Source organism: Pseudophryne corroboree, chromosome 7 (genome assembly GCF_028390025.1).
Source record: "Pseudophryne corroboree isolate aPseCor3 chromosome 7, aPseCor3.hap2, whole genome shotgun sequence".
NCBI lineage: Eukaryota > Metazoa > Chordata > Amphibia > Anura > Myobatrachidae > Pseudophryne > Pseudophryne corroboree.
The window spans coordinates 36,056,183-36,503,612 of NC_086450.1; the positions used below are offsets into that span (position 1 = coordinate 36,056,183).

At 47.3% G+C, this 447,430-nt stretch overlaps 1 protein-coding gene, 1 long non-coding RNA gene and 1 other non-coding gene across 4 annotated transcripts; 1 reads left to right on the forward strand and 2 right to left on the reverse strand.

The window, feature by feature from the left end:
* Positions 1-122,051: 122,051 nt before the first annotated feature.
* Positions 122,052-124,897, reverse strand: LOC134943328 (uncharacterized). Its single transcript, XR_010181472.1, has 3 exons — positions 124,827-124,897; positions 124,538-124,750; positions 122,052-122,814 (listed from the first exon to the last, which is right to left on the reverse strand). It is a non-coding gene; the product is annotated as an uncharacterized LOC134943328 (long non-coding RNA).
* A 75,170-nt stretch (positions 124,898-200,067) lies between these two features.
* EHHADH (enoyl-CoA hydratase and 3-hydroxyacyl CoA dehydrogenase) lies at positions 200,068-444,586 on the reverse strand. Of its 2 annotated transcripts, none has more exons than XM_063933010.1 (7): positions 444,431-444,586; positions 426,495-426,598; positions 426,225-426,397; positions 395,169-395,280; positions 358,195-358,299; positions 298,771-299,112; positions 200,068-201,500 (listed from the first exon to the last, which is right to left on the reverse strand). In XM_063933010.1, the coding sequence occupies exons 1-7, from the start codon at positions 444,538-444,540 to the stop codon at positions 200,233-200,235; spliced, it is 2,214 nt and encodes a 737-aa protein (XP_063789080.1). In that variant the 5' UTR covers positions 444,541-444,586; the 3' UTR covers positions 200,068-200,232. The 2 variants fall into 2 exon arrangements, with proteins under 2 accessions (XP_063789080.1, XP_063789079.1); XM_063933009.1 differs by lacking the exon at positions 200,068-201,500 and adding an exon at positions 216,592-218,056 and having other exon boundaries at positions 444,431-444,577.
* On the forward strand, positions 367,296-367,414 carry LOC134946616 (5S ribosomal RNA). The gene has a single exon (XR_010182291.1). It is a non-coding gene; the product is annotated as a 5S ribosomal RNA (ribosomal RNA).
* Positions 444,587-447,430: the final 2,844 nt, after the last annotated feature.

The following is a 447,430-nucleotide window of genomic DNA, read 5'->3' on the forward strand; positions in this document are numbered from 1 at the left end:
TACGACTTCCCCTCTGGGATGACCATCGACTCCCAGCAGCAACAACAGCAGCGCCAGCAGCAGTAGGCGTTATACGCAAGGATGCATCGGAGGAATCCCAGGCAGGAGAGGACTCGTCAGAATTGCCAGTGACATGGCCTGCAGGACTATTGGCATTCCTGGGGAAGGAGGAAATTGACACTGAGGGAGTTGGTGGGGTGGTTTGCGTGAGCTTGGTTACAAGAGGAAGGGATTTACTGGTCAGTGGACTGCTTCCGCTGTCGCCCAAAGTTTTTGAACTTGTCACTGACTTATTATGAATGCGCTGCAGGTGACGTATAAGGGAGGATGTTCCGAGGTGGTTAACGTCCTTACCCCTACTTATTACAGCTTGACAAAGGCAACACACGGCTTGACACCTGTTGTCCGCTTTTCTGTTGAAATACCTCCACACTGAAGAGCTGATTTTTTTGGTATTTTCACCAGGCATGTCAACGGCCATATTCCTCCCACGGACAACAGGTGTCTCCCCGGGTGCCTGACTTAAACAAACCACCTCACCATCAGAATCCTCCTGGTCAATTTCCTCCCCAGCGCCAGCAACACCCATATCCTCCTCATCCTGGTGTACTTCAACACTGACATCTTCAATCTGACTATCAGGAACTGGACTGCGGGTGCTCCTTCCAGCACTTGCAGGGGGCGTGCAAATGGTGGAAGGCGCATGCTCTTCACGTCCAGTGTTGGGAAGGTCAGGCATCGCAACCGACACAATTGGACTCTCCTTGTGGATTTGGGATTTCGAAGAACGCACAGTTCTTTGCGGTGCTTTTGCCAGCTTGAGTCTTTTCAGTTTTCTAGCAAGAGGCTGAGTGCTTCCATCCTCATGTGAAGCTGAACCACTAGCCATGAACATAGGCCAGGGCCTCAGCCGTTCCTTGCCACTCCGTGTGGTAAATGGCATATTGGCAAGTTTACGCTTCTCCTCCGACAATTTTATTTTAGGTTTTGGAGTCCTTTTTTTACTGATATTTGGTGTTTTGGATTTGACATGCTCTGTACTATGACATTGGGCATCGGCCTTGGCAGACGACGTTGCTGGCATTTCATCGTCTCGGCCATGACTAGTGGCAGCAGCTTCAGCACGAGGTGGAAGTGGATCTTGATCTTTCCCTAATTTTGGAACCTCAACATTTTTGTTCTCCATATTTTAATAGGCACAACTAAAAGACACCTCAGGTAAACAATGGAGATGGATGGATACTAGTATACTTATGGATGGACTGCCGAGTGCCGACACAGAGGTAGCTACAGCCGTGGACTACCGTACTGTGTCTGCTGCTAATATAGACTGGATGATAATGAGATGAAATCAATATATATATATGTATGTATATATAATATCACTAGTACTGCAGCCGGACAGGTAGATAATATATTTATTAGGTAATGATGACTGATGACGGACCTGCTGGACACTGTCAGCTCAGCAGCACCGCAGACTGCTACAGTAAGCTACTATACTATAGTAGTATGTACAAAGAAGAAAGAAAAAAAAAACCACGGGTAGGTGGTATACAAGTATGGATGGACTGCCGAGTGCCGACACAGAGGTAGCTACAGCCGTGGACTACCGTACTGTGTCTGCTGCTAATATAGACTGGATGATAATGAGATGAAATCAATATATATATATGTATGTATATATAATATCACTAGTACTGCAGCCGGACAGGTAGATAATATATTTATTAGGTAATGATGACTGATGACGGACCTGCTGGACACTGTCAGCTCAGCAGCACCGCAGACTGCTACAGTAAGCTACTATACTATAGTAGTATGTACAAAGAAGAAAAAAAAAAAACCACGGGTAGGTGGTATACAATTATGGATGGACTGCTGAGTGCCGACACAGAGGTAGCTACAGCCGTGGACTAACGTACTGTGTCTGCTGCTAATATAGACTGGATGATTGATAATGAGATGAAATCAATATATATATGTATGTATATATAATATCACTAGTACTGCAGCCGGACAGGTAGATAATATATTTATTAGGTAATGATGACTGATGACGGACCTGCTGGACACTGTCAGCTCAGCAGCACCGCAGACTGCTACAGTAAGCTACTATACTATAGTAGTATGTACAAAGAAGAAAAAAAAAAAAAAACCACGGGTAGGTGGTATACAATTATGGATGGACTGCTGAGTGCCGACACAGAGGTAGCTACAGCCGTGGACTAACGTACTGTGTCTGCTGCTAATATAGACTGGATGATTGATAATGAGATGAAATCAATATATATATGTATGTATATATAATATCACTAGTACTGCAGCCGGACAGGTAGATAATATATTTATTAGGTAATGATGACTGATGACGGACCTGCTGGACACTGTCAGCTCAGCAGCACCGCAGACTGCTACAGTAAGCTACTATACTATAGTAGTATGTACAAAGAAGAAAAAAAAAAAACCACGGGTAGGTGGTATACAATTATGGATGGACTGCCGAGTGCCGACACAGAGGTAGCTACAGCCGTGGACTACCGTACTGTGTCTGCTGCTAATATAGACTGGATGATATTGAGATGAAATCAATATATATATATGTATGTATATATAATATCACTAGTACTGCAGCCGGACAGGTAGATAATATATTTATTAGGTAATGATGACTGATGACGGACCTGCTGGACACTGTCAGCTCAGCAGCACCGCAGACTGCTACAGTAAGCTACTATACTATAGTAGTATGTACAAAGAAGAAAGAAAAAGAAAAAACCACAGGTAGGTGGTATACAATTATGGATGGACTGCCGAGTGCCGACACAGAGGTAGCTACAGCCGTGGACTACCGTACTGTGTCTGCTGCTAATATAGACTGGATGATAATGAGATGAAATCAATATATATATATGTATGTATATATAATATCACTAGTACTGCAGCCGGACAGGTAGATAATATATTTATTAGGTAATGATGACTGATGACGGACCTGCTGGACACTGTCAGCTCAGCAGCACCGCAGACTGCTACAGTAAGCTACTATACTATAGTAGTATGTACAAAGAAGAAAGAAAAAAAAAAACACGGGTAGGTGGTATACAATTATGGATGGACTGCTGAGTGCCGACACAGAGGTAGCTACAGCCGTGGACTAACGTACTGTGTCTGCTGCTAATATAGACTGGATGATTGATAATGAGATGAAATCAATATATATATGTATGTATATATAATATCACTAGTACTGCAGCCGGACAGGTAGATAATATATTTATTAGGTAATGATGACTGATGACGGACCTGCTGGACACTGTCAGCTCAGCAGCACCGCAGACTGCTACAGTAAGCTACTATACTATAGTAGTATGTACAAAGAAGAAAGAAAAAAAAAAAACCACGGGTAGGTGGTATACAATTATGGATGGACTGCCGAGTGCCGACACAGAGGTAGCTACAGCCGTGGACTACCGTACTGTGTCTGCTGCTAATATAGACTGGATGATAATGAGATGAAATCAATATATATATATGTATGTATATATAATATCACTAGTACTGCAGCCGGACAGGTAGATAATATATTTATTAGGTAATGATGACTGATGACGGACCTGCTGGACACTGTCAGCTCAGCAGCACCGCAGACTGCTACAGTAAGCTACTATACTATAGTAGTATGTACAAAGAAGAAAAAAAAAAAAAAACTACGGGTAGGTGGTATACAATTATGGATGGACTGCCGAGTGCCGACACAGAGGTAGCTACAGCCGTGGACTACCGTACTGTGTCTGCTGCTAATATAGACTGGATGATAATGAGATGAAATCAATATATATATATATGTATGTATATATAATATCACTAGTACTGCAGCCGGACAGGTAGATAATATATTTATTAGGTAATGATGACTGATGACGGACCTGCTGGACACTGTCAGCTCAGCAGCACCGCAGACTGCTACAGTAAGCTACTATACTATAGTAGTATGTACAAAGAAGAAAGAAAAAAAAAAACCACGGGTAGGTGGTATACAATTATGGATGGACTGCCGAGTGCCGACACAGAGGTAGCTACAGCCGTGGACTAACGTACTGTGTCTGCTGCTAATATAGACTGGATGATTGATAATTAGATGAAATCAATATATATATGTATGTATATATAATATCACTAGTACTGCAGCCGGACAGGTAGATAATATATTTATTAGGTAATGATGACTGATGACGGACCTGCTGGACACTGTCAGCTCAGCAGCACCGCAGACTGCTACAGTAAGCTACTATACTATAGTAGTATGTACAAAGAAGAAAGAAAAGAAAAAAACCACGGGTAGGTGGTATACAATTATGGATGGACTGATGAGTGCCGACACAGAGGTAGCTACAGCCGTGGACTAACGTACTGTGTCTGCTGCTAATATAGACTGGATGATTGATAATGAGATGAAATCAATATATATATATATGTATGTATATATAATATCACTAGTACTGCAGCCGGACAGGTAGATAATATATTTATTAGGTAATGATGACTGATGACGGACCTGCTGGACACTGTCAGCTCAGCAGCACCGCAGACTGCTATAGTAAGCTACTATACTCTATAGTAGTATGTACAAAGAAGAAAGAAAAAAAAAAAACCACGGGTAGGTGGTATACAATTATGGATGGACTGCCGAGTGCCGACACAGAGGTAGCTACAGCCGTGGACTAACGTACTGTGTCTGCTGCTAATATAGACTGGATGATTGATAATGAGATGAAATCAATATATATATGTATGTATATATAATATCACTAGTACTGCAGCCGGACAGGTAGATAATATATTTATTAGGTAATGATGACTGATGACGGACCTGCTGGACACTGTCAGCTCAGCAGCACCGCAGACTGCTACAGTAAGCTACTATACTATAGTAGTATGTACAAAGAAGAAAGAAAAAAAAAACCCACGGGTAGGTGGTATACAATTATGGATGGACTGCTGAGTGCCGACACAGAGGTAGCTACAGCCGTGGACTAACGTACTGTGTCTGCTGCTAATATAGACTGGATGATTGATAATGAGATGAAATCAATATATATATGTATGTATATATAATATCACTAGTACTGCAGCCGGACAGGTAGATAATATATTTATTAGGTAATGATGACTGATGACGGACCTGCTGGACACTGTCAGCTCAGCAGCACCGCAGACTGCTACAGTAAGCTACTATACTCTATAGTAGTATGTACAAAGAAGAAAGAAAAGAAAAAAACCACGGGTAGGTGGTATACAATTATGGATGGACTGCCGAGTGCCGACACAGAGGTAGCTACAGCCGTGGACTAACGTACTGTGTCTGCTGCTAATAAAGAGTCTAGACTGGATGATAAATTATTGATAATGAGATGAAATCAATATAATATCACTAGTACTGCAGCCGGACAGGTACTATATATATTTATTATGTAATGACTGATGACGGACCTGCTGGACACTGTCAGGTCAGCACAGCACCAAGACTGCTACAGTAAGCTACTATAGTAGTATGTATAAAGAAGAATGAAAAAAAAAAAAAAAACCACGGGTAGGTGGTATACAATATTATATATATATATATATATATATTATATACAATTATATATATATATATATATATTAAACTGGTGGTGATTGATTATTAAACTGGTGGTCACTTCAGGACAGGTCACGTTGCAACTTGCAACTAGTACTCCGAGGCCTAAGCAGACAATCACAAAATATATTATTATACTGGTGGTCAGTGTGGTCACAACAATGGCAGTGTGGCACTGACTCTGGCAGCAAAAGTGTGCACTGTACGTTATATGTACTCCTGAGTCCTGCTCTCAGACTCTAACTGCTCCCCACTGTCAGTGTCTCCCCCACAAGTCAGATAATACACTTACAGTCACACTATCTAATCTATAAATATCACTTCAGCAAGTAGTATAGTAGTATACAGTAGTACTCCTCCTAATAATGCTCCCCGAAAATACTGTGTCTCTATCTTCTCTAAACGGAGAGGACGCCAGCCACGTCCTCTCCCTATGACTCTCAATGCACGTGTGAAAATGGCGGCGACGCGCGGCTCCTTATATAGAATCCGAGTCTCGCGATAGAATCCGAGCCTCGCGAGAATCCGACAGCGTGATGATGACGTTCGGGCGCGCTCGGGTTAGCCGAGCAAGGCGGGAAGATCCGAGCCTGCTCGGACCCGTGTAAAAAACCTGAAGTTCGGGCGGGTTCGGATTCAGAGGAACCGAACCCGCTCATCTCTAATATATACTATCATTATTTTAATAAATACTACATGTAAAATAGGTCACCGACTTATTAAATATTGTCTGTAATATAGAACAATCTGAGTGATGATATATATAATACACATACTGTATTATAATGACACCAACCTTTGTAGCGTTTAGCAGAATTATTAAAGAAAGAAGATAATTTAAGACTCTATTAAACTGTGGGAATAAAATGACAACAGCAATTTCAGGATAACCATATTATCACCCGCTCAGCAAACGGAGGCTGTTCTCTGATATGAAATAATCAGTTTTATTTTTTTACTAATTAACTGCAGTGAGAATCTGTGTCTGGGAGACAATACGTGAGATGAGATGCACAATACATTGTCTGTTACATGCGGTGTCTGCTCTATGCTGGGTGCCGTATTAACAGCTTATTCGCAACATAAAGAATAATATGAATCAAATGCAGATCATGATGAACTATATACACATTAGGAATTGATAAATGGAATTATTAAACAATGTTTTGATAAGCAGAAATACAGTGACACCAATATTTATGATATCATTTACATCATTACAGATAATGGGGCAAATGTATTAACCTGTAGAAGGCATAAGAAAGTGATAAACCAGTGATATGTGCAAGGTGATAAAGGCACCAGCCAATCAGCTCCAATATGTAAATTAACAGTTAGGATCTGATTGGCTGCTGCATTATCACCTTGCACACATCACTGGTTTATCACTTCCTTATGCCTTCTCCAGGTTAATACATCTGCCCCAAAGGCGTCTATTACTAAGCCTTGGATGGAGATAAAGTGGACGGATATAAAGTTCCAGCCAATCAGCTCCTAACTGCCATGTCACAGGCTGTGTTTGGAAAATGACAGTTAGGAGCTGATTGGGTGGTACTTGGCAAACAGACCCCATAATCTCTATTGTTGGACTAATAAACTTCTTTTTTCTTTTGCACTTTTCATTTTAATTGCTTACTAGCTGTTCTACCCGTTCTTCCACAGTAGTTTCTGATTTTCACGGTTGTAAATATAAATAAGTGTTAAAAATTTGGTAATTCAATAAAGATGTAAATTTGAGACTTCTTAATGTAAGTAAATATTAATCCATGGTTCTTGGCGTTACCCGAGGAGTACCCGTAGCAGATACGGTAAAAAGTGACAGGACCATTTTTGTCGTTTATTAAATTCTATACACTGGAGGTGCAATCCCAATTTTGATTCGATTGTCCGTTTGGGCGTTCACGCAACGCAAGCCACGCATCGGTAATGATGTCATTATGTCAACCCCCTTTTCATCTCCTTAGGGGAGTTTTTTAAAGAATCTAATTATGTAGTTTTCCTATTTCCCACCTGATGAACACCTATGTTACATTTCATCTTCCTAACATATAGGGAAGTAAGAGAATTAGTGATAACTCAGTGAGTGAGCGAGGGCTTTCGTATTTTTAGATAGATAGATAGATAGATAGATAGATAGATAGATAGATAGATAGATAGATAGATAGATAGATAGATAGATAAACTCATTTTAGTATTCCCTTAATTTGTGTGATTTAGGGTTACAAAATTACCATTGGTAATTATGAATAATTGGAATGATTGGAACTGGACTCTGGATGACCCTATGTAAAATACTTTTCTTTGTTCTACTCTATACTCTACACCTACTGTATGCTTGGGAGACTTTTCAGTCTTGCTGATGTCACGTGTCATTTCAGGATTGTAGTTTGCCTGCGACTGCTCACTCATTGGCTGGAATCAATTGTTTCGGCCCCCTATCATGCCTGCCGCCAGTTTTTCAGTTGTTTCTGCCGATGGGCACAATATCAACATTGCAAAATGTGAAATAATACTCTGGGGAGTACTGCGATGTCAACGCCATCTTGAGATGACGTTGTCCAGGGTTCCTTCCAATTCCCCAGCTCCTTCTCTGCTCTGACAAGCAGAACAGAGTCGAGGCAGTTCACCATAAAAAACTGGCTTACAGGCCCCTGCTGCAGTAATTGGAGATCTGGTGAGCTCCTCCGTGACTCCGGTCAGCTGATCACTGTCTCCCTGCTCTTTGACTCTGGTCATCTGATGTCTGCTGTAAACTGGCATCTCCGCTTACAGCAAACATCAGATGACGGGGTTAAAGAGCTGGACTCTGGCGATCAGCTGACCGGAGTTCACTGTGGGTCACCGATCACCAGTAAAAAGCGGCGGTGACAGAGGCGCATGTGCAGCACATGTTCAGTGTATTTTCTGTGAAAAATACCTCAAGAAGTATGAGGAGAGGAGTTGCAGGGATAGAGCTATCAAACTGCAGCCGCAGTGTTGTGTGTGTGTGTGTGTGTGTGTGTGTGTGTGTGTGTGGGGTCGTAAAATCGACAGTGTCTAGGTCGACAATGTTTAGGTCGACCACTGTAGGTCGAAAGTCACTAGGTCGACATGGATGGAAGGCCGACAGGGTTTCTAGGTCGACGTGCTAGGTCGACAGGTCTGAAGGTCGACATGAGGATTTTTTGTTGGGTGTCGTTTTCTTCGTAGAGCAAAAAAAGAAAAAAAATGTGAAAAACTCATGTCGACCTTTAGACCTGTCGACCTAGCACATGTCGACCTAGAAACCCTGTCAACCTTCCATCCATGTCGACCTATTGACTGTCGACCTATAGTGGTCGACCTAAACATTGTCGACCTAGACACTGTCGATCTTCAGACCGGATCCCGTGTGAGGTGTGGGGGGGCAGTTGGGACGCTCCTGTCACTCGCTGCTTAGCAGAGCATTGGTGAATAGACACTGCACTGCATTTATTCACGGAGACAAGAGGGACGGGGGCATGCCAGCAACTCACAGAGCGCTGGCCATTCCCTCATAGTGACGGAGAATGGGGGCATTGCTCGTGATTGTGGCATTACCGTGAAGACACACCCCCTTTACTGAGGACATGCCCCCTTTTCCCAGGGGGAGTTGTCCCGCTTTCTACCTCCAGAAAGTTGGGAGGTATATTTTAATTACCCCTTAATCCAACCTTGGTCATGACCAGGGTTGAACCCGTCTTTGACCCAGGTAGTCTGTGGTGTGAAAGGTGCAACCTGTGTCATGCTAAACGTATACAGAGCCGCGCCTATTATTGGTATAAGTGCTGCAGCTTGCAAGACTACTCTGCATCCTCTCTCACCTTCACTTTCACATTTCAGAGCTAAACTACATTACTTGTATAGAATGAATTGGGTCGAGGCTATTTTGGACAAAGAACATAAAACAGAAAAAAAAAATCTTATTTGAGAAAGCTACATAATGTAGCTACACTTTTGCCCAGATTTATCAAGCCTTGGAGAGTGATAAATAGTCCCGGATAAGGTACCAGCCAATCAGCTCCTAACTGCCATGTTACAGGCTGTGTTTGAAACATGAGTTAGGAGCTGATTGGTTGGTATATTATCACTGTGCAATTTATCACTCTCCAAGTCTTCATAAATATGGGCCTTTGTACCGCAGTGAGGACCCAAATCTACCAAAATTTACAGAATTCGTCTTGGTATCTTTTACAGATTTGCAGCCAGCGATCCCCCGATACAATTGTGAAGTGATACTTACTTTTGACTATTGTACATTCTTGGCCGACTTTTGATATATTTTTTTATTTATTTCTGGGCCGGGGGTTGGAGTAGGAGAGGCTGCGAGGCCCCTATTCTCTGCGGTTCTTACAACTTTGATATATCATCTTAATCTTTATTGTAACAGATGTCTATATGAGCCTATTGGTTCATTACTTTAGTGTCTCGATGACTTTATGTATTCTACGTATTATACCATTTTCTGTGATTATCGCTGTGAATTAATTAATCGCACCTTTATTTCCTACAATGTCTGTGTATGTTACACTTGATGCTTCATTAAGAAATTGTTAAAAAAAAGTATACAGAGCTGATGAGTCCCTATTACAGGCCGGACTTAATTACTTAGCAACTAATTGCAGGAAATTGGTAGAAAATATATTTATTATTTATGTCAAGTTATTTATATAGCAGATACGTATTCCACAGGGCCATTGACATCAGTCCCTGCCCCAGTGGAGCTTACAATGGCCCTCATTCCAAGCTGATCACACGTAGCAACTTTATGCCTCTTGTGCGGTCAACTAGACGCCGCCTATGGGGGAGTGTATTTTAGCATAGCAGGGCTGCGATCGCTTGTGCAGCCCTGCTATGCTAAATGCTAAAAAGTTTCCTGCAAAACAAGACCATGGTATGAGTTACTTACCCTGTGCGATCGATCCAGCGATGAAGGTCCCGGAATTGACGTCAGATATCTGTCCTCCAAATGCCTGGACATGCCTGCATTCACCTCACCACGCCTGGAAAACGGTCAGTTGACATCCCGGAACGCCTCCAGCCTGTCAGTCTTCTTGCAGTCGCCGCTGCGATCACTTTTTACGCTGGCGGCGGCGCTACCTGGTGATGGCTGTTGCCGGGCAACGACGCGCTTGCACAATGCGTCCGCCACGCATGCACATTTCCGACCCGTTCGCACCGCTGCGACAAACTGCAGCGTTTGAACGGGTCGGAATAACCCCCAATGTATATTTCCTACCACGTGTACAGTACATGCACACACATGCTTACTAGGGTTGATTTTTGTTGGGAGCCAATTAACCTACCAAAAGATTTTTGACCTGGGTCCAGGCCCCCTAAGCCTCTGGGCCCCATAGCAATGCACCCACTATAGTTACACCCATGTTCAGGGGCGGATTGGGAACAAAAAGCGGCCCTGGAAAAATTTGTACTAGAGGCCCCACATGGGCAGCACCAGAGGTGTAAGGTCTAGCCATGGGCCATGGCAGCAGCACCCTCCCCCAAGACTTTCCAGATAGTGGGCATGTCCAGCGTCAAGGGGGAAGTTAAAAGGAAATAAAATTAAATATTATGAGCACATTATATGATACACCTTCAGAATTTAGGAAACTATATAATTCTTTAGAAATATATATTTTCTTGCTTATTACACCAATCGTATCCCAATCACTATTCACTCAATCTTATATGTCAGCCAAGCAGGCAGACAGAGCATACACTAGATCAGTGGTTCTCAAACTCGGTCCTCAGGACCCCACACAGTGCATGTTTTGCAGGTTACCCAGCAGGTGCACAGATGTATTCATTATTCACTGACACATTTTAAAAGGTCCACAGGTGGAGCTAATGATTTCACTTGCGATTCTGTGAGGAGACCTGCAAAACATGCACCGTGTGGGGTCCTGAGGACCGAGTTTGAGAACCTGTGCACTAGATCATCTGCAATCACAGGCTAAGTGGCAAAGTCATTTTCATATATGCAAATTATTTAGCATCTTATTCATTATGTCTATAAAAAGGACCACATGTGCTTAAACAAAACAGGCCCCACGGGTGCGTCGGCCCACCGGGAATCTTCCCTGTAGACCCTATGCCCAATCCGCCTCTGCCCATGTTCAACATAACCACATGTGTACACTCTATCTTAGCTTTTTTAATGGGGTGTAGTATTGTATGCAGGCGGCCGGGCTCCCGGCGACCAGCATACCGGCGCCGGAATCCCGACCGCTGGCATACCGACAGTGTGGCGAGCGCAAATGAGCCCCTTCCGGGCACGGTGGTGCGCTACGCACGCCACGCTATTTATTCTCCCTCCAGGGGGGTCGGCAAACTGAAGACCACCCTTTTTCATGACGTAACATTGCTGAGAAGAGGAGGCCTGGGCGGAAAATTGCACACGTCCTCCTCTTCCTCTCTTAATAAGCCCCTGTTATTATTAACAGTGTGTTATTACCAATCTGTCACATATTCCACCTATACTTCTTAAATAAGAGTATAAATATCCCTTCATTTGAAATATTTTCCTTTTTTAGACATTGATGAATAAAAGATCATTGCTCCAAGGTACATGGACACTGCTTAATGTTCCCTTGGGTTCCTGGCAGGAAGTGCACTATATAGTCATTAATAGAATAAGACAAGCAGTGTGTGTGTGTGTGCGTCTTGTGTTGTGTTGTGTAAATAAAACTCTGCTCTAATTCACAGACTGGGGTGAAACGCTTCCCTCTAATTATTCTGCAGCTGGGAACGTGGACAGATTTTCAAAGGGCTGCAATTAATGGTGTGCTTGAATGGAGGCTGATTAAAGGCTCCTGAGACTCAGATCCTACGGGGAAATCTGCAATAATAATGTTTCTCTGAAGTCCAGAGGGAAAAAAAGCATATTTTGGAAAGCAGCGTTCTGTCTGCAAATGCACAGTGCACAGTGAAGACGCAGGATGATAAATACACAGTAATTATGATTTATCCTTTCCCAGAGCATCATCCTGTGACACAGTCCTCGCTGTCAGCTTACGTGCTGCGAGCTGGTGCACAATTAGTATCTTATCACAAGGTCATTATACACCACATGCAGTTTTATGTATTAATCAAGATGGTAACTAATGATAATGAAGGATGATTTGTCTGCATTTGGCTGGATATGAACAGTTGCTTTTTACCTTTCAGGTTGAGGTGGTTGATGTAAAAATACCCGTCATGTCGTTAATATAGGTAGGCTTACCATACCGTCCCTTTCGCTTATGGATTACACAGGTTCTGTGGCTGATTAAAACCAGGTGAAATGTAGGTTTCAAGTCAGCCAGCCACAGAACCTGTGTAATTCATTAGAGTCCCAGTTTAAAGGGATAGTATGGTAAACCTAAATATAGGTCACTTACAATGCTAGCCTCCCCACTTTAAAAGATAATAGTTTGACCAAGGCATACTGCAATAATAGGGATGAACTCTAATTTATCCTATACTCCAGAGCACAGGTTCTCAAACTCGGTCCTCAGGACCCCACACGCTGCATGTTTTGCAGGTCTACTCACAGAATTGCAAGTGACATAATTAACTCCACCTGTGGACCTTTTAAAATGTGTCAGTGATTAATTAATACACCTGTGCACCTGCTGGGTTACCTGCAAAACATGCACTGTGTGGGCTCCCGAGGACCGAGTTTGAGAACCTCTGCTCTAGAGCAGAGGTTCTCAAACTCGATCCTCGGGGGCCCACACAGTGCATGTTTTGCAGGTCTCCTCACAGAATTACAAGTGAAATAATTAGCTCCACCTGTGGACCTTTTAAAATGTGTCAGTGAGTAATTAATACACCTGTGCATCTGCTGGGTTACCTGCAAAACATGCACTGTGTGGGCTCCCGAGGACCGAGTTTGAGAACCTCTGCTCTAGAGCATAGGTTCTCAAAGGCAGTCCTCTAGCATACCTCCCAACATCACCCTCTCCAGGAGGGACACAATGCTCTGCTTCTGGACTTCCCTCTTAATTTAGGATTGCCATCACCTGTGCTGAAACACCTTTCTTACCTTCTTGCTCTAGTCAAGTGGTTCTCAACCGCGGTCCTCAAGTACCCCCAACAGTTCATGTTTTCCAGGTCTCCTCGCAGGATTGCAAGTGAAATGATTTGCTCCACCTGTGGGTCTTTTAAAATGTGTCAGTGAGTAACGAATACACCTGTTCAACTGCTAGGTAATCTGGAAAACATGAACTGTTGGGGGTACTTGAGGACCGATGTTGAGAACCACTGCTCTAGTCACCCCAGCAGTTCAGGTTTTAGGTATACATACCTCCCAACAAGACCCTCTCCAGGAGGGACAGAATGCTCTGCTCCTGGACTTCCCTCTTAATTTATGATTGCCATCACCTGTGCTGAAACACCTTTCTTATCCATTAACCTGTTCAAAACGGGTGCCGGCAATCATACATTAAGAGAAAGTCCAGAAGCAGAGCATTGTGTCCCTCCTGGAGAGGGTCATGTTGGGAGGTATGTATTGACTAAGGTGCTAATTAAGGGCCTAATTCAAACCTGGTCGCTGGTGTGCGTTTTTGCAGAGGTCTGCGATCAAATAGCCGACCCCCATAGAGAGTGAAAACCCGCCCCGTGCAAGTGTGCGAATGCATGCGTACGCCGTGCGAAAAACTTTGTCAGACAGCGGACATCTGCAAATCCATTCACAACTCACTCACTCACCTAATGATTTTTCCAGTCTGTGCGTAGACAAGGACTTACTCCTACAGCGCGATACAAACAGGATGATTGGGGTTGGAGCGGACGTCACACACCCGCCCTGAAAACGCTTGGGAACGCCTGCATTTTTCCTAACACGCCCCAAAAATGGCCAGTTACCACCCACAAACATCTGCTTCCTGTCCATCAGCCTGCGTTCGCCTAGCAATAACAAAAAACTTAGGATTTTTTCGCAGTTTTGCCTGCGCCTGCGCATTACGAGCCATACACAAGCACGGTCATTTGATAATCGGCTTCTGTGCGATTTCGCAAAACAGTGATCAGGTCTGAATTAGGCCCAAAGCCACCTGTGGCCAAGCATGGTTAAACTTAAAACCTGGACCGTTGGGGGGGGGGTGGTGGTGGTGTTCTATTTATTAAAGAACTTTAGCTGCATATACCATATATTCTGGGGGGGTACCTGCAAAAATTAAGTACAGTATTACCGTGATGTAATAAGCAGGGACTGCACGTTCTGCCATTTCCATTTTCTACTGGATTTACCAAGCTCAGGAATGGCAAGCATTCAGGATCTTGGCAGTGGCCGCTGAAGCCTCTTCAGATGGTACTAGCCTATAGTAGCCTATGGGATAGCTTTCACAGATATTTTCGGATCCCTCCCCGGTTGCTCCAGCTGACGCAATGTGATCACATTATTTCCCAGTGATCGCCAGGACAATTTACTAACGGTACATTCTGGTGAATAAAGCTTCCTTATAACCACTTATTGCAGCGATAGGGAAACTTTAAGTTCGAGTAAAGACCACAAATAATAATAAATACGCCCCAGTGCTGCCATATTTTTACCACTTACAGCATGATGAAACCATTTTGGGGAAGATTTACTAGTGTGCGCTTTATAAAATCTGCTATTGATCGATTAGGACCAATGTTTTTCAAACAGCATTAGAAATTAATGCTAAGATAGCCTGATTTATCAGTAACTAGCTGAATACCCGTGCTTTGCTATGGAATTAAAGAATAATGCCAAACTTTGTCAGGCCGCACCTCTGGGCTTCCCCGTATTGATGCTGTCAAAAAGCTGGTGCTGAGGAGAATAATCCACCTCCTTCTCTGCCCCGTCTCACCTCTGATGCTGCCCTGCTCAGTGCTGTAACTGCTGGTGCTGAGGAGAATAATCCGCCTCCTTCTCTGCCCCGTCCCGCCTCTGATGCTGCCCTGCTCAGTGCTGTAACTGCTGGTGCTGAGGAGAATAATCCACCTCCTTCTCTGCCCCGTCTCACCTCTGATGCTGCCCTGCTCAGTGCTGTAACTGCTGGTGCTAAGGAGAATAATCCGCCTCCTTCTCTGCCCCATCCTGCCTCTGATGCTGCCCTGCTCAGTGCTGTAACTGCTGGTGCTGAGGAGAATAATCCGCCTCCTTCTCTGCCCCGTCCTGCCTCTGATGCTGCCCTGCTCAGTGCTGTAACTGCTGGTGCTGAGGAGAATAATCCGCTTCCCTCTCGCCCCGTCCTGCCTCTGATGCTGCCCTGCTCAGTGCTGTAACTGCTGGTGCTGAGGAGAATAATCCACCTCCTTCTCTGCCCCGTCCCACCTCTGATGCTGCCCTGCTCAGTGCTGTAACTGCTGGTGCTGAGGAGAATAATCCACCTCCTTCTCTGAACGGTCTCACCTCTGATGCTGCCCTGCTCAGTGCTGTAACTGCTGGTGCTGAGGAGAATAATCCGCCTCCTTCCATGCCCCGTCCCGCCTCTGATGCTGCCCTGCTCAGTGCTGTAACTGCTGGTGCTGAGGAGAATAATCCGCCTCCTTCTCTGCCCCATCCCTCCTCTTATGCTGCCCTGCTCAGTGCTGTAACTGCTGGTGCTAAGGAGAATAATCCGCCTCCTTCTCTGCCCCATCCTGCCTCTGATGCTGCCCTGCTCAGTGCTGTAACTGCTGGTGCTGAGGAGAATAATCCGCCTCCTTCTCTGCCCCGTCCTGCCTCTGATGCTGCCCTGCTCAGTGCTGTAACTGCTGGTGCTGAGGAGAATAATCCGCCTCCTTCTCTGCCCCATCCCGCCTCTGATGATGCCCTGCTCAGTGCTGTAACTGCTGGTGCTGAGGAGAATAATCCGCTTCCTTCTCTGCCCCGTCCTGCCTCTGCTGCTGCCCTGCTCAGTGCTGTAACTGCTGGTGCTGAGGAGAATAATCTGCTTCCTTCTCTGCCCCGTCCTGCCTCTGATGCTGCCCTGCTCAGTGCTGTAACTGCTGGTGCTGAGGAGAATAATCCGCCTCCTTCTCTGTCCCGTCCCGCCTCTGATGCTGTCCTGCTCAGTGCTGTAACTGCTGATGCTGAGGAGAATAATCTGACTCCTTCTCTGCCCCGTCACGCCTCTGATGCTGCCCTGCTCAGTGCTGTAACTGCTGGTGCTGAGGAGAATAATCCGCCTCCTTCTCTGCCCCGTCTCACCTCTGATGCTGCCCTGCTCAGTGCTGTAACTGCTGGTGCTGAGAATAATCCGCCTCCTTCTCTGCCCCGTCCCCCCTCTGATGCTGCCCTGCTCAGTGCTGTATATGCTGGTGCTGAGGAGAATAATCCGCCTCCTTCTGTGCCCCGTCCTGCCTCTGATGCTGCCCTGCTCAGTGCTGTAACTGCTGGTGCTGAGGAGAATAATCCGCCTCCTTCTCTGCCCCGTCCTGCCTCTGATGCTGCCCTGCTCAGTGCTGTAACTGCTGGTGCCGAGGAGAATAATCCGCCTCCTTCTCTGCCCCGTCCCACCTCTGATGCTGCCCTGCTCAGTGCTGTATATGCTGGTGCTGAGGAGAATAATCCGCCTCCTTCTCTGCCCCGTCCCGCCTCTGATGCTGCCCTGCTCAGTGCTGTAACTGCTGGTGCTGAGTAGAATAATCCGCCTCCTTCTCTGCCCCGTCCCGCCTCTGATGATGCCCTGCTCAGTGCTGTAACTGCTGGTGCTGAGGAGAATAATCCGCCTCCTTCTCTGCCCTGTCCCGCCTCTATGCTGCCCTGCTCAGTGCTGTAACTGCTGGTGCTGAGGAGAATAATCCACCTCCTTCTCTGCCCCGTCCTGCCTCTGATGCTGCCCTGCTCAGTGCTGTAACTGCTGGTGCTGAGGAGAATAATCCGCCTCCTTCTCTGCCCCGTCTCACCTCTGATGCTGCCCTGCTCAGTGCTGTAACTGCTGGTGCTGAGGAGAATAATCCGCCTCCTTCTCTGCCCCATCCTGCCTCTGATGCTGCCCTGCTCAGTGCTGTAACTGCTGGTGCTGAGGAGAATAATCCGTCTCCTTCTCTGCCCCGTCTCACCTCTGATGCTGCCCTGCTCAGTGCTGTAACTGCTGGTGCTGAGGAGAATAATCCGCCTCCTTCTCTGCCCCGTCACGCCTCTGATGCTGCCCTGCTCAGTGCTGTAACTGCTAGTGCTGAGGAGAATAATCCGCCTCCTTCTCTGCCCCGTCCCGCCTCTGATGCTGCCCTGCTCAGTGCTGTAACTGCTGGTGCTGAGGAGAATAATCCGCCTCCTTCTCTGCCACGTCCTGCCTCTGATGCTGCCCTGCTCAGTGCTGTAAATTCTGGGATGACAGGCCTCTGCCCCTACCCATGTGTGCCTCTGCCCTTACTTGTGGGTGCCACTGCCCCTACCCGTGGGTGCCTCTGCCCTTACACGTGGGTGCCTCTGCCCCTATCCATGTGTGCCTCTGTGTAAATTGCTCCAGGCATTCCAGAGTTATGCAGAAACTATGGATTTTTACATGTTACCCCATTCCCACCCCCACCCCTAGGGGTGCAAGGGGTGTCTAACCCCCACAGGAGTTTGCCAAAATGCATCGGAAGGACTCTCAGAGCATGAGAAACAAAATTCTCTGGTCTGATGAGACAAAGATTGAACTCTTTGGCGTGAATGCCAGGCGTCATGTTTGGAGGAAACCAGGCTCCGCTCATCACCAGGCCAATACCATCCCTACAGTGAAGCATGGTGGTGGCAGCATCATGCTGTGGGGATGTTTTTCAGCGGCAGGAACTGGGAGACTAGTCAGGATAGAGGAAAAGAAGATGAATGCAGCAATGTACAGAGACATTCTGGATGAAAACCTGCTCCAGAGCGCTCCTGACCTCAGACTGGGGCGACGGTTCATCTTTCAGCAGGACAACTACCCTAAGCGTACAGCCAAGATATCAAAGGAGTGGCTTCAGGACAACTCTCTGAATGTCCTTAAGTGGCCCAGCCAGAGCCCAGACTTGAATCCGATTGAACATCTCTGGAGAGATCTGAAAATGGCTGCGCACCGACGCTTCCCATCCAACCTGATGGAGCTTGAGAGGTGCTGCAAAGAGGAATGGGAGAAACTGGCCAAAGATAGGTGTGCCAAGCTTGTGGCATCATATTCACAAAGACTTGAGGCTATAATTGCTGTCAAATGTGCATCAACAAAGTATTGAGCAAAGGCTTTGAATACTTACTGTATGTTCATGTGATTTCTTAGTTTTTTACTTTTAATAAATTTGCAAAAATCTCAAAAATAATTTTTCACGTTGTCATTATGGGGTATTGTTTGTAGAAGGGGAAAAATGTATTTATACCATTTTGGAATAAGGCTGTAACATAACAAAATGTGGAAAAAGTGAAGCGCTGTTAATACTTTCCGGATGCACTGTACATACATCCGTTTTTTTATATATATCTAGATTACTATTGTTGTTTGAAAATCATTGGTCAAAGCCGGCGGTTTCGACAAATCACGCAATAGTAAATCTCCCCTATTGTCCCATAATTGTAGGCTTGCTTCATAATAATACTAGTAATAATAATAAATTAGGAAACATTTTCTAATACTCCATAATTTTCTAAGGTTTCATTTAAGGAAAGAAAATGATCCAACTTTACAGAATATTCATTCTAATTGTAAAACCGTCTAAATTTTCCCAGAAACTCCGAGAGCAGAGTGTACTCAAGCAGAAAGAGACATCTATTGCTTATCTAGACCTTTTCATGTTCTCCGGTCCTCTGGGGATTGATTATTAAACTCAAAAAAACATTTAGAATGTACAGAAACCTTAATTACGGCTGACTGTGCACCTGGCCGTCTTCCAGACCTTGACTAATAATTCTAAGTTACATGAAGGAGAGACAAAGAAGAGGATAAGGGAAGTGGTCGTGCAGGGGCACATCATCCGGGCTTCGTGATGTTCCGTGGATACTGCCAATTAGTCACGAAAGTGAACCCAAAATATCTCCCTATTCTAAGCAATGTATCCAACAGCAGAACTACATTTGGTGCAGGGGCTGCAAATTCTACAGTGCCCAAAGGTGATAGGGGGCAGCACTACGCCCTGTGCTATCTACTCCACTGACCATGTTCCTCACAAAAGACGTCATGGAGAGGACTGGGCCACCAATGCTGGTAACTGCAGTACTGCCCAGCTGTAACTAAGCGGTGTGCAACCAGTGGTGCTGCACAATGTGCAAGGGCTCTGTGGGCGACACCGTTGCCAACCCACAGCCCTTGCTTCTGGTTAGCAGGGTCCCAGGAACAGCACCCTACAGCCAGGATAGCTGTGGATGCTTCAGATGGTCACCCTGAAGACTGGTTGCCCTCAGGATGCCCTGTCAGCTCTGCAATTACCTGTGCTGCCACCCTTTGTGTGACATAACTTTTTCAAGCTTGAAAAAGAATCACACTGATTAAAAAAGTTGCTGTTTACACAATAAACACATTGGTTTATTGCAACTAACCCTTAGTGCTGTCTTTAGCTTGGTAGAGGGGTGTATAATGGTGTAGTGTCTAAGGGCTAAATTAGGGTCCACAGACAGTTATTCCAGTGAATTAATAAATGAAAAGTGCTTTACTGTCAGCATAAATAATCAGAAACAAAACAACAAACAGTCTAGTTCCCATTCAGGGCAACTATTTCACTTCTTGAGCCTCACTATAAAGTGAGCAGCTAATCGGCAAACAAAGTCTTTTACAAAAGTTTCACACTCTGCTTCCTGCAGAATAACACAGGCTCCGGCCTGGTCTTTGGCTGGCTGGGCTGCCTGCCACGGGTTCAGTATGGTATGCCGGCAGTCGGGCTCCCAGCGACCAGCATACCGGTGCTGTGAGCCTGACCGCCGGCTTACCGACAGTGTGGTGAGCGCAAATGAGCCCCTTGCGGGCTCGCTGCGCTCGCCACGCTACGGGCACGGTGGCGCGCTACGCTCGCCACGCTATTTTATTCTCCCTCCAGGGGAGTCGTGGACCCCCACGAGGGAGAATAAGTGTCGGTATGCCGGCTGTCGGGATTCTGGCGCTGGTATACTGTGCGCCGGGATCCCGTCAGTCGGCATACTGAAGACCACCCGCCTGCCACAGCTTCACAGTTGCAGTATAGTGTCCGCTCTGTCTCCTACAGGCTGAACTCTGGCCATCTAGCTTGTATCACTGCTTCAGCCCTATCTGGACTCTGTGCAAAAGCCAGCCTCTAGGTGTGTTCCCATACTCCTTTTCTTCTCTGTGTGGGTGGATCCCACCTGCCCCACACAGAATATGCTGCTCACCAGCACCCTCTCTGGTGATGCTGCCTCAGTAAATATATATAGAACAAGCACATGTATTAAGGGCTATGGGGTCTATTCAATTCAAGTCGGAATTCCCGATCTGTTGGAAAAACGGCAGTTTCCTACATTTTAAGGTCAAATCCAATTCAATCGAACTGCCGTTTATCCGACAAGTCAGAAATTCCCACTTGTCGGAAAACACGTGGATCGGAGGATTAGCACTGCAGGATTGGTTTCAGATGATAAAGTTTACTACAATGATTCGGGAAGGGTTACTGTACCTTCCTGAAGACGGGGACAAGAGTCCTCGAAACGGTGAAGTAAACTTTATCATCCGACACCAATCTTACAGCGCCGTGTTTGTGATTCTGCTGTTGCAGAACTACACTTGGACTTTATATTATTTAGACAAGAGCATGCAGGTAACTGTAGTAATTAAGTGGAGTGCCAGACCTACTTGCCGAATATATATATGAACAAGGCACAGATCGCGCAATAGTGCGCACACTAGATGATGTGGTTGATTTCAGAGCCGTAACTATATGTGTGCCAAGTGTGCCTGGCACACAGCGGAGTCGCCCTGAGGGCGCACAGCCAGCAACTATGTCAGCGGCTGTGTGCACTGCTGGAGGAGGAGGAGAGGAGCAGCGTCAGGGGAGGACCCGGAGGAGGAAGAGGGAGGGGGACCGGAGCCGCAGCAGCGCTATGTAATTGGTAGTGGCGCCGCTGCAGCTGTCCCTCTGCTTCTTCATTGGCTAGCCGGCGCTGCTGTGAATGCTGGGATGCGCTTCCCTCATCCCAGCATTCACAGTGGCGGCGGGCAGCCAATGCGGAAGCAGGGGGACAGCTGTAGTGGCGCCTCTACCAATTACATAGCGCTGCTGCGGCTCCAGTCCCCCTCCCTCCTCCTCCTTCTCCCCTGCCAGGGATCTGCCAGCACCGAGGAGCCTGACTGCCTGAACCAGCGGGAAAAGATGGTAAGTATCTATCTCTCTCTGTCTATCTATCTCTCTATCTATCCTGTCTGCCGTAATGTGTAAAAAGGGGACGCTGTCTGCCGTAATGTGTAAAAAAGGGGGGGCGCTGTCTGCCGTAATGTGTAAAAAAGGGGGACACTGTCTACCGTAATGTGTAAAAAGGGGGACTGTCTGCCGTAATGTGTAAAAAAGGGGGATGCTGTCTGCCATAATGTGTAAAAAGGGGGACGCTGTCTGCCGTAATGTGTAAAAAGGGGATACTGTCTGCAGTAATGTGTAAAAAAGGGGACGCTGTCTGCCGTAATGTGTAAAAGGGGCTCTACCTGGTGTAGTGGCGCTACTGCGCGGCGTAATTGAATAATGGAGACTACTGTGCACCGTAGTATGAATTGGTATTATTTTGTGGCCACACCCCTTCCCCATGAAGCCGTGCCCCTAATTTTTTTGCGCACTGCCCGGATTTTACATAGTGGGGGGGAGCGGCAATGCCGTTTCTTGCACATAGCGCTAAAATGCCTAGTTGCATCACTGGTTGATTTGTAGTTCCAGTTCGCCTCCAGGCGACAAATCCAAAATATCATCTAGTGTGTACCAAACTTAAGTAGCAAGAAGCAGCAGTAGCAGATTGGTCACTGAAGGCATTGCTCACTGAGTGATTGTTGAAGATTACAAACCTGGTTACGCACCACTTGCATGCTTGGGTAATACACCAATGATCTGACATAGGAGGCACGCAGTAATAGATTGGGCAATGACATGAGAAGCAGTCAGCTGTCCGGCAGCTAGTGGGACAATCCCTGGTCTGGAAAAGGAAAATCAAACATTGTCAGAGTCACTTCATGCATCACAGAGTGCTCAAACAGGCAGGGACCCCATGTACCACAGATCAATCAGAACAACGGAGGAACAAAAGTGCCATTGACAGACCTTAGTCTGGCATAGCAAATGATTGCAGCTAGCCAGTCACTCGTCCATTGGTTATAGTGTTAGATTGACTCCAGTTGTATGCCTTATTAAGGTTTGTTAGCAAACCCCAAAAAGTTAGCAATTAGGCAAAACCATGTGCACAGGGTGGTATTCATGTGACCGCCGGTCAGCTGACCGACAGTCACATGACCTCCTCCACGAGCCCGACGGCTCACTATCCCGATGGTCGGCATGCCACAACACCCATAGAGTGGGAATACAACCCGTGGCGACCGCAGGTCGCCACTGAGCCCGCAAGGGGCTTGCTGCACTCGCCCCTCCCCGCCGGGATCCCGGCGTCGGTATGCTACCGGGAACCCGGCGTCGGTAAGGTGACCGGCGGTCAGGAGACCGCCGGTCACCAGTACTACACCCTGTGCACAGCAGGGGGGCAGATGTAACATGTGCAGAGAGTTAGATTTGGGTGGGGGTGGTCTCCAGGTTGCCGGCTGTCCGGATCCCGCGCACAGTATACCGGCGCCAGAATCCCAGCAGCCGACATACCAACACTTTTTCTCCCTCTTGGGGGTCCACGACCCCCCTGGAGGTAGAATAAATAGCACCGTGCCCGCTTAGCGCGCCACCGTGCCCGCAGCGTGGCAAGCACAGTGAGCCCGCAAGGGGCTCATTTGCGCTCACCACGCTGTCGGTATGCCAGAGGTCGGCCTTCTGGCGCCGGTATGCTGGTCGCCGTCATACCCTACTACACCTAAACTGAAATTTAAACTACTACTAAACTGAAATCTAAATTAAGCAGTCAGTATTTACACGCTCTCTCTGCACATGTTACATCTGCCCCACCTTGCACTGCAGCATGGTTTTGCCCAATTGCTAACTTGTTTGGTTTGCTAACAAACCTGAATAACCTCCTATATCCAGGGCCGGTTCTTGCCCTTGTGGCGCCTCGGGCAGAAAATAGGAGCATGGCTTCATACGGGGGCTCCTGATTCCCGACTGCTGCAGACCTCCGCCGGCGTCGCTCCTCTCCTCTCCTCGGATCTATGGGAGAGACGTAATTTGACGTCTCTCCCATAGCACAGCATAGACAGACACTAGAGGTCAATTAAGACCCCTGGCGTCTGTGTAAGTCCCACAATGCTGTGTAGCGTCTAGTTCCCTTCACAGCGGGGGAACAGCGCGGGACACAGCGGGGGGCACAGCGAACACAGCGGGGGGCACAGTAGCGGATCTTGCCATGGTGCGGCGCCCTCCGTAAGGTGGCGCCCTGGGCAAAAGTCCTGTTTGCCCGTGGCAAGATCCGCTACTGCCTGTATCCTATGACTGAGGTGAAAGCTGAAGCCTGTAACCTAATTTCTTCACACAACTCATTCAACACATCAACAATGACCCGTTCGCATGCAGCGGTTAATCGCTGCGATGTGAAAGGGTCAGAACTGCGCACGTGCATCAGCTGCATTGCGCACATGCGGCCAGAATAAATAAGAAAGTGATCGCTAGCGCGATCGCAAGATTGACAGTGGGGAGGCGTTCCGGGGCGGATACTCACCGTTTTCCAGGTGTGGAGATCCGAACGCAGGCGTGTCCAGGCGTTTGGAGGGCGATTGTCTGACGTCAATTCCGGGACCTTTATCGCTGGATCCATCGCACAGGGTAAGTAACTGCAGGACTGGTCTTGTTCTGCACGAAACTTTTTTAGCATAGCAGGGCTGCACAATCGATCGCACCTCTGCTAAGCAAAATTACACTCCCCCATAGGCGGCGTCTAGTTGATCGCACGAGCAGCAAAAAGTTGCTACGTGCGATCAACTTGGAATGACCCCCAATTAGTGATTCCCCATATTGAACATATATTGTAAAAGCAAAATCTGACACATAGCAAATACCACTTTTACTTGTAGCAATTCTCCCATCCGCGCTTCTAAATCTTCGCATACATGACTTTGGGAATATTTATGCTGTAAATTGCAGGCAGAAAATTGTGTGGGAACTGAGTGTAATTATTATCATTTGTTTATCATGTTGTAGCGTACAAAGCCTTCAGAAACTGACAGTGTGTTTGTATTGTGTGTCGCTAAGAACTCTGACACTCTCAAGGTAACAAGGCGGAGGAGTCTACCGTGTAAGAACAACACGGGGTAGAAGGCAAGCGGCACGAAGTAACAAAGACCGGGGTCTTAAATACATTCCTTGTGTATTTAGACAGTGTTACTTTTACATTTATGAGACGTGTTACATGACGCAATGATGTCATAAACTTGATATAGAAGATTACGTTGTGGCCTTCTACAGAGAAAGATTCACCCTGACCTCTATTCTAGAGGTTAAATGGAATCTGCGCTGGACCTCTAAACCATCTGCACCGTGGCCTGTCTAGAAATGAAACTCAATAAGCTGGACCGGTGTAGGACGTACAGTATAGTATTTCTTCATGGGGAACCAGCCCTGGCACTGCTGACAAGGTGTGACATGGCCGTCTATCCCTCCTGCGGCTGCCCCAACGGCTCATAAATCTTTTTCAATTTAATGTTAAGAACTTGTTCAAGGCATAAATGGATTTGCGTTATGTTAGATGATGACTAGGGCTTGATTAATGACTAGATCAATGGTCTTAGCCTGAGGGATCAATGCAGCAGAGCCGCATGGCGGAAGAACAGTTCCATCACGTCCTGATATAATCTATAACAATGTGAGAGTACCTGATGTATGCACCTCTTATTGTCACGCCAACTCTACATACCCGTTTGCGATACAGAACTTTAAATCGGCCTGGAGTAGCCACCAGTGGGTCAGGAAACCTCCACGGACGTAGATGCTTAGTGCACCCACTAAAAGTGGGAAGATATTGAGTGAAGAGAGGCTGTCCCGCATCAAGGTTCTATTCCAACTTCCCAATCAGGAAGGCTTTGTCTAGTTCTGGTCATCAACTGAGTAGGTCTGTTCCGTACACTGCTGCTGAATTAGTAAGTGCTATCCAGGTATTTATTTCAGGTCCCTCTGGAGCCACCCACACCTGGCAATCACCACCATGGCCAATGAACATAACATGATAGCATATTTTTTTTATCATGCGCGTCTAGGACATTGGGGGTCATTCTGACCCTTTCGATCGCTGCGTTTTAACGCAGCAGAGCGAACGGGTCCCTACTGCGCATGTGCCGGCGCCGTAGTGTGCCGGCGCATGCCAGACGGCCGAAGGCCGTAGCAGGGATGCGATCGCCTCTGCCTGATTGACAGGCAGAGACGATCGCTGGGCGGGAGGCGGCGGAACGGCTGCGTTTGGCCGCCGTTTCGTGGGTTTGGTCCGGCCAATGCAGGCGTGGCCGGACTGAACGGTGGGCGGGCCGCAGCGGCTGAGTGACATCACACCCAGCCGCTGCGGTCCGGCGAGCGATGAGTAGCTCCCGGCCAGCACGCTATAGCCGCTGTGCGATGCCTTTGCACTTTTGCGAGCGGGGGCCGGACTGACATGCGGGGCGGACTAGCCCTGTGCTGGGCGTCCTCCCGCATGTCAGGGAAGAAGATCGTAGCTGGGCTAAATTTAGCATTGCTACGGATAACTCGGAATGACCTCCATTATGTTATACAACTCACGTATTTAGGCGGTGGTTCAGACCTGATCGCTGCTGTGCGTTTTTTCGCAGAGCGGGCGATCAGGTCTCCACTGCGCATTTGTATGCACCGCAATGCGCATACGTGTCGAACAAAAACAACAGGTATTGGTGGTCAGCGACAGGATGGTGCGAAAAATCCGATTGCACAGGCGTTCGCAGGGTGATTGACAGGAAGAGGCCATTTGTGGGTGGCACCTGAGTGTTTACAGGGAGTGTCTGGAAAAACGCAGGCGTGCTCAAGCGTTTTCAAGGAGGGTGTCTGACGTCAGCTCCGGCCCCGATCAGCCTGATTCTATCACACTGGAGGAGTAAATCCTGGGCTGCGCAGAGACTGCACACACTGGATTTTCGCAGCTCGGCATACACATGCGATCGCACAATTGCACAGCGAATTTACACTTCCTCTGGAGGCCGCGAATATCTGATCGCAGGACAGCAAAATTAGCGCCCAGCAATCAGATCTTAATCACCCCCATAGTAAGAATCGTGTTTCAACACATGGAGCAAACTTGGACCAAAATAGAAAATCAAACAGAAGCCTGCAAATCGGTGTGATCTGTGCAGTGCTTCTGTGTATTACATTGATATTAAATGGTTAAAGAAGAGCTAAAAACAAAATGACATGAGGTCCACCCCAAGACTAACCAGTACTGGCCCTATGAGATGATTCTCATCCTGGAAAAAGAGGGTGAAAAATACATGGGGGTCCCTCATATTCGCAGTAACTCGCACCGGGCTCAACCAGCGGAGGGGCAGAGGTTTGGCCAAAAAAATTAACCTCCCCTAACTAGTCAGACCAGGATGGCGAATCCTCGGAAAGTGGGGACCACCCCAATATAGTATATGCATTTATACCCCAGGCCTGGCCTGAAGCCCGGGGCTGTCCTCCACACCTGTGGGCAGTGGGTGCATGGTCCAGTGCAATAATAAAACAAATAGTCAGTTACAGGGCAGGATAAACTAAGTATTGCATCCACAATGCGGTACATCCCCATTGTATTACAAGTATATATACATTGCCCCCTCCACCCCGATTTATCTCCCACGATATATTTATGAAGTTGAAACACCTCTAGAACATTATGTGCATCACGCATGTTTCTGTATGTGGGCTGGATCCAGAGGCATTTTCTGCTTCAGGGATCCCCTCCTCTCTGACTGATGCACAGGATTTAATACTTACCTCTCCTGAGTCCCCCGGCGGTGCCATCCTTCTCCGCAGCGGCAGAGTCTGAGAATACACACTATTGCGCATGCGCAAACCTCCGGGAATACGGCACGGTGGCCATTTTCCTGAAGATTTTGCTAATGCGCATGTGCAAAACTCCAGAAAAATGGTCGCTGTGCCCGCTTTCCGGAGTTTTCAGCAGGTGCAATAGAGTGTGTTCCCCCTAGTGTTCAAACTCTATTACGCTGACGAGAAGGGATGGCTCAGACGGGGGACTCCAGAGAGGTAAGTAATAAACAAATGGGTGCAGTGTGTGTGGGGTGGGCCGCCCTGGACCCTGGGGGTCGTGTGCCTTGCACACACTTCACCCATTATAGATACGCCAATGGCTGGATCCCTTGTGGAATTGGATACATGAATTACCTCTCTCAGAGGCAGATGTATTAAGCCTGGAGAAGTGATAAAGCAGTAATAAGTGGCAGGTGATAACGCACCAGCCAATCACCTCCTAACTGTCAATTTACATATTGGAGCTGATTGGCTTGTGTGTTATCACCTTGCACTTTTCACCACTTTATCACTTCTCCAGGCTTAATACATCTGCCCCTCAATGCTGTATAGCCACACATTCTATTATCTCCAACCTCAGACCTCGGACAGACTACTCATCCTGCCTGAGCCTCTCACTGACAGATCTCTGAGTACATCTGGGTAAAATATGAAAGGCAGATGATCACCATACTCTAATATTCTGCCACTTTCTATTTGTCATTTCTGATGAACCATTTGCCACATTCAGGAATGATAAGAAGTGTGACATTAATCTGGAGGGAATGACATGCATGCTATCACTCCTATATATAGCCACACAGAGACTATTTCCTTCTATTCACATTGTGCTTCATATTTATAATCTAACACAAAATAACAACCTGTCCTTAGAACATCACTTCAAGCGATGAAATGTTTCCGTTTGCCAGTGGTCTATAATGTTTCACGTCGCAGTACGCATCGCAGCTTTACACCCATCAGTACCGGAGACGGGTGTGATATTGTGCTCTATTGGCTTTGCGGCAAGTAACGTTTTTCAGTTCTAAATCAAACTGGGAAAAAAAGTCAGATTGGGAAAAAAACACCATTTAAATATTTTGTTCAGACCAAACAAAACTCTCGTTCATCCTGGGCCTCGTCCTATTTATCAAATCGCACCTTCAGTGTCCACTTCTCTGATTCCACCTTCTTTGATACCTCTTCTTAAATTTACCTATCCTCCCCAGATTTATCACCATCTGTACTGTTGGATGACATCTCAACATTTCCAAAATAGAATTATTAATATTTCCACCGGCCAATAGTAGTTACCAACCTGATCTCTCGATCACTGTTGAGACGTTGACAATCAACCCTACCCCACAAGCTCGCTGCCTGGGTGTCATCCTTGACTCTGAACTGTCCTTTGTTCCTCACATTTAATCTTGCTCCAAATCATGTTACATGCATCTAAAGACCATGGGGCTAATCTAGAGATGAATGCAGCGGCCGCGTCCATCTGGTCTTCGCACGCACACTGGCCGCAACCTTACACATTGCGGCCGCATCCAGGAAGGATGTGTGATTGACAGCATTCGCAGGGCGTAGACGCAGGCATTGTGTTGGTGGGCCGAATGGGGGCGTGCCGTGACCATTTTTGCGGTGGCTGCTCTGATTTAAAAAATGGCGGCCGACCGCCTGACAGCGCAGCTAGGCTGCACTGCCAGTGGTCAACCCTAGTTTGATGCATCCGCAATCTAATTGCGGACGCATCGGGAGGCGGCCTGCCACGCCCGTTACTGGGCGGCACCCAGCTTGTGAGGATAAGGACGTAGATCTGGCTGCCTATCCATCTCTGAATCAGGTGCCATATCCAGAATATGTCCATCTCTTACACAAGATGCTAAAAAACGCTAGTCCATGTTCTCATTATCTCCCACATTGATTATTGCACTAGTCTCCTTACTGGTCTTCCCGAAAGCAGACTTTAACCACTAAAACCCATTTTAAATACAGCTGCAAGGCTGGTTATCTGTATTCTACTGACTTCAATATAAAATACTATTCCTTACACATAACCAAATGACACCAGCATACACAATTATTACCTGCTACCATTCATGATTACAGGATTTATTAGGACAACACCTTCTCTGTGGAATGCCCTCCCTCGCTCAAGACTTTCCTCTAGTCTTCAAACCTTCAAGTGTTCCCTGAACACTCACCTCTACAGGCAGATGATAAGATTTCAGAACCACCCACATGATCTCCATATGATATGCCATCCTGTCCAATTACATCCCTCTATTCAGTCCACGCATAACTTCACAATTTCTTTCTCATCACTTTCACATCCTGCTGACCCCTGGCCAACATTCCTGTGTGACTGGATCATACAGTCTGCCAAGATCCTCTGCAATATGGCAGGGACAATAGGTATGCAATAGGTAGCACCTATCCTTGGGTATCAGATGCCTATTTCCCTATAGACAGTAAGCATGCGAGCAGGTCCCTCAAACCTCTCTGTCTGTCTGTTATTACTGTTATGAGCTACCGCTGTGACTCATTCCTGTTTGTGTTCTGACTGTCTCCTAGCAACCTGGAAGCCGACAGCTGCGTATGTAGCACACCTGTTTGAAATGCTTTTGTTACCTGACTCCTCCTGTGATTGGTCTCTTTCCCTTTCATTAGGGATTCTGCCCTGTTCCTGGAGCCGGTGATATTACTACGTTTCTGCACCTAGTGAGCCTGCCAGGCGGTCGCTGCATACTGTGCAGTTACCAGTTCTTGTAACCCTGGTTTGTCTGTCTGAACCCCACATCTGTTCCTAAGTCCTGGTTCCTTGCCAGTCCTGGGACCCGTGCCTTATTGGATCCTGCCCAGTACCTGCCATCCTGTGTCTGTTTCTGCTCCATGTCAACATCCAGCCATTGCCCTCCAGTTATTCTCATGCATGGTCCTGATACTTGCCTAACTCCTGCCAAGTCTTCGTGACTTTATCCTGCCACGGTCTCGTTAACCCCAGACTGTGTGTCCTTGGTTGTCGGTAGCAAACTTTATTCACTCCAGCCGTGCCTGTATTCACAGGCCTGCAGCAATTTCTGGATATCTGTATCAGTACTCAAAGCTACAACTCTGCCTCTGTGTGTGTTATTACAGCCTAGTCACTACAGTGCATCCGGAAAGTATTCACAGTGCTTCACTTTTTCCACATTTTGTTATGTTACAGCCTTATTCCAAAATGGAATAAATTATTTTTTCCCCTCAAAATTCTACACACAACACCCCATAATGACAAAATGAAAAAAAGATTTTTTTGTGATTTTTGCAAATTTATTAAAAATAAAAAACTAAGAAATCACATGTACGTAAGTATTCACAGCCATTGCCATGAAACTCTAAATTGAGCTCAGGTGCATCCTGTTTTTACTGATCATCCTTGAGATGTTCCTTAATTGGAGTCCACCTGTGGTAAATTCAGTTGATTGGACATGATTTGGAAAGGCACACACCTGTCTATATAAGGTCCCACACTTGACAGTGCATGTCTGAGCACAAACCAGGCATGAAGTAAAAGGAATTGTCTGTAGACCTCCGAGACAGGACTGTCTCAAGGCACAAATCTGGGGAAGGGTACAGAAAAATATCTGCTGCTTTGAAGGTCCCAATGAGCACAGTGGCCTCCATCATTGGTAAATGGAAGAAGTTCGGAACCACCAGTACTCTTCCTAGAGCTGGACGGCTGTCTAAACTGACCAATCAGGGGAGAAGGGCCCTAGTCAGGGAGGTGACCAAGAACCCGTTGGTCACTCTGTCAATGCTACAGCATTCCTCTGTGGAGAGAGGAAAACCTTCCAGAAGGACAACCATCTCTGCAGCAATCCACCAATCAGGCATGTATGGTAGAGTGGCCAGACAGAAGCCACTCCTTAGTAAAAAGCACATGGCAGCCCGCCTGGGGTTTGCTAAAATGCAACTGAAGGAATCTCAGACCATGAAAAACAAAATTCTCTGGTCTGATGAGACAAAGATAGAACTCTTTGGCGTGAATGCTAGGCATCATGTTCGGAGGAAACTAGGCACCGCTCATCACCAGGCCAATACCATCCCTACAGTGAAGCATGGTGGTAGCAGCATCATGCTGTGGGGATGATTTATGGTTTTCAGTGGAAGGAACTGGGAGACTAGTTAGGATAGAGGGAAAGCTGAATTCAGCAACGTACAGAGATATCCTGGATGAAAACCTGCTCCAGAACGCTCTTGACCTCAGACTGGGGCGACAGTTCATCTTTCAGCAGAACAACGACCCTATGCACACAGCCAAGATATCAAAGGAGTGGCTTAAGGACAACTCTGTGAATGTCCTTGAGTGGCCAAGCCAGAGCCCAGACTTGAATCCGATTGAACATCTCTGGAGAGATCTGAAAATGGCTGTGCACCGACGCTTCTCATCCAACCTGATGGAGCTTGAGAGGTGCTGCAAAAAGGAATGAGCAAAACTGGCCAAAGATAGGTGTGTTAAGCTTGTGGCATCATATTCAAAAAGACTTGAGGCTGTAATTGCCGCCAAAGGTGCATCAACAAAGTATTGAGCAAAGGCTGTGAATACTTATGTTCATGTGATTTCTTAGTTTTTTACGTTTAATAATTTTGCAAAAATAAGAATTTACTCACCGGTAATTCTATTTCTCGTAGTCCGTAGTGGATGCTGGGGACTCTGTAAGGACCATGGGGATTAGCGGCTCCGCAGGAGACTGGGCACAACTATAAAGAAAGCTTTAGACTACTGGTGTGCACTGGCTCCTCCCACTAAGACCCTCCTCCAGACTTCAGTTAGGATACTGTGCCCGGAAGAGCTGACACAATAAGGAAGGATTTTGAATCCCGGGTAAGACTCATACCAGCCACACCAATCACACCGTATAACTCGTGATACAATACCCAGTTAACAGTATGATAACAACTGAGCCTCTCAACAGATGGCTCAACAATAACCCTTTAGTTAAGCAATAACTATATACAAGTATTGCAGACAATCCGCACTTGGGATGGGCGCCCAGCATCCACTACGGACTACGAGAAATAGAATTACCGGTGAGTAAATTCTTATTTTCTCTAACGTCCTAAGTGGATGCTGGGGACTCCGTAAGGACCATAAGGATTATACCAAAGCTCCCAAACGGGCGGGAGAGTGCGGATGACTCTGCAGCACCGAATGGGCAAACTCTAGGTCCTCCTCAGCCAGGGTGTCAAACTTGTAGAATTTAGCAAACGTGTTTGACCCCGACCAAGTAGCTGCTCGGCAAAGTTGAAGAGCCGAGACCCCTCGGGCAGCCGCCCAAGAAGAGCCCACCTTCCTAGTGGAATGGGCTTTTACTGATTTAGGATGCGGCAGTCCAGCCGCAGAATGTGCAAGCTGAATCGTACTACAGATCCAGCGAGCAATAGTCTGCTTTGAAGCAGGTGCACCCAACCCGTTGGGCGCATACAGGATAAAGAGCGAGTCAGTCTTTCTGACTCCAGCTGTCCTGGAAACATAGATTTTCTGGGCCCTGACTACGTCCAACAACTTGGAAGCCTCCAAGTCATTTGTAGCCGCAGGCACCACGATAGGTTGGTTCAGATGAAAAGCTGATACCACTTTGGGGAGAAACTGGGGACGAGTCCTCAATTCTGCCCTATCCATATGGAAAATCAGATAAGGGCTTTTACATGACAAAGCCGCCAATTCTGATACACGCCTGGCCGAAGCCAAGGCCAACAACATGACCACTTTCCACGTGAGATATTTCAAATCCACGGTTTTCAGTGGCTCAAACCAATGTGACTTTAGGAAATCCAACACCACGTTGAGATCCCAAGGTGCCACTGGAGGCACAAAAGGGGGCTGAATATGCAGCACTCCCTTAACAAAAGTCTGAACTTCAGGTAGTGAAGCCAGTTCTCTCTGGAAGAAATCGATAGAGCCGAAATCTGGACCTTAATGGAACCCAATTTAAGGCCCATAGTCACCCCTGACTGTAGGAAGTGCAGGAAACGGCCCAGCTGAAATTCCTCCGTTGGGGCCTTCCTGGCCTCACACCACGCCACATATTTTCGCCATATGCGGTGATAATGGTTTGCGGTTACTTCTTTCCTAGCTTTAATCAGCGTAGGAATGACTTCCTCCGGAATGCCCTTTTCCTTCAGGATCCGGTGTTCAACCGCCATGCCGTCAAACGCAGCCGCGGTAAGTCTTGGAACAGACAGGGCCCCTGCTGCAGCAGGTCCTGTCTGAGCGGCAGAGGCCATGGGTCCTCTGACATCATTTCTTGAAGTTCCGGGTACCAAGCTCTTCTTGGCCAATCCGGAACAATGAGTATAGTCTTACTCCTCTGATCCTTATTATCCACAGTACCTTTGGTATGAGAGGAAGAGGAGGGAACACATAAACCGATCGGTACACCCACGGTGTCACTAGAGCGTCCACAGCTATCGCCTGCGGGTCTCTCGACCTGGCGCAATATTTTTCTAGCTTTTTGTCTAGGCGGGACGCCATCATGTCCACCTGTGGCCTTTTCCAATGGTTTACAATCATTTGAAAGACTTCTGGATGAAGTCCCCACTCTCCCGGGTGGGGGTCGTGCCTGCTGAGGAAGTCTGCTTCCCAGTTGTCCACTCCCGGAATGAACACTGCTGACAGTGCTAACACGTGATTTTCCGCCCATCGGAGAATCCTTGTGGCTTCTGCCATTGCCGTCCTGCTTCTCGTGCCGCCCTGTCGATTTACATGGGCGACCGCCGTGATGTTGTCTGACTGGATCAGTACCGGCTGGTTTTGAAGCAGGGGTTTTGCCTGACTTAGGGCATTGTAAATGGCCCTCAGTTCCAGAATATTTATGTGCAGGGAAGTCTCCTGACTTGACCATAGTCCTTGGAAGTTTCTTCCCTGTGTGACTGCCCCCCAGCCTCGAATACTGGCATCCGGGGTCACCAGGACCCAGTCCTGTATGCCGAATCTGCGGCCCTCTTGAAGATGAGCACTCTGCAGCCACCACAGCAGAGACACCCTTGTCCTTGGAGACAGGGTTATCAGCCGATGCATCTGAAGATGCGATCCGGACCACTTGTCCAGCAGGTCCCACTGAAAGGTTCTTGCATGAAACCTGCCGAATGAAATCGCTTCGTAGGAAGCTACCATCTTTCCCAGGACCCGCGTGCAGTGATGCACCGACACCTGTTTTGGTTTTAGGAGGCCTCTGACTAGAGATGACAGCTCCTTGGCCTTCTCCTCCGGGAGAAACACTTTTTTCTGTTCTGTGTCCAGAACCATCCCCAGGAACAGTAGACGTGTCGTAGGGACCAGCTGTGACTTTGGAATGTTTAGAATCCAGCCGTGCTGTATTAGCACCTCCCGAGATAGTGCTACCCCGACCAACAACTGCTCTCTGGACCTCGCCTTTATCAGGAGATCGTCCAAGTACGGGATAATTAAAACACCCTTCTTTCGAAGGAGTATCATCATTTCGGCCATTACCTTGGTAAAGACCCTCGGAGCCGTGGATAGACCGAACGGCAACGTCTGGAATTGGTTATGACAATCCTGTACCACAAATCTGAGGTACTCCTGGTGAGGATGGTAAATGGGGACATGCAGGTAAGCATCCTTGATGTCCAGTGATACCATGTAATCCCTCTCGTCCAGGCTTGCAATAACCGCCCTGAGCGATTCAATCTTGAACTTGAATTTTTTTATATATGTGTTCAAGGATTTCAAATTTAAAATGGGTCTCACCGAACCGTCCGGTTTCGGTACCACAAACATTGTGGAATAGTAACCCCGTCCTTGTTGAAGTAGGGGTACCTTTACTATCACCTGTTGTGAATACAGCTTGTGAATTGCCTGTAACACTGCCTCCCTGCCTGAGGGAGTGGTTGGCAAGGCAGATTTGAGGAAACGGCGGGGGGGAGACGTCTCGAATTCCAGCTTGTACCCCTGAGATACTATCTGAAAAATCCAGGGATCCACCCGTGAGCGAGCCCACTGATTGCTGAAAAATTTGAGACGGGCCCCCACCGTACCTGGCTCCGCCTGTGAAGCCCCAGCGTCATGCTGTGGACTTAGAGGAAGCGGGGGAGGACTTTTGCTCCTGGGAACTGGCTGTATGCTGCAGCTTCTTTCCCCTACCTCTGCCTCTGGGCAGAAAGGACGCGCCTTTAACCCGCTTGCCCCTATTGGGCCGAAAGGACTGTACCTGATAATACGGTGCTTTCTTTGGTTGTGAGGGAACATGGGGTAAAAATGTAGACTTCCCAGCTGTTGCTGTGGAAACGAGGTCCGAGAGACCATCCCCGAACAACTCCTCACCCTTATAAGGCAGAACTTCCATGTGTCGTTTGGAATCTGCATCTCCTGTCCACTGCCGAGTCCATAACCCTCTCCTGGCAGAAATGGACATTGCACTAATTTTGGATGCCAGCCGGCAAATATCCCTCTGTGCATCCCTCATGTATAAAAGTGCGTCTTTTATATGCTCTACGTTTAGCAAAATAGTGTCCCTGTCTAGGGTATCTATATTTTCTGACAGGGAATCTGACCACGCAGCAGCAGCACTGCACATCCAGGCTGAAGCTATAGCCGGTCTCAGTATAACACCTGTGTGTGTGTATATAGATTTCAGGATAGCCTCCTGCTTTCTATCAGCAGATTCCTTCAGGGCGGCCGTATCCGGAGACGGTAGTGCCACCTTCTTTGACAAGCGTGTGAGCGCTTTATCCACCCTAGGGGATGTTTCCCAGCGTGACCTATCCTCTGGCGGGAAAGTGTACGCCATTAGTAACCTCTTAGAAATTACCAGCTTTTTATCAGGGGAAGCCCACGCTTCTTCACACACTTCATTTAACTCTTTAGATGGAGGAAAAGCTACTGGTAGTTTTTTTCTCTCCAAACATAATACCCTTTTTTGTGTACCAGGGGTAACATCAGAAATGTGCAACACATTTTTCATTGCCTCAATCATGTAACGTGTGGCCCTACTGGAAGTTACATTAGTCTCATCGTCGTCGACACTGGAGTCAGTATCCGTGTCGACATCTGTGTCTGCCATCTGAGGTAGCGGGCGTTTTAGAGCCCCTGATGACTTTTGAGACGCCTGGGCAGGCACAGGCTGAGAAGCCGGCTGTCCCACATTAGGTATGTCATCAAACCTTTTATGCAAGGAGTCGACACTGTCGCGTAATTCCTTCCACAGCACCATCCACTCAGGTGTCGACCCCGCAGGGGGTGACATCACGTTTACAGGCATTTGCTCCGCCTCCACATAAGCCTCCTCATCAAACATGTCGACACAGCCGTACCGACACACCGCAAACACACAGGGAATGCTCTGACAGAGGACAGGACCCCACAAAGCCCTTTGGGGAGACAGAGAGAGAGTATGCCAGCACACACCAGAGCGCTATATAACACAGGGATCCCACTATAAATGAGTGTTTTCCCTTATAGCTGCTTTTTTATATATCATATATATATATCTATACTGCGCCTAAATTTAGTGCCCCCCTCTCTTTTTTACCCTTCTGTAGTGTTCAGACTGCAGGGGAGAGCCAGGGAGCTTCCTTCCAGCGGAACTGTGAGGGAAAAATGGCGCCAGTGTGCTGAGGGAGATGGCCCCGCCCCTTTTTCGGCGGACTTTCTCCCGCTTTTTCTGGAATACTGGCAGGGGTAATTTTACATCTATATAGCCTCTAGGACTATATATGATGTAGATTTGCCAGCCAAGGTGTCATATATTGCCGGGCACAAGAATCTAACTGAAGTCTGGAGGAGGGTCTTAGTGGGAGGAGCCAGTGCACACCAGTAGTCTAAAGCTTTCTTTATATTTGTGCCCAGTCTCCTGCGGAGCCGCTAATCCCCATGGTCCTTACGGAGTCCCCAGCATCCACTTAGGACGTTAGAGAAAATCTTTTTTCACATTGTCATTATGGGATATTGGGGGTCATTCCGAGTTGATCGCTAGCTGCCGTTGTTCACAGCGCAGCGATCAGGCTAAAAATCGTCATTTCTGCGCATGCGTATGGACCGCAATGCGCACGCGCGACGTACGGGTACAAAGGCATTTGTTGTATTGCACAGGTTCTAGCGAAATTTCAGTCGCACTGACGGCTGCAAGAAGATTGACAGGAAGGGGGCGTTTCTGAATGTCAACTGACCATTTTCAAGGAGTGTTTGCAAAAACGCAGGCGTGTCTAAAAAATGGAGGCGTGGCTGGGTGGGTGTATGACGTCAAATCCGGACACTAATAGGCTGAAGTGATCGCAAGCGCTGAGTAGGTTCAGAGCTACCGAGAAACTGCACAAACTGTTTTTGTAGAGCTCGGCTGCACATGCGTTCGCACTTCTGCTAAGCTAAAATACACTCCCCAGTAGGCGGCGGCGGCATAGCATTTGCACGGCTGCTAAAACTAGCTAGCGAGCGATCAACTCGGAATGACCCCCATTGTGTGTAGAATTTTGAGGGGAAAAAATTAATTTATTCCATTTTGGAATAAGGCTGTAACATAACAAAATGTGAAAAAAGTGAAGCACTGTGAATACTTTCCGAATGCACTGTATTCATCAAGCAAGTCTCTCTGCTCAAGCTGACAGAACTTTGCTTTTAATCAACTCACACACATACTCACCTGGTTACTCCCAGCAGTTAACACCTCACTCATTCAGTTCCTATTGTTCAGTTACCAGTGCATATTCAATCCTGTGGCTTCCAGTTATCATACCTTGTCAAGCCTGCCTGCAGTAACCATTTCAGTATCATGCTATTCTGACCTGCGTCTAACCCATGCTTTGCTATCTGGTTTAATCAAGTCTTGCTGTCTTCACTTGCATCAGCCTTGCCAGTATCACCTAGCCAAAGTGTACAATTTACCCCAGCCTTTCCAAGTCATCTTGCATCCAGTCTGTCTGCCATAAACCCTTGCCTTGCCAGTTGCTATAATCCAGGTTAATTAACCTTGTGGATCTCTCTGCCAATCCCGAACTTGGCTCAAGCATATTCTCTTTTTTTTTTTTTAAACATATTTTATTAAACATAATGAATAACATTCTGTGCATATAAATTGTCACAGGACAGTCGAGATAACAGACAATTCAGGTAACGGTAACTGACAGACGTATACAGGCAGGTCAGCAAATACATATCAGAGAGGTCAACCTTGAAAGGACATTAGTATATCAGAATCGTCTTTATTAAACATAAGTTTAGGGTTCGCGTGTGTATAGGGTTAAAGATATGGCATTGGTGAAGGGGAATGCCGGCATGAGCAGTTTCCAGAGGTTAATAATAAGGCATTAGAAATTAGAAAGGGTGACTGCCAGTAATAGCGGTTTCCAGTTCGTACCATAATGTCGTTCGGAAACAGTGTCTCAGTGCGAGTACCACAGATTGGTGTATGGTGTGTATGTATGTATGGTGTCCATGTGTATGCAAAAGTAGCAACCAACTTATCTTTATTTGTTCCAGCTTCCGTCCAGTCCAAATGAAACAGGCATTGGATTCTAGGTGTCAACAGTGAGAAAGGGATAGGTGATGTGTCTACCCATCTAGAAAAGATGGTCTTCTTAGCTGCCGCAGCCAATTTGTTAAGCAGCAAGCGAGCCCCTTTAGGAAGAGCAAATCTATCGTCCCCCAAATAAATGTTCCAAAAAGCCCACATTTTAGTAATCTGAAATTTAAGGTGGAGTGTTGTGTTAATGTATCTCTGTACATCAGTCCAGAACTGTGTGACTATTGGGCAGTCCCATAGACAGTAGTGATGTGCACCGGAAATTTTTCGGGTTTTGTGTTTTGGTTTTGGATTCGGTTCCGCGGCCGTGTTTTGGATTCAGATGCGTTTTGGCAAAACCTCCCTGAAATTTTTTTGTCGGATTCTGGTGTGTTTTGGATTCGGGTGGGTTTTTTTTCAAAAACCCCTCAAAAACAGCTTAAATCATAGAATTTGGGGGTCATTTTGATCCCATAGTATTATTAACCTCAATAACCATAATTTCCACTCATTTCCAGTCTATTCTGAACACCTCACAATATTATTTTTAGTCCTAAAATTTGCACCGAGGTCGCTGGATGACTAAGCTAAGCGACCCATGTGGCCGGCACAAACACCTGGACCATCTAGGAGTGGCACTGCAGTGTCAGACAGGATGGCACTTAAAAAAATAGTCCTCAAACAGCACATGATGCAAAGAAAAAAAGAGGTGCACCGAGGTCGCTGGATGGCTAAGCTAAGCGACCCAAGTGGTCGACACAAACACCTGGCCCATCTAGGAGTGGCACTGCAGTGTCAGACAGGATGGCAGATTTAAAAAATAGTCCCCAAACAGCACATGATGCAAAGAAAAAAAGAGGTGCACCGAGGTTGCTGGATGGCTAAGCTAAGCGACCCAAGTGGCCGACAAAAACACCTGGCCCATCTAGGAGTGGCACTGCAGTGTCAGACAGGATGGCACTTAAAAAAAATTGGCACCAAACATCACATGATGCAAAGATAAATAAAAAAAAAGAGGTGCAAGATGGAATTGTCCTTGGGCCCTCCCACCCACCCTTATGTTGTATAAACAGGACATGCACACTTTAACAAACCCATCATTTCAGCGACAGGGTCTGCCACACGACTGTGACTGAAATGACTGGTTGGTTTGGGCCCCCACCAAAAAAGAAGCAATTACTTTCTCCTTGCACAAACTGGCTCTACAGAGGCAAGCTGTCCACCTCCTCCTCATCGTCCGATTCCTCACCCCTTTCACTGTGTACATCACCCTCCTCACAGATTATTAATTTGTCCCCACTGGAATCCACCATCTCAGGTCCCTGTGTACTTTCTGGAGGCAATTGCTGGTGAATGTCTCCACGGAGGAATTGAGTATAATTCATTTTGATGAACATCATCTTTTCTACATTTTCTGGAAGTACGCCGATTGCTGACAAGGTGAGCGGCTGCACTAAACACTCTTTCGGAGTACACACTGGAGGGGGGGCAACTTAGGTAAAATAAAGCCAGTTTGTGCAAGGGCCTCCAAATTGCCTCTTTTTCCTGCCAGTATATGTACGGACTGTCTGACGTGCCTATATGGATGCGGTCACTCATATAATCCTCCACCATTCTTTCAATGGTGACAGAATCATATGCAGTGACAGTAGACGACATGTCAGTAATCGTTGGCAGGTCCTTCAGACCGGACCAGATGTCAGCACTCGCTCCAGACTGCCCTGCATCACCGCCAGCGGGTGGGCTCGGAGTTCTTAGCCTTTTCCTCGCAGTCCCAGTTGCGGGAGAATGTGAAGGAGGAGCTGTTGATGGGTCACATTCCGCTTGACTTGACAAGTGTCTCACCAGCAGGTCTTTGCACCTCTGCAGACTTGTGTCTGCCGGAAAGAGAGATACAACGTAGGCTTTAAACCTAGGATCAAGCACGGTGGCCAAAATGTAGTGCTCTGATTTCAACAGATTGACCACCCGTGAATCCTGGTTAAGCGAATTAAGGGCTCCATCCACAAGTCCCACATGCCTAGCGGAATCGCTCCGTTTTAGCTACTCCTTCAATCTCTCCAGCTGCTTCTGCAAAAGCCTGATGAGGGGAATGAATTTTCATTAACGACCTAACAGAAGGTCTAGAGAGCATGGTGTCAATTTTTGCAGATGATACCAAATTGAGTAAGGCTATAAATACAGAGGAGGATGCCGAGTCTCTTCAGAACGACTTAGTTAAATTAGAAGCATGGGCAGCCAAATGGAGAATGCGCTTCAACACAGACAAGTGTAAGGTAATGCACTGTGGTAACAAGAACATAAATTACACCTACCTACTGCAGTAGGACTGCAGCAAAGAAGGCTAATAAGATATTAGCATGCATAAAACGAGGTATTGATGCTAGGGACGAGAGTATTATACTCCCGTTATATAAATCACTAGTGAGGCCACACCTTGAATACTGTGTACAATTCTGGGCACCGTACTACAAAAAGGATTTCCTGGAGCTTGAAAAGGTACAGAGGATGGCGACCAAACTAATTAAGGGCATGGAGACGATGGAATACAAGGAAAGGCTTGAAAGACTAGGCATGTTTACATTGGAAAAGCGGAGACTAAGAGGGGATATGATCAACATCTACAAATACAGTATATAAAGGGACAATACACAGAGCTTGCGCGGGACCTGTTTTTGGTTAGATCAACACAGAGGACTCGTGGACACTCGCTCAGGTTAGAGGAGAGGAGATTCCGCACAATACGGCGTAAAGGCTTTTTCACGGTAAGGACAATACATGTTTGGAATTCCCTGCCCGAGGGAGTTGTAATGGCGGAATCTGTCAACACCTTTAAGAATGGGTTAGATAAATTCCTAATGGATAAGGATATCCAGGGGTAAGGTGCATAGTCATGCATTATAGTTACTATAAATAGGGATAAAATGTAACGGCTGACAGCAGCATCAGTCAGAAATTTTAGTCAAATCATCATGCATAGGAGACCACAAATAGGTTGAACTCGATGGACAATTGTCTTTTTTCAACCTCAGATACTATGTTACTATGTTACTATGTTACTATGACCCAGGCTGGCAGTGTCTGAACTGACTTCACGTGTGGCAAGTTCAAAGGGTTGCAGAACCTTGCACAACGTTGAAATCATTCTCCACTGCGCTTGAGTCAGGTGCATTCCCCCTCCTTTGCCTATATCGTAGGCAGATGTATAAGCTTGAATGGCCTTTTGCTGCTCCTCCATCCTCTGAAGCTTATAGATGGTTGAATTCCACCTCGTTACCACCTCTTGCTTCAGATGATGGCGGGGCAGGTTCAGGAGTGTTTGCTGGTGCTCCAGTCTTCGGCACGCGGTGGCTGAATGCCGAAAGTGGCCCGCAATTCTTCGGGACACCGACAACATCTCTTGCACGCCCCTGTTGTTTTTTAAAAAATTCTGCACCACCAAATTCAATGTATGTTCAAAACATGGGATGTGCTGGAATTTGCCCACATGTAATGCACGCACAATATTGGTGGCGTTGTCCGATGTCACAAATCCCCAGGAGAGTCCAATTGGGGTAAGCCATTCTGCGATGATCTTCCTCAGTTCCCGTAAGAGGTTGTCAACTGTGTGCCTCTTATGGAAAGCGGTGATACAAAGTGTAGCCTGTATAGGAACGAGTTGGCGTTTGCAAGATGCTGCTACTGGTGCCGCCGCTGCTGTTCTTGCTGCGGGAGGCAATACATCCACCCAGTAGGCTGTCACAGTCATATAGTCCTGAGTCTGCCCTGCTCCACTTGTCCACATGTCCGTGGTTTAGTGGACATTGGGTACAACTGCATTTTTTAAGACACTGGTGACTCTTTTTCTGACGTCTGTGTACATTCTCGGTATCGCCTGCCTAGAGAAATGGAACCTAGATGGTATTTGGTACCGGGGACACAGTACCTCAATCAATTCTCTAAGTCCCTGTGAATTAACGGTGGATACCGGACACACGTTTAACACCACCGCAGCTGCCAAGACCTGAGTTATCCGCTTTGCAGCAGGATGACTGCTGTGATTGTCACGATCCGGGTATCTGGACGCCATTACTTACCCTTCAGATGCCTCCTAAGGCTGGCTCAGCGTTCCAGGACCGGATCCCGCTGTTCCTGAGTTTCCACATGCAGAATGTCAGAGTGGTGATTTCATCAGCCGCGGCCTCCGCTGTGCCCGCGTGGTTAAATGTGCGCTTGTCAGTCTGGCGTCTCCTGTCTCCTGTGGCCGGCGTCGCCATTACTGTTTCAATTCTCACATGGATTACAAACCAAACTTCCCTCCAAGTGTCTGCATGGGCGCAGCCATCTTGGATTTTGTCATCTGATCATTTCCACCAATCTGCTGTCTGTATTGTTGATTTGCATAATTGCCTAGCCAACCCCTTCCTTGCTGCAGGTATAAGTAAGCTGTGCCTGAGCAAGGAAGGTGTCAGTGCTTTGGTTGTCTAACCTAGTTCCAGTTTGTCTCTCTCCTGTGGTTGTCTTCCAGGTTCCAGCTCCTGTCTCCAGACTTCTGCTATAGAGACCCGCACCAGCATTCCATCTGCGGTGTAGCCTGACTCTCCGATCCATTCTGGACTCACCTGTTTCCAGCTACAACAATCACCTGCTTCCAGCCCAGCTTCCAGCAGTGTACAGCTTCTCTTAAAGGGCCGGTGTCCTTTTCTGCAGTTTACCACTCTCCACCGGTATTATTATTTCACCGCTCTCAAACTCCAAACTTCACTATTATTTCATCGCTCTCAAGTTCGTTTATTATTTAACTGGTTCCAGCCAGTATCCACTCCGTACCAACAACAGTCTGGTTCCAGCCAGTATCCACAGCAGCCGTTTTACCTTCAGCAGCCCAGCCTTCCTGGAACATCAGCTGGTACGATCCTGGGTTCTCTCCATTGCTACAGTCAGGCCTGGTAAGGACTTTCCAACTAGAAGATTATAAGAACTGTCTCACACTACCAGTGCCTGTGGCCCTTGCCACCCTGTAGTACCCAGGAATTGTATTTATCCTCTGTTGACTTTTATGTTTCCTTTTACTGCTGCTGTGTTACGGAGTTTGTCATAATAAACATCATTGACTTTTATCCTGGTTGTCGTGGTCACGCCTTCGGGCAGTTATTCTACATGTTACTTACATGTCTAGGGGTCTGATACAACCTCCCAGGTTCCGTTACATCTCAGCCCCTACAACTGAGGCTGCCTCCCGTCAGCTCAGACCCTCAGTTGTGACAGTAAGCACTGACCTAATGAATCCAGCCGGAGACCAGGATCAAGCGGCCAGGCCGATGCAAGAACTGGCAGCCCGACTTGAACATCAGGAGGCTGCACAGGGCCACATCATCCGCTGTCTCCAGGATCTCTCTACACGGCTGGATGGGATTCAAACGACCCTCCGTGGACCTGGCACGTCCGGTGCGTCCACTACAGTGACACCAGCTGTAACCCCACCCACCTTACCCATTTCCAGTCCACATCTTCATCTTCCAACGCCAGCAAAATTTGATGGATCTCCAAGGTTCTGCAGGGGATTTCTCAATCAATGTGAAATCCACTTTGAGCTTCTACCTGGCAATTTCTTCAGTGACCGTACCAAAATTGCCTATATCATCTCCCTTCTCAGTGGCTCAGCCCTTGACTGGGCATCACCTTTATGGGAGAAGTCTGATCCCCTGCTATCCTCCTATACTGACTTTGTAGCTACATTCAGGCGCATCTTCGACGAGCCAGGCCGGATAACATCTGCTTCATCTGAGATTCTCCGTTTACGCCAGGGAACACGTACTGTGGGACAGTATCTTATACAGTTTAAAATCCTGGCATCCGAACTGGCATGGAACGACGAGGCCCTGTATGCTGCATTCTGGCATGGCTTATCAGAACGCATCAAGGATGAGTTAGCTACCAGAGACTTGCCCTCTAAGTTGGATGAGCTAATTTCTCTTTGCACGAAGGTTGATCTACGTTTCAGAGAGAGAGCAACCGAGCGAGGAAGATCATCTACTCCTAAATCTTCTGCTCCTCCTCCTCGTCAACCATCTCCATCCAAGGATGAGCCTATGCAAATTAGTCGTTCCCGTCTATCTCCCGCTGAGCGCCGAAGACGTCTCTCTGAGTCTCTCTGTCTCTACTGTGCAGCTCCGTCGCACACTATCAATGCCTGTCCCAAACGTCCGGGAAACTCCAGATCCTAGCTCGCCAAGGAGAGGGCCGGCTAGGAGTAATGATCTCCTCTCCATCTCCTCATGACTGTAACCTCCCAGTGTCGCTCCAAATTGCTCAACGTTACAGGAACGTCATTGCCCTCCTTGATTCCGGAGCAGCTGGGAATTTCATAACCGAAGCTTATGTTAAACGGTGGTCCCTACCCACCGAGAGACTGTCCTCGTCCATCTCTTTGACTGCCGTGGATGGCAGCAAGATTTTTGACGCAGTCATTTCCTTAAGGACTCTTCCAGTTCGTCTGAGAGTGGGAGTTCTTCATTCTGAGTATATTTCTTTTTTAGTGATTCCAAGAGCCACACATCCAGTGGTTTTAGGCCTTCCATGGCTCCGTCTCCACAACCCATCAATTGACTGGTCGACTACGCAAATACTGGCATGGGGTCCCTCCTGTGCTGAGACTTGTTTAGCCAAAGTTCTTCCTGTTTGTTCTTCCTTCCCCAGGTCATCTGATGTTCCGCCTCCTCCATATCAAGACTTCACGGACGTGTTCAGTAAAGCCTCTGCTGATATCCTTCCTCCTCATAGAGAATGGGACTGCCCAATCAACCTCATTCCAGGGAAGGTTCCACCGCGAGGCCGAACTTATCCGTTGTCTCTGCCTGAGACACACTCCATGGAAGAGTACATCAAAGAGAACCTGGCGAAGGGTTTCATCCGACCATCTTCTTCTCCAGCCGGCGCAGGTTTCTTCTTCGTTAAGAAGAAAGACGGTGGTCTGCATCCGTGCATCGACTACAGAGGTCTGAACGATATTACCGTCAAGAACCGATACCCTTTACCCCTGATTACCGAGCTCTTTGATAGAGTTAGTGGTGCAACTATTTTCACAAAGCTGGACTTGAGGGGTGCCTACAATCTCATCCGAATCCGTGAGGGTGACGAGTGGAAGACCGCCTTTAACACCCGTGACGGACATTATGAGTACCTCGTCATGCCCTTCGGATTGAGCAACGCTCCAGCAGTCTTCCAGCACTTCGTGAATGAGATTTTCAGGGACATCTTGTACCGCCATGTCGTGGTTTATCTAGACGACATCCTCATCTTTGCTAATAATCTCGAAGATCATCGTTTCTGGGTAAAAGAGGTTCTTTCCCGTCTCCGTGTCAATCACCTCTATTGTAAATTGGAGAAGTGTGTGTTTGAAGTTAAAACCATTCCGTTTCTAGGTTACATTGTGTCCGGTTCCGGACTAGAGAGGGATCCTGAGAAACTCCAAGCAATCCAGAATTGGCCTATACCCTTAAGCCTCAAAGGGGTCCAGAGGTTCTTAGGGTTCGCCAATTATTATAGAAAATTTATACGAGACTTTTCCACCATTGTGGCGCCTATCACTGCATTAACCAAGAAAGGTGCTAATCCGTCCAAGTGGTCCGAGGAAGCTACACAGGCCTTTCACCTTCTGAAGCAACGGTTCATCTCTGCACCAGTTCTGAAACAGCCCGACACCGACTCTCCTTTTATCTTAGAGGTAGATGCCTCCTCCGTTGGAGTAGGAGCAGTGTTATCCCAGAGGGCCAAAGATGGACATCTACATCCTTGCAGTTTCTTCTCCCGGAAGTTCTCCCCAGCTGAGCGCAACTATGCCATTGGCGATCAGGAGTTGCTAGCCATCAAGCTCGCTCTGGAGGAGTGGAGATACCTGTTGGAGGGAGCTTCCCACTCAATCACCATACTTACCGACCACAAAAATCTTTTATATCTCAAAGGCGCACAATGTCTGAATCCTCGTCAGGCCAGATGGGCACTTTTCTTCTCTAGGTTTGACTTTAAACTCCAGTTCTGTCCGGGTTCTCAGAATCGTAAGGCCGATGCCCTTTCCCGCTCATGGGAGCAAGAAAATGAGTCCGAGTCTGCAGACAAGCATCCTATTATTAATCCGTTGGCATTCTCCACGGTAGGGATGGACTCTATGCCTCCACCAGGGAAAACTTTTGTTAAGCCAGTTCTAAGGAAGAAGCTCATGCATTGGGCCCATGCTTCCCGTTTTGCTGGACATACAGGCATTCAGAAAACCCTTGAATTTATTTCTAGGTCCTACTGGTGGCCAACTCTGAAGAAGGACGTTATGGAATTTATTGCCTCCTGCCCAAAGTGTGCCCAACACAAAGTCTCCCGCCAGTCGCCTGCGGGGCAACTGGTTCCATTATCTGTTCCCCGTCGACCTTGGACCCATTTGTCGATGGACTTTGTTTCCGATCTACCTATCTGCAACAAGTTTAATACCATCTGTGTGGTAGTTGACCGGTTCACCAAGATGGCACATTTCATCCCTCTCACCGGTCTTCCGTCAGCTTCCAAGTTGGCTCAAGTGTTTATACAAGAGATCTTCCGACTTCACGGTCTTCCTGAAGAGATCATCTCGGATCGTGGAGTACAATTTGTAGCCAAATTTTGGCGAAGTTTGTGTCAAGCCCTCCAAGTCAAGTTAAAGTTTTCCACGGCTTACCATCCTCAGACCAATGGTCAAACCGAGAGGGTGAATCAGGACTTGGAGGCCTTCCTCCGTATATATGTGTCTTCCTCTCAAGATGACTGGGTTCAACTCCTTCCTTGGGCCGAGTTCAGCCACAACAATCAATACCATTCCTCATCTTCTTCTACACCATTCTTCATTAATTATGGATTCCACCCTAAAGTCCCAGAATTCCAACCGCTTCCCGCAACTTCTGTTCCAGCAGTGGATGTCACCTTGCGTCAGTTTTCAAATAACTGGAGGAACGTCCGCGCAGCCCTGCTTAAAGCCTCGTTCAGGTATAAGAAGTTTGCCGATAGGAAGCGTAGAGCGGTTCCTGCTCTCAAGGTGGGTGATCGTGTGTGGCTGTCCACAAAGAATTTGAGGTTGAGCGTTCCCAGCATGAAATTTGCACCTCGCTACATCGGACCCTTCAAGATTGAACAAGTCATCAATCCTGTTGCCTACAGGTTACAGTTACCATCCTTCTTGAAAATACCCAGGACATTTCATGTTTCTTTGTTGAAACCGCTGATCCTGAATCGGTTTCATTCCGCACTTCCTCCAGCTCCCAAAGTTCAGACTCAACGGGGAGTCGAGTACGAGGTGGCCAAGATTTTGGACTCACGTTTCCGTTACGGTCAGTTACAATACCTCATTGACTGGAAGGGCTATGGTCCTGAAGAACGCTCTTGGACCAATGCCTCAGACGTCCATGCTCCTGCCTTGGTCCGAAATTTCCACGCAAAGTTTCCTTTAAAGCCTAAGAAGTGTCCTGGGGCCACTCCTAAAGGGGGGGGTGCTGTCACGATCCGGGTATCTGGACGCCATTACTTACCCTTCAGATGCCTCCTAAGGCTGGCTCAGCGTTCCAGGACCGGATCCCGCTGTTCCTGAGTTTCCACATGCAGAATGTCAGAGTGGTGATTTCATCAGCCGCGGCCTCCGCTGTGCCCGCATGGTTAAATGTGCGCTTGTCAGTCTGGCGTCTCCTGTCTCCTGTGGCCGGCGTCGCCATTACTGTTTCAATTCTCACATGGATTACAAACCAAACTTCCCTCCAAGTGTCTGCATGGGCGCAGCCATCTTGGATTTTGTCATCTGATCATTTCCACCAATCTGCTGTCTGTATTGTTGATTTGCATAATTGCCTAGCCAACCCCTTCCTTGCTGCAGGTATAAGTAAGCTGTGCCTGAGCAAGGAAGGTGTCAGTGCTTTGGTTGTCTAACCTAGTTCCAGTTTGTCTCTCTCCTGTGGTTGTCTTCCAGGTTCCAGCTCCTGTCTCCAGACTTCTGCTATAGAGACCCGCACCAGCATTCCATCTGCGGTGCAGCCTGACTCTCCGATCCATTCTGGACTCACCTGTTTCCAGCTACAACAATCACCTGCTTCCAGCCCAGCTTCCAGCAGTGTACAGCTTCTCTTAAAGGGCCGGTGTCCTTTTCTGCAGTTTACCACTCTCCACCGGTATTATTATTTCACCGCTCTCAAACTCCAAACTTCACTATTATTTCATCGCTCTCAAGTTCGTTTATTATTTAACTGGTTCCAGCCAGTATCCACTCCGTACCAACAACAGTCTGGTTCCAGCCAGTATCCACAGCAGCCGTTTTACCTTCAGCAGCCCAGCCTTCCTGGAACATCAGCTGGTACGATCCTGGGTTCTCTCCATTGCTACAGTCAGGCCTGGTAAGGACTTTCCAACTAGAAGATTATAAGAACTGTCTCACACTACCAGTGCCTGTGGCCCTTGCCACCCTGTAGTACCCAGGAATTGTATTTATCCTCTGTTGACTTTTATGTTTCCTTTTACTGCTGCTGTGTTACGGAGTTTGTCATAATAAACATCATTGACTTTTATCCTGGTTGTCGTGGTCACGCCTTCGGGCAGTTATTCTACATGTTACTTACATGTCTAGGGGTCTGATACAACCTCCCAGGTTCCGTTACATCTCAGCCCCTACAACTGAGGCTGCCTCCCGTCAGCTCAGACCCTCAGTTGTGACAGTGATATTTCATCTTCCTCGCAAAGGACTGTTGGACAGTCAATTGCTTACTGGAAGTAGTACAAGTGGTCTTCCGACTTCCCCTCTGGGATGACGATCGACTCCCAGCAGCAACAACAGCAGCGCCAGCAGCAGTAGGCGTTACACTCAAGGATGCATCGGAGGAATCCCAGGCAGGAGAGGACTCGTCAGACTTGCCAGTGACATGGCCTGCAGGACTATTGGCGTTCCTGTCTAAGGAGGAAATTGACACTGAGGGAGTTGGTGGTGTGGTTTGCAGGAGCTTGGTTATAAGAGGAAGGGATTTAGTGGTCAATGGACTTCTTCCGCTGTCACCCAAAGTTTTTGAACTTGTCAATAACTTCTGATGAATGCGCTCCAGGTGACGTATAAGGGAGGATGTTCCTAGTTGGTTAACGTCCTTACCCCTACTTATTACAGCTTGACACCTGTTGTCCGCATTTCTGTTGAAACAATTCCACACCGAAGAGGTGATTTTTTTTGTAATTTGACCAGGCATGTCAATGGCCATATTCGTCCCACGGACAACAGGTGTCTCCCTGGGTGCCTGACTTAAACAAACCACCTCACCATCAGAATCCTCCTTGTCAATTTCCTACTCAGCGCCAGCAACACCCATATCCTCATCCTGGTGTACTTCAACAGTGACATCTTCAACTTGACTATCAGGAACTGGACTGCGAGTGCTCCTTCTAGCACTTGCAGGGGGCGTGCAAATAGTGGAAGGCGCCACCTCTTCCCGTCCAGTGTTGGGAAGGTCAGGCATCGCAACCGACACAATTGGACTCTCCTTGGGGATCCGTGTCGTAAATGGCATATTGGCAAGTTTACGCTTCTCATCAGACGCTTTTAATTTTGATTTTTGGGTCATTTTACTGAACTTTTGTTTTTTGGATTTTACATGCTCTCTACTATGACATTGGGCATCGGCCTTGGCAGACGACGTTGATGGCATTTCATCGTCTCGGCCATGACTAGTGGCAGCAGCTTCAGCACAAGGTGGAAGTGGATCTTGATCTTTCCCTATTTTACCCTCCACATTTTTGTTCTCCATTTTTTAATGTGCGGAATTATATGCCAGTAATATATCAATAGCAATGGCCTACTGTACCGTACTGCTATATATATATATACTGGTGGTCAGCAAAATTCTGCACTGTCCTCCTACTATATACTGCGCACAACTACAATGCAGCACAGGTATGGATGGATAGTATACTTGACGACACAGAGGTAGAGCAATGGACTACTGTACCGTACTGCTATATATATACTGGTGGTCAACAAAATTCTGCACTGTCCTCCTACTATATACTGCGCACAACTACAATGCAGCACAGGTATGGATGGATAGTATACTTGATGACACAGAGGTAGAGCAATGGACTACTGTACCGTACTGCTATATATATACTGGTGGTCAGCAAAATTCTGCACAGTCCTCCTACTATATACTGCGCACAACTACAATGCAGCACAGGTATGGATGGATAGTATACTTGACGACACAGAGGTAGAGCAATGGACTACTGTACCGTACTGCTATATATATACTGGTGGTCAGCAAAATTCTGCACTGTCCTCCTACTATATACTGCACACAACTACAATGCAGCACAGGTATGGATGGATAGTATACTTGACGACACAGAGGTAGAGCAATAGACTACTGTACCGTACTGCTATATATATACTGGTGGTCAGCAAAATTCTGCACTGTCCTCCTACTATATACTACAATGCAGCACAGATATGGAGCGTTTTTCAGGCAGAGAACGTAGATATTTGCAGCACACTGAACACAGATATTTGAAGCACACTGAACACAGAAACTGAGAGAACGCAGCCACGTCCTCTCGCTATCATCTCCAATGCACGAGTGAAAATGGCGGCGACGCGCGGCTCCTTATATAGAATACGAATCTTGCGAGAATCCGACAGCGGGATGATGACGTTCGGGCGCGCTCGGGTTAACCGAGCAAGGCGGAAAGATCCGAGGCTGCCTCGGAACCGTGTAAAATGGGTGAAGTTCGGGGGGGGTTCGGATGCCGAGGAACCGAACCCGCTCATCTCTAATAGACAGTGTACGATGTCTGCATTCGGAGAACCACATTTAAAGCAATTGGAATCGGTGGAACATCCCGTCAGAAACGCAACTTAGGCGTATAGTGTGCCCCGTGGAGGATCTTTTGGTGCATTTCCGAATACGTGATTGCTACTAGTTGTTTGTTCATTTGTACATAGGACGAGAGAATCTTCTTCATGGAGAGATTAGGGAACTCAAACTGCCATTTTAATAGCCCAACTGTGTTGGATTCTATGTTCAGTGTTTTCCTAAAGTGAGAATAAATATGTGAAGTGGTATCCATAATATTATGTGTGTCTCTTACTGTTAAGCCAGATAACAATTTAGTAACACAGCTAGATACCTGGAGAGATTGAAACAACGGGAACGATAGTTCCGGGAATTTAAACTGTAATTGAGAACGGGTGAGAGGTTGAAGGTGATCCGAGTCTAAAAACTGATATGCATAACATAATCCCCCTTGATACCAAGCGTGGAAGAAACATGGGTGCGTGGTATACGTACGGTAAAATGTTTGGGTTGCCCCATAGCAGCACAAATAGAGAGGAGAACTTTTGTAATTTTTTGGCTAGATTGTAAGAGCCTCCAAGCTTCACACGTGTCTCAGGCATATCCTAACAATAACCCAGTCCTTTAATTACTGTTTGTTCCAAATTGTAATATGCTGGTGCTATATAAGCAACTATTACAATACACTTTCCCATTGTTACCATTACACAATGCTCTCCATTCTACAGCATATGACTACTCATTCCACCACCAGATCCTACTGGCCCCTGGATATCAATGACACTGTGATCTGCCCTTGAGAAAGTACAGATATGATGAAACGCGTAGGTTTGTTGTATTAGAGTTTGAAGATGACCTTTTGCTTGGGTTTCTTTCTTCTATTGTTTTCATGGTACTCAGATATCTAGGAAGAAACTATAGGACATCGTAGGCTTAATAATATCATCAAGGGCTATGCAAGATGCCCCAGATAAGGTGCTTATAATGTTGCTTTAAGTACATGTATTTTTTCGTGTTATATCAAAGTTTTTAATGATACTACCTGGATCACAATCTAGTTTCATTTGTCTTTTCTCACATTTGATAAAGAGATTAAAGGAAATTATGCAGGAAAAGAAGATTCCAATTTCAATTTTTACAGTATTCTATAATTATATACAAATAGGGTAATGCCATTTTAGTACTTACTACTAGCAATATCAAGCCACCCGAATCCTCACTGCGATCATTGATTACATCGCATGGATGTATCAATGATCGCATGCAGGGACAGTGCTTGCGATGACAATCCGCAGCATCATCAGGGTATTTTCCGGGAAAAAATACTTTGATGTACTGCTGAGCATGCGTCGCCGTCGCTGATGATCAGTGCTCCTGCAAGGCTGCTGGGCATCGGATCCTGTGTGCTGCTTTGACCCCCCAAGTGAGCTGCCATTTTGCAGCATCACTTTACTGCTCCGGGGGTCACAGCGCAGCACATGGAAGACCCGGCGCCCGGCAGCCTGCTCCGAAGCACCGATCACCAGCTCCCTGGACTGGTAAGTATGTTTTTGTTTTTTTTACATTTTTTGTTTTGTTTTAACCAGTGATCAGCCTGTGTGTGAATCGTACACACATAGCTGATCACACTGGCCGGTCCCTGCACCGCTTTCTCTGCCGGGGGGTAGAGAAAGCTGGGCAGAAGTAGGTATATTGCAGTGCTGCACTGTGATCTTACCATTCTTAGCTCACGTTAATATCACAGGGCACACTGAGGTGTTTTTTACATTATTTTTTTTAGTATATTCGGCCATATCGCATTTCCCATTATAAGTATGAGGAATGCGATATGAGTTACTAAAAAAAAAAAGACAATTAAAGGGTTTGGACTGGAGCAGTTTTTCACGAAAACTGCTCCAAAAGCCCTTTCATACATTTCTGTGATACTAAAATAATGTGAAAATGGTATCACATTGTTTTTAAAAAAAATAATGTTAATAAATAGCCCTCTAAATGTATTGAGCCTTAAACAGTGATAAAGCAGAGAGTGATTAAGGGGAGCATGTACTAAGCAGTGAAAAGAGTGAAGTGAGCCAGTTGAGAATTTGCCCATGGCAACCAATAGCTGCTCAGTATAATTTTATAGTATGCAAATTATAAATGTTACTTCAATGCTGATTGGTTGCCATGGGCAACTTCTCCACTTGCTGGCTTTTCCGCTCTTTTCACTGCTTAGTACATCTCCCCCAAAGAGTGATAATGTACCAACCAATCAGCTCCTAACTGCCATGTTACTGGATGTGTTTGAAAAATGACAATTAGGAGCTAATTTTACTTTATGTGCACAATAACAATGAAACTTTTGCGTTTGATTTTCGTTTTTCTACTATTTGCACTTTATTTCTGCTGGTACTTCTACCTGTACAGACAGACCCCCACTGGGCCTCCGCTGCTTTTCCTGACTTACTTACCCACTTTCTGTCAGATAAAATAATGACTGCAGGTTCAATTTTCTCATGTGGCAGCATTAATCTGTCTCATATTTTAACGGGCCGCATCCAGCTGCAGACATAAATGGCTAGGAGACCAGGCGATAAGTGTACGGCTGACGGAAAAAGATGGAAGACCATGGCAGCAACCACAGGAAAGGTCTGATGTGACAAATCCTGAGGGCCTCTGGTCTGTTCCTATGTTTGTCTGTGACAGGAACAGTCTTCATTGCCCTTGTTTCCTCGCGCGCCTGAAGCGGTCTTTCCAACTTTAACCTAAAAAAATTAGAACCTCAGACATATACGTTATCCCTGTCTTGGCGGATAACACAGCAGGACGTGCCTTTCGGGGGTTCCTCCTTGATGTGCATGTCTGGTCAATGTGAGCACATGAATAGTTCATGAGAGATTTTACAGCAGTAATATTTCTACAGTGCATACATTAACTAACAATAGGGAACTGAAATAAAACTTATCTTTGCAGCGTAAGTGGAGATTTTGATACAAACTTAAATACTTACCTGCATCGCAGCGTAACAGAAGAAGTCGCCCTCGAGTTACGTTACCACATTTGGGAAGACAAATAACGTGGACCAGTTACAAATCATTTATAAATCCCAAACAGAAATTAACATAGGACAAACGGTGCTTGACACGCACCTAATTTTGCACAGTTGCACCCTGGGAAGTGACCGGATTTGTGAGACATGGAGGCAGTTGTGGAGTGTACTGTCTGATGGAAGAGCCTGCACGCCAACAGGCAAAAACTAGATCATTCATTTTGCAAAACATCCTTATTCAATTGAGGTAAAGTGGAGAAGAGAAACAGGATCGGACTGGTACACAGGTACCCCGGTGGGCCCCACTGCTTGAGATCCCCATCCCCTCCTCTAAGGGGTTCCATACCATTGTTACTCTACTAGAGGGTCACTACAGCTGGCCATACACTAGACCAGCTTTCCTCCAACTATCCAACTGGTTGGTTGGTTGGTTGGTTGGTTGGTTGGTTGGAATGAAAATCTGGTAATGTATGGGAGCTTCAGCAATTTACTCCTCAACACCGGAAAATGGACAAAAACTATAATTGAGACAAGTTGTTTAAATCAAACAGCTTTAACCAACTTGCCTGAATGACCACTTTCATCAATTTTCTGGCATTTGCAAGTAAATTACTGATTGTCATTTGCTCCCATACTGCACCAGATTTTCATTGCAACCATCCAACTAGTTGGATGGTTGGAGGAAAGTTAGTTTAATGTATGGAGCAGGACATGGATGAACTTGGGCGCTTGGTTTGTTTCTATGGAACCTGCACCAAATTTAGCCCTTCTGTGAAACAGAGTGGGTGGTCCTGACACACCGCTCTAATAAAGGGGCCCTGTTCTGTGCATGCTATGTCCTCTCTAGTGGTTAGCCAAGTCCCTCCCTCTGTGGTGGCTGGCCACACCCCCCTGGTGGCTGGATATGCTCCTTAAGCTTGGGCGCTTGCCACTGCTTTCTGTTTTGCCCTTCATGCGCCAGTATGATACTGAAGAGGAACAATACAATCCACTGGGGATTCTAGTGCGACCAGGATATGGTGGCTCGTATAGAGGTATGGAGTGCAGTGATGCCCATCAAACCCACACCATGGCTATACTTGGCTACATTTATAATAAATATAATTTACATATACATATTGGCAAGAGGGCTTTCAAGACGTGCTGAACCTTTAGTTTGGACAGCGGTCATAGGGGCTAATTCAGGTTGGATAGCAAATTCTGCTAATCAGCAGAATTTGCAATCCTTTTGTTTGCATGCTGGGGGCCGTCCATCCCAGAGCAAGGCCGCCTAGCATGCTGCCAGCCCCCCCCCCCCTTGATGAACCAGAAATTGCGATTGCCTCGCAATTTCTGCTTCCTCGTAAAAACTATTGATGCCACCTGCCGGCACAGTTTAGCTGCGCCCACAGGAGACCCGGCGCCATCTTACCCATTGCGGCAGCTGCGCGTGACGACATGCAGCCGCCGCGATCATGCCCACGACACGCCCCCATTCATGCCACACCGCCCACTGTTCGACCGTGCCCGCCCTCGCAACGCTCCATCTCCTCCCTGGAAATGGAGCGTTGCCCGTCCCCGCCCCGCGACCGCCTCTGCCTTATTGACAGGCAGAAACGATTGCATTTTCTGCACCCCCACCACAGAAAATGCGGGTGCATGCGCCAGACCGGGGCTGCGCATGCGCCCCGCTTCTTTTCAGCAAAAATTCCGGTTAGATCACACACTGCAATCCAGCCTGAATTAGCCCCATAATTAAGATTTCTCCTCATGTTATTGTGAAGTTTTCATAGTAAGGTAACCAGTTACATATGAATAAGAAATTATAATCAACAATTGATTATTTATTTATTTATTTTAACCCAAATATCGGGGTCACAGACTCGAAACAATATGGTTAAATAGGATCCAAAGCAAATAGCATTTCCCAGGGAACAATATTTGCCTAGCGAAAAGTCTGTTAATTAAAAAAAGTCTGTTAATTAAAAATATATACTATTCAAAGAGGACAGAAAACAGTCCCAAAAACAATAGACTAATGGCAAATATACTCAGGGGTGTATAATCTCATTAACAATTGAGCCCCTCTGGCAGAACAGTTCAGTCTGTAAATCCAGCAATCCTCCCTTTGTCATAACTTTCCGTATTGATCTTCACCAAAATCAATAATTTTAATAAGTTCCAGTCCACTAATCCTCACCTCATCCAGATTATGCTCATATACACTGTGATCTCGTCGTTTTCTATGAATATGTAAAAGAAAACTGGCTTTTAATAACCTGGTTGTTTTGGCAACATATTGCACAAGGCACCCACATTATATAAGCAATATACAATATATGGAGGTGGCGGTGGTTTCACTGTTTATATATTCTTTAATATGATAGTTCAGCTTAGTGACAATGGGGTCTATTTACTAAGCCATGGATGACGATAAAGTCGCTGGAGATAAAGTACCAGCCAATAGGCTCCACACTGTCATTTCTCTTACATCCTAGAGGATGCTGGGGTCCACATTAGTACCATGGGGTATAGATGGATCCACCAGGAGCCATTGGCACTTTAAGAGTTTAATAGTGTGGGCTGGCTCCTCCCTCTATGCCCCTCCTACCAGACTCAGTTTTGAAAATGTGCCCGGAGGAGCCGGTCACAGCTAGGGGAGCTCTCCTGAGCTTTCCTAATGAAGTTTAGTTTTTATTTTACAGGGAGGCTGCTGGCAACAGCCTCCCTGCAGTGGGACTAAGGGGGGGAGTCCTGCGGGGTATGAGCCACTGACTATGCTGACTGGACACTGAGCTCCAGAGGGACTGATCGATCTCCGCTGCAAGGGAACCGGTCACCCCAGCAGCATGCCGCCAACCCCTTACAGAGCTGAAGCGAGTGGTGAGTTAGTCACCGACCCCCCTAGCAAGCGGGGGGCCGGTGTGAAGATGGCGGCAACAGGGGATGGAGCGCGGTATTAACCGCGCTCCTGGGCGGTACCAGAGGCACATAGTGCGGCGCTGTGAGGGGCGCCCTGGGCCAGCACTTACCCCTCACACTGGTCAGCAAGCCTGTCGGGCTCCCGGGATCCCAGCCAGCACAACTCCTCAGGCAAGTTTCAAATTCAGAAGAGCAGAAAGACAGCGTCATGAAGGGGGCGGAGCTTCTCCTCAGAGAGGACCCTGCAGCGTTCCAGCACCATTTTTCTGCATGCTGTAGCTGAAGGAAGATCCTGGTCCCTCCACAGCAGCTCCAGATTACTGTAATACGGTACCAGGGGGTTGTAGAAGGGAGGGGAGGCTGATTGTTTGACTGTATGTCCTATTAAGGAGCGCAAGTCAGCGCTGTTAAGGGGTTTTCTCCTTTTGTTAAGCGCTGGTGTGGGTTGGCTCCAATCTCTGTCTCTTTCTTGCCATTCTTGGGGGGGAAACTCTGTCTTACCCCATCCTGTGTGTGTGTGGTGTGTTTGGTGGTCACCAGCAGCAATGTCCAGGGATACAGTGTCATATTCTGCAGAGGATTTATCCTCACAGGATGATCCCATTCCATGTAATCAGGTTAGCACTGGTTTGGCACATATTCCAGCAAGGGAACCAGAGTGGTTGGATTTCTCAGATATCTGATAGGATTGCCAGTAATGAGTCTGCAACCCAGGTATTGCAGTCCTCTATGGCTGTATGGCCCTTGTCTGGTACCTCGGGTCACCCCACTATATTCCCCCACAAACGTGCGCTTGTGCAGGTAACACAAGACGACACGGATATCGATTCTGACACTACAGATGGTGATGGGGATGTATTGTGGGGGTCCGCATCTCTTGCAAGGGGGCTACAGTTGTTGATAGAGGCTATCAGGGATGTGTTAAATGTTAATGATACCACACCTGAGCAGGTTGAGGAGGCTTTCTTCACTGAAAACAAGAAAGCCTCACTAGCCTTCCCTGCGTCAAAAGAGCTGAATGCTATATTTTAAAAGGCCTGGGTGAATCCTGAAAAGAAGTTTCAGATTCCTAAGAGGATTCTGGTAGCTTTTCCTTTCCCTGAGGAGGATAGGAAAAAATGGGAAAACCCGCCAATTGTTGACACATCTGTATCCAGACTCTCCAAGAAGGTAGTTTTGCCTGTTCCAGGATCTACCGCCTTAAAGAAGCCGGCAGATAGGAAAATTGATAATACTCTGAAATCAGTGTACACTGCTTCGGGGGCCATATTACGTCCCACTATTGCTAGTGCATTGATTGCGAAGGCAATAGTGAAGTGGTCGGCTACCTTAATTGAGAATTTGGATACAATGGATAGGGATGACGTTGCATTGTGCTTACACAACATTCATGATTCTGCAGGTTTTATGGTTGAATCCATGAAAGACCTGGGTTCCGTGGCTGCAGGAATTTTTTCCATGTCTGTTTCAGCTCGTTGGGGACTGTGGCTCTGCCAGTAGTCGGCTGACGCGGAATCCAGAAGGAGCATGGAGTCTCTGCCCTATACAGGCCAGGCTCTCTTTGTGGAAGCCCTAGACGCGTGGATATTTACCGCTACAGCGGGTAAGTCTCCATATCTTCCCTCAGCAGCACCTGGTCCGAAGAGATCCTTCTCCTCAGCTACGCAGCAGTCCTTTCAGCCCAAAAAGTCCAGAAAGGCCAAGTCATCCAATACCTTCTTCAGGGGTGGTAAGGTTAAATACCAAAAGCTTGCCGCTGCAGGTTCCCAAGAACAAAGTCCTCCGCATGACGGTGGACGGGAAGGCCCAGAGGTGAGGCCTGTGGGAGCGAGACTCAGACAGTTCAGTCATTTCTGGGTATCGTCCGGCCTGGATCCCTGGGTAGTAGATATTGTGTCTCAGGGATACAGGCTGGAATTTCAAAGTCTCCCTCCTCACCGTTATTTCAGGTCGAGCTTACCAACTCTGTTGGAGGACGGCACTGTGCTTCAAGACGCTGTCCAAAGGCTGGTGGAGGCACAGGTCATTGTGCCGGTACCACCGCACATGCTGACAAAAGGTTACTATTCAAACCTTTTTGTGGTACCGAAACCGGATGTTTCGGTCAGGCCCATTCTGAACCTAAAATCATTGAACCCCTTTTTAAAAGAGTTCAAGTTCAAGATGGAGTCTCTCAGGGTGGTGATATCAGGTCTGGAAGAGGGGAAATTCCTGGTGTCATTGGATATCAAGGATGTGTACCATCACATTCCGATCTGGTTGCCGCATCAGGCTTATCTCCGCTTCGCATTGCTGGACTGTCATTTTCTGTTCCAGGCCCTGCCATTCGGCCTCTCAACAGCACCGAGGGTGTTTACAAAGGTGATGGCGGAAATGATAATGCTACTCCGCAAGCAGGGTGTGAACATCATTCCTTATCTGGATGATCTCCTGATAAAGGCATCATCCAGGAAAAACTGTTGCAGTCCATTGTTCTCACAACACGACTGCTCCAGAGTCACGGCTGGATTCTGAATTTTCCGAAGTCACATTTGGAATCAACCCAGAGATTGTCGTTTCTGGGAATGATCCTGGATACGGAAGTGCAGCGGTGTTTCTTCCGTGGGACAAGGCGTTGGTGATCCAATCCATGGTCCGGGCTGTCTTGAAGCCACCCCGGGTGTCGGTGCATCAATGCATTCGCCCATTGGGAAAGATGGTGGCCTCCTACGAGGCTCTCCAGTACAGGAGGTTTCATGCTTGGACCTTCTAACTGGACCTCCTGGACAAGTGGTCGGGATCTCACCTCCACATGCATCGGAGAATTCGTCTATTGCCAAAGGCAAGGATTTAACTCCTCTGATGGCTCCAATTGCCTCACCTCCTGGAAGGCCGCCGGTTCGGGATTCAGGACTGGGTCCTGCTAACTACGGATGCGAGCCTCCGGGAATGGGGAGCAGTCACTCAGGGGGTGACCTTCCAAGGACGGTGGTCAAGCCTGGAAGCCGGCCTGCCCATCAACATTCTGGAACTAAAAGCTGTCTACAACGGTCTTCTTCAGGCGGCCTCTGTTCTAAGAAGCCGGGCCATTCAAGTGCAGTCAGACAACAGTGGCTTACATAAACCGACAGGGCGGAACGAAGAGCAGAGAGGCAATGTCAGAGGTCACAAGAATACTCCTCTGGACGGAAAGGCACGCGCTGGCGCTGTCCGCCATCTTCATTCCGGGAGTAGACAACTGGGAAGCAGACTTCCTCAGCAGTCACGGTCTCCATTCAGGAGAGTGGGGACTCCATCCGGAGGTTTTCAAGGAAATAACAGATCTTTGGGGATTGCTCCAAATAGACATGATGGCCTCTCGTCTCAACAAGAAGCTTCAGCGTTATTCTTCCAGGTCGAGGGACCCACAGGCAGTGGCAGTGGACGCCCTGGTGTCTCCGTGGGTGTTCCAGTCAGTGTACATGTTTCTACCACTTCCGCTCATCCCAAGAATCCTAAAGCTCATAAGGAGAACAAGGGTTCAGGCGATCCTCATTGCCCCAGATTGGCCAAGGAGGGCTTGGTACGTGGACCTTCTGAATCTACTGCAAGAAGAGCCGTGGCCTCTTCCTCTTCGGGAGGACCTGCTGCAGCAGGGGCCGTTTGCCTATCAAGACTTACCGCGGCTACGTTTGATGGCATGGAAATTACTATCGTATTTGGAAGAAATACGTTTCATGGTGTGAGTCCAAGAAATTTCCTGCGGTGGAATTTCAACAGGAACGTTTCCTCCTCTTCCTGCAGGCAGGAGTGGATATGGGTCTGAGGTTGGGATCTGTGAAGGTCCAGATTTTAGCCCTATCCATTTTCTTTCAGAAGCAATTGGCTGCTCTCCCTGAGGTTCAGACCTTTTTGAAGGGAGTTCTGCATATCCAACCTCCCTTTGTACCGCCTACGGCGCCTTGGGACCTTAACGTGGTGTTGCAGTTCCTCCAGTTGGATTGGTTTAAGCCTCTTCAGGAGGTGGAGCTCAAATTTCTTACATGGAAGGTGGTCAATTTGTTGGCCTTAGCTTCTGCTAGACGTGTCTCCGAGCTGGGGGCTTTATCGTGCAAAAGCCCTTACTTGATCTTCCATGAAGATAGAACCGAGCTCCGGATTCGTCAGCAGTTTCTTCCGAAGGTTGTGTCGGCATTTTATATCAACCAACCTATTGTGGTGCCAGTGGCTACTGACTCCTCAATTACTTCAAAGTCCTTGGATATCGTGAGGGCTCTGAAGATTTTTGTGACGAGAACTTCTCGTCACAGGAAATCGGACTCTCTGTTTGTCCTATATGATCCCAAGAAAATTGGGTGTCCTGCTACTAAGCAGACTATTTCTCGCTGGATTAGGTTCAATATCCAGCACGCTTATTCTACGGCAGGACTGCCATGTCCAAAATCTGTTAAGGCCCACTCTACTCGTAAGGTGGGGTCTTCCTGGGCGGCTGCCCAGGGTGTCTCGGCACTGCACCTTTGCCGAGCTGCAACTTGGTCGGGATCGAACACGTTTGCTAAGTTCTACAAAGTTCGATACTTTGGCCTCTGATGATCTGAAGTTCAGTCATTCAGTTCTGCAGGAGCCTCCGCGCTCTCCCTCCCGTACTGGGAGCTTTGGTACATCCCATGGTACTAATGTGGACCCCAGCATCCTCTAGGACGTAAGAGAAAATAGGATTTTGGTACTTACTGGTAAATCCTTTTCTCGTAGTCCATAGAAGATGCTGGGCGCTCGCCCAGCGCTTCGTTTTCCTGCTATTGTTATTTGGTTCAGTACAACTTCGTTTTATTTGTGTACTGCATTGTTACTTGGTAAATACTGTTTCAGCTGTTGCTGATTAGTTCAAGCGAGTTGTCTTGACGTGCCTTGTATGTGTGAGCTGGTATGAATCTCACCACTATCTGTGTTAAATCCTTCTCTCGAAGTATGTCGTCTCCTCGGGCACAGTTTCTAGACTGGGTCTGGTAGGAGGGGCATAGAGGGAGGAGCCAGCCCACACTCTTAGACTCTTAAAGTGCCAATGGCTCCTGGTGGACCCGTCTATACCCCATGGTACTAATGTGGACCCCAGCATTCTCTACGGACTACGAGAAAAGGATTTACCGGTAGGTACCAAAATTTTATTTTTTCAAACACAGCTTGTGATATGGCAGTTAGGAGCCGATTGGCTGCCACAGTGCTTTCGCAGAGTCCCGCCTATCGCAGCGTCTGGGACATGCGCGAGTGTGAGACGCGCACGGACCCCATTTACTGCAACGGGAGCGTCTCTGTGCACTCCCGTAGCGTAGGTAGGCGCCGGATCGCCTAACCGCGCCGGGAATGCACGTTTGCGATGGAGCCACATTAGATAAGAGCGGCTCCATCCGTACTAACAGCTGCTTTTTTATATTCATTTTTAGTTGTTAGCAAATGGGTGTTTTAGCCGGGTGTGGTTCGTTTTATCGACAGTATCTAGGTCGACAATGTTTAGGTCGACCACTATAGGTCGACAGTCACTAGGTCGACATGGATGGAAGGTCGACAGGGTTTCTAGGTCGACATGTGCTAGGTCGACAGGTCTAAAGGTCGACATGAGGAATTTTTTTTTTTTTTGTCGTTTTCTTCGTAGAGTGACCGGGATCCCAAATTAGTGCACCGCGTCCCCTCGCATGTCTCGCTTCGCTCGCCATGCTTCGGGCATGGTGCCTTCGCTCCGCTACCGCTTTGCTCGGCACACTTTACCGTTCCAATCGTAGTCCACGTGGATCGTTAAGTATGAAAAAAAAAAAAAATTGTGAAAAACTCATGTCGACCTTTAGACCTGTCGACCTAGCACATGTCGACCTAGAAACCCTGTCGACCTTCCATCCATGTCGACCTAGTGACTGTCGACCTATAGTGGTCGACCTAAACATTGTCGACCTAGACACTGTCGATCTTCAGACCGGATCCCGTTTTAGCCCTGGAAGCCAAACAACGATAAATATCACTCTGAAATCGCTAAAAAAATAAATCGACCTTTTGTAAATATACTGTACCCCCTTGTTTCCAGCTTTCCATTCTTTTCTTTTTTTATATTTTGCTTTCATTTTTATCTTCATCTATCGATGAGGATTTTCGTTGTAACAGTGTTTCTCTATGCCGTGGAATTGTCTTTTAATAAACCCTTTGTGTCAAGGTTTTAGGAAAATGATTTTATGCTATTTGCTTGTGCTTGAAATGATTTTCTCTATGGATATACTGCTTATAGAGACCACCATTATAATGTAAATACTGTGGTTACATGAATCCCCAGGATTTGGTGTGGAGAGAGCGCAATTCTAGTATCTCATACAGAAAGGCTTTGTACTGATTTTCTGTCTACGTCTGGCAGCTCAGAATGAAGATGGAATTTATGTGTTATAGCGAGAGACACAAAAGGACATAATGCTACGTAGCTTATCAGGGGGATTTTGGGTAGAAATGTCACAAGGAACTAATAATGAAATTAATAATAATTTGAATAAATCAGGGGCTGAAGTGCAGCCAATGGGATGCTAGAACTTTATGGTGGAATATCTAGAGGGGGTTAAGTATTTAAAAAAAAGAAAGAAAAAAATCTGACTTATTTCAGATGGTGTGAAGTCAGTAGAAGATTGGAATCAGACTTTGGATCATTGCTCTATTTTAGTTACGAAACGTATTATTAAACAGAGCACAGAGAAATGGATAGCAGAGGAAATTGGAAAACTTAAATTCTCTTTAGAGCCCTATAAAGATTTTGCAGTTAAAAATGTAACTATGAACCAGAGAAGAAAAGAGTAAGAAAAGAATGAAAGAACGTGGAAAGATAAAGCAGGTTAATGACTGATGCAACAAATTACGGTGAAAAAAGGGATACATGCAATAATATATATATATATATATATATATATATATATATATATATTTATACATATATACACATATACATATACACACACTGCTCAAAAAAATAAAGGGAACACTAAAATAACACATCCTAGATCTGAATGAATGAAATATTCTTATTAAATACTTTGTTCTTTACATAGTTGAATGTGCTGACAACATAATCATACAAAAATTATCAATGGAAATCAAATTTATTAACCCATGGAGGTCTGGATTTGGAGTCACTTAAAGTGGAAAAACACACTGCAGGCTGATCCAACTTTGATGTAATGTCCTAAAAACAAGTCAAAATGAGGCTCAGTAGTGTGTGTGGCCTCCACACCTCATGGAGTTTGTTGCCCTCCTACGGCCTCCTCTACGTCTCCTGATGTACTGGCCTGTCTCCTGGTAGCGCCTCCATGCTCTGGACACTACGCTGACAGACACAGCAAACCTTCTTGCCACAGCTCGCATTGATGTGCCATCCTGGATGAGCTGCACTACCTGAGCCACTTGTGTGGGTTGTAGACTCCGTCTCATGCTACCACTAGAGTGAACGCACCACCAGCTTTCAAAAGTGACCAAAACATCAGCCAGAAAGCATAGGAGCTGAGAAGTGGTCTGTGGTGACCACCTGCAGAACAACTCCTTTATTGGGGGTGTCTTGCTAATTGCCTATAATTTCCACCTGTTGTCTATTCCATTTGCACAACAGCATGTGAAATTGATTGTCAATCAGTGTCGCTTCCTAAGTGGACAGTTTGATTTCACAGCAGTGTGATTGACTTGGAGTTACATTGTGTTAAGTGTTCCCTTTATATTTTTGAGCAGTGTATATAGTAACAGGTTCACAGAAAGAAGGACTCACATTAGGCATATTCCCGCTGAACCAGTGTCTTTGAATATGAACGCAGATGGCTGCATACCGATCTGCGTTCATCTCTGCACATGCTGGGGGCCACCCAGCATGTGTAAGGCCGCCTCCCCATGCGTTCGCAATCTACTTGCGAACTTATCGGATCTAAAGGCGGTCAGCAGGCATTCTTTTATTGTGTGTGACGTCACGCAGCCGCCCCGAAAATGGTCCCGGCCAGTCCCGCCCGGAAAACACCCGCCACTGTCAATCAAGTTGCAGTCGCATCCATCGTGGATGCGAACGCAATGTGTGAGCCCATGCAGCCGCTGTGTGGCCGCTGCGCATGCGCAGTTTGCCGCCACTGGCAAATTGCGCTGCGTACCTCAACAGCGGCTGGGTCTGAATGACCCCCAAATTCATGTATACGGAAAATCAGGCCAACTTGCTGGCCACTATTTGGCGTCAGTGCCCAGGGCAAATGAGAGTTTTAAACTCTTACTTTTCTCTAGTGATGATTCCCAGCTGACTCTGGGCAATCTGGAAAACCCGGAGTTCTAAATCCATCATTGCTGTTGCAGGATACACAGAGGTCACATGCATAGAAAGACAAATTTTTGCTTCAGTCCGTACCTGATTGGAAGACACTCTATCCTTTCCGATATTATCTTGAGTGGGAACAATGAGTAAACTACTTAAAGTATATGAGATAAATTTAGACTAAGACACACATTTTATCTAATATATAACAGGTAGCTCATCAATTGATAGCTTTATAATACACAATGGAGCCAATTACGGCTACTTGCTGTCAGAGAAAAACATAATACGCCAAGATCAATACGTTTTATTATGCATACAGCAGCCAGTAGATAGTGGTGTGCTGAGTCTGGAATTCACAAATCATTTAGAGCACTCATTGGGCTTCCCATCATTTAGGATAAAGGATCCTTCTCCACCTATTTATCAGATCATAGATCATTTTATTCAGGTTCATTCTTCCTCTCTGAGATCTAGCACCAAGGGCACTGTCATGAATTAAACCTGCGACATATAGGTAGTAGAATGGTACATGACATTTTTGCAGTGCTTAAAGTGGTCCTAAAAAGGTGGTGGAACCCCCCCCCCTCCCCCCCGGCGCCCATGCAATAAAAGGGGCATGGTCTCAAACCGAAAGGGGCATGGTCACACAATAGTAATAATGCCCACAGTAGTAGCACCCCTAATACACATATTGCCTACAGTAGTAGCACCCCGTAATACATAATGCCCACAGTAGCGCCCCTTTTACAATGAACACAGTAGTAGTGCTCCTTATGCAATGTCCACTGTAGTGATACCTCTTGTGAAGTGCCCCCTTTACAATGAGCTCATTAGTAGTGCCCCCAGTAGTAATGCCCTTAATGGTAATGCCCCTGTGCAGTATTGCCCCCAGTAGTAATGTCGCCTGTAGTATTGCCCCCAGTAGTAATGTTGCCTGTAGTAATGCCCCCAGTCGTTTAGCCCCCTGTAGTTTAGCCCCAGTAGTTTAGCCCCCAGTAGTAATGCCCCTGCAGTTATGACCCCAGTAGTTTACCCCCACTTTAGTTTAGCCTCCCAGTGGTAATGCCCCCAGTAGTTTAGTCCTCAGGTAGTTTGCCCCATGTAGTTTAGCCCCCCAGTAGTAATGTCCCCAGTAGTTTAGCCCCATGTAGTTTGCCCCAAGTAGGAATGCCCCCTGTAGTTTTGCCCCAAGTAGTAATGCGCCCCTGTAGTTTGCCCCCAGTAGTTTGCCCCCTTGTAGTTTGCCCCCAGTAATTTGCCCCCTTGTAGTTTGCCCCCAGTAGTTAGCCCCATGTAGTTAGTCCCCTGTAGCTTGCCCCAAGTAGTAATGCCCCCTTGTAGTTTAGCCCTGCTGTAGTAATGCCCCTGTAGTTTACCCCCAGTAGTAATGCCCCTGTAGTTATGCCCCCAGTAGTAATGCACCCCTGTAGTTTAGTCCCCAAATAGTAATGCCCCCAGTAGTTTAGCCCCTGTAGTTATGCCCCCAGTAGTGTGCCCCAAGTAGTAATGCCCCCAGTAGTAATGCCCCCCTGTAGTTTACTCCTTGTAGTTTGCCCTCTGTAGCCTGCCCCCAGCAGAAGTGCCTTAAAAACCCCAAAAAGCACCCCCCCGCGTCCGACCGCTGTGATCCTCCCGGCGTCCGGCTCCCTACACTATGAGAGAGACGTCATGACGTCACTCTCATAGCGCACACTAGAGCCGGGCTTCCACTGTGCGGGGAGAGCCGGGCACCGCTGTTAACAGTGGGCGCCCGGCATCTCCCTGCGGCGCCGGCACACATCGGGTTAGGTGAGCCCGGAGAAGGCGGTTAAAGGCTCACTTTTACCCCTGCATTTTTGTGACCTGTGACATGCAAGTACTTCACCCCGCATAAGGAAGCCGGGATCCTGACAACTGAAACTATTTTCTATGGGAATGTGAGAATCTGGCAAACGGTTCATTAGCCTATTACAGCGAACCCTTTCATGGGTGTTCATGGACTGTCATACTGTAGACCAGTGGTTTCCAAGCTCGGTCCTCAAGAATCTCCAACAGTTCATGTTTTCCAGGTCTCCTCACAGAATCGCAAGTGAAATAGCTCCACCTGTGGATCTTTTAAAATGTGTCAGTGAGTAATGAATACTAGAGATATGGGTCCTGCGTTTTACAGTCATAGACTCATGTCCAGGATAAAGTCTGTGATCATGAGTAACATTGGCCACTATTATACTTTCTGTATTGATCATTAGCCATCTGAATGTTCTTTGGTTTGTGCACTAGTCACCAGAAAGCTATAAGTATATTCTACATAGCTTGCTAGAACAGCTTCTGCATAAATTACAATATACAGTAGAACCACTGAAAAATAAAACAGTTGAAAAATCCCTATATTTACATTCTACGCAAGGTGTAATTATAAATATTAGCAATCCGGCTAGTTTTCTAATCACATGTATAGACTGAATACAATTACTGATGTTATGGGTGATTTATCCGTATTTAGCAAGCTTTGCCCATTAGGGTAACTCATAGAGATGAGCGGGTTCGGTTTCTCTGAATCCGAACCCGCCAGAACTTCATGTTTTTTTTCACGGGTCCGAGCGACTCGGATCTTCCCGCCTTGCTCGGTTAACCCGAGCGCGCCCGAACGTCATCATGACGCTGTCGGATTCTCGCGAGGCTCGGATTCTATCGCGAGACTCGGATTCTATATAAGGAGCCCGCGTCGCCGCCATTTTCACACGTGCATTGAGATTGATAGGGAGAGGACGTGGCTGGCGTCCTCTCCGTTTAGAATTAGAATAGATTAGAGAGACACTTGATTTACTAATTTTGGGGAGCATTAGGAGTACTCAGTAGTGTACAGTGCAGAGTTTTGCTGATAGTGACCAGTGACCACCACTTTTATTTATAATCCGTTCTCTGCCTGAAAAAAGCGATACACAGCACACAGTGACTCAGTCACATACCATATCTGTGTGCACTGCTCAGGCTCAGGCCAGTGTGCTGCATCATCTATTATCTATATATAATATTATATATATCTGTCTGACTGCTCAGCTCACACAGCTTATAATTGTGGGGGAGACTGGGGAGCACTACTGCAGTGCCAGTTATAGGTTATAGCAGGAGCCAGGAGTACATAATATATTATATAGTGAGTGACCACCAGACACACAGTGCAGTTTATTTAATATATCCGTTCTCTGCCTGAAAAAAGCGATACACACAGTGACTCAGTCAGTCACATACCATATCTGTGTGCACTGCTCAGGCTCAGGCCAGTGTGCTGCATCATCTATATATATATTATATATCTGTCTGACTGCTCAGCTCACACAGCTTATAATTGTGGGGGAGACTGGGGAGCACTACTGCAGTGCCAGTTATAGGTTATAGCAGGAGCCAGGAGTACATAATATTATATTAAAATTAAACAGTGCACACTTTTGCTGCAGGAGTGCCACTGCCAGTGTGACTAGTGACCAGTGACCTGACCACCAGTATATAATATTAGTAGTATACTATCTCTTTATCAACCAGTCTATATTAGCAGCAGACACAGTACAGTGCGGTAGTTCACGGCTGTGGCTACCTCTGTGTCGGCACTCGGCAGCCCGTCCATAATTGTATATACCACCTAACCGTGGTTTTTTTTTCTTTCTTTATACATACATACTAGTTACGAGTATACTATCTCTTTATCAACCAGTCTATATATTAGCAGCAGACACAGTACAGTGCGGTAGTTCACGGCTGTGGCTACCTCTGTGTCGGCACTCGGCAGCCCGTCCATAATTGTATATACCACCTAACCGTGGTTTTTTTTTCTTTCTTTATACATACATACTAGTTACGAGTATACTATCTCTTTATCAACCAGTCTATATATTAGCAGCAGACACAGTACAGTGCGGTAGTTCACGGCTGTGGCTACCTCTGTGTCGGCACTCGGCAGCCCGTCCATAATTGTATATACCACCTAACCGTGGTTTTTTTTTCTTTCTTTATACATACATACTAGTTACGAGTATACTATCTCTTTATCAACCAGTCTATATATTAGCAGCAGACACAGTACAGTGCGGTAGTTCACGGCTGTGGCTACCTCTGTGTCGGCACTCGGCAGCCCGTCCATAATTGTATATACCACCTAACCGTGGTTTTTTTTTCTTTCTTTATACATACATACTAGTTACGAGTATACTATCTCTTTATCAACCAGTCTATATATTAGCAGCAGACACAGTACAGTGCGGTAGTTCACGGCTGTGGCTACCTCTGTGTCGGCACTCGGCAGCCCGTCCATAATTGTATATACCACCTAACCGTGTTTTTTTTTTCTTTCTTTATACATACATACTAGTTACGAGTATACTATCTCTTTATCAACCAGTCTATATATTAGCAGCAGACACAGTACAGTGCGGTAGTTCACGGCTGTGGCTACCTCTGTGTCGGCACTCGGCAGCCCGTCCATAATTGTATATACCACCTAACCGTGGTTTTTTTTTCTTTCTTTATACATACATACTAGTTACGAGTATACTATCTCTTTATCAACCAGTCTATATATTAGCAGCAGACACAGTACAGTGCGGTAGTTCACGGCTGTGGCTACCTCTGTGTCGGCACTCGGCAGCCCGTCCATAATTGTATATACCACCTAACCGTGGTTTTTTTTTCTTTCTTTATACATACATACTAGTTACGAGTATACTATCTCTTTATCAACCAGTCTATATATTAGCAGCAGACACAGTACAGTGCGGTAGTTCACGGCTGTGGCTACCTCTGTGTCGGCACTCGGCAGCCCGTCCATAATTGTATATACCACCTAACCGTGGTTTTTTTTTCTTTCTTTATACATACATACTAGTTACGAGTATACTATCTCTTTATCAACCAGTCTATATATTAGCAGCAGACACAGTACAGTGCGGTAGTTCACGGCTGTGGCTACCTCTGTGTCGGCACTCGGCAGCCCGTCCATAATTGTATACTAGTATCCAATCCATCCATCTCCATTGTTTACCTGAGGTGCCTTTTAGTTGTGCCTATTAAAATATGGAGAACAAAAATGTTGAGGTTCCAAAATTAGGGAAAGATCAAGATCCACTTCCACCTCGTGCTGAAGCTGCTGCCACTAGTCATGGCCGAGACGATGAAATGCCAGCAACGTCGTCTGCCAAGGCCGATGCCCAATGGCATAGTACAGAGCATGTCAAAACCAAAACACCAAATATCAGTAAAAAAAGGACTCCAAAACCTAAAATAAAATTGTCGGAGGAGAAGCGTAAACTTGCCAATATGCCATTTACCACACGGAGTGGCAAGGAACGGCTGAGGCCCTGGCCTATGTTCATGGCTAGTGGTTCAGCTTCACATGAGGATGGAAGCACTCAGCCTCTCGCTAGAAAACTGAAAAGACTCAAGCTGGCAAAAGGCAAAGCACCGCAAAGAACTGTGCGTTCTTTGAAATCCCAAATCCACAAGGAGAGTCCAATTGTGTCGGTTGCGATGCCTGACCTTCCCAACACTGGACGTGAAGAGCATGCGCCTTCCACCATTTGCACGCCCCCTGCAAGTGCTGGAAGGAGCACCCGCAGTCCAGTTCCTGATAGTCAGATTGAAGATGTCAGTGTTGAAGTACACCAGGATGAGGAGGATATGGGTGTTGCTGGCGCTGGGGAGGAAATTGACCAGGAGGATTCTGATGGTGAGGTGGTTTGTTTAAGTCAGGCACCCGGGGAGACACCTGTTGTCCGTGGGAGGAATATGGCCGTTGACATGCCAGGTGAAAATACCAAAAAAATCAGCTCTTCGGTGTGGAGGTATTTCACCAGAAATGCGGACAACAGGTGTCAAGCCGTGTGTTCCCTTTGTCAAGCTGTAATAAGTAGGGGTAAGGACGTTAACCACCTCGGAACATCCTCCCTTATACGTCACCTGCAGCGCATTCATAATAAGTCAGTGACAAGTTCAAAAACTTTGGGTGACAGCGGAAGCAGTCCACTGACCAGTAAATCCCTTCCTCTTGTAACCAAGCTCACGCAAACCACCCCACCAACTCCCTCAGTGTCAATTTCCTCCTTCCCCAGGAATGCCAATAGTCCTGCAGGCCATGTCACTGGCAATTCTGACGAGTCCTCTCCTGCCTGGGATTCCTCCGATGCATCCTTGCGTGTAACGCCTACTGCTGCTGGCGCTGCTGTTGTTGCCGCTGGGAGTCGATGGTCATCCCAGAGGGGAAGTCGTAAGCCCACTTGTACTACTTCCAGTAAGCAATTGACTGTTCAACAGTCCTTTGCGAGGAAGATGAAATATCACAGCAGTCATCCTACTGCAAAGCGGATAACTGAGGCCTTGGCATCCTGGGTGGTGAGAAACGATGTTCCGGTATCCATCATTACTGCAGAGCCAACTAGAGACTTGTTGGAGGTACTGTGTCCCCGGTACCAAATACCATCTAGGTTCCATTTCTCTAGGCAGGCGATACCGAAAATGTACACAGACCTCAGAAAAAGAGTCACCAGTGTCCTAAAAAATGCAGCTGTACCCAATGTCCACTTAACCACGGACATGTGGACAAGTGGAGCAGGGCAGGGTCAGGACTATATGACTGTGACAGCCCACTGGGTAGATGTATGGACTCCCGCCGCAAGAACAGCAGCGGCGGCACCAGAAGCAGCATCTCGCAAACGCCAACTCTTTCCTAGGCAGGCTACGCTTTGTATCACCGCTTTCCAGAATACGCACACAGCTGAAAACCTCTTACGGCAACTGAGGAAGATCATCGCGGAATGGCTTACCCCAATTGGACTCTCCTGTGGATTTGTGGCATCGGACAACGCCAGCAATATTGTGTGTGCATTAAATCTGGGCCAATTCCAGCACGTCCCATGTTTTGCACATACCTTGAATTTGGTGGTGCAGAATTTTTTAAAAAACGACAGGGGCGTGCAAGAGATGCTGTCGGTGGCCAGAAGAATTGCGGGACACTTTCGGCGTACAGGCACCACGTACAGAAAACTGGAGCACCACCAAAAACTACTGAACCTGCCCTGCCATCATCTGAAGCAAGAAGTGGTAACGAGGTGGAATTCAACCCTCTATATGCTTCAGAGGTTGGAGGAGCAGCAAAAGGCCATTCAAGCCTATACAATTGAGCACGATATAGTAGGTGGAATGCACCTGTCTCAAGTGCAGTGGAGAATGATTTCAACGTTGTGCAAGGTTCTGATGCCCTTTGAACTTGCCACACGTGAAGTCAGTTCAGACACTGCCAGCCTGAGTCAGGTCATTCCCTTCATCAGGCTTTTGCAGAAGAAGCTGGAGGCATTGAAGAAGGAGCTAAAAGGGAGCGATTCCGCTAGGCATGTGGGACTTGTGGATGCAGCCCTTAATTCGCTTAACAAGGATTCACGGGTGGTCAATCTGTTGAAGTCAGAGCACTACATTTTGGCCACCGTGCTCGATCCTAGATTTAAAGCCTACCTTGGATCTCTCTTTCCGGCAGACACAGGTCTGCTGGGGTTGAAAGACCTGCTGGTGACAAAATTGTCAAGTCAAGCGGAACGCGACCTGTCAACATCTCCTCCTTCACATTCTCCCGCAACTGGGGGTGCGAGGAAAAGGCTCAGAATTCCGAGCCCACCCGCTGGCGGTGATGCAGGGCAGTCTGGAGCGACTGCTGATGCTGACATCTGGTCCGGACTGAAGGACCTGACAACAATTACGGACATGTCGTCTACTGTCACTGCATATGATTCTCTCAACATTGATAGAATGGTGGAGGATTATATGAGTGACCGCATCCAAGTAGGCACGTCACACAGTCCGTACTTATACTGGCAGGAAAAAGAGGCAATTTGGAGGCCCTTGCACAAACTGGCTTTATTCTACCTAAGTTGCCCTCCCACAAGTGTGTACTCCGAAAGAGTGTTTAGTGCCGCCGCTCACCTTGTCAGCAATCGGCGTACGAGGTTACATCCAGAAAATGTGGAGAAGATGATGTTCATTAAAATGAATTATAATCAATTCCTCCGCGGAGACATTGACCAGCAGCAATTGCCTCCACAAAGTACACAGGGAGCTGAGATGGTGGATTCCAGTGGGGACGAATTGATAATCTGTGAGGAGGGGGATGTACACGGTGATATATCGGAGGGTGAAGATGAGGTGGACATCTTGCCTCTGTAGAGCCAGTTTGTGCAAGGAGAGATTAATTGCTTCTTTTTTTGGGGGGGTCCAAACCAACCCGTCATATCAGTCACAGTCGTGTGGCAGACCCTGTCACTGAAATGATGGGTTGGTTAAAGTGTGCATGTCCTGTTTTGTTTATACAACATAAGGGTGGGTGGGAGGGCCCAAGGACAATTCCATCTTGCACCTCTTTTTTCTTTTCTTTTTCTTTGCATCATGTGCTGATTGGGGAGGGTTTTTTTGGAAGGGACATCCTGCGTGACACTGCAGTGCCACTCCTAGATGGGCCCGGTGTTTGTGTCGGCCACTAGGGTCGCTAATCTTACTCACACAGTCAGCTACCTCATTGCGCCTCTTTTTTTCTTTGCGTCATGTGCTGTTTGGGGAGGGTTTTTTGGAAGGGACATCCTGCGTGACACTGCAGTGCCACTCCTAGATGGGCCCGGTGTTTGTGTCGGCCACTAGGGTCGCTAATCTTACTCACACAGCTACCTCATTGCGCCTCTTTTTTTCTTTGCGTCATGTGCTGTTTGGGGAGGGTTTTTTGGAAGGGACATCCTGCGTGACACTGCAGTGCCACTCCTAGATGGGCCCGGTGTTTGTGTCGGCCACTAGGGTCGCTAATCTTACTCACACAGCTACCTCATTGCGCCTCTTTTTTTCTTTGCGTCATGTGCTGTTTGGGGAGGGTTTTTTGGAAGGGACATCCTGCGTGACACTGCAGTGCCACTCCTAGATGGGCCCGGTGTTTGTGTCGGCCACTAGGGTCGCTAATCTTACTCACACAGCTACCTCATTGCGCCTCTTTTTTTCTTTGCGTCATGTGCTGTTTGGGGAGGGTTTTTTGGAAGGGCCATCCTGCGTGACACTGCAGTGACACTCCTAGATGGGCCCGGTGTTTGTGTCGGCCACTAGGGTCGCTAATCTTACTCACACAGCTACCTCATTGCGCCTCTTTTTTTCTTTGCGTCATGTGCTGTTTGGGGAGGGTTTTTTGGAAGGGACATCCTGCGTGACACTGCAGTGCCACTCCTAGATGGGCCCGGTGTTTGTGTCGGCCACTAGGGTCGCTAATCTTACTCACACAGCTACCTCATTGCGCCTCTTTTTTTCTTTGCGTCATGTGCTGTTTGGGGAGGGTTTTTTGGAAGGGACATCCTGCGTGACACTGCAGTGCCACTCCTAGATGGGCCCGGTGTTTGTGTCGGCCACTAGGGTCGCTTATCTTACTCACACAGCGACCTCGGTGCAAATTTTAGGACTAAAAATAATATTGTGAGGTGTGAGGTATTCAGAATAGACTGAAAATGAGTGTAAATTATGGTTTTTGAGGTTAATAATACTTTGGGATCAAAATGACCCCCAAATTCTATGATTTAAGCTGTTTTTTAGTGTTTTTTGAAAAAAACACCCGAATCCAAAACACAACCGAATCCGACAAAAAAAATTCGGTGAGGTTTTGCCAAAACGCGGTCGAACCCAAAACACGGCCGCGGAACCGAACCCAAAACCAAAACACAAAACCCGAAAAATTTCAGGCGCTCATCTCTAGTAACTCACCCGTTGCATTAGCTGCATAAATTTCCATTACATTTCAGCAAAGTGCTGTGACTCCTCTATTTCCTCCAAAACAACTATTAATACTGTATTAATAATTTATCAGAAAGCACAAACAAAGGTCTTGTTTTTCCCTCAGTATAAGCGGGTTTATTACTGACAGTAACTCAAATCAAGCTCATTCTGGCGTTAGGTCGCTGAAGCAGTGATAAATTATCTCTGCAGCTATATGGATCATTATAATAAAGTTCTGTCAGGTCTTGTACAAGTGCAGACAAGGGCAATACTCCATCATGTCAGACACCTGGCCATGATAAACTGCAAACAAATGGCTTAACGCCTATTGGGGTTTATGGTTCTGATACCTCAGCAGTTTCTACCATACTCTGAGAAATTTGGGCCAACTCACAAGGATCACACCACCATCCTAAAGTGTAGTCAGAAAATAATGGCCATATGACTATATCAATGAGGTACAGGAAATGGTTCAGCAAGGGCTAACTGCTGATAACTCATATAATTCACATAATTAAGTCCATATAATTGTTCTTGTTTGAGGCAATATTTGCTCATTAAAAAGAATGTCCAACTTCTTCCCGAGGAGGTATCTCAAACCATTGGCTGTATCAAGCCTTCTAAAGAGTAGGGAAGAGGACAAGTGGAAAAGTTGCCATAGCAACCAATCCACTTCTAGCTTGCATTTATCCAGTACAATCTATGACATGAATGGTATATGGTGAGTGGTTGCTATGGTCCTCCACCAGACTTGTAGTTATGGAGTAATGATAAGCCATGGTTCTGGATTCCTGAGGCTTTAATAGTAAAGGAGCATGGGTGATATGTCTCCATGCAACACTTACCTGTGTGGGATGTCTTGCTTGACTCCTTGGTGTGCTGCAGGTGGGTCTTCCAGGTAACGTCCGCCTGCCATTTACAATGCATCACCATTGTGCTCTGGAAATGTGAAAGTTGGTGAACACTCCCTGTGCATCTGCTGGGTGACATGGAATATGTGACTTGCTGGGTGATCTGTAAGAATGCCAAATTGATTTCTCACAAATATTTAAAATGCTTGCTCTAATATATATTGTAAATGCCTGCACCTCTTATTACCATATCCCATGAATGTGCGCTATACGTCGCAAAACACTGCATCCCATAAGAGAAAACAATACACCCACACATTATCTGAGTTCCAAAGCTCATTGATGTATATAATTGTTATTAGGGTTTACTCTCCTTTCTCTCTGCGTGTTGCAGCTATCTACCGCCCACCTGGGCATCCAAACAATTTTTGGAAGATTTTTCTGCCTGGCTCCCTCACTTTCTATCCTCTGACATCTCCACCATTATCATGGGTGATTTCAATATTGCTATTGATTGTCCAAAATCTGCTGCGCATGCCTCCAAACTACTCTCTCTAACCTCCTCTCTTGGCCTCTCCCAATGGACTGACTCCTCTACTCATCAGGCGGGCCACTGCCTTGATCTAGTATTCACCAGACTATGCTCCATCTCTGAACTCACTAACACTCCTTTCCCCCTATCAGATCACAACCTTATCACCTGCATGCTTTCCTCTGTTAATTCAAACCCTATGTTGCGGAAGTTCTCCAATCTTCCTCAAACTCGCAGAAATATTAACACAATTAATCTTCAAGAACTTTCCACTTCACTCCAACAACTGCTTTCACCTATTTCTGCATTCACCTCTCCTGAGATGGCTGTATCACACCTTAATAAGACTCTAGAACTAGCCCTTGATGAAGTGGCTCCAGCTACCCATCACACTCCACGTAGGCCTAGATGTCAACCATGGCACTCCAAATTAACAAGACAACTACAAAAACTCACACGAAAACTTGAACGTCAGTGGCGTAAATCTCGTATTTCAAGTGACTTCCTCACATATAAGACAGTCTACCATTCTTATAAAAATGCCCTGGACATTGCCAAACAAACATATTTCCAAACTCTTATCTCTGCTCAAGCCTCTAACCCCAAACGACTCTTTAATACATTTAAATCACTTCTGAATCCTCCCGCACCTACCCCACCAGCCACTATCAAGGCACAGGATCTTGCTTCCTACTTCAAGGAGAAGATTGATAAGATCCGAGATGAAATGGTATGCTCTTCGGCAGCCAGTGACCTGCTCCGTTCTTTACCTGAACCCTCTGGCACTCTTTCTTCATTTGATCCCACAAATGAAGATGAAGTATCATCACTCTTCTCATCCTGCTTCTCTACTACCTCTCCTCTTGATCCTTTACCCTCACAAATAAGTAAAGCTCTGTCTCTGGTGCTCATCCCTACCTTAACTAACATCTGTAATCTCTCTCTCTCTACTGGTATTTTTCCTTCACTCTTCAAGCATGCAGTTATTACTCCCATTTTAAAAAAACAAAATTCTGACCCTAATGCTCTCTCAAACTACCGCCCTATCTCTCAGCTCCCTTGTCTCTCTAAGCTACTTGAGAGACTCGCCTACACTCGACTCACACACTTTCTTAACTCATACACTCTGTTGGACCCACTTCAGTCAGGCTTCCGTTCCCAACATTCCACAGAGACGGCACTGACTAAAGTGGTTAATGATTTGGTCACTACGAAGTCTAAAGGCCACTACTCACTACTTATTCTTCTAGATCTATCTGCTGCATTTGACACTGTAGACCACTCTCTTCTCATACAGACACTACAATCCCTAGGTCTTAAAGACACAGCCCTTTCTTGGTTCCTCTCGTACCTATCTAATCGCTCCTTCAGTGTTCGCTTCTCTGAATCTACCTCCTCTTCGCTACCTCTTTCAGTTGGAGTACCGCAAGGTTCAGTCTTGGGTCCTCTGCTTTTCTCTATCTATACCTCATCTCTTGGTAAACTAATCAGCTCTTTTGGTTTTCAGTATCATCTGTACGCAGATGATACTCAAATCTACCTATCCTCCCCTGACTTGTCCCTATCTGTACTGGACCGTGTCACTGAATGCTTTTCTGCTATCTCATCCTGGATGACATCTCGCCACCTCAAACTTAATATTTCAAAGACAGAGTTAATTATATTTCCACCGGCCAATAGTAGGTACCAACCTGATATCTCTATCACTGTTGAAAACTCGACTATCTACCCTACCCCACAAGCTCGCTGCCTAGGTGTCATCCTTGACTCTGATCTGTCCTTTGTTCCCCACATTCAATCTGTCTCAAGATCATGTTACATGCATCTAAAAAACATATCCAAAATACGACCATACCTTACACAAGACACTGCTAAAACTCTAATCCACGCTCTCATTATCTCCCGCATCAATTATTGCAATAGTCTCCTAACTGGTCTTCCCAAAACGAGACTCTCACCACTACAATCCATTCTGAATGCAGCGGCGAGGCTTATCTTCCTCGCTAGACGTTCATCGTCTGCAGATCCACTCTGTCAGTCCCTCCATTGGTTACCTGTATTCTACCGCATTCAATATAAAATACTTTTACTCACACACAAGGCCATTAACCAAACTACACCAACGTACATCACTTCGCTTATCACAAAATATCTCCCAACCCGACCTCTGCGCTCTTCACAAGACCTGCGTCTCTCATCCACACTCATTACTCGCTCCCACTCACGACTGCAGGACTTTCATCGGGCTGCACCCACTCTGTGGAATGCCCTACCACACACAATAAGACTCTCCTCTAGTCTCCAAACCTTCAAGCGTTCCCTCAAAACTCACCTCTTTAGGCAAGCGTATCAAATTCCTGAACCGCCCACATAACTTTCATAAACCTTGCTATCAAATTACATCCACTCTGTACAGTCCACACATATCCTCACATGTCTTCTCATTCTATGCAATAGATAGCACCTTTCCTTATGTACATATGCCTAGAGATTGTAAGCTTGCGAGCAGGGCCTTCCTACCTCTATGACTGTTATCACCCAGTTTGTAATTGTTATTTCAAATTGTAAAGCGCAACGGAATTTGCTGCGCTATATAAGAAACTGTTAATAAATAAATAAATAAATAAATATAGATTCAATATATATTACAAAGTACAGTATACTTATAGTTACAACTCATACAGTAAGCAGTTAATACATACAGTTACATATAGTTACATATAGTTTCAGTTACAGGCCAGCGATACAATACCATTCCCTCAATGCTTATGTCTCTCTCTTTCTCTAAAATCATGCCGGGACTCCATCTTACGCTGAGACCAAAACAGGAACTGAGCTGGCAATAACTCCATCATCGTCTCAGACCTTACAGCAACTGAGCGCCTGTGTGATCAATGTGTTATCTAGTTTCTGGAAGAGGGATTCACGATGAGTCACCAGTCCCTTTGTATATGCTAATCAGGTTCAGCCTTGAAGACATCCAAAGGGCTGGCCTGAGTTTCCTGTCCACTGTCCTAATAAGAGTGATTTTAGCTTTTATACATTTAATCATAATTATCCGCTGCAATGTCCCACAACTTCACAACAAGCATCAAATGAATCTACACATCAATCTGGTTGCTTCAATAGTAAACATGACCGGTCTATCTTGTTTCGTTCAAATAATACACATACATGACACCACTCCATCATATACAATTCTAAATCATCATGATGTCTGGCGCTTGATACCACCACAATTATGTACTGCATGAAATAAGTGTCGAATCCATCTCTGTGGCATGTCCGTGTAAATGCGTGTGTTACCATATATTGCTGTGCTATTTGCAAGTATAGCGACTTATATGTGTGTAGAGTTTGTATGTTCTCTTTATGTAATATTTTTGACTTCGACATCTGGAAACTGTAACAGTTATTTGCAGCCACCCACTAAGCAGGGATTTTCTAAATTTGACTCCTAAGGGGGTGAAAAGGGATAAAATAAATGTTCCGCCCAGCAAACCTTTGCCAAGTTGAAACCAGGCACATCAGCTAGTAACCATTAATACAGTGCCTACTTCTCTGCCCAAACAGGTAACTTTTGAGTTCTGGGACCAAAATCTGAACAAACCATTGTGAGAACTAGAAGCCTCTCTTCCAGACAGCGTCTGCACAGACCTCATATACAGAAGCTGAACATGATAAGGAGCGAGGTTCGCAGCCAACCCCTTTGTCAAAGTCAGAAAAATATCATGATGCACACTACCATATTTGCACCTCATGCGTGTCCCCGCTGCGCGTGCCCACGCTCTCCCGTGCGTACGCATACCCGCTGGTGCGTGCACCCGCAGGCGCACGGTATGCGCATTTACGGTAGATTTTGTGTGCGTCTAGCGGGCGACTCGATCGTTACATATTTTCACCATATAATGTATTTTGTAGATTATGGTCCCTTTGATAGAATCTGAAAGTTTAGTTAATGTAGCATGTTCATGGACAAAGAGATCCCTCTTTGTTTGATACGAAGGGTCAGACAGGAGTAATACAGTGGTGTTTAGTACCCATCGGAAGAGTATTTAATTAGCAATATTCCGGTGTTGGTTTGAAGCGGATTAATCGCTCGTGCGAATAGTTATGGACATAAGAAGTTTATGGACTTTTACTATTATTTGCACTTTATTATCCATGCGGCGGGAAACCTAGTTTCCCACCCACCTGAGCAGTTGGAAATAGTCACAGCCCACCTGTATGAATCAACCTATGACCTTTTGTTATAATGCGGAGACGAATTCCTGTGTCCAATGAACAATAAGAATATAGGGACCATTGTACTGTATTGTGTGTAGGGTATAAAAAGACAAGCCGATCTGATCCAGCTCCCATTCTACTATTCTCTTCAACGGTTCTCATCACTGATAATCGGGAGCTGGATATCCAGAGGTGCATGCGATTGTTTCCTTTGTGCGTAAGTTTTCTCCGCAATCATATTGCCTTTATTGTTATTGTGAGCCATATCTCTCTCTCTCTCTCTCCTCTCCTCTTTCTCTCTCGTTTCTCTTAAGTGTTATTGTACTGTTATTGTATTTTAAGTGTAGTTATCTGGTTAGGTAGTCTATGTTATATTGGTAGTGTATGACTTGTATTGTATTATTCTTTTGCAAATAGAACGTTCACATAAGGTGTTAGAACCTCAGCAGGTTGTCTGTGTCTCTCTAGCTGGTACAAAGGGTTTCTGAATTCTAAATCGCTCTAACAGCATTTACATTAACAAGGTTAAGCAGCGTTATATCACTGCAGTATTTCAGTAGTAAAGTTTTACAATACAAACTCAATCATAGTGTGTTGCATACAAGGGTTACAGTGTGAGCATAATCTGTGTTTAAAGTTTATAAAGGTTACTGTCTGTGTGTATGCTCACTGTGGGTATTCCGTACACCCAGCACAGCGTGTGTACTTTATTTGCGTACCACGTGCGAGGTCTTCATACGCAAATAGCGTACGGAGTGCGTAGCATGTGCACTTGGTTTAGCAGCCATTACGGCTACACGGTATTAATATATAGCTAATGTTAAAAGGTAGTTATTTGACTCTATCAAGTGGGGGCAAGTCCGGTCCATCTCATATCCGCAGTCAGGCGAAAAAGGCGCAGACTTTTATCGATCAGCAAAGGGAGGAAAAGGTAGTATCTTGGAGTGCTGATCAGATGAGAGTCTGCGTCTGATTCTTTTGGTCTGTAGGGATGCTGGTGGAATCCGAAGAAGGTAGGAACATTAAGCTATTGTCTTTGTAAATCTGGTTTTTATTTCTATTTGGTGCCAACTGCACACGCAGATTGGATGGTTTGTCTGTTTAAAATAGGTTTAAAATTATTTTTAATCGCTCTGCATAGCGTGATAACTAAAAGGGGCTGGCATGATGATTTTTCTTTGTGACAAAAGGTCTGTCCCCCATTTTGTGTAAACCTCATGGATGGGGGAGGAGCAGCAGCCATTTTGGGAAGGTCAATTTTTTTTTGAACGGCTGATTTTCAGTTGACTCAGGAAATAATCAGCCATCCACTGTCAAAAAAGAAATCATCATTTAATGAGTTTTTTTTATGCATTTGTTTAGTCCATATCATAGTCAATCATAAGTAGTTCAGATAGAGTTTAATAACAGTTAATAATAAATTAAATATTTGATTTAAGAAATACACAAGTAGTTTTTTTTTTTTTGTGGTAACTGTCTCTCTTCAAGAACCTGTTTTAACGCTGCTACTTGTAGGATGGCCATTGAAATGCAAATGACCTGTGGGACTGGTTTGTTGTTTTTTTTTCTCTCTCCCAGCAGTGAAAGAAATTGCACATTCATATGCAAATTAGAAGCACTGAATAGGGTCTCATATATGTAATATCTATATGCGTGTGCTTACATCAATATATGTTATTAGATTAATTTAGAATTGCATGTTCATTTGTGTAATCTTCACATCTCACTTTCCTGGTTGCCATTTTATAATTGATAAACGTGCTAAGAAAGATTTGTCGCTATTAACAGTTAAAGAGTAAAAGTAATACATTAAGGGGTAAATTGTAAAGCACGCACACAGCTCTGCCTAAGGATACAAGGAGAGACCGGTGTGGTGCTCGGTAGATGATCGAGGATCACCTACATTGATAAACGTGTTAATTGTGTTACGGTGGATATCTGCCTTGCGTACACGTGTCTCTAACAAAAGGCTGAGACCCGCGTGCGCAACCCAAAGGCCGACGCACGCAGCGTATATTACGCAACGGAGCGTCTGGGTACGCCCACGTAACAAATCACACGATAGTGTTATTTTAAACAGGCGAAAAGGTGGCAACGCGATAAATAGCGCAAGTCAATTTTAGTGTCTGAAATTTAAATTAATAGATCCTTCTCTAAATTTACGAATCATCTGGTCTAAAGGAAAGAAATTTCTGCGCAGAAATAGAAATAGAAACAAAAGTAAAGTGTACATGTGGTGAGTGAGTGTTTATATATATATATAAGTTTCTACAATTTTTTTGGGATTGAACCACAGAAATCATCGAGTTCTCGTGAATTACATACGTGTAAGTGACATGCACGGTGGCTAGGGAGGCATCCCTTGTTAAACATATAAAGAGCATTAGAGTGTAGCAGACCAGGAGGTCATACTGTAGCAGACCAGGAGGTCCGGAACAGACCAGGAGGTCTAGGTACAGCAGACAAAGAAGTCCGCTATAGAGACAAGTAGCACAACACCAGGAAGGGTTGGTGCGGAACCCATATAGGCCATAAAGCTCAGGCTGAAGGAATTCGCAGCTGCTAAATTTCGATTCCACTGGTCGCTCCGCACATAAGATTAGTTGCTTATGTGCTGAACGATTGTACCGCACGTGATTGTGTGCATTAGTTAGTAATTTGACCCAGTACCATTTGCGTACGAAAGGGGTCATAAACGCTATTTGTACATTCTAACGTGATTTGTGTAATTTTTTATTTTTGTAAGGGAAGTTCGCTGGTCACTCAGGAATTATCCAACAACCAACAGTTACTGGAAAGGGTTAATGCTCTGCGGATCACACTCGCATGTTCCAGTAAAGGTTCATAGGGGCCCTAGGTCGAGTACGCCAGCGCTAAAGCAGTGTGTGGGCGTATTGGTCGGCGTGGGCGAGTGAGTGGGGTACTCGGTAAACTACCACCGTCAACCTATCTTGAACATCTTGGTTTTTGTAAGGGTTCGCTGAAGACCCTGATATAAAGGTCAGAGGTAGTGCAAGCAACACCTGCAAGTTATGGGGGCCAGTTGTTCAGGTAGGGGGCGATCAACCTCGGTTCGGGTTGATTTAGTAAACCGACCAATCGGGTCGGCAAGGTATGTAATGTGTGAAAAATACGGTTCACACACAGAGGTTTTATGTGATGAATGGGAAAGAATGACTGTACATGACGGGGAGAAGTTCCCAAGAGTAGGCAGCTTTAGCCCAGATGTGTTACTAAATCTAAGGAGAAGGATAGGTCTTATTAAATCAGCAAAGAGACGGATCAAACATTATGATTGTTTAAAATTGTGGCAACAGGAAAGTGAAATGCAAAGAAACTTAACTTACATATCTGACTCTCATCTTGGGAGGAGAGACATGGCAATGGAGAGGATTATGGTTGCGGAGAAAGGCACAATGTTGTACAATAAAAATGCACTTAGCAATTGTATTATAGATGATAAGAATAATTGTAATAAACATAACAATGATAATTGTAATACTGTTAAATGTACAACTATTAACCTATGCAAGTTGCACCCCATGTTAAACTTCCCTCAGGACTACAAGCAAGAGAGTGAGCCCAGCATGATGTCGGCACCTTTACCAGCAGCCATCACACAAGACATCCAGGTGGACGCGACCAAATCGGTAAAGGCAATAATCAAACCCCCTAACGGAGGGTCAGGTGAGGTCGTGTCCACAGGTACGTACAATGTTTTATATCACGCACAAACAAATGTACCCCATATTGTAAGACCAAAACAAGGTGATGTAATTGAGTTTAGTCCTGTCAGGGTGATCACAGTCCCCAATGGGAAGACTGACGATCAGGGAACCATTCCCGTCAAGGACAGTGCAATGCGCTGTCCCTGGTCCCGGACCGAATTGAGATCAATTATGTCTGAATTCCCTGATCCTAGGGAAGATCTAGTTACATGTCAAAGATTTATTAAAGAACTAGGAAACTCCACAGAACCCACCAACAAAGAGTGGCGGACAGTGCTGAGGGCATGTTTGCCCTCCAGTGTTGACCCTGCGAAATTTATTGCTGATTGTAAATTAGACACGGAGGTACCTTGTACGGAGGAACACAATCAGGAATGTATTAAGCAGATCAACCGACAGTTAGAAATATATTTCCCAGCCATTGTCGAGTGGAACAAAATCTTCTCCATAAGACAAAACGAAGGGGAAAGTACTTCTAATTATTTCCACCGGGCATTGCAGGACATGACTAGGTATACGGGTATAGAAAACATCGAAACAAGTGCACCGCACAGAGAAGTAGCAGTATCTGTGCTAATGGATGGTTTAAAGGAAGTGTTGAGAGCAAGGATACAGATCACAAATCCATACTGGAGAGATAAATCAGTAGCTGCATTAAGGGACTCTGCTGTTGGGCATGAGCAAAACAGCATCAAGCACAGGGAAACAAAGAAGCCTCAGATCCCTGTGGGTAAGTTAAAGGTGAAAAGCTGTTACAACTGCTTAAGGGAAGGTCATGTTGCACGAGATTGTAGGTCTAAAAACACACACAAGGTATATACACCCCCTAGACAACAACATGACCATAATAGTCAAAGAACCAGAGAAACACAGAAAGAGCGGTTGATGGCGATGGGCATCCAAGCATTAGAGGAGACATCAAATCAACCAAAACCCCAGGCCATTGGCACATGGAGGAACTCAAGGATTTGTTATCGTTGTAAAAGGGAAGGGCATTATGCCAGCAACTGCAACAGCCCACATAAAGTCAGACCCCCTAGACATGAAAATTAGCAAAAGTTAGGACACACCAAATTGTAACCAGGGATCAGATAGGAAGAATTTTGGCCCACACTCATGATATGTAGTCAGGAAAGGTGATCATTAGGACTGATGGTAAGCCTGAGGTAACGGTTAATAAATTGGGAGGTCATTCCCTGAAGACACAGGAATGACCGGGTGAAACGTTGTAAATGTATCTGTGAAATGTTTCTTTTTCTCTCCCCATCTCTGACGATTATTGGTAGGACTCAAACATTGCATATCTGCTTGGTCTTTGCAGAAGTCTACCAAACCCCAGCATGACCTATCCGCATCAATGTATCCTGGCCAGATACAGAGGGTGGAGTATGGAGGTGCTGGTGGGAGGGACTGCGCAAGGAAACCATGGGACATGTAGATATGACAGCCTGATGATCTGACAATATTTTAAAAATGTTTGAAAAATGTTTTTTTTCCTGTTGTTTATTGTTGATTTATGTGATATATACATATATGAACGGTTCTCTCTCTCTCTTGTTGTTTTTTTTTCTCCTCTCCCTCTTCTTTCTCATGTTTTCATGTTTTAAAGATGGTATGTCACACATCAGTTAGACAAATGGTAATGCAAGATTTTTGCTCCTTACAGAAAGATCGCTGGTTTGGAAGGAATATTGCATCACCGGAATGTTCGGTTGGAAGACTGAGAGACAGCACCTTTGAGATGACAGCAGAACAAGAAGAACAACAAGACTAGAGAACTAATTATCGTAACAAGTTTCTCTCCCCCTCAAACTGTTTTCCTGTACCCCCAATACAAATTTCTCCTTTTCTCCTCCTGTAAGATGGACTTGCCCCAAGAGACTGTGATACGGATTTTCCTGTTGACCATGATGTTGACCAGAGCAGTCTGTTCCGGCGAGAGTACCAGTGAGGTCGAGAAAGGATCCAGAAAGGTTCTGATGACTGAGACGGAGGTGTAAATTTCCAATAGCAACACAACCACCAAGCAAAGGCGAGTACCGGAAACGATCTAGCAGCCATGGTATTTGTAAACATTGTGAAGGATTGTTAGCTGAAAAGAGAACTGTATCTGTAGACTCTGTGACAATGTAGTTGAGGATGGGTGCATCAAGAAATGTCAGTCCAGTTTTAATATCCACATGGACCGGCATCCATTGAGTGACTATCACTCCTTAGTGGGTAATGTGTTAAATCAGACAGATTGTTGGGTATGCTCTCAAGTACCTCAAGGCCATAGCAAATCAGGATTAGTACCATTCCCTTTAACGGTAGGGGAGGTACTTGAGCTAAAGGGTGGGAGACCGGTGGACAGGAGGTTTAATATCTCCAGTCCTCCTAGTTTGAAGCTCCACCAATATCATGTGGATAGGTCCCTAATATGTTTTAACATTTCCAATCCCCGAAAGCCGGGAAATTGGGAAGTGTCATGGAATAACCAAACCATGACCTTTTCATACAGAGCCGATAGAATGCCAACAGATACAGAACTTATACGCCACATAGCTGGTAGTGGAAAATATTTCCGATATAGGTATACCCTAGGAAATAGGATCATGAGAGTTGGAGAGGTATCACCAGGATACTGTGCACATATCATACAAACTGATACGTGTAGTAAACAGATGGGAGAACTAGGGTTAGGAGATTTCACATGGAAGATGTGTAATATGGTTATGTCCTACTCCGTCCCATATGTTCTCCCCGATGATGCATATTTCATATGCGGGAGGAAGGCGTATAAGTGGCTTGCCCCAAACTCTGAAGGATTGTGTTATATTGGAAAGGTACTGCCTGAGGTAATGACTGTATCACATACTAAAATGAAAGATATTCACCGCAGTGCCCAAGCTCCTTGTACTCACACTCATTACGAGCACATCGTTAAACGGCACCTGATAGAGAGAACAGAGCATCCGGCCTCTGACCTGATCAGTGAATCCACCGGGATTCAATTCCTAATCGCGTTAGATATCACTCGCACCACCAGAGGAGTGATAAATTATAAATATATATCAGCGCTTGCAAATTTATTAGACAATATCACAGAAATGTATGACGACACTTTTAGATATACCGGAAGAGAGCTCCAAGCTTATAAAACAGAACTGGTTCAGCATAGGATGGTTCTTAATTATCTCACGGCAGTGACAGGTGGATATTGTGTCACACTGGCAACGCAGTACGGCGTGAAATGCTGCACTTATATTACGAATAGCACCGAGGACCCGGTCGAGGTCATAGACCAAAAGATGGACGACATTCTCCAATAAAAGTGGGAATTCCGCAGGAGACACAATCTCACCCTTGCTGCTGTGGGTAATGAGCTGACCAGTTGGGTGTCATGGTTGAACCCGCGAAATTGGTTCTCTGGTTTAGGAGAATGGGCTCAAGGAGTCATAATGGATGTAGGGAAGTTTCTTCTATGTATCTTGGGTGTTGTCATATCGATTGGCTTGATATTTAGATGCGGTCAGGCTTTAACGAAGTGCAAACGGAGTACCAGGGTAATGAGTCTAAGGAGTGAGGAAATTGTAATTCCAATGGATTTGATTTATGACCCAACGATAGAGACAATGTTGTGATGAAAATGTGATTCCACGGTCCGTTTCTTTCACCTGTTTCTCATTTTTCTCCAAGGTAAAAAGACCCGCATGGAAGAGAAATTTGACGATCCTGTATACAGACAACAGATGGATTAAAGAAGAAGTTTTGACAACCTTGTACACAGATAATTGATGAACTATGCCATAGACCCCCAGTTTCCCTAGAAATTTTAAATTTACGCTAGCCCAACACTTTTGTAAGTCTATGGACATTGACAAAGCTTTTTGCCCGCACTTTTTGGCAAAAGCCCAAAGAAGACTGCATTCAACAGACACCAGACAAGACTTCAACCGACAAATGTTCATTAACCTGACATAGAATACCACTGCATTTACCATAATTGTTTCTTATCTTCATCTCTACAACCTTCAGGTAATGACACACATAGTCGATAGGGAATACAGACACAGATATCAGCACTCACATATTCCCCTATTCATGTATCATCAACTAAAATGTGCTCCCCCATTTTGTTGCAACCAAAAGCCGAAAAGAGCTCGGTAAATTTTGACAGCCCATCCACAGACCCTTAATACGGGATAAGAAGGAATTCAAATGTATACTTCGCAATACCTCGAAGCTTGATTTAAGACACGTACGGCACGATGATACATGACCCCCCAAACATGGATTCATACACACATGCTTCTGCTATCTCACTAGGTCATACCCTTTTCTCACCTTCTCCTCTCCTCCCCTACCCAACCATAGAAATATTTACACATGACATATATTTTTCTCTTTTTGAAATGTTTTAGGAAGTGGCAGTTATTGGTGACTGCCAAAGGGTGGACTGTCAAAGTCAGAAAAATATCATGAAGCACACTACCATATTTGCACCTCATGCGTGTCCCCGCTGCGCGTGCCCACGCTCTCCCGTGCGTACGCATACCCGCTGGTGCGTGCACCCGCAAGCGCACGGTATGCGCATTTACGGTAGATTTTGTGTGCGTCTAGCGGGCGACTCGATCGTTACATATTTTAACCATATAATGTATTTTGTAGATTATGGTCCCTTTGATAGAATCTGAAAGTTTAGTTAATGTAGCATGTTCATGAACAAAGAGATCCCTCTTTGTTTGATACGAAGGGTCAGACAAGGGTTATACAGTGGTGTTTAGTATCCATCGGAAGAGTATTTAATTAGCAATATTCCGGTGTTGGTTTGAAGCGGATTAATCGCTCGTGCGAATAGTTATGGACATAAGAAGTTTATGGACTTTTACTATTATTTGCACTTTATTATCCATGCGGCGGGTAAACCTAGTTTCCCACCCACCTGAGCAGTTTGAAATAGTCACAGCCCACCTGTATGAATCAACCTATGACCTTTTGTTATAATGCGGAGACGAATTCCTGTGTCCAATGAACAATAAGAATATAGGGACCATTGTACTGTATTGTGTGTAGGGTATAAAAAGACAAGCCGATCTGATCCAGCTCCCATTCTACTATTCTCTTCAACGGTTCTCATCACTGATAATCGGGAGCTGGATATCCAGAGGCGCATGCGATTGTTTCCTTTGTGCGTAAGTTTTCTCCGCAATCATATTGCCTTTATTGTTATTGTGAGCCATATCTCTCTCTCTCTCTCCTCTCCTCTTTCTCTCTCGTTTCTCTTAAGTGTTATTGTACTGTTATTGTATTTTAAGTGTAGTTATCTGGTTAGGTAGTCTATGTTATAGTGGTAGTGTATGACTTGTATTGTATTATTCTTTTGCAAATAGAACGTTCACATAAGGTGTTAGAACCTCAGCAGGGTGTCTGTGTCTCTCTAGCTGGTACAAAGGGTTTCTGAATTCTAAATCGCTCTAACAGCATTTACATTAACAAGGTTAAGCAGCGTTATATCACTGCAGTATTTCAGTAGTAAAGTTTTACAATACAAACTCAATCATAGTGTGTTGCATACAAGGGTTACAGTGTAAGCATAATCTGTGTTTAAAGTTTATAAAGGTTACTGTCTGTGTGTATGCTCACTGTGGGTATTCCGTACACCTAGCACAGCGTGTGTACTTTATTTGCGTACCACGTGCGAGGTCTTCATACGCAAATAGCGTACGGAGTGCGTAGCATGTGCACTTGGTTTAGCAGCCATTACGGCTACACGGTATTAATATATAGCTAATGTTAAAAGGTAGTTATTTGACTCTATCACCTTGCATCCGGATGCATAATTCGGCTGACTCTTAGCTGGAAATCTGCATTTATTTCTGAATGTGCAAAGCAGCTGCTTTTGTCTTTATATATATATATATATATATCTATCTATCTGTGACTCTGTGCCTGGGCCTCTAACGCTGGGCGTGGCTAGGAGCTCTCATTGGGTTAGTGGCAGGTCTATCACACCCAGTCCACAGCTGATTGCTGAGAAACGCCCTCCCACACAGGTTACTTCCAATGGGAGGCTCTGCCCTTTGCCTGCTGTGTTTTCACAGAGCAGGATTAGCAATGGGACTGATGGAGCTACAGTTCCAGACCCACATCCCAAAATAGGCCCCCTGCATCTGCAGCAACATACCCTCCAACACTTTACACATAAAAAATGATACAAATTCTAAAAGGGGGCATGGCCACGGGTACAGCGGCATGGCCACGCCCCTTTCCCTATACTTTCAATGGAAGCTTGGAGAGTCAAAAATTGGTACAGACCATAAAAAAAGGGACTGTACCTGCCAAAAAGGTACAGTTGGAGGGTATGCCACTGCATCTGCAGCAAGTCTCTGTGCTGTAGATAGGGTAAAAACATCCTTTTACTGCAGCATCCTATGTCCTGCTGCCAGTCCACCTGCCCCCTCCGGCATCAACAATCCCCACTGCCTAGCCGCAGCGCAGGTGGAACAAAGCTGCTGCGGCCACCTGCATAGATGTGTATGAAAGCGGCGCAGCGGAAGGCTTTCATAACCCTCCCTGCGCCGCATACTCTCTGAGCCCCGGAGCCGCCTCCTGAGTGTGATGTCACAGAAGTGCCTCCCCGCCACAGCCGCGTCCAGATCCCCAGAGGCCCTGACTCCGCAACACAGCACCTGGGCGGGCGGCCTAGAAGCCCCGAGATGGCTAATGTAACGGATAGAGTGGGTGATATCACGGAGGGTAATGTCTGGAGTCGACGCTGAATCAATGTAAAAGGTGACAGTGCTGTGCAGTGCAGTGGGTGTGCAGTCAGGGCCGGTGCTATGGTGTTCGGCGCCCCCTTGCAAACTATAAATTTGCACCCTTGCACACTTTACAAAGACACAGCGCAAATAATACCCCCTGTAGTAGAGACACTTACACATGTAACGCCCCCTGTACCAGAGACGCGTACACATGTAACGCCCCCCTGAACCAGTGACGCTTACACAAGTAACACCCCCTGTACCAGAGACGCGTACACATGTAACGCCCCCCTGTACCAGTGACGCTTACACAAGTAACACCCCCTGTAGCAGTGACGCTTACACACATAACGCCCCCTGTACCAGTGACGCCTACACATGTAATGCCCCCTGTACTACTGACGCTTACACACGTAACGCCCCCCTGTACCAGTGATGCTTACACACGTAACGCCCCCCTGTACCAGTGATGCTTACACACGTAACGCCCCCTGTACCAGTGACGCTTACACACGTAATGCCCCCTGTAGCAGTGACGCTTACACACGTAATGCCCCCTGTAGCAGTGACGCTTACACACGTAACACCCTCTGTAGCTGTGCCACTTAGACACGTAACGCCCTCTGTACCAGTGCCACTTAGACACGTAATGCCCCCTGTACCAGTGCCGCCTACACACGTAACACCCCCTGTAGCAGTGCTGCTTACACACGTAACGCCCCCTGTACCAGTGCTGCTTACACACATTATGCCGCAGTCACACATACACACACAACAGACACATATGTATATACAAACACATACATACTGTACATAAATTACACACATACACAGTCACACATATATACAGTGTACACAGACTGTATATACACACACACACTCACTCTCTTTCCAGACACTACCTAATGAAGTCTGGCTGGCCGAAGCTGTAGCAGCTCATCCTCTTGCTGCAGCATGGTCCCATCTAGCCCCGCCCCTTATTCTCATCTAGCTCCGCCTCCTTTGGCTCCCGCCCGGCCACTGAATGTCACACAGGGGAGGGGAGGGGGAGAGGAGGCTTTTTGCTACCGGCGCCGAGGGGAAGAGGAGGTTTTGTGCTGCCGGTGCCGCTGCATGTGTGACAGCAGCCGGCAGCAGCAGGGATAGCAGCAACAGCTCAGCACAGAGATGCAGAGCAGGGAGAACGCCTCTCCTTCCTGGTGCCTCCCTGCACTGCATCCCTTTGCTGAGCAGCTAGCGGCAGGCTTGTGTGCAGTGTCACTGACACTGCACAGCACTCTCACCTTTTACATTGATTCAGCCAGTCACTCAGTTCTGCCAGCCAGTCACTATTGTTAGCACCAGTGTCCCAACGCACCGCATTATAGGGAAGTAGACGCACTAAATAAACTACAACTCCCAGCAGCCCTTAGCGACGAAGCATTCCGGCCCTTAGGGCTGCTGGGAGCTGTAGTTTATTGAATGCATCTTCTTCCGTGTAATGCGGCGCAATGGGACACCGGCGCTAACAATAGTGACCTTGTGCTGTGCGAGTCTCTGAGAGAGCCACTGCCAAAGGGAGGACAGCAGCTTAGCTGCTGACAGGAGGAGAATCAGGATAAGCATTACCCGCCCTTCCCCCACTCACAGTACCTCCGGGCCCCATCCGCGGCACCCCCACACACCTCCTCCAGCACCCATGGTAGCTCCAGACCCCCTCCTCTCCCACCCGCAGCAACCCCACACCCGCCCCTCCCGCCGCATCTGCCCTTCCCCAGCCGGGGCACCCCCGCAACTGCACCACCCCCACCCGTGGTGGCTCCGGACCCTACCCGTGGTACTCACGCACCGTCCCCCACCGCACCAGCCCCTCCCCCACCTGTGGCACCACCGCAACCGCCCCTCCTCCCCCAGATCCCATCCGCGTCTTCCCCGCACCCGCCACTCCCCCAACCAAAGCACCTACTAGGTGATTCATCAGGCGCTGCGTGCGCAGTTCACGCCGTTGCAAGGGGCTTCGACCCCTTAACCATTGCACGCCCTTTGTCTATGCAATATTTAACCACTCACACAATTATGATTGGAGGTAATACTCCATATAATAACAATATTGCACGCCACAAGGATGTGCAAGAGTTAAGGGGGCGAAGTCCCTTACGACGGTGTGAAGAGCACCCGTAGGGCACGATGAATCACCTAGTGTGTATATATATATATATATATATATATATATATAAATGTCCAAAGGCGGAAATAAACGGCACTCACAGGGCATATCATATCAAAAGACAGGTATATTAATGTGACGTTTCGGAGCACCAGCCCCTTCTTCCAGACAACACCAGAATAAACAAATAAGTGTAACTTACCCCATTAAATACCTCCGCTGCCCGTCCACGCCGTCCTCACCTCCCAGACGCGCCCAGAGCCGCAGGTACGCTTCTGGTGACACACTTCTGGGTGCGGGCTTCCGGGCATTGTCATAGTAACGACGCTGCTTGCGCTCCACAGCCCGGAGATCACCATGGCAACCCGGCCACAGGACGGCCTGCAGGGATAGGGGAGAATAGGGTGACTTAGCAACACACCTACAAATATACAATAATGAAAAAACATATACATAAACCAAAGTATATATATACATAACTACATAACTAGAGACACAATATGGATAACTACAAAATAACAAAATAGCAGCAGTATCTAGTGCACAATCATAGAGATTTATATTTAAACATCACATGATACTTTTCCAGCTAATTTTCTCGTTAAGCCCATAGGGCACCATAGTATTAAGCCTGAAGATCCATCGTGACTCAGCCAGAAGTAATGCCTTACCACGGTCACCCCACCGGAGGGATTCTGGTATATGATCTATGATAAAATATCTAAGATCAGATAGTCGGTGACCTTTAATTTTAAAGTGGCGCGCCACTGGCTGGTCTATGGATCTCCCCGCTATAGATAGATCAATACTAGAGCGGAGGAGGGCCATCCGGTCCCTGAATTTGCGTATTGTTTGTCCCACGTAGTACAAACCACAGGGACAGTAAATGACATACACTACATGAGTAGTTTTACATGTAAGTACATGGCGGATATTGATGAGTGAAGTTAATGAGACGGATACGCCCATTAAATATACCTACTCGTACAGTAGTGACATCATGCAGTTTTTAGATGTTAAAGTGATTATCAACCATGGACGGAACGAAACAGACATCTTTTTCAAAGATGTAGACCGTAACACATTTTTACAGGCAAGCAGCCATCATCCCGCATCTCTGAATCGGGGTCTCCCGCTATCACAGATGATGAGGGTGGCTAGAATTATAAGCGAGCAGTCCAAGGTCTCTGAACGGTTAGATGACCTAATTGATAAATTTATTATGAGGGGGTATGACCGTAATACATTACTAGCACAGAAGGAGCAGGTCCTTAAGATCTCGAGACCCCAACTATTAGAATCATCTAGGCCTGATAACAAACATGTTATACCATGGGTAAGTACATACATGGTGGCTAGCCCCATTATTAATCAGGCCACTAATACCCCTTTTACACTCGCAGAAAAATCCCGGGATATTGCACGTGAACGCGCATCATCCCGGGATTCTTCTCAGTGTAAATGGGTACAGGGACAATTTCCCGGGACGAGCATCCCGGGATTTCATCCCAGGTCAAAAGCAGGGTTGAACCCGGGACCGTCCCGGGAAGCTGCCAGTGTAAACGGGTATACCGGGTCAAGGCGACCCGGCACCCGTTCTCTTCATAGGAGGAGGCGGTGCTTGGAGAAGATTATCTCCAAGCACCGCCTCTGGGAGACTCGGCGGTGACGTCACTGACCCGGCAATATGCCGGGTCAGCCCGCTAATGTGAAAGGGTCATTCCCGGGAATGTGTCCCGGCAAATATACCGGGACACATTCCCGGGAATGAACTTTCCTGCGAGTGTAAAAGTGGTATAAGGCACTTTGGCATATAATAAAATCTGATAAAGAGCTGATTTGCTTTAAAGAAGATAGACCCATGGCTGCCTTTAAAAGCGGCCGTAATTTACGTGACAGACTTGTGATAACGGATATCTCTGGTCGGGGAGTCCCAAGACCCCCCAATGTATATACCAAGCCGCCTGGTTGCTACAGTTGCCACGATTGTGTTACGTGTCAATACATAACGCCTTGCAAAAGTTTTAAGCACCCTAGCTCTAATAAAACATTTGCTATCCGCCATGTACTTACATGTAAAACTGCTCATGTAGTGTATGTCATTTACTGTCCCTGTGGTTTGTACTACGTGGGACAAACAATACGCAAATTCAGGGACCAGATGGCCCTCCTCCGCTCTAGTATTGATCTATCTATAGCGGGGAGATCCATAGACCAGCCAGTGGCGCGCCACTTTAAAATTAAAGGTTACTGACTATCTGATCTTAGATATTTTATCATAGATCATATACCAGAATCCCTCCGGGGGGGTGACCGTGGTAAGGCATTACTTCTGGCTGAGTCACGATGGATCTTCAGGCTTAATACTATGGTGCCCTATGGGCTTAACGAGAAAATTAGCTGGAATAGTATCATGTGATGTTTAAATATAAATCTCTATGATTGTGCACTAGATACTGCTGCTATTTTGTTATTTTGTAGTTATCCATATTGTGTCTCTAGTTATGTAGTTATGTATATATATACTTTGGTTTATGTATATGTTTTTTCATTATTGTATATTTGTAGGTGTGTTGCTAAGTCACCCTATTCTCCCCTATCCCTGCAGGCCGTCCTGTGGCCGGGTTGCCATGGTGATCTCCGGGCTGTGGAGCGCAAGCAGCCTCGTTACTATGACAACGCCCGGAAGCCCGCACCCGGAAGTGTGTCACCAGAAGCGGACCTGCGGCTCTGGGCGCGTCTGGGAGGTGAGGACGGCGTGGACGGGCAGCGGAGGTATTTAATGGGGTAAGTTACACTTATTTGTTTATTCTGGTGTTGTCTGGAAGAAGGGGCTGGTGCTCCGAAACGGCACATTAATATACCAGTCTTTTGATATGATATACCCTGTGAGTGCCGTTTATTTCCGCCTTTGGACATTTGTGTGATCAAGGATTCAGGCACCGGGGGAAGCTGGACAGTGAGTTGATTGAGTGCCGACTGAATTGGATATATATATATATATATATATATAAAACGACATTCAGGGCTCATATGCTCCTTCACAAAGGGACATGTGAGCCCTGAAAGGCCGGTTCATATATGTGATACTTCAATACACTTTTTTCATGTCTCTGAGTGCTGCTATTATATATCTGCGTTGCCGACCTGTCACTCAGAGGGTACCGGAGCACATTGAATGTCCAGTGGAGTACCAGGCTTTTGGAAATGCATATACATGTATGTGCATATGTATACAGTATATAAAGTGCTATGTTCTGCACTGACACTGACATACACAGTGGGGGCAGAGGATTACTCTGTCTACACCATGCATATCAAACTCATAATCCAAACTGGGCCGAATTATCACGGTCTAATTATTGTGTGGGCAGCAAGTAAAAAATAAATGAAATTATATATATATATATATATATATATATATACACCAATTTTCCAAGTGCGGCACTCCTGGACTTATCAAATAAATCACGGCTCAGACGGGCAAGTACAGTAACGTTTCAGTGCCACTTTATTAAGGCACTTTCATCAGACCTGGTCTGATGAAAGTGCCTTAATAAAGTGGCACTGAAACGTTACTGTACTTGCCCGTCTGAGCCGTGATTTATTTGATAAGTCCAGGAGTGCCGCACTTGGAAAATTGGTGTGTATGCATATACGTGAGGGCACCCGGATGAGGATTGCTATCAGAAGGAGAGCCGGACCATACGGACACATATATATATATATATATATATATATATATATATATATCCACCAGTATTCCTTGTCCAAAGGCATTGGGACAAGAATAATTTTGGATAATGGATTATTCCGTATTTCGGAATATTTTTATTTTTATGCCCCCACTATACTGCCCGTTACACATAATCCCACCAGTATTGTGCCAGTTACACATAATGTCTCCTACAACAGTGCCAGTTACACATAGTGTCTTCCAGTATAGTGCTAGTTACACATAATGTCCCACAGTAAAGTGCCAGTTAGCCATGTCTCCCAGTATAGTGCCAGTTACACATAATTTCCCCAGTATAGTGCCAGTTACACATAATGTCCCCCAGTATAGTGCCAGTTACACATAATGTCCCCCAGTATAGTGCGTGTTACCATTATCACAGTATAGTGCCAGTTACACATAATGTCCCCAGTATAGGGCCAGTTACATACTGTATGTCTCTCAGTATAGTGCCAGTAACACACAATGTCCCTAGTATAGTGCCAGTTACAAATAATGTCCCTCCGTATAGTGCCAGTTACACATAATGTCACCCCCATATAGTGCCAGTTACACATAATTTCTCCCAGTATAGTTCCAGTTACACATAATGTCCCCCAGTGTAGTGCCAGTTACACATAATGTCCGCCAGTATAATGCCAGTTACACATAATGTCTCCAGTATAATGCCAGTTACACATAATGTCCCCCCGTATAGTGCCAGTTACACATAATGACCCCCAGTATAGTGCCAGTTACACATAATGTCCCCCAGTATAGTGCCAGTTACACATAATGACCCACCAGTATAGTACCAGTTACACATAATGTCTTCCAGTATAGTGCCAGTTACACATAATGTCCCCCAGTATAGTGCCTGTTAAACATAATGTCCCCCAGTATAGTGCCAGTTACACATAATGTCCCCCAGTATAGTGCCAGTTACACATATCACAGTATAGTGCCAGTTACACATAATGTCCCCATTATAGGGCCAGTTACACATAATGTCCCCCAGTATAGTGCGTGTTACCATTATCACAGTATAGTGCCAGTTACACATAATGTCCCCAGTATAGGGCCAGTTACACATAATGTCTTCCACTATACTGCGTTACACATACTGTCCCAAGTATAGTGCCAGTTACACATAATATCTCCCAGTATAGTGCCAGTTACATACTGTATGTCTCTCAGTATAGTGCCAGTTACACACAATGTCCCTAGTATAGTGCCAGTTACAAATAATGTCCCTCCGTATAGTGCCAGTTACACATAATGTCACCCCCCATATAGTGCCAGTTACACATAATTTCTCCCAGTATAGTTCCAGTTACACATAATGTCCCCCAGTGTAGTGCCAGTTACACATAATGTCCGCCAGTATAATGCCAGTTACACATAATGTCTCCAGTATAATGCCAGTTACACATAATGTCCCCCTGTATAGTGCCAGTTACACATAATGACCCCCAGTATAGTGCCAGTTACACATAATGTCCCCAAGTATAGTGCCAGTTACACATAATGACCCACCAGTATAGTACCAGTTACACATAATGTCTTCCAGTATAGTGCCAGTTACACATAATGTCCCCCAGTATAGTGCCAGTTAAACATAATGTCCCCCAGTATAGTGCCAGTTACACATAATGTCCCCCAGTATAGTGCCAGTTACACATATCACAGTATAGTGCCAGTTACACATAATGTCCCCATTATAGGGCCAGTTACACATAATGTCTTCCACTATACTGCGTTACACATACTGCTCCAAGTATAGTGCCAATTACACATAATATCTCCCAGTATAATGACAGTTACACATAATGTCCCCCAGTATAGTGCCAGTTACACATAATGTCCCCCAGTATAGGGCCAGTTAAACATAATGTCTTCCACTATATTGCCAGTTAGACATACTGTCCCAAGTATAGTGCCAGTCACACATAATGTCTCCCAGTATAGTGCCAGTTACATACTGTATGTCTCTCAGTATAGTGCCAGTAACACACAATGTCCCAAGTATAGTGCCAGTTACACATAATGTCCCCCCATATAGTGCCAGTTACACATAATTTCTGCCAGTATAGTTCCAGTTACACATAATGTCCCCTAGTGCAGTGCCAGTTACACATAATGTCCGCCAGTATAATGCCAGTTACACATAATGTCTCCAGTATAGTGCCAGTTACACATAATGTCCCCCCCGTATAGTGCCAGTTACACATAATGTCCCACAGTATAGTGCCAGTTACACATAACGGCCCACCAGTATAGTACCAGTTACACATAATGTCTTCCAGTATTGTGCCAGTTACACATAATGTCCCCCAGTATAGTGCCAGTTACACATAATGTCCCCCAGTATAGTGCCAGTTACACATAATGTCCCCCAGTATAGTGCCAGTTACACATATCACAGTATAGTGCCAGTTACACATAATGTCCCCAGTATAGGGCCAGTTACACATAATGGCCTTCATTCCGAGTTGTTCGCTCGTTATTTTTGTTCGCTATGGAGCGATTAGTTGCAAACTGCGTATGCGCAATGTTCGCAGTGCGCCTGCGCCAAGTAAATTTGCACAAAAGTTTGGTATTTTACTCACGGCATAACAAGGTTTTTTCATCGTTCTCCTGATCGTAGTGTGATTGACAGGAAGTGGGTGTTTCTGGGCGGAAACTGACCATTTTCTGGGAGTGTGCGGAAAAACGCAGGCGTGTCAGGGAAAAACGCGGGAGTGTCTGGAGAAACGGGAGAGTGGCTGGGCGAACGCTGGGTGTGTTTGTGATGTCAAACCAGGAACGAAAGGGACTGAACTGATCGCAGTGTAGGAGTAAGTCTCGAGCTACTCAGAAACTGCTAATAAATTTCTATTCGCAATTCTGCTAATCTTTCGTTCGCAATTCTGCTATGCAAAGATACACTCCCAGTAGGCGGCAGCTTAGCGTGTGCAATGCTGCTAAAAGCAGCTAGTGAGCGAACAAATCGGAATGAGGGCCAATGTCTTCCACTATACTGCGTTACACATACTGTCCCAAGTATAGTGCCAATTACACATAATATCTCCCAGTATAGTGACAGTTACACATAATGTCCCCCAGTATAGTGCCAGTTACACATAATGTCCCCCAGTATAGTGCCAGTTACACATAATGTCCCCAGTATAGTGCCAGTTACACATAATGGCCCACCAGTATAGTACCAGTTACACATAATGTCTTCTAGTATTGTGCCAGTTACACATAATGTCCCCCCAGTATAGTGCCAGTTACACATAATGTCCCCCAGTATAGTGCCAGTTACACATAATGTCTCCCAGTATAGTGCCAGTTACACATATCAAAGTATAGTGCCAGTTACACATAATGTCCCCAGTATAGGGCCAGTTACACATAATGTCTTCCACTATACTGCGTTACACATACTGTCCCAAGTATAGTGCCAGTTACACATAATATCTCCCAGTATAGTGACAGTTACACATAATGTCCCCCAGTATAGTGCCAGTTACACATAATGTCCCACAGTATAGTGCCAGTTACACATAATGTCCCCCAGTATAGTGCCAGTTACACATATCCCAGTATAGTGCGTTACACATAATGTCTTCCACTATACTGCGTTACACATACTGTCCCAAGTATAGTGCCAGTTACACATAATGTCCCACAGTATAGTGCCAGTTACACATAATGTCCCCCAGTATAGTGCTAGTTACACATATCCCAGTATAGTGCCAGTTACACATAATGTCTTCCCCTATACTGCTTTACACATATTGTCCCAAGTATAGTGTCAATTACACATAATATCTCCCAGTATAGTGCCAGTTACACATAATGTCCCCTGGTATAGTGCCAGTTACACATAATGTCCCCCAGTATAGTGCCAGTTACACATAATGTCTTCCACTATATTGCCAGTTACACATACTGTCTTAAGTATAGTGCCAGTTACACATAATGTCTCCCAGTATAGTGCCAGTTACATACTGTATGTCTCTCAGTATAGTGCCAGTAACACACAATGTCACAAGTATAGTGCCAGTTACACATAATGTCCCCCCGTATAGTGCCAGTTACACATAATGTTCCCCCCATATAGTGCCAGTTACACATAATTTCTCCCAGTATAGTTCCAGTTACACATAATGTCCCCTAGTGCAGTGCCAGTTACACATAATGTCCGCCAGCATAGTGCCAGTTACACATAATATCTCCAGTATAGTGCCAGTTACACATAATGTCCCCCTGTATAGTGCCAGTTACACATAATGTCACCCCATATAGTGCCAGTTACACATAATGTCCCCCAGTATAGTAACAGTTACACATAATGTCCCCCCGCATAGTGCCAGTTACACATAATGTCCCCCAGTATAGTGCCAGTTACACATGTCCCCTAATATATTGCCAGTTACACATAATGTCCCCAAGTAAAGTGCCAGTTACACATAATGTCCCCAAGTAAAGTGCCAGTTACACATAATGTCCCCCAGTATAGTGCCAGTTACACATGTCTCCCAGTATAGTGCCATTTACACATGTCTCCCAGTATAGTGCCGGTTACACATAATGTCTTTCACGGTACTGCCAGTTACACATACTGTCCCAAGTATAGTGCTAGTTACACATAATGTCTCACAGTATAGTGCCAGTTACGCATAATGTCTCCAGTATAGTGCCAGTTACAAATGTCTCCCAGTATAGTGCCAGTTACACATAATGCCCCCCATATAGTGCCATTTACACATAATGTCCCCCAGTATAGTGACAGTTACACATGTCCCCCAGTATAGTACCAGTTACACATGTCTCCCAATATAGTGCCAGTTACATGCTCACAGTACAGTGCCAGTTACACGCTCACAGTACAGTGCCAGTTACACATAATGTCCCCCAGTGTAGTGACAGTTACACATAATGTCCCCCAGTATAGTGCCAGTTACACGTCTCACAGTTAAGTGCCAGTTACACATAATGCCCCCCATATAGTGCCAGTTACACATAATGTCCCCCAGTATAGTGACAGTTACACATGTCCCCCAGTATAGTACCAGTTACACATGTCTCCCAATATAGTGCCAGTTACACGCTCACAGTACAGGGCCAGTTACACGCTCACAGTACGGTGCCAGTTACACATAATGTCCCCCAGTGTAGTGACAGTTACACATAATGTCTCCCAGTATAGTGCCAGTTACACATAATGTCCCCCAGTATAGTACCAGTTACACATAATGTCCCCCCGCATAGTGCCAGTTACACATAATGTCCCCCAGTATAGTGCCAGTTACACATGTCCCCTAATATATTGCCAGTTACACATAATGTCCCCAAGTAAAGTGCCAGTTACACATAATGTCCCCAAGTAAAGTGCCAGTTACACATAATGTCCCCCAGTATAGTGCCAGTTACACATGTCTCCCAGTATAGTGCCATTTACACATGTCTCCCAGTATAGTGCCGGTTACACATAATGTCTTTCACTGTACTGCCAGTTACACATACTGTTCCAAGTATAGTGCTAGTTACACATAATGTCTCACAGTATAGTGCCAGTTACGCATAATGTCTCCAGTAAAGTGCCAGTTACAAATGTCTCCCAGTATAGTGCCAGTTACACATAATGCCCCCCATATAGTGCCAGTTACACATAATGTCCCCCAGTATAGTGACAGTTACACATGTCCCCCAGTATAGTACCAGTTACACATGTCTCCCAATATAGTGCCAGTTACACGCTCACAGTACAGTGCCAGTTACACGCTCTCAATACAGTGCCAGTTACACATAATGTCCCCCAGTGTAGTGACAGTTACACATAATGTCCCCCAGTATAGTGCCAGTTACACGTCTCACAGTTAAGTGCCAGTTACACATAATGTCTCCCAGTATAGTCCCAGTTAAACATAATGTCTCCCGTATAGTGCCATTTACACATCTCACAGTATTGTGCCAGTTACAAAGAATGTTCCCCAGTATAGTGTCAGTTACACATAATGTCTCCAGTATAGTGCCATAGTGTTCACTCTAGGAATTTTTTAGGGCAGGGTGCTGATCACGGGGAGGGCACATTTTTCATTCGGGAGGGCACATTTTTTATTCGGGAGGGCACATTTATTTTTTAGTTAGAAGGGCAAAATTAGGTATATACTATAATGCTTGGCCCTCCCATTCCCACATGCTAAAGAATGGACAGTGCGCGCCGAAGGTGCGCAGCAAAAATTTAGGGGCGTTGTTTTTCACACAGTAGTGCAGCTAATACACACTGCAACAGGTAGAACCTCCTATACACATTGCACCAGGTAGAGAGCACTGAGACACACTGCACAAGGTAGAGAGCACTGAGACACATTGCACCAGGTAGAGAGCACTGAGAAACATTGCATCAGGTAGAGAGCACTGAGACACACTGCACCAGGTAGAGAGCACTGAGACACATTGCACCAGGGAGAGAGCACTGAGACACACTGCACAAGGTAGAGAGCACTGAGACACATTGCACCAGGTAGAGAGCACTGAGAAACATTGCATCAGGTAGAGAGCACTGAGAAACATTGCACCAGGTAGAGAGCACCGAGAAACATTGCACCAGGTAGAGAGCACTGAGACACATTGCACCAGGTAGAGAGCACTGAGACACATTGCACCAGGTAGAGAGCACTGAGAAACATTGCACCAGGTAGAGAGCACTGAGAAACTTTGCACCAGGTAGAGAGCACCGAGAAACATTGCACCAGGTAGAGAGCACCGAGAAACATTGCACCAGGTAGAGAGCAAAACTCCAATTTTTAGAAACTTTTGCGCTATATTATAAATTTATATGATATGGCTGACAAAAAAAAAAAACAAAAAAAAAAAAACAGACTCCTAATAAATTAAAAATATTTAATAATATATGAGTAATCACAAATCATAAAACAAGACCGGTCTTAGTAATTTAAACATCTAAGATGACAAATATATATACTTTCCAATAAAAGGAGGTGGACTTAAGCATATTCTGTGCACAGAAGTGTAAAAGCTAGCTCTATAGCTAAATGACTTAATTTAAAAAGTCACATAAATGGATCAAGTGTAACTGCTGGTAGAACCCGTATAATAAATGTTTCCAATAAACAGTCACTTTGTATCAAAGTTCCTTTGGATATAATAATCCAACACAGATCAGTGAACTGAATGAGAGCCATTTTCAACCGGAATCTTACGTGAGGTATGAGCAAGTGGTATCAGCAGGAGTACATCCCGACATCCGCCACGGTGGCTTCTGGCTGCGGGGAAAAACGGCACCTGCACTGGCGCCTGCTGTAGCCTGTCCTGCTCGGTCTGAATGCTCCACAGGTCTCCACCCCTACGTGCCGTTTGCGGGCACCGGTGAATGGCTCCTCTCCACTCAAGAATATACAAACCGGCAGATGAATGCTGCGGCCGGTAAATACTACGGGTCTAACTCCAGCAGGGGTCCAACAGTTAAGCTTCTGACACGTTTCGCTCCTCCCACAGGGGCTTCCTCCCCTGTGGGAGGAGCGAAACGCGTCAGAAGCTTAAGCTTAAATATTTTTAATTTATTAGGAGTCTGGTTTTTTTTTTTTTTGTCAGCCATATCATATAAATTTATAATATAGCGCAAAAGTTTCTAAAAATTGGAGTTTTGCGGTTAATTGCACTTGGGTGGTCCAGTGCAATTTGATTGACCTGCTAACCCCAGGTCATTAACTTCTTGCAGCTGATTGTTACAATATCCAAAAGGGATTTTTGATGGCATTTGACATTAGCGCCTGATATAACCAGGTAGAGAGCACTGAGAAACTTTGCACCAGGTAGAGAGCACCGAGAAACATTGCACCAGGTAGAGAGCACCGAGAAACATTGCACCAGGTAGAGAGCACCGAGAAACATCGCACCAGGTAGAGAGCACTGAGAAACATTTCACCAGGTAGAGAGCACTGAGAAACATTGCACCAGGTAGAGAGCACTGAGAAACATTGCACCAGGTAGAGAGCACCGAGAAACATTGCACCAGGTAGAGAGCACTGAGAAACATTGCACCAGGTAGAGAGCACCGAGAAACATTGCACCAGGTAGAGAGCACTGAGAAACATTGCACCAGGTAGAGAGCACCGAGAAACATTGCACCAGGTAGAGAGCACCGAGAAACATTGCACCAGGTAGAGAGCACCGAGAAACATTGCACCAGGTAGAGAGCACCGAGAAACATTGCACCAGGTAGAGAGCACCGAGAAACATTGCACCAGGTAGAGAGCACTGAGAAACATTGCACCAGGTAGAGAGCACCGAGAAACATTGCACCAGGTAGAGAGCACCGAGAAACATTGCACCAGGTAGAGAGCACTGAGAAACATTGCACCAGGTAGAGAGCACCGAGAAACATTGCACCAGGTAGAGAGCACCGAGAAACATTGCACCAGGTAGAGAGCACCGAGAAACATTGCACCAGGTAGAGAGCACTGAGAAACATTGCACCAGGTAGAAAGCACTGAGAAACATTGCACCAGGTAGAGAGCACTGAGGCACACTGCACCAGGTAGAGAGCACTGAGGCACACTGCACCAGGTAGAGAGCACTGAGACACATTGCCCCAGGTAGAGAGCACTGAGACACATTGCACCAGGTAGAGAGCACTGAGACACATTGCACCAGGTAGCGAGCACTGAGACACACTGCACCAGGTAGAGAGCACTGAGACACACTGCACCAGGTAGAGAGCACTGAGACACACTGCACCAGGTAGAGAGCACTGAGACACAGTGCACCAGGTAGAGAGCACTGAGACACACTGCACCAGGTAGAGAGCACTGAGACACACTGCACCAGGTAGAGAGCACTGAGACACACTGCACCAGGTAGAGAGCACTGAGACACACTGCACCAGGTAGGGCACATTTTTGATCTCCGCTTTTTTTTCTGCCAATTTTACTTACTGGGGGCTGATGCTGCGGAGGTTGATCGCGCTGGTTTCCCCCTCACAGACCGCAGAGCTAGTTGAAAATGGCCACCACACTGATCCATGCAGAGCTGGATTAAGGCTCTGGGAGGCCAGGAGCACTAAAGAGCAGGGGGCCTCCATGGACTAAAATTTAAAGTTGTTATAGAGAGAGAGAGAGAGAGAGAGAGAGAGACGGATGAAATTAGGCGGCACTCACAGGACTGAATATGAAGAAATTAATATCGAGGCAACTAGTGCCTAATTATCATCAACGTTTCAGTTTTATTTAAAAAAAAACCTTTCGTCAGGATACTATTTTTTTTTAAATAAAACTGAAACGTTGATGATAATTAGGCACTAGTTGCCTCGATATTAATTTCTTCATATTCAGTCCTGTGAGTGCCGCCTAATCTCTTCCGTCTCTATATTCCACTTCTTCGAGTGGTAAGGAGGGCACCAAGGCGCTTACTACATCCAGGACAGAGTGCCGGCCGTTACTGATAGATTTTATATATATATATATATATATATATAGTACCAGTCAAAAGCAAAAGTCTGGACACACTTTCTCATTCACTCCAGTGAGAAAGTGTGACAAAACGTGTGACTGGTACTCTACTGTATGTGTGTGTGTGTATATATATATATATATATATATATATATATATATAAAGGCAAGCAGTATAAGGCGGCACTCACGAGACTTGAGACAAGAGTAATTAGACGGACAGCGTCACCGTCTATATATATATATATATATATATATATATATATATTATAATATATACACCCTGTAGATGCAGGATACTGGAACCAGGCAGAGGCACTCAGATATTTTCAAAGTGCAGCAGGCACAGGGGGCCACACAACATGGGAGGAGGGGGGGGGGGTAGATGGTTCCGCACACACATAAGACAAGGGGTAGTGGGGCAACACACAGGGGGTTGGGGGGGGGGGGGGTAGATGGTTCCGCACACACATAAGACAAGGGGTAGTGGGGCCACACACAGGGGGTTGGTGGGGGGGGGCAGGAGGGCACAAGGTGTCACACAGACGGGGGGGGGGGGCACAAACCAGGGTGAGGGGGGGTAAAGTGTGCCACACACAAAGGCTGGGGGTAAATGGGGCCTCATGCAGGGGGTGGGGGGCAGGATATGGCAATGCATTAAAATACATGTACATTACTTTGTGTATATCTACTCACACTCTGGCAGCTGAGGGTCACACTCCGGTAGGTAGGTACGCTGGCCAGTGGCACTGGCTGGTGGGAGATGGGGGCTGCTCGCGGGTGTCTGGCCATGCACACAGAGGAGGGAGCGCTGGGTTTGCCTCGGCGGGAGAGGCAAACCCAGCCCTCCTGTCTCTCGCAGAGGAGGGGAGAAGCGGCGGCTGACAACTAAGGACAGGTGGGACGAGGCGGGCGGGACGGACAAGGCGGGCGGGACGGGGCGGGCCGCGGAGGTCTCTGTCTCTCATGCAGGGAGACAGTGTGATTAAGCACACTGCAGTAATCACACTGCAGTAATGTGTCCGGCGGCGTGGCGGGGTCCGGCGGGCAGCAAAGTGCGGGGCGGGAGGGCGCACACAAACGGGCAGGGCGGCATTCAGGTGTCTAAAAAAGGGGCAGGGCGCAGCGCCCTGTGAAAGACACCTAGAGTGAACACTAGTGCCAGTTACACATGTTTCCCAGTATAGTGCCAGCTACACATGTCTTCCACTATACTGCCAGTTACACATACTGTCCCAAATATAGTGCCAGCTACACATGTCCCCCCGTATAGTGCCAGTTACACGTCTCACAGTATAGTGCCAGTTACACATAATGTCCCCCTGTATAGTACCAGTTACACATAATGTCCCCCAGTATAGTGCCAGTTACACATAATGTCCCCCAGTATAGTGCCAGTTACACGTCTCACAGTATAGTGCCAGTTACATATAATGTTTTCCAGTATAGTGCCAGCTGTATGTCTCACAGTATAGTGCCAGTTACACATAATGTCCCCCTGTATAGTACCAGTTACACATAATGTCCCCCAGTATAGTGCCAGTTACACATAATGTCCCCCAGTATAGTGCCAGTTACACGTCTCACAGTATAGTGCCAGTTACATATAATGTTTTCCAGTATAGTGCCAGCTGTATGTCTCACAGTATAGTGCCAGTTACACATAATGTCCCCCTGTATAGTACCAGTTACACATAATGTCCCCCAGTATAGTGCCAGTTACACATAATGTTCTCCAGTATAGTGCCAGTTACAAGTAATGTCTGCCACTATACTGCCAGTTACACATACTGTCCCCAGTATAGTGCCTGATACACATAATTCCCCCATTGCACCCCCATCGCCTGTGCAGCATGCCCCAGAGATTTACATTGGCAGGATGCTCCTTCGTGGGCATGCTGCTTCAGTGGTTTATGCTCTGGCTGTAGGGGCTGCAGCTATAAGGGCTGCAGCTGGCTGTGAGGACTCAGCGGCTCCTTAATGTCTGCTTCACACCGCTGCTGACCATGATTTATGGGAGCCGGTGGGCGGTGCAGACGGTGAGGCAACGTCATTGTGGGTGGACAGAGGCGGAACGCCGGGGATGCAGTTCCGAATCCGCACCAAATTATCCCCTGCCAACGTGGCCGCAAAAGGTACCCTGCCCGCGAGCTGCAAAAGAATGTGGTAGGGGCCACATGCGGCCCGCGTGACTCGAGTTTGACACCCCTTTATGGTACCATAGGCTGACCTGCAATGTCCTGTGCATTACACAGTGCTGGGGTGTTACTGGGCATCTGTACAACATCCTTTACGTTAAAACGAGAAACACCTCTGAAGTGTTTTCCAGAATGACCCCCAGGTAAAGAACATTGGGATGTCTGAGATCTAGAAAAGGCTACGACGGAGGTGGAATCGTTTTCTGTGGAATCTCAGAGATTTGCAGGGAAGTGTGACGGCTTTCTCTCTGCACAGTCATAGTGTCTAATACACAGCGAATCGCTACAGAAGATCACAGCAGGCAGCGCTGCAAGGTGTGAATGTGCCTGTGCGCGATTGAAGCACGTACCTATTATAGAATTAACTCCTCACAGCCCTAAGCCGGCGGCTTTCTGCAGCTGAATGATGTCGGCCTTAAATCTTCAACATGATCAACTAGATCAATACTTGTTTTTCCCGATGAAGTGGACTGCACTTGGGTAACCACAAGCTCTGTCTGTGACACGTATTCATAAATGCTTATTTGTGCCGCACAATTCACAGCAGAGTATGTAATAGGTTAACAAATGGCTGAGCAACACAATGTCCAGTAATCAGACGTGACGTGAGCTCTATCTGCCTAATTTGTCTGCATTCATCACTGTAGCTTACATCTTCCTTTATTTGTAGTTCAACTGGTCCCTATTACAACAACCCCTATGAAATAATTTGCACATTACGTATGCAAGTGTAAGCTCACCTGCGGCCTGATTGAGATGTGGATGGAGAGGCCGTCACTGCTGCTTACATAGAAGCAGTAGTGATAACACTTAGGCCCAGATTTATCAAGCCTTGGAGAGTGATAAATTGCAGGGTGATAAAGTACCAGCCAATCAGCTCCTAACTGCCATGTTACAGGCTGTGTTTAAAAAATGACAGGAGCTGATTGGTTGGTACTTTATCACCGTGCAATTTATCTCTCGGCAAAGCTTGATAAATCTGGGCCAAAATATGGTAATACAGCAGAGGGCATCGCATTGCTTTAGTGATCTGAGCTGCGCACTAGGATGTAGTATCGAATCATCTGCCACACCATCGGCCGGCTGAGTGACGCATGGGGTCGTGCAAACCAGCTAATGCAGATTCAAAAAGAGGTCAGGAAATCTTCAATGGAGGTCCAGGACTCGTCCCTCATTGGGAAACGAGGACATCGCAGCTCCTTCCTGCCCACAAATGACATCAGATTATCAATCACTGCGCAGTACCTGTCCAGCGTATACACAAGGTATCGCCAATTGGTACTTTGTGACATGATGCACTTCCAACTACATCTGAATGAGGCCCCTGATGACGCCATAATAAAGTGATAGCAACAGATACAGACACAGTTGCAGAAACCAGTATTGACGAGTTTAATGCACTGGCACACGTTGACTTCAGGTTAGGGCCGTAACTAGGGGTGTGCGGGCGATGTCATCACACAAGGCCCTTGGGGATTCATCGTCATTGTCCCACAACACCTAGATTTGGCTTGCTGGCTGGAATGGCACCCTGCAGCCACCAGAGCCCCCTCGGCGTGATGTCACATGTATAGGGACAGGGATCGGAACTGAGCAGAGTCGTAACTAAGGGGGGTTAAGCAGGGCACATGCCCTCGGCACCTTGGCAGGCCCAGCAGAGGGGGGCACCGGCGTCGGCCAGGGCATCCTGCCCACTCACCCCCACTACGGTAGCTCTGCCCCGTGCCGTCCCCCTGCTATGTGAGGGGAGGAGAGCGCAGTGCCTCTCCTGCCCCCCAATGTGCTATGTCTGGTCTCCGACAGCGGCGGGGCGAATCTCCTTGGTTTAGTTTGTTAGCCAATCAGAGCTTGCGGACCGGCTCCTGATTGGCTGCCAGTCCGCGAGCTCTGATTAGCTAATGAACCGGCGCCAAGGTACCCGCAGCCGGAGACTGGACTTAATCATGGTGCATTGAGGGACAGGAGAGGCGCTGTGCTGCGCTGCGCTCTCCTCCCCTCCCTCACATTGCAGATAGCAGTGGCACCAGCATTGAGAGCGGTGAGTGGTGGGAGAGCGGGGGGGATGTCTATCTGGAAAGTGTATCTGGCACTGTGGGGAAGTGTGTATCTGGCACTGTGGGGAAGTGTGTATCTGGCACTGTGGGACAATGTGTATCTGGCACTGTGGGGCAATGTGTATCTTTCACTGTGGGGTAATGTGTATCTGGCACTGTGTGTACTGTGTAAAAAGGGGACTCTACTGCCGTAATGTGCAAAAACTGAATGATAGTTTACTGAGAGACGACACAAGGGGGAGGTGATAGTGTGCTGAGAGATGAAACAAGGGGGAGGTGATAGTGTGCTGAGAGATGACACAAGGGGGAGGTGATAGTGTGCTGAGAGATGAAACAAGGGGGAGGTGATAGTGTGCTGAGAGATGAAACAAGGGGGAGGTGACAGTGTGCTGAGAGATGAAACAAGGGGGAGGTGATAGTGTGCTGAGAGATGAAACAAGGGGGAGGTGATAGTGTGCTGAGAGATGAAACAAGGGGGAGGTGATAGTGTGCTGAGAGATGAAACAAGGGGGAGGTGATAGTGTGCTGAGAGATGAAACAAGGGGGAGGTGATAGTGTGCTGAGAGATGATGCAGGTGATAGTCATGTTGACACGCCCCATTTTCAGTGACCACGCCCCTTCTGGCATATGACCACGCCCCTATTGCAGCACGGTCACGCCCATTTTTCGGCGCACACACATGCTTTTTCTTTGTAGGGAAGGGGGGGCACCACTCTTAATCTTGCCCTGGGCTCCGAAAACACTAGTTACGCCTCTGCCAGAGGCGTAAATTTGGGAGGCAACGGAGTCATCTGCCGCCGGGCTCCTGCTCTGAAGGGGGGAACCTCTCCTCCCATTCTGTGACACCATTGAATTAAGTTAATTGATATCTGCTGCTATCTCTTCAGTGACTGACTTCCTCACTGGTCCCTGCATCTTACAAATCACACCCTCTTTATTATACGGTAGATACACGTTTTACAAGTGTCATACCCAGGATTAGAAACCACACCCTATTACACTGGAAGCAGACACCTTACTGATGAAGCTGTTTGCTCCTGTATAGGAAATATGAGAATTCTAACTATATGAAATTTCTTCTCTGACAATTACAACTAGCTTCATATAATTAGAATTCTCATGCTTCCTATATAGGAACAAATAGCTCCATCAGTAGAGTGTCTGTTGTCAGTGTAAGAGGTCACTGGCCTCTGGTACTGGGTAGAACAGGGGTGGCCGGACTTTTCGGACCTGGGATCTACTTTTTGTTCACTTACCGATGATCTACAGGTGTCAAATAACACCAATAATAATGCTCACATTTAAAAATAGTATTAAGAATGACAACATCAAATAACCCCCCTCTGTGCAAATCCCCCCTCCCTTGTGCAGATACCCCCTTTCCACTCCCCTAAATAATAGCCCCCTATACAATACCCTCCTCGGTGCAAATCCCCCACTTTGCAGATACCCCTCTTCCAATCCCCTGCATAGTATCCCCCTGTACTATAATCCCCTCTGTGCAGAACCTCCACCATTTGCAGATCCCCCCTTGTGTAAAAATAAAACCCCTTTACCACGTGAAGATACCACGCTCTGTGCAGATCCCCCCCCCCCATGCAGATCGTCCCTCCCAGGGATGTGCCTGCCTTACCCCATCGCACGTCACTGGTCCCTCCCCTTGTGAAGAAACCCCACATTGCATAACTTACCTGACAAGTTGTCACGCTGCCTAGCTTCAGTCCTTCCTCTCCCTGCAATCACGGCTCCCACCTTCACGCTGCATGGCCTCCCGCTGGCTGCTTCTCCTGTCGTCACCACCGCCAGCTGGATCAAACTGGACCCAACTAGCGCCCAGGCTCCTCACATTGCGGGTGATGTCATTACGTCACCCGCGCACCGCATCCCTGGGAACTGTGAAGAGCAGCAGCGGCGGCAGGCTCCTTAGTTATTTTCTGTTAAGTCTGTTGCGATCTACCGGCGGATGGTCTGCGAGATACCGGTAGCTATCACGATCTACCTTTTGGCCACCTCTGGGGTAGAACAAATGAAAACAGTATCTTTCAACTACTAACCTCAAGTACGCCCGGCAGGTCATGTTGTCAGGATATACTGCGTGTCTAGACAACCTTGCTCAGATAATCCACTGGCTATACTTGCTGACTTTTCAATGGTGCCCACTACAATATCCAAAAAGGTCAGGGGCAATTGTGAGGTGCATTGGCTGTAATGGCATCATTAAGCTTCCATACAGCCCGCTTCTTACCTATGGATTTCCACCATCGATACATACTTGCCTACTCTCCCGGAATGGCCGGGAGGCTCCCGAAAATCGGGTGACCCTCCCGGCCCCCCGGAAGAGCAGGCAAGTCTCCCGATTTGCGGGGTCCCCCTGCCCGTCCGCCCACTTAGTGTGTAAAGTGGGCGGTCCGGGCAGTTGATGACGCGATTCTTGCTGAATCGCGTCATCATAGCCACGCCCTCTGCAGTGTAATGCCGGTGATCGCCGCATTACAGAGCGGGGGTGTGGCTTACAGGCAGTGTCATCGTGACTCCACCCCTGCTCCGCCCCCTGTCCCACCTCCGGCCCACCCCTTCATCCACGTCACAGCCTCCCCTGCCCGCCCTCTGAGACGACCTGGCTGCTCTCTCCCGCAGAATGTAGGTAAGTATGCATCGATATATCTCTGTCTGCATTTAGTTTGTATTTTCCCCTGACATAGAGAGACTTAGGTTAGCTCCACCCCCATGTCAAAAAGCCCTGCCCCCACATTGCACAGCTAAGCTCTGCCCCCGAACCTGATCGGCCCATGGCCTGCCATGTTGCCCAGCAGGGACGGCCTTTCATGGATGTAAACTATCGATGGTACACAATTGATGGCTTCATGCCATCAATGTTAATCACAGAGGGCCCTACCGATAGTTAACTCACCGAAGGCCATCCCTATTATTTTCTACAACCAGAACTTGCCAAGTTCTCCATTCCACTGTTCCTCTCTAGACTGGACATCAGTGCTGAATCAGTCCCAAACCGCGCATTAAGCTTCAGTATTTTTGCCTTTTTGAACACAATGTCCTTTCCGAAGAAAAGAACCCCAATGAATGGAGAAGAGGTTTCTAAAATGCAATTGAGTGGAGAGAGAAGAAGAAGAAGAGAAATGGATTAAATGACTCCTTTTAAACAAATGCAATTAATTTCATTTCCCAGAGCCAGCGGGTCCTGGAATATAGCAGTAACATGATCAGTAGCTTCACACAATCCTGCCAGTTATCTAATTATCCTGGGGGATTCGGGCTCCTCTGCCAGAAATATAAAAGTCCTTTCAGGCTGGTGATAAAGGATAAGAGGTCTTGTTTTTCTGACTTTTTGGAATGTGGACTCATTAACCTTTTATCCACTGTAAGACCCCGCATCACAAGGAAACTGCAACCTCCAATTCCTTTACAATCAACATTTATATATATATATATATATATATATATATATATATATATATATATATATAGTCTTCTTGTTATGGTATAACATGTATTGTATAAAAATAATGACGTTTCTCTGTAACAGATAACTTCCGTGCTGAGAAAATATCTTGAAGTCAGGCTTGTGAGGGGGAAGTCTTTATTCTGTAGGTCAGGAGGTTCTATCTTCCAAGCCTTTGTAAATACAAAGCTATCACGCATAATACAAATCATTAATGTTTTTTCAATAACGGAAAGAAAATAGGCATACGTGTGTTGGCCGGTCTATGGGGCTTATTCTCCGCCAGTCGCAAGCCGCAGTGAGCATGGCTCGCGCACAGAGGCGTAGCGTGGAGACATGACACCCGGAGCAGGGTCATGTCACGGTGTTCCCACCCACCACCACACATACATACATACATACACACATGCATAGATTCACACACATTTAGGCAAAGACATACATAAACACACAAATACAGTATACACACATATATATACACACACACACACACACACACACACACACACACACACACACATAAACACACAGATATACACAGACATACACATATACACATACATAAACACATACACATATACTCACACATACTATATACAAAGATATATATACACAAACACACATACATATATACACATTAGCACACAGACATAAACACACATTTACACACAAACACAGACATATACACATAAACACACAGTATACACACAGTCAGGGCCGGTTCAAGGGCGCAGAGCGCCCCGGGCAGGAAAGGGGCGTGGCCTAATACAGGGGGCGTGGTGAGTCACGCCCCCTGTACATTGAAAGCGCCGCTTGAATGCTGAGCGGTGCGCGATGACGTCATCGCGCACCGCACAGCAAAAGGTCCTCTCCACGAAGAGAAACTAGACGCTATGCGTCTAGTTCCCTTCGTGGAGAGGACCTTTGCTGTGCGGTGCGCGATGACGTCATCGCGCACCGCTCAGCAGTTACTCTCCACGAAGGGAAACTAGACGCATAGCGTCTAGTTCCCTTCACAGGAGGCGCCGAGGACGGGGACGGCAGCGGGCAGCGGAGGCGGACGGGGGACACAGCGGGCAGCAGTGGCGGATCTTGCCACGGTGCGGCGCCCTCCGGATGGCGCCAGCGCCCTCCGGAAGGCGGCGCCCCGGGCAAAAGTCCTGCTTGCCCGTGGCAAGAACCGCCACTGCACACAGTAATTCTCACCAAGAGGGCAGCAGCAGAGCATAGCTCCTCGTTCCAGCCTGGAGGGGTGGAGCTTCTATGTGATTGACAGGCTGGATCTCCGTGGGTAGATGGAAAGGGCTGAGGAAAGGGAACGGGTGGCCACCACACTGCCTGCATGTTCCAGATCACTGAATGCAGATCCCTGACAGCCAGGAAAGTTCTTCTGACAAGCCTCCAAACCTCGTCACTTCCCTAACAACACACTGCACTTCACTGCACTGCACTGGACTCTCTGCACTGTGCAATCAGTGATCTGCAACATGCAGGCAGTGTGGTGGCCACCCCTTCCCTCTCTTCTAGTCATTTCCTCCTACCCCTGCCCGAGATCCCGGCTCTCAGCTGTGCAGTGAGCCGGTGCCTTCTGTCCCCAGCGCCAGCGGCACCTGGAGCTCGAGCTCCACATGTTCCACCCTCCCTACGCCCCTGCTCTCGCAGATTGCAGCATACTGCGCATGCGCCAAAGAAAGAAGCCACATGCCACGGGTAAGGTATACGTACGCTGGTGGTGTTCGCCAGTGCGTACGGAATGACCCCACTAGCTGTGAAATGGGCGTTTCTGGCCATGTAATCATATAAATCACTTCTGTCTCATGCAGGGGCGTTTCTACAGAGGAGTGCGGGCTCCGGCTGGGCCTCCTCCTCTCTAGCCGGCAAATCTACAAAGACTCTGGGCGCAGCGGCCATTTTCCCAGTGATTTACCTACTGCGCATGTGTGAAACACCAGGAAAATGGCGCCGAACCATTTTCCCAGTGATTTCGGCAGCAGCGCTGCTGCACCGCGGAACTCCGGAGGGTAAGTATTTTTATTGATAGGTGCAGGGTGTACGGTGTGGGCCCCCCTGGTCCCACGGGGGCCTGTGTGCACCGCACACACTGCACCCATTATAAATACGCCAGTGGTCTCATGGGAGTGTAAGCCGACTTCTGTGTTGGATCATAGGGACGGACATGGGACGTCTGTTTCAGAAGGCTCTTTTGCACCCAGCATGGGATCGGTGGAAGCCCCCATACTAATGATGACGATTGCTGCTGCAGGCATAAGAACAGTGGGCGGGAGAGACTTCCCCATAAAGGCGCACGTATTTTACCTCTACATAAGTGTTTTTCACATTATTTATTTATTTATTTATTTACAGTTTCTTATATAGAGCAGCATATTCCGTTACGCTTTACAATTGGCATCCACAGTGATAAGACAAACTGGGTAATAACAGACAGACATAGAGGTAGGAAGGCCCTGCTCGCAAGCTTACAATCTATAGGGAAATAGGAGGGATACACAAAGATAGGCTCTATCTATAGCATATCAGGCACCAGATTGCAAAGACTGTCCTAATGGAATGTAATTACTGTAGATATGAATGCTTCTGAAGGTCATGTGAGCATTTCAGGAATTTGATAGGCCCACCTGAATAGGTGAGTTTTCAGGGAACACTTGAAAATTTGGAGACTAGAGGAGAGTCTTATTGTGCGTGGGAGGGTATTCCACAGAGTGGGCGGTGCCTGAAGAAAGTCCTGCAATTCTGAATGGGAGTGAGTAATCTGCACAGATGAGAGACACAGATCTTGTGCAGAGCAGAGAGGTCGAGAGGGGGAGATATTTTGAGATAAGCGAAGAGATATATGTTGGTGTCGTTTGGTTAATAGCTTTATATGTGAGTAGACGTATTTTATATTGAATACGGTAGAATACTGGTAACCAATAGAGGGACTGACAGAGAGGATCTGCAGATGATGAACGTCTTGCTAGGAAGATTAGCCTCGCAGCTGCAATCATAATGGGGGTCATCACTCATTTTTAAATGGAGCCCTATGAGTCTAGTTTGGAAGTTTTGTTTATATTGTTCTTTTGGCAAAGTAAGGGACTTGACCCATGGGGTGTAGTATGTTATGCCGGCGGTCGGGCTCCCGGCGCCCAGCATACTAGCGTCGGAATCCCGACCGCCGGCATACCGACAGCTGGGCGAGCTCAAATGAGCCCCTTATTTTCATGAAAACTGCTCCAAATGCCATTTAATACGTTCAGGTGATACTAAAATAATGTGAAAAGGGTGTGAAAACAGAATATAGGTGGTAATTCCAAGTTGATCGCAGCAGGAATTTTGTTAGCAGTTGGGCAAAACCATGGCCCTCATTCCGAGTTGTTCGCTCGCAAGCTGCTTTCAGCAGCTTTACACACGCTAAGCCGCCGCCTACTGGGAGTGAATCTTAGCTTCTTAAAATTGCGAACGAAAGATTCGCAATATTGCGAAAAGACATCTCTGTGCAGTTTCTGAGTAGCTTCAGACTTACTCGGCATCTGCGATCAGTTCATTGCTTGTCGTTCCTGGTTTGACGTCACAAACACACCCAGAGTTCGCCCAGACACTCCCCCGTTTCTCCAGCCACTCCCGCGTTTTTCCCAGAAACGGTAGCGTTTTTTCCCACACGCCCATAAAACGGCCTGTTTCCGCCCAGAAACACCCACTTCCTGTCAATCACATTACGATCACCAGAACGAAGAAAAAAACGTGAGTAAAATTCCTAACTGCATAGCAAATTTACTTGCAGTGCGGACATTGCGCATGCGCACTAAGCGGAAAATCGCTGCGATGCGAAAAAATTTACCAAGCGAACAACTCGGAATGACCACCCATGTGCACTGCAGGGAAGGCAGATTTAACATGTGCAGAGAGAGTTAGATTTGGGTGTGGTGTGTTCAATCTGCAATCTAACTTGCAGTGTAAAAATAAAGCAGCCAGTATTTACCCTGCACAGAAACAAAATAACCCACCCAAATCTAACTCTTTCTGCACATGTTATATCTGCCCCCCCCCCCCCCTGCAGTGCACATGGTTTTGCCCAACTGCTAACAAAATTCCTGCTGCGATCAACTTGTAATTACCACCATATATAGGCCGTGACTACAGTCAGGGCCGGTGCAAGGTTTCCCGGGACCCTAGGCAAAACTTCTGCTTACCGCCCCTTCCCCGTACCCACCCTTCAGGTGAAAGGCATGCTGCTGCTCCCCCCTATCCCCAGTCTGTTGCATGGCTGCTCTCTTTTCCCCATCTCCCCAGTCTGTGTGGGTGCCTATTGCTCTCAGCACTGTGCAGCCACCTAACCTGCAGGCTGCGATGCAGAGTTGGGACTGAGTAGACTGTGAAAGAACCTGGAATGAAGAGCAGCGCCGCATGTCACCCCTGGCCAAGACTCCAGGAGCTATCAAAGTTACTGCCTGTGCCGGAGCTGGAGGCTGCAATACGCGAGCTTGGCAGTTGCTGCTACTGTAAGATATGAGTAAGATATGAGTGCCAGGGGTATTGCGACGCCTGTGGGAGGTAGGACCATGCTACCTTTTTCAGGCATCTGCAGCAGGCCGCCCCCTCAGGTCCCGGCGCCCCTAGGCAGCTGCCTAAAGCTGCCTAGTGGAAGCTCCGGCCCTGACTACAGTACGTCAACACCACATAGTCAACTGTCAATAGGTTCAAGGGGGTATATTTACTAAGCTCCCGATTTTGACCGATTTGGTGTTTTTTGTTCAAAGTGTCATCTCAGGAATTTACTAAACTCAATTCTCTGCAGTGATGAGGGCATTCGTATTTTTTTTACGGCTGTGTTGTAAAAATACGAATGAATACACCATCGGTCAAACGCAGCTGTTTAGGTATAGAACTCGGTCATTTACTATGCATTCGTATTTGAAATCTCTACCGAGAAAGAGCATTTGCGGTCGTAAAAAAAATAAAATTCGTAAAAAAAACATGGGAAAAAAGTAGACCTGCTTTTGAGAAGCGTACATGTGTTCCGACTTCATCATTAATCACACCTTCATTTTTGGCCCTTTAAAAGGTGGGCCAGCACATTTGCCAAATCAATCACTCTGAAATGGCTGCTGCCGTGCGTAGCAGTGAATTTGGTTTTGCTGTGGGATTCCTGAGACTGCTCCATGAGACTACAAGAAACCAGGGCCAGGAAACTGAACATGGTCAGCAGGATGTACAGGTGCCGCGGAGGCTGCGCAGGCCTCGTTTTTTTAGGGGGCGTTTGAACTTAAACGCATTGGCCGATGACCAGGTCATACAGATGTTCAGGCTAAATAGGACCAACATTTTCCGTCTGTATGACCTAGTCAAACTGGACCTAGACCCTGAGACAGCACGCTTTCGCTGTCTCAGGCCTGCACAAACTCCTGGCTGTGTTGCACTTTATGGCTACTGGCAGCTTTCAGGCTGTGACAGGCGATGTAATAGGAATCTCACAGCCCACCTTTTCAAAATATTTAAATCAGGTGAGACAAACCATACATACTCCTCTATGCCCCATTTCTGTATTGTGTAATGTGAATTTATAACAGTATATTTGAACAAAGTGCTTAAGACACTCACCTTATATTTTTGACTGTACACTCAGGTTTTGGATGCATTTGAACCACACATAGATGCCACTATCTGCTTCCCTACCCAGGAGTCTCAGTGGCATGCAGTCAAGGTAGCTTTCTATGAGCTTGCTGGCATGCCAAATGTGCTGGGTGCCATAGATTGCACACACGTTGAGCTGAGACCACCTAGGGGCAGGCAATATATTTATATTAATAGACATTTTGGGCAATCAACTAATGTCCAGGTGGTTTGTGATGCAAATCTCAAAATTATGAGTGTTGCTGCGGGTTACCCTGGCGGCTGCCATGACTCCTTCATCCTCAGTCAGTCATCCCTCTTTGATAAATTTGAGGCTGGAGAAATGCCGGATGGCTGGCTGCTGGGTATGTACCAAATATTTGTGTTTAATTTTGTGCTTACCTCAACCTGCATATTATGTTAGCACTGTGTTTGTGCACCAATATTTTACAATGCTGCTAATCTCTGTTTCTCAGGTGATGGGGGTTATGGCTGCTACTCTTGGCTTCTGACTCCATTGTCCGCCCCTGATTCCCCTGCTGAACACAATTACAATCATGCACATAAGTCTACGCGGAATGTGATAGAACGATGTTTTGGTGTACTGAAATCAAGGTTTCGGTGTCTGGATAAGTCTGCCGGGCTTTTGTTGTATAGTCCCTTAAAGGTGACTAGGATTGTGTTCTGCTGCTGTTTTCTTCATAACAGGTGTTTGCAGCAACATCTGCCACATGATGATGATGATGATGATGATGATGAAGAAAACAGTCAGCAAGCAGAGGAGTTAGAAACATCTGGCTACACTGTGAGTACAGATATAGGGAGGCAGGTAAGGCAAGACCTGATTTTGGCACATTTTAGTGGTAAGTAAATTTGCCTGTGTGCTTTGTATATGAACAATTAAGGCACACCAATGTATTTTCTGTAGTAATGTGGCTCTTGCTCCCTCTTGAGCTAGTCAGCTGAGTGTTGTTTATTTGCTTGATATGTGTTTATGTCTAACTGTTGGGTATCAGTTACTTAGCTATTTGTATAGCGTTTTTGGTTTGTAATTATGTGTTTAGAATGTTAAAAGTTTCTTTTTCACATTCAAAGGTAATGTTTGCCACAATACTACATAATAATTTAGTATGCACTAACAACCATTATTGTTTAGCCTATTGTTTGTGTTTGTTGTGTGTCGACTTTCTTCTAAAGCTGTGTTTGAAATATGTTACCTCATTAGCACAACATAATGGACATTGAGTAATGTGTGCCAATTAGCCAAACATACATTGACTAACACCAACCTTACAAAATTGTTTACACATAATTATGGCTGTGATGTGGTAAACATTCATGTTAGTAATGATGCTAGAATATTCCCAACACATGTGAGTGTTAACTCTAAGAATTTTCCTCTTACACTGACAGTTTTTTGCACATAACACATTGCACATCAATCACTTTTCATATTTATTACTGTACAACATGTGTTTTCATTACAAATAACTGCTATTGTGTAGACCTAGTTTTGTCAACAATGTGTCTCCAGCTGCAGGGTGGCCTATTTCTTAGGCTGTTCTTTGGTGGCTGACGTGGGTTTGGTTTGGGCAGTGGAGCGGGTTCGGCTTGATCTTCGAACTGGTGATGAAATTGGGGTCTGTGTAGGTGTGTTGGTCCCTGAGCTGGAACCTTGTTGGTGTTGTGCCAACAAATTAATATTTTGACTGAGGTTAGCCAGGGTTGCCGTAAGTTGTGTTGTGGCTGTTGTGTTGTTGTCTATGATGCGAGACATGGTTTCTGATATAATTTGATTACTTTGAATGAACTGAATGAGGGCCTGTTGATGGCGGTGTTGCTCATCCATTATGCGCTGAAAGGTAACAATAAGTTGGCTTTTATCTGCTCTCATCTGCTCCATACTGTTTGCGACTCTGCATAGCTGGACATTGAGCCTGCTTGTGTTTCTACACAGTCTCGGGAGATGATGGGGCAGACAGGCTATGTATTGGGTGTGTGTGCGTAGGCAATCAATATTCTGTGCCTGTTGTTGGTTCCATGTTACCCAAAATGATGGTTCAGGTTGTTGCGGGGGGGTTGTTTGGCTCAATTGTGGGTGTTGTGACATTTGAGGTGGCGGGGTACTTTCCTGAGGCGTGCTTGGTTGGTTAACATCTATTGCTTGCAGATGGAGGGTGTATGTTTCCTGTTCAGATTCCTGCTGGGCTTCCGGGGGCATGATGTCTGGTTCTGTATGGGGTTTAAGGGGACGACATTTGAGTGTATTCGAAAATTATGCTGGTTTTGATATTTAGTTTAACTTTCTAGACTTGTTTGTCAAACATTTTTCTAATATATACAAGTGCTGCGCTTGAAGTGAGCTTAGTGAATAGATACTAAAAAATTTAAATATAAATAAAGGTGTCTGCTCCAATCAACCAACAACTCACACGGAACTTGCTAGTAAACAAATTTAATAAGCACATAAAAATGAAAATAAAAAGACAATAATAAAAACAGATGAGCTCAAGCACACTGAAACATTTGCTGAGTGGATCACTTAGATAAAAGTTAGTAGATAGTGTCACTTTAGTGTTGCCACAATAGACCAAATTGTGGTCTCTTTGTATCAATTGGAGATAAAAAGTAGCAATAAATACAGCCTGTTGGAGAATGAATAGAACAATAGTCTTGTGCCTCTGAACTACTGGCGTCCCAGTGCAGAGGAGAAGCCGCCGGTTATAATTACCCGTCCTGCGGGAAATGCAATGGCGCGGCACAAGAGATAACAATCTGCTTGATCAGCTGTGGAGAACATTCATCCGGAACGCCAGCCCAGCGTGTCACTGCAGCATCACGACCGGCTCGCCAAGATTCTCTGCACTTTGCTAGTGCCATCGGCGGACGCACGGCAGCTGCTCCGGTATCTCTTGTGCCGCGCCATTGCATTTCCCGCAGGACGGGTAATTATAACCGGCGGCTTCTCCTCTGCACTGGGACGCCAGTAGTTCAGAGGCACAAGACTATTGTTCTATTCATTCTCCAACAGGCTGTATTTATTGCTACTTTTTATCTCCAATTGATACAAAGAGACCACAATTTGGTCTATTGTGGCAACACTAAAGTGACACTATCTACTAACTTTTATCTAAGTGATCCACTCAGCAAATGTTTCAGTGTGCTTGAGCTCATCTGTTTTTATTATTGTTTTTTTATTATTGTCTTTTTATTTTCATTTTTATGTGCTTATTAAATTTGTTTACTAGCAAGTTCCGTGTGAGTTGTTGGTTGATTGGAGCAGACACCTTTATTTATATTTAAATTTTTTAGTATCTATTCACTAAGCTCACTTCAAGCGCAGCACTTGTATATATTTTCTATCTCTGTTTTTTGGGGGAATCAGCAGTCCCCCAGTGCGTGCAGCCGTTGTGTAGCCTTTCAATTTGTTCAATCAAGGTGCGCCAGGAGTGGGAGTGTTTCTACACCCCCAAACATTTTTCTAAAGCAAATTAGGATGTTCACCAAGACTCGTATACACAATCAAAAAGGCCAATTATGTTGGTTTTTATGTTGAAAAAATTGACTTCAAAACAAAAGTGGACACATGTTTGACAAATACCACACTTACGAAACAAACTCACAGAGGTACAAAGTTTCCACTATGAAAAAAAAGTGATTTGTCACCCGCCATATCGTACTTGCATTAAAATTTCAAACAGTAAATGACAATATGAATTCTATCACCATTGTGAAAGGGTGTGAATCTACCTGAAGCTCAATATTTTACTATTCAAATAAATAATGACAGCACAATACTACTGTAAGGCGCAAGAGAACACTCTAAATGTGCAAAAAAATTTTAGTGGTTTTTGGATTTTAACAATTTGCAAGCCATGTGCTTGCTGCTGTGGATAAGTACTAGGATTATTAAATTTTTGGGCTGATGTGTAATTTGTGTTTTGTGTTTACTCACCAGACAGCTGAGGGGAATGTGGTCCCGGTGATTGAGTACTCTCCAAAATGTGTTCTGGTGGCTGAGGCAACACAGTTGAAATACGACGTGGGGGTGTGCTTAATGCTGGTGTTGGTGCGACATCAGGATGACGTCTCTTGCTAGGCCTGCTCGTGTGGCTGCCAGACCCCTGTGAATGACGTCATTGTGGACTGTGATGCGATGTTGAAGTTCCTATGGATTAATGCAAACATTAGATCTTTTTGTTTTTTTGTGGTGGCCACATTAACAGGTGTCATTTTTGCGTTACCTGTATCGCCAGCATCCACAGCTCTTGACAGTGATGCTTGTGTTCTGGATGTGGTGGATTGCATTCGTACTGTATAAATGATACATTGGTGTTTATGACCTTTAATTACAGTGTGTACTTTTGTAAGCAGCAACATTTAGTGATGTGGACATATGATTACCATTATGGGTACAGTTTCTAACAATAAATGTTGAAACAATGGGTTGCTTCATTTTTTGTAAACAGGCTAATGAGGTTCCATTTCCAAAGACAAAAACATGGCCAAGTAGTCTAATTTTCCATGGCCAACAGCTGACTATACACACATGTATTACCATATATTTTACATTATTACATTAATGAGTAAATTTGAAAAAAAATATAAAAAAAACCGAAAAATTTGAAAATTTAAAAAAAATAAAACATACAATACTTAGCCATCTACACTAACATATTGGTCACAAAGACAAGTAAAATACAGCAGACATTAAACAAAAAACAAAAAAAAAAACATTACTACCTAACACCTCACTATACAAACACAAAATATTTAAAAAAAAACCACAAATAGATAATCAATTTAGAACATAAAAATATATTAACAATACGATATCATTTTAAAAATACTAATTAGACATAAACACATATGCAGATATAACAGATTTGTAAAAATAAACTCACCATTAGGCCTAGGACGATCCGAATCCCGCACATTAGTCGCACCAACAACTTCATGCGGAATAAGGGTCCGCACAGGTTGCTCCCACTCCCGATAAGACGCTATAAAGGGATGGCCACCCCCTGTTTTCCTGGCTGACTTAGCCTCCTTTGCCATCTAGGCCTTGACACGGCGCTTGATGTCGTAGAATCTCTTCCGACACGTGTCCTCGGTCCACTTCACCACACCCTCACTGTTTACTGCCGCTACTACCTTCCCCCACAGAACAGTTTTCCTGCGCGAAGGCACCTTGGCCGCATCACGCCCAAACAGCTGGCGATGATGGTGCGTCAACTCATGCACCAAAGCCATATTTTCCGCAAAGCTAAATTTAACATTTCTGCCCGTCTTGGTAGTGGTGCGTGGCTGTGGAGCAACACCACCACCACTGTCACTATCACTCAAGGCCACAGCAGCAACCTCACCCTCCTCCACCTCACTAACCTCCTCCCCCTCACTCACCTCCTCCACCTCACTCACCTCCTCCACCTCACTCACCTCATCCCTCTCACTCACCTCCTCCCTCTCACTCACCTCCTCCCTCTCACTCACCTCTGACTGGGACATAAAAATTACAAACAACAAATAACACTAATAAAAACCCCCCACAAAACACACTCCTCCACTACCACTGCACACCAACCACACACACACACACACACACACACACACACACACACACACACTCACAAACAAACGACAATAGACTGAAAGTAAGATGCACAAACACTAAAAATGACACAAACTTTAAAGAGACTACACAACAATTACCACAAGACTACTTACACACACAATACAGCACTCAACAATCGCAAGAAACCTCCAAAACCGACCAACAAATCACCAACTCCAAAACACCAACTTCCTCTCACCTCTCCACTAGCTAAACCCACGAGGTGCGGCTGGTTGGGGGTGTTTTTATACTAATGAGCACAGACACTCCCCCATGACAAACACAACCAATCACGGACGAGTGAAGAAAACAAAAGTAAGAAAATAACGCGGCCGGGAAGAGTCAAAAACACTGCCATGGAAATTAAAGATACGAATTCGTAAAAAACAAAACAAAATACGGGCCGCGATCACATAAAATATATTCTGAATGACATCGACATCGGAAAATACGAAAACACAAATTACGAACGCTTAGTAAATGAGTCGTAAAAAAGACAAAAAGTTGCAAATTCACACTACCGATGTCAGTCGTGTTTCAACTTCAAACAAATTCTGAACATTACGAATCTTAGTAAATAATAAATATACCCCAAGGTGTTAGTTTTTTCACCGGGTGTTCTAGAATGCTAAATAGTGCAAAATAAGAACAAACAGTCTGAAATCCAATAGTGTATTAAATGACATGATGGCATTCTTAGGTAGCAGTAAAAATAACAAATAATTATAATAATAATAATAAAAAAAAAAAATATATATATATATATATATATATCCCTGAGGAAGACCTGTATCGGTTGAAACAGCTGTTGGGTTGTGCCTGTATGTATACATGTCGCCTTGATATGGAATAAATCTTCTTAGTTTTTTCATATAAATCGTGAGTGCTGGCTTGTTTTGCTTTTTCCAATGAGATGGAAAAGCGAGTGCCTTTATGTTATTTTACTGCCTTGCACCATTTATTCATTTATAACTATGGTTTTGAGTGCTGTTTTTTTATAAATGAGATAATCTAGAACCTAATACAGCTAGCTAGCCTAACAGTTTTTTGCCCTCTGCTGCTGGTAGGCTCTACTGTACAATAGGGATGCTGGTTGGGCACAGGCTGGCTCCACAGTCCACACACCGTCCTCCTTGATCCCGGCAGCCTGCGCACCCAGCCAATGACTGAGCCGCAGGCTGCTGCTTCACAGATTATTGGACAGCTGAGCCGTTCCTCAGCTGTCCTTCCTGTTCATACTCCCTGTGTGCGGCACCAGAATTTTAATGCTTTTGTGAGCCGCAAGCCGCCGGGGGACAAAGCTCAGCTGCTGCCCTGCGTGTGGAGCGGCTGCGCCGGGAGTGCTGCACCGCAGATTGGACCAGAGATCTGATCTGCAGCAGCGGCCCTTTTGGAAAGAGGGTCCGGGGTACTTACCCCTGGGGCCCCCCCTCTTAATCTGTCTCTGAGCGGAGGCACTTGGATAAAGAAGACAAGACAGCAGTCCTTATAGCGCCCTGACGAAAAAGTTATAAAGGCATTGAAACGTTGGCAACAAGGACTGCTGTCTTGTCTTCTTTAACCGAGTGCCGCCGCTAGATCCCTGTTTTTTTTTAAATATATATATATATATATATCTCCTATATAATAGCCCAGATCTGTGACTTTGTGACTCATTTGCTAATGCTGGGCGGAGTCACAACACTGGGCGGAGTTAGTCAAATGAGTCAAAGAACTGGGCAAATCTATAGGAGACTAGGAGTAGAAGCAGATGGTATGGGCATGGCACAGGCAGGGGTGCATACCTCCCAGCTTTCTTCAGGCAGGAGGGACACATAGGCAGCGAAAAGGGGCGTCACCAACGAAAATAGGCGTGGCTTCACAGGAGGGCCCCCGTTTTCGTCAGTGAGGGGGCATGCCCAGCGCTCTGTGAGCTGCTGGCATGCCCTCAGGGGCGGATTATGAGTCCGAGGGGCCCAGTGCACTTGAGATGGGGGGCCCTATCTAATTTCTGCAACTGCTGTGGGTTTGGGGCGTGGCCTAATCGCGGGGCGCATGGTCACGCCCCCTTATGCAAATTCCGGATATATATATATTTTTTATGGGATTTTGGCCCCACAGCTAGGGGTAAATCCAGAGGGTGTGGTCGCTCCCCCCTACACACCCGCACAGGCAGAAGAAAGCAGGGAGACTGCTGCCTCCCTGCTACACCACAGACCTGCCAACACGCAGCAGCGTGTGCTGACTGTAGCACAATGCTGCTGCTGGCAGGACGGGAAGCTTATGAGCTGGGACAGAGCTACTCCAGCCGAGGGCCCCCCTAAAACTGTGGGGTCCACGGTACATACCCCCTGCCCCCCCTTAATCCGGCTCTGCTGCCGGAACCCCCCCTTAATCCGTACCCCTGATGCCCCCTCTCCCACTGTCTCCACTAAATAGACGCTGTGCGCATGCGCACAGCGTCTATTCACCGCAGCTCTGCTAAGCAGAACAGCGAGTTCAGGAGCTTCCCAACTGCCACCCCCACCGGGGGACACTGCGGCCCACTGTGGGACTGTCCCGCGAAAATCAGGACAGTTGGGAGGTATGGGGGTGTGTGAGGGGGTATGCCATACAGACAGATGGGCACCGGCTCACTGTGTGCTTGACCCCCCACATCAGCATACTCAGCAGGGTCTCTGGCGCGGAGGAGCGTCACTTTCTGGCACACTCCACGTTTCTTAGCAGCAGTTTTGTGGGGCACCTGCCGCTGTGCAGGTTCCGTACTGCCTCTGTTATCTCCAGCCCCGGCAAACCCCACCGCTAGCTGCAGCGCTGCCACCCGCAGTGAGGTGCGCCCAGCTCATTCACACACTTTAGCCAGCGGGTAGCGCTGCAGAAGTCCGAGCTGCTTGCAGGCTCCGACCCCCTCCTCCCTCAAGCCGCAGCGTCTCCTGGGGGCTAACCAGTCACTCCCAGTCTCCCCTTACCACAGTGTCCAGCTGCCGCGAGGTCCGCGCCGCGTGCATGCTATGACCCCCTCCTCCCTCCAGCAGCAGCGTCTCCTGGGGGCTAACCAGTTACTCCCAGTCTCCCCTTACCACATTGCCCGGCAGCTGCGCGAGGTCTGCGGTGTGTGACTGAGGAGGGGGGGAGGGATGCGGATAGGCAGAGGAAGCAGGACTCCAGCCTGAGAGAGTCAGCCATGCCAAGTCTCCACCAGCAGCAGATCCCAACAGGTTGGAGTGGAACAGCAGCAGCCAGCAGCAGTGACTCCGGTAAGACACATCTGTCTGTCACCATTGTTTTGTCCCCAATACCAATCTCTCCCGTGCCCTGTGTTCTGTCATGTACCTGTCACCCCTGGCCTTGCCCTGTCACCCTTATCCTGGCCCTTTCACCCTTATCCTGGCCCTGTCACCCTTATGCTGGCCCTGTTACCCCTATCCTGGCCCTGTCACCCCTGTGCTTGCCCTGTCAACCCTATACTGACCCTGTCACCCCTGTCCTGGTCCTGCCGCCCCTACCCGGGCCATGTCACCCCTATCATGTCCCTGTCATTTCTGTCCTGGCCCCGTCGCCCCTGTCCTGGCCCCGTCACCCATGTCTGTGCCCCGTCACCCCTGTCCTGGCCCCATCACCCCTGTTCTGACCCTGTCACCCCTCACCTGGCCCTGTCACCCCTCACCTGGCCCTGTCACCCCTCACCTGGCCCTGTCACCCCTGTCCTGGTCCTGTCACCCCTGTTCTGACCCTGTCACCCCTGTCTTGGCCCTGTTACTGCATACCCTCCAACTAACTTTTTGGCAGGTACAGTACCCGCAGCGCCTCCAGACCCCTCCCCAATGCACCACATCTCCGTACTTTCCCCTCCACCACATGCGGCACTCCACCCCTCCCCCACACGCTGTGCCTCCAGACCGCTGACATCACCCGTGGCTCCCACTCCCCCGCCCCTCCACCAGACACAGCACCTCCAGGCCACCTCCACCATCCACCCCCCATATGTCTACCCCCACACCTGCCCCCCTCCACCCGCAGCATCTGCAGACACCCTCCTCAATCCGTGGTCCCCCCCTCACCCACCCCTCCCCCACCCACGGCACCCCCACACCTGCCCCTCCACCACCTGCAGCGCCTCGAGACCCCCTTCCCCATCCGCCGCACCACCTGTACCTGCTCCTCCCCCACCCATGGTGCCTCTGGACCCCCTACCCCACCCCCGGCACCCCCGCCCCTTCCCATCCCACAGCACCTCTGGAACCCTTCACCCATCCGCAAGATCCCCGCACCTGCCCCTCTCCCACCCATGGCACCCCTGCCCCTCCCCCACCTGCAGTGCCTCCGGACCCTTCCCCCATCTGCAGCCCCCACTCCTCTGCCCCTCCCCCATCCGCAGCACCTCCCGACCCTTCCCCATCAGGGCCCCTCCCGCTTCTGCCCCCCTCCACCCGCAGCATCTACAGACACCCTCCCCCATCACCAGTCCCCCCCGCACCCGCTACATTCTGTACATCATGCCCTGCAGGTGCTGATCACGCTGTCGCAAGGGGCTGCGCCTCCTTCACCATCGCACGCCCTTTCATTGTGCAATATTTAACCACTAACAAAGGAATGCAGGTAATACTCAATATAATACAAATATTGAACCCCAGAAAGGCATGCAAGGGTTAAGGGGGCGTAGCCCCTTGCGATGATGTGAAGAGCGCCCGTAGGGCGCGATGAAGCACCTAGTATATATATATATATATATATATATATATATATATACATATACACATCTTGCACAAATAAGGCTCTCATCGGAGTGCCTTATTTGTACAAGACGTGTGATTTTGTTATAAAGAGGACCCCGGCAGCTATTGAAGAGGGGGAGTGCCGGCTATTTGTGGATATATATATATATTTTAGAGATGAGCGGGTTCGGTTTGTTGAGATCCGAACCCCCCCAAACTTCACCTATTTTACACGGTTCCGAGGCAGCCTCGGATCTTCCCGCCTTGCTCGGTTAACCCGAACGAGGATGAACGTCATCATCCCGCTGTCGGATTCTCGCGAGATTCGTATTCCACTCGTGCATTGGAGATTGAACGGAGAGGATGTGGCTACGTTCTCTGCCTGAAAAGCTCCATATCTGTGTTTAGTGTGCTGCAAATATCCGTGCTCAGTGTGCTGCAAATATCTGTGCTCAATGTGCTGCAAATATCTACGTTCTCTGCCTGAAAACGCTATATATCTGTGCTCAGTGTGCTGCAAATATCTACGTTCTCTGTCTGAAAAGCTCCATATCTGTGCTCAGTGTGCTGCAAATATCTGTGCTCAGTGTGCTGCATTGTGGGGACCACCACTATATAATTATAGTAGTACAGTACAGTAAGCCATTACTGTATCTTGCAGCTCCGTGTCAGACTCAGTTGTAGACAGTATCCTGATCATCAGGGCTCAATATCTGCTGCATTGTTGTGTGACTAGTATATACTATTATATATATTATATAAAGTAGGACAGTGCAGCATTTTGGTGACCACCAGTAGTAGTACAGTACAGTAGTCCATCGCTGTATCTTGCAGCTCTGTGTCACTTCAAGTATCCATATCTGTGCTGCATTTTTGTGAGCAGTATATAGTAGGACAGTGCAGCATTTTGGTGACCACCAGTAGTAGTACAGTACAGTAGGCCATTGCTGTATCTTGCAGCTCCGTGTCACTTCAAGTATCCATTCCATATCTGTGCTGCATTGTTGTGAGCAGTATATAGTAGGACAGTGCAGCATTTTGGTGACCAACAGTATATAGTTGTACAGTACAGTAGTCCATTGCTGTATCTTGCAGCTCTGTGTCACTTCAAGTATCCATATCTGTGCTGCATTGTTGTGAGCAGTATATAGTAGGACAGTGCAGCATTTTGGTGACCAACAGTATATAGTTGTACAGTACAGTAGGCCATTGCTGTATCTTGCAGCTCCGTGTCACTTCAAGTATCCATATCTGTGCTGCATTGTTGTGAGCAGTATACAGTAAGACAGTGCAGAATTTTGGTGACCAACAGTATATAGTTGTACAGTACAGTAGTCCATTGCTGTATCTTGCAGCTCCGTGTCACTTCAAGTATCCATATCTGTGCTGCATTGTTGTGAGCAGTATATAGTAGTACAGTACAGTAGGCCATTGCTATTGATATAATAATATTACTGGCATATAATTCCACACATTAATAAATGGAGAACAAAAATGTGGAGGGTAAAATAGGGAAAGATCAAGATCCACTTCCACCTAGTGCTGAAGCTGCTGCCACTAGTCATGGCAGAGATGATGAAATGCCATAAACGTCGTCTGCCAAGGCCGATGCCCAATGTCATAGTAGAGAGCGTGTTAAATCCAAAAAGCAAAAGTTCAGTAAAATGATGACCCAAAAATCTAAATTAAAAGCGTCTGAGGAGAAGCGTAAACTTGCCAATGTGCCATTTACGATACGGAGTGGCAAGGAATGGCTGAGGCCCTGGCCTGCGTTCATGGCTAGTGGTTCAGCTTCACATGAGGATGGAAGCACTCATTCTCCCGCTAGAAAAATGCAAAGAACTGTGTGTTCTTCTAAATCATAAATCCCCAAGGAGAGTTCAATTGTGTCGGTTGTGATGCCTGACCTTCCCAACACTGGACGGGAAGAGCTTGCGCCTTCCACCATTTGCACGCCCCCTGCAAGTGCTGGAAGGAGCACCCGCAGTCCAGTTCCTGATAGTCAAATTGAAGATGTCAGTGTTGAAGTACACCAGGATGAGGATATGGGTGTTGCTGGTGCTGAGGAGGAAATTGACAAGGAGGATTCTGATGGTGAGGTGGAAGTCAGGCACCCGGGGAGACACCTGTTGTCCATGGGATGAATAAGGCCATTGACATGCCTGGTCAAAATACAAAAAAAAAAAATCACCTCTTCGGTGTGGAATTATTTCAACAGAAATGCGGACAACAGGTGTCAAGCCGTGTGTTGCCTTTGTCAAGCTGTAATAAGTAGGGGTAAGGACGTTAACCTTCTCGGAACAGCCTCCCTTATATGTCACCTGCAGCGCATTCATCATAAGTCAGTGACAAGTTCAAAAACTTTGGGTGACAGCGGAAGCAGTCCACTGACCACTAAATCCCTTCTTCCTCTTGTACCCAAGCTCTTGCAAACCACACCACCAACTCCCTCAGTGTCAATTTCCTCCTTACCCAGGAAAGCCAATAGTCCTGCAGGCCATGTCACTGGCAAGTCTGACGAGTCCTCTCCTGCCTGAGATTCCTCCGATGCATCCTTGAGTGTAACGCCTACTGCTGCTGGCGCTGCTGTTGTTGCTGCTGTGAGTCGATCGGCATCCCACAGGGGAAGTCGGAAGACCACTTGTACTACTTCCAGTAAGCAATTGACTGTCTAACAGTCCTTTGCGAGGAAGATGAAATATCACAGCAGTCATCCTGTTGCAAAGCGGATAACTCAGGCCTTGGCAGCTGTGTTGGTGTTAGACGTGCATCCGGTATCCACCGTTAGTTCACAGGGGCTTAAAGAATTTCTTGAGGTAGTGTGTCCCCGGTACCAAATACCATCTAGGTTCCATTTCTCTAGGCAGGCGATACCGAGAATCTACACAGACGTCAGAAAAAGAGTCACCAGTGTCCTAAAAAATGCAGTTGTAGCCAATGTCCACTTAACCACGGACATGTGGACAAGTGGAGCAGGGCAGACTCAGGACTATATGACTGTGACAGCCCACTGGGTAGATGTATTGCCTCCCGCAGCAAGAACAGCAGCAGCGGCACCAGTAGCAGCATCTGGCAAACGCCAACTCGTTCCTAGGCAGGCAAAGCTTTGTATCAGCGCTTTCCAGAAGAGGCACACAGCTGACAACCTCTTACGGAAACTGAGGAACATCATCGCAGAATGGCTCACCCCAATTGGACTCTCCTGGGGATTTGTGACATCGGACAACGCCACCAATATTGTGCGTGCATTACATCTGGGCAAATTCCAGCACGTCACATGTTTTGCACATACATTGAATTTGGTGGTGCAGAATTATTTAAAAAATGACAGGGGCATGCGAGAGATGCTGTCGGTGACCCGAAGAATTTCCGGCCACTTTCGGCATTCAGCCACGGCGTGCCGAAGACTGGAGCACCAGCAAACACTCCTGAACCTGCCCCGCCATCATCTGAAGCAAGAGGTGGTAACGAGGTGGAATTCAACCCTCTATATGCTTCAGAGGATGGAGGAGCAGCAAAAGGCCATTCAATCCTATACATCTGCCTACGATATAGGCAAAGGAAGGGGAATGCACCTGACTCAAGCGCTGTGGAGAATGATTTCAGCGTTGTGCAAGGTTCTGCAACCCTTTGAACTTGCCACACGTGAAGTCAGTTCAGACACTGCCAGCCTGAGTCAGGTCATTCCCCTCATCAGGCTTTTGCAGAAGCAGCTGGAGAGGAGCTAAAATGGAGCGATTCCACTAGGCATGTGGGACTTGTGGATGGAGCCCTTCATTCGCTTAACCAGGATTCACGGGTGGTCAAGCTGTTGAAATCAGAGCACTACATTTTGGCAACTGTGCTCGATCCTAAGTTTAAAGCCTACGTTGTATCTCTCTTTCCGGCAGTCACAAGTCTGCACATGTTCAAAGACCTGCTGAAGAGGCACTTGTCAAGTCAAGCGGAAAGTGACCCACCAACAGCTTATCCTTCATTTTCTCCCGCCATTGGAGCTGCCAGGAAAAGGATCAGATTTCCAAAACCACCCGCTGGCGGTCATGCAGGGGGTGTGGTTCGTTTTATCGACAGTGTCTAGGTCGACAATGTTTAGGTCGACCACTATAGGTCGACAGTCACTAGGTCGACATGGATGGAAGGTCGACAGGGTTTCTAGGTCGACATGTGCTAGGTCGACAGGTCTAAAGGTCGACATGAGGATTTTTTTATTTTTTTTTGGTGTCGTTTTCTTCGTAAAGTGACCGGGATCCCAAATTAGCGCACCGCGTCCCCTCGCATGGCTCGCTTCTCTCGCCATGTGACTAATGTGACTAACGAACACTACTGTGCGGTGCAATGTGAGTAACGGATACTACTATGCGCTGTAATGTGACTAACGAACACTACTGTGCGGTGCAATGTGAGTAACGGATACTACTGTGCAGTGCAATGTGAGTAATGAACACTACTGTGCAGTGCAATGTGAGTAACGAACACTACTGTGCGGTGCAATGTGAGTAACGGATACTACTGTGCAGTGCAATGTGAGTAACGAACACTACTGTGCAGTGCAATGTGAGTAACGAACACTACTGTGCGGTGCAATGTGAGTAACGGATTCTACTGTGCAGTGCAATGTGAGTAACGGTACTACTGTGAGGTGTAATGTGACTAACGGACACTACTGTGCGGTGTAATGTGAATAGTGGATGCTACTGTACAGCGTAATGCGAATAATGGATGCTACTGTGCGGTATAATGTGAGTAACGGATGCTACCGTGCGGTGTAATGTGAGTAACGGATGCCACTGCGCGGTGTAATGTGAGTAACGGATGCTACTGTGCGGTGTAATGTGAGTAACGGATGCTATCGTGCGGTGTAATGTGAGTAATGGATGCCACTGTGCTGTGTAATGTGAGTAACGGATGCCACTGTGCGGTGTAATGTGAGTAACGGATGCTACCGTGCTGTGTAATTAAAATAATGGACACTGATTTAGTCAGTGATTTAGTGTAGGGTATAGAGGTGTCAGTGATTTAGTGTAGGGTATAGAGCAGAGGTTCTCAAACTCTTTCCTCAGGACCCCACACAGTACATGTTTTGCAGGTCTCCTCACAGAATCACAAGTGAAATAATTAGCTCCACCTGTGGACCTTTTAAAATGTGTCAGTGAGTAATTAATACACCTGTGCACCTGCTGGGTTACCTGCAAAACATGCACTGTGTGCGCCCCTGAGGACCGAGTTTGAGAACCCCTGGTATAGAGAGACGGGGTCAGTAATGTAGTGGCGGGTATAGAAGGGTCAGTTAAAATACTAATAATTTTTTGTGGGGAGGGGGGCACACAACATTTATCTTGCCTCCGGGTGTTATGATTCCAGCACTCCTGGTCAGAGGAGATCTTATGACAAGGACCGGAGCACTGGAATGGAATGCTGGGGACGGGAGCAGAAAAGAATAATAGCCCCTGGCGCCCTAACTCTGTTGTCTCACCCGTGCTGTCAGAAATCCCTTGCGAGACTATGGTTTCTTGAGCCCTTGGCAGCCGCGTTTGAAGGGCGGATTATGTCTGCCCAACTCCGATGCCCCCCGGTCTTAATGAGAGACAAAGGGAAATCCGAGGCAGGATGATAACAAGAGGCCCTCTAACTAACAAACAGGCCAGGGGCTACGAGCTAACTAAAAAAACCTATAGTATGTGCGGAAAAACCGCCAGGGAAAAGGACAACCAAAATCCACTTGTCCAATACTCCTACCCGGCACCGCCGAATACCAGAGTGGACCTGTGGAAGCGGAACCCTCCGCAAAATGCTCCAAACACAAATTATAAAGGGTAAAGCGGCCGAGCCGCTACACACGGCAGAGCCGCGACTCACGTACACCACTGGATGTTAAACGGTGATCAGTCAGGACTCCAGGGACGAGATGATAACTCCCGAGTACAGAACTTCAGAGGACTGGAATGACCGGATACAGCAGGACTGGAAACAGACTCTCAGCAAACAAAGGCAGCATGCAGGAAGCTATTACCGGCGTCTGTGAGAAGCCCTGGGAGTGTATTTAACCAGGAGTCCTCCAATCAGCTGCAACAAGGACTGATTATAATAAATGCCGTGCAGCTGCCTTGCTGCACGGCCAGAGAGCAGGTGAACCTATTACTACAAAAAACCCAGCAACGGGGAACGCGGTCCGCCAGTGGCGTCCCCATTGCTAGGATCCGTGCGGCTCAGCGCGCCCGGCGTCTAGCGTTGCTAGGGAGCCGGCGGCTGTATGCGCACGGCGTCTCTAGTTGCTAGGCGCCGGTCCGCGCAGACAAGCGGACCCCGGCGCCTAACAGTACCCCCCCCCTTGAGGAGGGGTCAAGGAACCCCTAAAACCAGGTTTCTGAGGAAATTCCCGAAAAATGCCCTCTTGAGCCTCGGGGCATGAAGATCCTTATCCAGGACCCAAGACCTTTCCTCCAGACCATAGCCTCTCCAGTGAACTAGAAAATACAGCCGACCCCGGGACAATTTGGAATCGAGAACCTTCTCTACCAAGAACTCCTGTTGTCCCTGTACATCCACTGGAGATCTACCCTGAGAGATCTTCCGAGGAAATCTACTGGAAGAAACGTATTGTTTCAACAGGGAACAATGAAACGTATTTCCAATCCTGAGAGATCTTGGTAAACGTAACCGAAAGGCAACTGGATTGACTCTTTTAATAATAAGAAATGGCCCAATAAATTTGGGTCCCAATCTCGCCGAGGATTGTCGAAGCCTGATGTTACGAGTCGACAACCATACCCTATCTCCCACCTTAAAAGTGCAAGGACGTCGGAGCCTGTCAGAAAATTTCTTCTCTCGAAAGGCCGCTTTTCTGAGAGCAAGGTGCACTTTTTTCCAAATGGCTCTGAGATGGGAGGTTAAGGGTAGCGAGGAGACTGAGGAATGATAAAAAAAAGAATTAGCTCTGGGGTGAAAACCAAAAACTGAAAAGAATGGAGACTCTTTAGTGGAGGAATGACAAGAATTATTGTAAGCAAACTCCGCCAACGGAAGAAACTCGGACCAATCATTCTGGAGTTTGGCAGAATACAAGCGCAAATACTGTTTCAATGATTGGTTAACTCGCTCGGTTTGCCCGTTGGATTGTGGGTGGTAACCGGATGTTAACGACAATTTCATCTTTAATGAGGCACAAAAACATTTCCAGAATTGTGCGATGAATTGTGGACCCCGATCAGAAACAATATCAGTAGGCAACCCATGAAGTCTGAAAACATGGCGGAGAAACAAAACTGCCAACCCTTGGGCAGAAGGCAATCGGGGAAGAGCAATAAAATGAGCCATCTTGCTAAAACGGTCCACTACCACCCATATGACTCGGAATCCGGCTGAAAGGGGAAGGTCAACCACAAAATCCATGGAAATATGAGACCATGGCCTGAGAGGAACATTTAAGGGCATAAGTTGCCCGATAGGCAAGGAACGGGGAACCTTATGCTGTGCACAGACCTGACATGAATAAACAAATTCCTTAACGTCTTTAGAAAGACCAGGCCACCATACTGAGCGAGAGACTAACTCCAAAGTCTTAGAGATTCCCGGATGCCCGGAAACTTTGTTATCATGGAATTCCGTTAAAACCGTAGCTCTCAAAAACTCAGGGACGTAAAGACGACCAGCAGGAGTATTTCCAGGAGCTTGGTGTTGAAGCTGTTTTAACTGGGTAAATAAATCTTGTGTGAGGCCTGCCCAGATGACCGAGGATGGAAGTATGGGAGTAACAGGACTGTTATTGTGAACCGGGAGAAAGCTGCGTGACAGGGCATCAGCCTTGGTATTCTTGGAACCAGGCCTGAAAGTGATTATAAATTTGAAACAAGTAAAAAACAAAGCCCAACGTGCCTGCCGGGCATTAAGCCGTTTAGCCGATTCGATGTATTGCAGGTTTTTATGGTCAGTCAATACTGAAATAGTATGTTTTGCTCCCTCCAGCCAATGCCTCTACTCCTCGAAAGCCCACTTTACCGCCAGTAACTCCCGATTACCAACGTCATAGTTGGATTCAGCGGAAGAGAATTTCCTGGACATAAAGGCACAAGGATGTAACTCCAGAGACTCCGGATCCTTGTGAGAAAGGACAGCCCCCACTCCAACCTCCGAGGCATCAACCTCCACAACAAAGGGCAATTCTGGATTGGGATGTCTGAGGACTGGAGCCGAGACAAAGGCTTGTTTCAAGGCCCGGAAGGACAACTCAGCTTCACGCGACCAGTTGGTAGGATCCGCTCCTTTCTTTGTCAGAGCTACAATGGGAGCAACCAGGTCAGAAAAAGAATGAATGAACCTCCTATAATAATTCGCAAACCCTAAAAAGCGCTGAATTGCTTTTAAATTGGTGGGTTGCGCCCAACTAAGGATGGCCTGGAGCTTCTTTGGTTCCATGGAAAATCCCCGAGGGGAAATAATGTACCCTAAAAAAGATACTTCCGTGACATGAAACTCACATTTCTCCAGCTTGGCATATAAATGATTCTCACGTAACTTTTGAAGAACCAGACGCACCTGGGTAACATGTTGTTCCATTGATTCAGAATAAATCAGGATGTCGTCTAAGTAAACGACCACGAATTTCCCTAGGAAGTCACGGAGCACATCGTTAATGAGGTCTTGAAAAACTGCTGGAGCATTAGACAAGCCGAACGGCATCACCAGGTACTCGTAGTGACCCGACTGAGTACTGAAAGCCGTCTTCCACTCATCTCCAGATTTAATTCGGATGAGGTTGTACGCTCCTCTAAGGTCAATTTTAGAAAAAATCACAGCCGAACGTAACTGATCAAAGAGTACAGAAATCAGCGGCAAAGGATAAGTGTTTTTAACTGAGATCTTATTCAGGGCTCTAAAGTCAATGCAAGGTCTAAGCGAGCCATCCTTTTTCTCCACAAAGAAGAAGCCTGCACTTAAAGGAGATTTTGATGGTCTAATACACAGGTTCTCAAACTCGGTCCTCAGGACCCCACACGGTTCATGTTTTGCAGGTTACCTGTAGATTTGTAAAATATGACAGTTGGTGATACACAGTGCAGCTGCTGGGTGACATGGAAAACGTGAACCGTGTGGGGTCCTGAGGACAGAGTTTGAGAACCACTGGTCTAATAAATCCTTTCTCTAGGCTCTCCTTAACATAATCATTCATAGCCGCAGTTTCTGGCCCGGATAATGCATATAGTCTTCCCTTCGGCAAAGCGGCACCAGGAATTAGCTCAATAGCACAATCATAAGGCCGATGGGGAGGCAGAATGTCCGCATTGCCTTTGGAAAAGACATCAGCAAACTCCTGGTATTCCACAGGAATGAGTTCTGGAATGACAGCTGCTACTCTGACTGGAAACGTAATACATTCCTCAGCACAAAAAGTACCCCACTGTGAAATCTCCCCTGACCGCCAATCAATGGTGGGATTATGAAAGGCCAGCCAAGGGTGACCCAGAACAACTGGAACTGCTGGGCAATGAGTAAGAAAGAACTCGATTTTTTCAGAATGTAGAGCTCCTACTGTAAGTAATACAGGGGGTGTACGGAGAGAAATAACCCCATTGGACAGTGGACTCCCATCTAAGCCATGCATGGTGACACACCTACCCAAAGGTAACTGAGGAATGCCTAAGGCCTTAGCCCAAGTTAAATCCATAAAGTTTCCTGCAGCTCCACTGTCAACAAAAGCCGACACCGAAGAACTGAGGCTGCCAAAGGAAACTTTAACTGGGACTAAAAGGGAGTTATTCGAGGAGATAAGCTGCAGACCTAGGTGAACCCCCTCACAATTCACCTGGTCAAAGCGTTTCCCGACTTGTTCGGACAATTACGAGCAAAATGTCCCTTACCCCCACAGTACAGACAAAGACCAGAATTTTGCCTTCTGGCTCTTTCTTCAGGAGACAGCCGGGAGAGACCCATCTGCATGGGCTCCTCTACGTCTTCAGGAATGGAATATACACACGGACTTGACCTTACAGGTGCTCCTTTTTCAGCCCTCCGCTCTCTGAGACGACGATCAATCTTAATAGAAAGCTCCATGAGCTTATCGAGAGTCTCAGGAGCGGGGTACTGAAGGAGACTATCTTTTATAGACTCTGATAAGCCGAGGCGAAACTGACTGCGCAGGGCTGGGTCATTCCAGCCACAGTCGTTCGACCAACGGCGAAACTCCGTACAATAAACCTCCGCAGGATTCCTACCCTGTCTGAGAGCGCGCAACTGACTTTCAGCGGACGCCTCTCTATCAGGGTCATCATACAAGAGCCCTAAAGACCCAAAAAAAGCGTCAACTGACAACAATGCCGGATCCTCTGCTTTTAAACCAAATGCCCAGGTCTGAGGATCCCCCTGGAGCAAAGAAATAATAATCCCGACCCGCTGAGATTCAGTACCCGAGGAAGTCGGTCTTAAACGAAAATAAAGTTTACAGGATTCTTTAAAATTAAAAAACTCTTTCCTATCACCAGAAAAACGGTCAGGCAAATGCATCTTTGGTTCAGGGACTACCTTCGGGGAAGCTCGCAAAAGATCTTCCTGCGACTTCACCCGAAGAGAAAGATCCTGAACCATCTGAGTAAGTTCTTGAATCTGGCTGACTAAGAGCTGACCAGGATTTGGCCCTAAACCTGTTGGATTCATGAGGCCGATAAACTCTCACAAAACTGAATGAGAAAAAATTAAACCCCGTTTAATTTTAAGTTTTGGTATGGCCGGTAATAATGTTATGATTCCAGCACTCCTGGTCAGAGGAGATCTTATGACAAGGACCGGAGCACTGGAATGGAATGCTGGGGACGGGAGCAGAAAAGAATAATAGCCCCTGGCGCCCTAACTCTGTTGTCTCACCCGTGCTGTCAGAAATCCCTTGCGAGACTATGGTTTCTTGAGCCCTTGGCAGCCGCGTTTGAAGGGCGGATTATGTCTGCCCAACTCCGATGCCCCCCGGTCTTAATGAGAGACAAAGGGAAATCCGAGGCAGGATGATAACAAGAGGCCCTCTAACTAACAAACAGGCCAGGGGCTACGAGCTAACTAAAAAAACCTAAAGTATGTGCGGAAAAACCGCCAGGGAAAAGGACAACCAAAATCCACTTGTCCAATACTCCTACCCGGCACCGCCGAATACCAGAGTGGACCGGTGGAAGCGGAACCCTCCGCAAAATGCTCCAAACACAAATTATAAAGGGTAAAGCGGCCGAGCCGCTACACACGGCAGAGCCGCGACTCACGAACACCACTGGATGTTAAACGGTGATCAGTCAGGACTCCAGGGACGAGATGATAACTCCCGAGTACAGGACTTCAGAGGACTGGAATGACCGGATACAGCAGGACTGGAAACAGACTCTCAGCAAACAAAGGCAGCATGCAGGAAGCTATTATCGGCGTCTGTGAGAAGCCCTGGGAGTGTATTTAACCAGGAGTCCTCCAATCAGCTGCAACAAGGACTGATTATAATAAATGCCGTGCAGCTGCCTTGCTGCACGGCCAGAGAGCAGGTGAACCTATTACTACAAAAAACCCAGCAACGGGGAACGCGGTCCGCCAGTGGTGTCCCCGTTGCTAGGGTCCGTGCGGCTCAGCGCGCCCGGCGTCTAGCATTGCTAGGGAGCCGGCGGCTGTACGCGCACGGCGTCTCTAGTTGCTAGGCGCCGGTCCGCGCAGACAAGCGGACCCCGGCGCCTAACACCGGGCAACTGAGATGAAGTTACGCCACTGTTCCCACGGGCACCTTGATCTGCACTATTGACATCTGCAGTTTATATACTAGCATCCCACAGATGGCGGGTCTTAAATCCATGAGGGAATTTTTAATTCGTGTGGGCATGGAATCAGTGGATGTGAACCTGTTTCTGAAACTGTTGGAGCTAACCCTCACAAGAAATAATTTTTTATTTGACGGTAAATTTTACCGCCAAACGAGTGGTTGTGCGATGGGTAGCAATGTGTCGCCGTCCTTCGCCAATACCTTCATGCTGCAGGAAGAGCAAATCATGTTTTTTGATGATTTTAATACATCACAGCATATTTTTTACTATTCAAGGTATATAGACGATATATTTATTTTATGGACTGGCGGCCAGGAGAAATTTGAAGCACTCATCACCCACATCAACAGCAGGGCCTCCCCTATCAAGGTGACTGCGGCTTGTGACTTGGTTTCCCTGCATTATTTAGATGTAATGATGTCTATTAACAACAATAAAATATCAACGGAGATATTTTATAAACCGACGGATAAGAACACATTGTTAAAACATAATAGTCACCATCCTGGGGCATTGAAGAAAGGCTTGCCCAAATCACAATTCATCAGGGCAGCAAGGATCACCAGTGATCCCACAAAGTTAGATGAAGCCCTGACAACAGTAAAAGAACGGTTTATAGAAAGGGGCTACGACCATAAAGCACTACACGACAGTCAATGTGAAGTAAGACGTATGCACAGGAGGGATTTATTATGCCAAAAGACCAAAAAAGATGCACAAGTCCTACCATTTGTCACAAAGTACAACACTGCCAGTCCAGTAGTGCCTAGGGCCTTACGGGCACTGTGGCCTATCATTACAACTGATAAAACACTACCGGCATTGCATAAAAACAAACCCATGGTATGTCACACCAGGGGCAAAAGCATCAAAGACCGGGTTGTCCATTCGGATATTACAGGCTTTGACAATCCATCACCGACCACGTTTCTTTCCAGGCCCCCAGGATGCTATAGATGCTTGGGATGCGAAACATGCAGATCCTTGGTCCCAGGGGCCACGTTTAAATCATGTTACACAGGCAGAGCATATAATATTAGGCACATACTTACCTGCACCAGCACTTTTATAGTGTACCTAATCACCTGTCTCTGTGGACTACAATATGTGGGCAAGACCATCCGTAATGCACGTGATCGTCTTGCACTACACAGATCTGCAGTCAAGATTGCATTGTCAGGCAAACCCTCGGAGCAACCGGTAGCTCGACATTATGCCGACCTCGGACACTCTTTAAGTGATTTAAAATTCCAAATCATCGATCAATGTCCAAAGAGACTGAGGGGCGGAGACAGGGCCGGGGATCTGTTGAAACTGGAGGCGAGATGGATTTACAACCTGGCAACCATCAAGCCCAATGGACTTAATGACAAAATGCCGTGGAATGTATGTTGATATGTCAGTTTTAAGAACCAGTGATATAGTACTCTATTGTAATAATATTATGTTACACACTGCCCACATCGGGATCCAGGACCAAGGAACCCCATGATGCATAGTCTGATTGATGCAGACACTTCTGGGAAGCACTTTGGTCCTGTATCAGTCACATGAAATTTAGTTAATGCATATGTGTTTAGTTGCACATCTATATCAGTGCATCATTACTGGTTAGTGGGACTTATAATGCCAGTATTAGTACAATATAATGATGTCCAGATATAAATACTTAGTTGCTTATGTTTTGATGACACAGTAGCACACTTTGTTATGTGCACTTATTTACACGCAACCAGTCCATATCCACCGCAGCTTGACGTGCCTGTAAGTTCCTGTGCCCCCGTGACAGCCGCTGGGCCGAGCGGCATGTACACGGAAGGTTGCCATGGAAACTAGGACGTCCAATGACGCGATGCCGGAACATGTGACCGGAGCTCACACACTACGTCACCGCACTCACACACAGGGCAGGAAGTTCAGAACTGTCCCTGATAACGCTGCTGCACCTCCCGTTCGCAGGATTTCCTCACCCCCTTCAGCTATAAAGGTAAGCACACTGTTTTATCACTCACTTCTGTTCTGTTCACCTTGACAAAGGGGTGTCAGCACCCCGAAACGTTGGATCTGTTTTTTATCACTATGGAATAAATACCACTTGTTTGGAATACCCATGAGTGTTTATCCCTGAGTGCCGCTGCATGCTAGGAGTCACTGTATATATATATATATATATATATATATATATATTAATGCTTGGGACCAGAAGTATTTTGGATATGGGATTTTTCCGTATTGTCGAATAGTTGCATACCATAATGAGATATCATGGTGATTGGACCCAAGTCTAAGCACAGAATGCATTTCATATATACCTTATACACACAGGCTGAAGGTCACTTTAGCCAATATTTTTAATAACTTTGTGTATTAAACAAAGTTTGTGTACATTGAGCCATCAGAGAACAAAGGTTTCACTTTCTCAGTCTCACTTGAAAAATTCCGTATTTCGTAATATTCCGTATTCCGGTATATATGGATATGGGATACTCAACGTGTGTGTGTGTGTGTGTGTGTGTGTGTGTGTGTGTGTGTGTGTGTGTGTATGTGTGTGTGTAAATCAGCGCTTGCCCATTAAAAGTATATTTCTCCCACAAAATTTATATTTAGATACGTATAGTGCCTAATCAGAGTTGATCGCATCAGCAAATGTGTTAGCAGTTACTGTATAACATGTGCAGAGAAGGGGGGCATATGTAACATGTGCAGAGAGAGTTAGATTTGGGTGGGGTGTGTTCAAACTGAAATCTTAATAGCAGTGTAAAAATAAAGCAGCCAGTATTTACCCTGCACAAAAACAAAATAACCCACCCAAATCTAACTTTCTCTGCACATGTTATATCTGCCCTCCCCGTGCGTTCGGGTCAGTTCTGCGCATGCGCCGGTGCCGCAGTGAGCCGGCGCATGGCAGTCGTCGGTGCCCAGTGATCGCCTCTGAGACAGAGGTGGTCACTGGGCGGGAGGGGGCTGAACGGCGGCGTTAGGCCACCGTTTAGGGGGAGTAGCCAGACCATTGATGGGGGCAGGCCGCGGCGGCTTCGTGATGTGTCACGCAGCCGCTGTGGCAAGCGGGAGCGACAAGTAACTCCCGGCCAGCCGTAGGAGCTGCGCTGGCCGAGAGTTACTCCTCAAATACAAAGGCATCGCCGCTATGCGATGCTTTTGTATTTGTGCGGGGGGCGGCACCAAATACAAAGGCATTGCTGCTGTGCGATGCTTTTGTATTTGTGCGGGGGGCGGCACTGACATTCGGCGCGGACTAGCCCTGTGCTGAGGCGTCTCCCCGCATGTCTGAGTTTACGATCATAGCTGTGCTAAATTTAGCATAGCTATGATCAACTCGGAATGACCCCCATGGTTTTGCCCAACTGCTATCAAATTTGCTGCTGCGATCAACTCTGAATGACCCCCATAGGGGGTCATTCCGAGTGGATCGCAAGCTGCAACTTTTTGCAGCCCGTGCGATCAACTTGACGCCGCCTATGGTGGAGTGTATATTTGCATAGTAAGGCTGCAATCGCTTGTGCAGCCCTGCTATGCAAAAAAAGTTTTGTGTAGAACAAGACCAGGAAAGGAAATGACTTACCCTGTGCGATGAATGCAGCGTTGCAGGTCCGGAATTACATCAGACATCTGCCCTCCAAACGCCTGGGTACGCCAGCTTTCGCCGCACCACTCCCAGAAAATGGTCAGTTGACACCCATAAACGCCCTCTTCCTGTCAATCTCCTTGCAATTGGCTGTGCGAATGGATTCTTCATTAAATCCATCGCCCAGCAACGATCCGCTTTCTAGCCATACGACGCGCCTGCGCATTGCGGTGCATATGCATGCGCAGTAGTAACCTGTTCGCTGCGCTGCGAAAAAACGGCAGCAAGCGATCAACTCGGAGTGATCCCCACAGTCATTTTGGATATGAGGAGCCTACACATGCCAAGTCCAGCATGTGGTTTTCCTTTTATTGCTCCTCTCTCTGATGTCACATTGAGATCACACATACCTCAGTTTCTTTCTAGGTCACTAAACTATACAATAGTGAAAACGCCATCCAAATTTATCCAGTCGTTTTTGAGTGATGCCGGTTGAGTCACATTATTTATTATGACCACCATACATCACGTGTTGTGCGCTGGCTTGGTGGGTATATAAGGCGTGTGATAGGCCGTCTGCACACATATCACTCGTTCTTGTCACGGGTAAAAGGGGCGATTTATCTGAGTTGCAGAAAGGAATGATTATCAGCTTTCGTGCCACGGGCGGCAGTATTTCTGACACAGCGCAGTGTGTGACCTGTCCGCGTGCTGCTGCGGTGAAGGTGTATCGTGAGTGGACAAATGGCACCATTGCGAATAACTGACGTGGAAACTGCGGAACACCACGTGCCAGTGATGAGAAGTGAACGTCGGCTATGACGGTGCGTGAGGGCCGACCGACACGCTAGAGTGGAGCAGCTCACCGTCAAAATGAACCTGGGGGCTACCAGACGTGTATCTAAAACACCAGTTCAGCCCGTCTAGCTGCTGTCCGTGCTGCACACGGTGGTTACTCTGGCTATTAGCTGGCGGTGGTAATAATGTGACTCGACCATGCGTGTGTGTGTATATATATATATATATATATATATATATAAATAAATAGGTATACCAAGGAACGGCACTCACTGGTCTCACACAGAAGTGATAAAACAAAGTCCTCTTGTCAACGTTTCGAGTTTATTTCAACCCGTCATCAGGATACACATAACACCTGATGACGGGTTGAAATAAACTCGAAACGTTGACAAGAGGACTTTGTTTTATCACTTCTGTGTGAGACCAGTGAGTGCCGTTCCTTGGTATACCTGCATGCTTTCAGCCGACGCAGCACCTTGGCAAGTTACAGACTTGGGGACAGAAGTGAGTGCCGACCATTTGGAAATTATATAAATAAATATATATATATATATATATATATATATATACACGGAAAGGAAGTGGAATACGGTGCCACTTGTGAGGCAAAATTACCAAAAACTTTCAAATAAGGTGACGAAACTATAAAACCACACCCTGTGTATGGGTGTCAGCCAGCACCCTAAGTAAATACCAGCACTGGTATAGTGCTGTGAGGACAAATATAGATAAAAAGAACTAAAAGTGAGTAATCTAAATGACCATTAAAAATGGAATCTAAAAGACAGTCACAATAAAAAAAAATGCATATATTTAATCATAAAAAGGCTGAGCAAAATTACAAATGCAATTATAAAAAGTGAACATAAAAACAATGAGTGTTGAGTCTGAGGGATGAACCAACTTATCTCAGAGTATGGTGGAGGTCAAAATTAGGGGATGCCAACGCGTTTCGTCCTATCCGGACTTTCAAACATGTGCATAATAAACAGTCAAGGACTCAAATGAAATCATCAGAGAGAAGCATCAGTGGCATTCTGTATATTCTCCGTTACTGGCATTATGATAATATGCTTAGCTACAGTAATATCACAGTTCTGGTTTCAGCACCCTGGACGATAAAAGAAGGAATTTATTCTTGTCAATTTGACTTTTGGTCACATAGAAATAGGTAACTGATTACAAGATCTTACAAATAAATGTGAAGAGGGATTTTAGTTTCTATAGAAAAAAGAATGTGAAGAATAATGTCTTTCTTGAGTAACGCCTAAAGAGAGAAGAATAAAGATTAGGATTTGTCCTTTCTAAGCAGATGTTAAAGACTATCTATGGTCAAGGAAAGAAAGCAGATTCCATTCCCTATCGCAGCGGCTTGTCTCACCAACCTGGAACTAATCCGCTACCTCATTCACAAGCGATTGCGGAGCATGAAACTATAGTACGCAGGCTTGGTAGCCTTAGATACTTTAATCTGTGTTTAATACTGGAAGTAATTATGTATATCTATATTAAACATAATTACTTATTGCTACCCTGCATCCACGAAGGCTACTCTGGGACTATGGGGGTCATTCCGACACGGTCGCTCGCTGCAGTTTACCGCAGCACAGCGATCGGGTCGGAATTGTGCATGCGCCATCGTTGCAGTGCGCCGGCGCATGCTGGATGGCCAATCAGGCAGCGGCGGTCGCAGGGCAGGAGGGGGCTCGACGACAGTGTTAAGCTGCCGTTCAGGGGGCGTACCGCGGCAGCTGCGTGACGTCTCATGCAGCCGCTGCGGCCAGTGGCAGCGACAATCAACTCCCGGCCAGCCGCAGGAGCTGTGCTGGCCGGGAGTTACTCCACAAATACAAAAGCATGGCCGCTGTGCGATGCTTTTGTATTTGTGCGGGGCGGACTAGCCCTGTGCTGGACGTCCCCCCGCATGTCAGGGAAGATGATCGTAGCTGTGCTACGATCAACTCGGAATGATCCCCTATGTCTGTATATATATAACTGGGCAAGTCACATTATCGATCCGCCGTGTGCAGCACAGACAGCAGCTAAACGGGCTGGGGGTGACCCAATAAGGTGCTGGTATGTTGGCACAGGTTCTTTTTGACAGTGAGCTGCTCCACTCTAGTGTGTCGGTCGGCCCTCACGCACCTTCGTAGCCGACGTTCACCTCTCACATCAATGGCACGTGGTGTTCCGCAGTTTCCACGTCGGGTATTCGAAATGGTGCCATTTGTCCAGTCAAGATACACCTTCACCGCAGCAGCATGCAAACAGTTCACAAACTCCGTTGTGTCAGAAATACCGCCGCCCTTGGCCTGAAAGCCGATAATCATCCCTTTTTGCAACTCTGATAAATTGCCCCTTTTACCCACGACAGCAAAGAGTGATATGTGAGCAGATGGCCTAACGCACACCTTATATACCCACCGAGCCAGCGCACAACACGTGACGTACTTCATGGGCTACCCACTGCCGACGTCAAATGTAGGAGGTGATCATAATAATGTGACTTGACCGTGTATATACATAAGCACACATAGTGATTGCATTTTTGCATCTAAAAGGCGCATTAACAGCTGAAACAGATCACCAGCTTGTCGGTCATATTGCCCGTGTTTTGGGACCACAAGGACATGCTTCTTGCTGATTTATTCACCAAAGGAGAAAATGTGAACGTTATTGCGACATATTGAGCCAGTCGTGGAAGGCAATTCATTGTAAGCGACCTGGGATGCTGGGACGAGGCATTGTATTGCTGCACGATAACACCAGGCTAACATCAGCCAATGGCACGCTTGAGGTGTTACAGTGCTACCATTGGGAGGTACTGGACCAACCTCCCTACAGCTCTGACCTGGCCCCAATGATTTCCAGCTCTTTGGACCATTGGAGAAGCACTTGGAGGAAGGCGATTCGCAACCGACGGTGAAGATCAGCGAGCTGTTATGTCCTGGCTTCAGGCGCTTGTCGGTAATTTCTTGTGCCGGGATACGTGCCTTGGTGTACCATTGGAACAAATGCTTAGACAAGTATGGGGGGGGGGGGGGGGGAATCTGTGCCAAGGCCATTCAGTCTGTTATATGTATATGTACGAATTGAATAACTGTACACAATGAGAGGTCTTTTACTGTACCTTATTTATTGACCTACCCTCGTAAACATGCGCGATCAGATTGACATCTGGGGAATCCGGAGACCAAGTCAACACAATGAACTCTTAGTCATATTCCTCAAACCATTTCCTGAACAGTTTTTGCAGTGTGTCAGGATGCATTATACTGCTGAGAGTGGCCACTGCCATCACGGGATACCACTGCTATGAAGGGGTGTACTTGGGGGGTAATTCTGAGTTGATCGCAGCAGGAACTTTGTTAGCAGTTGGGCAAAACCATTTGCACTGCAGGGGGGGGGGGGCAGATATAACATGTGCAGAGAGAGTAAGATTTGGGAGGGTTATTTTGTTTCTGTGCAGGGTATATACTGCCTGCTTTATTTTTACACTGCAATTTAGATTTCAGTTTAAACACACCCCACCCAACTCTAACGCTCTCTGCACATGTTTCATCTGCCCCACCTGCAGTGCACATGGTTTTGCCCAACTGCTGCGATCAACTCTGAATTAGGCCCTTGGTCTGCAACAATGATTTGGTAATTGGTATGTATCGTAGTAACAGCCACACAAATGCCAGGACTTAAGGTTTCCCACCAGGACATTGGCCGGAACATCACACTGCCTCCGCCGGCTTGCCTTCTTCCCATAGTGCATCCTGGCGTCATCTCTTGCCCAGGTAAATGACACACACACACCCACCCACATAATATGAAAGAAAATATGAATCTTCAGACCAGGCCCTTCTTCCATTGCCCAGTTATGACGGTCATGTGCTCTTTGTAGGCACTTTTGGTGATGGGCAGGGTTCAACATGGTCGCTCTGACTGGTCTGTGGCTACGCAGCCCCATACATGCTGCGATGCTCTGTGTGTTCTGACCCCTCTCTATCATAACCAGCACTGATTTTTCAACAATTTGTGCTACAGTACAGTAACTCTTCTGTGGGATGAGCTCAGACGGCCTAGCGATCACTCCCCACGCCTATCAATGAGCCACGGGCGTCAATGACCAGGGACGTCTTTTCGTATGGGCTCAATGGGTTCTTGCCCAAGGGCCCCAGGAGTATAAGGGCACTAGCCTGATAGCTGAGGGTCCCCTCTTTCCAGGGGTACCAGATTATTGAAAATCGGCCATGGGGAACCCGGAAATATCCGACTTGAAAGCAGTGGTCCCCATCCGAGCCTGTTAATTGCTCTTTCCAGCCAGATATCTCGAGTTCTGTCTGACTTAGAGTTTTTCTGAGGGTTTAATCCTAAACCTGAGACTCTCCTACCTCCCTGGAAGTCATCTACTAGGGCTTCTTCATTCAGCCCAATGCCCCCTTCTACAGTTTAGCCCCATCTCCAGGTCCTACATGCTGAGTGGAAGATAGAACACCCCCTACCACCCGCGGGACATCAAAGCTGCTGCTGATAGCACCCCCCACCCCTACCACTGGAGGATGGGTAGGGGGCCCAGTGCATTGCTGTGCCCAGGGGCCTACACTGCTGTTAAGACGGCCCTGTCCATGACCCTGTCACCAATTCACCAGTAGTCTTTCCCTGGACCACTTTTTATAGGTGCTCACTTCTGCACACCGGTAATACTCCACAAGACCTGCCGTTCTGGAGAGGCAATCATCTAGCCATCACAATTGGTCTCTTCATAAAGTCGCTCAGATCCTTACACCTGCACATTTCTCCTGCTTCCAACACTTCAGCTTTAAGAACTGAGGCCCAGATTTATCATGCCTTGGAGAGTGATAAATTGCACGGTGATAAAGTGGCATCCAATCAGCTCCTGTCATTTTTCAAACACAACACAACCTGTAACATGACAGTTAGGAGCTGATTGGCTGGTACTTTATCAGCGCACAATTTATCACTCTCCAAGGCTTGATAAATCTGGGCCTGAGTGTTCCCTTGCTGACAAATGTATCCCACCCCATGACAGGTGCCATTGTAATATTCTAATCAATGTTATTCACTTTACCTGTCAGTGGTTTTAATGTAATGGCTGTGCGATGTATATATACATATGTATGCTATCAGCAGCTGAAAGTTTCAGGGGGTCATTCTGAGCCTTCAGGGAACGTTTAAAGATTTGGAGACTAGAGGTGAGTCTTATTGTGCGTGGGAGGGCATTCCACAGAGTGGGTGAAGCCCGGATAAAGACCTGTAATTTTGAGTGGGAACAAGTAATACGTGTGGATGAGAGACGCAGATCTTGTGCAGAGCGGAGAGGTCTGGTAGAGAGATATTTTGAGATGAGTGAGGAGATATATGATGGTGCAGTTTGGTTAATAGCCTTGTATGTAAGTAAAAGTATTTTATATTTAACACGGTAGAATACCGGTAACCAATGGAGGGACTGACAGAGCGGACAAGCAGACGAAGAACGTCTAGCGAGGATGATTAGCCTTGCAGCTGCATTTAAAATGGATTGTAGTGGTGAGAGCCTATGTTTGGGAAGACCAGTAAGGAGACTATTACAATAATCAATACTGGAGATGATGAGAACATGGATTAGAGTTTTTGCAGTATCTTGTGTACGATAAGAACGTATTTTGGATATGTTTTTTTAGGTGCATGTAACATGATTTAGAGACATTGAATGTGTGGAACAAAGGACAGTTCAGAGTCAAGGGTGACACCTAGGCAGCGAGCTTATGGGGTAGGGTGGATAGTCACATTGTCAACAGTTATGGAGATATCAGGTTGGTACCTACTCTTGGCTGATGGGAAAATAATTCTGTTTTGGAAATGTTGAGTTTGAGGTGGTGAGATGACATCCAAGATGAAATGGCAGACAGGCATCAGTGACACGAGCCAATACAGATGGTGATAAATCTGGGGAGGATACGTATATTTGAGTATCATCAGCATACAAATTATACTGAAATCCAAAGGAGCTGATTAGTTTACCAAGAGGTGAGGTATAGATTGAGAACAGCAGAGAACCCAATCCTGAGCCTTGCGGTACTCCAACTGATAGTGTCAGGTCTATGGTTTGATCTGTCCCCAGCGGGGGCACTAGTGGGTCAGTGTTGGTGCGATGTACAAAGCGTGGAGGCAATATAAAAGTCTTGCGCATATGCGCTGGTGTTTATTAGCACAGAGGTCACAGAGCAGATGGTATAACAATGAATAATAACTGAAGACCGGCAATGTGGAAGTCTCTTGCAACAAAATATGAAATAACTTGATTTACTGAATGCAGATGAATAAACAAAATTCCGGTAATACTTGAAAGCACAGTCTCTGTATAACACAATATGAAATGAACTGATAACTGAATGCAAATGAATTTGAAAGCAGAACTCCGGTATTATTTGGAAACACACAGTCTCTATATAGCACAAGTCCTTATGGCCTCACTAGGCCCAAGCAGGAGACAGTCCCAATGCAATTAGTTGGTAAAACTGCTGAGATGCATAGGTTGATATACTGATAATGAAGTGCACAGGTAGTAAATGAAATGAACACCTGAGGAGAGTCTCTTACTGCTGATGAGCTTGTAGGTGGCTGTGGCTGAAGTCCGGAGTAAAGAGGGGAGCTGTAGATAGATGAATGAAACAGTGAAAGTAACCACGGAGGATCGCTGGAAACAGGAACACAGGAACCAGGAGGACTAGACACACCATATGTGACTCGTTGTCCGAGGCGATGTGAGTGAGCCACGGACTGGAACTTATACCCTTTACTCTGCGGTGATTGGTCACTGAACTCTGGCTGGAAGCACAGCGCTGGATTCGATGCCTGGATCAGTTGAGTGCAGCGTCCATACAGGTCGGATGCCGGCACACAGCAGTATACACACACAGGACCAAACTCAGGGGTACTCAGTGACATGGGAGATGACGCTCGCGGTCAGCGCATCCATGCAGCCGCAACTGGGGCCATAACCTCCGGAGGTCTGCACACCAGTGCGCTGGTAAGTGAGACACAGCTGAACACCGATTCCTGACAGTACCCCCTCCTTTATGGGTGGGCACCGAACACCCACGAGGCTTGGCAGGGAAGAGTCTATGGAAGGATTGTACCAACCGTGAAGCGTGCACATCCGTGGCATTGACCCAAATCCTCTCTTCAGGACCATATCCAGACCAGTCAATCAGATATTGCAAATGACCATAGCGATGTCGAGAGTCCAAGATCTTTTCCACCTCGTATTCCACACCCCGATGAGTTTGTACCTTTGGAGCTGCTGGAAGAGTTCTCTGGAAACGATTGAGAATTAATGGTCTGAGGAGAGAAATATGGAATGAGTTGGGAACTTTCAAATAAGAAGACAGTTTTAATTTATAAGCCACCGGATTAATAACACTTTCTACTGGAAATGGCCCAATAAACCGTGGAGCAAATTTCATTAAAGGAACTCTAAGACGGAGATTTCGAGTAGATAACCAGACTTTGTTGCCCGGCTTTAAACTAGGGACTGCTCGTCTTTTTCGATCAGCAAAAACTTTATACCGTTAAGAAACTTTTTTAAGAGATAAATGAATCTTCTTCCAAATCTGAGAAAACCGTTGAAGAGCAGAAGCAGCCGCAGGCACATCTATGATTTGTAAATCTTGGAAATCCGGCACTCTAGGATGCTGACCATAAACTGCGAAAAAAGGAGTAGTATCTGTAGAAGTATGATAATGGAAATTATGAGCAAACTCCGCCCAAGGCAATAAATCTACCCAGTCATCCTGTGAAGAAGAAATATACAGTCTCAAATAGGTATCAAGCTCTTGATTTACCCTCTCTGTCTGACCATTTGTTTGAGGGTGATAGGCCGTGGAAAATTTAAGATTAACTTGCAGCGCAGAACACAGAGCCCTCCAAAACTTTGCCACAAACTGTACACCTCGATCAGATATTATTTCTGTTGGAAGTCCATGTAACCTAAAGATTTCCTGATGAAATATCTGTGCCAGCTTTGGAGCAGAGGGCAACCCCATGAGTGGAACGAAATGTGCCATTTTTGAAAATCTATCGACCACTACCCAGATGGTATCATACCCTTTGGAGGGAGGGAGATCTGAAATAAAATCTATCGATAAATGAGACCAGGGATGCCTGGGAATGGAATTTGGTAGTAATTGGCACGCGGGAGCCTGACGAGGAACTTTATGTTGGCCACATTTAGGACATGAAGCTATAAATTCTTGGATATCTACTTTTATGTGAGGCCACCAATAAGTTTGAGATAGGAACTTGAAAGTTTTTAAGACTCCAGGGTGACCGGTAAATTTGGACGTATGAGCCCAGGACAGAAGGTTTGGATGAACCTCAGGAGAAACAAACATCTTGCCTGGAGGTGGAACTTGGGACATACCTATAGCTGCAAACACCACAGGATTTAGTACTGGTCGAGCAGTTTGTTCTGACGGTTCCTCACTTGAGCTCATAGAGCGAGACAATGCATCTGCCTTAACATTTTGTGAGCCAGGTCTAAACATTAACTTAAAGTCAAAACGAGAGAAGAATAGGGCCCACCTTGCTTGCCAAGGATTCAGACACTGCACTGCTTTTAAGTAGAGGAGGTTCTTGTGAACCGTGTAGATGAGATGGTAATAGGGAATCTTGCACCCTCCAGTAAATACCTCCATTCTTCAAGGGCCAATTTGATTGCTAACAGCTCTTGGTCACCGATGGTATAGTTAATCTCAGCGGGCAAGAATCTACAAGAGAAAAACCCACAAAGTTGAGTCTTTCCATCAACGCCCACCTGGGACAGGACTGCGCCAACACCAACCGTTGAGGCATCAACTTCCAGAATGAAAGCCTTGTTGACTTCTGGCTGTTGTAACACGAGAGCTGAAATAAAAGCCTGTTTCATTTTATGAAAAGCAGACAGTGCTTCGGCAGACCATTGGGAAGGGTTTCCCCCTTTCCGAGTAAGGCAGGTAATTGGAGCTATTAATGTGGAAAAGCCTTTAATAAGCTTTCTGTAGTAATTAGCAAAGCCAATAAAACATTGAACTGACTTGAGTGTTGTTGGAAGAGACCAGTTCTCTATACCTTCTAATTTAGCTGGATCCATTTGAAGGTCTGTCCAGGAAATTATATATCCCAGAAAAGATATTGAAGGAGCTTCAAACGTGCATTTAGATAATTTGCCATACAGATGATTCTGTCGAAGAACCTCTTTTACTTGTTGGAGATGAGAAACTAAATCACGCAAAAATATCAAGATGTCATCAAGGTAAACTACCACACACTTATACAGAAGATCTCTGAACACTTCATTGACAAAGTTTTGGAAAACAGCTGGGGCATTACTCAAACCGAAGGGCATCACTAGATATTCATAGTGGCCATCTCGAGTATTGAAGGCGGTTTTCCATTCATCACCACTTCGGATCCTGATGAGATTATAAGCCCCGCGAATATCTAATTTTGTGAAGATGCAGGCACCTTTGACTCTGTCAAACAACTCTGTAATAAGGGGTAACGGGTAGCTATTTTTGATTGTGATGTCAATTAAACCCGCATAATCGATACAGGGGTGTAATCCTCCATCTTTCTTCTTAAGGAAGAAGAATCCTGCACCGGCCGGGGAAGAGGATGGACGGATAAACCCCTTCTGTAGATTCTCTTTTATATATTCACTCATTGCTTGGGTCTCAGGAACTGAAAGAGGGTATGTGCGCCCCCAAGGTGGCTTGCTCCCTGGAACCAAATCGATGGGGCAATCCCATTCTCGATGAGGAGGCAAGATATCAGCAGCTTTCTCACTGAAGACATCAGTGAATTCCTGATAGGCCTCTGGAAGGCCAGACTGGGGTTTTACACTTGCAGATTTTATTGGAAACACTTGAGCTAGACAAGAATGAAGACAGGAAGAACTCCATGCCGTTAACTGTAATGTGGACCAGTCAAATTGTGGATTGTGCAATTGGAGCCAGGGCATACCCAGTACAATCTCATAGGTAGCTTTTGGTATGACCAGGAATTCGATGAGCTCGGAATGCAGGAAGCCCACTCCCAGAACTACCGGCTTGGTTTGCTGAATGATGGAACCTCCAGCAATACGGCTTCCATCCACGACAGTAAGATAAACTGGACGAGACAGCTTTAACACTGGGAGATGGAGTCTATCCACTGCAGCTTGTGTGATAAAATTCCCAGCAGCACTACAATCCACTAAAGCAGACAAAGACTGAAGACCATTTTGAATTTCCAAAGTAACAGGCAATATCAGATCTTGAGATGAAGGAGCTTTATTTAAGGTCCCTAACTTGACTCCTCCTTTACAAGTTAGGACCTGGCGTTTCCCGACCGGGCAGGGCAGCACAATAGAGACACAGTCTTTCCCTTAACCTTCTAGACCGCTCCTCAGGTGTTAAACGAAACTTGTTTACTTGCATGGGTTCATCAGCAGTAATAGGTAGAGACTGTACAGGAGGCATAACTCGGTGCTTGCGAAGATCACCTTGAGAGCATTCACAGGCTCGCTCGCGTAAACGTAAATCCCACTTGACACATAGGGAAATTAGGGCTTCAAGTTGCTCTGGTAGATCTTGGGTAGTCAACTCATCCTTTATGTATTCGGACAGACCATGCAACCAATGCCTGATTGTTCCACTTCACCTCTGATGCCAATGTCTGGAACTGGATAATGTACTGATCCACAGTACGTGTTCCCTGGTGGATCTGAAGGAGGTCTGAAGAAGCAGAGGTCATTCGCCCAGGTTCGTCAAAGATGCGTCGGAATGCGGCAACAAACTCCATACAATTATTCAGCAATACATCTGCTCACTCCCACAGCAGAGAGACCCAGTTCAGAGCAGAGCCCGACAAAAGGAAAACAATATATGCAACCTTTGCTCTGGGTGTTGGAAAGTTCTGTGGCAGTAATTCAAAGTGGACTTCGCATTTATTCAGAAATCCACGACACATTTTAGGATTACAATCAAATTTACTTGATGTAGGAAGATGAATGTGAGACATAGGAACAGAAGCAACTGGAGAGCTGGAAACTGAGGAACTAGGAGCTGGAGCAGAAACTGAAGATGACACTGGAGGAGCTGAAGTTGGAAAGGATTGTTGCAGAGTATCTAAACGAGAAGACATTTCTTGCAAGAATTGTATAATCTGCTGCTGCGCAGTCTCTTGACCATCCAGTCGTGACACTAAACTTTGGAGTGCCCCTGACCCCACACTGACCACCGTCTGGGTCCATGGGCCTCGGACAAACTGTCAGGTCTCTGGTTTGATCTGTCCCCGGCAGGGGCACTAGTGGGTCAGTGTTGGTGCGATGTACAAAGCGTGGAGGCAATATAAAAGTTCTGAGCATATGCGCTGGTGTTTATTAGCACAGAGGTCACAGAGCAGATGGTATAACAATGAATAATAACTGAAGACCGGCAATGCGGCAAACAATGGTTGATAACTGAATCCAAAAGTAACTGAAAGTCTCTTGCAACAAAATATGAAATAACTTGATTTACTGAATGCAGATGAATAAACAAAACTCCGGTAATACTTGAAAGCACAGTCTCTGTATAACACAATATGAAATGAACTGATAACTGAATGCAAATGAATTTGAAAGCAGAACTCCGGTATTATTTGGAAACACACAGTCTCTATATAGCACAAGTCCTTATGGCCTCACTAGGCCCAAGCAGGAGACAGTCCCAATGCAATTAGTTGGTAAAATTGCTGAGATGCATAGGTTGATATACTGATAATGAAGTGCACAGGTAGGAAATTAAATGAACACCTGAATGATGAATGAAACAGTGAAAGTAACCACGGAGGATCGCTGGAAACAGGAACACAGGAACCAGGAGGACTAGACACACCATATGTGACTCGTTGTCCGAGGCGATGTGAGTGAGCCACGGACTGGAACTTATACCCCTTGCTCTGCGGTGATTGGTCACTGAACTCTGGCTGGAAGCACAGCGCTGGATTGGATGCCTGGATCAGCTGAGTGCAGTTGTCATGGCAGCGTCCATACAGGCCGAATGCCGGCACACAGCAGAATACACACACAGGACCAAACTCAGGGGTATTCAATGACATGGGAGATGACGCTCGCGGTCAGCACATCCATGCAGCCGCAACTGGGGCCATGACCTCCGGAGGCCTGCACACCAGCTCGCTGGTGAGACGCAGCTGAACGCCTATTCCTGACAGATAGAGGCAGAGAAGAAGAGGTAGAATCAGAGAAGTGAACACTGAAAGAGCGATTAGGTAGGATGAGAACCAAGTAAGGGCTGTGTCCTGAAGACCTTGGGATTGTAGTGTTTGTATGAGAAGAGTGTCAAACTTGTCAAAAGCAGCAGAGAGATCTAGAAGAATAAGAAGTGTGTAATGGCCTTTCAATCTAGCAGTGAGTAGATCATTTACTACTTTGGTCAGTGCCGTCTCTGTGGAGTGTTGGGCACGAAAGCCTGACTGAAGTGGGTCCAATAAATTGTGGGAGTTAAGAAAGTGTGCAAGGCGAGTGTAGGCAAGTCTCTCAGGTAGCTTGGAGGGACATGGTAGCTGAGAAATGGGATGGAAGTTAGTGTGTTTGGGTCAGAGTTGTGTTTTTTTTTATAATGGGAGTAATCACTGCATGCTTAAACAGAGAAGGAAAGATACCAGTAGATAGAGATTACAAATTTTAGTTAAGGTTGGGATACGCACAGGAGACAACGTTTTACTGACTTGTGAGGGCATAGGATCAAGAGGAGAGGTAGTGGAGTAGGAGGATGAAAATAGTGTTGACACTTCATCTTCACTTGTGGGATCCAATAAAGAGAAAGTGCCAGAGGGTTCAGGTAGGAAATTGAGCCGATCTCTGGCTTAGTGAAGGTGGGTACACACTGGCCGACATATCAGTCCCCACTGTGCCAGGTATACAAATGCCCCCACAGTGCCAAGTATACAAATGCCCCTCACAGTGCCAGGTGTACAAATGCCCCTCACAGTGCCAGGTGTACAGATGCCCCTCACAGTGCCAGGTATACAGATGCCCCTCACAGTGCCAGGTATACAGATGCCCCTCACAGTGCCAGGTATACAAATGCCCCTCACAGTGCCAGGTATACAGATGTCCCCACAGTGCCAGGTATACAAATGCCCCCACAGTGCCAGGTATACAGATGCCCCTCACAGTGCCAGGTATACAAATGCCCCTCACAGTGCCAGGAATACAGATGTCCCTACAGTGCCAGGTATACAGATGCCCCCACAGTGCCAGGTATACAAATGCCCCCACAGTGCCAGGTATACAGATGACCCCACAGTGCCAGGTATACAGATGCCCCCACAGTGCCAGGTATACAAATGCCCCTCACAGTGCCAGGTATACAGATGTCCCCACAGTGCCAGTTATACAGATGCCCCCACAGTGCCAGGTATACAGATGCCCCCACAGTGCCAGGTATACAAATGCCCCCCACAGTGCCAGGAATACAGATGCCCCCACAGTGCCAGGTAATCAAATGCCCCCACAGTGCCAGGTATACAGATGCCCCCCACAGTGCCAGGTATACAAATGCCCCCCAAAGTGCCCCTTCCGTGCTACTTACCGCTCCTTTCGGCGGGACACGGAGGAGAGCGCGGCTATGTTGGGCGGCGGCTTGTAGGACTTGAAACCAGCCGCCGGTTCGAGAGCCAATCAGAGCTCGCGGACCGCCAGCCGCGGCTCTTGATTGGCTGCCGGTCCGCGAGCTCTGATTGGCTCACGAACCGGCGGCTGGTTTCAAGTTCTACACGCCGCCGCGCTCTCCTCCCTGTCCTGACACTGACAGCTGAGACACGCTGCCGCCAGTCAGAGCGGCGGCGTGTCTCACTGGGAGTAGCGGGTGGGCCGGAGCAAACGGCTTCGCGGGCCTTATACGGCCCGTGGGCCGGAGGTTCCCCACCCCTGCTCTAAGGGGCAGACCCACTAAGGGGCAGGGTCATTTTTTAGGTTGAGAATTTTTGTATGGCCCCCGAAGGATTTTATAAATATCCAAATGGCCCTCGGTAGAAAAAAGGTTCCCCACCCCTGCTTTAGGGTCTGGTGCAGGTGGAATACAGCAGTGTCAGGTGTGGTAAATGTAGAGATTGGTGAGAGCAGTTGTTGCAGAGAAGTGGAAAGTTGTTGAAAATTTATATTGTTAGTATTTCTCTTACGTCCTAGAGGATGCTGGGGTCCACATTAGTACCATGGGGTATAGACGGGTCCACTAGGAGCCATGGGCACTTTAATAAATTGATAGTGTGGACTGGCTCTTCCCTCTATGCCCCTCCTACCAGACTCAGTTTAGAAAATGTGCCCAGAGGAGCTGGTCATGCTTGGGAAGCTCCTGAAGAGTTTTCTGCGTTTATTTTCTTTTTTATTGTTTTCAGGCAGGTGTGGCTGGCACCAGACTGCCTGCTTCGTGGGACTTAGGGGGGGGGGGACGGCCCAACCTCCCTAGGGTTAACGGTCCCGTTCCCCGCTGACAGGACACTGAACTCCTGAGGGTCCTATTCGCAAGCCCCACCACGGCGAGCGTACAGACCCGCAGCACGCCACCACCCGTAACAGAGCCAGAAGTCAGAAGAGTGGTGAATAGGTGGCCGGCGTCCCGGTTAGTGGGTCGCCGGCTGTAATGGCGGCACAAGGCTAGGAGCACAGCGCTGACATGCAGGCTGCACTCCAGGCTTCAGAGACACTGTAGTGACCGCTGTAAGGGACGAGCAGCAGCCACTACTGATACCCACACTGGCAAGGCACTACAGGGGTTTTAACCCACTGTAGAACAGAATAATTACCTCAGCAAGTATAAAAAACCCGGGAAGGCCGCGTGCCATTAAGTGGGCAGGACTCCAGAGCACCTCAGCAGTACCAGGGGTTCATAGCAGGGGGGGAGCAATATTGGTGTACTAAGCCCTATTAAGGGTACTTAGTTTATGACCCAGCTAAACTGGTTATTTAGCTATAGAGACGCTGTGTAGCTGGCTCCATTATACTCTGTGTCTCCCTAGGAGGGCTCTGTGTGGGTTAACTGTGTTTTTAACCTATTTCCAGTGTGTGTGTGTGTGTGTGTGTGTGTGTGTGTGTGTGTGTGTGTGTGTGTGTGTGTGTGTGTGTGTGTGTGTGTGTGTGTGCGTGTGTGTGTGTGTGCGTGCGTATGTGTGTGTGTTTTCTTTCACATTTACTATGTCTAAAGAGTGTGTATCATGCACAGCAGAGTGTTTTTCTCAGTCTGGGGGATCACTGCCGTGTACTCAGGATAGTACACATTCTCAGGCTAGTGGATCTGAACCACTATGGCTAGATTCATTAAAAGGGAGGATTTCAAATATTTTGAATAAATTATCCCAAAATGAGAAGGAGACGCAATACTTAAGGCAATCTGTTGATGACCTGATGAATAGAGATTCAGTGGTCATTCCAGCATCTCAGACCCATGCCATTTGTCCACAGAAGCCTACTCAGGCCCAAATAATGCCGGCTGATACCAATGATGACGATGATGATGATATGTATTAGACCCAGAGGAGGGTGAGGTGGACTCGGGAGGGGATGGGGGGGATGCAGCTTTGTCACAGGGAATACAGGCCTTGATAGAAGCTATTAGAGATGTCCTGTACATTCCTGATAAGGTGTCAGAGGACGAGGAGGAATCTTATTTTAATGTGAAAAAGAAATCCTTAGCTACTTTCCCTGCATCTAAGGAATTAAACTCCCTTTTTGAAGCAACTTGGGTAAATCCTGGCAAGAAGATTCAGATCCCAAAATGGTTACTCACATCCTTTCCGTTTCAACAGGATGATAGGAAAAAATGGGAAAACCCTCCGATAGTTGACGCATCGGTTTCTAGGCTGTCTCGTAAGATAGTTTTACCTGTTCCTGGGGCAGCTTCCTTTGAAGGATGCTTCAGGCCGCAAGATTGAGACTACTCTCAAATCTCTGTGCACAGCTGCGGGGGTGGTCCAGAGACCCACTATAGCTAGTGCATAGATCTCTAGGGCCATTGCAAAGTGGTCAGGTAATCTAATTGATGGGTTAGATTGCAAAGTGGTCAGGTAATCCAATTGACGGGTTAGATTCCTTATCCAGGGGTGAGATAATTTTACTCCTACAACATATACAGGATTCTGCTAATTTTATGGAGGAGGTCATAAAGGAAATTGGTTTACTCAATGCACGTACCACTGCCATGGCAGTGTCAGCACGCAGGGGCTTGTGGCTACGCTAGTGGAGTGCGGACGTGGACTCCAGGAAAGGCATGGAAAGCCTACCTTTCACAGGTGAAGCCCTTTTTGAAGATGAACTGGATATGTGGATATCCAAGGCTACGGCGGGTAAGTCGACATACCTTCCTTCCGCAGCTCCCCCTGGCTAGAAAATCCTACACTGCTCCAACTCTGCAGTCCTTTCGGACAGCGAAGTTTAAAAACAAATCCAAAGGTTCTTCTACGGCCTTCAAAGTCAATAGAGGTAAACCCAGAAAACCAGCAGCTCTAGGTTCACAAGAACAGAACCCCGGTTCTGCTTCCTCTAAGCCTTCAGCATGATGGTGGTCCGCACTGCCTGCAAGACAGGTAGGTGGGAGCCCGTTTGAGATTCTTCAGTCACATATGGGCAACGTCATGCTAGGATCCCTGGGTCAAAGATCTTATAGCCCAGGGCTACAGACTGGAGTTTCAGCAACTCCCACCTCACAGAATCTTCAAATCAGGCTTACCAGCTTCTCAAGAAGCAAGTATGACTTTACAGGAAGCAATTCAAAAACTGGTACAGACTCAGGTCATTGTTACAGTTCCACTTCAACTGCAAAACCAGGGTTATTATTCCAACCTGTTTGTAGTTCCCAAACCGGACGGTTCTGTGAGGCCCATTTTAGATCTCAAGTCTCTGAGAGCAGTGATCTCAGATCTGGAAGAGGGGGGAATTCTTGGTGTCTCTGGATATCAAGGATGCGTACCTTCATATTCCAATTTCGCCGCCTCATCAAGCTTATCTAAGGTTTGCCTTACAGGGCTGTCACTACCAGTTCCAGGCCCTGCCATTTGGCCTCTCTACTGCACCGAGGGTGCTCACCAAGGTAATGGCAGAAATTATATTTCTCGTCCGCAAACAGGGATTGAACATAATACTGTACCTGGACGATCTGTTGATAAAAGCTCCATCCATAAAAGCTCCATTGTTAGTCAACATTGCCCTTTCAACCCGACTACTCCAGGATCACGGGTGGATTCTGAACCTACCAAAATTTAATCTGGAACCAACATGATACTGGATACAGAGGCACAAGGGGTATTCCTTCCATTGGAAAAGGCATTGGTGATCCAGTCAATGGTGCGGGATGTTCTGAGACAAACCCAGATATCGGTGCATCTATGCATTCACCTTCTGGGAAAGATGGTAGCCACTTACGAGGCGCTGCAGTTTGGAAGGCTTCACGCAAGACCCTTCCAGCTGGATCTGTTGGACAAATGGTCCGGATCGCATCTTCACATGCACCACAGGATCCATCTGTCGCCAAAGGCCAGGATTTCTCTTCTGTGGTGGCTTCAGACTTCTCAACTGACCGAGGGCCGATGGTTCGGGATTCAAAATTGGATTCTGCTAACCACGGACGCAAGTCTCAGAGGTTGTAGAGCGGTCACCCAGGGGGAACAGTTCCAAGGAAAATGGTCAAGTCAGGAAGCCATTCTTCTGAACACTCTGGAACTAATGGCAACGCCCTTCTACAGGCATCACATCTTCTTCAAGTTCAAGCCATTCAGGTTCAGTTGGACAATGTAACGGCAGTAATGTACATAAACCGACAAGGTGGAACGAAGAGCAGGGCAGCAATGTCAGAGGGGACAAGATTCTCCACTGAGCAGAAAGACACTCTGTGGCATTGTCCGCGATCTTCATTCCGGGAGTAGACAACTGGGAAGCAGACTTCCTCAGGAGACACGACTTCCACCCAGGAGAGTGGGGCCTTCACCCAGAGGTGTTCGGGTGCTTGATACATCGGTGCTGAATGCCACAAATGGCCATGATGGCCTCTCGTCTCAACAAGAAGCTCAAGCAGTATTGTTCCAGGTCAAGGGACCTGCAAGCAGTGGTGGTAGACGCTCTGGTGACTCCACAGGTCTACCGGATGGTGTACCTGTTTCCACCACTCCCATTGCTCCCAAAGATTCTCAAAAGAATAAAAAGGGAAAGGGTTCAAGCAATTCTCATTGCTCCAGACTGGCCAAGAAGGGCCTGGTATGCGGATCTACTGGAGACGCTCCTAGAGGTCCTGTGGCCTCTACCTCTTTGTGAGGACCTTCTCCAACAGGGGCCGTTCGTCTATCAATACTTACCACGGCTACGTTTGATGGCATGGAGGTTGAGCGTCAAATTCTAGCCCGGAAAGGGATCCCGGACACGGTTGTTCCAACCCTGATCCAAGCCAGAAAGGGTGTAACGTCTAAACATTACCACCGTATTTGGAAAAAATACGTCTCTTGGTGTGAGTACAGGAAATTTCCTGCGGTGGAATTTCAACTGGGATGTTTTCTCCTTTTTCTGCAGTCAGGTGTGGATGTGGGCCTACGATTGGGCTCCATAAAAGTCCAGATTTTGGCCTTATCCATTTTCTTCCAGAAACAATTGGCTTCTCTCCCTGAAGTTCAGACATTTTTGAAGGGGGTTCTACACATCCAACTGCCTTTTGTGCCACCTATGGTACCTTGGGAACTCAATGTGGTGTTGCAGTTCCTGCAATCGGAATGGTTTGAGCCTTTACAGGACGTTGACATCAAGTTTCTTACGTGGAAAGCTATCACGCTGTTGGCCTTGGATTCTGCGAGGTGTGTGTCGGAGCTGAGGGCGTTGTCTCACAAAAGCCCCTATTTGATTTTTAAAGAAGATAGGGCTGAACTCAGAACTCGTCGTCAATTTCTTCCAAAGGTGGTGTCTGCGTTTCATGTCAACCAACCTATTGCGGTGGTTACCGATACCTCTGCTACTTCAAAGTCCTTGGATGTTGTGAGGGCTTTGAAGATCTATGTGAAGCGGACAGCTCATCACAGAAAATCTGACTCGTTGTTTGTTCTCTATGATCCCAATAAAATTGGATGTCCTGCTTCAAAGCAAACAATTGCACGCTAGATCAGGCTCACTATCAAGCATGCTTATTCAACGGCATGTTTGCCGTGTCCAAAATCTGTACAGGCCCACTCTACTAGGTCAGTGCGTTCTTCCTGGGCGGCTGCCGAGCAGCTACTTGGTCGGGTTCAAACACGTTTGCTAAGTTCTACAGGTTCAATACTTTGGCCTCTGAGGAACTTCAGTTTGGTAAATCAGTTCTGCAGGAACCTCAGCACTCTCCCACCCGGTTTGGGAGCTTTAGTACATCCCCATGGTACTAATGTGGACCCAGTATCCTCTAGGACATAAGAGAAAATAGGATTTGAATTACCTACCGGTAAATCCTTTTCTCGTAGTCCGTAGAGGATACTGGGCGCCCGCCCAGTGCTTCGTTTCTTCCTGCTCTGTTACTTGGTTAAGTATTGTTGGTTCAGCGGTTGCTGTTCCTCATTTAAAGTTTATTTAGCTTGGCTTTCCTCTAGTTTGTGTGTGCTGGTTCAGAATCTCACCACTATCCTTTTATATACTTCTCTCAAAGTATGTCCAGTCTGGTAGGAGGGGCATAGAGGGAGGAGCCAGCCCACACTATGATTTTCTTAAAGTGCCCATGGCTCCTAGTGCACCCGTCTATACACCATGGTACTAATGTTGACCCCAGTATACTCTACGAACTACGAGAAAAGGATTTACCGGTAGGTAATTAAAATCCTATTTTCTGCGGGTTAGAGGAGGCTTGTTTAGTTTTAGTGTCATAGAATTTAGAGTAATAGAAGAGATTGAGAAGGTGATCAGGTTGTGATCAGAGAGAGGGAAAGGAGTGTTAATGAATTCAGAAACTGAGCAGAGCCTGGGGAAAACAATATCAAGGCATTGGCCCTCCTGGTGAGTAAAAGCGTCAGAAGATTGGGTGAGGCCAAGAGAGGAGGTTAGAGAGAGGAGGTTGGAGGCATGAACAGATTGTGGACTGTCAAGAGCTATATTGAAATCACCCATACTGATGGTGGAGATGTCAGAGGATAAGAAGCGTGGGAGCCAGGCAGAAAAATCTTCTAGAAATTGTTTGGGTTGCCCAGGAGGGCGATAGATAGCTGCAACACTCAGAGAGAAGGGGGTGAAAATCCTGATAGAGTGAACTTCAAATGATGTGAATGCGAGTGATGGAACCTGAGGTAGACCTGTTTATGTGGAAAATTGGGACAGTAGTATTCCAACCCCACCACCTTTATTATTACCAGGCCTGGATGTGTGTGTAAAGTGGAAACCACCATGTGACAGTGCTGCAGGGGAGGCCGTGTCTGATTGTGTGAGCCATATTTCTATTATAGCCAGCAGATTAAAGTTATGAGAGATAAATAGGTCATGGATGGATGTTAATTTGATACAAACAGAGCGTGCATTCAATGAGGCCCATTTTAGTGACTTGGAGGGGGATGGGAGACGCGTGATATTTATGAGGTTAGATGGATTTCTATGTTGTTTTGAGACATCTGAGTGTGAGTGGGACAGGTGGTTGGGGCCTGGATTTGGTGATATGTCTCCAGCTAATAAAAGCAGAAGAGAAAGATAAATATTGGTGGATATTTGGGGGTGTTTGTTATGATGGACAGTATGAACTTTATATGCACTATTTCTTTTGTATGAATATTGTGACTTTTTTTATGTGGGTGCTGAACCAAGGTTACCTATTTTTTTGTGTAGTATACTGCAGGTATTTAGTGTGGTTGTGGTGACACACATCAGGTTTGTGGCAGCCCACTGTGCGCACGAGGAAGTTTTCATTTCTTTTGTTACAAGATCATATAACACATGTAACTGTGACAGGGAAGGTGGCCCCACTCACCTCTGGGCCCCATAGCAGCTGCACTCCCTGCACCTACGGTAGCTACACCCTTTATATAAACATGTAACTGTGACAGGTAAGGTGGCCCCTCTCAGCTTTGGGCCCCATAGCAGCTGCTCTACTGCCACCTATGGTAGCTACGCCCTTGTATATAACACATGTAATTGTGACAGGGAAGTTGGCCCCTCTCAGCTCTGGGCCCCATAGCAGCTGAACTCTCTGCACCTATGGCAGCTAGGCCCTTGTATATAACACATGTAACTGTCACAGGGAAAGTGGCCCCTCTCAGCTCTGGGCCCCATAGCACCTGCACTCCCTGCACCTATGGTAGCTACACCCTGTATATAACACATGTAACTGTGACAGGGAAGGTGGCCCCTCTCAGCTCTGGGCCCCATAGCAGCTGCACTCCCTGCACCTATGGTAGCTACACCCTGTATATAACACATGTAACTGTGACAGGGAAGGTGGCCCCTCTCAGCTCTGCCCCATAGCAGCTGCACTCCCTGCACCTATGGTAGCTACTCCCTTGTATATAACACATGTAACTCTGACAGGGAAGGTGGCCCCTCTCAGCTCTGGGCCCCATAGCAGCTGCACTACCTGCACATATGGTAGCTACGCCCTTATATATAACACATGTAATTGTGACAGGGAAGTTGGCCCCTTTCAGTTCTGGGCCCCATAGCAGCTGAACTCCCTGCACCTATGGTAGCTACGCCCTTGTATATAACACATGTAACTGTGACAGGGAAGGTGGCCCCTCTCAGCTCTTGGCCCCATAGCACCTGCACTCCCTGCACCTATGGTAGCTACACCCTGTATATAACACATGTAACTGTGACAGGGAAGGTGGCCCCTCTCAGCTCTGGGCCCCATAGCACCTGCACTCCCTGCACCTATGGTAGCTACACCCTTGTATATAACACATGTAACTGTGACAGGGAAGGTGGCCCCTCTCAGCTTTGGGCCCCATAGCAGCTGCACTCCCTGCACCTATGGTAGCTACTCCCTTGTATATAACACATGTAACTCTGACAGGGAAGGTGGTCCCTCTCAGCTCTGGGCCCCATAGCAGCTGCACTACCTGCACATATGGTAGCTACGCCCTTATATATAACACATGTAATTGTGACAGGGAAGTTGGCCCCTTTCAGTTCTGGGCCCCATAGCAGCTGAACTCCCTGCACCTATGGTAGCTACGCCCTTGTATATAACACATGTAACTGTGACAGGGAAGGTGGCCCCTCTCAGCTCTTGGCCCCATAGCACCTGCACTCCCTGCACCTATGGTAGCTACACCCTGTATATAACACATGTAACTGTGACAGGGAAGGTGGCCCCTCTCAGCTTTGGGCCCCATAGCAGCTGCACTCCCTGCACCTATGGTAGCTACTCCCTTGTATATAACACATGTAACTGTGACAGGGAAGGTGGCCCCTCTCAGCTCTTGGCCCCATAGCACCTGCACTCCCTGCACCTATGGTAGCTACACCCTGTATATAACACATGTAACTGTGACAGGGAAGGTGGCCCCTCTCAGCTCTGGGCCCCATAGCACCTGCACTCCCTGCACCTATGGTAGCTACACCCTTGTATATAACACATGTAACTGTGACAGGGAAGGTGGCCCCTCTCAGCTTTGGGCCCCATAGCAGCTGCACTCCCTGCACCTATGGTAGCTACTCCCTTGTATATAACACATGTAACTGTGACAGGGAAGGTGGCCCCTCTCAGCTTTGGGCCCCATAGCAGCTGCACTCCCTGCACCTATGGTAGCTACTCCCTTGTATATAACAAATGTAACTGTGACGGGGAAGGTGGTCCCTCTCAGCTTTGGGCCCCATAGCAGCTGCACTCCCTGCACCTATGGTAGCTACTCCCTTGTATATAACAAATGTAACTGTGACGGGGAAGGTGGCACCTCTCAGCTTTGGGCCCCATAGCAGCTGCACTCCCTGCACCTATGGTAGCTACTCCCTTGTATATAACAAATGTAACTGTGACGGGGAAGGTGGCCCCTCTCAGCTCTGGCCCCATAGAAGCTGCACTCCCTGCACCTATGGTAGCTACTCCCTGTATATAACACATGTAACTGTGACAGGGAAGGTGGCCCCTCTCAACTCTGGCCCCATAGAAGCTGCACTTCCTGCACCTATGGTAGCTACGCCCTTGCATGGGAGGCTTTTATGTGTCCATAGGAGACAATTTTTTTAAATGATTGTGGCTGCTCACGGTACCCTCCCCCTACGGTATGTCTCCCAGCTGTACTGATTTTGGCAGGATGGTCCATATTTGACGAGACTGTCTGACCATCCTGAAATCAGGACATACATCCCTTTTTGCTGTAGGTGTAAAACCACCATCCCATGCCACCCCCACCTCCTCGTCTCATCCCAAATTACCATCAGCCATATTTGAAAGAATGCACAGATATGGTTGCTGGCAGCATAATATCGATGGTGTTGCACAGGTCTGCCATTGGAAACTGTGGGGCCCGGGACTGCCAGAATAAGCAACCCCCCTCCCTCATCTTTTGTTCCCCCTGCAACCACTACTACTTACCGTTATGGGCGCCAGTTGCTGGTCCTAGGAGGAGGCCACAGGACATCAGATGGTACCCCTAGGCATGGCTGCAGCAGGGCCAGTGCCATAGCAGCAACACAGGGAAGGAGTCCGGTGCAAGCAGCCACAGAGGGACAACGCCAGCGGTCTTACAAATTTGGAGCCGGCCGCGAGCCAATCTCTCCTGATTGGCTGCTGGTCTGGAGCTCTGATTGGCACGGAATTCTAAATGCCGCTGTTGCTGTCCCTCTATGCAGCATGCGGTGCGTTCCACTCCACACTGTTGCCACGCGGGTCCCCTCGCGGTATGGGCCCGGAACTGGAGCCCGGCCGTCCCTCCCCCCTCCCACAGCAGAGTTGGCATCTATGTTTGGTACTTATTTTTGCATTTTAAAATATTGTGATGTATATACTGTATTTGCCAACCTTCCTTTAGTTTTTTTTTCCAGCCAGTTCATTTGCATGAAGGCCGAGTAAAACAAGGCAGGGACCAGTTCCTGCCATTAGATTCAGTATCAACAGAGACAGAGTTCGAACATTATCGTGAAAAAGGCTTAAGTCGCGAAAATATGAACTACAGTACATTAATGCGAATATAACTAATGAAATGCTTGTAACTAAATACAGCAAAAGGTAAGTGTCACTGAGCCTCTGGATAACAAGGTATACTACTCCTATAATGGTTATGTAAGTCTCCAGAAAATAAAATAGTGTCCCAAGAAGTGTCTACGGTTATTACCAATCCTTATGCGTTTCGTTACTCCTATGGTAACTTCATCAGAGGATGACCGCAGCATAGCACCTAGCAATTCCATAGAAATGAAAAGCCATGCTGTAATTGGTCAGAGCATGAGAGCAGCCATTCTGATTGGTTATTATTACCCTACATGGGCAGATTAGTGCTGATCAATAAGAATGGTTGTTCTGACACTGTGACTAACTCCCCCCATTAGGGTCAATAACTAGCTGTACAAGTACCATCCTTACCTGCCAGCAACCTCTTCCCTGTATGCAGGACCCAGAATAGCACATAGCGTTTCATGCTTTGACATGAGACGGTCGCCAACCAGTTCCTGCCCCAAAATGCCGTATTACATGGAAAGACATCTTTGTTTTAATGTTCTGGTAAGCTTGGTAGCGGAGAACGTAGCACAAGGAGGCTCCTGGCATGGAGAATGAGCCGGAGTGATTTACAGTCTCGTACTGTGCCCATGTAGCGGGCTCAACAAATGTCTCTCAGCTCCAACCTACATCTGCTTATACGCTGCTGTTGCTGCCAAACCCTCCTGTGCAGGTGCTAACGAGGATTGATTGGGGCTTCAGCAATTAAACCAAGCTACTCCAGTGCCACTGTAACTGGATAATGGGGGTAATTCAGAGTTGATCGCAGCAGCAAATTTGTTAGCAGGTGGGCAAAACCATGTGCACTGCAGGGGGGGCAGATATAACATGTGCAGAGAGAGTTAGATTTGGGTGGGGTGTGTTCAATCTGAAATCTGAATAGCAGTGTAAAAATAAAGCAGCCAGTATTTACCCTGCACAGAAACACAATAACCCACCCAAATCTAACTCTCTCTGCACATGTTACATCTGCCCCCCTACAGTGCACATGGTTTTACCCAACTGCTAAAAAAAATTCTGCTGCGATCAACTCTGAGTTCCCCCCCCCCCCCCCCCCATGTCTTCAGACAAAGGACCTCAGAAAGTGAATGGACTTGCTTTCCCAATGTCAGATATAAAAGACTTTGGGGGTCATTCCGAGTTGATCGCTCACCAGCTATTTTTTGCAGCGCTGCGATCAGATAGTCGCCGCCTATGGGGGAGTGTATTTATTTTCGCTTTGCAAGTGTGCGAATGCAGCCGAGCGGTACAAAAACAGTTTGTGCAGTTTCTGAGTAGGTCTGGACTTACTCAGCCGCTGCGATCAATTCAGCCTGTCAGGTCCTGGAATTGAAGTCAGACACCCGCCATGCAAACGCTTGGACACGCCTGCGATTTTCCAACCACTCCCTGAAAACGGTCGTGCAGCACCGATCCGCTTTGTACCCATACGATACGCCTGCGCATTGCAGTGCATATGCATGCACAGTTTTGCTGAGTTTTGACCTGATTGCAGCGCTGCAAAACATAGCTAGCGTGCGATCAGGTCGAAATGACCCCCTTGGATAGTAGAAGATGTTTACCAAACATGAATTCTCCTGAAAAGCCCCATTCACTACGGTTTGATAAGAAGCATCTTTTGCAGAGTAATTAGTATCAGTATATGGGGGTAATTCCAAGTTGATCGCAGCAGGACATTTTTAGCAGTTGGGCAAAACCATGTGCACTGCAGGGGAGGCAGATGTAACATGTGCAGAGAGAGTTAGATTTGGGTGGGTTATATTGTTTCTGTGCAGGGTAAATACTAGCTGCTTTATTTTTACACTGCTATTCAGATTTCAGAGTGAACACACCACACCCAAATCTAACTCTCTCTGCACATGTTATATCTGCCCCCCCTGCAGTGCACATGGTTTTGCCCAACTGCTAACAAACTTGCTGCGATCAACTTGGAATTACCCCCTATAAGTATATATGAAGACAGCTAAAAGACAATGGGGGTAATTCCAAGTTGATCGCAGCAGGAAATCTTTTTAGCAGTTGGGCAAAACCATGGGGGTCATTCCAAGTTGTTCGCTCGTTGCCGATTTTCTGGAAGTGCTGCAACTTGGGGAGCAGGTCGACTCTATCATGGGTTCAGGAGCACTCTCCAAAATTCTGGAGGCTACCGGTCATCCTTGGAGAGTATGCAAGTGTGGGTATAACCCAGAGGCACCACATGAGGGGTGTAGGGGTGCTGACCGGACCCGGGTGTCACCTTTCCAGGGGGTGACACCAAAATGCTGGCTCCTCTGCAGTGACCAGGAGCTGGGTGCTGCACTGTGACATCATCCTGCAGCACCCGCCTCCTGTCACTGAGAAGGAACCGGCAGTGCAGCCAGAGTCTCCGGGGGCAACCCAGCATCTCCAGGGAGTGATGTAACCGGGGGTGCTTCCCATGAGGCCACACCCACATAGTGACATATATACGGGGGGACTTCAGCAAGGCTATGATCCCTGTTCGGCCTTACACCCAGAAGGCACGCCAGGGGTGTCACCAACCGCAGTGCCGCCACTCATATATAATCACCATGAGTTTCATTGCTGCAATGTAATCCATGGATACATTTAGGGGTATATTTATTCATTTTTGGGTTCTAGACTGGATAATTATAACTTCTTGTTGCAGCAGTAACAAATGAAGTCCCGCCTGGGGTTATTAATAATCAAACGCAGGAACAGGGGCTTCAGTGGTGAATACACCACTTACCATCCATATCAGACCATCGATGGTTGCATTGATGGCCGACCTTAGGTCCTTTTTACTGTTGTGCTGCAATTTATAACAGCTGCTGGACTGCGACACATCTCGCTATGATGAGTAAAGAACGGTTACTTCTGAAGACGAGACTGGGAGGAAGTGATCTGATTGCAGCACTGTGGCCCCACTGACACTCACGTCCTCTCCTAGCCGCATCGTATGATGGATCTGCCCTTTTAGTGATGGAACGTCTCTGTGGCTGAGATATGAGCAATCACCACTGTCAGGAAGTGACATACTCTTCAATCTTACCTGTTCTCAGAGGGAAACTAATACAAGTGAATATTTCACCATCGCAAGCTACAGGAAGCTTTTATGGTTTGCTGCAAGACTCGTGTCTGATGTAGCAGCCGCCATACACTGGGACTGGTGTTCTGTTGCTGGCTACCTGTCCAAAGTCGGGGTTAGTTATGATTTATCGGCTATTGGGATCCCGGTGGTCATAATACCGACGCTGGGATCCCGAAGAATTAAATCCCTAACCCACCCTTTCCGTAACCTAACCCTTAGGTCCTAACTGTGACCTCCCTGCGGTGGTGCCTAAACTTACCCCACCGTCCCCACAGCCTAAATCTAACCCTCCCTCCCCCGCAGTCTAACCCTGATCCTCCCTAGTCCCCCCCTCCCCCCTCCCCATAGCCTAACCCTAACTTCTCCTGAGCCGCAACCTAATCCTAACTCCCCGGGTGGTGGCTAAACTAATGCCCCACCCTGCTTAAACCTTACCTGCGGTATACTTACTACGGTCAGTATGCCGGCAGACAGTATTCTGGCGTCGGTCTCCTGACAATTTCTAGAGTCCGGTGTCAGGATTCCGGAATCGTTATTCCAACTGTCGGGATCCCAAAAGCCTATTAACTGCATCCCCATAGTTGGGTGAGTGCAACTTAGACACAGCTTAAAATATAGATGCTGCTACAAGCCCTAAAGCCATACAAAGTGACGCTGGAAGAACACATGAACCATGATGAAGCAATAGTATGTGTGTTTAGTCCCAGGAGCTCAGTACTCACTATCTTTGTGCACTATTCCCCTGTATAGGGTGGTCTTCAGGTTGCCGGCGGCCGGGCTCCTGACGACTACCATACCGGCGCCGGAATCCCGACTGCCGGCATACCGACAACTTTTCTCCCTCTTGGGGGTCCACGACCCCCCTGGAGGGAGAATAGATAGCGTGGCGCGCATAGCGCGCCACCGTGCCCGCAGCGCAGCGAGCCTGCAAGGGGCTCATTTGCGCTCGCCCAGCTGTCGGTATGCCAGCGGTCGGGATTCCGGCGCCGGTATGCTGGTCGCCGGGAGCCCGACCGCCGGCAACACATACTACACCCCCCTGTATACTGTAGGCAGTGCTAGTGGAGTTGGTGCAGTATGTTTGCTGGTTGCACTATGGCGTTTACGGTTGGAAGAGTAAATCAATAAACCTGCCCGAAGCATGCGGGGTCACGTGCCACACAAATTGAGGTTCCATGTGCTGTGACGGAGAAAACAACACAACCCTTCCCCCCATAAACTTGTGTGTCGACCATTTTCAATGCTGGCCGTTCTATGGGGGTAATTCCAAGTTGATCGCAGCAGGAATTCTGTTAGCAATTGGGCAAAACCATGTGCACTGCAGGGGAGGCAGATATAACATGTGCAGAGAGAGTGAGATTTGGGTGTGGTGTGTTCAATCTGCAATCTAATTTGCAGTGTAAAAATAAAGCAGCCAGTATTTACCCTGCACAGAAATAAAATAACCCACCCAAATCTAACTCTCTCTGCAAATGTTATATCTGCCACTCCTGCAGTGCACATGGTTTTGCCCAACTGCTAAAAAATTTCCTGCTGCGATCAACTTGGAATTACCCCCTATGTGTCAACCGTTTGTACCTTTTACCTGTCCATATTTTCCACGTCGCCAATATAGGTCGACGTGGAAATGACCCTGTTGGCCAAAGTAGGTCGATATAATGAACCATACCCGCTCCCAGTTATAATAATCTGAATAATCACATAAAAAGCTGGAATACTGTAAACAGACCCTGGAAATAATCATTTGCAGGCTGATTACATTTCTCATTATGTGTATAACCAAAACACAACAACATGTTTTTCTGCTACTTTCCTGTTGATGCCACCTAGGAAGCGAAACCTATTGCTCGTTATTTTGCAGTATAGCAATTTGCATAATTACTATGCTAACACTATTCATTTATTGACAACGCAAGAAACGTACAAGCAAGCTCACTTTTCTTGTTATTGTTATTAATAGGGACGTTTACTTATATAGCTCCAGTATATTGCGCTTTACATTGTTATATGGTCTTCTTCCCTCATTATGGGGTATATATTCCACAGTGGAGGATTCAGGGGCAGATGTTTTAAGTCAGGGGAAGTGATAAAGCAGTGATAAGTGTAAAGTGATAACGCACCAACCAATCATTACGGGTTTGAAAATTGACAGGAGCTGATTGGCTAGTGCGTTATCACCTTCCACTTATCACTGCTTTATCCCTTCTCCAGACTTAATACATCCGCCCCTCAGTCTGGTGTTGGGGGACTTTGATCGCCCCCTATAACACACCCCTTTTACCGGAGGAGAAGACCTGCCTGTGTCACAGACCTCATGAGTGACAGAGTGCTCGATCACATGGGCACAGGCAGAGGCGTATCTAGAGAGGAGGGGACCGGTGTGCAGACTCCGTATGTGGGCCCCCTCCTCTTCCCTAGCTGGCACCGCCACTGTTAGCGCTCTGAGCACTGAGACTCTGGCACAGTGCCAGCGTCTACAGCGCATGCGCAGGACTCCGAAAAATGGCGCAGTGGCCATTTTTTCGGAGACCTGCACATGCGCTGTAGACGCTGGCACTGTGCCAGTGTCTCTAGTGGTCAGGGCGCTTGCAGCGGTGTGACGGCTACGGGAGAGGAGGGGGCCACACACGGTCAGCGATGGACGCCGGAAAGGTAAGTATAGGAGAAATGGGTGCAGTATGTGTAGTGTGGGTCCCCTATGGACCCAGGGGCCCGTGTGCACCGGGGGGAAGGGGGGGGGGGGGTTATAGGGGGTATGGAGACACCACTGATTTATCATGTGGCGACAATAGCTATAGATTATTTTATCGTTGTGATAGAACCTCTTGTTTCATCAGCTGTGTTAGAAAAATGACAGCTAGGAGCTGATTGGCTTTTACTTTATCTCTCTCCACATTATCACTCTCCAAGGCTTAGTACATTTGCCCCTGTTGTCACCTGTGGAATACTAAGAAAAAACTGTAAAGTGTAAATAAAAGGATCCACCTGTCATTGTCGAAAATTCTGTTTTTGTGTTTTTGCAGAGGGGTCAAATGTAGGGTGCATCACAGAGAGTTATACATTCCATTTCTTTTTTTTTTTTTTATAAATTTTATTGACAGATGGTTACAGAATATAGTAACAAATAACAAATAACAAATGTATTCAGTGCAAAACAGCTTGGCGATACATATAGATTTTGGTGTTCCGCCATATTTTAACATCACTAGTCATGTATTTAGAACAATCAATTATGTAAGAATAAACATGGTATTATAAAGCCATATCAGATCATGTAGAAATTATGTAAAGACAGTTATGTAGATGAAGACCAAAGTCAGAAAGGAGCAGTAGAGTTAAGCATCTCCAGTAAATACCATCTGGTATCTTGAAAACATTGTCGCAGAGCGGCCTTTACCAGTGGAGGTAGAGTTATAACATACGGCAACCAAGTTTGGAAGTGTTTTTCAGTTAGCTTGTCTTTCTGTAGTGTAGTGTTGGTCCAATCCAAGTGGAAGAGATGGGAGATTCTAGGATGTAGCAGTGAGATAGGGATTGGGTCGGTGGAGACCCATTGAGAGAGAATCGTTTTCTTTGTTGCAGCGGCCAGTTTGATTAATAGGATGCGATTACCTTTGGTTAGCGTGTTGGGTGGGGAAGATGGGTAAATGCCCCAGAACGCCCAGGTCTCAGTTATGGTGAATTGTATTTTCAGCTCTGCAGTTATATATGATTGGAGTGCCTGCCATAAGACCTGTACTTTAGGGCATGACCAGAGGCAATGAACTATACCTGCTTCTAAAGCAGTGCACTTGTAACAGCGGGATGAAGGGGCAGCTCCTATAAGAAACCTCAATCTAGGGGTGACGTATGCTCTGTGTAATATTTTCTGGTGCATCTCTGTGTATGTGACTGAGCCCAGTGTCTTATCTAGATAGCTGTTGGCGTCCAGAATAGCTCTTAGTGTAAGGTCCGGGAAGTCTCTTGTCCATTTCAGTAAGCCCACCGTGCCAGAATCTATATTTAGTAATGGGCGAGAGTGTGTGTGTATAAATGCTATTGAGAAATGACCTTTCGGGTTAAGTCGAGCAGATCTGTCTAAAGCGTTAGAAATATCTTGGGAGGATAAAAGGGATAATAATTTTCTTACAAAGCTGCTCGCTTGGAGGAAGGGGAATAGTGGTATGGATAGATTCGGGAAACGCTCTATGATCTGCGAGTGTGTGAGTAGTGTTAAATTTTGGGTATCTAGGAAGTGATATATATATTTCAGTCCTCCCTCGTGCCAATTGCGGAATATCGGAGAGATGACATGTGGCTTAAAATCAGGGTTGCCCCAGAGAGGTGTAAAGAGTGACGCCTGATTTGAGAGTTTTAATTGAGAGCGGATCTGTCTCCAAGCAGCACAGGCAGAGGAGATAAGCACATTGGGGTACATTTACTAAGCAGTGATAAGAGTGGAGAAGTGAGCCAGTGGAGAAGTTGCCCATGGCAACCAATCAGCACTGAAGTAACATCTATAATTTGCATACTATAAAATGATACAGAGCTGCTGATTGGTTGATGGGGAAATTTCTCCATTGGCTCACTTCTCCGTTCTTATCACTGCTTAGTAAATGTACTCCATTGTCTCTTATATGGTTAGGCATGTTATTCGGGGAGGTGTGCAGCAGGGACGTCAGGTTCCAGGTGGGTATGAAAGATTGTTCTAATTGTGCGTTGGTGTATTTATTTTGTCCACTAACCCAGTCCAGGGCAATCCTGTAATTTGCTGCTAATGCGTATGCCCGAAGGCATGGCAAGTTTAGACCACCGAGTGATCTCGGTTGTCGCAATTTGAATAGGGAAAATCGTGGGCGTTTACCCGCCCAAATAAATTTAGTCAGTGCTTTGTCTAGTTGAACAAATGTACTTTTATTTGGGATTATCGGGAGCATTTGTAACACATATAAGAGGCGTGGGAAGCTGATCATCTTATACAAGTGACCTCTGCCTGTGTATGTTAGCGGGAGGTGAGCCCATCTGGTGAAATCTGCGTGGGTTCTGGCAAGGAGTGGGAGAAAATTAAGGGAATATAATTTGGAAGGGTGATCCGGGATTATGATGCCCAGGTATGTGAGACGGTTATTCTTTGCCCATTGGAATGGAAAGGTGTCACCCCACCCCAATTTAGCTGCAGGGAAGAAGGCTAATGCTTCTGTCTTTGAGTAATTAATTTTGAATCCTGATACTGCTTCAAAAGAGTTAAGTATGTTGAGCAAATGCGGCATGGCCTCATGAGGATTGCTAACATAGAGTAATATGTCATCCGCAAATGCTGAAAATTTAAGTTCCTGGTTGGCTAGTTTAATACCTCTCCATTTTTTTTCCTTTAAGAAGTGTCTGAGGAGGGGGTCCATTGCTAGGTTAAACAAGAGAGGGGATAGAGGACAACCTTGTCTGGTCCCGCGTTGTAGCGTGAAGCGTTTGGAGTTATGGGCGTTGATTGTCAAGAAGGCTTGGGGGTTTTGGTATAGTGTTTGAAAAACATGTGAAAAGGCGGGGTCAAAGTTCTGGTGCCTAAGTATCCTATTGATATGGGCCCAAGATACTCTGTCAAAGGCCTTGTCTGCGTCACAGCTGAGGATTATGTTTCCCATCTCCCGTGATTCGTGGGATTTGATCATGGCCGCTAGTAAAGATCGGACATTGATCACAGAGTGTTTATTACGTAGAAATCCTGTCTGTGCAGGGTGGAGTAGTGTGGGCAGTATCAATTGGAGGCGGGAGGCGAGGATCTTTGTAAAAATTTTGAAGTCTTGGTTTAGTAGCGAGATGGGTCTGTAAGACGAGACTAAAGTATGATCTTTGTTTGGTTTGGGTAGAACAATGATTCTGGCTGTGTTGAAGTCGGGCGGAGCCGGACCTCCAGTCAGAATTGAGTTATAGAGGACCCCTAGATGTTTTTTGATGTGTGGAAGGAGTGTTTTGTAATAGGCTGCTGACAGGCCGTCTGGGCCTGGAGATTTCCCATTGGGGAGGGATTTTATGGTTAATTCCAGCTCCTCATCTGTAATGGGGGCGGTGAGACATATTTTATCGGTGTCACTAAGAGTAGGGAGGTTAGCTTGTAATAAGAAGTCCTCTCCTATCTCAGGCTGGTCAGGGGGTGCTGTGTAAAGGTTTTCAAAGAATTTCAGGAAAGTATTACTAATTGCTTCTTGGGTCAGTGAAGGCTTAGTGTGACTGTCTCGAATTGAGGGGATGTGTTTGGGATTGTTTTGGGTCCTTACCATGTTAGCTAGTAATTTTCCTGGCCTGTTGCCCCAGCGGAAGTATTTATTAGTTTGGAAAGAAAGGAATAGTTTGGCCTGTTCTGTGCATAGAGTGTCATGAACTAATTTGGCGTCCTTGTATTGTAGCCTATTGGTTTCAGTGGGGTCGGCCAATAATCTTGAGTATGTGGTGGTCACCTGTAGGGAAGCTGCGGACATCCTTTCCTTAAGGCGTTTTTTCTTTGTGGCAACATAAGATAGTATTTGGCCTCTGAGAACAGGTTTGGAAGCTTGCCAGAAAAGGTTCATGTCATTTGTATGTGTTGCATTGTCTTGTGCATAGTTTAAAAAGGACTGAGACAGATAGAGTTTAAAGTCTTCTGAGGTGGCTAAGTATTCTGGGAAGCGCCAATTGTAAGAGATTGTGCGAGGCGTGGTCAACGTGATTGTTAATGAGATAGGGGCGTGATCAGATAGTAGGATATTTGCTATGGTTGAATCTTCTACCCTATGTATTAGGGAGGCCGATACCAGCCAATAGTCTAATCTAGAGAATGTTTTGTGCGGGTGAGAGAAGAAGGAGTATTCCCTGGCGTCGGGGTGTGCGAACCTCCAGGGATCAAGAAGTTGTAGGGAGTCTAGCATCAATGAAAGTGTGGGTGGTATTGCCCTACTGGAACCTGACTGTTTAGGACTTCCTGATACATCTAACTGAGGGTCCAGGACTACATTAAGGTCCCCTCCCAAAATCAATGAGCCCTCAATCCAGCCCTGTAGGTTAACAAATATGTTTGAGAAGAAGGATGTGTTTGACCCCGTAGGGGCATAGATACATGCTAAGGTGAATCGTTCACCTTCAATATCCATCTTCAATAATAAGAATCGACCTTCCGGGTCCATCCATTCCTCCCTTATTTCATAGTGTAATGATTTACGAAAGAGTATTAAGACCCCTCGTGTCTTGGTGCTATATGAGGCGCTTCTAAACTCACCCACCCAAGTATCTCTCAATTTGTTTGGATCTGAAATACGCCAGTGTGTCTCCTGTAGAAACACCACATCTGGGTGAAATTTTTTAAGATGATTTAGGATTTTCTTCCTCTTAATCGGTGTGTTCAGGCCCTCCACGTTCCAGGAGACTAATTTGAGTGATGTCTTTGAGCCATCTACAGATGTCTCAGCTGCTCGTGAGTCTATCATTATCCAACACCCAGTCTAATGGAACTTGGAGAGAGAAGCCACAAGCAAAGGCCCGGCCCCCCGTCCCAGCGAGCGGAGGTAGGACGAAAGGAGTGTAATATGGCATCATGTGGGGGAGCATTTGGATAACAATGATGCACTGTAATACATATAAACTGTGATAACAAAAACAATATAAGCCATCGGTCAAAACATTTTTGGAATATCTGAACCCAAGAGGATGGTTCTAGGAACCATCTGTATTTAACTGAAATTGTGAAAAGATTAGGCAAAGGGAAAAAGGTAGGCACAGACAGAGAGGGTGGGTAAGCAATCTCCCCCCTCCCCTGTCCCAACATCATACATGAAAACAACATATTTATCTGTAACCAGACTAATCGACTGTGTAAATTTAGTAGTGTGTTAGCCATTAGAAAAATATAGAAGATTATTTATAACAAAAGCATACTTGTTATTCCAGGACACTCAGTCCGCGTCATCCATACAGGAGTTTGATCCATGGGTGTCAAGCGATTTGAGAAAGTTCCGTGCAGGTTCTGGGGAATCAAAATAATTTGGTTTTCCTGCGTGGAAGATTCTCAATTTTGCGGGGTATATAAGTTAGCAAATCTAATGTTCCGAGAGAATAGTTCTTTGCATATTGGGGAGAATTCCCTTCGTTGCGAGGAGACCTGAAAGGAGAAGTCCTGGAAGAGGAGGATCTTGGAGCCCTCATAGCAGAGACCGTAACTCTTGCGGTACAGTTCCATAATTTTCACCTTGTCCAGGTAATTTAGCAGTTTGAAAATTACCGGTCTGGGGCGTGATTGAGCAGATTGGGAGGGCTGTCTTTCGGGGCCGATGCGGTGAACTCGTTCCACTAGGTATGAGGTCGGTGAGGAAGGGAGATCTAGGGTTGAGGGGAGCCAGCGGGTGACTAAGTCCATCAAATCCCTTTGCCTGACCGTCTCCGGAAGCCCAACAAGACGCAAATTGTTTCGACGGTTGCGATTTTCCAAATCTTCAATTTTATCGTTCATGGCTGTTAGCGTGTTATCGTGAGCTTGTAATTGTGATTGGATCGCATGTTGGTCGTCTTCCAATGTAGAGATACGATCCTCAGCCTCTGTTAATCGTTGAGTGTGTTGTGTTATTTGGGCCGCAGCTGAGTTGATGGCCTCTAATAAGGGTGCCAGTTTCGCGTCAAACAAGGGTGATATGATTTCCGTAATCTCCCTGGCCCTCTGTACGGCGGATGGGCTGGCTCTGAGGTCAGTCGCCGATAAGTCGTCTGCATCTCTTTCGCCCGGCGAGGAGGGTGACCGCTGCTGGAGTGGGCTCTGCTCTTTGGGTGCCGGTTTGTTTTTATTTTGAGAGTTTTTATTTGCCCGGAGCGTTTTAGCCACGTATTTTTCCATGATAATAAATTTGTCTTCAGGCTAGGTGTAGCGAGAGCTATAGGCTGTAATGCCGTGTGAACGCGACTCAGACGTTGCAGAAGGTATAGGACGGTCAGGGGAACCTCAGGATATGAGGCGGCGGGGGGGTGAGAGGGGGCAATGGGGTCAGCAGGGCCCTGTGCGTAGCAGACTTGTTTGGGCTCAAAATATAAGGCTCACCTGTCGTTGCCGTGGGTTACAGGCAGCGACCAGCGCGGTACCTGTGTGACCCACAGCGTGGGTTGGCGGTTCACTTCCTCGTGGTTCCTGGTCGGGGGAGGTGTGATTGCGCCGCACACCTGTTGTTTGCCAGAAGCTGCCGGGAGTGGGGTGTTACAGGCCTCAGTCAGTCAGGGTGCTGCAGATTCCTCAGGGATATGGAGGAAAATGCCGTCAGTTAGGCCCTCCAGTGACTCTGGCTGATTGCGTAGTCCCCTTCAGCTGCACCAGGAGTGACGTAGGTGGAGTGTGGAATAGATCCGGGGTGGGGAAGGGGATCGCGGGCCTCGGCCGAGGTCCGCGATGTGGAGAGGGAGACCGGAGCTCGAGCGGCGGCTGCCGCGAGGGGTGTTGAGGGGAAATGTCTCCAGACCGTCTCTCCGGAGTATTTGCTGGCTGCTCTGGGAGTCAGGCGGGCTGGACTCGGATGGTCGCGAGTCCCAAAATGGCCGCCGCTCTGCCGGGCACTAAGCGTGTGCCGCTTTCGGTGGGCTCAAAGGAGGAGGGGAGCTAGCCGGGGAGAGCACCTCTTTGCTCCCTATTATCTCCGCACCCCGTAGATGTGGAAATGGGGCCCCTGGACCAAATATAGCCGGTATGGATAGCTATATTGGTAAGGTGCACGGAGAGCTCTTTGCTAAAAGCAGCCGATCCGTTCGGCCCGCCCACCGGAAGTCCATACATTCCATTTCTACCTTATGTATTAAGGGCCTAATTCAGACCTGATCGCAGCAGCAAATTTGTTAGCGGTTGGGCAAAACCATGTGCACTGCAGGTGGGGCAGACGTAACATGTGCAGAGAGAATTAGATTTGGGTGGGTTATATTGTTTCTATGCAGGGTAAATACTGGCTGCTTTATTTTTACACTGCAGTTTAGATTTCAGATTAAATTTACCCCACCCAAATCTAACTCTCTCTGCACATGTTATATCTGCCCCACCTGCAGTGCACATGGTTTTGCCCAACTGCTAACAAATTTGCTGCTGCGATCAACTCTGAATTAGGTCATAAAACTGGAGTTTTATAATCCTACTACAAAATAATTTTACAAACTCTGCTGATTGTTTGTTTGGCACAGCAATATTGTGAGTTATTACTAAAATTGTAATTGGATATATCTGCTGCTATGCACTATGGAACTACATTGGCAACACACTGTATATGATTTGTATTCATGGTTTTTCAATAAAAATCCCTTTAAAAAAAAAAATTTGTTCACTTTCAACCAATGAGAACCACCCAAAAATGTATAGTCCGGCCTCTCTTTAGTGCTGGAAACACTCTAGGTTTAATGCTGTCTGTACTTACGTAACAAGAATTCTATGTAATCTATACAGAATGTTTGCTCTGGGTGTCTAATGGTGTGTACACACTGCGCAATGCGCCGCATGGCCGGCATTGACTGTTCCGATGATATAGTCAATGTTAGGCTGTATGCACAGTATTTTTCCTTGCAATGCCGATCCCGTGGGACCGCGCATCGGCATCACAAGCTGTGAACACACGGTGCAATATGCACTAACTTTCCTATATAGTCAAAATCGTAAGAAAATTTAAGAAAATTAAGTGCATATCGCACCATGGGGGTCATTCCGAGTAGTTCGCTCGCAAGCTGCTTTTAGCAGCTTTGCACACGCTAAGCCGCCGCCTACTGGGAGTGAATCTTAGCTTATCAAAATTGCGAACAAAAGATTTGCAATATTGCGAAAAGACTTCTCTGTGCAGTTTCTGAGTAGCTCGATACTTACTCTTCCAGTGCGATCAGTTCAGTGCTTGTCGTTCCTGGTTTGACGTCACAAACACACCCAGTGTTCGCCCAGACACTCCTCCGTTTCTCCAGCCACTCCCGCGTTTTTCCCAGAAACGGTAGCGTTTTTTCACACACTCCCATAAAACGGCCAGTTTCCGCCCAGAAACACCCACTTCCTGTCAATCACACTCCGATCTCCAGAACGAAGAAAAAGCCTCGTAATGCCGTGAGTAAAATACCTAACTGCATAGCAAATTTACTTGGCGCAGTCGCACTGCGGGCATTGCGCATGCGCATTAGCGACTAATCGCTCCGTTGCGAGAAAAAAATAACGAGCGAACAACTCGGAATGACCCCCCATGTGTAAACACCTTTACACTGACATTTTACACCAAAAACAAAGGAGGGCTTTTATGTACTGTCACATGTCCCAGTTTTTTGATTCCCAAAAATAGGCATCGGTAAGAATAGTACACGGAACTGAGGGGCTTATTCAGACCTGATATCTAGGCTGCGTTTTCGCACAGCGGGCGATCAGGTCTAAACCGCAATGTGTAAGCGCGTTGCGCGGGTACAAAGCGGATTGCCGGTCAGTGATGGGTTTGTGCAAAGGATCTGTTGGCATGTTGCTCGCAAGGAGATTGACATAAAGAAGGCGTTTGTGGGTGTCAACTGACCGTTTTCTGGGAGTGTTTGGAAAAACGCAGGCGTGTCCAAGCATTTGCAGGGTCGGTTCCTGATATCAATTCCGTCCCGAACAGGATGATGTGATCGCAGCTGCTGAGCAGGGGTGTATCTACCCATTGGCCAGGATGGCACTCGCCAGGGGCGCCAGGCAAGGAGGGGGCGCCGCCTGGTGGTGCCACCCTCGGCCAAAGGGTAGAAAAGTAGTACTATCAGACTGTACCTGGTGAGAGTCTGTTACTGCTGGAGCGGCACCGGTGTCTGGCATCACAGCACTTGTAATAAGACTCAAAATAAACTACAGCTCCTAGCAACCCTTGTTGCTGGGAGCTCCCGGCAGCAAGGGCTGCTGGGAACTGTAGTTTATTTTGAGTCTGATTACAAGTGCGGTGCTGCTGGACACTAGTCTTATCACTAGTGCAGTGCGGTATGCGGTGCTGACGGACACCGGTGCCGCGCCGGCAGTAACAGACTCTCACCAGGTACACAGCAATTATTATACAGCACAGTGCTAAAGATCTATTTGTTGTTGAAGATAATAAAAAAGTGTCAGTGTTTTGGAGAAGGGACTGTAGTACCTGGAAAATGACACGATTCTCATGCATGTTAGATGTAAGTAAGTAGTTAGTAAGCGAAAACTTTAACTTGTTACGTGTAATAAAGAAAATACATATCTTACCTATTTCAAGGCCATGTTCAAGGAAATGTATAGCAGTTAGCACTTCTACCATCCAACTAATGGTGTTTGGTTAATGGCTGGGTCCATTTGAGGCTCATCTCACAGCAGCTCATTAGCAGTTCATTCGGGATGAAGTCAAGATGCCGGCGTTTTGCATCCCGGCGGTCTGAAAGCTGACGCCAGCATCCCGAAACTGCTTGGAATGCTGATGCTGGCATCTCAACATAGATAGGGATGCAGAATGTCAAATCTGGATAGAGTTGGTGCCAAAGTCTCCACTGGCAAGCCACGTGGGAGGGTTAGGGTTAGGCTGCGAGGGTGGGAGGGTTAGTCTGCAGGGAGGGAGATTAGGAAGGGTGGGTTAGAGTTATTAGGCACCACTGAAGAGGCTGTGGGGGGGGGGAGGGCAGATTAAGGTCAGGCTTTGGGAAGGGAGTGTTAGGGGAGAGGGATGGTGTAACGTGAATATGAGACACTACTGTGCGGTGTAATGTGAAAAGGGACACTACTACTATGTGGCATAATGTGATTTGGAAGTACTATTGTGTCCATGCACTTCCCCCACAAGACCATGCCCCTTTTCCAATACTCACACCTTATTTCAAATGTGTGTGTGTGGGGGGGGGGCACCAGCCCCTTACTTTGCCAGGGGCGTTGGACCCCTAGATACACCCCTGCGGCTGAGTAAGTCCTGGGCTGCGCAGAGACTGCACACGATCTGTTTGTACAGCTCTGCTACACATGCATTCGCACACTTGCACAGCGAAAATACACTCCTCCTGTAGGCGGCGACTATGCAAAGGCAGCAGTGCAAAAATCGCCTGCTAGCAATCAGGTCTGAATTACCCCCTTATTCTCTTCAGGGATACTGGCCCACATGTGTATGTTTATTTAACTTATTGAAGTATGAATATATATTTATAATGAAATCAGTCAATATATAAAATTATTGTTTGTCTTAATTTGAAATTTATTATCTTCTCAATAATTTTTATATATATATATATATATATATATATATATACATACATACATATATAAAAGTAAATATATATCTATTAAAATGAAAACTTTGTCCCTGAAGAGGTTATTGTATATTGCAGCTGAAATCATTATGGCATGTATAAGAGGAAGAACCCTGTTTGGAGAACTGATATATGGGTCACAAAGATGAATTTGCCCTGGAGCTAGGAGCTGCCAGCACGCATACGCTTTTTATTGAAGGCCCTTTTCCTCCTGTTTGCCCTGCAGCTGATTTCAGTTTTCCTCCCTTTGAAAATACTGTAATATTTCTGTTGTCATCACTTCTAGGAAACACCTTTCTTCTCTAAACTTTTATGATGCATTTGACTGTCCTGGTGGCACACTGCAAACTAGCATTAAAGTATTTGTCTTATGCTTTTATAACAATGGATACAGGAGTGTTAATGCAGAGCTGCATGTTTTTGCTCTGTTCATTCACTGGAACCAAGGGGGTCATTCCGACCCGTTCGCACGCAGCGGTTCTTCGCATGCTACAGGCGCCCTACAGGCGCTCTTCACACCGTCATAAGGGGCTACGCCCCCTTCACCCTTGTGGCGTGCAATATTTGTATTATATGGAGTATTACCTCCAATCATATTTGTGTGAGTGGTTAAATATTTCACGGACAAAGGGCATGCAATGGTTAAGGGGTCGTAGCCCCCTGCAATGGCGTGAACAGTGCACGCAAGGCCTGATGAATCAGGTAGGTGCTGTGGTTGGGGGATTGGCGGGTGTGGGGAAGACACGGATGGGGGAGGGGATCCGGGGGTGCTGCAGGTGGGGGAGGGGGTCCGGAGCCACCGCAGGAGGTGGAGGAGTGTGTGTGGGGATGCCACGGATGGTGCCCGGATATACTGCGAGTGGGGGAGGGGCGAGTAATGCTTCTCCTCCTGGAAGCAGCTAAGCTGCTGTCCTCCCTTTGGCAGTGGCTAACCTGGAGACTCGCACAGCAGCCAAGCAGCCAGTCACTATTGTTAGCACCAGTGTCCCAATGCACCGCATTACATGGAAGAAGATGCACTCAATAAACTACAGCTCCCAGCAGGCCTTAGCGCCGGAATGATTCGGCGCTAAGGGCTGCTGAGAGCTGTAGTTTATTTAGTGCGTCTACTTCCCTGTAATGTGATGCGTTGGGACACCGGCACTAACAATAGTGACTGGCTGTCAGAACTGACTGACTCGCTGAATCAATGTTAAAGGTGAGGGAGCTGTGCAGTGTCAGTGACACTGCACACCCACTGCACTGCACAGCACTGTCGCCTTTTACATTGATTCAGCGTCCAGACATTACCCTCCGTGATATCACCCACTCTATCCGTTACATTAGCCATCTCCGGTCTTCCAGGCCGGCAGCCCAGGTGCTGCGTTGCGGAGTCAGGGCCTCTGGGGATCTGTGCGCGGCTGTGGCGGGGAGGCACTTCTGTGACATCACGCGCAGAGGAGGCTCCGGGGCTCAGAGAGTATGTGGCACAGGGAGGCCTATGAAAGCCTTCCGCTGCGCCGCTTTCATACACATCTATGCCAGTGGCCGCAGCAGCTTTTGTTCCACCTGCGCCGCGGCTAGGCAGTGGGGATTGTTGATGCTGGAGGGAGCAGGCGTACTGGCAGCAGGACATAGGACGCTGCAGTAAAAGGATTTTTTCTCCCCCATATCTACAGTGCAGAGACTTGCTGCAGATGCAGTGGCACAGCCTCCAGCTGGACCTTTTTGGCAGGTACAGTACCTTTTTTTATGGTCTGTACCGATTTTTGGCTCTCAAAACTTACATTGAAAGTATAGGGAAAGGGGCATGACCATGCCACTTTACCCGTGGCCACATCCCCTTTTCGAATTTGTCCCGATTTTTATGTGTAAATTGTTGGAGGGTATGATGCAGTGGGCCTATTTTGGGATGTGGACCTGGAGCTGCAGCTCCATCAGCCCCATTGTTAATCCTGCTCTGGGAACACACAGCAGCCAAAGGGAAGAGCCTCCCATTGGAGGTAACCTGTGTGGGAGGGCGTTTCTCGCCCAATCAGCTGTGGACTGGGTGTGATAGACCTGCTGCTAACCCAATGAGAGCTCCTAGCCATGCCCAGCATTATACACAGTCACTCTGGGCTATTATATAGGATATATATATATATATATATATATATATATATAAAAATAACTTTTGGAGGTTACCATACTTTCCTATTTTGCACCACCCCTGATGAAGTCGACAATGATGGAATGCGTTGGATGTTTGAAATCTGTGTCCACATTTGGTACACGCTTGCATTCTGCCTAGGGTGGCACAAAGAGTGGTAACATTCCATCAAGCAGAAAAACCGGTATCAGATCCCCAGCTATTTGGTGGATATATACTAATTGCGATTTGTATTGGAAATATTGTTTTAATACATTTTGTAACATTTTTATTACATGCCAAAATGTGTTACTTACTATTGGGTACATTTGAATTAATGGTGTATCAACATTCCTGAGATGAAAACATCACTTGTAAGTTAGACCACATACTGTATGTGACAAACTAAGAGGTAGCATCACACTGTCTCTACCAATGAGCCCTTTTGATTCAAATTAAGTTATACAGAACATCCTTATCCTGCACTAATATCACTTATATGCAGCACCTCAAGATTTACCCCATGTTAGTGGGATTACAGCAAATAACAAATACAGTGGGGTATCTGGGGGACTTTAGTACATTGTATCCCATAGAATAAGTTTTGACCACCTCAGAAGGTTTTTTGCCCATTATTGGGCTACCAAAGAACACTTCCAATTTCTTACACAATGTAGAAGAGATGGAATTTTAAATACATTTCTCTAACGTCCTAGTGGATGCTGGGGACTCCGTAAGGACCATGGGGAATAGACGGGCTCCGCAGGAGACTGGGCACTCTAAGAAAGATTTAGTACTACTGGTGTGCACTGGCTCCTTCCTCTATGCCCCTCCTCCAGACCTCAGTTAGAATCTGTGCCCGGAAGGAGCTGGGTGCATTTTAGTGAGCTCTCCTGCTATTAAGAAAGTATTTTAGTTAGGTTTTTTATTTTCAGAGAACTTCTGCTGGCAACAGACTCTCTGCTACGTGGGACTGAGGGGAGAGAAGCAAACCTACTAACTGCGGCTAGGTTGCGCTTCTTAGGCTACTGGACACCATTAGCTCCAGAGGGATCGAACACAGGAACTTAACCTTGGTCGTCCGTTCCCGGAGCCGCGCCGCCGTCCCCCTCGCAAAGCCAGAAGACAGAAGCCGGCGGGTTGAAGCAACAAGACGTCAAAATCGGCGGCAGAAGACTCTTGTCTTCATATGAGGTAGCGCACAGCACTGCAGCTGTGCGCCATTGCTCCCACACTAACCCACACACTCCGGTCACTGTAGGGTGCAGGGGGGCGCCCTGGGCAGCAATTGAGTACCTCCTGGCAAAAAGCAGCATATATACAGCTGGGCACTGTAATATGCATGAGCCCCCGCCATTATTTTTACACAAAATCGCGGGACAGAAGCCCGTCGCTGAGGGGGCGGGGCTTCTTCCTCAGCACTCACCAGCGCCATTTTCTCTCCACAGCTCCGCTGAGAGGAAGCTCCCCAGGCTCTCCCCTGCAGAAGCACGATAGAGAGGGTGAAAAAGAGAGGGGGGGGCACATAAATTTGGCGTAAAAACAATATATACAGCAGCTACTGGGTTAACACTAAGTTACTGTGTGATTCCTGGGTCATATAGCGCTGGGGTGTGTGCTGGCATACTCTCTCTCTGTCTCTCCAAAGGGCCTAGTGGGGGACCTGTCTTCAAATAGAGCATCCCCTGTGTGTGTGGTGTGTCGGTACGTGTGTGTCGACATGTCTGAGGTAAAAGGCTCCCCTAAGGAGGAGATAGAGCAAATATGTGTGTGAGAGGGTGTCTCCGTCGACAACGCCGACACCTGTTTGGATATGTGTAAGTGCTAAGGTGAATTTATTGCACAAAAGATTAGAGAACAGACAGGGAATCTACCCATGTCTGTCCCTATGGCGCAGAGACCTTCAGAGTCTCACAATGCTCACTATCCAAAATAATAAACACTTATATCGACACGGAGTTTGACTCCAGTGTCGACTACGATAATGCAAAGTTACAGCCAAAATGGCAGAAAGGTATTCAATATATGATTATTATAATAAAAGATGATTTGCATATCACTGATGACTCATTTGTCCCTGACACAAGGGTACACATGTTTAAGGGGAAGAAAGCTGAGGTACATTTCCCTCCTCTCATGATGAAAAAGAGCGGGAATCTCCAGACAAGAGACTGCAGTTTCCCACAAAGAATTCTCAGGCAGTATCCTTTCCCCACTAGGGCCAGGATGTGATGGGAATCTTCCCCTAGGGTGTCACGTTTGCCCAGAAGGTAGCCCTAGCTATTCTCAGGGATCCTGCAGATAGCGTGCACATTCTGGTACACTACTCAGACCGGCGATTGTGTCGGCATGGGTTTATAGCGCTGGGGCGGCATGGACAGGTACCTTATAAGCAGAAATTGAGACCCTAGTATGTATATATATATATATATAGAGAGAGAGAGAGAGAGAGAGAGAGAGAGAGAGAGAGAGAGAGAGAGATATGTATATATATTAAAGATGCTGTCTTAAGAGATATATATAATCAAACATGCCCAAAGAGACATGAGTATACTGGGTCCTAGAGTCAAAGCTATGTCGATTTCTGCTTGACGTGTCCTGTAGAATATGCAATGGACAGATGATGCCAACTTAAGTGGCATATGGAAGGCTGAGGATTGTGTGGAGAAGGGTTCTCGGACCTGGTCTCCACGGCTATAGCTGGTAATTCGGATATTTTGCCTTATATTCCTGCACAGCCTAGGAAAGCACGTCATTATCAAATGCAGCTTTTCGAACAAAGAAACAAGAAAGGCCGAGATGCGTCCTTTCTTGCCAGAGGCGGAGCCAGAGGAAAGAAGCTGCACAACACAGCTAGTTCCCAGGAGCAGAAGTCCTCCCCGGCCTCTATGAAAATCCACCGCATGTCGCTGGGGCTCCACAGACGGAGCTAGGCCCGGTGGGGGCACGCTTTCGTAAGTTCTGCAACAAGTGGGTTCACTCCCTGTTAGATCCCTGGGCAATAGATATTGTGTCTCAGGGATACAAGCTGGACTTTGAGAAGATGCCTCCTCACTGACGGCCCTGCCGGCTTCCCCCCACGAGAGGGAAACAGGGTTAACTGCAATTCACAAATTGTATCTTCAACAGGTGGTGGTCAAGTTTCCCCTCCTTCGACAAGGAGGGGGTTATTATTCGACCATGTGGTAGTCCCGAAACCAGACGGTTCGGTCAGACCCATATCGAATTTAAAATCCCTGAACATATACCTGAAAAGGATCAAGTTCAAGATGGAATCGCTAAGAGCGGTCGTTACAAGCCTGAAAGGGGGAGATTTTATCGTGACTCGGGACATAAAGGAGGCATACCTTCAGGTCCCCATTTATCCACCTCATCAGGCGTACCTCAGAATTGCGGTACGGGATTGTCATTACCAATTTCAGACGTTGCCGTTTGGTCTCTCCACGGCCCCGAGAATATTCACCAAGGTAATGGCGGAAATGATGGTGCTCCTGCGGAAGCAAGGTGTCACTATTATCACGTACTTGGACGATCTCCTCATAAAAGCGAGATCAAGAGAGCAGTGGCTGAACAGCGTATCACTTTCTCTGAAAGTGTAACGGCAACACGGCTGGATTCTATATATTCCAAAGTCGCAGTTGGTTCCTACAGCTCATCTGCCTCTCCTAGGCATGATCCTTGACACAGACCAGAAAAGGGTTTATCTCCCGATAGAGAGAGCTCAGGAGCTCGTGACACTGGTCAGGAATCTATTAAAACCAAAACAGGTGTCAGTGCATCACTGCACTCGAGTCCTGGGAAGGATGGTGGCATCATATGAGGCCATTCCCTTCGGCAGGTTCCATGAGAGGACCTTCTAATGGGACTTACTGGACAAAGTGGTCCGGATCACATCTTTAGATGCATTGGTTAATCACCCTATCCCCCGGGGCCAGGGTGTCTCTCCGGTGGTGGCTGCAGAGTACTCACCTTCTCGAGGGCCGCAGGTTCGGCATTCAGGACTGGGTCCTGGTGACCACGGATGCAAGCCTCCGAGGGTGGGGGGCAGTCACTCAGGGAAGAAGTTTCCAAGGGCTGTGGTCAAGTCAGGAGACTTGCCTTCACATCAATATCCTGGAACTAAGGGCCATATACAACGCCCTAAGTCAAGCGGAGACCCTGCTTCGCAACCAATCGGTGCTGATCCAATCAGACAACATCACCGCAGTGGCTCATGTAAACCGCCAAGGCGGCACAAGGAGCAGGGTGGCGATGGCGGAAGCCACCAGAATTCTTCGATGGGCAGAGAATCACGTATGAGCACTGTCAGCAGTGTTCATTCCGGGAGGGGACAACTGAGAAGCAGACTTCCTCAGCAGGCACGACCTCCACCCGGGAGAGGGGGGACTTCATCAAGAAGTCTTCGCGCAGATTGTAGGTCGGTGGGAACTGCCACAGGTGGACATGATGGCATCCTCACGCCTCAACAAAAAGCTACAGAGGTATTGCTCCAGGTCAAGAGACTCTCAGGCGATAGCTGTAGACGCACTGGTGACACCGTGGATGTTCCAGTCGGTTTATGTGTTTCCTCCTCTTCCTCTCTTACCCAAGGTGCTGAGAATCATAAGGAAAAGAGGAGTGAGAACAATACTCATTGTTCCAGATTGGCCAAGAAGGACTTGGTATCCAGAGCTGCAAGAAATGCTCACAGAGGACCCATGGCCTCTGCCTCTAGGGCAGGATCTGTTGCAGCAGGGACCTTGTATGTTCCAAGACTTACCGCAGCTGCGTTTGACGGCATGGCGGTTGAACGCCGGATCCTAGTAGAAAAAAGGGATTCCGGATGAGGTTATTCCTACGCTGATAAAGGCTAGGAAGGACGTGACGGCTAAACATTATCACCGTATACGGCGAAAATATGTTGCTGGGTGTGAGGCCAGGAATGCCTCTACAGAGGAATTCCAGCTGGGCCGTTTCCTTCACTTCCTACAGTCGGGAGTGACTTTGGGCCTAGAATTGGGGTCCATTAAGGTCCAGATTTCGGCCCTATCCATTTTCTTTCATAAAAAACTAGCTTCTCTACCTGAAGTTCAGACGTTTGTAAACGGAGTGCTGCATATTCAGCCCCCTTTTGTGCCACCAGTGGCACCTTGGGATCTTAACGTGGTGTTGAGTTACCTGAAATCTCACTGGTTTGAGCCGCTTAAGACCGTGGAGTTAAAATATCTCACGTGGAAAGTGGTCATGCTATTGGCCTTAGCTTCGGCTAGGCGTGTGTCAGAATTGGCGGCTTTGTCATGTAAAAGCCCCTATCTGGTTTTCCATATGGACAGGGCAGAATTACGGACTCGTCCGCAATTTCTGCCAAAGGTGGTGTCATCTTTTCATTTGAACCAACCTATTGTGGTGCCTGCGGCTACTCGTGACTTGGAGGATTCCAAGTTACTAGATGTAGTCAGGGCTTTGAAGATTTATGTAGCCAGAACGGCTGGAGTCAGGAACACTGACTCGCTGTTTATCCTGTATGCATCCAACAAGCTGGGTGCTCCTGCTTCAAAGCAAACTATTGCTCGCTGGATCTGTAACACGATTCAGCAGGCTCATTCTGCGGCTGGCTTGCCGCCTCCAAAATCAGTAAAAGCCCATTCCACAAGGAAGGTGGGCTCTTCTTGGGCGGCTGCCCGAGGGGTCTCGGCATTACAGCTTTGCCGAGCAGCTACTTGGTCGGGTTCAAACACTTTTGCAAAGTTCTACAAGTTTGATACCCTGGCTGAGGAGGACCTTGTGTTTGCTCATTCGGTGCTGCAGAGTCATCCGCACTCTCCCGCCCGTTTGGGAGCTTTGGTATAATCCCCATGGTCCTTACGGAGTCCCCAGCATCCACTAGGACGTTAGAGAAAATAAGATTTTACTCACCGGTAAATCTATTTCTCGTAGTCCGTAGTGGATGCTGGGCGCCCGTCCCAAGTGCGGACTTCTTCTGCAATACTTGTATATAGTTATTGCTTAAATAAAGGTTATGTTATGGTTTCATCAGGTTTGTCTGATGCTCTGTTGTTGTTCATACTGTTGACTGGGTATGTTATCACAAGTTATACGGTGTGATAGGTGTGGCTGGTATGAGTCTTACCCTGGATTCCAAAATCCTTTCCTTGTAATGTCAGCTCTTCCGGGCACAGTTTCCTTAACTGAGGTCTGGAGGAGGGGCATAGAGGGAGGAGCCAGTGCACACCAGTAGTACGAAATCTTTCTTAGCGTGCCCAGTCTCCTGCGGAGCCCGTCTATTCCCCATGGTCCTTACGGAGTCCCCAGCATCCACTACGGACTACGAGAAATAGATTTACCGGTGAGTAAAATCTTATTTTTTTGTATATCTGTATGTGGAATGATTTTTATGAATGCTTTATTTTTATTGTGAATATCTGTTAAATTTCCAAAAAAAGCGTTCTTTGGTAGCCCAACAAAGGGCAAAAAACCTTCTAAAGTAGTCAAACCTAATTCTATAGGATACATGTACTAAAGTGCCCTCAGATACCCCATTGTGTGTGTGTGTGTGTGTATGTATGTATATATACATATATATATATACATACACACATATATATATATATATACATACATACAGCATCTCTGTCTCTTTCTCTCCTTTCTCTCTCTATATATATATATATGTACTAGGTGCTTCATCGCGCCCTACGGGCGCTCTTCACACCGTCGCAAGGGGCTACGCCCCCTTAACCCATGCATGCCTTTCTGGGGTTCAATATTTGTGTTATATGGAGTATCACCTGCATTCCTTTGTTAGTGGTTAAATATTGCACAATGAAAGGGTGTGCGATGGTGATGGTGAAGGAGGCGCAGCCCCTTGCGACGGCGTGAACAGCACCTGCAGGCCACAATGTACAGAATGTAGCGGGTGCGGGGGGTACTGCGGATGGTGTCTGTAGATGCTGCGGATGGCGGGGGGGGCGGAAGTGGGGGTGGGGCCCGGATGGGGAAGGGTTGGGAGGTGCTGCGGGTGGGGGAGGGGCAGAGGAGTGGGGGATGCAGATGGGGGAGGGGTCCGGAGGCACTGCAGGTGGGGGAGGGGCAGGGGTGCCATGGGTGGGGGAGGGGCAGGTGTGGGGATGTTGCAGATGGGTGAAGGGTTCCGGAGGTGCTGTGGGATGGGAAGGGGCGGGAGTGCCACTGGTGGGGTAGGGGTCCGTAGGCGCCATGGGTAGGGGAGGGGCAGGTACGGGTGTTGCGGCAGATGGGGAAAAAGGTCCGGAGGTGCTGCAGGTGGTGGTGGGGCAGGTGCGGGGGTGCCATTGGTGGGGGAGGGGTGGGGGAGGGGGGGACCGCGGATGGAGGAGGGTGTCTGCAGATGCTGCGGGTGGAGGGGGGCAGGTGTGGGGGAGACATATAAGGGGGGTGAATGGTGGAGGGGGCCTGGAGATTGCTGGGGGTGGTGAAGGGGCGGAGGAGTGGGAGCCGCGGGTGGTGTAGGAGTCTGGAGGCACAGCATGTGGGGGAGGGGTGGAGTGCCGCATGTGCTGGAGGGAAAGGTGCGGAGGTGTGGTGCATTGGGGAGAGGTCTGGAGGTGCTGCGGGTACTGTACCTGCCAAAAAGGTAGTTGGAGGCTATGCAGTAACAGGGCCAGGACAGGGGTGACAGGGTCAGAACAGGGTTGACTGGGCCAGGACAGGGGTGACAGGGTCAGAACAGGGGTGACGGGGTCAGAACAGGGGTGACGGGGCCAGGACAGGGGTGACGGGGCCAGGACAGGGGTGACGGGGCCAGGACATGGGCGACGGGGCCAGGACAGAAATGACAGGGACAGGATAGGGGTGACAGGGTCAGTGTAGGGGCGGCAGGACCAGGACAGGGGTGACAGGGCCAGTATAGGGTTGACAGGGCAAGCACAGGGGTGACAAGGCCAGGATAGGGGTAGCAGGGCCAGCATAAGGGTGACAGGGCCAGGATAAGGGTGAAAGGGCCAGGATAAGGGTGAAAGGGCCAGGATAAGGGTGGCAGGTCAAGGCCAGGGGTGACAGGGACATGACAGAACACAGGGCACAGGAGAGATTGGTATTAGGGACAGAACAGTGGTGACAGACAGATGTGTCTTACCGGAGTCACTGCTGCTGGCTGCTGCTGTTCCACTCCAACCTGTTGGCATCTGCTGCTGGTGGAGACTTGGCATGGCTGACTCTCTTAGGCTGTATTCCTGCTTCCTCTGCCCGTCCACATCACTCCCCCCCCTCCTCAGTCACACACCGCAGACCTCGCGCAGCTGCCGGGCACTGTGGTAAGGTGAGACTGGGAGTGACTGGTTAGCCCCCAGGAGATGCTGCGGCTGGAGGGAGGAGGGGGTCATAGCATGCACGTGGCGCGGACCTCACGGCTGCTGGGCACTATGGTAAGGGGAGACTGGGAGTGACTGGTTAGCTCCCAGGAGACGCTGATGCTGGAGGGAGGAGGGGGTCAGAGCCTGCAAGCAGCGCGGACTTCTGCAGCGCTACCCGCCGGCTAAAGTGTGTGAAGGAGCTGGGCGCAACTCACTGCGGGTGGCAGCGCTGCAGCTAGCGGTGGGGTCGCAGGGGCTGGAGATAACAGAGGCAGTACGGAAAGTGCACAGCGGCTGGTGACCCACAAAACTACAGCTAAGAAGCGTGGAGTGTGCCAGAATGTGACGCTCCTCCCCGCCAGAGAGACCCTGCTGAGTATGCTGATGTGGGGGTCAAGTATGGCATACCCTCTCACACACCCCCATACCTCCCAAATGTCCCAATTTTCGCGGGACAGTCCCATTTTTTGGGGTCTGTCCCGCTGTCCCACCCGCGGGTCGCAGTGTCCGGCGGTGGGGGGGGGGGCAGTTGGAAAGCTCCTGTACTCGCTGTTCTGCTTAGCAGAGCAGCGGTGAATAGTGGAGACAGATGGAGAGGGGGCATCAGGGGGTACGGATTAAGGGGGGTTCCAGCAGCAGAGCCGGATTAAGGGGGGGGGGGGCAGGCGGTACGTACCGTTGGCCCCACAGTTTTAGGGGCCCCCCCGGGCTCGAGTAGCTCTGTCCCAGCTCAGAAGCTCCCCCGTCCTGCCAGCAACAGCGGCAGCATTGTGCTACAGTCAGCACACGCTGCTGCGTATTGGCAGGTCTGTGGTGTTACAGGGAAGCAGCAGTCTCCATGCTTTCTTCTGCCTGTGCGGGTGTGTAGGGGGAGCGACCACCTCCTCTGGATTTACCTCTAGCTGAGGGGACAAAATTCCATAAAAAAAAAAAAAAAAAAAAAAAATCCCGGAATTTGCATAATGGGGCGTGGCCTCGCGTCCCGCGATTAGGCCACGCCCCCAACCCACAGCAGGCACAGCAATGAGATAGGGCTCCCCTGTCTCAAGTACCCTGTGCCCCCCGGACTCATAATCAGCCCCTGGGGGCATGCCAGCAGCTCACAGAGCGCTGGGCATGCCCCCTCACTGACGAAAACGGGTGCCCTCCCGTGAAGCCACGCCCCCTTTTCGCCGTGTGTGTGTGTGTGTGTGTGTGTGTGTGTGTGTGTGTGTGTGTGTGAAAGCTGGGAGGTATGCACCCTGCCTGTGCCATGTCCATACTATCTGCTTCTGCAGCTGCTCCTAGTGTCCTATAGATTTGGCCAGATCTGTGACTCATTTGACTAACTCCGCCCACTGTTGTGACTCCGCCCAGCGTTAGCAAATGAATCACAAGATCACAGATCTGGGCTATTATATAGGAGATGTGTGTGTATATATATATATATATATATATATATATACTTATATATATTGTATATATGGTGGCAAAAAAAAAACAGTTTGCCACAGCCTGCTAAAGGAGAGGCTAATACTTTATCTAGGAGTGGGCAGGCTCATGCTCACACTTCTCTGCACACCGAACACAGGTTCACAGGTGGGGCACATGGGTGTAATTGATTTTGGTTTAGGTAGTTAGTGCTTGGGAGGAAGCACACATAGCTGATATCGGGATGGGGGCATGGCGACCAACGCAGAACTAGCTGACCTGTCATTAGAAAGGTGACTACAGTGTTTATCCAGAAGTAGGGTCATGCGAGATTGTGAATTATTTTGTTGGTGTGATTGCTGGAACCATGCCTTATACTGATTGTACCAAGCTGAAATTCCTGAATAAACTGCAGCAAAGTGGCTCAGCAAAATCCATGTGAGCATCATCTGTTACCGTCCTTGCCACTAGATATATAGATAGATAGATAGATAGATAGATAGATAGATAGATAGATAGATAGATAGGTAGATAGATTTTAATTTATTGAATAAATGAAGGGACACTAATTTAAAAAATCACCAGTAATATATAAACTGTTTATAATTAAGATCCCCTTTTATCCAGATTTAAAGTGAAAAGCGTCAGTTTAGGAAATAATAATAATAATAATAATATTTGTACGTTGCCATACAAGCTTAAAAAATACACAGAGTTGTTTTTTAAACAAATCTTAATCAATTTATTAGTGAGAAAAAAATAATTTATTGCACATATTCAGTCATTCTGAGTGATTCATTTATATGTCAGTAGGATTACTTCTCATGATTTCCAATATATTGATGAAAATATTCCACTAACATTAATTGTCTGGCAGTAATCTGGAATGTTCAGAGTGGAAATCTCCCATGGCTACAATCAGAGCCTGTGACTGAGCTTTCCAACATGGGTTCTCCATGCTTTGATCGGAGGACTTCCCACGGATACAAGCTTTTTAAGTAGAAAGGCCGGCTTCATACTTGGAACATCTGGGTTGGTCTTGTGATAATTCTCCAGCATGTCCAGCACTTTAGGTAAGCCAACGTTGGAGGCATAATACATTGGCCCTCCTCTGTACTTATGCCAGCCATAACCATTGTTGTAGATGACATCTATATCCTCTGGACCAGAGGCTATTCCATCTTCCAAGACCCGGAAGCCTTCATTGATGAGCGCATACAGGCATCGTTCCAATATCTGCTCGGGACTTGATCGGTGTTGCTTTATTTGATGCGTGCTTCTATATTTCTCCAGGACATCTTTCACCCAAGGATCAGGCTGGGCATTTCTGCCCCAAGGCTTCTCATACTGGTACCATCCTTTGCCAGACTTCTCTCCAAATCTTCCTATTTCACAAAGCATGTCGGCAAGAGGGCTGTACCTACTACCATAGCGTTCCCTTGCTGGAGTACCATGGGGAACCTTGACACCGGTGAGCCCCTTCTCCATTCTTATCCTCCAGAAAACATCTAGGCCGGCCAGGTCCATCATGCGAAAAGGACCCATGGTAATGCCAAAATCTTCAAGAACTCTGTCCACTTCTTCTGGATACCATCCTTCCTCTAAAAGATAAACCGCTTGCTCAAGGAATGGGTCCGCCATGCGATTCCCAACAAATAAGGGGCAGTTGCCTACCAATACTGCCACTTTTCCCAGTGTCTTTCCCAGGTTCATAGTTGTGGCAATGGTAGGGAGTGAAGTGTAATGGCCTCTCACCACCTCAAGGAGCCTCATGATGTTGGCAGGGGAGAAGAAGTGAGTGCCAATGACTTGCTCAGGCCGATCCGTGACGGATGCAATTTCATCGATATTAAGTCCGGATGTGTTAGTGCAGAGGAAGGCATCGGGTTTACAGATCGCTGACAACTTACTGAATATTTGCTTCTTTAGTTCCATGTTCTCATACACCGCCTCAATGACCAGGTCTACATTTCCAAGTTCTCCAAAGTCCAGGGTGAAGTGAACAGAGCCCAGTCCGCTCCCTGGATCAGACCCTTGCTTCTTTAACTTCTCAGCTTCACGTTCCAGTAATGCGTTCACTGCTTTCTTCCCCAGATCCAGCTGCTGGGCGTCCTGCTCCAGGGCGATCACAGGAATGTTTACCTTGGCTAGTGAGATGACTATCCCTCTTCCCATTGTCCCCAGTCCTGAGAAATAGAAAGTTGAATTAGAATTCTCGTAAACATTAATATTATAAATAAGCTTTGTATCAATTTGTAGAAAGTGCTGTTCCCGTTATTTCTAATAGCATTTAGACCAGTGGTTCCCAAACTGGGTGTCTTGGCACTCTGGGGTGCAAGGGGGCACTTGCAGGGGTGTCATGTAATATGCAAAACCAGTGCTGGTGGCTGCCAATCATAAAATATGTGGACAAACAGAAATGAATCCTGTCCCTCACCACATAACTTACCCTTAGGATGACATACAGTATAAACACTTTTTACCTAATTTAATATATATTTTTCCCCCAATACTTTTGGCCTAGGGTTGCAGTGAAAAAATTCTGATACTCTAAGGCACCGTGATTGAAAAAAGTTTGGGCCTAGTGATTTAGACTAAATTTTAAAAAAGCAACTCAATGTCATTAAGTGGTAGGAAGGAATATATACTTTTTACCGGTGGCCGGGATCCCAGCTGTTATGATCCCGACATCGGGATCCTGGACACCATTATGCCGGCAGCGGGGCGAGTGCTAGAAAGCACATTGCGGGCACAGGAAAGTATTCACAGCGCTTCACTTTTTCCACATTTTGTTATGTTACAGCCTTATTCCAAAATGGAATAAATTCATTTTTTCCCCTCAAAATTTTACACACAACACCCCATAATGACGTGAAAAAAGTTTTTTTTGAGATTTTTGTAAATGTATTAGTAATAAAAAAAAACTAACAATCACATGTACATAAGTATTCCCAGCCTTTGCTAACTAAGTACTTTGTTGATGCACCTTTGGCAGCAATTACAGCCTCAAGTTTTTTTTTATATGATGCCACAAGCTTGGCACACCTATCTTTTCGCAGTTTCGCTCATACCTCTTTGCAGCACCTCTCAAGCTCCATCAGGTTGGATGGGAAGCGTCAGTGCATGGGATGGTATTGGCTTGGTGATGAGCGGTGTCTGGTTTCCTCCAAACATGACACCTGGCATTCATGCCAAAGAGTTCATTCTTTGTCTCATCAGACCAGAGAATTTTGTTTCTCATGGTCTGAGAGTCCTTCAGGTGAATTATGGCAAACTCCAGGCGGGCTGCCATGTGCTTTTTTACTAAGGAGTGGCTTCCGTCTGGCCACTCTACCATGCAGGCCTGATTGGTGGATTGCTGCAGAGATGGTTGTCCTTCTGGAAGGTTCGCCTTTCTATACAGAGGAATGCTGTAGCTCTGACAGAGTGACCATCAGATTCTTGGTCACCTCCCTGACTAGGGCCCTTCTTCCCCGATTGCTCAGTTTAGACGGCCGGCCAGCTCTAGGAAGAGTCCTAGTGGTTCCGAACTTCTTCCATTTACGGATGATGGAGGCCACTGTGCTCATTGGGATCTTCAAAGCAGCAGATCTTTTTCTGTACCCTTCCCCAGATTTGTGCCTCGAGACAATCCTGTCTCGGAGGTCTACAGACAATTCCTTTGACTTCATGCTTGGTTTGTGCTCAGCCATGCACTGTCAAGTGTGGGACCTTATATATAGACAGGCGTGTGCCTTTCCAAATCATGTCCAATCAACTGAATTTACTACATGTGCACTCCAATTAAGCTGTAGGAACATGCAAGGATGATCAGTGGAAACAGGATGCACCTGAGCTCAATTTTGAGCTTCATGGCAAAGGCTGTGAATATTTATATAAATGTGAGTTCTTAGTTTTTTATTTTTAATAAATTTGCAAAAATCACAAAAAACTTTTTTCACGTTGTCATTATGGGGTATTGTGTGTAGAATTTTGAGGGAAAAAATGAATTTATTCCATATTGGAATAAGGCTGTAACATAACAAAATGTGGAAAAAGTGAAGCGCTGTGAATACTTTCCGGATGCACTGTACATGATACATGTGATGCCTATGCAATAAATTCCAAATGCAATTTGACCTTGTGTGAATTCATCCCTAAACATGTAAGTATGACTTTGGTGTGTTAGATGTTATTTTATTGTAGACACTGGACTGTCTGCACCTTGTAGGTTCTACCTATATTTATTGGACGCGCTGTTTTCGATACAATTACAATATTAACCAAATCATTACAGACACCAGATACTTTAATTAAACAAATGTGTTCAACTAAAGATTACTAACTACTTACCCTAGCAACTCACTAGCAGCAGCAGCAGTAGCAGCAGCATACTATGAACGAGTGCACACCAGCACAGATAATCGTGTGTCATGATCGTGCGCTGCTGTCTCTTTCCCCTGTCAGTGGTTCCCACAAGGGGGGTGTCACAACTGAGGGCCTGAGCTGACGGGAGGCAGCCTCAGTTGTAGGGGCTGAGATGTAACGGAACCTGGGAGGTTGTATCAGACCCCTAGACATGTAAGTAACATGTAGAATAACTGCCCGAAGGCGTGACCACGACAACCAGGATAAAAGTCAATGATGTTTATTATGACAAACTCCGTAACACAGCAGCAGTAAAGGAAACATAAAAGTCAACAGAGGATAAATACAATTCCTGGGTACTACAGGGTGGCAAGGGCCACAGGCACTGGTAGTGTGAGACAGTTCTTATAATCTTCTAGTTGGAAAGTCCTTACCAGGCCTGACTGTAGCAATGGAGAGAACCCAGGATCGTACCAGCTGGTGTTCCAGGAAAGGCTGGGCTGCTGAAGATAAAACGGCTGCTGTGGATACTGGCTGGAACCAGACTGTTGTTGGTACGGAGTGGGTACTGGCTGGAACCAGTTAAATAATAAACGAACTTGAGAGCGATGAAATAATAATGAAGTTTGGAGTTTGAGAGCGGTGAAATAATAATACCGGTGGAGAGTGGTAAACTGCAGAAAGGACACCGGCCCTTTAAGAGAAGCTGTACACTGCTGGAAGCTGGGCTGGAAGCAGGTGATTGATAATGAAGTTTGGAGTTTGAGAGCGGTGAAATAATAATACCGGTGGAGAGTGGTAAACTGCAGAAAGGACACCGGCCCTTTAAGAGAAGCTGTACACTGCTGGAAGCTGGGCTGGAAGCAGGTGATTGTTGTAACTGGAAACAGGTGAGTCCAGAATGGATCGGAGAGTCAGGCTACACCGCAGATGGAATGCTGGTGCGGGTCTCTATAGCAGAAGTCTGGAGACAGGAGCTGGAACCTGGAAGACAACCACAGGAGAGAGACAAACTGGAACTAGGTTAGACAACCAAAGCACTGACGCCTTCCTTGCTCAGGCACAGCTTACTTATACCTGCAGCAAGGAAGGGGTTGGCTAGGCAATTATGCAAATCAACAATACAGACAGCAGATTGGTGGAAATGATCAGATGACAAAATCCAAGATGGCTGCGCCCATGCAGACACTTGGAGGGAAGTTTGGTTTGTAACCCATGTGAGAATTGAAACAGTAATGGCGACGCCGGCCACAGGAGACAGGGGACGCCAGACTGACAAGCGCACATTTAACCACGCGGGCACAGCGGAGGCCGCGGCTGATGAAATCACCACTCTGACATTCTGCATGTGGAAACTCAGGAACAGCGGGATCCGGTCCTGGAACGCTGAGCCAGCCTTAGGAGGCATCTGAAGGGTAAGTAATGGCGTCCAGATACCCGGATCGTGACAGGGGGATAATGGGAGTCGTCAGCAGTGACCCCTGAGCAGCAACAGCAAATCAATTGCAAAGAAACACCTTAGTGTCGCCCCTGGCAGAATCTGAGATTTGACCTAACAAGTAGGGCAGCAGTAGATTTATGACTGAAGCGGGAGCCTCCCGAAGAACGCAGGACGGTAAGGCTACTATGGTGTTAATGCCTGGCGTGGTATTTACGTACATAATTGTGAATTAAGATGCAATCTGCGCAGAGATCACATAACTGATTACCCAGCATGAAATGGGCTCAGTATTTAGGGCACTGCCCAGTGAATGTTCCTGCCTTGCAGAAATCCCACTTGCCCGCAGGGTATCCCGCCTTGCTTGTGAGATCATCTACCCATACTGTATGCAGGGCAGTTCTAGGAAGAGGGACGGGGGAGGTGAATCTGGTGATTAATTGCATTAATATACATAAAGTCTTTCAGAGACCAGCTGTATTACAGTGAGATCTCATTTATGGTAGTGCATGAAAAATTAATAACTGTATTATAGCTGGAAGGAGGTTGCCTTGAAGCTTTTCTGTGTGGTCCTATTTATAGCGGAGGAAGATAACATTTATTACACGGTTGTTGTAGCTCTGTCATTCTTCTTAAGAGTAAAAGCGGAGAGGTGTGTATGAGATTAACCAGCTACATGCTGCAATCTGTAACGGGCTGCTCACTGCAATCAGGTATCTTGACTATCAGACCATACAAAGTGCTGGAATATAACCCTCAAATGTACCCGCTGGTGATATTTCTTAACCCCTAGGAGCCCAGTACCCTATATGCTGCCAACAAACACTAATGTAGAATATTGAGATTACATTGTGTTTGGGGGGGCGGGTCTGGACTGTACACCCCGATTTTACTCCGACCATGCTGAGACTTGTAGTGGCATGCAGAAAAAAGAAAATGCAGGTGCACACTCTAAGCACTAATAGTACGGATAGTAAAAACATTTATAATAACCTCTACAATTATCCTCATTAGATGGGTCCCTAACTTCCCTAATATGGACATGTTTTATAATGTGTCCGTATTAGTAATGTTAGGGACCCACCTGATGAGGTTCACCTTAACGTGGTAGGCGGGCATGCAATTGTTTGTACAAACGTGCTAAGGGCAAAATTCGGATCGGATTGCTGGGCTGCGTTTTTTGCTGCCCTGCGATCAGATAGTCGCCGCCTACAGGTGGAGAGTATTCTTGCTGTGCAAGTGTGCGATCACATGTGTAGCAGAACTGCACAAAATGATTTTGTGCAGTCTCTGCGCAGCCCAGGACTTACTCTTCCAGTTCGATTGAATCCTGTTGATCGGGTTCGGAGCTGACGTCAGACATTCTCCCTGAAAATGTTTGAGCCCGCCTGCGTTTTTCCGGACACTCCCTGAAAACGGTCAGTTGCCACCCACAAACGGCCTCTTCCTGTCAATCACCTTGCGAACGCCCGTGCGAATGGATCCTTCGCACCATCTCATCGCTGATCGGTGAAGCCCGTTGTAGCCGACGCGCCGACGTATTGCGGTGCATACGCATGCGCAGTTCGGATGTGATTGCCCGCTCGTTGAAAACGCACAGCAGCGATCAATTCTGAATTTCCCCCTAAGAACCTTACTTATTCTCCTTGTTAATTGTAGGGGTTATTATGAATATTTTGATTAACAGATTTTTTAGTGCTTAGTGTGCACCTGCATTTTCTTTTTCTTGCATTATGTTTATAAAAGAGCATCTGTAAGACAGTGGTATCCTCTTTATTTATTCTGCAAGGAGAGCCCTAGGATAAGTATCATATACCTAGGATTTTAGATTATTAAAAAATATATTTGACTAGAAGCTCCATATAATTATAAATATATGTGCACATTTACAGAGCAAAATATGCATTTTTCTCTGACGTCCTAGTGGATGCTGGGGACTCCGTAAGGACCATGGGGAATAGCGGCTCCGCAGGAGACTGGGCACAAAAGTAAAGCTTTAGAACTACCTGGTGTGCACTGGCTTCTCCCCCTATGACCCTCCTCCAAGCCTCAGTTAGATTTTTGTGCCCGAACGAGAAGGGTGCACACTAGGTGGCTCTCCTGAGCTGCTTAGTGAAAAGTTTAGTTTTAGGTTTTTTAGGTTCAGTGAGACCTGCTGGCAACAGGCTCACTGCATCGAGGGACTAAGGGGAGAAGAAGCGAACTCACCTGCGTGCAGAGTGGATTGGGCTTCTTAGGCTACTGGACATTAGCTCCAGAGGGACCGATCACAGGCCCAGCCATGGATAGGTCCCAGAGCCGCGCCGCCGGCCCCCTTACAGAGCCAGAAGACAGAAGAGGTCCGGAAAATCGTCGTCAGAAGACGTCCTGTCTTCAACAAGGTAGCGCACAGCACTGCAGCTGTGCGCCATTGCTCTCAGCACACTTCACACTCCGGTCACTGAGGGTGCAGGGCGCTGGGGGGGGGGGGCGCCCTGAGACGCAATAAAAACACCTTGGATGGCAAAAAATGCATCACATATAGCTCCTGGGCTATATGGATGAATTTAACCCCTGCCAGAATACACAGAAAAACGGGAGAGGCGGAGCCTATCTCCTCAGCACACTGGCGCCATTTTCCCTCACAGCTCCGTTTCGGGAAGCTCCCTGGCTCTCCCCTGCAGTCACTACACTACAGAAAGGGTTAAAAAAGAGAGGGGGGCACTAATTACGCGCAGTATTAAAAATACAGCAGCTATAAGGGGAAAAACACTTATATAAGGTTATCCCTGTATATATATATATATATATATAGCGCTCTGGTGTGTGCTGGCAAACTCTCACTCTGTCTCCCCAAAGGGCTAGTGGGGTCCTGTCCTCTATCAGAGCATTCCCTGTGTGTGTGCTGTGTGTCGGTACGTTTGTGTCGACATGTATGAGGAGAAAAATGATGTGGAGACGGAGCAGATTGCCTGTAATAGTGATGTCAGCCCCTAGGGGGTCGACACCTGAGTGGATGAACTGTTGGAAGGAATTACGTGACAGTGTCAGCTCTGTATAAAAGACAGTGGTTGACATGAGACAGCCGGCTACTCAGCTTGTGCCTGTCCAGACGTCTCATAGGCCGTCAGGGGCTCTAAAGCGCCCGTTACCTCAGATGGCAGATATAGACGCCGACACGGATACTGACTCCAGTGTCGACGGTGAAGAGACAAATGTGACTTCCAGTAGGGCCACACGTTACATGATTGAGGCAATGAAAAATGTTTTACACATTTCTGATAATACGAGTACCACCAAAAAGGGGTATTATGTTCGGTGAGGAAAAACTACCTGTAGTTTTCCTGAATCTGAGAAATTAAATGAGGTGTGTGATGATGCGTGGGTTTCCCCCGATAACAACGGATAATTTCTAAAATGTTATTGGCATTATATCCTTTCCCGCCAGAGGTTAGGGTGCGTTGGGAAACACCCCCTAGGGTGGATAAAGCGCTCACACGCTTGTAAGAACAAGGGCTCTACCCTCTCCTGAGATGGCCGCCCTTAAGGATCCTGCTGATAGAAAGCAGGAGGGTATCCTAAAATGTATTTACACACATACTGGTGTTATACTGCGACCAGCAATCGCCTCAGCCTGGATGTGCAGTGCTGGGTTGGCGTGGTCGGATTCCCTGACTGAAAATATTGATACCCTAGATAGGGACAGTATATTATTGCCTATAGAGCATTTCAAAATGCATTTCTATATATGCGTGATGCACAGCGGAATATTTGCCGACTGGCATCAAGTCTAAGTGCGTTGTCCATTTCTGCCAGTAGAGGGTTATGGACACGACAGTGGTCAGGTGATGCGGATTCCAAACGGCATTTGGAAGTATTGCCTTATTAAGGGGAGGAGTTATTTGGGGTCGGTCTTTCAGACCTGGTGGCCACGGCAACAGCTGGGAAATCCACGTTTGTACCCCAGGTCGCCTCTCAACATAAGAAGACGCCGTATTATCAGGCGCAGTCTTTTCGTGGGCAAGCGGGCAAAAGGTTCCTCATTTCTGCCCCGTGACAGAGGGAGAGGAAAAAGGCTGCAGAAATCAGCCAGTTCCCAGGAACAGAAGCCCTCTCCCGCCTCTGCCAAGCCCTCAGTATGACGCTGGGGCTTTACAAGCAGAATCAGGCACGGTGGGGGCCCGTCTCAATGAATTTCAGCGCGCAGTGGGCTCACTCGCAAGTAGACCCCTGGATCCTTCCGGTGATATCTCAGGGGTACAAATTGGAATTCGAGACGTCTCCCCCTCGCCGTTTCCTAAAGTCGGCTTTACCGATGTCTCCTTCTGACAGGGAGGCAGTTTTGGAAGCCATTCACAAGCTGTATTCCCAGCAGGTGATAATCAAGGTACCCCTCCTGCAACAGGGAACGGGGTATTATTCCACACTGTTGTGGTACCGAAGCCGGACGGCTCGGTGAGACCGATTCTAAATCTAAAATCTTGAACACTTACATACGGAGGTTCAAATTCAAGATTGAGTCACTCAGAGCAGTGATTGCGAACCTGGAAGAACGGGACTACATGATGTCTCGGGACATCAAGGATGCTTACCTTCATGTCCCAATTTACCCTTCTCACCAAGGGTACCTCAGGTTTATGGTACAGAACTGTCACTATCAGTTTCAGACGCTGCCGTATGGATGGTCCACGGCACCCCGGGTCTTTACCAAGGTAATGGCCGAAATGATGATACTCCTTCGAAGGAAGGGAATTTCAGTTATCCCTTACTTGGACGATTCCCTGATAAGGGTAAGATCCAGGGAACAGTTGGAGGTCGGTGTAGCACTATCTCAGGTAGTGTTGCGGCAGCACGATTGGATTCTCAATATTCCAAAATCGCAGCTGATTCCGACGACTCGTCGTCTGTTCCTAGGGATGATCCTGGACACAGTCCAGAAAAAGGTGTTTCTCCCGGAGGAAAAAGTCAGGGAGTTATCCGAGCTAGTCGGGAACCTCCTATAACCGAGCCAAGTCTCAGTACATCAATGAAAAAGTTCTGGGAAAAATGGTGGCTTCCTACGAAGCAATCCCATTCGGCAGATTCCACGCAAGAACTTTCCAGTGGGACCTGCTGGACAAATGGTCCGGGTCGCATCTTCAGATGCATCAGCGGATAACCCTGTCACCAAGCACAAGGGTGTCTCTCCTGTGGTGGTTGCAGAGTGCTCATCTTCTAGAGGGCCGCAGATTCGACATTCAGGACTGGGTCCTGGTGACCACGGATGCCAGCCTGCGAGGCTGGGGAGCAGTCACACAGGGAAGGAATTTCCAGAGCTTATGGTCAAGCCTGGAGACATCACTTCACATAAATATCCTGAAGCTAAGGGCCATTTACAATGCTCTAAGCTCAGCAAGACCTCTGCTTCAAGGTCACCCGGAGTTGATCCATTCGGACAACATCACGGCAGTCACCCACGTAAACAGACAGGGTGACACAAGAAGCAGGAGGGCAATGGCAGAAGCTGCAAGGATTCTTCGCTGGGCGGAAAATCATGTGATAGCACTGTCAGCAAGTGGGGACTTCACCCAGAAGTCTTCCACATGTTTATAAAACTCGACAAGTATTGCGCCGGGTCAAGGGACCCTCCGGCAATAGCTGTAGACGCTCTGGTAACACAGTGGGTGTACCAGTCAGTGTATGTGTTCCCTCCTCTGCCTCTCATACCCAAGGTACTGAGAATTATAAGATGGAGAGGAGTAAGCACTATATTCGGGCTCCGGATTGGCCAAGAAGGACTTGGTAACCGGAACTTCAAGAGATGCTCACGGAGGATCCGTGGCCTCTACCTCTAAGAAGGGACCTGCTCCAGCAAGGACCCTGTCTGTTCCAAGACTTACCGCGACTGCGTTTGACGGCATGGCGGTTGAACGCCGGATCCTGAAGGAGAAAGGCATTCCGGATGAAGTCATTCCTATCCTGATCAAAGCCAGGAAAGATATAACCGCAAAACATTATCACCGCATTTGGCGAAAATATGTTGCGTGGTGCGAGGCCAGTAAGGCCCCGACGGAGGAATTTTCAACTAGGTCGATTCCTACATTTCCTGCAAACAGGAGTGTCTATGGGCCTGAAATGGGGGTCCATTAAGGTTCAAATTTCGGCCCTGTCAATTTTCTTCCAAAAAGAACTAGCTTCAGTCCCTGAAGTTCAGACGTTTGTGAAAAGGGTACTGTATATACAGCCTCCTTTTGTGCCTCCAGTGGCACCTTGGGATCTAAATGTAGTTTTTGGGTTCCAAAAGTCACATTGGTTTGAACCACTTAAATATGTGGAGTTAAAATATCTCACATGGAAAGTGGTCATGCTGTTGGCCCTGGCCTGGGCCAGGTGCGTGTCAGAATTGGCGGCTTTATCCTGTAAAAGCCCTCATCTGATTTTCCATTCGGACAGGGCGGAATTGAGGACTTGTCCTCAGTTTCTCCCTAAGGTGGTTTTCAGCGTTTCACCTGAATCAACCTATTGTGGTGCCTGCGGCTACTAGGGACTTGGAGGACTCCAAGTTGCTAGACGTTGTCAGGGCCCTGGAAATATAGGTTTCCAGGACGGCTGGAGTCAGAAAATCTGACTCGTTGTTTATTCTGTATGCACCCAACAAGCTGGGTGCTCCTGCTTCTAAGCAGACTATTGCTCGTTGGATTTGTAGTACAATTCAGCTTGCACATTCTGTGGCAGGCCTGCCACAGACAAAATCTGTAAAAGCCCATTCCACAAGGAAGGTGGGCTCATCTTGGGCGGCTGCCCGAGGGGTTTCTACTTTACAACTTTGCCGAGCAGCTACTTGGTCAGGAGCAAATACGTTTGTAAAATTCTACAAATTTGATACCCTGGCTGAGGAGGACCTGGAGTTCTCTCATTTGGTGCTGCAGAGTCATCCGCACTCTCCCGCCCGTTTGGGAGCTTTGGTATAATCCCCATGGTCCTTACGGAGTCCCCAGCATCCACTAGGACGTCAGAGAAAATAAGAATTTACTTACCGATAATTCTATTTCTCGTAGTCCGTAGTGGATGCTGGGCGCCCATCCCAAGTGCGGATTGTCTGCAATACTGGTACATAGTTATTGTTACCAAAAAAATCGGGTTATTGCTGTACTGAGCCATCTTTTCTAGAGGCTCCTCTGTTATCATGCTGTTAACTGGGTTTAGATCACAAGTTATATGGTGTGATTGGTGTGGCTGGTATGAGTCTTACCCGGGATTCAAAATCCTTCCTTATTGTGTACGCTCGTCCGGGCACAGTATCCTAACTGAGGCTTGGAGGAGGGTCATAGGGGGAGGAGCCAGTGCACACCAGGTAGTTCTAAAGCTTTACTTTTGTGCCCAGTCTCCTGCGGAGCCGCTATTCCCCATGGTCCTTACGGAGTCCCCAGCATCCACTACGGACTACGAGAAATAGAATTATCGGTAAGTAAATTCTTATTTTTTTTAAGTTTTGCAAATAAGCTTGTATCCAGCAAATGAGGCCCAATATATGTAAATGGTATGATAATATGGAAGGTTAGAAGATGGAGCCACATAGCAAAATCTAGGTGCCTTCAGGGTCCCCATACCTCTCTGTTGACGCTCAAAAATGGTGTCCACTCTCAGGGACTGATATGGGTGGCTACATCCACAGTAGGTCTAAGAGGATGGGTTATGAAGCGCAAAAGGACAAAGTTGAAGTTGATGGGTTGGCGAAGATGAAGCCCATGTCGATAAACCAAAATAAGATTCTTGAAGCGCCAACAGAGAAATGAAATTCCAATTTTGCTTATGCAAAAAATGGTAGCGGGGTATTATGACAGAGGTATGTAGGGGAGGACTATTAGTCCCAACTGTCATGACCTTTAGCAAGGGCTTATTGCAGTAAGTGACTGTGCTGCTGTCAGTCTTGTTGGTGCACTAGCACCTGTTGCTTGTAGCTGGTATTGCGACGGATCTACAGATTATTTCCATGCAGAGTGCGGCCTAACGGAGACAAACAGTTTCAGTTATGACAGCCGCAGCCCCCTTTCCGGAGTCGGGGACGCCAGCTAACGCATTTTGGAACCCTAAATGCCAATGGGGCTAATTCAGACCTGACCGCTGCTGTGCGTTCTCGCGTTTAGCGTGCAGTGCTATGGAGCCGGATGACGGGGGGAGTGAAGAAACTTCACTCTCCCCGTCACCCTAACCCAAGGGTAGCCCTTATACCGTATCGGCCGTCAGGCAGCTCGGCAGCGGGTCACCTAATGTGTTGGAGGCATAAGCTTTAGTAGCAAGAAACTTTAACTTTCAATCTGATTGTTATAGACAAGAACACTTCTCTACAATAAGATGACAAATATAAACCAGCTACTGAGAACAGTCACAGATATATACAGGTATGAGATCTGTTATTCAGTCATTTCCAGAACACAAAAAGGAAAACAATAAATAAATAATTGCTGACTTTTGATTAATTTGTTATTATGTATAAACTGATGTCCTCATATAATTACTGTGAGGAGCACAGCTAAACAATGCACGGAGGAGAAGGCCTGGAGACATCGGGCTTGGTCGGACATAGGGGGCATAATTCAGATCTGATCACAGCAGCCAATTTGTTAGCAGTTGGGCAAAACCATGTGCACTGCGGAAGGGGGGGGGCAGATGTAACATGTGCAGAGAGAGTTAGATTTGGGTGGGGTGTGTTCAAACTGAAATCTAAATTGCAGCGTAAAAATAAAGCAGCCAGTATTTACCCTGCACAGAAACACTATAACCCACCCAAATCTAACTCTCTCTGCACATGTTACATCTGCCCCCCCCCCCTGCTGCAGTGCACATGGTTTTGCCCAACTGCTAACAAATGTGCTGCTGCGATCATGTCTGAAGTACCCCCAAAATGCAGTCACATTCCAGGCCGCTCACTGCGATTGAAAATCCCAAGCAAATACTGGGGTCTATTTACTAAGCCTTGGATGAAGAGAAAGTGGATGCAGATAAAGTACCAGCCAGTAAGTTCCTAACTGTCATTTTTTTCAAACGCAGCCTGTAACATGGCAGTTAGGAGCTGATTGGCTGGTGCTTTATCACCTTCCACTTTATCTCTCTCCAAGGCTTGGTAAATAGACCCCAGTGAATGTACCTGCATCTGACTGAAGTCGGATGAAAAAAAGTCAGTGCTGGCTATGATAGGAAGCAGTTAGCGGATTTACCACTAGGCAACCAAAGCAGCTGCAGGTCCCAGGGGGCATGCCGACAGATCATGGAGTTGGGAGGGCATTTCTGACTGCTGGGCAGGCTGAATACTTCCAGCAGGCTGTCGGTGACTAGATAGCCGCCACGTGCCAGTTGCCTGCCCCTGACTGTGCGCAGTGCCTACAGTGTGATTTTAAGTACACTAGTACAACTACCACCCACTTGCTATAATAGGATGGGGGGCCGATTGGGGCGCAATCACTGACTGGGGGGCAGCACAATGAGTGGGGTCCTGTCTGCCACAATTGGTGGGGGCGCACACTGAGTATTGTTCAAAGAAAGGGGGGCCCCAAATCAGTGTCTTGCTTAGGGCCCCTTGAGGTCTGAATCCGGCTCTGATAGGAAGGCGTCAGAACACACACAGAGCATCACGGCTTGCTGTGTATGGGGCTTTGTAGCTGCCGGACCGGTCAGAGTCCCCATGCTGACCTCTGACCTCTGTCCACCACCAAAAGTGCCTACAATAGGCATGTAAGCGTCACAACTGGACCATGGAGCAATAGAAGTAGTGGCCTGGTCTTAAAAAATAATCACATTCTCTTTTACATTTGTGGGTGACTGTTGGCGTGTTCGTCCTTTACCTGTAGAAGAGATGGCTCCACAATGCACTATGGGAAGAATGTAAGCCGGTGATGGACTGGGCAATATTCTGCTGGGAAACCTTGGGTGCTGGCATTCATGTGGCTGTTACTATGACATGTACCACCTACCTAAACCTTGCTGCAGATCAAGTACATCCCTTCATGGTAATGGTATTCCCTGATGACAGTGACCTATCCCAGCAGGATAATGCGCCCTGCAACAATGTTCAGGAATGGTTTGAGTAACATGACAAAGAGTGTTGACTTGGCCTCCAAATTAGCCAGAACTTTATCTGATTGAACATCCGTGGGATATCCTGGAAAAACAAGTCCGAGCCATGGAGGACCCACCACTCAACTTACAGAACTTACAGGGTCTGCTGCTAACGTCTTGGTACCAGATACCACAGGGCACCTTCAGAGGTCTTGTGGAGTCCATGACTTGACAGGTCAGAGCTGTTTATTCAGCATGGGGGGCCCTACACAATATTAGGCAGATTTTATATATGTATATATATATATATATATATATATATAGAGAGAGAGATATGGGGAGAGAGAGAGAGATACACAGTTGTAAATTATATATATATATATATATATATATATATATATATATATATATAGTCACAGAAAGGGCACTCTGGGATAAGCAGATGTATGTGCCGGGGTGCCTTCCAAAACAACAAATAGACAGATGCAGGTGTCCCTATATGAAAGGAACAGGCGGCACTCATCCGGACTTAATACAAAAGAAAAGCTGGTGCTTTATTCAGACGACGTTTCAAGGCCCACTGGCCTTTTCATCAGGTGCACCTGATGAAAAGGCCGGTGGGCCTTGAAACGTCGTCTGAATAAAGCACCAGCTTTTCTTTTGTATTAAGTCCGGAGGAGTGCCGCCTGTTCCTTTCATATAGGGACACCTGCATATATATATATATATATATATATATATATATATATATATATACATATACATATATACATACACACACATACATTAGTGGCAGGAGAGGTACTTTGCCACCTGTAAGCTACACACAGGGTCCTGGGGGTGGATGGGAAGTGTGGATGGACCGGGTTCCCATCCATTTGGCCCAGACCAGGTCTTATAGACTTCTTAGCCCAAGAAGCTGCTTCATCAGCCAGCACCAGGCAGCTGGGTTTAAAGCAGAGTCTCTCCCATGAGTCAGGGCTCCTGAAGGCAGTTAGTGTCCAGGTGATAGGCATGCTAGGGACAGTGGGATCTAGAGGGCTGGGCCACTAGTGTCAGGATGCCGTGACCTGAATTGTTCCTTATTAAGTAAGAGGGAGTGATGCAGGGCCTAACCTCCCTGGTAGTTTATACTAAAGACAGTGATCTTTGTTTTATGTATATCTTTGTTTTTGAGCTACCTGAATAAAAAGGTATTTGTTGATTTTGCACAAGCCTGGAGTCGGTAGTTTGGTGGATTTTTGTAGCAGAGCACATTCCTGTTACTATTATATATATATATTTTTTTTTTTTAATGAAGTGAATGGACACTACTTCGAGAATCACCTGTAATATAAAAACTGCTTAGAAACTGCTTATACTGTAACTGAGATCCATTTTTATCCAGCTTCAAACTCAAAAGTATCAGTTTAGGAAACCTTAATCATAATAATAAGTATGTAAGCTACCATACCTGCGTAAATAAAAACGTAACATAATTTTCTTTAAACAACTCTTATTCAATTTATTATGGGGGAAAAAATATTGCACATATTCAGTCATTCTGAGTGATTCATTTATATGTCAGTAGGATTATTTATCATGATTTCCAATATATTGATGAAAATATTCCACTAACATTAATTGTCTGGCAGTAATCTGGAATGTTCAGAGTGGAAATCTCCCATGGCTACAATCAGAGCCTGTGACTGAGCTTTCCAACCTGGGTTCTCCACGCTTTGATCGGAGGACTTCCCACGGATACAAGCTTTTTAAGTAGAAAGGCCGGCTTCATACTTGGGACATCTGGGTTGGTCTTGTGATAATTCTCCAGCATGTCCAGCACTTTAGGCAAGCCAACGTTGGAGGCATAATACATCGGCCCTCCTCTGTACTTACGCCAGCCATAACCATTGTTGTAGATGACATCTATATCCTCTGGACCAGAGGCTATTCCATCTTCCAAGACCCGGAAGCCTTCATTGATGAGTGCATACAGGCATCGTTCCAATATCTGCTCGGGACTTGAGCGGTGTTGCTTTATTTGGTGCGTGCGTCTATATTTCTCCAGGAAATCTTTCACCCAAGGATCGGGCTGGGCATTTCTGCCCCATGGTTTCTCATACTGGTACCAGCCTTTGCCAGACTTCTGACCAAATCTTCCCATTTCACAAAGCATGTCGGCAAGAGGACTGTACCTACTACCGTAGCGTTCCCTTGCGGGAGTACCATGGGGAACCTTGGCACCAGTGAGTCCCTTCTCCATTCTTGACCTCCAGCCAACATCCAGTCCGGCCAGGTCCATCATGCGGAAAGGACCCATGGCAAGGCCAAAATCTTCAAGAGCTCTGTCCACTTCTTCTGGATACCATCCTTCCTCTAAAAGGTAAGCCGCTTGCTCGGTGTATGGGCCCAGCATACGATTCCCAACAAATAAGGGACAGTTGCCTACCAGTACTGCCACTTTCCCCAGTGTCTTTCCCAGGTTCATAGCTGTAGCAATGGTAGGGAGTGAGGTGTGATGGCCTCTCACCACCTCAAGGAGCCTCATGATGTTGGCAGGGGAGAAGAAGTGAGTGCCAATGACTTGCTGAGGACGGTCCGTGATGGATGCAATTTCATCGATATTAAGTCCGGATGTGTTAGTGCAGAGGAAGGCATCGGGTCTACAGATTGCTGACAACTTACTGAATATTTGCTTCTTCAGTTCCATGTTCTCATACACTGCCTCAATGACCAGTTCTACATCTTGAAGTTCTCCAAAGTCCAGGGTGAACTGAACAGAACCCAGTCCACTCTTTGAATCAAATCCTTGCTTCTTTAACTTCTCAGCTTCACGTTCCAATAATGCGTTCACCGCTTTCTTCCCCAGATCCAGCTGCTGGGCGTCCTGTTCCAGGGCGATCACAGGAATGTTTGCCTTGGCTAGTGAGGTGACTATCCCTCTTCCCATTGTCCCCAGTCCTAATAAATGGAAAGTATGAATTAGAATTCTCGTAAACATTATAAATACTAATTTGTAGAAATTGCTGCTCCCTTTTAATTCTAAAAGCATTTAGACTAAACACAAAAAAGCAACACAATGTCATTAAGTGGTAGCAGGAAGGAAACTGAAGTGGCGTTTTTCACCATGCGCATTTCTAGATGAAAAGCAAAAAGTTTTAAAAGCCTAATAAAACATTCCAATAAAGTACAAACAGCGGGTGTTATTCGGATGTGGTTGGAGTTGCTGTTCCTGCCACAAAGTACCGATTCCGGGTACTTTGTGCATGCATAGTGTATGAACGGGTCCTGCAATGACGGAGCTACTACGACATCAGACTGTCAGTGATTGACAGTCTAATGCCATTTGGGGACGAGGAGAGGGCGGCACAGCAGTGATAACAACTCTGACCACATGAGAACGACCCTCCGTGTCGTAAGTGTGGCCTGGAGATCACACAAACACTGGATCGAACAACTATTAACAATAACTAAAGCAATGCGACACATTGTCAGAAGAATCCTTAAGCATATTTAGGAGACATCTAAAAGAAATAAAAAAAAGTTCTAAAATTTATTATTCTAGTTAAAACATTTTTTATGTAAGGGATTTACTTATCCTTAAATATATATTAAGCAGCGATATTTTTGTGGGGGTACTCAGGGGAACGCTGTACCCCAACCTTCTTTTTTGACCTATTCTTTATTCTTATAACTAGAGTGCGGAAGCTGCTATACACCTTGTATCGCCTTGTAGCTTTAGGTGAGTACCGGCAGGTTTTCCATAGACGCAAATCAGTGATAATAACTACGCAAAATGGTTCTTCTGCCATTGTGTCTTTTTATTTTTGTGATGGTTTTAAACAGTGGACTTTTAGTGAACCTGTGTCTTATTTCCAGGCCACATCCACATTATTGTTGGTCGACAGTCAACAGGTCGATACCATATGGGTCGGCAGGTACAAATTTGGTGTTGACCTATAGACTGTTGACCTAAATACTGAAGATCTTCTATTATACACCCCTCAGGCAGTGCCCAGTGCAGGGAAAGTTCCATGCCCTACAGAAATCCTATTTGCCCACAGGGTATCCTGCCGGGATCAGTATGAGATCCCGGAGTATGGTATCCTGGTGTTCAAAATACTGACGCTGGGATACCAAATTTGAAAGTATCAACAGGGGTGAGTAAAGGGTGTTCTACCCTCTCCCGAGCCCCCTAACCCTCCTTACCTGCAACCTAACCTCCCCCTTTGTGCCTAACCGTAACCACCCCCACCCGGAGGTGCCTAAACTTAACCCTCCCACCACGCTGCCTAAACCTAACCCTCCCACCCAGTAGCCCAACCCTAACCCTCTGAGGGGGGTGCCTAACCCTAACCCCCCCGGTACGCAGCCTAAACCTAACCTCCCTCCCCCCATGGGTTATCTCTACAGTGCCGCAGTGTTACCTCATTCGGGATCCCAGGACTGGGATCTTGCTCCCTTTCTGGATGCCTGTGTTGGCATTCAGACCAGTGTCGGGATCCCGGCATCGGTATTCTGACTACCGAGCTCCCAACAGCTGAGATCCTGACTGCTTCCCAATCTTCCTTGTTAGTTATATCATCTATCCACACTGTATGATTGCTTGGTGGAAGGGGGGGGGGGGGGTGCTGTGCAATCAGGTATCTTGACTATCAGACCAAACAACACAAGGTGAAGAATATAACCCTCAAACGTGTTGGCAGAGTGTTCTGGGCTATCTGGTGCAGTGGCGTCCGTCCACACACTTTGTGACTTAAACAGTAATGCAGGTTTATTTAGTGTACACAGGTAACTCAGATGTAACACTGATAGCGGTAATCAGGAGTCCATATATCACACAAGGTAACAGCATTAGGTAGTGGTACTTATCAGGAGATTTCTGTGGTGGTAAAGCATGGAGGACTGCACAGCCGTGCAGTCTGACTCCCACTGTAGAGAAGATGATGCATGCACTGGAACACTGAGTATCTGTAGCTGAAATCTGCTCCCAGTCTCAGCTCTGCACACAGGACTCTGTCTCTCAGTATCTCTGTGTGTCACATTCTCCTCACCCTCTCTGAAATGGGGGAAAAGGAACTTACATCATATAACTCCGTCTCTGTGTGACTCCTGGCACTAGAGGTCTGACACTAGGGGATGCACCCATAGACTGGTACACAGAAGGAGACTGGTACAGAGCACACCATATCCTAACACTCCCCCTTGCTCAAGACTGTCTCCAGTCACAAGTTTAAAGAACATGACATTTTATCACACAAATCAATAAAAAGTCACTTCTGTAAGCGAAAACATAATGTAAAGCAAAAACTGTAAGAATAAATCAACATTAACCATATTCTAGTCCACATTCCATCAGGAATGCAAGCAGCAAGTGTGATGACAGTCCTTTTGTCAACTTGTCGGCAATATTTTCTTCACTTGCAACATATTCCACATTGACGGACTTGTTTTCCAACAACTCGCAGACGAAATAATGTCTTATAGCAATGTGCTTAAACCGTCCATGATGCTTTGTGCTACCGGAAAGATCAATTGCTCCCTTATTATCACACTTTATGTTGATGATCTCACTGTAGTAAAGAAGACGTAATTCGTATAAAGTCTCTCTTATCCAAAGCGCTTCTTTTGAAGTTTCTGTGAGCGCCATGTACTCTGTCTCTGTTGTAGAAAAAGTAACTGTGGGATGTTTCCTTCTTGACCAGTTTACGGCTGCGCCTGCCAGTGCAAACAGGTATCCAGTTTAAGAACGTCTATCATCCTCATCTGATCCCCAGTCGACGTCACAGAATACTTTTAAACTAGTAACTAATGATCTTGTATATTTCAGCTTTAGTGAACTTGTACCTTTGAGGTACCTTAGTATTCTCTTTACTGGATTATTTACTGGATTATTTGCAAACTGGCTTGGTGACATGGTCTTGACCATCTTTGTACTTTTATCAATGGGAGTACTTACTGGTTTTGCATCTGTCATTCCTTATTTGAAAATTGTTGCCTCAATGATGTTTGTTGGGCAATTGTGACAGTTCCCTCTTGCAGGTTTTGGTCAATTTTCATATCTAATAGATGATTTGTAGGGCCTAGATCTTTCAACTTGAATCTTTGTTTAAGCTGGTGCTTGACATCAGTGATGTGATCTTCTTGACCTGCCAAAAGTAAATCATCCACACAGACCGCTATGATGAACAACTTTTCTTTGACGGTTTTGTGGTATAGGCAGTGATCAGTCTCTGACCTAACAGCTCACTTCTAGTAATGATGCACCCAACTTTACATACCAGCAACGACCACTATGCTTGAGGCCGTATAGCGACTTCTTTAAGAGACAAACTTTCCCAGTTTGGAATATGTTCATATAATAATGTTCAGGTGGTTCCATATAAATTTCCTCAACCAATTCTCCATTAAGGAATGCGGAATCAAGGTCTAGTTATTATAAACAGTAGATCATGTAGTGTAGAAACAGCAATCACTAAACTTAAGGTGCTACACCTTGCGACTGGCGAGTAGTTCTCTCCGTAATTGATTCCATACTTCTAGGTATATCCCTTGGCAATAAGGCGGGCTTTATAACGAGCTATTGTCCTGTTTGCATTCAACTTCTTGCAGAACACCCACTTGTTCTTAATAGTTTTACGGTCATTTGGTCTATCAACCATAGTCCATGTACTTTTATTATTTAGTGCTGACAGTTCTGTATCAATTGCTGACTTCCACTCTGTCCAATCACTGCTTGACTTTGCTTCCTGTATGTTTGAGGTTCACAGTAAACTATGTTTGCATACTTCTCACTGTATTTCTTGGCTGGAATACCTTTGTTGCTCCTCGTACTCCAGTTAGTGGTGTTAGCTCGTAGAATACCACATCTCAGGATTTAAGAAGACGTTTACTTGTAACATCCCAAAGTCTGTAACCTTTGCTTTCGTCACAGTATCCCAGCAGTATACATTCTATGGATTTTAGATCTAGCTTTCTCCTTTACTCCTTTAGTATATGTGCAAAAGCTTTGCTCCCGAAGACACAAAGATGACGGATACTTGGCTTTTTACTGGATCACGCCTCCAGTGGCGTTTTACCTTTGACGGCCACTGTAGGTACACGATTCTTTAGGTATACTGTAGATACTGCTTCTGCCCAAAACTTATTTTCCAGGCCAGCATCACTTAACATAGGGCCTAATTCAGACCTGATCGCTAGCAAGCGATTTTTGCATTGCTGCGATCATATAGTCGCAACCTACAGGGGGAGTGTATTTTAGCTGTGCAAGTTTGCAAACACATGTGCAGCAGAGCTGTACAAACAGATTTTGTGCAGTCTCTGCGCAGCCCAGGACTTACTCAGCCGCTGCGATCACTTCAGTCTGTCCGGGACCGGAATAGACTTCAGGAACCGTCCCTGCAAACGCATTGGCATGCCTGCTTTTTTCTAGATACTCCCTGAAAAGTCAGTTAACACCCACAAACGCCTTCTTTCTGTCAGTCTCCTTGCGATCGCCCGCGTGAAGGAATCCATCACGCAAACCCATCGCTGAGTGGCGATCCGCTTTGTACCCATGCGACGCGCCAGCACATTGCGGTGCAGTGATCAGGTCTGAATTACCCCCATAGTCCGTATTCTCTCAACAATTGTGCGGTTTGCCCGCTCACTCGTGCCATTCTGTTCCGGTGTGTAGGCAATTGTTAGCTGATGCTTTATGCCATATCTCCTAAGGAATGCGGATAAGACTTTGGGGGTCATTTCGAGTTGTTTGCTCGTTGCCGATTTTCGCAACAGAGCGATTAAAGCGAAAATGCGCATGCGCATGGTACGCAGTGCGCTAAGTATTTTAGCACAAAACTTAGTAGATTTACTCACGTCCGAACGAAGAATTTCCATCATTGAAGTGATCGGAGTGTGATTGACAGGAAGTGGGTGTTTCTGGGCGGAAACTGACCGTTTTCTGGGAGTGTGCGGAAAAACGCAGGCAAGCCAGGATAAAACGCGGGAGTGTCTGGAGAAACGGGGGAGTGGCTGGCCAAACGCAGGGCGTTTTAGTGACGTCAAACCAGGAACGAAACGGGCTGAGCTGATCGCAGTGTAGGAGTAAGTCTCGAGCTACTCAGATACTGCTAAGAATTTTCTATTCGCAATTCTGCTAATCTTTCATTCGCAATTCTGCTATGCTAAGATACACTCCCAGAGGGCGGCGGCCTAGCGTGTGCAATGCTGCTAAAAGCAGCTAGCGAGCGAACAACTCGGAATGACCCCCCTTGTTATCATACTCTGCACCGTTGTCTGATCTCAGGATCTTTAGTTTCAGACCTGTCTGATTCTCCACCAGGTTTTTATATTCCACAATTCTGTTGACAACTTCACTCTTCTCCTTAAGAAAGTACACGTGTGTCATTCTTGTGGCGTCAGTGAGAGTCACAAAATACCTGTAGCCACTGATTGATTCTTCCTCCATTGGACCACACACGTCTGTGTGCACTATAGCTAACAATATCTCTGCTCTATCAACTGACTTTGGTAATGCGTCGCGAGTTTGCTTGCCTTTTATGCAACTCTCACACATGTGTCTTTCAGCGTTGCTCACGGTGATCTCTGTTACCATTCCATCTAGCAGTTTCTGGAAGTTGTCATAACCCAGATGACCCAAGCGTTTGTGCCACAGCTCCGTTGTCAGTTTAGTGTCGTTTGCCTCTAACGCAACCACCAAACAATCAAATTGTGGCATCAGATTCTGTAACATAGCCATTGCGACTTCATCATCGTCCACCTGTGCCCCCACAGATGCCAACTGCTGAGCTATCGACAATAACCTATCAATGTAATCGTTCATGTCTTTGCAGGCACTCATACACCATGCGTCTTAAACTTATCCTTCTCATTAGACCTTCATCTTCATATGCATTTTTCAGGGCTGTCCACATGTCCTTAGCTGACACTTTCCCACTGACTATTGAATAGACATGCTGCTCCACAGCTAAACCTATCGTCCTGATGGTTCTGTCTACGTCATCTGGGTTTGGACCTGCTCCCGGGTCTATAGTAACCTTCCACAACATTTCCCACTTAAGCAGCATCTCCATGGCAAACGTCCATGTAGCATAGTTCTCTGAACCTTTCAGCTTAGCAAAGCTCATGCTGTGTCCTGTATTATACATCCTTTCTGCACTTGTATAAAATTTCACTTTAAACTGTGTCACTGTGCTTATTCACCAGCAGTCAAGGGGTTAATCTTCAAGTACACGCGGGTCTGTGTGCAGGACTGGGCCCATAACCTGTTGGCAGAGTGTTCTGGGCTATCTGGTGCAGTGACGTCAGTCCACACACTTAGTGACTTAAACAGTAATGCAGGTTTGTTTAGTGTACATAGTTGACTCAGATGTAACACTGACAGTGGTAATCAGGAGCCCATATATCACACAAAGTAACAGCATTAGGTAGTGGTACTTATCAGTAGATGTCTGTGGTGGTGGTGGTGAAGCATGGAGGACTGCACGGCCGTGCAGTCTGACTCCCACTGTAGAGAAGATGATGCATGCACTGGAACACTGAGTCTCTGTCTGCGGAGATCTGCTCCTGGTCTCAGCTCTGCACACTTGTACACCAGGACTCTGTCAGTGTGTCACATTCTCCTCACTGAGATGAAGGAACAGGAACTACATCATTTAACTCCGCCTCCGAGTGACTCCTGGCACTAGAGGTCTGACACTAGGGGATGCACCCATAGACTGACACACAGAAGGAGACAGGTACAGAGCACACCATATCTTAACAAAATGTACCTGCTGGTGATATTCTAGGAGTCCAATTCCCTATATGCTGACAACAAACACTAATATAGAATGTTGAGATTTTATCATGTTTAAGGCTGGGGGTGGGGTGGGGGTTGGGCTGCACGCCTCAATTTTAAACATAATAGAAGGTGCTACCATGCTGAGTCTTGTAGTGCCATGCAGACAAAATGAAAATGCAGGTGCACACTACTAAGAACGGTGATAATAAAAACATTTATAATAACCTCAACAATTAACCTCATCAGGTGGACCCCACACATTCCTAATAATGATACATTTTATAATGTGTCAGTATTAGGGATGTTAGGGACCCACCTGGTGAGGTTCACCTTCACGTGGCAGGTGGGCATGCATTTGTGGACAAACATGCTAAGAACCTTACTTATTCTCCTTCTTAACTGTAGAGGTTATTATAAATGTTGTTATCAGATTTCTTAGTGCTTAGTGTGCACCTGCATTTTCTTATTTCTGCATTGTGTGTATAAAAGAGCATCTGTAAGGCAGTGGTATAACCTTTATTCTAGCTCTAGGATAAATATCATCATATACCGAGGATTTATTTATTAAAAAATATAAATCAGATTTGAATAAAATGTCTACTAAACAACAAACAGAGCCTTCATCTGTGCATAGAAACGGGATAGTAAAATGTAAAGGGGAATAATACAGTACAGCTTAGTGTCCCATGCCATCGCTCAATATGGCAAATGGGGGCAAAATCTGGCACGTGTGTCCTCCAGGTAGGCTTATTGCACTGTGCAAGATGGCTAGCGGGAGTGAGCTGACAGGTCTTATGGGACTCTGCCAGTGCTGAGTGTCATTTTCAGCCAAAAATGCATCTTAGTCACCACGCTATAGGACCCACCAGGAGACCGTGCTGATTAATGTTATATATGACACTTGTATATTGGGGGTCATTCCGAGTTGTTCGCTCGTTGACGATTTTCGCTATACTGCGATTAGTCGCTTACTGCGCATGCTCAAGGTACGCAGAGCGCATGCGCTTAGTTATTTTACTAAAAACTTAGCTGTTTTGCTGTAGCTTCTGCGGCGCTTTTCAGTTGAACTGGTGTTCGGTAAATGATTGACAGGAAAGGGGCGTTTCTGAGTGGTAACTCAGCGTTTTCCCGGCGTTGGCTAAAAAACACAGGCGTGTCAGGAAAAAACGCGGGAGTGTCTGGAGAAATGGGGGAGTGTCTGGCCGAACGCAGGGCATGTTTGTGATGTCAAACCAGGAACGAAACGGAACAATTATAGAAAATTACCAGGTGGGCGCTCAATACCAATTGATGGACACAACAATAAAAATAAAACAATTTATTACATAAATTAACAACATATAACACATAAAAATAAACAAGACCACGATGCAGTAATCATATAAAAAATGGAACGAAACAGCCTGAGCTGATCGCAGTGTAGGAGTAAGTCTCGAGCTACTCAGAAACTGCTAAGAATTTTCTATTCGCTATTCTGCTAATCTTTCGTTCGCAATTCTGCTATGCTAAGATACACTCCCAGAGGGCGGCAGCCTAGCGTGTGCAATGCTGCTAAAAGCAGCTAGCGAGCGAACAACTTGGAATGAGGGCCCATGTGCACTGCAGGGGGGGCAGATATAATATTTGCAGAGAGTTAGATTTGGGTGGGTTATTTTGTTTCTGTTCAGGGTAAACACTGGCTGCTTTATTTTACACTGCAATTTAAATTTCAGTGTGAACACACCTCATCCAAATCTAACTCTATCTGCAAATGTTATATCTGTCCCCCCCTGCACTGCTCATGGCTTTGCCCAATTGCTAACAAACTTGCTGCTGCGATCAACTCAGAATTACCCCCAATGACCCATAGTTCCAGAGAGAGATTAACAGGATTCATTAGCACAACCTTGCATGCTGTAAATATTTAAAGGGAAACACACCACTAAATAACAAATTATTATCTATCCCCCTTAACCGGGGTGATTTTCGTTTAGCCCCCCAGGAATTAGAGTATCAAGTGAAAGAATCCAAAAGGTCTCACGTTTTCTTCCCTATTGCCTCCAAATTTACATGTTCGATCCCCATAAATCTCAACACATTTGGGTCCGCATCATGGCATTCTGCAAGATGACGTGGGATGCACACACTGTAATATATATATATATATATATATATATATATATATATATATGTGTGCGGACATAGGTCGGCACTCCAATTACTGACCCCTTAGATAATTGCCCGGGTGCCTTCCTAGAATCTGCGAGGACTCCATAGCATACAAACAACTGGTAGGCGGCAGTCACGAGTCTTCAAACCAAGAATAATCAGACGGACAGCGTCACCTCGTTCAACGTTTCAGTCTATTTACTTTTTTCAAGAACATAAACAACATGTGCAAAACATACCTTAAATAGTGTACTGTGTCCAGGTATGTTTTGCACATGTTGTTTATGTTCTTGAAAAAAGTCAATAGACTGAAACGTTGAACGAGGTGACGCTGTCCGTCGGATTATTCTTGGTTTAAAGACTCGTGACTGCCGCCTACCAGTGGTTTATGTGTGTGTATATATATATATATATATATATATATATATACACACACACACACACACACACACACACACACACACACACACACACATACATATACATTGCTCAAAAAAATAAAGGGAACACTTAAACAACACAATGTAACTCCAAGTCAATCACACTTCTGTGAAATCAAACTGTCCACTTAGGAAGCAACACTGATTGACAATCAATTTCACATGCAGTTGTGCAAATGGAATAGACAACAGGTGGAAATTATAGGCAATTAGCAAGACACCCCCAATAAAGGAGTTGTTCTGCAGGTGGTGACCACAGACCACTTCTCAGCTCCTATGCTTTCTGGCTGATGTTTTGGTCACTTTTGAAAGCTGGCGGTGCTTTCACTATAGTGGTAGCATGAGACGGAGTCTACAACCCACACAAGTGGCTCAGGTAGTGCAGCTCATCCAGGATGGCACATCAATGCGAGCTGTGGCAAGAAGGTTTGCTGTGTCTGTCAGCGTAGTGTCCAGAGCATGGAGGCGCTACCAGGAGACAGGCCAGTACATCAGGAGACATGGAGGAGGCCGTAGGAGGGCAACAACCCAGCAGCAGGACCGCTACCTCTGCCTTTGTGCAAGGAGGAACAGGAGGAGCACTGCCAGAGCCCTGCAAAATGACCTCCAGCAAGCCACAAATGTGCATGTGTCTACTCAACCGATCAGAAACAGACTCCATGAGGGTGGCATGAGGGCCCGACGTCCACAGGTGGGGGTTGTGCTTACAGCCAAACACCGTGCAGGACGTTTGGCATTTGCCAGAGAACAACAAGATTGGCAAATTCGCCACTGGCGCCCTGTGCTCTTCACAGATGAAAGCAGGTTCTCACTGAGCACATGTGACAGACAGACAGAGTCTGGAGACGCCAAGGAGAACGGTCTGCTGCCTGCAACATCCTCCAGCATGACCGGTTTGGCAGTGGGTCAGTAATGGTGTGGGGTGGCATTTCTTTGGGGGCCCGCACAGTCCTCCATGTGCTCGCCAGAGGTAGCCTGACTGCCATTAGGTACCGAGATGAGATCCTCAGACCCCTTGTGAGACCATATGCTGGTGCGGTTGGCCCTGGGTTCCTCCTAATGCAAGACAATGCTAGACCTCATGTGGCTGGAGTGCGTCAGCAGTTCCTGCAAGACGAAGGCTTTGATGCTATGGACTGGCCCGCCCGTTCCCCAGACCTGAATCCAATTGAGCACATCTGGGACATCATGTCTCGCTCCATCCACCAACGCCACGTTGCACCACAGACTGTCCAGGAGTTGGTGGATGCTTTAGTCCAGGTGGAGATCCCTCAGGAGACCATCCGCCACCTCATCAGGAGCATGCCCAGGCGTTGTAGGGAGGTCATACAGGCACGTGGAGGCCACACACACTAGTGAGCCTCATTTTGACTTGTTTTAAGGACATTACATCAAAGTTGGATCAGCCTGTAGTGTGTTTTTCCACTTTAATTTTCAGTGCGACTCCAAATCCAGACCTCCATGGGTTAATAAATTTGATTTCCATTGCTAATTTGTGTGTGATTTTGTTGTCAGTACATTCAACTGTGTAAAGAACAAAGTATTTAATAAGAATATTTCATTCATTCAGATCTATTATGTGTTATTTTAGTGTTCCCTTTATTTTTTTGAGCAGTGTATGCATATATATATATATATATATATATATATATTGTCGAAGTCAAAAATATTACATAAAAAGAACATACAAACTACACACTTATGAGTCGCTATACTTGCAAATACGCGCAGCGAGCACAGCAAAATATGGTAACACACGCATTTACACGGACATGCCACAGAGATGGATTCGACACCTATTTCATACAGTACATGATTATAGTGATATCAAGCGCCAGACATCATGATGATTTAAAATTATGTAATGAAATAATGTCATGTATGTGTATTATTTGATCGAAACAAGATAGACCGGTCATGTTTACTATTGAAGCAACCAGATTGATATGTAGATTCATTTGATGCTTGTTGCGAAGTTGTGGGACATTGCAGCGGGTAATTATGATTAAATGTATAAAAGCTAAAATCACTTTTATTAGAACAATAGATATTCCAAACAGGAAGCTCAGGCCAGCCCCTTTGTACGTCCCCAAGGCTGAACCTGTTCAGCATATACAAAGAGACTAGTGACTCATCATGAATGAGTGAGCCCCCTCCCCCAGAAACTAGATAACACACTGCTGACCACACAGGAGGTTAGTTCCTGTTTTGTCTCACAGTAAGATGGAGTCCCAGCATGATTCACAGAGAGAAAGGGAGACATAAGCATAAAGGGAATGGTATTGTATCGCTGGCATGTAACTGTAACTATATGTAACTGTATGTGTTAACTGCTTACTGTGTGAGTGTAACCATGTAACTATAGGTATACTGTACTTTGTAATATATTGAATCCATATCCTTTTAATAACAAATATATACATCAATGAGCTTTGGAACTCAGATAATGTGTGGGTGTATTGCTTTATCATATGGGATGCAGTGTTTTGCTATGTATAGTGCACATTCATGGCACATGGTAATAAGAAGTGCAGGTGTTTACAATATATATTAGAGCGGGCATTTTAAATATTTGTGAGAAAACAATTTGGCATTCACAGATGGGAGCTCGTCCGGGATACCAGAGTCTTAATGATGCACTGCACATTACAAACGCGGCTGTAATTGACCGGCTCCGATGGACACATCGCGAAGCTGAAGAAAATAACATCCACGTGTATTGTTTCGGTATTAGTAAGCCAATGATATGAAATTTCAAGGGACAATGCGTTTCTCATAATATTTAAGATGCTAAAATGTATTTTTATTGTTGCAAAACAAAGTTCAAATAAGTCATATTGTGTTTGATTCAGATTGGATTGTTTATCTGTTAAGTAGGGTTAAAATAAGATTTTACTCACCGGTAAATCTATTTCTCGTAGTCCGTAGTGGATGCTGGGACTCCGTAAGGACCATGGGGATTAGCGGCTCCGCAGGAGACTGGGCACAACTAAAGAAAGCTTTAGGACTACCTGGTGTGCACTGGCTCCTCCCACTAAGACCCTCCTCCAGACCACAGTTAGGATACTGTGCCCTGAAGAGCTGACACAATAAGGAAGGATTTTGAATCCCGGGTAAGACTCATACCAGCCACACCAATCACACCGTATAACTCGTGATACTATACCCAGTTGACAGTATGAAATATAACTGAGCCTCTCAACAGATGGCTCAACAATAACCCTTTAGTTAGGCAATAACTATAAACAAGTATTGCAGACAATCCGCACTTGGGATGGGCGCCCAGCATCCACTACGAACTACGAGAAATAGATTTACCGGTGAGTAAAATCTTATTTTCTCTGACGTCCTAAGTGGATGCTGGGACTCCGTAAGGACCATGGGGATTATACCAAAGCTCCCAAACGGGCGGGAGAGTGCGGATGACTCTGCAGCACCGAATGAGCATACTCTAGGTCAGGCCTGGCCAACCTGTTGCTCTCCAGCTGTTGTTAAACTACAAGTCCCATCATGCCTTGCCACAGTTTTGCTATTAGGGAATGTTAAAACTGTGGCAGGGCATGCTGGGATGTGTAGTTTCACTACATCTGGAGAGCCACATGTTGGCCAGGCCTGCTCTAGGTCCTCCTCAGCCAGGGTATCAAACTTGTAGACTCTTACAAAAATGTTTTCACCCGACCAAGTAACAGCTCGGCAAAGTTGTAAAGCCGAGACCCCTCGGGCAGCCGCCCAAGAAGAGCCCACTTTCCTCGTGGAATGGGCTTTTACAGATTTAGGGTGCGACATTCCAGCCGCAGAATTTGCAAGTTGAATCGTGCTACAGATCCAGCGAGCAATCGTCTGCTTAGAAGCAGGAGCACCCAGCCTGTTGGGTGCATACAGGAGAAATAGCGAGTCAGTTTTTCTGACTCCAGCTGTCCTGGAAACATATACTTTTCAGGGCCCTGACTACGTCCAGTAACTTGGAATCCTCCAAGTCCCAAGTAGCCGCAGGCACCACAATAGGTTGGTTCACATGAAAAACTGATACCACCTTAGGAAGGAATTGGGAAAGAGTCCTCAATTCCGCCTTATCCATATAAAATACAGATAAGGGCTTTTGTATGACAAAGCCGCCAATTCTGATACACGCCTGGTCGACGCCAAGGCCCACAGAATGACCACTTTCCACGTGAGGTATTATAGCTCCACGGATTTAAGTGGCTCAACCCAATGCGACTTCAGGAAATCCAACACCACGTTGAGATCCCACGGTGCCACTGGAGGCACAAACAGGGGCTGACTATGCAGCACTCCCTTAACAAAAGTCTGAACTTCAGGCAGTGAAGCCAGTTCAATTTTGGAAGAAAATCGATAGAGCCGAAATCTGGACCTTAATGGAACCCAATTTTAGGCCCATAGACACCTCTGACTGTAGGAAGTGCAGAAATCGACCTAGCTGAAATTTCTCCTTTGGGGCCTTCCTGGCCTCACAGTATGCAACATATTTCCGCCATATGCGGTGATAATGGTTTGCGTTCACTTCTTTCCTAGCTTTAAATAGCGTAGGGATAACTTCCTCCGGAATTCCCTTTTCCTTCAGGATCCGGCGTTCAACCGCCATGCCGTCAAACGCAGCCGCGGTACGTTTTGGAACAGACAGGCCCCCTGCTGCAGCAGGTCCTGTCTGAGTGGCAGAGGCCATGGGTCCTCTGAGATCATTTCTTGGAGTTCTGGTTACCAAGCTCTTCTTGGCCAACCCGGAACAATGAGTATAGTTCTTACTCCTCTCCTTCTTATTATTCTCATTACCCTGGGTAAGAGAGGCAGAGAAGGGAACACATACACCGACTGGTACACCCACGGTGTTACCAGAGCGTCCACAGCTATCGCCTGAGGGTCCTTGACCTAGCGCAATATCTTTGTAACTTTTAGCTGAGGCGGGACGCCATCATGTCCACCTGTGGCCTTTCCCAACGGTGTACAATCATTTGGAAGACTTCTGGATGAAGTCCCCACTCTCCCGGGTGGAGGTCGTGTCTTCTGAGAAAGTCTGCTTCTCAGTTGTCCACTCCGGGAATGAACACTGCTGACAGTGCTAACACATGATTTTCCGCCCATCGGAGAATCCTTGTGGCTTCTGCCATCGCCATCCTGCTTCTTGTACCGCCCTGTCGGTTTACATGAGCGACCGCCGTGATGTTGTCTGACTGGATCAGCACCGGCCGGTGTTGAAGCAGGGGTCTAGCCTGACTTAGGGCATTGTAAATGGCCCTTAGTTCCAGAATATTTATGTGTAGGGAAGTCTCCTGACTTTTCCATAGCCTTGGAAGTTTCTTCCCTGTGTGACTGCCCCCCAGCCTCGAAGGCTGGCATCCGTGGTCACCAGGACCCAGTCCTGTATGCCGAATCTGCGGCCCCCTAGAAGATGAGCACTCTGCAGCCACCACAACAGCGACACCCTGGCCCTTGGAGACAGGGTTATCCGCCGATGCATCTGAAGATGTGACCCGGACCACTTGTCCAACAGATCCCACTGGAAAATCCTTGCATGGGACCTGGCAAATGGAATTTCTTCGTAAGAAGCTACCATCTTTCCCAGGGCTCGCGTGCATTGATGCACCGACACCTGTATACGTATTAGGAGGTCTCTGTCTAGAGACAACAACTCCTTGGACTTCTCCTCCGGGAGAAACCCTTTTTATCCTGTTCTGTGTCCAGAACCATACCCAGGAACAGTAGACGCGTCGTAGGAACCAGCTGCGACTTTGGAATATTCAGAATCCAGCCGTGCTGTTGTAGCACTTCCCGAGATAGTGCTACTCCGACGAACAACTGCTCCCTGGACCTCGCCTTTATAAGGAGATCGTCCAAGTACGGGATAATTATTTCGGCCATTACCTTGGTAAATACCTCGGTGCCGGGGACAGACCAACGGCAACGTCTGGAATTGGTAATGACAATCCTGTACCACAATTTTGAGGTACTCCTGGTGAAGAGGGTAAATAAGGACATGCAGGTAAGCATCCTTGATGTCCAGTGATACCATGAAATTCTCCAGGCTTGCAATAATCGCCCTGAGCGATTCCATTTTGAACTTGAACCTTCGTATATAAGTGTTCAAGGCTTTCAATTTTAGAATGGGTCTCACCGAACCGTCTGGTTTCGGTACCACAACATTTTGGAATAGTAACCCCGGCCTTGTTGAAGGAGGGGTACCTTGATTTCACCTGCTGGAAGTACAGCTTGTGAATTGCCGCCAGTACTACCTTTCTCCGAGGGCAGCAGGCAAGGCTGATGTGAGGTAACGGCGAGGGGGAGTCGCCTCGAACTCCAGCCTGTATCCCTGTGATACTATTTGCAGAACCCAGGGATCCACCTGCGGCCAAGCCCACTGGTCCCTGAAGTTCCCGAGACGCGCCCCTACCGCACCTGTCTCCACCTGTGGAGCCCCAGCGTCATGCGGTGGACTCAGAGGAAGCGGGGGAAGATTTTTGATCCTGGGAACTGGCTGCTGGTGCAGCTTTTTCCTTCTTCCCTTGTCTCTGTGCAGAAAGGAAGCGCCTTTGACCCGCTTGCTTTTCTGAAGCCGAAAGGACTGTACCTGAAAATACGGTGCTTTCTTAGGCTGTGAGGAAACCTGAGGTAAAAATTTTTTCTTCCCAGCTGTTGCTGTGGATACGAGGTCCCAGAGACCATCCCCAAACAATTCCTCACCCTTATAAGGCAGAATCTCCATGTGCCTTTTACAGGCAGCATCACCTGTCCACTGCCGGGTTTCTAATACCCTCCTGGCAGAATGGACATTGCATTAATTCTGGATGCCAGCCGGCAAATATCCCTCTGTGCATCCTTTATATATAAGACGACGTCTTTAATATGCTCTATGTTAGCAAAATATTATCCCTGTCTTAGAGTATTAATATTATCTGACAGGGTATCAGACCACGCTGCAGCAGCACTATTTATGCTGAGGCAATTGCAGGTCTCAGTATATAACCTGAGTGTGTATATACAGACTTCAGGATAGCCTCCTGCTTTTTATCAGCAGGCTCCTTCAAGGTGGCCGTATCCTAAGACGGCAGTGCCACCTTTTTTGACAAACGTGTGAGCGCCTTATTCACCCTAAGGGATATCTCCCAACGTGACCTATCCTCTGGCGGGAAAGGGTACGCCATCAGTAACTTTTTAGAAATTACCAGTTTCTTATCGGGGGAACCCACGCTTCTTTACACACTTCATTCATTCATCTGATGGGGGAACAAAACACTGGCTGCTTTTTCTCCCCAAAAATAAAACCCCTTTTATGTGGTACTTGGGTTCATGTCAGAAATGCGTAACACATTTTTCATTGCCGAGATCATGTAACGGATGTTCCTAGTGGATTGTGTATATGTCTCAACCTCGTCGACACTGGAGTCAGACTCCGTGTCGACATCTGTGTCTGCCATCTGAGGTAACGGGCGTTTTTCTGAGCCCCTGATGGCCTTTGAGACGCCTGGGCAGGCACGGGCTGAGAAGCCGTCTGTCCCACAGCTGTTACGTCATCCAGCCTTTTATGTAAGGAGTTGACATTGTCGGTTAATACCTTCCACCTATCCATCCACTCTGGTGTCGGCCCCACAGGGGGCGACCTCCCATTTATCGGCCTCTGCTCCGCCTCCACTTAACCTTCCTCATCCAACATGTTGACACAGCCGTACCGACACACCGCACACACACAGGGAATGCTCTGACTGAGGACAGAGAGAGAGTATGCCAGCACACACCAGAGCGCTATATAATGCAGGGATTAACACTATAACTGAGTGATTTTTCCCCCAATAGCTGCTTGTATATTTATATTGCGCCTAAATTTAGTGCCCCCCTCTCTTTTTAACCCTTTGAGCCTGAAAACTACAGGGGAGAGCATGGGGAGCTGTCTTCCAGCTGCACTGTGAAGAAAAAATGGCGCCAGTGTGCTGAGGGAGAAGCCCCGCCCCTTTTTTGGCGGACTTTTCTCCCGCTTTTTTATGGATTCTGGCAGGGGTAATTTATCACATATATAGCCCTGGGACTATATATTGTGATGATTTGCCAGCCAAGGTGTCTTATATTGCCCTCAGGGCGCCCCCCCCCCAGCGCCCTGCACCCATCAGTGACCGGAGTGTGAGGTGTACATGAGGAGCAATGGCGCACAGCTGCAGTGCTGTGCGCTACCTTGGTGAAGACCGAAGTCTTCTGCCGCCGATTTTCCGGACTCTTCATGCTTCTGGCTCTGTAAGGGGGACGGCGGCGCGGCTCCGGGAACGAACACCAAGGTCGGGTCCTGCAGTCGATCCCTCTGGAGCTAATGGTGTCCAGTAGCCTAAGAAGCCCAAACTACCACCTGTTAGGTAGGTTCGCTTCTTCTCCCCTTAGTCCCTCGCTGCAGTGAGTCTGTTGCCAGCAGATCTCACTGTAAAAGAAAAAACCTAAATATACTTTCTTTCTAGGAGCTCAGGAGAGCCCCTAGTGTGCATCCAGCTCAGCCGGGCACAAGAATCTAACTGAGGTCTGGAGGAGGGTCTTAGTGGGAGGAGCCAGTGCACACCAGGTAGTCCTAAAGCTTTCTTTAGTTGTGCCCAGTCTCCTGCGGAGCCGCTAATCCCCATGGTCCTTACGGAGTCCCAGCATCCACTTAGGACGTCAGAGAAAAGTACATTTAAAAGTTGCTGCATAGCCTTGATATAGTTTTTTTTTTTTTTTTACTCAGGCCTAAAATAACTTCTGGTGCTTGTATGGTGTGTGATTTCTTTGGGACAAAGGAAGCCGCATGGTCTATCCTCAATTTTGGACTAACCACATGGCCTGTCCACCATTTTGTGTAATCCTCATGGATGTGGAAAGGGGAGGAGCAGTGGCCATCTTAGGAAGGTCATTTTCTAAATAGCTGATTTTCACTCTGCTCAGAATAATCAGCTTTCCTTGGTCACATCAAACACCATTTATGAGTTACCAATGCATTTATTTAACCCATGCCATAGTCAATTACAAATAGTTTCAATTGGGCCTACTGAGAGTTAATAGTGAGATGAATACTTGATGTAAGAATTACACACAGATATAAACAAAGTTTTTTTTCCCCTCCAGGATTTAGTTAAATCTGCTTGCTAGTTTAGGATAGCCATTGAAATGTTAATTAACCTGTCCCACTACCCTCTTGAACAGGCATATGAACCTCTGTTGATATGCAAATTAGAGACTTTGAAGGAAATGCATTCATTCAGTATGTGTGTACTGTGTGGGGGTTCTATGAGAGTCAAGTGGTATATATATATATATATATATATATAATATATAATATTATAATTATATGTATATTTATATCAATGTATGTTCTGCAAGATAGCTATCCAATCTGAATCATATCATTTAAATTATTGATTATTGCTAAAGTCATTATAGATCTGTGTGAAATAGGATACATTTGTTGCTATATAGGTAAATTTGGAATAACAGTATTTTAAGGAAGTAAGCGTAAAGACACAAACGCAGGTCTGCATAAAAGTTTATACAGAACAAGTTGTGTCTAGTGGGCAATAGTAATTAGTATTGTTCACATTTATAGAGCTGTGTCATTTGTTTTATTGCGGACGCAGGGTTTTGTACACGTGTCTCGGACAAAGTAAAGGACTGCGCACGCAGCATAAGAGACACGCACGGTCGCGTGTTTACTCAAAGTGCGTAAGAATGCGGGCGCTAAGTACAAATTATGCAATAGTGTCGTTTAGTCCAAAGGTGGGATAGTAGACATTTAATACAATAGCACATAACTATCAGATTTCAAAAGCAGGTTACTCTAAATTTAGTTTAAAAACTGTATTGCCTCTGGGGTAAAGCTGCCTATCTGAATGAATTAAAATTTTCTGTACAGAAAAACCAAAGTGTATTTGAGTGAGCGAACGTAGGAGTGAGTGGATTTGAACTCCGAAATCGGGTCCCTTGGTACACCAAGTAGGAGGAGGCTTGGTGGCATGAGACGGCTGACTCATGTTAATATAGATTGAAATACGCAAATCGTGAGATTTGCAGAGGAGCGTAATAGGGAATTGTGCATTGTGTAGTATTGAAGAAAAAAGTTTTTTTTGTTACGCTCCGGCCAAGGGTCACAGTTTGTACATCGACCTGTGGTCGTACGGCAGATAGGTAACAAGTACCTATACGCTGTGCGATTGGACCGCGCGTTTGTGGGTGCGATACATAGCGCAACTTGATATCCCTTTTACGAGCTTTTGCGTAGAATCGCGGTATCATTAGCGCTGTATAGAGCATACGCAAGCGTGATTTGTGTATAAGTGTATAGGGAGTTTTCGCTGGTCTCTCTCAGGAAAATCTCCAACGGCGGATATTTACTGGCAAGGGTAAGTCACTCCCAACACTTCCAGTAAATAGAAACTAGATAGGGCCTCACTGGGTACGCGGTGTTCATTATTGGAGTGAGTCGTGGTATTTAGAAATACAATCTGAGAATGCGCTTTTCAAATCCAATGTAGATTTTATTAATTATAAAAAAATATATATACATTTAACTATCACAGTTATATATAATCTACCGGCCGGCCACATAAAAAACAAAGGATATGTTGAGCAAATTCAACACGATGTTAATATACACATACAATATTATGATTACAATTACAGGGCGCATATTAGGCGTTGATATGTAATTATGGTTAAAACAGAAATCTTAGTTTGGTTCAGACTAATAGGAATGGTGATCGATAGAGTGTTCACATTTAGAGATAGTGATTCTATTCACATGTATGCATGTCTCTAGTTTTTATATAATGTACTTTTAAGATAAATATTGTGACTCTGAATTAATTGTTGTGCTGCAAGTTTGCATAATTAGAGAATACATATGGTTAATAGGGATGCACATGGTTAATGAAAAGAATACCTGTTAAGTGTGCTTACTGCACATGCGTATATTATGCACACTGCTATTTAAAGGAGGTAGCAGAGAGGAGGGATATTGACACTGAGGAAGCCGCCGATGCTTATGAGTAGGCGGGGAAATGCGTCTGTCACGTACTCTCACACAGACAGCAGCATTTGGTACATCAGCTGGTCGGCGAACACAACACCCCGAAGGCAAGGGGAAGTGTGTGCCACTTTTTGCCTGACATCAGTCCACGAACCTCTGCTAAGGCTGACGAGGAGTAATACCAGCCGGGCGGCCAAGCGCCAGGAGGATAAGAGCGGCGAGTGATATAAGTAGATCCCCCTCCAGAGAAAGCGGACGGTGAGGAAAAACAGTAACCAGGAGGGACGCCGCATGCACGCATGCAGGGTGGACAACAGAGGCATTCTGTACGGTATACAAATCTTAAATTGCTACACAGTAGTTCTAATCAGTTACAGTTGTAACAAAACTAACTTTGTGAACTTCCTAAACGGAACTGTTCAGCTGTGAGAAAGGCTGTGTTCAACAGATTGCTACTAACCACTTGCTTGGCTACAGTTACTAATCTGACAATGAATGCATGGCTTTACTCACCAGATTGCTACTAATTACATCTTGTGCAATAAGTTGCTTAATTGATTCATGAATACATGGACTTGGGCAGATTGTTCATTATCAGGAAAAGTGATTGTAGGATTTGTCCAAAATCCCAGTGCAACGAATATATATAAACATTTAAGATTTGTTTATTGAAATCATGTTTTATTATATATAAATACTATTTGCACTCAGTTAAAATAGGATTTTTATGTGGCCGGCCGGTAGATTATATATAACTGTGATAGTTAAAATAAGAATTTACTCACCGGTAATTCTATTTCTCGTAGTCCGTAGTGGATGCTGGGACTCCGTAAGGACCATGGGGAATAGCGGCTCCGCAGGAGACTGGGCACAACTAAAAGAAAGCTTTTGGTCTAACTGGTGTGCACTGGCTCCTCCCTCTATGACCCTCCTCCAGACTTCAGTTAGGATACTGTGCCCGGAAGAGCTGACACAATAAGGAAGGATTTTGAATCCCGGGTAAGACTCATACCAGCCACAGCAATCACACCGTATAACTCGTGATACAATACCCAGTTAACAGTATGACAATAACTGAGCCTCTCAACAGATGGCTCAACAATAACCCTTTAGTTAAACAACTATATACAAGTATTGCAGACAATCCGCACTTGGGATGGGCGCCCAGCATCCACTACGGACTACGAGAAATAGAATTACCGGTGAGTAAATTCTTATTTTCTCTGACGTCCTAAGTGGATGCTGGGACTCCGTAAGGACCATGGGGATTATACCAAAGCTCCCAAACGGGCGGGAGAGTGCGGATGACTCTGCAGCACCGAATGGGCAAACTCTAGGTCCTCCTCAGCCAGGGTGTCAAACTTGTAGAGTTTAGCAAATGTGTTTGACCCCGACCAAGTAGCTGCTCGGCAAAGTTGTAGAGCCGAGACCCCTCGGGCAGCCGCCCAAGAAGAGCCCACCTTCCTTGTGGAATGGGCTTTTACTGATTTAGGATGCGGCAGTCCAGCCGCAGAATGTGCAAGCTGAATCGTACTACAGATCCAGCGAGCAATAGTCTGCTTTGAAGCAGGTGCACCCAACTTGTTGGGCGCATACAGGATAAATAGCGAGTCAGTCTTTCTGACTCCAGCTGTCCTGGAAACATAAATTTTCAGGGCCCTGACTACGTCCAACAACTTGGAAGCCTCCAAGTCTTTTGTAGCCGCAGGCACCACGATAGGTTGGTTCAGATGAAAAGCTGATACCACCTTAGGGAGAAACTGGGGACGAGTCCTCAATTCTGCCCTATCCATATGGAAAATCAGATAAGAGCTTTTACATGACAAAGCCGCCAATTCTGATACACGCCTGGCCGAGGCCAAGGCCAACAACATGACCACTTTCCACGTGAGATATTTCAATTCCACGGTTTTAAGTGGCTCAAACCAATGTGACTTTAGGAAATCCAACACCACGTTGAGATCCCAAGGTGCCACTGGAGGCACAAAAGGGGGCTGAATATGCAGCACTCCCTTAACAAAAGTCTGAACTTCAGGTAGTGAAGCCAGTTCTCTCTGGAAGAAAATCGATAGAGCCGAAATCTGGACCTTAATGGAACCCAATTTGAGGCCCATAGTCACCCCTGACTGTAGGAAGTGCAGAAAACGGCCCAGCTGAAATTCCTCCGTTGGGGCCTTCCTGGCCTCACACCACGCAACATATTTTCGCCAAATGCGGTGATAATGGTTTGCGGTCACTTCTTTCCTAGCTTTAATCAGCGTAGGAATGACTTCCTCCGGAATGCCCTTTTCCTTCAGGATCCGGTGTTCAACCGCCATGCCGTCAAACGCAGCCGCGGTAAGTCTTGGAACATACAGGGCCCCTGCTGCAGCAGGTCCTGTCTGAGCGGCAGAGGCCATGGGTCCTCTGAGATAATTTCTTGAAGTTCCGGGTACCAAGCTCTTCTTGGCCAATCCGGAACAATGAGTATAGTTCTTACTCCTCTTCTCCTTATTATCCTCAGTACCTTTGGTATGAGAGGAAGAGGAGGGAACACATAAACCGACCGGTACACCCACGGAGTCACAAGAGCGTCCACAGCTATCGCCTGAGGGTCTCTCGACCTGGCGCAATATCTTTCTAGCTTTTTATTTAGGCGGGACGCCATCATGTCCACCTGTGGCTTTTCCCAACGGTTTACAATCAGTTGGAAGACTTCCGGATGAAGTCCCCACTCTCCCGGGTGGAGGTCGTGTCTGCTGAGGAAGTCTGCTTCCCAGTTGTCCACTCCCGGAATGAACACTGCTGACAGTGCTAACACGTGATTTTCCGCCCATCGGAGAATCCTTGTGGCTTCTGCCATCGCCGTCCTGCTTCTTGTGCCGCCCTGTCGGTTTACATGGGCGACTGCCGTGATGTTGTCTGACTGGATCAGTACCGGCTGGTTTTGAAGCAGGGGTTTTGCCTGACTTAGGGCATTGAAAATGGCCCTCAGTTCCAGAATATTTATGTGTAGGGAAGTCTCCTGACTTGACCATAGTCCTTGGAAGTTTCTACCCTGTGTGACTGCCCCCCAGCCTCGAAGGCTGGCATCCGTGGTCACCAGGACCCAGTCCTGTATGCCGAATCTGCGGCCCTCTTGAAGATGAGCACTTTGCAGCCACCACAGCAGAGACACCCTGGTCCTTGGTAGTGATGAGCGGATTCGGTTTTACTCGGTTTTACTCGGTTCTCAAAACCGAATCTTATTGGCTATCCAAAACACGTGACATCAGTGAGCCAATAAGATTCGGTTTTGAGAACCGAGTAAAACCGAGTAAAACTGAATCCGCTCATCACTAGTCCTTGGAGACAGGGTTATCAGCCAATGCATCTGAAGATGCGATCCGGACCACTTGTCCAACAGGTCCCACTGAAAGGTTCTTGCATGGAACCTGCCGAATGGAATTGCTTCGTAGGAAGCTACCATCTTTCCCAGGATCCGCGTGCAGTGATGCACCGACACCTGTTTTGGTTTTAGGAGGCCTCTGACTAGAGATGACAGCTCCTTGGCCTTCTCCTCCGGGAGAAACACTTTTTTCTGTTCTGTGTCCAGAACCATCCCCAGGAACAGTAGACGTGTCGTAGGGACCAGCTGTGACTTTGGAATATTTAGAATCCAGCCGTGCTGTTGTAGCACCTCCCGAGATAGTGCTACCCCGACCAACAACTGCTCCCTGGACCTCGCCTTTATCAGGAGATCGTCCAAGTACGGGATAATTAAAACTCCCTTCTTTCGAAGGAGTATCATCATTTCGGCCATTACCTTGGTAAATACCCTCGGAGCCGTGGATAGACCAAACGGCATCGTCTGGAATTGGTAATGACAATCCTGTACCACAAATCTGAGGTACTCCTGGTGAGGATGGTAAATGGGGACATGAAGGTAAGCATCCTTGATGTCCAGTGATACCATGTAATCCCCCTCGTCCAGGCTTGCAATAACCGCCCTGAGCGATTCCATCCTGAACTTGAATTTTTTTATATATGTGTTCAAGGATTTCAAATTTAAAATGGGTCTCACCGAACCGTCCGGTTTCGGTACCACAACATTGTGGAATAGTAACCCCGTCCTTGTTGAAGTAGGGGCACTTTGACTATCACCTGCTGGGAATACAGCTTGTGAATTGCCTCTAACACTGCCTCCCTGCCTGAGGGAGTTGTTGGCAAGGCAGATTTGAAGAAACGGCGGGGGGGAGACGTCTCGAATTCCAGCTTGTACCCCTGAGATACTACTTGAAGGATCCAGGGATCCACCCGTGAGCGAGCCCACTGATTGCTGAAGTTTTTGAGACGGGCCCCCACCGTACCTGGCTCCGCCTGTGGAGCCCCAGCGTCATGCGGTGGACTTGGAGGAAGCAGGGGAGGACTTTTGCTCCTGGGAACTGGCTGTATGCTGCAGCTTTTTCACTCTACCTCTGCCTCTGGGCAGAAAGGACGCGCCTTTAACCCGCTTGCCCTTATGGGGCCGAAAGGACTGTACCTGATAATACGGTTTTCTTTGGCTGTGAGGGAACATGGGGTAAAAATGTAGATTTCCCAGCTGTTGCTGTGGAAACGAGGTCCGAGAGACCATCCCCGAACAACTCCTCACCCTAATAAGGCAAAACTTCCATGTGCCTTTTAGAATCTGCATCACCTGTCCACTGCCGAGTCCATAACCCTCTCCTGGCAGAAATGGACATTGCACTTATTTTAGATGCCAGCCGGCAAATATCCCTCTGTGCATCTCTCATGTATAAGACTGCGTCTTTAATATGCTCTACGGTTAGCAATATAGTGTCCCTGTCTAGGGTATCAATATTTTCCGACAGGGAATCTGACCACGCAGCTGCAGCACTGCACATCCATGCTGAAGCAATAGCTGGTCTCAGTATAATACCTGTGTGTGTATATACAGACTTCAGGATAGCCTCCTGCTTTCTATCAGCAGGTTCCTTTAGGGCGGCCGTATCCGGAGACGGTAGTGCCACCTTCTTTGACAAGCGTGTGAGCGCTTTATCCACCCTAGGGGATGTTTCCCAACGTGACCTATCCTCTGGCGGGAAAGGGTACGTCATTAGTAATCTTTTAGAAATTACCAGTTTCTTATCGGGGGAAGCCCACGCTTCTTCACACACTTCATTTAATTCCTCAGATGGACGAAAAACTACTGGTAGTTTTTTCTCTCCAAACATAATACCCTTTTCTGTGGTACCTGGAGTAACATCAGAAATATGCAACACATTTTTCATTGCCTCAATCATGTAACGTGTGGCCCTATTGGTAGTTACATTAGTCTCATCGTCGTCGACACTGGAGTCAGTATCCGTGTCGACATCTGTGTCTGCCATCTGAGGTAGCGGGCGTTTTAGAGCCCCTGATGGCTTTTGAGACGCCTGGGCAGGCACAGGCTGAGAAGCCGGCTGTCCCATATTTGGTATGTCGTCAAACCTTTTATGTAAGGAGTCGACACTGTCGCGTAATTCCTTCCACATAACCATCCACTCAGGTGTCGACCCCGCAGGGGGTGACATCACATTTATCGGCATCTGCTCCGCCTCCACGTAAGCCTCCTCATCAAACATGTCGACACAGCCGTACCGACACACCGCACACACACAGGGAATGCTCTGACAGAGGACAGGACCCCACAAAGCCCTTTGGGGAGACAGAGAGAGAGTATGCCAGCACACACCAGAGCGCTATATAACACAGGGATTAACACTATAACTGAGTGTTTTCCCTTATAGCTGCTTATATATATATATATATATTGCTGCGCCTAAATTTAGTGCCCCCCCTCTCTTTTTTACCCTTTTGATGCTTGAAACTGCAGGGGAGAGCCAGGGAGCGATCCTTCCAGCGGAGCTGTGAGGGAAAATGGCGCCAGTGTGCGGAGGGAGATAGCCCCGCCCCTTTTTCGGCGGACTTTTCTCCCGCTTTTTTTATGGATTCTGGCAGGGGTATTTATCACATATATAGCCCTGGGACTATATATTGTGATTTTTTGCCAGCCAAGGTATAAATATTGCTGCTCAGGACGCCCCAGCGCCCTGCACCCATCAGTGACCGGAGTGTGAGGTGTGCATGAGGAGCAATGGCGCACAGCTGCAGTGCTGTGCGCTACCTTGTTGTAGACCGAAGTCTTCTGCCGCCGATTTTCAGGACCATCTTCATGCTTCTGGCTCTGTAAGGGGGACGGCGGCGCGGCTCCGGGACCGAACGATCGAGGTCGGGTCCTGTGTTCGATCCCTCTGGAGATAATGGTGTCCAGTAGCCTAAGAAGCCCAAACTATCTCCAATCAGGTAGGTTTGCTTCTTCTCCCCTTAGTCCCTCGTAGCAGTGAGTCTGTTGCCAGCAGATCTCACTGAAAATAAAAAACCTAAAATATACTTTCTTTTCTAGGAGCTCAGGAGAGCCCCTAGTGTGCATCCAGCTCAGCCGGGCACAAGATTCTAACTGGAGTCTGTAGGAGGGTCATAGAGGGAGGAGCCAGTGCACACCAGTTAGACCAAAAGCTTTCTTTTAGTTGTGCCCAGTCTCCTGCGGAGCCGCTATTCCCCATGGTCCTTACGGAGTCCCAGCATCCACTTAGGACGTCAGAGAAATGTATATATATTTTTTATAATTAATAAAATCTACATTGGATTTGAAAAGCGCATTCTCAGATTGTATTTCTTTTGGCCTATTCTTGGGGTAAATGACCTATTACCCCTGAGAGAGCTGCTTTCAAATCCGACAATTGCAGCGCCAGGAACATTGTGTTTGTTTGGTTTTTAGTATCGGTCATCCAGGCTGCTGCAATTGATTGTAGATTAGAGAGCACAATCGATAGAGATATAGCGATTGGAGTATATTGAGAATTATTCTCACATATACATCTATAGAGACACGCATACATTTATTTAAAGGCAGCTATATTGTTATTATTATAGGAATTATGGCACAATTAATGTGCATAACTAATAGACTTGAGAGAAGAGATTTATATTTGAAGGGTAGAAATACCACCAGCAGAGAAGAAGGTACTGGAGCTGTGGTGGAGATGCATGGGTGGTTCAATAAATTGGAGAACCTCTGCGTCTCTGAGACCAAGCACTGGTGGGACCAGATATCACTACAAAAATATTTAGATGGGGGTCTTATCCCTAGAGGACTTAGAATCCTGAAGGAATCCACCTTCAAGGAAGACAAGACCTTTACGGATCAATGGAATACCACATTAGATAATTGTTCTAAACAACTCATGTTATTACTCATTAAGTACAGGGAACAAAGAGTACAAGAGTTACAAGTTGAAATTGAAAAGGTACTTTCGGCATTAAAGGGTTATGAAAAATTGGATGAATTTAAGGAGAGAGACTCCAAAGTAAATAAAAAATTATTAGAATTTGAACAAACATTAGTGGATAGAAAGGAACACAAAATGGAAAGAGATGTCTCAGACTATGAGTGTCACAACTGAGGGCCTGAGCTGACGGGAGGCAGCCTCAGTTGTAGGGGCTGAGATGTGCAGGAACCTGGGAGGTTGTATCAGACCCCTGGACATGTAAGTAACATGAATAATAACTGCCCGAAGGCGTGACCACGACAACTTGGATAAAAGTCAATGATGTTTATTATGACAACTCCGCAACACAGCAGCAGTAAAAGAAAACGTAAAAGTCAGCAAAGAATAAATACAGTTCCTGGGTACTACAGGATGGCAGGAGCCACAGGGCACTGGTAGTGTGAGATAGTTCTTATGATCTTCTAGATGGAAAGTCCTTACCAGGCCCGACTGTAGCAATGGAGATAACCCAGGATTGTGCCAGCTGGTGTTCCAGGAAAAGCTGGGTTGCTGAAGATAAAACAGCTGCTGTGGATACTGGCTGGAACCAGACTGTTGTTAGCACGGAGTGGATACTGGCTGGAACCAGTTAAATAATAAATGAACTTGGGAGCGATGAAATATGAACTGAAATGTAGAACTTGAGAGCGGAGAAATAATAATACCGGTGGAGAGTGGTAAAGTGTAGAAAGGACACCGGCCCTTTAAGGGAAGCTGTACTCTGCTGGAAGCTGAGCTGGAAGCAGGTAATGTTGTAGCTGGAAACAGATGAATCCACAATGGATTGGAGAGTCAGGCTACACCGCAGGTGGAATGCTGGTGCGGGTCTCTATGATGGAAGTCTTGAGACAGGAGCTGGAACCTGGAAGACAATCACAGGAGAGAGACAAACAGGAACTAGGTTTGACAACCAAAGCACTGACGCCTTCCTTGCTCAGGCACAGTGTATTTATACCTGCAGCAAGGAAGGGATTGGCTAGGCAATTATGCAGATTATCAATACTGAGAACAGATTGGTGGAAATGATCAGCTGACAGAATCCAAGATGGCTGCGCCCATGCAGACACTTGGAGGGAAGTTTGGTTTGTAATCCATGTGGTAATGAAAACAGTAATGGCGGCGCCGGCCACCGGAGACAGGAGGCGCCAGGCTGACAGATGCACATCCAACCACGCGGACACAGCGGAGGCCGCGGCTGACGTAATCGCCACTCAGACACTCTGCATGCAGAAGTTCAGGGACGGCGGCGGAGGCCGCGGGAGACGCCATGCCAGGTGTAATATGGGGTTTACTGTGACAGCGTCCCAGAGTGACAGGAGAGGATACAGGAATGTACACATCAGGATAACAGATGGGATCCGGTCCTGGAGCGCTGAGCCAGCCTTAGGAGGCATCTGATGGGTAAGAAATGGCGTCCAGATACCCGGATCGTGACAGCACCCCCCCCTTTAGGAGTGGCCCCAGGACACTTCTTTGGCTTTTGAGGAAACTTGGAATGGAATCTCCGGACCAAGGCAGGAGCATGGACATCAGAAGCATTGGTCCATGAACGTTCCTCAGGACCATAACCCTTCCAGTCAATAAGATATTGTAGTTGACCGTAACGGTGACGTGAGTCCAGGATCTTGGCCACTTCATACTCAACGCCTCGTTGAGTTTGGACTTTCGGAGTTGGAGGAAGTGAGGAATGAAACCGATTCAAGATCAGCGGTTTCAACAGGGAAACATGGAATGTCCTGGGTATTTTTAAGAAGGGAGGCAACTGGAGTCTGTAAGCAACAGGATTGATGACTTGTTCAATCTTGAAAGGACCGATATAGCGAGGTGCAAACTTCATACTGGGAACTCTTAACCTCAAATTCTTCGTGGATAACCATACCCGATCACCCACCTTGAGAGCAGGAACTGCTCGACGCTTCTTATCCGCAAACTTCTTGTACCTGAACGATGCCTTGAGCAGAGCTGATCGTACGCTCTTCCAGATATTGGCAAACTGATGCAAGGTGATATCCACTGCGGGAACAGAAGTTGCTGGAAGCGGTTGGAACTCAGGGACTTTAGGGTGGAATCCAAAGTTAGTGAAGAATGGTGTTGAAGCAGATGAAGAATGATACTGGTTGTTATGACAGAACTCGGCCCAGGGAAGTAATTGAACCCAGTCATCTTGAGAGGAGGACACATAGATGCGGAGGAAGGCCTCCAAGTCCTGATTCACCCTCTCGGTTTGACCATTGGTCTGAGGATGGTAAGCCGTGGAAAACTTTAGCTTGACTTGGAGGACTTGACATAAACTTCGCCAGAATTTGGCTGTGAATTGAACTCCTCGATCTGAGATAATTTCTTCAGGAAGACCGTGGAGTCGGAAGATCTCTTGTATGAATACTTGAGCCAACTTGGAAGCTGACGGAAGACCGGTGAGAGGAATGAAGTGTGCCATCTTGGTGAACCGGTCAACTACCACCCAGATGGTATTGAACTTGTTGCACATGGGTAAGTCTGTAATGAAATCCATCGACAAGTGGGTCCATGGTCGACGGGGAACGGATAGTGGAACCAGTTGCCCCGCAGGCGACTGGCGGGATACTTTATGTTGGGCACACTTTGGGCAAGATGCAATAAACTCCAAGACGTCCTTTTTCAGAGTTGGCCACCAATAGGACCTAGAGATAAACTCCAGGGTTTTTTGGATACCTGTATGTCCGGCAAAACGGGAAGCATGGGCCCAATGCATGAGCTTCTTCCTTAGCATCGGCTTCACAAAACTTTTCCCTGATGGGGGCGTAGAGTCCATCCCTACCGTGGAGAATGCCAACGGATTTATAATAGGATGCTTGTCTGAAGACTCTGACTCATTTTCTTGCTCCCATGAGCGGGAAAGGGCATCGGCCTTGCGATTCTGAGAGCCCGGACAGAACTGGAGTTTAAAGTCGAACCTGGAAAAGAAAAGTGCCCATCTGGCCTGACGAGGGTTGAGACATTGTGCGCCCTTCAGGTATAAAAGGTTCTTGTGGTCTGTAAGTATGGTGATTGAATGAGAAGCTCCCTCCAACAGATACCTCCACTCTTCTAGAGCGAGCTTGATGGCTAGCAACTCCTGGTCGCCAATGGCATAGTTGCGCTCAGCTGGGGAGAACTTCCGGGAGAAGAAACTGCAAGGGTGTAAATGGCCATCTTTAGCCCTCTGAGATAACACCGCTCCTACTCCAACGGAGGAGGCATCCACCTCTAAGATGAAAGGAGAGTCGATGTCAGGCTGTTTCAGAACAGGCGCAGAGATGAACCTTTGTTTTAAAAGATGAAATGCTTGCATGGCTTCTTCAGACCACTTGGACGGGTTAGCACCCTTCTTAGTGAAAGCAGTAATAGGCGCCACAATGGTGGAAAAGTCTCGTATAAACTTTCGGTAATAGTTGGCGAACCCTAAGAACCTCTGGACCCCTTTGAGGGTTAAGGGTACCGGCCAATTTTGGATTGCTTGTAGTTTCTCAGGATCCATCTCTAGTCCGGAACCGGACACAATGTACCCTAGAAACGGAATGGACTTGACTTCAAAGACGCATTTCTCTAATTTGCAATAGAGATGATTGACACGGAGACGGGACAGAACCTCTTTAACCCAAAAACGATGTTCCTCTAAATCGTTGGCAAAAATGAGGATATCGTCTAGATAGACCACGACATGACGGTATAGAATGTCTCTGAAGATCTCTTTGACAAAATGCTGGAAGACAGCTGGAGCATTGCTCAATCCGAAGGGCATGACGAGGTACTCATAATGTCCGTCACGGGTGTTAAAGGCGGTCTTCCACTCGTCACCCTCACGGATCCGGATGAGATTGTATGCACCTCGCAAGTCCAGCTTTGTAAAGATGGTAGCTCCGCTAACTCTGTCAAAGAGCTCAGTAATCAGGGGTAAAGGATAACGGTTCTTGATGGTAATGTCGTTCAAACCTCTGTAGTCGATGCACGGCCGCAGACCACCATCTTTCTTTTTTACAAAAAAGAAGCCTGCGCCGGCTGGAGAAGAAGAAGGTCGAATGAACCCCTTTGCTAGGTTCTCTTTAATATATTCCTCCATAGAATGCGTCTCAGGCAGAGACAACGGATAAGTTCGGCCTCGAGGTGGAACCTTCCCTGGAACGAGATCAATCGGACAGTCCCATTCTCTATGAGGAGGAAGGATATCAGCAGAAGCTTTACTGAACACATCCGTGAAATCTTGATATGGAGGAGGTGGAACATCAGACGACCTGGGGGAGGAAGAACAGACAGGCAATACTTTAAACAAACATGTCTCAGCACAGGAGGAACCCCATGCCAGGATTTGCGTAGTCGTCCAATCAATAGTAGGATTGTGAAGACGGAGCCATGGAAGGCCCAGGACCACAGGATGTGTGGCTCTTGGAATCACTAAAAGTGAAATAAGTTCGGAATGAAGAACTCCCACTCTCAGACGAACTGGTAGAGTCCTTAGAGCAATAACTGTATCAAAAATTTTACTGCCATCCACGGCAGTTAAGGAGATGGACGAAGGAAGTCTCTCGGTGGGTAGGGACCACCGTTTAACATAGGCTTCGGTAATAAAGTTCCCAGCTGCTCCGGAATCAAGGAGGGCAATGACGTTCCGATAACGTTGAGCAATTTGGAGCGACACTGGGAGATTACAATCATGAGGAGATGGAGAGGAGATCATTATTCCTAGCCGGCCCTCTCCTGGGCGAGCTAGGGTTTGGAGTTTTCCCGGACGTTCGGGACAGGCATTGATGGTGTGAGACGGAGCTGCACAGTAAAGGCAAAGAGACTCAGAGAGACGTCTTCGGCGCTCAGCAGGAGTTAAACGGGAACGGCCAAGTTGCATGGGCTCATCTTTAGATGGTGACAGTTGACGAGGAGGAGGAGCAGAAGATTTTGGAGCAGATGATCTTCCACGCTCAGTTGCTCTCTCTCTGAAACGTAAATCAACTTTCGTGCAGAGTGAGATTAGCTCATCTAACTTAGAAGGTAACTATCACTGACCTGGTTTGGGAGTGTTGTGGACTCGGGGCTTCTTCCGATGACCGGGAAGAGGAACCGCCACTGGGTCGTAGTAGAGATGGCCGGATGTAGGTCTTCCTCATGCAGAACTAAGACGGCAGGCGGGAGGCCCAGAGGAATTCTTGTAGGTCTCCTGTAAGACAAGACTTGTAGAAATAATGAAGGCTGGGGTACTGAGATATTGGAGACACTGTGGTATTGAAGGCACTGAGGTACTGGGAGTACAGGGAGTGCTGGGAGACCCTTGGAGGCACGGAGGTGTTTGGAGGCACGGAGGTGCTTGGAGGCACGGAGGTGTTTGGAGACACCGAGGTGTTTGGAGGGACGAGGTGCTTGGAGGCACGAGGTGCTTGGAGACACGGAGGTAACTGGAGGCACGGAGGTGCTTTGAGGCGCGGAGGTGCTTGGAGGCACGGGGTGCTTGGAGGCACGAGGTGCTTGGAGGCACGGAGGTGCTTGGAGGCACGGAGGTAACTGGAGGCACGGAGGTAACTGGAGGCACGGAGGTGCTTGGAGGCACGAGGTGTTTGGAGGCACGGAGGTGCTTGGAGGCACGGAGGTGTTTGGAGACACCGAGGTGTTTGGAGGGACGAGGTGCTTGGAGGCACGAGGTGCTTGGAGACACGGAGGTAACTGGAGGCACGGAGGTGCTTTGAGGCGCGGAGGTGCTTGGAGGCACGGGGTGCTTGGAGGCACGAGGTGCTTGGAGGCACGGAGGTGCTTGGAGGCACGGAGGTAACTGGAGGCACGGAGGTAACTGGAGGCACGGAGGTGCTTGGAGGGACAGGATGCTTGCAGGGACAGGATGCTTGGAAGCACAGGATGCTTGCAGGGACAGGATGCTTGGAAGCACAGGATGCTTGCAGGGACGAGGGAGCTCTGGATCATAGCTTCCACAGGAGAAACGAAGATACTCAGGCATCGGATCTCTGCCTGGTATCTGATTTTAAATTCCCCGCCCTAGCCTGATTGGCGGAGCAGGCAGGTGACGTCAGACCTGCTCCGCCTCCTTGCCCTTGCTTGTGATGGCGGCGCCCTTGCTTCCGGGAAGCCGCCGGAGAGCAGCGCCGACCCGCCGCTGAAGCCGGAGACTGACAGGGGAAGAGAGGCGCCGGGCAGACCAGGCCACCCGCAGGGACAAGCGCGGTCGCCGCTGCCCGAGGTTCGTGACAGTACCCCCTCCTCCAGGAGTGGCCCCTGGACACTTCCCGGGCTTAGTCGGATGTCTGGAGTGGAAGATCCGAATCAGACGAGGAGCCGTTACTTCAGTAGCCCCAATCCAACTTCTCTCCTCAGGTCCATAACCCTTCCAGTCCACCAAGTACTGTAATTTTTTATGAAGATAACGAGAGTCCAGAATAGCTTTGATTTCAAACTCCGCTCCAGCTTCTGCCACTACGGACGTTGGCCTTGGGAGTGCTGAGTGGAATCGATTCAGTATGAGGGGACGGAGTAGAGAAACATGGAAGGCGTTAGGTATGCGAAGATGGGCAGGCAAACCCAATTTACAGACCACAGGATTTAAGACTTGTAGCACAGGGTAAGGACCGATGAACCTTGGAGCGAATTTCATGGTGGGCACCTTCAACCGGAGATTCCGTGTGGACAGCCATACCCTGTCCCCAACTTTATATTGAGGTGCGGCTTGCCGTTTCTTATCTGCAAAGAACTTGTACCGAACAGAAACCTGCTTAAGATTAGCATGAACCTTTCTCCAAATTTGTCCAAAGTGTCGTAGAGTGGACGCTACAGCAGGAACCTCTATTATCGGAAGGCTTGGAAATTCCGGAACACGGGGATGGAACCCGTAGTTGACGAAAAATGGTGATTCCCCAGTGGAAGAATGAAACAAATGGTTATGGGCAAACTCCGCCCAAGGCAACAACTCCACCCAGTTGTCCTGTGAAGGAGAGAGATACAACCGAAGAAAAGTCTCTAGATCTTGATTGACTCGTTCCGTTTGTCCATTTGTTTGGGGATGATAAGCCGACGAAAACTTAAGTTTAATGTGTAGAGTTGAACAAAGGGCTTTCCAAAACCTGGCGGTGAACTGTACTCCACGGTCAGAAACAATCTCTTGTGGCAACCCATGCAAACGAAAATGTTCTCGGATAAACAATAGAGCCAGTTTCGGTGCTGTCGGAAGACCAGTCAAGGGCACAAAGTGTGCCATCTTCGAAAAACGGTCAACGATAACCCAAACGGTGTTGCAACCCTTGGAACAGGGCAAGTCAGTGATGAAGTCCATGGAAATGTGAGTCCAGGGTCTCACAGGGATAGGCAGAGGACGAAGTAACCCTGCAGGAGGCAGACGAGGAGATTTATGTTGTGTACATTGGGGACATGAATTAACGCAATCTTGTACATCCTTCCTCATGGTGTTCCACCAGTAAGACCTTTGCAGAAACTTGTACATCTTCTGAGCGCCGGGATGACCGGAAAACTTGGAGTTATGGACCCACCGTAGTATTCCTGGGCGGAATCTAGCTGGTACGGACATTCTTCCAGGAGGAGGAGCTGGAGTAGTTAAAGCAGCAGAGACAGAAACTGGATTCAGAATTAAACCCCGCTCCGGAGGTTCATCCTCGTCTGTGGGAACCTGTGAACGGGAAAGCGCATCTGCTTTAATATTGAGAGTCCCGGCACGGTACTTGATAATGAACGAGAATCGGGAAAAGAAAAGTGCCCATCTCGCCTGGCGAGGATTCAAACATTGTGCGGATTTGATGTACAGTAAATTCTTGTGATCCGTGTAGATGGTAAACACATGTTTAGCCCCTTCTAGAAGATATCTCCATTCTTCCAAGGCAGATTTGATTGCCAAGAGTTCCTGGTCTCCAATAGAGTAATTTCGTTCGGCTGGAGAGAATTTACGAGAGTGGAAGCCACACGGATGTAATTTCTTATCAGAGGAATGCTGGGAGAGGACAGCCCCCACCCCGACTGAAGATGCATCAACTTCTAAGAAGAAGGGTTCCTCGAAATTTGGTTGTTGGAGAACTGGAGCCGTCGTGAAAGCTAACTTTAAGCGAGAAAAAGCTACAATGGCTTCCGGAGGCCACAAACTAGGATTAGAACCCTTTCTCGTCAGGGCAGTAATGGGTGCAACAATGGTGGAGAAACCTTTAATGAATTTCCTGTAGTAGTTCGCAAAGCCCAGGAACCTTTGTATTGCTTTCAGGGAAAGAGGCTGAGTCCAATCACGAATGGCCGACAACTTTTCCGGATCCATGCGAAGCTCCGTCCCCGAGATGACATAACCGAGGAACGGAATAGATGTTACTTCAAAGGTACATTTGGAAAGCTTGGCGTAGAGATGATTCTCTTGTAAACGGTGTAGCACCTCTTTGACTTGAGTCCTGTGTTCGACAAGATTCTTGGAAAAAATCAGTATGTCGTCCAGATATACCACAACGCTCTGATACAGCATATCACGAAAGATTTCGTTGACGAATCCCTGGAAAACCGCGGGAGCATTACTAAGACCAAACGGCATCACCAAGTATTCGTAATGCCCATCTCGGGTATTAAAGGCAGTCTTCCATTCATCCCCCTCTCGGATGCGTATAAGATTATAAGCTCCTCTCAAGTCGAGTTTTGAAAAAATGCGGGCACCACGAACCCTATCAAATAACTCTGTGATTAGTGGCAAGGGGTATTTATTCTTAATAGTAATGTCGTTTAGGCCGCGGTAGTCGATGCATGGTCTCAACCCCCCGTCCTTTTTCTTCACGAAAAAGAAGCCTGCACCAGCAGGGGAGGAAGAGGGGCGAATGAATCCCTTGAGCATATTGGACTTAATATACTCCGACATGGCTTGAGTCTCGGGAAGAGACAGAGGATATGTGCGACCACGAGGTGGCGTCTTCCCTGGGACAAGGTCAATAGGGCAGTCCCAAGGCCTGTGAGGTGGTAACAGGTCAGCAGCTTGTTCCGAAAATACGTCCTTGTACCCTTGATATGCCTCCGGAATGTGCTCTTCATCCGTTTTGGAGGTAACACGGAGCGGACAAACAGGAGTAAGACAATTAGTGTGACAAAAGGAACTCCAGGACAGAATTTGTGACGACTTCCAATCGATGTGGGGGTTATGACTTTTCAGCCAAGGCATTCCAAGAACCAGATCATGGGGCATTTCTGGGATTACCAAGAGTTCCAAATCTTCCTGATGTAGGGCCCCGACCCGCAGCTTAACTGGCCCCGTGCGCCACATTATGAGACCTTTGGAAATTCTAGTCCCGTTGATAGCCGTCAGTGAAATTGGCCGCTCGATAGGCCGTAACTTTAAACCCAAACTTTGGGCACAGAAGGAAGAAACGAAGTTCCCTGCAGCTCCGGAATCCAATAGGGCTTCACAAGACCTGGAGACTGAATTGGAGACTAGAGTTACTGGAAGCAAGCAGTCCGAAGTTGGAGAAGCTTTTGTCGTAACTCCCAGCTTGACTCCTCCGGAACAAGCTAGGTCTGCCCGTTTCCCGGACGGACTTTACAAGATTTAAGAAAATGATCTGCGGCTCCACAGTAAAGGCAGAGTTTACCCTCACGACGACGCTGTCGTTCTTCCGGAGACAGTCGGGAGCGGTTAATTTGCATGGGCTCATCTGAGCTAGGTGAGGCCACCGGCCTAGGAGTAGGATTCCGGAACCTGGAACGATCCGAACGGTTACGTTCTCTTCCACGCTCCTGCATCCGAAGATCCACCTTGACGCAAAGGGAAATCAAATCTTCTAATGGATCCGGCAGATCTCTAGTAACCAGCTCGTCTTTCAGCCGGTCGGAAAGACCGTTCCAGAAGGCAGCTCTCAGGGCATCATTATTCCAGCGTAGTTCGGAAGCAATGGTCTGGAAATGAACCACGTACTGGCCCACGGAACGGGCGCCCTGCCGAACACGGAGCAAATCGGAAGAAGCAGTGGTCATTCTGCCGGGCTCGTCGAAAATCCTTCGAAAGGACGAGATGAAGTTGGTGTAGTTAGAAACCATGGGATCAGATCGTTCCCATAATGGAGACACCCAATCCAAAGCAGAACCTTCCAACAGAGAAATAATATATGCTACCTTGGACCGGTCTGTAGGAAAGTTGTGTGCAAGTAGCTCGAAATGTACCTCGCACTGGTTCAAGAAACCACGACAATTTTTGGGATTCCCATTATAGCGGGACGGAGTAGGCAACTGAAGGCGTGGAGTGACACCGGCCGATGGTTGAATATTGCTGGCAACGGCAACTGGTGCGACTGCTGGAACAGGAGCCGGAATTACTGAGGCCAGAGACGCCTGAATCTGATCCAGACGCCCGGACAACTGCTGGAGGTACTGCATCACCTGACCTTGTGCTGCTTCCTGACTTTGCACTCGAGAAGCCAGGTTCTGGATGGCACTAGAGTCCGTGTTCCGATCCCCCGAGTCCATGAGGCCTGAGTATACTATCACTGACCTGGTTTGGGAGTGTTGTGGACTCGGGGCTTCTTCCGATGACCGGGAAGAGGAACCGCCACTGGGTCGTAGTAGAGATGGCCGGATGTAGGTCTTCCTCATGCAGAACTAAGACGGCAGGCGGGAGGCCCAGAGGAATTCTTGTAGGTCTCCTGTAAGACAAGACTTGTAGAAATAATGAAGGCTGGGGTACTGAGATATTGGAGACACTGTGGTATTGAAGGCACTGAGGTACTGGGAGTACAGGGAGTGCTGGGAGACCCTTGGAGGCACGGAGGTGTTTGGAGGCACGGAGGTGCTTGGAGGCACGGAGGTGTTTGGAGACACCGAGGTGTTTGGAGGGACGAGGTGCTTGGAGGCACGAGGTGCTTGGAGACACGGAGGTAACTGGAGGCACGGAGGTGCTTTGAGGCGCGGAGGTGCTTGGAGGCACGGGGTGCTTGGAGGCACGAGGTGCTTGGAGGCACGGAGGTGCTTGGAGGCACGGAGGTAACTGGAGGCACGGAGGTAACTGGAGGCACGGAGGTGCTTGGAGGCACGAGGTGTTTGGAGGCACGGAGGTGCTTGGAGGCACGGAGGTGTTTGGAGACACCGAGGTGTTTGGAGGGACGAGGTGCTTGGAGGCACGAGGTGCTTGGAGACACGGAGGTAACTGGAGGCACGGAGGTGCTTTGAGGCGCGGAGGTGCTTGGAGGCACGGGGTGCTTGGAGGCACGAGGTGCTTGGAGGCACGGAGGTGCTTGGAGGCACGGAGGTAACTGGAGGCACGGAGGTAACTGGAGGCACGGAGGTGCTTGGAGGGACAGGATGCTTGCAGGGACAGGATGCTTGGAAGCACAGGATGCTTGCAGGGACAGGATGCTTGGAAGCACAGGATGCTTGCAGGGACGAGGGAGCTCTGGATCATAGCTTCCACAGGAGAAACGAAGATACTCAGGCATCGGATCTCTGCCTGGTATCTGATTTTAAATTCCCCGCCCTAGCCTGATTGGCGGAGCAGGCAGGTGACGTCAGACCTGCTCCGCCTCCTTGCCCTTGCTTGTGATGGCGGCGCCCTTGCTTCCGGGAAGCCGCCGGAGAGCAGCGCCGACCCGCCGCTGAAGCCGGAGACTGACAGGGGAAGAGAGGCGCCGGGCAGACCAGGCCACCCGCAGGGACAAGCGCGGTCGCCGCTGCCCGAGGTTCGTGACAGTAAGTCTCTGGTAGCTAACTCATCTTTAATACGCTCAGATAAGCCATGCCAGAATGCAGCATACAGGGCCTCGTTGTTCCATGCCAGTTCGGATGCCAGGATCTGGAACTGTATCAGATATTGTCCTACAGTACGTGACCCCTGGCGTAAACGGAGAATCTCGGATGAAGCTGAGGTTACCCGGCCTGGCTCGTCGAAGATGCGCCTGAATGTTGACACGAAGGCAGTGTAGGAAGATAGCAGGGTGTCGGACCTCTCCCATAACGGTGATGCCCAATCAAGGGCTGAGCCACTGAGAAGAGAAATAATGTAGGCAATTTTTGTACGGTCACTGGGAAAATTGCCAGGTTGTAGCTCAAACTGAATCTCACACTGGTTGAGAAATCCCCTGCAGAATCTTGGAGATCCGTCAAATTTTGCTGGCGTTGGAAGATGAAGACGTGGAGCAGAAATGGGTAAGGTGGGTGGGGTTATAGCTGGAGTCACTGTGGTTGACGCACCAGACGCGCCTGATCCACGGAGTTGTCTGAATCCCATCCAGCCGAGTAGAGAGATCCTGGAGACAGCGGATGATGTGGCCCTGTGCAGCCTCCTGATGTTCTAGTCGGGCTGCCAGTTCTTGCATCGGCCTGGCCGCTTGATCCTGGTCTCCGGCTGGATTCATTAGGTCAGTGCTTACTGTCACAACTGAGGGCCTGAGCTGACGGGAGGCAGCCTCAGTTGTAGGGGCTGAGATGTGCAGGAACCTGGGAGGTTGTATCAGACCCCTGGACATGTAAGTAACATGAATAATAACTGCCCGAAGGCGTGACCACGACAACTTGGATAAAAGTCAATGATGTTTATTATGACAACTCCGCAACACAGCAGCAGTAAAAGAAAACGTAAAAGTCAGCAAAGAATAAATACAGTTCCTGGGTACTACAGGATGGCAGGAGCCACAGGGCACTGGTAGTGTGAGATAGTTCTTATGATCTTCTAGATGGAAAGTCCTTACCAGGCCCGACTGTAGCAATGGAGATAACCCAGGATTGTGCCAGCTGGTGTTCCAGGAAAAGCTGGGTTGCTGAAGATAAAACAGCTGCTGTGGATACTGGCTGGAACCAGACTGTTGTTAGCACGGAGTGGATACTGGCTGGAACCAGTTAAATAATAAATGAACTTGGGAGCGATGAAATATGAACTGAAATGTAGAACTTGAGAGCGGAGAAATAATAATACCGGTGGAGAGTGGTAAAGTGTAGAAAGGACACCGGCCCTTTAAGGGAAGCTGTACTCTGCTGGAAGCTGAGCTGGAAGCAGGTAATGTTGTAGCTGGAAACAGATGAATCCACAATGGATTGGAGAGTCAGGCTACACCGCAGGTGGAATGCTGGTGCGGGTCTCTATGATGGAAGTCTTGAGACAGGAGCTGGAACCTGGAAGACAATCACAGGAGAGAGACAAACAGGAACTAGGTTTGACAACCAAAGCACTGACGCCTTCCTTGCTCAGGCACAGTGTATTTATACCTGCAGCAAGGAAGGGATTGGCTAGGCAATTATGCAGATTATCAATACTGAGAACAGATTGGTGGAAATGATCAGCTGACAGAATCCAAGATGGCTGCGCCCATGCAGACACTTGGAGGGAAGTTTGGTTTGTAATCCATGTGGTAATGAAAACAGTAATGGCGGCGCCGGCCACCGGAGACAGGAGGCGCCAGGCTGACAGATGCACATCCAACCACGCGGACACAGCGGAGGCCGCGGCTGACGTAATCGCCACTCAGACACTCTGCATGCAGAAGTTCAGGGACGGCGGCGGAGGCCGCGGGAGACGCCATGCCAGGTGTAATATGGGGTTTACTGTGACAGCGTCCCAGAGTGACAGGAGAGGATACAGGAATGTACACATCAGGATAACAGATGGGATCCGGTCCTGGAGCGCTGAGCCAGCCTTAGGAGGCATCTGATGGGTAAGAAATGGCGTCCAGATACCCGGATCGTGACAATGAGAAGGGTGTGTCTCGTGATTATAAAAGGGCAAACACATATGGTCAATTCAAACAGTTTAATCAATTCACACCCAAAGAAGGATATAGGAAGAAACTACCCTATAGACGACAAAATAGAACACAACAGTGGGATAGAAACAATGGAGAAGGAAGGGTGGGGCCTAGAGCCCAAATACAAAATAAGAGAACAGATCACACGTATAGAAATAGGTACCAGGTCTTAGATGAATTTAGAAAGGAAAATCCTGACAGTAGAAAAGTAAGGCTCTCTGAAACTGAGGATGAACAGGACTCTACACCAGGTAATCATGGTTTTTTAGACAGACGCCAGGGACACAACATGTGGCGCACAGCCAAGTACCAGATAAAGAGAGGAAGAAACAGAGAGGTAGAGGATGTAGAGGAGGGAGAGGAAGAAAACAGACTAAAAACACCGTGCAGAAGATAGGAAAGGGTGGAAAAGGGAAAGGCATATTTAATCTATCTAAAAGAATTCTAACAGAGGAGGAAATAGTATTGCTTGAAAAAGGCCTTAATTATGCACCTGCGGCCAGGCCTAACCTGTTCCAATTATTCGTGGATCTAAACCGCTATACCCGCACACTCAGTAGAAAAAGATATTTTGCACTTAAAGGTTTAAAAAAGAATCAAAGTGATGAGGTCCCTATAGTACTTGATGCGGATGATGATCATGTAAGGGAGATCCTCGAGTGCTTGGGACAGGAGGGGGCTATGGATGGAGGTGATTCAGAGGTAGAAATCCCAATATTTGATGTGAAGACAAGCATGTTTAAAAGGAAAACAGATTTTTATCCTCTATCATATAAGGGTCCTTTTGTGGATAGCTTTTACAAATCCACACTTGCAAAATTCAGGGATATCTGTGAGAAGTCGGATGATGGGAAATATTGGGACAACCTGACCCCTGGGTAGCGTAAGGCCATGAAATCACTGCAGGGGGATTCATCAATTATAATAAAATCTGCGGATAAGGGCGGTGGGGTTGTAATCCTAGATATGGAGGATTATATCTCAGAATGCTCTAGACAACTGCTGGACGAAAAATTCTATGTTAAAATGGATGCAAATCCCACCGCCCTGTTCCAAAAACAATATATGGAATTACTGGATCAGGCAATGGAAGATGGCTCTATATCCAAGGAAATATTTAATTTTTTACTTTGTGCACACGCTATCACACCCACATTTTATGTTTTACCTAAAATTCACAAGTCACTTATTAATCCACCGGGGCGGCCTATAATTTCGGGTGTGGGGGTCACTCACTAACAATTTATCATTTTTTGTCGATTATCATTTGCATGGACACGTGGAGAGTCTGAGATCGCATATAAAGTATACACAGCATTTTCTAAATCTTATAAACAAAATTACATGGAAAAAACATTACTATCTAGTTATGTGCGACGTGGAAGCACTGTATTCAAATATACCACATTTAAAAGGGGTTTCTGTGGTAGATCATTATTTGAAGCAAGGCAATCTTTCGGACTCTCTACGTGTCTTTGTAGTGGAAGCGATAAAATTTATATTGTCCCATAATTATTTTACGTTTGACACTCAGTATTATTTACAGACACGTGGTGCGGCTATGGGGGTCAGATTCGCTCCGAGTTTCGCTAACTTATACATGGAAGCCTTTGAGGACGAACATGTGTGGGGTAGTGAGCTCGGGGCGGATCTGGTCTACTATGGCCGGTATATAGATGATTTATTTATTGTTTGGGGTGGCACGTTAGAAGCACTTCACAGGTTCACTAATAGTTTAAATAGTAATAAGTATGGGCTTAATTTTACATCTAATTATAGCACCACCAGTATTAGTTTTTTGGATATAGAGCTATCTACTGAGAACGAAATTTTGGTCACAAAAACTCATATTAAGGAAGTGGATCAAAATAGATATTTAAATTATAAAAGCTCCCATAAGCAGTGTTGGAAGGACAACATCCCCAGGGGTCAGTTTGTCAGATTAAGACGTAATTGTACGTCTGTTCTTTCATATCAGGTTCAAGCAAAAAAACTCATGGAATCATTCTCTGAACAGGGCTATCCACAAAAATTGTTGGATAAAGCTTATTCAGAGGTGGAGAAAATGGAAAGAGCTACATTACTTAGGCCAAAAACTGTAGATGTAAGAAGTAAAAATAGGAAAGATAGAAGTTTAGCCTTTATTACACAATATAACAGTAGTGCACACAGAATTAGTCAGGTTATAAAGAAAAACACCTCATTATTACTCTTGGATGAGGTATTGAGACCATATATCAATCCAACAGTGGGTACCATTTTCAGGAAAGCTGACAACTTACGTAAGATCTTAATGCCCAGTCACTTTGTGAAAGAGAAGAAATCTACTTCAGATGTACCCAGCACATGGCTCCCCGTTAGGCCACCAGGATATCATAAGTGTGGTAAAAGTAATTGTCAGTCTTGCAACAATATACCCAGGAAGAGTATCAACTTTCAGTCCTTTATAACAAGGGAGTCCTTTGCCATTAAAGATTTTATTAATTGCATGTCCACGTACGTTATATATTTAATTTCATGTCAATGCGGAAAACAATATGTCGGACGGACTACGAGAACTTTACATGTAAGGTATATGGAACATAGGAGGAACATAATGAGAGGTGCAAAACACCCCTTATCAGACCAAGTTATACAATGCCAAAATGCGAGATGGGAAAATATGACCATGATAGGTATTGAACGTATAAAAGTGACGAACAGAGGAGGTGACCGTTTCAATAGGCTTCGTAGGCGAGAGGCCTACTGGATATTTAGAATGGACACCATGGTCCCATTAGGTCTTAACGATACTGTTGAATTAAATGGGGTGTAGAGAGGGTTATATACACGTTTTCCTTTAGCAATACATATGTTAGCCTGGGGACCTATAAATAGTTTGTAGGACCATGATTAATTTGATATGAAGCTCAAATGTTAAGTATATGGCAGACATGGCATGACAATCTATATCATAACTGTATATTCGTTTGAGTCCTTATCATGTATATATTTGCATAATTTGGCTGAAAAATAGAGTAGTTGGGAGTAGATAGGTCACATGATCGTAATCATAGTCTAAAGAATATTTAAAGTACGAAGAATATATTTATGAATTCTTATGCCCTAAATGTACTAAATATTTGGAGAATATAAGAGAATATTTACGATATCTGGAATGAGAAGAACGAGAGATATATATAATTGAATATACGAGTTTACTAGTCTATTTATTTAATTATCTATTTATGCTGCAATGGTATAGTTATATATAAAAAAATGGGTGTTATATACAAAAGATATGTTATGCAAATTTAACGCGATGTTAATATACACATACAATATTATTATTACAATTACAGGGCGCATATTAGGCGTTGATATGTAATTATGGTTAAAACAGAAATCTTAGTTTGGTTCAGACTAATAGGAATGGTGATCGATAAAGTGTTCACATTTAGAGATAGTGATTATATTCACATGTATGCGTGTCTCTAGTTTTTATATAATGTACTTTTAAGATAAATATTGTGACTCTGAATTAATTGTTGTGCTGCAAGTTTGCATAATTAGAGAATACATATGGTTAATAGGGATGCACATGGTTAATGAAAAGAATACCTGTTAAGTGTGCTTACTGCACATGCGTATATTATGCACACTGCTATTTAAAGGAGTTAGCAGAGAGGAGGGATATTGACACTGAGGAAGCCGCCGATGCTTATGAGTAGGCGGGGAAACGCGTCTGTCACGTACTCTCACACAGACAGCAGCATTTGGTACATCAGCTGGTCGGCGAACACAACACCCGAAGGCAAGGGGAAGTGTGTGCCACTTTTTGCCTGACATCAGTCCACGAACCTCTGCTAAGGCTGACGAGGAGTAATACCAGCCGGGCGGCCAAGCGCCAGGAGGATAAGAGCGGCAAGTGATATAAGTAGATCCCCCTCCAGAAAAAGCGGACGGTGAGGAAAAACACTAACCAGGAGGGACGCCGCATGCACGCATGCAGGGTGGACAACAGAGGCATTCTGTACGGTATACAAATCTTAAATTGCTACACAGTAGTTCTAATCAGTTACAGTTGTAACAAAACTAACTTTGTGAACTGCCTAAACGGAACTGTTCAGCTGTGAGAAAGGCTGTGTTCAACAGATTGCTACTAACCACTTGCTTGGCTACAGTTACTAATCTGACTATGAATGCATGGCTTTACTCAACAGATTGCTACTAATTACATCTTGTGCAATAAGTTGCTTAATTGATTCATGAATACATGGACTTGGGCAGATTGTTCATTATCAGGAAAAGTGATTGTAGGATTTGTCTAAAATCCCAGTGCAACGAATATATATAAACATTTAAGATTTGTTTATTGAAATCATGTTTTAATTAATTATATATAAATACTATTTGCACTCAGTTAAAATAGGTTTTTTATGTGGCCGGACGGTAGATTATATATAACTGTGATAGTTAAATGTATATATATTTTTTATAATTAATAAAATCTACATTGGATTTGAAAAGCGCATTCTCAGATTGTATTTCTTTTGGCCTATTCTTGGGGTAAATTACCTATTACCCCTGAGAGAGCTGCTTTCAAATCCGACAATTGCAGCACCAGGAACATTGTGTTTGTTTAGTCGTGGTATTTAGCGGAGATGGAGCAAGTGAAAGCGCTAGGTGTCTTTCACCGTCTATCTGCGGTGTGCATTGGGGATTGCGTTTATTGGCAAAAAGTCCGCGATGAGATCCAATTGCACAAGCAGTGGGCGTTTGGAAGCTACAGTTCAGGCTGAAGAGGTGCGACCAAGAGAGTCAGCAAGGTTTATTAGGTGTGAACAATATGGTTCACACACAGAGGCTTTTTGCAATGAATGGGTACGTATGACTGACAAAGATAGGGTACCATTCCCTAGGGTGGACAGTTTTGAACCAGAGGTATTGCAGAACTTAAGGATAAGAATATGTCTGATAAAATCCCAAAAACAAAGGGTCAGACATACAAATTGTTTAAACCTGTGGCAGCCAGAGGGGTTGGTGAGTTTGATCCTAAGGTATTGCAGGTGGTATGTTTAACCAAAGTCATATAAGACAAGAATGGAAATATAAGAACTGTTTGAACTTGTAGCAACAATTAACAAGTAGGAAGAAAAAAAAAGAATGCAAATACACCGCCATATGTAGATGTGGAAGCAGTTACGGCCAGCGTACAAACTATAGAAAATAATAAAAATATGAAAAATATGACTGTAACTTATATATGTACTAATGAATGTTGAAGTTTTATTTAGGAGGAGAAGGTGACCTGATTGTTTTCAGCCATTTCTCATGCACCCAGAGGAGTATCCAACCGGTAAAAGAAGAGCAGTAGCCTGTGGGGGAAGTGGCTGAGACCAGTGAAACAGGTAAGTATGGTATCATTCGTGTACATATATAGTAAACCCCAAAAAAACCTGTCTGCACATTAGTATTTGCCAGTAGGAAAGCGGACAGAGACAAGGTAACCCCACGGTATTTCTTTCAGTTACTATATAAGAAGTATTCATTCCTAGTAATGCCCCTAGTCAAGATGAGCTCGGAAATAGTTGTTGGACCATGTACAGACCCTTAATACGGGATGAGAAGGATTGAATGAAATACTTCGCATGACCTAGAAGCTTGTTAAACTTTTTTTTTTTTTTTTGTCTCTTGCAGTACAGGTTGAGTATCCCATATCCATATATTCCGAAATACGGAATATTCCGAAATACGGACTTTTTTGAGTGAGAGTGAGATAGAGAAACCTTTGTTTTCTGATGGCTCAATGTACACAAACTTGTTTAATACACAAAGTTATTACAAATATTGTATTAAATGACCTTTAGGTTGTGTGTATAAGGTGTATATGAAACATAAATGAATTGTGTGAATGTAGACACACTTTGTTTAATGCACAAAGTTATAAAAAAATATTGTCTAAAATCACCTTCAGGCTGTATGTATAAGGTGTATATGAAACATAAATGCATTCTGTGCTTAGACTTGGGTCCCATCACCATGATATCTCATTATAGTATGCAATTATTCCAAAATACGGAAAAATCCGATATCCAAAATACCTCTTGTCCCAAGCATTTTGGATAAGGGATACTCAACCTGTAATAGAAAACTCTCCATTTGGATAAGACCACTGGTAAACACTAATTCGGCAAATGGGAGGTGGCTGTCTCTGTGCAAATCTTAGATAGTGTGCTATTGAACATTACAAGAATAGTGCTAGGCGCAGAGAACAACAGGTGGAGAGGTTGAGGACGGTAAGTATACTGGCACATACAGGAAAGACCCATCAGTCCATACCCCAGTTCCCTAATGGTCAATAATATGTTACACTTGTAGGAAGGAAGGGCATTTTGCCAGAGATTGTAGGAGTAGTAGGACACATAGTCAATATAGATCCCCTAGACAAAAAACACAAGCCACATTATTAAACACAGACGGGACCAAGGGACATATAGTAAGGAATCATAAGCCATATAGAAAACACAGATTCGGCTAATGGGAAGAACAAAATAAATGCAACATTACCCTTTGACAACACTTGAAGACTAATGTCGCATTCTGCTGTTCTAGATGCATGTCCATCACAGGTAGAGGAAATTATCTCACAGATACCGGGTTCCCTATGAACTTAGGATGGACAGGACACTGGATTGATGGCTGGGATAGTCCCAGTAGAGATAAGACACAAATAAATTTTTTTTTAAGGGGAGTAGACCAAGTAGAGAATCACTTCCCCGTAGTGCCCAATCCAGTTGTCAAATTTTTATAAAATCTTCTTCACCTCTACAAACTCATCTGTCACCAACCTCTATTCTGTTTCTCTACAGTTTCCTATTCATCTTTTGTGTTCACACAGGGTGGTACAATACATGGACCCAATTACAGTTAAAACTCCACATGCCTAGGTCCTTCAGAGTTCTGCCCAAACCCAGTATATCTCAACAGCACAATGACACCAGTATTACTGCAGTGTGCCTTGTCATGCACAAAGGGTGGAGAATGAGAATACTGGTGAAGGGAAATTTTGTATAGACACTGATATGCCTGTTGGTGAATGGCAAACCTGACATTTTCTTTTTCATTTTCTTCTTCTTTCTCTCCTCTAGAGATGTTTCTTTTTTCTTTTTTTGAGTTATGCTCATGGTACTCTACATTGCAAACACACGATAGTAAATTAAGATACAAAAATGTGGGGGGCGTGGCCACGGCAGCAGAGGACTAGGCAGCAGGATCGAGGAGCTCCCTGGATAATTAATCCTGCAACAATCCTGGGGCCCCGATCCTGCTCTCCTCTGGACTAATCTCCTGCCCGGCGGTGCTGGGGAGGCGGTGGAGCGTGTGTGCGAGCGCTCCCGGCTCGCGTCGGCGGCCGCCCGGACTCCGGGCCTAGGCCGCAGCTCAGTCCCCGGCCTCGATTTTGAAGCTCCGCCGGGCGCGTGCGCGCGCGCACACGATCGAGCGCCCGAGGCGGACGCGGCGTCCAGCGGCACAGGAAAGGAGCGGCACCCCACTCCTGCACCCTCAGGGCCATATACAGAAGCCATCCTGATACCCTGAAGGCTGGTGCAGAGAGGGAAGGAGGGGGAAATCCTTGTGCTGGGCGGCCATTTTACCTGCAGCTCCCTGAGGCACTGAACACAGCAAGGTGCAGTGTGGGTGAAGACTGCACTGGGCTGAAGGATTGATACTGTCCCAGCTGCCCTGCCTCCTACTGCTTATACTGCTGGAATACCACACACTGGACATATTTATTTATACCATTGGACCCCCCAGGTCCCCCTTCTCCCCTCTCCCTTCATTACAACGTCTGGCTTTCCCAGTGACTGGCGTGCTGCTGTTGCTGCATTTACCTTCCACTGTTATACTTTTGACACTGAATAACGGGACTCTCATTACAGCTGGACCCCCACAAGATGGTGAGGGGCGGCCAGAGTGCGGCCGCGGCTAAACTGGAGAAGTTTGCCCGACAGCCTACATCTCAGTCGACGCAGTCATCTCCTAAGCCTTCCCCCCCTGCCAGAATGGATCCATCGGCTGGGGCCGACTCGGGGGCGAATACGCAGCCGTCTGCACCCTCCATCCAGCAGGTCCTGGAGGCCATAGCGGCCAGCGAGCAACGCCTATCGGACAAGATGGAGAAGGTGCAGTGCGATTTATCACTGCTGCGACAGGACGTCCAGCGAGTACGGGAGAGGGTGGGCGAAACTGAGACAAGGGTCTCCAACCTGGAAGACCTCAGCGGCCCTCTGCAACAATCGGTGTCTGCGGTTACACAGCAGGTCACAACGATACAAGCCAAACTTCTGGACATGGAGGGCAGACTCCGCAGAAACAACGTGAGGTTCGTAGGCCTCCCCGAAAAAGAAGAAGGGGCACACCCCGAGGATTTCCTGGAATCCTGGTTAAAAGAGGCATATGGTGCTGAATCCTTTACATCTCAGTTTGCAGTGGAGCGGGCCCACCGCGTGCCCTTCCGGCCTTTACCACCAGGTGCCCCACCACGAACTTTTATAGCAAAATTCCTGCACTACAAGGACCGGGACTCCGTCCTGCGCCTGGGACGTGTGAAGGGTCCCCTGATACGGAACGGAATCCGGGTGTCGGCATTTCCGGACTTTGCAGCGGACGTCCAAAAAGACAGAGCACAGTTTCTCCCCATAAAGCGACGCCTTCGTGACCTGAATATATCCTATTCAATGCTGTTTCCCTCCAGGTTGCGAGTGGTGGCGGATGGGGAGACCAAATTCTTCAGCTCGCCCAGGGAAGCGGCTTCCTGGTTGGACAGATATGCTCCGGGGGCACGCCAGCTGGCTCCAGACTGACATCGGGTCGCCTTCCTTTATGGGCCTACAACTCGCAAGTATAAGTCCAGGGAGCTTCCTCTCGTTTAGTGGTTCTGGACTTTGCTGAGAAGTGTTATAAACGTATAACGTATAAGGGTTTAAATATTTTGGGTTGTTTGATCTGTACGCCTAGTACAGTGTTGCCGTAGGCTTTGGGTTCTCCAGGGCTAGAGTTCGGTTAGGGATTTAGGTATGCCACAGTTCGGGGAGGTATACGGGGAGGGGGGATGCCGGGGGGCTGCTGTTGGTCCCCCAGTAGTTTTTCTGTTTTATGTTTTGAATTTAAGAAGCCTACATATTAGCTATTCGGAGGGTGTGGTGGGGTTGCACTGTTTCCAGGGGTTTGGCTTGAGGTCCGGGGCCGGTGGACGGCGCGACTGCGCGAGTAAGGAGCCGGGGGGTTGGGTGGTAGATAGGAGTGTTGCGCCCCAGCTGATGACTTGGCTGACATGCCTCCCTTAAAAATCTTGTCGTGGAATGTCCGGGGCATTAACAACAAAGTAAAGCGATCCTTAGTGTTTAAGATGATCAAGAAATATTGCCCGGATATTATCTGTTTAAGCGAAACCCATTTGGAGGGAAATAGGCTGTTGTCGCTCCGTAGGCCTTGGGTGGGCTGGGCATATCATTCCTCGCACTCCTCCTATTCCCGAGGGGTGTCGGTAATGATTAAGAGGACTGTGCAGTTTGAGATGATTAGGGTAAATACAGATCCACATGGTAGATACGTGTTCATAGAATGTAAATTGTTCTCACGTAATTTTTTCCTGTTGTCTGTGTATGTTCCCCCCCCGTTTTCATATGATGTCCTGCAAAAGGCCGCCTTGTTTGTTGCCTCCTCCCCACACACCCCTGTCATCTGCTTGGGGGACTTCAACGCTGTGTTGGATGCCTCCTTAGACAGATGGAGGGCTCCCCGGGATCAAGGGACGGGGGGTGGTTCAGCCTCATCGGGATCTAAATTCGCAGACTTTCTAGACGGTATGCAATGGGTAGACGTCTGGAGAATTCGGAATCCTAGTCTTAGGCAATACTCCTGTTATTCGGGTACACATGGCTCTTTTTCTAGAATCGACCTGGCCCTGGTCTCGCCTGGGCTTTTGCCTGGCGTGACGGATGTCCGTTACGAGGCACGGGGGGTGTCAGATCACTCGCCCCTGGTGCTCTCAATAGATGGGGAATGTCAGAGGGGACAGTCATATTGGCGGCTACACCCTTCCTGGCTGGCCCAGCTGGGCGAATGCCCGGAGTTGGTGTCCACATGGGAGGGATTTTTTGCAGACAATGTGGGATCGGCCCCGGCCCCGGTTGTCTGGGACGCGTTCAAGGCGTATTTGCGAGGTACAATGATCGGCAAAATTGCAGCCTGCAAGGTGGCTAGAAGGGCGACGGAAAGACAGCTTGAGACTGAGTGTAGAGATCTGGAGATGCGTTACCTGACAGAGGGTACTCCTGAGCTGAAGGCCCGCTGGCTTGCGGCTCAGGAGGCCTGGCTGGCCCACCTTTCAGATATAAACGCACGTTCCCTTTTGTTTAGGGCTACTAACATATATATGCAGGCGGACAGACCAGGTAGCCTGATGGCCCACTTAGTGCACTACGATCGACCTGGGACCACGATAGCGCAAATGCTAGACCCAGGCGGCTCCACGGTAGATGCCACCCCCGACATCGCTCAGATGTTCCTCGAATACTTCAGAGAAGTATACGACAGTAGACTGACATGCTCCACGGAGGAACTTGACCTGTACCTGACAAACATTCCCCTTTCTAAACTCTCCCATGAGGCCAGAGACGCATTAGACGCGCCTCTGACCCTGGAAGAGGTGGTGTCGGCGGTGGAGGTGTCTCCTAGAGGTAAATCCCCGGGCAGTGACGGTATTCCCACGGAACTATATAAACAGTACATAGAGTTCTTTGGTCCCCAGCTGCTTGACACGTACGTTAAAATGACTGCCACTAACAGCCTTCCTCCCTCGATGTCCAAGGCGATCCTTATAATGCTTCCAAAGCCTGGAAAGGACCCCAAGTTGTTGGACTCCTACAGGCCAATCTCCCTTATCCCCACTGACGCCAAGATCCTGGCGAAAATTCTTGCGGTCCGACTCAACCTAGTAATTGAATCTATAATTCATCCGGATCAAACCGGCTTCATGCCTGGGAAATCCACATCCATTAACTTGCGCAGGCTATACACCATTTTGCAGGCCCCCCGCGACTTCCCCTCGGACGCGGCTGTAGTCTCATTGGATGCAGCCAAGGCATTCGACAGCGTTGAATGGCCTTACCTGTGGGGAGTCATGAGGAACATGGGCTTCGGCCCAAACTTTATTCAATGGATCAAACTACTATACCAGAATCCACGCGCCAGGGTCTTGGTGAACGGCTACATTTCCTCCTCCTTCCCTTTGACACGGGGCACCAGACAAGGATGCCCCCTCTCTCCTGCCCTGTTTGCCATAGCCATAGAGCCTCTCGCTTGCCTGATCAGATCGCACCCGGACATTGGGGGAATAGGTACCGGCCCCTGTACTGACAAGATAGCCCTTTATGCGGATGACTTGTTGTTATTCCTTCAAGACTACGCAGTAGAGATGCCCACTGTGCTGCGGGTCATCGAGACATTCGGTGGGTATTCGGGTCTCCGCATAAATTGGACTAAATCATTTATTATGCCCATTATAGGCCCCCTCCCTCAGATTCCGAAAATATCCCTGCCACTGTGCTGGACAGTTCAGTTTAAGTACCTCGGAATTCTAATTACAAACGACCCATCAGACTTTGTGCCCTTAAACCTCGACCCCCTAGTACAAACAGTAGTGCGCAAATCTAGAGCCTGGGGTAAGCTACCACTGACAATGACGGGCAGGGTCGGTCTTATTAAAATGGTAGTCCTGCCTAAACTATTGTATGTTCTACTACAGTCCCCTGTGTTCATTTTTCCAGCCTTCTTCAGGAAATTAAATAGCGTCCTGTCCTCCTTTGTATGGGCCAATAAAAGAGCTAGAATTAAATTAACCACCCTCACCAGGCAGAGAGGGGACGGCGGTCTGGCCTTGCCCCACTTCCAACTATATTATTATGCTGCTCAGCTATCACATATCAATATGTGGCTTCGGGAGGGGGGTGGGGCTGGGCTGGGCCGGGCGTTCCTTCAATGCTATTACCCAAACCTTTCCCCGGCACAGGTCCTGGTGGGGGAAAACCCTTCCAGATTTTTACCTCCTATTGTCTTTCAGGCGATGAGAATATGGCTAGCATTGAAGGGCCTACTCGGGTATGAAGGCATGGACCCTGATACTCCCCTATGGCACTCCACAATGCTTAATGAACTGAGGTCCCTAGAGGGCGGGGAGGTATGGGCTCCGTATTCGATAGACTCACTGTCCCAATTATATAGTGACGGTTCATTGAAATCATTTCACCAATTAAAGGAGGAGTTTGGACTCCCGAACTCTTACTTCTACAGATTTTTACAGCTCAGGCACGCCTTGCAGGCGCAATTTGGAGACTCCCCCCCGGCGCTCCTCCCATTTCCCATCAAAACATTTCTACAAACACTGGGTCGAGTCAAGGTAATTTCCTTCACCTACTCATACCTCCTTCAAACAATACATGCAGACCCGCTCTCGAATCTTCGGGCGAACTGGGAGTGTGACTTGGGTCCCATAGACTGGGAAGACTGGGAGGGCGCTCTGGGCAATCCGAGCCAGGCCACCAAATCGCTACGGTTTCAGCAGATACAGCTTTTCATTCTGCATAGATCATACATGACACCGAGCAGGCTGGCCAGATTCAGGTCTGATAATGTTGATGTTTGTCCCAAGTGCGGGGCTGCCGGAGGCACATTCTGGCACCTCATATGGGAATGCCCGTTGCTACAGGTGTTCTGGGCTGGGGTCAGGTCGATTCTGGAACACACGGGAACACAGAGGGGAATGCTGACTCCGAGATTTTGCATTCTGGGGGTGGGTGACTCGGATTCTGGGTCTAGATGGGAAAACATGTATGCCCGCAGCGTATGCGCACTTGCAAAAGTGTGTATCGCGCGGACATGGATGGCCCCCAGCCCTCCCACAATACCTGCTCTTAAAAGTTTGATCAATGATACCCTATTAAAAGAACGATATGTATATATGAAATATAATGCCCTTACCAGATACGAGAAGATTTGGTCTCCTTGGATCACTTCCACATACTCCTCCCTTGCCCTTCAAATGTAACGGGCACTGGCCATTGCTGCAGGGGCGCTGTTTGGGCCCCGGGGCGTTGGGCCGAACCCTTTACCTCTCCTAACGCAGTTGCTTAAATACTTAGCTGTCGCATCACACCATGCACACATCAGCTTGACTAGGCTTGAGTTTGTATAGAGGGTTAGTTCGGGGGTAGTGGGGTTGTGGGCTATATACGGCTCACTAGACGGGGTAATTACACATAAGGTGGGGGGAGAAAACTTGAAAAATGTTAAGTATGTGAACCATGACTTGGCTACAGACTACAAACAATATGTATACCGCGGGAAGACCGCACGGAAATGGAATATGGGGAATTTCATTCATGCATGTATAATACCATAAAGATATTATGAATGACTGAATACTGTGATTATACACTATGACCAGTAATGTATTCTGAAATGTCTGTATCTCTAATTTTGTGGCGAATAAAAATTACTCTATTTAAAAAAAAAAAAGATACAAAAATGTGTGTTCCATACAGGAAAAGGCAGTCTGGAGGACAAAGGGGTATGGCCAGGAGTCCTCAGGACTGTGGGCAGGTGGACACGGTAAGCCAGTAGCCCCCAGAGCATACCTTCCAAGTATAGCTGAGGTGGCACACGGTCTGACTCATCTAGGCAAAGAGGGTAGGTGCAGGCTGATGAGAGTCTACTGGTCTACTGGTGTGCGCCAGGATTCTATTCTCATGCAGGTAAGAGAGCAATGACCTGTCTTCCTTGCTTGAGGAAGAATATTGGTAAAGCAATACCAACAGAGCCATCCCATATCCCTCCTGCAGACTGATCTTTTCAGGAAATACAACTTCGTACAGTTAACACCCTTTAGGAATTATTGTTATGTATTGGTGTGCACTGATGTTTTCTCAAACTGGGTAAAGGCATTTCCTGCCACCATGGATGCTGCTGTGTTTACCGCAAAGAAAAATTGCGCAGAAATTTGTGTGTAGATAATGGTACCCCTAGAAGTAGGAGCAAAGCTTGAAATTGTACTATTGTGATCATAGATACTGCCACTAGTATTATGTAGCTTCGGAACCACTCCTAGATCTTCACTCAACGAATCACCCTCTTCGAAATTTGTTTTTGGTTTGGTTTTGGAATTTGTGTCTTTTTGGTTGTTTTTGGAAGACAACCTCATGTCATGATTGATCCGCACAATGATCAGAAATACACCAATGAGGTGACAGTACAGTACTTTATTGAGATGAGCCAGCATTTGAGAACTTGACAAAAGAACTTGAAACTGTTGATTGCTGGTATGCCAAATACTAACTGTCTTGATTGTGAACCAAGAGACTGTGTGATTGTTCTTACGCTCAGGTTGCCTAATGGACAGGTGGGAAGGACCATACCAAGTTTTGTTGACAGCACTATCCCAGTGAAAGTAACCGAGAGAGAGACTTGGGTCCACGATTCCCACTGCAGGAAAGTCGATAGTCCGGAAGGGACTCGTAAATGGAGTGAGATCGCAAAAGTATCACCAGAGACTCTGTTCCGTGAAGACTGAGAGGCGGCACTGTTGAACACTACCTGAGCGTACTAAAGGATTGCAGAAAGACCAGTCATTGTAATTGATTTGTTATGAACAAGAGTTGTTTTGTTCTATTTCTATTTTCTCTCTTTCCCACTGACAAACATTTATTTTTCAGGATATTCTATTTTTGCGAGGTTTTTTTATGAGGAGTCGAGTGTGGGACTGGAACTGGTTCTGGAGGAAGGAGTGATTTCCTTATAGGATCCCAGGATTAGCCAATCAGTTTGTTAAAGTCAGAGAAAAATCAAAGTTCTAGTAGTTATGGAGTTCAGAGGTAATCAGGAACAATCAGACAATGGCTATTCACACATTGCAGATAAAGAGCTCATTAATATATGTGAAAGAAAGGTTTATGAGTGGCTCTCCCCGAACTCCGAAGGTTTATGTTATTTAGGAAGGACACTACTTATAACCCTTGTTCAGAAAATGATAGGAATATGTAGATCATGAAAATTTTATGTCACTTTCACGATTTGTTTGTGTCTTCTTCATCTACCCAGCAGAACCTCAATCGAATCCAAACATCAGTGTACAAAGACGTAGGTACATGTATGTGTGAAATGTTCGTCGCAAATCAGACATTATAGGCCAAAGCACTGTTCCAGCATATTCTATAGGTTGAATGTTGTCCCACACCCAACCAGTGGTCCCGTGACCGCCGAGTGCATATAGAGGATGTCTCGTCCTCCTCCCTGTCTTCCCCAAATAAAGTCAAGTATCTGATTTGCGAAATGCATACATACTTGTGTCTAGGTCATCGATTATGGTATGAAATATTTTTTCTTATGTTAATAATTGATGGCAGTTACTGTTTACTGCCAAAGGGTGGACTGTCAAAGTCAAAAATACTACATAAAAAGAACATACAGACTACACACATGAGTCGCTATACTTGCAAATACGCGCAGCGAGCACAGCAAAATATGGTAACACACGCATTTACATGGACATGCCACAGAGATGGATTCGACACCTATTTCATACAGTACATGATTATAGTGATATCAAGCGCCAGATATCATGATGATTTAAAATTATGTAATGAAGTAATGTCATGTATGTGTATTATTGGAACGAAACAAGATAGACCGGTCATGTTTACTATTGAAGCAACCAGATTGATGTTTAGATTCATTTGATGCTTGTTGTGAGACATTGCAGCGGATAATTATGATTAAATGTATAAAAGCTAAAATCACTTTTATTAGAACAATAGATATTCCAAACAGGAAGCTCAGGCCAGCCCCTTTGTACGTCCCCAAGGCTGAACCTGTTCAGCATATACAAAGAGACTAGTGACTCATCATGAATGAGTGAGCCCCCTCCCCCAGAAACTAGATAACACACTGCTGACCACACAGGAGGTTAGTTCCTGTTTTGTCTCACAGTAAGATGGAGTCCCAGCATGATTCACAGAGAGACAGGGATGATTCACATGATTCACAGATAAGCATAAAGGGAATGGTATTGTATCGCTGACATGTAACTGTAACTATAAGAAACTGTAACTATATGTAACTGTATGTTTTAACTGCTTACTGTGTGAGTGTAACCATGTAGCTATAGGTATACTGTACTTTGTAATATATTGAATCCATATCCTTTTAATAACAAATATATACATCAATGAGCTTTGGAACTCAGATAATGTGTGGGTGTATTGCTTTATCTTATGGGATGCAGTGTTTTGCTATGTATAGTGCACCACATTCATGGCACATGGTAATAAGAGGTGCAGGCGTTTACAATATATATTAGAGTGGGCATTTTAAATATTTGTGAGAAAACAATTTGGCATTCACAAAATATATATATATATATATATATATATATATATAAAAATTATTTTTTTTTTTTTACTGAAATTGGGAAGTGAATGGTTCCCATACTTTGGATCTCAAATATTCATGTGTCTACAAACGGGAGTAATAACTCCATGACATCTACATGTTTATTGTTTGGCGTTTCCTAATACAACCACTAATATTTTAATGAACCTATACCAAATGGTCATTCTTGCATTATGCTGTACATAAAGGGGGTAATTCCAAGTTGATCGCAGCAGGAAATTTTTTAGCAGTTGGGCAAAACCATGTGCACTGCAGGGGAGGCAGATATAACATGTGCAGAGAGAGTTAGATTTGGGTGGGTTATTTTGTTTTTGTGCAGGGTAAATATTGTCTGCTTTATTTTTACACTGCAAATAAGATTGCAGATTGAACAAACCACACCCAAATCTAACTCTCTCTGCACATGTTATATCTGCCTCCCCTGCAGTGCACATGGTTTTGCCCAACTGCTAACAAAGTTCTGCTGCGATCAACTCAGAATTACCCCCATAGCGCAGTACTGAGTAAGGGAGTCTGCACCATTGCTTTCAATGTGCACAGAAATTGAGTATTAATGACCTTATCCATAAAACATCTGCTAATGCCGGAGAAGAAATTTGTAGCACTGGAAAAAGTATAATAACGAACTCCTATGTGTCTCATCCAGGCGGAGTACTAAGTACTGTATTTGTTCTCACCAACAAGTAGGCATCAGGAGCATTAGCAGAACAATACAAATGACAGTGTAATTGTCACGGATACACAAAGTGTCTCACGCCCCAATAAGGTTTCTCCTACATTGTGAATTGATACTTTGCATTTACAAGAACAATGTTGTACGGTTTCAGCCGGTTACCTTCCCAGTGGGGTGTAGTATGAGTTGCCGGCGGCCGGGTCCCCGGCGGCCAGCATACTGGCGCCAGGATCCCGACCGCCTGCTTGCTGACAGCGGGGTCAGCGCAAATGAGCCCCTTACAGGCACGCTGCGGGCATGGTCGCGCGCTAAGCGCGCCACGCTATCTATTCTCCAGGGGAGTCGTGGAACCCCAAGTTGGTGAAAAGGTGTCGGTATACCGGTTGTCGGGATTCCGGCGCCAGTATACCGGTATACTGTGCGCCGGGATCCCAACAACCGGTATACTGAATACCATCCTCACAGTGTGTAGGCGACATACATTACAGTGAAACAATGGTCTATCTGAATAAAATGATGGGTTAACCCTGGTTTGATAATGAGGATAAACAATGAGCAGCATCAAAATATTTAAAATACTTAAGGGTCCATTTATTAGTGAGTGATAAGACTCGCTGGGAATGATAAATTGTGCCCCAGCCAATCAGCTCCATTTTTCAAACACAAACACAGGAGCAGAACACATGACAGTTGGGAGCTGATTGGCTGGAGCACCATTTATCACCATTATATATTTATGGAGCACCGTCGGCCCACTCTGGTCCCAGAGTGCAGTGCTCTTGTCACTCCAGGACTGAGCTCCGCATCCCAGCATATCTTAAGTAGCCGGTACTGCTCCGCAACCGAGCAATCCTGTGAAGCTGGTTCTGCTCCACTTCCAATCATATCCTAAGCAACCAGTACAGCTTCGCAAGCCGGTAATCCTGTGAAGCTGGTTCTGCTCCACTACCCAGCACATCCTAGGTAGCCGGTACTGCTCTGCAACCCGGTAATCCTGTGAAGCTGGTTCTGCTCCACAACCCAGCACATCCTAAGTAGCTGGTACTGCTCTGCCAGCTGGCAATCCTGTGAAGCTGGTTCTGCTCCGCAACCCAGCACATCCTAAGTAGCTGGTACTGCTCCGCAACCCGGTAATCCTGTGAAGCTGGTTCTGATCCACTACCCAGCACATCCTAGGTAGCCGGTACTGCTCTGCAACCCGGTAATCCTGTGAAGCTGGTTCTGCTCCGCAACCCAGCACATCCTAAGTAGCTGGTAATGCTCTGCCAGCTGGCAATCTTGTGATGCTGGTTCTGCTCCGCAAACCAGCACATCCTAAGTAGCTGGTACTGCTCCGCAACCCGGTAATCCAGTGAAGCTGGTTCTGCTCCGCAACCCAGCAATCCTTAACAACTGGTACCGCTCCATCTCCTAGCATCTAGACCTTGTAACTGGTCTTAACCCAGCCATCTTGAATAGCTGATACAGCTCTACCTATTCTCATGTCGAAGTCAGAAAAATGTCTTAATGCACACTGCCATACTTGCACCGCACACTGGTCCGTGCTGCGCATGCGTACGCTCTCCCGTGGAAGCGCATACCCGCAATAGCGTGCACTCGCACGCGCAGTATGCGCATTTACGGTAGAGTTTATGTGATCGTAGCGTGCGACTCATTCGTTACAAATATTCACAATTAATGTATTTCATAGATCATGTTCCCCTCAATAGTTTCTGTAAGTTTGGTTTAGATAGAATGTCCCTGAGCGGAGGAATCCCTCTTTGTATTGCACGAAGGGTCTAACAGGAGTCATACAGCAGTGTTTGATACCCATCGGAAGAGTATTTAATTAGCAATATTCCGGTGTTGGTTTGGAGCGTATTAATCGCTCGTGCGAATAGTTATGGACATAAGAAGTTTATGTCCATTTCTATGATTTGCACATACTCAGGTATGCGGCGGGAAACCCAGTTCCCCACCCACCTGAGCTGTTGGAAATCAGCACAGCCCACCTGTATGAATCAACCTATGACCTTTGGTTACAGTACAGGGCCGAATTCCTGTGTCCAATAAACTGTAGGATTGTAGGGACTAGGAGATTGCATTGTGTGTGGGGCATAAATAGGCAGACCAACCACATCCAGCTCTCACTCTCTCATCAACGGTTATCTGCTGATAATCGGGAGCTGGATATCGAGGCGCTGGCGATCATACCCTTTGTGCGTAAGTTCTCTCCGTAATCATTGTCTTTCTGTGAGCCAATTCCTCTCTCTCTCTCTGTGTCTATCTCTCTCTCTCTCTATTTTCTCTTTTCTCTCATATCTCCCCTAGACTAAACTTTATAGTATTGTATTGTATTGTGTTAGACCAGGATAGTATTGTAGTTTATCCCTTAGTTAGGTGTTTGGTTAGGAAGTCTTTGTTATATTGTAGTGTATCATTTGTACTGTGTTACTCTTTTACAAGTATACTAGATATAATACAGATAATAGGCTTTGGAACCCTAAATCAGTATTTGTGTATTTACTATAGTGTTAAGTGTTCATTTGAGCGTCGGTGACGCTCAAACAGCTTTGTAGGTAGTCAGGTTACACAAGGTTGCATTTACACCCTGTACTCACATTAAGGTATTCTGTGTGTTTCATTGGTATAAGGTTTAATATCAAGGTAAAGTGTTGTAAGCGTCTGCATCGCTGGTGACCTCCTCGTGGTCTCTAGCGTACACTACGTAACAGCGAATCTTTCCCCTAGACTTAACCAATAACGTGTCCTGTGATCGCTGGGCCGTGAGCGAACGTGACGCTTGAGCGTCTCGCCTACGGCTGAGCGATCGCTACGCAGATAGCGTACCATTACGGTATTTCTTAAGTAAACAGCGTACAGTGTTCTTAGCTTCATAAGGGTTGTTTATACGACATAGGAATTTAGCATTGTCAATTGCGGGCTCGCCCGGTCCTTTTCACATCTGCACTAGGTAGATCAGCAGACTTTATCCCCCAGCAAAAGGGTGGGAGGTTGTCTCGCAGTTGCTGACGGGATAAGCGTCTGCTTCGCTTAGGTAAAGAGTGCTGAAGGAACCCGGTAACCGGAAGTAAGAACAAAACGCTTGTGTCTTTTTAAAACTGTTTATTTTTTTCTTTTGTCTTGCATACGCACGCATATATACCTGCATTTCTTTTCACTTGTGTATTTCATTTTTCGTATATCACTATTCCTGTTTGCCACATTTTTATAGTTGATAGAAAGGGCTAAAAGGAGATTTGCTGTTATTTAATAATAGAGGTAATAGTTAAAGTATAGAACAACACACGGCTTGTCCGAGAGACGAGGCAGCCAGTGTGCAGTGTGGATTGCGGTAGATGATCAGGGATCATCTACATTGATAAAATATATATTGTGTTACGGTGGATCCTTTGCATTGCGTACACGTGTCGCTAACAAAGACTAGCGTACGCAATCCAAAAGGCAGACGCACGCAGCGTACATTACGCAACGTAGCGTCTGGTTACGCCCACGTAGCTCAAGTTGTGATAAAGTTGGATTTTAGCGCAAAGCGATAATTAACGCACAGCGATAAATAACGCGAAGCGGTAAATAACGCAAATCTATTTTTGGAAAATCTGAAATTTAGTTTAACAGATCCTGCTCCTAATTGGTAACACACTTGGCCTGAAGACAATTTCTGCGCAGAAATAGATATAGAAACAAAAGTGTACATGTGTTGAGTGAGTGTGTTTTGTATACAAAAGTTTATACAATTTTAAAGGTGGAACCAAAAGGAAAGTCGGGTACTCGTAAAGGGACATACGTGTAAGTGACATATACGGTGGCTAGGGAGGCATCCCTGGTTAAATAATATTTGAGCATTAGAGTATAGCGGACCATAAGGTAACAAGACCAGGAGGTCATAAGGTAAAAAGGTCCGCTATAAAAGTCCAGTGGCACAACGCCTGGGGTGTTGGTGCAGAACCCATATAGGCCATACAAGCTCTGGTTGAAGGAATCGCAGCCGGAAACATCGATTCCATTAATCTTTCAGTACATGACAAATAGTGCTCGCGTACTGAACGATTGGACCGCACGTAATTGTGTGCAGTAGTTAGTAATCTGACCTCATACCATTAGAGAAAAGTGGTCACAAACGCTACTTGTACATTCTGACGTGATTTGTGTAATTTTTTATTTTTGGAAGGGAAGTTCGCTGGTCACTCAGGAACTATCTAACAACCCCAACTTTACTGGAAAGAGTAAGTGTCCTGCGGGTAACCCTCATATGTTCCAGTAAACTGAAGGTTCCATAGGGGCCCTGTATCGAGTACGCCAGCACCATATCGGTGTGATCAGGTCGTATTGGTCGAGGTGGGCGAGTGAGTGGGGTACTCGGTAAACCGCCACCGCCGGCCTACTGTGGAGTAATTTGGTTGTCTGTAAAGGCTTGCTGAAAACCTTGATACAGAAAATCCAAGGAGGACTAAGCAACACCTACAGACGATGGGGGCCAGTTGCTCAGGTAGGGGGCGATCAACCCAGGTTCAGGTTGATTCGGAGAACCGACCAGTCGGGTCGGCAAGATACATTATGTGTGAAAAATACGGTAGTCACACAGAGGTTTTATGTGATGAATGGGAGAGAATGACTGTACAAGACAGGGACAAGTTCCCAAGAATAGGTAGCTTCAGTCCAGATGTGTTACAAAATTTAAGGAGGAGGATATGTCTCGTAAAATCATCAAAGAGACGAATTCAGCATCATGATTACTTGCAGTTATGGCACCAGGAAGGTGAGATACAGAGAGGTTTGGCTCTGGCGGCGGGAACTGGGGCGGTCAGGAAGCTGATTGCCACAGCTCCTCCTCCACCATACATTGCAGGAGAGAGGTTGATTGCGGAGAGAAACGCACTGGGTTGTAAAACACAAACTCTTAGTAACCCTGTAAATGTAAATGATGTTAACCGAATAACTCATGCAAGTATTAACCCGTGCAAGTTGTACCCTGTTTTGAACCTTCCTCAGGAGTGTGAACAAGAAGACGATTCGGCAACAATTTCAGCTCTCTCTCTTGCGGCCACCATATCAGAGACCACAGTAGGCACAGCGACACCCACGAGATTAGTGAAAGCCCCTAGCGGAGGGATAGGTGAGGTCGTGTCAACGGGTAAGTACGGCACCATGCACTACACTGAAACCATTGTACCACAAGTTGTAGAATCTACACAGGAAGATGCTGTTAGAATTGCTCCTGTAAGGGTAATAGCAGTTCCCAATGGAAAAACAGATGTGTCTGGAGCCACTCCCCTAAGGAACATTGCCATGTACGCCCCATTTTCCAGAATGGAAATAAGAGCAATAGTGTCCGAATTTCCTGACCCCAGGAAAGACTTAGTTGCTAGCCAAAAATACATCAGGGATTTAGGTAACACTGTAGAGCCCAACAACAAGGATTGGCAGGTACTGCTAAGAGCTTGTTTACCTTCCAATGTCGACGCAACTCAGTTTTTAGCTGACTGTCAATTGGATAAAGATGTACCGCTTACAGACGTATACAATAAGGATAATGTAAAAAGGATAAATTTACAACTAAAGGAGTATTTCCCAGCCGTTGTTAAATGGAATAAAATATTTTCCATTAAGCAAAAAGAGTCCGAAACGGCAGCAGAATATTTCCACCGGGCACTAACAGAAATAGCAAAGTACACTGGTATAGAGGACATAAAGACCAACCCAAACCATCGGGAAGTAGCAGTGTCTGTACTGATGGATGGTTTGAAAGAAACATTAAAGACTAGGGTTCAGACCACGCAGCCATGCTGGCGAGGTCTGTCAGTGTCCACATTGAGAGAGGCTGCTGTTGATCATGACAAAAACATCACTAGGCACAGGGAGTCGCAAAGTGATAAGTTGATGTCAGTAAGTATACAGGCGCTGACCACAAGGCAGCCTGCGTATGTACCACCGAATCCTGTGGGTAAGGCAAGTATAATAACATGTTTTTCTTGTAACAAACCAGGACACTTTGCACGAGACTGTAGAGTAAGAAATGTACAAAGATCTTTTCAACCCCCTAGACAACAACACAACACACGACATTGGGAGCAGGGTCCACAGAGGCGGAGTTTTGAGCCACATACAGGGGAAACAAAAAGATATCCCCCGAACAGAGATTGGCATGCCTCTGGTAGTTCCCAGCTAACCCCCTCACAAATAGTTGCTGCCAATGGGATTCAGGGAGGTCAGCATACCCAATAGGGGTGTGGCCATACCTGTAATCTGCAACCAGTTAAATTGATTGCTAGTCTTGGAAGTGAACCAGAGATTGCAATCAATGTGGCTGGTAAAACTTTAAACTTTCTTGTAGACACAGGGGCGGCCAAGTCAGTGATAAATTCGACAGTGGGCATGAGAACCACTGGTAGGACAATTCCAGCCATGGGAGTAACAGGAGTAGTCCAGCACTACCCTGTTAGCAAACCAGCCGAGATTACAATAGGGCCTTTGCACACCAAGCATTCCTTTTTGCTGGCTGCATCGGCACCAACCAATCTCCTGGGAAGAGACTTACTATGTAAAATGGGTTGCGTCATCTATTGTACTCCTGAAGGTGTATTCTTGGACATCCCTGAGAATCACGCTCAGGAAGTACGAGACATGTTAGACTCCCCATCAAAATTAATGTCACACACCGTTATAACAAATAGGAACCCATCCCAGGTAGAAGAGATGACATCTCAGATACCAGAGTCACTTTGGACAAAAGATGGACAGGACACTGGATTAATGGCAAACGTAGCTCCAGTAGTAGTACAAGTAAAAGATGGTAGGATAGCTCCAAAAATCCCACAGTATCCTCTGAAGCCAGAGGTGGAGTTAGGAGTTTTTCCCGTAATAGAGCGCTTGCTACAACAGGGCATTCTAGTAAGAACGTCCAGCACAGCAAATAGTCCCATCTTCCCTGTTAAAAAGAGTGGGGGGAGGGGTTACAGGCTAGTGCAGGATCTAAGGGGGATTAACAAAATAGTCGAGAGTCAGTTCCCCGTAGTGCCTAATCCAGCTGTCATCCTAATGCAAATTCCTCCCACTGCCAAATTTTTCACTGTTATTGACCTCTGCTCCGCTTTCTTTTCGGTACCTCTGCACCCTGACAGCCAATATTTGTTTGCATTCACATACAGAGGAGTCCAATACACGTGGACTCGATTACCCCAAGGTTTCATAGATAGTCCAAGTATATTTTCTCAGGCTTTGCATGATTGTTTACAGTCTTTTCAACCAGAGAGTGGATCAGTATTGATACAGTATGTGGATGATTTACTGCTGTGTTCAGATTCACTGGAAGCTTCCCTGAAAGATACGAAACAGCTCCTGTTTCACCTTTCAGACACAGGTCACAAGGTTTCCAAAGACAAGTTGCAATTATGCCAGACTAAGGTAAAATATTTGGGACACTGTCTAACACAAGGACTGAGACACCTGACCGCTGATAGAATCCAAGCCATTAGAGACATGACACTGCCACAAACCCAGCAACAGATAAGGACGTTTTTAGGAATGTGTGGGTATTGCCGTAATTGGATCCCAGGGTTTTCCATATTGGCGTTACCTTTGCAGGAAATGGTCTCTTCAAACAAACCTGATCGGATTTCGCATACAGACGAATCCGAAACAGCATTTGAAAGACTCAAGCAATGCCTAACGCAGGCACCAGCACTAGGTATGCCAGACTATGGGAAACCCTTTGAACTATACGGAACAGAAAGTGCTGGGTGCGCAGCAGGTGTACTAACACAAAAACACGGTGATGCCAGCAGGCCAATTGCATACTACAGCGCGCAGCTAGACACGGTAGCGCGATCCCTCCCCACATGCTTGCGTAGTGTTGCGGCGATAGCATTGCTAGTGACGAAAAGCGAAGATGTCGTGCTAGGCCACAACCTCACAATCCATACGCCACATGCAGTATCTGCCTTATTGAATTCTGCCCAAACCAGACACGTCTCATCAGCCAGGTTTACGAGATGGGAATTGGCATTAATGGCCCCCGTAAACATCACCATAAGGAGATGCAGTGCATTAAACCCTGCAACATTTCTCCCAGGTGTGCCTGGACAGGCACAAAGGGTGGGAGGTGAGAGTGATGGGGAAGGAGGATTTAATGCAAAGGAAGATACACATGATTGTATGGAATATTTGACCCAAAATTTTACCGCAAGGCCTGACATCAGTGACAATCCACTAGAAGATGCAGAACTCACGTTCTACACGGACGGTAGTTGTCACAGACAGTCAGACTCGGGAGACTTGTGTACTGGATACGCAGTCGTAGATGACCAAGACACCATAGAAGCGGAACCGCTAGGCCCACCTCACTCAGCCCAGGTTGCTGAACTGGTCGCCCTAACCAGAGCATGTGAATTGGCTAAGGGAAAGTCTGCCAATATCTACACCGATTCTAGATACGCGTTCGGGGTAGTCCATGATTTCGGAGCCCTATGGCGGCTCAGAAATTTCATGACGGCAGCTGGCACACCGATAGCGCATGCAGCGTATATAAAAAGGCTTCTAACAGCGATACAGGAACCCGACAGAGTGGCTGTTATCAAATGTAAAGCACATACATATAGCCAAGACCCAGTATCCCTTGGTAACAGCCGAGCAGACGAAGCCGCAAAGCTTGCAGCTGCTACCCCCATACAGACAGACGCCACACAGTTGATGGTATTCAATACCATCAACACACAGAAGTTGTGTGAGATGCAGAATTTGTGTTCCACTCAGGAGAGAGCAGTCTGGAAGGCAAAGGGATATGGCCAGGAGTCCTCAGGGCTCTGGACGGATGGACATGGTAAACCAGTGGCCCCCAGGGCATACCTTCCATGTCTGGCTGAAGCAGCTCACGGGCTGACTCATCTAGGCAAGGAGGGGATGTGCAAATTGGTAAGAGCATACTGGTGTGCCCCAGGATTCTCCTCCCATGCTAGTAAAAGAGCAATGTCATGCCTTACCTGTCTGAGAAAGAATATTGGAAAGGCAATACCTACAGAACCCTCCCATATCCCACCTGCCGGCGGCCCTTTCCAAGTAATACAAATTGACTTCATCCAATTACCCCCATGTAGAAATTTGAAGTATGTACTTGTTTGTATAGATGTTTTCTCGAATTGGGTCGAAGCTTTTCCAGCAGCTACAAACACTGCTATGTTTACAGCTAAGAAAATTGTGCAGGAATTTGTATGTAGATATGGTATCCCTAGAATCATTGAAAGTGATAGGGGTACCCATTTTACAGGTGATGTCTTCCAAGGAATGTGTAAGTTGATGGGTATTGATAGTAAGCTGCACACTCCGTACCGTCCACAGGCGAGCGCGAAGGTCGAAAGAGTGAACAGCACTATTAAAAATAAATTGAGTAAAGTAATGGCAGAGACAGGTTTGACGTGGCCAGAAGCTTTACCCATTGTTTTGTATAGCATCAGAACCACTCCCAGGTCCCCTCTTAATCTGTCTCCTTTTGAAATTCTGTTTGGTCGACAACCGCACGTCATGATTAACCCTCAGGATGATTTGAAATGTAACAATGAAGTAACTGTAAAGTACTTAATTAACATGAGTAAGCAGTTGAGGAGTCAAAATGATAATCTGAAGTTGGTGATTCCTGATTTACCAGATAGTAATTGTCATGACATTGAACCTGGGGATTATGTAATGATACGAAATTTTCTACGCTCAGGTTGTCTTATTGATAGATGGGAAGGACCATACCAGGTCTTATTGACTAGCACCACAGCATTGAAGGTTGCTGAGAGAGAGACTTGGGTCCATTCATCCCACTGCAAAAAGGTTGCTGACCCAGAGAAGTCCCGTGATAAGGAACAGACGGTAGAGGTTGTATCACTGGAGTGTCTGTTTCAGGAGGACTGAGGCGGCACCTGAGCCTTGAAGATCGAAAGCAGCTGTCGACTCCCCACTCCCTTTTATTGTTTTTCTCCACTTCCCATCCCTTCTCCCTTGATATTTCTTTTTCCCCTTTCTCATTCTTCTCCATTTCCTCCTCAAAGATGGACTTGCCCCAAGAGACTGTAATCCGGATTTTGATGTTGACCATGATGTTGACCAGAGCAGTCTGTTCCGGCGAGAGTACCATAGAGGTCGAGAGAGGTTCTGGAATGGGTTCCGATTATGATGATGGAGGTGTAGTTTTCCAAGATCAACCAATCCAACAAGCAAAGGCGAGTATCAGAAAACGATCCGATAGAAGAAATTGTGATGGATTGTTAGCTGAAGAAAATTGTATCTGTAGGCTTTGTGATAATCTGGTTGAAGATGGATGCATAAAGAAATGCCAATCTAGTTTTAATATCCATATGGACCGGCATCCATTGAGTGACTATCACTCTCTAGTGGGTAACGTATTAAACAAGACCGATTGTTGGGTATGCTCTCAAGTACCTCAGGGTCACAGCAAATCAGGGCTAGTACCATTTCCTTTAACGTTAGGGGAGGTACTTGAGCTAAGTGGTGGGAGACCGGTGGACCGGAGGTTTAACATCTCCAGCCCTCCTAGTTTGAAGCTCCACCAATACCATGTGGATAGGTCCCTCATATGTTTTAACATCTCCAATCCTAGAAAACCGGGAAATTGGGAAGTGTCATGGAGCAACCTTACCATGACCTTTTCACACAGAGCAGATAGAATGCCTACAGATACAGAGCTCGTACGCCACATAGCCAGTAGAGGAAAATCTTTTCGGTATCGATATACCTTAGGAAATAGGATTACTAAAGTTGGAGAGGTATCACCAGGATACTGTGCACATATCGTACAAACTGATACGTGCATTAGACAGATGGAAGAATTAGGGTCAGGAGATTTCACCTGGAAGGTTTGTAACATGGTCATGTCCTTCTCCGTCCCTTATGTTCTCCCCGATGATGCATATTTCATATGCGGGAGAAAGGCGTACAAGTGGCTTGCCCCAAACTCTGAAGGATTGTGTTATATTGGAAAAGTATTGCCTGAAGTGATGACTGTAACACATGACAAAATGAAAGACATACACCGTGGTGCCCAAGCTCCTTATACTCACACTCACTACGAACACCGAGTTAAAAGACACCTGTCAGAAAGGTTAGAGCATCCGGCCTCTGATCTTATCCATGAATCCACCGGGATTCAGGTTCTGGTAGCGTTAGATTTCACTCGTACCGCTCGAGGAGTGATGAATTATAAATACATTTCCGCACTCGCCAATTTGTTAGATAATATCACTGAAATGTATGATGACACGTTTAGATACACCGGAAGAGAACTCCAAGCTTACAAAACGGAACTAGTTCAGCATAGGATGGTTCTTAATTACCTTACAGCAGTAACAGGCGGATATTGTGTTACATTGGCAACACAGTACGGCATAAAGTGTTGCACGTACATCACAAATAGTACCGAGGATCCGGTAGAGGTCATAGACCAAAAGATGGATGATATTCTGCAATTAAAATGGGAATTTCGTCGAAAACACAATCTCACCCTTGTTGCTGTAGGTAATGAGCTGACTGGTTGGGTGTCATGGTTGAACCCGCGAAATTGGTTCTCCGGTTTGGGAGAGTGGGCTCAAGGAGTCATAATGGATGTTGGAAAGTTTCTACTGTGTATCTTGGGTGTCGTTATATCGATTGGATTGATATTTAGATGCGGGCAGGCTTTGACGAAGTGTAAACAAAGTACGAAAGTGATGAGCTTGAGGAGTGAGGAAACTGTAATTAACCTGGATTTGATTTATGACCCAATGCTAGAAACCATGACGTAATGATGTAATGAGTATACGGTCCGTCTTTCACCCATTTCTATGTTTTCCTCCGAGGTACAAAGACCCACGTAGACGAAGGATTTGATGAGCCAAGGGGCCGACAACGGAAAGATGGAAAGAGGAAGAGCAGACGACCTGATATACAAGATTTTGATGGACAATGCCATGGGTACCCCAGTTTCCCTAGGAACTTTAAAATCACGCTAGCCCAACATTTTTTTGTAAATCCATGGACGTTGATTGCTTTACTCACGATTTATGAGCAAAAGCACAAAGAAGAAGACTCCAAGCAAATGACACCAATCAAGACCTCAATCGACGAATGTACATTTCCCTGACATAGAATATCATTGCATTTTCCATAAGTGTTCTTTATCTTCATCTCTACAACCCTCAGGTAATGACACACATAGTCGATAGGGAATACAGGCACAGATATCAGCAACCACATACCTCCCCCATTCATGTATCATCAACTAAAATGTGCATCCCCATTTTGTTGCAACCACAGCCGAAATGAGCTCGGTAGAGTTTGACAGCCCATCCACAGACCCTTAGTACGGGATAAGAAGGAATTCAAATATATACTTCGCAATACCTCGAAGCTTGATTTACCACACGTACGGCACGATGATACATGACCCCCCCAAACATGGACTCATACACACATGCTTCTACTTTCTCACTAGGTCATACCCTCTTCACACCTTCTCCTCTCTCCTCCCCTACCCAACCATGGAAATCAATTAACCCCTGACTTACATTTTTCTCCTTAAATGTTTTGTGGCAGTTATTATTGACTGCCAAAGGGTGGACTGTCGAAGTCAGAAAAATGTCTTAATGCACACTGCCATATTTGCACCGCACACTGGTCCGTGCTGCGCATGCGTACGCTCTCCCGTGGAAGCGCATACCCGCAATAGCGTGCACTCGCACGCGCAGTATGCGCATTTACGGTAGAGTTTATGTGATCGTAGCGTGCGACTCATTCGTTACAAATATTCACAATTAATGTATTTCATAGATCATGTTCCCCTCAATAGTTTCTGTAAGTTTGGTTTAGATAGAATGTCCCTGAGCGGAGGAATCCCTCTTTGTATTGCACGAAGGGTCTAACAGGAGTCATACAGCAGTGTTTGATACCCATCGGAAGAGTATTTAATTAGCAATATTCCGGTGTTGGTTTGGAGCGTATTAATCGCTCGTGCGAATAGTTATGGACATAAGAAGTTTATGTCCATTTCTATGATTTGCACATACTCAGGTATGCGGCGGGAAACCCAGTTCCCCACCCACCTGAGCTGTTGGAAATCAGCACAGCCCACCTGTATGAATCAACCTATGACCTTTGGTTACAGTACAGGGCCGAATTCCTGTGTCCAATAAACTGTAGGATTGTAGGGACTAGGAGATTGCATTGTGTGTGGGGCATAAATAGGCAGACCAACCACATCCAGCTCTCACTCTCTCATCAACGGTTATCTGCTGATAATCGGGAGCTGGATATCGAGGCGCTGGCGATCATACCCTTTGTGCGTAAGTTCTCTCCGTAATCATTGTCTTTCTGTGAGCCAATTCCTCTCTCTCTCTCTGTGTCTATCTCTCTCTCTCTCTATTTTCTCTTTTCTCTCATATCTCCCCTAGACTAAACTTTATAGTATTGTATTGTATTGTGTTAGACCAGGATAGTATTGTAGTTTATCCCTTAGTTAGGTGTTTGGTTAGGAAGTCTTTGTTATATTGTAGTGTATCATTTGTACTGTGTTACTCTTTTACAAGTATACTAGATATAATACAGATAATAGGCTTTGGAACCCTAAATCAGTATTTGTGTATTTACTATAGTGTTAAGTGTTCATTTGAGCGTCGGTGACGCTCAAACAGCTTTGTAGGTAGTCAGGTTACACAAGGTTGCATTTACACCCTGTACTCACATTAAGGTATTCTGTGTGTTTCATTGGTATAAGGTTTAATATCAAGGTAAAGTGTTGTAAGCGTCTGCATCGCTGGTGACCTCCTCGTGGTCTCTAGCGTACACTACGTAACAGCGAATCTTTCCCCTAGACTTAACCAATAACGTGTCCTGTGATCGCTGGGCCGTGAGCGAACGTGACGCTTGAGCGTCTCGCCTACGGCTGAGCGATCGCTACGCAGATAGCGTACCATTACGGTATTTCTTAAGTAAACAGCGTACAGTGTTCTTAGCTTCATAAGGGTTGTTTATACGACATAGGAATTTAGCATTGTCACTCATGAGAAGGAACTACAGTGGGGTTTGAAAGTTTGGGCACCCCAGCCCAAGCCAAGGAAAGATGGAAAAATCTCCAAAAGGCATCAAATTACAGATTAGACATTCTTATAACATGTCAAAAAAAGTTTGATTTTATTTCCATCATTTACACTTTCAAAAGAACAGAAAACAAAAAATGGCGTCTGCAAAAGTTTGGGCACCCTGCAGAGTTAATACCTTGTACTGCCCCCTTTGGCAAGTATCACAGCTTATAAACGCTTTTTGTAGCCAGCCAAGAGTCTATCAATTCTTGTTTGAGGTATCTTCGCCCATTGGCCCTCATTCCGAGTTGTTCGCTCGCTAGCTGCTTTTAGCAGCATTGCACATGCTAAGCCGCCGCCCTCTGGGAGTGAATCTTAGCATAACAGAATTGCGAACGAAAGATTAGCAGAATTGTGAATAGAAATTTCTTTGCAGTTTCTGAGTAGCTCGAGACTTACTCTGCCACTGCGATCAGTTCAGTCAGTTTCGTTCCTGGTTTGACATCACAAACACACCCAGCGTTCGCCCAGACACTCCCCCGTTTCTCCAGACACTCCCGCGTTTTTCCCAGAAACGGCTGCGTTTTTTCGCACACACCCATAAAACGGCCAGTTTCCGCCCAGAAACACCCACTTCCTGTCAATCACACTCCGATCACCAGAACGAAGAAATTTTTCCGTTAAGCCGTGAGTAAAATACCAAACTTTTTAGCAAATTTACTTGGCGCAGGCGCACTGCGAACGTTGCGCATGCGCAGTTTGCAACTAATCGCACCGATGCGAGGAAAAATAACGAGCGAACAACTCGGAATGAGGGCCATTCTTCCTTACAAAAGTCTTCCAGTTCTTTGAGATTCCTGGGCTGTCTGTGACGCACTGCTCTTTTAAAGTCTATCCATAGATTTTCAATTATGTTGAGGTCAGGAGATTGTGAAGGCCATGGCAAAACCTTCAGTTTACACCTCTTGATGTAATCCACTGTGGATTTTGAGGTGTGTTTAGGATCATTATCCATTTGTAGAAGCCAACCTCTCTTTAACTTCAGCTTTTTCACAGATGGCATCAAGTTAGCGTCCAAAATTTGCTGGAATCTTATTGAATCCATTTTTCCTTCTACTCGTGAAATGTTCCCTGTGCCACTGGCTGCAATACAACCCCAAAGCATGATTGATCCACCCCCATGCTTAATAGTTGGACAGAGGTTCTTTTCATTAAATTCTGTGCCATTCCTTCTCCAAACGTACCTTTGCTCATTCCGGCCAAAAAGTTCTATTTTAACCTCATCGGTCCACAGAACTTTACTCCAAAATGCATCAGGCTTGTCTATATGTTCATTTGCAAACTTCAAACGCTGATTTTTGTGGTGAGGACGTAGAAGAGGTTTTCTTCTGATGACTGTTCCATGAAGAACATATTTATAGTGGAATAGTGTACAACAACTCCAGTGTCTGCCAGATCTTCCTGGAGGGATCGTGCAGTCAAACGTGGATTTTGACTTGCTTTTCTCACAATCCTGCGAGCTGTTCTGTCTGATATTTTTCTTGGTCTTCCAGATCTTGCTTTAACTTCCACTGTTCCTGATGACTGCCATTTCTTAATTACATTCCGAACAGAGGATATGGGCATCTGATAACGCTTTGCTATCTTTTTATAGCCTTCTCCTGCTTTGTGAACATCAACTATTTTCAGTTTCAGTGTTCTACACAACTGCTTAGAGGAACCCATGGTGCTGATTGTTGGAGCAAGGTCAGATGAGTCTGGGCTTTTAAAACCTTTGAGATTGACATCACCTGGTCTTTCCAGACGATGATTGAGAACAATCCATCACACTGCCAGGTCTCAGCTGTCCAAAGGGGGCAGTACAAGGTATTAACTCTGCAGGGTGCCCAAACTTTTGCAGACGCCATTTTTTGTTTTCTGTTCTTTTAAAAGTGTAAATGATGGAAATAAAAGCAAACTTTTTTTGACATGTTATAATGTCTAATCTGTAATTTGATGCCTTTTGGAGATTTTTCCATCTTTCCTTGGCTTCTTTTTGCACATTAAAATTAATTTTTGCCTGGGGTGCCCAAACTTTCAAACCCCACTGTATATCCGTCCTCCTCATCTAGCTCCGCCTGTAGCACCAGTTTCTTCTACCCCTGAAGTCTCGTCGGAGCTAACCTCTGAGCCAGTTCTGACATCTATCAGCAGTTTGTTACTGACAGCCATTTCTATAAAATAGTTAATTGGGAAATATGCATTTTGGATACATCTCAGGCCAATTGCTTTCTATATCTGTATAAATGTTTATTTTACATCCCCAAAGCAACACAGGAAAGCAGCTTGATGTCATATAAAGTCCCCGAACATGTAAAAATAAGAATTTACTTACCGATAATTCTATTTCTCATAGTCCGTAGTGGATGCTGGGAACTCCGTAAGGACCATGGGGGAATAGTGGCTCCGCAGGAGACTGGGCACAAAAGTAAAAGCTTTAGGACTACCTGGTGTGCACTGGCTCCTCCCCCTATGACCCTCCTCCAAGCCTCAGTTAGGATACTGTGCCCGGACGAGCGTACACAGTAAGGAAGGATTTTGAATCCCGGGTAAGACTCATACCAGCCACACCAATCACACCGTACAACCTGTGATCTGAACCCAGTTAACAGCATGATAACAGAGGAGCCTCTGAAAGGATTTCTCACAACAATAATAACCCGATTTTTGTAACAATAACTATGTACAAGTATTGCAGACAATCCGCACTTGGGATGGGCGCCCAGCATCCACTACGGACTATGAGAAATAGAATTATCGGTAAGTAAATTCTTATTTTCTCTGACGTCCTAGTGGATGCTGGGAACTCCGAAAGGACCATGGGGATTATACCAAAGCTCCCAAACGGGCGGGAGAGTGCGGATGACTCTGCAGCACCGAATGAGAGAACTCCAGGTCCTCCTCAGCCAGGGTATCAAATTTGTAGAATTTAGCAAACGTGTTTGCCCCTGACCAAGTAGCTGCTCGGCAAAGTTGTAAAGCCGAGACCCCTCGGGCAGCCACCCAAGATGAGCCCACCTTCCTTGTGGAATGGGCTTTTACAGATTTTGGCTGTGGCAGGCCTGCCACAGAATGTGCAAGCTGAATTGTACTACAAATCCAACGAGCAATAGTCTGCTTAGAAGCAGGAGCACCCAGCTTATTGGGTGCATACAGGATAAACAGCGAGTCAGATTTCCTGACTCCAGCCGTCCTGGAAACATATATTTTCAGGGCCCTGACTACGTCCAGCAACTTGGAGTCCTCCAAGTCCCTAGTAGCCGCAGGCACCACAATAGGCTGGTTCAAGTGAAATGCTGAAACCACCTTAGGGAGAAATTGAGGACGAGTCCTCAATTCTGCCCTGTCCGTATGAAAAATTAGGTAAGGGCTTTTATAGGATAAAGCCGCCAATTCTGAGACACGCCTGGCTGAAGCCATGGCTAACAACATTACCACTTTCCAAGTGAGATATTTTAAGTCCACAGTGGAGAGTGGTTCAAACCAATGTGATTTTAGGAACCCCAAAACTACATTGAGATCCCAAGGTGCCACTGGAGGCACAAAAGGAGGCTGTATATGCAGTACCCCCTTGACAAACGTCTGAACTTCAGGAACTGAAGCCAGTTCTTTCTGGAAGAAAATCGACAGGGCCGAAATTTGAACCTTAATGGACCCTAATTTTAGGCCCATAGACAGTCCCGTTTGCAGGAAATGTAGGAAACGACCCAGTTGAAATTCCTCTGTAGGGACCTTCCTGGCCTCGCACCACGCAACATATTTACGCCAAATCCGGTGATAATGTTGCACGGTTACATCCTTCCTGGCTTTGATCAGGGTAGGGATGACTTCATCCGGAATGCCTTTTTTCTTCAGGATCCGGCGTTCAACCGCCATGCCGTCAAACGCAGCCGCGGTAAGTCTTGGAACAGACAGGGTCCCTGCTGAAGCAGGTCCTTTCTTAGAGGTAGAGGCCACGGGTCCTCTGTGAGCATCTCTTGAAGTTCCGGGTACCAAGTCCTTCTTGGCCAATCCGGAGCCACGAGTATAGTCCTTACTCCTCTCCTTCTTATGATCCTCAGTACCTTGGGTATGAGAGGCAGAGGAGGGAATACATACACTGACTGGTACACCCACGGTGTTACCAGAGCGTCCACAGCTATTGCCTGAGGGTCCCTTGACCTGGCGCAATACCTGTCCAGTTTTTTGTTGAGGCGGGATGCCATCATGTCCACCTTTGGTTTTTCCCAACGGTTCACAATCATGTGGAAGACTTCTGGGTGAAGTCCCCACTCCCCCGGATGGAGGTCGTGTCTGCTGAGGAAGTCTGCTTCCCAGTTGTCCACTTCCGGAATGAACACTGCTGACAGTGCTATCACATGATTTTCCGCCCAGCGAAGAATCCTTGCAACTTCTGTCATTGCCCTCCTGCTTCTTGTGCCGCCCTGTCTGTTTACGTGGGCGACTGCCGTGATGTTGTCTGACTGGATCAGCACCGGCTGACCTTGAAGCAGAGGTCTTGCTAGGCTTAGAGCATTGTAGATGGCCCTGAGCTCCAGGATATTTATGTGAAGTGATGTCTCCAGGCTTGACCACAAGCCCTGGAAATTTCGTCCCTGTATGACTGCTCCCCAGCCTCTCAGGCTGGCATCCGTGGTCACCAGGACCCAGTCCTGAATGCCGAATCTGCGGCCCTCTAGAAGATGAGCACTCTGCAACCACCACAGGAGAGACACCCTTGTCCTTGGTGACAAGATTATCCGCTGATGCATCTGAAGATGCGACCCGGACCATTTGTCTAGCAGATCCCACTGGAAGGTTCTTGCGTGGAATCTGCCGAATGGGATTGCTTCGTAAGAAGCCACCATCTTTCCCAGGACCCTTGTGCATTGATGCACTGAGACTTGGCCTGGTTTTAGGAGATTTCTGACTAGTTCGGATAACTCCCTGGCTTTCTCCTCCGGGAGAAACACCTTTTTCTGGACTGTGTCCAGGATCATCCCTAGGAATAGGAGTCGGGTAGTCGGGATCAGCTGAGATTTTGGAATATTGAGAATCCAATCGTGCTGGCGCAGCACTATCTGAGATAGTGCTACCCCGACTTCCAACTGTTCCCTGGATCTTGCCCTTATCAGGAGATCGTCCAAGTAAGGGATAACTAAAACTCCCTTCCTTCGAAGGAGTATCATCATTTCGGCCATTACCTTGGTAAAGACCCGGGGTGCCGTGGACAATCCAAACGGCAGCGTCTGAAACTGATAGTGACAGTTCTGTACCACAAACCTGAGGTACCCTTGGTGAGAAGGGCAAATTGGGACATGTAGGTAAGCATCTTTGATGTCCAGAGACACCATATAGTCCCCGTCTTCCAGGTTTGCAATCACTGCTCTGAGTGACTCCATCTTGAATTTGAACCTTTGTATGTAAGTGTTCAAGGATTGTAGGTTTAAAATTGGTCTCACCGAGCCGTCCGGCTTCGGTACCACAAATAGTGTGGAATAGTACCCCTTTCCCTGTTGTAGGAGGGGTACCTTGATTATCACCTGCTGGGAATACAGCTTGTGAATGGCATCCAATACTGCCTCCATGTCTGAGGGAGACGTCGGTAAAGCAGACTTTAGAAAACGGCGAGGGGGAGACGTCTCGAATTCCAATTTGTACCCCTGAGATACCACTTGAAGGATCCAGGGGTCCACTTGCGAGTGGGCCCACTGCGCACTGAACTTCTTGAGACGGGCCCCCACCGTGTCTGCTTGTAAAGCCCCAGCGTCATGCTGAGGACTTTGCGGAGGCGGGAGAGGGCTTTTGTTCCTGGGAACTAGCTGTTTGTTGCAGCCTTTTTCCTCTCCCTCTGCCACGGGGCAGAAATGAGGCGCCTTTTGCCCGCTTGCCCTTATGGGGCCGAAAGGACTGCGCCTGATAATACGGCGTCTTCTTAGGTTGAGAAGCTACCTGGGGTAAAAATGTGGATTTTCCAGCAGTTGCCGTGGCTACCAGGTCTGATAGACCTACCCCAAATAACTCCTCCCCCTTATAAGGCAATACTTCCATGTGCCTTTTAGAATCCGCATCACCTGACCACTGCCGCGTCCATAAACCTCTTCTAGCAGAAATGGACAGCGCGCTAACTCTTGATGCCAGTCGGCAAATATCCCTCTGTGCATCACGCATATATAGAAATGCATCCTTCAAATGCTCTATAGTCAGTAATATACTGTCCCTATCTAGGGTATCAATATTTTCAGTCAGGGAATCCGACCACGCCAGGCCCGCACTGCACATCCAGGCTGAGGCGATTGCTGGTCGCAGTATAACACCCGTGTGAGAGTATATACGTTTTAGGATATTCTCCAGCTTTCTATCGGCAGGTTCCTTTAGGGCGGCCGTATCAGGAGAGGGTAGTGCTACCTGTTTTGACAAACGTGAGCGCTTTATCCACCCTAGGGGGTGTTTCCCAACGTGCCCTATCCTCTGGCGGGAAAGGGTACGATGCCAATAACCTTTTAGGAATTATCAGTTTTTTATCGGGGGAAACCCACGCCTCATCACACACTTCATTTAATTCCTCGGATACAGGAAAAACTACAGGCAGTTTTTTCTCACCAAACATAATACCCTTTTTAGTGGTACTTGTATTATCAGAGATATGCAATACATTTTTAATTGCTTCAATCATGTAACGTGTGGCCCTAGTGGAAGTCCCGTTTATCTCATCATCGTCGACACTGGAGTCAGTATCCGTGTCTGTGTCTGCCATTTGAGGTAACGGGCGTTTTAAAGCCCCTGATGGCGTTTGAGACCCTTGGACAGGCACAAGCTGAGTAGCCGGCTGTCTCATGTCGTCAACTGTCTGTCGTAACGAGCTGACACTGTCACGCAATTCCTTCCATAAGCTCATCCACTCAGGTGTCGACTCCCCAGGGGGTGACAACTGTATAATAGGCAATTGCTCCGCCTCCATCTCATTTTCCTCCTCAAACATGTCGACACAATCGTACCGACACACCGCACACACACAGGGAATGCTCTGATAGAGGACAGGACCCCACTAGCCCTTTGGGGAGACAGAGGGAGAGTATGCCAGCACACACCAGAGCGCTATATATAAACAGGAATACCACTATAAAATGTGCTTTTCCCTTTATAGCTGCTGTTAGTATCAAAACTGCGCCAAATTAGTGCCCCCCCTCTCTTTGTTACCCTTTTCTGTAGTGCAGGACTGCAGGGGAGAGTCAGGGAGACGTCCTTCCAGCGGAGCTGTGATGGAAAATGGCGCCTGTGTGCTGAGGAGATAGGCTCCGCCCCCTTCTCGGCGGCCTTTTCTCCCGCTTTTTTGTAAGTTCTGGCAGGGGTTAAAATACATCCATATAGCCCTGGGGGTTATATGTGGTGTATTTATGCCAGCCAAGGTGTTTTACATTGCTGCTCAGGGCGCCCCCCCCTAGCGCCCTGCACCCTCAGTGACCGGAGTGTGAAGTGTGCCTGAGTAACAATGGCGCACAGCTGCAGTGCTGTGCGCTACCTTGTTGAAGACTGATGTCTTCTGCCGCCGATTTTTCCGGACCTCTTCTTGCTTCTGGCTCTGTAAGGGGGCCGGCGGCGCGGCTCTGGGACCGAGCTCCGAGGCTGGGCCTGTGTTCGGTCCCTCTGGAGCTAATGGTGTCCAGTAGCCTAAGAAGCCCAATCCACTCTGCACTTCAGGTGAGTTCGCTTCTTCTCCCCTTAGTCCCTCGATGCAGTGAGCCTGTTGCCAGCAGGTCTCACTGAAAATAAAAAAACTAAAACTAAAACTTTCACTAAGAAGCTCAGGAGAGCCCCTAGTGTGCACCCTTCTCGGCCGGGCACAAAAATCTATCTGAGGCTTGGAGGAGGGTCATAGGGGGAGGAGCCAGTGCACACCAGGTAGTCCTAAAGCTTTTACTTTTGTGCCCAGTCTCCTGCGGAGCCGCTCTCCCCCCATGGTCCTTACGGAGTTCCCAGCATCCACTAGGACGTCAGAGAAATGATAGTAAAGTATAAGACTGAGCTATTGGGGTGTGATGAACCTACCTATGACAGCTGCTGTGCGGACAGGTTTCGGCGGCACCGTATCCCATCTGCCACCTGAGGGGTGCGTCCACTTGCCAACGTTCCTCTCTGAGAAGAAGGCATACTGCTGTGCTTGGGGCTGGCCTGTGGCCAAGAGGGAGGCGAACAGCTCCCTCTCCATCTCCACAGCGCGGTGGTACGGTAGGTGGACAGACGCCCTTACAGCTTTGATGCAGGCTAAAGGAGCTTGGGCCCCACGGAACTGCTTCTTGGCTTTCTCCACGGCAGTGTCCAGGAAGTCTTCCATATTTGGATTGGATGAGACAAACTTGGTGCTTAACCTCCGTTTGTCCAAAGGAGATCCTGAAATACATATAAAAATATGGCTGGTTAGAGAATTTCTAGTGCACAAATCTATGTACAGTATGTATGTGCAGGGCCATACCACATGCTTGGGATTGCATAGAGATCAGAGACATACAGTAACTAGACATTTTGGTGCCCTGTGCCAGAAAAAGAATTGGTGTCCCCCTCTCCCACCATATTTAAAATAGGGACAGTGTGCGCCGAAGGTGCGCACCAAAAATATAGGGTCATGACTTTATGGGGAAGGGACACGGCCACAGAATAGTACCATGTCACATTACACAGAACAGTGATGTCCGTTATACACATTACATCACACAGTAGTTATACCTCTTATACACATTACACCACAGTAGAGCCCCTGATACACATTATGCCAGGTAGAGCCTACATTATGCCAGGACGGTAGAGCCCCCGATACACATTATGCCAGGTAGAGCCTACATTATGCCAGGACGGTAGAGCCCCTGATACACATTATGCCAGGTAGAGCCTACATTATGCCAGGACGGTAGAGCCCCCGATACACATTATGCCAGGTAGAGCCTACATTATGCCAGGATGGTAGAGCCCCTGATACACATTATGCCAGGTAGAGCCTACATTATGCCAGGTAGAGCGCCTGATACACATTATCCATGGTAGAGCCCACATTATGCCAGGTAGAGTTAGGTGTGTGTGTGTCTCTCTCTTTCCCACCTCCCTGGAGCGCACTTTATCTTACATTACAGCAAGAGTAGGGAGCCGGGAGGACCACAGTGTTTGGCCAACAAACTACAGCACTGCCCAGCTGTAACAAGTACCCAGTACCTTACAGTACACAATGCAAGAACTGTGAAGCCGGGAGAAGCACAGAATGCTGCCAACAAGCTGCAGCGCTGCCCGGTTGTATCCAGTAACTGGGCGCGGCAGTTACTACCACGGACACATATACTGGCGCGAAACTGTGGGTGTTGCTGGTGGTTCTGTGCCCACAGTGCATACACTGGCACACACCTAGTTATGGCCCTGAGAGAGATGTACCATGCGGCATTATGTCCTTAAAACATTAAAGAACCATGAACTTGTAGAAAACGTTAAAGGACAGCGAATACAGAAAATGTGAATGGCAATGTATTCGGCAAGTACAATGGACATTTCATTGTAATTCTGACTTTTCCCCGCTGTTTTCTTACAAAAATATCCTAGTTAAAGGTTTTCTAATAAAGGACAAAAAGCTCAAGTGATCAAGCATAGCATATCATGTCTGGAGACAGCATTTGCGTTAACTGCAAATCTGTGACTTAAGGGGTTATTCAGAGATGAACGCAGATAACCGCATACGCAGCCAGATCTGCATTCATCACTGCACGTGCTGGGGGCCACCAAGCACACGTCAAGGCCACCCTGCATGTGTGATGGCCTGCTTCCCGATGCGTCCACAATCTAACTGCGGACGCATCGGAACTAAGGTTGACCCTTGGCAGCGCAGCCCGGCTGCGCTGTCAAGCGGTCGGCACCCATTTTTTTTTTATCGGAGTGGCTGCATGTGACGTCACGCAGCTGCCCCGAAAATGCTCCCAGCCTGCCCCCGTTCGCCTCTGCCCTCCCAACGCTGCATCGCCGCCCCGCAAATACCTGCTCCTGTCAATCACATTGCGGTTGAATCCATCGGGATGCGACCGCAATGTGTGTGTTCGCACAGTCGTTGTGCGCCCGCTGCGCATGTGCAGGTTGCCACCATCGGCAAACTGCGCTGCAGGCTGCAATGCTAACTTAAACTCTAACTCTTTCAATCAAATTTACAGTACTGTGCAAAAGTTTTAGGCAGGTGTGGAAAAAATGCTGCAAAGTATAAATGCTTTAAAAAAGAACTAAATAGTTGATTTTTATAAATTAACAAATGATCACCCTTTGCCTTCAAAACAGCATCACAGCATCAATTCTTCTAGGTACACTTGCACACAGTTCTTGAAGGAACTCGGCAGGCAATTTGTTACAAACACCTTCAAGAACTAGCTGTAGATCTTCTGTGGATGTAGGCTGTCTCAAATCCTTCTGTCTCTTCATGTAATCCCAGACAGACTCGATGGTGAGATCAGGACTCTGTGGGGCCATATAATCACTTCCAGGACTCCTTGTTCTTCTTTATGCTGAATATAGTTCCTAATGACATTGGCTGTATGTTTGAGGTTATTGTCATACTGGAGAATAAATATGGAGTCAATCAGACGCTGATGGTACTGCATGTTGGATAAGTATGTGCCTGTATTTCTCAGCATTGAGGACACCATTAATCCTCACCAAATCCCCAACTCCATTTGCTGAAATGCAGGCTGGAATTTGCAAGGAACCTCCTCCATGCTTCACTGCTGCCTGCAGACACTCATTATTGTACCGCACTCCTGCCCTCATTCCGAGTTGTTCGCTCGTAAGATTTTTTCGCAACGGAGAGATTAGTCGCAAACTGCGCATGCGCAACGTTCGCAGTGCGTCTGCGCCAAGTAAATTTGCAAAAGAGTTTGGTATTTTACTCACAGCCTAACTAAGAAATTTCATCGTTCTGGTGATCGGAGTGTGATTGACAGGAAGTGGATGTTTCAGGGCGGAAACTGTCCGTTTTATGGGTGTGTGCGAAAAAACGCTGCAGTTTCTGGGAAAAACGCGGGAGTGTCTGAAGAAACGGGGGAGTGTCTGGGTGAACGCTGGGTGTGTTTGTGACGTTAAACCAGGAACGAAACTGACTGAACTGATCGCAGTGTAGGAGTAAGTCTCGAGCTACTCAGAAACTGCAAAGAAATTTCTATTCGCAATTCTGCTAATCTTTCGTTCGCAATTCTGCTAAGCGAAGATTCACTCCCAGAGGGCGGCGGCTTAGCGTGTGCAATGCTGCTAAAAGCAGCTAACAAGCGAACAACTCGGAATGAGGGCCTCCAGCCCCTCGGCGAACAAATTGCCTTCTGTTTTCTGTTATAGCCAAATATTGCTGCATTTTTTTGTAGCCCAGTTCCCATATTTTCATAGTTGAGTCACTTGGTCTTGTTTCCACGTTGTAGGTATGGCTTTTTGGATGCTATTCTGCCATGAAGACCACTTCTGGCCAGGTTCTCCAAACAGTAGATGAGTGTACCTGGGTCCCAGTGGTTTCTGCCAGTTCTGAGCTGATGGCAATGCTGGACCCCTTTTCTGATTTCGAACAGAAGTAAGCATGATGTGTCTTTCATTTGATACACTAAATTTCCGTGACTGACCACTGCGTCTACGGTCCTCTTAGTTGTCTGTTTCTTTGTGCTTCAGCGCTAAGAAATCAATGACCCCAAACATACAGCCAGCGGCGGATTGGTACGCCGGCATGAATTGCCGGTGGGCTTAGCCCCGTCCTTTCCGCTGTGGCCGTACTCACTCTCCCTACCTTCCCCCCCGCCAGGGCTGGGACGATTCATCTCGTCACAACTGCAGCCGCAGCACAGGCTGGAGCCGCGGCTATGAAGTTGCTAGGTGCCGCACGCCCACTAGGCAAATACTCCAGCCGCAGCCAGCGCAGTGAGGGGCCGGGCATCCCACATATCTAGGCTGGCGGCCTCTCACTGCGCTGCTGCGGCTGGAGTATTTGCATATTGGGCGGCATCCTGCTGGAACTAGTCCAACCTACCACGGAGCGCCTCACATAGAAGACCGAAGCTGCTGCGGAGTGCGGGACTGCGGGTAGGATGGCCGAGAAACAGCTTCCGACCTCAGCTACTGAGCCTGGACACTGGCTTAGGTAAGCAGGAGGGGGACTGGCCAGCTTTGCTGCTGAGAGGAAGCCCCTGTGATCAGCTCACTACTCACTACCCTGGCTGCAGCCCACATACAAGAGTTCTCTTCAACCCCACACTCACACACTGACACACACAGCCCCCGGCCCCTCACACACTGCACCCTGCCCCCTACACCCTGTTCCTCACACGCTGCCCCCTGTAACCAGCACCTCACACACTGCCCCCTGCCCCTCACACGCTGCCCTCTGCCCCATGCCCCTCACACGCTGCCCTCTGCCCCATGCCCCTCACACACTGCACCCTGCCCCCTACACCCTGTTCCTCACACGCTGCCCCCTGTCCCTAGCACGCTGCACCCTGCCCCTCACACGCTGCCCCCTATACCTAGCACCTCACAAGCTGCCCCCTATACCCAGCACCTCACACGCTGCCACCTGTAACCAGCACCTGACACACTGCCCCCTGCCCCTCACACACTACACCCTGTTCATCACACGCTGCCCCCTGTACCCAGCACCTCACAAGATGCCCCCTATACCCAGCACCTCACACGCTGCCCCCTGCCCCTCACACGCTGCCCACTACACCATGCCCCTCACACACTGCACCCTGCCCCCTACACCCTGTTCCTCACACGCTGCCCCCTGCCCTTAGCACGCTGCACCCTGCCCCTCACACGCTGCCCCCTGCCCTTAGCACGCTGCACCCTGCCCCTCACACGCTGCCCCCTGTACCCAGCACCTCACAAGCTGCCCCCTATACCCAGCACCTCACATGCTGCCCCCCTGCCCCTCACACGCTGCCCACTACACCATGCCCCTCACACGCTGCCCTCTGCCCCTCACACACTGCCCCCTGCCCCTCACACACTGCACCCTGCCCCCTACACCCTGTTCCTCACACGCTGCCCCCTGCCCCTAGCACGCTGCACCCTGCCCCTCACACGCTGCCCCCTGTGCCCAGCACCTCACAAGCTGCCCCCTATACCCAGCACCTCACACGCTGCCCCCTGTGCCCAGCACCTCACAAGCTGCCCCCTATACCCAGCACCTCACACGCTGCCCACTACACCATGCCCCTCACACGCTGCCCTCTGCCCCTCACACGCTGCCCCCTGCCCCTCACACGCTGCCCCATGTACCCAGCACCTCACATGCTGCCCACTACACCATGCCCCTCACACGCTACAAGCTGCCCCTCACACGCTGCCCCCTGTAACCAGCACCTCACACCCTGCCCCTCAAGTCACACACTGCCCACTGTACGCAGCACCTCACACACTGCCCCCTACACCATGCCCCTCACACACTGCCCCCTGTACCCAGCACCTCACACACTACCTCCTGCACCCCAACCCTCACACGCTACACGCTGCCCCCTGTACCCAGCACCTCACACACTGTCCCCTGCACCCTGACCCTCACACGCTGCCCACTACACCATACCCCTCACACGCTGCCCCCTGTATCCAGCACCTCACACACTGTCCCCTGCACCCTGACCCTCACACGCTGCCCACTACACCATGCCCCTCACACGCTGCCCCATACCCCTCACACACTGCCCCGTACCCAGCACCTCACACACTGCCCCGTACCCAGCACCTCACATACTGCCCCCTGCCCGACACACACTGCACCCTGCACGCAGCACCTCACACACTGCACCCTGCCCCTCACATGCTGCCCCCTGCCCTTACACGCTTCCCCCTGCATCCTGCCCCTCACACGCTGCCCTCTGTACCCAGCACCTCACGCACTGCCCCGTGTACACAGCACCTCACACACTGCCCCCTGTACCCAGCACCTCACACGCTGCCCCTCACACACTGCCCCCTGCACCCCGACCCTCACACGCTGCCCACTACAACATGCCCCTCACACGCTGCCCCCTGTACCCAGCACCTCACACTCTGCCCCTCACACGCTGCCCAGTGTACGCAGCACCTCACACACTGCCCACTACACCATGCTCCTTGCACCCTGCCCCACACGCTGCCCCCAGCACCTCACACACTACTCCCTGCACCCCAACCCTCACACGCTGCCCACTACACCATGCCCCTCACACGCTACACGCTGCCCCCTGTATTCAGCACCTCACACACTGTTCCCTGCACCCTGACCCTCACACGCTGCCCACTACACCATGCCCCTCACACGCTGCCCCATGCACCCTGTCCGACACACACTGCACCCTGCACCTCACATGCTGCCCCCTGTACGCAGCACCTCACACACTGCACCCTGCCCCTCACATGCTGCCCCCTGCCCTTACACGCTTCCCCCTGCATCCTGCCCCTCACACACTTCCCCCTGCCCCTCACACACTGCCCTCTGTACCCAGCACCTCACACACTGCCCCCTGTACACAGCACCTCACATGCTGCCCTCTACACCATGCCCCTCACACGCTGCCCCTGTACCCAGCACCTCATACACTGCCCCCTGTACCCAGCACCTCACACTGCCCCCTGCACCCCGACCCTCACACGCTGCCCACTACACCCTGCCCCTCACACGCTGCCCCCTGTACCCAGCACCTCACACCCTGCCCCTCACACACTGCCCCGTGTACGCAGCACCTCACACACTGCCCACTACATCATGCTCCTTGCACCCTGCCCCTCACACACTGCCCCCTGTACCCAGCACCTCACACACTGCCCTCTGCACCCTCACACGCTGCCCACTACACCATACCCCTCACACGCTGCCCCATGCCCCTCACACACTGCCCCCTGTACCCAGCACCTCACACCCTGCCCCTCACACACTGCCCCCTGCACCTCGCACACTGTCTCCTGCACCTTGACCCTCACACGCTGCCCTCTGCCCCTCACACGCTGCCCCATGCCCTTCACACGCTGCCCCCTGTATCCAGCACCTCACACCCTGCACCTCACACGCTGCCTCCTGTATGCAGCACCTCACATGCTGCCCCCTTCACCATGCCCCTCACACACTGCCCCCTGTACCCAGCACCTCACACGCTGCCCCCTACACCCCGACCCTCACACGCTGCCCACTACACCATGCCCCTCACACGCTGCCCCTGTACCCATCACCTCACACACTGCCCCCTGTACGCAGCACCTCACACACTGCCCATTACACCATGCTCCTTGCACCCTGCCCCTCACACGCTGCCCCCTCTACCCAGCACCTCACACACTGCCCCCTACACCCTGCCTATCACACACTGCCTCCTGTACCCAGCACCTCACACACTGCCCCCTGCACCCCACGACCCTCACACGTTGCCCACTACACCATGCCCCTCACACGCTACAAGCTGTCCCCTGCCCCTCACACGCTGCCCCCTGTACCCAGCACCTCACACCCTGCCCCTCGTACGCAGCACCTCACAAGCTGCACCCTGCCCTCACACACTGCCCCCTGCACCTCACATGCTGCACCCTGCCCTCACACACTGCCCCCTGCACCTCACACATTGCACCCTACACCAATGCCCCTCACACACTGCTCCCTGTACCCAGCACCTCACATGCTGCACACATCCCCTGCACCCGGCACCACACACACTGACACACAGCCTCCTGCATCCAGCCGCTCACCACCACCTCTCACACTGACACCCATCCCCTACACACAGCTCCCTGTACACACAGCATCTCATACACGGACACACAGCACCTCACACACAGCCCCCTGTACACACATACACGACCAGTATTGTTGTTGGGCGTTCCTAAGCGGTTTACTAATTAGAAGCAGTTGTAACACAGTATAGGCATGTTATAGGAGTGACACAGGTGTGTTGCCAGTAGTGGTTACGTATAGGGACACTGAATTGCTCACATTTGAGGCCAATCTCAGACGGATGATCTGCACGTAGCATAGGGCTGGTAAAAGTGTCAGTGGCTCAACTAACGGTGGCGTCTTATGACGCACAAAGCATTATTCCAGTGTTTGTAGATACTGACAGTGGGAGTCTCCGTCCTCGTCATTCAGACACGGATGTACACCAGGGAGCTTTATTAGCATAAAGTAGCAGACACAATTTCTGTAAAAGACCCAAGGAAGGCTGCAACTGCATCCAACAGAATTAGGCCTTATGAGGAGCGAGTTTCCTGCCCCGTGTGACAGACTCCACCTCCATTAGGGCTGCATCCAGAAATTTCCCAGGCTGGTTTTTTATCCCAATCCACCCCTGCATACAGCAAATGGGCCTAATTCAGAGTTGATCGTAGCAGCAAATTTGTGAGCAGTTGGGCAAAACCATGTGCACTGCAGGGGGGGCAGATGTAACATGTGCAGAGAGAGTTAGATTTGGGTGGGGTGTGTTCAAACTGAAATCTAAATTGCAGTGTAAAAATAAAGCAGACAGTATTTACCCTGCACAGAAACAAAATAACCCACCCAAATCTGACTCTCTCTGCACATGTTACATCTGACCCACCTGTAATGCACATGGTTTTGCCCAAATGCTAACAAATTTGCTGCTACGATCAACTCTGAATTACCCCCAATGTCATTAAGAACTATCTTCAGCATAAAGAAGAACAAGGAGTCCTGGAAGTGATCACATGGCCCCATAGAGACCTGATCTCAACATCGAGTCTGTCTGGGATTACATTAAGAGACAGAAGGATCTAAGCAAGCCTACATTCACAGAAGATCTGTGGTTAATTCTCCAAGATGTTTGGAACAACCTCCCTGCCGAGATCCTTCAAGAACTGTGTGTACCTAGAAGAATTGATGCTGTTTTGAAGACAAAGGGTGGTCACACTATTAACACGTCTATTTTTGAAGGCACTCTTACTTTTCAGCATTTTTTCCACACCTGCCTAAAAGTTTTGCACAGTACTGTATATTATTTAAGCAATTATTTGTTATTTTGCTAAATAATACATAGATTATTACGTACAATAATTTTAATTAGTGGCTTTATTTTTTTAAGGGAATTGTGTAGCTCAGCATCTTGAAAGCCTTCAGTGCAGGGGTATTCAAAATGCAGCCCTCCAGCTGCTGTGGAACTACACATCCCAGCATGACCTGACAGTTTTAGCATGCCTGGCAATAACAGCAAAACTGTGTCAGGGCATGCTGGGATGTGTAGTTCTACAGCATATATTGGAGGAGTTACTTTACACTTCCCCAGCAGCTGCCATTGTCAGCAGCCGTTGGGTAGGGGGTCCTGCCGTGCTGACCGACCGGCAATGCGGCAAACACTGGGGGAGGGAGCAGGAAGGCAGAGGGAAGTTTTTCTTCCCTGCAGCTGCACACACTGTCTATCAGACTAGCTGCATCCTGTGCGACCAGGTCAGATAGAACACTTGCTGATGTGGTCGCATGTGATGCCACCATGCCAGGCAAGTGGTTAACGATCTGTCATTAAACAATCAAGTCACCAAACATTGCAAAGTGTTGATTTTGAGGACTTATTGTTCAAGGTCATTAAATGTTATTAAACAATTAAGCCACCAACATCACAAAATAGCATGTTTGAAGTCGTAAAGCTTAGCCAGGCATTAACACATCAGCTGTGTGTGATTTTGCACTAATTGTGGAATTATTAGCTGAAGCATCGCTGGTAGTGCACCTGTCATGGTGATTTCCTCAATCTACGCAGCTACAAAGCTACTCATAAACTGCGATCACTTTGTAAGTATTTTACGATTGACTCTTAGCAGATTTGTTAATGCACCGCCCAGGACGGTATCCGGACTCCAGGTCGACAGCACAAAGGTCGACACACCTTAGGTCGATGCCAATTGGTCGACACACCTTAGGTCGACATGGATTTTTTTTTGACAGGGACAAAAGGTCGACATGGAAAAAGGTCGACATGAGTTTTTCACGATTTTTTTTTTAACCTTTTCATACTTAACGATCCACGTGGACTACGATTGGTACGGTAAAGTGTGCCGAGCGAATCGGTAGCGGAGCGAAGGCACCTAATTGGGGTTCCCGATCACTCTACGAAGAAAACGACACAAAAAAAACACATAAAAAACTCATGTCGACCTTTTTCCATGTCGACCTAAGGCGTGTCGACCAATTGGCGTCGACCTAAGGTGTGTCGACCTTTGTGCTGTCGACCCTCAGTCCCAGACCCGCCCAGGACACAGGCACGATACACCCATTACACGCCCGTTTTGCAGAGTTGTGAAGCCTTCGCCACGCCTTTTCACGTTATCTATTTGCAGCCTCTTTTCGGTTCGCAATTCTGCTAAGTTGTCGCAGTTTGTGATCTGGCTCAAAATCGCCAGTTGCGTGATTATTTGCAATTGGGACTGAAGCTGGATCAGACCCTAAATCCTTAACCCATCTACCTAGCACACTTAAAAATATTAATTTTCTTTGCATTCAGCATATACAACATAGTAACACCCACACAGAAACCTGTAATAATATCAGCCGCTACTTAGCAAACGGCGACGCTGGAGTCCGTATTTACATCTATTAATAGATGCTTGCATAGAGTTTTACAATAGGTATTATTATTTCTTTGAATCAGGTCTACTTTAAAGGTCTTTTAAATTTTTAGCATTCGCAAACACATCTCCTATATAATAGCCCAGATCTGTGACTCTGTGCCTGGGCCTCTAAGGCTGGGCGTGGCTAGGAGCTCTCATTGGGTTAGTGGCAGGTCTATCACACCCAGTCCACAGCTGATTGGGCGAGAAACGCTCTCCCACACAGGTTACATCCAATGGGAGGCTCTGTCCTTTGGCTGCTTTGTTTGTTTTCACAGAGCAGGATTAACAATGGGACTGATGGAGCTGCAGCTCCAGCCCCACACCCCAAAATAGACCCCCTGCATCTGCAGCAACATACCCTCCAACATTTTACACATAAAAATTGGTACAAATTCGAAAAGGGGGCATGGCCACAGGTACAGGTGCGTGGCCACGCCCCTTTCCTTAAGCTTTCAATGGAAGATTGGAGAGTTGAAAATCGGTACAGACCATTAAAAAAAAGGGACTGTACCTGCCAAAATGGTCCAGCTGGAGGGTATGCCACTGCATCTGCAGCAAGTTCTATGTCCTGCTGCCAGTCCACCTGCCCCCTCCGGCATCAACAATCCCCACTCCCTAGCCGCGGCGCAGGTGGAACAAAAGCTACTGCGGCCATCGGCATAGATGTGTATGAAAGCGGTGCAGCGGAAGGCTTTCATAGCCCTCTGTGCGCCGCATACTCTCTGAGACCCAGATACTCCTCTGCATGTAATGTCACAGAAGTCCCTCCCCGCCACAGCCACACAAAGATCCCCAGAGGCACTGACTCCGCAACACAGCACCTGGGCTGCTGGCCTGGAAGCCCCGAGATGGCTAATGTAACTAATAGAGGGGGTCATTTCAAGTTGATCGCTCGCTAGCAGTTTTTAGCAGCCGTGCAAACGCTATGCCGCCGCCCACTGGGAGTGTATTTTAGCTTAGCAGAAGTGCGAACGGTTGTATCGCAGAGCGCCTGCAAAAGTTTTTGGTGTAGTTTCAGAGTAGCTCAAAACCTACTCAGCGCTTGCGATCACTTCAGACTATTCAGTTCCGGATTTGATGTCACAAACCTGCCCAGCGTTCGCCCAGCCACGCCTGCATTTACCCATTTTTCGAACACTCCCTGAAAACGGTCAGTTGCCACCCAGAAACGCCCACTTCATGTCAATCACTCTGCGGCAACCAGTGCGACTGAAATGCATCGCTAGACCCTCTGCAAAACTGCATTGTTGTGCCCGTACGTCGCACGTGCGCATTGCGCTGCATGCGCAGAACTGCCGTTTTTTTAGCCTGATCGCTGAGCCGCGAACAAATGCAGCTAGCGATCAACTCTGAATGACCACCAGAGTGGGTGATATCGCGGAGGGTAATGTCTGGACGCTGAATCAGTGTAAAAGGTGACAGTGCTGTGCAGTGGGTGTGCAGTCAGGGCCTGTGCTAGGGTGTTCGGCACCCCCCTGCAAACTATAAATTTGCACCCTCGCATACTTTACAAAGGCACAGCGCACAATACCCCCTGTAGTAGAGACACTTACACACGTAATGCCCCCTGTACCAGTGACGCTTACACATGTAACGCCCTTTGTAGCAGTGCCGCTTACACACACGTAACGCCTCCTGTACCAGTGACGCTTACACACATTATGCCGCAGTCACACATACAAACACGACACATATGTATATACAAACACATACATACAGTACATACATTACACACATATATACAGTATACACAGACACTGTATATACACACACACACACGCTCTTTCCAGACACTTACCTAATGAAGTCTGGCTGGCCGAAGTGGTAGCAGCTCATCCTCCTGCTGCAGCATGGTCCCGTCTAGCTCCGCCCCTTATTCTCACCTAGCTCCGCCTCCTATGGCTCTCGCCCGGCCACTGAATGTCACACAGGGGAGGGGGAGAGGAGGTTGTGTGCTGCCGGCGCCGCTACATGTGTGACAGCAGCCGGCAGCAGCAGCAGGGATAGCAGCAGCAGCTCAGCACAGGGATGCAGAGCAGGGAGAACGCCTCTCCTTACTGGTGCCTCCCTGCACTGCATCCCTTTGCTGAGCGGCTAGCGCCGGGCCTGTGTGCAGTGTCTCTGACACTGCACAGCACTCTCACCTTCTACATTGATTCAGCCAGTCAGTCAGTTCTGCCAGCCAGTCACTATTGTTAGCACCAGTGTCCCAACGCGCGGCATTACAGGGAAGTATTTAACAATATTTAGCATTATTAGCAATATTTAACCACTCATACAATTATGATTGGAGGTAATACTCCATATAATAAAAATATTGCACGCCACACGGGTGTGCAAGGGTTAAGGTGGGCGTAGCTCCTTACGACGGTGTGAAGAGCGCCCGTAGGGCGCGATGAATCACCTAGTAGGTAATAGATCATTATTCTCATTGATATATAAGGCACTACAAAACTCAGCGGCACTGTAACAAATCACACAGAGACAGAGCAACGACCCACAAGGCTGATGGAGAAGGTGCAGCCAAGAGACACGGCTGACGCAGAGATGGGCGCTAATGCATTTACAGTTACAATCCCATGCGCAGCGGATATGCGGAAATATGTAAATGAGACAAGACGCCTGGATTTCTGTTGAGGAGCCCACTGGCGGCTTTGCAGTTTCAAGCAACAGCATACAAACATGGAGTAGCGATCGCCGATCCTTCCAATAATCAATTCCCTCTCTAACCCTAAGGTCCCGCAGAATGGCCACGGTAACCGAGACACTGACACCATATTTTCTGCATTCGGGATCGCAGTTGTAGCCTTAGACATGCCCCAAAACTTGTCACGACACACCTATGGCTGCCACTCCCCATTACCGCCTGCAAACAGCCCCTGTCATTCACCTTGCAAATAAATGCTCACTGCGAGCGACATCGCTAAGGTACCTTGCTTGCGCAGTGCGACCACGATGCCTGCGCAGTTGGCCGATAGTAACTCAACTCTGTAAATATCGGCATTGCGTGCAACTCCGAATAAGGCACATAGAGCGGGGGGAGGGGGGGTCTGCTCACAGGAGCTTGCAATCTACAGGATAAAAGAGAAAGCAAGATCGTATAGATAATTAATCAAATAAGATGTGTTGGCTATATAACGCGTTCTTCCATGTTGTCCTTTTCTACTGGCCTGCCACTGTTATTTCTAGACAAGGATAAGCTTTGGCAAACTACGGCTCTCAGTTGTGAAACTAGAAGTCACGGCATGCCCCCGGCTAATGGAGCACACCGAGATGGGCAGTTTGCGCTAGAGCCGCTGAAAGGCCGCAGGTTGCCTGCTTCTGTTCGGAGATATACCAGGCTCTAGCCCGGCCCACATACACCTAAGCTACTTCATAGAACTGCTGCAGCCGTTATAAAGTTTTGACTTTAATGAGAGAGTTCCAGGAAGCTGGTCAGGGAGATTGTTTCCCTCCTCCGCTCATTCCTCTTGTAGATGTTCTCTTCTAGCTGCGGGCAGTGAAATGCACTGGTGTATTACTAGCGCATCCACACACATCAGATGTTCCGCACACCCTCCAGCAGGGAGGTGACAGATGGAAACATCTCTCTTTATCCACTGCAATTTGGGGAAAGGAGAAGGAGTGACAGCGTCTCCTAATATGTTGAGAAAAGAACACACGGCGCAGACTGTTTGCTAAGCACTTCTGCTCAGTCCTTCTGTCCTGAGGAAAAATAGCTGCTCCAGATATGGGGCCTGATTTATCCTTTTGATGGCAATCGCAGGACATGGCCGCCCAGCATGCTGCCAGCCGCCTCCCCCCCCCCCCCCCCCGTTGAATAAGCAGAAATTGCGAACGCTTCGCAATTTCTGCTTGTTAGCAGAAACTAAAGTAGCCTCCTGCCTCCATCTTACCCATTGTGGCAGCTGCATGTGATGTCACGCAGCCGCCGCGATCACGCCCCTGACATGCTCCCGTTCGGTCAACTCCGCCCACCATTTGTGTCGCACCGCCCCGTCTCCTCCCTGGAAATGGAGCGTTGCCCACCCCGCCTCTGCTTAATTGACAGGCAGAGGCGATCGCATTTTCTGCGGCCCCCCGAAGAAAGTGCGGTCGCATGCGCAGGACGGGCGCTGCCATGCACCCGCGGCCCAATTGTCAAAATTCCGGTTGGAACGCGATCCAACCTGAATTAGTCCCATGGTCCCTCCTACAAAACTCTCAGCAGCTGTGAAGTGTTTCCCTGCCCTATCCCCTCTAGCCGAGATGGAGCCAGATACCTCGTACACATTCATATAATAAATATGTCAACTTCTAACATAGGTTCTACTGTACTTGCAGATAAATAACATGGTCTACTCTACAGCAGTGATGAGCAGTCTGGTACACCCCCTGGGCCGCAAACGCCGCACTCTGACTTCCAATAGTACCGTACAGTGAACCTCATTCAAGTCCTTTTGCTATAGCGCCCTGATGCGCAAAGTAATGATATTCGGTACTTTGCACATGTGCAGGACCCACTCTGCGTGTGCGCTGTCAAAGTCAGAAAAATATCACGCTACACACTGCCATATTTGCACCTCATGCGTGTCCCCGCTGCGTGTGCATGAGCTCTCCCGTGCGTGCGCATACTCGCTGTTGCGTGCACCCGCAGGCGCACGGTATGCGCATTTACGGTAGAGTTTGTATGCGTCTAGCGTGCGACTCAATCGTAACATATTTTAACCATATAATGTATTTTGTAGATTATGGTCCCTTTGATAGAATCTGAAAGTTTAGTTAATGTAGCATGTTCATAGACAAAGAGATCCCTCTTTGTTTGATACGAAGGGTCAGACAGGGGTTATACAGTGGTGTTTAGTATCCATCGGAAGAGTATTTAATTAGCAATATTCCGGTGTTGGTTTGAAGCGGATAACTCGCTCGTGCGAATAGTTATGGACATAAGAAGTTTATGGACATTTACTATTATTTGCACTTTATTATCCATGCGGCGGGAAACCTAGTTTCCCACCCACCTGAGCAGTTGGAAATAGTCACAGCCCACCTGTATGAATCAACCTATGACCTTTTGTTATAATGCGAAGACGAATTCCTGTGTCCAATGAACAATAAGAATATAGGGACCATTGTACTGTATTGTGTGTAGTGTATAAAAGGACAAGCCGATCTGGGCCAGCTCTCTATTCTCTTCAACGGTTCTCATTGCTGATAATCGGGAGCTGGATATCCAGAAGGCGCATGCGATTGTTTCCCTTTGTGCGTAAGTTTCTCTGCAATCATATTGTCTTTATTGTTATAAGCCATTCTCTCTCGTTCTCTCTCACTTTCTCTCTCCTTTCCCCTTTAGAAGTAATTGTATCTTTATTGTATTTTATGTGTAGTTACTTGGTTAGATATTCTATGTTATCTTGGTAGTGTATAACTTGTATTGTATTATTCTTTTGCAATTGAACGTTCATTCATTTCCTTAAAAGGCGTTAGACCCTTAGACCGGTATTGTGTGTTCATTACATTGCAGAGGGTAATAGGAGCGTCTCTATCGCTCAAACAGCTTTAGTGTAAACAAGGTTAAGCAGCGTTATATCGCTACAGTGTTTCAGTACAAGGTTTACAGTATAAGAATATCATTTCTGTGTGTTACATTCAAGGTCTACTGATTGTTATCTTGTGAGCGTCTGCGCCGCTCGTGATCTCCTCGTGGTCTCGAGCGACCGCTACGCTGATAGCGTAGCATTACGGTAGTCGCTCACCTATAGTGTGCCCGATACCAACAGCGTATTCTCGCGAGCGATTGTGTCGCTCGAGCGGCTCGCTCCCGATACAGCGTCCGCTACGCTAAGAGCGTACCCTTACGGTACCTCGTGCGCCAATTGCGTACTGTGTTTCTTAACCTCTTTATAGTGTGTTATATAGGATAAATATTAGGCTTTATCAATTGGCTGCTCGTCCATCCTTCACATATCTGCACTAGGTAATTTCAGCAGACATTATCGGTCAGCAAAGGGCGGGAGATAATATTCCTCGTAGTGCTGACCAAGATAAGCATCTGCCTCGCTTAGTAAAGGGTGCTGAAGGAATCCGGAACCGGAGGTAAGAACAATACGCTAGTGTCTTTTAAAACTGTTTTTTTTTCTGTTCTGTCTTGCGTACGCACGCACGCATATATCTGCATTTCTTTTCATTCGTGTATTTTCACATATCACTCTCCTGGTGGCCATTTCACAATTGATAACGTGCTGAGAAAGATTTGTTGCTATTGGTAGTTAAAGAGTAAAAATAATACATTAAGGGGTAATTTGTAAAACACACACACAGCTTTGCCTAAAATACAAGGAGAGACCTGTGTGGTGCTCGGTAGATGAATACAATTAAAAATCATCTACATTGATAAACGTGCTAATTGTATTTTTGTGGCCAGCGTACACGTGTCTCTAACAAAAGGGTGAGACTAGCGTACGCAACGCAAGGGTCGACGCACGGAGCGTATATTACGCAACGGAGCGTCTGGGTACGCCCACAGAAACTCAAATCGCACAATAGCATTGTTTTAGTGGGGGCGGTATAGTATAGCCACGCGATAATAGCACAAATTGATTTCAGTTTCCAAAACTTAGTTTAAATACCTTACTTTACTGTAATGCCTCTGGGGAGAGCTATCAGATTACGGGAAATGATTTTTCTGATCAGAAAACTATAGAATGATAGTGGGTTGAAAACGGTATGAGTGTATTGAACTCCTCTTGGTGAAGTCTTGGTGAAATCTTGGTGAAGTAAATCTTGGTGAAGTAAGTCTTGGTGAATCACGGTCAAGGTGAATACGTGGTGAGCACGGTCAAAGTGAAAACGTGCGACGGAGTGTGATAAAGTTTTCGTTGTATTACGCTCTGGCTGTTTTGGAGCACAGTAGGGAGACTCCAATGATCCTACCATTTATGGGCAACAAGTGTCTATAAGTGGTACGATTGGACCGCACGGTTGTATGTGTGACCAATAACGCAACATGATATGAGGTCATATATTAAATTGCCCCCATGCGTGTTGTAGGGAGCACATGCAAGTGTGATTTGTGTAAAAATAAGGAATTTTCGCTGGTAGGGCCTGCAACGATTACGTGTGTCTGCTAAAAGGGGCGGATCCGTTGTACTCGGAGCAGAAGAAGCTGGTGGTAGAGCTTAGAAAACTTCCACCGTAGACTTCTGTGTTTGGTGCATTTTAGGAAGTTTTTCTGTGTTAAAAAGGTCCACAATGGCAGCCAAGTGCACAACACAGGGACGTTCAGCAGTCAGGGTTCAGACTGAAGAGGCTCGCAGACCACGAGGGTCTGCTCGGTTAGTAATGTGGGGGAGGTATGGTCCCCACACTGAGACCTTTTGTGACGAATGGACACGAATGACTGTGGGGGATAAAGCACCATTTCCCGGGATAGGTAGTTTTGACTCAGAGGTATTGCATAATTTAAGGCGAAGGATCTGTCTCATAAAATCCTGGAAACAACGAATTAGACATTATGATTGTTTACAGTTATGGCAACAGGAAAGTGAAATACAAAGAAATTTAACTTACATATCTGACTCATCTTGGGAAGAGAGACATGGCAATGGAGAGGATTATGGTTGCAGAGAATGGCGCAATGGTGTACGGTAAAAATGCACTTAGCAACTGTATTATAGATGATAAGGCTAATTGTAATAAACGTAACGATGATAATTGTAATACTGATAAATGTACAACTATTAACCCATGCAAGTTGCACCCCATGTTAAACTCCCCTCAGGATTACAAACAAGAAAGTGAGCCCAGCATGATGTCGGTACCTCTTCCAGAAGCCATCCTACAAGACATCCAGGTGGACGCGACCAAATCGGTAAAAGCAGTAATCAAACCCCCTAACGGAGGGTCAGGTGAGGTCGTGTCCACAGGTACGTATGGTGTTATACATCACGCACAAACAAATGTACCTCATATTGCAGAACCAACTCAGAATGACGCTATTGGACTTAATCCTGTCAGGGTAATTGCAGTACCAAATGGGAAAACTGACACTTCAGGAGTCACTCCTGTCAGGAACATCGCCATGCACTGCCCCTTTTCCCGAACAGAATTAAGAACAATTTTGTCTGAATTTCCTGACCCTAGGAAAGACTTAATTGCATGTCAAAAGTATATTAGAGAGCTAGGAAATTCTGCAGAGCCAAATAACAAAGATTGGAGGACAGTTTTGAGGGCATGTTTACCCCCCAATGTCGACTCAGTGAAATTTATCGCTGACTGTAAACTAAATGAAGAAATACCACTAACAGACGAGTATAATCAGGATAATGTAAAGAGAATCAACTTACAGTTAGGAGTATATTTCCCTGCAGTGGTAAAGTGGAATAAAATTTTTACAATGAGACAAAAAGAAGGTGAATCCACACCAGAGTATTTTCACCGGGCTCTGCAGGATATGGCTAGGTACACTGGTATAGATGACATTAAAACAAATGTACACCACAGACAGGTAGCTGTGTCCGTATTAATGGACGGCTTAAAAGACACACTAAAAATCAGGGTACAAACCTCTCTACCTCACTGGAGAGGTATCTCGGTGGCTGCATTAAGAGAGAGTCCGCTATCGAGCATGACCGTAATATCCAAAGAACCAGGGAAGCACAGGGAGAGCGGTTGATGGTAATGAGCATCCAAGCACTAGAGGAGGCATCAGGTCGACCGAAACCCCAGGCCACTAGCACATGGAGGAAGCCAAGGATTTGTTATCTTTGTAAAAGAGAAGGGCATTATGCCAGCAATTGTAATAGCCCACATAAAGTCAGACCCCCTAGACAAAGAAATGAGCAAAGTTATGACACACCAAATTATAATCAGGGATCATATAGGAAGAATTTTGGGCCACACCCATGATATGTAGTCAGGAAAAGGTGATCATTAGGACTGATGGTAAGCCTGAGGTAACGGTTAACAAGTTGGGAGGTCATTCCTTGAGGACACAGGAATGACCGGGTAAAATTTGTAATGTATCTGTGAAATGTTTTCTTTTTCCAATCTCTGACGGTCATCGGCAGGACTCAAACATTGCATAGCTACTTGGTCCTTGCAGAAGTCTACCAAACCCCAGCATGACCTACCCGCATCAATGTATCCTGGCCAGATACAAAGGGTGGAGTATGGAGGTGCTGGTGGGAGGGACTGAGCAAGGATACCATTGGACATGTAGATATGACAGCCTGATGATGAACGGCAGATCTGACAATGTTTTAAAATGTTTGAAAAATGTTTTTTCCTGTTGTTGTTTATTGTTGGTTTATGTAATACATATATATATGAACGGTTCTCTCTCTCTCGTTGTTTTTTTTTCCTCTCTCTCTCTTCTTTCTCATGTTCTCATAACGTTACAGATGGTATGTCACACATTAGTTGGACAAATGGTAATGCAAGATTTATTCTCCTTACAGAAAGAGCGCTGAGCTAGAAGAAATATTGTATCACCAGAATGTTTAGAAGACTGAGAGACAGCACCTTTGAGATGACAGCAGAACAAGAAGAACAACAAGACTAGAGAACTAATTATCGTAACAAGTTTCTCTCCCCCTCAAACTGTTTTCCTGTACCCCCATTACAAATTTCTCCTTTTCTCCTCCTGTAAGATGGACTCGCCTCAAGAGACTGTGATCCGTGTTTTCATGTTGACCCTGATGTTGACCAGAGCAGTCTGTTTCGGTGAGAGTACCAGTGAGGTCGAGAAAGGATCCAGAATGGGTTTCTGATGACTGAGACGGAGGTGTAAATTTCCAATAGCAACACAATCACCAAGCAAAGGCGAGTACCGGAAACGATCTAGCAGCCATGTTATTTGTAAACATTGTGAAGGATTGTTAGCTGAAAAGAGAACTGTATCTGTAGGCTCTGTGACAGTGTAGTTGAGGATGGGTGTATCAAGAAATGCCAATCTAGTTTTAATATCCACATGGACCGGCATCCATTGAGTGACTATCACTCCTTAGTGGGGAAAGTGTTAAATCAGACAGATTGTTGGGTATGCTCTCAAGTACCTCAAGGCCATAGCAAATCAGGATTAGTTCCCTTCCCTTTAACTATAGGGGAGGTACTTGAGCTAAGTGGTGGGAGGCCGGTGGACAGGAGGTTTAATATCTCCAGTCCTCCTAGTTTGAAGCTCCACCAATATCATGTGGATAGATCCCTAGTATGTTTTAACATTTCCAATCCCCGAAAGCCGGGAAATTTGGAAGTGTCATGGAATAACCAAACCATGACCTTTTCATACAGAGCCGATAGAATGCCAACAGATACAGAACTTATACGCCACATAGCCGGTAGTGGAAAATATTTCCGATATAGGTATACCCTAGGAAGTAGGACCATGAGAGTTGGAGAGGTATCACCAGGATACTGTGCACATATACAAACTGATACGTGTATTAAACAGATGGGAGAATTAGGGTTAGGAAATTTCATATGGAAAATGTGTAATATGGTTATGTCCTACTCCGTCCCATATGTTCTCCCCGATGATGCATATTTCATATGCGGGAGGAAGGCGTATAAGTGGCTTGCCCCAAATTCAGAAGGGTTATGTTATATTGGAAAAGTACTGCTTAAAGTAATGACTGTATCACATACAAAAATGAAAGATATTCACCGCAGTGCCCAAACTCCTTATACTCACACTCATTACGAGCACATCGTTAAACGGCACCTGATAGAGAGAACAGAGCATCCGGCCTCTGACCTGATCAGTGAATCCACCGGGATTCAATTCCTAATCGCGTTAGATATCACTCGTACCGCCAGAGGAGTGATAAATTATAAATATATATCTGCGCTTGCAAATTTATTAGACAACATCACTGAAATGTATGATGACACATTCAGGTATACTGGAAGGGAGCTCCAAGCTTATAAAACAGAACTGGTTCAGCATAGGATGATTCTCAATTATGTCACAGCTGTGACGGGTGGGTATTGTGTCACCCTAGCAACTCAGTATGGAATAAAGTGCTGCACGTATATCACAAACAGCACCGAGGACCCGGTCGAGGTCATAGACCAAAAGATGGACGACATTCTCCAATTAAAATGGGAGTTCCGAAGGAAACACAATCTCACCCTTGCCGCTGTGGGTAATGAGCTGACCAGTTGGGTGTCATGGTTGAACCCGCGAAATTGGTTCTCTGGTTTAGGAGAATGGACCCAAGGTATTATCATGGATGTAGGGAAATTCCTTTTGTGTGTTCTGGGTGTCATCATATTAGTCGGTCTGATATTTAGATGCGTTCGGGTTTTAACAAAGTGTAAACGTAGCGCCCGAGTGATGAGTTTAAGGTGTGAAGATACTGTAATAACAACGACTGATGTGATTTACGACCCAACGATAGAGACACTGTTGTGATGAAAATGTGATTCTACGGTCTGTTTCTTTCACCTGTTTCTCCTTTGTTTTTCCCCAAGGTAAAAAGACCCGCTTGGAAGAAGATTTTGACAGCCTTGTATACAGACAACAGATGGACTAAAGAAGAAGTCTGACAACCTTTTACACAGACAACTGATGGACTATGCCATAGACCCCCATATCCCTAGTACTTTTAATTTTACGCTAGCCCAACACTTTTTGTAAGTCTATGGACATTGATAAAGCTTTGCTTACGTTTATTAGCAAAAGCACAAAGAGACTACAGTCAACATGTACATCAAGACAAGACCTCAATCAGCAAATGTATATTAAACTCACATAGTTTATCAATGCATTTACCATAAGTGTTCTTTATCTTCATCTCTACAACCTTCAGGTAATGACACACATAGTCGATAGGGAATACAGGCACAGATATCAGCACTCACATATTCCCCCATTCATGTATCATCAACTAAAATGTGCTCCCCCATTTTGTTGCAACCAAAAGCCGAAGAGAGCTCGGTAAAGTTTGACAGCCCATCCACAGACCCGTACCACGGGATAAGAAGGAATTCAAATGTACACTTCGCAATACCTCGAAGCTTGATTTAAAACACGTACGGCACGATGATACATGACCCCCCAAACATGGATTCATACACACATGCTTCTGCTATCTCACTAGGTCATACCCTTTTCCTACCTTCTCCTCTCCTCCCCTACCCAATCATAGAAATGTATTTACACATGACATATATTTTTCTCTTTTTGAAATGTTTTAGAAAATGGCAGTAATTGGTGACTGCCAAAGGGTGGACTGTCAAAGTCAGAAAAATATCACGCTCCACACTGCCATATTTGCACCTCATGCGTGTCCCCGCTGCGTGTGCATGAGCTCTCCCGTGCGTGCGCATACTCGCTGTTGCGTGCACCCGCAGGCGCACGGTATGCGCATTTACGGTAGAGTTTGTATGCGTCTAGCGTGCGACTCAATCGTAACATATTTTAACCATATAATGTATTTTGTAGATTATGGTCCCTTTGATAGAATCTGAAAGTTTAGTTAATGTAGCATGTTCATAGACAAAGAGATCCCTCTTTGTTTGATACGAAGGGTCAGACAGGGGTTATACAGTGGTGTTTAGTATCCATCGGAAGAGTATTTAATTAGCAATATTCCGGTGTTGGTTTGAAGCGGATAACTCGCTCGTGCGAATAGTTATGGACATAAGAAGTTTATGGACATTTACTATTATTTGCACTTTATTATCCATGCGGCGGGAAACCTAGTTTCCCACCCACCTGAGCAGTTGGAAATAGTCACAGCCCACCTGTATGAATCAACCTATGACCTTTTGTTATAATGCGAAGACGAATTCCTGTGTCCAATGAACAATAAGAATATAGGGACCATTGTACTGTATTGTGTGTAGTGTATAAAAGGACAAGCCGATCTGGGCCAGCTCTCTATTCTCTTCAACGGTTCTCATTGCTGATAATCGGGAGCTGGATATCCAGAAGGCGCATGCGATTGTTTCCCTTTGTGCGTAAGTTTCTCTGCAATCATATTGTCTTTATTGTTATAAGCCATTCTCTCTCGTTCTCTCTCACTTTCTCTCTCCTTCCCCCTTTAGAAGTAATTGTATCTTTATTGTATTTTATGTGTAGTTACTTGGTTAGATATTCTATGTTATCTTGGTAGTGTATAACTTGTATTGTATTATTCTTTTGCAATTGAACGTTCATTCATTTCCTTAAAAGGCGTTAGACCCTTAGACCGGTATTGTGTGTTCATTACATTGCAGAGGGTAATAGGAGCGTCTCTATCGCTCAAACAGCTTTAGTGTAAACAAGGTTAAGCAGCGTTATATCGCTACAGTGTTTCAGTACAAGGTTTACAGTATAAGAATATCATTTCTGTGTGTTACATTCAAGGTCTACTGATTGTTATCTTGTGAGCGTCTGCGCCGCTCGTGATCTCCTCGTGGTCTCGAGCGACCGCTACGCTGATAGCGTAGCATTACGGTAGTTGCTCACCTATAGTGTGCCCGATACCAACAGCGTATTCTCGCGAGCGATTGTGTCGCTCGAGCGGCTCGCTCCCGATACAGCGTCCGCTACGCTAAGAGCGTACCCTTACGGTACCTCGTGCGCCAATTGCATACTGTGTTTCTTAACCTCTTTATAGTGTGTTATATAGGATAAATATTAGGCTTTATCATCGCAAATGGTTCCTGCGAAATAGGACGCAATCCGACATCAGACTGTCTGATGCCGATTGGGGGCAGGGAAAAGGCGGCAATGGCCTCCGACTCCAAAAATGGAGGCGTGCTGCCGCCGTTTGCGGTGTGGGAAGAGACCAGGTATCTCCGTCGTACATTGGAGATTTCCTGTGCTTTGCGGCGGGTGCTTTGTGTCCCCCCCATGGGTGCTGCAAGCCACTTGATGGTGAGAGATTCGATGCTGTGTCGTAGGGCGCAGGTCAGATCCCTACTCCAGCAGGAGGCGTCTGCTTGTAACAGACGCCTATTGCTGCATCACCATACAGCGCTATCACTGCCTGCTTCCATAGTGATAGCACCTCCAAGCACACCCAAATTAGCCCATGTGCCTAATTCATGTTTGTATGCAGTGGCCGACAATGGTGCGATTATCAGCCAACTGCGTATGTGCTACGGTAACAATGAGCATGCATCAAGGTGCCGCTACGATCACGCACGTCTCATGGAGAAGTGAGTGACAGGAAGTGACCCTTTGGAGGTGTTAACGGGGAGTGGTTAGAAAAACGGAGACGCGTCATGCAAAGAAACCTGGGCAAGCATGTTTACCCTCCCCCTTACCCCAACTCTCCCTTCCCACAGCCTAACCCTAACCCCCCCACCACCACAGCCTACCCCTCCCCAGTGGTGCCTAAACCTAACTCCTCCTCCCCGCAGCCTTACCCTAACCCTTCCTTCCCCACAGCCTAACCCTCCCCTGGGGTGACTCAAACTTGTAGAACCTCACAAAGGTGTTCTTCCCCGACCAGGTAGCAGCTCGGCATAATTGCAAAGCCGAGACTCCACGAGCAGCAACCCAGGAAGATCCCACCGATCTTGTGTAGAGTCTGTGGAACATATAAGGCTGCCGACACATAGGCCTGTTGGATAGTCAGCCTAATCCAACGAGCAATGGACTGCTTAGTAGCAGGGCAACCTTTTTTCTGTGTATCGTAAAAGGAGATTTATGGTAAGACTTACCATTGTTAAATCTCTTTCTGCGAGGTACACTGGATTCCACAGGGAATAACATCGGGGTGTAGAGTTGGATCTTGATCCGAGGCACCAACAGGCCAAAGCTTTGACTGTTCCCAGGATGTACTGTGCCGCCTCCTCTATATCCCCGCCTCCAGGCACTGGAGCTTAGTTTTTTTAACCAGTCATATGCAGTAGCAGGTAAAAGAGACGATAGTAGTTAGCCACATAGAACCACATTCTCACGACAGGAGAAGGTACCAGCGGCAAATGCCATACAAATCCAAAGAAGCTAAGTGCGTCAGGGCGGGCGCCTGTGGAATCCAGTGTACCTTGCAGAAAAAGATTTAACCATGGTAAGTCTTACCATAAACCTCCTTTTCTGCAGCGGGGTACACTGTGTTCCACAGGGAATACATCAGGGATGTCCTAAAGCAGTTCCTCATGGGATGGGACGCACTTTAGCGGGCACAAGAACTTCAAAGGAAGCATCCTGGGAGGCGGAAGTATCAAAGTCATAGAAACCAATGAACGTGTTCACTGAGGACCACGTAGCCGCCTTGCACAATTGTTCGAGGGGACGCGCCACAGCAGGCCGCCCAAGAAGGTGAAACAGGCAGAGTAGAATGGGCCTTGACAGCAGCAGGAGCTGGGAGTCCTGCCTGCGCATAAGCTTGTGTAATCACCATTCTAATCCATCTGGCCAAAGATTGATTATTCGCAGGCCAGCCACGCTTGTGAAAACCAAAAAAGGACAGAGAGAGAATCAGATCTCCTAAGAGAGGCGGTTCTCTTTCACATAGATACATAGGTACCACATCCAAAGAACGCTCTTTGGAGGACAAACCATGAGAGATAAAGGCCGGAACCACGGGATCAGTACTAAATGCCGCCGGCCGGAATCCCGGCGGTCGAAATACCGACGCCGGAATCCCGACCACACAATCCCAACAGGGGTGGCGAGCGGAACGCAGCCCCTTGCGGGCTCGCTTCGCTCGCCACGCTGCGGGAACAGTGCCTCGCTACGCTCGGCACACTATTATGTTCTCACTCTATGGGTGTCGTGGACACCCACGGAGGGAGAATATGTCGGGATTATGGCAGTCGGGATTCCGGCGTCGGTATTTCGACCGCCGGGATTCCGGCCGGCGGCATCTTGACCGCATCCCGGAACCACAATCTCTTGGTTAAGGTAGAAAGACGACATTACCTTAGGTAGATAACCAGGGCGAGTTCTAGGAACCGCACGGTCACAGTGAAAAATCAGAAAGGGTGACCGACAGGATAAGGCGCCCAAGTCTGAAACCCGTCGAGCAGAGGTAATAGCCAGCAAAAATAAGACCTTAAGCGTAAGCCATTTAAGGTCCACAGACTCCAGAGGTTCAAATGGAGACTCTTTAGGACTGTAGCCACCACAGGAGGGAAATCCTGTCCTGAGGGGAGAGACGTATGATCCGATGCATCTGAAGATGTGATCCAGACCACTTGCTCAGGAGATCCAATTGAAACGTTCTGACCTGGAACCATCCAAACTGGATCGCCTCGTATGGGGCTACCATGTTTCCCAGCAATCGAATGCAAAGATGGATGGAGATCCGATACGGTCGTAGAACCCCTCGGACCATCTCCTGGAGCGTCCTTGCCTTGTCCTCTGGGAGGAATAACATCTGAGCCACTGTATCCAGGACTATTCCCAGAAACAGGAACCGCCGAGTAGGCTCCAGGTGAGACTTCTATAAATTGAGAATCCACCCATGATGTGACAGAAGCTGAATAGTGCGGTTGCTATTGTTCAATAGAAGCTCTCTGGATATCGCCTTTATCAAGAGGTCGTCCAGGTTAAGGGACAACGTTGACCCTGGACTCGGAGCTGAAACATAATTTCTGCCATCACCTTCATGAAGACCCTCGGAGCTGTGGACAGGCCGAAGGGCAGTGCCTGGGACTGCTAGTGATCGTTTACCAGGGCAAACCACAGGTAAGCCTGGTGAGGTGGCCAAATCGGAACATGGAGATAAGCGTCCTTTATATCCAGCGATTCTATCTTGAACTTGAAAACCTTTACGTAAGGGTTCAAGGATTTTAGATTCAAAATGGGGACTTAGGGGGACATTTACTAAACAGTAGTGATAAGAGCAGAGAAGTGAGCCAGTGGAGAAGTGCCCATGGCAACCAATTAGCACTGAAGTAACATCTATAATTTGCATACTATAAAATTATACAGGGCTGCTGATTGGTTGATGGGGAAACTTCTCCACTGGCTCACTTCTTCGCTCTTATCACTGCTTAGTAAATGTCCCCCTAAGTCCCCTGTCAGGGTACTTAGTCTGCGACCCGGCTAAGCTTGGAATTAGCGATAAGGGCGCAGTGGGGGCTGGCTCCAAATATCTCTGCGTCTCCCTGAAGGGCTCTTTCTGGGTTAATTGTGCTTAACCTTTTTGTGCGTGTGTGTGTGTGTGTGTGTGTGTGTGTGTCACATTTACATTATGTCAGGCAAAGAGTGTGTGTTTCTTGTACAGCGGAGTGTTCCTCTTCACCAGAGGGCTCACTATTGGGTACTCAGGGCAGTGCATCTTCCCAGAATAGCAGGGCTGAACCGGAATGGGTTAATTCCATTAAGGGAATGATCTCAAATATTTCTTCAAAACTATCCCGCAATGAGAAAGAGACGCAATACTTAAGACAGACTGTGGATGAGTTTATGAATAGAGACTCAGTCCACAAACCAGCGTCTCAATCCCCTCCCATTTGTCCACAAAAACGATCTCTGGCCCATATCCTGCAGTCTGACTCAGATGCTGACGGGTCAGACAGAGGGTGAGGTGGATTGGGAGGGGGGGGGGATGCTACTCTGTCACAGGGAATAAAGGCTCTTATAGAGGCTATCCTGAGATGTTCTGCAAATTCCTGATAAAGTGTCGGAGTGTGAGGAATCTTATTTTAATGTAAAAAAGAAGTCCTCAGTCACTTTTCCTGCGTCAAAGGAATTTAATACACTGTTTGAAGAACCGTGGGTTAATCCTGATAAGAAATTTCAAATCCCTAAAAGGTTGCTCTCATCTTTTCCTGTTCCTCTGGAGGATAGGAAAAAAATGGAAATATACACCGATAGTGGATGCATCAGTCTCTAGGCTGTCAAGAAAAATTGTATTGCCTGTTCCGAGTGCAGCCTCCCTAAAAGATACAGCTGATCGTAAAATTGAGACTACACTCAAATCATTGTACACAGCTGCTGGGGTGGCCCAGAGACCAACTATTGAATGTGCGTGGATCACAAAAGCCATTGCTAATTGGTCAGGTAACCTAAGTGAGGGGTTAGATTCCTTGTCTAGGGGTGGGGGGGGGGGGGGGGGGGAGATGTTTTACTCCTGCAGCATATACAGGACTCTGCGAACTTTATGGTGGAAGCCATTAAAGAGATTGGTTTGCTTAATGCACGCACCACCGCTATGGCTGTGTCAGCACGCAGGGGTCTGTCAGATGGGAGCCCGACTATAATTCTTCAGTCACATCTGGTCAAGCTCGTGCAAGGATCCCTGGGTAATAGATCTTATTTCCCAGAGCTACAGACTGGAGTTCCAAGAGCTCCCACCTCACAGATTCTTCAAATCAGGCTTACCAGCTTCACAAGAGGCAAGTATAACTTTACAGCAGGCCATCCAAAAACTGGTACAGACTCGAGTCATTGTTCCAGTTCCACTTCATCTACACAACAATGGATACTATTCCAACTTGTTTGTATTACAGAAACCGGACAGTTTGGTACGACCAATTCTGAACCTCAAGTCCTTGAACCCGTTCTTAAGAGTGTTCAAGATGGAGTCTGAGAGCGGTGATCGCAGGACTGGATGAAAGGGGAATTCCTAGTGTCTCTGGATATCAAGGATGCGTACCTTCACATTCCGATCTGGCTGCCTCATCAGGCTTATCTACGGTTTGCATTACAGGACTGTCACTACCAGTTCCAGGCCCTGCTATGTGGTCTCTCCACAGTACCGAGGGTGTTCATCAAAGTGATGGCAGAGATGATATTTATACTCCGCAAGGAAGGAGTTAACATAAAGGCGCCGTCCAGGGAGACGTAGCTGGACAGCATTGGCCTCTCAACCAAACTTCTCCGGGATCACGGGTGGATTCTAAACCTTCCAAAATCTCACTTGGAGCCAACACGGAGGCTCCCATTCATGTGAATGAGACGGGACACAGAGTCGCAAAAAAAAAAAGTGTTCCTTCCATTGGAAAAGGCATTGGTAATCCAGTCGATGGTTTGGGATGTCCTGAAACCAACCCGGATATCGGTGCATCTATGCATTCACCTTCTAAGGAAAATGGTGGCATCTTACGGGGCGCTTCAATACGGAAGGTTTCATGCAAGACCTTTCCAGGTCGATCTGTTGGACAAATGGTCCGGATTGCATCTTCATATGCACCAGAGGATTCGTCTGTCGCCAAAAGCCAGGATCTCCCTTCTGTTGTGGCTACAGACCTCTCACCTCGTCGAGGGTCGGAGGTTCGGAATTCAGGACTGGATCCTGTTAACCACAGACGCAAGCCTCAGAGGTTGGGGAGCAGTCACCCAGGGGGTGGAGTTTCAAGGAAGATGGTCAAGTCAGAAAGTCATCCTTCCAATCAACATTCTGGAACTCAGGGCCATATACAACACCCTTCTGCAGGCCTCTTTTCTTAAGGATCAGGCCATTCAAGTCCAGTCGGACAATGAGACGGCAGTGATGTACATAAACCGGCAGGGCTGAACGAAAAGCAGAGCAGCAATGTCAGAAGTGTCAAGAATTCTCCTCTGGGCAAAAAAATAAAATGCTGTGGCGTTGTCAGCGGTCTTCATTCCGGGAGTAGACAACTGGGAAGCAGCCTTCCTCAGCAGACACGACCTGCACCCGGGGGAATAGGGCCTTCACTCGGAAGTGTTCAGGTGCTTGATACGTTGGTGGGGATAGCCACAAATCGACATGATGGCCTCTCGTCTCCACAAGAAGCTCAAGCGGTATTGTTCCAGGTCGAGAGACCCACAGGCGGTGGCGGTAGACGCTCTGACGACTCCATGGGTCTTTCAGATGGTGTACGTGTTTCCTCCACTTCCTCTGATCCCAAGAATTCTCAAAAGAATAAAAAGGGAAAAAAGGTTCAAGCAATACTCATTGCTCCGGACTGGCCGAGAAGGGCCTGGTACGCGGACCATCTAGAGATGCTCCACAAGGATCCGTGGCCTCTACCTCTTCGCGAGGATCTTCTGCAACAGGGCCCGTTCGTCTATCAGGACTTACCGTGGCTACGTTTGACGGCATGGAAGTTGAGCGGCTGATTCTAGCCAGAAGAGGGACCCCTAATAAAGTTATCCCAACTATGATCCAAGCCAGGAAGGCAGTAACGTCTAAACATTACCACCGTATTTGGAAGAAATACGTCTCTTGGTGTGAGAGCAGAACTTATTCTGCAGTGGGATTTCACCTGGGACATTTCCTGCTTTTTCTGCAGGCAGGTGTGGATGTGGGCCTATGTCTGGGCTCCATAAAAGTCCAGATTTCGGCCTTGTCCATTTTCTTTCAAAAACAATTGGCTTCTCTCCCTGAGGTCCAGACGTTTTGAAAGGTGTTCTGCACATCCAACTTCCCTTTGTGCCTCCCACGGCACCTTGGGATCTCAATTTGGTTTGAACCATTACAGGAGGTGGACGTAAAATATCTTACGTGAAAGACCGTCACACTGTTGGCCTTGGCTTCAGCAAGACGTGTGTCGGAGCTGGGGGCTTTATCTCACAAGAGCCCCTATTTCATTTTCCATGAGGACAGAGCTGAACTCAGAACTCAACAGCAATTTCTTCCGAAAGTGGGGTCTGCATTTCACATCAACCAACCTATTGTGGTTCCTGTTATCACCGACACTTCCACTACTTCTAAGTCTTTGGATGTTGTGAGGGCTTTGAAGGTATACGTAGAGAGGACAGCTCATCACAGAAAATCCGACTTGTTGTTCGTCCTGTACGATCCCAATTAAATTGGGTGTCCTGCTTCAAAGCAGACAATTGCATGCTGGATCAGGCTCACTATCCAGCATGCTTATTCCACAGCAGGATTGCCGGTTCCAAAATCTGTACAGGCCCACTCTACTAGGTCGGTGAGTTCTTCCTGGGCGGCTCCCCGAGGGGGGGGCTCGGCTTTACAGCTCTGCCAAGCAGCTACTTGGCCAGAGTCGAACACGTTTGCTAAGTTCTACGGGTTCGATACTTTGGCCTCTGAGGACTTTCAGTTTGGTCAGTCAGTTCTGCAGGAACCTCAGCACTCTCCCACCCGGTTTGGGAGCTTTGGTACATCCCCATGGTACTAAATTGGACCCCAGCATCCTCTAGGACGTAAGAAAAAAAAAAAAAGGATTTTAATTACCTATCGGTAAATCCTTTTCTCGTTGTCCGTAGAGGATACTGGGCATATGCCCGGTGCTTCATCCTTCCTGAACTGTTACTTGGTTAAGTATTGTTGGTTCAACTGTTGCTGTACCTGTTTAAAGTTGGGTTAGCTTATCTTTTCTGTTTTTTTGTGTGTGCTGGTTCGTAATCTCACCACTATCTTTATCTATCCTTCCCCCAAAGTTTGTCCGTCTCCTCGGGCACAGTTTCTAGACTGGGTCTGGTAGGAGGGGCATAGAGGGAGGAGCCAGCCCACACTATTAAAAATTCCACTATTAAAAATTCTTAAAGTGCCCATGGCTCCTAGTGGACCAGTCTATACCCCATGGTACTAAATGGAACCCGAGTATCGTCTCCGGACTACTAGAAAAGGATTTACCGGTAGGTAATTAAAATCCTATTTTTTCTTAGTAATACGAAATTACATTGATCAATGTATCATAAACCGTGTCTGTCTATGAATAATAAGGCTACAAAACATGGGCTAACTTTATGTTCAAAAACTTGGTCCAACTATTCAAAAGGTAATGCAATATCTCCCTCTGCTGATACACAGTGGAACTGCAACATTATGGTTCCTAGTTATTAAAGGCAAAAGAGCCATAAACACTACAGAAGATATTTTTGCAGGATTATGGCAAAATGAAGTATGCCATTCATTTACCACTGGCACTTCCGCCCCCATAGTGCTCAGTGAAATGGGCCAAAATCTAAAAAGAGCACTAGGAAGCTTCGCTTTAGGTTACAGGCAAATCCTGTATAACCTGATGCAGCATATATGTTTAAATTGTGTTTTTGTGTGAACACCTCTTGTGCCTGTGTTTTTGGATGTAAATGTGTCCAAGCCCGCACTAAGCCCATTGTACTAACTAGGCAAGGGCTAGTGACATTTCCCTCACATATATTATGCATACGGAAAGCAGGCTTGCCCTGGGGTTACACTAATCTACAGCTATTATTAAAAACTAGGTGCTTCATCGCGCCCTACGGGCGCTCTTCACACCGTCGCAAGGGGCTACGCCCCCTTAACCCATGCATGCCTTTCTGGGGTTCAATATTTGTGTTATATGGAGTATCACCTGCATTCCTTTGTTAGTGGTTAAATATTGCACAATGAAAGGGTGTGCGATGGTGATGGTGAAGGAGGCGCAGCCCCTTGCGACGGCGTGAACAGCACCTGCAGGCCACAATGTACAGAATGTAGCGGGTGCGGGGGGTACTGCGGATGGTGTCTGTAGATGCTGCGGATGGCGGGGGGCGGAAGTGGGGGTGGGGCCCGGATGGGGAAGGGTTGGGAGGTGCTGCGGGTGGGGGAGGGGCAGAGGAGTGGGGGATGCAGATGGGGGAGGGGTCCGGAGGCACTGCAGGTGGGGGATGGGCAGGGGTGCCATGGGTGGGGGAGGGGCAGGTGTGGGGATGTTGCAGATGGGTGAAGGGTTCCGGAGGTGCTGTGGGATGGGAAGGGGCGGGAGTGCCACTGGTGGGGTAGGGGTCCGTAGGCGCCATGGGTAGGGGAGGGGCAGGTACGGGTGTTGCGGCAGATGGGGAAGGAGGTCCGGAGGTGCTGCAGGTGGTGGTGGGGCAGGTGCAAGGGTGCCATTGGTGGGGGAGGGGTGGGTGAGGGGGGGACCGCGGATGGAGGAGGGTGTCTGCAGATGCTGCGGGTGGAGGGGGGCAGGTGTGGGGGAGACATATAAGGGGGGTGAATGGTGGAGGGGGCCTGGAGATTGCTGGGGGTGGTGAAGGGGCGGAGGAGTGGGAGCCGCGGGTGGTGTAGGAGTCTGGAGGCACAGCATGTGGGGGAGGGGTGGAGTGCCGCATGTGCTGGAGGGGAAGGTGCGGAGGTGTGGTGCATTGGGGAGAGGTCTGGAGGTGCTGCGGGTACTGTACCTGCCAAAAAGGTAGTTGGAGGGTATGCAGTAACAGGGCCAGGACAGGGGTGACAGGGTCAGAACAGGGTTGACTGGGCCAGGACAGGGGTGACAGGGTCAGAACAGGGGTGACAGGGTCAGAACAGGGGTGACGGGGCCAGGACAGGGGTGACGGGGCCAGGACAGGGGTGACGGGGCCAGGACAGGGGTGACGGGGCCAGGACAGGGGTGACGGGGCCAGGACATGGGCGACGGGGCCAGGACAGAAATGACAGGGACAGGATAGGGGTGACAGGGTCAGTGTAGGGGCGGCAGGACCAGGACAGGGGTGACAGGGCCAGTATAGGGTTGACAGGGCAAGCACAGGGGTGACAGGGCCAGGATAGGGGTAGCAGGGCCAGCATAAGGGTGACAGGGCCAGGATAAGGGTGAAAGGGCCAGGATAAGGGTGAAAGGGCCAGGATAAGGGTGGCAGGTCAAGGCCAGGGGTGACAGGGACATGACAGAACACAGGGCACGGGAGAGATTGGTATTAGGGACAGAACAGTGGTGACAGACAGATGTGTCTTACCGGAGTCACTGCTGCTGGCTGCTGCTGTTCCACTCCAACCTGTTGGCATCTGCTGCTGGTGGAGACCTGGCATGGCTGACTCTCTTAGGCTGTATTCCTGCTTCCTCTGCCCGTCCACATCACTCCCCCCCCTCCTCAGTCACACACCGCAGACCTCGCGCAGCTGCCGGGCACTGTGGTAAGGTGAGACTGGGAGTGACTGGTTAGCCCCCAGGAGATGCTGCTGCTGGAGGGAGGAGGGGGTCATAGCATGCACGTGGCGCGGACCTCACGGCTGCTGGGCACTATGGTAAGGGGAGACTGGGAGTGACTGGTTAGCTCCCAGGAGACGCTGATGCTGGAGGGAGGAGGGGGTCAGAGCCTGCAAGCAGCGCAGACTTCTGCAGCGCTACCCGCCGGCTAAAGTGTGTGAAGGAGCTGGGCGCAACTCACTGCGGGTGGCAGCGCTGCAGCTAGCGGTGGGGTCGCAGGGGCTGGAGATAACAGAGGCAGTACGGAAAGTGCACAGCGGCTGGTGACCCACAAAACTACAGCTAAGAAGCGTGGAGTGTGCCAGAATGTGACGCTCCTCCCCGCCAGAGAGACCCTGCTGAGTATGCTGATGTGGGGGTCAAGTATGGCATACCCCCTCACACACCCCCATACCTCCCAAATGTCCCAATTTTCGCGGGACAGTCCCATTTTTTGGGGTCTGTCCCGCTGTCCCACCCGCGGGTCGCAGTGTCCGGCGGTGGGGGGGGGGGGGGAGCAGTTGGAAAGCTCCTGTACTCGCTGTTCTGCTTAGCAGAGCAGCGGTGAATAGTGGAGACAGAGGGAGAGGGGGCATCAGGGGGTACGGATTAAGGGGGGGTTCCAGCAGCAGAGCCGGATTAAGGGGGGGGGGCAGGCGGTACGTACCATTGGCCCCACAGTTTTAGGAGCCCCCCCGGCTCGAGTAGCTCTGTCCCAGCTCAGAAGCTCCCCCGTCCTGCCAGCAACAGCGGCAGCATTGTGCTACAGTCAGCACACGCTGCTGCGTATTGGCAGGTCTGTGGTGTTACAGGGAGGCAGCAGTCTCCCTGCTTTCTTCTGCCTGTGCGGGTGTGTAGGGGGAGCGACCACCTCCTCTGGATTTACCTCTAGCTGAGGGGACAAAATTCCATTAAAAAAAAAAAAATCCCGGAATTTGCATAATGGGGCGTGGCCTCGCGGCCCGCGATTAGGCCACGCCCCCAACCCACAGCATGCACAGCAATGAGATAGGGCTCCCCTGTCTCAAGTACCCTGTGCCCCCCGGACTCATAATCAGCCCCTGGGGGCATGCCAGCAGCTCACAGAGCGCTGGGCATGCCCCCTCACTGACGAAAACGGGTGCCCTCCCGTGAAGCCACGCCCCCTTTTCGCTGTGTGTGTGTGTGTGTGTGTGTGTGTGTGTGTGTGTGTGTGTGTGTGTGTGTGTGTGAAAGCTGGGAGGTATGCACCCCTGCCTGTGCCATGTCCATACTATCTGCTTCTGCAGCTGCTCCTAGTGTCCTATAGATTTGGCCAGATCTGTGACTCATTTGACTAACTCCGCCCACTGTTGTGACTCCGCCCAGCGTTAGCAAATGAATCACAAGATCACAGATCTGGGCTATTATATAGGAGATAACTAGAGAACGATTTTAAGACAACGCAGAATTGGAGAAGGAAACGCTGGCCAGATGCAATCGGAGTACTGGAAGAACATGATTGCGTAATTATTAGAGCTAAACCAACATGCAGACGCAGATACACCTGTCACTAGCCGCGTGACTTATGGGTGCCTGATGGACAAGGGGCGTGCGGTGAGGTAAATGGATGAGGAGCCATTGCCTAGCACCGAAGCCAGATTGACACACAATACACGAGCCAAAACGTATGCAGTTGAGTTACCAGCAGTCGGGTTCCCGGGGGTCAGGATACAGACGCCGGGATCCTGACCGCTGACTATACCAACAGCCGGAATCCCAGTTAACAGGGGCTATTCCAACTCGTGGGTGTCCACGACATCCATAGAGTGGGAATAGAACCTGAGCCGGCAGCGTGGTTAGCGTAGCGTCCCCGCAAGGGGACTATTGCGCTGCCGACACACTGACGATCGGAATGCTGTTCTCAGTATACTGACGGCCGGCGTCCCGATCGTCGGTTAATCCTACTGATCCTGAGACAAAGGGTTCATGTGGGCATTGTACACAGGTGCAGCAGTATATACATGTGGGCAGGATACACAGGTGCAGCAGTATATACATGTGGGCAGTATACACAGGAGCAGCAGTATAAACTTCTGGAAATTTGGTGAGTTTTAATCAGAGATGTGCGGAAAAGATGGTGGAGGGGTGGGCACTGCCTCACCTGCCATAGACTTTTTACTCCAGAGTTTTGACTATAAAAATGATTAGAATAATACAAACAAGATATTTCTAACATATTCTATGTATTTTTCATATACTTTGTACAGTCAAAACTCTGGCGCAAACGTTAGTATGACAGGAAAGGCTCTGCCTCACCCCACCACACTGACTACATCCACACTGATGATGGAAATGTTAGACACAGGCACTAGCTAGACGATTCTGATTGGCTGATTGCAGAATCACCTCTGAAGCGGATAGGCAGGAGAAGAAATATTATAACGGTTGTACTACCCTAATAGCGGTTGCGCCTTTCACTATTACATTGCTATGCATATGCTACTGTGTATTTACTTACATCTTCCTACAGCTGTGCATGCAGCACAACATCAGTGCCCTAATCTTTCAGAATTGGAACCAGATACTAGGTGATCCCCTTTAATAATAAATTGGTGCTTTAGGATTCGCCCACAACCGTGAAGAGAAGAGTGGCCTACAGGGCACTGTGTATTATACACACATATATATATATATATATATATATATATACACATACACACACACACACACACATACACACACACATATATATACATATATATATATATATACATATACACACACACACACACATACATATACATATACACACACACACACACACACACACACCTGTATATAATAAGATTTTAAACCTACCGGTAAATATTTTTCTCGTAGTCCGTAGAGGATGCTGGGGACTCCGTAAGGACCATGGGGATAGACGGGCTCCGCACGAGGAGACATGGGCACTTTTAGAAAGACTTTAGTTCTGGGTGTGCACTGGCTCCTCCCTCTATGCCCTTCCTCCAGACCTCAGTTAGAGAAACTGTGCCCAGAGGAGACGGACAGTACGAGGAAAGGATTTTCTTAATCCAGGGCAAGATTCATACCAATCACACCGTATAACTTGTGATAAACTACCCAGTTAACAGTATGAAAAAACAACATAGCATCAGTACATGACCGATGCAACCATAACATAACCCTTATTGAAGTAATAACTATATACAAGTATTGCAGAAGTAGTCCGCACTTGGGACGGGCGCCCAGCATCCTCTACGGACTACGAGAAAAAGATTTACCGGTAGGTTTAAAATCTTATTTTCTCTTACGTCCTAGAGGATGCTGGGGACTCCGTAAGGACCATGGGGATTATACCAAAGCTCCCAAACGGGCGGGAGAGTGCGGATGACCCTGCAGCACCGATTGAGCAAACAGGAGGTCTTCCTCAGCCAGGGTATCAAACTTATAGAATTTTGCAAAGGTGTTTGAACCCGACCAAGTAGCAGCTCGACACAGCTGTAGTGCCGAGACCCCTCGGGCAGCCGCCCAAGAAAAGCCCACTTTCCTCGTGGAATGGGCCTTGACCGATTTCGGTAACGGCAATCCAGCCGTAGAATCGTGTTACAAATCCAGCGAGCAATAGTCTGCTTTGAAGCAGGGGCACCAATCTTGTTGGTTGCATACAAGACAAACAGCGCTTCAGTTTTCCCGACTCTAGCCGTCCTGGCCACGTAAATCTTCAAAGCCCTGACCACATCAAGTAACTCGGAATCCTCCAGGCACCACAATAGGTTGGGTCATATGAAAAGATGAGACACTTTTGGTAGGAATTTTTTTTTTATGTGACAAAGCCGCTAATTCCGACACTCGCCTAGCCGAAGCCAAGGCTAATAACATGACTACCTTCCACGTGAGATATTTCAACTCCACCTTTTTAAGTGGTTCAAACCAGTGTGATTTTAGAAAACTTAACACCACGTTAAGGTCCCAAGGTGCCACCGGAGGCACAAAAGGAGGCTGAATATGCAGCACTCCTTTTACAAAAGTCTGACCTTCTGGAAGAGAAGCCAATTCTTTTTGAAAGAAAATGGATAAGGCCGAAATCTGAACCTTAATGGATCCTAATTTTAGGCCCAAATTCACTCCAGTTTGTAGGAAGTGAAGGAAACGGCCCAGATGGAATTCTTCCGTAGGAGCATTCCTGGCCTCACACCAAGAAACATATTTTCGCCATATACGGTGATAATGTTTTGACGTTACATCCTTCCTAGCCTTTATCAGCGTAGGGATGACCTCAACCGGAATGCCTTTCTCTGCTAAGATCCAGCGTTCAACCGCCATGCCGTCAAACGCAGCCGCGGTAAGTCTTGGAACAGACAGGGCCCCTGCTGCAACAGGTCCCATCTTAGAGGAAGAGGCCACGGATCTTCTGTGAGCATTTCCTGCAGATCCGGATACCAGGTCCTCCGTGGCCAATCTGGAACAATGAGGATTGTTCTCACTCCTCTTTGTCTTATTATCCTCAACACCTTGGGTATGAGAGGAAGAGGAGGAAATACATAGACCGACCGGAACACCCACGGTGTCACTAGGGTGTCTACCGCTACTGCCTGAGGGTCTCTTGACCTTGCGCAATACCTCTGTAGCTTTTTGTTGAGGCGGGACGCCATCATGTCTATCTGTGGCAGTTCCCACCGACTCGTAATCTGTGCGAAGACTTCCTGATGAAGTCCCCACTCTCCCGGATGTAGGTCGTGTCTGCTGAGGAAGTATACTTCCCAGTTGTCCACTCCCGAAATGAACACTGCTGACAGTGCGCTTACGTGATTCTCCGCCCAGCGAAGAATTCTGGTGGCTTCTGCCATCGCCACTCTGCTCCTTGTGCTGCCCTGGCGGTTTACATGAGCCACTGCTGTGACGTTGTCTGACTGGATCAGAACCGGTTGGTCGCGAAGTAAGGTCTCCGCTTGACGTAGGGCGTTGTATATGGCCCTTAGTTCCAGGATGTTGATGTGAAGACAAGTCTCTTGACTTGACCAAAGACCTTGGAAATTTCTTCCCCGTGTGACTGCTCCCCAACCTCGGAGGCTTGCGTCTGTGGTCACCAGGATCCAGCCCTGAATGCCGAACCTGCGGCCCTCGAGAAGGTGAGCACTCTGCAGCCACCACAGGAGTGATACCCTGGCCCTGGGGGATAGGGTGATTAACCGATGCATCTGAAGATGTGATCCGGACCACTTGTCCAGTAAGTCCCATTGAAAGGTCCTCGCATGGAACCTGCCGAAGGGAATGGCCTTGTATGATGCCACCATCGTTCCCAGGACTCGAGTGCAGTGATGCACTGACACCTGATTTGGTTTCAATAGGTTCCTGACAAGAGTCATGAGTTCCTGGGCCTTTTCTATCGGGAGATAAACCCTCTTCTGGTCCGTGTCCAGAATCATGCCCAAGAAAGACAGACGAGTCGTAGGAACCAACTGCGACTTCGGGATATTGAGAATCCAGCCGTGTTGTTGTAACATCTTCAGTGAAAGTGATACGCTGTTCAGCAACTGATTGGTTGGCGGCCGGCGCTACATTTGACGTGCTGCCGCGTTCAGCTTGTCCATGGCTGCCGCGGCCGCCCGCCTAATAGTAAGTGTCATTACTTACACCCACCCTCCCACACATGCGCACTGTAATCCCTTGAATCCCGGGATTGGAAGCTCCAATCCCGGGATTCAAATCCCGGCATTTTTGGGCCCAAATCCCGGGATCCCGGGATTGGCCTCCCTATCCGCAGCGAGGGTATAGCGAGCTAGCATTTTCTTGTGAGGTGTGAATTTCTTTCCTGGATTTTCCCAGGATTCCTGACATATGTCAACTAAGTGGTCAGAATGAGGCAAAACTAGTTTGGTAACCTTCGGACGTTTAAACCTATCCAGTTTCTTAGAGGTAACAACAGGTTCTGGGTCATCATCAATTTGAAGAATCAGCCTGATAGCCTCTAATAGGTTAGGAACATCCACCTGTGAAACAGATTCTCCATCAGAAGCATCTGGATCAGTGTCTGATGGGTCAGTATACACGCCATCCTCATCAGACGAAGTGTCTGAAACATGGGTGGATTGTGAGGAAGTAATGGCCCGCTTAGAGGATCCCTTGGTCTTAGGCGGGCGAGGGTTAGGTTTCTGTTTATTCAATGAGTGATTCAATTGCTGTAACTGAGTGTACAGGAGATCTGCCCACGGCGGATTAACCGCAGGGACAATATGTGGCTGTACAGGCACGTGAGGTCCCACAGGGGGCGTAAGTCTAGTTACCAGCGTATTTAGTAAAGTAGAGAAAGTAGCCCAAGGTGGGTCATTATGTACCCCCGTTGCTACAGCCCTACTGGGGGGGTAAGGAACCCCCCAGAACCTGAACCCTCCGCTGCTATGTTTTCCTCTAATGGGTCTGTGGCATCACCACCGCGTATTGCGGGATCAGCCGCAGAACAGTCGCCCCTTGTAGCTGACCACAGAAACCGTGAACCCCGGGCAACACAGTACAATATCAGCAGTATAATACCTAACCAAGAACCCCTGTGCAACGTGATAGCACAAACAGAGGATTCACAAGGTATACAGTGACTGAAAATCACAGCGAAAAATACAAAAGGAGTATATCCTGTGAAACACCTATATCAAATAATAACCCTGATGCACTTAGCCCCCCTCAGGGTACAGAATATAGGTATATCAATCTGAGAGATACACGGAGCAGAAATCACGCAGCAGCTATATGCACACACACACACACACAGTCACATGTACAATGCAGAAATTATGACAAACAATAAAACTGCACTGGACTAGCAATACCAAGTAAAACGAAGTAAAGCTATACAGATTAATAGATATATCAATGCACAGTAAAGACTGGATATATACCACAGGGAAATTATACTACATAACCCTGAAGTAGTGCACTGTTTCTTAACTAACACTGTCAGCAGACATGTAGAATACTTAAGTGTCCTGTAAAATGCACAGCGCTGACATGCAGGCGGCTCTACAGAGGAGGATTTGTCCAAACAGTCCCAGGATCAGCTTAGCATGTGAAGATGGCGCCTAAACACTGACAGGGAGTGAGGGGGAGAGAGAGATGCAGCTCCAGGGCGGGAACATTTACTCTAAATGGCGCCCTGGGGCTGGGGAAGGGGCTACAAGTCAGAGCCTTATCCCCTTGCTGGACTTCACCACCGGGTACTGTGGGCCATAAGAAAATGGTTTTATGCAGAAAACCGACCTGTGCCCTTGCCCTGGTGGTCCCTGTACCAACACAGTGCCCATGCCAGCGCGCACGGCTCGCCTCCTAATGGCCGCGCCAGATCGCGATTTCCAGCGGGTCCCACCTGGGGGACCCTCTTACCTCCTCCCTAGATGCGGCCACGCAATCCCGGAGAGCAGCAGCGAGTGTGTGTGCCTGACTTGACGAACCTGAGCCCTCCGCTGTAAGTACCCGACAACCAGGGTGCGGGAGTATACAGCGGCGCCGGGGCAGGTGATGGAGCTGCAGCAGGAGATGTCAGAATGACATATAGCACTGAGAGTGCCTCTGCTGCAGCCCTATAAGTCTTCTATCTTGGTGCCTGCAGTGCAGCCCTCCCTGTTGTCAGCCTGCACTGCAGGCACCAACACAAACTGTGCTCCTGTGCACGGAGGCGGGGTTATAGAGGAGGCGGCGCTGAGCATCTTCGGAACAATCAAAGCTTTTAGCCTGTTGGTGCCTCGGATCAAGACCCAGCCCTACACCGATGTTATCCCTGTGTAACCCAGTGTACCCCGCCGCAAAATTAAAAGGTAGCTCCGCATCAACTTCTTAAACCCAGGCTTCAATAGCTTTTGCAGCCCAAGAAGCCGCTATGGTAGGTCTATGCACAGCACCCGCAAGAGTGTAAATAGACTTCAAGCAACCCTCCACGCGCTTATCCGTCTGTTCCTTCAGAGAGGTGACGGTAGTTACAGGCATACTAGAAGACACCAAAAAACGTGCAACATGTGAGTCCACCCGAGGTGGTGGTTTCCCAATTTTTACTTAACTCCTCGAGGGGATAACGAGCTAGCATCTTTTTAGACAGGGAGAATTTCTTTCCTGGAGACTCCCAGGATTCCTGACGTATGTCAACTAAATGGTCAGAATGTGGCAAAACTAATTTAGTAACCTTCTAACGTTTGTACTTATCAGGTTTCTTAGACGTATCTGGAGGTTCAGTTTCATCATCAATATGATAAATCAGTTTGATGGTCTCCAATAGGTCAACCTGCATTGTAGATTCCTCATCAGAAGCATCTGCATCAGTGTCTGATGGGTCAGTATATACCCCATCTTCATCGGATGAAGTATCCGAAACATGAGTGGATTGTGAGGAAGAAATGGTCCGCTTAGATGACCCTTTGGTCCTAGGAGGGCGAGGGTTAGGTTTTTGTTTAACCAAAGACTGATTTAACTGCTGTAACTGAGTTGACAGAGTATCCGCCCATGGCGGATTAACTACAGGGACAATATGTGGCTGTAATGGCACAGGAGGTCCCACAGGGGGCGTAAGTCTCGTTACAAGCGTAGCCAGTAAATTAGAAAAAGTAGCCCAAGGTGGGTCTTGGTGAGCCACCGGTGCTGCAGACTGACTGAGGGGTACAGAATCCCCGATACCTGGACCCTCAGCTGGAATATTTTTCTCAGATAAATCAGCGGCGTCAGCATTGCATGATGCAGGATCAGCCACGGATCTCCCACCCTGTGTAGCAGACATAATATGGAAACGTAGCCTTAGGGTGTAACAGTACAATATAGCCAGACATAGTACCTGACAAAAACCCCTGTGCAGTGTGACTGCAAATGCAGAACACAAACAGAGAATTTAAGTGGTATATGGTGACTGAAATACACAGAGAAACATACAACAATATATCCTGTGAAACACACACACATATATATATATATATGGTACACAATTGGGGGGAGGGGGTTTAGCGACCAATGGTTTGGTATAGATCACATTCAGGATAAGTAAACGTTGGTGAACACACGTGGCGCAATATTTTCTTTCTATTTCTACATATATATATATATATATATATATATATATATATATATATATAAAACCCTGACGCTCTTAGCCCCCTCAGGGTACAGAATATAGTGACAGCAATATGTGATACTCGGAATGGAAACCACACAGCAGCTATAGGCACACACAGTCACATGTACAATGCGGAAATTATTACACACAACAATAAGACTAAACTGGACTAGTAATACTACATAAGACTATCTATGTATGTATACAGATATAACAATGCACAGTAAACACTGGATATACAGAATACTTGTACTAAATATTCCTGTAGGTATGCACTTGTTCTTAACTAACACTGTCTATACGACATGTGGAATACTTAAGTGTCCTGTAAATGCACAGCGCTGATGAGGCAGGCGGCTTTACAGAGGAGACATCACCCAGCAGTCCTAGAACCAGCGCAGCTGTGTGTAATGGCGCCCAAACGCTGACAGGGAGTGAGGGAGAGAGAGAGATGCAGCTCCAGGGCAGAAACATCTGCTGTAGATGGCTCCTGGGGCTGGGGGAGGGGCTACAGGTCAGAGCCTTATCCCCTCTGCTGGACTTTACCACCGGGTACTATGGAGCCTGTAATAAACTGATTTTTGTAAATCCAACCTGTGCTCCCTGCCCTGGTAGATATAGTGGGGTCCCTGCACGGCCACAGTGTCCATGCCAGCGTCTGTCTCCGGAGACCGCGTCCCGGATCGCGATTTCAGCGGGTCCCGCCTGGGGGACCCTCTTACCTCCTCCCTACCGTGCGGCCATGCGATCTTGTAGAGCAGCAGCGGTGTGTGTGCCTGAGAAGACCCGAGAGCCTCCGTTGTAAGTACCCGGCAACCAGGGTGCGGGAGTATACATCGTCGCTGGGGGAGGTGAGGGAGCCGCAGCACGATATGTCAGTATGACACATAGCATCAGGTGCCTATGCTGTGGCCCTTGATGTCTTCTTTCTTCTTAGAAAAGCTCTTTTCAGGGCTGCCTAACGCAGCCCACCCTGTTAGCTGCCTGCACTGCAGGCACCAACTTACAAACCGAGCTCCCCAGTGCCTGGAGGCGGGGTTATAGAGGAGGCAGTGCAGTGCATCTTGGGAACAGTCAAAGCTTTAGCCTGTTGGTGCCTCGGATCAAGATCCTGCTCTACACCCCAATGTTATTCCCTGTGGAATACCAGTGTACCCCGCTGCAGAAAACTAGATACATGTATAAAGAGAAGAGAAAGCATTCTTTAAATTCAGTGGTTCTCAAACTCGGTCCTCAGGACCCCACACGGTTCACATTTTCCATGTCTCCCAGCAGCTGCACTGTGTATCACCAACTGTCACATTTAAAAAATCTACAGGTGACCCGCAAAACGTGGACCGTGTGGGGTCCTGAGGACAGAGTTTGAGAACCTGTCCTTTAATCATTAACCTTTGGAAGAGATATCTGGAAAAAGCCGACCTTTTTGCTTTCTAGACGGCACAAACACACTGTATACAAAGACTGTTTATACTTCCAGCTGGTAAATGCAATCTCTTCAACACACACAATGTGCCTAATTCAGACCTGATCGCAGCACCTAATTTGTTCTCTAATGGGCAAAACCATGCTGCACTGCAGGTGGGGCAGATGTAACATGTGCAGAGAGAGTTAGATTTGGATGGGGTGTGTTCAAACTAAAATCTAAATTGCAGTGTAAAAATAAAGCAGTCAGTATTTACCCTGCACAGAAACAATATAACCAACCCACCCACCCACTTATGGTCGACAGTAACTGGGTTGACAGGTCAAAAGGTCGACATGAGATTTTCACAATTTTTATCTTTTTGTGAACTTTTTCATACTTGACGATCCAGGTCGACTACAATTGGGAACGGTAATCTGCCGAGCGCAGCGGTTGCAGAGCAAGTCACCTTGCCCGAAGCATGGCGAGCGAACTGAGCCATGCAAGGGGACGCAATGCAATAATTGGGGTTCCAGGTCACTGTACGGAGAAAACGGCACAAAAAAAAAAAAAATTTGACCCGTCGACCTAGGACATGTCGACCAAGAAACCCTGTCAACCTAGTTACTGTCAACCAATAGTGGTCAACCTAGACACTGTCGACCTAAGTGTGGTCGATCCTATGAACCACACCCCCTCTCGTTTGTAAACACTGCCCGGCACCACTACCTCCCAGCTCCAAACATTTGGCAAGCCTATCCATTCACTCTGGGCAGATAAGTAAAGTGGGGCTTTCACACCTTCCATCACACACTCGTATACGCTGGAAACTAACATCTGCATGTTTTCGCACTTTAACCAAGTACGGGATGATATCTGCGGCCACATCAGCGTGTCACTATAAATCAATACCATTATCAAGTATGATTCTTACATGTGAAGCAGCCGCACCTATGAGGTTCATGCAAACTTTAAATAGCAAAATTGGCTCCTAACATTTGTAGGTACCTATCATTATTACTATACCGTTGTAATATCATACTGATGTTACAGTCTAGAAAGTAAACTAATATAAAAAAAAATAAATAGGATTTTAATACCTACCGGTAAATCCTCTTCTCTTAGTCCGTAGAGCAGGCCTGGCCAACCTGTGGCTCTCCAGCTGTTATGAAACTACAAGTCCCAGCATGCCCTGCCGCAGTTTTGCTATTAGGAAATGTTAAAACTGTTGCAGTGACTGCTGGGATGTGTAGTTTCACAACAGCTGGAGAACCACAGGTTGGCCAGACCTGCCGTCGAGGATGCTTCAAGAACCATGGGGTATAGATGGGATCTGCAGGAGACATGGGCACACTATAAGACTTTGAATGGGTGTGAACTGGCTCCTCCCTCTATGCCCCTCCTCCAGACTCCAGTTATAGGAACTGTGCCCAGGGAGACGGACATTTCGAGGAAAAAGATTTATTTAATTATTTTAAAACTAAGGTGAGATACATACTAGCTCACACCACTAACACGCCGTACAACATGGCATTCAACAACAACGCATGCAATGGCATGACCAACAACAGTCACAGATTGACTGAACTCAACGCAACATGAGCGTAACTATAACCAAACTGCAGATACAGCCCGCACTGGGACGGGCGCCCAGCATCCTCTACGGACTAAGAGAAAAGGATTTACCGGTAGGTATTAAAATCCTATTTTCTCATACGTCCTAGAGGATGCTGGGGAAGCTTCAAGAACCATGGGGTTTATACCAAAGCTCTAGAACGGGCGGGAGAGTGCGGATGACTCTGTAGCACCGATTGACCAAACAAGAGGTCCTCCTCAGCCAGGGTATCAAACTTGTAAAACTTCGCGAAGGTGTTTGAACCCGACCAAGTAGCAGCTCGGCAAAGCTGTAATGCAGAGACCCCCCGGGCAGCCGCCCAGGAAGAGCCCACCTTTCTGGTAGAATGGGCTTTCACTGATTTCGGTAACGGCAATCCTGCCGTAGAATGAGCCTGCTGAATCGTATTACAGATCCAGCGCGCAATAGTCTGCTTGGAAGCAGGAGCCCCAATCTTATTGGGAGCCCAGAGGACAAACAGAGACTCTGTTTTCCTAATCTGCGCCGTTCTGACGACATAGATTTTCAAAGCTCTAACCACATCGAGAGATTTCGATTCCGCCAAGGCGTCAGTAGCCACTGGCACCACAATAGGCTGGTTTACGTGAAATGATGAAACCACTTTTGGCAGAAATTGTTGACGAGTTCTCAACTCCGCTCTATCAGCATGGAAAATCAAATAGGCGCTTTTATGAGACAAAGCCGCCAACTCAGACACTCGCCTTGATGACGCCAAGGCCAACAACATGACCACTTTCCAAGTAAGGAATTTTAACTCAACCTTGCGCAAAGGTTCAAACCAATGCGATTGCAAGAATTGCAACACCACGTTAAGATCCCACGGTGCCACAGGAGGCACAAATGAAGGTTGGATGTGCAGCACGCCTTTTACGAAGGTCTGAACTTCTGGAAGAGAAGCCAGTTCTTTATGAAAAAAGATTGACAAGGCCTAAATCTGTACTTTAATAGAGCCTAACTTTAGGCCCGCATCCACACCTACTTGTAGGAAATGGAGCAAACGCCCCAGGTGAAATTCTTCCGTAGGAGCCTTCTTGGATTCACACCAAGACACACATTTTCTCCAAATACGGTGGTAATGCTTTGCCGTTACTTCTTTTCTAGCCTGAAGAAGTGTGGGAATGACTTCACTGGGAATACCCTTTCGGGTTAGGATTTGGCGTTCAACCGCCACGCCGTCAAACGCAGCCGCGGTAAGTCCTGATACACGCACGGCCCCTGTTGTAACAGGTCCTCCCGAAGAGAAAGAGGCCAGGGATCTTCTATCAGCAACTCCTGAAGATCTGGATACCAGGCCCTTTTTGGCCAATCCGGAACAATGAGGATCGCCTGAACCCTTGTTCTTCTTATAATCTTTATCACCTTTGGAATGAGTGGAAGTGGAGGGAACACATATACCGACGGAAACACCCACAGTGTCACTAGGGCGTCCACTGCTATCGCTTGAGGGTCCCTTGACCTAGAACAATATCTCTGAAGTTTCTTGTTGAGGCGGGACGCCATCATGTCTACTTGAGGAACTCCCCAACGACTTGTCACTTCTGCAAAGACCTCTTGATGAAGACCTCACTCTCCTGGATGGAGATCGTGGCTGCTGAGGAAGTCTGCTTCCCAGTTGTCCACTCCTGGAATGAAGACTGCTGACAGAGCGCTGGCATGTCTTTCCGCCCAGCGAAGAATCTTCGTGGCTTCGGCCATCGCCGCTCTGCTCCTTATTCCACCCTGGCGGTTTATGTACGCCATCGCTGTCACGTTGTCTGACTGAATCAAGACAGGCAGACCTCGAAGAAGATGTTCTGCTTGCAGTATGCCGTTGTAAATGGCCCTTAATTCCAGAATGTTTATGTGTAGACAAGCTTCCTGGCTTGACCACTTTCCCTGAAAGTTTCTTCCCTGTGTGACTTCTCCCCAGCCTCGGAGGCTTGCATCTGTGGTCACCAGGATCCAATCCTGAATCCCGAACCTGCGTCCTTCCAGAAGGTGAGAACCGTGCAGCCACCACAGAAGGGAGATTCTGGTCCTGGGTGATAGAATTATTTTCCGATGCATGTCCAGGTGAGACCCGGACCACTGATCCAACAGGTTCCACTGAAACACCCTGGCATGGAACCTGCCATACGGAATGGCATCATAGGCCGCCACCATCTTCCCCAGCAACCGAATGCATTGAAGAACAGACACCTTTGCTGGTTTCAGAATCTGTTTTACCATGTTCTGTATTTCCAGAGCTTTTTCCACTGGGAGAAAAACTCTGCAATTCTGTATCCAGAATCATACCCAGGAATGACAGCCGTGTCATCGGATCCAACTGTGATTTTGGCAAATTTAGGAGCCAACCATGTTGTTGCAGAATCGTCAGTGAAAGGGCAACATTCTTCAGCAATTGCTCCTTGGACCTCGCCTTTATGAGGAGATCGTCCAAGTACGGGATAATTGCGATTCTCTGCTAGCGCAGGAGAACCATCATTTCCGCCATTACTTTGGTGAAAATCCTCGGAGCCGTGGACAGACCAAATGGCAACATCTGAAATTGGTAATGACAATCCTGCACAGCAAATCTCAGGTAAGCCTGATGTGGAGGATATATGGGGACATGCAAGTTGGCATCTTTTATGTCGACAGACACCATAAAATCCCCTTCTTCCAGACTAGAGATCACTACTCGGAGAAATTCCATCTTGAATTTGAATTTTTTTAGAAAGAAATTGAGGGGATTTTAGGTTCAGAATCGGCCTGACTGAGCCATCCAGCTTCGGGACCACGAACAGGCTCGAATAAAAGCCATCCCCCTGTTGTGACTGGAGCACTGTGACAATTACTTAATTTTGACACAACTTTAGTATCGCAGCGCTTACTATCTCTCTTTCTAGAAGAGAAGCTGGCAAGGCCGATTTGAAAAATCAGTGAGGGGGCACGTCTTGAAACTCTAACCTGTATCTTTGGGTCCGAGTGCACCCAGACCTGACTGAAGAGTTGGAGATGTGCCCCCACCAGTGCGGACTCCAGTAGAGGAGCCCCAGCGTCATGCGGTGGATTTGGTAGAAGCCGGAGAGGACTTCTGCTCTTGGGAACTTGCCACAGCCTGTGACCTTTTTCCCCTTCCTCTACCCCTCGCAGCAAGGAAGGAGGACCCACGTCCTTTTTTGAATTTATTGGGCCGAAAGGACTGCATCTGATAGTGAGGCGATTTCTTCTACTGTGCAGGAACATAAGGTAAAAAATAAGAATTTACTTACCGATAATTCTATTTCTCGGAGTCCGTAGTGGATGCTGGGGTTCCTGAAAGGACCATGGGGAATAGCGGCTCCGCAGGAGACAGGGAACAAAAAGTAAAGCTTTAGGATCAGGTGGTGTGCACTGGCTCCTCCCCCTATGACCCTCCTCCAAGCCTCAGTTAGGATACTGTGCCCGGACGAGCGTACACAATAAGGAAGGATTTTGAATCCCGGGTAAGACTCATACCAGCCACACCAATCACACTGTACAACCTGTGATCTGAACCCAGTTAACAGTATGATAACAGCGGAGCCTCTGAAAAGATGGCTCACAACAATAATAACCCGATTTTTGTAACTATGTACAAGTATTGCAGATAATCCGCACTTGGGATGGGCGCCCAGCATCCACTACGGACTCCGAGAAATAGAATTATCGGTAAGTAAATTCTTATTTTCTCTATCGTCCTAGTGGATGCTGGGGTTCCTGAAAGGACCATGGGGATTATACCAAAGCTCCCAAACGGGCGGGAGAGTGCGGATGACTCTGCAGCACCGAATGAGAGAATTCCAGGTCCTCCTTAGCCAGGGTATCAAATTTGTAGGATTTTACAAACGTGTTTGCCCCTGACTAAGTAGCCGCTCGGCAAAGTTGTAAAGCCGAGACCCCTCGGGCAGCCGCCCAAGATGAGCCCACCTTCCTTGTGGAATGGGCATTTACATATTTTGGCTGTGGCAGGCCTGCCACAGAATGTGCAAGCTGAATTGTATTACACATCCAACTAGCAATAGTCTGCTTAGAAGCAAGAGCACCCAGTTTGTTGGGTGCATACAGGATAACAGCAAGTCAGTATTCCTGACTCCAGCCGTCCTGGAACCTATATTTTCAGGGCCCTGACAACATCTAGCAACTTGGAGTCCTCCAAGTCCCTAGTAGGCGCAAGGCACCACAATAAGCTGGTTCAGGTGAAACACTGACACCACCTTAGGGAGAGAACTGGGGACGAGTCCGCAGCTCTGCCCTGTCCGAATGGACAAACAGATATGGGCTTTTTTGAGAAAAAAAACCCACCAATTTGACACTCGCCTGGCCCAGGCCAGGGCCAAGAGCATGGTCACTTTTCATGTGAGATGCTTCAAATCCACAGATTTGACTGGTTTTAAACCAATGTGATTTGAGGAATCCCAGAATTACGTTGAGATCCCACAGTGCCACTGGAGGCACAAAAGGGGGTTGTATATGCAATACTCCCTTGACAAACTTCTGGACTTCAGGAACTGAAGCCAATTCTTTCTGGAAGAAAATCGACAGGGCCGAAATTTGAACCTTAATGGACCCCAATTTGAGGCCCATAGACACTCCTGTTTGCAGGAAATGCAGGAATCGACCGAGTTGAAATTTCTTCGTGGGGCCTTCCTGGCCTCACACCACGCAACATATTTTCGCCACATGTGGTGATAATGTTGTGCGGTCACCTCCTTCCTGGCTTTGACCAGGGTAGGAATGACCTCTTCCGGAATGCCTTTTTCCCTTAGGATCCGGCGTTCCACCGCCATGCCGTCAAACGCAGCTGCGGTAAGTCTTGGAACAGACATGGTACTTGCTGAAGCAAGTCCCTTCTTAGCGGCAGAGGCCATAAGTCCTCTGTGAGCATCTCTTGAAGTTCCGGGTACCAAGTCCTTCTTGGCCAATCCGGAGCCATGAGTATAGTTCTTACTCCTCTACGTCTTATAATTCTCAGTACCTTAGGTATGAGAAGCAGAGGAGGGAACACATACACCGACTGGTACACCCACGGTGTTACCAGAACGTCCACAGCTATTGCCTGAGGGTCTCTTGACCTGGCGCAATACCTGTCCCGTTTTTTGTTCAGACGGGACGCCATCATGTCCACCTTTGGTATTTCCCAACGGTTCACAATTATGTGGAAAAACTTCCCGATGAAGTTTCCACTCTCCCGGGTGGAGGTCGTGCCTGCTGAGGAAGTCTGCTTCCCAGTTTCCATTCCCGGAATGAAACACTGCTGACAGTGCTATCACATGATTTTCCGCCCAGCGAAAAATCCTTGCAGTTTTTGCCATTGCCCTCCTGCTTCTTGTGCCGCCCTGTCTGTTTACGTGGGCGACTGCCGTGATGTTTTTCCCACTGGATCAATACCGGCTGACCTTGAAGCAGAGGTCTTGCTAAGCTTAGAGCATTATAAAATTACCCTTAGCTCCAGTATATTTATGTGGAGAAAAGTCTCCAGACTTGATCACACTCCCTGGAAATTTTTTCCTTGTGTGACTGCTCCCCAGCCTCTCGGGCTGGCCTCCGTGGTCACCAGCATCCAATCCTGAATGCCGAATCTGCGGCCCTCTAGAAGATGAGCACTCTGTAACCACCACAGGAGAGACACCCTTGTCCTTGGATATAGGGTTATCCGCTGATGCATCTGAAGATGCGATCCGGACCATTTGTCCAGCAGATCCCACTGAAAAGTTCTTGCGTGAAATCTGCCGAATGGAATTGCTTCGTAGGAAGCCACCATTTTTACCAGGACCCTTGTGCAATGATGCACTGACACTTTTCCTGGTTTTAGGAGGTTCCTGACTAGCTCGGATAACTCCCTGGCTTTCTCTTCCGGGAGAAACACCTTTTTCTGGACTGTGTCCAGAATCATCCCTAGGCACAGCAGACGTGTCGTCGGGATCAGCTGCGATTTTGGAATATTTAGAATCCACCCGTGCTGTTGTAGCAGTATCCGAGATAGTGCTACTCCGACCTCCAACTGTTCCCTGGACTTTGCCCTTATCAGGAGATCGTCCAAGTAAGGGATAATTAAGACGCCTTTTCTTCGAAGAAGAATCATCATTTCGGCCATTACCTTGGTAAAGACCCGGGGTGCCGTGGACAATCCAAACGGCAGCGTCTGAAACTGATAGTGACAGTTCTGTACCACGAACCTGAAGTACCCTTAGTGAGAAAGGCAAATTTGGGACATGGAGGTAAGCATCCCTGATGTCCCGGGACACCATATAGTCCCCTTCTTCCTGGTTCGTTATCACTGCTCTGAGTGACTCCATCTTGATTTGAACCTTTGTAAGTGTTCAAATTTTTTAGATTTAGAATAGGTCTCACCTAGCCTTCTGGCTTCAGTACCACAATATAGTGTGGAATAATACCCCTTTCCTTGTTGTAGGAGGGGTAATTTGATTATCACCTGCTGGGAATACAGCTTGTGAATTGTTTCCCATACTGCCTCCTTGTCGGAGGGAGACCTTGGTAAAGCAGACTTCAGGAGCCTGCGAGGGGGAAACGTCTCGACATTCCAATCTGTACCCCTGGGATACTACTTGTAGGATCCAGGGGTCCTGTACGGTCCCAGCGTCATGCTGAGAGCTTGGCAGAAGCGGTGGAAGGCTTCTGTTCCTGGGAATGGGCTGCCTGCTGCAGTCTTCTTCCCTTTCCTCTATCCCTGGGCAGATATGACTCTTATAGGGACGAAAGGACTGAGGCTGAAAAGACGGTGTCTTTTTCTGCAGAGATGTGACTTAGGGTAAAAACGGTGGATTTTCCAGCAGTTGCCGTGGCCACCAGGTCCGATGGACCGACCCCAAATAACTCCTCTTCCTTTATACGGCAATACACCTTTGTGCCGTTTGGAATCTGCATCACCTGACCACTGTCGTGTCCATAAACATCTTCTGGCAGATATGGACATCGCACTTACTCTTGATGCCAGAGTGCAAATATCCCTCTGTGCATCTCGTATATATAGAAATGCATCCTTTAAATGCTCTATAGTCAATAAAATACTGTCCCTGTCAAGGGTATCAATATTTTTAGTCAGGAAATCCGACCAAGCCACCCCAGCTCTGCACATCCAGGCTGAGGCGATCGCTGGTCGCAGTATAACACCAGTATGTGTGTATATACTTTTTATGATATTTTCCAGCCTCCTGTCAGCTGGCTCCTTGAGGACGGCCCTATCTATAGACGGTACCGCCACTTGTTTTGATAAGCGTGTGAGCGCCTTATCCACCCTAAGGGGTGTTTCCCACCGCGCCCTAACTTCTGGCGGGAAAGGGTATACCGCCAATAATTTTCTATCGGGGGGAACCCACGCATCATCACACACTTCATTTAATTTATCTGATTCAGGAAAAACTACAGGTAGTTTTTTCACATCCCACATAATACCCTCTTTTGTGGTACTTGTAGTATCAGAAATATGTAACACCTCCTTCATTGCCCTTAACAAGTAACGTGTGGCCCTAAAGGGAAATACGTTTGTTTCTTCACCGTCGACACTGAAATCAGTGTCCGTGTCTGTCGACCGACTGAGGTAAAAGGACGTTTTAACGCCCCTGACGGTGTTTGAGACGCCTGGACAGGTACTAATTTGTTTGCCAGCCGTCTCATGTCGCCAACCGACCTTGCAGCGTGTTGACATTATCACGTAATTCCATAAATAAGCCATCCATTCCGGTGTCGACTCCCTAGAGAGTGACATCACCATTACAGGCAATTTGCTCCGCCTCCTCACCAACATCGTCCTCATACATGTCGACACACACGTACCGACATATAGCACACACACACAGGGAATGCTCTGATAGAGGACAGGACCCCACTAGCCCCTTGGGGAGACAGAGGGAGAGTTTGCCAGCACACACCAAAGCGCTATATTTTACAGGGATAGCCTTATAATAAGTGCTCCCTTATAGCTGCTTTTATAAAATCACAATTTCGCCAAATTTTGCCCCCCCTCTCTTGATTTAACCCTGTTTCTGTAGTGCAGTGCAGGGGAGAGCCTGGGAGCCTTCCTGACCAGCGGAACTGTGTGAGGAAATGGCGCTGTGTGCTGAGGAGATAGGCCCCGCCCCCTTTTCGGCGGGCTCGTCTCCCGCTTAAAAATGGATTCTGGCAGGGGTTAAATATCTCCATATAGCCCCGGAGGCTATATGTGAGGTATTTTTTGCCAAAAAAAGGATTTTCATTGCTGCCCAGGGCGCCCCCCCCCAGCGCCCTGCACCCTCAGTGACTGCCGTGTGAAGTGTGCTGAGAGCAATGGCGCACAGCTGCAGTGCTGTGCGCTACCTTAAGAAGACTGAGGAGTCTTCTGCCGCCGATTCTGGACCTTCTTCTCTTTTCAGCATCTGCAAGGGGGCCGGCGGCGAGGCTCCGGTGACCATCCAGGCTGTACCTGTGATCGTCCCTCTGGAGCTAATGTCCAGTAGCCAAAGAAGCCAATCCATCCTGCACGCAGGTGAGTTCACTTCTTCTCCCCTAAGTCCCTCGTTGCAGTGAGCCTGTTGCCAGCAGGACTCACTGTAAAATAAAAAACCTAAGCTAAACTTTTCTAAGCAGCTCTTTAGGAGAGCCACCTAGATTGCACCCTTCTCGGCCGGGCACAAAAACCTAACTGAGGCTTGGAGGAGGGTCATAGGGGGAGGAGCCAGTGCACACCACCTGATCCTAAAGCTTTACTTTTTGTGCCCTGTCTCCTGCGGAGCCGCTATTCCCCATGGTCCTTTCAGGAACCCCAGCATCCACTAGGACGATAGAGAAATGAAGACTTACCCGCGGTAGCCGTAGACACCAGGTCAGTGAGGCCGTCACCAAACAAGACACTACCATTAAACGGTAAAGACTCCATCGCCTTCTTAGAGTCGGCATCAGCATTCCATTGATGAATCCACAATGCTCTCCTTGCTGAGACCGCCATGGCATTGGCCCTTGATCCCAAAAGGCCAATATCCCTTACTGCTTCTTTTAAATATGCTGCAGCGTCCCTGATGTGACCAAGAGTCAAAAGCACGCTATCCCTGTCTAGGGTATCTACCTCAGATGACAAGTTATCTGCCCACTTTTCAATAGCGCTACTCACCCATGCCGAAGCAACAGCAGGCCTGAGTAGCGACCCTGTAGTGACATAAATGGATTTTAGGGTATTTTCCTGCTTACGATCCGCAGGATCCTTCAGGGCTGCCGTGTCAGGGGACGGAAGCACCACCTTTTTGGATAGACGCGATAAAGCTTTGTCTACCGTGGGGAATGACTCCCACCTTTCCCTGTCCCCAGAGGGGAACGGATATGCCACTGGAATTCTTTTGGGAACCGGTATCTTCTTATCAGGATTTTCCCAAGCCTTTTCAAAAAGCGCGTTCAGTTCATGAGAGGGAGGAAACGTTACCTCAGGTTTCTTTCCTTTAAACATACAGACCCTAGTATCAGGAACCGCAGGGTCCTCCGTGATATGTAATACGTCTTTTATCGCCACAATCATGTACTGAATACTCTTAGCCAGTTTTGGATGTAATCTGGCATCACCATAGTCGACACTGGAATCAGAGTCCGTGTCGGTATCTGTATCTACTATCTGGGTAAATGTACGTTTCTGTGACCCCGAAGGGGTCTGGGCTTGTGACAAAGCATCCTCCATGGATTTTCTCCATGTCTGGTTCTTAGACTCAGATTTATCAAATCTCTTAGTCAACCTAGTCACATTTGCGTTTAAAACACTCAACATATTCACCCAATCATCCGTCGGCGGTGCAGACACGGCCACTCTCACAGTATTGTCTGTCCCCACTCCAGCCTCTTCCTGGGAAGAGCATTCAGCCTCAGACATGTCGACACCCACGTACCGACACCCACAACCACACTGGGCTATAGGAGACAGATCCAGAACAAAGCCTGTAAGAGAGAGACACAGAGAGAGTTTTGCCAGCTCACCCCCAGCGCCTATCCCGATACTGAAGCCAGTAAAAAGACTGCCCAGACCTGTTAGCGCTATATAATATATAATTTAGCACCAAATTACTTGTGCCCCCCCCCCCCGTTTAGCACCCTGTTACTTGTACAGCAGTGTGGAGGTCAGGGCCAGCGTCTCTGCAGCTTCTGTGAAGAGAAAATGGCGCTGGTCAGAGCTGTGTGGGCTAAGCCCCGCCCCCCTCACCGGCGCGCTTCAGTCCCGCTTAAAATTATCTTTATACTGGCGGGGGTCCCTTAACTAGTGCCTAGGCACGGTTATCTCTTATGCCAGTGGCGTTTTGGGTGTACATGCTGCCCAGGGCGCCCCCCCCCGCGCCCTGCAGTGCAGAGTTATGTGTGGGAGCATGGCGGCAGCGCGGAAGCTGCGCGGTACGTCAAACGCTGTCTTCTGCCGTCACTGAAGTCTTCTGATCTTCTCATACTCACCCAGCTTCTGTCTTCTGGCTTCTGTGAGGGGGGTGACGGCGCGGCTGCGGGAACAAGCAGCTAGGCGCACCAAGTGATCGAACCCTCTGGAGCTAATGGTGTCCAGTAGCCTAAGAAGCAGAGCCCTTGAACTCAGAAGAAGTAGGTCCTGCTTCTCTCCCCTCACTCCCACGAAGCAGGGAGCCTGTAGCCAGCAGGTCTCTCTGAAAATAATAAACCTAATAAAAAAGTATTTTTCTGAGAAACTCTGGAGAGCTCCTCAGTGTGCATCCAGTCTCACTGGGCACAGAATCTAACTGGAGTCTGGAGGAGGGGCATAGAGGGAGGAGCCAGTTCACACCCATTCAAAGTCTTATAGTGTGCCCTTGTCTCCTGCGGATCCCATCTATACCCCATGGTTCTTGAAGCATCCCCAGGATCCTCTAGGACATATGAGAAACATTATCAGCACCAGTGTCCTTGCCCTGTTGCCTTTACCACTTGCCTGGCATGGTGGCATCGGATGCAATAAAAGACCACTTGGTGGCTGTGGGAAGATGATCTTCCCGCAGATGACAATCTCAGATGGACCTCCCGGCCCCTCCGCATCAGCGGTTTCGTGCCAATTTGTCCTGATCACTGTGGCCAGTGGTGATCGGGCAGCCCCAGCCCACGCTAGATGCAGATTCTTCCAATGAGTATGGCCTTCCGCAATTGCGCTCACACTGCTTGCATGCGCATCATTTTCTTGCAAATGCAAAACCAGCGACTCTGCCACAAAAAATATAGTACAGGTGTGAGAAGGGAGGTGTGAGTGTGTACCAGTGCGAGTAGTACAGGTGGGAGTAGGGGAGGTGTGAGGGTGTACCAGTGTGAGTAGAACAGGTGGAAGTAGGGGAGGTGTGAGGGTGTACCAGTGTGAGTAGTACAGGTGGGAGATGGGCAGGTGTGAAGGTGTACCAGTGTGAGTAGTACAGGTGGGAGTAGGGGAGGTTTGAGGGTGTACCAGTGTTAGTACAGGTGGGAGTAGGGGAGGTGCGAGGGTGTACCAGTGTGAGTAGGGGAGGTGTGAGGGTGTACCAGTGTGAGTAGGGGAGGTGTGAGGGTGTACCAGTGTGAGTAGTACAGGTGGGAGTAGGGGAGGTGCGAGTAGTACAGGTGGGAGTAGGGGAGGTGTGAGTGTGTACTAGTGTGAGTAGTACAGGTGGGAGTAGCGGAGGTGTGAGTAGAACAGGTGGGAGTAGGGTAGGTATTAGTGTGAGTGGCACAGGTGGGAGTAGGGGAGGTGGGAGGGTGTACCAGTGTGAGTGTGTACTAGTGTGAGTAGTACAGGTGGGAGTAGCGGAGGTGGGAGTAGTACAGGTGGGAGTAGGGTAGGTATTAGTGTGAGTAGTACAGGTGGGAGTAGGGGAGGTGTGAGGGTGTAGCAGTGTAAGTAGTACAGGTGGGAGCAGGGGAGGTGTGAGGGTGTAGCAGTGTGAGTAGTACAGGTGGGAGCAGGGGAGGTGTGAGGGTGTACCAGTGTGAGTAGTACAGGTGGGAGTAGGGGAGGTGTGAGGATGTACCAGTGTGAGTAGTACAGGTGGGAGTAGGGGAGGTGTGAGGGTGTACCAGTGTGAGTAGTACTGGTGGGAGTAGGGGAGGTGTGAGGGTGTACCAGTGTGAGTAGTACAGGTGGTATTAGGGGAGGTGTGAGGGTGTACCAGTGTGAGTAGTACAGGTGGGAGTAGGGAAGGTGTGAGGGTGTACCAGTGTGAGCAGTACAGGTGGGAGTAGGGGAGGTGTGAGGGTGTACCAGTGTGAGTAGTACTGGTGGGAGTAGGGGAGGTGTGAGGGTGTACCAGTGTGAGTAGTACAGGTGGGAGTAGGGGAGGTGTGAGGGTGTACCAGTGTGAGTAGTACAGGTGGGAGTAGGGGAGGTGTGAGGGTGTACCAGTGTGAGTAGTACAGGTGGGAGTAGGGGAGGTGTGAGGGTGTACCAGTGTGAGTAGTACAGGTGGTATTAGGGGAGGTGTGAGGGTGTACCAGTGTGAGTAGTACAGGTGGGAGTAGGGGAGGTGTGAGGGTGTACCAGTGTGAGCAGTACAGGTGGGAGTAGGGGAGGTGTGAGGGTGTACCAGTGTGAGTAGTACTGGTGGGAGTAGGGGAGGTGTGAGGGTGTACCAGTGTGAGTAGTACAGGTGGGAGTAGGGGAGGTGTGAGGGTGTACCAGTGTGAGTAGTACAGGTGGGAGTAGGGGAGGTGTGAGGGTGTACCAGTGTGAGCAGTACAGGTGGGAGTAGGGGAGGTGTGAGGGTGTACCAGTGTGAGTAGTACTGGTGGGAGTAGGGGAGGTGTGAGGGTGTACCAGTGTGAGTAGTACAGGTGGTATTAGGGGAGGTGTGAGGGTGTACCAGTGTGAGTAGTACAGGTGGGAGTAGGGTAGGTGTGAGGGTGTACCAGTGTGAGTAGTACAGGTGGGAGTAGGGGAGGTGTGAGGTTGTACCAGTGTGAGTGGTATAGTTGGAAGTAGGGGAGATGTGAGTGTGTACCAGTGCGAGTAGTACAGGTGGGAGTAGGGTAGGTATGAGGGTGTACCAGTGTGAGTAGTATAGGTAGGAGTAGGGAAAAGAGGTGGTGTTTCAGCATGTACAGATCTGAAGCCAGTGACAGAGGCTAATGAAGGAGGGTACGGGATGTGTTAGAATATTATATCTCCATGTTGCTTACCTACAACCTTCCGGGCCACTTGTATGGCTGCATCCACAATGTTTCCTTGCACAACGTCATCCACAATACCCAGCTGTAAGGCCTCAGGGGCAGGAATATGTCTTCCTGCATGATGAGAAAGATCAGGGTTGATAATGACACCTCCGCTTTCAATTTGTTCTTCATCCTCTATATTACTTTATTTGTTTTTAGAAATTAGTTTATTTTTCCTTCTAGTTTCCTTTACTTGGGTGACACATTTGAAAACTCCCCAAATCATAGGGTCTTAATAAAATACTTTGAAGATGCAATGGACCCGCACTGTACTATGCATTATGATATAAATAAATAAAATAAAGGAGGTATTAAATTAGGATTTTAATTACCTACCGGTAAATCCTTTTCTCTCATAGTCCATAAGGGATATTGGGGAGACTTAGGGGGTCATTCCGAGTTGATCGCACAAAGCTACTTTTTGCAGGATTTACCAGTAGGTAATTAAAATACTATTTTCTCTAGCATCCATAAGGGATATTGGGGAGACTTAGTATGATGGGGACGTCCCAAAGCTTCCAGAACGTGCGGAGACTGCTGCAGCACCGCCTGCCCAAACTGGGTATCCTCTTTGGCCAGGGTATCAAACTTGTAGAACTTCACAAAAGTGTTCTTTCCTGACCAGGTAGCAAGCTCGGCATAGTTGCAAGGCCGAGACTCCATGGGCAGCAGCTCAGGAAGAGCCCATCGATATTGTAGAGTGGGCTTTCAGACACTTAGGAACAGGTAAGGCTGCCGATACATAGGCCTGTTGGATAGTAAGCCTAAGCCAATGAGCAAGGGACTGCTTTGAAGCAGGGCAACACTTTTTCCGCGCATCATAGAGCACAAACAAGGAATACCTCTTTCTTATCCGAGCCGTTCTCTTGACATAGATCTTCAAGACTCACACGGCATCCAATGCCTCCGGAGGAGCAGAAGTGTCAGAACTGGACGGAACAACAATAGGCTGATTCAAGTGGAACGCAGAGACAACCTTCAGCAGGAACTGCTGCCTAGTCCTGAGCTCCGCTCTGTCCTCCTAAAAGACCAAGTAGGGACTTTTACACGATAAGGTGCCCAATTCTGAGACACGTCTAGCAGAAGCCAGGGCCAGTAACATCACCGTCTTCCACGTGAGGTACTTGTCTTCTACCATCATCAGAGATTCAAACCAGTAGGACTGTAGAAATTCCAACACCACATTCAAATCCCAGGGTGCTGTAGGCGGCACAAAAGAAGGTTGTAAGTGGAGCACCCCTTGCAAGAAGGTCTGAACTTCTGGCAACACTGCCAATTTCTTTTGAAATAAAATAGAGAGCTGAAATCTTGACCTTAATGGAACCCAGACATAAGCCCTTATCCAAACCAGCCTGCAGAAAATGTAAGAAAAGTCCCAAATGGCACTCTGCAGGCGGATACGTGCATTCCTCGCAACAAGAGACATATCTTCTCCAGACATGATGATAGTGTTTTGACGTCACAGGTTTCCGGGCCTGAACCATGGTAGCAATAACCTTCTTGGAAAGGCCCTTGTGAGCTAGGATGTCCCGCTCAACCTCCATGCCGTCAAACGAAGTCGCCGTAAGTCCGGGTAGACGAACGGCCCTTGTTGAAGAAGATCTCTTAGTGGTAGAGGCCAAGGGTCTTCGACGGACATGTCTAGAAGATCCGCATGCCACACCCTCTGAGGCCAATCCAGGGCAATCAGAAATGCCTGGACTCCCTGATTTCTGATTCGCTTGAGCACCCTTGGGAGCAACGGAATCGGAGTAAACAGGTAGACCAGGTGGTAAGACCAAGGCCCTTGCCTGAGGATCTCTGGTTCGTGAGCAATACCAGTGAAGCTTCTTGTTGACTCGAGAAGCCAACATGTCTATTTGTGGGCAGCCCCACCGGTTGATGATCTGCTGAAACACCTGATGGTGGAGCACCCACTCCCCGGGTGGAGATCGTGATGACTTAGGAACTCCGCTTCCCAGTTGTCCACTCCCGGAATGAAGATTGCCGACATTGCCCTTGTATTTCTTTCCGCCCAGAGGAGTATCTTTGACACCTCTCGCATGCAGGCTCTGCTTTTTGTCCCTCCTTGCTGACCGATGTACGCCACTGCTGTGACATTGTCTGACTGTACTTGGATCGCGTGATCCTTGAGCAGAGGACAAGCCTGAAGTAGAGCATTGTAGATCGACCAAAGTTCCAGAATGTTGATCGGAAGGAGGGCTTCGTGGGCTGACCACCTGCCCTGGAACTGAGCCCCTTGGGTGACAACACTGCATCCTCTCAGACTCGCAACCGTCGTGAGGAGGATCCAATCCTGAATCCCGAAACTCCAGCCTTCCAGGAGATTGGAGGACTGCAGCCACCACAGGAGGGAAATCCTGGGCTGAGGCAACAGCCATATCATCCGGTGCATCTGTAGGTGTGATCCGGACCACTTGCTCAGGAGATCCAATTGAAATGTTCTGGCATGGAACCTCCCATATTGGATTGCCTCGTAAGAGGCAACCATCTTCCCCAACAATCTTATGCAAAGTTGGATGGATACTCGAGCAGGTCGGAGCACCATGTGGACCATCTCCTGAAGTGTTCTCGCTTTTTCCTCCAGGAGGAATACTTTCTGGGCCACAGTATCCAGTAACATCCCCAGGAACAGGAGCCGCTGAGTTGGCTCGAGGTCGGACTTCTGTAAATTGAGAATCCACCCATGGTGTGACAGAAGTTGAATAGTGCGGTCGATATGGAGCAATAAATCTCCCTGGATCTTGCTTTTATCAGGAGATCGCCCAGGTAAGGGACAACATTGACCTCCTGGACTCGGAGCTGGAACATCATCTCCGCCATTACTTTTGTGAATACCCTCAGAGCTGTGGACAGGCCGAAGAGCAGTGCCTGGAACTGGTAGTGATTGTCCAATAGGGCAAACCTCATATAAGCCTGATGAGATGGCCAAACTGGAATATGAAGGTAGGCGTCCTTGATATCCAAGGAAACCATAAATTCCTGTTCTTCCAGGCCCGCAATTACTGCTCTCAAGGATTCCATTCTGAACTTGAAAACCTTCATGTAAGGGTTCAAGGACTTTAGATTCAAAATGGGTCTTACCGAACCGTCCGGCTTCGGTACCACAAACAGGTTGGAGTAATAACCCTTTCCTCATTGTGGTATTGGTACTGGAACAACTTTTGGATGGCCTGTTGCAACGTAACTTGCGTATCCTACAAAGATGGTAAATTTGATTTGAAAAATCATTGGGGAGGAGCACCGTTGAACTCCAGCTTGTAGCCCTGGGAAATGAGGTCCTTGACCCAGGTATCCTGGCAGGAAACCTCCCAGATGCGGCTGAAGTGACGCAGTCGAGCTCCCACCTAGAGATCCCCTCGGGGTGGGTGGGCACCGTCATGCTGAGGACTTAGGAACAGAGCACCAGTTCGTGTTTCCACTGAGAACCGGTGTTTGCAGGTCTTCTTGTCTTACCTCTGGTGCCTCTAGCCGCATTGGAGGCACATCTGGCCCTAGATCGAAATCTGTTAGACCGAAAGGACTGAACAGACGGCCCTGGGTAGGAACGCCTAGCCGGCGGGGCCCCAGAGGGGGAGAAACGTGGATTTTCCTGCAGTGACTTTGGAAATCCACGTATCCAACTCAACCCCAAAGAGCCATTCCCCAGAAAAGGGGAGAGATTCCACACTGCACTTGGATTCTGCGTCCGATTTCCAATGACGCAACCACAAGGCAGACACTGCCATGGCAGAAATCCTAGCATTAATATTGCCCAACTCCTTGAGCGAGTCACACAGGACCAGAGGAATATCCCCAGAGAGGCCCTCCTGAATTTGAGGAGCCCACGTGTGAATGGCATGGGTCATCCAGCAACCCGCTATAACCAGCCTTTGCGATACACCTGCTGCTGTGTAGATAGACTTTAGTGTAGTCTCTATTTTTCTGGCCCCAGGGTCCTTTATGGTAAAAGGAGCCCGGGGCAGGCAGCACCGCCTTTTTTGACAGTCGAGAGACCCATACATCAACTCACAGATGTTCTTCCCAGAATTTCCTACCTTCAGGAGCAAATGGGAAAGTGTGCAAAAATCTTTTTGACACTTGGTATTTTTTGTCTGGATTTTTGCAGGCTAACTTAAACAGGTCCTCTAACTCTGCAGAATCAGGGAAAGTGACATAAGGCTTGTTTTTGTGTAAAGAAAAACAACTGCTGTGACGCAGCATCCTCTAGAGGGAGCTTTAACACGTCCCGTATAGCCAGAATGAGGGGTTCAATACCCTGAGCAGAAGCGTAATCCAAGTCATCCCCATCCTCCTGTATATCCTCATCTGAATCAGATAGTAAGGCAGGTAAACCACGCTTTAGTGGTCCTGAGTTAGAGAGGGGGGCTGTGTAACATCTGCCCTGGCAGCTAAGTCTGCAACAGCCTTTTGCAGTAGCTGAGTTTTCTTAACATTAGCAGTGAGTTGTGATGACATATCAGACATCATATTCTTAAGGGCGCCTAGCCAGGAGGGCTCTTGACCATCTCCCCCAACCCCCTCACTGAGTTGTGAATATTGGCTGCATTGTTCACATGCAACAGAATCAGATAAGGGAGAGAATCTAGTGTCACACACACTGCATAGTTTGTGTTTACCCATGTTCACATTAAATCACAATGACATACACACAGACAGTAAATCTTATCAAGCCTGCCCTTACTGTATGTGAGACCAGCACACCCCAGCTACACAGCTCCAGTGAGGCTGTCAGCTTATTTTATCAGTGAAACACTAATGATTTTTGTTCTATATAGGACACAGATTCTGTACAATAGCGGCTCCCCCCCTTTGCTACACCCTGTACCAGTTTTCCAGCGTTTTCTGAGTGTCAGGAAAAGCTGTGTGTGCCTGCTGCTGCTGTAGTAAACAGAGGAAGGTGCGAAAATGCCGCTGGTCCCACTCTGAGGTAGATCCGCCCCCCCACAATGGCGCCAGAGCTACAGAGTTTTTTATATTGGCAATGTCTCCTAAAGTGCTTAAAAACCATCACACAAGTGCTAGTTTAAGCCACCGCTAGCCAGTGTACACAGGGGGCTCTAGCGGGGACCCCCCCCCCAAGAAGGTCCCGTATGCTGCGCCAGCGTTCAGCCGCACCATGAACCGGGGGACCCCCCTGTACTCACCACTGTCGTCACCTTCAGGCATCTGTTAGGGGTGTGCGGCGATTCCAACAGCCAAGGCGCAGTGCCCCGCTGAACAAACAACCTCTCAGGACGGTGGTCCTGCAGCGGGAAAGTGGCTCTGAAACCTCGCAAGGCTGGTAACCCCCCCTCCTAACTCCCACGGTGCAGGTATGCTGTTGCCCAAACAGCATATCGAAAATAGTAAGGATTTAAAAGAAACTGAAGAAAACTCTCTGGAGCTGCAGAGATGTGCATCCTCTCCTGAGGGCACTTTTTTTCTAAACTGCCTGTGGGAGGGGGCATAGAGGGGAGGAGCCAGCACACCCAGTGAAGAAATTTAAAGTGAACCGGCTCCTTTGGACCCCGTCTATACCCCATAGTACTAAGTCTTCCCAATATCCCTTATGGATGCTAGAGAAAATATGATTTTCTGTAATATACCACTCTACACATCGCGGGCATGTCAGATATCTGATGGAACTTTATAAAGGATTTGATAATAGCCAGGCTACAGGAAAATAGGATTTTATATACAGGTTGCGTATCCCTTATCCAAAATGCTTGGGACCAGAAGTATTCTGGATATCGGATTATTCCGTATTTTGGAATAATTGCATACCATAATGAGATATCATGGTGATGGGACCTAAATCTAAGCACAGAATACATTTATGTTTCATATACACCTTATACACACAGCCTGAAGGTCATTTTAGCCAATATTTTTAATAACTTTGTGCATTAAGCAAAGTGTGTCTACATTCACACAATTCATTTATGTTTCATATACACCTTACACACAGCCTGAAGGTCATTAAATACAATATGTTTAGCAACTTTGTGAATTAAACAAAGTTTGTGTACATTGAGCCATCAGAAAACAAAGGTTTCACTATCTCAGTCCTACTCAAAAAATAAGAATTCACTCACCGGTAATTCTATTTCTCGTAGTCCGTAGTGGATGCTGGGACTACGTAAGGACCATGGGGAATAGCGGCTCCGCAGGAGACTGGGCACAACTATAAAGAAAGCTTTAGACTACTGGTGTGCACTGGCTCCTCCCACTATGACCCTCCTCCAGACTTCAGTTAGGATACTGTGCCCGGAAGAGCTGACACAATAAGGAAGGATTTTGAATCCCGGGTAAGACTCATACCAGCCACACCAATCACACCGTATAACTCGTGATACAATACCCAGTTAACAGTATGATAACAACTGTGCCTCTCAACAGATGGCTCAACAATAACCCTTTAGTTAAACAATAACTATATACAAGTATTGCAGACAATCCGCACTTGGGATGGGCGCCCAGCATCCACTACGGACTACGAGAAATAGAATTACCGGTGAGTAAATTCTTATTTTCTCTGACGTCCTAAGTGGATGCTGGGACTCCGTAAGGACCATGGGGATTATACCAAAGCTCCCAAACGGGCGGGAGAGTGCGGATGACTCTGCAGCACCGAATGGGCAAACTCTAGGTACTCCTCAGCCAGGGTGTCAAACTTGTAGAATTTTGCAAATGTGTTTGACCCCGACCAAGTAGCTGCTCGGCAAAGTTGTAGAGCAGAGACCCCTCGGGCAGCCGCCCAAGAAGAGCCCACCTTCCTCGTGGAATGGGCTCTCACTGATTTAGGATGCGGCAGTCCAGCCACAGAATGTGCAAGCTGAATCGTACTACAGATCCAGCGAGCAATAGTCTGCTTTGAAGCAGGTGCACCCAACTTGTTGGGCGCATACAGGATAAATAGCGAGTCAGTCTTTCTGACTCCAGCTGTCCTGGAAACATAGACTTTCAGGGCCCTGACTACGTCCAACAACGTGGAAGCCTCCAAGTCTTTAGTAGCCGCAGGCACCACGATAGGTTGGTTCAGATGAAAAGCGGATACCACTTTAGGGAGAAACTGGGGACGAGTCCTCAATTCTGCCCTATCCATATGGAAAATCAGATAAGGGCTTTTACATGACAAAGCCGCCAATTCTGATACACGTCTGGCCGAAGCCAAGGCCAACAACATGACCACTTTCCACATGAGATATTTCAAATCCACGGTTTTTAGTGGCTCAAACCAATGTGACTTTAGGAAATCCAACACCACGTTGAGATCCCAAGGTGCCACTGGAGGCACAAAAGGGGGCTGAATATGCAGCACTCCCTTAACAAAATTCTGAACTTCAGGTAGTGAAGCCAGTTCTCTCTGGAAGAAAATCGATAGAGCCGAAATCTGGACCTTAATGGAACCCAATTTTAGGCCCATAGTCACCCCCTGACTGCAGGAAGTGCAGAAATCGACCTAGCTGAAATTCCTCCGTTGGGGCCTTCCTGGCCTCACACCACGCAACATATTTTCGCCAAATGCGGTGATAATGGTTTGCGGTAACTTCTTTCCTAGCTTTAATCAGCGTAGGAATGACTTCTTCCGGAATGCCCCTTTCCTTCAGGATCCGGTTTTCAACCGCCATGCCGTCAAACGCAGCCGCGGTAAGTCTTGGAACAGACAGGGCCCCCGCTGTAGCAGGTCCTGTCTGAGCGGCAGAGGCCATGGGTCCTCTGAGATCATTTCTTGAAGTTCCGGGTACCAAGCTCTTCTTGGCCAATCCGGAACAATGAGTATAGTTCTTACTCCTCTTCTCCTTATTATCCTCAGTACCTTTGGTATGAGAGGAAGAGGAGGGAACACACATACCGACCGGTACACCCACGGTGTCACTAGAGCGTCCACAGCTATCGCCTGAGGGTCTCTCGACCTGGCGCAATATCTTTCTAGCTTTTTGTTTAGGCGGGATGCCATCATGTCCACCTGTGGCCTTTCCCAACGGTTTACAATCATTTGGAAGACTTCTGGATGAAGTCCCCACTCTCCCGGGTGGAGGTCGTGCCTGCTGAGGAAGTCTGCTTCCCAGTTGTCCACTCCCGGAATGAACACTGCTGACAGTGCTAACACGTGATTTTCCGCCCATCGGAGAATCCTTGTGGCTTCTGCCATCGCCGTCCTGCTTCTCGTGCCGCCCTGTCGGTTTACATGGGCGACCGCTGTGATGTTGTCTGACTGGATCAGTACCGGCTGGTTTTGAAGCAGGGGTTTTGCCTGACTTAGGGCATTGTAAATGGCCCTCAGTTCCAGAATATTTATGTGCAGGGAAGTCTCCTGACTTGACCATAGTCCTTGGAAGTTTCTTCCCTGTGTGACTGCCCCCCAGCCTCGAAGGCTGGCATCCGTGGTCACCAGGACCCAGTCCTGTATGCCGAATCTGCGGCCCTCTTGAAGATGAGCACTCTGCAGCCACCACAGCAGAGACACCCTGGTCCTTGGAGACAGGGTTATCAGCCGATGCATCTGAAGATGCGATCCGGACCACTTGTCCAATAGGTCCCACTGAAAGGTTCTTGCATGGAACCTGCCGAATGGAATTGCTTCGTAGGAAGCTACCATCTTTCCCAGGATCCGCGTGCAGTGATGCACCGACACCTGTTTTGGTTTTAGGAGGCCTCTGACTAGAGATGACAGCTCCTTGGCCTTCTCCTCCGGGAGAAACACTTTTTTCTGTTCTGTGTCCAAAACCATCCCCAGGAACAGTAGACGTGTCGTAGGGATCAGCTGTGACTTTGGAATATTTAGAACCCAGCCGTGCTGTTGTAGCACCTCCCGAGATAGTGCTACCCCGACCAACAACTGCTCCCTGGACCTCGCCTTTATCAGGAGATCGTCCAAGTACGGGATAATTAAAACTCCCTTCTTTCGAAGGAGTATCATCATTTCGGCCATTACCTTGGTAAAGACCCTCGGAGCCGTGGATAGACCGAACGGCAACGTCTGGAATTGGTAATGACAATCCTGTACCACAAATCTGAGGTACTCCTGGTGAGGATGGTAAATGGGGACATGCAGGTAAGCATCCTTGATGTCCAGTGATACAATCTACAGCCACACCACACTGAATACGCCCAATCTCATCTGATCTTGGAAGCTAAGCAGTGTTGGGCCTGGTTAGTACTTGGATGGGAGACCACCTGGGAATACAAGGTGCTGTAGATACGATTACCGATGTGAACAAGCTTCAGTGAAACGTACGTCATCGGCATACCAGACGTACATGGTTTCCGGGGGCGTGGAATCCTCAGCCCGACCCGGCGTCTGGTCACGTGAGCGGTTCCCTGCATCTGTTCGTACACACAGGAATGGTGATCCACACACGCTAAATTTCAGAGCGGCTCTCTCATCCAACTCAGTTCCCCTACGGTCTCTGCACTGTGGCGGCACAACAGGGAAGTAGGGGTTCTTTGCGGGACAGCAGAAGCGACTCGCACTTCTTTCTTCCATCCCGGTATCAGATGTTACCTGAACTCTCAACGGCCTCATTCACTGCACTTAGTTGCACATGAGACGATAGCAGATAGGGGAACCAGTCTGGTATTGCCGGGAAGTGCTTATTCTTTCTCCTACTCATTCCCAACATTATTTAGCAGCCTAACGCTTTATAACAGAGCATATGATCTTTAGATACATGGTTGTCATTGTTAGCTACAATACACAGAATTTCTTTATTGTTTCATGCTAAATATTACTATGTGTGGGGTCTGATTATGAGAAAGCTATGGACCTGATGGTTCTTTCCCTTATACCATGCCATGAAGGTAGATAAAAATAAGTGTATATCTCCATGGGAAATTACTGTACTATATGAACCTCATGTCTTTTGGTTTTCTGCTATACCAATCATCGATTCCCTGGAAAGGAACAGATTAACTAATATAAGCTGCTAGTTCATCTAAAAGAGAGAGACCAATGGTGTATTTTTTCTATTTATGAATTTCTGATACATTGGGTGTAATGCATCAGACCTCTCAATTGAAAGAGGTCATTGAACATTAGACTGTCTAATTGATTACTCCTTGATGTACTAAATTTTGACTCCAAATGTAATCAAATTTAGAAACGTGTAGCTACTCCATTCCTGCCCTTTTAGAGGACTACTATTTCTTCCTATTTAAGGGATCACACTGTAATAGATTCAACAGGCACCGCTTATCGGGTATATGCTTTCAGTAAGAGATTTCTTAATCTAGTGAGATAAATCTCCAGATACTTTTCTAGCTACCCGTATTGTTCATTTAACTTATATTTTCACTTATTGTTTCACATATTTTCTTTAACTATTGTATGCTAGAAGTGGCGTTTGATGGGCTGCTCTTGCAACATTGTTAACAGCGCACTACCTACATTATTTAATTATCTATTTTAATAAAAAGGATTTTTCTTGATTTCATATCTACAAAAGTAGCAGATACGTGGCCATATATGGATCCACCTACTGTGAGATCATATTCATTCATATAATAGAATGAACAGGCACCACGTAAAAATTATGCTATGGCTCAGGATCATCTTAGGTCAATTTTGACTGACCTCTTTTGTCTTGTTTTGTTTGTAGATTTATTTGACCCTCTATTTTTAATGATCTTAATAAATGTTAAGTTTTAATTTTATAACAATTTCGATTTAAAAAAGAGTGCACCACCAAGTAAGCCTTCTCTGGGTGACAACCTCCTTATGGTTGTTCTCCCGTTTGTGTCCTTCAATACCATGTAATCCCTCTCGTCCAGGCTTGCAATAATCGCCCTGAGCGATTCCATCTTGAACTTGAATTTTTTTATATATGTGTTCAAGGATTTCAAATTTAAAATGGGTCTCACCGAACCGTCCGGTTTCGGTACCACAAACATTGTGGAATAGTAACCCTGTCCTTGTTGAAGTAGGGGCACCTTTACTATCACCTGTTGTGAATACAGCTTGTGAATTGCCTGTAACACTGCCTCCCTGCCTGAGGGAGTGGTTGGTAAGGCAGATTTGAGGAAACAGCGGGGGGGAGACGTCTCGAATTCCAGCTTGTACCCCTGAGATACTATTTGAAAGATCCAGGGATCCACCCGTGAGCGAGCCCACTGATTGCTGAAATATTTGAGACGGGCCCCCACCGTACCTGGCTCCGCCTGTGGAGCCCCAGCGTCATGCTGTGGATTTAGAGGAAGCGGGGGGAGGACTTTTGCTCCTGGGAACTGGCTGTATGCTGCAGCTTTTTCCCCCTACCTCTGCCTCTGGGCAGAAAGGACGCGCCCTTAACCCGCTTGCCCCTATTGGGCCGAAAGGACTGTACCTGATAATACAGTGCTTTCTTTGGTTGTGAGGGAACATGGGGTAAAAATGTAGACTTCCCAGCTGTTGCTGTGGAAACGAGGTCCGAGAGACCATCCCCGAACAACTCCTCACCCTTATAAGGCAGAACTTCCATGTGCCTTTTGGAATCTGCATCTCCTGTCCACTGCCGAGTCCATAACCCTCTCCTGGCAGAAATGGACATTGCACTAATTTTGGATGCCAGCCGGCAAATATCCCTCTGTGCATCCCTCATGTATAAAAGTGCGTCTTTAATATGCTCTACGGTTAGCAATATAGTGTCCCTGTCTAGGGTATCAATATTTTCCGACAGGGAATCTGACCACGCAGCTGCAGCACTGCACATCCATGCTGACGCAATAGCTGGCCTCAGTATAACACCTGTGTGTGTATATATAGACTTCAGGATAGCCTCCTGCTTTCTATCAGCAGATTCCTTCAGGGCGGCCGTATCCGGAGACGGTAGTGCCACCTTCTTTGACAAGGGTGTGAGCGCTTTATCCACCCTAGGGGATGTTTCCCAGCGTGACCTATCCTCTGGCGGGAAAGGGTACGCCATTAGTAACCTCTTAGAAATTACCAGTTTCTTATCAGGAGAAGCCCACGCTTCTTCACACACGTCATTTAACTCCTCAGATGGAGGAAAAGCTACTGGTAATTTTTTCTCTCCAAACATAATACCCTTTTTTGTGGTACCGGGGGTAACATCAGAAATGTGCAACACATTTTTCATTGCCTCAATCATGTAACGTGTGGCCCTATTGGAAGTTACATTAGTCTCATCGTCGTCGACACTGGAGTCAGTATCCGTGTCGACATCTGTGTCTGCCATCTGAGGTAGCGGGCGTTTTAGAGCCCCTGATGGCTTTTGAGACGCCTGGGCAGGCACAGGCTGAGAAGCCGGCTGTCCCATAGTAGGTATGTCGTCAAACCTTTTATGCAAGGAGTCGACACTGTCGCGTTATTCCTTCCACAGAACCATCCACTCAGGTGTCGACCCCGCAGGGGGTGACATCACATTTACAGGCATTTGCTCCGCCTCCACATAAGCCTCCTCATCAAACATGTCGACACAGCCGTACCGACACACCGCATACACACAGGGAATGCTCTGACAGAGGACAGGACCCCACAAAGCCCTTTGGGGAGACAGAGAGAGAGTATGCCAGCACACACATATATATATATACTGCGCCTAAATTTAGTGCCCCCCCCTCTCTTTTTTACCCTTCTGTAGCTTGTAGACTGCAGGGGAGAGCCAGGGAGCTTCCTTCCAGCGGAGCTGTGAGGGAAAAATGGCGCCAGTGTGCTGAGGGAGTTAGCCCCGCCCCTTTTTCGGCGGACTTCTCCCGCGTTTTTGAAACTCTGGCAGGGGTATTAATTTACACCTATATAGCCTCTGGGACTATATATGGTGTATATTTGCCAGCCAAGGTGTGTAATATTGCCCTCAGGGCACCCCACCCCCCCAGCGCCCTGCACCCATCAGTGACCGGAGTGTGAGGTGTACATGAGGAGCAATGGTGCACAGCTGCAGTGCTGTGCGCTACCTTGGTGAAGACCGAAGTCTTCTGCCGCCGATTTTCCGGACCTCTTCATGCTTCTGGCTCTGTAAGGGGGACGGCGGCGCGGCTCCGGGAACGAACATCAAGGTCGGGTCCTGCGGTCGATCCCTCTGGAGCTAATGGTGTCCAGTAGCCTAAGAAGCCCAAACTACCACCTGTTAGGTAGGTTCGCTTCTTCTCCCCTTAGTCCCTCGCTGCAGTGAGTCTGTTGCCAGCAGATCTCACTGTAAAATAAAAAACCTAAAATATACTTTCTTTCTAGGAGCTCAGGAGAGCCCCTAGTGTGCATCCAGCTCAGCCGGGCACAAGAATCTAACTGAAGTCTGGAGGAGGGTCATAGTGGGAGGAGCCAGTGCACACCAGTAGTCTAAAGCTTTCTTTATAGTTGTGCCCAGTCTCCTGCGGAGCCGCTATTCCCCATGGTCCTTACGGAGTCCCAGCATCCACTTAGGACGTCAGAGAAAATTCCGTATTTTGAAATATTCCGTATTTTGGAATATTTGGATATGGGATACTCAACCTGTACCTACAGGTAAATCCTTTTCTCGTAGTCCGTAGAGGATGCTGGGGTCCAATTTAGTACCATGGGGGTATAGACGGGTCCAATAGGAGCCACTGGCACTTTAAGAGTTTAATAGTGTGGGTTGGCTCCTCCTTCTATGCCCCTCCTACCAGACTCAGTCAAGAAACTGTGCCCGAGGAGACGGACATACTTTGAGAGAAGGAAATATACAGATAGTGGTGAGATTTACACCAGCTCACACATACTGTAACAAAAGGAAAGCCAAGCTAACCAACGTGAAACGATTCAGCAACGGCTGAACCAACAATACTTAACCAAGTAACAATGCAGGAAATCGAAGCACTGGACGGGCGCCCAGCATCTACTACGGACTACGAGAAAAGGATTTACCGGTAGGTATATAAAATCCTATTTTCTCTTACGTCTTAGAGGATGCTAGGGTCCAATTTAGTACCATGGGGATGTACCAAAGCTCCCAGTATGGGAGAGAGAGTGCTGAGGTTCCTGCAGAACAGATTGACCAAACTTTAGGTCCTCAAAGGCCAAAGTATCGAACTTGTAGAACGTAGCAAAAGTGTTTGACCCTGACCAAGTAGCTGCTCGGGAAAGCTGTAAAGCCGAGACACCCCGGGCAGCTGCCCAGGACGAACCCGCTTTACGAGTAGAGTGGGTCTGAACAGATTTTGGAATCTGCAATCCTGCCGTAGAATATACATGCTGGATAGTAAGTCTGATCCAGCGAGAAATGGTCTGCTTAGAAGCAGGACATCCAATCTTGTTGGGATCATAAAGGACAAACAGTGCGTTCGACTTCCTGTGACGAGAGGTTCTCTTCACATATAGGGGGTAATTCCAAGTTGATCGCAGCAGGAAATTTGTTAGCAGTTGGGCAAACCCATGTGCACTGCAGGGGGGGCAGATAAAAAATTTGCAGAGAGTTAGATTTGGGTGGGTTAATAAGAATTTACTTACCGATAATTCTATTTCTCGTAGTCCGTAGTGGATGCTGGGGACTCCGTCAGGACCATGGGGAATAGCGGCTCCGCAGGAGACAGGGCACAAAAGCAAGCTTTTAGGATCACATGGTGTGTACTGGCTCCTCCCCCTATGACCCTCCTCCAAGCCTCAGTTAGGTACTGTGCCCGGACGAGCGTACACAATAAGGAAGGATCTTGAATCCCGGGTAAGACTCATACCAGCCACACCAATCACACCGTACAACTTGTGATCTGAACCCAGTTAACAGTATGATAACAAAGAAGTAGCCTCTTAACAAAGATGGCTCACAACAATAATAACCCGATTTTTGTAACAATAACTATGTACAAGTAATGCAGACAATCCGCACTTGGGATGGGCGCCCAGCATCCACTACGGACTACGAGAAATAGAATTATCGGTAAGTAAATTCTTATTTTCTCTAACGTCCTAGTGGATGCTGGGGACTCCGTCAGGACCATGGGGATTATACCAAAGCTCCCAAACGGGCGGGAGAGTGCGGATGACTCTGCAGCACCGAATGAGAGAACTCCAAGTCCTCTTTAGCCAGAGTATCAAATTTGTAAAATTTTACAAACGTGTTCTCCCCTGACCACGTAGCTGCTCGGCAAAGTTGTAATGCCGAGACCCCTCGGGCAGCCGCCCAAGATGAGCCCACCTTCCTTGTGGAGTGGGATTTTACAGTTTTAGGCTGTGGCAGGCCTGCCACAGAATGTGCAAGTTGAATTGTGCTACAGATCCAACGAGCAATCGTCTGCTTAGACGCAGGAGCACCCATCTTGTTGGGTGCATACAAGATAAACAACGAGTCAGATTTTCTGACTCCAGCTGTCCTTGAAATATATATTTTCAATGCTCTGACAACGTCCAGTAACTTGGAGTCCTCCAAGTCGCTAGTAGCCGCAGGCACCACAATAGGCTGGTTCAAGTGAAAAGCCGAAACCACCTTAGGGAGAAAATGAGGACGTGTCCGCAGTTCTGCCCTGTCCGAATGGAAAATCAGATATGGGCTTTTGTACGATAAAGCCGCCAACTCTGAAACTCTCCTGGCTGAAGCCAGGGCCAATAGCATGGTTACTTTCCATGTAAGATACTTCAAATCTACCGATTTGAGAGGCTCAAACCAATGAGATTTGAGAAATTCCAAAACTACGTTTAGATCCCACGGTGCCACTGGAGGCACAATTGGGGGTTGTATATGTAGTACACCCTTGACAAAAGTTTGTACTTCAGGCACTGAAGCCAATTCTTTCTGGAAGAAGATTGATAAGGCCGAAATTTGAACTTTAATAGACCCCAATTTGAGGCCCATAGACAATCCTGCCTGCAGGAAATGTAGGAATCGACCCAATTGAAATTCTTCCGTTGGGGCCTTCTTGGCCTCACACCACGCAACATATTTTCTCCAAATGCGGTGATAATGTTGTGCGGTCACTTCCTTCCTAGCTTTAATCAAGGTAGGAATAACTTCCTCTGGAATGCCCTTTTCTTTTAGAATCCGGCGTTCAACCGCCATGCCGTCAAACGCAGTCGCGGTAAGTCTTGGAACATACAAGGTCCCTGCTGAAGCAGATCCCTTCTTAGAGGTAGAGGCCACGGATCTTCCGTGAGCATCTCTTGAAGTTCCGGATACCAAGTTCTTCTTGGCCAATCCGGAGCCACTAGTATTGTTCTTACTCCCCTTTTCCGTATAATTCTCAGTACCTTTGGTATGAGAGGCAGAGGAGGAAACACATACACTGACTGGTACACCCACGGTGTTACCAGAGCGTCCACAGCTATTGCCTGAGGGTCTCTTGACCTGGCGCAATATCTGTCCAGTTTTTTGTTGAGGCGAGACGCCATCATGTCCACCTTTGGTTTTTCCCAATGGTTCACAATCATGTGGAAAACTTCCGGATGAAGTCCCCACTCTCCCGGGTGAAGGTCGTGTCTGCTGAGGAAGTCTGCTTCCCAGTTGTCCACTCCCGGGATGAACACTGCTGACAGTGCTATGACATGATTTTCCGCCCAGCGAAGAATCCTTGCAGCTTCTGTCATTGCTCTTCTGCTTCTCGTGCCGCCTTGTCTGTTTACGTGGGCGACTGCCGTGATGTTGTCCGACTGGATCAACACCGGCTGACCCTGAAGCAGCGGTTTCGCCAAGCTTAGAGCATTGTAGATTGCTCTTAGCTCTAGTATATTTATGTGAAGAGACGTCTCCAGGTTTGACCATACACCCTGGAAGTTTCTTCCCTGTGTGACTGCTCCCCAGCCCCGTAGGCTGGCATCCGTAGTCACCAGGACCCAGTCCTGTATGCCGAACCTGCGGCCCTCTAACAGATGGGCACTCTGCAACCACCACAGGAGAGACAACCTTGTCCTTGGTGACAGTGTTATCCGCTGATGCATGTGCAGATGCGATCCGGACCATTTGTCCAGCAGATCCCACTGAAATATTCGTGCATGGAATCTGCCGAATGGAATTGCTTCGTAAGAAGCCACCATCTTTCCCAGGACTCTTGTGCATTGATGTACTGACACATTTCCTGGTTTTAGGAGGTTCCTGACAAGTTCGGATAACTCCCTTGCTTTCTCCTCCGGGAGAAACACCTTTTTCTGAACCGTGTCCAGAATCATTCCCAGGAACAGCAGACGTGTTGTCGGGGACAATTGAGATTTTGGAAGATTCAGAATCCACCCGTGTTGTTGAAGCACTACTTGGGTTAGTGCTACACCGACTTCCAGCTGTTCTCTGGACTTTGCCCTTATCAGGAGATCGTCCAAGTAAGGGATAATTAATACGCCTTTTCTTCGTAGAAGAACCATCATTTCGGTCATTACCTTGGTAAAGACCCGAGGTGCCGTGGACAACCCAAACGGCAGCGTTTGAAACTGATAATGACAGTCTTGTATCACGAACCTGAGATACCCTTGGTGTGAGGGGTAAATTGGGACATGCAGATAAGCATCTTTTATGTCCAGGGACACCATGAAGTCCCCTTCTTCCAGATTCGCTATCACTGCTCTTAGTGACTCCATCTTGAACTTGAATTTCTGTATGTACAGGTTCAAGGATTTCAGATTTAGAATAGGTCTTACCGAACCGTCCGGCTTCGGTACCACAAATAGTGTGGAATAATACCCCTTTCCCTGTTGTAGGCGGGGTACCTTGACTATCACCTGCTGAGAATACAGCTTGTGAATGGCTTCCAATACCGTCGCCCTTTCTGAGGGAGACGTTGGTAAAGCAGACTTTAGGAAACGGCGAGGGGGAGATCTTTCGAATTCCAACATGTAACCCTGAGATACTATCTGCAGGATCCACGGGTCCACCTGTGAGCGAGCCCACTGATTGCTGAAAATCTTTAGTCGACCCCCCACCGCTCCTGAGTCCGCTTGTAAAGCCCCAGCGTCATGCTGATGGCTTTGTAGAACCTGGGGCGGGCTTCTGGTCCTGGGCAGGGGCTGCTTGCTGCCCTCTCTTACCCTTTCCTCTGCCTCGTGGCAGATAAGACTGTCCTTTTGCCCGCTTGTTTTTATAGGAGCGAAAGGACTGCGGCTGAAAAGACGGTGTCTTTTTCTGTTGGGAGGGGGTCTGAGGTAAAAAAGTAAATTTGCCGGCAGTTGCCGTGGCCACCAGATCCGATAGACCAACCCCAAATAATTCCTCTCCTTTATATGGCAATACTTCCATATGCCTTTTGGAATCCGCATCACCTGACCACTGTCGCGTCCATAAACTTCTTCTGGCAGATATGGACATCGCACTTACTCTCGATGCCAGAGTGCAAACATCCCTCTGAGCATCTCGCATATAAAGAAACGCATCCTTTAATTGCTCTAGAGTCAATAAAATACTGTCCCTATCCAGGGTATCAATATTTTCAGTCAGGGAATCCAACCACACTACCCCAGCACTGCACATCCAGGCTGAGGCTATTGCTGGTCGGAGTATAACACCAGTATGCGTGTATATACTCTTCAGGGTAGTTTCCAGCCTCCTATCTGCTGGATCCTTGAGGGCGGCCGTATCTGGAGACGGCAACGCCACTTGTTTTGATAAACGTGTGAGCGCTTTATCCACCCTAGGGGGTGTTTCCCAGCGCGCCCTAACCTCTGGTGGGAAAGGGTATAATGCCAATAACTTCTTAGAAATTAGCAGTTTTCTATCTGGGTTAACCCACGCTTCATCACACACGTCATTCAATTCCTCTGATTCTGGAAAAGCTACAGGTAGTTTTTTCACCCCCCACATAATACCCCTTTTTGAGGTACCTGCAGTATCAGAGATCTGCAAAGCCTCCTTCATTGCCGTGATCATATAACGTGTGGCCCTATTGGAAAATACGTTTGTTTCTTCACCGTCGACACTAGATTCATCTGTGTCGGTACCTGTGTCGACTGACTGAGGTAAGGGACGTTTTACAGCCCCTGACGGTGTCTGAGACGCCTGAGCAGGTACTAACTGGTTTTCCGGCCGTCTCATTTCGTCAACTGACTTTTGTAATGTACTAACATTATCACGTAATTCCATAATTAAAGCCATCCATTCCGGTGTCGACTCCCTAGGGGGTGACATCACCATTACCGGCAATTGCTCCGCCTCCACACCAACATCGTCCTCATACATGTCGACACACACGTACCGACACACAGCAGACACACAGGGAATGCTCTTATCGAAGACAGGACCCCACTAGCCCTTTGGGGAGACAGAGGGAGAGTTTGCCAGCACACACCAAAAGCACTATAAAATGTATATAAACAACCCTAAAAGGTGTTGTTTTTGTTATATGCGCTTTAAATATATAAATATCGCCAAAATATGCCCCCCTTCTCTTTGTTACCCTGTTTCTGTAGTGCAGTGCAGGGGAGAGTCCTGGGAGCCTTCCTCACAGCGGAGCTGAGCAGGAAAATGGCGCTGTGTGCTGAGGAGAATAAGCCCCGCCCCCTTTTCGGCGGGCTTTTCTCCCGGGTTTTGAGATATCTGGCCTGGGTTAAATACATACATATAGCCTCAATGGCTATATGTGATGTATTCTTTGCCATCAAAGGTATTAAATATTGCTGCCCAGGGCGCCCCCAGCAGCGCCCTGCACCCTCCGTGACCGTTCAGTGTGAAGTGTGTAGCAACAATGGCGCACAGCTGCAGTGCTGTGCGCTACCTTCATGAAGGCTGAAGAGCCTTCTGCCGCCTGTTTCCGGACCCTCGATCTTCAGCATCTGTAAGGGGGATCGGCGGCGCGGCTCCGGGACGAACCCCAGGGTGACCTGTGTTCCGACTCCCTCTGAAGCTATGTCCAGTAGCCTAAGACTCCAATCCATCCTGCACGCAGGTGAGTTGAAAATCTCTCCCCTAAGTCCCTCGATGCAGTGAGCCTGTTGCCAGCAGGACTCACTGAAAATAATAAACCTAAAAACTTTTTCTAAGCAGCTCTTTAGGAGAGCCACCTAGATTGCACCCTGCTCGGACGGGCACAAAAACCTAACTGAGGCTTGGAGGAGGGTCATAGGGGGAAGAGCCAGTACACACCATGTGATCCTAAAAGCTTGCTTTTGTGCCCTGTCTCCTGCGGAGCCGCTATTCCCCATGGTCCTGACGGAGTCCCCAGCATCCACTAGGACGTTAGAGAAATTTTGTTTCTGTGCAGGGTAAATACTGGCTGCTTTATTTTTACACTGCAATTTAGATTGCAGATTGAGCTCACCACACCCAAATCTATCTCTCTCTGCACATGTTATATCTGCCCCCCCTGCAGTGCACATGGTTTTGCCCAACTGCTAAAAAATTTCCTGCTGCGATCAACTTGGAATTACCCCCATAATTTCAAAGCTCGTACAACATCCAAGGACTTTGAGGCAATCGAGGTGTCAGTAGCCACTGGCACCACAATAGGTTGGTTGATATGAAAAGTCGACACAACCTTTGGAAGAAATTGCTGACACGTTCGGAGCTCAGCTCTATCCTCAAGGAAATTCAAGTAGAGGCTCTTGTGCGACAATGCCCTTAATTCTGACACACATCTTGCAGATGCCAATGCCAACAGTGCGCATGCACGAAACGCGTTGGAAAGCCGACAGCCGCTAATCCGGAAGCAAGCAAAGACGCTGGCACAAAGTCGCGAGGAGACCAGCCGCACACAGCCACGCTGAACGAAGCACCCGGCAACAAGCAGCTCCGGCTACAGAACACCAGAGCATAAGGTTAGAGCACAGGGAAAGCTTAGTGAATAGAGGTGGTGTACGGCGCAATATGGACTATTACCTACCGTAAGAAGCTGCAATAATAAAAAAAAGAGCCTAAACATTATTTTAATCATTATATTTTTTTCTCTCCTTTAACTTTTCTTTTAACAAATTCCTTTTAACCTTTTCCTTCCTAATTTAGCATTGTTTACATTTAGCGCTTTGTTTCCTATCACACAATTATCAATTTTATACAGAGCTGCTCAAATTTACATACACAGGTGCGGCAAACGTTTCTTTTTACAAACAGTGTGACCGCCTTCCAAGTAAGAAACTTTACGTCTACCTCCTGTAAAGGCTTAAACCAATCAGATTGCAGGAATTGAAACACCATGTTAAGATCCCAAGGTGCCGTAGGAGGCACAAAAGGTGGTTGGATGAGCAGAACTCCTTTGAATGTCTGAACCTCAGGGAGAGCAGCCAATTGTTTCTGGAAGAAAATGGACAAGGCCGAAATCTGGACCTTTATGGAGCCCAAGCGTAGGCCCACATCCACACCTGCTTGCAGAAATAGGAGAAAACGTCCTAGTTGAAACTCCACCGTTGGAAACTTCTTGGATTCACACCAAGACACATACTTCTTCCAAATCCGATGGTAATGCTTAGACGTTACTCCCTTCCAAGCTTGGATCAGAGTAGGAATGACTTTGTTTGGAATGCCCTTCCGAGCTAAGATATGGCGTTCAACCTCCATGCCGTCGGGGGCGTGGCCTAGCCTGCAAACTGAGAGGAAGCCTTCTCTATGAGCTCCTGCTGGCCCCGCTCATAAAACCAACATAAAACCTATTTCACGGGTCTCCAAGCACCTCTGTACTGGACCACCTGCTTCCCTGATCACTAAGCACCAGAGGGGCTCGGTTGCAGAGCCGGGGAGCCCTTATCAGGGCTTCTGCAGGTTGCGGCCTTCCCCTCCTCAAGAAGCCGGGGCCTCGATTTGGGAGTGGAGCCGTCGGTCCGCTGGACCTGGTGCGGCGATTCTGCGGACCCCCTCTCCCACCTGAGCGGCGCTCCCTGACACCCAAGAGCTCACCCATCAAGTACTGACCCTCACAGGAGACCGGCGGCCGGACAATCTGCGGGAGGTAAGAGCCGGGACGAGTGTGACTGGCGGCCGGCGGCCATCTTGTGGTTGGCGCCGCCCGGACTTTGAGCTCTACTTGCCGATCCCCGGCCTCTCCAGGCGCCTGCCCTCCGACCCCCACCTCACACATCCTTGCAAGACAGATCTCCCCCTCACTGGCGGGGATTAACGACCCGGGGACCTCCGGAGGATCCGTGTCTTATTTACAGGTGGCGGCCATCTTGTGACTGGCACAACTCTCTCCTCACTCCATAGCTAGAACTGGCTGTAACTCTAGCTCCCTCTTGTGGCGACTTTTAGATTAGACAACTCACAGCCACTATAAATATATTTCTATACTTCTGCCTATTCTCACACCTGCTCCACCCATAAAACCATGCCGGCTTCTACACCTGTGTGACATTTCTCCTCGCCCATGTGCGCTGTTCACGGACTGATGCCTACCGGTCCTGAGCTACTACTCGTTGGGATGTAACCTGTTATACTTCCCCTTTTTTTTTCCTCTCCATGTGACCTCATTATAGCTTGCTCCTTGCGTGAGGCGACTCCTACTGTATAAATCGGTCCTCCGTTGCCCGCTTATTTTTATGGAAAAATTTCTCATACCCACCCCGATGTCAATTGCTGACCCTGCCTCTACAACCCGAGGCGATACTGTGTGGGGACACTCGTCTGATTCAGATTGCTCTGTCACCCGTTCCAGGTCCTTACAAAAACGCAAGTCTGCTCCGGCAAGTAAGCCTCCCAAAATGAAACCTGCGGATATTGCGGCGGTGCTGGGCCCTCTGCTAGATGAAAAGCTGGCGGGCATTAGAGAAGCTATTGACTCTACTCTATCCAAATTAACTCAACACTCTGGCCGCTTAGATGACGTCGAACAGAGGGTGTCTACCCTGGAGGATGATTTGCATGCAGCACAACTCACCATTAATTCACAGCAAAGTGACATTTCGGATCTGACCCAGTAGCTAGATGATTTGGAGAATCGCGGACGCAGAAGTAATCTCCGGGTGGTGGGTATCCCCGAATCGGTCAAAGGCCGTGAGTTACTTGACCTTCTTTCTAACTGGATACCGCAACAACTGGCCATGGATCTCAAAGGTGCCCCTCTGGCTATTGAGCGGGCACACAGAATCGGCCCTGAACGTAAAACAAACTCTGGTCGCCCTCGCCCGGTGATCATGAAAATCCTTAATTATGCCGACAAAGCTCGACTCCTAGACCACTACCGGAAGACGGATAGCTTAACCTACAACGGAGATCGGCTCTTGATATTTCAGGATTTTTCCACCATTGTCGCTGCTAAACGCAAGGAGTTTGCCCCGTTGTGCAAGCAACTGTTTAACGCCAAAATTAAATTCTCTCTCCTGTACCCGGCCCGGCTGCGGATCTTCGAGGACGGCAAGCCGTTGTTCTTCGATGACATAACACTCGCCAAGGCACACTTCTCGAGTTTACCCACTTGACTGTTGCACTGTTATTATTGCTTGCATGCATGTTTTTCTCTCTTTTTCTTCTCCATCTGTAGGTCACGTGGAGAGGAATAATTGCGCAGCTCTGTGTATACAATGAGCTGTAAATTTTCTTGTTTTTCTTGTTTGTTTTTTATGTTACTGTTTAATATTGTTGGTTGCACCTGCCGGATCTGCCGACCCCGATCCTCCATGGGTCAACCCCTTCCCGCTCGCTGGGACGGGCAGGGGCCCTACTTTACCTCTAGTATATTTTTTCTTGCATTCCCATCCATCGGTATAGGCTGATATAGCTGACCCTGCTCCTACTCCCCCCGCCGCCGCGGAGGATACCCCACTCCTTGCCTTCAATATAGTATCATGGAATGTGGAGGGCCTTAACGCTCCAGTGAAGCGCAAGAAAGTGCTCTCCCACCTCCACCGTTTGACCCCTCACATCACCTTCCTACAGGAAACACATTGGCTGGACGATCCCCGTAACACTCTACGTGCCCCCTGGATCGGGGATTGTATCTCGGCCCCTTATTCTAATAAGACCAGGGGAGTTGCCATCCTTTTTCACAAGTCCCTACAATATTCGATACGCAGAAGGTTTCTCGATCCTAATGGGAGATTTATTTTGCTAGATGTGATTATTGATAATGTCTTGTATACTCTCCTTAATCTATATGCCCCAAATGTCTCTCAACAGGATTTTTTTGCAGTTGTCCTACAGAAACTTTCCTCTTGGGGGAGCTCTAATCTAATCCTAGGAGGAGATTTCAACACGGTCATCGATCCGTCCATGGACAGGTCTGGGGTGAGTACTTCATCCTCCAAATCCGGCTGTGATCTTCTTTCCTCCCTCTGTTCACAACTTGCTCTCTCCGACCCTTGGCGTATCCATCACCCTCTTCTTCGTGATTACTCTTTCTACTCTCACCCCCACTCTACGCACTCCCGTATTGATTATATTTTCTTATCCCGACACCTCTTCCCTAAAGTCACTCACACATCGATTAAAAATATTATTATCTCAGACCATGCCCCTATTATGATTTCTCTTAAGCTTGCGTTGCCCCAATGTTTTTCCAAATGCTGGCGATTCCCTGCTTATCTTACTCACTCTGAGGATTTTCTCCTACACCTTAGACACACTTGGCACACCTACGTTGCTGATAATTTGGCCCAGGCGGAGGATGTCTCACTGTTCTGGAGCGCCTCTAAAGCTGTTATCCGGGGCCACATTATCTCATACATAAATTCTAAACGCAAAACATTTAACTCCCGCCTCCATGAACTGAGCTCCCTTCTCACCTCAACTTATAGAACGTATAAGCGTTCCGACACTCCCGCACATAAAGAGGCATACCTGACTGCTAAACAAGTATATGATACCTTCCTAACAGAGCAGGCCCAGACACGATATGATTACCAGCGGAACAAATTTTTTAGATGGGGTAATAAATCGGGCAGACTCTTGGCGAACCTCGCTCGGGGACCCCGCACTCGCACATGGGTTGAGGTGGTTAAATCTTCAGACACTATTATATCAGATCCGACAGCCATTTGCGCCGAATTTATGCAGTTTTACAAATCCCTATATACAGCAGAGCCAGATAACGTGGAGACAGGTGAATCCTTTTTGCATTACGCTCAGCTTCCTGTCCTCTCTCGAGATGACAGGGACCTTCTCGAGATGTCTATAACTGAGGAAGAGATACTCACAACTATCAAATCTTTACCAAACGGCAAGAGCCCAGGCCCTGATGGCTTTGGGGCTGAATACTATAAATTACTTAATGCTGAACTCACACCCACTCTAGCCAAATTATATAATCATATCCTTACCTCCGGAACTATACCCTTATACTTCAATGAGGCACGGATAATCGTAATACCCAAGCCGGGTAAAGATCCCTCCCTCGTGGGTTTCTATCGCCCTATCTCACTTCTTAACCAAGACTTCAAATTGCTTACCAAACTAATGGCCAACCGTCTACAGTCTTGTCTGCCTCATCTCATTTCCCCGGCCCAGTTAGGCTTTATTAAAGGCAGACAATCTGTACAAGGTATTAGATCGGCGATAGCTGCTATTTCCCATACCCGCCTTCATAATTTGGAAGACAATATTCTTATTAATCTAGATGCCGAAAAGGCCTTCGATAAAATCGCTTGGCCACACCTTTTTAGAGTGCTCTCCCATCAGCAATTTGGCACTAATTTCTGTAGTCTAATGCGGACCCTCTGCACTGCTCCGATGGCCCAGGTGGTAGTTAATAATGTGGCCTCCTCTTCCTTTTTTCTTGAGAGAGGCACCAGACAAGGATGCCCTCTCTCCCCTTTGCTTTTTAATTTGGCCTTGGAACCTTTTATTCGTTATATCCAACTGCTACCTGGGTTTAGAGGCATTGTTGTTGGGGATCGCGAACTCAAAGTTATAGCCTTCGCAGATGACCTACTTATATGTACCTCTGACCCTAAATGCTCCCTTCCTGTATTGGTAGAGGCAATTGACAGATTTTCGTCTTTTGCTGGCTTCTCCATTAACTTTGCCAAGTCTGAAGCCCTGGCCATATTTGGCCAGGCGAGACTGGGTTGGATTAGACCCTTCCCGTTTAGATGGGCCCCCTCACATATCACCTTTTTAGGAGTGGCTCTACCACAACATCTCTCCACCCTCTATGCACGTAATATAACCCCGATCATACATAAAATACGGACTGAACTTAGCCTATGGCAAAACCTTCCCCTTAATATGTTAGGGAGATGCAACCTGTTTAAAATGGCAAGCTTCCCGAAACTCCTGTATATTCTCCAAATGACTCCCATTCTTCTCACTAACTCCGACTTTTCTTTACTTAATACCTTGCTTTCCAAGTTTATATGGAACCGTAAGCGCCCCAGGATAAGTCTAAAAAAAATGTCGCAATCGGTGCGCCAAGGGGGTGTAAACCTACCAAACATTAAACAATACAATCTAGCGTGCTTACTACGTTTCGCTATGGATTGGCTCAGTGGCAACGATGTATTCACAGATACCAAGTTAGAATCTCAGCTTTGTGCTCCTCTCTCTCTTGCTTACCTTCTACATGCCCGGCCCTCTCAAATAAAATCTCCCCAATTTGATAACCCACTATTGTCTTCCACTATTAAGGCGTGGAAAATGGCTAGGAAAGCTCTTGGTCTCAAATATTATTACTCAGTCTCTCTACCTTTGCTTGGAAACCTGGAGTTCCAAAATGGTACTGCCTCTTTGCCTTTTGGTGCTTGGTGCTCCTCTGGTTTAAAGACTCTACGTAATCTGATGACACCTACTCACACTCCTTTGCCATTCCAGGAGGCTATTGAGAAATATGCAATTTCACCCCTGCATGGATTTTACTACTCCCAGGCTATACATTATCTTACATCCGTTCTCCCTCACCTCACGGGAAAAGACTTTGTTAACCCCTTAGACTCCCTTTTACGCTCCAACACATACTCCATATCTTCTATCTATGCGCGCATCCGCACTGAACTGGACCCCCACACTGATTTTCCTGATCTGGCTAAATGGATCTCCCAAGTTCCTACATTCACAGTAGACACCCTATTAGATCCCTTTTTTATGACCCTTAAACTAATACCGGCTAGTATATATCAGGAAATGGCCTATAAACTGCTACACAGGGCATATATTTCGCCTAAACAAGGTTTTCTAATGGGTATATCAGATAGGGCCGGATGTAATAAATGCTCAACGGTAGAAGCTGACCTTTTCCATTGTCTCTGGGCCTGCCCTGTCATTCAAAAATTCTGGCATACCTTACACCATTATGGCACCTCAACGCTAGGCATCCCCTTTCAATGTACTGCTCCCTGGGCCCTCTTTGGTCATCTGTCGGACCAACCTGGAATTCCACGCACTGATAAAAAATTGATAGTGTTACTTTCAGCAGTGGGGAAAAAAGCTATATTGCAACAGTGGATCCATCCTACCTCTCCTACTCTCCCTATGGCTACCTCTAGGTTACTCTTCTTATTTAATATGGACTGGCTGGAAGCCTCTATTCACAAGGAAACCCTGACTCCTGCACTCTTTAAGTGCTGGGATAAATACATTTGTACCCTCCCTCCCCACACTAAACTAGCAATACATAAATGTTTCCAATCTAACTTTTGGTACTCTCTCCGACAACTTGATAGCCAAGTTTCTCTAACTGACTGAGCTTCCTATCTTCCCCTCTCCCTCTTCTTCATCCGTACTTCCCTCTCCACACACTTCCTCTTTTCTTTCCCCTCTCTTCTTATTTCTGCTGTTTCTTCCCTGGCGGATTGGATGGACACTTCTATGGACGGATCGGTGGCCTGTGGCTCTTGGTAGGTGTTTTTGCTTATTTTTGTTCTAACGTTTTTGTGATGTTCTTTTTTACCTCTTCTTTTTTTTTTTTATTTGAACTGCCGGAATTGAGTGTCAGTTTTTAGTCAGTCATATTTAGTCCCATTCTCAATACGTTATAGCCTGACCGCCGCTCTTCTGGTGGTTTACAATTTGTTCTTGTTAATTGTTTTGGAAAATTGGAAAATTTCCTCCACCTACTCATATATGCTGTGTACTTTTACCTTTCTTATCTGCTTACTTTGATGTCGATATGTCTGATATGTATGCGGTTTTTTTTTTTCCTTATTTCTGTACCATGTTTTGGAGGTATTTAATAAACATATTTGGAAAAAAAAAAACCTCCATGCCGTCAAACGTAGCCGCGGTATATCTTTATAGGCGAACGGCCCCTGTTGTAGAAGGTCCTCGCGAACAGGAAGAGGCCTCGGATCCTCCAGCAATAATTCCAGAAGATCCGCGTACCAAGCTCGTCTTGGCCAGTCTGGAGCAATGAGGATCGCCTGAACTCTTGTTCTTTTTATTAATTTGAGAATCCTTGGGATGAGCGGAAGCGGAGGGAACACATACTCCGACCGGAACACCCACGGAGTTACCAGAACATCCACTGCCACTGCTTGTGGGTCTCGTGACCTGGAACAGTACCTCCGAATCTTCTTGTTCAGGCGAGAGGCCATCACGTCTACTTGAGGTACGCCCCATCGGCTTGTTACCGCTGTGAACACCTCCGGGTGTAGGCCCCATTCTCCTGGATGGAGATCATGTCTGCTGAGAAAGTCTGCCTCCCAGTTGTCCACTCCCGGAATGAAGATCGCTGACAACGCCACCGCGTGCCTTTCTGCCCAGATAAGGATTCTTGTTACCTCTAACATTGCAGCACTGCTCTTCGTTCCGCCCTGCCTGTTTATGTAGGACACCGCTGTGACGTTGTCAGACTGAACCTCAATGGCTTGAGCTTGCAGAAGATGTGCCGCTTGTAGAAGGCCGTTGTAAATGGCCCTCAGTTCCAGAACGTTTATTGGAAGGAGAGATTCCTGATTGGACCACCTTCCTTGGAAATTTTTCCCCTGAGTGACTGGTCCTCAACCTCTGAAACTTGCATCCGTGGTTAGAAGGATCCAGTTCTGAATCCCGAACCTGCGGCCCTCGAGCAGGTGAGAAGCTTGGAGCCACCAGAGGAGTGAAATTCTGGCTTTCGGCGACAGGCGTATCCGCTGGTGCATGTGAAGATGCGATCCAGACCACTTGTCCAAGAGATCCAGTTGGAAGGACCGTGCATAGAATCTTCTGTACTGTAGAGCCTCGTAGGAGGCTACCATCTTTCCCAGAAGGCGAATGCACTGATGAACCGATACCCGGGCTGGCTTCAAGACATCACAGGACCATTGATTGGATCACCAACGCTTTCTTTACTGGTAGAAACACTCTCTGCACCTCCGTGTCGAGTATCATTCCCAGGAAGGGTAGTCTCCTTGTCGATTCCAAATGTGACTTTGGAAGATTTAGGATCCACCCATGATCCTGGAGTAGTTGAATTAAGAGAGCAATACTCTGCAACAGTCTTTCCCTGGAAGATGCTTTTATCAGTAAATCGTCCAGGTATGGAATAATGTTCACTCCCTGCTTGCGGAGGAGGAGCATCATCTCTGCCATGACCTTGGTGGAACTGGAACAATGACATTTGTGTGCACCAATTTTTGAATGGTGTCCTGCAGAATTGTAATTTCTGTCAGAGAAGCTGGTAAGCCTGATTTGAGGAATCTGTGAGGTGGGAGTACCTTAAATTCCAGTCTGTACCCCTGGGTAACAATATCTTTTACCCAGGGGTCTAGGCACGATGCCGCCCAGACATGACTGAAATCTTTTACTCTCGCTCCCACCTGACCGATCCCCAGGCTGTGAGGTCCACCGTCATGCCGAAGACTTGGAGGAAGCAGAACCTGCTGGTGCAGGTTTTCTGGATTTTCCCCGACCTCCTCTAAAGAAGGTGGGGGGACCCTTGGATAAAATTTTGCGGTCCAAAAGGAATGCAGTGCAGGCGTAGGATAGGCTTTCCGAGCCGGTGCAGCTGCGGAGGGAAGAAAGCTTTACTTACCCGCAGTTGCCGTGGATAGCCACGCATCCAGTGCTTCCCCAAACAGGGGAAATGGTTCTAAATTGCACAGATTCTCCACGCTCTTCTTGGATTCCGCATCCGCAGTCCATTGGCATAGCCAGAGACTTCTGCGTGCCAAGACCGCCATGGAAGTAGCCCTTGCGTTAAGCAGGCCAATGTCCTTCATGGCTTCCACCATGAAACCTGCCGAATCCTGTATGTGACGTAAAAACAAGTCAATGTTACTCCTATCAATAGAATCTAATTCCTCTAGTAATGTGCCTGACCACTTCACTATAGCTTTAGAAATCCACGCACAAGCAATAGTGGGCCTTAAAGCCACGCCTGTAGCAGTATATAGTGATTTGAGCGTAGTCTCAATCTTACGGTCAGCCGGCTCCTTTAAGGCGGTTGAACCGGGGACAGGTAAAACCACCTTTTTAGGCAATCTAGATACAGAAGCATCTACTATAGGTGGGTTTTCCCACTTCTTCCTGTCCTCTTCATGGAAAGGAAAGTCAATGAGAATTCTTATAGGAGTTTGGAATTTTTTCTCTGGGTTTTCCCAGGATTTTTCAAACAAGGAGTTTAACTCCTTAGAAGCAGGGAAGGTAAGAGACGATGCCTTATTTACAGTAAAATAAGTCTCTTCTTACAGCTCAGGTACCTTCTCAGTAATGTGTAACACATCCCTAATGGCTTTACTCATTAATTGCACCCCTTTAGCAAGGGATGCATCCCCCCCCCCTGCACAACCTCATCACCGTCTCCTGTATCAGAGTCGGTATACGTGTCAGCTTGCATTATATGGGCAAGTGGACGTTTTTGCGGCTATGTAGGTGGGGTTTTTGACGAAGTAGTGGGGGATGGATATTGCAACCCCTCCACAGTCTTCCTCAAAAACTGAGTCTCTTTCTCAGTATGTGACATCCTCGTTGAGATCTGGGATATCATTCCCCTTAAAGAATCCACCCATGCAGGTTTGGATTCAGAAGGCTGAGAAAGCATATTGCAGTCCTGAGTACATGGAATAGACTCCTCTGGAGAAGATAAACATTCTGCAGCGCAGGACACAGAGCCCTTAGACATAGTAACATGAGATATATACACTCACACACACACAGGAAAATGTCAGATACAGTTTCCCCCAGAGAGTCACAGAGTATAAGGAGCCAGCCACATCGCACCCCTGTAGGCAGTCATTATGATAAAAGCCCGGCGCTAACTAACTACCGTTAATGGAGCAGTTAGTACTGTTAACATACTCTTTTACCCCCCCCCCCCCCTTATAACACCCTGGTACCGTAAGGCATTGGAGTTATGTGGAGGGCAGCGCTCCCTGTCAGCGTTCTGTGTAATCTGCAGGGAGACAATGGTGCTGGTAAATGCTGGATCCACTCTGAGAGGAAGCCCCACCCCCTGACCTGGCGCGCGGTTTCCCGCACTTAATATTTAAACTGGCCTGAGAATGTTAACAGCGGGATTAACCCCTGTTAACGCAATGACCAGTGTAGGGTTAGCCTGCCGACTCAGGACGCCCCTCCAGCGTCTACATGCAGAGATGTTGCTGAGCCATACCGGAGCGCAGCCCCTCAGAGCTGCGCTCCAACCCTTGTGCCACCACACCAGCCGGCGACCCGCTAACCGGGATGCCGGCGCCGTATTCACCACTCTTTTATCTTCTGTCTCTGTTAGGGGGTGGCGGCCATCCTGCGGGAGTGAGCGGTCGCCTCGTGGGCTTGTGATAATCACCCTCAGGAGCTCAGTGTCCCGGCAGCGGAGATAGAGAACCATTAACTCTATTAAGTAGGTTCCTACTCCCCCTCTCAGTCCCACGAAGCAGGGAGGCTGTTGCCAGCAGCCTGCCTGCGATTTCAGACATGGCAGTCCTGCCGTAAAATACGCATGCTGGATAGTGAACCTGATCCAGCGCGAAATCGACTGCTTAGAAGCAGGACACCCATTTTTCTTGGGATCGTAGAGGACAAATAGAGAGTCAGATTTCCTATGACGAGCAGTCCTCTTCACATAGATCTTCAAAGCCCGTACCACATCCAAGGCCTTTGAAGCAATTGAGGAGTCAGTAGCCACTGGCACCACAATAGGTTGGTTGATATGGAAAGCCGATACAACCCTAGGCAGGAACTGTGTACGAGTCCTACGTTCCGCCCTGTCTTCATGGAAGATCAGATAAGGACTTTTCCAAAACAAAGCCCCCAAATCCGACACGCGTTGGGCCAACAGAGTGACCGCCTTCCACGTGAGAAACTTGATGTCAGCCTCCAGTAGACGCTCAAACCATGCAGATTGTAGGAACTGCAACACCACATCTAGATCCCAGGGCGCCGTTGGCGCCACAAAGGGAGGCTGGATGTGCAGAAGCCCTTCCAAAAAGGTCTGAACCTCAGGGAGGACAGCCAATTGTTTTTGAAAGAAGATGGACAAAGCAGAGATTTGGACCTTAATGGATCCCAATCTCAGGCCCATATCCACTCCTGCCTGCAGGAAAAGGAGAAAACGTCCAAGTTAAAACTCCACCACAGGAAACTTCCTCGCTTCACACCAAGAAACTTATTTCTTCCAAATACGGTGGTAATGTTTAGACGTCACCCCTTTCCTAGCCTGAATCAGGGTAGGAATGACCTCACTCGGAATACCTTTCCGAGCTAAGAACTGGCGTTCAACCGCCATGCCGTCAAACGTAGCCGCTGTAAGTCTTGATAGGCAAACGGCCCCTGCAGCAGCAGATCCTCCCGAAGAGGTAAGGGCCATGGATCTTCCAGCAGAAGATCCAGTAGATCCGCATACCAAGCCCTCCTTGGCCAGTCCGGAGCAATGAGGATTGCCAGAACCTTTGTTCTTCTTACCAGCTGAAGGACCTTTGGAATCAGAGGAAGTGGAGGGAACACATACACTGACGTGAACACCCACGGTGCTACCAGTGCGTCCACCGCCACTGCCTGCGGGTCCCCGACCTGGAACAGTACCTCCCCAGCTTCTTGTTGAGGTGGGAGGCCATCATGTCTATGTGAGGAACCCCCCCCCACCAACCGGTTACCTCCTCGAACACCTCCGGATGGAGGCCCCACTCCCCTGGATGGAGATCGTTTCTGCTGAGGAAGTCTGCTTCCCAGTTGTCTACTCCCGGAATGAAGATTGCAGACATCGCTACAGCTTGCCTTTCTGCCCAGAGGAGGATTCTTGACACCTCTGACATGGCAGCCCTAATCTTTGTTCCGCCTTGTCGGTTTATGTAGGCCACTGTGGTCACGTTGTCCGACTGCACCTGAACATCCCGTTCCTGTAGAAGGTGTGCTGCTTGCAGAAGGGCGTTGTACACGGCCCTTAGCTCCAGGATGTTTATTGGGAGAAGAGATTCTTGATTCGACCACCTTCCTTGGAAGGTTTCCCCCAGAGCGACTGCTCCCCAACCTCTTAGACTTGCATCTGTGGTTAAAAGGATCCAGTCCTGAATTCCGAACCTTCGGCCTTCCAGAAGGTGAGGAAGTTGTAGCCACCAGAAGAGTGAAATCCTGGCTTTCGGAGACAGGCGTATCCTCTTGTGCATGTGCAGGTGAGAGCCCGACCACTGGTCCAATAGGTCCAGCATGAAACCTGCCATACTGCAGAGGCTCGTAGGCGGCAACCATCTTCCCCAGAAGGCGTATGCACTGATGAACCGATACCCGGGTAGGCTTTAGGACATCTTGGACCATTGCTTGAATCACCAACGCTTTCTCCACCGGGAGAAATACCCTCTGCACTTCCGTGTCGAGGATCATTCCCAAGAAAGACAGTCGCCTTGTCGGTTCCAGATGAGACTTTGGAAGGTTTAGGATCTAACCGTGCCTCCTGAGCAGTTGTGTCGTGAGCGCGATGCACAGCAACAACCTCTCTCTGGACGACGCCTTGATCAGGACATCGTCCAGATATGGAATTATGTTGACCCCCTGTTTGCGGAGGAGAACCATCATCTCCGCCATCACCTTGGTGAAGATCCTCGGTGCTGTGGAGAGGCCAAACGGCAGCACCTGGAACTGATAGTGATCACCCATCAGCGCAAACCTGAGATATGCTTGATGTGGCGCCCAAATGGGAATGTGGAGGTAAGCATCCCTGATGTCCAGAGACACCAGGAACTCTCCCTCCGTCAGTCCTGAGATGACAGCTCTCAGAGATTCCATCTTGAATTTGAACTCTCTCAGATAAGGGTTCAAAGACTTTAAGTTTAGAATAGGCCGTACCAAACCATCCGGTTTCGGTACCACAAATAGGTTTGAATAATAACCCTTGTTCCACTGCTGAAGTTGGACCAGAACAATGACCTCTGACATTACCAATTTTCTGATGGCTTCCAGAAGAATTGCCCTGTCTGCGAGCAGGGCTGGCAAGCCTGACTTGAAGAAACGGTGAGGCGGGGCGTCTTGAAACTCCAGTCTGTACCCTCTGGACACTATGTCTAGTACCCAGGGGTCCAGACCCGACGACACCCAGACGTGGCTGAACTGCCGGAGTCTTGCCCCCACCTGATCCTCCTCCAGGCCTAGCTGTCCACCATCATGCGGAGGACTTAGGGGTATCAGAAGCGGGCTTCTGGGCTTGGGAACCTGCGGGTTTCTTTCCCTTGGCACGACCACCTCTGAAGAAGGTGTTCGCAGGCTTATTCTTTCTAGGCCTCGCGGGCCGAAAGGACTGTGACGTGGTAGACGAAAAGGGCTTCTTCGTAGCCGATGCAGCTGAGGGGAGAAAAGGAGACTTACCCGCGGTAGCCGTGGCAATCCACGCATCCAGCGCCTTCCCAAAGAGAGCCTGACCCTTGTATGGCATGCCTTCCACACACTTTCTGGATTTCGCGTCCGCAGACCAGTTGCGCAGCCAGAGACCTCTGCGAGCTGAGACGGACATGGAGGAGATCCCCGCAGCCATGGAACCTAGGTCCTTCATGGAATCCACCAGGAACCCTGCAGAATCCTGAATATTACGTAAAAATAAATCAACGTCGCCTTTATCCAGCGTAGTCGATTCCTCCTGCAGAGTGATTGACCACCTGGCAATAGCTTTAGCAATCCAAGCACAGGCAATAGTAGGCCGCAATATAGCCCCTGAAGCCATGTAAATGGATTTCAGCGTAGCATCCACCTTGCGATCTGCCAGGTCCTTTAAAGCGGTAGATTTCGGGACCAGTAATAACACCTGTTTGGACAGCCTGGAGACAGAGGCGTCGACAATCGGCGGGAACTTCCATCTCTTCCTATCCTCCTCTGGGAAGGGAAAAGCTACCAAGACCCTCTTGGGAATCTGGAATTTCCTTTTCCGGAGTTTCCCAAGCCTTTTCAAAGATAGCATTTAATTCTTTGGATGCCGAGAAGGTGAGGGGGGGCGCTTCTTATTATCTGTAAAAAAGGCCTCCTCCACCTATTCCGGAGTCGTGTCTGAAATGTGTAAAACATCCCTGACAGCCTCAATCATCAACTGCACCCCCTTGGCAAGTGATGCCGTCCCCCTCAACACATCCCCATCACCATCTGCAGTGTCAGAGTCGGTGTCCGCGTCATCCTGCATAATTGCCAGCGCACATTTTTTGAGAATGTACTGCAGGGGACCCTGAGGAGGCATAATCAGACCATACCACCATAGAGGACTGGAGGACCTGAGTGGCATGCTCAGTCCTGCCAACCCTATCAGAAATCTGAGAAATAGTCCCCCTCAGAGAGACTAACCATTCTGGCTCTCTAGATGGGATCTGCGCTAAAACAGTGCAATCCTGATTACATGGAATGGAGTCTTCTTGGGAAGACAACTCCTCTGAGGCATATGAAACAGTGTCCCTAGACATGTTGACATACAACCTCAAGCACCCCACAAACACACAGGGTACTGGGCAGACAGAGTGTTCCCCCCTTCCCCCCCTCCCCCCCCAAGAATGGCAGAGAGACACAGAGATTGGAGCCAACCCACACACAGCGCTGTTATAGTATAGGAAAACCCTAAACCCGCACTGAATGTGTCCCTTAATAGGTAACACAGCTTTAACACAGTTTTTCCCCCCTTCTACAACCACCTGGTACCGTACAGATAGCTGGAGTTGAGCAGGAGGGACCTGGCATCCACTTGAGCTGCAGGCTGTAAAATGGCTGCTGGGTCCGCTCTGAGGAGAAGTTCCGCCCCCTCAATGGCGCGGTCTTCCCGCTCTATGCAGATTATACTGGCCGGAGGAGTTCAAGCTGGCTTGGATCCTTAGACCCCGACAGGCTGCTTGTGGTCAGTTTCGGATCCGGAGCTGGCCCAGGACGCCCCCCTCCCAGCGCCGCACCTCAGTACAGCTGGGCCTTCCAGGAGCGCGGTTAAGACTGCACTCCTACCCACTAGTTGCCTACATTCACACTGTCCCCCCGCTTGCAAGGGGGGACAGTGACTCACTCGCCTATTTTCAGCATCCTGAGGGGGTGGCGGCTGGCTGCCGGGGCGAGCACTCCCCTGCGGCGGGGCGCGATCAGACCCCTCTGGAGCTCAACGTTCAGTCAGCGGGGGCAGTGGCTCAAGACCCCACAGGGCGGACACTGCTCCAGCCCCCCCATCCCCCTCAGTCCCACGCTGCAGGGAGGCTGTCGCCAGCAGCCTCCCTGTAAAAAAAAAACCTCTGAAATAAAGAAACTAAACTTTACCTAAGAGAACTCTGTAGAGCTCCCCTAGCTGTGACCGGCTCCTCCGGGCACATTTTCTAAATTGAGTCTGGTAGGAGGGGCATAGAGGGAGGAGCCAGCCCACACTATTAAACTCTTAAAGTGCCAATGGCTCCTGGTGGACCCGTCTATACCCCATGGTACTAATATGGACCCCAGCATCCTCTAGGACGTAAGAGAAATAGTAGCTACCACTAAAAATAAATTACATATTACCGTTTATTTTGTCACCTTTCCTATGTGTTCCACGTAGCTTTACCTATAGTACCACATCATTTTTAGGGTGCATATCAAACATCGGGCCAGATAGAGATAGATAAAGTGTTGAGAGATAAAGTACCAAGCAATCAGCTCCTGTCACTTTACAGGCAGTGTTTGAAATATGATAGTTAGGAGCTGATTGGTTAGTATCTCTGTCCAAACTCTGATAAATCTGCCCCATTGCTCCCCACAAAGCTTTATTCCACTTACACTTCTAGTATTAGTGGTCTCATTTCATTCTTCAGCTTTCATTAGGACAGTTATTTATACAATTCTTCTTTTCCATCTGCTGATTTCTGCTTTGTCAGATATATCCCTTTATAAATTAATAAAATAAAAAAAAATCACCTTGCAGAATGACATCTAGAGTCGCTGGAACACCGATTAGCCGCGGCAGGCGCTGCGTTCCTCCGGCTGCTGGGAGAAGGCCAATGAGAACCTCAGGAAGTCCCACCCGGGACTGTAATCAAAGCACAGCTCTGTTAGGGTATAACACTGCTTCCTCTTCATAATAATTACTATGTACTGCCAACATGTTCATTTATTCAGATCAGTCCTTGTCCTAGTGACACGGCGGCATGTATACTAAGGCCAATTTTACTGAGACGCCGCTTAACCTACAGTACCTCTAAGGTTATAGATGTGTATGTAAATGTTATAGCGGAGACCAATATAAATCTATACTGAGGCTGAGTCTAGTGCAGGCCTGGCTCTCCAGCTGTTGTGAAACTACACAACCCAGCATGCCCTGCCTCAGTTTTAGCATTTCCTAATAGCAAAAGTGTAGACGGGCATGCTGGGACTTGTATTTTCACAACAGCTGAAGAGCCACAGGTTGGTTAGGCCTGGTCTATGGGGTATAGTTACTGAAGTGTGAGTATTTTAGATTGTGGAGATGTTGCAAAGTGCTGTGAGGCGTACTGGCATATTGTAAATATACGAGAGTAAATCAATGTTGTATAATTCACAATTTACTATGATAGCCATCTTCTGTTCATACATTACACCTAAAATCAGGATTTTGGTACTTACCGATAAATCCCTTTCTCCGATTCCACAGGGGCCACTGGAGTGTAGTTACAATGGGGAGATAGTAGGTGGTATTGGTAGCTGGCACTTTAAAAATTCTCACACTGTGGCTAGCTCCTCCCCTACTATCTCCCCTCCAAGCCAGTCTACGTTAAACTGTGCCCGAGGAGAGCTGTAATAAACAAACCGTAAGGTAGAGGAGGTTAACGACGCCCTGTAAACCAGGCGAACACAAACTAAACCTGGAACAGAACCTGACAAAAAACCAGGCTAGCCTGAACCCAACAAGCAGTCATATGGTGATCTGCAATCGTTAATCAAACAAAAATCAGGAGAAACAGCGCTGGGCGGGCGTCCAGTGGCCCCTGTGGAATCGGAGAAAGGGATTTATCGGTAAGTACCAAAATCCTGATTTCTCCTTCATCCACTAGGGGCCACTGGAGTGTAGTTACAATGGGGACGTCCCAGAGCTCCCAAAAACGGGTGGGAAAGCGCTGAGAGTCCTGTAAAAACTGCTCGGCCAAACAGTGATGCAGAGGCCGTAAAAGTGTCAAACTTGTAGAATTTGACAAAACGAATGTCGGTTTGACCAAGTAGCCGCCCGACAAAATATTCATGGAGACCCCGCGGGCGGCTGCCCACGAAGGTCTTACAATGCGCGTAAAGCGCGCTGAAATGGAAAACGGAGGCTCCCTAGTAACCGCCAAGAAGACTGTCTGATGATCAGATGTATCCAACTGTCCAGCATATGCTGGGACCCCGGCTATTTAGTACGGGAGCATCGTCCAGAGCAAAGAAGAAAAAACACTTCATCGAATAGCCTGAGACCTCTGTAGAGAGAGTTGACGAGCCCTGACAACATTCAGAGAGGATTGAAAACCACTAGTGTCAGATTTATATGAAAAATGGACCTCCCCTCTGGAAGAAACGACCGCTGAGGCCGAAGCCGAGCCCGGGGAGTTGCCAATAGAGTACTCCCTGAACAAGAGGCCGAACTTACGGCCGCTAGGCTAATCTCATTTGGAAGAAAAGCGAAAAAGGCAGAGACCTAAAATTCCGGTCACTGTGGTTTGAAGCGCAGCGGAGCAAAAAACCTCCCAGAGAAACCAAAGATGAATGGTAACTGGAAGAAGGGGGAAAAACCCCTTTTATCTTCATTATGTTCCATAAAGTTTTCCCAAAGTGGCAAAAGCGAGAAGAGGTAATAGACTTCTGAAATCGGAGCCCAGTAGGCCTAACCGAACTAGGGAACTCCTCCCTTCTGAGGTCTCGTGAACAGTCACACGGGTAACCGAAACCAGTGTAAAATTGAACAAGGAGAAAAAAGGAGCCTGTTGAAGTAGACAGTCCAGTCGAGGTAGGAGCCAAGGCTCCTCTACTGACAACAGGCGTATCTGTATCTTCAAGTCATGCGTGGCCCAACCAGCGCCACCGAGAGGACTAGCACGCATAATCCCCTCCTGTGTTACTGAACCTGAAGTAGAAATAGAAAAGGAGGCAGGATAGAATAACCAGAAAACTCCCCGGAGCCCTGAGGGCCTCCACGGCTACTGCCGTCCGAGAGTAATAAAGGGTTAAAGAGTCAGTCAGAACGCCCTGAGGTCGATCCGAAATCTCCGCCCACAGCGGACCAGCTGACAAAACTCCGGGGCATGTTCCCTCACCCAGGAGTCTGACCTGGTGGCTTGATCTGGAAACAAGATTGTTGTCCCCCGCTCCGAGAGGAATGGAGGCGACCACTCATTACGTCGCAACTTGACTGAAGAAATAGAGTCTCTGGTGCCGAGGAATGAAAAAACCTCTGACGGACCCTGTTGAGAAACGTCTATGCGGAGCATAAATTGGATCTGTGTCGAATCAGAAGCTCGTGGATCCTCCGGATATTCAGAAGCCACCTAATGTACAGAGTGGGATAGTAGCAGTAAATTGTCCCATTAGGGAACCAACGTCACCCACTGCCCTTGAAAAAGAGTTATTCTGTTATCTTCCTAAACTCTGTGGGAGCGGAAGAGAGAGGAGTAAAGGACTTACAGTGAAAATGAGAATCCTGTTAAGGGGGAATCTGAGAAAAAGCCTGTCCAACGGAAATCAGTAAACAGGCATCTCTGAAGACAAGGGACACGTAAAACTCCCTTTCTTGTTTAAACTAGCAATCACAGACTAAAAGGATTGTAAGGCCAGAATAGGCCTGTCCGAGCCACTTGGCTTCGGAACGTGAAAAGAAAACAAAGGCCTGAGAACTGTCCTAATTCAAATGATATGTGAAAAACAGGGATCAACACCCTTTGCGGTTAGAAACCTATGGAGCGCAGCCTGCAGTATGACTCTCTTGTCATCGTAAATCAGCCGACCCATGCCGAGGGACTCCTGAGACGGTTGTAACCGCCCAAGCCTTCTCCCATCGACCTGCGCCTACCCTGGGACCCTGCAGGTGTAATGGGTGTATAGGATGACATAAAATCAGACTGGACTGAGGATGTTGAACCTCTGCTTCAGCCTTTTTACCCTGAGAACCCCTGGCGACGAAGATATCACCCGTGTGGAGTCAAAAACCTGAAAGGGCACGAAAAAATCTAAAGGGAAGACCAGTAAAGGTCTGTCTTGGAGCTGGGGCAGTAGTAGGAGAAATCAAAGTGGACCTACCTCCATTGGTTCAAGAAATCCTGCAGAAAGTTCCTTCCCCAGAACCATCTGCCCCGTAGGATTTCATGTTTACTTGTCACTGTCGCAGCCCCAGAGGTCGTCGGGTTAAGACAGCCCAAGCGAAGATGCAGGGTCCGAGTCTGTAGACATGGAGACCTCCAAGGAACATAAAGCAGAATCGTGATTCTGACCTGTATCAAAGTATCAATTGATCCTGATGCGAAGCATCCTGTAACCTAGAGGACAATTGTTCCCCAACCTACCTGCTCCGGACACGGTAGAACCATGCTGCCGCATATGTCGATGGATCCCTGAGCAAGGTTGCCTCAGGAAAACGGCGGCTTGATGGACCGGCGATACACCGAGGTGTATACCCTAGAGAGGTTCTGATACCATCTCCTGCCATCTGCGGGGAAAAGATAGGAAAACAAACCTTGTTTGATACCTGATATTGTGTATTCGGGTGTCTGTCGGCCGCCTACCGGAGCCTGCCCAGCTCATCCGAAACTGAACCAGTCGCTGTCATTTTCGTCAATGGCGTGGAACCCTGATGGACTTGACGTGTCCTCCTCCTTTACCTGCAGTATCAGATGAACTGCTGTATTATGTACCTGTATATTCTGAGACACTGGTTCAGATCCACAGAAAACAGACATCAGTAATGCATGGAATGTTAGCAAAGTTTCTTTTTGGAAAGGTGTGTTTGGTCCCGCTGTGATTTGATCCTGTGACCTTGGAAACCAAAGTCCAAGGGCTTACCTGATGAGCTATTGTCTGGTTAATAGTGACATTACCTGCATCATTGATCAAACAGGGGTGTGCAGGTGCGTGGAGGGCGAAGCAGATGGCTCTGCCGCATACTTCACACCTAAGAGGGAATTCTTCGACTATCCCAGGAGAGACAAACGAAAGGAGAAAAGGTGGGTTAAATAAACAGAGCCCTACGTAAGGTCTGCACTATAATGTGTAGTGACCGATACGATTAAAATAAACTTTCTGGAGCAGCGGAGACCTGAACCAGCAACGCTGCGCTGTGGGACAGGAGTCTTAGCCCTAGGCTATAGGAGTTCTCCTTAAAGTTTTGTTTGGATTCAAACCCCTGTTCAGATAGCCGCTACTAGCGTACTGAGCCGCAGCGCTATTTGTCTGATGCCTTACACGCATTCCACAATTACAAATAGCATTAGTAACTAGTGACACCAAGGAATAATAAAGGGAAGGCAACACCCCGCCCTGTATTTAGTGTACCGCTAATTAAGGTGCACCAGATGTTTCTCGGAGGTTCCGCTGGCTTTTCAAAATGGTGACCAGCCTGTGAGAAAGATGGGGGAAAATGTTATGTGCAAGATGTTATTAGAAAACATTGCAGAAGTTTTGTTTTATCCCCTATATCTGGTATTTTATGGATTTATCTATATACATACCTACACGCACTTAAAAATATATATCTATATATATATATACACATGCACAAACATAACTATATATGTATATATACACACACACCGTAGGTAAATAAATACTGCACAGTAGATTCTTTTAATTATTATTGAGCTGAGTCCCAGCTACTGTAATAGAGCAGGTTCCCTGATTTGCAAGTAAGGAAATGCTGGGTAGAGGACTCTACTGCAGGAGGAATGTATCTATATTTCAGCAGCCTGAAGTATCGAAAAGTTACAAATCCCAGAGCTGTTGCCTAGCGATGGGGAGACCTGGGAGCCCACTGAGTAAAGCGGGTTAACTGTTAATATACCTGGGACTTTATTTGTATTTGTCTCTGAGTATGCAAGATTAGCCCACTGGGCTATAGGAGACACTGCAAATATGAAGCCAGGTCTGTGCAGGGAGGAAATGGCCGCCAGAGTGAAACTCCTCTGGGCTATGCGATAAAATCTATATAGTGGATAACTGGATTAGTGCTGAGCCACTCTGACTATATCACATTCTCCTCAGCACCATGTGCATTAAACTCACATAAATGCCTATTACACTATAACAGTGGCCGGGGAGCGGAGAATGCTGAGCCCGCTGTACAGAGCGGGAGTTAGCTCCGCCCCCCGGCTATGGCGCCTTATTGCAAAACTAAGCGGGAAGCGAGCTGTACCCTCCGCTGGGCCTGCGAGTCACCGCCGGGGAGCGCTGAGCCCGCTATACAGCGCTAGTAGAGCCCTGTATCTGCTAGCCGCCGCCGGGGAGTGTTGCGCTGAACAGAGCGCGAATCACCGCCGGGGAGCGGGGAGCGCTGAGCCCGCTATACAGCGCTAGTAGAGCCCTGTATCTGCTAGCCGCCGCCGGGGAGTGTTGCGCTGAACAGAGCGCGAGTCGCCGCCGGGGAGCAGGGAGCGCTGAGCCCGCTCTACAGAGCGGGACTTAGCTCCGCCCCCTCCGTACAAGGCGCCAAATTTAAACATTGCTTTGCGCTCGAGCGGGATCCCTGTGCCGGCTCTGTGAGTCGCGCTGAGTGGGGATCTGTGCGGGGGGTGCGGGGAGCTGGGGGAGCGGAGGGTTATCAGAATGACACACACCCGTTTTTCAGTCAGGGTTGTATAAACACATACTCAGCCTCCCCCAATCATCCTGTCTGTTTCTCCATGAGGAGGACAGGTAAGGATACAATAAAGTACATTACAGCCCCAGAGAGCCCTTCTGGAGTGGGTTGTACAACAATAAACAGTGCATTGCTCTAAAAACATACATAGCCACCACAAATAAAGTATACTTCACTCACCACTGTGTTCTTGGTGGATCGGCCCCGACACACGCCGCACGCAGCGGCGTCCAGCCGGAATCTTCTGTGGTGGGGTGGTCCCGACACAAGCCGCACGCAGCGGTGTCCGACCATTTTTGATACTCACCGCTGCCATGCTGCCGGAATCTTCTGCTGGATGGAGTGGCCGCGACACGCGCCGCACGCAGCGGTGTCCGCCAACTCAGGAGAGCTCAGTGTCTCCCTCAGCCGGGGCCCATCCCTAGCCGCACGCAGCTGCGATGGGACCCCGCCGGCAGCTCCCACGGTGCAGACTGGCAGTGGCAGAGCTGCCAGTCTGTGAGTGTGTGTAAGAAAAATAAAATAATAAAGAAAAAAGAAGAAAATTCTTCAGCTAAACCCAAGTGAACCAGCTACCTCGGGCACTTAACTAAGACTGGCTTGGAGGGGAGATAGTAGGGGAGGAGCTAGCCACAGTGTGAGAATTTTTAAAGTGCCAGCTACCAATACCACCTACTATCTCCCCATTGTAACTACACTCCAGTGGCCCCTAGTGGATGAAGGAGAAAATAGGATTTTAATACCTACCGGTAAATCCTTTTCTCTTAGTCCGTAGAGGATGCTGGGGACTTTTCAAGAACCATGGGGTATAGACGGGATCCGCAGGAGACATGGGCACACTTTAAGACTTTGAATGGGTGTGAACTGGCTTCTCCCTCTATGCCCCTCTTCAGTCAGCAACAGGCTGACCATAACAGAAACACAACTCGTGTGTAACATAACCAATAACTAATAAGCAATTACTGCAGATAGAGTTCGCACTGGGACGGGCGCCCAGCATCCTCTACGGACTAGGAGAAAAGGATTTACCGGTAGGTATTAAAAATAAGATTTTACTCACCGGTAAATCTATTTCTCGTAGTCCGTAGTGGATGCTGGGACTCCGTAAGGACCATGGGGAATAGCGGCTCCGCAGGAGACTGGGCACAACTAAAGAAAGCTTTAGGACTACCTGGTGTGCACTGGCTCCTCCCACTATGACCCTCCTCCAGACCTCAGTTAGGATACTGTGCCCGGAAGAGCTGACACAATAAGGAAGGATTTTGAATCCCGGGTAAGACTCATACCAGCCACACCAATCACACCGTATAACTCGTGATACTATACCCAGTTAACAGTATGAAATATAACTGAGCCTCTCAACAGATGGCTCAACAATAACCCTTTAGTTAGGCAATAACTATAAACAAGTATTGCAGACAATCCGCACTTGGGATGGGCGCCCAGCATCCACTACGGACTACGAGAAATAGATTTACCGGTGAGTAAAATCTTATTTTCTCGGACGTCCTAAGTGGATGCTGGGACTCTGTAAGGACCATGGGGATTATACCAAAGCTCCCAAACGGGCGGGAGAGTGCGGATGACTCTGCAGCACCGAATGAGCAAACTCTAGGTCCTCCTCAGCCGGGGTATCAAACTTGTAGACTCTTGCAAAAATGTTTGAACCCGACCAAGTAACAGTTGTAAAGCCGAGACCCCTCGGGCAGCCGCCCAAGAAGAGCCCACTTTCCTCGTGGAATGGGCTTTTACAGATTTAGGGTGCGGCAGTCCAGCCGCAGAATGTGCAAGTTGAATCGTGCTACAGATCCAGCGAGCAATAGTCTGCTTAAAAGCAGGAGCACCCAGCTTGTTGGGTGCATACAGGATAAATAGCGAGTCAGTTTTCCTGACTCCAGCCGTCCTGGAAACATATACTTTTCAGGGCCCCGACTACGTCCAGTAACTTGGAATCCTCCAAGTCCCTAGTAGCCGCAGGCACCACAATAGGTTGGTTCACATGAAAACTGATACCACCTTAGGAAGGAATTGGGAACGAGTCCTCAATTCCGCCTTATCCATATAAAATACAGATAAGGGCTTTTGTATGACAAAGCCGCCAATTCTGATACACGCCTGGCCGACGCCAAGGCCCACAGCATGACCACTTTCCACGTGAGGTATTGTAGCTCCACGGATTTAAGTGGCTCAACCCAATGCGACTTCAGGAAATCCAACACCACGTTGAGATCCCACGGTGCCACTTGAGGCACAAACGGGGGCTGACTATGCAGCCCTCCCTTAACAAAAGTCTGAACTTCAGGCAGTGAAGCCAGTTCTATTTTGGAAGAAAATCGATAGAGTCGAAATCTGGACCTTACTGGAACCCAATTTTAGGCCCATAGTCACCCCTGACTGTAGGAAGTGCAGAAATCGACCTAGCTGAAATTCCTCCTTTGGGGCCTTCCTGGCCTCACATCACGCAACATATTTCCACCATATGCGGTGATAATGGTTTGCGTTCACTTCTTTCCTAGCTTTAAATAGCGTAGGGATAACTTCCTCCGGAATGCCCTTTTCCTTCAGGATCCGGCGTTCAACCGCCATGCCGTCAAACGCAGCCGCGGTACGTCTTGGAACAGACAGGCCCCCTGCTGCAGCAGGTCCTGTCTGAGCGGCAGAGGCCATGGGTCCTCTGAGATCATTTCTTGGAGTTCTGGGTACCAAGCTCTTCTTGGCCAACCCGGAACAATGAGTATAGTTCTTACTCCTCTCCTTCTTATTATTCTCATTACCCTGGGTAAGAGAGGCAGAGAAGGGAACACATACACCGACTGGTACACCCACGGTGTTACCAGAGCGTCCACAGCTATCGCCTGAGGGTCCCTTGACCTGGCGCAATATCTTTGTAGCTTTTTGCTGAGGCGGGACGCCATCATGTCCACCTGTGGCCTTACCCAACGGTGTACAATCATTTGGAAGACTTCTGGATGAAGTCCCCACTCTCCCGGGTGTCTTCTGAGAAAGTCTGCTTCTCAGTTGTCCACTCCGGGAATGAACACTGCTGACAGTGCTAACACATGATTTTCCGCCCATCGGAGAATCCTTGTGGCTTCTGCCATCGCCATCCTGCTTCTTGTGCCGCCCTGTCGGTTTACATGAGCGACCGCCGTGATGTTGTCTGACTGGATCAGCACCGGCCGGTGTTGAAGCAGGGGTCTAGCCTGACTTAGGGCATTGTAAATGGCCCTCAGTTCCAGAATATTTATGTGTAGGGAAGTCTCCTGACTTTTCCATAGCATTGGAAGTTTCTTCCCTGTGTGACTGCCCCCCAGCCTCGAAGGCTGGCATCCGTGGTCACCAGGACCCAGTCCTGTATGCCGAATCTGCGGCCCCCTAGAAGATGAGCACTCTGCAGCCACCACAACAGCGACACCCTGGCCCTTGGAGACAGGGTTATCCGCCGATGCATCTGAAGAAGCGACCCGGACCACTTGTCCAACAGATCCCACTGGAAGATCCTTGCATGGGACCTGGCGAATGGAATTTCTTCGTAAGAAGCTACCATCTTTCCCAGGGCTCGCGTGCATTGATGCACCGACACCTGTATTTGTATTAGGAGGTCTCTGTCTAGAGACGACAACTCCTTGGACTTCTCCTCCGGTGAGAAATCCATTTTTCTTGTTCTGTGTCCAGAACCATACCCAGGAACAGTAGACGCGTCGTAGGAACCAGCTGCGGCTTTGGAATATTCAGAATCCAGCCGTGCTGTTGTAGCACTTCCCGAGTTAGTGCTACTCCGCCGAACAACTGCTCCCTGGACCTCGCCTTTATAAGGAGATCGTCCAAGTACGGGATAATTATTTCGGCCATTACCTTGGTAAATACCTCGGTGCCGGGGACAGACCAACGGCAACGTCTGGAATTGGTAATGACAATCCTGTACCACAATTTTGAGGTACTCCTGGTGAAGAGGGTAAATAGGGACATGCAGGTAAGCATCCTTAATGTCCAGTGATACCATGAAATTCTCCAGGCTTGCAATAATCGCCCTGAGCGATTCCATTTTGAACTTGAACCTTCGTATATAAGTGTTCAAGGATTTCAATTTTAGAATGGGTCTCACCGAACCGTCTGGTTTCGGTACCACAACATTTTGGAATAGTAACCCCGGCCTTGTTGAAGGAGGGGTACCTTGATTTCACCTGCTGGAAGTACAGCTTGTGAATTGCCGCCAGTACTACATTTCTCCGAGGGCAGCAGGCAAGGCTGATGTGAGGTAACGGCGAGGGGGAGTCGCCTCGAACTCCAGCCTGTATCCCTGTGATACTACTTGCAGAACCTAGGGATCCACCTGTGGGCAAGCCCACTGGTCCCTGAAGTTCCCGAGACTCGCCCCCACCGCACCTGTCTCCACCTGTGGAGCCCCAGCGTCATGCGGTGGACTCAGAGGAAGCGGGGGAAGATTTTTGATCCTGGGAACTGGCTGTCTGGTGCAGCTTTTTCCTTCTTCCCTTGTCTCTGCAGAAGGAAGCGCCTTTGACCCGCTTGCTTTTCTGAAGCCGAAAGGACTGTACCTGAAAATACGGTGCTTTCTTAGGCTGTGAGGAAACCTGAGGTAAAACATTTTCTTCCCAGCTGTTGCTGTGGATACGAGGTCCCAGAGACCATCCCCAAACAATTCCTCACCCTTATAAGGCAGAATCTCCAAGTGCCTTTTAAAGGCAGCATCACCTGTCCACTGCCGGGTTTCTAATACCCTCCTGGCAGAATGGACATTGGCCCTCATTCCGAGTTGTTCGCTCGGTAAAAATCTTCGCATCGCAGCGATTTTCCGCTTAATGCGCATGCGCAATGTCCGCACTGCGACAAGTAAATTTGCTATGCACTTAGTAATTTTACTCACGGCTTTTTCATCGGTCTGGCGATCGTAATGTGATTGACAGGAAATGGGTGTTACTGGGCGGAAACAGGCCGTTTTATGGGCGTGTGGGAAAAAACGCTACCGTTTCCGGAAAAAACGCAGGAGTGGCCGGAGAAACGGAGGAGTGTCTGGGCGAACGCTGGGTGTGTTTGTGACGTCAAACCAGGGACGACAAGCACTGAACTGATCGCAGATGCCGAGTAAGTCTGAAGCTACTCAGAAACTGCTACGAGGTGTGTAATCGCAATATTGCGAATACTTCGTTCGCAATTTTAAGATGCTAAGATTCACTCCCAGTAGGCGGCGGCTTAGCGTGAGCAACTCTGCTAAAATCGCCTTGCGAGCGAACAACTCGGAATGAGGGCCATTGCATTAATTCTGGATGCCAGCCGGCAAATATCCCTCTGTGCATCCTTCATATATAAGACGACGTCTTTAATATGCTCTATGTTAGCAAAATATTATCCCTGTCTAGGGTATTAATATTATCTGACAGGGTATCAGACCACGCTGCAGCAGCACTATTTATGCTGAGGCAATTGCAGGTCTCAGTATAGAACCTGAGTGTGTATATACAGACTTCAGGATAGCCTCCTGCTTTTTATCAGCAGGCTCCTTCAAGGTGGCCGTATCCTAAGATGGCAGTGCCACCTTTTTTGACATACGTGTGAGCGCCTTATCCACCCTAGGGGATATCTCCCAACGTGACCTATCCTGTGGCGGGAAAGGGTACGCCATCAGTAACTTTTTAGAAATTACCAGTTTCTTATCGGGGGAACCCACGCTTCTTTACACACTTCATTCACTCATCTGATGGGGGAACAAAACACTGGCTGCTTTTTCTCCCCAAAAATAAAACCCCTTTTATGTGGTACTTGGGTTCATGTCAGAAATGTGTAACACATTTTTCATTGCCGAGATCATGTAACGGATGTTCCTAGTGGATTGTGTATATATCTCAACCTCATCGACACTGGAGTCAGACTCCGTGTCGACATCTGTGTCTGCCATCTGAGGTAACAGGCTTTTTTTTGAGCCCCTGATGGCCTTTGAGACGCCTGGGCAGGCGCGGGCTGAGAAGCCGGCTGTCCCACAGCTGTTACGTCATCCAGCCTTTTATGTAAGGAGTTGACATTTAATACCTTCCACCTATCCATTCACTCTGGTGTCGGCCCCACAGGGGGCGACATCCCATTTATCGGCCTCTGCTCCGCCTCCACGTAACCTTCCTTATCCAACATGTCGACACAGCCGTACCGACATACCGCACACACACAGGGAATGCTCTGACTGAGGACAGGACCCCACAAAGTCCTTTGGGGAGACAGAGAGAGAGTATGCCAGCACACACCAGAGCGCTATATAATGCAGGGATTAACACTATAACTGAGTGATTTTTCCCCCAATAGCTGCTTGTATACATATATTGCGCCTAAATTTAGTGCCCCCCCTCTCTTTTTAACCCTTTGAGCCTGAAAACTACAGGGGAGAGCCTGGGGATCTGTCTTCCAGCTGCACTGTGAAGAAAAAATGGCGCCAGTGTGCTGAGGGAGATAGCCCCGCCCCTTTTTCGGCGGACTTTTCTCCCGCTTTTTTATGGATTCTGGCAGGGGTAATTTATCACATATATAGCCCTGGGACTATATATTGTGATGATTTGCCAGCCAAGGTGTCTTATATTGCTGCTCAGGGCGCCCCCCCCCAGCGCCCTGCACCCATCAGTGACCGGAGTGTGAGGTGTGCATGAGGAGCAATGGCGCACAGCTGCAGTGCTGTGCGCTACCTTGTTGAAGACAGAAGTCTTCCGGAAAATCGGCGGCAGAACACTTCTTTCTTCTGGCTCTGTAAGGGGGCCGGCGGCGCGGCTCCGGGAACGAACACCAAGGTCGGGTCCTGCGGTCGATCCCTCTGGAGCTAATGGTGTCCAGTAGCCTAAGAAGCCCCAAGTACCACCTGTTAGGTAGGTTCGCTTCTTCTCCCCTTCTCCCCTCACTCGCTGCAGTGAGTCTGTTGCCAGCAGATCTCACTGTAAAATAAAAAACCTAAATATACTTTCTTTCTAGGAGCTCAGGAGAGCCCCTAGTGTGCATCCAGCTCAGCCGGGCACAAGATTCTAACTGAGGTCTGGAGGAGGATCATAGTGGGAGGAGCCAGTGCACACCAGGTAGTCCTAAAGCTTTCTTTAGTTGTGCCCAGTCTCCTGCGGAGCCGCTATTCCCCATGGTCCTTACGGAGTCCCAGCATCCACTTAGGACGTCAGAGAAATCCTATTTTCTCATACGTCCTAGAGGATGCTGGGGATGCTTCAAGAACCATGGGGTTTATACCAAAGCTCCAGAACGGGCGGGAGAGTGCGGATGACTCTGCAGCACCGATGGACCAAACATGAGGTCCTCCTCAGCCAGGGTATCAAACCTGTAGAATTTAGCAAAAGTGTTTGAACCTGACCAAGTAGCAGCTCGGCAATGCTGTAACGCCGAGACCCCTCGGGCAGCCGCCCAAGATGAGCCCACCTTTCTCATAGAATGGGCTTTCACCGATTTCGGCAACGGCAATCCCACAGTAGAATGAGCATGCTGAAATCGTATTATAGATCCAGCGTGCAATAGTCCAATCTTGTTGGGAGCATACAGGACAAACAGAGCCTCCGTTTTCCTATATCTGAGCCGTTCTGGCGACATAAATTTTCAAAGCTCTGACCACATCGAGAGACTTCGATTCCGCCAAGGCTTCAGTAGCCACTGGCACCACTATAGGTTGGTTCATGTGAAGCGATGAAACCACTTTTGGTAGAAATTGCTGACGAGTTCTCAACTCCGCTCTATCTACATGGAATATCAAATAGGGGCTCTTGTGAGACAAAGCCGATAAATCAGACACTCGCCTTGCAAATGCCAAGGCCAACAGCATGACCACTTTCCAAGTGAGGAATTTGCGCTCAACCTTATGCAAAGGTTCAAACCAATGAGATTGCAGGAACTGCAACACCACGTTAAGATCCCACGGTGCCACTGGGGGCACAAAGGGAGGTTGGATGTGTAGCACTCCTTTCACGAAGGTCTGAACTTCTGGAAAGGAGGCCAATTCTTTCTGAAAGAAAATTGACAAGGCCGAAATTTGTACATTAATGGAGCCTAACTTTAGGCCCGCATCCACACCTGCTTGTAAAAAAATGGTGTCAAAGTCGAAAAATATTATGCTACACACTGCCATATAATCACCCCATGCGCTTGCCCGCTGCACGTGCACATTCTCTCCCGTGCGTGCGCATATTCGCAGTTGCGTAAAGTAGTTTCTACGGGCGTGCGCATTGACGCGTGGTATGTGCATTTACGGTAGAGTTTGTGTGCGTCTAGCGGGCGACTCAAATGTTACATAGTAAATCCAAATAGTATGTTTTATAGGTAATGTTCCCCTTAATAATAACTAAGTTTGTTTATTGTAACTGGTCGCTGGACAGAGGAATTCCTCTTTGCATGATATGAAGGGTCAGACAGGGTTTGAGCAGTGGTGTTTGGTACCTAACTAAAGAACATTTTATTAGAAACAATCCGGTGCTGGTTAGGTAGAGATTAATCGCTCCTGCGTATAGTTATGTCTATTAGTAGTTTCTGGACATTTACTATATTTGCGGTTCATTATCCATGCGGCGGGAATTCTGAGATTCCCTCCCACCTGAGCAGTTTGATATAGTCACAGCCCACCTGTTCAAACTGACCTATGACCTTTTGTTATGATGCGGGGAGACATTCCTGTGTCCAATGAACAATGAGATTATAGGTCCCTTTGTAGTGTACTGTACGCAGTGTATAAAAGAACAGCCAGCCTGGCCAGCTCAGTCTCTCACTCCACAAACGGTTTTCATCTTGACTAACTCGGAGCTGGTACCAGGACTGCGCAGCGAATCATTCCCCAGTGTGTGTAAGTAATTCTCTGTAACCAACTTGTTCCCTGTTTGTATTTGCCATATTCTCTCTCTCTGTTATTGTATAGGATTAAGACGCTATTGTATATTTATGTGTAGTTATTCTGCTTAGATATTGATGTTAGCCTGTAGTGTATGAACTGTTAACTGTTTACCCTTTTTCACATAGCTAGATATTGTTAGTAAAGGTGTTGGAACCTTAGCAAGGTATTGTGTGTTTATTACATTACTGAGGGTATTCGGAGCGTCTCAATCGCTCAAGCAGCTTTTGTATTAACAAGGTTAAGCAGCGTTATATCGCTAAGGTATTTCAGTAGTAAGATTTACAGTACAAATTCAATCTTTCATTGTGTTGCATACAAGGTTTACTGAGTGTCATCCCGTGAGCGTCTGCGCCGCTCGTGTTCCCCTCGTGGTCACGAGCGTATGCTACGCTGTTTGCGTAACATTACGGTAGTCGGCTGCCTATAGCGTGCTCGACACCAAGCGTTAAGCTGTGAGCGAGCGTGCCGCATGTGCGTCTCGACCACGGCTAAGCGTCGGCTACACTAAGTGCGTACCCTTACGGTACCCCATACGCCAATTGCGTACTGAGTCTCTTACCCACATATAGTGAATGTTATAAGATAAATATTTAGCTTTATCAATTGGCGGCTCGTCCGTCCTCCACATATCTGCACTAGCGAACGCAGACTTTATCTGTCAGCAAGGGCGGGAAGGCAGTATCCCTTCGTATCCGTATTGGTGGTGAGGGATACAGTAGTGCTGACTAGATAAGCGTCTGCATCGCTACGCTGTAGGAGTGCTGGTGGAATCTGGAACCGGAAGGTAAGAACAAAACGCTATTGTCTTTTAAAACTGTTTATCTCTGTTTTGCGTACGCAACACACGCACACACCTGCATTTCTTTTATTTGTGTATTTTCACGACTCACCTTCCTGCTTGCCATTTATCATTGATAACGTGCTGAGAAAGATTTGTTGCTATTGGTAGTTAAAAGTAATATTAATACGTTAAGGAGTAATTTGTAAAACACGCACACGGCTTGCCTAAGATACAAGGAAGTTCTGTGTGGTGCTCGGTAGATGATTAGAGTTAAAGATCATTTACATTGATATAAACGTGTTAGTTGTATTTCTGTGGATATACCTGGCTTGCGTACATGTGTCTCTAACAAAGGGCGGGACTAGCGTACGCGACGCAAGGGCCGACGCACGGAGCGTATATTACGCAACGGAGCGTCTGGGTACGCCCACATAATACAAATCACACGATAGTATTGTTTTAGTAGGCGATATGGAGGCAACGAGATAATAGCGCAAATCAATCTCAGTGTCCTAAATTTTAAGCTAATAGATCCTTCTCTAGTTGCAACTCCTCGGGATTAGCCTGCGATACTGAATGAAAGGGATTTCTGCGCAGAAACGAAAGTAAAGAGTATATGAGGTGAAAGAGTGTGTATACATATATATAAGTTTCTAATTTTTGTGTAGAACCACAGGAAATCATCGAGTTCTCGTGAGGTACATACGTGTAAGTGACGGCACGGTGGCTTGGGAGGCATCCCTTGTTAAACATATTAAAAGAAGAGCATTAGAGTATAGCAGACCAAGAGGTCTACTGTAGTACGGACCAGGAGGTCCAGGTACAGCAGACTAGGAAGTCCGCTATATAAAAGTCAAGAAGCACAACACCAGGAAGGGTTGGTGCGGAACCCATATAGGCCATTAAGCTCCGGCTGAAGGAATTCGCAGCAACAATTTTCGATTCCACTGGTCGCTCCGCACATAAGATTAGTTGCTTATGTGCAGAACGATTGTACCGCACGTAATTGTGTGCATTAGTTAGTAACTTGACCCAGTAGCATTTGCGTACGCTAGAGGGGTCATAAACGCTATTTGTACATTCTAACGTGATTTGTGTAATTTTTTTTTATTTTAAGGGAGGTTCGCTGGTCACTCGGGAATTCTCTAACAACCAATAGTTACTGGAAAGGGTTAAGTGCTCTGCGGATCACACCCACATGTTCCAGTAAATAGAGGTTCAGGTCGCAGGGGCCCTAGGTTGAGTACGCCAGCGCTAAGGCAGTGTGCGGGCGTATTGGTCAACGTGGGCGAGTGAGTGGAGGTACTCGGTAAACTTCCGCCGCCGGCCTACCCCGGACATCTTGGTTTTTGTAAGGGTTCGCTGAAGACCCTGATTTGAAGGTCAGAGGTAGTGAAAGCAACACCTGCAAAGATGGGGGCCAGTTGTTCAGGTAGGGGGCGATCAACCTCGGTTCAGGTTGACTTAGTAAACCGATCAATCGGGTCGGCAAGGTATATCATGTGTGAGAAATACGGTTCACACAGAGGTTTTGTGTGATGAATGGGAAAGAATGACTGTGCATGACGGGGAAAAGTTCCCACGGGTAGGCAGTTTTAGTCCCGAGGTGTTACAAAATCTAAGGAGAAGGACATGTCTCATTAAATCTGCAAAGAGACGGATCAAACATTATGATTATTTACAGTTATGGCAACAGGAAGGTGAAATACAGAGAGGATTGGCTCAAGCGGCTGGATCTAACTCCGCTCCACCACCACCATACATAACGGGAGAGAAGGTGGTTACAGAGAATGGCACACTGGTGTATGATAAACATGCACTTAGTAACTGTATAAATGTTAAGAATAATGTAACTAAGATTGTTGATGCTAATACTAACCCGTGCAAGCTGTACCCTGTTTTAAACTTTCCCCAGGATTGTGACCAAGAGGATGAACCCACAACAATATCGGCACTCTCTCTAGCAGCCACCATAGCAGAAACAACAGTGGGCACGTCCCAACCAGTAAGAGCAGTATCAAAGGCCCCTAGTGGAGGGACAGGTGAGGTCGTATCAACTAGTAAGTACGGCACTGTACACTATGCTGAAACCATTGCACCACATGCTGTAGAATCTACTTAGAATGATGTTATTGAGCTTAATCCCGTTAGGGTAATTGCAGTACCAAATGGGAAAACTGACACTTCAGGAGTCACTCCTGTCAGACACATCGCCATGCACTGCCCCTTTTCCCGAATGGAATTAAGATCAATGGTGTCTGAATTCCCTGATCCTAGGAAAGATCTAGTTGCAAGCCAGAAGTACATTAGAGATCTGGGAAATACTGTGGAGCCTAATAACAAAGACTGGCAGATGTTGCTGAGGGCATGTTTACCCTCCAATATAGACTCAGCGAGATTTATAGCTGACTGTAAATTAGACGAAGAGGTACCCCTTACGGATGTGTACAACCAAGATAATGTAAAGAGAATAAATTTACAGTTAAGAGAGTATTTCCCAGCTGTTGCTAAATGGAACAAGATTTTCTCCATCAAACAAAAAGAGGGAGAAACAGCTGCTGAGTATTTTCATCGGGCACTACAGGAAATGGCTAAGTATACAGGAATAGAAGACATTAAGACAAATGTGAATCATAGAGAAGTAGCAGTATCTGTGTTAATGGATGGTTTAAAGGAAGTATTGAAGACGAGGGTACAGACCACCCAACCATGTTGGCGAGGTTTGTCGGTGGCTACTTTGAGAGAGGCCGCTATTGATCATGATCGAAACATCACCAGACACAGGGAGTCACAGAGTGATAAGTTAATGGCCGTAAGTATACAGGCCCTGACCACAAGGCCACCTCAGTATAAGTCCCCGACCCCTGTTGGTAAGTCAAATGTGGTAACTTGTTATTACTGTCATAAAGAGGGACATTTTGCACGAGACTGTAGATCGAAAAATGCACAAAAATCATATCAACCCCCTAGACAACGACATGACACACGAAATTGGGATCAATGACCGCAGAGACGGAGTTATGAGCCACACGCAGGGGAAACAAAAAGGTATCCCCCAAGAAGAGACTGGCAAGTCTCTGATAGTTCGCATTTACCCCCTTCACAGGTAATAGCTGCCAGCGCAATGCAGGGAGGCCACCACACACAATAGGGGTGGGGCCACACCTGTAGTCTGCAGCCAGTGAAATTAATTGCGAGCCTTGGAAATGAACCCGAAGTCACAATTGATGTAGCTGGTAAATCTCTAAATTTCCTTGTAGATACGGGGGCGGCCAAATCAGTGATAAATTCGACCGTGGGCATGAGAACCACCGGTAAAACAATTCCAGCCATGGGAGTAACAGGAGTAGTACAGCACTACCCTTTAAGCAAACCTGCAGAGATTACGATAGGGCCTTTGCATACCAAGCATTCTTTTCTGCTGGCTGCATCGGCTCCGACTAATCTCCTAGGGAGAGATTTACTGTGCAAAATGGGATGTGTCATATATTGTACTCCTGAAGGTGTGTTCTTGGACATACCCGAAAACCACGCTCAGGAAGTACAGGATATGCTAGACTCCCCAACAAGATTAATGTCCCACACTGTTGTTATAAATAGGTGTCCGTCCAAGGTAGAGGAAATGATTTCCCAGATACCGGAATCACTTTGGACCAAGGATGGACAAGACACTGGATTAATGGCAAACGTAGCCCCAGTAGTTGTACAAGTAAAAGATGGTAGGATAGCTCCAAAAATCCCACAATACCCTCTGAAGCCAGAGGTGGAGTTAGGAGTTTACCCTGTAATAGAGCGCTTGCTACAACAGGGCATTCTGGTAAGGACGTCCAGCACTGCCAATAGTCCCATCTTCCCTGTTAAAAAGAGTTGGGGGAGGGGTTACAGATTAGTGTAGGATCTAAGGGGGATCAACAAAATAGTTGAGAGCCAATTCCCTGTAGTGCCAAATCCAGCTGTCATCCTTATGCAAATCCCTCCCACTGCCAAATTTTTCACTGTGATTGACCTCTGCTCCGCCTTCTTCTCGGTACCTCTGCACCCTGACAGTCAATACTTATTCGCATTCACATACAGAGGAGTTCAGTACACTTGGATTCGCTTACCACAAGGTTTCATAGATAGTCCAAGTATTTTCTCACAGGCCCTGCATGATTGTTTACAGTCTTTCCAACCAGAGAGTGGATCAATATTGATACAGTATGTAGATGATTTACTGCTGTGTTCAGATTCACTGGAAGCGTCCCTGAGAGATACGAAACAACTCCTGTTTCATCTCTCAGACACAGGACACAAGGTTTCCAAGGACAAGTTACAATTATGCCAGACCCGTGTGAAGTATTTGGGACACTGTCTAACACAAGGACTGAGACACCTTACCGCTGATAGAATTCAAGCAATTCGTGACATGACCCTGCCACAAACCCAGCAACAAATTAGAACGTTTTTAGGAATGTGTGGGTATTGCCGTAACTGGATCCCAGGTTTTTCCATACTGGCCCTACCTTTACAGGAGATGGTCTCATCAAACAAACCTGATCGGTTTGAGATGGCATTTGAGAGACTTAAACAGTGCCTAACGCAGGCACCAGCATTAGGTATGCCAGATTATGGAAAACCCTTTGAACTGTACGGAACAGAGAGTGCTGGGTGCGCAGCAGGTGTCTTAACCCAGAAGCATGGTGATGCCAGCAGGCCGGTAGCCTACTATAGCGCTCAGCTAGATACGGTAGCGCGATCCCTCCCCACATGCTTGCGAAGTGTTGCAGCGATAGCATTGCTAGTAAGTAAAAGCGAAGATGTAGTGCTAGGACACAACCTCACAATTCATACAATCATGCAGTGTCAGCCTTACTGAATTCGGCCCAAACCAGACACGTCTCATCAGCGCGGTTTACAAGATGGGAATTGGCATTGATGGCCCCCGTAAACATCACCATAAGGAGATGCAGCGCATTAAATCCTGCAACGTATCTCCCAGGTGTGCCTGGACAGGCACAAAGGGTGGAGGATGAGAGTGATGGTGAAGGAGGATTTAATACAGGGGATGACACGCATGATTGTATGGAATATTTGGCCCAAAATTTCACGGCAAGGCCTGACATCAGTGACAACCCACTGGAAGATGTAGATTTTACTTTCTACACTGACGGTAGTTGTCACAGACAGACGGACTCGGGAGACTTGTGTACTGGATACGCAGTCGTAGATGACCAAGGTACCATAGAAGCGGAACAGCTAGGCCCACCACACTCAGCACAAGTTGCTGAACTGATTGCCCTAACCAGAGCATGCGAATTGGCTAAAGGCAAGTCAGCCAATATCTACACGGATTCTAGGTACGCCTTCGGAGTAGTCCATGATTTCGGGGCCCTATGGCGCCTCAGAAATTTCATGACGGCAGCCGGCACACCCGTAGCGCATGCAGCCCACATCAAAAGACTTCTAACAGCGATACAGGAACCTGACAGAGTGGCTGTTATCAAGTGTAAAGCTCACACGTATAGCCAAGACCCGGTATCACTTGGTAACAGCCGAGCAGACGAAGCTGCTAAATCAGCAGCAAGTACCCCCATACAGACAGACACCACACAACTGATGGTATTTAGTACTGTAAACACACAGAAATTGTGTGAAATGCAAAACTTGTGTTCCCCACAGGAAAAGGCAGTTTGGAGGTCAAAAGGATATGGCCAGGGGTCCTCAGGACTCTGGACAGATGGACAGGGTAAGCCAGTGGTACCCAGAGCATACCTTCCAAGTCTAGCGGAAGCGGCACATGGGCTGACTCATCTAGGCAAAGAAGGAATGTGTAAGTTGGTAAGAGCTTATTGGTGCGCCCCAGGATTTTCTTCCCATGCGGGTAAAAGAGCGATGACATGTCTCACCTGCTTGAGGAAGAATATCGGAAAGGCAATACCGACAGAGCCATCCCATATCCCCCCGACAGATGGCCCTTTTCAGGTAATACAAATTGATTTCATACAATTGCCACCTTGCAGAAATTTAAAATATGTATTGGTTTGTATTGATGTATTCTCAAATTGGGTTGAAGCATTTCCCGCGGCCACAAATACCGCTGTGTTTACTGCAAAGAAAATTGTGCAGGAATTTGTATGTAAGTATGGTATCCCTAGAATCATTGAGAGTGATAGGGGTACCCATTTTACAGGTGAAGTTTTTCAAGCAATGTGTAAATTGATGGGAATTAATAGTAAGCTGCACACTCCGTACCGCCCCCAGGCGAGTGCGAAGGTGGAAAGAGTAAACAGCACTTTTAAAAATAAATTAAGCAAGGTAATGGCTGAAACAGGATTGTTGTGGCCCGAAGCTTTGCCAATCGTATTATACAGCATCAGAACCACTCCCAGGTCCCCTCTTAATCTGTCTCCTTTTGAAATTCTGTTTGGTCGACAACCCCATGTTATGATAAACCCCCAGGATGATTTGAAGTGTAACAATGAAGTAACCGGAAAGTACTTGGTTAAGATGAGTAAGCAATTGAAGAATCAGAATGATAATCTAAAGTTGGTGATTCCTGATTTGCCAGACAGTAATTGTCATGACATTGAACCTGGGGATTATGTAATGATACGGAATTTTCTACGCTCAGGTTGCCTTATTGACAGATGGGAAGGACCATACCAAGTCTTATTGATTAGCACGACAGCATTGAAGGTTGCCGAGAGAGAGACTTGGGTCCATTCGTCTCATTGTAAAAAGGTCACTGACCCCGAGAGGTCCCGTGATAAAGAACAGACGGTAGAGGTTGTATCACTAGAGTGTCTGTTCCGGGAAGATTGAGACGACACCTGAGCGCTGAGAATAATAAGATCGGAGGCGTTTGTCGAGCCAGATTTCTTTTTCCCATTTGTTATTTTCTCCAGTTCCCATCTCCCTCCTATTTCCCTTCCCCCTTCTTATTTTTCTCCTTTTACTCCTCTAAGATGGACTTGCCCCAAGAGACTGTGATCCGGATTTTCCTGTTGACCATGATGTTGACCAGAGCAGTCTGTTTCGGTGAGAGTACCATGGAGGTCGAGAAAGGTTCGGGAATGGGTTCCGATGACAGAGACGGAGGCGTAGATTTCCAAGAGCAACACAATCACCGAGTAAAGGCGAGTATCAGAAAACGATCTGGTAGCATTGACAATAGAAGGAATTGTGAAGGATTGATAGCTAAAGAGAACTGCATCTGTAGGCATTGTGACAATATAGTTGAGGATGGGTGCATCAAGAAATGTCAGTCCAGTTTTAATGTCCACATGGACCGGCATCCATTGAGTGACTATCACTCCTTAGTGGGTAAAGTGTTAAATCAGACAGACTGTTGGGTATGCTCTCAAGTACCTCAAGGTCATAGAAAATCAGGACTAGTACCATTCCCTTTAACTGTAGGAGAGGTACTTGAGATAAGTGGTGGGAGGCCGGTGGACAAGAGGTTTAATATCTCTAGTCCTCCTAGTTTGAAGCTCCACCAGTATCATGTGGATAGGTCTTTAGTATGCTTTAACATTTCCAATCACCGAAAGCCGGGAAATTGGGAAGTGTCATGGAGTAATCAAACCATGACATTTTCATACAGAGCCGACAGAATGCCCATAGACACAGAACTTATACGCCAGATAGCCGACCATGGAAAATATTTCCGGTATAGGTACACTCTAGGAAGTAGGACCATGCGAGTTGGAGAAGTATCACCAGGATACTGTGCACATATCGTACAACCTGATACGTGTACTAGACAGATGGGAGAGTTAGGGTTAGGAGATTTCACATGGAAAATTTGTAACATGGTAATGTCATACTCCGTCCCATATGTTCTCCCCGATGATGCATATTTCATATGTGGGAGAAAGGCGTATAAGTGGCTTGCCCCAAACTCAGAGGGATTGTGTTATATTGGAAAAGTACTGCCTGAAGTAATGACTGTATCCCATAACAAAATGAAAGACATTCACCGCGGTGCCCAAGCTCCTTATACTCACACTCATTACGAGCACATCGTTAAAAGGCACCTGATAGAGAGGACAGAGCATCCGGCCTCTGATCTGATCCATGAATCCACCGGGATTCAATTCCTACTCGCGTTAGATATCACTCGTACCTCCAGAGGAGTGATAAATTATAAGTATATATCTGCGCTTGCAAATTTCTTAGACAATATCACCGAAATGTATGACGACACGTTCAGGTACACTGGGAAAGAGTTACAGGCCTACAAAACAGAACTGGTTCAGCATAGGATGATTCTCAATTACCTCACAGCTGTGACAGGCGGGTATTGTGTTACCCTAGCAACTCAATATGGAATAAAGTGCTGCACATACATTACCAACAGTAAGGAGGACCCAGCCGAGGTCATAGACCAAAAGATGGATGACATTTTACAATTAAAGTGGGAGTTTCGAAGGAAACACAATCTCACACTCGCTGCTGTGGGTAATGAGCTGACCAGTTGGGTGTCATGGTTGAACCCACGAAATTGGTTCTCGGGCTTAGGAGAATGGGCCCAAGGTATTATTATGGATGTAGGGAAATTTCTCTTGTGTATTCTGGGAGTCGCCATATTGGTTGGCCTGATATTTAGATGCGTTCGGGTTTTGACGAAGTGTAAAGGTAGTACTAGAGTGATGAGTCTAAGGAGCGAAGACACTGTAATAACAACAACTAATTTGATGTATGACCCAACGATAGAGACAATTTTGTGATGAAAATGTGATTCCACGGTACGTTTCTTTCACCCGTTTCTCCTCTGTTTTCCTCCAAGGTACAAAGACATCCGCTTGGAAGAAGAATTTGACAACCTCTTTTATACAGACCATTGATGAACTATGCTACAAACCCCAATATCCCTAGTGACTTTAACTTTTACGATAGCCCAATACTTTAGAGACTGTAACTTTATGGACAATGGAACAACTTTTGCTCGATATTTATAGCAAAAGCGCCGAGAGACATCAGACAACATGTACATCAAGACAAGACAAGACCTCAATCAACGACTGTTTATTTAAACTCACATAGTTTACAACTGCATTTATAACGATTGTTTCTTATCTTCATCTCTACAACCTCCAGGTAATGACACACATAGTCGACAGGGAATATAGACACATATCAGCATTCACATGTTCCCCCCCCTTCATGTATCATCAACTAAATGTGCTCCCCATTTGTTGCAACCAAAAGCCGAAAAGAGCTCGGTAGAGTTTGACAGCCCATCCACAGTTCCCTGATAAGGGATAAGAAGGATTCAAATGAATACTTCGCAATACCTCGAAGCTTGATTTAAAACACGTACGGCACGATGATACATGACCCCTCAAACATGGATTCTCCTCCCTGTACCCAATCATAAAAAGGTATTTACATGATGACATATATTTTTCTTTTTTGAACTGTTTTAGGAAGTGGCAGTTATTGATGACTGCCAAAGGGTGGACTGTCAAAGTCGAAAAATATTATGCTACACACTGCCATATATTCACCCCATGCGCTTGCCCGCTGCACGTGCACATTCTCTCCCGTGCGTGCGCATATTCGCAGTTGCGTAAAGTAGTTTCTACGGGCGTGCGCATTGACGTGTGGTATGTGCATTTACGGTAGAGTTTGTGTGCGTCTAGCGGGCGACTCAAATGTTACATAGTAAATCCAAATAGTATGTTTTATAGGTAATGTTCCCCTTAATAATAACTGTAAGTTTGTTTATTGTAACTGGTCGCTGGACAGAGGAATTCCTCTTTGCATGATACGAAGGGTCAGACAGGGTTTGAGCAGTTGTGTTTGGTACCTAACTAAAGAACATTTTATTAGAAACAATCCGGTGCTGGTTAGGTAGAGATTAATCGCTCCTGCGTATAGTTATGTCTATTAGTAGTTTCTGGACATTTACTATATTTGCGGTTCATTATCCATGCGGCGGGAATTCTGAGATTCCCTCCCACCTGAGCAGTTTGATATAGTCACAGCCCACCTGTTCAAACTAACCTATGACCTTTTGTTATGATGCGGGGAGACATTCCTGTGTCCAATGAACAATGAGATTATAGGTCCCTTTGTAGTGTACTGTACGCAGTGTATAAAAGAACAGCCAGCCTGGCCAGCTCAGTCTCTCACTCCACAAACGGTTTTCATCTTGACTAACTCGGAGCTGGTACCAGGACTGCGCAGCGAATCATTCCCCAGTGTGTGTAAGTAATTTGCTGTAACCAACTTGTTCCCTGTTTGTATTTGCCATATTCTCTCTTTCTCTGTTATTGTATAGGATTAAGACGCTATTGTATATTTACGTGTAGTTATTCTGCTTAGATATTGATGTTAGCCTGTAGTGTATGAACTGTTAACTGTTTACCCTTTTTCACATAGCTAGATATTGTTAGTAAAGGTGTTGGAATCTTTGCAAGTTATTGTGTGTTTATTACATTACTGAGGGTATTCGGAGCGTCTCAATCGCTCAAGCAGCTTTTGTATTAACAAGGTTAAGCAGCGTTATATCGCTAAGGTATTTCAGTAGTAAGATTTACAGTACAAATTCAATCTTTCATTGTGTTGCATACAAGGTTTACTGAGTGTCATCCCGTGAGCGTCTGCGCCGCTCGTGTTCCCCTCGTGGTCACGAGCGTATGCTACGCTGTTTGCGTAACATTACGGTAGTCGGCTGCCTATAGCGTGCTCGACACCAAGCGTTAAGCTGTGAGCGAGCGTGCCGCATGTGCGTCTCGACCACGGCTAAGCGTCTGCTACACTAAGTGCGTACCCTTACGGTACCCCATACGCCAATTGCGTACTTAGTCTCTTACCCACATATAGTGAATGTTATAAGATAAATATTTAGCTTTATCAATGGAGAAAACGCCCCAGCTGAAAATCTTCCGTAGGAGCTTTCTTGGATTCACACCAAGACACATATTTTCTCCAAATACGGTGATAATGCCTCGCCGTTACTTCTTTTCTAGCCTGAAGTAGTGTGGTAATTACTTCACTGGGAATACCCTTTCGTGCTATGATTTGGCGTTCAACCGCCATGCCGTCAAACGCAGCCACGGTAAGTCTTGATACACGCACGGTCCTTGCTGCAACAGGTCCACTCGTAGAGGAAGAGGCCAGGGAACTCCTACGAGTAATTCCTGAAGATCCAGATACCAGGCCCTCCTTGGCCAGTCTGGAACAATGAGTATCGCCTGAACACTTGTTCTTCTTATGATCTTTATCACCTTTGGAATGAGTGGAAGTGGAGGGAACACATAGACCGACGGAAACACCCAAGGTGTCACTAGGGCGTCCACCGCTATTGCTTGAGGGTCCCTCGACCTGGAACAATATCTCCAAAGTTTCTTGTTGAGGTGAGATGCCATCATGTCTATTTGAAGAATTCCCCAACGACTTGTCACTTCTGCAAAGACCTCTTGATGATGAAGACCCCACTCTCCTGGATGGAGATCGTGTCGGCTGAGGAAGTCTGCTTCCCAGCTGTCCACGCCTGGAATGAAGACCGCTGAGAGAGCGCTTGCATGTCTTTCCGCCAAGCGAAGAACTTTTGTGGCCTCCGCCATTGCCGCTCTGCTCTTCGTTCCGCCCTGGCGGTTTACGTACGCCACTGCAGTTATGTTGTCCGACTGAATCAAAAAACGGGCAGACCGCGAAGAAGATGTCCTGCTTGCAGAAGGCCGTTGTAAATGGCCCTTAACTCCAGAATGTTTATGTGCAGACAAGCTTCCTGGCCTGACCATTTTCCCTGGAAATTTTCCCCCTGTGTGACTGCTCCCCAGTCTCGGAGACTTGCATCCGTGGTCACCAGGATCCAATCCTGGATCCCGAACCTGCGTCCCTCTAGGAGGTGAGAACTGTGCAGCCACCACTTGAGAGAGATTCTGGTCCTGGGAGATAGGATTATTTTCCGGCGCATGTGCAGGTGAGACCCGGACCACTTGTCCAATAGGTCCCACTGAAACACCCTGGCATGGAGCCTGCCAGCTTCGTAGGCTGCCACCATCTCCCCCAGCAACCGAGTGCATTGATGAATCGACACTCTTGCCGGTTTCAGAATCTGTTTGACCATGACCTGGATTTCCAGAGCCCTTTCCACTGGAAGAAAAACTTTCTGTAATTCTGTGTCCAGAATTCTACCCAAGAATGACAGCCGTGTTGTCGGAACCAACTGTGATTTTGGCAAGTTTAGGAGCCAACCATGTTGTTGCAGAATTGTCAGGGAGAGTGTAACGTTTTTCAGTAATTGCTCCTTGGATCTCGCCTTTATCAGGAGATCGTCCAAGTACGGGATAATTGCGATTCCTTGCTTGCGCAGGAGAACCATAATTTCCACCATTACTTTGGTGAAAATCCTCGGAGCCGTGGACAGACCAAACGGCAACGTCTGAAATTGGTAATAACAATCCTGAACAGCAAACCTCAGGTAAGCCTGATGTGGAGGATATATGGGGACGTGTAAGTAGGCATCCTTTATGTCGTCCGACACCATAAAATCCCCCTCCTCCAGACTGGAGATCACTGCTCTGAGAGATTCCACCTTAAATTTGAATCTTTTTAAATATAAATTGAGGGATTTTAGGTTCAGAATCGGTCTGACCGAGCCATCCGGCTTCGGGACCACGAATAGGCTTAATTAAAAGCCTTCTCCCTGCTGTGATGGGGGTACCATGACAATGACTTGATTTTGACACAGCTTTTGTATTGCAGCGCATACTAACTCCCTTTCCGGAAGAGAAGCTGGCAAGGCCGATTTGAAAAATCGGTGAGGGGGCACGTCTTGAAACTCCAATTTGTACCCTTGGGCTACTAATTCTAATACCCAAGGATCCAGGGCCGAGCGAACCCAGACCTGACTGAAGAGTTGGAGATGTGCCCCCACCGGTGCGGACTCAGAGGAGCCCCAGCGTCATGCGGTGGATTTGGCAGAAGCCGGGGAGGACTTCTGCTCTTGGGAACCAGCCACAGCCGGTGACCTTTTTCCCCTTCCTCTAGTAGCAAGGAAGGAAGACCCTCAACATTTTTTGTATTTATTGGGCGGAAAAGACTGCATCTGATAGTGTGGCGTTTTCTTTTGTTGTGCAGAGACATAAGGTAGAAATGATGACTTACCCGCGGTAGCCGTAGATACCAGGTCAGCGAGGCCGTCACCAAACAAGACACCACCTTTATACGGCAGAGACTCCATAGCCTTCTTAGAGTCAGCATCAGCATTCCATTGATGAATCCACAATGCCCTCATAGCCGAGACTGCCATGGCATTGGCCCTTGATCCCAAAAGGACAATATCCCTCACAGCTTCCTTTAGGTAGGTTGCAGCGTCCTTGATATAACCCAGTGTCAAAAGAATGCTATCCTTATCTAGGGTATCAAACTCAGATGACAAGTTATCTGCCCACTTCTCAATAGCGCTACTCACTCATGCCGATGCAACGGCAGGTCTGAGCAGCGTACCCGTAGTGACATAAATGGATTTCAATGTATTTTCCTGCTTACGATCCGCAGGATCCTTCAGGGCTGCCGTGTCAGGAGACGGAAGCGCCACCTTTTTGGACAGACGTGATAGAGCCTTGTCCACAGTGGGAGTTGACTCCCACTTTTCCCTGTCCCCAGAGGGGAACGGATATGCCACTGGAATTCTCTTGGGAATCTAACTTTTTGTCAGGATTTTCCCAAGCCTTTTCAAAAAGAGCGTTCAGTTCATGAGAGGGAGGAAACGTTACCTCAGGTTTCTTTCCTTTATACATACAGACCCTTGTCTCAGGAACAGCAGGGTCTTCCGTTATATGTAATATGCCTTTTATCGCCACAATCATGTACTGAATGCTCTTAGCCAATTTAGGATTCAACCTGGCATCACTATAGTTGACGCTGGAGTCAGAGTCCGTGTCGGTATCTGTATCCGCTATTTGGGTAAATGAACGCTTCTGTGACCCCGAGGGGGTCTGGACTTGTGACAATGCATCCTCCATGGATTTTCTCCATGCCTGGTTCTGAGACTCAGATTTCTCTAATCTCTTATTCAATCGAGCCACATTTGCATTCAAAACATTTACCCAATCAGCAGTCGGCGATGCCGACAAGGTCACTCCCACCGTCCTTTCTGGCCCACTCCAGCCTCCTCCTGGGAAGAGCACTCAGCCTCAGACATGCCGACACACGCGTACTGACACCCACAACCACACTGGAGCTATAGGGGACAGACCCACAGCAAAGCCTGTTAGAGAAACACAAAGGGAGTTTTGCCAGCTCACAACCCAGCGCTTATCCCGGATCCGAAACGTTTAATATAATGCCTCAGACCTTTTAGCGCTGTTAATATTAATAAAACAGCACCAAATTACTGTGCTCCCCCCCCCCGTTTTGCACCCTGTTACTTGTACAGCAGTGTAGGAGGCCAGGACCAGTGTCTCTGCAGCTCTGGGAAGAAAAATGGCACCGATTAGAGCTGTGAGGGCTAAGCCACGCCCCCTCAATGGCGCGCTTCAGCCCCGCTATTTTCCACATATTTATACTGGCGGGGGTCTGGTTTTAGTGCCCCAGCACTTTATACCGCTTTTGCCAGTCCTTATTTGTGAGGTCTTATGCTGCCCAGGGCGCTCCCCCCTGCGCCCGGCACCCTGTAGTGCCGCTGTGCGTGTGTGGGAGCATGGCGCGCAGCGCGGTACCTCAAAGCAGTCACTGAAGTCTTCTTCTACTCACCCGTCTTCTGACTTCTGGCTCTGCAAGGGGGGTGACGGCGCGGCTCCGGGAACGAGCATCTAGGCGTACCTAGCTATCAGACCCTCTGGAGCTAATGGTGTCCAGTAGCCTAAGAAGCAGAGCCTTGGAACTCACAGAAGTAGGTCTGCTTCTCTCCCCACAGTCCCACGATGCAGGGAGCCTATTGCCAGCAGGTCTCCCTGAAAATAAAAAACCTAACATAAGTCTTTTTCAGAGAAACTCAGTAGAGCTCCTCAGAGTGCATCCAGTCCGCCTGGGTACAGAATCTAACTAACTGGAGTCTGTAGGAGGGGCATAGAGGGAGGAGCCAGTTCACACCCATTCAAAGTCTTAGAGTGCCCATGTCTCCTGCAGATCCCGTCTATACCCCATGGTTCTTGAAGCGTCCCCAGCATCCTCTAGGACGTATGAGAAAAAAACATCAACTGGGATGTAGTTGCTTTACCGGCAGTCAGGATCCCGGCGGTCAGGATACAGATGCCGAATCCCGACCGTTTACAATGCCAACAGCCGGAATGCCATCAAACAGGGGCTATTCCCACTCGTGGGTGTCCACAACACCGATTGAGTGGGAATAGAACCTGCAGCGAGGTCAGCGACCCACCGAGCCCGCAAGGGGTTTTGTTGCACTAACACCTCTCCCCTCTCTTCCCCTCCCCCCGCCGGCATTCTAGCGTCCGGGATCCCATGGTCGGGATGTTGACCTCTGGAATCCCGACCACCGGCATAACAGCCCCAACCCCATTAACTGTATGAAACCTTATAATATCACTTCCTGGGAACTGTGATAGGGATAGGACAGAGATGAATAAAAACAATGACCTTTATATCTGCCACCCTGTAGTGACAAGCCAATGCCAGCTCAAGCCCTCCGCCAAGGGCCACGCCTTCAATTGCAGCCACCACTGGCTTCTTGCTGGCTTCAACGATGGCATTTAAATCTTCTAATGAGACAATCTTCAATTCTGGGGAGGAAAATTCCCGGATGTCTGCACCTATCACAGGACAGACACAAGATAAGAGAAAGACAAGCCGTACAGAACGTCACATTATATATCTATATAAAACAAACGTAAACTTTATGACACATACCTGCGCTGAACTTTCCATTGGCTCCAGACAGCACAATGGCCTCCACTGCTGGGTCTTTAATGGCCTCTCCGAACACTTTCACTAGCGCATGACGGACAGAAGAGCTGAGGAGAGGAGACAGGGAATGGCACACAGCCCAAAAGATGATGCTAAACCAGAGTTTCCAAAACGCGGTCCTCAAGGCACCCCAACGGTCCAGGTTTTAGGTATATCCGTGGCTCAGCACAGATGGTTAAATCAAATTGATTGAGGTGCTAATTAAGTCACCTGTGGCCAAGCATGGATACATGTAAAACCTGGACCGTTGTGGTGCCTTGAGGACCACGTTTGGGGACCTCTGTGCTAAACAGTAACCAATGATTATATTTTCAAAGCTATGGTTTTCGAACGTTTAAAATAAAATGCCACCTTCAAAGCCATTATTTGCCCAGGAGTATTTCTGGACAGCCACAATGTCTGTTTTTATTCTGTAGTAGTAATATGGGTCCGTGATCCCAGCCTGGTGCCCCGTCCAGGAGTGTAGTGCTGCCAAACTCGGAGCTAGTGGTGGCGCAGAGCTACTGGCGTTAAAGCCTAGTAGCTCTGCGCTGCTGTGCAAACAAGAAAAAGAGAACCATTGGGGCCATGCTTTCCATCGATGGTGGGAAACAATTTGTATATCCACGATGGTAAAACTAGGGATGGCTATTAACCATAGATGTTCCAAAAATCATCGATGATCTATGCTAGATGTCAAATACTTTTGCCATCAATGCGGCAGAACCAAATGGTCTCCCGCCATCACAGAACCATCCAATTAGGTTTTTTTCCCTAGCAGTGCAGCGATATGGTGCATAGCAACTCCCCCTGACACCCACAAAGCCCCGACCCCTGGTTGTGACTGGCCCGCGGGCCAATCAGTAAAAAGAAAAAGGGACGGTCATCGGTGGTTGAAATCATCAATGGCCTTCCATTGCATCATTTGTTACCATCAATGGCCACCCATAGGTTTGTTATCAATGGTAACCATCGATGGAGAGTACACCGATGACCATCCCTATTTGACATCATAGAAACATAGAATTTGACGGCAGATAAGAACCACTTGGCCCATCTAGTCTGCCCCTTTTTTATTTTATCCTTTAGGCAATCTCAACCCTTTTTTAACCTTAATTCTTTGTAAGGATATTCATATGCCTGTCCCAAGCATGTTTAAATTGCCCTACAGTCTTAGCCTCTACCACCTCTGATGGGAGGCTATTCCACTTATCCACTACCCTTTCTGTGAAGCAATTTTTCCTTAAATTTCCCCTGAACCTCCCCCCCTCCAGTCTCAATGTATGCCCTCGAGTTCTAATACTTCTTTTCCTTTGAAGAATGTTTTCCTCCTGAACTTTGTTAAGACCCTTGATATTTGAAAGTTTCTATCATGTCCCCCCTTTCCCTTCTCTCCTCCAAACTATACATGTTAAGATCTTTTAGCCTTTCCGGGTAAGTTTTGTGATGTAGGTCATGCACCATTTTAGTTGCCCTTCTTTGTACACTCTCTAATGTATTTATATCCTTCTGGAGATATGGTCTCCAGAACTGGACACAGTATTCCAGATGGGGCCGCACCAATGACCTATACAGTGGCATTATCACTTCTTTTTTTCCTGCTACTGATTCCTCGCCTTATGCAACCAAGCATCTGACTTGCCTTTCTCATTGCTTTGTTGCATTGCTTTCCTGCCTTCAAGTCACTTGAAATAGTGACTCCTAAATCCCTTTCCTCCTCAGTAGTTTCCATTATAGTAACCTTGATACTATATTTAGCCTTTGGGTTTTTGAGACCAAAGTGCATGATTTTGCATTTTTTAGCATTAAACTGTAGTTGCCATGTTCTTGACCATTTCTCAAGCCTACCTAGGTCATTAATCATTTGTTTGACCCCTCCCGGTGTGTCTACCCTGTTGCATATCTTTGTATCATCTGCAAAAAGGCATACCTTCCCTTCAATACCATTTGCAATGTCACCAACATAGATATTAAAGAGAATTGGACCAAGTACAGATCCCTGGGGTACTCCACTGGTAACATTTCCCTCCATAGATTGCACTCCATTAACTACGACTGTCTGTTTCCTATCCTGCAACCAGGTTCTTATCCATTTAACTATTTTATAATCCACCCCCACACTTTCAAGTTTATTTAGCAGTCTGCGATGTGGGACAGTGTCAAATGCCTTACTACATCGGTGTGCAACCATTGATGATTTTGAATCATCAAGGGTCGATGGCCATCCCTACTAATTAGTACATCAGTCAATTTGATTTAACCATCTGGACTCAAGTATGGATATCCTTAAAACCTGGACTGCATTAGCGGAGTTGGGGGAAACTCTGCCTTAGTTGATTATTACATACAAATAGTACAATGTAAGTGTGCATATTTGAAAAATAATAAGAATTTACTTACCGATAATTCTATTTCTCATAGTCCGTAGTGGATGCTGGGCACTCCGTAAGGACCATGGGGATTAGCGGCTCCGCAGGAGACTGGGCACAAAAGTAAAAGCTTTAGGACTACCTGGTGTGCACTGGCTCCTCCCCCTATGACCCTCCTCCAAGCCTCAGTTAGGATACTGTGCCCGGACGAGCGTACACAATAAGGAAGGATTTTGAATCCCGGGTAAGACTCATACCAGCCACACCAATCACACCGTACAACCTGTGATCTGAACCCAGTTAACAGCATGATAACAGAGGAGCCTCTGAAAAGATGGCTCACAACAATAATAACCCGGTTTTTGTAACAATAACTATGTACAAGTATTGCAGACAATCCGCACTTGGGATGGGCGCCCAGCATCCACTACGGACTATGAGAAATAGAATTATCGGTAAGTAAATTCTTATTTTCTCTGACGTCCTAGTGGATGCTGGGAACTCCGTAAGGACCATGGGGATTATACCAAAGCTCCCAAACGGGCGGGAGAGTGCGGATGACTCTGCAGCACCGAATGAGAGAACTCCAGGTCCTCCTCAGCCAGGGTATCAAATTTGTAGAATTTAGCAAACGTGTTTGCCCCTGACCAAGTAGCTGCTCGGCAAAGTTGTAACGCCGAGACCCCTCGGGCAGCCGCCCAAGATGAGCCCACCTTCCTTGTGGAATGGGCTTTAACAGATTTAGGCTGTGGCAGGCCTGCCACAGAATGTGCAAGCTGGATTGTACTACAAATTCAACGAGCAATAGTCTGCTTAGAAGCAGGAGCACCCAGCTTATTGGGTGCATACAGGATAAACAGCGAGTCAGATTTCCTGACTCCAGCCGTCCTGGAAACATATTTTCAGGGCCCTGACTACGTCCAGCAACTTGGAGTCCTCCAAGTCCCTAGTAGCCGCAGGCACCACAATAGGCTGGTTCAAGTGAAATGCTGAAACCACCTTAGGGAGAAATTGAGGACGAGTCCTCAATTCTGCCCTGTCCGTATGAAAAATTAGGTAAGGGCTTTTATAGGATAAAGCCGCCAATTCTGAGACACGCCTGGCTGAAGCCAGGGCTAACAACATTACCACTTTCCAAGTGAGATATTTTAAGTCCACAGTGGAGAGTGGTTCAAACCAATGTGATTTTAGGAACCCCAAAACTACATTGAGATCCCAAGGTGCCACTGGAGGCACAAAGGGAGGCTGTATATGCAGTACCCCCTTGACAAACGTCTGAAGCCAGTTCTTTCTGGAAGAAAATCGACAGGGCCGAAATTTGAACCTTAATGGACCCTAATTTTAGGCCCATAGACAGTCCTGTTTGCAGGAAATGTAGGAAACAACCCAGTTGAAATTCCTCTGTAGGGGCCTTCCTGGCCTCGCACCACGCAACATATTTACGCCAAATACGGTGATAATGCTGCACGGTTACATCCTTCCTGGCTTTGATCAGGGTAGGGATGACTTCATCCGGAATGCCTTTTTCCTTCAGAATCCGGCGTTCAACCGCCATGCCGTCAAACGCAGCCGCGGTAAGTCTTGGAACAGACAGGGTCCCTGCTGAAGCAGGTCCTTTCTTAGAGGTAGAGGCCACGGGGTCCTCTGTGAGCATCTCTTGAATTTCCGGGTACCAAGTCCTTCTTGGCCAATCCGGAGCCACGAGTATAGTCCTTACTCCTCTCCTTCTTATGATCCTCAGTACCTTGGGTATGAGAGGCAGAGGAGGGAACACATACACTGACTGGTACACCCACGGTGTTACCAGAGCGTCCACAGCTATTGCCTGAGGGTCCCTTGACCTGGCGCAATACCTGTCCAGTTTTTTGTTGAGGCGGGACGCCATCATGTCCACCTTTGGTTTTTCCCAACGGTTCACAATCATGTGGAAGACTTCTGGGTGAAGTCCCCACTCTGTCATTGCCCTCCTGCTTCTTGTGCCGCCCTGTCTGTTTACGTGGGCGACTGCCGTGATGTTGTCTGACTGGATCAGCACCGGCTGACCTTGAAGCAGAGGTCTTGCTAGGCTTAGAGCATTGTAGATGGCCCTTAGCTCCAGGATATTTATGTGAAGTGATGTCTCCAGGCTTGACCACAAGCCCTGGAAATTTCGTCCCTGTGTGGCTGCTCCCCAGCCTCTCAGGCTGGCATCCGTGGTCACCAGGACCCAGTCCTGAATGCCGAATCTGCGTCCCTCTAGAAGATGAGCACTCTGCAACCACCACAGGAAAGACACCCTTGTCCTTGGTGACAAGATTATCCGCTGATGCATCTGAAGATGCGACCCGGACCATTTGTCTAGCAGATCCCACTGGAAGGTTCTTGCGTGGAATCTGCCGAATGGGATTGCTTCGTAAGAAGCCACCATCTTTCCCAGGACCCTTGTGCATTGATGCACTGAGACTTGGCCTGGTTTTAGGAGATTTCTGACTAGTTCGGATAACTCCCTGGCTTTCTCCTCCAGGAGAAACACCTTTTTCTGGACTGTGTCCAGGATCATCCCTAGGAATAGGAGTCGGGTAGTCGGGATCAGCTGAGATTTTGGAATATTGAGAATCCAACCGTGCTGGCGCAGCACTATCTGAGATAGTGCTACCCCAACTTCCAACTGTTCCCTGGATCTTGCCCTTATCAGGAGATCGTCCAAGTAAGGGATAACTAAAACTCCCTTCCTTCGAAGGAGTATCATCATTTCGGCCATTACCTTGGTAAAGACCCGGGGTGCCGTGGACAATCCAAACGGCAGCGTCTGAAACTGATAGTGACAGTTCTGTACCACAAACCTGAGGTACCCTTGGTGAGAAGGGCAAATTGGGACATGTAGGTAAGCATCTTTGATGTCCAGAGACACCATATAGTCCCCGTCTTCCAGGTTTGCAATCACTGCTCTGAGTGACTCCATCTTGAATTTGAACCTTTGTATGTAAGTGTTCAAGGATTTTAGGTTTAAAATTGGTCTCACCGAGCCGTCCGGCTTCGGTACCACAAATAGTGTGGAATAGTACCCCTTTCCCTGTTGTAGGAGGGGTACCTTGATTATCACCTGCTGGGAATACAGCTTGTGAATGGCTTCCATTACTGCCTCCCTGTCTGAGGGAGACGTCGGTAAAGCAGACTTTAGAAAACGGCGAGGGGGAGACGTCTCGAATTCCAATTTGTACCCCTGAGATACCACTTGAAGGATCCAGGGGTCCACTTGCGAGTGGGCCCACTGCGCACTGAACTTCTTGAGACGGGCCCCCACCGTGCCTGAGTCCGCTTGTAAAGCCCCAGCGTCATGCTGAGGACTTTGCGGAGGCGGGAGAGGGCTTTTGTTCCTGGGAACTGGCTGTTTGTTGCAGCCTTTTTCCTCTCCCTCTGCCACGGGGCAGAAATGAGGCGCCTTTTGCCCGCTTGCCCTTATGGGGCCGAAAGGACTGCGCCTGATAATACGGCGTCTTCTTAGGTTGAGAAGCTACCTGGGGTAAAAATGTGGATTTTCCAGCAGTTGCCGTGGCTACCAGGTCTGATAGACCTACCCCAAATAACTCCTCCCCCTTATAAGGCAATACTTCCATGTGCCTTTTAGAATCCGCATCACCTGACCACTGCCGCGTCCATAAACCTCTTCTAGCAGAAATGGACAGCGCGCTAACTCTTGATGCCAGTCGGCAAATATCCCTCTGTGCATCACGCATATATAGAAATGCATCCTTCAAATGCTCTATAGTCAGTAATATACTGTCCCTATCTAGGGTATCAATATTTTCAGTCAGGGAATCCGACCACGCCAGGCCCGCACTGCACATCCAGGCTGAGGCGATTGCTGGTCGCAGTATAACACCCGTGTGAGAGTATATACATTTTAGGATATTCTCCAGCTTTCTATCGGCAGGTTCCTTTAGGGCGGCCGTATCAGGAGAGGGTAGTGCTACCTGTTTTGACAAACGTGTGAGCGCTTTATCCACCCTAGGGGGTGTTTCCCAACGTGCCCTATCCTCTGGCGGGAAAGGGTACGATGCCAATAACCTTTTAGGAATTATCAGTTTTTTATCGGGGGAAACCCACGCCTCATCACACACTTCATTTAATTCCTCGGATACAGGAAAAACTACAGGCAGTTTTTTCTCACCAAACATAATACCCTTTTTAGTGGTACTTGTATTATCAGAGATATGCAATACATTTTTAATTGCTTCAATCATGTAACGTGTGGCCCTAGTGGAAGTCACGTTTGTCTCATCATCGTCGACACTGGAGTCAGTATCCGTGTCTGTGTCTGCCATTTGAGGTAACGGGCGTTTTAAAGCCCCTGATGGCGTTTGAGACCCTTGGACAGGCACAAGCTGAGTAGCCGGCTGTCTCATGTCGTCAACTGTCTGTCGTAACGAGCTGACACTGTCACGGAATTCCTTCCATAAGCTCATCCACTCAGGTGTCGACTCCCCAGGGGGTGACAACTGTATAATAGGCAATTGCTCCGCCTCCATCTCATTTTCCTCCTAAACATGTCGACACAATCGTACCGACACACCGCACACACAGGGAATGCTCTGATAGAGGACAGGACCCCACTAGCCATTTGGGGAGACAGAGGGAGAGTATGCCAGCACACACCAGAGCGCTATATATAAACAGGAATACCACTATAAAATGTGCTTTTCCTTTATAGCTGCTGTTAGTATCAAAACTGCGCCAAATTAGTGCCCCCCCTCTCTTTTTTACCCTTTTCTGTAGTGCAGGACTGCAGGGGAGAGTCAGGGAGACGTCCTTCCAGCGGAGCTGTGATGGAAAATGGCGCCTGTGTGCTGAGGAGATAGGCTCCGCCCCCTTCTCGGCGGCCTTTTCTCCCGCTTTTTTGTAAGTTCTGGAAGGGTTAAAATACATCCATATAGCCCTGGGGGTTATATGTGGTGTATTTATGCCAGCCAAGGTGTTTTACATTGCTGCTCAGGGCGCCCCCCCCTAGCGCCCTGCACACTCAGTGACCGGAGTGTGAAGTGTGCCTGAGTAACAATGGCGCACAGCTGCAGTGCTGTGCGCTACCTTGTTGAAGACTGATGTCTTCTGCCGCCGATTTTTCCGGACCTCTTCTTGTTTCTGGCTCTGTAAGGGGGCCGGCGGCGCGGCTCTGGGACCGAGCTCCGAGGCTGGGCCTGTGTTCGGTCCCTCTGGAGCTAATGGTGTCCAGTAACCTAAGAAGCCCAATCCACTCTGCACGCAGGTGAGTTCGCTTCTTCTCCCCTTAGTCCCTCGATGCAGTGAGCCTGTTGCCAGCAGGTCTCACTGAAAATAAAAAACCTAAAACTAAAACTTTCACTAAGAAGCTCAGGAGAGCCCCTAGTGTGCACCCTTCTCGGCCGGGCACAAAAATCTAACTGAGGCTTGGAGGAGGGTCATAGGGGGAGGAGCCAGTGCACACCAGGTAGTCCTAAAGCTTTTACTTTTGTGCCCAGTCTCCTACGGAGCTGCTAATCCCCATGGTCCTTACGGAGTTCCCAGCATCCACTAGGACGTCAGAGAAAACAATGCAATCATATGACAATATTATGTACTGCGCCCGTCACAATGTTGGGAGTCGGGAAGCCATGCAAATATATTGGTGCACTTGCCCAGCAGCAGGATCACCCCTCTAATATGCGTAGCTGAATCATTGTGTGGAGAAAGATCTCAAAGGGAGAAAATCTCTAAGGGATTCGTCTGGCACTTATACTGGACTTCTTTTGTGATCAATTTGCTTGAACTATGAAGTAACCTCATATCTCATTGTTCTCTTACCAGGTATGTCTAGTGGAACAACAATACCCAGCAAGCTGTACCGAGTCTGCTAATTATCACATAGGAATATCCTGAATGCTTAGCCATAGGTATGTCTAGTGGAACAACAATACCCAGCAAGCTGTACCGAGTCTGCTAATTATCACATAGGAATATCCTGAATGCTTAGCCATAGGTATGTCTAGTCACTAGTGTATTAAATATTAGCAGATTTATCCAAGTTTTATTTGTAGTTATTTGGGGAATGTGTAATGGTTTCATCCCTACACATTATTTGTTTGTTTAAGTTTTATTGCCCCAAATGGGTGATGGGCTAGGGGAGGGTCCAATCAATCAATGTGCTTACATACACATGTTTGGGCTTTATATTGGTGTGTAGTTTAGCTGATTTTAGCGTAGCTGAATCATTGTGTGGAGAAAGATCTCAAAGGGAGAAAATCTCTAAGGGATTCGTCTGGCACTTATACTGGACTTCTTTTGTGATCAATTTGCTTGAACTATGAAGTAACCTCATATCTCATTGTTCTCTTACCAGGTATGTCTAGTGGAACAACAATACCCAGCAAGCTGTACCGAGTCTGCTAATTATCACATAGGAATATCCTGAATGCTTAGCCATAGGTATGTCTAGTGGAACAACAATACCCAGCAAGCTGTACCGAGTCTGCTAATTATCACATAGGAATATCCTGAATGCTTAGCCATAGGTATGTCTAGTCACTAGTGTATTAAATATTAGCAGATTTATCCAAGTTTTATTTGTAGTTATTTGGGGAATGTGTAATGGTTTCATCCCTACACATTATTTGTTTGTTTAAGTTTTATTGCCCCAAATGGGTGATGGGCTAGGGGAGGGTCCAATCAATCAATGTGCTTACATACACATGTTTGGGCTTTATATTGGTGTGTAGTTTAGCTGATTTTAGCGTAGCTGAATCATTGTGTGGAGAAAGATCTCAAAGGGAGAAAATCTCTAAGGGATTCGTCTGGCACTTATACTGGACTTCTTTTGTGATCAATTTGCTTGAACTATGAAGTAACCTCATATCTCATTGTTCTCTTACCAGGTATGTCTAGTGGAACAACAATACCCAGCAAGCTGTACCGAGTCTGCTAATTATCACATAGGAATATCCTGAATGCTTAGCCATAGGTATGTCTAGTGGAACAACAATACCCAGCAAGCTGTACCGAGTCTGCTAATTATCACATAGGAATATCCTGAATGCTTAGCCATAGGTATGTCTAGTCACTAGTGTATTAAATATTAGCAGATTTATCCAAGTTTTATTTGTAGTTATTTGGGGAATGTGTAATGGTTTCATCCCTACACATTATTTGTTTGTTTAAGTTTTATTGCCCCAAATGGGTGATGGGCTAGGGGAGGGTCCAATCAATCAATGTGCTTACATACACATGTTTGGGCTTTATATTGGTGTGTAGTTTAGCTGATTTTAGCGTAGCTGAATCATTGTGTGGAGAAAGATCTCAAAGGGAGAAAATCTCTAAGGGATTCGTCTGGCACTTATACTGGACTTCTTTTGTGATCAATTTGCTTGAACTATGAAGTAACCTCATATCTCATTGTTCTCTTACCAGGTATGTCTAGTGGAACAACAATACCCAGCAAGCTGTACCGAGTCTGCTAATTATCACATAGGAATATCCTGAATGCTTAGCCATAGGTATGTCTAGTGGAACAACAATACCCAGCAAGCTGTACCGAGTCTGCTAATTATCACATAGGAATATCCTGAATGCTTAGCCATAGGTATGTCTAGTCACTAGTGTATTAAATATTAGCAGATTTATCCAAGTTTTATTTGTAGTTATTTGGGGAATGTGTAATGGTTTCATCCCTACACATTATTTGTTTGTTTAAGTTTTATTGCCCCAAATGGGTGATGGGCTAGGGGAGGGTCCAATCAATCAATGTGCTTACATACACATGTTTGGGCTTTATATTGGTGTGTAGTTTAGCTGATTTTAGCGTAGCTGAATCATTGTGTGGAGAAAGATCTCAAAGGGAGAAAATCTCTAAGGGATTCGTCTGGCACTTATACTGGACTTCTTTTGTGATCAATTTGCTTGAACTATGAAGTAACCTCATATCTCATTGTTCTCTTACCAGGTATGTCTAGTGGAACAACAATACCCAGCAAGCTGTACCGAGTCTGCTAATTATCACATAGGAATATCCTGAATGCTTAGCCATAGGTATGTCTAGTGGAACAACAATACCCAGCAAGCTGTACCGAGTCTGCTAATTATCACATAGGAATATCCTGAATGCTTAGCCATAGGTATGTCTAGTCACTAGTGTATTAAATATTAGCAGATTTATCCAAGTTTTATTTGTAGTTATTTGGGGAATGTGTAATGGTTTCATCCCTACACATTATTTGTTTGTTTAAGTTTTATTGCCCCAAATGGGTGATGGGCTAGGGGAGGGTCCAATCAATCAATGTGCTTACATACACATGTTTGGGCTTTATATTGGTGTGTAGTTTAGCTGATTTTAGCGTAGCTGAATCATTGTGTGGAGAAAGATCTCAAAGGGAGAAAATCTCTAAGGGATTCGTCTGGCACTTATACTGGACTTCTTTTGTGATCAATTTGCTTGAACTATGAAGTAACCTCATATCTCATTGTTCTCTTACCAGGTATGTCTAGTGGAACAACAATACCCAGCAAGCTGTACCGAGTCTGCTAATTATCACATAGGAATATCCTGAATGCTTAGCCATAGGTATGTCTAGTGGAACAACAATACCCAGCAAGCTGTACCGAGTCTGCTAATTATCACATAGGAATATCCTGAATGCTTAGCCATAGGTATGTCTAGTCACTAGTGTATTAAATATTAGCAGATTTATCCAAGTTTTATTTGTAGTTATTTGGGGAATGTGTAATGGTTTCATCCCTACACATTATTTGTTTGTTTAAGTTTTATTGCCCCAAATGGGTGATGGGCTAGGGGAGGGTCCAATCAATCAATGTGCTTACATACACATGTTTGGGCTTTATATTGGTGTGTAGTTTAGCTGATTTTAGCGTAGCTGAATCATTGTGTGGAGAAAGATCTCAAAGGGAGAAAATCTCTAAGGGATTCGTCTGGCACTTATACTGGACTTCTTTTGTGATCAATTTGCTTGAACTATGAAGTAACCTCATATCTCATTGTTCTCTTACCAGGTATGTCTAGTGGAACAACAATACCCAGCAAGCTGTACCGAGTCTGCTAATTATCACATAGGAATATCCTGAATGCTTAGCCATAGGTATGTCTAGTGGAACAACAATACCCAGCAAGCTGTACCGAGTCTGCTAATTATCACATAGGAATATCCTGAATGCTTAGCCATAGGTATGTCTAGTCACTAGTGTATTAAATATTAGCAGATTTATCCAAGTTTTATTTGTAGTTATTTGGGGAATGTGTAATGGTTTCATCCCTACACATTATTTGTTTGTTTAAGTTTTATTGCCCCAAATGGGTGATGGGCTAGGGGAGGGTCCAATCAATCAATGTGCTTACATACACATGTTTGGGCTTTATATTGGTGTGTAGTTTAGCTGATTTTAGCGTAGCTGAATCATTGTGTGGAGAAAGATCTCAAAGGGAGAAAATCTCTAAGGGATTCGTCTGGCACTTATACTGGACTTCTTTTGTGATCAATTTGCTTGAACTATGAAGTAACCTCATATCTCATTGTTCTCTTACCAGGTATGTCTAGTGGAACAACAATACCCAGCAAGCTGTACCGAGTCTGCTAATTATCACATAGGAATATCCTGAATGCTTAGCCATAGGTATGTCTAGTGGAACAACAATACCCAGCAAGCTGTACCGAGTCTGCTAATTATCACATAGGAATATCCTGAATGCTTAGCCATAGGTATGTCTAGTCACTAGTGTATTAAATATTAGCAGATTTATCCAAGTTTTATTTGTAGTTATTTGGGGAATGTGTAATGGTTTCATCCCTACACATTATTTGTTTGTTTAAGTTTTATTGCCCCAAATGGGTGATGGGCTAGGGGAGGGTCCAATCAATCAATGTGCTTACATACACATGTTTGGGCTTTATATTGGTGTGTAGTTTAGCTGATTTTAGCGTAGCTGAATCATTGTGTGGAGAAAGATCTCAAAGGGAGAAAATCTCTAAGGGATTCGTCTGGCACTTATACTGGACTTCTTTTGTGATCAATTTGCTTGAACTATGAAGTAACCTCATATCTCATTGTTCTCTTACCAGGTATGTCTAGTGGAACAACAATACCCAGCAAGCTGTACCGAGTCTGCTAATTATCACATAGGAATATCCTGAATGCTTAGCCATAGGTATGTCTAGTGGAACAACAATACCCAGCAAGCTGTACCGAGTCTGCTAATTATCACATAGGAATATCCTGAATGCTTAGCCATAGGTATGTCTAGTCACTAGTGTATTAAATATTAGCAGATTTATCCAAGTTTTATTTGTAGTTATTTGGGGAATGTGTAATGGTTTCATCCCTACACATTATTTGTTTGTTTAAGTTTTATTGCCCCAAATGGGTGATGGGCTAGGGGAGGGTCCAATCAATCAATGTGCTTACATACACATGTTTGGGCTTTATATTGGTGTGTAGTTTAGCTGATTTTAGCGTAGCTGAATCATTGTGTGGAGAAAGATCTCAAAGGGAGAAAATCTCTAAGGGATTCGTCTGGCACTTATACTGGACTTCTTTTGTGATCAATTTGCTTGAACTATGAAGTAACCTCATATCTCATTGTTCTCTTACCAGGTATGTCTAGTGGAACAACAATACCCAGCAAGCTGTACCGAGTCTGCTAATTATCACATAGGAATATCCTGAATGCTTAGCCATAGGTATGTCTAGTGGAACAACAATACCCAGCAAGCTGTACCGAGTCTGCTAATTATCACATAGGAATATCCTGAATGCTTAGCCATAGGTATGTCTAGTCACTAGTGTATTAAATATTAGCAGATTTATCCAAGTTTTATTTGTAGTTATTTGGGGAATGTGTAATGGTTTCATCCCTACACATTATTTGTTTGTTTAAGTTTTATTGCCCCAAATGGGTGATGGGCTAGGGGAGGGTCCAATCAATCAATGTGCTTACATACACATGTTTGGGCTTTATATTGGTGTGTAGTTTAGCTGATTTTAGCGTAGCTGAATCATTGTGTGGAGAAAGATCTCAAAGGGAGAAAATCTCTAAGGGATTCGTCTGGCACTTATACTGGACTTTAACTGGACGGAAACTGCATGGAAACTCCAAACAAAAGCAAATCAACACAATCCACCAAACCTTGGACTGCAGCTACAAATGTATGTACACACCTATTATTCTCCAAACCTCACTTACCCGGACACTAAACATTCACTTTCTGCAAAAAACCTGCAATACAACTTTTACTCTGACCCTGCAAATACCTGGAAAACAAATGTTTAATTGAGAAGCATATTTGATGAAATAACACTGACTTGTGGTTTGCCAACACTGTATAATTTTCCATCTAACATCAACAAATATTTGATTTACTGGTAATCTGTAGATATTAACATCATTTTAATTACTTGCAAATCGTATTTCTTTCTGCAAACTTCACTGCTCTCTCATACAGCCACCACTCCTCCCCCTATTCTCATTACACTACCAGTTTACACACCATCCACACTATGGCCAGGCTGGCAACCCCCCTTACTCATTGTCCTTCTATTCCTTTATTCTGTCCCCTGTTACCACCTCTATCCCTCTCTCACAGTCTCCTACATCTCATCCTCCCTCCTCTCCTCTGTCTGCCTCCCTACCCCTCTTCTGTTTCCCCATTGCAATTCACTTCTGCCCCTTCACACCACTTATACCCCACCGCTCAACCCTACTCTTTCCCTCCTCTGCCTGTCTCCTCACCTCTCCTCCACCAGGATCAAACTGCACTCCCTCCCTGTTTCACGCATGCAGTCTCCCTTCCTAGCCAAGGCCCCAGCACCATCATCACACCCTCTTTATCTTCTCCTTCCAAATTACTCCTACCTCAACGCTACAGCAATCCTGATAATCTCATTCACATCTCTCCCACAAACTCATACCCCCTATCTTGTGCACTCTGGAATGCCCGATCTATTTGCAACAAACTGACCCCCACTCATGACCTTTTCATTTCCAACTCCCTGCACCTCCTGGCCATTACAGAAACCTGGATTACTCCTCATGACACCACTTCTCCTGCTGCTCTCTCTGCTGGGGGCCTCACATTCTCACACACACCACGACCCGGGGGTCGCCATGGGGGTGGTGTTGGGATCCTTTTACCCTCAAGCTACACATACCAACTTATACCTCCAGAACCTTCTCTTACATTCTCTACATTTGAGGTCCATGCATTACGCCTCTACCAACCAACTAATCTTCGAGTTGCTGTAATTTACCGTCCACCTGGCATTTCCTCCAAATTCCTTGACAACTTTGCTTCCTGGCTACCTCACTTCCTCTCTTCTGACATTCCCTCCATTATTCTAGGTGATTTCAACATCCCTATCGATAACCCCACAAAATCACCTGCCTCTAAACTCCTTAACCTCACCTCTTCACTTGGTCTCTCCCAGTGGACCACCTCACCCTCCCATGTGAACGGGAGCTCACTGGATCTGGTTTTCACTCACCGCTGTGATATTTCTGATTTCTCCAATTCCCCTTTTCCCCTCTCTGACCACCATTTGCTCTCTTTCAACTTATCTATCTCTGCTTCCCCATCTCTCCCTCCTAAGGCTACCATCACGAAGCGTAACATTGAGGCTATTGACACCTCATCCCTGTCCTCCCTGTTTGACTCCCTTCTCTCTCCTCTTCTCTCTCTCACATGCCTTGAACAAGCCACATCCCTATACAATGCATCTCTTACTTCTGCCCTTGACTCTGTTGCTCCGCCAACCACTATTCACCCTCGCAGATCAACACCTCAACCCTGGCACACCAAATGCACCAGATACCTACAAAAATGCTCACGTACTGCCGAGCGACAGTGGAGGAAATCACGCTCTAAAGCAGACTTCCTCCATTTCAAATTCATGCTCTCATCCTTCAGTACTGCCCTTTCCCTTGCTAAACAATCATACTTCAAAATCCTCATTTCTACACAGTCTTCCAACCCCCGGCGCCTCTTTGCCACTGTTAACTCCCTCCTCTGCCCACCACCACCTCCTCTCCCTTCCTCATTGTCTGCTCTTGACTTTGCCACTTATTTCACATCCAAGATTGACTCCATACGTCAGGATATCACTTCCCACCAGACCAGCAACCAGCCACCACCCATCCCTTGCCACCCCTCCCCTTCCCTCTTACCAACTCTGACATCTTTCTCCGATGTATCTGGCGAGGAAGTCATGGCCCTCATCCATTCCTCCCCCCCCACAACCTCCCCGCTCGACCCTATCCCCTCCCACCTCCTCCGTTACCTCTCCCCTTCTGCCTGTTCCCATCTTGCCCACCTTCTCAATCTCTCCCTTTCATCAGGCACTGTCCCCTCTGCCTTCAAGCATGCTCTTGTCTCCCCTATTCTTAAAAAACCTACCCTTGATCCTAACACTCTCTCCAACTATCGACCCATCTCTCTCCTCCCCTTTGCCTCCAAACTTCTTGAGCGTATTGTCTATAATCGCCTCACTGCCTTTCTTTCCTCTCACTCACTGCTTGACCCATTCCAGTCTGGTTTCCGTTCTCTCCACTCCACTGAAACTGCCCTCACAAAAGTCTGCAATGACCTCCATGCAGCCAAATCTAAGGGCCACTACTCTCTGCTTATTCTTCTTGACCTCTCTGCTGCTTTTGACACTGTGGACCATCCTCTCCTTCTGCAAATCCTTCACTCTCTTGGTCTGCGTGATACTGCCTTCTCCTGGCTGTCCTCCTACCTCTCTGATCGTTCCTTCTCTGTCTCCTCTCATGATGCTACCTCCCCCCCACTTCCACTAACTGTTGGTGTCCCCCAAGGCTCTGTTCTTGGTCCTCTCCTTTTCTCTCTCTATACGTCCTCTTTAGGTGAACTCATTAGTTCTTTTAACTTCCAATATCACCTCTATGCTGATGACACTCAAATCTACCTCTCCTCCCCTGATCTCTCCACGGCTCTCCTCACTCGTACCTCAAACTGTCTTTCTGCTATCTCTTCCTGGATGTCTCAGCGCTTTCTTAAACTCAACATGTCTAAGACTGAGCTGATCATCTTCCCACCCTCCCGCACAGCCTCACCTCCCACAATCTCATTATCCATTGATGGCACAACTATCTCCCCTAGCCCCCAAGTACGCTGTCTTGGCGTAATCCTTGACTCCTCCCTCTCCTTCATACCACACATTCAGCACCTCTCACAAACCTGTCATTTTCATCTCAAAAACATTTCTAGAATCAGACCTTTTCTCACACAGGATGCCACTAAGATCATTATTCACTCACTGATTATTTCCAGACTGGACTACTGTAATCTCCTCTTAACTGGCCTCCCTGACAATCACCTCTCTCCACTCCAATCTATCCTCAATGCTGCTGCCCGGCTCATCTTCCTCACCAAACGCACTACGTCTACCTCCCCCCTCCTACAGGCCCTCCACTGGCTTCCCTTCCCTTTCAGAATCCAATTCAAACTTCTCACACTCACTTACAAAGCACTCACCCACTCCTCTCCCATCTACATCTCTGACCTTATCTCCCTTTACTCTCCCACCCGTCCTCTTCGCTCTGCTAATGCACGCCGTCTCTCCTGTCTTCTGATTACTTCCTCCCACTCCTATCTCCAAGATTTTTCACGTGCTGCTCCATTTCTCTGGAATTCTTTACCTCTCCCCCTCAGACTCTCCACCTCTCTACAAAACTTCAAACGGGCTCTTAAGACCCATTTCTTTACCAAACGTAGCCAAATCTCAACATAACCCTCTGTTCCACGCTCTCTATGTACCCCATCTGTGTCATCCCTGTCTGTCTACCCCTCCCCTTAGAATGTAAGCTCTCACGAGTAGGGCCCTCTTCCCTCATGTGCTTATACTTTTCTTACTTTAATAATCCTCAACCGCCCAGATCCCACAGTTTTTTGACCACCTGGAACTTATCTCTATGTTTACTGGTGTAGTTATGCTTAGCTGCCCTGTACTTGTCCTATATTGTATTCAACTGTAAGTCACTGTTTTCCTATTCTTTATGTGCATTTGTACTCTGTAATCGGGCGCTGCGGAACCCTTGTGGCGCCATATAAATAAAGGATAATAAAAATAATAATAATAATAATATTTTGTTAACTGATATGGATCCTTACTAATAAATGGGAACAACACAAACCACATAAGCTTACATGACATTGCCAATAATGTGATAATTAACCAGCAGCTCATCAGCTACAGCAGAGCTAAGACCTTCTGGCACTCCATTTGCTTTAGAACTACACATCCCAGCATGCCCCGCCACAGTTTAAGCATTCCTTAACATTAAAACTGTGGCAAGGCATGCTGGGAGATGTAGTTCCACATCAGCTGGAGTGCTACCTGTTGCCTATCCCTTAGCTATAGCAAGGTAAGGGCAACTTGTACTACTGTAGCCATCCAGCTGCTGCTGAACTGCAAGTACCAGCATGCCCTGGTTGCAACTGACACCAGCTGATCAGCTACACGCTAGGTGGGCTGCAGGCTCCCTGTGCACCGATGCATGACGGGAGTTGTAGTACTGCCAGTTACCTCAGAGCATTGACGGTGGGGTGGTCGATGGTAATCACGGCTACTGTGCCGGACAGACGTCGTGTGGCTGCCATATCCTCACTGTGATTAGCCTCAGGCACAAAGTCCATGAGCTGAAAACAAGGTGAAAAGGCAACAGCCTCCCTTACACTAAGCCAATCACAGTAAGCCTGCTCTGATAGCTGGCCAATCAGCAGCTCAGCGGGCGTGGGTCTTTGATGACTGACAGTTGGACAGCCAATGGGTATCCACACAATTTATTGGAGGCAGAAGTTTGTGTGTAACTATTATACATTATATAATGCAGTTCAGTTTCAGTTGTATCATCAACCTGTAACCTTGCAACTGGTGTTGAACTACAGGTATAAGCGTGCCAGGCCAGCCTGTTAATCACAAGGCATGCTGTGATTTCTAGTTCCACAGCAACAGATGACGCACCATTGATTGGCCAAGCCTGACTGTATCTGCAAGAAGCAGAGGCCTATATATCTCATAGCAATTATGTGAATTATATACTGCACAGTCAAAGAGATTCCTGAGAGTGATAACTTTATCACTTTGCCCTATGTAAAATGAATGACAATTATAATATTTTCTCTAACGTCCTAAGTGGATGCTGGGGACTCCGTAAGGACCATGGGGAATAGCGGCTCCGCAGGAGACTGGGCACAAAAGTAAAGCTTTAGAACTACCTGGTGTGCACTGGCTCCTCCCCCTATGACCCTCCTCCAAGCCTCAGTTAGATTTTTGTGCCCGAACGAGAAGGGTGCACACTAGGTGGCTCTCCTGAGCTGCTTAGTGAAAAGTTTAGTTTTAGGTTTTTTATGTTCAGTGAGACCTGCTGGCAACAGGCTCACTGCATCGAGGGACTAAGGGGAGAAGAAGCGAACTCACCTGCGTGCAGAGTGGATTGGGCTTCTTAGGCTACTGGACATTAGCTCCAGAGGGACCGATCACAGGCCCAGCCATGGATAGGTCCCAGAGCCGCGCCGCCGGCCCCCTTACAGAGCCAGAAAACAGAAGAGGTCCGGAAAATCGGCGGCAGAAGACGTCCTGTCTTTAACAAGGTAGCGCACAGCACTGCAGCTGTGCGCCATTGCTCTCAGCACACTTCACACTCCGGTCACTGAGGGTGCAGGGCGCTGGGGGGGGGCGCCCTGAGACGCAATAAAAACACCTTGGATGGCAAAAAAAATGCATCACATATAGCTCCTGGGCTATATGGATGAATTTAACCCCTGCCAAAATACACAGAAAAACGGGAGATAAGGCCGCCGAGAAGGGGGCGGAGCCTATCTCCTCAGCACACTGGCGCCATTTTCCCTCACAGCTCCGTTGGAGGGAAGCTCCCTGGCTCTCCCCTGCAGTCACTACACTACAGAAAGGGTTAAAAAAGAGAGGGGGCACTAATTCCGCGCAGTATTAAAAATACAGAAGCTATAAGGGGAAAAACACTTATATAAGGTTATCCCTGTATATATATATATAGCGCTCTGGTGTGTGCTGGCAAACTCTCCCTCTGTCTCCCCAAAGGGCTAGTGGGGTCCTGTCCTCTATCAGAGCATTCCCTGTGTGTGTGCTGTGTGTCGGTACGTTTGTGTCGACATGTATGAGGAGAAAAATGAAGTGGAGACGGAGCAGATTGCCTGTAATAGTGATGTCACCCCCTAGGGGGTCGACACCTGAGTGGATGAACTGTTGGAAGGAATTACGTGACAGTGTCAGCTCTGTATAAAAGACAGTGGTTGACATGAGACAGCCGGCTACTCAGCTTGTGCCTGTCCAGACGTCTCATAGGCCGTCAGGGGCTCTAAAGCGCCCGTTACCTCAGATGGCAGATATAGACGCCGACACGGATACTGACTCCAGTGTCGACGGTGAAGAGACAAATGTGACTTCCAGTAGGGCCACACGTTACATGATTGAGGCAATGAAAATGTTTTACACATTTCTGATAATACGAGTACCACCAAAAAGGGGTATTATGTTCGGTGAGGAAAAACTACCTGTAGTTTTCCTGAATCTGAGAAATTAAATGAGGTGTGTGATGATGCGTGGGTTTCCCCCGATAACAACTGATAATTTCTAGAATGTTATTGGCATTATATCCTTTCCCGCCAGAGGTTAGGGTGCGTTGGGAAACACCCCCTAGGGTGGATAAAGCGCTCACACGCTTGTAAGAACAAGGGCTCTACCCTCTCCTGAGATGGCCGCCCTTAGGGATCCTGCTGATAGAAAGCAGGAGGGTATCCTAAAATGTATTTACACACATACTGGTGTTATACTGCGACCAGCAATCGCCTCAGCCTGGATGTGCAGTGCTGGGTTGGCGTGGTCGGATTCCCTGACTGAAAATATTGATACCCTAGATAGGGACAGTATATTATTGCCTATAGAGCATTTAAAAGATGCATTTCTATATATGCGTGATGCACAGCGGAATATTTGCCGACTGGCATCAAGTCTAAGTGCGTTGTCCATTTCTGCCAGTAGAGGGTTATGGACACGACAGTGGTCAGGTGATGCGGATTCCAAACGGCATTTGGAAGTATTGCCTTATTAAGGGGAGGAGTTATTTGGGGTCGGTCTTTCAGACCTGGTGGCCACGGCAACAGCTGGGAAATCCACGTTTGTACCCCAGGTCGCCTCTCAACATAAGAAGACGCCGTATTATCAGGCGCAGTCTTTTCGTGGGCAAGCGGGCAAAAGGTTCCTCATTTCTGCCCTGTGACAGAGGGAGAGGAAAAAGGCTGCAGAAATCAGCCAGTTCCTAGGGACAGAAGCCCTCTCCCGCCTCTGCCAAGCCCTCAGTATGACGCTGGGGCTTTACAAGCAGAATCAGGCACGGTGGGAGCCCGTCTCAATGAATTTCAGCGCGCAGTGGGCTCACTCGCAAGTAGACCCCTGGATCCTTCAGGTGATATCTCAGGGGTACAAATTGGAATTCGAGACGTCTCCCCCTCGCCGTTTCCTAAAGTCGGCTTTACCGATGTCTCCTTC

Coding starts and splice junctions, on each gene's coding strand:
- EHHADH (XM_063933010.1), bottom strand. CDS start 444,540: ATGGACTTTGTGCCTGAGGCTAATCACAGTGAGGATATGGCAGCCACA. Junction 299,113..358,194: donor AGTGGCCCGGAAGGTTGTAG/GTAAGCAACATG, acceptor TATGTATTTCAG/GATCTCCTTTGGACAAACGG. Junction 201,501..298,770: donor CCGCACAGCAGCTGTCATAG/GTAGGTTCATCA, acceptor TCTATTTCTCAG/GACTGGGGACAATGGGAAGA.